The sequence below is a fragment of the Equus caballus genome, chromosome 13 (assembly GCF_041296265.1).
Source record: "Equus caballus isolate H_3958 breed thoroughbred chromosome 13, TB-T2T, whole genome shotgun sequence".
NCBI classification, from domain to species: Eukaryota; Metazoa; Chordata; class Mammalia; order Perissodactyla; family Equidae; genus Equus; species Equus caballus.
Window position 1 is genome coordinate 52,625,001 of NC_091696.1, and position 550,606 is coordinate 53,175,606.

At 60.2% G+C, this 550,606-nt stretch overlaps 19 protein-coding genes and 4 long non-coding RNA genes across 80 annotated transcripts; 13 read left to right on the forward strand and 10 right to left on the reverse strand.

Moving 5' to 3' along the window:
* The first annotated feature begins 4,002 nt into the window (after positions 1–4,002).
* Positions 4,003–9,244, forward strand: PTX4 (pentraxin 4). Its single transcript, XM_001497697.7, has 3 exons — positions 4,003–4,437; positions 5,215–5,860; positions 7,632–9,244. Exons 1-3 carry the CDS (start codon positions 4,138–4,140, stop codon positions 8,270–8,272), a joined length of 1,587 nt encoding a protein of 528 aa, XP_001497747.5. The 5' UTR covers positions 4,003–4,137; the 3' UTR covers positions 8,273–9,244.
* Positions 9,245–13,439: 4,195 nt separating this feature from the next.
* Positions 13,440–41,026, forward strand: CLCN7 (chloride voltage-gated channel 7). 3 transcript variants are annotated; one of them, XM_023616657.2, is made up of 25 exons: positions 13,440–13,671; positions 22,487–22,558; positions 25,960–26,031; positions 26,177–26,242; positions 26,799–26,931; positions 27,192–27,301; positions 27,973–28,053; positions 29,004–29,066; positions 29,186–29,269; positions 30,041–30,134; positions 30,385–30,449; positions 31,010–31,126; positions 31,870–31,924; positions 32,392–32,452; positions 32,980–33,118; positions 34,144–34,237; positions 35,423–35,592; positions 36,575–36,626; positions 37,134–37,261; positions 37,493–37,578; positions 37,981–38,110; positions 38,675–38,734; positions 38,819–38,995; positions 39,391–39,471; positions 39,733–41,026. In XM_023616657.2, exons 1-25 carry the CDS (start codon positions 13,519–13,521, stop codon positions 39,817–39,819), a joined length of 2,430 nt encoding a protein of 809 aa, XP_023472425.1. In that variant the 5' UTR covers positions 13,440–13,518; the 3' UTR covers positions 39,820–41,026. The 3 variants fall into 3 exon arrangements, with proteins under 3 accessions (XP_023472425.1, XP_070088618.1, XP_070088619.1); XM_070232517.1 differs by lacking the exon at positions 22,487–22,558 and having other exon boundaries at positions 13,442–13,671; XM_070232518.1 differs by lacking the exons at positions 13,440–13,671; positions 22,487–22,558 and adding an exon at positions 24,611–24,678.
* Positions 41,027–42,010: 984 nt separating this feature from the next.
* CCDC154 (coiled-coil domain containing 154) lies at positions 42,011–50,785 on the forward strand. 6 transcript variants are annotated; one of them, XM_023616658.2, is made up of 18 exons: positions 42,011–42,396; positions 42,496–42,593; positions 42,717–42,933; positions 43,024–43,210; positions 43,434–43,474; positions 43,803–43,898; positions 44,352–44,475; positions 46,367–46,468; positions 46,544–46,672; positions 46,746–46,870; positions 47,202–47,328; positions 47,417–47,554; positions 48,714–48,833; positions 48,917–48,993; positions 49,401–49,518; positions 49,947–50,033; positions 50,339–50,526; positions 50,644–50,785. In XM_023616658.2, the coding sequence occupies exons 2-18, from the start codon at positions 42,584–42,586 to the stop codon at positions 50,768–50,770; spliced, it is 2,013 nt and encodes a 670-aa protein (XP_023472426.2). In that variant the 5' UTR covers positions 42,011–42,396; positions 42,496–42,583; the 3' UTR covers positions 50,771–50,785. The 6 variants fall into 6 exon arrangements, with proteins under 6 accessions (XP_023472426.2, XP_005599129.2, XP_023472427.2 ...); XM_005599072.4 differs by having other exon boundaries at positions 42,072–42,181; XM_023616659.2 differs by having other exon boundaries at positions 42,073–42,181; positions 50,339–50,507.
* Positions 50,786–51,479: 694 nt separating this feature from the next.
* On the reverse strand, positions 51,480–52,540 carry PERCC1 (proline and glutamate rich with coiled coil 1). The gene has a single exon (XM_023616660.2). It carries the CDS (start codon positions 52,442–52,444, stop codon positions 51,620–51,622), a length of 825 nt encoding a protein of 274 aa, XP_023472428.2. The 5' UTR covers positions 52,445–52,540; the 3' UTR covers positions 51,480–51,619.
* Positions 52,541–58,776: 6,236 nt separating this feature from the next.
* UQCC4 (ubiquinol-cytochrome c reductase complex assembly factor 4) lies at positions 58,777–62,594 on the forward strand. The gene is made up of 2 exons (XM_023616661.2): positions 58,777–61,618; positions 61,694–62,594. Exons 1-2 carry the CDS (start codon positions 61,134–61,136, stop codon positions 62,064–62,066), a joined length of 858 nt encoding a protein of 285 aa, XP_023472429.2. The 5' UTR covers positions 58,777–61,133; the 3' UTR covers positions 62,067–62,594.
* Positions 62,595–66,123: 3,529 nt separating this feature from the next.
* On the forward strand, positions 66,124–112,188 carry UNKL (unk like zinc finger). 34 transcript variants are annotated; one of them, XR_011424389.1, is made up of 17 exons: positions 66,129–66,282; positions 67,351–67,560; positions 77,761–77,937; positions 78,342–78,475; positions 82,590–82,725; positions 83,403–83,520; positions 84,905–84,989; positions 85,765–85,850; positions 89,834–89,896; positions 95,402–95,579; positions 106,110–106,202; positions 106,924–107,145; positions 107,962–108,164; positions 108,248–108,505; positions 108,950–109,066; positions 109,490–109,917; positions 111,205–112,188. XR_011424389.1 is itself a non-coding variant. In XM_070231174.1 (16 exons), the coding sequence occupies exons 4-16, from the start codon at positions 78,436–78,438 to the stop codon at positions 109,643–109,645; spliced, it is 1,755 nt and encodes a 584-aa protein (XP_070087275.1). In that variant the 5' UTR covers positions 66,124–66,282; positions 67,454–67,560; positions 77,761–77,937; positions 78,342–78,435; the 3' UTR covers positions 109,646–112,188. The 34 variants fall into 34 exon arrangements, 21 of the variants coding, with proteins under 21 accessions (XP_070087275.1, XP_023472436.1, XP_070087273.1 ...); XM_070231174.1 differs by having other exon boundaries at positions 66,124–66,282; positions 67,454–67,560; positions 109,490–112,188; XR_011424391.1 differs by lacking the exon at positions 108,950–109,066 and having other exon boundaries at positions 66,125–66,282; positions 67,454–67,560.
* GNPTG (N-acetylglucosamine-1-phosphate transferase subunit gamma) lies at positions 112,034–123,902 on the reverse strand. 2 transcript variants are annotated; one of them, XM_023616672.2, is made up of 11 exons: positions 123,773–123,902; positions 123,619–123,676; positions 123,474–123,541; positions 113,608–113,662; positions 113,458–113,541; positions 113,284–113,377; positions 113,086–113,200; positions 112,935–113,017; positions 112,723–112,854; positions 112,559–112,640; positions 112,034–112,467 (listed from the first exon to the last, which is right to left on the reverse strand). In XM_023616672.2, exons 1-11 carry the CDS (start codon positions 123,831–123,833, stop codon positions 112,370–112,372), a joined length of 930 nt encoding a protein of 309 aa, XP_023472440.1. In that variant the 5' UTR covers positions 123,834–123,902; the 3' UTR covers positions 112,034–112,369. The 2 variants fall into 2 exon arrangements, with proteins under 2 accessions (XP_023472440.1, XP_023472441.1); XM_023616673.2 differs by lacking the exon at positions 112,723–112,854 and having other exon boundaries at positions 123,773–123,895.
* Positions 123,857–126,538, forward strand: TSR3 (TSR3 ribosome maturation factor). Of its 2 annotated transcripts, none has more exons than XM_023616671.2 (6): positions 123,857–124,081; positions 124,177–124,375; positions 124,767–124,960; positions 125,457–125,633; positions 125,805–125,868; positions 126,140–126,538. In XM_023616671.2, exons 1-6 carry the CDS (start codon positions 123,970–123,972, stop codon positions 126,321–126,323), a joined length of 930 nt encoding a protein of 309 aa, XP_023472439.1. In that variant the 5' UTR covers positions 123,857–123,969; the 3' UTR covers positions 126,324–126,538. The 2 variants fall into 2 exon arrangements, with proteins under 2 accessions (XP_023472439.1, XP_023472438.1); XM_023616670.2 differs by having other exon boundaries at positions 123,868–124,081; positions 124,177–124,396.
* On the reverse strand, positions 126,321–141,918 carry BAIAP3 (BAI1 associated protein 3). Of its 5 annotated transcripts, none has more exons than XM_023616663.2 (35): positions 141,786–141,918; positions 136,658–136,798; positions 136,296–136,383; positions 136,016–136,096; positions 135,550–135,657; positions 135,066–135,125; positions 134,856–134,922; positions 134,559–134,754; positions 134,141–134,185; positions 133,935–134,012; positions 133,710–133,812; positions 133,297–133,404; positions 133,105–133,200; positions 132,871–132,974; positions 132,319–132,439; positions 131,900–132,024; positions 131,732–131,822; positions 131,492–131,548; positions 131,303–131,400; positions 131,149–131,200; positions 130,927–131,057; positions 130,335–130,458; positions 130,113–130,256; positions 129,909–130,001; positions 129,633–129,824; positions 129,491–129,559; positions 129,313–129,392; positions 129,136–129,244; positions 128,701–128,772; positions 128,490–128,570; positions 128,284–128,404; positions 128,079–128,202; positions 127,797–128,002; positions 127,327–127,722; positions 126,321–126,522 (listed from the first exon to the last, which is right to left on the reverse strand). In XM_023616663.2, exons 2-34 carry the CDS (start codon positions 136,786–136,788, stop codon positions 127,619–127,621), a joined length of 3,459 nt encoding a protein of 1,152 aa, XP_023472431.2. In that variant the 5' UTR covers positions 136,789–136,798; positions 141,786–141,918; the 3' UTR covers positions 126,321–126,522; positions 127,327–127,618. The 5 variants fall into 5 exon arrangements, with proteins under 5 accessions (XP_023472431.2, XP_070087270.1, XP_023472430.2 ...); XM_070231169.1 differs by having other exon boundaries at positions 128,490–128,600; positions 141,786–141,896; XM_023616662.2 differs by having other exon boundaries at positions 130,335–130,452; positions 141,786–141,892.
* Positions 141,919–146,888: 4,970 nt separating this feature from the next.
* Positions 146,889–162,781, reverse strand: UBE2I (ubiquitin conjugating enzyme E2 I). 2 transcript variants are annotated; one of them, XM_023616675.2, is made up of 7 exons: positions 162,614–162,781; positions 158,025–158,101; positions 157,783–157,866; positions 156,507–156,579; positions 152,177–152,286; positions 151,959–152,038; positions 146,889–149,080 (listed from the first exon to the last, which is right to left on the reverse strand). In XM_023616675.2, exons 2-7 carry the CDS (start codon positions 158,088–158,090, stop codon positions 149,017–149,019), a joined length of 477 nt encoding a protein of 158 aa, XP_023472443.1. In that variant the 5' UTR covers positions 158,091–158,101; positions 162,614–162,781; the 3' UTR covers positions 146,889–149,016. The 2 variants fall into 2 exon arrangements, with proteins under 2 accessions (XP_023472443.1, XP_070087289.1); XM_070231188.1 differs by lacking the exon at positions 162,614–162,781 and adding an exon at positions 160,049–160,566.
* LOC138917046 (basic salivary proline-rich protein 1-like) lies at positions 158,917–162,972 on the forward strand. The gene is made up of 3 exons (XM_070231296.1): positions 158,917–158,981; positions 159,307–159,453; positions 162,069–162,972. Exons 1-3 carry the CDS (start codon positions 158,917–158,919, stop codon positions 162,970–162,972), a joined length of 1,116 nt encoding a protein of 371 aa, XP_070087397.1.
* A 6,245-nt stretch (positions 162,973–169,217) lies between these two features.
* LOC111767594 (uncharacterized) lies at positions 169,218–175,137 on the reverse strand. The gene is made up of 5 exons (XR_011424400.1): positions 174,860–175,137; positions 174,426–174,536; positions 173,977–174,136; positions 170,548–171,126; positions 169,218–170,169 (listed from the first exon to the last, which is right to left on the reverse strand). It is a non-coding gene; the product is annotated as an uncharacterized lncRNA (long non-coding RNA).
* Positions 175,138–193,659: 18,522 nt separating this feature from the next.
* On the reverse strand, positions 193,660–196,203 carry TPSB2 (tryptase beta 2). The gene is given in 6 exon segments (NM_001081875.3): positions 193,660–193,995; positions 194,071–194,234; positions 195,226–195,491; positions 195,598–195,769; positions 195,911–195,971; positions 196,185–196,203. Coding segments are annotated over 5 exon segments (828 nt in total). The 5' UTR covers positions 196,185–196,203; the 3' UTR covers positions 193,660–193,830.
* An 8,057-nt stretch (positions 196,204–204,260) lies between these two features.
* TPSG1 (tryptase gamma 1) lies at positions 204,261–209,133 on the forward strand. 2 transcript variants are annotated; one of them, XM_023616886.2, is made up of 6 exons: positions 204,261–204,408; positions 205,108–205,149; positions 206,288–206,459; positions 207,042–207,307; positions 207,559–207,704; positions 207,806–209,133. In XM_023616886.2, the coding sequence occupies exons 1-6, from the start codon at positions 204,363–204,365 to the stop codon at positions 208,133–208,135; spliced, it is 1,002 nt and encodes a 333-aa protein (XP_023472654.2). In that variant the 5' UTR covers positions 204,261–204,362; the 3' UTR covers positions 208,136–209,133. The 2 variants fall into 2 exon arrangements, with proteins under 2 accessions (XP_023472654.2, XP_070087290.1); XM_070231189.1 differs by lacking the exon at positions 204,261–204,408 and adding an exon at positions 204,423–204,968.
* A 918-nt stretch (positions 209,134–210,051) lies between these two features.
* On the reverse strand, positions 210,052–278,740 carry CACNA1H (calcium voltage-gated channel subunit alpha1 H). Of its 8 annotated transcripts, none has more exons than XM_023616677.2 (35): positions 278,605–278,740; positions 277,999–278,312; positions 236,823–236,934; positions 236,568–236,701; positions 235,968–236,065; positions 233,665–233,824; positions 232,919–233,237; positions 232,625–232,717; positions 230,668–231,454; positions 228,908–229,350; positions 227,076–227,227; positions 226,067–226,252; positions 225,235–225,352; positions 224,755–224,910; positions 224,476–224,566; positions 224,125–224,333; positions 222,455–222,865; positions 222,003–222,103; positions 221,697–221,820; positions 221,546–221,614; positions 221,209–221,393; positions 220,923–221,049; positions 220,593–220,718; positions 220,283–220,372; positions 219,876–220,068; positions 219,264–219,281; positions 217,765–217,916; positions 216,779–216,888; positions 216,390–216,523; positions 216,054–216,124; positions 214,581–214,659; positions 213,330–213,451; positions 212,810–213,239; positions 212,550–212,710; positions 210,052–211,904 (listed from the first exon to the last, which is right to left on the reverse strand). In XM_023616677.2, exons 2-35 carry the CDS (start codon positions 278,292–278,294, stop codon positions 210,882–210,884), a joined length of 7,080 nt encoding a protein of 2,359 aa, XP_023472445.1. In that variant the 5' UTR covers positions 278,295–278,312; positions 278,605–278,740; the 3' UTR covers positions 210,052–210,881. The 8 variants fall into 8 exon arrangements, with proteins under 8 accessions (XP_023472445.1, XP_070087297.1, XP_070087295.1 ...); XM_070231196.1 differs by having other exon boundaries at positions 214,581–214,655; positions 216,050–216,124; XM_070231194.1 differs by having other exon boundaries at positions 214,581–214,655; positions 216,050–216,124; positions 221,519–221,614.
* Positions 278,741–326,579: 47,839 nt separating this feature from the next.
* Positions 326,580–333,293, forward strand: TEKT4 (tektin 4). The gene is made up of 6 exons (XM_001496717.5): positions 326,580–327,224; positions 329,669–329,739; positions 330,172–330,315; positions 330,990–331,212; positions 331,930–332,084; positions 332,987–333,293. Exons 1-6 carry the CDS (start codon positions 326,691–326,693, stop codon positions 333,201–333,203), a joined length of 1,344 nt encoding a protein of 447 aa, XP_001496767.2. The 5' UTR covers positions 326,580–326,690; the 3' UTR covers positions 333,204–333,293.
* Positions 333,294–337,312: 4,019 nt separating this feature from the next.
* On the forward strand, positions 337,313–340,803 carry C1QTNF8 (C1q and TNF related 8). The gene is made up of 3 exons (XM_070231199.1): positions 337,313–337,436; positions 339,039–339,255; positions 340,018–340,803. The coding sequence occupies exons 1-3, from the start codon at positions 337,434–337,436 to the stop codon at positions 340,566–340,568; spliced, it is 771 nt and encodes a 256-aa protein (XP_070087300.1). The 5' UTR covers positions 337,313–337,433; the 3' UTR covers positions 340,569–340,803.
* Positions 340,804–348,429: 7,626 nt separating this feature from the next.
* On the reverse strand, positions 348,430–356,332 carry SSTR5 (somatostatin receptor 5). The gene is made up of 2 exons (XM_070231200.1): positions 355,988–356,332; positions 348,430–351,041 (listed from the first exon to the last, which is right to left on the reverse strand). The coding sequence occupies exon 2, from the start codon at positions 351,003–351,005 to the stop codon at positions 349,908–349,910; it is 1,098 nt and encodes a 365-aa protein (XP_070087301.1). The 5' UTR covers positions 351,006–351,041; positions 355,988–356,332; the 3' UTR covers positions 348,430–349,907.
* Positions 356,333–429,859: 73,527 nt separating this feature from the next.
* Positions 429,860–435,068, reverse strand: SOX8 (SRY-box transcription factor 8). Its single transcript, XM_005599119.4, has 3 exons — positions 434,441–435,068; positions 432,847–433,073; positions 429,860–432,093 (listed from the first exon to the last, which is right to left on the reverse strand). Exons 1-3 carry the CDS (start codon positions 434,860–434,862, stop codon positions 431,369–431,371), a joined length of 1,374 nt encoding a protein of 457 aa, XP_005599176.2. The 5' UTR covers positions 434,863–435,068; the 3' UTR covers positions 429,860–431,368.
* Positions 435,069–435,248: 180 nt separating this feature from the next.
* Positions 435,249–441,840, forward strand: LOC138917040 (uncharacterized). The gene is made up of 2 exons (XR_011424401.1): positions 435,249–435,705; positions 440,320–441,840. It is a non-coding gene; the product is annotated as an uncharacterized lncRNA (long non-coding RNA).
* A 5,336-nt stretch (positions 441,841–447,176) lies between these two features.
* Positions 447,177–539,847, forward strand: LMF1 (lipase maturation factor 1). 3 transcript variants are annotated; one of them, XM_023616679.2, is made up of 11 exons: positions 447,177–447,387; positions 458,892–459,201; positions 468,822–468,832; positions 496,773–496,921; positions 514,004–514,069; positions 528,591–528,758; positions 537,245–537,428; positions 537,933–538,086; positions 538,349–538,532; positions 539,130–539,242; positions 539,633–539,847. In XM_023616679.2, exons 1-11 carry the CDS (start codon positions 447,216–447,218, stop codon positions 539,805–539,807), a joined length of 1,686 nt encoding a protein of 561 aa, XP_023472447.1. In that variant the 5' UTR covers positions 447,177–447,215; the 3' UTR covers positions 539,808–539,847. The 3 variants fall into 3 exon arrangements, with proteins under 3 accessions (XP_023472447.1, XP_070087302.1, XP_023472448.1); XM_070231201.1 differs by lacking the exon at positions 468,822–468,832 and adding an exon at positions 467,324–467,448 and having other exon boundaries at positions 447,196–447,387; XM_023616680.2 differs by lacking the exons at positions 447,177–447,387; positions 458,892–459,201; positions 468,822–468,832 and adding an exon at positions 483,530–488,021.
* On the forward strand, positions 471,656–472,983 carry LOC138917043 (uncharacterized). Its single transcript, XR_011424405.1, has 2 exons — positions 471,656–472,251; positions 472,433–472,983. It is a non-coding gene; the product is annotated as an uncharacterized lncRNA (long non-coding RNA).
* LOC138917041 (uncharacterized) lies at positions 495,460–514,811 on the reverse strand. The gene is made up of 3 exons (XR_011424403.1): positions 514,713–514,811; positions 500,062–500,153; positions 495,460–498,922 (listed from the first exon to the last, which is right to left on the reverse strand). It is a non-coding gene; the product is annotated as an uncharacterized lncRNA (long non-coding RNA).
* Positions 539,848–550,606: the final 10,759 nt, after the last annotated feature.

Consider the following 550,606-nt stretch of genomic DNA (forward strand, 5'->3'; position numbering starts at 1 on the left):
GTAAGGACAGGTGTGGGCCAGGTGGTGAGAAGGGCTGACCTGGGAGGTTTCTGTGGAGTAGGGCTGAGAGATTGCACGGGGGTGTGACAGGGAGCGCGGAGTCCGAGATGATGCCTTCCTGGGACTCTGGGAATTCCTCCCAGTGGGCTTCTGGATTGGAGCCCTCACTCTCCAGTTCCTACAGCTGCTGCCTTTCTCCCTTAGTCCCATATTTTCCCGAAGCTTGTCATCAAGTAACTTCTCAAGAAATGGTGCATGGAAAATAAATTTCTTAGGCCTTTGCATATCTGAAAAATGCCTTTATTCTTTGCTCCAGTTTGATTCCCATTTGAGCTAAGATGCACAATTTTAATGAAGATCATTCTCGCTCAAAAATGTTAAGATTTTCTCCTCTGTCTTTGGCAGCCAGCATTGCTGCTGAGGTGGCCACCAGTTCTCTGGGGAAGGCTCAGTCCTACCCATGTGACCAGGTTTTTTCTCTCTGGACACTTTTTTCCTGTGTTCTTCCTTTTTCTTTTCTTTTCTTTGTTTCTTTCTTTCTTTGTTTGTTTCTTTCTTTCTTTTAGAGGAAGATTGGCCCTGAGCTAACATGTGTTGCCAATCTTCCTCTTTTTTTGTTGTTTTCTCCCCAAAGCCCCAGTACATAGTTCTATATCCTAGTTGTAAGTCTTTCTAGTTCTTCCTTGTGGGGTGCCACCACAGCATGGCTGATGAGCGGTGTGTAGGTCTGCATGCAGGATCCAAACTGGCAAAGCTGGGCTGCCCAAGCAGAGTGCACAAACTTAACCACTTGGCCACGGGGGCAGCCTCTATCTCTCTGGACGATTTTAGGATCTTTTCCTCGTTGGTGTTGTTCTGGCACTTGATGAGATGAGCCTTGGGGTCAGCCATCAGTTCCTTGACTGGGTGATCTCTGGCACATGGTCCTGAAAATGGTGGAGGCCCTTGTCTGTGACGCCTTCCTGGAATATCTTCCTGATAATTTCTTCCACCCTGTTTTCTTTAGTCTCACTTGCTACCGTTTCTTTTCGTGGGATTGATTTCAACTGTTATGTTTTCTCTCTTTTCCAAGTCTTGTCTTTTTGCCCTACTTTCTGGGCAATTACTTCAACTTCGCCTTTCAGCTTTTCTGTTTTGTTTTTTTATTTGGAAAATCATAGTGTTCGTTTTCCAAGAGCTACTTCTCCCGCTCTGATTAATCCTGTTTTCGTGGTCTCCATTTCTTGCCTTCTTGTCTTTCTGAGGGCGTAAATTAGACGCTTTGCAGCTTTTCCTTGGCCCCCTGCATGGTCTTCGGGGTTCCATCTCTGTTTCGGCAGAATTCTACCCGTCCTGTCAGAAGCCTCTGAGTGTCTAGTGATCCCTGGCTGAGCTCGCGTATTAAGCGTGAGACAGTAACTGACGGGGGCTCTCTACGCGCACAGGGGGCTTTCTGGAAGCTGGTGGAACCTTCAGAGTCCCACAATTCAATATGTAGGCATTTATTTCAATACCTTATTATTAGTGTTATGCTTAAAATGAGTGAATTTTATTTGTATAACTTTCACTAAAATTCTTTAAAAAAAAAAAAAGGAAAAGAACTGATGGTGAAAGAGATTTAGGGGCCGGCCCAGTGGCACAGCAGTTAAGTGCACACATTCTGCTTCAGCGGCCCAGGGTTCACTGGTTTGGATCCCGGGTGCGGACATGGCACCACTTGGCAAGCCATGCTATAGCCGGCGTCCCACATGTAAAGTAGACAAAGATGGGCATGGATGTGAGCTCAGGGCCAGTCTTCCTCAGTAAAAATGAGGAGGATTGGCAGCAGATGTTAGCTCAGGGCTAATCTTCCTCAAAAAAAAAAAAAAGAGAGAGAGAGATTTAAAGGAAAATGAGCTATCTCCGTGCCTGGGGACTGTGCCCCCAGAGTCTTTCTCTGGGGCAAAACTATCCAAGCAAAATATGATGTGAGCCCCATATTTAATTTTTTTAATTTAATTTTCTAGTGGTCATACTGAAAAAGTAAAAAGGAACAGGTGAAGTTAACTTTAATAATTTATTTAACTCAATCTATCCAAAATGTTACCATTTTAGCATGTAGTCATATATAAAATATGACGATTAATGAGATCTTTTCCATTTCTTTTTTGTACTAAGTCTTGAATCCAGTGTGTAGTTTACACCTACAGTGGACCTCCGTTCAGACGGGCCACATGTCAAGGGCACAACAGCTGCAGCTCCAGAGACTAGCTGAGCAGGTGCTGCAGCCGGGCTGGTGCACGGGAGCAGTCGCCCACCTGCGGGAGGTCAGGGAGGAGCCGAGGGTCCAGCAGCTCTGGATCCAGACTTACCATGATTCCCTTCACGCCAGCCTGTGCCTCGCCCTAGCCTCCCAACATCGCTCTCAAACTGCCCTGTAGTGGGCGAATGGTGGCCCCCAAAAGGATAGGTCCAAGTCCTGAGCCCGTACCTAGGAACGGGAGCTCGTTGGAAGAAGGGTCTTTGCGGATGTAATTAAGTTACATCTCAAGGTCGTCCTGGATTATCCGGGTGGGCCCTAAATCCCATGACTGGTATCCTTGCAAGGGACAGAGAGGACCAACACAGGGAGAAGGCCGTGTGAGGACGGAGGCAGAGATGAGGGTGATGCTGCCACGAGGAACACCGGAAGCTGGACGAGGCAGGAAGGCTCCTCCCTGGAGCCTTCAGATGGAGCGCTGTTTTAAGCCCATGGTCACTGGTTACAGCAGCCCCAGGACACTGACACACTCCCTGCCCCTCGGGTCTCTCTCTGCTCTGCCAGCTCAGTTACCAGGTGCCCTGACCTCTCATTCTCCAAAGACGTGTTGGACTCTTCACCTGCTGCTGTCTCCAGCCCGTTCTCCCAGGCCCTGTGGCTCCTTCAGCATTTGTTCCTTCAAGCATCAAAGTGGCACCTGAGGAGAGACCGGAGCCTGCCTCTGTGCACAGCCACCATATTTAACTGCGAGTTTTGGCCTTGATCGTGGTTTTATCCTGCTCCCCTCACTAAGTCACAGCTGTTCATATAGCTGGACTAGGACGAGGTCCCCGCCTCTCCCTATAGGGAGACCCTGAGCGTCAGGGAGTATGTCAACAACCTGTTGTAAACAATGACCACAAATGGGGGAGCTTAAAACAACAGAAGTTCGTGCTCTCGCAGTTCTGGAGGCCAAAAGTCAGAGATCAAGGTGTCACCAGGCCACATTCCATCTGAAGGCTCCAGGGAAGGAGCCTTCCTGCCTCATCCAGCTTCTGGTGTTCCTTGTGGCACCATCACCTCCATCTCTGCCTCTCTCTTCACATGGCCTTCTCCCTGTGTGTGCCTTCTCCTCTTCTGTCTCGCTTTTTTTTTTTTTTTTTTGAGGAAGATTAGTCCTGAGCTAACATCTTCTGCCAATCCTCCTCTTTTTGCTGAGGAAGACGGGCCCTAAGCTAACATCCAGGCCCATCTTCCTCTACTTTATATGTGGGATGCCTGCCACAGCATGGTGTGCCACGCGGTGCCATGTCTGCACCCGGGATCCGAACCAGTGAACTCTGGGCCGCTGAAGTGGAAGGTGCGCACTTAACTGCTGCGCCACTGGGCTGGCCCCTCTTCTGTCTCTTAGAAGGACACCAGTCATTGGATTTAGGGCCCACCCAGATAATCCAGGATGATCGCATCTCCGTATCCCTAATTACATCTGCACAGACCCTTTATCCAACAAAGGTCCCATTCTCCAGGTACCAGAGTGAGGACTTGGACCCACCTTTTGGGGGGGCCACCATTCAGCCCACTACACAACCTGTACCCAAAAATAGATTAACTTGACTCCCACTTCCATTTCCTGTGCCTTATCCAAGGGAGAGAGACGGGCCTCACAGGCTCCGTTGCACATGGCCGGGACGCTGGGCCCCGCTGCAGACTGGGCTCCAGGGGCTCCCTGGCGCCAGCTGCTTCCCTGCCCTGCTTCGGCTTCTTTCTGGTGGGAATATGAGTCTGTGTGCTCCTGCTAAAGCAATCACCTCCATCCGCCTCTGAGCCAGCTGGACCAGGGCCTGCACCCAGTAGAATTATCTTCCAAAGAAACTGCATCTGTTTTAAACTTGTGTCCTTGGAAAGCTCCAACTCTCCAGACCCTGTTGGCTTGCAGGCAAATGCCTTCATTAAGGTGGCAGAAAGTACCTGACTCCCAGCCAGAGTCAAGAAGGAAAACGGCTCCCCTGGAAGCCGGGAGGAGTGAGGGGCGAGGCAGGAGCACTGAGCAGACGGTCTTCTCCTGTGGTCAGGGGACTCCTGCTGCTGGCCGTCTCAGAATGGGCCGCCTGGGGAGGGAGATGCTGTCTTTCTTCTTTATTTTGGTGCCCGTATATCTGCATGGGGCTCTGTTGCAGGAAGCCGGCCCTGCAAGACACAGAAAACCGTTTTTTGAGAAGCTCCGTCGACTGGAGGAGCAGGTCAGTGCACCCACCACTTGGAGCAATTGATTGTTTCAAATTGACAACAGACAAAGGACAGATGTTACGGAAATGGAGTAGTAAGCGTCGGCTACAAACCTGGAGTTTGTAGTTCCTTCTATTAGCTGGTGTTGTTGTCACCTATAATTGGAGACCAGCCAAAAAGGCTTGCTGGGCTCTGCTCTGAAGACAAGCCAACTGACATGTGAGGATCCGGAGGGAGTCAGAGGGGGGAATGGGGACTGGGAAGAGCCCACGGGGGCAGCTACTGGGGTGCCGGGGTTGTGGGGAGGGTGAGGCGGTGGTGCTGGGCTTGGGGGCCTGAGGTCTCAGGTCCATTGTGGAGCAGAGATTCCTGTGTGGGTCTGTAGCCGGTTCTGAGTGACCCACATGTGTCAGGCCAGCACCAAGCACTCCCCACTTTGACCCCCACAAACCACTCACGAAGCCCATCCTGCCACATGTCCACTCACAGGTAGGACCTTGAGGGTCACAGGGGTGAAGAGCATGGGGCGATAGGGAGGGATGGGAGCTGGGCTGTGGGCCGGGATCCCTCACCTCACATGCTGCAGCTGAGTGGCCTTCCGTTACTCACCTGCCTCTCCGGCTCGGCTGTAATGGGGCTGCTCACAGGAGTCCATGTTGTCACGAGGATCAAATCAGCGCGCATCTCTGCCGGGTGCGCGGTGGGTACCGCAGCAGTGTGAGCGGGGAAGGCTGGCACTTGGCCCCTCCCCAGCCTGCGGCCCCCTTGACAGCTGTGGGTCCTCTCTGCAGTTTCGGAGGTTCCAAGAGGTGACCTTAACACACCTGCAGCGTATCGCCAGCAACTACAACCTGTCGTACAACATTGATGCCCGGTTCCAGAGCCTGGCCCAGGAGAGCCAGGCCGTGGCTCTGGCTGTCAACCAGTCACAGGCCACCGTGCAGGGCGACCTGGGCCACCTCAAGACCTGGATGCGGAAGACGCAGCGCAGAAGCCGGAAGGTGGACTCCAGGCTGCTGGCCTTGGGCGCAGCCCTGAGCGAGGGTAGCAAGCAGCGCAGCCGGGAGAGGAAGGAGCAGGAGGCACAGAGGGCTGCCCTCTCGAGCCTGGCCCTGGACGTGCAAGCCCTGCGGGACATGCTGGCTCGCCTGACGCCCCTCGTCCAGAGCCAGGGCGCCAGGCTGGCCGCTCTCGAGGGGCAGCTGCAGGTGACTGATCTTGGCACCACTGCTCCAGGGCCGACCCCAGCCCGGCTGCCGGCTCAGCCTGGGCCACCAAGCCCAAGCTCCCCAAAGCCACAGTGGGGTAGGCAGGCGCTCCGAGCTTCACCTGAGCCCAGGGATCCACCTCAGGACTTCTCTGGCCATCTCCCAGGGATGCGAGAGCCGCCAGGCCCAGGCAGCCGGCGGGCATGGCCCCCTGAGAGACCGGGAGAGAGTAAGTACCATGGGCCTGCCCTTCCTCACCCATCTCCACTCTTCCCTCTCGTGCCTCCTTGGGCCTCCAGTCCCCTCTAAAAAGCCTTCTCCCCAGGGCTGTGTGGAGGGGAGGCTGGCTTCACGTCCCGTATACCCTGCCTCAGAAGATGGGGACCATCCAGGTCACCAGCAGGTCAGGCCACCCAACGGCCTGGGCAGTAGAAGCAAATGCGCGCACATGTGGGCAGTAAATGCCCACTCAGACTTGAGAATTACCCTCATTAGGGCCGGCAAGGTCCAACCGACATCCTCAACCACAGCCAGCATGAGCTCTCCTTGCAGGGCCCCGGCCTCAGCCAGCACCGCCGCGGGGCTCGTGCCCACCAGTGGGGGCCCCCAGGCCTTTGCAAAGCAGCCTCTGCCCTGCTATTTCTGATCTCCCAGGTCGGGTTTCTCGACCGCAACACTGCTGACACTAGGGCGGGGTGATCATTATTGTAGGGGCTGCCCCAGGCACTGGAGGGTGTTTAGCGGCATCCCCAGCCTCCATCCACTAAATGCCAGTTCATCTTTAGCTTTTATTTTTCACTAAGTTGCTCCCTCTGTCTGGCTTAGCAGCCCTGGGGCCCTGTTAATGTGAAGCAGGATTTAACTCCATCCAGGTGGATCTAGTGGGCTCACTGGTAAGATGGGACCGACTGACTGATGCTGAGGGAACCACCAGGGCTCCCAGGAAAGGGAGGGGCTGTAGTTTTGGGCCCCCAAAGTTCTGACAACCAAAACTGTCTGCAGACATTGCTAGATGTCCCTGGGGGATACGGTCCCCTCCAGTTGAGGACCACTGCCCTAGATGATGACAGGGTCCCCCGAGGTGGAGAGGGGAATTGGGGTCTGGCCACAGAACGCCCTCCATCCTTGAACCCAATCAGCTCGTTGGCTAGAAATGCAGATTCCCAGGCACTGCCCCACCTGCTCATCAGAACCTCAGGCCGGGCGCAGCAGCCACAAGCCCACCCTGGCCCCGCAGACCCTGCTGTTGGGCAGACCTGGCAGGAAGTCTGGTCAGCAGGACGATGGCCCCAAAGATGTCCACATCCTGCTTTCAGCACCCTATGGGCATGTCCCCTCACACAGCAAGGGGACTTTGCAGATGTGATTAGGGATTTTGAGATGGGTGACGATGCTGGATTATCCTGTGGACCCACTGTCATCAGAGGGGTCCTTCTAAGAGGGAGGCAGGAGGGTCGGGCTCAGAGAGGGAGATGCGATGATGGGAGCAGAGGTTTGAGGGATGCATGGGGAAGCCAGAGGAAGGGCTATGAGCCACGGAGTGCGGGCACTTCTAGAAGCAAGAGAAGACTTCTCCCTGGAGCCTCCAGAAGGAACCAGCCCTGCGGACACGTGATTTTAGTCCAGGGAGACCCATCTGGGCTTCTGACCTCCAGAACCATGAGATACTAAATGTGTGTTGTTTTGAGCCATTAAGTTCGTGGGAATTTGTTACAACAGCCACAGGAAACAGACACAGAGGCTCCCCTGGCGGTGAGCTCACTCCCTAGTGAGGCGCCGGTGGCCCTGGCTCTCGGTCTTCCCGCCTGTGAGATGGGGCTGATCGTGTGGCAAGGAGGAATGAGACGCTAGGAGGTGAGCCGTCACACTTAGTGCTCGATGGAGGTGAGCTGGGGAGTCTTAGAGCCACCCTCCTGGAGCAAAGGGCAGTGCCTGGATGTTTCTGGATGCTTCCGGATGGCCTGGTGGTGCAGGGGCTGACTCTCCCCCTCTGTTTCTAGTTTGCAACGTGGGCCCTGTGCTCATCTTCCCAAACGCCTCCACAGAGAACGTGGTCCTCCTCAGCCCCGGCTTCCTCTCAGGCCTGCGGGCCCTGTCTGTCTGCAGCTGGGTCCGCACAGCCTCCAGCCACCTGGGCACCCTCCTCTCGTACGCCACCGAAGAAAATGACAACAAGCTGGTGCTGCATGGCCGGGACTCCCTGGTCCCCGGCTCCATTCACTTCGTGATCGGAGACCCGGCCTTCAGGGAGCTGCCCCTGCAGCCACTGCTGGATGGCCAGTGGCACCACGTATGTGTCATCTGGACGTCCATTCTGGGCAAGTACTGGCTCCACGTGGACCGCAGGCTAGTGGCCACTGGCTCCCGCTTCAGAGAGGGCTACGAGATCCCTCCGGGAGGGTCCCTCGTGCTGGGCCAGGAGCAAGACAGCGTCGGGGGCGGGTTTGACAGCTCTGAGGCCTTTGTGGGGAGCATGGCAGGCCTGGCCATATGGGACCGGGTGCTGGTCCCTGGGGAAGTCTCAGACCTTGCCACTGGGAAGGAGCACCCGACGGGCACCATCCTGACGCTGGCCAATGCCACGTTGCTAGGCGGATTTGTGCAGAGGGCAAACTGCACCTGCCTAGAGCTCTGTCCATGAGGTCTGGCCACACGGGTGCTGTGATCACGCTCTGGGCTGATGAGAAGGGCAAGTCTGCCATACTCAGCCACCTCTGACCCCTGCATACACCATAGAGGACCCCCCCACACAGACTGGGAGCAAAGGGCAGGCTGCTGCCTCTTACCCTGGTGGGGCACATCTGCCCTCTAACATAGGATGTGGGAATTCCTTGAGGGGGAGGAGACAAGGAAACGTGGTGGGGAGAGAGAGGGCTGGCAGGCAGAGCTGGAGTCGGGGGCCCCAGGACTGCATTCTTTCCTCTCTGCGGTGTTCTTATGGTCCCCACTCTTTGTAGTATGACATCATTTCAAGTTGGCCCGACCCGGCCCTGGACTCCACAGGGCCTCTCTTCTGGGGTGTGGGTCTGCTTCGGTTTCAGGCTACTTCCTGGAGAACTCCCTTTTCCTTGAAACTGATGGGTGGCGTTTGCACGGCCATCGCCCTCTCTCAAGGTGGCTTATGCAAGTTTCCCTCTGGGTGATCCTTGTTCCAACATCTCTCATGAAAAGGGCCAGAGAATCCATTTCCTGGCCCCCAAAACTACAGCCCCCCCTTTGCCAGTAGCCCTGGGGGTTCCTCAAGGTCCTGTGGGGGCTGGTGAAGCTACCAGAGCTGCCAGGAAGGGGGTACCTGCAAAGGGAGCAAGCTCTTCCGAGGTTAACGATGGGTAGGCAGTGCTTCGATGGCAGGGCCCTAGGGTGCGATTTACATCCTGTAAAGTCACCCATTGTGAGGGAACAGTTCAAAGACTTTTCGTAAATTTACCAAGTTGTGCAACCGTCACCACAATCCAGTTTTAGAACATTTCCGTTGCCCCGCCCCAAAAAAATCATGGCTGTTGTCGGTTACTCCTGTCCCCACCCCAGCCCCCAGCCCCTGGAAACCACTGATCTGCTCTCTGTCTCTGTGAATTTGCCTGTTCTGGACATTTCACATAAATATGGAATCATACACTCTGGTCTCTGGCGTCTGGCTTCTTTCACGCAGCATCATGGTTTCCGGGTTCGTTCCCCTTGCAGCCCGTGCCAGTGTTTCCCTCCTCTGTGGGGCTGGACGGCATTCTGTGGGAATGGACCACGTTTTGTTTATCTGTTCATCACTGGTGGAGATTTGGGCTGTTTCCAGTTTTTGCCCATGGTGAATAGAGCTGCTATGAGCATTCTCATGAGTCCTTGTGTCTGCATATGTTTTTATTTCTCTTGAGTGCATACCTAGGAGTAGAATTGCCGAGTCATGTGGTAAATTCATGTCTAAACCTTCAAAGAAACCACCAAACTGGTTTCCAAAGGGGCTGCATCATGCTACATTCGCACCAGCGACATTCCTGCCAACACTTAATATCATCTGTCTTTTCAACAAGTTTTCTTTTTTTTTTTTCAGAATTCTGAATTGTGGCACACATAAAAAAACAAGCATTACCAATTAGAACAGGCGTGGTTTACTTTAAGTTTCAGTGTGATGTAAATTAACCCCTCAAATATTGGAGCTTGCCAAAGGAGACCCAGAACCAAGATTGCAGAACGAGAAAGTGAACTGGTGCAGATAGGAAAAAAGAGCAGTGGTGTGGGGAGTTGTGGGGTCAGTGGGGAAGCCCCTTCACCAGTGGGAGAGGCTCAGAATCAGCGAGTTTGGAAACAGGCCCAGTTCTTAGAATTCACCTACTCCAACTCATTGTAAAAATGAGGAAACAACCTAGAGAAGTGCCAGGCCCTGCCCCAGCTGAACTCCGAGGGGCCCTGGTTTCAGCTCTGCAGAGGCTTCACCAGGAGGAGGTGGTGGGCAGGCACAGCCCTGCACAGCACCTCGGTGAGGGAGGTGCTCTAAATTAGTCCCTGGGGGGACCGGCCCGGTGGTGCAGCGGTTAAGTGCTCACATTCCACTTTGGCGGCCTGGGGTTCGCTGGTTCGGATCCCGCATGCAGACATGGCACCACTTGTCAAACCATGCTGTGGTAGGCATCCCACATATAAAGTAGAGGAAGATGGGCAAGGATGTGAGCTCAGGGCCAGTCTTCCTCAGCAAAAAGAGGAGGATTGGCAGAAGATGTTAGCTCAGGACTAATCTTCCTCAAAAAAAAAAAAAAAAAAAAATTAGTCCCTGAGGTCTCTAAAGAGCTGGGAGCAACTCCAGGCCTTCTGCTCAAAGACTCAGGCCCAGCAGCCTCCCCCAACACCGCCCACTGGTCTAAACATCAAGGTCAGAGGAGGCATTCTAGAACGGAACTCCCGTAAGTGCCACGTGAAGGCCCTGAATCACTGGCTTCTGCTTCCCCTGCTCTTCCCCGGGACACATCCGTCTTCAGGGACAGCCGCCCCCTCTCAAGTCTTTCCTTTCCCAGGCTCCTCTGGCCTTTCTGGAGCTCTTGCTTCTATGACAGCTTTCTTTTGGGAAGACTGGTAATTCTGTTAGTATTTCTCGAGGGACGCAGATCCGCAGAATAAAAAAATGATGCAGAGCATAATTTCCCACCCCTCTCCTATTTTCCGGTGCTTATAACAAACACCGTGGGCACCCAGGACATTCCACTGCTCACAGCAGCGTTCTGCTCCGTGGCCGCAGACCCTAGAGCTATGGGAATTCAGCAGGGGTGGCCTGCAGTGGGCTGCTGCATTCGGGATGCTTCCTGGGGAGGGGGCCCTCCAGGAGGGTGGAGAGCCTGGGCAGGGGCTTGGAGCCGGGAGTGAGACATGTTGGTGGCAGCTCAGGTCGCTGGGAATTTGGGAAGAGCCAGCCTGTCCAGCTGAGGAGTCTGGGCTCCATCGGGCAGGACAAGGGAAGCCTGTCCAGGTCTTGGGGCAGGGAAGTCTGAACACGCATCTCATGTGATCCGCCATCCGCGTGGGGTTAGCAACAAAGTCACACATGCATTTTGAACTGTGAGCAATGGCCTCAAATCCGCCCTTTGTCCTGAGTCAGTTGCACTTCTGGCGAAGGAGGACAAAATGACCCAGAGATGCCCTCCTGCTGCTGTGGGACCTGGGACCTGACAGGCAGCTGGGCCGTTTTCTCCCTTCCCCCGCCCTGCCCACCCTGGCCTGGCCCATTCGTCCTCTGACGGAGCCACTTGTCCAGAAGAAGGACAAGTTCAGGCCCCTGTCCATCTGACAGGGATGGCCTTCGGGCCCAGCCCTGCCCTGCCTGGCCACAGAGATGGCCTGCCCTCCCTAGCACAACCCTTTTGTCCCAGGGCCTGTTCTCCTCACTTCCCATCTCTGTGCTCAGCTTTCTGCCTGCATGTCCTCACATGAACCCCACTCGGCCACTCTCTTCATCAAACCAGCCCGGGTCCAAGCCCTGTCTGCTCCTCAGGGCTGTGCCTGCCGTCTTCACGCCACACCCTCGTCCACAGACCGGGGTCATCACGCTCTTGTCACCATCACTCGAAAGGGCACCTCCAGGTCACACTCATGAGAAAACACCTTTCTTGAAAGAATGTTGTTCTCAGTATTTCCAAAAAAAGCATTGCGCAGTAATCGTGGGGAAAATTCAAAACCTGTAGGGCTTCCTTCCTCTTATTTTGGTTTTAGTTTTGGTTTTATTTTGAATTATGTGCCGGGAGGGGCTCTATTATCTTCTCAGCCTCAGAGCCTCTAAAGAGCTTCTAAAATCTTTTTATTTTAAAGTTTCCAATCTAAAAGAAAAGTTGCAAGATGAAAACATTGCGTATCATGTGTATTTATTGTAGGTTCGTCAAGTGAGACTGTTTTACCGCATCGTCTTCTCTCCGTATGAGTGGCTACAATCACTATTCGCTCGTGAATCATTTGCAACTAAGTTGCAGACATGAGGTCCCAGCCCATTCCCCTACAGAGTTCAGAACGTCTTTCCGAGAACAAGGACCTTTTTGAGTACGACCGCAGGACCATGATCACATGGGGGACTGAACGGTGCGCCTCTCCTACGACCGGATGCTCAGCGTGGATCCGGTCTTCACCACTTGGCCCACTGACGCCAGAGCCACGAGGAGCCCTCAGTTGTCCCGTTTCTTTAATCTCCCGTCATCGAGGGCAGTTCCTTGGCCTTTCTTTGTCTGTCACAACGCGGATACTACGGAACAGAGCCACCTAGCTGTTTAGCAAGCGTCCCTCAGTTTGGGTTTATCTGATTTTTTCCCCTTATGAGGGGACTCCGGGAAGCCCCTTCTGCAGGAACGCCGCAGGAGTGAAGTTGTGGCCTCAGCGCAACGCGTCTGCAGGCCCGTGAGGAGGCCAGCTGTTAAAAAGTAAAATTCAACTGAGTAAATTTTAAAGATTTTACTGGCTTTTTTCAATGACTCATGAGTCGGGCAGCATCCCATCTAGCAGACAGAAAGCAGCTGCGAGGAGCTGTACAAAACCAAAGACCTTTATAGGCAGGGGGGAGCGGGAAAAGGAAGGTATACAAGCAAAAAGCGGATTGGTTGTGGCAAGGTCCCCCTTCCTTTAGGGGAGGGGAAGTATCTGTCAGGCAGCTGACCTCCCTAGTGCTGACCAGGTCATGCCTGGTTGACTAGTTTAAGATTCCAGCCCTGGGAGAGCCGAAACTGTCATTAAGTCTCAGCTTGCTGACGTGGGGCTTAGTGTAAATGACTCGTTTTGGGCCTCTTGTCTTGTTTTTCACACAGCCTGTGCCCCCGGGGGATGCTAAGCTTGTCCCTGGTTCAGGTGGAGGGTGCGATGTCTCATAGCAGATTTCTTACACATTTCTTTTCCCTCCTCATCCTAAGTAATCTGAAGAAGATACTGTGAGACTGCGGACACATTCCGTTTCCCAACAAACCTTAGCCCAGTAGCTTTAGCTTGCGTTAATGATTCTTGCCTGAATCAGTTGTTGCTAGGCGGTGGCAACACGGTGACGTGTCTAACTCTATCCTTCCTTCCACATTTATTAGCTAGCTTCCCCACTTATTTATTATCTACTGCAACGAGCTACCCCTGTCTCAGTGTGGACTCCTGGGTTCTTTCCATTCCTGTCATGACAGATCGGGTGTGTGGAGAGACTCCTGCGAGCACCAGACTCAGGGCGCGTCCTTCTCTCTGTTCACAGACGCTGCGGAGCCCGCTGCCACCCCCGAGTCCGCGCTGGGCGGTCGGACTACAACTCCCAGAAGGCCCCGCGCTCTTGGCGACCTCCCGGCCGCCGTCTGGGGTCACGTGGCGGCCGCCTGGATCACGTGGCCGCGGCGCGGGTCACGAGAGCAAACACCCGGCCGCGGCGCTTCCCGGCCGGTCCCTGCGCGGCGGGCCATGGCCAACGTCTCCAAGAAGGTGTCATGGTCCGGCCGCGACCTGGACGACGACGAGGCGGCGCCGCTGCTGCGGAGGGCGGCGCGGCCCGGGGCTCCGGCCGGCGAGGGCACGCCGCTGCTGAACGGCGCGGGGCCCGCGGCCGTCCGCCAGGTGAGGCGGCCCGCGGGGAGCCCCGGGGAAACTGAGGCCTCGCGCCGCCGGCCGGCGCTGGCGCGACCTCGGGCCCCGCGCGGGCCGGGACGGCGGGGCGCAAAGGCCTGGGCCGCCCCGGGCCGCGCCGCAGGCTCCGGCTGCTGGCTCCGGGCTCGCCGCGGCCGAGCGAGTCGGGGTCTGGGTCGCTGGGCGGCCCGGGCGGTGCGCGCATCCTCGCCGTCGTACGGACGGGGAATCGAGCCGCGGGCCGGGTCGGGACGGGACGGGGCCCCGGGTCTCACCGGGCGGACGGCAGAGCTGGGTTGGTCCCTAGGCCCCGGGTTCTGGAGTCCAGGGAGGAAGCTCCGGGCCCGGTGACAGGCGGGGTCTGAGGAGCCGGCCGAGGTCGCCATCACGCTGGGTGTTTTATGAGCCGATGAGCCGACTGGCACTTTGTCGAGTGTGCCCTTGACGGCATGAAGCTCATTATTTTACTCCTAAATGGCTTTAAAGGGAAGGCACATGGTGTTCTGCTCAGGTGACCTTTGTCTGCCTCGCCCCCCACCCCCAAAATGGTGATAATTCCATGAGTAACTATTTCAGTTCGGTCGTATTTTGAACCCCCAGGAGGTTTTAACAGTTGAGGTAGAATTTTTCCTTGCAGTGAGAGTAACTGAGAAGCTGTCTGCCACCCTTCTCTACAGGGATCAGCACAGACTTGCCCACCGTCTTAGGAATGACAAGTGTCTGCACTGTTTCCATTAGCAGTTAATTGAATTTGGAGCACGTAGCAGCCACTTTGCCACAAGTCAGAGGGGGTGGAATGTGCTCAGCGCTTGAGCAAATGCAGTATGTGTCTTTAAATGAATTTCTGCGTGTTGTTTAATTTTGAGTGAATGCGTTATTTTTGTTGATTGCTTGGTCTCATTCTGGTTTGTCATTATTCTTTGCTTTTCCTCCTCCTGTTCTAGATTGGTCCTTGAAGCACTTGTGTAACGTTTAAAGATTAGGAGGGACACGATCATCAGGCTGTTTCTCTAGAACTTATCTTTAGGTTTCCTGGTCCATGGGAAATGGATCAGAGGGTGAGCGTCGAAGTCTGCCCTTGGAGTGAAATCTGCTGAAATGCTTTCCGTGTCTGCACGGAAGTGCTCTGAAGCGGCTCATCTGAGGTGGTAGGGATGTGGTTGATTCGTTATTTTCTTCTTGGAACGTTTCTGTTGGTTTTTTCTCTTTTAAAAGAAAGTAATCTGAAGTCTACAACATAGAAGTGTGAAACAGCCTTTAAGACTTGGTGGGTAAAGAGATTGGAAACTTTGAGGCTGAGTTTGGGTTTATCTCAGGACTGAGCGTGCTCAGGGTTCCCCACTTCTCTTTGCAAATAGGTACAGGAGTTGGCTTTTTGGGGAAGAGCCTGTTGATCTCTCAGAAAAATCTTTGCAAGCTTTTTTGTTTGTTTGCATTTGATAACAACTGATTAGTTGCTCTTAAACAATTAAAAAGATAATTTATTGAGCACCTACTATGTGCCCAGGTGCCTGCGGTTTGCCTGGGACACAGAGGTGCATGAAGCAGCTTCCTTCCTGCTGGCTCCAGGCTCCTGGAGAAACAGGCCCAGTGCTCCGGGAGGACTGTGTGAGGGGCCCCGAGGGCAGGAGAGGTCTCTTTTGGATCTGGTCTTGAACAGTGTGAGAGCCTCAGGCAGGCAGACAGATGGGAAAGGATAAAGGAGTGTGTGTTTGGGACCCTGCAGCAGTTTGGAAGGTAAATTGGAGTGGGCGTGGAGGTTGGGGGAAGAGCTGGGGTCAGACCTGCAGGGGACCGCTGCTGGCTTTGATTGGGCTTCACCTTGTGGAGAGTGCTGCAGGAAGATGGAGATTTCAGTCTTAGAGGGTCCTCAGCCTGCCTGGTGTGAACGGGTGGGAAGAGGGGGACTCGAGGCATTTGTGCCAGGAACAGCGCTCTGGACCAGCGAGGACGCGTTCCACAGCCTCCTGTGCCTCAGAGTCCTCGCCTGCCAGAGTTCGTCTGCGTGCAGCAGTGGGCACAGGGCTTGTCACAGGCAGTGTCAGAAACAGCCGCACTAAAGGGATGGGTCGTCACTCGCGTGCACCTCCCTTGGCAGTGACTGACTTCCTTGATGCTGGCTTTCTTGGTGACCAGTGGGCTGAGTTCGTGGTTAGGCTCGGGGGCACCTAGTACTCCAGCAGATGGCAGCTTGTGAGCTGCTCTCAGTCCAGGGCCTTTTGGACTAAAATGACGGCCCAGGCCAGCAACCGCCCTACGGGAATGTTCTGGTGAACTGGACGTGAGAGCTTTGCCTGGCTGCCTCCTGGCCCTTTGCAGCTGTGGGACGTCCAGAGTTGGTGTCGTTCCCACTGTGGCACGAGCATAGCCTGCCAAGCACCTGAGGTAGCTGCTCGGGGCAGAGCTTCTAAGTGCCCAGCGGGGAGCAGGCACAGCCCTGGCAGGGTGGAGGGACAGGACCGGACCATTCAGAGCCACCTGTGGGTTGCTGTTTCCTTTCTCAGGCCTCTGGGCCCATCATGGCCGAGTGTGGGGTGATGGTGAGTTACCCAGCGAGTTGCTGCCCATCCACTGCTGGGACAAGGAGAGGGTGAGGTCAGCCAGCAGGTCACAGTCATGTGAGTGGGAAGTGGAGCGTTTTGAGAACTTATAGAGGGAAATCTGAGCCAGAATCAGATGCCCCAGGGGTTGGGGAGGGGTGGGGGGCGGTGTTTGCAGGGTTTGTAAATGCATGACCTTTCCAGGGACCTCGGCTTCAGGAAGCTCCCGCTGAGACACCTAGTGGGGTAGGACTCTCAGGTTAGTGTTTAGAATCGGTTCTGGGGATCTGGATTCTCTGGGAACTAGGGTTACCCCTTGGGACTGTGTCATGCCCTCGTGACCCAGAGCTATAGAGCACAATCTGAGAGTGCCAGGGAGGGGGTTGCAGGGAAGGTGTGGGGGGGGTCATCTGTCGTCCTCACCCGCTCCTTGAGCTCTGCTCCACGTAAGTGAGCACCCTGTCTTTCTCCTAGGTGTCTCCCAGCCCAAGGGGCAGCCCCTCCAAGAAGTCCCTCTGCCTCCTTGTCCTCATCGTCCTGTCTTCCTCCCTCTCCATGCACCCACCCCCAGCCCCACTTTGTAGGATCCAGGCCGGCTGTCCTGGCTCCCTCCCGAGGGCTCCTTGAACCTGTCTCCCTCATGCCTTCAGTAGCACCTGTCCAGGGCCAGTGTGAGTGGGACACAGCCACCGCCCTTAGCAAGCTCACAGTCTGGGGAGGCCGCGGAGGACATAGGCACGGCCGGACAGTGCAGGGAGCTGAGGAACAGGAGTGGGCCCAGACCTCGTCAGAGGATCCTGGGAAGCCACCAGGCAGAGGCTGCAGTGGGGCTGTTCCCATCCGGGATGATTCCGGTGCCGTCTGCCTGCCTCTGCACATCTTGGTCTGCTCCTTCTTGGCCCTCAGACTCAGCCTAAATGCTCCTCCTGGTCCATCCGATCTGGTGCAGACTGCTCCCTCTGGGTCCCTGTCGGCACCCCGGGAGCCTTTCTCACAGTTTATGCTGCATCGTTCATGGCAGCTTGTTCCCTTTCACTGTAAGCCTCTGCCAGCGGCAGCCCTGTGTCCTCAGTGCTGAGCGTGGAGCCTGGCAGGTGTCAAAATGCAGAGCAGCAGACTGGGATGGCAAATGGCCTTTGTTGTCTTTAAAATTTGTCTTAATTGTGGTAAAAACGTATTATGAAGTTTATCATCATAACCATTTCTAAGCGTATGGTTCAGCAGTGTTACATACATTTACATTGTTGTGCAACCATCATCACCATCCACCCACAGAACTGTCTGCATCTTGCAAAACTGAAACTCTTTCCCCATTAAACACTCACACCCCATCCCCCCTCCCCTGGCTCCTGGAAACCACCCATCTACTACTTCTTCTTCTTTTTTTTTTTTTGTGAGGAAGATTGACCCTGAGGTACATGTGTGCCAATCTTCCTCTATTTTATGTGGGATGCCGCCACAGTGTGGCTTGACGAGCAGTGCTAGGTCTGCATCTGGGATCTGAACCTGCGAACCCCAGGCTGCCAAAGCAGAGTGCACGAACTTAACCACTGTGCCACCGGGCTGGCCGCACTACTTCTTGTCTCTATAATTTTGACTACTCTAGGAACCTCATATAAATGAAATCGTACAGAATTTGTTTTTTGCAACTGGCTTCTTTCTTTTACTATGTGATGTCCTCAAGGTTCATCCATGTTGTAGCATACTGCAGAATTTCCTTCCTTTTTAAGACCAAATAATATTCCATTGTATGGAAAGACCATGCTATGTTTGTTCATTCATCCATCAGTGGACACTTGAGTTGCTTCCACCTCTTGGCTATTTGTGAATAATGCTGCCGTGAACATGGTGTACAAATAGCTCCTCGAGATCCTACTTTCAATTCTTTGGGTCTGTATCCAGAGGTGGGATTGCTGGATTGTATGGTAGTTCTATTTTTAATATTTTGAGGAACCACCATACTGTGTTCCACGGCAGCTGCACCGTTTTACATTCCCACCAACAGTGCACAGGGTTCCACATTCTCCACATCCTCGTCGACACTTGTTGATTCTGACCGTGCTCACAGGTGTGAGGTGCTGTCTGGTTGTGGTTTTGATCTGCATTTCTCTAATGATCAGTGGTGTTTTTATGCGCTTGGGCCATTTGTGTGTATTCTTTGGAGGGGTGTTTATTCAAGTCCTTTGCCCATTTTTGAGCCGGTTTGTTTTTTCGTTGTTGAGTTGTAGGAGTTCTCTATGTATCCTGGATATTAACCCCTTATCAGATACTTGCTTTGTAAATATCTTCTCCCATTTTGTAGGTTGCCTCTTCACTCTCATTGTTTCCTTTGATGCACAAAAGTTCTTCAGTTTGACGTAGTCCTATCTGCGTATAACTGTTGTAAATTTTTTTAATGGTTATGGATGTACAGGAGGTTGAAAGACAGTCCAGAGAGGACCTGTGTACCACCCCCAGTTTCTTCCAGTGGTTCCATCTTATGGAACAGCACACTGCTGAAACTGGGCACTGATGTTGGCATAATGTGCACGCATGTGTGTGTGTAGTTCTCTGCTGTCATGTCACGTGTATAGATCTTTGTGAGCACCGCTGCAGTCAACACACAGAGCATGTCCATCACCTCCAGGATTTCCCGCATCCTGCCTCTCGTAGTCACACCCCCTCATCAGGTCTGCGCTCATCCCTCCAGGTCTGATGTGTTGATATCGGGTTGGTGGAACCGTATAGTGTGTGATCTTTGGGATTGACTGCTTTCACTCAGCATCCCACCCTGGAGATTTCATCCGGGCTGTTGTGCATATCAGTAGTTTGAGGACCAACTAGTATTTAATTTCACTTGCATTTAAGAAAAGAAAGGAGGGGCTGGCCCCGTGGCGCAGTGGTTAAGTTTGCATGTTCCTCTTTGGCAGTGTGGGGTTCACTGGTTCGGATCCCAGGCGCAGACCTATGTACCACTTGTCAAGCCATGCTGTGGTATGCGACCCATATATAAAACAGAGGAAGATTGGCATGGATGTTAGTTCAGGGCCAGTCTTCCTTAGCAAAAAGGGGAGGATTGAAGGCCGGCCCGGTGGCACAGCAGTTAAGTTCACACGTTTCGCTTCTCGGCAGCCCGGGTTTCACTGGTTTGGATCCCGGCTGTGGACATGGCACCGCTTGGCAAAAGCCATGCTGTGGTAGGCATCCCACATATAAAAGTAGAGGAAGATGGGCATGGATGTTAGCTCAGGGCCAGTCTTCCTCAGCAAAAAGAGGAGGATTGGCAGTACTTAGCTCAAGGCTAATCTTCCTCAAAAGAAAATAAAAGGATTGGTGGGAGATGTTAGCTCAGGGCTAGTCTTCCTCAAAAAAAAAAAAAAGAGAAAGGAATAGACACAACACTAAATATGTGGTTGAACTGCAAGTAAATGGCTTTTTCATCACAAAAGACATTTCCTAAAAGATGCTCATCAAGTTGAGAAAAGAGATGATAGAGGGCCAGCCCCAGTGGCCTAGTGGTTAAGGTTGGTGGGCTCCACTTGGTGGCCTGAGTGGACCTACACTTCTCTGTTAGCAGCCATGCTGTGGTGGGGGCCTACATCAAAATAAAAAAAGAGGAAGATTGGCAATGGATGTTAGCTCAGGCAATCTTCCTCAGGAAAAAAAAAAGAAGATACACAAAGGTGCTGGAGGAGGGTGAGTGAGGGCCCAGTCGAGGGCAGCCATGGGGGGGCGTGGCCAGAGCTTAGCCCTGCCCACCGCCAGCCTCCATCTCCCTGTGGGTGCCGTCCAAAACAGTGCTCTCTCAGTGCAGACCGCTGTGCTCACCTGGCCTCTTCCCAGCCACGTGCTGAGGACCTGTTGTCACCACTGCTTGCCCCTTGAGACCTTGTCTGCCCGCCTCTTCCTGAGGTGATGTGCAGGGTGCAGCCTGGCCCGCAGACACTGTTTGGGTGTCAGAGGAGATGCTTTCTGGGGTCCGACTCTGGGCTGCCTTGGTGCATTGGGAGACTGCCTGATGTGGTTGAGCTTCTCTCGTGATCAGTGATGAGTAGGATAAAATGCCAGGCTGCCTTTTTCTGTGGGCTCTGTCCGTCAGGTCGGACACCAAATCGATATTCCCGTTTTCCTTTCACATTTGGACTCTCTTGCTGTTGCTCAGCCGTGTGTGTCCATCTTTGCACCCTGCCTGCCTGGCCGGTCTGTGTGTTTGGAGCTGTCCCCGAGGAAGCGCATTTGGTGTTCTGTGGCCAGCTTTGCTTCTGGTGCCCCTTCCTGATCACAGTGTCCTGTCTGGGGAGCAGGGGCTGCAGCCAGCCCTGGGCCACTTCCTGATCAGAGTTGCACTCAAGAACTGGGATCCCTTCCTAGGCCCCCCACCCTGCCTTTCTCACTGGATTCAGCAGTTGGGGGCATTGTCAGTTGTTTTTGAAAGAGGAAACAGCTGTGTTTCTCTCATTAATCACCTGTTTTGCGGACGTTTACCATGTGTATGTCGAGAGAAGTGCACAGTCATGCGAGTGGAGCCTGACAGTTGTCATGTGAACATGCACCCCCTCGTTACCACCTGTTGTGGGGTGATGGTGGCCCCCTAGAAGATGTGTCTGTCCCCTCCTGACCCTGGAACCTGTGTATGGTCCCTGTATGGAAATAGGATCTTTGCAGATGTGATCACGTTAAGATGAGGTCGGGCTGGCGCAGGGTGGTGTCCTCATCAGGGGAGGGACATTTGGACACAGGCACACTCGGAGGGAGGAGGCCGCGTGATGACCGAAGCAGAGATGGTGTTGCCAGGGAATGCTGAGGATCGCCAATGCCATCAGAAGCTGGGAGAGGCAGGAAGGAGCCTCCTCGTACCTTTGAGAGGGAGCACTGCTGGCCGACACCTTGAAATTGGACTTCTGGCCTCCAGAGCTGGGAGAGAACGAATTTTTGCTATTTTAAGCCACCGAGGCTGTGGGAATTGGTTACAGCAGCCCCAGAAGACTCAGACTCCCCCCAACAGAGTCGGCCAGCATCCCCAAAGCCCCCTGGTGCTGCTCGCTTTTACTGTCTCCCCCAGCCCCCACCCTGTAACCACCACCACCTGACCTTCCACTTCCTGTGGTGGAATCCCGGTAGCTCTCTGGCCTGGTGCTCCTCGGGCCTATCATGCTGTCAGCAGTGGTTTGTTCCTGTCGTTGCTGCATGGTTCTCCACTGCGTGTAGGACTGCCAGAGAAAATGCAGGGCGCCCAGCTGCATTTGCATTTCAGAGAAACGGTGAATAATGGTTTGGGGTTTTTTTTGTGAGGAAGATTAGCCCTGAGCTAACATGTGCTACCAATCCTCCTCTTTTTGCTGAGGAAGACTGGCCCTGAGCTAACATCCATACCCATCTTCCTCTACTTTATATGTGGGACGCCTACCACAGCATGGCTTGACAAGTGGTGCCATGTCCACACCCGGGATCCGAACCTTCGAGCCCCGGGCCGCCGAAGTGGAACGTGCAAACTTAACTTCTGTGCCACCAGGCCAGCACTGAATAATGTTTTAATACAAGTGTGTTCCGCACGGTATTTAAGACGTACTTAGGCTAACACATGACTTGTTTCTCTGAAATGCACGTGTAACTGGTACTTGTGTTTTTTCCCCTAGTCTTGGCCTGCAGTGTGCATAAGAGAAGTCACGCGCCTGATTTGTCTGTCCTCTGTGGTTGACCTGCCCCCTGGGCCTGGGAGCACAGCCCTACTTTAGAGAGGGAGGGTCCTGGGTCCCCTGCCCTGGGCGAGGAGGCACTTCTGACTGTGTGTCTGGAGGCCTGTGACAGGTCCCCCCTGGCAGAGCCACTCAGTCTCATGATGGGGGATGCACAGAACTGGGAGCTGGGGGGCAGGGGACAGAAAGACTCCTGGAGGAGGGGCCATGGACCACCTAGATTTTCTAGGCTTGGGGTGGGGTACCTGGGAGGACACTGGTGTGGTCCTGCAGCCCGGGGTTCTGGTGGCTGGCAAGTGTTTCATCTCCAGTCTCTGAAGCGCTGCAGAACAGGGGAGGACAGCCCTCGGTGGTGGGGAAGGCCTGGGCTTCGGAGCTGGGGGCTGGACTATTTGATGACAGGCTGTGGGTGGTGAGGGCAGGCCTGGGGATCCAGCGTTGGCCCTGCGCTGGGGTCCCCCTCATGGCATCTGGGGGTCTGTGTCCTTGGGTGAGGCCGGGTGGCGTGGGCATGCAGAGAGCAGCACAGCCCTGTGGCTAAGTGATTTCTTACGTCGCAGCTCAGCCCTGTGATTTCTCTTCTGCTTCTAGTCGCCCCATTCCACGTTTTTCCGGATTGGACAGATGAGCAACGTGGAGCTGGATGATGAGCTTCTGGACCCTGTGAGTGGTAGTTATTCCCCATTCATGGAGCGCCCACTGCGTGCCAGGCTTGTTCCCAGGGAGCAGAAGTCTGCGCTGGTGGAGCTGCAGCCTAGCAGACAGCAGACAGTAACGCCAAGCAAGAGGCTGCCGGACCGTGGGTGGGCCCAGCAGAGCTCAGGGACGAATGTAGACATTGCTGAGCTCAGGGACTGACATGGGCCATGCAGGGCTCGGGGACAGAATGATGAGCAGACATGGAGCCCCCAGAGCCAGGGAAGGCTGCTCCAAGGGGCTGTGTCCCCTGAGGCCGAGCCAGACAAGCAGAGATGGGGGAAGTGTGTGTTAGGCAAGGTACACCAAGCATGCTGTGTGGAGGTGCAGGAAGCAGGCCGGGGGCGGAGGGGGGAGGTGCCAGGGGTAGCAGGGGCCCCAGTGGGCTGGAGGAGGGCTCTGGGGGCTGGGTGGAAGTGGGCATCTCAGGGTGGGGGGCCCTTGGAGAGCAGTGATGTCCTCTTCCCCTGCCCCTGTGCTGGGGCCGGACTGTCCAGCAGCTGCCAGGGAAACGTTTCCTGAGCGCCCTCCGCCAGACTTGTCTTTGACTTCCTGCTCCGACATCTCATGGTTCTGATCTGCATTTCCCTGATGGCTGGTGATGTTGAGCATCTGGCCTGTGCTGATGGCCACTGGATGTCTTCTTTGGGAAATGTCTGTTCAGATCCTGTGCTCCTTTTTTAATCGTGTTACCATATGTTTTTATAGTTGAATTATAAGTGTTCTTTGTGTGTTCTGGACACAGATCGCTCATCAGATACACGATTGGCAGAGACTGTCTCCTGGTCTGGGTGTTCTGCTCACTTTCTGACGGTGTCCTCTGAAGCACGGAAGCTTTTCACTCTGATGAAGTTCAGCCCGTCTGTTTTTTGCTTTGGTTGCTCCTGCTTTTGGTGTCATATCTAAGAAACCATTGCCTGACCCAACGTCACAAAGATTCAGTCCTATGCTTTCTTATAAGAGATTTATATATTTAGATCTTTGACCCATTTTTCATGAATTCTGTGTATGGTTTAAGATGCAAGTCCAGCCTTGTCATTTTGCATTGTGGATATCCAGTTTTCTCAGCACCATTTCCTGAGAAGACTGGTCTTTCCCTATTGCATTGTCCGGGCGCTTTGTGGAAAATGAGTTGGCTGTAGATGTGAGGGTTTATTTCTGGGCTCTCAGTTGTCTGCTGTCCGTCTGTCCTTGTGCCAGTGCCCCGCTGTCTGGATGACTGCAGCTTTGTAGCAAGTTTTGTAACGAGTGAGTGTGAGGGTTCCAACTTTGTTGTTCTTCAAGGTTTTTTTGACTGTTCAGGGTCCCTTGCTTTTCCACATGGATTTTAGGATCAGCTTGTCAGTTTCTTCAACAACACCAGCTGGAATTTAGATAAGGCTTGCTTTGAATTTTAATATTACGTCTTCCAATCTATGAACACAGGATATCTTTCCATCCATTTAGGTCTTCAGTTATTTTCAACGATGTTTTATAGTTTTCAGGGTATAAGTCTTACACTTCTCTTGTTAAATGTATTTTAGGAATAAAGTTTATTTTATGTATTTTGTTTTATTTTTTTTTTAAGATTTTATTTTTTCCTTTTTTCTCCCCAAAGCCCCCCGGTACATAGTTGTATATTCTTAGTTGTGGGTCCTTCTAGTTGTGGTATGTGGGACACTGCCTCAGCGTGGCTTGATGAGCAGCGCCGTGTCCGCGCCCAGGATTCGAACCAACGAAACACTGGGCCGCCTGCAGTGGAGTTCGCGAACTTAACCATTCAGCCATGGGGCCAGCCCCTATATATTTTATTTTTGATGCTCTTGTAGATAGAACTGCTTTCTTAATTTCATTTCAGATAGTTCATTGCAAGTACATAGAAATACATTTGATTTTTGTATATTGATCTCGTATCCTTCAATTTTACTGAATGCGTTTATCAGTTCTAGTAGTTTTTTTTAGTGTATTTTGGGTGATTTTCTATACACTAGATCATGTCATCTACACATAGAGAGTTTCACTTCTTCCTTTCCATCTTGATGCCCTTTGTTTCATTTTCTTGCCTAATGGACCTGGTAGAAGCTGCAGTGCGGTGCTGAATAGCAGTGGTAAGAGTGAGCGTCCTTTTCTTCTTCCTGATCCTGGGGGGAAGCGTCAGTCTTTCACCATCGAGGGTGATGTGGCCTGTGGGTTTTCGTATATGTCTTCATCAAGTTGAGCAGCCTCCTACTCCTGGTTTATTGAGTGTTTTTATCATGAAGAGATGTTGGATTTTGTCAGATGCTTTTTCTGTATCTCTTGAGATGATTGTCTGGATTTTGTCCTTTATGTTATTGAAATGGCATGAACTGTTTGTGTTTACAACACTTCTGACACCAGTTTGTTGGTTTTTTCCTCATAACCAGCTAATTCTCTGATTCTCCAGACACCACCTGAGTGTCCTACAAGTCAGTTTATTCTGACAGCGTCTACTCGGTGTCAGCACAGACCCCACAGGTTAAGGGTCAGTCCCACAAGACTGCGCCCACTTCAGACCATCACAAGTCCAGGTTGTCACCTGTGCTCTGATCGACTGGCTGTAAATCGGGGTTCCCACTGCCCCCTCCTCAGGTTTCATAATTTGCTCAATGGCTCACAGAACTCAGGGAGACATTTTATTTATGTTTACTGCTTTGTCGTAAAGGATATGACTCTGTAATGGCACATGGAAAAGATGCACAGGGAAGGAGTGGGGAGGGGCACAGAGCTTCCATGCTGCCGGGGAGCACCAGCCTCCAGCACCTCCCGTAGTCACCAGTCCAGAAGCTCTCCAAAACTTCTCATTTTGGGTTTTTATGGTGATTAGCTCTGTCTCCACCCTCTCTCCCCTCTAGAGGTCAGAGGTCTGGGGACGTGGCTGAAAGTTCCAACCCTTGAGTCCCATGGTCGGTTCCCCTGGCGATCAGCCCCCATCCTGAAGCTACCTAGGGGCCCCCAGCCACCTCCAACTCATTAACGCACAGAAGACACTCATTACTCCAGAGACGCTGAGGGTTTTAGGAGCTGTGTGCCAGACCTGGTACATAGACCAATAAAATACTTTCCATCGTACCACAAACATTTTGAATTAATGGATTTTCAGATGTCAAACCAACCTTTCATTCCTGGGGTAAACCCAGCTTGGCTGTGGTGTTGCAGGGTCCCGTCTTCTGGCCCCATATTGAGGACTTTGTGTGTTGTTCCTCGGGGTGTGTGTCTGTAGTTAGTTTCCTGTCTTGTGGTGTCCTTGTCTGGCTTTGAGGTCAGGAAAGGACCAGCCTCGTGGGATGAGTGGGTGTGTGCTCCCTCCTCTTCTCATCTGGGCTTCATTCATAAATGTGCTGGGTTGTCACAGCCTCTTCCTTCCGCAGGACATGGACCCCCCTCACCCTTTCCCCAAGGAGATCCCGCACAATGAGAAGCTCCTGTCCCTCAAGTACGAGGTGGGCCTCCTCCCTCTGTGTTCCCGCGCCATGCAGCCCCTAGCGCTTTATCCCCTCCCCAGCCCCACACCCCCACCTGCTGCCCGCCATGAACCTGGAACATTGGGTCAGTGGTCAGTGTTGTCTCTGCTATCCTGGTCTGCAGAGCTTGGACTATGACAACAGTGAGAACCAGCTGTTCCTGGAGGAGGAGAGGCGGATCAACCACACGGTGAGTCTGGGGCCCGACAGCCCAGACACTGCTGCCTCAGAGGCGTCCCCAGGCCTTTGACCACAGTGCAGTGTCCTTGTGGCATGTGCCCCACTCTTGGCTGCCCTGGTGACCGAAGGGCTGGCCTGGTGCTGCTCTCTGGGCCAGGTGCAGCAATGCATCCCCTCCATCTCTCACCCCTCCTCGCTCCCTGTGCCTCAGATTATGGTGTGTGTCCTAGAGCAGGAGATGCCCAACGCCCAGTACAGGAAACTGTCTGTCACGTGGTTATGACTAAGAGGGCTGTTCTTGGAGATGTCAGCTGTGGTGTCCAGAGTGTCAGCAGCTGATTATGAATTGGTTGGGAAGGTACACACACACCCCCACCCAGATGCTCCATTGTCTCTGAGGCTTTGACCAGAGGCCACCTTTGTAGGACTCGGGGGTCCCAAGTGCAGCGTGCCACACATGGTGGCGATGAGCAGAATTCCAGGGGCCAGTCACACCATCCCCAGAGTGGCCTGTGACAGGAGGTCTCACCACTGCAGCCTCTTCTGACAGACGCCTTGCCCTGCAGGCCTTCCGGACAGTGGAGATTAAGCGCTGGGTCATCTGCGCCATGATCGGGATTCTCACGGGCCTCGTGGCCTGCTTCATTGACATCGTGGTGGAGAACTTGGCCGGCCTGAAATACAAGGTCGTCAAGGACAATATCCTTTGTGGTCCTGTGGCATGGAGCGGCCCAGGGGCACTGTCCAGTTGGGGGAGGCGTGCCTAGGGGCTGCAGCTCTGTCCTGCTTGGGCGGTGAAACGTCTCTGGGCTGTCCAGTGAGCGCACAGCCTGTGAAGCTCTCGGGCGGGCTTGTGCCTGGGCCAGTGCTGCAGGCCAGGAGGCCAGGCCGCGAGGGCATCGCAGGCGGGGGGCACAGTCCGCAGTGGGGAAGCTGCAGTTGTCCTTGATGAGCCCCAGATATCGACAAGTTCACGGAGAAGGGTGGGCTGTCCTTGTCCCTTGTGCTGTGGGCCGCGCTAAATGCTGCCTTTGTGCTCGTTGGCTCTGTGATCGTCGCCTTCATAGAGGTATGTGCAGCCACGAGGAGGCCATGGTGGGAGGCCCCTTGGTGGTGGGCACCCCTCCAGCTCACCCACCTGCAGCTCCTGCCCGTGAGCTTCCCGCGGTCAGACTGCAGGGTAACCCTCTGGTGCCCATGTTGAACGGTTGAGTCAAAATAGCAAACACGTCTGGGCCTCTTCACCCCCAGCCTTGGGGTGCCGCTCCTGTCCCCCTGCCCCGTGTCTCCCCCCGGCCTCAGACCCTCCTAGGGTGCTCCTTTGCTCCAGGACTTCTCCCAGAAGCCTCCCTTCCTATGGCCTGCCTCTTTCTTTGCTCCTTCCTTTTCATGGGGTGTGGGAAGGAAGATGGGGCAGCATCTGGAAGCTTCTCTCTGGGGTACAGTGTGGTGCCCCCTCAGAGGGAGCGGGGAGCTCCAGTCTCTCTCAGCAGGTGCGTGACAGATGCCTTCCGTCTGTCCTGCAGTGTCCTCACCCTGCCCCCTTGGAGGACACTGGGCCTCCTTCCATCTCTTCCCACATCCCACAGTGTGCGCTCCCCCTGGGGGTCGCTCTGCATCTGGGGTGGGAGAAGCGAGAAGCCCCTTCTCTGGGCAGCCCGTCCCCTGTCCTGGGCCCTACATGGCCGCGGCAGCTGCCCAGCATGGCTCAGCTCAGTGCTTGCCTCCCTCTCCTTCCAGCCAGTTGCTGCTGGCAGTGGGATCCCCCAGATCAAGTGCTTCCTCAATGGGGTGAAGATCCCCCACGTGGTCCGGCTCAAGGTGAGGCGTGGAGGTGACCTCTGGTGGGAGCGCAGTGCTCAGCTTGGGGTTCCTTTGCTGAGTTAGGAGCATTTTGTGTGCCCACCTCCCCTCCGCCATCCGCCCAGGCCTGTTTCGTGTGCCACTGCTGAGCACGTGCAGGGATGTGCTGACGGATTTTATGTAAACTTTCTTTGGGAAGTGGTACAGACTTTCTCTTGTCCACGTTGAGTGACGCAGAAATGCTTCACTGGTGTGTGTGTTTGATCTCAGCTCTAGGATGTGCATGAATTCTGTCTGGTGAGTGGCGTCACACGAGGAGGAGAGCTGTGTTGGAGTCATAAACTTCAGGGCATTTTTCCTTTTCTCAAACTCTTTCTTAATACTTATTATCCTTAATCTTTTCGAACACCCTGATGCCTAGAGGGCTGGGAAGTCACAGTTCCTCCTGTGCTCATGTTCAGGTGTGTGGTCAGCATGCCGCAGCCTGGGATTTGCTGGTGGCTTCTTTCCTGCCCCTGCCTAGGGAGGCTGTGCTCCCGGGGTCGGGGCAGGGGGGCTGGTGGATGCACTCCAGGGGAGCAGAGCAGCCTCCAGGTTCCCTGCGGCAGAAGAGGTGGTGGGAATGGCATCTGACCTGTGGTAGCCAGACTAGGTAGCCGGTGGTGGGCAGTGATGCAGCAAGTGCTGGATGAGGAGATGCCCCTGGGCTGTCAGGAGGGGCACGAGGGCTGCCATCTGTACGTACTGCATGCAGCCACTCAGTATAGAGAGTTTGAAGATACAGGAAGGCAGGAAAGAACGGGCTGGAATCCCGCCACCATGGATGCCCACTGGGATGTGCTGCCCTCCTGTGCACCTTCTTTGGTTCTCACAAGGCTGGGCTCCACGTGTGGCATTTTGTTGCTCAGCTTCCTTGACTGTGTGTGGCCTTTCATCAGACACTTGGCATGTTTTCCTTTGTGTTCCAGACCCTGGTGATCAAGGTGTCCGGCGTGATCCTGTCGGTGGTGGGAGGACTGGCCGTGGGAAAGGTAGTGGAGCGTGTGGCCCTGCCCTAGCCTGAGTTCCTCTGTGTGCCACGCGGGACCCAAGGCCGGTTTGTTCTCTCCAAGCTCACGCTCACCTGTGTGCGGCTGTCCTGTCCTTGTAGGAGGGGCCAATGATACACTCGGGCTCCGTGATTGCTGCTGGAGTCTCCCAGGGGAGGTCAACATCACTGAAGCGAGATTTCAAGGTGAGTCCTCTCTCCTGATGTGGATGTCGACTGTGAGGGTGACCGAGGACACCCGTTGGAGAGCTGGGGCCCCTCCTGCTCCGTGCAGGCGTGCTCTGCTGGGACCCATCATTGACATTGCATCTGAGGGTCTCCCCAGCGAACTGTCCTGGGGGCTTTGCCAGGGCCTGACCAAGGAGTCCGCTCAGCCTGCTTCTGGGTATTTGGTGTGGATGTGCATTTCTGCGGGGAGGGTCTGTAGCTGTAAACAAACAGTTTCTCAAAGGACTCAGCTACCCAGAAAGAGGGCAGGAATGACACATGCAGGTTGGAGATGCTCAGTTTTCACGATACGCTTCAGAAGATTGTTGCGTTTCCCCAAAGAGCCCCCAGCATCCTGATGGGTATGCACTGAGTTTATAGGTTTAGAGACAGTTAACGTTTTTACAGTATAGAGCCTTTCCTTTAAGTTAAGAACACAGTGAAGTTTTGTGTTCGTTGGGCTTCATTAGGTCTGTCAGCGGCGTTGTGGGTTTGTTGATTTAGCTCTTGCACAGACCGTGAAGTTGAGTTACTGCTGTGAGTGGCGTGCTTTCCCATTTTCCCGTGGTGGCTGGTGTGCAGGGCGGCTCTCACGGTGTTGCTGCCCCCTGCCCTTCTGCAGTCCCTGTGAATCCTTCCCTCCCCTCCCCGGCCTGTCTCCGCGGCCTCCAGCTGACCTCTTCCCTTCCTGAGAGAAGTGCCCTTGGAGAAGCTGGCTGAGACCCTCTGCCCCATCTGTTCCTGGTTCAGATCTTCGAGTACTTCCGCAGAGACACGGAGAAGCGGGACTTCGTCTCGGCGGGAGCTGCGGCCGGAGTGTCCGCTGCGTTTGGAGCCCCCGTGGGTGAGGAGGGGCAGGGCGGTCCTGCTTGGTCTGACGTGCCTGCCGTGTTGGGGAAGCTGCTCTCCCGCGGTGTGAAGGGGTAGTCTTGGTGTGTGTGGGCGAGGGTGTGGAGCGTACCCCCTGAGAGGCCCCGGGGACTGCCTCTGACATGGTCCCAGTGCCCTGGGGACGGAGGGCATGAAGTGGCAGTGGGTTTGGGGTTCCCGTGGCCTGGATGGGCACTTCAGGGCTGGGCCGCTGGCCATTCCAGGTGGCGTCCTGTTCAGCTTAGAAGAAGGCGCCTCCTTCTGGAACCAGTTCCTGACGTGGAGAATCGTAAGTGCCTGTGGACGGCTGCCTCTCCCTGCTAGGCTGCGCTGATGCCTGGCTCCGTGTTGGGGCAGACGCTGTGCTCTTGGCCCCAACTTTGGTCTCTTCACGCGAGGGTCCATCAAGCTGTGGTTGGAGCCATGCCCCCAGGGTCCGTTAAGGCTCTGCCCCTCACTTGACCTGAGGCGTTGGCCATTCTCTTACCGCCTGCCCGTCCCCTTGTCATTGTGGACGTCGTCCCCCCTTGTTCTCCTCCCCCTCCTCACTGGGAACCCCACGTGCCTCCTTCCCTCGGCTCCGTCACTGGCTTGGCCTGATGCTCGTCCAAAACAGGCTGTGACCCGGCTGGCCTGGCGGTGAGGGGACCCAGCCAGCAAGGCCCTGGCCCCTTTCCCTTCAGCCTTTGGAGGGTCTCCAGGTGCCTCCCCAGTGACAGGAGCTCCTCCTCCTCCTGCAGCCCCTCGCCAGCTCCTGTCCTCCCCAGCGGTGGGCCTCAGCTGGCTGGGCGCGGTGCCTCGGCCCAGTGGCCGTGCTCTGATGGCCCCCATCTCCCTCTCTGCCCACAGTTCTTCGCCTCCATGATTTCCACCTTCACTCTGAATTTTGTTCTCAGCATTTACCATGGAAACATATGGGACCTGTCCAGCCCGGGCCTCATCAACTTTGGAAGATTTGACACAGAGGTAACCCAACATGTTGTACCCCCTCACTCTTTCTGGTTCTTTCTCAGTGCAGGGCCAAAGCTGTGTACTTAAGGTTCAGCCTGAGAACTTGGGATTTTGGAAGATTCTGCCTCTTAGCTGCGAGGCTGAACTTTTATCTGGAAGCACCAGAGGCCTGGAGGGTCTCTAGGAAAGGGCGCTTCTGACTGGCCGTGCGGGTTAGGACACCCGTCCCCCAGTGGGCGCCTCCAGGGGTGTCCCAGCCGTGTGTGGACTGTGGGACAAGAGCGCTGAGTGTGGTGGGCCTGGGAGCTCGGGCAGCAGCTCATGGAGGGTGAGGAGGTACAGGCATGCGTTTCTAGGGAGGCCTGGCCCACCGGCCGGTGTCGCCACTCCCAGGGCCGTTCTCGTGCACAGACGCATAGGGGCTCTTGGGTGGTCTGGTCGTAAGATCTGTTCTGGGGGTTTTCCCCCTGTCATGCACCCCATGGGCCTCCTTTGGCCAAAGCTCAGGCCGTCCACCCTTCTGAGGTGATGGAGATCTGGCTGAAGCCTCAGGAAGACAAAAGCCTCACAGGGCCTCCGAGCACCTCCCTGACCAGCCGTGCAAGCAGGAGTACAAGCCGCTCCGCACGCCCAGCGTTCCCTGCGGGGCCTGCACAGCCTGTGGGAAAGTGCTGGGAGGCTCCTGTGCGAGTGGGCAGATGGTCCCGAGTGTGAGGACATCGTCCCTCGGAACGCTCGCTCTCCCTCTCTCCACACAGACGATGGTGTACACGATCCACGAGGTCCCTATCTTCATCGCCATGGGCGTGGTGGGTAAGGCCGCCCCCACGCAGCGCACCAGCCGCCCCGGCCCCACACTGGGCCGTTGCTTTCCAGACAGTCTCAGGCGCCTTCCAGCAGGAACGAAGCACGTGGTGGGGATTGGGCCCGCGGTACTCCAGGCCTGGCCCAGCTTTGAAGTGGCCAGAGAGGGACACGGCCCCCACACTCTGCTTGCTGTTCCAGGGCCACCCAGGGCGGGGCTGCACTCCCCAAGGAGGGAGCCCAAGCCTGGGGGAGGCCTGGAACTTTACTTCCATCGGCGAAACCCCGACTGGCTCTGGACAGCGTTTGTTGCCCTGAGAAACCTCGCCCTAGCCTTTGAGAAATAAGCCTGTCTGTCGGCCAGGATGTGGTGACAGAGAGGTTCACAGACCATCCCCTCCTGTCCCCTGTGCTGCCTGGAAAGCCTCCACCTTTCTTCCTTATGTCGCTTACACACAGCTTCTTCCCGGTTGTAGGTGGTGTTCTTGGAGCCGTCTTCAATGCCCTGAATTACTGGCTGACGATGTTTCGAATCAGGTGAGAAGCTTCTGTTTTGTGCATCGAGTTGACACGTGTGGCCCCTGGGGCTTTGAAAACAGACGAGTTGTGGGCTCTGCACCCGTGGGGCTGCCCCCTGCATCTGTCGTGATGGTTTGTACATGAGGCCGGGAGTGGGCAGGGCCGGGCTAGGCGGGGCCTCAAGGGTGGCTCCTTGGGCAGGGGGAACCCCCATGCATCCTCCCTGTCCTGAGTTCAGCTCCTTCTGGTCTCTCTCATCCTGAGCCTGGTCTGCCTGCGGGCAGCATGGGGCCATGAGGAGCACAGTTATTGGAGCCCTTGGGTTTTCTGAAACCTTTGGGGCGGCTCCTGGGCTTGCAGAAGCTCTTCTTCCTTCTCATTCTCCTCGTCCTCCTGCACCAACTCAAAATGCTGTTGGAGAGCGCCTGAGGACAGGCAGAGGATGTTCAGGAGTAGCCGTGCTGTGTTGCCCTCCTGATCAGCAGTCTGCTCTCACGGGGTCGCAGACTCAGGGTGGCCTGGTCCAGCCCGGCTCTTTGCTCTAGGTACATCCACCGGCCCTGCCTCCAGGTGGTTGAGGCCGTGCTGGTGGCCGCTGTCACAGCCACGGTTGCCTTCGTGCTGATTTACTCATCGCGGGATTGCCAGCCCCTGCAGGGCAGTGCTGTGTCCTATCCCCTCCAGGTAGGACACCTGAGCCCCATGGGTGGACCCACCAGGCAGGGCAGGGGCAGCGCCGGCCCCCCCACTGCGTTTTCAGACAGGGGTAGGCAGCCTGCCAGGCGCCAGGAGAATGAGGTGTTATGTCGAGTGGAGTCCCGCCCAGTCCTCCTCCCAGAGCAGCACCCTGGTGGGGTCTGCGGGAGGCCTTCAGAAGTGGGAGCTCGTGGGTGTGGACTGAGAGTTGCAAACTGGCATATGCATGAAAACCTGTGCACGCGTGCTCACTACAGCACGAGTCACAGTGGCCCACAGTGGAGGCAGCCCAGCTGTCTATCAGCTAACGGACAGATAAACAGGTGGGCTTATTCAGCCATAAAAAGGAATGAAGCACTGGCACACGCTACAACACGGATGAACCTCGAAAACATGATGCTCAGTGAGAAAAGCCAGACAGGAAGGACACCGTAGCCTATGATTCTGTTTGTGCGAAATGTCCAGAAGCAGCAAATCCCTAGAGACAAAATGCAGATTGGTGATTGACAGAGGCTGGGGATGGGGATAGAGAATGACTGATGATGGGCACAGATGTAAACAAGCTGTGAAAGATGCAGGTGTGGGGCCCCCATGGGCTGGCTCTGGTGAGGCCATGGGGTTGACAAGGCCAGCTTCGCTTGGGGTCAGTCCCTACTATGACCTGTGGCCTCAGGGCCCATGGCTCTCCTCAGCCTGGAGGGTGCTGGGCCTGCTGGCATCCAGGACACCGATGTTTGACCATTGGGTTCTGGGAGCATGCTTGTGGTATAAGGTCTGGGATCTCCATGTGCCCCAGGGACAGACTAGCTGTCCAGCCCAGGAGTCCTGTTGACCAGCCCCTACAGGGCTGGACGTGCTTCTGAAGCCCTCACTGTCCCTGGGACGGGCTCTTTGCGTCCTGCCTCGCCTCTGAGGCCGCAGGCTGGGCCCATCCTGTTGTGTGGCTGTTGGCTGGTACTGTCCAGGCCGGGACTGCCCCGTCCCACAGACTATCTTCTTTCCCAACCCCACAGCTCTTCTGTGCAGATGGCGAGTATAACTCCATGGCCGCAGCCTTCTTCAACACCCCAGAGAAGAGTGTGGTCAGCCTTTTCCACGACCCCCCAGGTGCGTGCTCATGCATAGCACTGTTGGCCTCATGTCGCTACCTGGTCCCCATCCCTTCTGGCCTGGGTGACCCCTTCTGGCTGAGTGTGCCCTGTGGGCAGAGGTCACTGCCCTTGCTGTGGGGGTGGGGTGCAGTGGTGCGCAGGGGCTGGCAGCCAGGAGTCAGCTAGGGGCGAGCACCAGGGAGGGGGCCTGGCCAGGCTCCCCACGCCGTCTCCTTCCCTTCCTGGAGGGGCCGCGGGGGCTGTCTCCATCTTCTATTAAGACGACCTTGTCTCCCAGGATGAGTTTTCCTTCTGGGCGCTACTTGCATGGGTCACTCCCGGTCAGAACACCGGGTGTGGTGACTCACCAGCTCCTGGCCTTGCCAGCCACACGTTTTGAGTTAAAGACAGGCTCTGAGAGCAGACTGCTGGTTTTCAAGGTGCACCTTCCAGTTCACAATCCTGCTGCTCCCGGGCAGGGCCTCGCCTCCCCCGCGCCCAGAGGGGGCCCTGCAGCACAGGCCTGTGATGGCACCCGCTGCACGAATCTGGGAACAGAGCAGTTGCCTCCGGTCTTCCACCCTGTAGCTGCTCTGTGCCATTGTTTTGCCTTTTCTGTCTGGAACCCTTTAGGTTATCTCTAATTGTTTCCTGTCACAAGGCCACCAGGAGCTTCCTGGTCCTCAGGCCTCTGTGCGCATGTGACAGGAGTCCATAAGATTTCACAGAAAGGCTTTTAAGTGTGAGGCGAAGCTGAGCCCTTTCTGAAAGGTGCTGAGCGGGGCCGCTGGACAGGCACCAGGTCCTGGACATGTTGGTTCCAGGGTTTGACTGACATCTTCCTGCGTCTGGAAGTCATCTGGTGTGGACTGGTGGCCGGTGGCCTCCCTGCGCTGACCTTTGGTGGTCTGTACTGCAGTGCCAGCCATGTGCACAGACCTCAGTTGGCACCTTCCCTTGGTGGAAGGTCCCACCATCCCACTGGTGGCACTGGGGCCTGTCTCCCCCAGCTCTCTGCCCCACGTGCCAGGAGGCCATCCTCCTGCCTCTGAAGCCCTGTGCTCTAGCCTCAGAATGCGGAGACTTCTGGGGGCTCACCGGGTGTCTGTGACCAGCAGGCCATGACTGGGCAGTTGGGCGGTTTGGCCCTGCTCAGGTGTGAGTCCATGAGGCAGGCCCTGGCCAGCTCCCTCTCCACTAGGCTCCTACAACCCAGCGACCCTTGGCCTCTTCACCCTGGTCTACTTCTTCCTGGCTTGCTGGACCTATGGGCTCACGGTGTCCGCCGGTGTCTTCATCCCGTCCCTGCTCATCGGGGCCGCCTGGGGCCGGCTCTTTGGCATATCCCTGTCCTACGTCACGGGGGCTGCGGTGAGTAGGGCTTCTCCATGCACAGAGTCGGGGCTGGGGGCACTTGAGCCCGGGTGCAGGAGCTGGTGACGAGGTGCGGTGCTCCAGGCCTCAGCCCCGCCACGCTGCCTTCCCGGCCTCCCCCTCCCCTGTGGCCACGTGGCGCGACACACGTCCATGTGTTTTCTTCTTTTCACTTTATTCAAATAAGATATTTTTAAAAACAAAGAAGGGGTGCAGTGAGTCTCCCCTGCTGTTCCTCCCCCCTCCCCTGCTCCAGGCTCCGGGCGCATCTCGGGGTTCCTTTGCTACCAGTTTGTGTGTTCTCGAGTGGAATGTGATTCATGTAGCATAAATCCACCTTTTTAAAAGCATACCATTTGGTGCTGCTCCAGTGGTCCACGCGGTCGTGGAACCATCATCGCTGTCTAGGTTCAGGACCCTCTGGTCAACAGAGAGAAACCTGCACCCCTTCACACTCATTCCTGTGCCCCCGAGCCCCTGGTGGCCGCCAGTCTGCTTTCTGTCTGGAGTTGCCTGTTCTGGGTGTTTCGTGTCCGCAGAGGAACACGTTGTGGTCTTTGGTGGCAGCTCCTCTGTGTGTCCTGTTCTCAGGGTTCGTCCAGGTGGGAGCACGTGTAGGGTTTTCACTTCTCACGCAGCCCTGTGTGGTGCCGGTGTTTCTGCACAAACCGCAGTCACTGACACGTGTGTCGGCCCGCCTTCCCTGCACACACCTGCAGCTGTTCCCTCCTCAGTCTGTAGAGTGTCTGCTCCTGTCGCCTGCTGCAAGGTCCCCAGCATGTGCAGGTGGCAGGGTGCATCCCCGAGTGGGCACACCTAGGGTGTTACTGCACATGGTGCTGGGGCGTGTGTGGGAACTGCAGGACTCCTTCCCAGTTGTGGAATTGCTGGGCCGGTGGCCTCCAGTGGTGTCAGTGCATCTGGGGTTTGAGCAGGGGCCTGTCACCCCCTCTGATGCCTCCTCTGTGTCATCCCGCAGATCTGGGCGGACCCTGGCAAGTATGCCCTGATGGGAGCGGCTGCCCAGCTGGGTGAGTCCTGGCTGCTGTGTGGTCATCCTAAGATTAGGGGGCGCCCCTGCCTGTCGGGACAGGAAGGCCGGGTGTTCACTCCATTTGTTTTTGTTTTTTTTTTTAAGATTTTATTTTTCCTTTTTGTCCCAAAGCCCCCCTGTACATAGTTGTATATTTTTAGTTGTGGGTCCTTCTAGCCATGGCATGTAGGATGCCGCCTCAGCATGGCTTTGAGTGGTGCCATATCCACGCCCAGGATTTGAACTGGCGAAACCCTGGGCCACCGAAGTGGAGCACATAAACTTAACCACTCGGCCACAAGGCTGGTCCCTGTTTACTCCATTTCTGTGGTCATTGGCCAGTGGGCCACCTCACCCCACTGTGTGGCTACACAGGGTCGCTGGGGTGAATGGCCAGGGGCACAGACTTGCACAGAGAACCAAGGCAGTGGGAGAGTGGAGGGGTGGCCCATAGAGGCCCATGACCGCAGCCTCACCCCAGCCCATCCCTTCTCTCCCCTGACAGGTGGGATCGTGAGGATGACGCTGAGCCTGACGGTCATCATGATGGAGGCCACCAGTAATGTGACCTACGGCTTCCCCATCATGCTGGTGCTGATGACTGCCAAGATCGTGGGGGACGTCTTCATCGAGGTGCGGCTTGTGAGGACAGGGCTGCCTGCCCTCCTTGCCCTCGCTCTGGGCCCCTCCCCACGCCCCTGGCCTCGGAGCCTGAGACTGTAGGGCTTCAGGCGTCTGTGTGAAGGGAAAGGGGCCCCTGTGAAGCCATCCTCCAGATGACCCCTTGCCTCGGTGGGCGGGCATAGGGCAGGCCCCCTCCCTCAGTGGCAGGCCCAGCACATCACCAGCCCACCCTCTCCTCAGGGCCTGTACGACATGCACATCCAGCTGCAGAGCGTGCCCTTCCTGCACTGGGAGGCACCCGTCACCTCGCACTCGCTCACCGCCAGGTACCACGGGCCATCTTGGTTCAGGCTGAAGGCCTGCGGCCTGGGCTTCCTCCCCGTGCTCAGGATGGGGTATGGGGGCAAGTGGTGTGGCGGATGCTCCAGGAGGTTTGGCTCGAGCAGCCTGGCACAGGAAAGAGGCCGCGTGCCTCTGTGCAGACATCTGGGGAAATGCTGTGCGGGCATCTCGGCTGTGTGGGCGGCCGGCCCAGGGCTGGTTCTCCAGGGCAGCTCCCAGGGTGGGGGCCCTGCGGGCTCCCAGCCCCCTCGTCCTAGGGTTTCCTGAGTCCAACGGACTTGTGCCTGTTGAGCTTCACCTTTGCTGTGAAGAGAGAACACTCAGAATCCCCCAGGGGCAAGTGGCCACTGTGACAGACAGCGGACGAGGCATGTGCTCCTCCACAGGGAGGTGATGAGCACGCCGGTCACCTGCCTGCGGAGGAGGGAGAAAGTGGGCGTCATCGTGGACGTGCTCAGCAGCACCACGTCCAATCACAACGGCTTCCCCGTGGTGGAGTACACTGACGACACCCAGGTACCACCGGGCAGCGGGCGGGTGTGGCATGCTTCTCACGTGGACCTGTTGAGCATGCGTGTTAGTGAAGTGTGGTCACAGGAGTGTAGAAACCCCACATTTGGGTTTGTAGTGGAATTCTAGCTACAAAAGGAGCTGAGGCCCACAGCTGGGAAGACGTGGTCCCCGTGAGCGCTGGCCCTGCTCGTGAGCTTAGTCACATGCCCACGTATCTTGTGGTCGTGCTCTAGGCTGCCCCGTCAGCCATGGAGTTGAGGCTGTGAGTTTTGTCAGGAGCAGTTCTGACGGGACGTGTGGCACCCCTGTCACCATGCATCCAAAGGTTTGGGATGAGTTTGTCCAGGCTGGGTCTACATCTTGCCCCTGGCAGACGCTCCAGCCTCACGGTGCGGGGCTCTGCACTGCGGGGCGTTTGGGAGTTAATGAGCTTGTGCAGGTGGAAGCCTGCTGTGAGACCTAGTGGTGACCACACATCGATATGGACTGGCAGAGCCGGTGAGGCAGGAAGGGCCACGGCTTCTGGGCTCCGCCCGCGCATAGACAAGCCTGTCTGTTTTTCTGCAGCTGGCCCGGCTCCAGGGCTTGATCCTGCGCTCCCAGCTGATCGTCCTCCTAAAGCACAAGGTTGGCCTGTCGGGCACCTCCGGGGCAGCGGGAGACACTGGGCCTGGTGCTGGGTTGTGACACGGCACTGTCCGCTGCCTGCAGGTGTTTGTGGAGCGGTCCAACATGGGGCTGGTGCGGCGGCGGCTGAGGCTGAAGGACTTCCGTGATGCCTACCCGCGCTTCCCCCCGATCCAGTCCATCCACGTGTCCCAGGATGAGCGCGAGTGCACCATGGACCTCTCCGAGTTCATGAACCCCTCCCCGTACACTGTGCCCCAGGTGCTGGCTGCAGGGCTGTGGGGCGGGCCCCACCTGCAGGGTTACCAGGTGGCCAGAATTTTTCTAGAACCTTTCTGATGGCACAGGGCAGCCTTCAATGGCCATGTGACCAGAAAGTGCATTTGAGGGGCTGGGGTGGGTCAGAGGACGAGCAGAGAGGAGCTCTGTGGTTACGCCAAGGACCAGGAATGGGGTTGGGGGCAGCTGTAGAGGCCGAACTGGCAGGGCCAGATGGCGTGGAGGGGAAGGGGCAGTTCAGGACACATCCTGACATCCTGGTGGCGGTGGGGTCTGCGAGGGAGACAGCTGACCCTGAGTTTGGCAGGCCCTACCTCTGCTCTTCTTTTGAGCGGAGCCAGGGCCGGTGGCAAGCTGAGGCTGTGCCCTCATTGCAGGAGGCGTCTCTTCCACGGGTGTTCAAGCTCTTCCGGGCTTTGGGCCTCAGGCACCTGGTGGTAGTGGACAACCACAATCAGGTGAGCTTGCACATGGTGCACACACATGCACACCCGTTTCCTGCTCACTCCAGCCCCTCTGCCTCCAGACCTGCCTGCCCTGTGCACAGGTGTGCGCTTCTCCCAGCTCCTGCAGGGACTCTTGAGACCCAGGATGTAGGCTGGCCGTGTGCCCACCTCTGGGGCTCCCCCAGACAGGGCTGCCCACCACACACAGGGCAGGGGCTTCGACAGAGGCAGGTCGGGCTGCCCAACCCCTGTGACCTGGCTTTGCTCCCACAGGTGGTTGGGCTGGTGACCAGGAAGGACCTGGCCCGGTACCGGCTTGGGAAGGGGGGCCTGGAGGAGCTCTCGCTGGCCCAGACGTGAGGCCTTGGCCCCGGCCCCTCCTCCTCCTGGGGTTCCTGCCTCGCTCCATGTGCAGCCGTGAATCCAGTGCCCTCCACACCTCGGGGACCAGCCGACTGCCCCCTGGGCACTCTGTTTACATTCTCAGCTCGGTCTTCTGGCCTCAGCCCCGTAGATCCCAACCTCCATCCTCCTGTGTTTCTCGACCTTCAGGGATCAGACGCTCGTGCAGCTGCTCCTCGCAGGCTGCTGGCTTCCTGAGAGCCAGCGAGAGGGCGTGTGTACACATTTGTGTATGAGCGTGTTTCCGTGTGTGTTTGTGTGTCTGTCTCAGTGTGTGTGTGTGTGTGTGTGTGTGTGTGAGAGAGAGAGACAGCTAGGGAGCTGGTCCCTGTGGGTCTGAGTGTTGCAGGCCCCCAGAGCAAGGCCCCATCACTGCCTCTGTTCCCTGTTACCCTGGGAGCCCACCCAGAAGGACCGTACCACCTGCACACCCCCACCTGAAGGCCGGGGGACGTAAGGCTGCAGCAGAGGCTTCTGGCCTTGTCCTTCTTGGTCCTCAGCTCAGTCTGCAGCCACGAGGTGGTGGGCCTGTGCAGTGGGGCCCTGCCTGGGCAATGGCCCCAGTGGACGCATGAAGGCAAGGCTTCTGGGGAGCAGGACACCTTGGAGAGTGGATTCCAGAGTGGGCTCTGTTGGGAAGCTGGCTGTTGCCCCAGACTCACCGCACACACCCCCTGGGCCACACCTTGACTCTGGGCGCACGAGGCTCTCTGGCCAAAGGAGAGCTGAGAATCACTCACAGGCCTGAACCCCCGAGTCCAGACAGACGTCCATTGCCACACCCGTGTGGATAGCAGCTGGAAAGGCGGGTGTTCTCAGCATGAGGGGACCCCCTACACCCAGCTTCTGAGGACCCCTGGCCCAGGGCATTATTCTGGGGCAGCTCTGGTTCCAAGCCTGAGGGCAGGTGGGCTCTGGGATGGGCTGGTAAGCCTGGAGCAAGGATGCTGTGCCCCTCCCAGGCTGGGCAGGCCTGGATCCTGTGTCCTGTGTCCCCAGGGCCCACTTCTGTGACAAGACAGCGTAGATGCCTTTGTGGTGGGCTGGCAGGCAGTGCAAGGGGCCGAGGCCTCAGAAGACCAGTCTTCCTGCCAGGAGTCCTCCCTGGGGGGACGGGTCTGAGTGGGGTTCCTGATGGGAGGAATAAAGAAACTGTACCCAGCCAGCCAATGTCAGTGTCCTTGTTCCCGCCCAGCATAGACCAGTCGAGCAGCCTGGGATTCTCGGGGCCGTTGGGGATGGGGGCATCTAGGACGGGGCCTTCCTCAGTATTTGGTGTGGGTGGGCAGAGCCCTAGTGCAGATCTCCCTGGAGAAGGGGACGCGGGTGAGGAAGCAGCTGGGGCCTCCGCATGGCTCACGGGACGGAGGTCCTGCAGGTGCCAACCACGCTGGCAGCATTGCTCCTGGGGCAGCCACAGAGGCCCACAGGGAAGACTCACTTTCCCTCCTCCCGTGTTCTTGGCCACTCCCTGTCCCCAAGCTCGGGTGCCCAGGACAGGTGGGAAGGCTTCCCCTGGGTCGGCACGCTGCTCTGCATGTCTTCGTTTTCCCTGACCTGCTGGGTCCCGAGGTGTGTGGTGTGGCCACAGGCAGTGGGGCCGTGTCATGGTGGCTTTAGAAAGGCACCCCCTGGACGAAGGTTGACTGGCACGTGCGCCTTGTCACAGGGAAGCCCCCGTCCAGCCCTCGGTGGGCAAGTCTGGGTGACAAGGCGGGGAGGGCGCAGGGCCGTGTCCGTGCTGGCCTGAAGTGAGAAGTGAAAGCCCACACTGGGCTCTGAAGACCTGGTGTGAAGAAAATGCATTTTCTTCATCTCACTAACATCTTCGTACTGATCACATGTTGGAATGAGAATGTTTTAGGTATATTGGGTTAAATAAAATGGACTATTAAGATTTACTTGTGTACTTTCTTGTTGTGGCTGCTAGAAAAGTTGAGGTCACCGGTACAGCCCACACGTGAGGCCAGCACCCTCTCTGGGATGGGGCCTCTTCTTGGGGTGCAGACTGGGGCTCCCGGCCTCCCTGCTCTGGTGCTATGACCAGAGGGCCATCGATTGCTTCTGGGCATGCCTCCTGACCCTGACCACAGGCCCGCAGCTACTCCTCCACCAGCCGACTGAAGGGTGCCCCCTCAGATCCTTCCAGAAACGCGCGGTTGGTGAGGCCTTGCAGGAAGGAGAAAGTTGAGGGCTCAGGTTCCGCTGGCAGTTGGGGTGTGAACTCACAGGGTTCTGGTGAGGGAAGGAAGGTTCCAGGAGGACCCCCTACCGAGCGGCTCCTCTGCCACCTTGGTATTGTCTTGGAAGGAGATAAGATGTGAGTGCATGAGCCCACCTCTTCACACCCCACATGCTCCTCCAGGGCCTTCCAGCCCCTGACTTCCCTGCCTCCATCCGCGAACCTCCCACCCCGCCCCACCCCCATGCCCCAAGTGCCCTGGTGTCCAGCTTTGGGCAGCCATGGGGCGCTAGGCCCAAGGCCTCGGCAGTAGTCAGAGCTTCAGGTGGGGGCTGCTGGTGAAGCCGTATCAGGTGAGCCATGGGCCAACTTGGGCCAGAGCCAGGAGAACAGTCCAGGGGAGGGCCTGTGCGGGGTGTCTGTTTCTCCTGCACAGTGCTGTGTGTCCTCAGGCAGGGGCCTGGACTTCTCGGAACCTGAGCTTCCTGCTGGGGGGCAACGAGAGCTGAGCCTCCCTGGGCCAGGCTGTGTGACAGCAGGATGAGCCAAGGTGAGCTCGCTGGGCACTTGCTGCAGGGGTTTGGGTGCGTGTGATCCCGCGCTCTACCTGCGAGCTGGCACCCCTCGTTGGCCCAGGAGGCCGAGGGGTGAGCTCCAAGGTGCCTTCTTGCAGAGCTGGCTGGTAGCAATCCCTCGTTGGGGGCCTCGCTCCCCTCCCAGCTGAGCACCATCACCCTGGAGGACCTGGGGCTCCTAGAGGAGGGGCTAGACAGCCCTGAGGCCCTGAGTCTGGAGGAGATCTCAGGCAGGTGTGAGCCCAGCTGCCAGACATCCACCATCTCTGTCCCAGAGCAGGACAGCCCCGAGCGCTGGAAGCAGCTAGAACAGTGGTGAGCCCCGTGGGGAGCAGGGACGGGCCACCCACACTGTCAGCTCCCAGCAAGCGTGGCTTGACCCGACCGGCACCTTGCCCCGGCCAGGGTGGCTGACCTGCAGGCCGAGGTGGTGTCCCTGCGGGGACACAAGGACCGCTGTGAGCACTTCATGCTGAGGCTGCTGCGGGAGCTGCTCCAGGTGCGCGCCTGCGTGCAGCTGCAAGATTCAGAGCTGAAGAGGCTGCAGCAGGAGGGGCTGCAAGTGGCTCGGGGCCCTGAGGAGGCCTGCGAGGTGAGCCACCCTTGGCCAGGAGGAAGCCCCCACCCAGAGGCCAGGCTCCCCTGTTCCCGATGTCAGGGCAGCTGCTTCCTGGGCCCTGAGCCCAGCTCAGCCCCTGCTGCCCAGGCCTGGAGCCCAGCGAATCGCTGATGCCCAGCTCCGGCGCCCTGTGTCTGTGCTGGTTGGGCTGTGGGGACCCCAGGCCTGCGCTCAGCCCACACCCTCCTGCCTGCAGCTCCCCAGCCTCCAGAACCAGATGCAGGCCCTGGACAAGAGGTACCCCACACCTGTGGTGCAGGCCTTCGTGGGAGGGAAAGGGGCTTTGGGAAAGCTGTGACAGGTGCCCCCCAGCTGAGGCATCAGCCTCGTTTCCCCCCGCTAGTTGTCTTGCTCAGGTAAGAAATACACATCTTGCCTGACTCAGACAGGTCTGGGTTTGTAAGAGCTCAGCAGCCACAGGGGCCTGGGAGCGGGGAAGCTTGCTGCTGCGGCCCCCCAGCTGGGCCCCTAGCTCCCAAACGCCACCTAGCCTGCTCCGGCTGCTCCTCGCCACCAGGAGGGTGGGCTGGGCAGGCCTGGGGCAGAAGCGGCTCTTGTGTGGCAGGCTGGTGGAGGTCCGGGAGGCCCTGACCCAGATCAGGAGGAAGCAGGCGCTCCAAGACTCCGAGTGGAAGGGCGCCAAGCAGGAGGCCAGCCTCAGGTGGGCGCTGCCCGCCTCCCTCCCAGGGGGCTGTCTCTGGACCCACGGTGTGTGGTCGTGTGGGAGTCACCAAGGCAGGGCAAGCATTCTCCGGCCCTCGGTGCCAAGCCGCTGGTTGACGAGACCTCAAACCCCCTGTGGACCCTCTGTGGGGGAAAGAGAGTTTAGCCCAGGACCCCCACCCATTGCCCTTCCCCATTAGTCATGCCCACCTGGCACCCAGCTCTCACCGTCTGGGAAGGAGAGGGACCTCAGCACCTTGCCCTCTCTGTTTGCCCAGGGCAGGTTGTATACCTCCTGCTCCACTGGCCTGGAAGTCAGCCAAGGACCCCCAGATGCAGGCCCCAGCCCAAGAAGGACTCAGTGTTCAGGGGCCCTGCCAGCCTCCCTGTGGCTCCCCAGCCAGGCCCTCCAGCTGGCTGTACTGCTGTGACCTGTGGCCGTTGCCCCTAGGTTGGCCAAGCTGACTGGGAAGCTGGAGCAGGAGGAACAGGATCGGGAGGCAGCCTGTGGTGCCCTGCAGAAGAGCCAGGAGGAAGCTAGCCAGAGGGTGGACCACGAGGTGGCCAGGATGCAGGTACCCTGGAGGGAGGCTGGGCCGGACAGGGCTCTGGCATCCGTGCAGCCAGCTGAGTGGCCGGCAAGAGGGTCCGTCTAGAAGAGCCCCCGATGCTGCTCAGCCCCTCTCCTTCCTGTCGGTGGTTCTTCCCTTGTTCCAGCAATTTGTTTGGTTCTGTCCATGTGACCAGACCTGAGGGGCAACCCCAGTCCTGTGTTGCCCAATACGGCAGTCACTAGCCACAGATGGCTCTGCATATTGAAATTAGCCAGCGTTTTAGACAATTTAAAACTCAGTTCTTCGATCATGTGAGCCACATTTCAAATGCTCAGTGGCCACGCACGGCCCGTGGCTGCCGATTTGGGCAGCATTGAGATGGAGTGTGGCCTTCATTATAGTCCCCTCATTAGCGCCATCTCAGCCTCTGCTCCCCACTCCCCGCATAACCAGCACCCAGATCAGGAAGCAGAGCATCGTAGCCCTGAAGCCCTTCTGTGGCTATTTTCAATCTCAGTGCTTCCCTCTGGGTGAAGTAGAAATTTCCTTCCTGAAGACGCATCTCTTGGGGGGCCGGTCCCGGGCTGGGGTGGTTTTCCCTCGCGCATGGCCCTAGGAAGTACAGGGGACTAGGCAGGCACGTCTCCAGACCTGGCCTCTTCAGCTCTGCAAATAGAGACCAGGGCCTGCACTGCAGAGGGGAGGCAGGGGACCGAGTGCTCTCCAGCTGCTGCCCACATAGCTCGGCTGCCCAGCTTCGGTGGCGTCCCCTCCCGCTGCCCTTTGGGAACCTAGTGTCTTCCCTCCATCGAGAGGCTTCCTGCCTCCTGCCGGCCCAGGATCTCCAGAAAGCATTGGGCCCAGGGATTCCTGACATGCCAGGCATACTCATGGGGTGCCTGCCTCTTCCCTGAGTGCGTTCTAGGGCTGGGATCAGCAAACTGTGGCCCACCACTTGTTTTTGTAAATAAAGTTTTATTGGCGCACAGCCACACCCATATTGTCCACGGCTGCCTTTGCACTGAGGAGCTGGGACCGAGTGCCTGTGGCCCATAAACCTAAAACATCTACTCTCCAGCTCCTTACAGCGAGATCTTGCCGACCCCTGCCCTAGGTCCTCCCACATGGGGTAGGGGCTTAGGGTACAGCTGCTCTGTGGGCTGTGGGCAGCTCTCCTGGCCCTGGGAGGGCTCTGTGGCTGCAGAAAAGGTGCCTTGTGCCAGGGCCTGCTGTCCTGCGGGTGTGTGAAGCCAGGAGACAGGGCCTGGCTGGGCTTTGACTCCCCACTAGTGCTCCCCCAGGACCTTGGTGCAGCACAAAAGGAGCTGATGTGGAGGAGGGAGAGAGGGCAAGGGCGTGTGCATGCATGCGCGTGTGTGGGAGTGTAGGCATTGTGTGCATTGTGTGCATGTGTGTGTGTGGATGCGCTGGATTTATATGCGCACATGTGTCTGAGTGTGCATGCTTTTGTATGACTGTGTGCACACATGTGCATATATGTGTGTACATGTGCACAAGTTTGTGCTGACATGCATTTGGCCTCCCTGCCAGAGGCTCCCAGCTCTGGGTGTGATTTGGTGGCTGCTGTGCCACCTTCCCTGGGTGGCATCTGGTGGTCACTGAGAGCACAAAGTGTGTTCTGGACCCACGGGAGCTCGGTCTTCAGACATTCACAACCATTGTGCCTGGCCCTCTGTGGGGACATGTGGTCCCTGCCCTTCCTTCCTCAGGAGGGTATAGCGGGCCGGGCTCTGGCAGGCTCAGGGACAGCAGTGGACACTTATCCTCTGATGAAGATAGTTGGGCAAGAAAACAACCAAGCCCATGAGGGCGCAGTGGTCAGGGGTGGCCGTGGCAAGGAAGATGCCCAGCACGGAAGCTGCACGGTGACCACGGGGACCTCCCTCCGCAGGCCCAGGTGACCAAGCTCGGAGAGGAGATGAGTCTCCGCTTCCTCAGGAGGGAGGCCAAGCTGTGCGGCTTCCTGCAGAAGAGCTTCCTGGCCCTCGAGAAGGTGGGAGCCGTGGGCAGCTGGGCCTGGCCGCCTGCACTCGCCGGGCTCGAACAGACAGGGGTGGTCCCCCCACAGAGAATGAAGACCTCGGAGAGCGCTAGGCTGAAGGCGGAGAGCGGCCTGCGGGAGGAGCTGGAGAGCAGGTGGCAGAAGCTCCAGGAGCTGGACGAGGAGCGAGTCCAGGCCCTGTGGGGGCAGCGCAAGGTGGGTGGCCGCGGGCTAGGCGTGGGCTGGGGTGTCCAGGGGCGCAGGTCTCAAGGCCGCCTCCACACAGTAGCAGGAAGAATGCCACCTCCTGGAGCAGTGCCAGGGCCTGGACAAGGCCGTGGTCCAGCTGACCAAGTTCGTGCAGCAGAATCAGGTGTCACTGAACCAAGTCCTGCTGGCTGAGCAGAAGGCCCGGTAGGTGTCGGTCAGGCCGGGTGGACGGGGATGGCCCTTCTCCCCCGAGTCTGGCATCCCAAGCCCAGCACCAGGCCCAGTGGGGCACCCTGGGGCAGAGTAGCTGCCCTCTGGTGTCCCCCCACCAGCCTGTCTTTCACAAGGGAACTCTGTGTGGCAGCAGTGGACGCAGCCCTGTCTTGGTGGCCTCTGTGATAACACTCCATCCTCTGCTCCTTGGGCTCTCCTAAAAGGTTCTGGGGCCAGCACCCAGGCTCCCCTCCCTGGCCCAGCAATGAGGGGCAGGCCAGCCTCAGCTGGGGGACAGTCTCTTGATGGCGTCAACCCCCAGGGACGCCAAGGGGCACTTGGAGGAAAGCCAGGCTGAGGAACTGGCCGCCTACCTGCAGGAGAACCTGGAGGCCATGCAGCTGGCCGGCGAGCTGGCCCAGCAGGAGACACACAGCGTGCTGGAGCTGGTGAGGGCGTCAGGGACTGAGTCAGGTCTCCTTGCAGGGTACCCCCCGTCCCCACACAGGCACCCACACTCAGCCTGGCCTCCCGCAGCTCCAAGAGAAGAGCCAGGCCCTGGAGGTGTCCGTGGCTGAGCTCGCCAGGCAGGTGAAGGACCTGAGTGACCATTTCCTGGCCCTGAGCTGGAGGCTGGACTTGCAGGAGCAGACGCTGAGCCTGAGGCTGCGCGAGGTGAGCAGAGCAGAGCTGCGTCGGGGCAGGGCATGCTTAGACAGGTGGGGTCCTGGCGCCCCTCCTGCTCCCCAGCCGTCCCTGAGGGTGGAGGCTTGACCGGCAGATCCCAAGCCTCCCACCCCCACCCAGCAACTGTCTGCAAAGCCTAGGGTGGTCCTGAGCCCCAGAGGCCAGAGGTCAGCTGCTGAAACTTTCAGAGGCCGACGCCCCACCACTCAGGGGACTCAGCCAGCCGCGAGGCAGCCTCTGCCCCAAGGGTTCTTTTTTCTCCTTTTTTCTAACAGCTTTATTGAGGTTTAATTCACACACCACACAATTTACCCTTTAAAAGCGTACAGTGCAGTGGCTTTTCTTAGATTCACAGTTGCACAGCCACCAGCACAAGCCCCTGTAGAACTTTTTATCACCCCACGAGGAGGCCTTGTCCCGTTAGCGGTCACTCCCTGTCGTTCCTCCTGCCCCCCACCCCTGGTGCCCACTCATCTGCTTTCTGTCTCTGTGGGTTTGCCTCTTCTGTGGATGTTTCACAGAAACGGGCTCACACCCTCTCTCCCAGAGCGGCGTGTTTTTGAGGTTCATCCGTGTTTTAGCGTGTGTCAGTGCTTCATGCCTTTTCATGGCCAAATAAAATTCCACTGTGTGGGTGGACCGACTGGTTTATCCGTTCGTCAGCTGACGGACACTGGGCTGTTGCCCTTCTTGGCGATTGGATGGCGCTGCTGTGGATGCACATGTACACCCTTTGGCTGTGGGCTGGGTCCCCCTGGCCTGCCCTGCAGCCCCTCTCCTGCGGGTGCGGGCAGGCTGTCTGCCCTCTGTTCCAGTCCCTACCAATTCCCGTGGGCAGGTGGGGCTGGCATGTGGAGGGGGCTGAGCTAGGCCTTCTTCTTATGGATGTGGCTCTGCCCAGCCTGGTGGCCCTTCCTGGGAAGACCTTGTCCCCAGATGTGCCTGGCCAGGACTTCCTGGGGTTGCGTGTGGTCTGTGTGGACATGCTCGGAGTCAGAGGTGGACGTGGGGGCCCCATGCTGTCCAGGAGCTCTCTACTGCGTGGGTGCCAGTGTCTCGGGTCCTACTGGCTCCAGTGGGCCCCATGTGTCTGTCTGTCCATTCTCCATCTCTGGGTTCTGGCCCTCACTGGGTCTCCATGTCCCAGGCAAAGAGTGAGTGGGAAGGCGCAGAGCGGAAATCCATGGAGGGCCTGGCCCGGTGCCGGGAGGAGGCCGAAGCACACCTGAGGGACGTGCGGGAGAAAGTGGACAGCCTGCCCCGGCAGGTGGGTGAGGGCTGGGGCTGCAGCCTCCCCCGCCCCTCTGTGCCCCCCTTAGCTGCCCGCTGGCCCCTGGCTCCTCGTTTCAGATAGAGGCTGTCTCCGACAAGTGCGTCCTCCACAGGAGTGACTCAGACCTCAAGATCTCTGCCGAGGCCAAAACCAGGTGAGGGCCCGAGCCCCCTGCCACGGCCTGGCAGGACCGTGGTCCCTGGGGAGGGGAGTGAGCTCTGCTGAGCATCAGGAGCAGGGCTGGTCCCCTCCCCAGGAGGGTGCAGCTGTCTCAGAGCAAGCCTGGTGCATCAGCGAGGCTTCCTGAGAGCGCTCCTCCCCAAGCCCCCAGCACCTGTGGCAGCTCCGACCCCTCCCCAGCCTGGGTCTGGTGCACACCGGTGCAGCCTGCACGTATCCCTGAGCCTTTCCCTCTGTCACCTGCTGGGGACCCCCAGTCCCCCTTGGAGGGGTGACAAGGCTGAGCATCTTTGTGCTCTGCCCAGGGCCTCCTCCCTCCACCCACCCTGCCTCCCGGGCACCCCCTAGAGCCTGGCAGCCCCCTGTCTCCTGTGCCCACAGAGAGTTCGAGCTCGGGGCCATGCGGCAGGAGCTGGCTGCTGTGCTGTCGTCCATGCAGCTTCTCAGGGAGGGCAACCCTGGGCGGAAGATCGCCGAGATCCAGGGCAAGCTGACTACGGTACCCTCGGGCCCCAGCGCCCCTTGCACTCAGGAGAGTGGGCGGTCACCTGATTCAGACAGGACAGTTCCCTTCATGGGGCCCCAGGGAGGCTCAGATCCAGGACACCTCATGCGGGGGCGTCAAGACTTGCAGAACCAGCTGTCCTGCTGGGTGGCTCTGCATGTCTCAGCCTCCAGGAATACCAAGTGGGGGCACCTGTGTGGAGCCCCCAAATGCTGAGGGGCATCAGCAATTGCAGGGAAAGGAGCGGCCCCCAGCACCAGCCGGGTCCCACCTTCTCATTGGGCTGTGACACGCCCCGGATCCCACCCAGGGGCGAGGACCCACGTGTCACAGGCCAGCTCCTGCCCTGAGTGAATGAGGGGGGCTGCCCCCAGGCCCGTAGACTCCCCACTTCCATGCCCACGAATGGGGGCCGCATTTAGTTTCAGAACCAAATAATGAAATTGGAAAACAGCATCCGGGACAACAAGGCCGTCCAGAACCTCAGGTTTAATACAGAAACCAAGCTGGTGAGAGGTGGCCCCAGGCTGGACCCTCACCCGGCCCCTGTGGCTCCACGGGGTTCCCAGGCTCTGCGGGTGGCCGCCTTCCTCTGGTGGAGCCTGACTCCCACCTCCCCTTGCCCCTCCCAGCCTGGCCCGCTCCTGGCCGTCCGTCTGTCTGCGTTTCTGGCCCAGGCAGCGTTTCTGGGCAGATAAGGCCCTGGTTTGCCCAGAGGGAGATAAACCCCATTCACCGTCGCCCCCCATCCCCTGCCCCCTGCATTCCTGCGTCAGTCCGCCCCTCCCGCCCCCATGCTCCACTGCGTCCACAGCGCACGGAGGAGATGGCCACCCTGCGGGAGAGCATGATGCGCCTGTGGAGTGAGGAGGGCCCGTGGGCCCTGACGCCGGGCAGCAGGAGGGTCCTCATGTCGCTGGTGAGCCACCGGTTCTTCGTCAAGGACGTGGCCGCCAGCGAGGTGGCCCCCGTGAACCGCTGGGGTGTGTATCAGGCCGTGAGGTAAGCAGTGGGGGGCCTTCTGGAGACCCCTCCAGGTCCAGGTTCGGGGCTGGGGGAGGCCCCGAGGGCAGTGGGCAGAGGCAGGATCCAGGAGCCGTGAGCCATATCTCTGAGCAGGTGGCTGAGGTGGAAGTCGGTCCTCCTGAGCCTGGTGGCCCAGCGGAGGCCAAGAGCGGTCTTGGAGAAGTCCCTCAGCTGGGAGCCTGCCCAACAGCTCACGTCCTTGCCCCTCTCCCAGAAATAAATGTGCCAGCTCCTGCTCCTGTCAGAGCCCAGAATTCCCACCCAGGGGGTCAGGAGGCCACAGGCAGTGGGAGTGACCAAGGGGACCCTTCCCAGAGCCTGTCTGTCCCCAGACTCCCAGAACCCCTTTCTGCCCAAGCCAGCTGAGCCCCAGGCCCACCCACTTTACTGGGGCTTCCCACCAACAGGCACAGTGGCCTGGGAGCCCCACTCACCCCCAGCTGGGCCCCCTAGCAGGCAGGTGGCCCAGCCTCGGGGTCCATGGCTGCCGGCTGTGCGGTGCCTGGGGAGGAAGTGGCTCTCCCTGCCCTCATGGAGGGAGCAAATAGCGTGTTCACCTATGCCCTCGGGCAGCACCCCCGCTTCCTGCCGGTCCATGAAAACCCTCGGCTCATTCTGCTGTAGCCACCTGCTGCGGGACTGTGCGGAGGCGCCGTGCTGGGGCCAGCCAGGGGGATGGGCAGTGAGGAGGGCAGTGGTCTGGATGGAGAATGAGCCTTGCCCAGTGGGGGGCACCATGTGTTCACCCACTGAGCCCATGGCCTCCAAGAGGCCACAGCTCCTGCCCTGTCCTCCCCACTGTGGGTAGAGCTCTGAGGGCCGAGGGCCAGGGTGGCCAGGACTGTGGCTCCTGCCCGTTCCCTCCCCTGGTGGCCTTTGGTTGTGGCAGCTCCAGGCCCCAGGATGAGCCCAGCCCTTCTTCCTGGGCCTGAGAAGTCCCCGCCTGAGCTGGTTTGTCCTGCTAGTGGCCACCCTGGTTGGAGGGCCCCGGGGGGCTCCCAGGAGAGGGATCAGGAGAGTCTGGACGCCTGCTGCCTCCGTCTCACCCCCATTGACCCCAGCCCGCTCACTAGGCTTCGGCCAGCTGCACCCCCTCCGGGGCCTGGGCACCTCCACCCGGCAGCTCGGGGCCGGCCTCCGCTGACCAGCTGGCCAGCAGGTCGCTGAAGTCTGGTGTGCCTGGGTGGAGTAGGCCCAGGGGGCTGGGCGCTGGCTCCTTCCAGAAGGAGGGGGGCAGCTTCCTCTGGGTCATAGGGGTGATGTGGCCGTACTTCTGCTCCAGCCGCAGCCGGCGGCCAGCCCATGCCCGGGGCCCCGGGTACTGCCGCAGCCCATAGTCGAAGAGCTCTGCCAGGGGCCCCAGCGGCTGCGCCCTGGCCCCACCGAGGCCCGGCCCCCGCACCTGCCCCTGGGGACCCCCGGGCAAGCGGACCCTGGGCTCGGCAGCCACGCTGTCATCAGGGGGCCCACCCTGGGCCAGGCGCACCAGGTCGGCACAGTACAGCTCCCCGGCTGAGCTGCCCACCAGGCGGCCATTGGCATAGATGTCACAGGCATCTGGGTCCTGTCCCCTGTCCTTGCGGCCAAAGTAGCGCTGGATGTCACTGCTGATGAGCCTGGAAAACTGCAGCAGCCGCAGCGGCGTCTCGGGGACGCTCGGATCCAGAGGGACCGCTTCTGGGGCAGTTGAGGCCCAACCTGAACTCTGGGGGGCTGGGCTGCGGGCCCCTGGCCCCTCAACCTCCAGCTCCTGCTGCTCCTCCTCCTCCTCCTCCTCCTCCTCCTCCTCCTCCTCTGAAGTGTCTGGGGGCTCTGGGTCTGAGGGCGGGAAGGGCCCATGGGATGGCAGGGGCAGCAGGAAGTCACAGAGCGGCCGGATCACACCTGCGGCCATCTCCTCCACACCGCCGAGCTTCTGGGGCCTCCGGGGCAGCAGGCGCCAGCTGGGGAGGGAGGTGGAGAAGGGACAGGTTAGTGGTCAGGGCCTGCATCTCTCCCCAGGGAATGGGTCACTGCAGGCTTGTGGGGCCGCCTGTGCTTGGAGAGGGCACTGAGCTTGGAAGAAACCGTGTGTGATGGGACCCTGGGTGGGTGGGCATGGCAGGAGTGGAGGGGGAGAGCCCATGGGACGGTCTCCGGCCAGAGGAAGGGGGTGGTTGGCAGACGCAGGGAGGCGGGGTGAGGGGACAGTGCTGCTGGAACAGTCGAGACTGGGGAACAAAGCAGGGGAGGTGGGAAGGAACCTGGCCCAGGGGTGGGGTGCTGGTGGGTTTGGGGCCCTGGAGCCCGGAGACTGATCCCAGCGTGGGGTTGCTCCGGTCCTCGGCTCAGGTGCCAGATGGAAGAGGGGGACCCTCGGCCCGTCACATGGTGCCTGGGGCTGGAAGGGTTCTTCGTCCCTGAGATGCCCACACTGAGCCCAGGAGCTGGGCCTGCTGCCTCAGCCAGCTGCTTCCTGGGCTCCAGGGGATGCTCAGAGTCGGTGTTAGTGCTCCTGTCCCATCTAATTTTAATAAACGCTGTCATGCCCCGGGCTTTCATCTGCTCCCAGTGGGGGGAGGTTGGTGGAAGAGAGGACACCTCGGGCATGCCTAACCTGGGTTTCGTGGGGTCAGGGGAGGTGGGGAAGGCGTGTGGGCCTGGGGCTCACAGGACTGGAGCGGGGGTGGAATTTGGGAAGTGACTGATAGGATAGGCTGATTCTGAATGCCGGAGCACCCCCCCACCCCCAAGACAAGTGCCACCAGCCCCTTGGGCTGAGCGGGGAGGCAGGTGGGAGAGCCCTTTGGCCTCCTGGCAAGAGCCCCAGGCAGGAGGGAGGAAGAAAGGGAAGGTGGTGCTGAGAGAGGGAGAGGGGCTCACTGCTTGTCAGAAAATAACCTGACCTCATCCCCTGAGGGGGCCGGGTGAGTGCACAGGCGTCAGGCAGAGTCAGGCCGACCTGGGAGGGCGGGGAGCAGCCCAGGCCTCCCCTCTCCGTGTCCCCCTCTGGCCACTCTGGCCTCCTGATCTTCCCTGCCGGGGTGTCCCGTGGCCCCAGCATTGGGCCGTGGCGATAGTCGCTCCTGGGGAGCCAAGACTTAGCTCCCTTCCTGCCCCAAGCCTGTGCTTGCCCCAACAACGCCTAATTGATGGCCCAGCCCTGCTGGCAACCTGGCAGTGGGTGGGTGGTCTCCAAAGACCATCCGAGCAGAAGGGAGGGGGAGGAAGCCAGACCCCCGCTACCACCAGCACCCTCCCGCCTGACTCCTACCTGCTGAGGCCTGCAGCTCCCGCCGGGCAGGCCCACCTCCACCTGGGCTCAAGCATTTATAGGCGGGCTCCACGGCCGGCCAGGCTGGCAAATATTTGGCGACTGCATTGTCATCGCAGACCCGGCAAACAGAGCCCGTTTGCTTTAGCGCCCGGCAACCAGGCCCCGCGGGGGGAGTATGGCCTGCCTGGGGACCGTGGAGTGTTTGCCACGGTCCCAGCTGGCTCACACCCGGCAGAGGACCCTTATCTCCCCGTTCACTGGGGCCTGGACCCAGCCTTGTCAAATAGGCGGAAAATTAAATTTCATGCTATTTTGACTTCTGGAGTAGCCTTCTCTAGAAGACATCCTGCTTCTGCCGTGCTCCAGGGAACAGGGCTCCGGGACGGCCGCAGGACCTGGGAGGCCAAGAGAGGGAGGCTGGGGACCACCAGCCAGGGGAGGGGCTCATGCAAGTGAGGCCTCTGGAGCTCCCGCCCAGCCCCTCCTGCAGTCCCAGAGCTGCAGGTGCGTTTGCAATAAATCCAGCTGAACCCCTGCTCCCCCACCGCTCACAGAGCTTTGTCCCCAGGGGCCAAGCTGAGAGGGCACCTCCTTTCTCTGCTTCTTTTTTTGGCTCCCATGCCTTCCTCTGAGGGCTCAGTACCTCCAGCCCCATGGAACCTGCCTGTGGGGTGTCCTCACTGCGCTTCCCCGATGGGTTACAACCGACACCAGCAGCAGGACCCCAGAGGATCTGTGGCTCCCCAACGCCCCAACCTCCCTGGTGCCCAGCCCCTGCCCTGTGGTGCTGATGAGTGTCCTGGGGCCCATGTAAACCAATCACCACAAATTGGGGCTGAGAACAGCAGAGAGGGATACTCTCATGGTCTGGAGGCCAGAAGTCCAAGGTCAAGGCATGGGGGGGGGTGGGGCTTGGTCCCTTCTGGATGCCCTGGAGGGAATCCGTCCCGTGGCTCTCTGGGCATTCCTTGGCTTGTAGCTGCATCATCCCAGTCTCTCTCCCTGTGGTCCCATGGCCATCCCCCCACGGGTGTCTGTGTCCACGTTTCCCTCCTCCTGCAGGGATGCCCGTCACTGGACTCAGGGCCCCCTCCACTCTGACCTCGCCTTCCCTTGGCTGCATCTGCAGTGACCCTATTTCCACACAAGGTTCCACTCTGAAGTTGAGGCGGACACAAGTTTTGGGGGACACTATTCAGCTCAATAAGGGCCCTCCATATGTGACTGTGGCCCCTACCTGTCACTCACCAGATGTGGCCCCTGGAGATGCCCACTGGGAGGACTCCAGAGTCCCATTCACTGTGACTCCCAAAGCTGCCACTGCTGGTGGGCCAGGCTCTGAGGACAGGACAGCAGCCCCTCCCAGCCTGGCATGTGCCTGGCCCTGGGTCCCACGGTCACACATGGTTCCTGATCTGCCTTCCAGACGTGTGGGCTCACCCATCCATGGGGCCAGGAGGATGTGGATGCCACTCCACCCCTCCCTGGGTCCTTGCCCTTCAGCTCCAGGCTCCACGTCCTTCAAGCAGGGATGGTGCCTCTCCTACCTAGTGACACTCTGTAACAGGTGGGATGTGGACAGGGACCCAGGCCTTTCTTGCAAGTGGGAGCCGGTGGGCGAGTCTGCCATGCTGATTGCTGCCAGTCATTACTCGGGCATGTGGAGGGCCCAACACAGGTGCTCAGTGCTTGGACCCAAAGTCAGGACCCCCAGCTTTTGGGGGAGTGACCAGGAAATGGCAAGGTCCACCCCAAGAATGAGATCTGCACTGGGCCAGGCTGGTGGCCTGCCATCAGTGGGTCTTCACATGGCAGATGTCTCAGAACCAGGTTGTTTGCCTGGGGCAGGACCAAGGAGAGGGGTGGCGAGGGGCAGGGCCACTGCAGGCCCCAGGAGCAGGCTGCAGGGAGAGGGGAGGGATGCCAGCTCTGTGGGTGCGAGTGCCAGCCCTCCCGGCAGCCCACAGCGCAGACCTGTGAGTCCAGTCCGCATTGGACCTTGGTCCCCAAGAGACTGACTTCAGGCATGGCTAGGGTTCTGCCCAGAGACTCTGGGGCGCGATGACACTGTTGCCCAGGTCCTGGCCGTGGAGTGGTGCTGCTGGCCTCCCTCTGACCCAGCACAGCCAAGACCTCTGGGAGGCCCGGGGTTGGGGTTCCAGGTGGCTCCCAGGCTGCTGGGGCCCCAGGCTCCCTCTCTGCGAGATACAGCCCCTGCCTCCCTGCTGGCCCAGGGGGTTTGCAGTGATGGCCCAGGACCCAGGCTGGACCCCAGGGGAGGGGCCCACAGCTGCCCCAGCTGTAGCCGCAGTGCCCCCTGCTGATCGTCGGGGAAGGTCAGGGCCGGAGCCTGTGAAGGGGCTGGAGACAGGCCCGGGGTCTGCTAGTGGACTTCCACCTTGCTCAGCCCCGAGGGGGTGAGGCCACAGGGGCCATGAGATGTGCAGGCTGCGTGGAGGCCCCAGGAGAGCATTTGGACTCAGCCTCCAGCCTGCCGAAGTGGCCCAACCTGGACAGTGGGGGTGGCCTGAGGAAGATGAGACGCAGCCCTGCCTTCGAGAAGGTCCCGGCCCCCGGGGTGACCAGAGGAGGGGGCTTCATGAAGGAGGTCGATCGCAGGGCAGTGATGGGAGCAGGAGCTCAGCTCACCCAGCCAAGCTGCAGGAAGTGAAGACGTTCCAGCAGAGGCGACAGCCTGGAAAAGACCCAGGCAGAGCCCACACCCCTGTGGTCAACTGACCAATGGCCCCAAAGACATACATACCATAATCCCCAGGAACTGTGGACATGCCACCTCACATGGCAAAGGGACCCGGCAGAGGTGAGGACGCCGAGATGGGAGATGACCCCGGATTATCCCGTGGGTCCACTGTCATCACAGGGGTCCCTGTAAGAGGGTGGCAGGGGGTCAGAGTGAGAGGAAGTGTGACCGCGGAGGCAGAGGGCCAAGGCTTTGAGGGTGGACGGGGCCCCGAGCCCAGGAATGGAGCGGCCTCTAGAACCTGGAAAACACAAGGAAGTGATTTTCCCCGGGAGCCAGTGGAGTGTGGCCCCGCAGATGTCGACCTCCAGGACTGCACGATAATACATCTGTGTTGTTTTCAGCCCCTCCGTTGGTGCCCTGTTGTTACAGCAGCAACAGGACACTCACAGCGGGAAGTGTCGGCTGGAAAGGGGTCTGAGTGGCTTGCAGGACCTCCTGGACCTTCCTCCCGGCCACAGGGAGCCAAGATGGCCCGCACACTCGGTTCTTCCCTCTGTCACTGGGACCAAATCTCAGTGCGAGGATGGGGCTCTCGTGGGGAGCAGGGCGCTTGATGGTCACCACCCCCAGGGCCTGCTCCCTCTCGAGGGCCGTGGTTTCCACCCCCACCCCACAGGCTGCTCTTCCATCCTGGTCTCTACCTTAGGCCCCCCGTCCGTGGAGCTGGGGCTTTGGGTCCCGCAAATGGTCCGCTCGTGCCAGCCACGGGAAGACTGTCCACAGCCAGCCAGCCCTTTGTCCTTCTTTGCTGGCATAATCCCAATGTTTTTCTCTGCCTGACCAGAGACCAAGGAGGAGACTCCAGCCTGGAACAGAGAATTCTAGAGTGGGGGAGAAACGAGCAGATAGGTGTTTGGGACGAGGAACACGGACAGTGCAGCGCGGGGCAGACATCTGGACAAGGGAGGCCTGAGACCGGAGACCAGGGTGGGTGCCAGAGCACAAGTCCCAGCAACCAGTGATGGGACCCCACAAGGCACAGTGTGAGGGAGGGAGGGCGGGGGACAGGCATGAGACAGTTGTAAGAAGCAGACCTGGGGTCTCAGGAGGGATGTCAATGAACCATCCCCTTCCTTTCCCCTCCTGAGTCTGAGCCATGTTCACATGGACCCAGGAGTCTGGCAGGTGAGGCTGAACTCCACCTTTCGTTCCTGGGGAGTGGGGCTGGAGGACGGCAGCCTGAGAGGACCCTGGGTCAGTGGAGAGACACGCTTTCCAAAATCACTGCCCACACATGTCCAGCCCGATATTGGGAAGCCAGTCAGGCCCAGGCCGAGTGGCACGGGTGTCCCAAGCCCCGGCCACCCATTGGGGCCCCTGGAGTGGGGCTGGGGGCCCAGGCACTCAGGCTGCCAGGGTTGGGCCGAGCATATGTCCCAGCATCTGTTCCCACGGCCTCCCGTTGCGGGTGGTGTCGGGCCCTGTGGAGCTCTGTGCCCCCTGCCCCCGCCAGCCCTCACCCCTGTCGTCAGGTCTCAGTCCCAGGAGAAAGGCTCTGCTCTTCTGAAGGCAGTGGACCTGCCTGTCCCCACGCACCCCATATTGATCTTCCCGGGGAAAATCAATAGCTCCAATATGTCAGCTCTCAAGTGGCGCTACAGTAAATTACTCCCGCCATTGGGCACACAAGGGCTGCAGCCTCCCCGCCCATTAGTGGGACATTAGGCCTCGTGTGAGGTTTCTCTGTGTGCTTTGAGATAATGAAAGCTGAGGTGTTGGTTTATGCCCCAGGGGTTGGGGGGGGGAGGGGAGGTGAGGGGGACCTGGACAAGAGCTGGCAGCGCTGGCAGTGCAGGCACCTGTCACCGAGTGCCTGGCTGGGGCTTGCCGGTTCAGGGAGGGGAGGGCCCCGGAGACACAGGGGCCCCGGGACGTATCCGGTTGTGGCTTTCCCCACTCGGGGCTCCACTGCATCAGAGGGTCAAAGAAACCATAGCATTTGGGCCATCGTTGCCCTCCAGCCCAAGGCCACCGGGACACACCTATGGTTGAACAGGGGGGTTTACGCTCCTTGCTGTGAGGGAGGGGGCACAGCGCGGCCGTGGGTCTCAGTAGGAAGGCGTTAAGGACAGTGGGTCCAGCCAGCGTTGGGTGAGGGGCTCTGCTCTGGGTTCGACGCTGTCGGGAAGCAGGCGGCCTCTGACTGGGGGTCTGTGCCAGGCTCCTGGGGCTCCCCAACAAAGGACCACAAACTGGGCGGTTTAAAACCACAGAAAGTTATTTTCTCACAGTCTGGGGGCCAGAAATCCGGAACCCAGGTGTCAGCAGGGCCACACTCCCTCCGAAGGCTCCGGGGGAGATTGTTCCAGGCCTTTCTCGTAGCTTCTAGTGGGACCCGCAGTCTTGGGCGTCACTCCAGTCTCTGCCTCCTTCGCGTGGCCTTCTCCCTGTGTGTGTCTGTCCTCTCCTCTTTTTGTAAGCACATCAGTCCTTGGATTTAGGGCCCACCCTATCCAGTATGACCTCATTTTAACTAATTACATCCTCAAAGACCCTATTTCCAAAAAAGGTCACATGCTGAGCTTCCAGGTGGACGTGAAGTTGGGGGGACCCCTTCAGCCCAGTGCAGCATCTTAACACATCTCATCCAGGAGGGGGGCAGGCGAGGCGAGGCTCCAGCCGTGGTTGGTAAAAGGTGGCTGTCCCTCTCGCCAGCCAGGATGGGGGTGCTCGGTCTTTCTGAGGTTTGGGTCACGTCCATGTCTGGTGTATGTTCAGGTGTGACAGAGGGGTCTTGTTTTGTCTTAAGACATCACGGTCACAGTGTGGCCTGGACCAATATTGATGTTCTCTGAAATTATGTCCAACAGGAGACCCCAGCTGTGAGCGCCAGGCCAGCTCCCGGAGGTCAGGGGCTGCTGTCTTCTTAAGACTCCACAGGACCCATGTCCTCTGCATTGTGCCTTCACCCCTAACAGAGACCAAGTGTTCGCTGGAGATGGGGACAGAGCGGGTGGTTTGGACACATGGATCTGCTCACGTTGTTAGCAGAGCGCCCCAGGAACGCGGTGGCAGTGCCTCGGGATGGATGGACGTTTCCATGCAGTCCCGTTATCAATCCTGACAGCTGCCCCAGGGACCCGCCAAGGGCTTCCCAGGCGTACAGCCGGTCCTTGAAGGACACGAGATGCCCATTTCACAGTGGAGGAAGCAGACTCTCGAGGGGTTAAGTTGCTCGTCCAGGGCGTCTTATTTCTGTCACCAATCTGAGGCAGTAACCCAGACTGAGATGGGCTTAGTGGCCCCTCTAAGCCCTGGGAGGCTGCCCCGCCCTGGGGTGAAGACCCAGACCCCGCCCTCACCTCCCAGCTCTGCCTCCCCTCTGCTGTCCTGGGGAGCTTGTGCCCAGATACCCTAAAGCATCCCATCCAGGTGGCTGCATCAGCTGCAGTCAACTTCACTTCTAACCTCAGCACTGTTTGATTTTCACCTCCTGCAGGAAGCCCTCCAGGCTGCATACCAGGATGATTCTGGCCCATCCTCCCCACACTTTTGAGGCCCCTTCTCCTGCTCACAGTGGGTGTTCCTGGGGTTTCCTGTGGGAGAGCTGGTTTGGCAGTGACTCCAGGTGGGGTTCTGGGGTGGAACAGGTCGGGTAGGGCCCAGTGAGGAGGACCTGGGCACACAGGTGCTTCTGTTGACACAGCAGCTCTGAACACAGTCATGGCTGGGAGCTGAGCCACCGATGGGCATCCAGGGCCAGGCTTCCCCGAGTGGGGAGGACTCCCAGATGTTGCTGGGCTCAGAACACCTCCAGCCCGCCACCCTTGCCCTAATGTCTTGAGAGTTCCTAGGGGGCGCAGAACTGGTCCCAAGTCTGGTGCTTCTCCAGCCAGAAGAAAGGTGCAAGAGAGGGGCACTCCAGAACCAGAGTTGCTGAACTCCGCAGGCAGCACATTACAGTTCACAAAGTGGCCTCCTGCTCTGATTTTGTCACCAAGTCACCCCCAACACATCCCCAGAGTCCGTGGGGATGCCTGGATGCCCCTATGTGGCCTTCAGACAGGAGGACTCGGCAGAGCCAGGGCCAGTTTGCCTTGAGGGCGGAGGCTCCAGCAGCTGACCTATGAAGACGACTGGGGAACCGGGCAGAGCCGGGAGCTCCGGGACAGCCTGAGGGACACCTCCCAGTCTGACTCCTGAAGGTGGAGGGACGGGAAGGCCCCCAGGAGCACGGGGCAGCCTCAGCCACAGAGAGGACGGCGGGCTGGGCCGCGCACATGGGAATCCGCCGGCCTGGGGAGGGGGATGTGTCGGGGGTGGGACGGCCTCCGAGAGAGCTGCTGGCGGGCCCTGCTGCGCTGGGTGAGGGGTCGCGGCCCCGGGGCTGAGCAAGCCTGTCTTGCCGAGCAGTTTGCCCATCCCGGCCGAGCGGCTCCGGGTGTAGACGGGGCCCCTCTTGCACGGCGCGGGGCAGCAGAAGGCCCAGGACGCAGGTGGGGACAGGTGCTGGACGCCGGGTGCCCCGGGCGGGGGGGGAGGACCGGCGGGTAGGCTCTGTGCTCGAGGCCCCCTCCTAGTGGAGACACTAATGGAGAGGACCATTGCTGTGGCTGGAGTCCTATGAAGAGAGCCAGGCGCCGTCGCAGGCCGCGGGAGGAGGCGTCCAGGACCCGCGCCGGCACGGCGGGAAGGGTGCGCGGCGGGGGCCGAAGCGCCGATCTCGGGCGAGCCTGGCCGGCGGAGGAGACCCGCTCCAAGTTCGCGAGGACCACGCCCCACCCCGCCCCGCGCCTCCGTGCCGGCCCCAATCCCGGCGCCGCAGCCCAGGGACCGGCTGCTTGTTGGAGCCGGCGGAGAACTACACTTCCCGCCATGCCTCGGCGGCTCTCCCGGGACCGCACCTGCGACGGAAGAGGCCGCCGGAGAAGGCGCGTCATTTCCGCTGCGCGACTGGGCCCACGTTCTGTAGTCGTGAGCGGAGGCCTGGGACAGCGTCCGGTTTCCGGTTTCGCGCGCGCGACGGAAGTGACGCGAGCGGCGCGCCGCGGCGCCGAGCGTGGAGCCGGGGTCGCGATGAGCCGCGTCCTGCGGGCGCCGGCGGCCGGGTGAGCTCCGCGCGGGCTCGGCGGGGCAGAGGGCGGGCGCGGCGGGTGGGCGCGCTCACTCTCCCTGTCTTCCAGGGCCGTCCGAGCGCTGAGGCTCGCGCGCTGGCCTTCCCGAAGCCTGCATCCGCCGCCCGGGGGCCGGGCTCGGGCGCCCGCGGCTGAGAGCGAGGAAGAGGACGACCCTAACCGCCCCATTCAGTTTTCCTCCAGCACAGCCAACCCGTCCCGCTGGACGGTGGAGCATTCCCTGGGAAAGGAGCAGCAGCGGCCCTGGAGGAGGGTGCTGCCCTTCAGCCTGTCCCTCATGGTGCTGGTCATCTGGTGCTTCTTTAGGGAGGAGACCACCGCGGACCGCTGGTTGAGACGGGTGTTGGAAGAGGAGGCGCCGGAGCCGGGCGACCGTGCTGAGCAGGCTGGAGCCGCGGCTGCCTCGGGGGCGAGAACTTGACGGGCTGCCCGTGGGGCCGGCAGCGAGGGAACAAGCAGGCCACCCTCGGGCCATGATGCCGCGTTAGCCCGTTTCTGTCCCGGTTTTGGCGTCCCCAGCCTGAAGGACGGGATGGCGCACCTGGCCGCGCGGACCCGGTGAAGGTGGAGCGGAGTTTCAGCAGGTCGGAACCGGCTCCCCGCCTGATACTTGATGCCCATCGAATGCGTCCAAAAGCCTTTGCAGAGCCATAGGGAAGGTTCTGGTTGCCGCGTGTGCTCTTGGATTTGTGCCGTCTTTGTACAACGGTTGTCATATTCCGGAGCAATTCTGGTGACACTTGTAATCCAGTTTGCGGGTCGTTTGCTTTCTGAGACAGAGTAACTCGTAGAAGAGTTAAACTTTTTATTTTATGATGTACTGTGGTGTGTATAAATTGATGTTAGTTTTACAAACTGACAAATTAACAATAAATTTTAATTTGATCATGTGGAATTAAGCCAATCCCCCCTTCTTTGCATCTCATTAAAAAGAAAGGGAGCCTTTTAATCCTTTTTCAATTTCTTTGTTTTTCTTTTTCTCCCAGAGTGGGAACTGAGGGAAGAAACTTAAATGTAAATCGTGGAATACGTTATCAAAGGACACCAGAAATGATGACCTTCCGCAGCTCTCTGCAAACTTATTTTTAGCAAGGCAACAACTTTCCGAGTAGAATAAAACGGATGAGTATTTCTTTCGACAAATTACAGGCAATATTTTAGGTACTAAAGGATATGTCTTTTAGGTACTACTTAACAGCAAACCTGCTTAATTCTGAATTAAATACAAGATGCACAAAGGGAAGATTTTATTTACTTAAGCTTCTAGGGGAAGGTTTGATCTCTGCCGGTTTGTGGTGGCGAAGTTAACTGGCAGTTTCTCTCACTCAGATGTTTGAGGACGGCTGGCTGTATGCCAGGACACTGGCTTCTCACAAGGCCTCTCCCTGAAGTGCTCTAAGTGTCAGGCACACCCTGGTAAATTGCACCTGTCAGGGAGCTGGGGCTGGCACTAGGCTGTTCGTTTTTTAAAGATGGAGAGACCAAGGTTTGCAAAGATGGACCTAGTCATGGCTCGGCCTGCATTGTCAGTGCCAGCAGGAGCAAAGAACTGAGGCATCGTGTCTCTGGCCTGGCTTGCTTGTGACCTGTTTGGCTGTGAGCTATTTTGTTTGAGCAACAGTCATTCAAACTTGAACCCTTACTTTGCCCTCACTGGCTCCTGCAGGAACAAAGAAGAACTAAGGAGAAGAATTTTTGTTCTAATTAGAAGTAATTCTCATGACAGAAGCAATAGGATTTATCTGGAATAGTTAGACATTGTAATAACCAAAAAGAAGAGAATCAGAAACGCCAGTAATCCTGCACCACTGTGAACACTGCATTGTTTACTTTGCCAGATGGTTCTCGGGGGTATCTAGACTTAGGGTCTTTCAGAAACACAAGGGGGGCTGTATTGTTGTTGATGACACTTCATACCACAGGCAGCAGTATGAGTGCCTCCACGGTGGCTGTCGGTGAGGGCTTTTCCAGTTCCAGAGTTCATGCCCCAGACACGGATGGTCTTTATCAGGAGCAAAAGACAGACCCAAGGCCAGCAGGTGACAGTGTGGGCAGACCCTCCCCACACCTGGGCTTTTCAGGGGTGGCAGCAGAGCAGGTGGATAGGTGAACTGTTATTTAAATCCTTTTATTATTAACTGTTTTCTTGGTATGCTTGTCTCATTTCCCCCACTGGGCTGTAGCTTTTCTTTTTCCCAGGGTGCTTGGCACAGACTCCGCAGATAAGCACCCATGAAGGACTGGAGAGGGCACGGACCAGGGTGGGCGTGCTAGACCAGAGCAGCTGCAGTGACTCGGGACACGAGAAATTGTTGGGCAGAAGGAGGAGAAAATTGTTTAAGAAAAAATTCAAGGAAGAGGAGGTTAACTGGTCTCGCATCTTCTAAGCTGCTGAGCAGGGTTGGAAGGTGCTGGCAGTGCTGTGCATCCCCCCCAAAAAGTAAAGCACTTCTAAATTCACAGTGAGAACGCTGGTGCTATTTCATATGTCTGGGGACCACCCCAGCCTTTTAAGAATATTCTTCCAAAGCATGAAAAATGACACTTGGTCTTTACAGCCTGTTCCAGTTCTCTTTGATCTCTTCAACGAAGATCCCTCTTGGGTGAGAAGGAACATTAGGCATCTTTACTCCCACCTCTACGGCGAAGATCCCCAAAGTTCTTCATCTTGAGCCTCCCCTTTTCTGAGCTCAGGGCGGCTCTCTATACATCTCTAATGTGCGTCACAGGTCCCTCAGACTTCTTAGGTCCCAAACGGAATTCCTCTCTCCCCAAACCTCTTTCTTTGTTCTGTATCCCTCCTAGCTAGGGACGTGGGCATATCTCAGACTTCCTCATTCCTCATTCCTCGCATGCCGGCAGTCTTCAAGATCTGTTTATTCCTCTTCAGAAGAAGTCATGGACCCGGTCCTCTCCTGCTCCCTTCTGCTTGATTTTCTTCGAAAATGTCAAGTTGATTTCTTGCCATTTTAATTTCCAGGTTTAAAGGTAATATTTGTAGAGGGAATAATTCATTAGAAAAATCCGAACATATGAAGATCATCATTCATCCCACCAGCAAGTGATAGCTTTTATTTTACTGTATTACTCCTATTTCAAAAAATAACATGCTTGGGAACAAATGTATGAACGGTCAGGTCTTGCTTTGTTTTTCACCTCAATAGGAGCATTTTTCATGTCACTAACAGTTCTCAGGAAGCTTTGTCATCAAGTCACGGCATTGCACTCAGATTGGAACCGTTTCCTGACTGGGGGCTGCTAGGTATTCTCAAGTTTTGCTAAATAACTCTGATAATCATCTTTGTACATAAATCTTTGTCTGAATCTGATTCTTTTTTAGGTTGGAGTTCCTAGAAATGGAACAAATTATTTTCCATAAAGGTGAGTACTGGTTTGCCCCCCCAGCCACACTTCTTCAAGGGCTCGTCATGCTGAAGGTCACCGGTGTTGTGGTTGCTGTTCAGAATAAAAAAAAAAGTCTGCCCACTCCATGTTTTCATTTGCAATTTTTGGATTACTAGAGAGGTTTAACACTTAAAAAAAAAAAGTGTCTTATGCCAGTTTACAAAATAATGTACTCTGGCCCTGGGTTCTCCCTCCTGAAATGCACACCCTGTCTCTTCCTGTCGGCCAGCTGGGCCGGGGCCCTGGCTGCTGCCGCCTGCTTCTCAGAATTCTCACTGTGCATCCCTGCCACCCTGTTGGTGACGAGTGTGTGGGGGGTGTCTCCTCCTTGAGTGGGAGCCTCAGATTCTTTTCCAAAAATAAACTTTATTGATATATAGTTTACGTATTATTCAATTCACCCATTTAAAGTGTGCAATTAAAAAATGTTTCGTATATTCACAGGGGGCAACAATCACCACAATCTAATTTTAGGACATATTCACACTCCCTAAAAGAAACTCCCGACCCATGAAAGAGCCGCGCCCCATCTACCCCCATGTCTCCCACTCCCAACTCGGAGCAATTGGATCCATTCTTTTCGGCCTCAGCGCCCAGCCCCGGGGTCAGAGTGGAGGAATGAGTGAAGCGTGAGCGTGAGCAGCCCGTGCACGCTGTCTCGACACAGGGGACCTGTCGGCTCCAGCTGCTCCTGGGGCCCAGCTTGGGGTCGCTGTCAGGGTGTGCAGAGTGCGCGGGCCAGGAGTGGAGGGGTGAAGGCAGCAGTGGGGGTGGGGGACCGGGGCCCGAGGCCCTCTGTGCGCAGGACGGGGTGTGGACCTCGGGAAGCCCGCGGGGGTGGGGCGATGCTGTGCACGGGAGATGCGGGACTGGCAGCGGCGGCGCGCGCGGGGTGTGTCCCTGGCGGGGCCGGGGCGCTGCGGCCCGTCGCGCGGCGGAGTCGGGGGTCCGCGCGGGTCTCCCCCAGGTGCTGGCCGCTGCTGCGCGCCGGGCCGCCCCCCCACCCGCGAGGCGCCCGCTGGGGGTGTGGCCTGGGCGTGGCGGGTGGGCGTGGCCGGCCGGCCGGGGGGCGCGGGTGGGCTCGGCGCGGGGGAGATCCGGAGGGGCGGGGGCGGGCCCGCGCGGCGCATGCGCGCTGCATTGTTTTGACTGAAAATGCCGTCGGTTTCGAAAGCCGCGGCGGCGGCGCTGAGCGGGTCCCCCCCGCAGACGGAGAAGCCGACCCACTACAGGTCAGTGCCGGGGCGGCCGCGGCGGGGGCGGGAGCGGAGCGGAGGGCGGCCCCGCGCGCCCCCGGCCCGCGCGCCCGCGCCCCTGCGCCCCTGGGCCTGGGTGCCGCCGCCGGGTGCGGCCTGGGGCCCCGCGCTGCCCCCGCCCCCGCCGCGGCCGCCCCCTGCCCGGCGCCGCGCCTGGTCTCTGGGCGGGTGGACCACCATCCGACTCCGGCTGCCGCCGCCTGAGGTCGGGAGGCGGCGCCCAGAGTCTTGGGGTGGCACCTGGGTTTGGGGGCTGGGGAACGCGCCGGGGGTCGGGGGTCCACGCGCCTCTGCTTGGGGGTCGGGGAACAGCGCCTGGGGTCGGGCGCCGCGGAGAATGCGCCTAGGGTTGAGGATGGGGTTTCCGCGCCTGGGCGCCGGGGGAGGGCGGCCATCTGGACTTGGGCTGCCTCCGCCTGGGGTCGGGGATGGCACCTGGGCTTGGGGGCTGGGGCGCGCCCGGGGTCGCGGGGTCGCACCTGAAGTCAGAGATCGCGTCTGTGGTCGGGATGGGTGAGCTGCGCATGGGGTCTGAGGGATCGCATCTGGGGTCGGGGAAACGCGCTTGGGCTGGGAAGGGGGGCGTCTTGAGCCGTCTGGAGTCGGAATGAGAAGTCGCGCCTGGGGTCGGGGATTGGGGTGCTGCGCCTGGGGTGGGGGGCCGCGTGTGCGCTCTGGGGGTGGCTCTTGGGGTCGGGGGCCGTGCCTGGGATCCGAAGAACGCGCCTGGGCTGGAGGATGAGGGTCTGCCGTCTGGACTGGGAGTGAGGGGTCACGCCTGGGGTCCCGGATGGGGGCTGTGCCTGGGGTCGGGGGCCGTGCCAGGGATGGGTGAACCATGCCTGGGATCCGAGGAATGCGCCCAGGCTGAAGGTGGGGAGGGGAACGCGGTCTGTGGCTATCTGGACTCGGAGTGGGGGGGGTCGCACCTGGGGTCGGGGCGCCCCGGGCCCGCGGGGTCGGGTCCCCGCCCACGAGTTCCCAGGGCCGCCCGCCGGCGGCGGTGGCAGCGGAAGCGATCCGCAACGCTGTTTGTCTTTTTAGGTATCTAAAGGAGTTTAGGACAGAGCAGTGCGCCCTGTTTGTGCAGCACAAGTGCACCCAGCACAGGCCATTCACCTGTTTCCATTGGCATTTCCTAAATCAGCGTCGGCGCAGACCGCTCCGCAGGCGCGACGGCACGTTCAACTACAGCCCGGACGTGTACTGCTCCAAGTACGACGAGTCCAGCGGCGAGTGCCCCGACGGCGACGAGTAAGTGTGGGGGGCAGCGCCGCCCTCCTGCACCTGGCTGACCGGCAGGCGGCAGAGCCCTGGTTCTTTTGGACAGTTGGCACATGTAGGGGGTGTATCTTTACTCTGAAGTTTTTCTGTGACCAGTAAGGGGGCGGGGTGGGGGGGTAGAGGGGGGAGACGGGACGGGACATTTCCTTGTTTTTAGGCCAGTGCGGAAAAGAATATATGTGTTTCAAGGATAACCCTTGCATAGTTCAAATCGATTTTGCTGCGCTTCCCACTTGTGATTGCAGCACACTTTTCCAAATTTCTTGCATTAGAACCAGCCTTTTTGAGGTATGGCTTTCAGGCTAGGGACCATTTTGTGGTCGGCTTGTTAGAATGTTTGCTTACACTATGCAAATCTATCTGGAATGTTTCCTTCCTTGCTGTTTACATGTTTGATTAAATTGATAGGAAAGTTATTTTATTCGCAGAGTGTCATTTAGGTAGCACTTTTAAAGTTTAAGAAATTAAGATTTTGTTTTGGTTGCCTTTTTTTTTTTTTTTTTTACAAGTTTTCTAACCGTGTTATGAACAGATGTCTTTCTTTTGAAAGATGTAGAATGGGAAAACAGGGAAAGTACGGTTGGATTGTATCTTCATGTACTGGGCAGAAATTGGTAGATCTGGGCTTTGCTTTTTTCCTGTGGGCTGTTAGAGGAGGGAGGGGGGCCCATCCTTTTCTGCCTGGAGGTGGTGCGGCATCACTGTGCCCTGGGGCCCTCTAAAAAGAGCTGCTTGTTCAGTTTCTGTCCGTATCTGGGCCTGATTTGTGGGAGGTCCTCAAGCCCCCATCCCCTGATGCTCTGGAGGGAGGTAATTCTCCAGGTGTGCTCCCTTTTGAAGATAGCTTTCACGCTGCCCCGCATGGAGGCCAGTGTGGGTCTGTTCCCCTTCATTTTACAAAAATGCTTAGGCCAGGGAGTACACTTTTAATCTATGGTGCTCTTGTAAACTTTATACACTTACTGAAAGGTTTTTAGCTGAACACCAGAAAGTTAAAGTGTTGATGGTAAGGCAGCTTGATGCCTGTTGAATAATGTAGCCAGCTCCACTTTTGGTAAGATGGTGTTATATTTCTGTGAAGTTTTAAAAGTGCGTTATTTAGTTGCTTCTTGAGCTGATATTTTCTGAAAATGGGTCTTCAGAGGAGATGTTTTTGTCTAGGTGAGGCCTGGCATCAGTTCCCCTGTTTCCCTTGGCCACTTCAGTCATCTCTCTCAACCTTGGGTCCCTGAGTTGGCCAGGGGGGCCACTGCTGCTTGATCCTGGTTCGGGGATCCAGGCACCCGTGTGTCTGACCCTGTCCCAGTGTCCAGTATGGGGGACCAAATGGCAATATTCACTGGCGATGCTTTTAATGCATGAAAAACATGTTTTAACAGCTGTTTCGGGTTCCAGAATCTGGATGTCCTAGTGTTGATTCGGCCCCATTGTTGGGCATCAGGGTGGTGTCCAGTTCTTGTGGGATGAAAGGTGCTGCCGTGAACACCTATCTGTATGTGGTCATTTTAAGCTGGGCTCAAATAGTGATTAGAAATATGCAGGGGCTGGCCCCATGGCCAAGTGGTTCAGTTCACGTGCTCCACTTTGGCGGCCCAGGGTCTCGTCAGTTCAGATCCTGGGTGTGGACATGGCACCGCTTGTCAGGCCACGCTGAGGTGGTGTCCCACATGCCACAACTAGAAGGACCCACAACTAAAATATACAACTATGTACTGGGGGGATTTGGGGACAAAAAAGCAGAGAAAAAAAAAAGAAGATTGGCAACAGTTGTTAGCTCAGGTGCGAACCTAAAAATAAAGAAATATGTAATTATTAGGGCCAGCCCTATGGCTGAGTGGTTAAAGTTCCACACTCTCTGCTTTGGCAGCCAGGGTTCACAGGTTCGTATCCCGGGCACAGACCTACTCCACTCAGCAGCCGTGCTGTGGAGGCATCCCGCATACAAATTAGAAGAATATTGGCATAGATGTTAGCTCAGGGCTAATCTTCCTCACCAAAAAAAAAAAAAAAAAAGCGCAACTATTTATTATAAAAATATTAACGTAGTCTAAATGGCATCCAGGTTATCATTGGAAAACAGGACGAGTGGGAGGATTAGGATTCTTCTTTGACATTTTCTGTTTTGAATGCATCCTGTGTACATCCATACCTAGTAAGGAAGTCCCATGTGTCTTGTTAAAGATTTTGTATCTAACTTTCAATGAGCGCATGAGATGACTTGCTTCAGCCCTTTAGGAAGTGTTTCACAGGCTAGACATCTCCCCTGGGAACCTCTCCTTAGTAATTACTGCTCATTCCATGGCAGAGGGACTTTCTCATCACCCACAAATGGAATGGCCTGGAGTTCGTCCTGTTGAATCACAGAGTCTGGTTCACGCAGGGTGGCCGTGGAATTCGTAAATAGGCACTACCTTTCAGAGCAAGGACAGGGCCTTCCTTTTATTTTAGTTCATTGATTCTTGAAATTTCTATTTTGGGCATATGTACTACCGGCCTATTATTTTAAAATATGAATATGTGTGAAAGAGCTAAGACCCTTCAGCCAATGTCAGGTGATGCAAGCATCCAGCGTTGTTCTTGGTGCTGGCCGGGGGCCCTGTGGGGCTGAGTGGTAGGGCCGGAGGGGATGGGGACCCCAGAAGGTCTCTCTTCTCATGGCCCCCTCCCCCGATGCCACACTCTCACTGTCACCCCTTTTCCTTGGCAGGCAGTCATCCCCCGCCCCTGCTGTCATTCTCCTTCTGTGGGCACTCCTGTTGTCACCTTTGCGTAGCCCCCCACTGTCATCTCCCCCTCTCCACATGCACTCCCGCTGTCAACCCTTTTCCTCATCTGGCGGTCACCCTCCCCCCCCGTGGCCCCCTCCCCCACTGTCACCCCCTTTCATTGGCAGGCGGTCAGTCTCTTCCTCTGCTGTCATGCCCCCCCACCAATGTCACACCTTGTTGGGCAGTCACTCTCCCCGTCTCTGTCACCCTGCCTTCCGTGGCCTCCTCCCACGTTGTCACTCTCCTTCCTCGGCGGGCGGGCACCCTTTGGGGAGGAGGCCGCCTCTGCGCTCCCATCCCGCGGTCCTGGGTCTCCCCGTGCCCTTTGTTCTGGCGGACACGCCCCCTCCCCGGCGCGGCCCGCGATTGGCCGTCCGGGTCACGTGCGCCCGCCCCGCCCCCGTGGGAACTGGCCTCCGGCGGCGGCGGCTGCGGCCGCTCGGTGTGCGCTCGGTAATCCGCGCAGAGAGAGTTGGCGGTGCCGGACGCCGCCTCGACCCCGGGGTCGGGCCCAGCTCCACCGGGTCGGTGTTCCCACCTGTGCGGATCCACCTCAGGTACTTCTTCGGCTGGGGCTTCGAGGAGAGCGACTCTCTTCCGGAGGTTTCGGGGTCCAGCCACATCCCGGAGGATGCTCTGAGAGGCCTCGGGTGTGGACGGCCCCAGGCCCCCAGCTGTCCGGCTCCCCGCGGGACCGTGGACCGTCCGGGCCGGCCCGGGTCTTCGCACGTGGAGCCCGGGCGCGATGGGCGCCTCTGGCTGCAGGAGACTGCGCGTGCGCGGCTCTCAGCGACGGTCAGGCGCCTTCACAGACGTCGGTTCTGACATACAGAAAGAAAAGGCCATCCTGGGGGTCCGAGGGGCCCCTCCAGGGGAACATTTTTACTGGAAAACAGTTGGAGCAGTCCCCAACTATACTCTGGAGAAAGTAAACGCCCTCTTTCCTCTGTTAACCCTCCTGCAGTAGACAGGCTGTCGGCGGGGTGGCCCTCCAGACCCCACAGATAGAGATTTTCTTGTTTTGAGGGAGAAATGCTCCTGCCCCATTACCGTGGTGTAACTCTCCAGGTTGGCCTAGAGATCAGCCTTAACCGTTGTAGGGCTCCCTGCCTGGTTCCATTCGGTGGGCCTGGCCCTTCTCCCCACGGGTCCCTCCCTCCTCACTGCACTTGGGGCCTCTGGGGGCACAGGCCCCTCATCCGGGAGGCCCATGACATGTGACTCAATCGGCTTTCCCTCTTGAGTCTGGGAGCCTGTTGACTTAGAGACACTTGCATGTGCTCGAGGCTCGGTGTGGCCGCTGTGTCATATTGGTGCTTCGTCTGATCTTTCTCTTGAAAGATGCTCTTGCAGTGTTTAACTTTAAAAACTCCAGTGTCTTAGGACCTAAGGCTTAGGTAAAATTCCATTCACTTCAAGGTGGTTAGAAACTTGCTGTTTGAACTGATCTTGTGAGTGACCTCTGCTGGGGTTTTTGGGGAGAGGTGAAAGCCAAGGGCAGGTCTGGAGCGCTAGAGCATAATGTTTAAGAGGCGGGGGCTGCTTACAGGGCAAAAGACGACACACGCGTTTTGGTTACAAATTAGCCGGCTTAAGGGAATTACAGTGAGGTGACTGAGCTGGGTGTGTAAGAGCTCTGTGGGGAAACGTTGAAATCCCTGAGTGATTGCAGCACTTCCATCCATCTGTCCATCGTGCTTTGAGTGAAGGGCAGGGGACCCGGAGGCAGCGCCTGGTACAGGAGCTCTGGTGCCCTCTGCAGGGACAGGGTCCTTGGGAGAGGGTGGCAGCTCTGTGGGTGCAGAGGAAGGAAGTGGACTCGTTGCTGAAACTGATGGTCCATGTTATGGACTAGTGAGGGGTCACTGTCCTGGCTCGGGAATCCAGGGAAGCCAGAGGCTGGGGGGCATAATGCTGAACAGATAGCCTGGTCAACATGGGGCTAGCTGGCACTCCCCACCCCCAGTGTCCCAGAGGAGGGGACAGATGTGAGATGACACTTGAGCATCTCCCACCAGCCCCACCTTTTCACCATCCCCACCTCCCTACCCTCCTGACCTCTGCCCTGCCCCCCTAGTTGTCTGTGGCACACAGGTCTTCCCTTTTCCTGTCTTTCTGCTGTCACTCGTTTTCTGTACCGCAGTGGGTTGCTCGATTCTGTTTCATTTTGCCCCAGTCATTTCTGTATTGTATTCTGGTCTCCCGCCTGTGCCTGAGCTCCTTGAGGACGGGGAGGGAGTCATGTTGTACCAGGGGTGCGGGGGTGCCCTCTAAGCCCAGCGTTTCTCCCACCCTGGCCCCAGACCCACAGCGTTGGCGGCACCTGGGAGCTTGCCCGTGGTGCATGCCCAAGGGTCCACCTGGCCCGTGGGACCCGACGGTCTGGCCTTAGCAGGCCTGCAGGTGCTTCTGATGCATGCTCCGGCATGAGCGCTGTGCCCAGCCCGGGCTCCCGGACCACGTTAACGCACAGTGGATCTGGGTCTACTGGGCCCCCCTTTGTTTCAGGCGAGAGTGGCCAGAGCACAGGGGACACTTTCAGGCTCTCCTGGGCACTTAGGTGGCAGTCTGGAGCCCCTGGCGTATTCCTCTCTGTTCCTCCCATTCCGGTTCAGTGGTTCCAGAGCATCGTGGGGGAGCTGTGTCCGGCCATGCCACTGATGGAGCCCTGTTTCAGTTACACTGTTCAGGTCACTACTTGTTGTGGATGGGTTTGAGAACCACGGGTGTCACCCTGAATTTGGCAAGCTGCGGAACTGTGTCACCCCGGGTCACGTCACTGGTGCGGCAGGGCTGACAGTGGCTTGACTAGTCAGCTGCACGGTGGCCCTGGGGACAGATTAGTGAACTCCTGCTTGCGGGGTTGGGCTGACCCCTGGAGTCTCCCCAGCCTCCTCCCCTCCCCGAGGCGGGTCCTGGAGTTGCCACAGTCTTCTCTGAGGTTCTCCCTTCGGCTCTTACATGTCCTGACGGGAAGCTGTTTTCTTTTCATTAAACGTTCTCTACGGGGCTGGCCCTGTGGCCGAGTGGTTAAGTTCGCTCGCTCCGCTGCAGGCGGCCCAGAGTTTCGTTGGTTCGAGTCCTGGGCAAGGACATGGCACTGCTCATCAGGCCGCGCTGAGGCAGCGTCCCACATGCCACAACTAGAAGGACCCACAATGAAGAATATACAACTGTGTACTGGGGGGGCTTTAGGGAGAAAAAGGAAAAAAATAAGATCTTAAAAAAAAATAAATTAAAAAAACCCAAAAACCTTTTCTAGTATCTTAAGGTCAGCTCGTGCTTTTATGTCGTGTCGTAGGCAGAGGTGACATGCTCTGAGTGAAATGACAGTGCCCGTTTGGTGCTCTGCCGGGCAAGGGTGCCGTGGCCAGGCTTGGTTGCTGTGGCGATAGTGCTGGAGAGGAAATAAAGTGATGCTCGGAGGGAACCTGAGGGACCGTTACAGAGCGAGCGAACATCGAGATGGAACCTTAGGAGAATCTTAACTTCCCTGGAGCGCAGTATGTGCACGACTCCGGCCGTGCTCCACAGTGTGTCAGCACAGGGACACCCGCGTCCCCCCTCTGCATGTCAGCGATGCTCGGCTGTCTTCCTGCCCTGCTGCAGCTGTGTGGATGGGTTCTGTAGAAAACCCTCGGCTCTGGTGCGCTGGGCCGCTCTCCCCAGACGGTGGGATCCTTAGATGCGACTTAGAGTAGAAGCCTAAGTATTTCTGAAGATTGGAACTGTCTTTGTAAAGTGGCGGCTTTCCTGTTAGCTTAAATTATTTTACTTTTTATTGTTGCAAAATGTACAAAACACAAAATTTACCATCTTAGCCTTTTTAGGGGCACCGCTCAGCGGCGTTAAGCACATTCACATTGTTGTCCGGCCACAACCACCATCGTTCTCCAGAACTTTTCCATCTTCCCCAAACTGAAATTTTGTCCCCATTAAACCATAGCTCCCTCCCTCCATAATTTTTTATATGAGCCCATGTATATGTATTCTTGGCCCCACATTCCGTTATCAACAGCATGTGGCTCTCCCTTTTCTTGGTGTTTTTGCCCCGACAGTACATCCTGGCTCCCGCTCAGTAGTCCACACAGACCCTGTTATTCCCAGAGCGGCACCGAGCTCCCTTGACATCTGTCCACAGCTTGGGTCGTCTCCAGCCTCGCCGATTACAGACGTCTTGCGGTAGCTGCGTTGTGCTCACGTCTGTTTGCTCTTCTGGCCGTTCTGTCTTTGGGGCAGGACCCTAGAAGGGGGATCGTGAGGTCAGAGGGTAAGTGTCTCTGTGGTTTTGTTACTTATTGCCACATTTCCCTCCGAAGAGGTGGCAACACTGGGGGTTCCTGCCGCCCACCCGCACTGTCTGCCTCTCCTGCTGGGAGGTGGGGGGAGGCGACTTTCCAGTACGTTTCTTTCATCATCACAGTCAGATGAGCGCCTCTTGGTGGCCAGGAGCCGTTTGCATTTTCTGTTCTGTAAATTCTCCATTCCTTTCTCTGGCCCATTGTTCTGCGAGTTCCCAGTCTGTTTCTACAAATTCTTTGTTTATTAGTGACATTAATCTGTATGTTCATGTGAGAAGCGGAGGAGGGTCTGTGTTCTAGAAGGTTCTCTGAGTGGCAGAGGGTCCTCCACGCCAGCCTCAACCCCGTGGGCACCCTGAATCTGACGGAGTGAACGGTCACTCTGTGGTGGGGATTGACCAAGGGCGCGTCCGTGCTCACTATAGGAAATAGCGAAAGTGGATGCTCACTGTTTCCCTTTCACCTCCCAAAACGCTTCCCGGAGCTCCTCATCGGGACACGAAGCAGCAGCTTACGCCCGGGTTGTCTTCCGTGCGGGCGCGTAGAGCGCTGTGCGCATGCGAAGTTTCCTTTTCCACTTTTATATATCGAGTGATATAGTAATGATTCTGTACCTTTTCCTATTGTCACAAACTGAGGACCAAGTTGTCTTGTAACCTCCTCTCTCCATTTTCCGCTTTTCCTTTTTCTCACGGATCTGGAGTGCTTGCCAACCACTGCTGGTATTCCGCTGGGAGAGTTTGCCGTGACTGTTCTGGAAGGAATTGACGCTGGGTGGACACTGGCCTGATTTCCAGTTTCTGCCACTTACGAGAGCCTGCCACCGGCCTGCTGCATGTCTTGAGTGGTCCCGGGTGCTGCTTGTGTTCTGTCCTCTTGATCCGGGTTCTGTTACTCAGGTGTGTCGGTTTGTGAAAATGCCACGTGAGGTGTAGGTCTGACCTATGTGCTTCTCTGTGGGTATATTATATTTCGAGACAAATATATAAAAGATCCCTCTCTCCTGTCTCTTCTCTATCTATCTGTCTCCAGTGGGCTTTAAAAAAATGGTGGGGAAATACATATAACATAAAATTTCCCATTTTAACCATTTTTAAGTGTGCAGTTCAGTAACATTAATTACATTCATGATGTTGGACAACTGTCAACACTATCTTTTTCCAGATTCTTTCCGTCACTCCAGACAGACACCCTGCCCCATTACAGAGTCACTCCCCATTCTCCCCTCCCACAGCCCCTAATAACCTCTGCTCCACTGTCTGTGTGAATTTGATGACTTTAGGGACCTCATATAAATGGAATATGCAATATTTGTCCTTTTGTGTCTGGCTTCTTAGCATGATGTTTTCAAGGGTTCTTCCATGTTGTGGCATGTCCGTGCTTCATTCCTTTTTTATGGTTGAATGATATTCCACTGTCTGGATGGACCACATTGTGCTTATCCATTGTCTGTTGATGGACGTTTGGGTTGTTCCCAGTTAGAACGATTGTGAATCGTGCTGCTATGACCACGAGGTGACAAATATCTCTTTGAGACCCTGCTTCCAGCTCTCTGGGTGCGCGTCTGGGGGTGGAGCTGCTGGGTCCCACAGTGGGCTTCTAAAGTGACTTTAGCTTGGCTGGCTCTGGGAACCTGGGGACTCGCCAGGGCACGGTGTCCTCTCTGTCTGCCCCTCTTGCCCACACAGCCCAGGTGCCCAGTGAGGTCTGGGGTGAGCTGTCTGAACGCAGAGCCTCCATCTCCTCGTCTTACAAGATAGGGGTTCAGAGTGGATGATGGCTAAGGTGCTTTTCTTTTACTTTTGGGTCTTGCTGGTTGCAGCACACCACCCAGCTGTGGTCTTTGTGGGGCGCCGTCCCCACTAGTGCTCCCCGTGCCCACGTCCACAGCCTGCTGGACAGTGAGGCAGCAGCAGGCCTTTCCAGACCCCACACGGTGCTCCTGGCCGTGGCTGCAGGTGAGGGGCCATGTCCTTAGATTTGGGGACATGCTGTCCTGGGCCCCTGCCTTGCCTCTCGGGCTGCTCAAGGGGACATTGCCGCCTCAGAGTCCTCCTGTGTTTGTGGCTCTTGTCTGGAGGGACCGCCCTCAAGGCAAGCTCATTCCCTGCGCTCCACATGTGCCAGAACCTTCTAAACCACCCCTGCAGCTGCCAGCTGCCTGCAGCGTGAGCCCCGTCTCTGCTCGGTGAGCCGTACCTGGCTCTCCCTTGGACTTCTGGCTCTGGGGCTGCGCATGGCCCATGTGACACTGTCCCCTTCGTGCCTCCTACCCTCTGGCCAGTCTCCCCCAGTGTCCTCCTCCAGCCATATCCAGGCCCCTGTGTTTCCCCCCAGGCTCTTCCCTCCTTCCCTTGAGGGGTCCCCGAAAGCACTCGGACTCGGGATGGGAGAGGCGCCCACCCTTTATCCGATGGCGCTCGTCAGGGAAAATGAATGAACTGGCTGTGTCCAGGGGGTGAACTTTACTTTTCCAGACTTTATTAAAAAAATTATGCAGGATGATTTTCATGGAAACTCGGTGTTCTGTTTTTATCTTGTTTCATGGAGGGGTTTGCAGGGGTCTGAGCACCTTAGGGGAGGGCCCCAAGTTCAGGGACGGGTGCTCTGTCCAGTGATGCAAATCCTTCCATTAGAGCAGGTATTTGGCTGAAGGAAGATAGAACCAGCTGCTGACTGGGTGCTAATGAGAAGCAGAGCCTGGGGCCAGCCCCATGGCCGAGTGGTTAAGCTTGCACGCTCTGCTTTGGCGGCCTGGGGTTCCCCGGTCCAGATCCTGGGAACTGACCTACACACCCTCATCAAGCCATGCTGTGGTGGCGTCCCCCATAGAAGAACTAGAATGACCTACAACTAGGATATAGAACCTTGGACTGGGGATGTGAGGGGAAAAAAAAAGAAAGATTGGCAACAGATGTTAGCTCAGGGCCAATCTTCCTGACCAAAAAAAAAAAGCATACTTAAAGGTAAAGTGGGACATGTGGGACTTGCAAAGCTTTGTTAAAAAAAAAAAAAATTAAGAGAAGTGGAGTAGGTTGATGCTGAGGGTGATCCTCAAACCGTAAGGCCCAGATGGCGTGTCCCCCCCCTCTGCTTTCCAGGTGTCCGTACCTGCACCGGACAACTGGGGACACGGAACGCAAGTACCACCTGCGCTACTATAAGACAGGCACGTGCATCCACGAGACGGATGCCCGGGGCCACTGCGTGAAAAACGGGCCGCACTGTGCCTTCGCACACGGTCCCCTGGACCTGCGGCCACCCGTGTGTGACATCAGGTGAGTGGGCGGCAGGGAACTGGCTCACCTTCCCAGTGTTGCAGGAGCCGAGTGCCAAAGCAGCTCCTTTTCTGGGCCTTGGCTTTATTTCCAGTGAGAAAGTGACACGTTTCCTTCCTTGTGACCCGCAAGGCCTTGGGAGCTCCCAGGGAACAGCCAGTGAGGCCCCTGACACCCTCTGGGAGAGGAACTGAACACAGCCAGCTCTGAGTGTTGGGATTTGGGTCAAGATCTGTTCCAGTACAGGGGTGCACCCGAGGCCCGCGGGACCCCCTCCCAACCCCCAGTGTCTCTAGTGACAAGTAGGCGGTTCCATAAAGTGACAGGAGCAGGTGATTCCATCACCTTCTGGAAGGGCTTTGGCCGCGCCCCCAAACTGTGACTGATATGCTGTTTGGTTGCAGGGAGCTGCAGGCCCAGGAGGCCCTGCAGAACGGCCAGCTCGGCACTGGGGACGGTGTCCCAGATCTGCAGCCTGGGGTCTTGGCCAGCCAGGCCATGATCGAGAAGATCCTGGGCGAGGACCCCCGATGGCAAGGTAACCCTGCGGCCGCCGCGGAGGGTGGGCAGGGGCAGCCCTCGCTCTGTCTGTAAAGTGACCTGCACGGTGGACCTCATAGCCCTCGTTTCCAGGTCAGATGGGGAAACGGAGGCTCATTGAGCTGAGTACTTCGCCCTCGGTCCTCAGGTAGCGGGTAGCCGAGGGGGCTCTGAACCCCACCTCTGCGCCCCCCGACTCCCAGCTGCTGTGGACCCCTGTGCCGGCAGCTTCCCTGGGGTGGGGCTTGCATGGCTGGCACGGCTCCTTCCTGCACCCAGTCCCAGAGCCAGGCCGATGGTCACTGCGCCCTGCTCCCGGAGGACGCCTGTGGTTCCGCCTTGTCCCTACCCTCTGGGTCTCCGTGTGGCCTGAAGATCACCAGCATCTGGGTCCCTGCGGTTTGTCAGAAACAGGAGTTCCTGGCCGTGTCCCTCAGGGCTGTGGGACCCGAGTCCCTGGCAGCCTCCACAGATAATGGCTGTGGGCAGTGGTTTTTTTTTATTGTGGTAAAGTACACATAATGTAAATTTACCATTTTAACCACTTTAAAGTGAATATAATTCAGTGGCATTTAGGACATTCACAGTGTTGCGCAACCACCACCTCTGTCTAGTTCCGGAACATTCCATCACCCTGGATGGAAACCCATCTCCATCGTCAGTCTCTCCTGTCCCCCTCCTTGACCGCTGGGGCCACCAGTCTGCGTCTGTCTCTGTGGACGAGCCTGTCCGGGTATTTCCCGAGGGCAGCGAGGTTTTAGGAAACCCCGTCAGTCACCATGCATCTCCCTGACCCGCTTGGCGGGCACTCACGTGCGGACATGATGCTTTAGGGCTGCAGTGTCTCCAGCGATGGGTGCTCCCCTCGCAGGCGCCTCCCCACCGCTCGCTGAGCACCCCTGCGGGCCGGGGGCCAGGGAAACTGAAAGTGGTGATTGCGCAGGCCACTCGGGATTCCCTCCCGGCGCCAGCACCCCCTGCTGGGTGCTGTGCTCAGTGTTCCCCCGCCCTGGCCCCCGAGCTATGGGTGGCACGTGCCCAGCTGGTGCTGGGACACTTGACTGGGCCCCTAGTCGGGGTGGCGCTGGGGAGGTGGCCTTTGGTCACGTCTGGTGTGGAGACAGCCGGGGGCCCCGTCTGCGTTTCTGGGAACCCGCCTGTGCTGTCGTGCTTGTCCTCGTGTTGCGATGCCTTTGCTCGTTGCTCGGGGCAGAGGCTCCCCACGGAGGAGGAACCACGGGCCTGTGGCTTCCTGCTTGCAGCGCTGAGCAAGGACAGGGCTGTACCAGGTTGTTGTCGCTCTGGAAAAGGCCTGCAAGAAGCTCCTGGTTGTCACTTTGCACCCGAGGGCCTCCCTGGTCGGATGAGCCAGGTCTCACCTCCCTGAGCTGGTGCTCTGGGTCAGGGCATGAGGGGCCCCAGGCCGCCATCAGGTGGGCCAAGTCTGAGGAAGGAGAGCGGGGAGGTGGCAATGGGGTGGGCACAAGGCTTGGTCGGGTCATGCAGGGTGAGCTTGCACCCTGGACTCCTGTCGGAAGCGCCCAGTTAGGAGCTCTGGCTTCTGGGGTCCCGGTGTTCCATATAAAACCAGTGGCATGGAACTCCACCACCTCCTTCAGCAGAGCCCTTCCAGACTGAGGCTTCCACATTTTCATTTTTCTTTCTTTTGTTTTTTTGGTGAGGAAGATTGGCCCTGAGCTAACATCTGTGCCAGTCTTCTATTTTCTATATAGAATACTGCCTCAGCATGGCTTGATGAGCAGTGTGTAGATCCACACCCGGGATCCAAGCCTATGAACCCTGGGCTACCAAAGCGGAGCACACGAACTTAACCACTGTGCCACTGGGCCAGCCCCAGATTATGTTTCTTAGGGCAGTTTAGCAATTGCACAAACAGTAGCGAGTTCCCACGGCCCTCTACTTCCCACATGAGCATCTTGCGTTGATGGTACCTTGTTACAATTGAGGAACTGGATACTTTGTTGTCACATAACATCCAGAGCTGACATGAGGGCTCACGCCTGGTGTGTGCCTCTTTGGGTTTGGACAAATATGTACACGTATCCACCGTTATAGTGTCACACAGAGTAGTGTCACTGCCCTAAAACCTGCCTGCTCAACCGCCTTCCCCCCACCCCTGGCGCCCACTGACCTTTTTTGTTTTTAAAGATTGGCGCCTGAGCTAACATCTGTCGCCAGTCTTCTTTTCTTTTCTTTTTTTCCCTTCTTCTCCCCAAAGCCCCCCAGTACATAGTGATATCTTCTAGTTGTGAGTGCCTCTGGTTGTGGCATGTGGGACGCCGCCTCAGCATGGCCTGACGAGCGGCGCCATGTCCACACCCAGGATCCAAATCAGCAAAACCCCGGGCCGCCGAAGCGGAGCCCGCAAACCCAACCACTTGGCCACGGGGCCGGCCCCACCCACTGACCTGTTACTCTGCTCTTTTGTCTCCATGGTTGTGCCTTTTCCCAGACCGTCACGTCATTGCAATCATCTGGGACGTGGCCGTTGCAGACTGGCTTCTCTCACTTAGTCATGTGCATTCAAGGTTCCTGCGTGTCTGTTCGTGGTTTGGTAGCACATTTCTTTTTAGCTGAATGATAATCCACGCAAAGGCCGACCACAGTTACTTGATCCATCCCTTCCTGTTCCTGAAGGACGTCTCTGAGCCTCGGTGTTCACGGTCACCGTGGTGTGGCTCATTTCCGTGCGTTTCGTGTCACTTAGCATGGGACCTCCTATCTGTTCAAGGCTCTTGGTTGATCCTTGTGAACAAATGTTTCACAATTTTTATTTTCTTAAAATCAGTTTTTTGTCCCCCAAACCCCTCTGTTCTCTCCACGCCCTGCTGTGTGGTTAACATCTCTTGTCATTAACATATTATTTGAAGTTGAATTTGGCGTGGACAGACGGGACGGTAATGTTAAATCTCGACTTGGAAACATCCTGCGTGTCGCGTCACCTGCTCCTCCTCCTCTCTCCCTCCGTTGCTCACAGAGGTCAGCTCCCTGGGCAAGAGTCATTGAAAACAGTGCAGGTAAATAAGGTGTCGCTTATTAACCAGCCCAAGAACGGATATGATTTTTAGGAATCTTCTCTCATCGGTTACTGCTTTTAAATGACCCTTGGTGGGTTTTTGTCTGTTTTTGTTTTGAGGTAAAATTCAGATAACGTGAAATTAACCATTTAAAAAATAGACTTTATTTTATTTTGCTTTTTTTTTTTTTTTGAGAAAGATCAGCCCTGAGCTAACTACGGCCAGTCCTCCTCTTTTTGCTGAGGAAGACTGGCCCTAAGTTAACATCCATGCCCATCTTCCTCTACTTTATATGTGGGATGCCTACCACAGCATGGCGTGCCAAGCGGTGCCATGTCCGCACCCGGGATCCGAACCGGTGAACCCCGAGCCACTGAAGCGGAATGTGTGCACTTAACTGCTGCGCCACTGGGCCGGCCCCTAGCTTTATTTTTTAGAGCAGTTTTAGGTCCACTGGAGTGGAAAGTACAGACTTTCCGTACACCCTATGCCTCCACATACACAACACCGCCCACCACAGCGGGATGTGTGTTACGGTCAGTGAGCCTACATTGACGTGTCGTTGTCACCAGAAGTCCATTGTTTACGTTAGGGTAAAATAATTATGTTTCAGTGGTTTTTAGTACATTCACAGTGTTGCACAACCTTCACCTTTATCTAGTTTGAAACTCTATTTTGTTCCCCAAAAGGAAACCCCGTCCCCATCATCAGTCACCCCCCAGCCTCCCCGTCCCAGCCCCTGACACCCACCAGTCAGCTTCCGTCTATGGACTTGCCTGTTCTGGACATTTCCTGTCAGTGGGCTCAGCCTCTCTGTGGTCTTTAGTGTCTGGCCTCTTCACTAAGCATCGTGTTTTCGGGGTGTGTCCAGGTTGTAGCGCGTGTCGTGCTTCACTCCTTTTTGTGGCTGAATAACTTCCCACAGTGCGGATGGACCGCATTGTGCTTGGCCGTTGATCCGTTGACGGACACTTGGGTTGTTTCTCCTCTTGGCTGTGTGACTCGTACTGCCATGAGCACGCATGTACTCTGAGCACACGTGTGCATGTGCCCGTGTGGACCCCTGTGTTTCAGACACGCACTTCGTGCTGGGCAGCTACAAGACGGAGCAGTGCCCGAAGCCACCACGCCTGTGTCGCCAGGGCTACGCGTGTCCGCACTTCCACAACAGCAGGGACAGACGGCGGAACCCCAGGAGGTTCCAGTACAGGTGAGCCCGGGCCCTGGCCCCTGGGCCTCCTCAGGCCGGAGCCCCGTGTCCAGCTTTTCTCTGAGCAGAGAGCCGCTCTGTTCGTCCAGTGCTGCCCCGCGTGCCCAAGGGCACTGTCCTCCAGATGGGGAGCGGGCTGTGGATGACGGGCACGGTGCCTTCTCTGAGTTACTTCAGAGTCGGGGGACAGAGAACCACGTTCTCTGAGTTTGGGTCACCAGATGTCATCTTGAGAAGATCAGGTGACTCTACTGCATATTGATGGGATGGAGAATTGTCACAAAGTCTTATTTTCTACTGGTGGTAATTTTTTCTATAAATCCAAATAAGTTACAATGAAGCTGCCAGAGTATTTAAGGAAAAGGATTTTGCTTGGGATTTTCATATTGTGAGACCCAAAGTCTCAGTTTTGAAACAACCCCATGAGAGGCAGAGAGCGCTCCCCGGGCCGGCTCTTCTCTGGATGCCCTCATGGCAGCCTGGGAGGCTGGCTCAGACTCGCTGTGCATTTTATGGACAATGAAAGCGAGCTCCCAAACAGCTCCTGGGCTCAGGACGCCCTTGTGCCATCACGAGGAAAGGGCTGGGCCTCCAGCCTTCGGTGGGCAGACCAGCACCCGAGGATGCGGGAAGGATGTGTCCCCTCGTGTCCTTGGTGACTCCTCCTTGTCCCCCAGGTCCACCCCGTGCCCCAGCGTGAAGCATGGTGACGAGTGGGGCGAGCCCTCGCGGTGTGAGAGTGGGGACAGCTGTCAGTACTGCCATTCCCGCACGGAGCAGCAGTTCCACCCCGAGGTACGAGCGGGCGGGGGCTTCAGCCCCGGGTCAGTGTCCCTCACAGCCCTGCTTGCTGTGCTTGGGGGTCCCCAAGACCAGCCTCGGGTCGGGTGACTCACTGGAAGGACTCGGAAAAGCTGTCGTGTCCAGTTATGGCTCACGACGCTGAAAGGAGACAGGTTGAAGCCAACCGAGGGCAGGTCCACACGGTCCCGCCTTCCGCTCCCCGTGAGTCGTGTGGACAGCACTCACTTCTCCCGGTGACTGTGTGTGGCAATATGTGTGACAGTACACAGAGTGTTGCCAACCAGGGAGGTCACCAAGCCTTGGTGTCCAGTGTTTTGCTTGGTGGTCGGTGGTGTAGACATGCCTGACCTCGGTCTCCAGCCCCTCCAGGGGTCGAGCCGACGCTGCGTGGCCTAGGCGCCCCCGTAAATCACGTTGTTACTGTCCAGCGCAGCCCACAGCCCGGTAAACAGAGACACTTACCAGGCAGGCAGGACATTCCCGGGGCTCAGAGGTCACCTCCTGGGAGTGGGTCAAGGCCAGTCTTTCCTTTGGATTGTGCGAGTGTGACCCCCCAGGCCTGCCGAGCTAACCCTTCGCTGTCCGGTTGCTGACTGGAGCACACTTTGGCGTTTGTTAAAATGAGCACACAAACCAGCCCCATTCAGGGCCTGAGACCGCGGGAGAGGAGGGCACGGTGTCCGGGGAGGGTGGAGGGCCAGGGCCAGGGCCAGGCTGGGGCAGGGCCAGGGCTTCCCGTCAGGACAGGTGGGCAGGGGCCGTGGGTGTGCACCGTGGTGCTGCGAGGCGGATCCTGCACCCTTGTCCCTGTGAACTAAGGGTGGGGGCTGAACCAGATGGGCCATGAGGGGGCAGCCGGGGAGGGTGTGGGGGTGCAGAGCGGTCAAGTTGGAGAGCAGGAGACGGGGTGGGGCTGGGGGCAGGGGTCAGTTCCCGGGCAGGTGGGGGGCTCTGGGGTTGGAGGGCTGCCCTGTGGCCTGCACGGGTGGATAGGACGTGGCATCAGGTCTGGTCATGGAGTGGACGCCTGTGTCATCTAACAGGCATTTCTCAAGTGCCTGCTGTATACCAGGCCCTGAGTCAGGTGCATCTTTCAGAAAACGGCCAGTGGACAAACTGACTGTGTGTGTGATTGCAAGGACAGGGCCGGCGGGACCTTGTCCCCCAGGCTGACCAGCTCTGCGCAGAGGAGGGAATTCCAGGACCACAGGCGTGCAGGGGACAGGGCTGCGTCCCCATCCCTCTTTTCAGGAGACCCCCATGACGATCTGGGGCTTAGGTGTCTGTGCCATGGCAGCCAGCTCCGGGCTTCCCACAGAAACCCATTTCCCATCCGGCCTCTCTTTAATTTTATCATCTTATTTCTATTTCCTAGATCTACAAATCTACGAAGTGCAACGACATGCGCCAAACCGGTTACTGCCCTCGCGGTCCCTTCTGTGCCTTTGCACACGTGGAAAGTGAGTCCGTGATGCCTGCAGGCTCCGTCTCGGCCTCCAGCGTAGATGCATGCGAGCAGGCGACTCGCAGCCTCTCCCAGATGTCCCGTCCTCAGGAGCGGGAGCAGGCTCCGAGGACGGTGGGAGCAGGCGGGAGCTCAGCATCCTGGGGCAGCTGGGAGGCCCCAACCTGCCTTTCAGGGTCTGGGGCTGGGAGGGTCAGGGCTCCTGCCCTTGAGCCCACCCTGGAGCCTGCCCCGTCCTCCCGCCTGCCGCGGGCCGGGCCTTGTGGGGCTCCGAGTGGCCCTGCCCCCAGGCGACCTGGGGTCCTAGGCGCAGCGGCCGGGCTCTGGCACATGTCCATTTTGGTGGCCAGATGGGCCCGTAAAAAGTTCCCGAAGGCGGAAGGGAACCTCGGGGACAGAAACATGACAGACTCGGCCTTTCTTCCATGTTCCTGGGCCTTTGAGCTTGCGCTCCAGTGTTTGTAAGTGTAGTTGCAAACTCAGATTTTACTTTATTTTTTATTTCAATGTGGAGAGTGGCTATTCCTGTTGAAATTTTACATTATTTTCTGGTATTCAAATCGTTCAAGACCCAAGGGTGGCGTTGCTCCACACGGCTCATGGCGGTGTTCTGCTGTCCTTGTCGCCTGTGGCTTGGGAAGATTGTTGTCATGAGACCAGGGTGCCCCCTTTCCCTAGTTCCTGGGGTTCCTTTAGCCTGACACTCCGTGCATGGAGTTCTGCTGCCAGCCAGCAGCCGCTCAAAGCCTGCTGCCCCCCTTTCTTGGCAGAGAGCCTGGGAATGGCCAACGACTGGGGCTGCCGAGACCTCACCTCCGCCAGCAGCTCCGCAGCCAACAGCGGCCAGCCCGGAAACGTAAGTGGACAGCGCCCTGAGCAGGGTGCCCTGGTGGCCCGCTCTGTCAGTTTTAGTGGAACTGTTAGGGGCACAGATGGATGTGATCTCTGGGTGACACGGTTGGAGGCAGTCCGCCTGCGGGGTTGGTGGCTTCTTCTAGAAGAGTCCAGAAGAGTCCTGGCCAAGCTCTGGCCTGGAGCAACTGACCTGGCCTCGCCGTTTGCCAGACACAAACGTGTGAGCCGTGTGCAAAGGCGCAGTCAGGCTGACCGTGAAGAAGGGGCCCACATCCTGGTGGGTCTCCTCGCAGGGCTGGCGGCCGTGGCAGGGGGAGGCTGAGCTCCGGTCAGCGCACAGTTTCCTGGGCTGGGGGCCTCCCCCAACGTGGCCTCGGCCCACACGCTCCTCAGGGAGTTCTCGTCCCCAGACGAGAGAAGGGTCCTCGGGTCCTTCGGCGGGCTCCCCTGCTACATCCTGCACCTGACGCCAAGGCTCCCTCTGGAGTACAGAGGCGGAGTCCAGGTGGATCTTCCTCGCCCGCCGTCGCACCACTGCTCACGAGCGCCCCTCACCGAGCACCCCTGTCGTCGGGCTGGGTCCTGTGCCCCTGAGCTCCCCTTACACCCACGGCGGGCTGTTGTCCCTGTGCTCACGGGCCAGGCTTCCTCCGGATCCTGAGCTCCGGGTGTTCTGGGCTTCCAGTTTCGGCCAGTTAGCACCTGACAGGGTGGGAAGCCGTCTCCCTCTCATCCCAGGGGCGTGACAGTCGTGGGTTTAGGTGGCTGTCATGGGGTCATGGGTTTGGGTCCCACTGAGGATGCAGGGTAGATGGGGCCTCTGTGGGCGCTGTACCGACAAGGCCACAACCCAGTGTAGGTGGGTGACCTGGGACCCTGCAGGGAGCACCTCCCGGCTGCTGGATGGTGCCAGAACCACGCACTCACCCCTGCAGGCGTGGTTGCTTTATGTCGATGTACCCCGTCAGTACTAGCAGGCGTCTTGTGTGTTCTTTTAGTTATTTTGGGATTTTAGAAGTTAACCTGCTGGAGCACGTGGTGGGTGCCAGAGCCAGGGGAGGGATGGGGAGAGAGCTCAGTGGGGAGGGTTCCTCTAGGGGGTGGAAGTGTCATGAAACTGGGCTGAGGGGGTGCATCGTACGTGTGCTAAAAGCCGCTGTATCCATCTCTCTTAAAAGGTACACTTATGTTGTGTGATTTCACCTCAATTAAAAAGAAAATTTAGGGGCTGGCCCAGTGGCGTAGTGGTTAGGTTTGCGTGCTCTGCTTTGGTGGCCCGGGGTTCACAAGTTTGGATCCCAGGCACAGACCTACACACCACTCATCAAGCCACGCTATGGCAGATGTCCCACATACAAAATAGAGGAAGACTGGCACAGATGTTAGCTCAGGGCCAACCTACCTCACCAAAAAAAAAAGACAAAAGAAAAACTAAGTGTCTGTTTGGGGCATCGGCTCTGACTGTTGGGCCATCTGCATAGACAGCCTTCTGGCCCAGCAGCGGCCTCTCGCCTGGCACGTGGCTCTTGCTCTGTTGGGCAACTTCGAGGGAGCCCTGAGCCCCTGGTTTTATCTCCCTTAGGTCTGCCCACAGGGAAGGCTGGGTCGGGGGGGTGGCGACAATGTCACCAGCGGCCCCAGAGCTGGCTTTGCACGAGATGATGCTGCCAGGTGGGCATGTGGGGGGGGCGGTTCTCACTTCTCACTCACGGCCGGTTGGTCTTCCCCTCATCCGACTGGTCTCGTTTGTGAGGACGATTACAGATCCCTAATCTTGGCTCGTGTGGAGCGGGTGTCCCCGCTGCTTCCTCTGTCATGTAGCGAGGGTCTGGTGAATGTTTGAACCACGTGCCTCACGCCGCCCCCTTTCAGACCTGCCCCCATACCGGCCACAGTGTGGGGTGTGCACCTCTTGGGTGCTCCTGGGTCTCACCAAGTGTCGTCCGGGGTCTAGGAGTCTGTCTGGGGTTCAGATCCCTTGTCCACGAGCGGGGAGGGAAGCAGCCTCCCCACTGTGCCCTGCCTGCTTGGTCCCCGAGCACAGGCTTCATCTGCCCAGCACACTCCGTGCCCAGAGCCGGCCGCTTCCCATGGCCATGCTGGCGCTGCCCACAGAAACATGCTGGGAAATAACGGGAAACGTGTATTCATGGCTGGCCCTGGTTCCTGACACAGAGCTCCGGAGCCCTGTGATTCCCTGAGTGGTTGGGGTGGTTTCTGTTCTAATGAGGTGACTCTGGGTGGGTCTCAAAAAAGACCAGACATGATTAGAAGCTGGGAACTTTGAGCCCCACCTGCTGTCCTCTGGGGAGGGGACGGGTTAATGATCTGTCTGTCGACGTCTTGAAGCTGCCCCAGACATCCCTACGCTGTGGGGTCAGAGAGCTGCTGGGCTGGTGGTACATACACGTGCCAGGAGGGTGGGACACCTCCACGGGACAGGAGCTCCTGAGTCAGGGCCCTCCCGGACCTCGCCCCACGTGCCCCTTCATCAGGCTGTTCACCTGCATTCTCTATCGTATCCTTTATTACATAGGAAACCAGTAAATGTAAGTAAGTGTTCTCCTGAGTTCCAGGAGCTGTGCTAGAGAATGGTTGAACCAAAGGAGGGGCTCATGGGAACCCCGATTTATAGCCCGTGGATCAGAAGCGCAGGTGACAACCTGGGCCTTGTGACTGGCGTCTGGAGTGGGGGTGGTCTCGCAGGACTGTGCGAACCTCAGCTAGAAGTGACAGGGTGAACTGAATTGTCAGCTACCCAGCTGGCATCGGGGAGCTGCTCGGTTAGGAAAACCCCACACCTGGTGTCAGCTGTGTTGTGCGTGGCGGTCGTGTGGAGTAAAGGAGGAACAGGAGCTTTTCCTTGTCACCCCCTGTGACCTTCATAGAACCGTCTGCATGCTGCCTCCCGCGGCTGGGGGCACACAGGGCTGGATGCCTTTGGGAAGGCGGAACGCTGGGCTGCTCCCCCTGGGTACAGGTCTCGTGGTTAGGTCAGGGTGCCCGGGGTCTCTGGGCCCTGGCCCGGCCCACAGCTTCAGGCGGGGCTGCACCTGGATCTGCCCCCCCGCACCCCCCGCACCCGTCCAGTTACATGAGGTGAGATCCAGCTGCGCAGCTGTGGCCTTTTGAAAGTGCACAGGGGCATCTGGTGGCCTCACAGCCTGCATGGCCACTGTGGCTCTCCAGGTGGGATCGGCTCCAGGCTGCTTGGCTCTGACTACCCTTCCGTGAGCTCAAACTCCAGTGGACCGGAGGGTGGGGCAGAAGCCGAGGAAGAAGTTAAATGCTCTAAGAAGTGTTCCTTGAAAAGATTTGAGAAAATGTTTCAGTGGGGCGCATCAAGACTTCTTCTAGGGGCCGGCCCGGTGGCACAGCGGTAAAGTGCACACGTTCCACTTTGGTGGCCTGGGGTTCACCCGTTTGGATCCCGGGCGCAGACATGGCACCACTCAGCAAGCCATGCTGTGGCAGGCGTCCCACATATAAAGTGGAGGAAGACAGGCATGGATGTTAGCTCAGGGCCAGTCTTCCTCAGCAAAAAGAGGAGGGTTGGCAGTAGATGTTAGCTCAGGGTTAATCTTCCTCAAAAAAAAAAAAAAGACTTCTTCTGAGGGACCAAGACACCGAAATCGGCTCTTCCTTCTGGGTGACGTTCTTGGCAGATGGGGGAGAGAGTTTCAGTGTGCAGGGGACAGGCGGGAGCGGGCGCGGGCCACCACGGCCGCCGGCTGGGCTTGTGACGGGGCATGTGGTTTTGTTGGCGGTGTGGGTTCTGGGGGCAGGGAGCCTTCACCAGACTAACCCAGAGGTCACAGCGGGTGTCCAGGCATCAGGAGTGGGATTCAGGAGAGCCAACGAGGCCAGACTGGAGTGCCTTCTCCATTTTGTGAGCCTTCAGGACTTGGCAAAGCTCAGGGCTCTCTGTAGATGTCTTTAATCCGCTGCTTTTCCCTTCCAACGTCAGTGCCTTCTCTGTTGCAGGCAAAGCGGCGAGATTCCCCTGCTGAAGGCAGCCAGAAAGCCAGCGACCACGACAGTAAGCAGGTACCTCCCGAGGCACAATTTCCTCTGTCTTTGCCACTGGACGGCGCTGTCCGTGTCGTGACCTTGTACACATCCTTGGTCACGGTCACCGTTGACTCACAGAGTGCCTGGTTCATGTCCATTTGTAATAGACTTATGTTTTTACTTCCATTCTTCTTAAACTCGTCTGTTTCATGTGTCCTTTGTCTTAATGTTTTAAAAAAATTGTACCTCAGAAACAACAAAACCTCCGAACGTCTTCTCCGTGGGGACATGAGAGGGGCCCTTGGCGGCCTGTCGGCGTCAGTGTCCCGTGGCCCCGTAACGAAGCCCTGCAGATGGGAGCTCAAAGAGCAGAAATTGATTCTCTCACAGTCTGGAGGCCGGAAGTCCCAGATCAGGGTGTCAGCAGGGCCGGTTCCTTCCGAGGGCCGTGAGGGACGACTCGTCCCACGCTTGTCCTCGGCCTGTAGACGCCGTCCTCTCTGTGTCTCATCTCGTCATTTTCCTTCTGTGTCTGTGTCTGTCTTCAAGGTTCCCATTTTTATAAGGACACCAGTCATGTTGATTAGGACACACCCTACTGATGTCATTGTTACTCGATTCCTTCGGTGAAGACCCCATCTCCGAGTCAGGTCGCGTTCAGAGGTTGTGGGGGTCAGGACTCCAACATGTGAGTTTCTGGGGACACAGGTCAGCCCACAGTGTGTCCCAGGTGAGCCTGGCTCAGTTTCTCCCTGGTCTGAGACAGAGCCCCCTATCCCCAGTCCCAACCTAGACGCATTTTCAGGTCTCAGATAGTTATCAGTGTGTTCCCTGAGGTTCCAGAGACTGTCCCCTCCTCCGTGAGGCTGCTGTGGGGGGCTTCCCGCCATGCCCCCTGGCCTGGGGCTTCAGGGCCCTTTCTCTCTGTTCTCTGTGACCCAGCTTCTCATACACCCGGTTCAAACTGAGTTGCTTTGAGAAACAGTTTTTTCTCTGGACACCGCTGCCCTGATGACTCAGAACGCGCATCTTTCTCTGTCACTGTGAGAAGGCAGAGGGAGCGTGGCGTTCAGGAAGGCCTGGGGTCCGGGGTGGACAGCCTGCAAACGTCCACCCTCTCTGGCGGGGACTTCAGCCAGTGTCGCTCGCCTCTGCTGTGGTCTTTGCTCTGATTCCGAAGTGAATGAGGCCTGTGTTTCCTCCCCTGCTCCTGGCTGTCTGTGGGGGCCCCCACCTGACAGGCGTCTCCCCGGGACTTCTCCACCAGGCAGCTGGGCTGGGCTCCATTAGCAGCTTGTTTCTGAAATCAGCAGAAGGATAGTTGAAAGAAAAAATGTAACTTAGTTATTTTGTGATTTTTTTTTTAAGAGATTAAAATCCATGAGATGTTCACTAAGAATCTGAAACATGCATGAAATGTTTGCAATATTGTAGCTGATGGGCGTGTTGCCTCGTCTTAGGGAAGGGCCTGGAAGAAGTGCCTGGAACAGGGAAGGCAAACCCAAGCACACAGAGGGGAGCTGCACGCTGGCCCGGGACACCCAGGAGGGGGCGGGCGGTTCCATGTGGGCTGCCCTGGGGATGTTCCCCTGTCCCTACCTCCCAGTGCATCTTCATGCTGTGACAGTGGCCCCACTCCTTGGGTGCTGTGAGTAAACTGGCCGAGTTCATCCACAAGCCAGCTCCCCCTGCACCCAGGGACCCTCTCGTCCCATCCCATCCCAAAGCCTCGCTCCGGGGGCAGTGAGCGCCAGGCGGGAGCAGGATTGGAAAGCCAGCCCCCAGGGTCCCTAGACCAGGTTAGTGGTTCCCAGTGTTTCCCCTGGATCCACCGAGGTCCGGCTCAGTTTGAGAGGCCACAGGGGAGGGCACACCATGGCTTTGAGGTCGGCCTGGCCGCTCTCTCGTGGGCGGACGACACTCACACAGTTGCTCCAGGGACCCCCTCCCTGCATGTGGGTGCCTGTCCACTCTGGCCAGAGTGTGCCAGCTCCTCCATCCCGGGACCTCATGCCTCCTCTCCGCGTTAGCTGCAGGTCCCTGTGTCCCTGGGCCCCAGCAGCATGGGGAGCATTGGGCGTGCCAGCATCCGGAGTTTTCTTTGATAAACTGAGGCAGTTCGGTTCCCTGGTCAGTCCAATCCACTCCCCAGTTTCCATCTTCCTTCCTGGGTGGCCTCTTCCTCAGAAGCCTGTGCTCCCTGATGTCACTTGGTGGAACGTGCTGAGCAAAGTGGCTTTCGCGCTTGTGGCCCCTCCATCCTGCAGAGCCGAAGCGTCGCTCGTGGCCCACAGTGATGGTCCCTCAAGGCTCCAAACACTACGGAGATGCAGCTCACGGTGCGCCCAGACCCTGGTCCTCCAGGACTCTGGTCCCACCCGAGAGGCAGCCAGCGTGTCACCTCATCAGTCTGGAGCACGGCCCTTGCAAGAGTGACACAGTTGGGCATCGAGTCGTGATGCCAACCGCCCAGGGGACTGGGTCCTTGGCTAACACCAGGCTTTCACAGTTGTTCCTTTGATGAGTCACCAAGTCACCCCAAAGTTGCCCTAGCAGCCCGAGTGTGTCTCTGTGTCAGGAGAGGTGGGTTTCCTCTGGCCTGTTACTCAGATCAGGCAGATGGGGAAGCTTCGTGACGCTGGGATTGGCGATGATTTCTTGGGGGTGACACCAAAAGCACAGGCAACAAAAGAGAAGATAGACTGAACTTCATCAAAATTAAAAACTTGCGTGTGTCAAAGGACACTGTCCATAGAGTGAAAAGGCATCCCTCGGAATGGGAGAAAAAGGGGTTTATGTCCCAACAGAGAGAGAACTCATCCAGCTCACATCCATGAAACAAACACCCTGACTCAAGGACGGGCCCCGGGCTGGAGGAGACGTTTCTGCACAGAAGAGATGCAAGTAGCACGTGAAAAGGTGCTCAACACGACTGGGCATCAGGGAGATGCAAGTCACGACCACAATGAGGCGCCACCTCTCACCCATCAGAATGGCTACTAGCAAAAAAAACCCCAGAAAATAACAAGTGTTGGCGAGGACGTGGAGAAGGTGGAACCCTGTGCACTGTTGGTGGGAATGTAAAATGGTGCAGCTGCCGTGGAACACAGTATGGCGGTTCCTCAAAAAAATTAAAAACAGACTTTCGTATGATCCAGCGATTCCCCCTCTGGGTATATGTACCCAAAAGAATTGAAAATGGGGTCTCAAAGAGTTATTTGTACACCCATGTTCATAGCCAAATTATTCACAAGAGCCAAAAGGTGGAAGCAGCCCAAGTGTCTATTGACAGGTGAATGCATAAGAAAGATGTGGTCTGTATGTGCAATGGAATATTATGCAACCTCAAAAAGGAAGGGAATTCTGACACATGCTGCAATATGGACGCACCTTGGAGACCATGTTAGCTCGGGCTGCCATAACCAAAGACCACAGACTGGCCAGCTAAAATAACTGAAATGTACTTTCTCACGTTTCTGGAGGCTGGAAGTTTAAGATCTGAGTGCAGGCAGGCTGGGTTTCTGAGAGGCCTCTGTCCTCGGCTTGCAGATGCTGGCATCCGCTGTGTGCTCGCTCACATCCGTGGTGTCGCTTCCTGTTCATTTAGGGACACCAGTCCTGCTGGATAGGACCCCACTCCTAGGACCTCATTTAACTCTAATTACCTTCCTAAAGGCCCTGTCTCCACATAGAGTCACGTGGGGGCTTAGGGTGTCAACATTCGGATTTTCGGGGGACTCAGTCAGTCCATGACAAAGGCGTTATGAAAGGACCACATACTGTCTGATTCCACTTACATGAGGCCCCTGCAGGGTTATCCACAGAGACAGGAAGTGGAGCGGTGGGGCAGGGCCCGGGGGCTGGCGAGCGAGTGTTTAACAGGGACGGTTTCAGTTTGGGAAGATGAACACGTCCTGGAGGCGGAAGGTGGCGATGGCTGGGCAGCAGCGTAAATGTGCTCAGTGCCACTGTGCCGGCCGTACACTTAGAAACCATTAGAACAGTAAATTTTATGTTATGTATATTTTACCATAATAAAAAAGAAAGGAAGGAAGAAACAGGCAGGCCAAGCTGGCATCAGGAGGGGGCACAGGCCCCCATCTCACTGTGTCGTACCTGACTCCTTCGTTGATGGGACCCCACGCTTGACCCATCCTGGGACGTCTATAACCACAGGGCCTCAGGGAAAGGACCAGTGAGGACGTTGACATCGATTTTCAAGACAAAGTGTCACCTGACATCTTTGAGGGGGCACATCCTCCTGGAGTGTGACTTTTGGGGTGGGTGACGTCACCGCGGGTGCCTCAGGCCTGCGGCCGGGCTCAGTGTGTGGGGTTTACTGTGGGGTGTCTGCAGTGCTGTCGGGCAGGTTACTGCCGCTCCGGCTTCACCTGGGGACAACACACAGCCCAGCGGAAGCTGCGGGAGGGAGAGGGGAGCAGGCGGCCTGTGGTCACACCTCCACAGCAGAAGGGACAGCAGAGTCTGGTCACGGATGAGGAGGTGGCCCCACCTCTGAGTCTGGGCCCTGGGAGCACTGGGGGCCACTGCCCCCCAGACTTCTGAAGTTTGAGTTATTTTTAAAACTTAGCCTCAAGTATAAGACGGCGATAGTGCCAGGGTCTCTGTGCCCGATGGCCTGTCATCGGGGCCTCTCTTGAGCAGAGCCAGTGAAGGCAGAGGGGACCGTGAATGCCAAGACACATTTGCTCAGAGAAGCCGTCCTGTGCCAGATTGCTCTCTTACAAAGTGTGTAGTAGATTCTTTTCTATTATGGGGAATGTCACTCAAGCCGAAAACTGGTAAATCCTCCCCTTGTAGTTGGTCTTCTTGTTGCTGCCCCCGAGGTTAACTTTTCCTCTGTTATTTTGAAGCAAACCGAGACCTCGTCCCATCTCCGTGTAATGTCGCTCTGACGCCTGACGTCATAGTGGCTCAGAGTTCGCATCTGAGACAGAGCGCTGTGCGAAGGGCCCGGGGGCCGGCTCTGCAGCGCGTCGTGTGTCGTTTTGTTGTGTGTTATTGCGCTCAGTGCCCTCTGCATTATCGGCTGTTTATCCAGGATCGCGCCGGTTCTTTTTCCTTTAATGTGCTCTCTGTGAGGTAGAGAGAATGTGAATTGCCCTGACTTTTCACCTTTCTGAGTAAAGAGGTCACAGACAGTTCGCCCTGTGCCCAGACCTGGGGCTGGCTCTCCACGTGTGTCTGTTGGTGGGTGGCTTTCACTGGCACACGTCTGCTTTTGGGAATCCTTCTCTGCAGAACCGTTCATCACATGAGCCGCTTTCTGGGGGCGTTTCCTCCCGCCCCTGGGGGGTCAGCAGCTAGATTCCGCCTGTCACCGTGTCATAACTAAGCAGACATCTAAACCCCCTCTACGATATTTTGAAAAGTCGGCTTGCTTGACATTTTGCTTTGGGGGTAGAAGTCGGCCAAGCCGTCGGGTCCGCGATTCCCCACGTGTGCTCCGTGACCGCACTGGTCACGCGGCTGCCGTCGGTGTGGGGGCCTCTGCTCACTCGTTTGTGTGTCTCTGCACAGACCCACCTCGCGGTGTTGGCTGTGGTCCACCCGCTCGCTCCCAGCGTGAGCTCCAGTGTGGCGTCCAGCCTGGCGTCCAGCGCTGGCTCAGGCGGCTCCTCCCCCACCGCTCTGCCCGCCCTCTCGGCCCGCGCCCACCCGCTCGACCCCACCGGCAGCACCGTCGAGTCAGTCCCAGGTAAGTCCGAAGCTTCCCTCTCGTATCCCTGACTTCCCCTTTCACTGACCTTGTAGGTTTTTGGGAATAATCTGCTTCAGGACACCTTGTGGAATGCTGGTTTTTGTAGAAAAGCCAGACATGTGTTCTCTGTCACTTTGGCTGTGTTGCACGTGGTCGTGGAAACACCTGCCTCACTGGGGGCCACGGGCTACAAGAGGACAAGGGGCCCTCGGGCCAGGGCAGCTGCATGGCTCCCACGGCTTGTGCCACCTGGCCCACAGATGGTCAAGAACAGGAAGCTTTAGAGAAATGAAAATAGGAGGCGGGGGCAACAAGGTCACCCAAAGGTGGGCACAGTGACAAGGGTAGGAGAGGAGTGGGGATGAGGCCAGAAGGTGGTGGGCATGACTGCCAGCTCTGGAGGGGTCCTTAGCCACTGGGAGTCATAAAGTTTGGGGACTGATGATGGATGTGATTGGAGCCAGGGTTTGGGGGACCTGTCTGGAGGCCTGGATGGGGGCTCGGAGCCCAGGGAGGGGATGTCATGAAAGTGCAGGGGAGAGCAGGACGGGCGCGGAGCTGTGCGTGTCCCCTGGCCCCCTCAGGCTGCAGCTGGGTGGTGGGGCACCTGGCCGCACATGTGGAGGGCTTGGCATTGCCGAGCTGACCTGAGCCTGCATCTCTGTCCTGCTGGAGGGAGACCCAGGGCAGCTTTCAAGTTCTCTGTCCCCAGGTTGGTGGGACAGGGGAGCTGTCCAATGGGAGGCCAGCCTGGTCAGCTCCAGAACAGTCCCATCCTGCTCGTGGAGTCCTGGAACTCAACCCCTCTCCTTCCCCGTCTTTCCTGGTGGGGACTGGGAAGGGAGGTGGGCTCGGGGCTGCCAGGTCACCCTCACCCGCCAGGAGCGCTCCCACCGTGCGCCTGTGTCAGGCACCACATCTATGCCAGAGTCAGCCAGGTGGCCAGATCTGAGCTGATATTTCCTACCGGAGATAACGTCAGTTATCAACAGCTGAGGAGAGCGTGCTGTCATCGTCCCACTAAACTTGCGGCCACCAGTCGTGGGAGCCCCTCGAGCCTCTGGCCACTGCCCTCTGACTGCGTGACCGAGACAGATTTGAAATGAAGCCAGCAAAGGTGGGGGAGGAGAGGGCATCTTTTCAGCTGCCATTTAGGCTGCAAACCATGGACCTCAGAGGGCTATGAGAGCCAGTCACCCTGTGGTGACGCCGAGGGAAGCCACCCAGGTGCACACAGCCTGCTCTTGGGGTCACGGCACTGCCGGGCAGCATTCTCTCAGCTTCTAGTGTGGCCAGGCCATCCTGCCCTGTGCCTGTTTCGGGGAGATCTGATCCCTTCCCATTCTTCAAAGCGTCACTTTTCTAGAAACCCAGGCCTGTGGCCAGGCCTGTCTCCCTGCACAGCCCCGGTGTGCCTCTGTGAGCTCTGCCCTGGGGCTATTTCATTTGCCTAAGAACCTTCCAGAATCAGCCTTGCCCGGCCTTTGGGAAGCTGTGGAAAAGAGGGCATCCTTGATGAAGCCGCCCCCTCCCTCTGCTGGTTTTTTTTTGAACCCTGATGTTCTTTCAGGGCTGGGCAGAAACTTCTCCGTGCACCTGTGCTCTGGTCTTTTTTGTAAATTGCCTCCTTGTCGACCTCCATGTCAGAGCAAAGACTCCTCAGACTGACCCTCCCTGGGGCTCTGCTGCAGAGGGTAGTTTCTTAAAGCCTTCTGTACTTTGTGGGTGGTTTGGGTATGTGTGTTTCCTTTTAAGCAAAAACAAACCCACGTGTATTTGATCTCAACTGGAAATTGGGGGTAAACCACAGAGGTCTCTGAATGGAACATGCCCGTTTTCATATGGAATTGACAGCACCAGTGGGCCTTATAACTCAAGGCTCTGGGTCTTGCTAAGTGGCGCCCTCAAACTCGTGTGTTCCTGTCAGAAACTTGGAGGTCAGGGATGAGGCGTGGGGTTGAGTTGTCAAAGTTTGCACTTATGGCTAAAAGAACACAGCAGGTAGGCGGCAGAGAGCCCTGGGGTTCTGGCCTGTGACTGGCCTCTCTACCCCCACTCGAGGGAGCGGAGTGATTATTAAAGAACCACTTTCACTGTTGAGTGTTTCTAAGCACTCCCCTAGAGGAGTTAAATGTGAGGAGTTTGGCTAACTTGTATGCTTTTTTTTTTTTTTTTTTTTTGGTATGGAAGATTGGCCCTGGGCTAACTTCTGTGCCAGTCTTCCTCTATTTTGTATGTGGGATGCTGCCACAGCATGGCTGATGAGTGCAGTAGGTCCGCACCTGGCATCTGAACCCATGATCCCGGGGCACCAAAGCAGAGCATGTGGAACTTGAACCACTTGGCCACGGGGCCGGCCCCTAACATACTCATTTGAAAGGACTGCTGGGATCTAGATGGATGTGGGGCACATGTGTGCAGGAGTGCCTTTTGTTTCCACTTGGAAATGAGCGGAAAAGCCATTGGGATGAATGGCATGCTTTATGATTTTATTATTTTATGGATAAGCCCCCAGTTTTTAAAAATAAAGTTTATTTTCCCTAATATACCGGTAGTAATAGTCAAATTTGAGCATAACAGAAAGGTAATTAGGAAAATGAAAACCCTGCCCCTAAACAGGCAATGCCCACCTGAGTGGAAGCAGAGCTGGGCACCTGTGCTCTGCAGGTGGCCCCACCAGACCTGCGACGGCTCGAGAGTGGAGCTGGCATGTCTGTAGTTGTTTACTCCAGCCCTTATCTAACACCTCAGGCGGCCCCAGCCTATTTCAGTGCGTCGGTGACCACCCTGTGGGGCGTTCCTTCACTGACTTAAATATTCCCTAAACCGACTACCCAGAGGTGAAGAGGTGCAGAGTTTTTTTCAGGACTAACATTGCCTCCATTTACAGACCATACGTTTGTGTTGCTGCTGTTGTTAAAATGGGCTTCTGCTGTCGGCGCACCCTCCCTTTGTCCTCTGGCCACACTCCTGAGATCACGTGTAGCGTTATATCCCAAGGATCGAGCCCCAGTTACGGGAAGTAACGGGATCCTCAGAGCTGCTCTCTCGCCCCAGGAGAGCCCTGGGGGCTCAGGGACACTGGGGCCCAGAGCGACTGCCCCCCTGCTTTGGGGCTGACAGGTGTGACTGGCTTCTCCTTGAAGTGCTTTCATTCAGGTTATGTCCTTACTAATGCAGTGCATAAAAACAATGTCACCTCTAAAACAGAGAGGTACTGTGTCCAGACAAATTCTGTATTTCATGGATTTAGTGGAATCATTTCAGGGCCACCTGACAGATTTCATTTCCTTTGCCTTCCACTTCACAGGAACGGGTTTCAGATTAAAATAGTGACCTGCCCAGCTCCTTGACGGAGGGGCTGGCCGCAGAGGGCGGTGGCAGCCTTCGTCCCAGGAGACTAGATCGACTGGACGAGACGGCAGGGCGTGGTCGCGGGGCTGTGGGCAGCTGAGTTTGTCCTGTTCATCCTGACCCTGGCCTTGCTCGGCCCCGGGCCATGCGGGGGGCGCTGAGTTGAGCGTGTTTTTACCTGAGCGGGTCCGGCCCAGAGCCCTGCAGGTGGGCAGGGCAGGAGCAGCGGGGCCGGCGGCCGGCTCCGGGACTTCCGTGCGAGGACCCCTCCTTGACCGAACACAGCGGCCCCGCGCGGCCAGCGTTCCCGCGTCCCCCTGGGCCCGGGGCCAGGCAAGCAGCCTGGCAGCGCGGGGAGCAGCAGGTGCGGTGCGAGGGGCGGGCGGGACCCGGCCGCGCGCACCTGCCGCCGAGACCCAGCCAGGTGCGGCGGGGGGCGGGGCCGCGGCGCGTCTGAGGTTTGCGTCACCCGGGGGCGGGGCCGGACGCCGTGGGGGCGGAGCCTCGAAGCGTCTGAAGCTTACGTCACCAGGGGGCGGGGCACTCAGGCGTACGTCTCTCGGGGGCGGGGCTGGCGCTGGCGGGGGCGGGGCCGCGGCGCGTCTGAGGCTTACGTCACCCGGGCGGGGCACCCTAGGCTTGCGTCACCGGGGGGCGGGGCCCGTGCGTGCGGGCGGGGCGCGGGCCGCGTTTGAATCGGCGGCGGCGGTGCGGGGCGGCGGACGGTGAGTCAGCATCGTCAGCCCCGCACCGTCAGGGTGCGGGTCGTCGTTACGCGGAGCTGCGGAGCGGGCCGTGCGCCCCCGCCCAGGTGAGGTGCGCCTCCCTGCCCGGTGCGCCTCTCCCCCTACAGCTGCGCAGATCCCCCTCCCCAGGTGCGCTTCCCCCCCAGGTGAGGTGCATCTCCCGCGTGTGCACCTTCCTCCCCAGGTGTGCCTCCCCTCCAGGTGCTCCTCGCACCGGTCCGTGGTGCCCGCGCCCCGGGCCAGGTGTGACAGCCAGGGGTCGGTACCAGGTTTCTCGGGGACTGCGGAATGAGGTGCATGCAAACGTCCCCTTTAGGGACCTGCTCTGCGGAGGCGCCCGCCGGTTCCCTGCGTGGGCGCGAGCCGGGCTTCTCCGGGAAGCCTGCATCACTGGCGGAGGTGGGGCTTCTCCCCGGCGAGGACAGGGTTCCTGCCTTGTCCTGCTGCGGATCGCCGTCCGCACCGTGGGAAACTCAGACCGGCGGGTGAGCGGGTTGCCAGGTGCTGCTCCATCCTGAAGTTAGAGGAGGCCGGCCCGCCGGGGGGCTCCTGGCCTGGGTGGGTGCGGGGGAGTATCCCCCGGCGTCCGGAGTTCCCCGTTGTGGCCTTTCTGTGCCCTGTGTGCGTTGTCCTCGTGTGTCCCCTGACCCCGGGGACCGCGGCGGCTCTCGAACGTGCTGTGTCATGTCAGGAACGCGGCTTTGCCAGGGCCATTACTCAGCAGCTTTCGGCTCATTTCTCATTAACATCTGGGCGGTTTCTGGGAGTTTGGCAAGGCCGGTTTTGGGTCAGATGGCACAGTTTATGTAACTTGGGTCATTGAGATTTTGAGTGTTAAAGTCTTTTTAAAAGTCAGTTTTTCCTGTAAGAGAATATCTCAGAAGACCTGGGTCAGACTCGGGGAAGAGGAAAGTGTAGTCGGACCAGAGAAAACACTGTTGATGGAACTGGCAGCACACACCCCGAGAGTGGCCGCCGTCTCTGCCTCACAAACTGAACCCGGCTGTGGGTGTCAGGTGAGGGTAGCCCCTCTCTGCCCCCTCTGCACGTGAGGGGTTAGGGCAGCAGGCACCTTTGTGCTGCGGGGGGGCCAGCGTGGTGAGGTCAGTCACATCAAGGTGAGTACAGGCCCCAGCGCTCCATGCAGGCTGTTTCCCACATCCATCCTTCTTGGTTGTGCCTTTGTTGTTTCTGGAAGTCTGCCAGCTTTGAAGCCGACGCTCATAACCTGATCCCAGCACTGCGGGTACTGAGGGCTAGGTCCATGTTGTCAGGCCGGCTGACCCGGCATATCCAGGACAGGGACTTGGGAGCCCAGGCTGAGCAGATGTGCCACGCCAGCATGCAAACGGTGGCTTTGAATCCCCATTCGTTTGGCTGCAGCACAGGTTTTGTGCAGGGGAGGGGGGGCAGGGCAGGCGTGTACTGGGGCATCAGGGTGCTTGCTCTCGGGGTGAGTCTGCACATTGGCCAGCACTGGTCCGGGTGCACCTGCACAGTCTGGGCTGACACGTAGGAGCAGGGCAGGGGGTCATTCTGAGAAGGGTTTCAGAGGCTGAGCAGAGGACTAGCCTGGGCTAATGGAAACTGTGCCAGGCTGCAGGCGACAGCTGTGTTGACTTGAAAAGCCTCAAAATGAGTTTATTTGGGGATAGCCAAAAGAATTACAATTCCGGATGTACATGCTTTGGTGAACCATAGGCAAATCCTAAAGACAAAAGAGGGGAGCTGCCTTTGTAGAGAAAAAGGGGGAGTAGGGCCGGGCTGTTGTAAAAGAAGGTCCATTGCAGGAAAGAAACAGTTCAGGGCGGCAACAGCTTCTGATTGGCTGAGCTACGGGCGTTTCTCATTGGCTGGGCTGTTGCCAGGCACGGAGAGAAATCTTCCTTCAGTAGTAAAGTAGTTACACTTCCCTGCGAGATGCAAGCGACCCACCCACCCTCTCTCCTTGTTTGGTGTAACTGAAGATGTGTGATGCAGGTGACAGCTCCCCCTACAGGCCCTCCCAATTCCAGTTTAGTTAAGGTTTTCTTTATTAATTCCCACAATGGGTTATTTTGCTTAATGGACAAAGGAGGGGCATTGCTGGGGTGGGAAGTCAGGTGGGGGTGGGTGAGGCCATGTCCAGCCGGGAAGCATGGACCAGTGCCAAGGACTGCATTCTTTCTGGGAGGCAGGACTTGTGACCTGACAGAGTTGACAGCAGAGGATGGTCACTGCTGGGTGAGGGGATGCCCTGCTGAGGTGGCCGGAGCTTGGGGCCCTAACTGGTGTGGGTTCAGGGAGGAGCTGAGGGCTTCTTCTGGGCTCCTGCTCAGCACGTGGGCCCAGGTGCACCTGTGTGCGGAGTTTGGGAAGGTGCCAGTGCCACCACCCTGGGGCCTCTCTCTGGTAGGAGGAGGCAGTGTGGCCATGTGGGGCACATCCTGGGGCTTAGGGCTGCAGAAGCCACCTGTGTCTGGGCGTGGACCAGGCACAGAAGGGCTGCTGGGCTCCTGAGGAGGGGGAGGGGCAGGGTGTGGGAGGGCCGCCTTTGACCAGGCCAGCACGTGGAAGAGTGAGATGGAAACTGCTGTCAACCTTAAAACTAAAACAGTCATTTTACCAGCAAAACAACTTTATTCCAGAAAAACCAAAGAATTGCAATTTGGAACCCACTATGGCATGGTAAGAGCCATCGGCAAGTCCAGCAAGCCAAGGAGAGAAATGTTATTTCAGAGAGAAAAAGAGGAGGCTGGGAGGGGTTGTTGTTCTTTCTTTCTTTCTTTTTTTTTTTTTTTTTTTTTGCAGAAGATTAGCCCTGAACTAACATCTGCCACCAATCCTCCTCTTTTTGCTGAGGAAGGCTGGCCCTGAGCTAACATCCGTACCCATTTTCCTTTATTTTATGTGGGACACCTGCCACAGCATGGCTTGACAAGCAGTGCATAGGTCCACACCAGCGAACCCCGGGCTGCTGAAGCGGAACGTGTGAACCTAACCACTGTGCCAGTGGGCCGGGTGGAGGGGTTGTTTTCAATGAAAGTCCGTCAGAGGAGAGTGAATTGGCTGAGTTGTTGGGGTGGGCGATTTACTCCAGGAGATGCAATGTCCATCTGCCCTGTTGGGGTCTGTAGTTGACTGTCTTTCTATGATTGACCTCAGTGGTGCTGCCTGGGAGCTCCGTCTCCTGACCTCCTGACTCCATTTGAAATGGTTTCTCTTTATTACTTTTCACACTGAGGTTGGCCGAGAAGGCACAGTGGGCTTGGGTGAGGGCCTGAGGTCGTGTCCCGGGAGCAGGTGAGAGCCAGAGACTGGCCCCTGTGTGCAGAGTTCACAGCCGCAGGAGACAGGTGCGTCTGTGGAGGGGTCCCTGGAGGTGCCCATTTGAGCCCCAGCCTGGAGAGGACGGGTGGGCGTCTCCATCATCCCCCTTGTTGTGGGTTGAATTATGTCCCCCAGAAAGACGTGCCTCATTCCTAACTGCCCCCACCTGTGAACGTGACCTCATTTGGAAACAGTCTTTACTCATTAAGGCAAACGAGGTCGTTAGGATGGACCCTCATCCAACGTGCCTAGTGTCCTTACAAGAAGAACACAGCTGGACACAGTGACACGGGAGAGACAACATGTGACAATGGAGGCAGAGACTGGGGCGATGCAACCAGGAGCCAAGGAAGGCCAGGGAGTGACGGCACCACCAGGAGCGGAGGAGGCAGGAAGGAGCCTCCAGAGGGAGCCTGGCCCTGCCACATCGCGGCCCCCTTGGTCTTGATTCCTGGCGGGCAGACTGGAAGAGGATGAATCAGTGTCGTTTGAAGCTGCCCTGTGCGTAGCGCCCGGTTTCAGCCAGAATACGAATGCCTCTATGCTTCCGGATGTTAGGAAGAAGCTGTCTGTCGAGTGGGCACAGCCGAGGGGGCGGGGACATTCACAAGGGGAGCCCCTCAGGGGGAAAGAGGGTCCGTGTCGGCCGGAGGCGGGTGCTGCCTCCTGGAGCACCCGGTGTCTCCCTGGGGGACTCGGTCTGTCTTTCTTGTCACGACTCTTGCGTCAGGCCGTCTTCGCGTCGCCGTGTCCTTGGCCGTTGGGTGCATCCCTTGGGCCTGTTGGAGGAGCTGGTCCGGTTGTGCAGGTGCTGCCGGCTGTCACACGGAAGAGCTTGGGGTGCTGCCAGCCTGGGGCCTGCCCTCTGTTCCTCCCACAAAAGTCCTCGCAGGGTCAGGGATGTGCAGGGCCCAGTGTCACAGACTCAGCCCCTTTGGCCTTGTCACCCTTCAGAGCAGCCAGATAGACTCTGTGGGCTGGGGAAGGGGCAGGCCAGGCTCCTGGTCTCCGGGGCGGCCCTGGCCCAGCTCCCACCTCACATGTTCACCTCCTTTTCAGATAAGACCTTCGAAAGTCCTAAATCTCCATCAGAACAGTTTTTCCTTTGGGGCGAGCAGGGCCCTGGCGCCTCCCCACTGCCCCTGGTCATGGGTGGGGAGGATGGTGGTCTCGGAGTGGTTTGGCTGCCTGACCTCGGTGCCCAGAAAATTCCCCTCGAGGCTGGAATCTGAACCGGGGCTGGGGTCGCAGAGGCATGCTCCTGAGGTGGTGGCCTTCAGAGTGTCCCCCAGCAGCCCCTGTAGGCCGATGGAGCATGACTCCTACTCTGCGCTCCTGGCCACACTTGCCCAGCAAGGCCAGGATGGGGTCATGTCCGTAGGCAGCGGGGATGAAGCAAGGAAGGAAGCAGACACAAGGCCTGGCCTCACCCGGCGGTGCTGCATGAGGACGTGCACCTGTGCTCTCGGAGAGGAGGCAGCGTTTGGCCACCTGCAAGTGGGCCACTGAGCCCCTGGCACTGGGCGAGGAGCCCTCCCTGTGGTCAGCTCGTGTGGTCCCCACGCCCGCTGCGTGGTGCTGACCAGTCCCGGGTATGGGGAAGGGGTGGTGCAGCCGGGGCCACGCCTGGGCCTGGACCCCAAGTCTGCTCTGCACGTGCGCACTGCCGCTCCTGAGCTCTCCGTGTGCCTAGGCCTCAGTCTCAGCCTCTGTTGCCGCTAATGTCGTAAACACTCTTTCATTTAAAAGGCAGCAGCCCCTCCCCCGGCTGCAGGCGGGTTCCTCTGTCTGAGAGTCACCCTTTCATCCCCCTGCCCTGGTGCCCGCCGCCTTCACTTGTGTCGGATGCAGTTGATGGAAACAAGCCCAGCCCAGCCGCCCCTTCCTGCAGCCTCAGGCGCTGCTGCACCCTGTTTCCTGGCTTGCCTGGGAGTCTGGGCCGAGCCGAGGGCGGGACCTGGTCAGAACTGAGCAGCTGCTCCTCTCCCTGGACCGTTTTGACTTGATGTCACTCGTCGCATGCTGTCTAGGGGACTCTGACGCTTGGCACTAGGCCGCTGGGGGCAGGGCAGAGGCAGAAGGCTCCAGAAGCCCGGCTCACTGATCCGGAGCAGGCAGGTCTGACCAGCCTCCCTGTGGTGCATCCCCTGGGCTGTGGAGAGACGATCTGTCCCAAGGGGCTGGGGGCAGGGATGGCTTTGTGGTCTCTATCACGTGGGACTTGGTACATCTGACCAGGCATCGTGGGGGGCCAAGCAGAGGGGGAACAGGGCTTGGCTGCACAGCAGAGGACCAGCTGCCTCTGGGAGGGGGTGCAGGGCGGAGCACAGGACCTCAGAGGTGGGGCAGGACTCCTTTGTGCTGGGCCTGCAATGCCACCAGGGTTTGCTGCAGACCTGTCTGAGACTTGGGGCTGGGAAGGCCCCGGGAGCCCTGTAGCCTCTCCCCTGGCCCTCAGCGGATGGCGCACGCTCCAGGTCCTCTGGCCACACTTTCCCTGAGCTGACCCTGTGTGGCCACAGGAACTTAGGAGACAGGTTCCACCTTTAGGGGCTGGTGGGCCTGACCTCCCCAAGACAGCTTCCTGTTCCTCCCCAGGTCCCCAGGGTCTGGGGAGGGAGGGAGCCCCCAAGCTAGGGAGGGGCAGGGTCCTAGGAGGAAGAGAGGGCGGCTCCACCTGCCATATGGAAATGGCCCTGCCCTACTGTGGGACCTGCTCAGTGCCCCCGGCAGAGGGCTCTGCAGTGATGGTGCCTCAGCACAGCTGTGGCCTCATGAAGCTGTCTCTGAGTCCCTTTCTCGTGGACTTTGTTCTCCTGGAAAATCCTTCCTCACTAGTCAGGTGTGTTTACTTGGTCAAATTTTACCAAATGATTAGGAATTTAAACTGAGGAGCAAACGTCAGCAAGATGAGGGCGGTGCTGCTGGGGCTGCGAGATGGGCCGGCGGCCTGAAGGCTCTGGCTTTGAGGGAGAAGGAAGCGAGTCTCCGAGGCCCGAGGTGCACTGGGGCCTGGGCTCCCCATGCTGGGCCCTCAGCCAGGGGGGCCTAGCCACCCCCCAACCCTGCCAGCTGCGGCTCTGCGGATGCTGCGGTGACGCGGTGTTTTGTCGCGCAGGCTCAGCTTTAGACCTGCATCTCAGTGATGTGAGCCTCGCATCCCTGGATAAAGAGCTGGAAGAGCAGGACGGCGGCGACCCCGGACCCCCAGGTGAGGGCGCTGACACTGGGCCCCCGGTCCTGGCGTGGCTCGTGGCTGTGCTGCTGCTTTCAAGACTCCTTAAGTGGTCCTGGGGCAGGAGGGTCCCGGGCTCCCTCCCCCTGCAGCCTGTGTAGGATCAGCTTCTTGCCCCTTCCTCAGTTTACCTCCATCTCAGCAAAGTAGGCCCTGCAGTCAGGGGCACAGCCTTCCAGTCGCTTTCTGGGGAGATGTTTCAACCGCTGCATTGGCGTAAAGACGAATGTGTTAACATTATACACTGAAACGTTTTCTTTTTCCTCAAAGTTTGTGTTTTTCTTGTGATATTAAAAGAAAGTAAACCATTTCTGGGGAACCCTAAAATACTGGGACCACCATGCCAGTGGCTAGGTCAGCTGAGCAGGGCCTGCTGGGTGTCTGACCTATGCTGGGACGCCCCCCGACCAAGTGTCTGAGTGGTGAGGGGGCGTGGCCACATCAAGGGGTGGGGGGCATGTGTGCTGTGGGCCTGGTCCTCCCGTGTCCCCCACTCTCGGGGTCCTCCTGGATCACCCCCAGCATCCACCACTCTTGGGGTTCCCCCAAGGCCCCCTGTTCCCCCTCACTCTCAGGGTCCCCCCAGTGTCCACCTGCCGTGGCTGCTCCTCCCCAGCTCGGAGGCCTCACACTGCGTCTGGCCCTGGTGGTCACTGCTGCCACTTCTTGCTAACTCGGCCCCCTCTGCTCCATGCAGGTCAGAGGTCTCCGGGGGGCTCGGCACCTGTCACCATTCCGGGCTGCCTGCCGCGCTCCCCGTCCTTGCACTCCTCGTCGTCCCTGTCCACCTCCCCACTCAGCTCGCTCTCCCAGTCCCTGTCGGGGCCACTCGTCTCCTCGGCCATGACACCCCCCCAGCAGCCGCCACCCCTCACGTCAGAGCCCGGGACACTGGGCCCCTCAGCCTACAGCTCCTTAGGTGAGCCGGGTCCAACGGGGAGGAACCCACCCCTCTGAGTGACGCTGTGCAGCTGAGTGAACTGAGGCGCGGGGCGGTGGGTCGCACGGTGGTGCTGCCTGCTTTCAGGGGCTCCTCCGTGCCACCCTGCATGGTCCTCCTCGTGGGTGTTGGCGCTTGTCCTAGGCTACCCGTCTCTGCTGGTTTACTGTTGGTGCCTTGGCGCACGGAGTTGGGTTTGTGTGCAAACCTCTGTCAGGTTCTCATTGTGGCCGGGACCCCGAGACACTGTCCTGATGACACCACAGCCTGACCCACCTCTCGCTCTCCCACCTATGGGGGAGTTTCTGAGGCTGCCGGACAAGTGATGGCACCAGAGACCCCATGCAGAAGCAGACGGACTTGCAAAAAGAGGAAACAGTGCCATTTCTTAAGTTATTTTTTTCCATTGGAAAATATTCTTTATCTTATGTAATTTGTTATATTTTAAAAGAACATTTTTAAATACCATTTTAATTTCTGATGCCATGTGTATATGTATCAATCGATGGCACCACGTGAACAGAAGCTCCTTGGGGTTCTTGGGTTCTAAGAGTGTAGTGGGTTCCTGGGACCAGAGTTTGGGAACTGCTGTTTCATGTGATGCAGTCACAGAAACTGAATTTATGTCTTTTTCTGTTTGAAGCCCACACGTGGTTGGGAACGGGGCCTGGTAGGAAGCTCAGGGGCTGGTGTCGTCGTCAGTGGAGCCCCAGAGGTCCCCAGAGCCTGCAAGGGCGACATCTGTGCTGTCTCCCCGAGACCGGGGCTCACATCTCTCCTGTCTTCCACACCCAGGCTTGAACGGCGTCCCCGGGAACATCTGGGACTTTGTTTCCGGCAGCTTCTCTCCCAGCCCTTCCCCCATCCTGAACGCCGGCCCCGCGTCTTCTTCAAGCACAAGTCCAAGCAGTGCTGAGCTGGCTCGGGTCCGGCGGCAGCTGGACGAGGCCAAGAGGAAGATCAGGCAGTGGGAGGAGTCCTGGCAGCAGGTGCAGCAGGTGAGTGCCAGGCGGGCCGCTGGGGGCGCTCCCCGTGGGGCTGCCTTTCTCCGGTGCCAGTGCTGAGCCGCCCTGGGTTTCAGGCCTGTGACGCGTGGCAGCGGGAGGCGAAGGAGGCGAAGGAGCGCGCGCTTGCGGCCGACAGCGCCCGGCAGCTGGCACTGCAGAAGAAGGAGGAGGTGGAGGCCCAGTTCCGGCGGCTGCAGGAGGAGCTGGAGGGCCGGGGCGTGTCCTCCACGCTCCCCGGGCTGCGGAGCTGCGGCGACATTGGTGCCATCCCCCTGCCCAAGCTGCACTCCCTGCAGAGTCAGCTGCGCCTGGATTTGGAGGCGGTGGACGGGGTGAGTCCTGGTTTTGGTTTCCAGGGGACCCAAGGTCTGTCCCTGGCAACTGAGCTCGGCACAGAGGGAGGAGGGGTACCGGTCCAGCACTGCATCCCTGTCCTCTCTCTGGTCCCCACCTTGCCCCAACTTCCAGGTCACATGGCTCGTGGGGCTCTGCCCCCCGACTGTGCGAGCCCCCTCTGCCGCCAGCTTGGCCCCTGCCCTTCTTCCTGGGTCGGCCACATCTGCCCCTCCCCTGCCCTTCCTTCTGCCAGCTGTGCCCTCTGTGGACAGGGTGGACGTCCCTCCCGCCCCACGCATTTGGAGCCGTGGTGTACAGTGGGGCTCTTCGCCACCCTCCAGGGTCACTGGTTACTTTCTCGCTGCCCTCATTCCTTGTCTTTTCTGGCATGGCCTAAAGCCGGCTGCCCTCGGCTCAGCTAGAAACTCCTTTCCTGCCAGGGCGTTTTGTTAGAACTTGGAGCACCTGAAAGTTTCCACGGCCTTGCCTCTCACACTCTTCCCCGTCTGCTGACCACAGCCAGGTTGCCGCGCACTTCTGATCGCCTCGTCTCCGAGGCGCCGTCTCCCGGGCTTTGGCTGCTCTCTGAGGAGGGCTGGGCCCCCAGTCAGGGTCCCAATAAGCCCAAATCCTGATGCCCACTGGCCGCTGGTCATGGGCCTCGGCCCGCCCTGGCACTTCCCCAGGGCCTGCCCGACTGCTCCTTCTGCCTGGCTCGGCCCCAGCACCAGTCCTCTGCCCCAGGATCTGGTGGGGAAGCGTCTCCCATCCTGCCTCTTCGTTCCTGCCCCGTGTGTCTCCCCAAGCCAGGTCCTGGAGCTGGGGATCCGATTTGTCCACACGTGCGTCCTCCTCCACCCCTTGCCCCCCAGGCTTCACTGCCAGCTGGGCCAAGCCTTGGGCCCCTGGGCTTTGCTTCTGTGGGTGGCCAATGGCGGTGGGGAGGCCACCACCCCCACCAACCACGTCTCTCCCCGCAGGTGATCTTCCAGCTCCGGGCCCAACAGTGTGTGGTGTGTGGGGAGCGGGCCCGAGGCGCTGTCTTGCGGCCCTGCCAGCACCGCGTGCTCTGCGAGCCGTGCGCGGCCGGGGCGCCCGAGTGCCCCTACTGCGAGGGCCAGCCCCTTCCGTGGTGACGGCGCCACGTCATCGCTCACCTCCTGGTGCCACCGACATCGGCCCGGGCCCTGAGCAGCCCACCCATGGTTTCATGGTATCCTCCTCCCAACCCTTAAAGGCAAACCCACAGAACGCCCTGGAGCCTGACGTCCCAGGCGTGGTCATCACGTAGGGTTTGCGCTCCCGACGCTACTGTGACCAGATCCCTGGGAGTTCGGGTCCCGGCACAGCACTTTGTAACCCGAGGAATTTAGGTGGATGTTACGAGTTGCTACAAGCTGCTTTCTAGGTTCGTGTTTTTTTAATATGCGATAATCTGAAGCTTTATATGTGTACTGTGAACTTAAAATACTTCATATCAGTTTACTGTTAATTCATAGTATGGTAAATATATTAGATTTCATATTCTGAAGTTAGTACTTATGCAATGAGCATTTATCTAGTAGGAAGAAATGCCTAGAATTTTTACAGTTTTCAAATTAAGTGCAAACAAATAGTATTTATAGCAAAGAGTGATTATTGAAAGACATATACATTTAGATGTCTTTAATTTTATGAAAGGAACTCTTCCTAAACACGTGCATGCGCACATTAACTGGAGTTTTATATTCCTCTCTCGTGAAGTGACGTTGAGATAGCTCGATCACGCGTCCCACGACCCATGGCCACTTTGTCTAAGTGCCTGTGCCTTGCAAAAGTGAAGGAAACGGTTGGTTGGGTTTTATTTCCTCCCTTGAAACTGTAAGACAATTGGACACTAGGGACAGAGCAGTGGAGGGGAGCCGGCGGCGGACGTCTCCGCGTCACTCTCAGTGTTGTGCTCGGAGCGCCTGGAACCCGCAGCCCTGCTCTCCAGCTTCTCAGAGCTGGTGGCCGGCATCCTGGCTCGCTGACAGGTGGCGTTGGGGCTGAGGCCGGAGACACGCCCACTGTCGCTCCCCATGCACATCCGGGACCTCCAGGACTCCTGCCCGCATGGGACAGGCTGCCAAGCTGTGGTGTAGTCCAGACTCCCGGGCGACATTTCTAGCCGACACTGTCGCCTGGTCTGTGCATCCAGTTACCATCACTCACTCATGTGACCCCAGGCTGCTGCGCGCTGGGGGAAGGCTGCCCCAAGGACCAGGCGCTGCCGCACATCCCTCCACCCTGAGCAGTAGCCTGGCTTCGGGGCGCAGCAGAAACGCTACTGAGAAAGGGTCAGATTTTAGTGACAACTTGAATCTTCTCTGGTCTGCGTTAGTCATTTTTCCTGGAAACCCAGGAAGAAGTAAAAGGTGTCTGTAGTTTACCCGAACTTTGCTCTCAGAGCAGCAGATCCAGAGCGCCCTAAGAAAACCTTTCCAGAATCTGCCGTTGGGCGGGAGCAGGTACCGGCCCTCTGGCCTGGAAGTGAGCGCTGACGCGTTTCCACCCGCCTGTGGCTTCGCCAAAGACTTTCCATAGCGTTTTTTAAAGTGCAAAGTGACTAGGTAAAAATTTTTATCAGTGACCAAATTAGAATGTATTTACTATAGTCAGAGGTTTAAACATTTTTTAACGTCAGACGAACTGACAGCAGTTCTGTCGTTTCAAGGTGGATCCATGACATTCCGCAGCTGGTCCGCTACTAACGGTAACTATCCACCCGGTTTTAGTGAATCTACTTTGTTTCTAATTCTGGTGATTTATTAGCTCTTAGAAATTACGTATATTTTGTGCTACTGTTATCACTGTTTAAATTCCTTATTTTTATTAATATTTATGCACTTGTTCCCCATCTCAGGCCTTTGGTCTTTTTTGGGAACCAGGACAATGTTTATCGTCGACATCTAGCCTAGACGTTTTCAAATTATAAACAATTAAGAACAATTAAGCTTTAGGTCTATTTATAAGCTACTCTGCTCAGTTCTTTCTGTGGAGCTGGGGAGACTGGAGGTGCGTGCTCATGGGGTCCCTGGCTGGAGGCGCGTCCCAAGCACCCACTCTCCCGGGATCGGGACTGGCTCTGAGGACAGACATGTGACAGGAAGAGCAGAGAGCCACCCAAGTGAATGGCGCTCCTGGCCTTCCTACCCCTGCTGCTCGCTGTGGTGGCCCTGGCCTTCTGCGGGAGCCACCCTGTGCGGCCTCGCAGGCCGAGGTGGGGCCAGGCTCGGTGTCTCGGGGCTTCACCACCCTGCACGTGGGTGACCGAGGGAGCGCTGGGTGCAACAGCTGCAGCGTCTGGCGCTGCCTGCGGCTGCTCAGCTCTAACATTCAACACTAGCGGTAACACTGTCAGGAGGCCATTCGTGTGACTGGTCAGCAGAGGACCAACGCAGTGTGGACATTTCATGTGGATTAATTTATGGACACGCCGATCTGTATGTTTGTTTTGCATATTTAGATGAGAATGTTATTGGAATGGAGTTTAACCCAGAAAGTAGTATTTATGACACATAATCATTTACTGGTAGTGAATTGTTTAAAGTTGTTAACACTTAAGTTTTTTTTACACTATAGCATTTATGCGATGGTTTACAGAATTCATGGAATTATTTTTATCAGTATGGGAATTAATTAAAACTTTGAATCTTTACTTTGTCTACATCTTTGAGCACAACCTGTGAGCCGCCTGGCCTGAGAGTCACGGAGGAAGGCGTCCTCTGGCTGCAGTGTACCTGCCCAGGACCTTTCTGCTCTGCACCGTGGTCCCAGCCTGGTTGCCCCTCCCACACAGGATGCCACAGTCTGGTTCTGTCCTCCAACCCCGTCCCAGGTCACAAGGTATTCCCACGCAGTCCCGGGTCACCTCGTAGCTGCTCTGCTGTCCTGTCTGTGGGTGTCTTGGGGCCCAAGTGCTCGGAGCTGGAAGTTTCTGCCAAACACAGGTGGCAGCAGGTCAGGACAGGGCCTGTAGGCGGCAGGTCCCCAGGGGAGCCCGGCCCCTTCATGCAGACATGACTCACCTGCAGGCTTCCCATGGGGGATACCATGCTGGGTGAGCACGCTTTTCAGTCTCTTAATCTCCTTTGACAGTTCTTTATGTGCCTAGAACAGAAAAGGTGGAAGAGTCAGGCCCCTGGGTGGGGAGGACGTCTCGTGTCCACGGAGCCCCCCGCCCCATCTGTACCTTACTGCAGTTGTCCAAGGTCTCAAACACCAGGCCCTTAGCCCCTCCTTCCTGCTGTGCAGACTCGCTTCCTTCTAGGGTCCTTAAATAGCCAGCCTCCTCAAAAACTGCCCTGAGCAATTTCTCATAGCCCTGAAGGTCAAGGAAGAAGAGGGCACACCCAGCTCTTGGCTGCCCTGCCCCCGCCAAGGGGGTGCCCGCCCACACCTCACCTGGGACGTGACCAGCTCATCGGCCAGGTCCTGCTCCACCTGGTCCCATCTCTGCTGCAGGGCCGTGGGCAGGGCCGGATACACTAGGAACCAACAGAGCGGACTTAGCTCAGCCCCTCTGCCCCCGCCCCAGCCGGCGTCAGCATCCTACCTAACAAGGAGTGGGGGTGGCACACAAGGGGCGTCTCGAATGTCAGTGCGTAGACACAGGTGCTCGGCTCAGACACGTGGGCCAGTCGGTTGCTTTTCCCGCAGGTAAGCTCCACCTGGTGGGGAAACCTTGGTGGGTGGTGGGGGAAGCGGGGAAGCTGGGGCCCTCCTCTCAAGGCCCCCTCCCGCACCGCCCCACCTTGCTCTGCCGGCTCCGGGAGTGGCAGGAGTCGCCATCCCTCATCCACATGCCCCTGAAGGTGTTGTTGGCAATTTCCCACTCGTGCCAGATGCTGGGGAGAAGCAGAGCTGTGTGAGGCAGGTGGAGGGCACCCCCCAGGAGCCTGCGGCCCCCTCCCATCCCCCAGCTCACCCAAGAATCCCGCTGTAGGCGTTCCAGCGGAAGGTTTGCTCGTGCTGGGTCACGTTGTGGAACGGGCAGAGCTCATACTTGTACCTGGGGGCAGAGCCGCTGTCAGGGGGGCCCCAGCCCCCACCCCCGCCAGCCCCGCCCCACACTCACGTGGACTCCACCAGGCTGAAGCACTTGCCAGCAAGTCTGAAGAGATGCGCGGGCCCTAGAAGAGGAGAGTGTGCCACCTGAGTCCTGCACAAAGCAGGCATGTGGGAACGCACGCTGGACAGAAAAAAGTGACAACCCAAAAAGCTGGGCCATCCAGGAAAAAGTCAGGTTGGTTTAAACTGTAAAAATGAGACATGAGAGGGGCTGGCCCAATGCCACAGTGGTTAGGTCCGTGCACTCCACTTCAGTGGCCCAGGGTCCACAGGTTTGGGTCATGGGCATAGACCCATGCACTGCTTGTCAAGCCAGGCTGTGGTGGCGTCCCACATACAAAATGGAGGAAAACTAGCACAGAGTTAGCTCAGGGACAATCTTCCTCACCAAAAAAAAACCCCAAAAAACCCCACAAGAGCTTGAGTGATGTCAGCAAAATGTCACACTAGCAAGCTCCGAGCTTGTTTCCCGTGAAAGCATCAACAGGACAACCAGAAACTGGCTGAACTGATCTTAGAGGAGTTCTAGAAAATGGGGTGACAGCAACCAAGTAAATGCCAAGCCACAAAGCACCACCTTTGAGCTGGTGGGACGAGTTCACTTGCCATGTGCCACCACTCCCAGCACGGTCAGGAGGTGGCCAGCCTTATCTGCCACCTTCCAGCCTGACCGCTGGGAGGACTGGACTCCGTTTTGCCTAGCTCATGTTCTCAGGCAGGAAAAGTGGGCACCGCTCATGGAAGCTGCAGGGGGCCTAGGGACTCGCAGATGTCTGGGCAAGAGATTATGGGTGGACACACAACAGATCATCTAAGGCCCCGACTGAGACTGGGCTGCGTGAGACCCTGGGAAATGAAAACGTTCCAGAGCAGCCGCGGACACAGAATTGTGACTGTGCGGGCCACTCCTGGGCTCAGCGTGCGCCCAGCGGGGGGTCAGGGGGGAGGATGGCCCCAGCACGGAGCCAGGTGGCAAGGACTGGCAGAGGTGTCTGTTTTCTCAAAGCCCCAGTTTTTCAACAACAACAAAATCATGAAGCACACAAACAGGAAAACGTGGTATATTCAAAGGAAAAGCTGATGGTCCTCTCGGGAGCGGCCTGCACACTGGGTCTGGTAAAGACCTTTAAACAAGTGTCTTAAATGTGCTCACAGAACCAAAGGGAACGCAAAGAACTACAGGACATCAGGAAAACGATGCGGGCAAAGAGAAAATGATAGAAAGGAACCAAAAAGAAATTCTGGAGCTGAAAAATACAACTGAAATGAAATATTCACAAGAGACTTGAGCAGACGGAAGCAGCAGCAGTGACCAGAGCCTGAGGGACCTGGGGCACATTATGGGGGTCTCAGAAGGAGAAGGGAGACAGGATCTGAGGAAATGATTGTCAAAACCTCCCTATTTGACAAGAGACATGAATCTAGAAATCCAAGATGCTCACTGAACTCCTAGTGTGATAACTCAGGGACCCACGTAAGAAAAATGTCACAAACCAAGTCTTGAAAGCAGCAAGAAGTGACTCGTCATGTCAAGGGGTCCTCAGTAAGATTCCCTGCTGACCTGTCTGCAGAAACCTTGGGGGCCAGAAAGTAGTGGGGTGATGTGGGATGAAAGAAAGGAAAGATTCCACATCCAGGAAAACTATCCTTCCAAAATGAGGGTGAAATTAAGACACTCCTAGAAAAACAAAAGCCAAGGGAGTTGGTTATCAACAGACCTGCCCGATGAGATGTGCAGAAGGAGCCCTTCAAGCTGAAATGAAGGGCTGTAAGAGGCTCCAAGGAAGGCAAAGGCGCGAGCGAATCACAGCCAGTTCTGCTGTGATCTTGACTCGTAAATCTACAGGACTGAAGGCAGCTGCATAAGAAATAACTATAAATCTGCTCAGCGGCACCCAGCGTTTAAAGACAGAATCCGGGAGGGCAATAGCGCTGGGGGGACAGAGCACTATGGGAGTAGTTTCTGCATGTGACAAGTAAAGCTGGCATAAAGTCAAATTAGACTTTAATAACTTTAGGATGTTATGTAATCCCCATGGTAGCCACAAAGAAAACAGCTTGCAGGATGTACACAAAAGAAGAGAAGGAAATAGAAACCTGTCAGCCAGAGGGGCCGGCCTGGTGGCATAGTGGTTAAGTTCGTGCTCTGCTTCAGTGGCCCCAGGTTTGTGGGTTTGGATCCCAGGCACAGACCTACACACTGCTGATCAAGCCCTGCTGTGGTGGCGTGCCATATACAAAGTAGAGGGAGACTGGCACAGATGTTAGCTCAGGGCCAATCTTCCGTACAAAACAAACAAAAACCTGCCATCTAGAAAAAATTGACACAAAGTAATGGAGGAAACGAGGGACAATCCAGCAACAAGATGTGCTTTTGCCATTTGTCTCCTGTAAGTCCTTCCCTATCAATGCTTACTGTAAATGCCCATGGATTAAACTCTCCATGCAAAAGGCAGGGATTGGCTGGATGGAGAAGCGAACAGGCTCCGAGTGCACACCGCCTGGGAGAGGCTCGCCGGAGGTGTAAAGGCTCAAGCAGGCTGAGAGCGACAGGTGGGAGGAGCTCTCGTGCACAGCAACCCGAGAGCTGGGGCCGCGACACCAGGTCACACGAACAGACTGCGGCACAAACTGAACAATCATCAACCAGTGCACCCAGCGTCAGAGCTCGGAAACAGATGAAGCAACACCGACAGAGCTGAAGGGGAGACTTCCGCAAGTCCACCCCACTTCTAAGGAGACAAGGACTGGAGCAACACTGGACCGGCTGGACCTAACAGGACACTCCGCCCAAGAGCAGAATATATGGGGTTTTTTGTTTGTTTGTTTTTGAGCAAGATTAGCCCTGTGCTAACTACTGGTAATCCTCCTCTTTGTGCTGAGGAAGACTGGCCCTGAGCTAACATCTGTGCCCATCTTCCTCTATTTGATATGTGGGACGCCTGCCACAGCATGGCGTGACAAGCGGTGCCATGGCGAACCCTGGGCCACAGAAGCGGAACATGAGCACTTAACCGCTGCACCACCGGGCCGGCCCCAGAATATGTGTTTTTTTCAAGTGCACATGGAACATTCTCCAGGACAGACCATATGTTAGGCAACAAAACTAGTTCTTAATAATCTGAACAAAGACTGAAATCGTACAGTCTCTTTTCTGATCACAATGGAATGAAACCAGAAATAAAGAGCAGAAGCAAAAGTGGGAATTTATCTTAACTACTGGGTCAGAATCGCAAGAGAATTTAGAAAATACTTGAGACAAAAACAAAAGGTACAAAGCTTATCTGGGACCAGTGGAAGCTGTGCTAGGAGGGAACGTCCAGCTGTAAACACACTTGAAACAAGATCTCAAATCAGCCTGACTTTCACACCGTAAGGGACTAGGAAACGAAGAGCAGCCCAAACCCAGAGCTAGCAGAGCGAGAACGTAATAAAGACCAGAGCAGAGACAGAGAAAAACTGGTACAAAACCTAAAGCTGCTTCTTTGAATAGATCAACAACATCAAGAAACCTTTACAGCCAGGTGGACTAAGAAAAAAAGACTCAAATTACTAGAATCAGGAAAGTGGGGACTTTACTACCAACTTTACAGAAAAGATAAGGATTCTGAGAATACAATGCAATGTACACCAGCAAACTGAGAGCCTAGATGAAATGGACAAATTCCTAGAAACACACAATCCACCAATCCTTCTTCAAGTCTTACCAAAAACCCAAAGCAGGGGGACGCTTCCTGACTCATTCTGCGAGGCCAGCAGCATCCTGATATCAAAGCCAAAGACAGCTACGAGCAAACCACAGATCGAGGTCCTGCGAACACTGACGCAGAAATCCTCAACAGAATGCTGGCAAGCTCAGTTCAACGGCACGTTGAAGGAATTCTACACCAGGACCAACTGGGGTTTACTCCTCAAATGTAAGGATGGTTCAAAATATAAACATTGATCAATGTAATACACCCCATTAACAGAAGGAGGGGAAAACCCACATGATAACCTCAGTCGAGGCAGAAAAAAGCACTTGACAAAACTCACCACTCTTTCATGATAAAAACACTCAGCGTATGAGGACTAGAAGGAAACTTGGTCAACACGATAAAGGGCATAGATGCAAACCCATGGCTGACACCAAGTGGTGAGAGACTGAGAGCTTTCCCCCAAGATCAGGACCAAGACACAGATGCTCTCAGCAGTGCCAGTCACTGTTCATCATCCTACTGGAGGTTCTAGCAAGAGCAATTAGGCAAAAAAAGAAAGAAAAGGCGGCCACGACGGAAAGGAGTAAGTAAAACTATACCGCCGTGTCTGCAGAGGACATGGCCACATGCACAGAACACCTAAAGATTCGACCAAAACCTGTGAGAGCTAACAAGCAAATTCAGCAAGTTGTAGGATACAAAGCTGACACTCAAAAACCAGTTGTGTTTCTATTTGCTAACAATGCACACTCCAAAAAGGAAATTTGGGAATACAGTCCCATTTACAATAGCATCAAAAAGAACAGTATTTAGGAATAAAAACCAAGGACGCAAACCACTTGTACACTGAAAACTACAAGATATTGCTGAAAGAAATTAAAGATACATAAATAAATGGAAAGAGATCCTGTGTTCATGGAATGGAAGATTTCATAATAATAAGTCAAAACTACCTAAAGCGATCTATGATTCAATGCAATCCATCACAAAAATCAGCTAAAACAGGTCAGAGGCTAAGACTGCAAGACTCAGTAGAAAACAAAGCGAAATCTTCATGATTTCACTGTGGCGATGATTTCTGATATGACACCAAACGCACAGGCAGCAAAAGGAAAAACAGACAAATTGGGCTTCGTCAAAATGGAAAACTTGTCCATCAAAGGACAGCATCAACAGGTGGAAAGACAACCCACAGAAAGCGAAAATATTTGCAAGTCACGCATCTAAGAAGGGCAATATCTGGAATGTACAAAGAACTCCTATAACAAGAGACAAACCCAAACAACCCAATTAAAAGATGGACAAAAGACTGACTGGACATTTCTCCGAGAAGCTATACCAAACAGCCCATAAGCACATGAAAACATGCTCAATATCACCAAGATATTGCCTCACACCCATTAGGATGATCATTATCAAAAAAACAGAAAATAGCAAGTGTTGCTGAGGATGTGGAGAAACTGGAACCCTTGTGCGCTGCTGGTGGGAATGTAAATGGTGCAGCCACTGTTGGAAACAGTTTGGCAGTTCCTCAAAAAGTTAAATATAGGGGGCCGGCCCAGTGGCATGGTGGTTAAGTTCGCACATTCTGCTTTGGCAGCCCGGGGTTTGCTGGTTCAGATCCCGGGTGCAGACCTATGCACCGCTTGGCAAGCCATGCTGTGGCAGGCATCCAACATACAAAGTAGAGGAAGATGGGCATGGATGTTAGCTCAGGGCCAGTCTTCCTCAGCAAAAGAAAAAAGAGGAGGATTGGTGGCAGATATTAGCTCAGGGCTGATCTTCCTCAAAATAGGTAAATAAATCAATAAATCCAGCAATATATAAAACATGTATGTATTAATCATGACCAAGTAGGGTTTAGGCCAAGAATACAGGGCTGGCTCAACATTCACAAACCAGTGCTGTCTCTAGGTAAACAGCCTGAAAAAGGAAAACCCAAGAGCATCCCCAACAGGTGCAAAAACGCATCTGACGGAATCCAGCGTCCGCGCACGGGACAAACTCAGCCACCAGGAGCAGGACGCCACTCTCCCGACAAGGGACGTCTACAGACACCCTTGGCTGACCCCGGAGAGCAGGGCAGGGATGCCCCTTCCCCACTTCTCTTGAACACAGGAGCCTGGCCAGGGCAGCAGGCAAGAAAAAGAAAGAAAAGGCTGACAGACTGGAAAGGAAAAAATAGGAGTGCCTTCATTCCAGTTGACAGATGAAGGCAAAATGTTGAACCCTGCGGGAATGCAACAAACAAAATCCAGAGTGTGGGAAACAGAAGATGCCACTTCTGCAATAAATACATTGCAAGGCAACAGAGGGAAATCTGCAGATTCCAGGGGACAGAGCACGCGCGGCACGGAGCCCCAAGATGCCAACTCGACAAACCCGCTATTAGAAATTCCTGAGACGATCAAAGAATCCAAAACACTGAAGGGGTTTTTGTTGATCTGTAAGGAATTATCGCTTTTTTAAGTGTGATGATGATACTGTGGCTATGCCCTTAGGAGATACAAAATATTTACAAATGAAGCAAGTTGTGAGGAATGTGTTTCAAAGCCGCAGGTGGCAGAGAAGACAGGGTGAGGGGAGCTGGGTGAGGCTCCTGCGCCCTCATACACGCTCTGCTTTCACATATGCTTCAAAGTGTCCGCAGCACAAACATTCTTAAGGTGAAGAAAAAAGAAAAAGCACAAAATACGTATAGCAAGCACTACAACTGAGTGCAAGCAGAAACACATGGACAGAACGCGAAGTCAGACTGACAAGAGAAAAGAATGACGTGGTCAGCCCTGGACCACGGGGCTTGAATGCCCCGCCCAGGTGGTTACATTCTGAAATGAACTGCAAAAACCCTCAAACTTCACTCATCATTTTATGGTTGGTAGTAATACTGTTATAATTCTGAAAGTATCTTATGTAAATAATAGGAGAAAGCCAGTTAATATATTTATGTGATTAAGGAACCTAGCTTTTCAGTTAGAGAAAAGGACACAGAGTAGAAAAGAAAGAAAGAAACCCTGTAACATTAATTTCAATTGGAAACTTAAAATCACATGGATTTCATCTATTCTCCCAGCATAAATATACACATGTGTATGGTGTATGTTTTTTATTTCGAAATAATTATAGACTTGGAAGATGTTGCAAAACTTACACAGAGAGATCCCTGTACCATCACCCAGCCTCCTTCCATGCCAACTCCTTACGTAACAGTACATCTCCAAAACTAGGAAACTGACATTGGCACACTGCAATGAACTAAAGCACAGACCACACACGGATTTCACAGTTGTTTTTTGTGGGGGTTTTTGAGGAAGATTAGCCCTGAGCTAACATCTGCTGCCAATCCTCCTCTTTTTGTTGAGGAAGACTGGCCCTGAGCTAACATCTGTGCCCATCTTCCTCCACTTTATACGTGGGATGCCTACCATAGCATGGCGTGAGGAAGATGAAACAGAGGAAGATGATGCATGTGTGACAAGTGGTGCCATGTCCACACCCAGGATCCGAACCGGCGAACCCTGGGCTGCCGAAGTGGAATGTGCGCACTTCACCACTGCACCACTGGGCCAGCCCCAGATTTCACAGTTTTTATATGTACTCAGCGATGAGAAAAAACCAGTGGTTCATGCAACAACATAGATGAATCCCCAAAACATGATGCTCAGAAAGAAGCCAGACACTGGAGTATATGTTAAATGACTCCACTTATCTGAAGTCCAAGCACACATGAGACCAATCTACAGGGACAGACACCAGAAAGTGATGGGGTAGGGGATTTGGAAAGTGACACACAGGACTTTTCTGGGTGATGGAAATGTTCTCTATCTTGTTTTGGGTGGCAATTACATGAATGTGCTCAACTGTCAATCTTCATCAAACTGAACATGTCAATAATATCTCCATAAAAATATGGATTAAATCTGAGCCAATAATGATATTCAAAAAGGAGAGAGAGAGAAAAGAGGCGAAAGGAATGCTCTTTACCAGAAGTCACCAGCTAAGAAATGCAGAAGGCGCGTTGAGAAGCAGAAAACAAGCACTTTCCTACCCCCATCAGGCTGGAGTGGGAGGGTGCACAAGACAGTACACTCAGGACCAAAGGGCCGCTGGCAGGCAGCGTGCTGAGAGCAGAGGCTGGAGCCACCTCCTCAACGGACAGACCCTGGCAGCACTCAGTCACAGTCCCATGTGGCCCTGACGTGATGCCGTACGAAGTCCACTGCCTCTCTGGGAAGGACTCCCGCCCAAAGTGCTCACTTGACTGTGCTTAGGCTTCCAGGCCCATCTTCCCATTGAGGGAACACACTGGGGAAGTGAGAAGAAACTCTACGACAGCACGAAGCAGACAAATCCAGGGGGTCCAATGCTCCGTAAGACAACCGGCCTGGACCATTCCAAAAGTCAACGTCATAAAAACTTTTTGAAAAGGGGCAGGGGTGGAGGAACCTGTTCCAAGTTTAGACTAAAGACACATAATTAACCACACGGATGTGGGACCCATGACTGAGCCTGGGGTGGGGCGGGTGGGACAGCTGTAAAAGGCATTCTTTTTTTTTTGGGATTGACACCTGAGCTAACATCTGTTTTTTCCTTTTCTTCTCCTTCTCCCACAAAGCCCCCCAGCACATAGTTGTATATTCTAGTTGTAGGTCTTTCTGGCTGTGCTATGTGGGATGCCACCTCAGCAAGGCCTGAGGAGTGGTGCCATGTCTGAGCCCAGGATCCGAACCAACAAAACCCTGGGCCACCAAAGCGCAGTGTGCGAACTTAACTACTCAGCCACGGGACTGGCCCCAAGAAAGCATTCTTGAGACAACTGGGGGATGTGGATGTGGACTGGTTGTATTATAGAATTACCTCTAAGTTTTTTGGGTGACAGATTCACACTGGAAGTATTGGGGATAAAGTGTCATTATGTTTGTAACCAACTTTCAAATGGCTCAGAAAATGAAAGTTCACTTTTTACAAAATGAAAACAGAGGAAGATGATGCGCGTGTGGCAAAATGTTAGCTGTTGTTCACTGTCCCATTCCTTCCATGTCCTCTTCGATGCTTTCCATAATAAAAAGCGGCTAGAGTGAGAGCTCACACCTGTTGCCTCTATGCCTGCTCTCACTGGCCCCCAGCCCCCGTGGCCCTGGCCTCCTTGTTCAAGGCCATTATCTGGCCACTCCCTCTGCGCAGCTCCTCTGCTCCCAGATATCCACATCCCTTCCTCCCTGTCCTCCTTCACGTTTTGGCCAAAAGGTCGCTTCCGTCTTTTCCTGACTCCCTAAATAACACCCCCTCCCCCTGCTTTCCATACCTACAGAGCACTGGACAACATCGGTCATTCTGCATTTTGCTTCCATCTGTTTACTGCCTCCCCCCCCCACTAGACCTTGTCTTCAGCTCTGAGAACAGGCACTGAATGTTTTGTTCATTTCCGCATCCCCAGCACAGACCCTAACACACAGTAGAATCCAATAAAAACATTCTCGGATTTTTGCTATATTTAAAACTCATTTAATGACCCAGCAATTCCACTTCTGGGATCCTGCCTTAGGAAGCCACTCACACAGGCACAGAAAAGGCCGTGTGAGGGATGTTCTCCACGCCACTGTTTCTCATGGGCCAAAAAACGCAACCACCACAACGCTTGACAATAAAGGAACGCAGAGCCATCTACTAAGCATCAAGTGAAAAGAATGAAGACCTACATCCCACACCATGAAGAACGCAAGACACACAGTGAGCAACAACTGCAAATTAGCAACCCTGTGTAGTAACACTGCTGCAAAAAACGGCAGCAAAGATCACAAAAAAATTCCTAGACGTTTTTCCTCGTATACTTGTGCACGTAAAAGCATAAAATAGATCCAGAAGAACAGACCACGGAACTCTTAACAGAGATCACCTCTAGAGAAGGAAATAAAGGGCTGCGTCAGGTGGTAACTAACTTAGTACAAGAACGCCCTGGAATATTATCTCGCGCTTAAAAATAATTTTAAAAGGCTGACAAACGAACGCGTGATCCTCCAGGCCCGAACCTTCAGGGCCCCTCATCCGAGGCCGCCCTTCCCTCCCCGGCCCCCCTCGAGCAGGCTCCCCAGCGCTGACCCGGCCCCGCCGGTTGGGAAGCCCGGCCAGCCCCCTCCTGGCCCCGCCCCGTCCGCGGCCAGGGTCCCGCACGCACCAGACACGGGGGAAGGGTCCCTCTTGGGCTGGAGGCGACTGGTCTGCGGCAGAAACGGGTTGTTGAGCCTGCGGGAGACGGAGGGTCAGGGGGAGGCGGGCCCGGGCCGCCCCTCAGCCGCCCCACGGGCCGCGCGCCCGCTCACCCGAACGTGTTGGGCTCCTCCACCACCTTCATCTTGGCGGCAGCTGCCGGCGCGGGCCCTGCGGGGAGCGGGCGGTGAGGAGGGCGCGGGGACGGGTCGGGAAGGGGCTCCGGCCGCGGGGGCCTGGGCGGTGCGCGGGCGGCCGGACACTCACCTCGCGTCGCGGGCCCGAGCAGCAGCAGCAGCCGCAGCAGGCGCGACAACCTCGCCGCCATCGCTCCGCCGCCGGCCGGGCGGCCGGTCACGTGAGCGTCGGCGGGTCACGTGAGCGGCCCCCGGAACCGGAAGTGGCGCCCGGCGCAGGCGCAGAAGCCCGGGCGCCCCGGCTGCCCGCGGAGGGGACCCAGAGCCATGGGCCGCAGGAAGGTTGCGCGCGGGGCCGGAGCTGAAGGCGGCCGCGCTCGTCGCCCTGCGGGCCGCTCCCTGGAAGCCTTCTCGGAGGAGGTGGGCGCCGCGCTGCGTGGTGAGTGGGGCGTGACCGGGGTCGGGGCCGGGCTGGAGGTCGGATGCCAGAGACCGGCCCACTGAGGCCGAGTGCCCTTCTCTGCCCCGGTGCAGCGGCCGTGGAGCCAGAGGCGGACGAGGACGAGGACAGCCCGGGCCCGCCGCGGCTGCCCTGCGCGCTGGCCATGTGGGAGCTGGGCCACTGCGACCCCCGGCGCTGCACCGGCCGCAAGCTGGCCCGCCTGGGCCTGGTGCGCTGCCTGCGCCTGGGCCACAGGTTCGGTGGCCTCGTGCTCAGCCCCATGGCCTCCCAGTACGTGTCCCCCGCGGACAGGTAGGCGCGAGAGGCCCGGGGACGGAAGAAGGGGGCGGGGGGCCTTCCTGGACGCTCCCGTCTTAATAAGTCCTCGGCTGTAGCGCATCATTCCTTCTAGGGCTCACCTATTCGTACTTATTTGTTTAGTTCGTCTCTATTGCCTAGCATAGAGCCTAGTATACACCAGACCTCAATAAACGTTTGTTGAGTGAATAAATGAGCCTGCTCCAGGAACGCTTCCCTCCTCTCCAGCTGTCTGGAAAGTTTGGGCCATGAGGGCCCTTGGGGGGGTGTTTGGCGGTAGGGGAATGATGCCCTTGTATCCCCAGTGAGGCCAGCCTCCAAGGACATACCAACCCGGAACCTAGCCCTTCTCTGCTCCTGGCAGACAGCTAGTGGCACAGTCCGGGGTCGCCGTCATCGACTGCTCCTGGGCCAGACTGGATGAGACACCGTTTGGGAAGATGCGGGGGGGCCACCTGCGGCTGCTGCCCCACCTGGTGGCCGCCAACCCGGTGAACTATGGCCGGCCCTGCAAACTGTCCTGCGTGGAGGCTTTTGCGGCCACCTTCTGCATCCTGGGTGAGTGTCGGGGCCTGGCAGCCTGGAGGTCTGGCTCTGCTCCCAGCAGTGTGTTTTCTGCTGGCAAGTCCTAGGAGTAATGTGAGGGTATGTGGGGAGGTGGTCAAGATAGACAGGCCAGGGTTTTGATCCCAACTCCCACTTAAGCCCTCGGCCTGTGAGGTTGAGGTGGAGGAGAATGAACAGTGGCCCACGAGCACTTGTATTTGGCTCCTCCATGTCATGGCACCACTGCCCTACAGCCCTCCGTCACCCCTCAGCTCATCCTCAGGACTTAGAGTCCACATAGAGGCCCAGAAGGGCGGTCCTGTGAGACTTGGGGAGAGGGACTTAGTGGGCTGCGGAGGCAGAAGCTGGTGAGGGGGCCTGGGCTGTCTGGACTCTAGGATGGTGTCTGGCAGGGACTCGCAGTTCCCGGGGCAGCAGCACCTCCCAGCAGTGAGGGCGACAGGAGAGATCGCCGTCATCCTTGGGTTGCCTGTTCCCGCACCAACAGGCTTCTCAGACCTTGCTGTTATTTTGCTGCGGAAGTTCAAGTGGGGCAAGGGCTTCCTAGACCTGAACCGCCAGCTCCTGGACAAGTACGCAGCCTGCAGCGGCCCCGAGGAGGTGCTGCAGGCAGAGCAGGAGTTCCTGGTCCACGCCAAGGAGCACCCCGAGGAGGAGGAAATCGGTGAGGCCTGGCATGGATGCGAGCCCCTAGGTGGGAGTCAGGACCCTCCAGGCCTGCCACTTCCTTTTGAAAAACCCGGGGGGGGGGGTCCTTCCTGCCACAGCTTGGGGGACACTCGGTTCTGCTGTAAGCTTACCTACAGGTACTTTTCTCTTGGCTCTCTCCGCTCAGATCCCTTTGACGTGGATTCAGGAAGAGAGTTTGCAAACCCCAACAGGCCTGTGGCTGGCACCCGGTAGGTCCTTGAGTTTCCCAGTCGTGACAGCCCAGACCCAGGGCTCTCCTCGGCCTCTGGCCTCAGCCCCTCCTGCTGCGGGGGGCAGTGTCCTAAACAACACATGGTGGTTTTCTGACTGTGAACAAGGGAATCTGGACATGCCACTGGAGAGGTTTTGGTTTCAAGTACACAGAATGGGAGGACTCTGTCCTCAGCTTTGGGGTTTTTATGGGTGAGTCTGGCAGGGATGACATCTTTAGTGAAAACACTCTCCCACCACCACCCCCAGGCTGCCCATGGACAGTGGTGACAGTGACGGTGACAGTGAGGATGAGCCTGAGGAGCATGGGCCTGATCCTGAGCAAGAAGGAAGCGGCAGCTGCTCTGAAAAGGAGGGGACTCCAGAGCGAGGGGCTGAGGCCCGGGCCCCCACAGAGGTTTGGAAAGGAATCAAGAAACGGCAGAGAGACTGAAGGTTGCGGACACGTGTATTTTTCGAGGCGGAGTGATAAGGAAATCTAGAGATGGCGGCGGAACTCGTGGGAACACAGGCAGGCCTGGTGGCCTCGGCCCCTTGCAGCTGCCAGCAGGACTGGACTCTGTCCAGGTTCTCTCCCAGCACTTCTAACACGGCCTGGCTCTGGGTCCTGCCTCGGAGCCCTGCCAATGAAGCTGCAGACCAAGGACACCCCAGCGTGAGCCTCTGTTTCTTTGCACTTGGCCTGAGGGTTTGGGGGACTCTCCGCCTCTGGTGAGGCAGACCCTGCCTGGAAGGGTCTGGGCTGTGGGGATGGCAGGCCACGGAGTAGCTCTTGTGTGGGCACGTGTGTGTACGCGAAAGGAGAAGTCGGACAGCCAACTAGTCTGTACGGTCCCTTACACTGACACACCAGCCTCGGGCGACATCCCCAGGCTCACAGAGTGAGCCGAGGGGACCTTCTCCTGGGTCCAGGAGCCAGGTGGGGACTGGAGACTGATGTAGTACTTAGCAAACCTCCCCTCGGCAGGCCCTGTGGGTGGAGGATTCTGGAGCCAGGAGAGGGTGGGAACCCTGTGGATGCTCACCCTCTCCTTCCACCTAGGGCTCTGGGAGCTGTTTCTCGACTCAAACTCAGGCTTTCCTGCTTCTCTGCCTAGGTAGGCCTTGCCCGCCTCCCCTGCCCCCAGGAGAGAGAGCGGACAGAGCTTCATCTAAGACATGGTCTCCTCTGTAGCACTGGTGACACTGGGGCTGGACCATTCTTTCTTGGGGGGAGGGTGCCATCTGGTTCACTGCAGGATGTCAAGAAGCATCCCTGGCCTCTACCCACTGGGGCCAGTAGCATTGCCTTCACCTCCAGTGATGACCACCAAAAATGTCCCCAGGCATGGCCTATTGTCCCCTGGGGAGCAGAGCCACCCCACTGAGAATGCTGCTCTAAGACCAGCAGCCTTGTGCCATGTCTGGAACCCGAGGGAGCAGGTGGGGAAGCTCACCTGGTGGCCAGGCCCACTCTGCTCTGCGTCCAGCGGGGGCAGGTGCTGGCCAGGCCCCACTGAATCAGCCGCCTAGATCCAGGGTGGGGCGAGGCTTGCTGGGCCCAAGGGGTTCACAGCACACACCACACAGACACAGCCAGGCAGACGGGCTGGGGGGTCCAGCCACAGCATGCATGCCACGCAGCAGGGCAAGGGGCGCCGCGAGCCCTGGCTGCACAAAGCTGACCACAGGGCTAAAAAACACCACAGCGACTTGAGGAGGGCCTGGGGCTGGCGGCCACGGGGGTGCTCAGGGATCCGCCTCCATGCACTTCTCCAGCTCCTTGAGTCTCTTGACAAACTCCTGTGCCTCCTTGTTGGCACGGCCTTCAAGCATCCGCAGTGCAGACCTCACTGCGAGAGGGCGGGGTGGGCATCAGGCCTGGCCAGCCAGCGGCCCCACACCCCCCCTACCCTCCGTCACTCACCCTGGGCTCTGGGCCGGCGCAGGTGCAGGGTGATGGGCTGCCCGGCCCTCATGCTCCCTCCCACTGGGGGCCGTGCGACGCCGCCAATGCTGCCCAGGCCAAGGGCCGCCTCCCCAGCAAAGTCGTTGGTGGACAGCCAGTCGTGGTCCATGACCGTGAACAGCACGCAGGCGCCACGGCGGCGGCACGCCTCTGCAGGCACAGAGCTGCAGGTGGAAGGCGGTCACCCAGAGCCCTGCACCCCACTCGCTCGGGGTGGGCTGGGCAGGGCGGGACACTCACAAGTAGAAGAGCTCGTCGTACACGGGGTGCAGCGTCCGGCTCTTGACCTGGGTCCTCTGGCTGCGGACCAGCGGGAAGAGGTGTGGAGGGCCCAGCTCCACGATCACAAAGGGGTCGCTCAGGCCTGGGGGACCCAGCAGTGGCAGTGAGCAGACTGCACTGTCTGCCGCGGCGGCCCCCACCCCGCCACAGCCCTCTCCCTCACCGTTGGCGTCCAAGGGGAGCAGGTCAGCGGCGTGCAGCACCTCCACCGCCAGCCGCTGCTCAGCCGCCTCGTAGTGGCAGCGGACACTCAGGCGCCCGAACCGGTTCTGCTCCAGGGACTTCTGTGGAAAGGCCCATGGCCCAGTGAGCGGGGCTCAGGGACGCCCAGGGGCGGGGCCGCGTGCCCACCCCGGGCGGGTGCGCTACCTGCTTGAGCTTGTCCAGGTAATACTGCTCGATGCACTCGCGAGTGGAGCACTTGTGCAGGCGCAGCTCCTCCTCCAGCCTCTGCGGGCAGCGGCCGGTGGGGGCTGACTCCTCACAGCCCCAGGTCACACGTGGCCAGTGGCTGAACTCAGGTCCCCGCTGTCCACGCCTCCCCTTCCCTCCATCAGATACCCCCGGGGCTAGGCCTCACCTTGTAGCTTCCATCCCTCAGGCTCTCCAGGGGCAGACCTTGACCCTCAGCATGGAAAACACTGACCAGGGCCTGGGGCACAGGGAGAAGGAAGAGATGTCAGGGCGGGGACAGTGGGCGGAGACAGATGAAGCCTTGAGCAGCTCCCAGGAGCCCAGGGCAGAGCCACCTGTCACCCCTGGAGCACCTCAGAAACCCTCAGGACCCAAGGCCAGACAGCTGTTTTAACAGGTGGCCCAGGGGTTACTGACACAGGGCTCCAGGGAGGAACTACGGCCTGGGTGGATCCCCAGAGGAGAAGCTGTCCAGGCTGGGAAGGCCAGGCATCCAAGTAGATGGGCAGCAGGGGAAAGGGAATGGTCAGCAGCCTTGTCGCCCTGGGCCAGCGGGGAGAGGGCCCAGAGCTCCAGCAGGGAGGGCTCCAGGCGGCCCTACCTCCAGCGTGAAGTGGAAGCGGCCGTAGAAGTCGGCAGAGACGTCGCGGTTTGCACCCAGTGCCTGCAGAATGGCCTGCAGCAGCAGCTCCCAGAGGGCCTCCAGCACTCTGCGGGGACACTCAGCGTCTGTGAGCAGTCCACAGGCCGGCCCTGCTCCACCCATCCTGGACCGTACCTGCTCAGGTTCTCCTTCACCAGCGAAGCGTTCAGCAGGGCCAGCTTCTCGTCCAGGTACTTCATGAGCGGGGCCACGGCCTATGGACAGGGTCCTCAGGGCCGGACTGTGCCTGGGCCCCCACCCCACAAGTGCACCCCCCCCACCATGCAGAGCCCTCGGCCGGCCAGGCACGCACCTCGTCGTTCTGGATGGAGTCGGGCGAGAGGCTGATGTGCTGCACGTACTTCCTGATGTCACCCACCATCTGAGGGAGGGCAGCGCTCAGCACTGTGGGGTTGTGGGGGCAGCCAGGTCCCCCACCCCCCCTCCCTGCCCACCTTGGAGGTCAGGTGCGCCGTCACAGTGTGGGCCTCCTGCTGCAGGTCCTCGTCCAGGGCCTGCGTGCAGCTGAGCAGGGGGCGTGGGAGCACCCCCTCGAGGCCTGCGGCCCCCTCTGGCCACGCCAGACCCCGCAGCGCCTGCCTGGCAGCCTTGCGCAGGAGTTCCACGTTGTTGAGGACCACACAGAGCTGGGGAGGTGCGCCAGACATGGGTGGGTTGGCGGTCCTGTGGTGGCCTCCTGCCCTCTCCCGCCTGCCCGCCAGCCTGCTCACCGGCTCGCTCACTGCCTCGCCTGCAGCCCCGGGCTGAGCGTCCACCTTCTTCCGCAGCAGCTGGGTGTAGAAGAGGGCAGCCTCACACAAGTCCTGGAGTGGGAGATGGGGACTTGGGAGCCATGGACCGTGTCCGCCAGCCCTGCTGCCCTGTGGACCCCGATCTCCTCCTGGGCCCTACTCCCCACCCCACAGCCAACGCACCTGGCCGAGCTGGGTGCCCAGCCCCTGGGCCTGGGAAGGGTCCGGCCACGCGAGGCGGGCCCACAGCTCTTGGATGTGGCTGAAGCAGAGGCTTGCAGTGGCTGCGGAGCTGCTGTGCTTGGAGGAGGCATCCATGGGCTCCAACTAGGAAGGCAGGAGGAGGCCTGGGTTGCTGGGGGGGCCCAATGACCCCAGCACCCTCAGGCCTGGGTGCTCACTTACTGTGTCCACGTCCACGGCTCCCTGAAGCCTCCACTTGGTCTGGTCCCGCAGCACCTGCAGCCAAAGCTTCACAGCGGGCAGGAATGGGGCGTGGATGCCAGCCAGCGCCAGGGAGCGGCTGTCCCTAGGACAGAAGGCCAGTCAGAGCTCTCAGACTCAGACACCTTAAGCCAGCACGTCCCAGGTTCTTGAACTAAGGGGGAACCCGACAGAGCCTCAAAGGGTCCTCCTAGAGGGAGCTGGAGGACAGGTGGGGTGGGAGGATGGGGGGAAAGGGGACAAGTAGGGGAGGGAAATAAGTGGAAGGAAGGAGACAGGTGGTGCAGGAGGGCAGCTAAGGGAAGGAGACAGATGGGGTGGGGACAGGTAGGGGAGGGGAAAGGTGGAGGAGACAGGTGGGGAGGGGGCCAGATGGGGCAGGGGGGCTGGGGGCAGGTGGGGGAGGAGGACAAGTGGACGAGGGGGGAACAGGTGGGGCAGAGGGGAGGGGGACATTTGGAGGAAGGGTAAGGTGGGGGAGACAAGTGGGGATGGTGCCAGAAGGGGCAGGGGGACATGGGGACAGGTGGGACAGGTGGGGCAGGGTACCCACCGTCCCGGGATGCTGCTCCAGAAGCACTGGATGTCTGCCAAGGTCAGGTAGAGCTCGAAGAGCCCTGAGGCCACCTCCAGGGTCATCTTGGTACTCAGCTCCTCCGTCAACACCCACGCCTCCTCGGCCACCTGCCCAGGAGGACTGAGTCAGGCCGACGCCAACAAGGAAACCCAGGCCCCTTCCCAGTCAGGGGGCCTCTCCCCACTGCCCCCTCCTCACCAGGCGCTCCAGCTGCCGGAAGGTGAGGGTGAAGAAGTCGACCTTGACAATGCTGCAAAGGACACACCTCAGACACCTGCTCGTCCCCACCCCCACCCGGCGGCAGCACTTGAAGGGCTGGGTGCAGGGGCAGCAGGGAGAGCCCTGGGCCCACCTGTGGAAGAGGCTGGCATAGATGCCGTAGCAGGACTGCAGGTCCTCGTAGACGGCGTCAGCCAGCTCGACCAGCCCCACAAGGCGCTGTGGCCCCGGCTGCAAGGAAGCCCGGTTCACACTGACCTTTTGGCCTGCACCCACCTGCCACCCGCCTCCCCTCCCCTGTGGCCATGGCCCTGAGCGGCACCTGCTCGCGAGGACTCTTGCTGTTCAGGAGCCTGTCGTACCATTCCCGGTTGCCTCTCTGCAAGGCAAACCACCAGGGCAGCGTGGTGGAAGGGAGGAAGGGCAATGGAGTGTGCAGTACAGCAGGCCAGGGCCAGTGGACCGGGCAGGGGCAGGAGTGGGGCATGGCGTGGGGGCAGGGCAGCTGTGGGATGCAGGGCAGGGGCTGGACAATTAGCCAAGACCAGGCTCCTAGACGCACCTTCAGGGCAGCAGCGATGTCCATGTTGAGCTCCGTCTCGAACGGGCAGATCTCAAAGGCAGGCTGGAAGAGCTGCAGCTTGCCAAGACACCTGGGTGAGGGGCCGCCTGCTGATGGAGGCTGCCCCACCCGGTCCCCTACCCCGACCCCACGCACGGCTGCACCCACTTCAGCAGCAGCTCCAGGCGGTAGACAGCCGTGCTGTTGGTGGCAGGGAAGTAGTCTCGGAGCTGGCGCAGCAGCCGCAGCCCAAACTCAGAGAAGGCGGAGAAGCTGTCGGCCAGGCTCTCTTCCTGGGGGGACAGGGCCCTTCAGAGCTGATCCCTCAGCGCCCTCCCCTGGCGGGGCCAGCCCGTCCTCAAGGCTCTGCCCTTTGCACGGCACCACAGCTGTTTCCTCTGCCCCACTCTTCTCTGTTGCTCTGCTGACCCAAGTGCACAGCCTCTCTCACCCGTTTAACTCCATATCAACTTTCCAGGCCGTGCTCCTGCCAGGGCAGAACTCGGCCCCTCACTGTCTGCCCAGCCCGAGCAGGCCCACGGCACACCCTCCAGGAACGGCATTTTCAGCAACGCGGCCGAGCCCACCTGCTCCTGGGGCAGCGAGGCCGACTCCTCCCAGTGCGCCTGCATGTCCTCCAGCAGCCCCAGCAGGTAGCCGTAGTCCAGGGTCCGGGTCTGATGGTGGCGGCTGCTGACCTGCCAGTGCCTGTGGGGGCCCGCCCACGATTGGGACAGCGGCGTCACGTCCGGTCCCCCAAGACCGTGTCCCCCAAGACCGTGTCCCCCAAGTGGCCCGGCGTGAGCCTCCAGCTCCCACCCCGCCCCCTCGCGGCCCCATCCGCTCAAAGCCCCACCTGCCCAAATCGCGGTCCCGCCCACTAGACACCCCGCCCCTTCCAGAACCCCGCCCACTCGCAGCCTCATACCTTGCCAGGCCCCGCCCACTCACCGCCCCTCCCCTTATAGGGCCCCGCCCACACAGCGCACCACTCCCTCCCCGGCCTCGCCCTAGTGCCCTGCCCGCTAGGGGTCACACCCACTCAGTCCCGCCCACCGGCAGCACCGCCCCCTTCCCTTGCCCCCCAATCACAGCACCGCCTCTCCCCACGCCACGCCCTCGCGGCCCCGCCCACTCACAGCACCGCCAACTGCAGGGCCGACAGGTTGCTCTGCGCTCCGTGCAGGCACAGCACGGTGGCCGCAGGTCCGCTGAGCTCGCCGCGCCAGCTGCTCGAGTTGGGCTGGGGAAGAGGCCGAACGTGGGTGGAGACAGAAGACCCCCATCCCCTCCCAGCCCTGATCTCCGGCCTCCCCGGTCGCCTTCCCTAGGCCACGCCTGGCCGCCCCCCGGGTCTCTGGGGACACCGCTACCTCGTCAGTTCGGTGCTCGAACTGCAGCAGACGGCTGAGCAGCAGCAGGTAGGACAGGAAGCCTGACCGCCCGCGCTGGCTCATGGCTGTGTCCCTCTGGAACGCAGAGACCGCCCATCACCAGCTCTGCCCCAGCCCAGGGGTGGGGGTGCAGGGCAGGGGGTGCAGGGTGGGGTCCCCGAGACTCCCCACCTGCGTGGTGATGAGCTTGAGGACCAGCTGGCAGTCGCCCTGCACGCGGGAGGCACTGGAGCGCGGTTCCAGCTTGAACCAGCGGTCCTCGCCAGCCACAGGCACCTCCTGGAGGAAGGGGAGTCACACAAGTCCTCCTCCCTCTTCCTCCCACAGACCCTCTGGGAACTGGGAGAACACAGGCCTCCTCTCCCCCTTGAACACGTGTGACCAGCACACAGTGAGTGCTCAGCATGCCTGGACACAGGAAGCCCTGGGAAGATATCCTGCCCCCCCACCCAGCACGGTGGCCCCCCAAGCCCAAGAAGGACGGGAGACTCTTGGGGGATCACAAGACACAGCCATGGGCAGTCCCCCAAGAGGGTGGTGCAACCAGCAGAGGTTGCATGAGTGAAGCCCCTGTGCCCACTCACCCTGATGGGTATGTTGAGGCACCCAAGGAAGTCATCGGTATGGTCCTCCGTGGGCCCTGCTGTCCCATTTGCACGGGCCGACTTGACAATCTGTTTGAAATACCTGGGCAGAGCAGGATGGGCATCATGTCTGTGGTCCCTGGGGAGCCAGCCACCACGCACTGGCCCCCGAGGCCAAGCTGCTGGTGCAGGGTCTGAGGGGCACAAGGGTCCCACCTGACATACCTGCTCATGCCCTTCAGGCCAATGACTTCATTCAGCTTCCTGCACGCTTCCACCAGGGACACGTCATCATCATGGTCCCTGGGGGTCGGGACAAGAGGGGGGGGCCTGGCTTGCCTGGAGCCCAGTCCAGCCCTGAGTACACCCCCCACTCCCCCCAGACCAGAGACGCCCACACCCCCAGCCCTACAGGGCACAGAGGCCAATACCAGATGTCCAGGTGGAGCTGGTCCGTGCTGACATCCTCGATCTCACTATAAGGAGAACAGAGTGATGCCCATGAGGGTTCGGGGTGGTCCTCGGTCCAGGGCTGGGGCAGGGACAACTTCCAGAGCCACAGGGAGGGGTCATGAGCTCCTGCTTTGGAGACAGGCTGCCCAGGTTTGAATCTGGACTGTGTGGCCATGGGGGCATGATGCCCCTCTCAGAGCCTCAGTTTCCTCCTCTGGAAAGTGGGCATATGACCAGCCCCCCTCATTTCCCTGGGGCAGTCACTGAGACCAGGGACAGCTGTGAGCTGTCCCTCTCAGGTCACAGCCACCTGCATGCAGCCCCAGGACCGGCTCTGGCCCTGCAAGCAGCCCCATGCCTGACCACTCTGCTGCCCAGCTGGGCGAGGGACCTTACAAGAGGAAGTGCTCCTTCCAGACAGGGTTCAGGGTGCTGCTCTTGACTTCGGTGACCTGGATGCACTTGGCTGGCAGTGGGCCGCCACGCTTGCTGCCCTTGCGGAAGCTGAAGCGCTGCTCCTTATGCGAGCCTGGCTCCCGCGGGGTGCCCGAGGCCGGCAGGATGCCCAGCATGCAGTATGGGTCACTGAAGCCTGGGACACGGTGGGTGCTTCAGCCTCTGACCCCAGGCCCTCCATCCCTCCATGGCCACAAGGCCTGGGTGCGGCCAAGGTCCCGGCTGGTCCCCACTCACCATTGGGGTCTTTGGCCAGCAGGTTCTTGGCACGCATGACGGAAACTTTCAGGGCGTACGTAGGGGCCTGCAGGCAGAGGGGTGCCGAGGGACCTCCCAGGGCTCAGCATGGACATGACAGGGCCCTGCCCTGTGCCCGCTTCACCCCTTCACCCCTGGCCAAGGGCACTGCGGCAGGTCAGTGTCTGCTTGGGTGGGCAGCAGCCTCACCTTGGCCTTCTTCACGCGCTCAATGGCCTCAGCATGCTCTTCGGGGCTGGTGCTGAACACCTGTGCAGGGCAGGCAGGTGTGAGGGCCCAGGTGACCGCTGAGGCGGGGCTGGCCATCATCCCGGGGACCTCAGGGATGGCCCCAGGCAGGGATGCCTGGTTGCAAACCTCGCGGGTCGGGGGAGAACACAGGTGAAGAGGAAAGGTACGTCTGTGCATCCATCCTTCCTCCTGAGTGTCCATCCCTTGGTTTGTCCTTCTTTCTACCCTTCTCTGTGTGTGTCTGTCCATCGCTCCATCATTCTGGGTGTGCCTGTCAGCCTGTGTGTGCGTGTCTGCCTGCACGCACATGTGTGTGTGTGTGTGCTGTTCGGGTAATGAGAATGTCAGCAGGTACGGGAGTGGGTCAGGGGTGGGCAGTGGTCTGAATCCTCAGAGCAGGGCAGGCCTGGCCAGCAGGGTGGGCGGGGCTGACAGGGCTCACCTGCTGAAGGTAGCTCAGTAGGGCCTCCTGGTCGTTCACCTGCTCAGGGCCCATGGTTCCTGCGCGGTGAAGGACCGTGTACAGGGCTTCCTCATAGAGCATCTCCACCTGTGGGTCGGGTGGGGAGCACACCTGAGTCCAGGCCACCCCGCCCTGTCTCTCTTCAGCCCTGGCCACAGAGGGGTCTCAGCCTGCTTGTGTCCACCCCCTGCATGCCCAGCCCCCAGCCTTCAGCAGCCCCCCTCACTGGCAGAGCCCAGACTCTGCCTCAGTACCTTTACACCTGCCACGCCCTCCACTGGGGGCCCCTCCTCACGTCTGACCTCCGCTCCTTACTCACTTCCATGGGAGGCCTGAGCCATCCACTCCTGCCACCTTTGCTATCCACCTATCCCCAGACCCTGGGCCCAGCACACAGTAGACATGTTCACAGCCCCTCCCTGGGGCCAGACCCTGTGCCCCTCACCTCCTCCTGGGTCAGGGCTCTCAGGCCACGGTTGGGATCCACGGGCTCAGCGGGGGCTGGTGAGCCGCTGCGCAAGAGGACCTGTGAGGAGGGCACTGGGGTGAGGGCCTCCGAGGGTAGGGATCCTGGCTGCCCCCCCAGGATCCGCGGCCAGCCGGGCAGGGATTGCTCCAGGGAGGGAGGGAGTCGAGGGGCGGAGGCTGGAGGCAGAGGGGGAAGGCTCTGGGGAGGCCTGGCACGGTGCCCCCATGCGGTCAGCAGGCCCGAGCCCTGTCCTCACCTCGGGGCACGGCAGGCCCTGTCTGCCTTCCCCCTTCTTCAGGATGCGGCGCATCTGGGAGAAGAACTCCACGCCATCCCCAGGTTTCCTGTGGGAAAGGCCAGGCTGGAGGTCAGCTGATGCTCCTGGAAGCTCATGGCTCACAGCACGCACCAGCCCCTGCCCGGGACCAGCAACCAGCCCACACGACCAAGGGGGGCCTCCCGGGTCTCTGCACAGCTGGGGTGTAGTATGACGGGCACAGTGCACCCCCTGGCCTGGGGTTTGGGCCCTCCTGGGCTCTCCTGGGGGCCTGTGCTGGGGCAGCTGGTGTGTGAGGTCCAGTGAGGATGACTGTGTGGGGTGGGGCCGTGGGCACCCACCAGGCCCCTGTGGGGGGCTCCTGAGGGTCGGCGCTGGTGCTCCCCGGCTCCTCCTCGGTCCTCCGGCGGAAGGACGGGCACACCTGCACCTGCCTGAGCACACTGCTCTTGATGTCCAGCAGGGTGGACATGGCGGGCGACCTGTGGGTAGACAGCACAGCCGGGGCCTCCAGTTTCCACTCGTTCATTCGGTCAGTGGCACTGCCACACTGTCCCCAGTAGTCACGTCAGGTGCTACATCGAGCAATTACTGAATTAAGCAAAAACCCACAGAAGAAGCCGCATTCCTGACGGGCTGGAACAGCCTCCTGATGGGACTGCCCGTGGTGCAGGAGGAGGAGCGCCTCCGAGGGAGCAGTGGCTGGTGGCGGGGCACCTGGCACCATCAAGGCCACCAGAGGCGGGGGTGGGGACAGCAGAGGCCCGGGAGCCCACCCCCAACCCTGGACTGTGCTGGGTACCCAAGGGGCCATGAGAACTCCTGCTGGTGGCCTGGGCAAGTTGCTTGGTCTCTCTAAGCCTTTGTGTCCTCATCTGCAAAATGGGAGACCCCTGCAGGGTAGCTCTGGGGATGGGACAGGGCTGTAAGAGGTGACAGTAGTGCTGGGCACAGTCCTTGCTCCATCGCTGGGACCTGCTGGATTTCACTGGGGGGGGGCAGTTCTTCCACGCTCCCACCCGCTATCCATCCAGGGCTGGGACCCTGGCCGTGTCCCTGGGATCTTAGGACAATGCGACAGGGAGTGCCTCTGTCTCCTGGGGGCTTCGCTCGGGGGACCAAGATGTGGGAGAAACTGTCTCACTCAGCACCCACAGGCTACTCTGGGCCAGGGCAGGCAAAGGCCCTGGAGGAGGCAAGCCCTAGCCAGAACCCCGGAGATGTCCTGGAGAAGGGCCTGGGCAAGAAGAGGCCAGTGGGCACGGCCAGTGGAGCCGCAGCCACCACACCTGGGGCTTCCCTGCAACCAGGCCTTCAGCCCACGTGGCCAAGATGCATGAGAGGACTCACTGGGGGTCCTTACCCTCCAAGCACAGCCAGATCAATACCCTATCCTCACCCCGTGGGCTGCCCCCCGAGCAGAGCCTGCTCCCCGCAATCAGTAGAAATGAGCCATGGAGCAAGTCCTGCCCTTCTGGAAAGTGCTGGGGTGGGGGCCACAGCTCCCACTCCCAGACCCCTGTGTTGCCATGGCAACCGAGCCACTGTGAGCATCCTGCTTGCAGCAGCCCAGATGTCTCGGCTGGGACAGCAGGGCTCTCTGCCAAAGGGAGGAATAGAGCCTGGGCCCAGGAGCCCCCTGCCCACGCACCCGCTGAAGCCACCTCAGTCCTGTCGTCCTGTGGTGTGGCCAGAATCTGTGTGCGGCAGGGCAGGGCTCAGACTGAGCAAGTCTGCAGTCCGGGGAGGGGCTGGAGCCGGTGACCCCAGCAGTGGGCACCTATGAGTAACAGGACACCTTCCTGTCCAGGTGGCAAGGCCCTGGGAGTCCCCTGGAATCTCTTGGCTCGTACTCATGGCTGTTTCCAGTCTCCCCTAGCCCAGCCAGCCTGGCTCAGGGAGGAAGGCCGGCTTGCTGTCACACCTGCATGTCTCCTCCACATGGACTCACTGTCCCCTGAAGACCCCAGAAGGAAGGGCAGGATGACAACTAAGCGGCTGCAGGCCCTCGAGCCCGCCTGTACCACCGCACGCCCAGGCCCAAGCACCCACTTCTCCCTGCGTCATGCAACAGCCTTGGGCCCTGAGCTGCCCCCGAAACCCCTGTGTGGTCTCCTCACTCTCCCGGTTAAGACTACAGGGGAAAGGGCACCTCTGCCGCTCGGTGCACCCCCGGGCTCCCTCCCCAGGCTTGTGGCTTCTGGGGTACAGGACACATCATGCCCCCGACTATGCCCCATGGGGGCATTTGCACTCAGGGGCCCCTTTCTAGCTGATGCTCACTTGCCAACAGAGGCAACTGTCATCTTCATTTGACAAAATAGAAGACAGGGACTCAGCCAGATCCAACTCTACTCGCCTGGATCTCCGGGGCAGTGAGTGGCGGGAGGGCCAGGTCAGAGCCGACTCTGGCCGGTGTGCCCGGGCCAGCTCCCCAGGCCATGCCCGCTGCTCAGAGGTCACACCCGTGTTGGGGGCAGTCCCCGTTTAACCTCTACTGCCTCTTTCTCCAAACCTTAGGCTCTGCCAGGAGAGCTGGGGCCCGGGGCACGCCTGGCACGTTGTGGTCCTAAAGAGACTTTGTTGAGGGAACCAGACCCCTGCTCTCAGCTGTGTCTGTCTGTCTGTCTCTCAGTGGTCCAGGGCTGCTGGCCTTGGTCTGAACCCACTCCCAGCTCAGGCCACCACCCCAGACAGCACCCCGTCCTGCTTCCTGATGCTCCAACCCTGGTCCTGTGGACCCAGCAGATGTGCTCTCACCTGGCCAGACCCGAGTGCTGGGGACAATAAGGGCGAGTGGTGCATCCCCCTGTGGGCGCAGAGCTCGAGATCCCAGAAATCAGCCCCCTCTCCTTCACACGTGTCAGTGCCTCCCCCGTAGCCTCCCCCCAAAGATGGGGGCTCCGCAGCTTGGGCATGCGCTTCCAGAAGCTGGTGCCCCTGCAGCCAGCCCTGAGGTCCCCAGGGGGCCGGTCGTCACGGGCCCCCCCTTCCCCTCCATAGCTGAGCGGAAGAGGCCGCTCCCCCCGCAGCCCCCCAAAGCCAGGGGAGCAGCCGCCAACTGAGCTGTTGCCAGGGCAACCGCCAGTTGCGTCTGCGTGCGACAGGGGCTACAGGGGCTCACAGTCCCAGAGACAAATGTGACGCAGGAGCCAAGGGACCTGAGCTGCAGGGACTGAGGGTGTCTTTGAGTGAACAAAATGTTCCAGGTGGGGGGCACCCCTCCTGATGATCCTCAGACCAGCCCCAGAGAGGGGGAGCTGCTCTGCTCCCCTCATCCGGACAGGGAAACTGAGGCCTGGGGTTAGGGACCTGTCCAAGGCCACAGAGCCAGCAGGAGGCCTGGGATGGAGTCCAGGTCTCCCCGGCTCTGGTGTGCAATCACTGAGCCCCTGGGATGTCCCGAGTCCTGGGGTCCAGGTGGGCTGGCCTTCCCCTCTGCTGAGCGGCACCTCCTGGTGCCCTCCCTCAGGCTGTTGCCAGGATGGGGGCAGCCGTGGTGTCTGGGCACAGGTGTCCAGGAGAGATGGCACATCCTGGGGTCCCAGAAACTCCTCCAGTTCCCCCTGGGAATCCTGGGCTGCCTGGGCAGCTGATGACCTCGCTGCCCCCAACAGCCCGGCCCCTCAGCCAGCCGGCACCTCACCCAGAGCTGTCACCAACAGTGGGCCTGTGGCCGACCCCCAGGAAGCACGCACTGGCTGCCGGAGGCCCTCAGCCCGCAGGGGGCAGGAGCGAAGTGGGCACAGGGCGGCAGAGGACCCCCCCGCTGTCTGATGGGCCCCGATGGGACTCCTTCCTGAGCTCTCCATCGCCATCCCTGCTCATGCCTGGCCACCAGGACCAGAATCACAGCTCCTGTTTGTCCAATGAGCAAAGTGAGGCCAGCCAAGGCGCTGATGCCAAGCCAGCACCAGGGTCGAGCAGAAACGGACAGGCCTGCCTCGTTCCAGGGCTGTCCCCGAGGTCCAGGTTGCATGGGAAATGGCAGCTCTGCAAAGCAGATGTTACTGGCCCATTTCACAGCCCAGGGCTGGGGTGACCTGCCCAGAGCCAGGACTCAAACCCAGCACTCTAAGCCAACAACCTCCTGCTGGTCTACTTGGGGGCTCAGGTGGCACCGAAGCAGGTGAGTCTGGGGGCAGCAGAGCTTAACCAGAGAACCAGACGTGTCTCCCTAGTCAGTGTCCCCAGCAGCTGGCTGGCCACCGTGGAAGTGAACAGACACCTTCAGAGTGATGGGGTGCTTCCTATGGGAATTTGGCCCCTGGGGACTTGGGGGTAGGGGTCCCTGGTGCTGGCCTGGGTGTGCGGCAAGTGGCCCACTGACTTGGGCACGCCCCCTGCCCCCCACACATGGCCGTCTTCACTCTCCTACTGGGTTTCCAGCTGTCTTCTCTGTGGCCTCACTGACTCCCCAGTCAGTGCTCCGTTGCGCACAGTGACCATTACAAATGCTCCTCCCCGGGGGGCTCAACCCAACCTCATCTCTGGGGAGGGGCCTGGGAATCTTTATTTTAACCAGCTCTGTAGGCCGACCTAGCACTCTGTGAAGCCTGAGACCAGCTGTAAATGGCTAGCCAGATGCTTCTAGAACGAACGCAGGAAAAATGAAATTGCTCCTGTAAGTTCTTGCTCCGATGCCCCTCCCACCCGCCAGCCCAGCCCCCTCCGAGCCGTCTCACCCACCTGTCTCTACCGCGACGTCCCTCCATCCCACTTCTCTCCCCGACATCCCCTCGCCCCTCCCTCCCGTCCCCCCTCTTCTCAGTGAGCCTCAGGGGGCCCCCCAGTTCTGTCGGGGTCTTGCCCCCATTGGTGGGCGGGTGGTCCGGGGCAGTCTGGAAGCCGGTCCGGTGAGTGTGTATTTTTTTTAACATCCCCTCCAGACAGGTGAAGGAAGGTGCGGGGCTTGCACGACCGGGGACTTCAGTGAGGCTGGGGTCCTGCGAGGACCGGCGGGAGGGTGGGAGGGACCGGACGCCGGGGGCGTCTTCCCCCCCGCAGGTGGCCCTGGGGTCCTCGGCCCCGCGCCACCTGCGGCCTCCGCCGGGGTAGGGACGCCGTGGTCGGAGCGGGGTCCCCCTGCGCATCCCCGGGCCGGCTCTGGACGCGCTCGGCGGCCCGGGCAGTGGGGAATGGAGGTCGCTGGCGTCCTGTCCCCTGTCCCCCGCGCCCCGCCCGCTCCTGCGCTTCTAGGGGACGGTCCGCGGCGGGCGCCAGGCGCGGGCAGAAAGAGAAACGCCCCCAGACCCGCTCCTCCGAGCTCGCGCCCGCCTCAGTTTCCCTGGGGCCCAGGGTGCGTCTTCGCGACCTCCCGCCACCCTGCGCCTCGGGGGCCTGCCCGCGCCCCCCAGGGGTCCCGGCGGAGGCGGCGCAGGAGCCCGACCCGGCGCGAGGTGGCGGCGGCCGAAGGGGGCCGACCGGGCAGAGCTTCGACGGCGCGGGGCGGGAGCCCGCGGCACTCACCGGGGACCGGGCCGCGAGGGCGCGGGGACGGGGCTCCTGGGGGCGCCGCGCTCGGCGCGGCTCGGGGGACGCCGAGGCAGCCCGACCGCTCGCAGCCGCGCGCGCCGACGACTGAGCGCTGGGGGCCGAGCGCCGCGGCGGGCGGGGGGCGCGGGGGCGGGGCCTGGGCTGCTCGCTCCGCCCCCGCCCCGCCCCCGCGTCCCCAACGCCCAGGGGGCAGGCGAAGGTCCCTGCGCCCCCGGGGCCTGGCCAGGGAGCCCCCTCCCCCGGGGGGGAGGCGCGGAGCTGTCAGTCCACCCACAGGTGGGTGTCGAGCAGGGAGCAGGCTCCCCTCTGCGTCAGGACCCCCTCCCCGGGGCCCCAGAGAAGCCAGAGTCACCGAAACCAGCAAGACATGCGGGGCACGCAGCGCAGACTTTTCTGGAGGGCTGCGCAGCCGTCTTGGGAGTGGCCCTCCCAGCCCAGCACTGTCCCCAGCATCAACCTGGAGTCGGCCTGGGTCTGGGGACTGTGCCACTGCAGGCCTAACTGCTCCCTCTTCTCAGAGGGGACAGTCCACACTCGGGTGAGGGGGTTCTGCAGACATCAACCCAGGACCCCCAGACAACCCTGACCACCTGTTGAGGTGATCATGCCCATGGCCTAGGGGAGGGCCCCGACGCCCAGGTTGTGCCACGTGCCAGGCCACAGCCAGCTGGAACCCCCAGGCCTGGGCTGCACCCTGGCCTGGGCTCTTGCCAGCCCACCCTCGTGGCCCCCTCTCTGGGCCAGTGCCCCCCTCAATCTCCATCGCAGTGTTCTGGACTGGAGTGGTGCACTGCACAGTGGCCAGCTGGAGAGCTTGTTAAAACAGATGGCTGGGCAGCCCCAGACCCGCTGATCGCCAAAGTCTGGGCAGAGATTGACCATCTGCATTTCTAACAAGCTCCTGGTGGGCCTGGGGTCCTGGCAACACACGTGCAGAACTGTGGGCGCGGCTCTGAGGTTCTGGGCCTGTCTGAGGGGCACAGGGTCCTTGGATCCTGGCCCTGCCTTTGGCTGGTCCTGCTGGGTCCTCAGAGCACCACACACTCGGGGGATCAGACTGGGATTTGGAGCTTTCACCACAAAGGACTTCACCTCTAATGGTGGGGCTCCAGGCAGCGTGGGGAACAGAAAGGCCTGGCACCCACTCCAGCTCAGGCCCGGAAACAAGGATGGTTCACTCCGGGTAGGCCAGGGGTCAGCTGAGCTGAGTGGAGGGCTAAAGGCTGGAGGAACAGGATTCCAGAGCAGCTCCATGCAGGGAGGCCCTCCCCTCTGGAAACAACTCACCTGTCATTCCCCAGCACTGCCCATTACTTGGCGGGAGCGGGGGGAAGCATGGCCCAGCTTCCCTAGCCCAGGGAGACCCAGGTGCTTCTCCCCTCACCCTAGGATGGGGAGACACTGCTCTGATGGGGCCACCACCTGTCGCAACTTTTAGATCCAGACTCACTCATATCCATGCAGCCAGTGTCTCTGTGCAGGACAAGCCCCAGAAACACTGGGGTAGAGGGGAGACAGCACTGCAGGGTCCGGGGACAGAATGCAGGGTGGGGGGTATAATGCATGATGGGGTGGGACAGAATGCAGGGTGGGGGGGTAGAATGCAGGGTTGGGGGACAGAAGTGCAGCACGGTGGAGTGGGTCCTCCTAGAAGCTCTGCCCCCAGGCCCTGCTTCCATTCTGACCCAGCACAGCCAGGCACATGGGGGTGGGGATGTCAGGAAACTGCTTGGGACAGAGATGAGTCAGGCGACAGGGGAGGGGACCTGGACCTGGTGCCATAGCTGCCCCTTGGCTTCTTTCTGCAGGGGACGTGAATCAGGGTGGGGGCTGATGTCCTTCCCTGGGGGCTGGCAGGCTTTGAGCCGGGATCTCAGAGCTGATGCCCCCAGCCCCGCAGTCTTGCGTCAGGTTCTGCCAACCTGTTGGCACAAACACAGGCCTGGTTGCCATGGTGATCGTAATGGCTTTGGGGTGAAGAGATGAGACTCGGCAGCTGCTGTAAACAGGAAGTTAGGAGGGGCAGCTGCCAGGGAGGGGGCCCCTGCTCCCACCCCTGTCCCAGGCCCTGAGGGGCTGGGCACCGGTGGCATTGCGCAGAGGAACCAGCCCTAAGAGGAATACTGAAGCCTGTTGGGGCAGAGGGCCCCCAGAGACCTCACCACCCTCTCTTACAGATAGGGAAACTGAGGCCCAGAGGGGGGAAAGGGCTTGTCCAGGACTTAGCCTTGGGCCTCAGCTTCCCCAGGAAAGGATAACCCCCAGGGCTTCCCTCCACAAACACTTCCCCGGGAGGGAGCGATGGTCCCATTCCTAGCCGACCCCTTTATTCTCCCGATCTGTTCTGAGACTGAAGTCGGCCCATCCCCCTTCCATCCCCACTCCCCGCGCTGCCTGGGCCTTAGTTTCCCTCACTGGTAAAATGCAGATAGCACCTGCACCCACCCCTCAGCGGGGGGTCTCGCGGAGCCGATGCTTGTTAGCGTCAGCTGCGCCCTCCTCCAGCCGACGGGGGTGGGAACTGCGGCCTCCATCCGCCTCGACCTCCAGGGACTTGGGGACAGGCTCTTTCCTTCAGGGACTGTTTCCGCCTCCATAGGCTGGGGGTGGAAACCCATCCTTGTGTGACCCCACAGCCGGGAGGGAGGCGGGCCGCCCCACAGCGGTGCCTGTGGCCCAGACCTGGCTCTGAAGGCGTCACCGTGGCCCTCTGCCCCAGACCCCGAATGCGGGCGGAGCCGTGCTTGGCGGGCGGTGAGGGGGCAGCGCGGGCGCCCATGTCACAGCGGGATAGGGCACAAGACACCCTGCCTAGAGGGGTCAGGGCTGGCCTGCGAGAGGTGGGGTGCACACTGGGTAGCTTTGGGCAGGAAAGGATCTGGCAGGCAGGGGGAGTGGCTTTTCCTCCTTAGGGCCGGGAGGAAAACACCAGGCTCTGAACAAACACTGTGATTTCTGCCGAAGCGCAGGGAGACAGGGTCCACCCACGGGAGGTGCGGGGGCGGCTCGGGGAGGCCCACGTGGCCGTCCACGGTTTTCGTGACGCGCGATTCGCGCCCCCTGGCGGCAGCCCTTGGAATTGCAGGCACAGGCTCTTGGCAGCGGGCTCCTCCCACCGCCCTCCGGGCCCCCAGCAGCTGTCAGGTCAGAGGCAGGGAGGGGGGCGGGCCACGGAGCCGTGGGGGCAGAGCCCAGGGACTTGGGCCAGGGTCCCCGCCTGCCCCGGGCTGGAGGACCCTGAGGACTGAGGACCCTGTCCCATGGCCTTCACCATCCTGGGTGGTTCTGCCTGCAGAGGCCGCTCCAGGTGGGAGGGGGTCTGGCCCCAGGTCTGGTCCCTGGCCTGAGATGCTGGCTCCTGGGGTGCAGTGGGAAGCTCAGGGAGAGTCCTGTAGCTAGCAGCTGACAGGTGGGGCCTGCGCCAGGCTGGGGTGCTCTCGGGCCTCAGACCTGAGGTTTGTGTGGGACCCAGGGGAGTGTGAGGGCCAGACAGGGCTTTGCAATTCTTTGTGAGACCAGGGCAACCTGGCCACAGAGCGCCATCAGTTGTCTGTCCATTGGGCCTCCCCGTCAGGTGGTGGCTCATGGGTGAGTGTGCCAGGGGCCACCTACCAGCAAGGGCGCCTCCTGCACTCACCCCTTTGTGAAGGGCCCAGGGGGCAAAGGGCGGGCCATCTCAGGAGGCAGAGCTGGGAGTGGGCCGAGCACGCAGCTCCTCCACCAGCATCATTCTCTGCACAACTGGGGGCTGAGGTGCCCTTGTCGCCGGCTCTGGGGGCTCCAGATTCCTTTCTCAAAGGCAAGACCCCCTTGGAGGGGTGGGCAGCATGAGCACGGAGCAGGCCCCTCTCCTCAGAAGGGCATCCTGGAAGGAGGGGTGGAAGGGTCACCTGGAAGGGCAGAGGCCTGGGGGGACAGTGACCAGCCTGAGCCCTGCGACATTCATTTGCTGCAGGAGCTCAGGGAAAACGACCTCCTGACAGATGCTAGAGCCCTTCGGGTCTGGGGACAGCAGGGTGGATAGGACCCAGCACTCCAGCCCCAACCGGCCCCATGGTCCAGAGCCAGCCCCCTCCGTCGGGCCCATGGCCTCTGCAGACGGAGTCACAGCATATGGAGACCTCCAGATGAGCCTCCTGGGCCCCTGAGGCGGGACACCCCCAGACTCAGCAGCAGGGTCAGCTGGGGACAAATCCCCAACCAGCACTCCTTGGGCTCCTCCCTGCTGGAGCCAGCTCAGACCGGTTCGAGCCAGCCTAAGTCAGTGCTGGGCCCTCCAACCTGGCAACTTGTCGTCATGGCAACCTCAAACTGGAGGCTGCCCGGCTCAGAGCCTGAGCAGGGTCTGATGCACAGCAGGAAGGCCTCGGGCTTGCCAGTCGGGGCACGAGGTGCAGGCGGGCAGGCGTGACACGGCCATGCTGGACTGAGTGGGCCAGTCCAGGGGGCCCCAAGGGGACCCACAGCCTGGCCAGGAACCGACCTGGAGGCTCCGAGGAGTGGTTCCTCAGGAGGTGGAGGCTGAGCAGCCCATTCCTGTCGACCGGGTCCCTGGGGGCCCCGAGGCCAGGCTCTTTGCTCTGCACCTACACAATGGCTGGCCTGAGCCCCCGCCAGTCTCGGACACTGTCCCAGGGGCCCCGTTAGAGTCTGAACCAAGGGCTCATGTGCACCTTGGCATCATGAGGATGGTGTCCTGGCTCCCTGAGGAGGCCCACACGGCTGGCGAGAACAGCCTCAGGTCCCCAGAGGGTGGACCCTGCTCCAGCAGGCCAGGGAGGTGCAGGCGAGATGCAAGACAGGGCCAGCGGCCAGCACAGGATGCACGCCCAGCCTCGGTTGCCCGTGCCCAGTCTCAGAGGGGACAGTAGCAGGGAATGTGACCCTGGCTCGAGTGGCTGTCACCCTCCCAAACCCCGAAGGCCACAGTGGGTCTGAGGCTGGACGTGGCCTTGGGAGCCTCTCTGGGTGGCACATGGGATCAGCCACCTGGGCTCCCCTGGGCACGGCGGCCCGGGGCTGGGGGGGTGGCCCGGGTGGGACAGGGCGGCAGAAGGACACATCCTCAGGCGGCAGTTTGTGGAAATGTTTTAATCAGAGGATTCTTAGATACAGTGGTTAATCTATTGCCCACAATTCCTTACTAATTATTAGGCGCCTCATGCTGGGAACACACTCTCTCCCCTTACAGTAGAAACAGGATGATCACATTTCATAGCTCTCGTGTTACAAGATCACATCTTTGTTAAGCCAAGGACTGTGGCACAAAAGGACATTTCATTAGCCAAAGTCACGACAGTTTGCTAGAAACATCAGTTACTTCAGAATGCTTTAACTAGAAAATAGATTGAATTTCCATATATATTAACCATATACATGTGTAACTATTTCTAAGTGTAGTCAGTCATTACAAAATAAGACATTCTGGGAGAGGGTACAAACACACGCCCGCTGAACCCCCGTAAGGCCCTCTGCGTTAGAAATAAATCATGGACATCCAACCGAGAGCTCAGCAACCGACACACGTCCCGCTGAGCAAGGGACAAGGCACAGGGACCTTGGGGCCACCAGGTGCTGACAGCTTGAGGGCTGCAGGTTCCTGGGGCAAGCCAAGGACCACCAGCCCTCTCGCCCCTTTGGGGGTTACCACCCTCCTCATTCGGGGTGGAGCCACAGGCCACTCAGTTCCGACAATAAGGGTCCTCAGGGTGGGAGGGTGAGGCCAACTGGTGCAGGCTGGCTCCAGGCCTCCGGTCTGGTCAGCACTGTGCTTCTGGTACCTGAACGAAGGCCAGGTACCCACCTCACCAAGGCTGGGATGTGGGACACTGGGCCTGTCCCCCTCTGCTACTTCCTGTCTCCATATGGCACCTCCCTGCTGAGCCGGGCCCCAGGCCCACTTCCCACCAGAGCAGCCAGCAGCTCTGGGAGGCTTGCAGTGGGCTCAGGGTCCGGGCCACTTTCTGAGGACAGTGGCTTCCGTGGGCAGCCCAAGATCAGAATGGTTCAAGAAAGAGGAAGAGTGTGTGGACAGTGGCCCTCACAGCTGCTTTCAGGGTGTCCTGGCGCCAGGGACCACCCGCGCCAAGGGGTGGAGGCTGACGGGGTGAGCATGGGAAGGCTGTGGCCACGACATGCAGAGGCCCGAGGGCAGCCACTGAGGCCTGGGCCAGCAACGCACTGCCAGACGGGAGGAGGCCGCATGCCCCACCCATGGGGAAGGCGCCATTGCAGTGGCCCAGCCACCTCCAGGGGCCTGCGCTGGGCACTGAGGGTGAGCTGCTTGGACATGGTCCTCACGGCCTCGACCTGGCCTGGATTTAGGCACCTCATCCTCCTAAATGCCCGGGCGCACTTTGGAAGGGTCTCGACACCAACTCCAATGTGACTAGATCTGCACTCTCTAGCACCCTACGGCCCAAAGACTCGGGCGGGGGACAGAAACCCTGGACACACACCGTCTCTGTACACAGCATTATTTACAAAGGACCAGGACGAGCGCAACACAGGGCCTGGGCGCACCCAAAGTGCAGACAGTGAGCCGTGCTCAGGCCGAGGCTGGTGCTCTGCAGGGCCTGCAGCCGAGCGGGGAGGGCCGGGCAGCCTGGCCGCCTCCTCACACTTAATGATGATAATGCAACAAAAACCTTTATATAAACAGTTTATTTACTCTAAACAGCAACACAGACAAACGCCATATAAACACAAAGGAAGTGATGCGGAGACGAGGCGCTGGCTGACTTTGGATCTGGGGCTCGTAAGCAACACAACCCGGGTTCTGCAGAGAGAACGGTGCGGCGGGAGGGCCAGGCGGGGTCCTTCCTCATGCAGCCAGCTGGGGCCGCGCAGCTGACCGGGAGAAGCATGCCGCGTCCGCGAGCGGGCACCGAGCGCTGGCGGCTCGTCGAAGTATAAAAGTTTATAATTTTACAGCAGTTGAAATACTGACATCAATATTAAAATAAAAGCAAGTTTTACATAACAATCAAAAATACAAAAGACTGAAGGAAGAGACCCTGTATGAAAATCTGGGCAATTCAGCGAGTCGAGAACTGTGTACCAGTGGCGGAAATGGAAAATGGCGCCCGTCCAACCCTCCCCCGGTGACTAGTAATTGTACAGAGCAACGTTAGATTTGCAAAAAGGTTGTAAACAAGTTCTTGCCAAACCAATCCCTTCCTTTTAGATGCCGCGAGGTCGCTGCTTATGAGGGTGCAAACTTCTTGGCCTGTGCTCGAACTCTCTTCTCGTATTCCACTCTGTTTTGGCTGAGGGGTCAAGAGAGAGACACGTTAGAAGGGGCAGCGGCCCACGGGGCCTGCACCGGGAAGCCCGCAGCCAGACACTGTCCCCTGCCTGGCAGGCCCCGGGGTCCCGGGTGCAGAGACGACAGAGGCTGCCTGCCGGGTGGCGCCTCGGCCCAGTAGGGCCTGGGCGACAGGCCTGCGCTGTGGGCGCCGTGAGGTGCAGCCTGGCTGGAAGTCCACTTGTGTAACCAGTGACCAGGGGCTTCCTCTTTAAGTTTCAAACAGCATCGTTTGGGAAAGAAGGTAGATCGCTCGGCACTATCCTTTGCTTCAAAGTAGACACAAACTTCTGGTATTTTCCCCGTAGGGCTCTTGGTCCTGAGCGCCAGGTGCGGAGGTTGGGCAGGACCTCGGCTGGGACACCAGCATGAAAAGTGCCACCTGGGAAAAGGGGGCCGAAGGGGCAGCATGCGCTGCCAAGGCTGGGGGATCAGGGTGACTGCAAACAACGGGACACGATGACATTTAGGGACAGGGCTCCTTGCTGCGGCGGGTCAGGGTCTCGGCCAGCACCTCAGGGCTGGTGTGGAACCTCCTCGGAGCCCAGGCTCCCAACAAGCACGCGGCCTCTCGGAGCGGGGCTCCCAGCCCTCGGCACAGCCGTCACCTGCGGCCTGGGAACGGGGCTGTGGGACAAAGGGCCACCGTAGGATTTCTGTCAGCTCCACCCCAGCACCGACGACGGCTCTGTGCCCCAGGGCCCTCCTCGCCGGGAGAGGCTGGAAACCTGCCCGAGCGTGCCCTGTGCTGGCACAGCGCCAAGGCGCACACTAGCCCGAGGCCAGTGTCAGCACGACGCCCGGCCCCTCTGGGGAGCGAAGGCCACAGGAGTAGCGTCGGCCACCGGGCCATGCTGCGGACAGTCTGTGCGCAACCCAGCTCCCTCTGAGGGAAGCTTCCGGAAGGGGCCGTGTCAGACATGAGGCCCCAGGGCAGACGGCAGTTGGATGGAGGGCTCTGGAAGGAGCAAGCAGGAGGAGCAGAGGCAGCCAAGTGCGGTGCTGCCGTTTACCAAGTCAGGCTGGGGACGGGCCGCTGGGGCACCTGGCAGTGTGGGACACGGCCTGCGACCTTCCAGAAACGCGAGAAAAGAGATCTGAACTCTTCAAGCATGTTTCACAGAAGGGGCTTTAAAGTGGATGCTCACATGAAGATGGTCCCAGCCCTGAGCGAGGCTGGAGCTGCACAACCGACAGCTGGGCACACGGCGCCACAGGAGTGCCATCAAACCCACAGAAAACTCAGGACAGCCCAGCACGAGGGCATCACGTCCACACCCGATGCACACCGGGGCCGGCACGCTCTCTGAAGGCCAGAGGGGACGCTTGCAGCTTTGCAGGCCTCGTGCTCTCCGCCCAACGGCTGAGCTCAGACAGTGTAGACCAAGCAGCCTTATTTACAAAGCAGCACGGGCCACCAGGCCCACTGCAGACAGATGTTGTGGCAGAAACCACATAGCACCCAGCCCAAGGGTCAAGGGGGGAGAGTGGCTGGTGTGCAGCAGCCATGGGGCACGCACAGATTGAAGCAGAGCTCCACCATCACTGACAGCCGTGCCCCGCTGGCTGGGGGTCTCACAGAGGAGACTGAAGTCTGAAGTGGGGGCAGCCAGGTAGAAGGCGGGACTTGCTGTGGGTGCCGGGGGTGCAGGCACATGAACTTGGCCCCTGCCCAGGAGCGTCTTGCCACCTTAGCCACCAGGGGGCGCACCTGACCAACACCTGGGTTGGGCTCAGGGACCCCAAGCCACCGGGGCCAGCGGCTGGAGGTGCTCCATCTCCTGCACCCTGGCACTGCTCCTCTCAGCTGGACTCAGGGCGCTTGCGTGCCCGCTGCTCAGAATGGCCCGAGGACAGTTCCAGCCTCAGCGCTCACCCGCTGACCAGCTCCAATGCCAGAAACACCCTCGTGGAAGGAACAGGCCCTGCCACCCTCTCCCCTGTGGATCTGCCCCCTGGGACCCAGGTTCCTGACTGTGGGCAGATTGAATAGCGGGGGTCAGAGTCCCCAAGCTGGTGTAAGGCCCCCACCAGACCAGCCCAGGAGGCTGGCCACAGGGCCAGGGTCATCCCCACTGTCCACTCAGCCAAGCGCACAGTGCCATCTTTAACCAGCGTTCACCTCAGTTGCACCAGGCCATCCTCCTTCAGTATGGACAGTGGACGCGGGACCACAGGACTCACCTGGCCACCGCAGTGTCACGCATGACAGGGCTGGGACGTGAAGTGGATGCCCAGCTCCTGGGTGGGGATGTCACAGCAACTGGGTGACCAAGAGCAAGCCAGGAGTGCCACACCCCACTGGACCACGCCCATGGGAGACACCACACCCAGGTGGACCAGGAAGAGGAGCAGAGGGGGCCGTGGTCTGGGGTCCCTGGGAGAGCCAGGTTGTTGGACACACCTCCTACGCTCACTGAGGCACCGGATTTGCCTGGCCATAGCTCATCAAGGGGCCAAGTGGCCAACAGGAGCCCATGTCCCCTGACCTCTGTGCCTCCTGCACGCCCCTCGATGACACTCCTGCCACATCAGCTCTGGCCACCCGTTCCTGCCACCACAGGCCCCCTGCGCACGCAGCTCCAACTGCCGACACAGCCTGCCCTGGCCGCTTCCTCCTCGGATGCCTCCCCTTCGCAGTGCTGACCCCGGCTGCCACCCGCGTGAGCTCGAGTCTCAGGGCCTCCCTCCCTCCCAGGCTGCCAGGAGCGGCAAGGACTGTCCCCCAACTCATAGCTTGCCTGCCGCTCCCCTCTTACGGGCAGCCTTGACCGGACTTCCAGGAAAGGCCGTGCAAGCTGACGAGAGGTCGTGGCAAGCAGGACGAGACCGCTACTAACCAGTAAATTGTGTAGGCCTCTGCTTGAGCTGGATCTTGGATATTTGGTTCATTTAGAAGTTCCTGTATTCCTAGTAAGATCTGTGTGAAAGACATAAACAAGGCAGGGGGAGGTCAGCAGTGTGAAGGGCACAGTTCCAGGACGTCGGCCTCAGATACTGACGACCGCAGTCCTCTGGTCCCGGAGGAGGGTCGAGGCCAGCCCCTGGCACTGCGTACCTGCTTAATCGTGATGGCTGGCCGCCAGTCCTTGTCTTCCTCGAGGATGGACAGGCACACCGTGCCCGAAGGGTACACATTTGGGTGGAACAATGGTGGTTCAAATTTGCCTGGACCACAGAGAAGAAAGAAAACATGTTTTCTGCGGCAGCTGTTGTCCTAAGAATCATGCCTTCCCCAACAATGCCCCATCCCCTCTGCTGGGCACCTTTCTGGTCACCAGACATTTGGCCAAGAACCATTAAGAGTAAAACCAATGTGGCCACAAGGTGGGAGGAGGTGAGAGTGGTACAAGCGTGCGCCCTTCTGACTTGGTGTGAAGCCATGTCCCTCCCCAGGATCCTGCCCCGGGATGGCAGGCAGCTGGAGCACGGGGCCCCAGGACGGCCTCCCCGACATCCCCCCAGCCGGCCTGGACTCAGCAAGATGAGGAGGGGCTGCCGCAGCCGTGGAGGAAGCTCCTGGGCAGTCACACCCTTTCCATGTAAGCGGCCACTTCCAAAGCAGGCCACCCTGCTTCAAAAACAGAAGCTCTTAGGATCTCTTGCATTCTTTTTTTTTTTTTAAAGTTTATTTTCTTTTTAAAACATGAATACATGTAGGGGCTGGCCGAGTGGTTGAGTTCACATGCTCTGCTTTGGTGGCCCAGGGTTTCACTAGTTCGATCCTGGGCGTGGACCTGGCACGGCTCATCAGGTCATGCTGAGGTTGCGTCCCACGTGGCAGAGCCAGAAGGACCTACAACTAGAATATACAACTATGGCCTGGGGGGCTTTTGGGGGGGAAGAAGAAGAAGAAAGAAGGATCGGCAAGAGATGTTAGCCCAGAGCCAATCTTAAGGAAAAAAAAGAATACATGTAGAAAATTTGAAAATATGAAAGAGCAAGAAAAAAATTGCCATTAGCCCCACCCAGAGACTGTTGACCACAGCTGACATATTAGTACATTTCCCACCTTTTATGTGGGTACTTTTCCCTTTATTTTTAAACATTAAATTATACTAGAAAAGTGCAGCAAATCTAGTACAACTTGACCAACTACCAAAAAGCGAACACACCCACTAACACCAACGGCTTCCCGGAAAACTCCCCAGACACCGCCCACTCCGCTCACCCTTGTCCCAACCTACAACCCCAGCGAGGACTCCTCGGCTGCACACACAGACTTGCACAAGGACTCCTTGCTCTGCTCTCGTGGGTCACACGTGTCGCTGCAAGTGCTGTGGTCACTCACTCCGGCTGCTGCACGGGCGTCCACTGGGCGAGTGGGCGCCCCACAGGCTTGGCCAGCGCACGGCAGGCACACACGTGCGCTATTACGAACAAAGCTGTGAAGGTTCCTACGTGTGAATTCTGGGGCACGTGCATGTCTAGGTGAAAACGCTGGGTCACAGGTGTCTGCAGCACTTGAGCAGACACTGCCGGTTTCCACAGCGGCTCTACCAACTTACATCCCACCAGCAGGGGCTGAGTTCCCACTGCTTCACAACTCTGCCTACACCCGGTGGTGTCGGTCAGGAGCTTCAGCCACCAAAGTTCGATGAACAGTGGCTGCCTCTCGTGGTTCTAATATGCATTTCCTTTCATTCATGCACCGCACCTGCTCCTTCATTGGAGAAGTTCTTGTTCAAGTCTCTTCACATTTTCCCACTGAGTTGTCTGTTGTTGATCTGTAGGGGCTCTTTATATATTCTGGATACAAGCCCTGTATCAGTTAAATGTCTTGCGAATATCTTCTCCAACTCTGAATTTGCCTTTTGCTCTTTTAATTGTACTTTTTGATGAACATAAGTTCCTAATTTAATCTGACTTATCTTGTTTCTTATCCTGAAAAGTGCACGAAGGATGAATACCCGCATCCACCAAGCCCCCCATCCCCACTTCCAGTCACCCGCTGGCTTCCCTCTATCCAACAAGGTCACCCTCCTGACCTCCAACACTGCCCATCACATGGCCTGCTGGCCTTCAAGAGGAATCCGGCACGAACTCCTTTGCTGGCTCCCCACTCAACATCAGTTCAGGAGATTCATTGCTGCCGTGCGTCCCTGGACGTCCTTCCTCCTTGCTGCTGCAGACCCGCCATCTATTTACCCAGTCTACTGTTAACGGACACTCACACTGTCTCCAGCTTTTGGCCACTACAGACGGGGCTGTCCCAAATATCCTTGCCTGTGCCTTCTGGTGAGCACGTGGATGCACTTCTACTGAATGTTTACTTGAGTGGAAGAGCCAAGGCCCGGGGGAGGCAAAACTTTAGCTTTGGTAGACACAGTAGATGGCTTTCTAAGGGAAATTTTCAAAATTTGCACGCTCTCCAGCAAGCACCTGAGGTGCGCTGCCCTGCGCCATCCCCCCGCCCCGGTGGCCTGCTCATCCACTCTGCAATCATAATCTGGGACTCTCTGGTGAGAAGCTGGGCTTCTTTTCCTATGCCGACTGGCCAAGAGGAGAGCTTCTTTTGTGAAGAGCCTGTTCAATCTAATGATTGTTTGCCTTTTTCTTACTGATTTGTAGATGCTCTTGATATATTCAGGATAAATACTGATGTGTTTACACAATCTTCTCTCTTCTTCACTCTCACTGGTGTCTTTTGGTGGGAGATGGTCTTAATTCCAATGTAGTCCAATTGATCAGTTTTCCCCTATGGGGGAAAAAGCACTTTCTGTACTTCCCGGGTTAAGAAATCTTTGGCTACCCAGGTCATGAAGATATCCTCCCGCCTTCCTCTAAAAGCTGTACTGTTCCACCTCTCCATTGGGCACCACGACTCGTCTGCAAGGCTTTTGTCTATGGCAGAAGACAGAGATGGAGTTCTCTTTCTCCACGGGATACTCCGTTGACCTAGTCCATCTGTTAGATACCACCTTCTCCCCTGCACCACAGGATCACCTGTGTCACACGCCAGGCCGCCACACGCCTGTGGTGCCTCTGGACTCCGCTCTGCAGATCCGCAGCTCGAGGACCGTGCCTCTGGAGCAGGTCTCCACCTGGTTTACGCCTTGCCCGTCCTGCTACCGGGTCTGGGCACTCATTAGCCAACGAGCCTCACAGCCCTTCCCTCCTGGAACCCCAAAGGCCACAGCTATTCTCAACACTCTGCATTTCCCGTATTTTAGAGTTTGCGCGACAACTTCCTCAAAAACCTGCTTGGATCTGACAGGGATGACAATGAACCTGCAGAGCGGCTTGGAGAGACCTGGCGTCTTCACAACACCGTGTCCTCCGACCTGTAACCGTGGCCCACACCGCCAGGCATTCAGGCTTGCCTCACCTTCTTTCAGGAGCCTTTCTCAGTTTTTAGTATAGAGCTCTTGAACGTCTTTTGCTGGATTTATTCCAAGGTATGTGATATGATTGTAAATGGTTTACTTTGAAATCTTTTACGTATCGCAATTATGCAAAAATACATTTCATATATTAATCTTTCATCCAGCAACCTTACTAAGCGGACTGAGAGGAAGGCCACCCGGTCTCAGTCCTCCTGCCCCACCCTTCTTCTCCTTGCCTTGCTGTGTCTGCTTGGAACCCCGATACAACACTGAGCAGAAGTGACGAGAGGAGCCACAATTCATCTGATTTTTCTCTTAATTAAACAAAGAAAGAAAGAAAGAAAGTTCTCCTGGGAGACGCCACTGTGATGGAAACACGCCCCTGCCACTTGAATCCCGAGCAGGAGGGCAGACCTCGACAGAGGCTCCCTCACCAGTGCCACAGGCTGGGGAGTGGTAACTCACTTAACTGACCTGCTGTGGACAGTCTATGTGGATTTCCAGCTGCAGAAGGTAAGGGATTCGGGGCCCTGCCCCTCCTGAGATTTGCTGAGCTGCGTCAGGATGGGCTGACAGCAGCACCATTTCCAACACGGCTCGGCCTTTCCAGCCTGCTCCCTTCTCTGGGGGCTTCCATGCCCCTCCGTCCAGGCTGCACATGCAGTTCTAACAGACAACAGATGGGCTGGTGCAGGTCAGGGCAAACCAAACCCTCTAAGGGTGACACTCTGGACGGCGGTCATTCTGCAAGTCTGTCCCTCCCCAGGCTGAGACGCGGTGGCACCTCATCCCCGACGGGCACCGAGGGCCAGGAGGTTGGCAGTGGATCAGAGCCGGGATCTGAGAGATTAGCCTGTTAAGTGCACCTCCCACCGCTGGGGCTAGAAACAGACTTGAATCCACAGCCAGTGCAGGGATCACAGGCTTGGAGCCTCCCCCTGGAGCAGAGCATGACAAAAGCCACACCCCAGGAGGCCTGGGCTCTCTGAGGAGGACTTCACATCTGAGCCGGAACGTGGCTAACTAAGGCAGACTGACTTTCTACAACCTTGGTCTACTCACATTTTGGTGGTGAGGACGGATAATCGTCTTTGAAAAGCATCCGTAGCTTAAACAGTCCTCCTTCCCACGGCGTCTGTGGGAGAGAAAACTGCGATTAGGGGCGCTGCTGGCTGGGCCCGGGAGCAGGATGGAGTCGCTTCTGCGGCAGAGCCCCCTGGACTGCGAGGACCCCACAGAGGCGAGCAGCCCAAGTGTCCCCACCAACAGGACTCTGGGGACCTTAGTGTGAGCTGGAACGTGTGCTCCTTTGGGAGGGGCAGGGCAGGAGCTGGGATTCTGAGAAAACAGGCCCCTGGAGGGCTGGCCCCTCTGACTCTGGAGTGGGGTGAGGACTTGAGTGAACTCAGTGTGTACCTGTTCCCCTAGAGTGGCCGCTTTAGAGTGACATTCTGGGAGGCCCCTCCCTCAGGTCCCACCTGTCCCCAGGCAGCCTCCCAGTACCACAATCCAACACGCCCTGGGAGAGAGGCGGCAACAGCACACCTGCCTTGCCCTAAGACGAGGGGCCAAACATGGGCTTAGCAAAGGCAGGGTGCACACTGGGCCTCAGCAGAGCCTCAGACGAAGGGTAAAGCCAACCGCATCACCTCACGGACAAAGGCAGTCCTAATCCCACGGCTTAGTGCAGGGGGAGGAGACTGCCAGGAAGCACTGAGGCTGAGCTTGCGTGATGTCACAACAGACCATGGGTGGGGGGAGTGAGGTGCTGAGGCCTCCAGTGTAACCCAGGCACCTTGGGGGCATCCTCCTTCCTTTGGAGTCACCTGGAAAGAGCTGTATGTGGGCTCATGGGGGACTCTCACACTCAAGTGCGCTGGTCCTAACTGGCCCAGGCACCCTCGGGGGAGCTGAGGAGGCAACCCCGGGGGCAGGACTGGCCAGTGCGTGGAGGACACGGGGCCCCAGGCAGGCAGCCATCTCAGGATGTGCAGCTGCCCCAGGCTCAGACGCCCCCACAGGAGCACCACGGCGTCTGGGCTGCTGCAGCCTCAGCACACCCTGCAGGCCCAGCTCGGAGCCCCGCGGGGCTCCTCCAGACCCTTCTCCACCCCACCCCCAAGGCTCCTGTGGTCCCAAGAGGTAGCAGGTGCTGCGTGGGAGCAATACCTCCCCATACCTGAGGGGGTCACATATCACCCTAACCTTGTCCCCCCATCTTACGTCCCCCAGGGTCCGCATGACCATCGTGAATGTCACACACACTCGAACTTCTGTTGCTCTGTCCTGCTGCTTGAAACCAACAAGCGGTGGGAGCGTGTGGCCGCGGGTCTCTTACCCCTTTCTTTCCTGGAATGGCGCACTCCCAGTTCATGAGGTTCATTGTGCCGTCGGGGTTTTTTGTTGGGACAGCCACAAAACCCTGGGAGAAAACCACCACACAGCATATCAACCACGGTGTCTCATTCTACCCACCCAGGGTACGAGCCTGTGGCCCACCACCCACCCGCACAGAGGCAATGGCCCCGGGCTGGCAGGCCTCGTCTGCTGTGCTACGCGCAGAAATAAAGCTTTCCTTACAAACGGGTGGTCTTTTCTCCAAGCTTTCCTCTCCTGGGCGAGTCTGCTGAGGGCGATCCCCGACATATTCAAAGTCCCTGGAAGAGAGGGCAGAGTGTGCGATGAGAAAGGGCACACCTGGCTCCCTTGGTCCTTTCACCCCACACCCGGCCCCACCCTCCTCCCGCAGGGGGTTCACCAGGGAAGAGGCAGCCGGCTACTCCTGAGCCCTGGGCCTGCCGGAACACCTCCGTGTGGGGCGCCTTGTCTGCCTGCCTCCCACCCCCAGGGCTCCATGGCACACGCCGTGGCCTCTGTTTCATGGTGACAGAGGTTCAGAGAAGCGAAGCCACACAGCTGCTAGGTGCTGTGCGGGGAGGGGACACCGAGCTCTTCCAGCAGACACCTGCCCATCTGGCCCGCCCTCTTCAGCCACACGTGGCAGTGGGCTAGAGGGACAGGGATCCCAATGCTGTCATCAGACTCCGCAGAACAGCAGAGACAAGGTAGGGACATCCAGAGCACTGGCCCGAGACCCAGGAGGGGCAGTCATGGAGCGCTCCCTGCTGCTAGTGCAGGGATGTGGGGGTGCTATCAGGCCCCCAGCTTAGAATCAGGGGCTCAGAATTCAGATTCGGGTCGAGTCAGGAAGATAACCCTTATCCCTGAAAGGCCACCCAGCGGAAAAGTGCCCCAGGGCAGAGAGTTGTGGCCAAGTGCAGAGATGGCTCCACGCCCCAGCATCCAACAGACCCAATTGTCACCAGGGCCCCAGGCTCCTTTCTCCGCCCCCTCCACCTTCACGTCCCACAGCCTCACCCTAGGACCTGCTGGCACCCCACAAACAATGAACAGATCAAGGCCTGTCTCCTATTTACTTTGGGAAAGTCAATGAAAGGGCGAACAGGCTAGCATGGAGTGCCATGCACAAGCAGAAGACACCTCCGAGGGCCCGGCCCACCTGCCCCCCAGTGCACCGTGGGAGGGGTGCTCACACGCCCGTCATTCCTGGATGTCAGGCTTCTCCTACCATGGCCCCTGCCCCCTGGGACTAGAGACCCTCGAGGCTTGGTGCCTTCAGCCGTTCAAATCAGTGGCCCGGAGCCCTCAGCCTGCGCCGTCTCGAGCTTCCTGCAGGTGAAGCAGCATCTCGGGGGCCACTTACCCAGCAGCACACAGCAGACCCTCAGAAGTCATAAAACTTGCCCAAGAATCAGACCCTGTGTTTGCTGATCTTCAAAGTCCATGGAAACACTGAAGATACCCGCTGGAGGCCCCTCCGCCCCCCACTCCCCTCCTGTAGCTACTCCCGCGGCCTCCCCAGTGCCGCGCAGGCTGACCCACAACTGCCTCAGCAGTCCCACCGCACCTTCTCCCCGCCACCCCCCCACCTGGCCGTCCTGCCCCCAAGCCCCAGACAACACAAACAGTCCCCGTTTGTGCAGGAGGGGTGAGGTCAACAGTTCAGCAGTAGACCAGACGGGCCAGCCCTCCACCCCTGCAGTACAGCCACTCCCAGTGTGGTCCTGGGCAGGCGCATCACCTGGGTGCCCCCTCCCAGGAACTCCGGGCAGGGTCTGCGTTCTGGGCAGTCTCAGATGACTGTTTTCCCAAGAAGCCGGCAAAGTGGAAAGGGGGGGTTTGGGATTGCCATCGCAGCGCCACCAAGAGCCCAGGGCTCAGCCAGCTGGGCAAGTTACTACAAACCCCAGACCAGGCGGATGTGCTGCATTTTCAAGAAATGTGTACACCTATGTCGTCATGAGAAAGTGATAGTCAAAAATCAAAGGCCTCCAGTCGGGAAGCAGGGCTGTCATGCGACAAGAGACAGATGAACCAACTCAGGGCCCGGCCCCCAGCTCCATGCTCTGACCCCAGAATGCACCTTTTAAAAGACTCTGACCTTACCCGACCTCGAGATTAGTACAAAGTAGGTAATGCCAAGCTTGGACCCAACTGAATTTCTCTTCGCCACCACCCATCCCAGAATTCTGCTCTGCCCACGTCCCACGGGGTGTGATGTGACCACTGAAGCTCACACCCACCCAGGGTCTCCTTCCCTGGAGGGCACGTCTGTCTGGAATACCCAGTTCTTCCTGCAACACAAAATCAGGAGCCAGCAGCCAGGAAGCAGACAAGCACTGCCGCCCGGAGTTCACGAGAGTAAGTCCCATGCTGGGAAACGCTGGGTGCCTGGAGGTCCACAGCAGGACCATGGGATGGCGACACACTGGGGATACGGAGGCACCCTGGTTTCAAATGGTGGCTGGGTAGGCCACTCGAGCCCAGCCTGCAGAAATCAGGCAGGATGGTCAGGAACAGACGAGCCGCGTGGGCCAGTGGGGGCGGGGAGCCTGGGCACTGACCATGAGGGCCTGGTAAGCCACTGTGAGGACCCGGTCTTGCACAGCAAGGTGGGAAGCTGGCAAGGTCCGGGGCGGAGGAGAGCCCCAGCTGGCTTGTCTTTAAGGATCTCTCTGGGATGACTAGCTGCGAGGCCAGAGGCTACGGCTGAACGTCCTGCATTTGTACAAGTTTCTCAAACCCGTCACTTCAACCAGTTCTGCCAAATGAAAGGACCCAGCTTCATCGCCATCCCCAACGGCAACACCCCTCCTTTGGAGGCTTGAGGGCGCAGCACATACTAGCCCCCAAAGTCCTCCTGCCCCCTGCCCGCTAGCTTCCCCCACCGGAGGGGCACACACAGAATGGTCTCTGCAGCAGGTCCCTCACCCCCAGCCACGGCAAAGCAGACAGTACGGGCTGGCAGCCCAGCCCTGCGGCACTAATAAACACAGAAGTTCAGCAACCAATACAAGCAGTTGTGGAAGTGAGATGCAAGATCCTACACAAGTCTGAGCTGGGACAGCATCAAAAAGACCGGCTCCATCACCAGGACAAAGAGCCACAGGTGCACACCTGCACCGTCCCAGGCCTAGGTGTGGTCCCAAGAGGATGCTTCCACTCCCACTGGCCTCCTGGTGTCCAGGAGAAAGTAGCCAATTTGTTACATTTTAATTACAACACAGAAACACTCCTTCAGAATCCCACTTAAAATGCAATCTTCTTCCCCAACTAACAGGGGCACTTAAGGAGCAGTTAAGTGTCCCCAGAGACTTCAGAGCAACAAAGCTACAAAATGCAAAGATAAAGGTCTTCAGGCAAAGCAGCGGGGCCTGCCCTCCACCGCACTCTAGGGCCCCCAGGGTGGGCTGTACTTAAACTGCTCTTCTCAAATCACGCTCTGCTGGCTGACAGCACAGACCTCAGAGCTACTTACTGGCTGCATGAGGGCGGTAAGGTGCTCATCTACCCCAACCTCAACTTTTCCATCTGTAAAACAGGTGACGGACTATGACCTCACAGGTTTGCCCACGATGAAACTGATACTGGATTCAAAGCCCTGGAAGGGCCTTTCCTACCCAAACTCGAACTCCCCCAAGGGAGATTCCAAGGGGAAGGCTCTCACTTCTCCTGACCCCAGCACCCTGCAGGTCTCCTCTTCTTGCCAGACATACCTCCCAGGACCCCGAGCTGTTTCTGAAGCAAAGTCCCAAACCCTAAGACTCACCAGTCAAAAGCACAACAGCATGCAGACTTCACCCCTAAACCACCCCAAAAGGCGGCAAGCAAATCAGGACAAACTTAGAACCCATGTCCCTTTTCTGCCGGATAGGTCCTCAACCCAGAGGCTGTGTTTCCTTAATAGCAAGAAACATGAGGGTAACAGTCTTTACAAGGAAACAAACAAATAGCCAACTTTGCAAATACAGTAACAGTAACTTTGCAAACTGAGGAACTAAGCCTATTTTCAAATCATACAACCCAAACCAGCTAATACAGTGATTCCGGGGCGACGACAGGCCGGGACGGTGAACGCAGCTAATCATCCCCTCCCTTCCTCCTACTCACGTAACTACCAGTTCCAACCTCCGCTCAACTGGTACAAAGCAACCTCCGAAAGAAAACTCTCCCTCGAGTGAAGCGCCCATGTTCAGTGTCCCACCAACTGCAGGTGGAGCTCTTCAGAGGCGCAAGAAAACTCACGCTTGTTGTGATTTTCAGACATCAGACACCCCCACCCCAACCCCCGAGCCAGCGATTCTGCCATCCAAGACTTTTAACTCCCGGTGCCGCGCACTGTCCCCCCGCTGCAGAGCGCCACAGGTCTGCGCGCAGTCCCGTGACCCCGGAAACCAGCCTCCCCGGTGGAGGCGGATCCGCGGCGGGGCGGCCGCCCTCCGGCCCGGCGCCTGTCAACACTGGCCGCGGCTCTCCGCTCTCCGGAGCCCCTCGGGCCCCGCGGCCCAGCACGCGCTCTCCCGCCTTCCAAAGGGAAAGTGATGGGAGCCCGGGGCCGGGCCGCGAGCCAGGCCGGGCGCAGGGGGCCGCGAGCCGCCGAGGCCGCAGGCTCGGGCCTCAGGGCTCCGGCGGGCCGACTCCCGGGCGCGGCGCCGCGGGCCAGCCGGGCGGGGCGGGGGTCCGGGCGCGCGGCGACGGCGAGTCGGGGCCGCAGGGCCGGGGGCGGACGGGGCGCCCGCCGGGCCAGGCCCGACGGCGGCGGAGGCCCCGCGCCCGCACGCTGCCGCCGCCCCCCCGGCCGTGCTCACCTCGGGCGGCCGCGGCCCGGCGAGCGAGGCGGACGAGGCGGCGGCGGCGGCGCTCCCTTTGTCTCGGGACTTCCCTCCCGAGCCCGCTCCGCGCGCAGCCCGAGCGCTCCGAGGACCCCGCGCGGGCGGGGCGCGGGCGGGGCCTGCGGGAGCTGCCCGCCGCGCGCCTGCCCCGCGCGCCGCCGCCACCGCCCCAGGAGCCGCGCCGCCGGCTCCGTCGCGCGCCACCCGCCGCCTGCGCCCCACCGCCGCGCGCCCGCGCCCCGGGCCCCGCTGGGGAGCCCGGCCCGGGGGCGGCTTTCCAGTCAGGCGGCGTCCCGGACACCTGCTCCCTTAAAGGAGCCGCGTCCCCGATGTGAGGGAGCGTCTGCAAACTCCCCTTCGCGACGCGCGCGTCCACTCGAGGACACGCCGGCGAGCCTCGCGGGGAGTGGGAGGCCGAGATCTCCAAGGGCTCCGCGGATGCCCCGCGGGCACCTCTCCGGGCACGGGTCCCGGAGGTCTCCTGGGGGCTAGGGCCCGGGGCCGGGGGGCAAAGGCCACTGAGGCCTAAAGATCCCCCGCAGCGTCGCAGGACGGTGACGATCCCCCGAGTGCGGCGCCCTATGAAACCCCTTTCAATTGGCCATTTCGGGGCCGTGGGCGGGGCGTCCGTCGAATCCGCCCAATGAACTGACCCGGCACAGAAGGCCGAGTGCCGGCCGGACCGACGGGAGGAGAAGTGCGGACGCTCCCTAACCTGGGGCTGGCCGGGGGGAGGGGCGCCGGCGCTGCGGGCGGGGGAGGGGTGGGGGAGAGGGATGGGGGTGGGCCGGCCCGGACCCCGGCCCCTGCAGTCGGGGCCTACGGTCCACCCCGAGCCCGCAAGCGATGCTTTCCCTTCCCGGCCTCGCCGGGAGCCTTCCCGTCGGGCTGCCCCCATTCCCTGGGCCCAAACCCCAGCTCTCGGGGCGGAGAGGGCGCTTTCCAAGGTCAGCCCGCCCCGCCCGCGGGCGCTTTGGGATTAGGCGGGGAGAGTGTCCAGCGCCCCACCCGGGGCAGCACGGCAGTGGAGAGCTCCGGGGGGCAGGCTGGGGCCGCTGGACAGCAGAGGCGACTCCCCTGTGTTCACTCCTTTCCCTCCTTTTTCCTTTCCTCCCTCCTTCCATCTCCCTCCTCCTTCTTTCACTCCATCTTCCTCATCTTCCTCCATCTCCCTCTTCCCTCCTCCATCCCTCCCTCCATCTTCCCCTCCCTGTCTCCTCCATCTCCCTCTTTCCTTCCATTTCCCTTCTCACTTCTTCCTCCATCTCCTTCCATCTCCCTCCATCTCCCTCCTCCCCCTCCTCCCCACTTCCTTCACTTCTTCTTCCTCGACTCCCTCTATTTCCTCTCCTCCCTCCCTCCGTCTTTCCATCCCTCCCTCATTTCTTCCCCCAGAGTTTTCTATTTGGCACTGTGCTGAGGCTGTTGGCTTCCCCAGGGGCAGGGACCATAGGTCTCGTGTCCAGTGGCCCTCATCTGGCCCAGTGTTCTCAGCGGGTGCTCGGGATGAATTCCATGTGTTCCCAGCCATCCTGTTATTCTGGCGGAATAAAGTGGGGGTGGCCACAAGCCCTGAGATGGGGTGTCTAGTGGGTTTGCTGGCTCTGCTGGGCTGGGGAGGGGGTCTGCCTAGGGTAACTCCTGGTCAACAGTGGCCCAGAGAGAGGGCCTGGCTACAGTGACCACGGTCTCAGGTGACAAACGCCAGAGGGCCCAGCCCTCTTGAGCAGAATGTGAATTCCAAGTCTCTCCCAAACTCTGAACTCCAAAGGGGCTGCCCACTCCTGGGTCCCTACAGTGACCCAGCATGGGCCTGGCCTGGGGACTCTGCCTCCTTCTGCCTGTCCACTGAGACAGCTGCAGTTCTCAACCTCAGAGTACCAGGGTCTTTGGGGGCTTGTCTGAGACACCCGTCCTCTGGGCCCCCAGCCCTGGTTTGCCAGCTCCGAGCAGTCCTGGGAGCATGCATTTTAACAGGTGCCCAGGTGAGCCTGCACACAGCATGTGGTTGCTTAGCTACACTTTAAGAAACCTGCTTCTGGGGCCAGCCCTGTGGTGTAGTGATTAAGTTAATGCTCTCCACTTCAGTGGCATGAGTTCTTGTGTGCAGGTCCCGGGCATGGACCTACACCACTTGTCAGCCATGCTGTGGCAGTGACCCACATACAAAGTAGAGGAAGATTGGAATAGATATTAGCTCAGAGTGAATCTTCCTCAGGAAAAAAGAAAAAAAGAAAAAAGCCATCTTTCTGGTGTGGATGCCAGGAGGCTTACACAGGGGTGTTTGGGGGAGGCACCCAGCAAATAGCAGTGGCCAGTAAAAGGTGGTAGCCATTGCTGGAGGAAAGAGAGGAGAACCAGGATCTACGTGGGCTTGGCACAGTTAGGGAGCAGAGAGAAGGCAAGGCTGGCCAGGTCAGGGGGTTTGGAGGGGTAATGAAGGGTGTAGTTTGTGGAGGCAGATGAGATGTGGCATGTGGTTGTGGAGGGCCTTGGCCCGATCCTGTGGGGTGTGGGGAGCCGTGGAGCAGGAGACACAAGACAAGGTCCTGCTTCCATGTTTGCGTGTGGTGGGGGGACACCTGGAGATGGAAGAGATGTGGCCTCTCAGCCCTGCTTGCTGAGCTCCACCCAGCAGAGAGAACTCACATCCTGGTGGGAAGTGGTGTGAGGCCCCAGGCCCCCTTGCCAGGAGGAGTGTAGGGATTGGTGGAGGGAGGGTGGGGCACTTAGGTGGAGGGTGGGTTGGACAAGGGCAGGGGGCAGGCAGAAGGCCACCTCAGATCTGGTATCCTCAGCCCAGAAGACTTCTGTGAGCAGCCTGCACCCCCCACACACGTTCTCACGGCCACTCAGTTGTCCATTCATTGGTCAGTTCACAAACATTTATCCAGCACTAACTTTGGCCTTGAAGAAGCACACTGCCCTGTTGTAGAGGGGGCCACATAGCAGGGGACAGGAGGCAGCATCCAGGAGCAGCAAATGGCCCTCCACTGACAGCCAGCAAGAAAGCAGGGACCTCAGACCTTCAGTAACAAGTTGAATGCTGCCAATGCAGGAGGCGCCAAGTCTCAGACAGGGGCTGGAGAATGCAGCCCCAGCCTTGCGAGACCCTGAGCAGAGGACCCCCCAAGCCCGGGCTCCTGATGCCCAGGAACTGAGATAATGTGCTCTGTTTAAAGCTGCTAAGTGTGTAGTGATTTGTTACGCAGCAAGAGCTAACTAATACACCTGGTTTAGACAGGGCAGTCAAGGTGGCCTCTGAGGAGGTGACGTCCAGACTGAGATCTGAAGGGGGAGCAGCACCCAGCTGTGGGGAGGGCTGGGGGAAGAGCCTTCCTGTGGAAGGCATGGGTGGTGGGGTGAGCGGTGGGATGAGCAGGAACTGCCCCTGTGGCCCAGGCAGAATGAGCAGGGAGGTGGGGTTGGGGGATTGGAACAGACCTTACATAACATCTCCCGTGTGCTGGGCGGTTTGCTGTGTGTACAAAGTGCAGCAGTTCCATTGGGAGACAGAGGGGAGTTGATTGGGAACAAAGGAGAAACTGAGGCTTGGACAGGGTGAGGGCTTTGTACAGAATCCATGAACAAAGCCCCAGGGAAGGATTCTGGCTGACTGTGCCAGGTCATGTGCCCACCCTGTGGGAGCTGCCTGGAGAAGGGCAGGACTCCCAGCTCCCCTGGGTGCCTGCTGGGGCCAAGCTGTGAGTACCCAGGAGGTTTGCATGCAGGGGCCGCTGCTCCAGGGGAAAAAGGAAGATGATTCACGTGCAGAAGAATGAAGCTGCATCCTTCCCTCACACCACATACAAAACTGACTCAAAACCTAAGAGCCAAAACCCTAAGACTCTTAGAAGAAAACATAGGGGAAATTTTCATGACACTGGATTTGGCAATGGTTTTTGGAATATGACACCAAAAACACAGGCAACCAAAGAAAAAAATAGAGAAATTGGGCTTCATCAGCATTAAAAACTTCTGTGCATCAAAGGATACTATGAACAGAGTGAAAAGGCGACTCACAGAATGAGAGAGCATATTTGCAAATCATGCATCTGGTAAGAGGTTAATATCCAGAATATAGAGAGAACTCCTACTACCTACCAACAAAAAACAGACAGCCCACTTCAAAACGGGCAAAGGGTCTGAACAGACATTGCTCCAAGGAATTTACACACACAGCCGTCGGCATACGGCCAGATACGCAATAGCACAGCCACCAGGGAAACGCAAATCCAACCGCAGGAGGTACCACCTCACACCCATGAGGAGCCCAGAATCGACAAACAAACAATGAAAAAGCCCCAGAAAATAACAAGTGTTGTCAAGGACGTGGAGGAATAGGAAGCCTCGTGCATTGCTGGTGGTTATGTAAATTGGTGCAGCGCTGTGGAAAAGTCTGGAAGGAGGGGAGGCCCAGGGCCTGGGAGGGACTGGATCTGTCTCCCTGAGCTCAGGAACGGTCCATGGAGGGTGAGGAGCCCCAGCTTCTAGCTCTGGGGCGTGCATATGGATTGCAAGGGGGCACTGGGGAGGCGCTGGACCCATGGCCACTGTCCTCTCTCCACAGCTTCTCTCTCCTCCTTCCCAACCCTGGTGTCCTCTGCTTCCTCCTCCAGGCTCTGGTGCCATGCTGCCCTTGGGCTCTCCAGTGGCACTGAGGACACACCCTGAGTCTCTGAGGGTCCCCCCACCCTGCAGCCCAGCCTCGCCAGGCTGAGCCCTTCACAAGATGTTCCTACGTAGCAGGGACCCGCGATGACTCTGGTTCATGACCCCATTCCAAGGGACTCCCCTTGCAAGCTCCGAGAGGGAACCCTCTGACCCCAAAGGGCTGGGGCACCCCTCAGACCCCCTGCCTGGCTCCTCAGCCCCTGGCCTGGCCCTACAGGACAGAGAGGGTACCCCCAAGCTAGGATGCTGGGGCCATGTGAAGGTGTCACGTCCCCCTCACCTGTGCATGTGTGAACCTGGTCAGAGGTCCCCGAGCTCACTGATCCTTGTCCACTGGATGTTTTTGTACATTAAGATAGAGGAGGGAGCAGCCTGTCCCCTGCCCCTTGAGCTTGATGGCTTCTCCATGCCCCAAATAAGAAAGGAAGATGGTCATTGGATGCCTGTCAATGCCAACGGCCAATTCGCCACTGTCACTCAGAGAGGCTGTGACCAGGCTGGGTTCTCAGAACCTGGCGGTGGACAGACATCCTGCTGTGTGTCCCTTGCAGCTCTTGGTGGGGAGGGACGCTGTGAGAGGGCAGAACTCCATTTCTGCTCCGGCCTGGACAGGAGAGAGCTGGCCGGGAGAAATATCCAGTCATCATGACCTGCTGTGAGTAGAAAATAAAGGGACTGCCCGGCACAGCTGGGATGTCCCCCCAACCCCAGTGCAGAAAGAACCTGGCCCTAACTCAGGGTTTGGCCCCCAAGTCCCCTGAGACAGATGGAAGACGGCAAGATGGACTGCATGGTGGTGGCCTGTCCTCTCGCTCCAGGCCCCTTCCCACTGGTCGGGCACTCCTCTCTCCCTCCCCGTTTACTGAGGTGGGGCCATGGACGGGTTTGTCCATTTTCATTTCAGTTCAAGTAAGAGAATGTGTTTGCTACTGCAGGAGCAAGAGGGAGCACAGGGCATGCCTGGAGTACCCGGCCCCCCTCCCCTGCAGCCACAGGCTCACGCAGTGTTTCCAGACCCTCTGCTCAGCCGCAGCCTTGGCCCAGCATCTCCCCCTGGTGCTCCTCACACTCAGCCCCCACATCTAAAAGAGGCATCCTGAGGACCCTCGAGCCGCTGCCAGCGCCCATCCGGATCTCTATCCCCACTGCAGCCAGCTCACCCTCAAATGAGGGGACTAAGACCCCAGCCCTCGGACGGATGTGGAGCCCAGATCGCACCCCCACCTTGCCCCCAACCTGCGCAGCTGCCTGCTTGCAGGGTCCCCTCCGCCACAGTGCCCTTCCCTCCCCCAGCACTGCAGCCAGGTGGCTCCGTCCCACCTCCCCTCCCACCTGCTCCAAATCCCAGCTCCCTCCTGTGCCTCCCCCAGCCCCTGGAAGGTCCCCCCAGCTTGTGCTACAACCATCTGTTTGGGGGTCTGCCTCCCAACCTGCGCCCAGGTGGGGAAAGAGTTCAAAATATGCCAGGCGGAAGAATGAAGGAAAACGGCGCTCCCTGGTTCGGGTTACTCCCATGCGGCATCGGCGACTCCCGGCCCAGGCACCCTCAGCAGCCAGATGGTAGCAAAGCGCCCGCTGGTCCAGCCCCGCAGCGGCAGACAAGGCTGGTTCGACTGCGCTCTCTGCCTGGCGCCTCTGACCTAGTCGTTTGTTCACTGGCTTTCTCATCTGGGTAAATAAAGGAGACTTTCTATCACGACTGGATAGGGACCGTCCCTAGGCCTGGCACTCTGCTAGAAATGCAGTGCAAACCCCACCGTGCTCCTGGTTTATGGCGGGATATGGATAGTGCTGTGTGCCAAGATTCTGCGCCCCACTGGCTGTTTCTTGTTAAAGGCGGTCATGGCGGGGAAAGGATACCCAGACTTGGAGAGGCGTTAGAGTAACCACAGCGGCCCAAAGGGGAGCCTTTCTCTTTGTTTTATTCAGAAAGACTACGAGAAACAGAAATGCCTCCCTCACTCTATACTTCAGTGGTACTTAACGCCGGCTCCTTGAACCCTAAGAACCGTCTGTGGACCTCTGCCATGGTCTGAGTGGACGCCAACATGCTCCAAGGCCGTTGTGACGTGTCCCCTTCTGGTTTCCTGTGTCTCCACATCCTGGACTCCAGGTCCCAGGGAGGCTCAGGACCAAGGGTGTGTGTCTCCTCAGCTGAGCCAGATCTTGGTCCCCCCAAGGAGGGGGACAGTCTCAGAGAGGCCAGACCTGCTGCCTAGAGCCCTGAGGCCAGAGGGCAGCTCAGCCATGCTCGGACTCTCTGCCACAGGACCAGCCCCGCTGTCTTTCCTGGCACCAGGGGCTTGTCCACTAAGGCCTCTCCCAGGGGCCGGCAGCCACATGTGCCACCTTCCCGGCCCTGCCTGCTGGCGCCTACCTGGCAGGCTGCAATGCTGACTCCCCCAGGTGTGCCTTCTCCAGGTAATGAGCTCAAACCCCTGAGGGGCATCCAACTTCACATTTATTCTCTGTTCCCTTCAAGACAACAGATGCTCACCAAGCGTGTGTTCATGCTGGGTGCCCAGCTCGGAACTGGGGTACAAGTGGTGACGAATGAAGAGCCATCCCTGCCGCCCCAGAGCTGACAGTCCGGGGGGAGGCTGCTCAGCAGAGGGGGGCTTGCCATGCAGTGAGTCAAACAACCAGGGGGACGGAGGAAAGGCCCACCACTCCCTCATAGATCAGGGCAGTCTTCCTGGAGGAGGTGACATCGAGGCGGGTGCTGGAAGGGTAGTGAGGAATTTTGCAGAAGGCGAGGGCAAGGGATGCAGTCAGAGAGGGTAGGACTGGAGAGTGAGTCGGAATGGCGAGCATGGGAGGACGGGGATGGGAGTCCAGCAAGGAATTCAGGCTTTCTCCTGTGGGCAGAGGGGAGCTGTTCAGTATGGGGGCAGATTTGCATTCTAGTTGGATCACAGAGCGTGCACCACAGTTTGGAGAGGGCAGGACCACAGGGAGGCCCCCTAACTGACTCCTGAAGAAAGCAGGGGTGGGGATTTGGTGGCCTGGACAGGGAAGGGGAGAGGGGTGGGTGGGTGAAGGGGTATCTGGGTCTTGGATTGGTGGGGGGTGGGAGAGCAGGGAAAGTCAAGGGTGACCCTGGCCTTGAGGTTGGGCGGCTTGGGACTGGTGGCTGGCAGTGCCACGCGGGATGCCAGAGTCTGCAGGGCCATGTGCCAGGCTAGGGGAGGAGTGCAGTTTGGGGCATGTTGGGTTCCAGGCGCATGAGACACCACCTGAAGGTGCAGCCCTGGGCGTCCTCACTGTGCAGGTGATCTGAAGCCCCTGGAGGGAGGAGATGACCCAGGAGAGAGTGTACACGGAGGGCGAGAAGGCCCGAGTCAGGATCCAAGAACGCCATCAGTGACGGGGTGGCAGCGAGGGGCTCTGGCAGAGGGCCCCGCGGAGGCGCGGACGAGGAGCAGGAGGAAAGTGGAGGCAGCGTCCCGGAGGAGAGAAGAGCAGGTGCAGGCCGCTGGGAGGTCAGGTAATCTGGAGGGCGGCCAACCCAACCAAACCCCAGTTTGGTTTCGACATTGAAAGTCCCTTCTGTACAATGACCCACGACCCTGCTCTTAGGGACAGACTCGGAGGAAGTGAAACCATGTACTCTCACAAAACCGCGTTGGGGAATCTTCCTGGTATCGCTGTCACACCCGCCGAAGAGCGGGGACAGCCCATGGGCTCCTCAACAGACACGTGGTTTAACAACCGTGCTCCGTCCTGACGGCGGGACGTGGCTCAGCTGCAGACGGAGAGGATCCCTGACGCTGACACGCCGCGACGTGGATGGCCGACACGCTGAGAGAGAGAAGCTGGACGCGAAAGACCACTGTTGTGTGATTCCACTCACATGAAACGGCCAGGACAGGGAGACCCAGACACAGAGGGCAGACCGGGGGTTCCCAGGGCCTGGGGGAGCGGTGGACGTGGAGCGAGTGCTTGGCAGGCACGGGGTTTCCCTTTGGGGATGAAAGTGTTCTGAAACTAGATAGTGGTGATGGCTGCACAACCTTGTGAATGTACTGAATGCGGCTGAATTGTTCACTTAAAAAGGGTTACAATGGCAAGTTTTCAGTTCTGTGTAGTTTACCACAATAACACTAACAAACCCCCGAAACCTCGCCTCCTGGGATCCCCTTGGTTCTGGGAAAGCCAGGAGAGCTGGTCACGACCGTTAGAGGACTGTGACGGGAGCCCAGGACCTGGCGGTGGAGGTTGCCAGTGACTTTAGCAGACTAGGTGGAGTGAGGGCCGGGCTGTGGGGAGAGGGGAGGGCAGGAGGAGAGGCCAGCGAGTCAGCTTGTGTGACCAGAGCCTGCTGGCTGGGAAGCCAAGGAACAGGGCAAAGAGGAGGCTAGAGGAAGGAGCCTGTCAGGGGAGAGAGTTTTGCTGTTTTGTTTTTAAATCTGAGTAATTCGAAGTGTGGGTCAAGAAGTGCAACGCATTAAAAAAACCCTTTTTTTTTTTTTCTGAATGGAGAAAGAAAAATATTACCAGCAAGAAAGCCCCAAGAAGAGGTAAGCAACCTTAATAAAGAAAAAACTTGGGTGCCAGCCCTGTGGCCGAGTGGTTAAGTTCACGCGCTTCACTGCGGCAGCCCAGGGTTTCGCTGGTTCGGTTCCCGGGTGCAGACATGGCACTGCTCATCAGGCTATGTTGAGGTGGCATCTCACATGCCACAACTAGAAGGACCCACAACTAAAAATATACAACTATGTACCAGGGGGCTTTGGGAAAAGAATTCAAATAAATAAAAAAAGGAAAGAAGACTGGCAACAGATTAGCTCAGGTGCCAATCTTTAAAAAAGAAAAAGAAAAAACTCAGCAAAACCTGAAAAGCTGGTTGGCTAAGGAAGACGGGAGACCGTGATTCACGGGAGCCGACACAAGGCCGCCCAGGCTGAGGCAGAGACTGGCACAGAGAGCCCGGGCAGGCCTGTGTCCGGGGGCCTTGGCAAGCCTCTCAGCTGGCCTTGCAGGGTAGGGTGTGTGAGCAGGAGAGTCTGGGGAGCAATTCTGGTGAAGCAGAGTGGTGGGGACGCCCCACAGGATGCTCCCTCCTGCCCAAGGTCCAGGGGCAGTCCCGGATCCCAGACCCGCTGCCACTTGAGGCACCAACCTGCCCATGGACAGGCGGGTGGCCCAGATCCCCGGAGCAGTCAGGTACAGGGCCCGGCTGGGTTTCCACACTGTCTGCTCTGGACTGGACTGTGTTCCCCACAAATCTGTAGGTTGAGGCCCTAACACCCAATGTGACTGTTTTGGGAGATGGGGCATTTAAGAGGTGATTACGGTTAAATGAGGTTATAAGGGTGGGGTCCTAATTCGATAGGATGGATGGCCTTATAGGAAGAGGAAGAGAGAGAGGTCACTGCCTCTCTGTCTATGGGTCGAACACACAGAGAGAAGGTGGCTGGCCATCCGAGAACCAGGAAGAGACCCTCCTTGGACCTGATCTCGCCTTCCAGCCTGCAGAACCGTGAGGTGTAAATGTCTGCGGCTCCTAAGCCACATCTGTGGGATTCATTGTGGTGGCCCGAGCAGACCAAGAATCCACCCCCACTGCTCTGAGGCCTCAGCACACCCACGCCTGTCTGGCCATCAGTTGTCCTTCCATGTGTCCAGCCCGGGGCCGCCTGCCTTCGGGGCCTGCTGTTTAAATGGTGCCCTGAGAGGGCCGCTGCTCGGTCCAGGCAGAGGGCTGAGAGCTGAGGAATGGGTGCCCGCACAGCGGGAGGAGGCAGGATGCAGAGGGGTGGAGAGACCCACGAAGGGACTCCCTCCAGAGCAGCGGGACAGCAGCCCTGAGGCAGGGGGTTATTAAGGTCCAACCTCCTGGATCTCAGCATATAGCAAAAACCTTAGGAGAGGCATGCTGAATGAATGAATGAATGAATGAATGAATGCCATGGAGTTCCCAGAAAGGAGGGGTCTATCTGGGAGGTCTCAGAGCTCAGAGAGCCCAGAGGATTTGTTACCAAGGCCCCACAGGAGGGAACAGGGCTCCCGGAGTGGGCGGGAGGAACCTGGAGTAGACACAGGAACATTCCACAACTGCCAGGAGCCTGAGGCTGAGCGGTGGGTCTGGGGGCCTCATTCAGGAGCCCCGAGGTGATGGCAGGGCCTCTGCATGGGTTGGGACAGATCTCCCGGCTGGAGTAGGGGTGTGGGGTGGGGGTGGGAGGTGGGAGAAGGCCCAGCCTGTGTCCCAGCCCTAGAGACCCTGTGTGCCAAATGCTCAGCGGGTCTGGGTGGGCCACAGCCACAGGGCACAGAGTTCCAGCACCAGCTCTACCCAGACTGGCTGTGAGGCCCTGGGAAGATTCCACCCCTCACGGTGCCAAGTCACATCGCCCCAGCAGCAGGGCCACTCGGACCAGCCCGAACCTGCTGCAGATCCCTTTCTTGCTCTGGGCCCCACTCAAAATGGGTGGATGATAAGCGAGTTATCGCTTGACAACTGGGCTGGAGCAGAAGTCCCTAGCGTGGTATACTCTGCCTCCAAAACCCAAAGGTGCCACTCAACACTGTGCTTCTTTTTTGGTGGCAGGAGGTATAACCTATAGGTTGTCCTTTATCTTGGAAGGGAAAGCATGCCCCCAAAGCACTGTACCCTCAAAACATCATCCATGTGTCATGCCCCTGGCAGGCACGTGTCTTACCAGATACTTGTTCCTCAGGTCCAGTTATCCTGATGTCATCAGTGTAGCAGACAAATAGGATGCTCTGCAAGATGGCTCAATGCCCATGGGCAAGACCACGGGTGCACACTGTTGTCCTTCCCAGGTAAATGCACACCGCTCCACTGCTCTCTGATGGGGACTGGAAAGAATGCTTCACCAGATCAACAACCAAAGGCTGTGTTGATCTGTCCTGGGAAAGACACCAGCATGGCATCTACGATTGAAGTTACCGACACCCACAAGGATCCATTTGGTTTGGCAGGGACTCTCCTGGAGAATTCCATGGGGAGATGGTGAGGACCACTGCCCTGTATCACTGAGCTCTTCGAGGGCACTCTCTCTGTCATTCCCCCAGGATGTCCCAGTGCCTCTGACTCACAGACTCAGGGGTGGGAAGTGGGGTGGGGAGTGGCATCTCAGGAACCGACCTTTCCCACCTTGATGGCTCCACAGTGGACAGGAGAGCTCCCCCTGGGAAAACTGGAGACTCACTGCTGTTTCCTCTTCTCGGAGTCCAGGGATGGAGGCAGCCTGTCACCCTGATGGACAGCAGTGCACAGTCAGAATCTGCAACAAGGCTGCCTACTCCATTTCCACTTTTGTGTTTTCTTTCTATTTATTTATGACAAGTGACGCTGGTCTTCCGTTTCTGGTAGTGCTATACAGTTTTTTAGTCCAGGTCTTATTTGAAGGTTTGATCAAATTTAGAGCAAAGATGTGGAGCAGGGTGCCCGGGCCGGGACCGCCCCCTGGTGGCCGCGCCCTCACTCGCGCAGTTCTCTGTTCGTGTCTGGGGACCGCAAACTGAGCGCCCACTCCGTGCCCACCCCCCCCCCATGCTCCCAGGGGTCCAGAGACGAACCGGAGACACGGTCCTGCCCTCGAAGGGCTCTGGGACAGCTGGTGGTTTGGAGGAAACGGCCGGAGAGGGACGGGGGTGGACGGAAGGGCAGTTGCCCCTGGGCTGCGCTCAGCGCTGAGCCAGTGCGGACCCCTCCGAGGACCCTGGGGTCCTGAGCCCGGAGCCGCGTCTTCAGGTGGGCTGTGGTGTGTTGCGGCACGGGGGACAAGCTTCCACGAGGACCGCGAGGCGCTGACCTCCGCGCGTCGACCGGTGCCTGTAAAGATGCTCGAAACGACGGGCCTGCAGTTACTCCTCGTGGGCACACGGGGGCGGCCGGGCCCGCGCGCCCCGGGCGGGAGGGGCGTGGCCAAGGCTCGGCTGCAGGTGGGCCCGGGGCCCTGAACACCTGGGCGCCGGGCCGGTGGGGGCTGGGCTGCTGGGACTCCCAGGGGCGCGACTGACAGGCGCTGTGAACCTCCCCCCGCCCCCCCCCCCCCCACCGCCGACTTTTAAACTGGAGCTTCAGACTCTCCGCGCTCCAGGAGAGCAGGACGTTTGTCCACTGCATAGTCCCAGCGCCTGCAACAGTGCCTGCGAACGAACGGTGGCCGCTCAGGAAGTACTTAATGAATGAATGAATCGGCCAACCCTCACCGGTTATTAACTGAAAGTGTCTGGACTGAGTAGGCTGAATCAAATAGACCCGGGGACCCGAGAGGGAAAAAATGATTTCAGTTAATTTGTAAAATTAAGTTCCACCTTTGCACCGATGGTTCCCGTGGACACTTGTAGTAGTGAAATATGCTGCATTCCAGGATTCCTCCCGCCCGAGGAGACGGTGCTGGGGGTGATCCTGGGGCGCGGAGCGGGGCGCTGGGGCGGTCTGCTGGCTGTCAGGAGGAGGGGAGGGAGCCCAGTGGACAGACAGAAGGACCGTTGGCAGAGAAGATGGGTCTACTCATATTTCAGCCCTGCCTGCCTCGAGGGAGTTGAATCAAGACCCAAAGGAAAAGACCAAGGGCCCTACCCCTTGCATTGGGTGTTAACGGTTGGCGTTTAACTTCCCAAGTGGTGTCAGATCTGCCTGATTGTCCGTCCCTCTTTGCTGCGCCCCCTGGTGGAGTCGGCTGCCTCACGCCTGCGCTGCCCCCTCGGTGCCTCTGGTCCCGGATCAGGTTCCCGGAAGCAGAGCTGGAGCGGGGATGCTGCTTCAGGCAATTCCTCTCGCTCACCAGGATGCTTTGGGGTCTAGCCGCGTTGCTGAGTAAACGCCTGCTCTGAGACACTCCCCTCTTTTGAGGATCCACCGTCTTATTCTCCGTGCAAGAAACTTCTCTGGGCTCTCTGCCCACGGGGGTAAATTATCTTCCAGGCCAGATGTACACATTGGTACCCACCCCCGTAGTGGGTTGAGTGGTGGCCCCCCAGAGGCAGGTCCAGGTCCTAATCTCTGGAACCAGCAGATATTATGTTATCCAGCAAACGATGCGATCGAGGGTCTTGAGAGGAGCTTATCCTGGATTATCTGGGTGGGCCGTTAACGCAACCGCACTCGTCTTTATGATGAGACACACATGGGGACACAGAGGCACTGTGAATGCTGAGGTGGAGATGGCAGTGACGCGGCCGTCACTCCAATAAAAGAGAGAAAGTCAGTCCATCAATGCCTGTTTTCAGCCTCCCACCCCAGGAACCAGCACGCCCGGCTTCGGAACCCCGGTTCCCGCTGCTCCGTGTTCTCCCTGCCGTTGATACTGCCTGTGTGTTTAATTTTTCCCTTCTGACGGCTGTGATTTTTAGAATTCTGCCTTCCACGTGCACCAATATCATGCTTGCTTTATTTCAATAACTGTAAATTCTCTCTCTTTTTTTTTTAAAGGCAGCTTTAGTGAGGTATCATTTAACAGCGTTCACCAATTGTAAGTGTTCAGTGTGATGAGGTTTTTGACAATTGTACACAATCACACAAGACTTCGCGTTCCACCCAGTTGACGTGGCAGAGAAAGTCCGGAGCGACTCAGACCTCTGTCGTCCCTGCCGCCAGCGTCCCCTGGTGCCAGGAGCCATTTCCGCTCAACACCAGGCCTTTGCTGTCCTCTGTGTGGCCGGGGAGCCCTCCCAGCCTCCGTCTCACACACCTTCTCGTTCCTGGGGTCCCCACGCTCAGGCTGGGTGTCACTTTCCCAGGGCCACCCTAACAAAGCACCACAAACGCGGTGGCTTCAAAGGACAGCAATTTATGTTGTCTGGATCCTGGAGGCCAGAAGTCTGCAGTCAACGCGTAAGCAGAGTGGTTCTTTCCAGAGGCTCTGGTGGAGGATCCTCCCCAGGCTTCTCCCAGCTCCCACTGGCTCCCGGCAGTCCTTGAGGTCCTTTGGCCTGTGGACACACCTCTCCAGTTTCTGCCTCTGTCTGCACACGGCCTCCCCTCTCTGTGCGTCTCTGCTCTCCCCAGGATGCTGGTCATTGCATCTAGAGCCCACCCTCATCCAGGACGACCGTGACTTAGTTACATCTGCAAACACCCTAGTTTCGAATGAAATCACAACCCGAGGTTCCAGGTGGACGTGATTTTGAGGGGACCCCATTCTGACCCACTGTGTCTGGCAAAGGGAGCCAGGAGTCTCTGTGGACCTGTTTCTGCGCAAATGGAAGCTGCACCCCAGCATCCTCTCCTGAGATCTCTTTTCTGCTTCAGTCGGCTGGAGCTGGTGTCTGCGGCTGGCACCGGGGGTGTCGCTGAGCCGGAGTCAGCAGGAGGTGTAGCCAGGGGCCTGACTGGGGCATGATGAAGTCCCATAGGAGTGAGACGTGGGAGGGGTGAGGGTCCCCATCCTGCAGGTTCACTCGGCTCCCTGGGTGATACATAACGCTGATCCGTAGGATTCCTGCGCGTCTTCCCCCATGGACATGCGGCTGCCTGCAGGCTGGGCCCCTGGCTGTGTGGTCAGTGGGGGTTGTGCGCCCCAATCCGTCCCCTCCCCCCTCATCTCCCCACCTCTGTAGTAGTTCCTCGCAGCCCGTGGCTGTGTCCCTGGGACTTTCAGGGTGTCCTCATGGAGGCCAGATGGTCCTCACCTTGCTTCCTCTCCCCCTGGGTGAGGGGAGGCCCTGCAGACCCGGGTGCAGGGGTGCTGGCATCCTGCATCTCAGCCACACGATGGGGTCCACTTCTCACTCATGTGGACATCATGGGCTAGATGGTGAGGGTCGCTCCTGCCACTTTCTCCCCGTGACAGCTCCTCCCCGACATCAGCTGTGCAGCGCCAGTGTCTCCATGACATCCTCCTGCCTGGCCGGCTCGCTATGACAGTGTTTGTGCCTTCCCTCCACACCCTGCTCTGTGACGCCCCACTCCGCCTCGTCACCTGCACACCCGGCACCTCCCTCGGCTCTCCCTCTTTGCCTTGAGCCTATCTTTTATTTTTTTTTGCAAGATTAGCCCTGAGCTAACATCTGCCTCCAATCCTCCTCTTTTTGCTGAGGAAGCCTGGCTCTGAGCTAACATCCATGCCCATCTTCCTCTACATTATATGTGGGACGCCTGCCACAGCATGGCTTGCCAAGGGGAGCCATGTCCACACCTGGGATCTGAATCAGCGAACCCCAGGACACCAAAGTGGAACATGCGTAGTTAACCACTGTGCCACCGGGCCGGGCCCTTGAGCCTATCTTATACCTTCTGCTTTTTCTAACAAATTTTTTAAAAATTAAAATCAATTTTATTTTTTACAGGACTTTTTTTTTTTAAACCAAATGCGGGTTCTTTTTTTTTTTTTAAGATTTTATATTTTTCCTTTTTCTCCCCAAAGCCCCCTGGTACATAGCTGTATATTCTTCGTTGTGGGTCCTTCTAGTTGTGGCATGTGGGATGCTGCCTCAGCGTGGTTTGATGAGCAGTGCCATGTCTGCGCCCAGGATTCGAACCAACGAAACACTGGGCCACCTGCAGTGGAGCACGCAAACTTAACCACTCGGCCACGGGGCCAGCCCCAAGAGCACTTTTAGGTTCATAGAAAATTGTGCACAGAAAGTCCCGTCCCCACATGCACTTTTGTCTGTTAGGAACATCTCTCACCAGCGAGCAGCATTTGTTACCGTTGGTGACCCCACATCGATACGATCTTATCAACTAAAGCCCCCGGGTGACATTAGTGTTGCTCCCGGGCTGTGTGTCCTGTGGGTTTGGACAGACGGACAATGACAGGTATCCACCATCACACTCACCTTCCCGTTGAGGTTCCCACCAGGCACCCTCCCGTCTGAACCGCCAGCCCCCAGGGGGCTTTCCTCACATGAAGGTCCAACCCGACAATTACAGAAGAGCATCTTGTTTAAAAGCTTGCACCTCAGCCCTGTCACCAAGAAGAGACTGGATGACCTCCCTGTAGAGCCCCGCCAGCCCCTGAGGCCGAGGCTTGAGGACAGGGCAGTGTGAGAGGCTGTCCTCTGGCCCCGGGCCCTCGGCTGCACCCCAGGATCAGGACTGCTGGGTGGATGGGCAGGTGGGTTTCCATGCCACCAGCCTCTGGTCTCTTCTGTTGCCCTGTTGGCAAAAATAATCCATAACCATTCTATAAATGAAAATTTGGGAGAGTTTATTCTGAGCTAAAATGTGAAGACCGTGGCCTGGGGTCTTTCTTCCTGAAGGAAGGACGGGCACCAAAGAAGTGGGGTGTACAGAGTGGTTATATATCCCCAAACAGGATGTTTCACATGTGACTGAAATGTCCCTTTTACAATAGTCACGAGACTGCTCCTTTGGCACAGCGATTGATGGACACAGCAGGTAGGTCTGCTGTCTCGGTGGACACAGCAGAGTGGCAGGTTTGTTGTTTTGAGCTGGGTGGTCACAGGTGAGCTGGGTGCTCAAAGGTGAGCTGGGTGGTCAAAGGTGAGCACAACAATCAGCTCCCAGCCTAAGGAAAGATGCCTATCCTTAAGGAAAGCCAGTGTTGGGGGAAGTTGCACCTTTATCTTAAGGGCCTTTGTTCTTGCCACAGGAAATGTTTAAAGCAGATATACAATGCATGCTTGATGACCATGTCAGGCCCCTTTGGAAAAAGAAAGTCAGGCCGAATTAGGTTTACACCAAATGGCTTCCTCATATACTCCAATATATCCTATTGCTTTCCATATCTGTCACCCCAGAGTCACTGTGCTGCCCACCCACCTTCAGTAGGCACGCATGCAGGGGATGGAGAGGCCACCTGCGACCAGCGGTACCACACACGTCCAGTCACAGCTGCGGAGGCAGGAAGATCATCCAGGACTACACGCTGCACGCAGGAGCAAGGGCTGGACGCCTGCTGTGGCGCCATGCGATCTCCGCCCCTGCCCTGCCGTCTCCACCCCCGCCCTGCCCTGCCTGTCACCCTCGCACCTGCAGGGTGAGAGATTCTTGGCACTTGGTGGGAGTGGTCAGCCCGGGCTGTGGCTGTGCCCCGCGCAACATTCCTGGGTCTACTCTCGTGTTCAGACCTCCGTTCCCTGGATCACACAGCGAACCCGGAGGCGTCCCTGAGCCAGCCCTGCTGCCTCCAGTCTGGGTCAGCCTGGAGGGGTTGCATCTTCCTCCTCCCAGAGCTCGCTGCTTCGACCTTGGTCCCACCCGCCCTGCTGTGAGCTCGACCTCGTCTTCTGGCCTCTCGGCTTCCAGGACTTCCCTGACCCTAGGGCATGGAGCAGGAAGATGCCAGGGCAGGGCAGGGGTGAGAGGCTCCGAGGCTGCAGAGTGCCTCGCTCTGCTGTCTCCACCCGACTGAAGAGCTTGGGAAGTGACCAGAGTCTCCATGGGATGGGACTGCCTGGCCATGGGCAATGTGGCTTTTGGGGGAGAGGGTGTCCCCAAGCTCTGATGTGTAGAGGGCTGAGCTGGGGTGATGCCCTTCCAAGCTTGGAAGGGGAGAGTGAGGATCTCAGTGTCAGCTGCACTCTGGGGCCACAGCCCCTACCTCTGCCCTCCTGCACCGGAGCTCACCACGTGATACTGCGGGTGGTTCCAAAGGGATTTATCCAAGTCCCAGGATTGAATCTACCCACCCTTCCATCCATCCATCCTTCCTTCCATTCTCCCATCCATCCATCCATCCATCCATCCATTCATCCATCCTTCCATCCACCCATCCTTCCATTCATCCATCCACTTATCCATTCATCGTTTCATCCATCCATCCACTCATTCACCCATCCACCCAACTATCTATCCATTCATCCATGCATCCATCCATCCATCCACCCAACCTTCTATCTGTCCATCCATCCATCCATCCATCCTTCCATCCATCCACTTGTCCTTCCATCCATCCATCCATCTATCCGTCCATCCATTCCTTCATCCATCCAACTTCTCTTGTAAGGCAGGGTCTGTCCTCTGAATTAATGAGTTAAAGTGACCCTGATATGATGCAAATATCTCTTCTCCTCCTCTGGGGAGATGTTTGCTCACCTGAGTACCATTCAGGGAGAGCATTCACTGACCCTCCCAAGGTGTCTTCTCTGGTTGAGCCTGAGTTAGAGATGCCCGGGCAGCATCCAGGAAGAAATGCCCCTTAGGCATCTGCGTGTGGGGCTGGAGGCTGAGTGAGGAATCCAGGGGTTGTCTCAATAGGGGTGATGCTTGGACTCAGGGGAGCATAGTGCTGAGGCTGGAATAGGATTCAAGGAATTGGAAGAAGAGGCCAAAATGTGGGTGTGCTTTCCTGGGCAGCCCAGAGCAGGCACCTTGGCCACCCTGGAGGAGGCTCCCAGGCACTGGTGGATACGGTCCTCTTGGGGGGCACAGCCTGCACCTCTTCTCCCTCCCTTGGCAGAGGTGTGAGGGGGCTGGCCCCAGGGACGGGTCATACACCTTCCCAGCCTTGCCCACAGTCCAGAGTGACTGCTGGCCTGAGCCCTGTGAGGCCCTGTGTTTGTCCCATTTCTGTAATTTCCACGGGTCTAGGCATCCAGTAGAACCAGAGAGTTTTTTATATAAATGAATGAATGAGTGAATTACTGAATGAGTGAGTGCCTCGGTGGAAATGGGATGGCTGGATTTCTCCCTCCATGGGTGAGTGGGCCATGTAGATACGCACTGGGGGGACCTGCCTGAGATGAGGCTGGCAGTTGGCACACAGGGTTTGGGGTGTGACCTGGACCCTGACATGGGTCTTCCCAGCTGCCTCTCACTACTGCCAAGGGGGCCATAAGAGAGGCAGCTGTGCCCCCCGCCCCGAAGAGGGCAACGTCTCTCAGTGCCCGGGGGCTCCTCCAGGGTGGGAGCTCCCTGGATTTGGGCTGTGTCATTTGTCAGTTTGGTGACAAATGAGCAAAGATGAAGATGCAGGATGTTCATTTTAGCAAAGGATCTGGAAGAGTGGGGGCAACACTGGGTGGTGGGGTGTGGGGCGATTTTAGTTTCTTCCCCATAACTTCCCAAATAGCTGCATCTTCTGTTTTGAAACATATCATGTTTGTAATCAGAAAAAAATTAATTATTTTCATCATGAAGACAAGAGAGAAATTTTCTCGTTAGGTTTTTAAACCACGTAAAAATGTGCTCACGGCACATCGCTAAAACAGTGTCGTCCAAAAGCCCCTGGCGGCTGGGGGAGCGGGGAGGGACTGACAATGGGGACAGGTTTCCATTTAGGGGATGGCCGAATTCTGGAGCCAGATGGCCACGATGGTCGCACAGCATCGTGCATGTGCTAAAGGACGTCGAACTGTACATGCATAATGGTTCCAATGGTAAAATTTACGTTATGTGTATTTTACCACAAAAAGTAGTCCCTGGCACAAGTTCACTGCATTTAAAGGGTGGCCCAGCAAGGCGCACGGCTCTGGGCATGGCCGGAGCCTGGACAGAGGGGCGCTGGCCGGAGCTGTTCTGCGAGGTCACAACCCTCTCATTGCTTGCACAGCCAGATGGCTTTCTAATCCCGATCAGCACTGGTCCCTCAGCCTCTGCTTTAAGCCTGTCCGGACCCCACAAGACCACTCCTTCCACCACCCACAGGCTCCGCTGGGAAGATCACTGTGATGGGAAGCTGAAAGGCCACTCTGGGCGGGCGGGAAGGGGAGTGACTGGCCGAGGAGCCAAGAGATAAGAGAGGCTCCCAGGGACCGTGCTCTGAGGGTCAGGCGGCTCCGGGAATCCCCGCTCCTTCCTCCACCATGTTCCCTCTGCACCTGGACCAGCGGATGCTGAAGGTCATGCAGCCTGGGATTCACACCTCAATTCCCACCCAGGTCCCTGAAGCCTGATCCTGGGGAGAGGGCCGGGCAGGTGTGGCCTCCCCTCTGCCGCCCCGGGGTGGTTGTCTCCCTGAGCCTGATGCTGGGGTCCAGGTGGCAAGGGAGGGACTGGGCCCTCCTCCCTGGGGACGGCAGAATGAGGAGACAGAGGGATTTGGCCAAGAGGGGCAGCAGGTGAGGACAGGGTCATGGCCCGCCAGGTGGTCTCAGCCACTGACGAGAAGGCGAGAGTCTCCAGGGAGGACGCACAGGGTGCCGGGGCAGCGCCTCATACTCAGAGGGTACAGAGCCCAGGCCTGATGGAAGCTACACCCAGACCAGGAGAGACTCACCCCGCTGCTTGGGGTGGTGCCGCTCAGAGCACTGGAGGTGGAGCCTGAGCAAGGAGGCTGGACTGGAGGCAGCAGACCTGGTCGGCGAAGGGACCCAGCCCGGGGCCCTGGCCAGACCGAGCTCTCAGTCCAAGCAGGGCCCAGGTGGCAGGGGAGGGCTGACCTTTCTTATCTGCAGCCTGGCTGGGCAGTGAGGGAGCGAAGAGTGTTCCCGGGCACCTCAGGAATCAACCAATCACCATGGCCAGCTGCCAGCACCCAGAGAACCCTGAATGCCTGTGCCCCCAATCCATCCTTCTGCTCGACCCCCCCTGACATCCTTGTGCAGGCTTCACGGGTCTCCACCCCAGGAACCAGGTGCTTCCGGGGCCTCCATGGGCAGGTAAGAGGTGCAAGGCCCGGGGGATTGGGCTGGTGTGGTTCCACCGTGGGGTCACAATAACACCAGAGTCAGATGGCACGAAGGTGCAAGAAGAACTGGAGTCCCTGCTGGGCTCGCAGAGGACATCTCTCGGGGTGAGGAGGTCTTCAGAGGGCAAGAGGGGTAGGCCTCCCCTTCCCCCACCTGCCCCGGCCTCCTGGGCCTGGAGTGGTGTGGGCCCCGACAAGGCCAGGGTGGCAGGGGCAAAGCTGGCTCTGAGCCTTGTGTGGGGCGGCAGCCCCGTCTGTGCTTTCTCCAGACCCCTGGTCTTTCCAGCGGGGGAGACTCAAGCAAAGGCATCCTGGCCATGGGCAGCGTCAGCACTTCCAGCTGCGGCCAGAGGGAAAGGCTCAGGAGGGCCGTTCCTGATGCCCCCAGATGCTCCTGTAGGAGGTGGCTTTCTCTGCCCGTAGAGGTGGCTCCTGGCGCTCCTCGTGCTTTCCTTCCTGGGAGAAAGGGGCGAGTCCTGAGGCTGGGGCATCTGGCTGCCCTGGAACCCAGGCCCTGACTCGCTGGACACAGTGCAGGGGTCCGGCCACACCATCTTTAAGTGTACAGCTCAGTGGCATTAACTACATTCATATCATTGTGTGACCATCCCCACGGTCCATCTCCAGAACTTTTTCATCTTATAAAACTGAAACTCTGTCCTCATTAAATACTCGCTCCCCGGGGCCAGCCCGGTGGTGTAGTGGTTGAGTTCGCATGCTCCGATTTGGCAGCCTGGGGTTCACAGGTTCTGATCCCTGGCACGGACCTATACACTGCTCATCAAGCCATGCTGTGGTGGCATCCCACATACACAAATAGGGGAGGGTTGGCACAGATGTTAGCTCACGGACAGTCCTCCTCAAGCAAAAAAGAGGGAGATTGGTAATGGATGTTAGCTCAGGGCCAATCTTCCTCAATAAAAAAAACAAAAAAACCCCTCACTCCCCATCCCCTTCCCTCAGCCCCCGGCGCCCACCCTTTTACTCTCCGTTGCTATGAATTTGACTCCTCTAGGCACCTCCTCTGGGTGGACTCATACAGCATTTGTCCTTTTGTGTCTGGCTTATTTCACTGAGCATCATGTCCTCACGGTTCATGCACGTTGTAGCATGGATTTCCTTGCTTTTCAAGGCTGAATATTATTCCATCATGTGGATGGACCACATTGTGTTCATCCATCCATCGGTCGTTGGACACTAGGGTTGCTTCCGCCATCTGACTATTGTGAATGATGCTGCTGTGAACATGGGTGTGCATGAAAGCAGAAAATATTTAAGGAGCAAAATGCTCTTTGACAATACTGGAAAACTAAAACCAAAACAAAACCATCATAAAGCAACTCAACACTGAATTCCACACGAAAGTAATTCACGATCAGGGATGGTCACTCTCAAGGCTGAACTACAGTTGTCAGCTTGACCTTAGTAGGTGCGATAATGAATGCACAATCAGCTGGTCCCAGGTGTAATTAGGGGGTAAATAAACCTTTCATGAATCTGTTGGTGCCAGGACACTTCCTGGAATGTTCTTGGTAGACTCAAGTTCTGGAAAGAATGACCAACAGTTACTAGGGCTTCCTGCAGGCATGCACTGTTCCAAGCACACTGTGTGGATTATTTTTTGCTCATGACAACCTCCGGAGGTAGGTACAATTACCCTCACTTTCCAGATGGGGAAAGTGAGGCATGGAGAGGTTAAATAATTTGCCTAAGGCCGTAAAACAAGCAAGTGGCAGATGCAGGACACAGACTCAAGCAGTGTGGGGCCCTCCGCTGCCCAGTGAGCCCGAACCCCTTGGGAGGGGCATTGGGAATAGGAGCAGCCCCGCTGGGCTGACTTTAACCTCCACCCCTGTACTGAGGGTGCGGGCATCCGAGAAGGAGCATGGGGTATCGGGCAGAGCCCGGCCTCCTGGAGGAACTCAGAAACACTCGGATGGAGGATTCCCTACCTCACCTGAGCTTTCCACACCCTTCGTCTCAGCGGGCACACCCGTCCCCACCCACCTCCCAGGGTAACTTCCTCAGATGCTGGGGAGGGAGCTCCCAATGTGCTTGACCCATCCCCCAGCCCCAGACTCAGCTCCCCTCACTGGCACCTCTGCCCTCTCTGGTCCAGCAGGGGCCACCTGCCCCTCCTCCTGTGGAGATCGCACCTCTGTCCTCACTTCCTGCCCGCCTCTCTGCACCTGGCCGCCCATCACCCACCTCACCCTCTCAGTATCGCCTCCCTGCCTGTCCACCTGGTCCAGGAAGGATGCAAGGTGCATCGGTTGTGTCCCCACCAGTACAGGCCCCGCCCCACGGGGACTCTCCATTGGCAAAGTTTGAGTCGTCTTCTCACATGGACCTGGGTTTTTACACTGGGGTCTTTTCTTCCAGCCAGACTGGGTTTCTCAGGGACAAGGACCCTGGATGGCGGGCCCTGTCCTGGGTTCCTCACGCCTAGATCCGACTCAGTGTGCCAGCGTTGAGCAGAGGGTCGTTGTGGGTCTGAACAAGCTTCCGAGCACATTGCCCTATCCCTGCCAGAGCCAGTCTGAGTGTGGACGCCACCAGACTCACAGCCCATCATGTCCCCTCCTGCTTCCTGTACAGCTCCACGAGTCCAAAGGACCTGACCGTCCCGCTGGAAGAGTCTGTCCTGTAGACCGATCCCCAGCACTCCATCTCTGTGGCCATCATCATCATCATTTGGCACCCCTCCTTCAACGGGATCCCACTCCAGCTTGGGTCTGCCGTTCTTGCATCCTCTCTCCCAAGATGCCCATTTCCATGTGTCCCTTCTCCCCTCTATCCTGCTGTCCCTACCTCTCCCAACCACTCACCCCACCCCCCTGCACTCCCTGCCCCCCACCTCCCTCACCAACTCCATGTGGCCAGAAGACAGCTGGAGGCAGAATCCTGGCTTTAGGGGAAAGAACGGGAAGGCAGGCCAGCAGCTGGACTTCACCCGTTTAAGGCAAAGAGCCAGGGCCAGGATGGAAGCACAGCTTGGGGGTCCCTGGGGGCGCCAGCACCCACCTGCAGAGTAAATGCTTGGTCACCTGCTCTTCTGGCCTGTTCATTCAAACAACCAGGGAGGGGTTGCAGGACGCTTGCCCGCGCAGAGACCGCGAGGGGGGCACGGCGCGCTGGGGGTCTGGGTGTGGGGCGGAGGGGCGGCTCTCAAAGCAGAGGCCTGAGGCTCCCCGGGGCGGGGCAGGGCGCACTTCGCAGGGTCCCTCTTGTAAAAGCCAGGAAACAACTGTTTTCCGTTGTTTTAGAGTCTCTATCTTTGGGAGCTTTCTATTTACTATTTAACGTCTGGCTCCCAGGGCACGGGGCCCCCGCGGGGTGAGTGCAGACCCCTCAGCGCAAGGTGGGAAGCAGGCGCCCTCCCCGCTCCCCGTCCCGGGACGTCGGGACCTACGCTCGCCTAAGCTTCCGCGTCGCGAGCGCGGGGCCTGAGCGCCCTCCGAGCGCGGCGCCCCCCCAAAGTACCACCCCCCCCGCCCCCGAGCCCCGGCCTCCTCGCGGCTGCACCCGGCGCGAGGGACCCCAGGCCAGAGGCCCGGCCGACCCCCACCCGCCGCTGTCTGCGCCGGAGCCGGCTTGGCGTCCGCCCCGCCCGCCGGCCGCCGGGAGGGAGGGAAGGAGGGAGGGAGAGCGGCCCCGATTGGCTCCTGCTGCCGCCCCGGCCCCGCCCCGCCGTCCCTCCCTCCGGTCCCCAGGTCCCCATCGCCGCCCGCCGCACCGAGGCCGGGCTGGAAGCGGGTCCCGGCTGTGGCGGTCTGGGGGCTGGGATGCCGAGGGTCACGCTGGGCTCTCGCCGCCCCTCCCTTTCTTCCTGTCCTCCCGCCGCGCGCAGACTAGGAAGAGGGGCCCAAGGGACCCTCCTGGATCCCGGTCCGGACAAGTCGAGAGGGCCTGCGCTGGGGACTGGTGGCCTTGGAGTTTCCTGCTGGACCGTCGCGGCTCCTCCCGCGTCCGGTCTGCGCTCCTCTCCCGCCCCGAGGGCCGGCATCGCTGCAGAGCCTGCCCTGCCAGGGCCTGGGAAGGCCTCTCCCCTCCCTGGGGGAGTCCAGGGTCTTCACTGAAGGCTCTCTGGGGCCCCATCCCCCTACCCCCAAACCTGAACGTCGTGGTGGAGAGGCAGGATGCAGGTGGCTGCCACCTGATCTTGGTGTCTCATGGAGAAGGGTCCTGGGCCTGAGTTTGCTGATTGGCTGTGAGAATGAGCCGGCTCCAAAGGGAGCGCTCAGGTGAGGAGCTGCGTGGATCTTGACAACCTCCTGCTCTCACTGTCTGCTGTGTGGACCCAGGAAGGTGCCATCCCCTTGGTCCCCAGTCTCCCCATTCATGCAAGGACTGTCTGGGCTGGATGCTCTGAGTCCTCCCAGGTCATCAAACCTGCAGCCCCAGCTCCTCCTCCCTGGGTTCCTAGTGTCCACGCAAAGCCTGTCATTCACCCATGTGGGGAGGGGCCTGCGTGAGAGTTAGAGCTGCACACATGCGCCCTCTATACACAGCCCGGCCAGGAGGTCCCCACTGCCCCCAACCACGGGGAGAGGGGCAAAGCCAGCCCCAGTCCTCTTCGTCCTGGGTTTTGCCTCCAGCCCAGCACCCCCTGGGACTTGGCGTCTTCTTCCTCAGCCAGTGGCAGGGACGCCCTGGGACCAGGCTCCTTGTTGACTGGCACACGCTGCCACTGCTGTGACTCAGGTCACCTCTCCTGGTTAGGGTGCAGGCACCCCATGGAGGCTCTGGGCACATGAGCCATCTTCCAGCGTCTGGGCCACATCCTCCTTGGAACAGACTGCTGTTACAGTGGGGCGAGGGTTGGAAGGAAGGGGAGATGAGAAGGGCTGGCGAGGTGGGCTGGGAGAGGGCGGAGGGGCAAGCAAGAGGGAGCAGTGGCTTCAGCACCTTCGGGGATTTCTCCTTGGGCGCCAAGGTTGCAGAGGGTCAGCCTAGGGGTCAAGGCATCAGAAATTAGGAAGGAGGAAGGGATGCCCAGGATCCTGAGGGCCACCCAGCGCTCCAGACTCTTTGCACGAGGACACTTCACCTGCTACACTCCCGAAGGGCAAGCTGTTTATAGATGAAATAAGCTGAGGGCCTGGAAGATTTGCTGACTGGCCTGAGATGGCACATAGCTGGAAATGACCACGTCCACTGCTCTGGGGGCTGCCTCGGGAATATTCATCAGCAGAAGGTCTGTGCGCCCAAGCTCGGCCATGGCAAGTTCCTATTTTTCTGGGAGAAAAGATGTGTTGGTGCTCAGATATCTCACGACCAAGATCTTTGGAAAAAGACTTCCATGCTTTAAATTAAAAAAAAAAATAGCTTTATTGTTGTATAATTGAAGCACACACGTATTTAAAATTCGCCAATTTTAAGTCAACAATACAATGAGTTGGACAAATGTATATAGTCACGTGACCACCATGACAATCCAGTCCCCTCTCCACACCTGGGCTGGGAGGGCCAGGAGAGTCCCCTGGGGAGGGAGGGAGGATGGAGGAGGAGCTGAGGGCCAGGCTCCTTGGGCAGGCCCTGCCTCTTCCTTTTGCACACCCGAGAGTGAGGGTCCCCCTCCGTTGGTCCCACGTGGAAGCTGTCGCCCAGCAGCGAGTGGCCAGCTCGGGGGCGCACAGTCAGAACACAGCAGGGCTAGCTCGGACCCCAGGCGTCCTGCCTGCAAACTGAAGCCTTTTCTCCTCACCCAGGCAAGGGTGGGGGGGTCAGTGCTGCCCCCTCCAGGAAGCCCTCCCTGGTTCCTGTGGGGCACACTGTCCCCTCTCCTCTGTCCTCCAGGAGCCTGGTCCTGGGGGTTCGTCAGGAAGGTCCCAGCTCGAAGCCCAGATGGAGCCAGGAGGAGACAGCTCAGGCCCCCGCTACTGGAGTCCCTGTGCCAACCCACCCTCCCCAGGGTCCCCGTCCCCACCCCCGTCCCTGGGTCCTGTGGTCTCCACCACAGATCAGATGGGCACAGCGGCCCAGCCCAGGACAGGCCTATCCCAACCGTCATCTGTGCGGCCAGGGTCTGATGACCAAGCTGATTAGGGGACCCTGGGACTTTCCTGCCTCCCCCCTCCCTGCCAGCTCCAAATCGCAGGCGGTGTTGTGGGTGCCTCTGAGATCCCCTCTTAGATGTGGGGAAACTGAGGCACAGGTGGGGGGAGTGACCTGGTGATCCACCAGGATGTGGCTTCTCGGGGCATAGACTTGTCCCCTCCCTGCCAGCACTGGGCCCCAAGCCGCGGCTCAGAAGTGTGTGTCCCACGTTTGATGTGACAACGAATAAAGTGGACAACAGCACCACCCTCTGTGTGCGGGGCCTTTGCTGAGCTTGTGGTGGCCACACACCAGGGAGGGGGATCTTCCCCGGTCAGCCCAGAACATGGGGAGCAGGGTTGGAGTCCAGGCTGCCCCTCCCAGGGCCCAGGAGGCCTGCTGTCACCCACTGTAGGGGGCAGGGGCAGGTCTGGAGGAACCCAGGTCCTCTTCCCCCTGAACCCCCAGTGCCATCCATGGGTCCCCACAGGAGGGACCTCAGGGCACTCACGTGTCCTGGTTCTATTCTCCTGCAGCACTGGGGACCCCTCTCCCCCTGCACCCATCACGCAGCTCTCTGCAGAGCCCGCGATGCCCCCAGGATTCCAGGCCTGCTGTCAAGAAAGAAACTCCAGACACTGTCCGAGTGGCCCCCTCGATGACTCTGTGACACGGTGCCCTTTCTCTCCCCGTTTGTCAGGAGAGCAAGCTCAGGCAGAGGGGGCATCCCGCCCTGGAGGGCCTCCCCCGTGCCCTGGGATGGCACTCCTGGCCTGGAGGTCTCCCACAGCCCAGCAGAAATGGTCATGTGGGTTTGCGTGGCGACCCCCTCGGGAGGACCCCTGGACATTCCCATGTCTTGGACGGGACCCTCCTCTGGGCCGCCCACCCCAGCACCAGCCGCTCCCATGGCTGAGGCTGCCTGTGGACCCCACCAGGAAGGGCGGACCTGACCCTGCCTGGCGCAGCCATGCTCACTTGTGTCTGTAACAGTGGCCGCACTGAGATGGGTCCGGTTTGAGGGACATGAGGACACCCCAGGTGTAAGTGTTCCCCAGCCTGCTCCCCTCCCCCACCCCAGGCAGCTCAGGTCTGCGGCTCTGGGTTCCAGCGCCCAATCCTCGTCTTCCCACCCCCACCCTGTCCACACTGAGCCTTTCCCCTGAAATACCCCTCCCTCCACACTCCATCCAGCCCAAGGCCAAGTGATACAGGCTTAAGAAAGTTCTGGAAGTCATCACCCCAGCAATGGAGAGTGATGGTCCCTGAGTAGGATGGGGGAGGAGGAGTGAGGGTAGGTTTTTGGTTTCTTCTTAACATGTTGGTGTCTTACAAGGGTTTGTGGGGGGCGTGTATAATGTTTGTAATTAAAAATGACTTCTGGATCCAGAGGAAAGCTGAGCGGCCTCGGCGCCCGCGCTGTTACCAGGTTTCCCATCAGAGTCGGAAGCTGCAGGAGAGTCTGACTGGGTGGAGCCAGGGCCCGGGACTCCTGTGCCTTGGGAGGTGGACTCCGGGTGCCCCTCCGTCCCCTCCCTGGCGGCTGCAGGGGCAGGAGTGGGGGGGCTGGGCCGGGCTGGAAACGCAAAAGAGCCTCCTGCCTCGGTTGTTCTAGAGCCTCGCCTGACACGGACGCCAGCCTGGAGAATTAGGGTCAGAGTGTGTGTGCGTGTGTGCATAATCAAATCCTCAATCTATAAACACAAACACCTCCAACTTTAAAAAGCAAACAAAAGAATTTTCAGCAACTGTGGAAAACAAAGGGTTAATGCATCCATTCAGTTAAGAATCCCAAAATGATGAAGAGAAACCCAGAACTCTAAGAGCCTAATTGACAGAGGAGGAGCAGAACCGCCAGAGGAACAAACTGCTGACCAATGCGGGGCGTGGCCAGCTCCCCAGGAAGGAGAGAAGTGTAAACAGCAGACACAAACAGCCCGGGGACGCTGTTCCTTACGAGAATTTCAAAAGTTGAATGCATGTTGTGCTTTTTCCCCATAACGCAGCATCTGACACTTCTGTTGTGTTATGTCTTATGTATCACGTGTCATATCTTATGTATCACAGACAGGGTGTTACAGGTTGTTAACTCCACCCACGAGATATTGTGTCTCACGTTTGTATCCAATATTGGATTCAAAGAAAACCAGGCGGACAGAAGTTGAAGGGGTGAAGGCACGTTTTCTTCAGACTATGAGACGGCGGGGGGAAGGCGACCCCAGCGCAGAACTGGGCTGCGTTCTGGACACAGTGGGGACAGCGGGGAGGGGAGCCGGGAGCAGGGGGCCGGTGGACAGGGCACTGCCAGGAGGTCTGGGCGATTCTGGCTGAACCAACCCAATGGGGCTCCGGCCCACAGAGGCTGGCACGGTCGGTACCAAGGGCGGCAGTGACGGATTTCTGTCAGATAGTGAGGGTGATCTGGGACCAAGGGCCGGGGATTCCTGCTACCCTGACTCAGAGAGTTCTTGCTAAAACTGGATTCTCCCTGGAGGTGCCCAGACGGGCCCATGAGAGGGTCCAGGAGCCTGACTCAGGCTTGGTGAAGCCGAGAATCTTCATTGCTGGCTGGTGATGAAGGGAGCTCAGTGACCCATGGCTGGGGGGAGGAGAAACGGGAGCGAGCCTGGTAGAAACAACGCAGCATTGCCCCGTGGCAGCTCTCGGGACATCTGCTCTAGACTCCATGGTCCCACCAGGGAGCAGCCCAGGAACCCAGACAGTACTCGCGGCCTTCCGTACATGAGCAGAAACAAGGATGTGCACACGTTTCTGCAACTGAGAGGTGTGAACACATCTCAGTAAAAGAGATTGGACACAGGCGCGTCCATTAATGAGATGGAACGGGGCAATCTCTGGGGACCAAGATCTGACAATAGAAGGTCGGCCCTCCCCTGCCAGCAGGTGTGTGCTCCCTTCACGAGCAGGTGCTCAGCCTCATTAACAGTCGCAAAGAGGCGATTTAAAACCTCTGTAATCTTCCGCTATGCCCATGTGAAAATATTGAATGTTGGCCTGCATGGGATGTGACGGTCATTCTCCCGAAGTGCTGGAGGGGGCGTGAGGGAACAGCCCCTTCGGAGATGAGTTTGGCATCGTCTAGAAGATGGATGACGCTCACACCCCAGTTCTCAACAGCCTCCTCGCTGGCTCACGCCGCAGACATTCGGGGTTTGTGTGCAGGCACGGTCACCTGGTCCTAAGACCCCAGTGGGGACATCCTGAGTCCCCAGTAGCAGCCTGGACAACAGGCACCACTGGGGAGTCCAGGTGGAGGTGAGAAGCGATGACACCTGCTACAGGCAGCGGCTCGGGGGACCATCACAGACATGCATGCAGGCACAGGTGGGGCTCAAAAGAGCGTTCCCATCGATTACAGTCACACAAATGAGAAAATGGGGCCAAAGAGCCATCCTGCACGGCCCATGCCCAGTGTGGGCCTGCAGGGAAAGGGGAGGATGATGGTGTGAGGGGCAGGAGGGTTGCGGGGAGTGGGGGCTGGGCTCCACATCCTGACCCCCTTGCTGGGTGCCTGGGTGCCCGAGAATCATCTTTTCAACGGTCCCAGTTGCTCTATGTGTCCCGAGTGCACGGTGCCACTCTCCAAAGGAGACGTGAGCCAGCGTGCTGAGAAGCGGGCCTGGGACACAAGGGGCTGGGGAGGGCCCACCCCCACGGCAACACCCAGAGCTCGAGGGCTGGACCCCCGGGGACAGTGGCTGCGCCCGGCCGTGCCCTGCACACCCTTCCTCTCCCTCAGTGACACCCCCAGGCAGAAACAGTGACGGCCACAGCTGCTTTCCATGCTCTTTAATGAGGACCAGTGTCCATGCCTGCTCCCTGGGCCGTGCAGGGAGGTGGCTCTGGGCAGGGGACGGGAAGGACACCACCTGGACAGGAAGCAGTGGTGTGGGGACAGGAGGGGGCTGGCTTCTCTGCTGATCCAGGTGGCAGCCCTGGGGACGGGGCTCAAGAGTCCTTGGGGACATACTGGTAGATCCAGTCCAAGTAGTAGGTGACACGGGTATAGATGCCCGGCCGGTTGGGCTGAGCACAGCCGTTGGCCCAGCTGACCACGCCCGCCTGCAGCCAGGTGCCCTTCACCTTGCACACCAGGGGTCCTCCGGAGTCGCCCTGGGGAGGAGAAGGGTCAGCGGTGGCTCAAGAGGCCAGGGCGGGTTGGGGCTGCGGGGGGACACGAGGGCCCACCTGGCAGCTGTCGTGCCTCCTATTCCCTGCACACAGCATGTCGGCCTGGACAATCCGGATGTTGTCCCCCGTGGACACGCCAGTGTGGTATTTCCTGTCACAAACGCTGTTTTCCACAATGGGGACTTTTACTTCCTTCAGGGGAAACGGAGGTGGCAGACTGACTGGGGGGTGAGGGGGAAGAAGGATCAGCAGGCAGGGCGGGGGCACTCAGAGACCCTGTCATCACATGGCGCGGGGGCAGAGGGATGATAACAGGAGCGAAGCTGGGCGCCTGCTCTGGGCCAGGGCCTGCCAGCTGCGGGACTCGCAGGGGCGAACACTGTGGCTCTGGCCCCTCCTTCCCGGGGCTGGACCAGGATCCTCCCGCTGTGGGGAAGGGAAGGGCGGGCCGCTGGGGGCTTGCCGAGCCCAAGCCCTAGTTCCACCCAGCTCTGCCTCCTGCCAGCCCTCGGCCCAGGCCTCAGGTGTCCCCTCTGTGCATGGGGCAGTCAGACAGGATGCTGCCTCTCCATCGGCCCTCCGGCAATGACACACTCAGCTTCCCGTGTAAGGCCCAGGGGGCACACCACAGGGCACCTGCTCCCCCAAGGCTTTGCTCTGTACTGTGGGTAAAACGGGGACCAGAGCTTCTAAGAGAAGTGAAGGTGGTTGTGCGGGAGGATGAGCCAGGGCTGCAGCCACCCCCACCAGCACTCCACCCGGGGCAAGACCCTGGCTCCCTGGCGCCTCGGCCCCCTCATCTGTGCACACAGGGACACGATGTCGGCTACCCCGCCCAGTAGTGGGCATTGTTCCCTTTCCCTTAACAATAATAAGACACTTTATGTGTGCCGCTTCTCTGTGTCCTCAGATCACATCCAGGAAATACCAGCTGTGACTGTACTCATTGCCTGCAAGGAGAAACTGAGGCTCAGGTGCGCCGAGTGACTTTCCCAGGCACCAAGAGGGCTGGCACTGGGTCTGATGGGCTCCCAGCCCCTGGGCGTGGCACATGCTGCCTCCCACCGCCTCTCCCCCTTCCCAGAGTCTGCAAACTCGCACTCCCTGAGCCAGCCCTGCGGGACCCTGTCCCCAGAGGGACCCCCTGGGGATGGGCCATGGGTGTGACCAGGTCCCCGCCCACCCAGCCCTCCCGCTGTCCCTGATATTCACCTCCATTGTCGACATCGCCCCAGCCTGTCACCCAGCACGGCGTCCCCGGGGGGAAGGTCTCAGAGGCAGGGGGCAGAGTGACCACCTGGACATGGCTGGAGATGTTGACAGGGTCCTGGAGCTCCAGCAGGGCAATGTCGGCCCCGTTCTCAACTGTGTAGTAGTAGGGGTGGGGGAGGATCCTGCTGACGGGCAGCAGCCGGTCTCGATAATAGAGGTGCTGCTCTCGCAGCTGCACCCTGATGTCTCTGAAATCTTCAATGTCCCTGGGGAGAGGGGGCCCCAGCTCAGGGTCCTGCGCCACCTCCTGGACGCCCCTTGGCGGGGATCCCCGGGATGGCCCCCACCCTGCCAGGCCCCGTGGAGACTCACGGTCCAACACAGTGCGCCGCCGTCAGCACCCACTGGGGGTGGATGAGGGAGCCCCCGCAGAAGTGTTTCCAGTATTCAGTGTTCTTTCTCAGGCTCACCTGCCAGGGCCACTTGCTCCCAGAGGCCTCCTGTCCTCCTACGATGCCCTCTCGCTCCAGGGCCTGGCCTGGGGCTGGGGCAGGAAGCGCCTTCAGGACAGGCTACAGTCCGGGCCCTGGGCTCGGCTGTTCCCTGGCCTGCACATCCCTGGGTTTCCCTGAACCACCCTCGGGCCTATGGGGTGAAGGGGCAGGCCTCAGGGGTCAGGGCTCACCAGGGGCCGCGTGGCCCAGGTTCACCACGAGGGCCAGTGCCAGCACCAGCAGATTTGGCATCTGGAAGGAGGAAGTAGGGGCAGCATGAACCTGGCTGGCGGCTGGGCCAGGCCCGAGGTCTGCAGGGTGTGGGGTGCCCGTGGAGTTGGGGCCCCCGGGGACTGGTGGTCAGCCCAGGCCTGGGAGCTGGGGTCTCAGTGCTCCGGATCTGAGGCTCGGCCACTGTTCTGCACAGTGACACTTGCATCTCGGGGTGTTGGTGGGGGCCCTTACCTTGGCTGGTCCCTGCTGCTGTAGACCCAGCCCGCTCTCCCCTCCTCTTTTATCCTTCCAGACAAGGATGGGGTCAGAGGAGGGGCACTCCGTCCTCCAATCCAGAGTGGAGGAAGCGGTGATTCAGACCCAGGGTCCGAGAACCCTGAGCCAGGAAGGGGCCCTGCTTCCCCAGCCTGGGGTGACAGACCCAATTCCCCTGGGGGCGGAGGATTCCAACCACGACCATTTCTGGGTCTTCTCTGAGCAGTTCCGCTGATGGCAGCGGTACCCTATTATCTGGGGGATCTGAACGCCACCAGCAGAGAGAGAGGCAGAAGGAAGCGATGGTGAGATAACAGAAGACACCAGTGCCGGCCCTCCTTGGACACTCCCCCCCCAGGCCCCACCACCCCATCCCCCGTCCTCCGCGGCCAGGGCTGACCACTGTCCCTGGCTGTCCATCCTCCCCACCTCCTCACTCTCCCTAGGCTTGCTGGTCACCTGTGGCCTGCAGCCCAACCCACCCCACATAGTCCGTGGGCCATCCGTGGGCCCCTCCTGTGCCCTAGGGGAGCCTCGCTCTGCCCAGACACTGCTCGACTCCAGCCTGACTGGGGGCCACCTGCCCCCAGCTGTCTCCAGCAGCGTCCGTCCCAGGTGACGGAGCGCTCAGTCAGGCTGTGCTCCACATGGCGGGTTAGAAGTTTGCCTGTGACCTCAGTTCTCCTGTTGGGTCAAGAAAATGTATTGATTTGTGGTTCGTTCAGGGGTGTGACTGATGCCCTTTCCAGCCATCTAGGTCTCCGAGCCCACCCAGGTTGTGTGTATGGTGTAAGGTCAGGCCCAGGCTCTGGTTTTCCCATAGAGGGGTCTCACTGTTTCAGTGCATCGGCTGAAAGACTGTCCTTTACTCTCTGGATGACTGTGTCTTTCTAAAAAATCCGCTGGCCTCGCCTCTAACTCTGGACTCTCTCTCCAGTTCCGTTGATCTGTGTTTCTCCTGGTAAATGGGGCGTGCTGTCTTGATTGTTTGCTGAGAATTTCTATTCATCACGAATAGGTGTTGAAGTTCGTAAAATTCTTTGCATCTAAGGACATGATAATTGTTTTCTTTTTTGTGTTTTAACGTGATGAATTATGTTGACTGATCTTCGAACGTTAAACCAACCTTGCATTCCTGGGATGATTTGTAGCTGGCCGTGAGAGGTCATTCTTTTTATATTTTGAGGAGCTCGATTTGCTAAAAAAAAAAAAGCAACTAAAAACAAACAAACAAGGGGCTGGCCCCCTGGCCGAGTGGTTAAGTTCACGTGCTCCACTGCAGGGGGCCCAGTGTTTTGTTGGTTTGAATCCTGGGTGCAGACATGGTGCTGCTCATCAAACCATGCTGTGGCAGCGTCCCACATGCCACAACTAGAAGGACCCACACTGAAGAATATACAACTATGTACTTGGGGGCTTTGGGGAGAAAAAGGAAGAAAATAAAATCTTAAAAAAAAATTATCAAACAAACAAGAAACCAAAAAACTTCTCTTGGTCATGATGCACTATCTCCCTTACATATCTCTGGATTCAGTTTACTAATACTTTGTTGAGAATTCTTGCATCGATGTTGATGAGGGGTATTGTCTGTAGTTTCCTTTCTATTTAATGTCTTTGTCTTATCCTGACCTTATAAAATGCATTGGGAAGTGCTCCCTCCTATTCTGTATTCGGGAACAGATTATACAGACGTGGCATTCCTTCTTCCTTAAATGTTTGGTGAATTTATCTGCGAAATCATGTGGGTCTGAAGTTTTGTTTGGAAGGTTTTTGACTACAATTTTTTTTTAAAGATTAAGATTAAAGACAAAGATTTTTTTTTTAAAGGGGTGCAGGGCCGGTGCCTCCATGGCCGGGAGACCTTGGATGGTGGTGATGGAGCAGCTGGAGGGAAAGCCCAGGTCAGAGGGGCCGGCCTTGCTCTCTCCAGCTTCCTCCTGCCCTCTGCGGGTGCAGTCCTGTGGCAACACAGACCCTGGTCCAAACCCAGGCCCCAAACACGGCCCTCGATGGATCTGACCACGAGGACCCCTGCGCCCAAATAGGTGGAGAGAGGAACAGTGACCGGGGAGGGTGGGAGAAAGAGCCAGAGGCTCTCGGGAATGAGGCCCATCGGGCTCTAAGGAGAGCTGGAGGCAAAGGTCCCCGCAGGCGGGACCCTCATGTCCTTGGGGCCGAGAGCAGGGAGGGCCAGGATCCATCAGGTGAGGTTGGTGCTGAGCACCCCAGGGGGTCCCCACCCTGAGCGAGCCCTTGTGGCCCTTCTGTGGCTGGGAGGAGGCTGCTGGTGTAGCCCTGGCGGATAACAGGGTCACTCAGGAGAGACCAAGTCACAGCAGGATGCAGGCTGGGGGAGGGGAACAGGGAGGGGCTGCTGCCAGAGAGCACCTGCCTCTCCCCGGGTGCCCCAGACCCCTCCCCCCAGGATGGGCAAAGGGTGGCCTCCAGGGGGAAGCTCCTAACTGGAGCGAGATTCCGGGCAAGTGACTTCATCTCTTTGTGGGAGTTTCTGCATCTGACCACCCCGGGCCTTGGCGGCTCAGCAGGGCAGGGTTGGGTCTCCCGCCCTGGGGCTTTCCCCTCATCTGGCCTGGACCCAGGACGGTTTACAGATAGCAAAGATAGCAAAGGAGCATTGGCTCTAATCAGGGAGGGTCAGGGCTGCGGGGCCAGGATGAGGCAGAAGGGGGCGGGCAGAGGGGCCCGCAGAAGGTCAGCCCCTCTCTGTGGCCAGCCTGGGGATGGGCAGGTCCTGCATCCTCCCGAGGGGATGGTGCCCGGGTGGTCAGGCCACTGCAGACAGACACGACCCTGCACTCCCGGCCCCGGGGGCCTGGGCAACAGAAGACACCCCCCGCCAGGCCAGGCGGGCGTTGCAAGGCTGGGAAGGGAGGCCCTCTGGGCCAGGAATGCCCTCCCTCTGCCTCAGCTTGCTCTCCTGACAAACAGGGACAGAAACAGCACTGTGTCACAGAAACATCAAGGGGACCACATGGACGGTGCCAAGGCCGGCCTCACTGGCTTGCAAGCTGTGCCAGCAGACAGCCCCAAGCTCGGAGGGGCCTCACGCCCGGCTCACTGCTCTGCTGTCACCGTCTTGAAATTTGTAAGCATTTTTGAACAAGGGGCCCTGCATTTTCAGTTTGCACTGGGCCCCCCAAATTGTGGAGCCGATCCTGGCTGTGTACGTGGTGCTTCTCCGTAGACGGCAGCCGGCATCGAGCGGGCATCCAGGACTTTGCAGGAGCCATGGCGTCCTCGTTTCCTGTGGCTGCTGTAAGAAATTGTCACAAACTTGGTGGTTTTGATGACACACGTTTGCTATCTTACGGTGCAGTAGGTTTATATCTGACACGGGTCTCAGAGACTGAAGTCCAGGTGTCTTCAGGGCTGTGCTCTGTCTCGAGGCTGCAGGGGAGAATCTGGTTCCTGGCCTTTTCCAGCTTCTGGAGGCGTCCCCCACCCCGGCTTGGCTCCTCCGTCTTCACAGCCGGCCATGCCGCCTTTCTCTGACCCCGCCTCCACCATCATGGCCTCTTCGGACCACGGCTGGGAAGAGGCTCTGATTTCAAGGACTCAGCTGATGACACTGGGCCCACCTGGGTGATCCAGGCTCCTCTCCACCTCAGGGTTGTCGCCTTAATCTCATCGGCAAAGCCCCTTTGACCCTGTGAGCTCGTGTAATCACAGGTGCCCGGGCCTTAGGACGAGGGCATCTGGGAGGGGCCCGCCTTCTGCCTCCCACACGCGGGAGGGGGTGCGGATGGAGAGAGGCGTCCCCAGTGCTGGAGGTCAATAGAGTCGGGACAGGTGAGGGCCCTGAAGTGCCCTCCTGTGGGGACCTGGGGGTGCCACTGAGGGGTCCAGCAGGCAGAGGACCTGGGTTCCTCCAGACCTGCTCCCACCCCTGCACTGGGCGACATCAGGCCTCCTGGGCCCTGGAGCGGTAGCCTGGGCTGGGGAGGCACCCAGAGGGTGGTGCCACTATTGATTTCATCGATCATCTGGGCAAACATGGGCCAGACACTTATGAGCCGTGGCTCTGGGCCTGGTGCTGGCGGGAAGGAGACAAGTCTGTGCCCTGAGAAGCCACATCCTGGCCAATCAGGCAACTCCCCCTACCTGTGCCTCAGTTTCCTCACATCTAAGAGGTGACCACTGACCTAGAGGGTGTCAGAAGCTCACAAGCCCGGCCTGTGATCTGGAGCTGGCCAGGAGCTGGGGGAGGCGGGACAGTTCCGGCCCCTCTCGGGCCCCCTAATCAGCTCGGTCATCAGGCCCCGGGCAGAGGACAGTTAGAGCAGCTGTGCCTGTCTGATCTGTGGTGGAGACCACGGGACCAGGGGATGAGGATGCGGCCGGGACACTGGGGAGGGTGGGTTGGCTCGGGGACTCCAGTCACTGGGGCCTGAGCTGTCTCCTTTTGGCTTGTCTGGGCCTCGAGCTGCCCTTCTGTATTTCTTTTTTTTCTTTTAAATATACTTTTGATTTTAGAACAGGTTTAGATCTACAGAAAAATTGCAGAGGCAGTGTAGACACGCCACAGCCCCTGTCCCCGGGCTCGTCATCATCAGCATCTCACACTGGGTGAGTCGTTGGTTGTAATAATGAGCCAGTGTGAAGCATTGCAGTAATAAGTCCACAGGTTATCCACATTCCCTCGGTTTCCCCTAACGTCCTCTCTCTGTCCCAGGATCCATCCAGGCCGCACACGACATTTAAATATCTCGTCTCCCTGGGCTCCTCTGGGCAGGACAGTTTCTCAGGCTCCGGGCTCCTCCTGTGCACGTCCTGCCCTGGTCCTGGTGTCAGCCGTTCTCCAAGGAGCCAGGCTCTCATCCATGGAGGATGCCTCTAGGAGCGCAGGTCTGGGCACCGGGTGTGCCTGTCGCTCTTGGGGTGTCACCGCCTCGAGGCCCTCGGCCGACAGAGCGAGGGCTGTGTGCGAGCTCCCTGCTGTACGTGCACGGATCTGTCCACAGCTTTATGCGGATCCGTCTTTGTTGACATGAAGCTGAACACGACTTCAGACTCAAGTCTCCGGCTCTGATCCATCACCATGCGGATCATTCCGGCCTCCTCCCCTTATCTGCGACCTCTCACCCCTCTCCACCCACTGCCTGAATCCTGCACTTCTCACGTCCTGTGCGGCGGTGTGGGAACCGACCCCTGTCCCCTGCGGGATGAACTCCATCAACCAGAGCACAGAGCTGTGCCAGGTTTGCCCACAGTCTCACAGTTGCGCCCATTCCCATAGTGACGTAGGGTGGCCCCTTTGTTCCCACCCCTCCAGTGAGGCTCTCACCCACGGCGATCAGCTCGACTGTCTGTCTCCTTCTGCGTCTGTATTCCTTTGTGTTGCCAGCTGGTGGCCCATCGCAGGGGTGCCCGAGGGCATTTATCCACTGGCCTGAGGGTAGGCTTCTGGCTGTCTCCTGTGTCGGGTGTTGTGAATTAAGCTGCTGTGAACACTACTGTTCATGTCTCTTTGTGGACGTTTCTGTCTCTCTCTGAATATTTCTTCTCACAAGATTATTCCTGGCCGCTCTGGACCTGCCCTGCTCCAGTCACTTCTCCGGGGCCCAGCTCCTCTCGGTGGTGAGTAGTATTGACGGACCCAGATGCAGGTGGTTGGCGTTGCTGATGGCACTGGGGGTTCCACCCGGACAGAGGTAGGGAAGGCATGTGTGCATGCACATACACATGCACACACGCACACACATGCTCACACATCATGTCTACAGTTCCATAGCTATACTGAAACCATGAACCCCCTCAATTCCACAGCGCAGGGTTATTCCAGCATGTTGTCCTGCCCTTTTGGTGTGAAGCCTGGTTCCCACCCTTAATCCACCGATTTACTGATCAATTCCCCCCCCCCACCTTGTCTCTTCTCTCCGACTCTCCGACTCTGACCCCCACTGGGACTGGCCAGCCCCCCGGTGCCACCTGGACTAGACCCTCCGTGTGTGTGCATGTGTGCATAATCAAATCCTCAATCTATAAACACAAACACCTCCAACTTTAAAAAGCAAACAAAAGAATTTTCAGCAACTGTGGAAAACAAAGGGTTAATGCATCCATTCAGTTAAGAATCCCAAAATGATGAAAAGAAACCCAGAACTCTAAGAGCCTAATTGACAGAGGAGGAGCAGAACCGCCAGAGGAACAAACTGCTGACCAATGCGGGGCGTGGCCAGCTCCCCAGGAGCTCACTCCTCCTCCCCCATCCTACTCAGGGACCATCACTCTCCATTGCTGGGGTGATGACTTCCAGAACTTTCTTAAGCCTGTATCACTTGGCCTTGGGCTGGATGGAGTGTGGAGGGAGGGGTGTTTCAGGGGAAAGGCTCAGTGTGGACAGGGTGGGGGTGGGAAGACGAGGATTGGGCGCTGGAACCCAGAGCCGCAGACCTGAGCTGCCTGGGGTGGGGGAGGGGAGCAGGCTGGGGAACGCTTACACCCAGGGTGTCCTCATGTCCCTGAGACCAGACCCATCTCAGTGTGGCCACTGTTACAGACAGTAGTGAGCATGGATGCGCCAGGCAGGGTCAGGTCTGCCCTTCCTGGTGGGGCCCACAGGCAGCCTCAGCCACGGGAGCGGCTGGTGCTGGGGTGGGCGGCCCAGAGGAGGGTCCCGTCCAAGACATGGGAATATCCAGGGGTCCTCCCGAGGGGAGTGCCATGCAGACCCACGTGACCATTTCTGCTGGGCTGTGGGAGACCCCCAGGCCAGGAGCGCCACCCCAGGGTTCGGGGGAGGCCCTCCAGGGCGGGATGCCCCCTCTGCCTGAGCTTGTTCTCCTGACAAACGGGGAGAGAAAGAGCACCGTGTCACAGAGTCGTCGAGGGGCAACATGGACGGTGTCTGGAGTTTCTTTCTCGACAGCAGGCGTGGAATCCTGGGGGCGTCGCGGGCTCTGCAGAGAGCTGCGTGATGGGTGCAGGGGGAGAGGGGTCCCCAGTGCTGCAGGAGAATAGAACCAGGACACGTGAGTGCCCTGAGGTCCCTCCTGTGGGGACCCATGGATGGCACTGGGGGTTCAGGGGGAAGAGGACCTGGGTTCCTCCAGACCTGCCCCTGCCCCCTACAGTGGGTGACAGCAGGCCTCCTGGGCCCTGGGAGGGGCAGCCTGGACTCCAACCCTGCTCCCCATGTTCTGGGCTGACCGGGGAAGATCCCCCTCCCTGGTGTGTGGCCACCACAAGCTCAGCAAAGGCCCCGCACACAGAGGGTGGTGCTGTTGTCCACTTTATTCGTTGTCACATAAACCTGGGACACACAATTTTGAGCCGCGGCTTGGGGCCCAGTGCTGGCAGGGAGGGGACAAGTCTATGCCCCGAGAAGCCACATCCTGGTGGATCACCAGGTAACTCCCCCCACCTGTGCCTCAGTTTCCCCACATCTAAGAGGGGATCTCAGAGGCACCCACAACACCACCTGTTATTTGGAGCTGGCAGGGAGGGGGGAGGCAGGAAAGTCCTAGGGTCCCCTAATCAGCTTGGTCATCAGACCCTGGCCGCACAGATGACGGTTGGGATAGGCCTGTCCTGGGCTGGGCTGCTGTGCCCATCTGATCTGTGGTGGAGACCACAGGACCCAGGGACGGGGGTAGGGACAGGGACACTGGGGAGGGTGGGTTGGCACAGGGACACCAGTCGCGGGGGCCTGAGCTGTCTCCTCCTGGCTCCATCTGGGCTTCGAGCTGGGACCTTCCTGACGAACCCCCAGGACCAGGCTCCTGGAGGACAGAGGAGAGGGGACAGTGTGCCCCACAGGAACCAGGGAGGGCTTCCTGGAGGGGGCAGCACTGACCCCCCACCCTTGCCTGGGTGAGGAGAAAAGGCTTCAGTTTGCAGGCAGGACGCCTGGGGTCCGAGCTAACCCTGCTGTGTTTTAACTGTGCACCCCCGAGCTGGCCACTCGCTGCTGGGCGACAGCTTCCACGTGGGACCAACAGAGGGGACCCTCACTCTCGGGTGTGCAGAAGGAAGAGGTGGGGCCTGCCCGAGGAGCCTGGCCCTCAGCTCCTCCTCCATGCTCCCTCTCTGCCCTGACAGCAGGTACATGGGCTGTTCCCCTCCCACCACCCCACACCCAGCATGTCCAAGGCTCCGGGTGGACCCTCCTGACACCTGCAGTGTGCAGACACCATGGTCCTGGGCTCTGGTGGCCTTCTGCTGCTCCTGGCCATGCTCGGTGGGTGACCCAGCCTGGGTGTGTGGGTGGGGGAATGGAAGGGGCACCTGTACCCCGTTGGCCTCCTCCTGGGGGTCACGTTATTACCCATCAATCCTGGAGCTGGAGCTTCTCAGCCAGACGGCCATCCCCCGGCCAGGGGGGCTGTGAGCCTTGGTGGAATCAGCATGAGGAGGGCTCTGGGCCAAGAGAGGGAGAGACCTGCCCATTGTGGGGCCCTCGTGGGACCAGCTCCCCTTCGCTGGGCAACCGGGTCATCAGGTGGGGAGAGCAGTGCATGTGTGGGGTGATGGCACCAGCCACCAGGGCCCCGGACCCCAGGTGAGTTCCTCCTCTGAGCCGGACCTGGAGGGGTGGGAACCAGGCGAGGCCGAGGCCTGAGGCTGTGCTCCGTGCCTCCCAGCTGTCATTTATGGCCCTTTCCTGGTCCCACCCAGCCTAGCCAGGGATGACAGCAAGTTGATCCAGCGCTGCCTGGCCAGGCCCCATCTCCCCGGCTGGGACCCTGGCTCCAGTCGTTCAGGACAAGAGGATCCACCCCAGGGGTCCCTGGATGCCTGGTGGGCATTGCACTGGCCTGTGGGCCTGGAAGCCCCTTCTGGGGCTGTGAGAGGGGGGTCAGAGCCGGCCCCCCACCTCCCATCCCCCAGCCCCTTCCGTCTCTCATCCGTCAACCTGCTCCTCTGCCTCCTTCCCTAGGTGTCTCCTGCAGGGTCCTGCACCCAGAGATGTCCCCAACAGGTGTGTCAGGGGGGCGGGAAGGGCTGGCGTGAGGGGTCGCCTCCTGTGGGGCTTCAGCTGGGAGGAAAACCCCAGAGGTGAAGGGCCCTCCCTGGGGTCTGGGGTGGTGACGCGTCTTCGCACAGCCAGTCTCCTCCTGAACCTCTCGGTGAGGGTCTGTCCCTCCCGAAAGACAACCTCCCTCCCTTTGCAGTTAACGGAGGCTATGAAAACGCCTGCCACGTACCAAGCTTTCTCCCTGAACTTCACTGTCTATCGATGACTCTCATCTGAATCAATTACTATCGACCTGCCATGGGTCTTTCTTATTCCGTCATTTCACTCCCTCCACATGAACCAGCAGGCATGCCCAGGGCTGCCTTCCTCATGGGTTAGCCATCCAGCCATCACTCTTTTGTCCGTCTGTCTGTCACCTGTCTATCATCCACCTATTCTCTACTTATCTATCCATACCTGTCAATCATCCATCCAGCTTAGCTCTTTACATCAGTGTGGGCTCGTTATTCACCTCTGTGGATTATAATTTATTCTCATCATTATTTTGAAGCTCAAAATAGTCCATCCCAGGTTTGACCAGTGGGAATGCCTCCCAGTTGGCTCTTGTGTCTTAAGTGTTTTGCTTTTTTTTTCTTTAATATAATGAGGTGAAGTTCACCTAAGACAAAAAGAGCCATTTTAAAGTGAACGATTCAGAGGCATTTAGTGCACAGTGTTGTGCAGCCACCACGTCTTCTAGTTCCAGAACATTTCCATCACCTCGAAGGACCCCCCTCCCCACTAATCACTTGGGGCCTGTCCCCCCAGCCTCCTGGGTCTTTTGAACGGGTCCCCGTCATCCACTGAGCCCCTCCTTCCTGGCCCTTCCTTTCTGGCACAGCAAGATGCTCCAGGCTCACTTTGCGGGTGTCTGGACCCCGCTCTGGATGACCCCCTGGACCGAGACACCCTGGTTATGCTTTGTGGGGCACAGCGCTTAGAAACCCAGACGAGGGCACTCATACTCATGGCTCTGGGGGTCCTTTCTTCTCACCCACAATGCTCTGGGGAGCATCTGGTAGACAGGGTGGTCAGGGAAGGCTTCCTGGAGGAAGCAGGCTTCTATGCATCTCCCACCAAGAACCTGCCTCCTACATCTTAGGGTGCGGCCAGCCCCAGGTTCCGAATGCAGAAGGCCGCATTGTTGGGGGTCACGCTGCCCAGGCTGGCGCGTGGCCCTGGCAGGCCAGCCTCCGGCTACGGAAAGTGCACGTGTGTGGAGGGGCTCTCCTCAGCCCTCAGTGGGTGCTCACAGCTGCCCACTGCTTCTCCGAGTGAGTGTCTGGGGTGAGCGGAGGCAGCCTAGGGGCCCAGGCCTGCCCAGGGCAGGGGCAGACAGCAGAGGCCTGACTCACTCCTGACCTCTCTGGGCCTCAGTTTCCCCCTCAGTAAAAAGGGGGGAACCACATCACCACACACCTCGTGCAGCCCCAGGGTTCAGAGGGCACCCTCAGCTGCCAGACTCTGGTATCGGCCTCGGGAGTTTCTGAAGCCCGGCCAGTGCCAGGCTCCTGCGCGTCCTTGCACGCCTCTGGAGGCGGGCAGCTCCCTCCCACCCCGCCACCTATTCCTTCTTCACGTGGAGCAGTCTGTGGGGCTTAGAGCATCACTGGCCTCCAGCGCAGCCTGACATCCTCCCACCTGGGGACAGGATCTCGTGTTCCCCTCCCCCCAGGATGCTTTTCAGTCCTTGGGGCCTGGAGGGCAGGGCTGCTGTCTGCTTCCAGGATCTGGCCTGATGTCCCCATATAAGCGGAGGAGGAAAGCTTTGGACATCAGGCCCTGGTGGGGGTGGGGAGGGGGGTGGGGTCTGGGCTCAGCCGGCGCCCTCACACCTACCTACTCTTCCCTCCCAGGTCCTTGAACGCATCCGACTACCAAGTCCACCTGGGGCAGCTGACCATCACTCTGTCCCCCCATTTCTCCGCTGTGAGGCAGATCCACCTGTACTCCGGCCACCCGGGAGCACCGGGGTCCAGCGGGGACATCGCCTTGCTGCAGCTGAGTACCCCTGTGACGCTCTCCAGCCGGGTCCTGCCCATCTGCCTCCCCGAGGCCTCGGCCGACTTCCCCCCGGGGACACCGTGCTGGGTGACGGGCTGGGGCTACACGAGGGAGGGAGGTGAGGAGTCCCCACAGCCCCCGTGGGGATGGAGGCAGGCTGGACTGGCCCAGGGAGGCGCTGGGAGGGACGGTGCTAGCCAGCTGAGGCTGCCCCGGTAGCCCCCGTCCCAAAGTCTGTCCCATGTCCGCTCACACCAAGGTCTCAGCGTGTGAGCCACACCGTGTGAGGGTGTCTGGGGTCGCCACGTGCGGGTCTGCATCTGGGTGACCCTCACGTCGCAGAGCTGGTCTCTCTCTTCCTGCCCCCAGAGCCTCTGCAGTCCCCGTACATCCTGCAGGAGGCAGAAGTCTCCATCGTGGACACAGAGACCTGCAGCCGGGACTACTCTGGTGCAGGGGCCAGCCCCATTCGGCCGGACATGCTGTGCGCCCGGGGCCCTGGGGATGCCTGCCAGGTGAGCCCTGTAGGGGAGGCGGAGGATGGGGGGTCCTGGAGCCTGGCTAAGAGGCTCCCCACCTCCCTGGCATCCTGGTCCTCACCCCACTCTACCCCCAGGACGACTCCGGAGGGCCTCTGGTCTGCCAGGTGGGCGGGATCTGGCTGCAGGCTGGCGTGGTGAGCTGGGGTGAGGGCTGTGGCCGCCCTGACCGACCTGGGGTCTACACCCGCGTCCCTGCCTATGTGAGCTGGATCCATGGCTACATCCTGGCCTCAGGGGCCTCGGGGCCTGTGCGCCCTCAGCTCACCGGGCCCCCTCTCGTTTTCCTCGCCGGCTTCTTCCTTCCCGGCCTCCTCCTCCTCCTCGTCTCCTGCGTCCTGGTGGCCCAATGCTCTCTGCACAGGGCTTGGGTCAGCTCTCCCTCCCATCCAGCCTGTGACCGTTGACCCTGATCTGCACGACCTCCTGCGGTCAGCAGAATAACGCCCACTCCCCCCCCCCCCAATAAAAGATGTCCATGTCCTGATGCCCAGGACGCGTGACCAAATCCCCACAGGGCAAGGCCTCTGAGCCTGCAATTAGGACTAGGGAGCTCGAGAGGGGCATGAGCCCCGGTTACCGGGGGTCCCGGGTCATCAAAAGGGTTCTCAAAAGTGGTACAGTCCACACAGGAGGTCATAGACGCGACATGAAATGCACCTGACCCACCGTCACTGCCTTTGAGGTTGGGGGAAGGGGCCGCAAGCCGAGAAACTTGGTGGTCTCCAGGAGCAGGGCTGGCCCTCAATTTACAGCCAGCAACACAAGTGGGGCCACGTCCTACAGCCGCAGGAACGACTGACTCCTGCCAACAACCGGAAGGGCCTCTCCCTGGAACCTCCAGAAAGGCCGCTGCCTTGCTCTCACCTTGGTGCCATGACACCTGAGTCAGACACCCGACCTCCAGAACTGTCGGACGATAAACCTGGGTTGCTTTAAGCCACTACATTGCTGGCGATTTGCTGCAGCTGTTCCTGGCTGCAGGCCGGCGTGGAGAGCTGGGTTGAGGGCTGCAGCCGCCCTGACTGGCCCCAGGTCTACGGCCGTATCCCTGCCTCCTTACGGAGCCCAGGTCACCTCTCTCTCCCGCTTGGTCTCCAACCCTTGACCCATGACCCCCTCCTTCCTCCTGGCAGGGCACACGCTGCGCCTGGAGAAAGAGGCCTGCAGCAGCCCTGCTCCACCCAGCTCAGTGTCTTCTCCCCATGGGGAAACTAAGGCTTGAGGGGTGCAATCATCTGTCAGGGTGGCACACAGCAAGGTCTGCAGACCCCAGTGGTAGGCGTCCACGCTCTGTGCCCCCCATGCCCACCCTCGCAGGGCCTGGCCTGCTCCCTGGAGTCCTGCAGTTCGCCGTGTGTCCACCAGAGGGAGCCCTGGCACTGCCCTCAACACCTGCAGGGAGGGGCTGTGCAGGTGTGGGGTGGGGGGGGAGGGGAGCGGCGGGGGGGAGGGGCGGGGCGGGGGGGAGGGGCGGGGCGGGGCGGGCCCCGCCCGCAACACTTACGTGCCCATGGAGTCGGCGTTACACAGCTGGGTTCTGACTGCAGGCCCGGACTCTGGGCTGGGGACTCACTGCCCACCCGGGTCAGAGCCAACAGGCCCTGGCCTCAGCCAGGAACAGCCCCCCACGGTGCCTCCCACCACGCAGACCACACTGGAGTGGCCATGGTGGGCCAGGCCTGCTGTCCAGCCACGGTGGGCTCCTGCTTGGCTACACAGAGGGAAGGGCCTGGAACCCAGCCCACAGCCGGCGCTACATTGGGCTCAGCTGCCAGCTGCCGTCCACAGGACCCTCGAGGGACTGCAAGTTCTCTTCTGTGCCTGATGTCACGGGGAGTACGGGCGTCCACGCAGCGGGGCTGTGGATGAGCCATGGACCCTGAGAGTCAGCAGGACGTGGGGTGGGGTCAAGGGTCAGGCTTTCGAGGTAGGGAGATGGCTGTGTGGGGTGCCCTAGACTGACTGCCCAGCCAGGAAACTATCCTCATGGGGGTCCCCCCACCTTGCCCGCACAGCACTTGTCCCTGCGGGAGCCTTGGCAGAAACTTCCTCCTACATGGAGTCAGACTTGGTTCTTCAGAGTGAATGGTGCCGTGTGGTTTGGCTGCTCCCGCTGGAGGGGAGCTTGCTACGTGTGGATCTGCCTAAGTGGGACCGCAGGAGGCAGGAGGCTTTGTGGACACCCAGGCCCTGCTGGGGGTGGCCAGCGCTGGAGCCAGGGGTGGGCGGCCTCACCCAGCTCCACCTTGTGCCCTCACAAGGCACCGGCTCACCACCCTCCCACGCAGAGGGACCCGTTCCGATGGCAGTAATCCACACATTTCTTAAATAAGTTAATGTTTATTCCGTTTTCCCCCTCCCCCTCCCCTTGACTTGAAGAGCCAAATTTTCTGAACCAGATTATTGCAAAGTTTAACCTGAATTTATAAAAGAAACGAAACAAAACGAGGGGCGTCAGTCAGCTGAGACCTCTCAGCCCGGCCCCGCGGCCACCCGTCGGAGGCGGGCAGGGGGGTCTTATTGCGCGGCTCCCACACCTTGGCGACCAGCCGCTTCCCAGAGACCCAAGTCAGCGGGTGTTTTCTGGAACACTGAGTGGACAGAGCGGTGGGGGTGGCCGTGGGAGGGGGGGGACGGAGAGACAGCGTGAGGGTGGAGACACATGGATGAGAACTCGGAGTGTGAGTGGCGGTGAAGCGTGGCCGCGGTGGCCTCGGGGACCGGGCCGCCGGCGACGATGGCACAAGTGGCCCTAAGCGCGTGTTCCCTATGAAACTAAGTGGTCGTGAGGACGGGCTCTGCTGGCTCCTCTGCCTTCCTTCTTTTGGTCATTTTCTGGCCCTCATCCCACAGATGCAACGCTCTCGTCACGGTACCGTGACCAGGCCACTTGCACGGCCTCAGGCCAGTGCAGCCAAACTTGGCAAAACTCAAACCTGAACCGACAGGACGGAGGCTCTCGGCCAAGGGGCCCCCTCTGAGCTCCACCTGGCCCGGGCCCTCGCCTCCCTCCCCCCGGGCTGTCGTCCGCTGGCTCCTCTGCCTCTGCCACGCGGCTGAGCCGGCTCCGCGCACAGCCCCACCGGGGGCTGCCACCTGCCAGGCGTGCCCAATCCCGGTGCCAAAGCATGTGTGGCATTGTGCCCCGAGCTACACGGGCTCGTCCACGCTGTCACCAGGGATGGGGGTGCCTGGGGGGGACCCCTCTTTCTTTGGGGGGCTTTGGGGCACTTGGAGGTGCAGCCCCTGCCCCTTCTCTGGGGGGTCACCGGAGGACATAGGAGGCTCTGTTCTGTGGGGTTCGGGAAGTGCTGTGGCCCCCGAGGAGGAACCTCTGGGCTCTGGAGACACATCGTGACCACCATCCAAGAACAGGTCCCCGCCGGTGCCCCCGACGCCCAGAGGGGCGTCGAAGACAAAGCTGGGGACAGTCAGGAGCTCCGTGCGGCAGGAGGCCTGGCCCCACCGCTCCCCCTTGGCAGCAGGGTCCACCCCCGGGCCCTCTGTGGGCTCCAGGGAGTCCCTGTGGGGCGCAGCCTCACAGGACGGCGTCCTCCGCCGCAGGGTGGTGCTGCCGCCCTCCGCTGCGGGGGGCCGGGCTGTGCCCTCCTCCTCTGCAGGGGGGTCTACGGAGATGCAGGGGGGGCTCATCTTCTTCTTCCTGCGCGCCCCCAGGGCCAGCTCAGCCTCCAGGGCTCGGGCCTTCCCCTCCCCGGCCTCCGGGCGGCCGTCCCCACTGCCCTGCTCCACTGGGGGCCGCCTCTGCTCGTCCGCCCGGCCTGGCTGGTCCAGGAAGCCCTGGGTGTCGACACCGTAAAGCCTGTGCGGGTCCGGCTCACTGCCCGCCACTCCACGAGCAGTGGGCGTGGGCGAGGGCGAGGCGGAGGGGCTGCGGGCCGAGCTGGTGATGTGGCTGACCTCTTCGTCGGCTGGGTCTGGGGCCTCGGCCTCCTCCCCACTGGGGGCCGGTGGCTGGCTGGAGACGCAGCGCTGTCCCAGAGTGTGCCTGCGGATGCGGATGCCAGGGGGCCGCGGGGAACGGGGTGGTGTCCGCAGGGAGGCCCCCAGGGACGCCTGCCTCACAGGGGTCTTCCCACCAGGCTCTCCCCAGCCAGGGCCGCTGTCCCTGGGGCTGTCGACCTGCCCTTCCAGGGAGTCGGTGGGGACGGCCTCCTGGAAGGGCATGGGGGTCAGGTGAGACCAGGCAGAGACTGGCTACCAGCCAGGGGCTCAGGGAGCCCTCCCTACCCCAAGGCCAGGGTGGGGTCTCAATCCCCCAAGACTAGGGACCCAGGGTGAGACGGGGCTGGAAGCCCCTGGTGCAGCTGTCATTGGCCCCAGCCCCACCCGTGCCACCCTGGGGACCAGCCTGAGTGCAGGGGCCACCGCCAGTGTTGGTTGCGCTGGGGAAAGGCTGCGAGAAGTGGGACTGGGGCCTGAGCTCCTGTGGGCAGAGCCTGCTGTGGGCCCCAGGAGACCCCAGGAGCTCAGAATTGGGCTGAGGCCACCGCCCCGCCTTGTGCACCCCAGCTTAGCCAGACACCCCGAGAACAGGGAATGAGAGGAGCCGCGGCTGCAGGCGGGCAGGGGCGAGGCTGAGTACAGGCGAGGCCTGCAGACACCGTCAGTGGGGGCACCGAGGGAGACCGAAGCCGCTGCCCAAGGAGGGGACTTAAGTTCCCATGGCCAGGCACACTGTTGTCACAGGCTCTAGAGACATGGTGCGCCCCCTCCCCTGCTGTTCTGCCTTCAGATGGGGACAGGGATCCCCCAGGGAGCCCCCGGGCCTCGGCTTCAGGACTGGGGGGCTTTTCCTACCTGTCTGCAGAGCAGCCGGCTGAGGCTGGGGGAGCGGGCTATGCCATGAGGGGGCAGGGCATGGAGACGGTCGCTACTCCGGGCTGGGGAGGACGCAGCCGAAGGGACCTGCAGGGCAGCGCAGGACTCTGCAGGCGGCGAGTGCGCAGAAGCCACCAGGCCTGGGACGAGAAGGCACTTGAACCGAGCCGCTGCTGCCCGGGCCACCCGCCCCACCTGCCTGGCCCTCGTCCTCTGGCTGCCACCGCGCGGGGCCGTACCCAAGGGGGCGCTGCCCACGTAGGTTTCCATCTCCACCTCCTGCAGCCGGTGGGGGTGAGGGGCCGAGGCGGGTGCCACAGGCCGGAACATGTAGCTGTCATTGGGCAGCGAGAGCATCCTGGACACGGACACCTTACGCACGACCAGGAGGCTGGGGGCATCTGGCCCGGCCCCCGGGCTCGGCTGGGCCACGGGCTGGGGGTGGGTGGGGGACCCCTGCGCCATCTCCAGCTCGAGCTCGGCATCCAGCTCGGCATCCTCGTGGGCCTCCTTGTTGCTCTCCTCCAGGTGCTTCATGAGCACGGCGACCACCACGTTGACCAGCACGAACTGGGCCACCAGCACGAAGGTGACGAAGTAGACGGGCGAGACGGCCGGCAGGTAGCTGAGGCAGTGCTTGTCCTCGCGGGCGCACTCCCGCAGCGTGTCCTGCGGGCCGACAGGGTGCGGGCAGGTTCTCATTTCCACCGGCAGGCTGCCCCGCAGACCCCACTACACTGTCCCCAGGCCAAGCAGTACCTTCATGATCCCATTCCAGTTGTCCCCCGTGGACACACGGAAGAGCGTGAGGAAGGCCATGCCGAAGTTGGAGAAGGTGGCATGCCGGCTCAGGCCCTCACAGGGGTTGTCCTCGCTGCACTCTGCAGGGGAGATCAAGCCTGGTCAGCCACACGCTCTGGGGGCCGTGCACACACGAGCATGACCCGTGGGCCCTGCACTGTCCCTTGTGCTCCTTGGGCACAGGGCAGTAGCTCAGAGCCCCTGGCAGGTGGGCGCCCGTAGGGGACACCTCTGGGGAGCCACATCCCTTCAAAGCAGAGTGTGGCAGCTCCTCCTCGGCGTGGGGGCTGCCTCGGGAGAGTGGCCTGGAGCCTGCCCTCAGATCTAGGGCTTTCTGGATGGACGCTGCCTCTGAGGATGCACAGGCCAAGCCCCTGGCACTAGTCTGGCGCTGGCTCAGCCCAGAGGAAGGCACTGCCTGTGCCCAGGCCCGCGGTTCAGATCAGCACACTCTCGGGCCCCTGCAGGGCAGTGAGGCTGCCCTGGGGCATGAGGCGTCCTGGACACTGGGCCAGGGGCCAGGAGGAGTCGGGCCTGGGGTCTTGGGCACCAGGTGCCAGGTCCCAGGAGTTCCCTCTGGGCAGACCCTGGGCTGTGACAGCCACCTCAGCCACTTCAGGGACAGGCCTGCTGGTGGCTCCTGGAAGCCACTGAGCATTCAGTGCCACCGAGTGTTCAGGAGACCCCGGCAGGAAGGGGAGAGGGACCCACGGGGACTGAGCTGCCCAGAGTGGCCAGAGCCTCAGGCCTGGGGTGGGGTCTACGAAAATCCTTGGGGACAATTTAAAAGGATGTCCTGCAGCATTTGTCTCCTGGGGACCACGTACAGTTCACGTCAATGCCTCTGTTTGTGTGGGTGTGTCTGTGTTTGCACACTTGCTCATGCTCACGTGTGGCTCTGTCCTCCTGGCTGGGGTGTGAACATGTAAGCCTGTCCATGTGTGTGTCTGCCTCATGCAGGGAAGGGCTGAAAAGGAGCCAGGGCGAGGACATGACAGGGGCCACGCAGCCCCACCTCAGCCCACCAGCGACTGAGCTGTCTGCAGGCCGTGTGCACAGGGGTGAGGTTGCGCGGGCCATGCGCACAGAAGTGAGGCTGCACAGGCCACAAGCACAGAGGCAAGGCTGTGTGGTCCCTGAGCACAGGGATGAGCCCGCACATTCCTGGGCCCTGGGCCCGCGGGGAGGGTGCGCAGTGGCTGTACTCACCGAGCCTCCCGAACAGCTCCACTCCCAGGGCAGCATAGATAAAAAACAGGAGCATGAAAAGGAGGCCGAGGTTGCCTACCTACACAGGAGAGAAGCAGAGATCAGCCCCCGCTGCCCGGCCTTCGGCACCTGGCGCCCCACCTCGCCACCCGCCCCCCACGTTCCCAGCCGCGCAGTGGGTTGAAGTCCCAGGGGCCGCCTCGGAGCCCAGTTCTTAACCTGACCCTCCGGGCCTGCAGCTCCCATGGCCCCCAGGGGCACCTGTCCTGCCTAGAGCCCAAGGCCCTTCTGCCAGCCTCTGCCCCTCCTTGCTCCCCACGCTCACCCTGCACCCAGGACCCCCCACACCCACGCCTCCACCTCCTCGCTCCCCAGGCCCTAGGAGGCCTCCCTGGGGCTCTGGCAGACTCCGGGCAGAGCCGGCCTCCAGCTGCGGGGGCCCTGTGCTGAGGCCCAGGCTGGAGCTCTGTAGACTGAGGGAGGCCTCGCCCTGCCCTCCAGGCAGGGTCTCACGAATCTCGCAGGCCCACCCTCCCAGCATGTGCTCATGCTGCTTTCTGTGGGGGGACCCTCCATCTTCATGTGTCTCCTGTGCCCCTGACGTAGGCTGCTCCCCACTCCAGCACCTGCTCCAGCCCACCTCCCCTCTCATCACTCCCAGAGACGCTGGTGGGCACAAGAACGCTGGGAATAGATGAGACAGGGCTGAGGAATGCTGCCGAGGGGACGAGGGGACCCTGGAAGGTGGGAGGGCATGGGGGGCCAGTGTGCATGTGGGTATGCAGATCGTTGGAAAGCTGAGGTGCTGGGTGGATAGGCAGCTGTCGGAGGAGGAAGAGGGTGCCTGGGCAGGCAGCCGGGTGGACAGAAACATGCTGGGCTGGTGGACAGACACTGGCCACGAGGGCTAGAGGATGGACAGATGGACACACGGGTGGATGGGTGGGTGGACAGCTGGTCGGGGACTGGCTGCCACACAGATGGACAATGACTCTCAGGTCAACAGCCCAGAGAGGGCCAGGGTAGGGGCTCTGGGCACAGGAAGTGAGGATGCAGGGCCTGAGGCGGCTCTAAGGACGACAGAGGCCTGCAGACAACACCTGAGCCCTGGGAGTGGTCCCCAAACTCAGACAAGCCCACCAGCCACATCCTCTGCCCTCAACCTGAATCCCACTGCCTCCAGAATCGGACTGGGCAGATGGGCACCGGCTATTGGTCTTCCCCAGAAGGAATGAGGCCCAGAAGGCACGCAGACCATCTCTCCGAGCACAGCTGGGCTGTTCCCTGCACACGGGTGCGTGTGTGCATGTAACCACGGCTGTCACACGACCGGATGACCAAGTGAACGAATGAAAGAATGGGAGACGGCAACCCAGGCCCTCCCTGTAGCCTCGTCCTCTTGGGGCATCTGTGATGCCCACCCTTGGGGCAGCGCGGCTGGGAGGGAACCAGGACCCAGAGCTGCTGACCTACCTGGGGCAGGGCTTGAACCACCGTGTCCAGCAGGGCCCGCATGCCCGTGGCCATCTTGAGCAGCTTCAGCACTAGCGCCGGGAGCCAAGCATTAGTGGGGCGGGGGGGCCGCACTGTCTGACCCTCCCCTGGCTGGCCGAGACCCTGGAGCACCCCTGCCTCCCCGACTCCCCATCACCAGCACTGTCCACCAGCACACGCTTCAGGGTGTGATGAGAAAGGAGACTGGGGGCCAGTGAGCACTAGAACCCCCTCTGCTGGGCCCGGGCCATGGGGACCACAGCAGGGACCTCCTGACAGTGCCTGGGACCCCGGGGAGGACGGGGGGCGGCCTACCGCGGGCGATGCGCAGCACGCGCATGATGCGAATAATGGTGGGGTTGATGGGCAGGGCCGCGTTCATCTCAATCTCCTCCAGCGTGATTCCCATGATGGACAGTAGGACGATGGCGAGGTCCAGCTGGTTCCACCTGGGCCGGCCGGACGGGCAGACGCGGCTCAGCATCGGCCACCGCCTCCTTCTCCGCACCCCCAGCCCTTCAGAGCCCACCCGGGGGCACGAGCAGGAGTCCCTTTCTGTCACCCGTGGGGCATGTCCCTCATTTCAGCACAGTCACCCTGTAGACCTCAGGCCGGGGCCCTGGCGAGGAGAGCCAGCGCTTGCCTGCCCCCAAGAGCCCCAAGGGTCCTCCAGGGTGCTGGTGTACCGTCCTTGAAAAACGCACCTGTCCTTGAAAAACCTTCGGAACCCAAATGCCACCAGCTTCAGCACGGCCTCGAGCACGAAGACGATGGTGAACACGTAGTTGCAATACTTGAGGGCCTCATCCAGCGACTGCGGGCGGAGCAGCAGGCTGTGGACAGCCCTGCTGGGCCTGGCCCGCCCCTCCCTGCCCTGCACACTGGGCACCCAGCCTGGTCACCCTGCTCATCTCTCTCCTCCACTGACCTCCGGCACAGGGTGGCTCTCTCTTGAGGCCCAGGTGTTGAGCGAGCACTTGCTGTATGCAGCCTGTGCCAGGCCTGGGGACCTCACCTGGCTTCACCCGTGCAACATCTCGACGACAACCCTCAGGTGGGGGGCCTGCCAACTTGGAGCCCAGACTCCTGGCCCAGCCTTGACCAGGTCCCACCCACAGCCCAGGGCAGAGACACACAGAGCTCAGCTTCAAGCAAAGCCAGTGGGATCCGGTTCAAAGGCCCTGTTACTCTGAGCCGGCTCCCTTCCTCTGGTTGGAGAGGGGGACGCATCCTTCCCTTAATGAAATGACAGAGATGCAGCTGTGACCGGGCAACGCGAGAGCTGCCCACCTTACACCGGCGTGTCTCCCGCCTGCTCCCCTCCTCAGCCCGGCTTTCTCCTGGATTGAGACCCACAGCCTGCAAAGGCTGACTCAGGGACGCTCCCTCGGTCAGTGTTTCGAGATGGAACCACTCGTAGGGCGGGGAGGGCAGGCGAGGGCCGGCCAGAGCAGGTGGCCTGGGGACTTTCACCCGATTTTAAAAGAAGGACTCTTTATTCAAGCCTCAGCGCCACACACATCAACCCAAGTGTGGGCCACAGACGTGGGACGTCCCCCATTCTCAGGGCAGCACCTGCTCATCCAGCCACCCTGCTGAGCGCTGGCCCCGACCCGCAGCCCCTGGGGGCCCGTCTCCCTGCAGCGGGTCCTGGAGGCAGGGTGAGCGGGGTCTTGAGGCACGAGCCCACCTTGGGCTGGTTGTAGTGCTCCACGGACATGGTGATGACGTTGACCCCAATGATGAAGGTGATGAAGAGATCGAGGTAGTGGCTGGTGCACAGAGAGTGGATGGAACGACGGGCGGGCGAGTAGTCGGCATAGTAGGGCCTGCGCTGGGCTTCTGCAAGGAGAGGGCGACGTGAGTGTGGCCCATGCCCTGGTGACACCGGGACGGCTGGCCCTCTTCACCTCCCAGGAGGCTGGCGTGCAAGGGTGGCTGGAGGAGGGCCCCAGGCTCAGAGGTGAGGAGTTTGCACGAGATTGGGAGAGGAAATTTCTCCCAGGAATGGGGTCCTGTTCTAGGTAAGAAGTGGCCCCTGTGAGTCTGGCTCCTGCTGTTAGCTGGAGAACACCGGCAGGAAGGCCTGGGTGGGAGTGGGCCCCAGGGGCAGGTCATCCACCGACCTCCTCAACTGTGGGGGCCCCGGCCCCAGGGCAGGCCCCAGGAGTGGGCCTGGAAGCTGAGACCCCACCTGGGCCCTGCCCAGACCCTTCCCTGCCAGGGGCTCCCAGATTAGGGCCTTTGTGGTCTATTCTCGCGGGCAGGGGGTTCAGGGAGACCTCAACGATGGAAGGTAGGCAGAAGGGAGCTTTCTTGGGAGGCAGGGCCAGTCCTGCCCGGAACCCCCCCATTGCCTAGTCTGGGCACAAGCTCCGCTCTGGCCACCAGGGGAAGTCCCTCCCCTCCTCATCCTCCAAGAGGCCAGTGGACACTGCCCGTTGTCCGGGATGTGCTGGACCTCTGGTCCACCCGAGGCTGTTGGCCATGACCTGGGGGGTGGGTCGTGCGTCCCCCAACATGCCGGCCTGCAGTGAATGCTCTGCCTGCAGTAACCCCTTTAGGGTTAGCACAGTAGTGCTCCCTGAGCTCCCACTGGGTGCGGACACAGCTGTCACCACTGCATATGAAGACCTGCCTCAGCCACAGAACCACCCACAGGCAGGTGACCATGCAGCGAGAGCCGTGGCTGCCCCAGCCGATGGCCCAGGGCCTGGGAAAGCAGGGGCCGAGGGGAACGAACCTCCCCGGGACCCTCAGGCCCCTTGGTCTGGCATGCAGTCACTAAAGAGCTCAGCCCAGCTCGTGCAGCCAAAGGGGCTGGTGGCCAGTTGGGCCAGGCCAGCACTGAGGACAGAGAGTAGCCACAAGCCAGCAGGTGTCCCAGAGCGTGGCAGAGACACAGGCAGGCATGCAAGCTGGGCACAGAAACACACGTGAGCTCGGAGGCAGCAGCGTGGACACTAGGCAGGCTAGCTGGCTGCACTTCCCCCTCCCGCTGACGCCTGGCGCCCCCCCCCCCCAGCCGTCCCGTGCCCACCCTGCAGCAGACCCCGGTGGCCTGGCACCCGCCTGCAACATCTGCCCTTCCGCGAGGCAGTGGCGGAGTAACGGGACCAGGCCACCCTGCAGCCCTGAGCAACGGCCGTCACAAGTGGGGGCTAAGACATGCATGGCGGGGAGAGGTACCTGGGTTGGGGAAAGTGCCTGGAAAGACAAGGAGATGGTCTGAGCTGGCCGCGGTGGGGCGGGGTGAGAACGCTCCACACCGGTCTGGGTAAGGGGGACTCAAGGGTCCCCTCCTGCAGGAAGCCCTCCCTGTCCCCAAGCTGGGTGGGGCTGCCCTACGACCCTCTCTCTGTCTTGGACAGCGATGTGGTGTGAGGACTTGGGGGGTGAGCCTGCCCCTGCAGCGACGGGAGATGGGAATTGGGGGCCTCATCCATCGCAGGTGCCACTTGGGACGGGATCCCTGCCTCCTGCAGCAGCCGCCCTGCCTGCCTGGTCCCCTCCTCCGGGGTCCCGGCCCCCATGCAGGCCCAGGCAAGGCGGGCAGCGAGCAGAGCCACTGGGCGAGGCGGGGGCTGGGAGCCCAGGGGAGCCGGGCGGGCAGGGAGCTGGGGGCGAGGCTGCCTGGGCGTCCACCACACCCAACACCGAGTGTGTGGAGAGCCGGCCACGCGGCGCGCGACCTCAGAGCCGCTGGAACCCGGCTCTGGAACAGGCGCACGGGGCGCAGGGGCGAGCAATGGGCGGGCGGCGCGCAGGTACCACCCGCCACCGCCGCCGGGAGCGCCTTACTCCTGCGCTTCCTCTCCAGGCGCCGCCGCCGCTTCTCCTCGCGCCGCCGCGCCTCCTCCGCCTCCTGGTGCTGCCGGCACTTGTGGAAGTTCTCCACCACGACGCCCACGAACATGTTGAGCACGAAGAAGCTGACGATGAGCAGGAAGGAGATGAAGTAGAGCAGCATCCAGGGGTTGTGGTTGGGCACGGGCTGCGGCAGAGGAGAGGCGCGTGGGTCCCGCCGCCCGCCGGGCCAGAGAGGGGCTGCAGGGGGCAGCTGTGGCCCCGGCACTTGCAACTCTCCGCGAGTTCTCAGGCCAAAGACGGGCTTTCGAGGACAGAGGCCCTGATATGACCCAAAGAGCTCCGAAAAACAGGGTCTGCTCGGAGGGTCAGGGCCAGGGTCGCCCACCGCCCGCCCGCACCTGCTGGTCTATGCCCACGGCGTCCAGCCCGTCGTACATGATGTTCACCCAGCCGTCCTTGGACGAGAGCACGAACAGGGACATCAGCGCCTGCGGGACCAGAGCGGGGTGTTACCGTGCGCGCTGCCCCCTCCCGGGTGAGACCCCTGCGGGACCCCCCACGGACCACACGACCAGACAGCGGCCTTGGCTCTGCAGACGCGCCCTCGGCTCCGGAGCGCGGTGGTCCCGCGCAGGGTCCGCCGGCTCCGCCCCATCAGGCCCCCAGCCCCGCCCCAGCCCCCACCTCGCCCCACCCACGCCCACCCACCTGTCCGAGGTTGTCGAAGTTGTACTTGCGCCGCACCCAGCGGTAGTGCGCGGCCCGGCACTCGGCCTTGGTGGAGATGTTCCTGGTGTCGGCGCCCTCGCAGTAGTAGAACTTCCCCTTGAAGAGCTGGGCGGGGCGCCCGGTCACCCAGAGGCCCGGCCCTGAGCCCCGGCTCCCCAGACCCGCACGCGAGGCCTCCAGGGGCAGCACGGCAGAGACGGGGGTCTCCCCGCCCGCTCCGCCCTCCGCCCTCCGGGGGCTGCCGTGCAGTTGCCGACCAGAGACCACCTCCCACGGCGGGGACACCCACGGACATGCCGGGCTGCGCACCTGCACGCCCAGAATACCGAAGATGATGAAGAAGGCGCAGCAGATGAGGACGATGTTGCCGATGGGCCTGAGCGACGATATCAGAGTCTCCACCACCAGCTTGAGGCCCGGAGCGCGACTGATGACCCTGGACGCGGGGCACAGGAGACGAGCTGCTGGGCCACCAGAGGGAGCAGCCACGAGGCGGAGCGCACAGTGCGCCAAGGGCCCGCCCCTAGCAAGCCCCACCCACCCTGACCACGCCCTCCCGCCGAAGCCCCACCCACCCCTCCCCGGCCCCGCCTACCTCAGAGGCCGGAGCGTCCGCAGCAGGCGCAGCACACGCAGGATTCCAAGAATCTTGGCGCCGCCGGCCGAAGCCATGGCCACGACGATGTCGACCAGGGACACCAGGACCAGCAGCCCGTCCAGCACGTTCCAGCTGCTCTGCAGGTAGGTGTGCTCACCCGAGACCAGGCCCAGGGCCACCACCTGGTAAGGCGCAGAGGAGGAGGGGCCCAGGTGGGCGGCGCTGCAGACTGAAGTGTGGGACAGAGGCCCAGCAGGTGGGGGCTGCTGGGCGGGACGGAGTAGGGGGGGAGGCCAGAGGGACAGACCCCGGGGCTCTCTGGACACGCTGGTACCTTCACCGTCATCTCAGCTACGAAGATCGCGGTGAAGATGTAGTTGGAAACGCTGAGAAAGGCGCGCTCCTGCAGAGACAGGACAGTGGGAGGGGCCGGCCGCGCACGCCACACCACCCCGGCCCCTCCCCCAGCGAGGAGGGCGCCTCACGGTGCTGCCGGGGTCGATGTCGGGCCTCTCCAGGGCGATGGTGATGCAGTTGAGGAAGATGAAGACCAGGACCACGTGATCGAACAGCTTGTGAGCGATGATCTTCTGGCAGGAGAGGCGGAACCTGGGGGCGGGGTGTGGAGGGTCCGGGACAGCCCTGGCGGAGCCCTTGCTTCCCGGTCCCTGTGGTCCCCAGGGAGGCGCCCCAGGCACGCCAGCCCCGGGGCGCTCACCACGTGGTGGGGAACCCGGAGACCCAGAGGGGCGGGCCAGCTGCGAGCAGGCCCCTCCCTCCCCGGCCCTCACCTGTTCTGAGGGGAGAAGAGGTACAGGGCCCAGGGATCCCGGCGGCGACACCACTCGGGCTCATACGGCTCCAGCACCTTGCGCAGCCGCGAGCAGCAGCTCTGGGGGGAGAAGGGGCGGGTCCTCAAGGCCCCTCCCAGCCTGGCCAGCCCCCCCCAGCCCCTCCCACCCTCAGGGCGGCCTCTTCCCCAGGCCCAGCCCCGTCCTCCCCACCCAGGGCCTGGGGGTCGATGCTGGGGGCGAATGGTGGTCCAAGCTCCCTGCAGGTCAGCTGGATCAAGTCCTGCTGGGCTTGTCCTGCACCCCTCCCCGCTTCTCCTGCCCATGACCAACACACCCCAAGTCCCTGCCTCGGGCTGCTTCAGGGAACCAGCCTAGATGGGAGGAAGGCAAGGGGCATGGGGGAGTACGGGGGGCTGTGGGGGCCATGGGGGTCGTGGGGCCCCACTCACATCCTCCATGTCATCGTCAAACTCGGCCGGGTCCTCCTTGTGGCTGTCGATGCGCAGGAAGAACTCGCTGGGCAGGGCCAGCACCTGCCCGTTGCAGTCATGGAACTTGCTGGGCAGTAGGGCGGCCGGCCGTGGGGGCCGCAGGTCCAGTGTGCTGCGGCGGTCCAGGGACTCGGTGCGCCGCAGTGGGGTGGCACACGTCCCCGGTGAGGTCCCCGCCCCGGGCCTGCTGTCCTCGGCCTCGTCATCTGTGCTGCCCTTGCCCTCGCCGGACAGCAGCGACTCCCGCTCCCCACATTGGCTCCGGCGCTTGAGGCTGGGCGCACGCCCCAGGCTGTTCCAGCTTGAACGCCGGCTGCTCCACGCGCTGTTGGGGCCCAACTGGGTGCAGGGGGAGCTGCGGAGGCTGGACTGTGGGGGGGGGGGAATGAGCAGTGCCAGCCCCCCAAGAACCCCCAATATCCCGGGCCCTGGGGCACCTTGTCACTGGGGCCTCACTCTTAACATGCGTGGGGGGCATCTGTACATGGGTCATCTTGTCTAATGTGCAGACGACCCCACTAGAGAGACACCAGCGACACTCCACCCTCAATGGGATGCCCGAGGCAAAGGGACATCAACAAAGAGCTGGGGACACTCTAGCAAGATCAGGGCGCTGGGCAGGCCCTGTGCTGGGCTGGGGCGGCCGCTTGTGCCTGCATGAAGACCGGAGAGCAGGTTACCCCCAGGGCTGGGGCCCACCGCAGAACAAGCATCCTCGGACACCGCCCGAGCTGCTGACCCCAATCTCCAGGGTGGGGCCCAAATCAGTTCGTAATTGGCGGACCCTGGACTTGCAGAGAAGTTCGGCTGCCGTCTTAGGAAACTAACCCAACTAGGAGCCCGGGATTTACCTGCCCTGTGCCCCTCTCTCTGCCGACACTCGTTTCCATGCTGGGTCTACCGTGAGCGGAGCTGTCACCCACCCCCCCCCCCCCCCCACCACAACCCGCCTGTCTGCCTCCCTCGGACTCCTAACAGCTGGGCTGTGATGCATCTTCTTGTTAAACTACCCGGGCACCCGAGGCTGGGCCATCCTGTCTCACCACCTCACCTCGACCGTCCTCCGTTCGCACCCTGACCCGGCTGTCCCACCGTCAGCTTGTCCCGCTCTGCCCACCCCTCCCGGCCCTTCGGAGAAGCCAGCTTTGGCTGCATCTGCCAGGGGTGGCATTACTTGGGTTTGTCTGGAAAGCCCCCATGGCCCTGGCTCCATGGGACACTGGTGACCGTGGAGCACGGACCCTCCACCCAGCTTCTGTCATCTGTGTCACGTGCTCTGTCTTTTCTCTTTCTGTCATCCCTTTTCTGGTTTCCCTCTGACGCGTGGTCCGTGCTCTGCCAGCTTTCATCATTTATTACCATTTGGGAGGTACGCTTCCTGCCTGCCCTTCTATCAGAAACTACTGGGGATCGCACACGCGTGTCCACGTCGGCTCTCTCTACACTCCTCCCACAAGAAGAGCAGCTCCCGGCTGCACTTATGGAAACAAAGCATTTGTCCTTCTGGGTCCCCACTCGGGGCCAGGGATTCATGGGGTATGACAGGGGTGTGCGGGACCCTCACTCGTCCTTGCAGGAAGCTGTAAGGAGTTGGGCAGGTGGAGTCCGGGGCAGGGGACGGTCCCTACCAGAGACTTCTGGTCCCCCAGCTGGGGGTCCATGGAGCAGCTGCTGCCACGCCGTGAGTCCAGAAGACCGTGGGCCACGTCCAGGTGCGGGGAGCTCTTGGGGGTGGGCATGGGCGTGGCCGCCGTGCGCATGATGAGGGGAGGGGGCAGGCTGCCTCGGCCCTCCAGGTGCCCATTTGGGGTCACCGCCAGCGAGTACATCTTCATCTCTGGAGGCGGAGGGGGAGGGGGTGGCTCGGGCCTGCAGGGCTCCCAGGACCGGGAAGCCGCCCGCCCGGGACTCCCCTGCAGGGGTTGCAGCTGTGCCAGGATGGGGTGGGCAATGCCTCCCCCGCCACCCCACACACACACCCGTGGCCCGCAGGTCTCTGAACTTGTCGAAATCCTCCTCCAAGCGAGCAGAAGTCTTCTCTTCATCTGTGTCAGATCTGTTGGCGTCACCCTGCGCCCCGCAGAGCAGAAGGCACAGGTGAGGCTCCCCGTGGGTGGGGACCATCTCTGTGCTGAGCACCTGTCTGCAGAGCTCCCCACGGGAGCTCCCCTCTCCGTGTCGGTTGAAGCGGGACTCTCACCCAACCCCAGGCCCCCACTGCCTCCCCCTGGGAGTCCCCCTCGCCTCCAGGCCCTCACCTCAGCCTGGAAGCCCTCCACCAGGATGGCCACCAGCAGGTTGAAGAGCACGTAGTTGCCAAAAGTCATCAAGGCCACAAAGTAGAGTGCGGCCCAGGAGGAGGTGGAGGCCATGCCGTTGTAGAGAACGACGTTCCAGTCCTCCTGGGTGAGGATCTGGAGGAGGGACGGCGAGGCAGAGTGGACCCCAGACTCGAGAGTGGGGTTGACACGGGGGGAGAAAACGGGGCACTGGGTAGTTGACCCTGACCGTGGAAATGCTGGCAAGCCTTGGGGACCAGAAGGAGCTCTGTGCCAGCAAGCACACACATCTACCTCCTCAGGGCTCAGAATCGACGTCCCAACCACTGTTCCCAGCTCTTCACCTGCTCTAGGCTTGGACCGGCCAAGGAGGTACGCTCTGGGGCTGCTTTGAGCAGAGCCGTGACTCTCCTGGGGACCACCATTTACACGAGAGAACGGCTCCCACCTGGGCTTTACCTGGAACACGGTGACAATAGCCCACAGCAGGGAGTCAAAGTTCTTCCTGTCGGGGACCGTGTCTCCAGTGTCTGTCTTTAGGCTGAACTTGCATCCAAAGAGGTGCATGCCCAGGATGCTGAGGGCAGGAGGCAGGGGTGTGGTGAGCAGAGCGGGGGTGGGCGCAGGGGAATGATGAGGGGGGAGCGGCCTGCCTGGTCACCTCCCCACGCAGCGGCTGTTGCCCCACATCTCCCCCAACCGGGACCCCCACCTTCTGGTTTACAGGGGTGTCCTGGTGCCCACAGCCCAGCTGTTCCTGGTCTACAGGTGGGATGACCGAGGCCGGGGGTGGGAGAGACAACTGAGGCCACTCTGGCTCCGGGCAGTGGCCAGGCCCTGGGGTGCCCGCCTCCCTCAGCCTGCCTGGACTGCCCAGCACTCTGGCCCCCACCCCGAGGCCAGAGCCCCGGGCCAGGCTGACCCACAGCAAGCGCTCAGCAGACACCAGCTGAAGTTGATGAACTCCAGCTGGCTGTCCCCACCCCTTCTCCCGCCGCTCCGCTGCCTACTCTCCTTTGGGCACAGTCCCTGATCTATCCATCTGGGGGTCTGTCCCATCCCCGCACTCAGCTGGGAGCTCACCAGCACAGAGCCCAGCACAGAGAAGGGGCCCCACATCAGTGCTGTTGGAATGAAGGCCTCAGCAGATGCTTTGAGGCTCCCGGTCCCCCACCCGGGGCCCCAGTGCTGGCGGGGAGGGGTCCTCCTCTCTGGGGCCGGCACACGTTCCACTCTCCAGGCCTCTGCCCCCCAGCCGCCCGCATCGTGCAGTCGCCGGCAGGGCCCCCACCTGAAGATGAAGATGAAGAGCATGAGCAGCATGCAGAACGTGGCCACGTTGTCCATGGTCTTCATGAGCACCACCAGCTGACGCCGCAGCGCGGGCATGAAGCGCACCAGCTTCAGCACCCGCAGCAGCCGGAAGGTCCGCAGCACCGACAGGCCCCCGTCCGCCTGCCCGATGATCTCCCAGACGCTGCGGCCGGGATGAGGGTCAGAAGGGGCCCGTCCTCTGAGTGCAGGTCCCTGCACCTGCCCTGAGCCCGGGACTTCCTCTTTCCGGGAGCAGGAACGCTAGCCTGGGAGCTATGGTGGCCTTTGCTCAGTCCCATGCCTGGGAGCAGGTTCGGCTGCATCAAGGCGCCAGGGGGCTGGGGGCCTGCGGCAAAATCTTCAAAGCCTCCTCATTAGCTGCCATCCCTGATGGCTGCCTGATCTCCCAGAAACTGCCAGAACCCGGGCACCGGCCAGGTCAGAAGCTTCTCAGTGGAGGGCCTCCCCCGACCCTGTGCCTTTCACAGCCATGCCTGGCTTGTCCATTCTTGCTCAACTCTCTCCCCGCTAGGGAAGGGACCCCTTGACTCCTGAGGACCCTGCTTCCTTCTGGGGGAGGCAAGCCCCCCCGAGATTCTCCCGTTCCTTTCTGTATTGTTTGTACTCCAGCAGATGCCTGGGAGGCAAGCTAGCCTTTCTCACAGGACCTAAACCAAGTGGAGTCCAGCCGTGAAGCTGGGGGGCTGCTCAGTGCCCACTCTGTTCCTCTAGGAAACAGCTCCATTAGATTCTAGAAACAACCACCTGAGGTGCAGGTGACCTCACTGTGTGAACTCGACAGTGCGGGTGTGGAGGGACATGGCCCAGGGAGGGGACTGCCCAAGACGTCGTGACTCAGTACCCACTGTAAACACCCCCGGCAGTGTCCCCTGCTCTGGCCGGGCCTCTGCTCTCTGTGGGGGGGTGTTCACCTGACACTGGAGGTTCCTGGGCCTCTGGGCCTGGGCAGGAGACAGGGGACCCACCTGATGATGACGATGATGCCGTCGAAGATGTTGTAGGGGTTCCGGATGTAACCCAGTGGGCCGCAGGCCAGCAGCTTCAGCAGCATCTCGAGGGCGAACATGCTGGTGAATACGATGTTGCTGATCTCCAGGGCGTTGGTCAGCTCGTCGGGCTGCGGGTGGCGGGGGGGGGCCATCAGGACCCCACCCATGGCTCCCAATGCTCCTCAGCAGAGGGGGAGCAATGCCCCACTGAACTGGGAGCAAGTGAGGCTGCACCAAGGGGCTGGGGGGCTGCAGCAGCAACTCAGAAGGAGCCTAAATGACTGCTAACCACCTGGAAAAGAAAGCTGAGACCCCACAGGCGTCCCCTCTAGCTGGGCGCTGGCCTGCCTGGCCCTCCCACCCTGACTGTCCCCCCTCAGGGGCCACCTCTGAGCACTGAGCTCTGGAAACACCCAGCCCCGCAGGTGTGGGGCACAGGAACAGGGCCTGGAGCATTTATGCCAGTTCCAGGAGGGTGGGGGTGCAGGGGGTGCGAACAACACCGGAGGCCCCTCTGAGCAGCTGCCGTGGTTCCTGGAGGCCTTGCCCACCCCTCGTTGTCAGAAGGGCCCCGAGGCCTCTTTCTTACTGGGACTTGCTGCCCCTCCTGTGTGCACCTGCACGTGGAGTGCACTATGTGCCCGCCCATGTGTGTACATGTGCACACCTGCAGTAGTGTAGATGCATGTGTGTGCGCGTGTGCATGCGTGTGCAGGTACCACTGTGTGACCTGCTTGTGTGCACACGCGTCTGCGGGTGTGAACGTGCCAGCATGTTTGTGTGCATGTGTATGTGTGTGCCTGCACATGTGCTACTTGTGTGGTGTGTGTGCATGTCTGTTCACGTCCACACCTGCATGGATAAACCTTGCACATGTGTATCGTACCCTCATGTATGTGCATGCACACGCACACACACATATGTGACTGTGTGCACGTGCACGTGTACAGAAGCTCTTCCTTCCCGGGGGCCCTCGAGGCCCAGCTGCCCTGCATGGATCCTCGCAGAGCAAACCTCCCTGCCCGGCTGCTCCAGGCCAGCACTGCTTGGATTTTCCCTAAATCACTCCAAGATGAAAGAAAACAGCTGAAGTGACTTGAAAAGCCCAGAGGGTGGCAGACGAAGAAGCTGGTTTGGCCACTGAAAGTGAACGTGAGACCCAGGGCAGGGGCCAAGGGCCAGCACGCAGAGTCTATGGCATCTGGGCAATGGGGCCAGGCACCCCCCCCCCCAATGCACTCTCCTTCTGGGGGCCATGCCACGCCACCACCTCTTCTGGCCACTGAAGGGGCACCTGAGCGGGCGTGGTCACTGGGTCTGGCTCACGTAAAGGGGAGCCTCTCTCCGTGAGAGCTGGGCCACAGGGGTCCCATCCTGAGAAGAGCTGCTGAACCCCTCAGCCCTCTGCTGCCTCTGGGTCTGTGGTCATCTCAACCCCACCTCCGAGACCCGGGGTGTGTACTGAGAGACCCTCAGGCGGGAGCCACGGGCGGGAGTCCACCACTCAGCAGAGACTGAGCCCAAAGAGGAAATGCGTTTGCTGAGCAACTGCCAAAAATCCCCACAACAGACAACATCCGCTCCCACTCCGTCCCTGCTCCCCAACCCCCACCAACCCCTCTGCAGGGTCGTACAAGAGGCTGGGATCTCCAGGGGACACAAGAGGGCCATGCTCCCTGGGGGTCCTGGCGATGGCCGGGGTCCAGCTGGGGGCTGTCCACGCAGGCCCGCTTCACCTCCAGAGGGCGGCCAGGTGGTGACATGCAGGGCCCCGCCCCTCGCCCCCAGGAGGGCCCTCGTCCACCCACCTGCTCGTGGTACTCGACGCCCATGCTCAGCGTGTTGGTGAGGATGGCCACCATGATGCCGCGGTTGAAGTACTTGCTGTCTACGATCCGGCGCAGCTTGCCGCTGAAGGTGGCCCAGACCCGGCCCAGCCCGCCCTGCTCGCCAGGGGCTGCCTGCCGCTGCGCCCGCCGCCGGGGGCCACCCTGGCCGGGCGCATCTGCTGCTGGGGGTGGCTGCATGGGGTCACGGCGGTCCCCGTGCTGCACGTCCTGTGTGAACTCGTAGACGGCGTTGCTGTCTGAGTCTCCGCCCTCCGAGTCGCTGAGCTCCACCTCGGGGTCCTCCAGGGCGCTGGCGCAGTACGGGCAGTTCTTCAGCTCGCAGGTCAGCGTGCCCGCCTGGGGGCTGGGCAGGGGGCAGGGCACGCTCAGGCCTGACAGGCGGCTGGGGGACCGGCCCAGGCCTGCGGGAGAGGGCAAGGCAGGGTCAGCCGCTCAGCGGCCACACTCTGGTACCCAGGACCCATGGTCATGTGGGGGCTTTTGTGGGGTGTATGGTGTGCACACCTGGGCACACTCATGTACACTCTTGTCATTCATACACACCTGGGCACACATGCACATAACTAGGAACACATACATACAGCTGAGTACACATGTGCACACACCCGGGCACATGCACACCTGGGCACGTTCACGTGCACTTTGCACAGGTGTGCTCTGTTCACATGCAGGGACAGTGACACAAAAGGGCAGAGGAGCTCGTCTGCCCTGGGGTCGCACCAGCCACAGAAATATAAGGTGACCCACTTTCCAGCATCCACATTCGACAGGCGAGATTAACTTTAACGCTGCCCTTAGTGAGGCACGTCCGAGCCCCCGTCACTCGACACGGAGCCCGTGTGAGGTTTAGAGAAGCGCTCTGCATGCTGTCCCTCATGCTGGCCTCTGGGACCCAGACTGTGCTTCATGCTGACAGCACACTGCGGCCTGGACTCGCCACAACCCAGCGGCTCCACGAGACCTAGCAGCCCTTGTGGCCAGCACAAGACTAGGAGCACATGCACTGTGAACGCAGGCTCCCACACCCTGGGCTCGGGGCGTGAGGGTGTGTACAGCGGCCCTGGCCCCCATGCCTCTGCTTGCTCCAGGGGCATGGCAGTCTGTGCACTTGCACACGACCCCTGGGAGGGCCTTACTGTCTGCATGGGAGCTGGCTGGCTGGGGGTCCTGGTGTCCCTTCTTCGACTGCCTGTCTGAGGCGGGTGAAGCCAGGCCCCAGGTGGGAGGACCATGAATGCCTCAGGGAGCACCCCAGCCCCCCTCTTCCTAACTCTCGGGGGCTCAGTGACCTCGACTTTCCCTTCCCCCTGCCACAGTCTCAGTCTCCCCACCCAGGTAGGGGGCCGGCCACTCCTCGGGAAAAGTGGCCAGACAATGGCCATGGACATATGGTCCCTCTCAGGGCAAGGCGAGGGCAACAAGACACAGGCCCGGGGGCCTAATGGGTTTTCTTTGCCAGCTGTGGCGCTCTCACATGCACACAACAAATGCCTGTGCTCCTGAGCCGCTGGTGCGTGGGGCTCAGTACAGGAGGGGGGGCGGCACTAGTCCTCCCCACCCCCTTCCTCCAGGCTCCAAAGAAGAAAGCTGGGCTCCTGAGGATGCCCGGGGCCTCCTCGGAAAGTGCATGGGCAGGGACGGCATTCAGGAGCCCTGTGTTCCCATCCCCACTCCACCTGGGTCCCCTTCTCTCTGTAGGGTGAGGCTGGGGCCCTTACCGTGTTCCCCAACCAAATGCTGGATCTTCTCATAGGGGTCAGAGCTGCTCAAGCTCAGGGGGCTGTGGTTTCCCGCGCCTGGTGGTCCGCTGGCCCGCTTCCCCTTGGGCCCGGGGCTGGCTCCGCCTTTGCCGCCCGCCGGTGACGGCAGGATGGTGGGGTAGTTCATGGCGCCCAGGCCTGTGGCCAGCTTGAGGCCGGCAGCGGTGGCTGCAGCATGCACCGCCCGGGCTCTCTCCTGCGGCCCCTCCACGTGGCAGTCTGCATGGTACACGCTGTGCACGGACTCAGTGTCAGGAGGCCCTCGGCCTGGCGAGGGCGGCGAGGGCAGCGCTCCGGCCCGCACCAGCCTGGTGTCTCCGGTGGCCGGCTCGTGGCCGGGCCGGCGCGGGCTGCCGTGGCTGAAGTGGTAGTGGTGGTGGTGGTGGTGGTGATGGTGGTAGACCAGGTGGTGGATGGAGGCTGCGCGCCGGCCTGGCCGCCGGGGCCGGCGCCCGGGACCCTGGCCATGCAGGGCACTGCTGGGGTCCACCTTCTTGTGCCAGCGGCTCTGCCAGCGGGCGTACAGGCGCAGGCTGCGCCGCTTGACCTTGCGGTAGATGTGGCCCACGTACTTGAGCAGCTCCTCGTAGCAGCTGCCTGGCTCCGAGAAGCTGGCCAGCGTGCTGTCGTTGGACAGATAGCGGGCACGCTGCTCCCGCATCAGCTGGTTCTCCCGCTGCTTCGTCTCCGAGAACTGCGTGGCGATCACCACCAGACACAGGTTGATCATGAAGAAGGAGCCCACCTGTGGCGGGTGGGCGGTCGTGAGCCTCCGGTGGCCGGTCCACAGCCTCGCTCACCCGGCCACGTGCCCCAGGGAGCCAGGGAAGAAGGGACACGGGACCCACCCGCCCCGGGGCGTTGGGGTCAGGTGGGGACAGGCAACCAGGGCAGCAGCTCTGCTTTCTACACAACAGTGATTGAGTCCCTGACAAGAGAATTACTGTGCGCCCCTACTGTGCGCCACCTGCTCTAGGGGCCAGGGGTACAGCCGTGAGTGCGGCCGGCGGTGGCCCCCTGCTAATTCTATGCTGAGCCCCAGCATCTGGGATGGGCGGCGCTCAGTAGGTGCTGCTCGCCTATCTGCAGATAAACGGACAACATGTGAGGAGACCCTCCTTCCTGGCCCTCTGTGTGGTTTGGTCCCTCCTCCTTCAAGTCTGTCCCCAACTAGACCCTCTCGACTGTGCCGCACCCTCCCCTCCAGGTCTGACATTCCATGACCCCTGTGGCTTCACTCCCCCGCCCCCCCCCCCCCCGTCCCCGCGCGCCACTCTCCTATGCTCACACTTATGGTCTGAGACAAGGAAGGAGACCTGCCTGTTTCTGTTCACTGCTGGGTCCTCACTGAGCCTGCCCCGAACCCCACAGGGCCACTGCGAGGACCAAGTGAAGGCCACGCCTAGGGCCACGTACATGGCAGAGAGCTGTGACCCCAAGAGGCGGTCCTGACTCTTCTGCAGAGTCTAGACAGGACCTGGTCACAGGAGGCTGTGGGGCGCTGTCCGAGGCCTCCTGGAGGCGGGCTCTCCCCTCCTCACCTACACTGGCCTCCCACCCCGGCCCACTTCCTCCCACTGGGGGCTGGAGAGAAGGCCCTCGTCCCACCACGGGCCCCCACCCCACCTGACTGGCAGCTCTGGGTCTTTGCTGCCCCCACCCAGCAGCTCAGCTGAACTGATGGACCCACAAGGACCCATGAGGGCTAGCAAAGGCCAGGGTGGTGTGGCGGTGGGGGGCACAAGCAGGCTCATGGCTGGACCTGGGGGGCAGGACACTGTGCCCTAACAGAGAAGCTTAGGGATGGGAGATGAGCTGTTACAACGCAGGGATCTCCATGAGCTAACACGCTGGCTGTGAAGTCGGGCCCGCCCCTGCCCCACCCCCCGGGACTCGCCCCGATGCCCACACTCACAATGATGAGCAAGATGAAGTAGATGAAGTTGTAGAAGGAGTGTGCGTCCATGACGTAGTACATGATGTCCACCCAGCCCTCCAGCGTGATCACCTGGGGGGGCAGGTGGCTGGACACACGGACGGCCAGGAAGAGGCTGGGGCCCTCGCCTGCGTCCCCTCAGGGTCCAGCGGCAGGGCTGGAGGGTGAGTTAGCCGTGTCCTGACACCAACCCCTGGGGCCTTGCACACTTGGTGCCCAACGTGATGGGGAAACTGAGGCCACGGGCCATCAGCACACAGAGCTGGAGCCCACCTGGAAGATGGCGATCCAAGCATAGCCGATGTTGTCGAAATTGATGGCGCCGTTGTGGGGGTTGGAGTCCCCGGAGCGGCAGACGTTGTAGTACTGGTTCCAGTTGATGCAGGCGTTGCGGCCGGCGCCGCCCGCGCCCTCAGCCTGGGGCTGCCCGTATGCCTCCCAGCCCAGCGTGCACTCCACGCGCAGCTCTCGGCGGCTGGGGATGTGCGAGCACTTCTGCATGCCGTTGTCCCGGCGCGAGGAGCAGATGAAGGGGTTCTCCTCGCCCTCCTCCGTCTGGTAGTACGGCCGCAGGAAGGTGAGGTTGTTGTTCCTGGGGGCGTGCGGCCAGCGGGAGCACACAGACAGACAGACAGCAAAAGAGACACAGAGACATGCGGAGAGACAGAGACGGTGATCGAGAGACACAGTGGGGGACACAAAAAGTAAGACACACAAAGAGAAAAATAAGGAGGAAGAGACACAGAAGCAGAAACAGGAAAACAAATTACCAGGAAAACAGAGACAGAGACACAAAAACCAAAGAAAGAAGCATAGACCCAGAAACCAGAACCCCACAGTCAAACTATGGATATTCCAAAAAGGGAGCCTCTGGGGGCAGGGCCTGGAGGGGAGGAGCCTGCCAGGGGCGGGGCCCAGGGGGAGGAGCCTCTGGAGGCAGGTGGCCAGGAAGAGCCCGGTTAGGGGCAGGACTTGATGGGTGGGACAGGGGTCTCGGCCCAGGAGCAAGGCCTGCGCACCTGGCAAAGGTGCTGTCCAGGAAGCAGCGGTTGCGCAGCAGGCCCGCCCAGAGCTGGACGCCCACGATACCGAAGATGAAGAAGACGAAGAAGCAGAGCAGCAGGACGTTCCCGAGCATGGGCAACGTGTCCAGCAGCAGCGTGACCAGGATCCGCATGCCTGCAGGTGGCAGGGCAGGGGGTCAGCACTGTGGAGCCCTCCTGGGTGTCGCCTAGGCCCTCAGCCTCTCCCATGAACCCTGAGCCCCCCCGCCGTTCACAAGTGGATATCAGTGACCCTGCGGGGTCCCTGTGCCAGTCCCCAACAGGTCCAGCAAGTCCTGAGGGACAGTGATGCCTCTGTGTCAGGCCCACACCGAGGGGAGCAAGGCTACGGGCCTGGAGGGTCTCATGGGGGTGGGTCCCTGCTCCTTTTGAATCATGGCCTGACTGTGCCACCTCCAGGCCCCAAGGGTGACCAGCCCAGGAGTCCAAGGGCCCCGGGCTCTGTCCCGGGAGCAGCAGCTTTGCTCCTGGGCTGGGCTGTCTCCGTGCTTGGGAGCCTGGGGTCTTGCAGCAGGCACAGGGCCCAGGGAGCAGTGTTTCTTTCCATCCTGTGTGAAGCACAGGGAGCAGAGCCCTTACACTGGAGCGACGCAGTGGATGCACAGGTCTCCAGGGCAGGCGGCGGCTTTTTGAAAGGCAGTTTTGAAGCCCTTGTTCACGGTGCCAGGGGTTGTGTGAATGCAAATTAATCCAGGGATGGGATCAGCCGGGCTCCAGGCGCCCTTGTTTGCCTGGGCCTGCCCCTTCCCAGACCTCAGCAAGGATGAGGCTCACTTCCAGAAACGGGCAAGGGCGAGCTGAGGCTGCGGACAGAGTCCTGGGCCCGTGGGCAGGGGAGGGGAAGTGCCAAGGCCTCGTGGAGCAGTGCTCTGAGGGTGGTGGACGCCGGACGGTCCCCTGGGGTCACAGAAATGAGCCATAGTGGAGGGGGACTGAAGTTTCAGAAATGGTCACGGACAGTCAGTGAGCACCGCCCTGGCCAGACAGCAATTGGGTCCAAAGTCACAGAGGGCCCGGGGTCTGAGTGGGCCTCCAGCAGCCAGAGCGAGACACGGCCCAGAGCGTGACCTCTGGAGCTCATCCCCAGGAACACTGGTCTATCGGGGAGGCACCCTGTTTGGGAAAGGGCCAGGTCCCAGAGGGTGGCCAGGCTGCTGGTGGCAATTCTGGCTGCCGTGGACACTGAGCCTGAAAAGTGAACACTGCAGCAGGGGCCGTGCTGTCCCCTCACCCTCTGACAAGAGGGTCCAGGGAGCAGAGTGAGCATGCTGTGGGCGCAGGCAGAGCTGAGAACCACGCGCATCACCTTGCCTCACGCTCACAGCCACCCTGAGGGAGTTCCACTAGTATCCTGCTGTTACAGTGGGGAAACTGAGGCTCAAAGAAGTTCAGTAACTTGCCCAGGGTCACACAGCACCTGAGCGTTGTCCGACCCCAAAGGGTAGAGCCAGGTGGGCAGGTGGGAGGAAGGCCAGCACAGCCCTGACACACCTGCCCCTTTGGAGAAGCTACTGGCCTGGGGGTGGGGCAGAGCGCCCCACCCTGGGGGGAGTGACTTCCCAGGGGGGCTGCAGGATAAGCCCTGACCAACCAGGCCTGTATGCACATCTAGACAGTACACGCACACCTGTTTGCACACACACCTTACACAGTCACATGGGCACTACCCTCCCCACTCCCCAAAAAGTAATGTCAATTCAGCCACTGCATTGAACTCTTAAGACACAAAAAAATCCCCAACCATCCCCATGTGGGCTTATGACCAGTGTCAGGAGAGGCCATTTTCCAAGCGAGCAGCCACATAACTTCCAGAAGCCTCCCCACACTTCCCTGCAGCACCAGACCCCTCTGGGGGAACTCAGATGTGAGAATCACTGGGATGGGCCTCCCCTGTGGCCCCCCGCCCGCATCACTCCAGATGCTGTGCAGATGAGCAGTCTGAGGTTCAGAGTGGCCCCTGTCACTCAGTAGCCCTGTGGGGAGTCAGGACCCCACAGCCTGCCCATCACACCCCAACTCAGTCCAGGGTTGCTGTCATCCCCAGAGAAGGAACAGCAAATCCTTAAGGGCCTGAGGCAAGTGGCAAAAGGCTGGCCTCGCCTCCCTGGGTACTGGGGTCTGGACCGAGGCCAGGGCACCCAGAAGCCATACAGGCAGTGTGGCCTCTGGGTGGTGCCCCAGCAGGCCCTCGAGAGCGCTCAGCAGGCTAGCAAGACATGAAGGCCTGTCCCAGGCCCCAGAGGGGCAGGGTCACTTACTGGGCACGCGGTTGATGGCGCGGAGGGGCCGCAGCACACGCACCGTCCGGATGGCCGAGAGGCTCACATTGTGTCCGTCCAGAGAGTACTCCATCATGCTGGGGGCGGGCAGAGGGAGGGGATGCTCAGGGGGTGGGCATGTGCCCCGGGGCACAGCAGGCCGGCGGGCTCAGTACTCTCCCCAGGGAACCCTGCCGGCTGAGGCCAGGAGGCCCACGGCAGGTGACCACACGCCTGAGGCCTGGTCCCCACATCATGCACTAGGCCAGGCTGGGCCCTGAGGCAGGGAGGACACGACCCTGGGTCACTAGCGTGGCCCCCACCACTCACAGACCACCCCGTGTCTGTCCCACCATCCCTGCTGCTGGCACGGGGAGCCCCGGGACAAGTGTCCTGTCCCCAGCACCCCACCCCCGGCCACCCCTAGACCCGGCTCCACTGGGACCCTCCAGAGTTCCCCTCCCCCATCCCTCTTCCTGGGGGGCCCAGGGCCGCCCGTGGGGTCTGAGAGTAGGTGGGGCCCCGGCTAGTCAGCAGCAGGGACCCTCAGGCCGGCCCTGGCTCTGCAGAGCTTGTCTGCGGCGGGTGTGTGGGCCGCACCCCGCCATGACGATGAAGAAGTCCAGCCGGTTCCAGGTGTCGCCCAGGTAGCACTTCTGTCCGAAGAGACCCAGGGCGATCATCTTGATGACCATCTCCACCGCGAAGAAGGCGAAGATGAAGTCATCGAAGGCCTGGCGGGAGGAGGAGCCTGAGAACTCGGACCTGGCTGCCCCTCTGCACCCGGGGTGCAGAGAAGCATCCCTAAGGGTCACTGGTGACAAGCGGGGCCCACACAGCCCACCGATGCCCCACCTCCAGGATGCTGCAACGCTCCGAGCGGCACTCGACGTCCTCGCAGGGCCGGAACATGCCCAGGGTCACGCAGTTGAGCATGATGACCAGCATGCTGACGTGCTCGAACCACGTGGCGGCGGGCGGCCAAGTTAAGGGTTGAAGCGGGGTGGCTGGGAGATGACCCTGGAGCCCAGCCCCAACGGCCCCCAGAGGCCCCCGTCCTGTGCCAAGCCCTGAACTCCCCTGGGCCTGCCCCGTCAGCTGGGTGGTAAGGGGCAGCGTCCCAGCACCGGCCACTGCATGCACAGCCAGCACACCCCTCAGGCAGGGGTTGGACACCGCTGCCAGCCCCTTGTGTACAGAGGGGAAACCAAAGCTCAGAGTGGAACCCTGGATGGAGGCTGGAGGCCAGCCACTGCCCCTCCACCATGCTCCCTCCAGTCCCCTACACTGAAGTTGGACGTTCGATGGAGCAGCTTCACGGGCGCTGCCCAGCCTGGACCTCAAGCGTCGCAGATGCCCACAAACTGGGAGGCCCTGCCCCACAGCCCTGCACTAACCCCCCAGGTGACTCCAACAGACGGCGATGCTGTAACCGCGGTGACGAGGGATGAGAGACGTGAGCTTTAGCACAACTTAGTGACTGGGCCCAGGGCCCCTGCAGCCCTACTATGCTCCCAGATGAGGGGGAGTGGGCCACGGACGATGAGCGAGTGAATGAGGACACCCCCAGCCGGCCAGTTGGTCCTGGGAACAGAAGCCACCCGTCCACGAAGGGCCACATCTAGAAGAGACCCCGCTGGCGGAAAGGAGTCCAACCCATGGTGGGGCCTGCAGGGAGCACTGGGCCCTCTCGTGCTGTGTGTGTACCCCACACAGGTGCCTGGGCCACCCTGCCAGGCCACCAGCCCTGGGGACAAGAGGCCACCCATCAGATCAGATGTGAGAATGCCTGACTGTTCCTGGAAAAGCCAGCAGGTGGCGCCGGGGCCCCACGCAGGCGGTGGCCGTGGCCCCAGTGGCTGTCTCCTGGAAGGTGTGCGCCCCACGCCCACCCCAGCTGCTTCATCAGGAAATCAGGGAGCCCCGTGGTGGGCTGGTGTGTCAGCTATGAGAGAAGAGCCGGACTCCAGGCCAGCAAGGCCAGACAGGGGGCCCAGGGCTGCCAATGGGGGCCAGCCTGCAGGTGGTGTTCCCTGGCCGGGTGGCTGGGGCTTCACCCAAATCCCGGGGATGCGGGCAGGTACCCCTCCTAGCTGGGAGGGCCCCAGGGTTCGGGGCATTCCACGTACCCCACATGCCATCCCCATATCAGGACTCCCCCCACCCAGTCCCGCCCCCACCCCCGAGGTGGGCTTTCGAGGCTAAAGAGAGTGAGGGTAGGGGGGCAGGAGGCCCTGGGCTCACGTCAGGGTTGGCGTGGGGTGGACGGCGGGACTTTCTTGAAGCAGAGAGAAGCTGGCACTTGGAAGACACCCCTTGCCACAGCCCTGCAGCTCCCACCCCGACCGGCCCCTTGGGGGCTGAGGAGGGTGACAATTGGGGGCATCCACCCTCACACACTTGTGCAGGAAATCTTGGCAGCGGCACATCCTGGACACACGACCTTGAGCCTTGGTGCCCCTCGCTCCTCTCCCACGTCCCCCTCGGTGGGGGCATTTCACGGCCCTGCCTCGCACATGGTTGTGCTCTGTAAAGGGGAGGTCAGTCCCCAGGGTCCTGAGAGCCTGCTCTGTGCCCGGCTGCACGGGGGCGCTGGGGTTGGGGGGTCCATGTGGCCCTGCCTGCAAGGGGCTCTGATCCCAAAAGCAGCCGTGACAAACCAGCAGAGGCTGTGCTGTGACAGGGTCAGGGAGGGGATGAGGCCTGGGGAGGTTTGGGGACCTGTATCCCAGGGGTGGGAGGCAGGCCAGGCCATGTGCATCCGTCCTCTGCGTTGCCCTGGCTGCCTGCCTGGCCCTGCTCCCCCGGCCTCCTGGGCAGGGCCAGGACCAACAGCGATGCTCCGAAGCCCCCGGTTGCGGTGTGCAGCGTGGCACTGGGCCACCGCATAATTATAGGTTCCCACTGCGAGCGCCATAATTACACTTAATGAGTTCAGCAGGAACAGGGGCTCCGCTGCAGAAAAGCAGAAACCGGCGTCCCGCTAAGGTGGCGCCGAGGCCCGACCCCCAGCCCCGCAGGCACTCACTTGGGAACGGGCTGAGAGGACCTGGTGGTGCGAAGGTCAGGGCCCACGGGGCAGCCAGGACTGGGGTGCTGCGGGCATGTCTGGCCCCGTGAGCGGGGCCAGGGAGCACAGAGCTGCAGCTAAGAGCTGCATGGACACCCACTGTGCACCTGCTGGACCACTGTGGCTCAACAGGGAGCCTCAGAGGCGGGCATGGCGCAGGGCCCTGGACAGACTGTGGGTGTGGGTGACCCGCCCGAGGGGCCGGGGTCCCAGGCTGTGAGGCCACACACAGAGGCTGGTCATCGGGCCTCACAGCTCTCCTGGCCTCCTGATGGCTAGCTCCAGCCCCAGGGGGCTGCCCATGGCCCCAGTGTCCCTTCACTGCTGCAAACGGCCCCTCGGGAGGAGAAGCTGGGGCACAAGGCCGTCTCTGGGCACCTCCCAGGGGTGGGGTTTGCTCAGTTAAACAAAACAGCTGTGGTGACTGGAACACAAAGGCTGTCAGACGACCTGCCTGCAGGAGACAGACACCCACGTCCCCGCCAGGCGAGCAGGCAGCTCTGTGCCTGAGCGGGCGACGATCAGACAGGGTAGGGGGTGCATCCTGGCCTGAGTGCCCCGCCACCCCCCAAACCTGGCTGGACCCCTGTCTTGCAGATGCACAGACCCCCACCCCTGCAGGGAGGCAGCACTGAGCAGTCTGGGTCCTCAATTTGCCCATCCATCCAGTGGGGGTGTGGGGACTGTCCACCCCCTTGGTGCCTGGGAGCCTCCTTCTCCGTCTCATCTCTCTGAGCTCTCGCCCACCCCAAGGGCAGCCCCCACTTCATCCGGTCCCCACCAGCATCACCCACCCCCATCCTGGACTGATGCCCCATTTCTCCCAGGCCTGTGCCCACCCTCACTCTGAGACCACCCAAAGACCCTCCTGCAGGAGTGCCCAGGCCAGAGGTGCCCTAAACTAGGCGGCCACCCAGGGACCTAGCACCTTTTACCACCAGGCGATGAACACTCACACCCTCCCTGCACCTGGCCCTGAGAAGCCCACCGGCTGCCTGCCAGCCCCCAGCCATCACTGCCCCCGGCCACTACAGGACTTTCAGCCAAACTTAGTGGCGTGGCCCCGTGTTCTGGACCTCAAGGTGGAGGGCCAGGCGAGGATGGAGGAGCGGGTATAGGCAGCTCCTGGTCTGGGGGTTCTCGCAGGAGACACCCCGGAGCTGGTGCTGGGCAGAGCTGAGGACCTCAGCCCTCCACAGTGGAGTGGACGTGTCCGGAGCCCCGAGCTGGTCTGGGCCAGGAGCCATGAAAGGCTCCCTCACTCCCCAGCAGGAGCCAAAAACCGGGCCTCCAGCAACTTGCAAAGACAGCCAGCTCAGGCTGGGGTCCTACCTTGATGCTTTCCCAAATCGCTCACAGGCAAAGCCCACCCACCAACCTTGGCTTCTCCCAACCCTGCCGGCCTGGTCTGCCTCGCCCACCCCCCACTCCCAGCCCCCGCCCACCACACACACCCTGGGGCTCAGGACAACTGGCCACGGCTACAGGGACTCCATGTGAAAGGAGTCCAAGGGCCCAGCAGCGAGGCCGTGAGCACAGGCTCCTCGGACAAGGTTGGGGTGGCTTAGTAACCCCGTCAGCACAGCCCGGCACCCAGAAAATTCTCCATCCAGCCCGTGAGGACCCACCTTTTTGGGTGACTATCCTTATGACCCACGTCTGCCCCTCTCCCCCCACCACCCCCAAAATACCCTGGGAGGCATCAGATTCTGGGGTCCTGTACCTGAACCCCACAATCTTGTGTGTGGCAGTCCCAACCAGTACCCCGGAACCACCCTGCCTTCCTGCCCTGGTGAGGGGCCCCCGGCACACAGAGTTCCACTGGGTTTGTGGCCAGCTGGCCAGGAGGCTCTGCCCAGAGCAGGATGGCCAGCCCAGATGCAGAGGTCCCGGCCAGGGAGGGAGATGGCCCCGTGAGCCCCCTGCACGAGCAAGGCCAACCCCCAACCCTCTATATCACAGCTGTCCCCTGGTCACGCCCTGGCGGGCAGCTGAAGACAGGCTGTGCCAACCAGCCACTCATCGCACGGAACCCAGTGACTTCCAGAGGCTTAATTACGCAGATGGATTTTCCGGGTTTTAATTAAAAATCCTTTAGGTTTTGAAGCAAGTTCTACAAATTAGAGTCAATTTCCACTGTGGGTCCAAGGAAGCCAGACTGATGTGCGGCCAGGAGGAGGCAGCCACGCCAGCGCAGGGAGAGGGCTGCGGGCTGCCCAGGGCCTGGCCACAGACGGTCTGCGGGCTGGGGTCCACAGTTCAGTGAGATGGTCTCTCCCACGGGACCCGGTAGCCAGGGAGGCTCTGCCCAGGCCTGGAGACTGAGAGATTGGCAGATGACCCCCCAATCCACGTTCCTTGACCACCTCAGCCCATCAGACCCCATGGACCTCTCCTAGCTTAACAGGCCCCTTGTGTCCAGCCTGGGCAGGACTGGGCCTGGAGTGACTCTCTCAGGGCCCTGGCTGGGCCTGCCCCAGCACCCAGCATGCTGCGGGGCTGATAAATGAGAAACGGGCCCCAGAAAGGCTCGGAGAGGGGTCCGAGTCTGGTCCCGGGCCCAGGGCTGAGACCCCATCAGCAGCGGGGAGCAGAGGTCCTGTCTGTTGGGGTCCCTCGAGTGCCTGTGCCCACCCTGTGGGTCCCACATGCCCTCCTGCATTCCATCCTGTTTGGCCTGGTGCCAGCCTCTTTCCCTTCTCCCTCCCTCCCTCCTGGTCTCTTGGGGCCTCCGAGGGGCTTGGTGGGTGCTGAACAAACACTAGACCATCTTTCCACTCCACAGCCTGCCTGCAGGCCGGGGCTCCCCAGCTGGCTTGGACCAGAGACCCAGCCCTGACTTGGAGGCTCTCTCAGACCCTGGCTCCAACGCACCCCAAAGCCAGCCTCCCCCAACATGACCAGGAGAGGTTGATGCCCAGGGGGCAGAGCGTTGTGGCGGGCGCTGTCCATGGTGCTGACTCAGCCGTCGTACCCGCCGTCCCCGGCCAGCTCAGGGGAGGTGGGCCAGGGCTGGGGGAGGACACTGGCTGAGCAGCCTGGGGTCACCGCTCACCCAGAAGGAGGCTTTATCGGAAAACACACCGTGGACCCAACCTTTCTCATTCTCCGACTCCCAGCTGGTTAAGAAACACACACCAAGAGCCGCTCTGAAGACGGCCTGGCCTGCAAACGCCATCTCCCCTTGTCCCTGGGCATGGGCCCTGGGAGGCCCGAGGCACGTGGCCTGCCCTGCTTACAGCTGTGAAGCCCGCATGCCCCTCTTCTGGCGGGAACGGCCTGGAAGCATGGGTGACCCCGGTGGGCAGTGGGGCGGCCTCTGTCATCCCTGCACCAAAGACGCCAGTGAACTGGAAAGCCTGGGGGCTGCTGGGACAGCGCATGGAAGCCACGAGAAGGGTCCCATGGAGGCTCAGCACACATTGGGTGCTGTCAGCTCTCCACCGACAGCTGTGCCAAACAGGGACCTTGACACACCACGTGACAAGCCTCTCACCAGTGACAGTGGACTCCAGGTCCCCGATTCCAGCCCTCATGCTGAGAACGCCACCTTGGCCCCTCCCCGTGCTGGCCTGGACACGGAGGGAGGAGAGAATGCTGTGTTTCCCTATGTTGAGGACGCTGTGGCCAGGCTGGAACTGTCCAAGGGATGAAGTTCACGACGGGGGATACTTCCACCAAGGAGACACAGACAGAGCAGCTCGACATCCCTGAGAGACGAGGTTCTAGGCTCCAGAGCCATAGATCAACAGGGAACACAGTGGCATGAGGGCCGTGGGGCCGGGGTCCCCAGGCATGGCTGCTGCCTGGCCCCCATGGTCGGAGCAGCCCCCAGGCAGGGCTGTGTGGGGGCGAGGCTCCAATCCCAAGGCTGGGCTCCCTGCGGGGCTGTCAGGAGACCACGTTGACGAGCAGAGTTCTGGTGCACTGAGGATGAGAAGGCCTCGAGCTGCCCGGCCCCGCCCGCCACCCCCTGGAGCAATCTGCTCAGCCGGCTAAGCTCCATTAGGCCGAATCCACAACAGCTTGGCGCGAGCAGCCCTGTGCCCGGCGGGGCACCAGCAGCATTAAGGACGGCACCAGGAAGGAGGGCGGGGTGGCCCAGAGCTCACCCACTCAGGACACCCGGGTCAGCATCCATCCTCACCCCCTCCCCCACCATGGCCACAGCCACCAGTAGGTTGAGCCGCGCTGGCACGTGCTGGGACCCTGCAGCAGCCTCCTCTGTCCCGAGCTGTCTGTCCTGCACCCATGGCAGCCCCTCCACGTTCTCCCTCCACTGCCAGTACAGACCAGAGGCAGCTCCAGGTGATTTCGACTCACTGCAGACAGAGAGCTCCAAGCCTGGACCCCAGGGGAGGCCCTCGGGAGCTGGCAAGCATGGTGGGCAGTGAGGAGGGGTGCCTGCAATCACAAAGACTGACCTCCAACCCCTATCAGGCTCGCAGCCTCGGGTCTTCCTGTGCAGTGAGACGAGAGGCCCCAACCGGCATGGGGTGTAAGGATGAGCCGGAACAGGTGGATGCCCGGCTGGTTCAGGGGCTCCACATGCTCTCTGCCCCCAGGCACACAGCCAGCAGCCTCATCTGGACCAGAGCTCCCCTCTCGCGGGGACCCTGGTGGGCCAGTCCCTCCCTGCCCTGGGCCAGCCCTGCCCACTCACTGCATCCCCTCTGTGCCACCCCCACCCCCAGGCCACCCAAACCTGCTTTTCTATCTACTCAAGGAGAGAATCACACTTATTTGGGGGAAAAAAACCCAATGCTGGAGAAGGAAACGAGCCTAGAGGCTGAAGAAGGAACACCGACTGAGCCCCACGCGGCCCAGCAGGTCGCTGGATGCAGGACGCTTAGAAATACACTCCACGAGAGGCCGAGCTGGCCGCACTCCCAAGGCTCGGTGGGCAGCACGGGAGAACCCCAGAACCACCCCACCTCTCAGAGGGCAGCAGAGGCTTCCCGAACCCCGACCCCTCCCGGCCCCACTGTCCACATGTCCACTGAGAGCCGGCGCAGATCCAGAGCACCACTGCGGCTGCCGGGGACGAGCCCTCCGAGTCTGTCCAGCCAGGCCGTGCAGGAGGCCCCTCCAGTCACAGCCCCGCGAGCCGGGCAGCACCGTCTGAGATCGCGAAAGGCTAAAACGTCAGAACGCCTCCATCGACGGTGGCGTGAGGCTGGGGGGTGCCATGCAGTGCTGCCCGTATTAGCAGAAAAACACATCCTGTGCGCACAGACAGGCAAGTGCCAGCGGTGGGAGAACAGGTGACCCATTTACGTTAAAAGCCACAGCACAGAAGCCTGCTTCCCTGAGATGTGCGCTGACATACACGGAAAAGTTCCAGAAGAACCTGCTCGTTGGGAGAACCGAGTGGAGGGGACGAGATGGGGCCCGGGGTCGGGGAGGGAGGGAATGTGGGAAGAGTTGAGGGACCACTTCTGCTCCCCTCCAACCTCTGTCGCCTGGGCTTCTGCACCGCGTGGTCGTGCACTGCTGTGCGATGACAAATACGGGGTGCTGGGAAGCCCCGGCCCCGTGGTCTGCACGGGCGGTCAGCATCAGCGAGGCCCGGGGAAGGGTCCCCGCCTCCTGGGCTGCCCTGGCCGTGGTGCCCACAGGGAGCGTGGGGGCTCCTGCCCACTCAGAGCAGACACAGCCCCTTGCTCGTCAGGGCAGGGGGAGTCCACGGGCCTCCTGCTCTGCACCCCAGCCGGTGACCCGCACCCCCCAAGGTTGCCATGGCAACAGACTCATAACAGCCTCCTCCCTCAGCCCCGCATCGGAACAGGGAGCTGCCTGTTTCCACCTGAGACAGCCCCCAGTAACAAGATGGGTTCTCCCTGACCAGCCTCACGTGGGCGGGGACCCTGCAGGAGGGCCACCAGCCCCCCACCCAGACCCAGGCCCACCTCAGCCCCTGCCTTCTGTTCCTATGCACCCGTCCACGGACCCCACCCAGGCTTTTCTGAGCACCTCCAGGGAGCCCCCAAGAGGAGCAGGCAGGATGGGCGCTGGCTGAGCTGGCCAGTAGTGCCCTCAGTGGACGGCCAGTTCCACATGGAACACAGATGGCTCCTGGCAGGACTCCCAGACACCCGGGGGCACGTCCAAGCCCACTCTGGATCACCGTGGGGGGGCTGAGAAGCACCTGGGTCTGGAAGCTCCTCCCATCAAAACCAAAGTTCTGGGGCTGGCCCCGTGGCCGAGTGGTTAAGTTCGCACACTCCGCTGCAGGCGGCCCAGTGTTTCATTGGTTCGAGTCCTGGGCGTGGACATGGCACTGCTCATGAAACCACGCTGAGGCAGCATCCCACATGCCACAACTAGAAGGACCCACAACGAAGAGTATACAGCATATACCGAGGGGGCTTTGGGGAGAAAAAGGAAAAAAATAAAATCTTTAAAAAAAGAAAAAAAAATAGATTTCTAAAAGCCATTTAAAAAACAAACAAACAAACCAAAGTTCCCACGTGGCCCAGCAAAGCCACCCCTGTACACACCCGAAAGAACCGAAAACCGGACTCTAACAAACACGCATGCACACGTGTTCACAGCCACGTGACTCAAAGGCCGAGTGGCGGAAATCACTCAAGTGGTTTCCAACAGGCAAACGGATGAGCAGTGTGGTGTGTCACACACTGGACTATTACTCAGCCATAAAAAGGAATGAAGCACGGACACGGGGGACAATGTGGACGAGCCTCAAGAATACGGCAGTGAAAGAAGCCAGACAGAAGCAGCCTCACAACGTATGATCCCACAGGTGGACAGTGTCCACACAGGCAAGTCCACGCAGGCAGAGTGGATCAGAGGGGCCCAGGGCTGGGCGGAAAGGAGGAGGGTGGCTCCCTGAGGCGATGGGAATTTTAAGGAACTAGATAGAAGAGGCCGTTGATGATGTCGTCAACGTCCTGAATGCCACTGACTTGTTCCCTTTAAATGTTCAATTTCACGGTATGTGAATTTCACCTCAATAATTGACACAATCTGTGGATTTGGCCTCCTCCTTCTCAGCAGTGACTCCACCTGGCATGAGCCCCCAGCCTGCCTGTCACCGTCACTCAGCCTGGAGGATTCCTGGAAGCTGGCGACCGACTCCATCCCCAGAGCACTGGAGGGCAGAGCTGTGGAGCGGAGGCCTGTGTGGGTCCCCCACACCCTCCACCTGGCAGCTGGCAGGTCCAGGAACAGCCCCCCGAGGCCTTACCCCTCTGCCCCGCCTGGAGCACCAGGCAGCCCCCCAGGGTAGTGTGCCTCCCCGGTGGCCGGGGACGACTACTCCATGAGTGCTCTTGGCTAATGGATTGATTACTGAGGTAATTAATTAATTAAGGCTGCAACTGCGGTGCGGTGATGGCACCCAGCCAGGGAGGGATGTTCATCTGCAGCTTTGGGGGCTCTGGGCAGTGGGACGGAACAGGCACCCAGGTCACATGGCTCACGTGTATACACACACATGGTCCCCTGGGGGGTGGCATCTCCACAGCACTGGGGCTCAGGGCCCGACTCTGCTCCTCTCTACAGTGACCTCCACAGCCCAAGGTGTGGTCCGCCCCCAGCCAGCCTGAGGTCATTGAGGGTGGGGCCTGGGGGCTCCCATTGGGTCCCAGAGCCCAGCAGGTCTGGCCCTGAGCAAGGGACCACTCGAACCTCAGCGGGTGCACATAGCGTCGTCCTGAGGGTCCACCACGCTGAGCACTGGGCTGGGCCGACACGGGCGTCTGGGGGCCAAGATCTCAAGGAGGCAAAACTCTCAAGGGCAGCTGCATTCCGGGGTCAAGGAGTGGGAAGGAATGCTGGTGAGAGACTGGCCTGGACAGAGGCCCGGGCGCCTGGCTGTACAGACGAGGCTGCGAAGATGGACGAGCTTCCGGAAGGGGCTGAGCCAGGCTCCGCCGCCTCAGCCGGCCCCTTGGCCCCTCCAGCGGCTCCTGTTAGATGGGACCGACCCACAGCCTCAGCCAGCCCCCACTCGGGACTGCAGCCTGGCAGGGGGGCCCCACTGCAGCTGTGCTGCGTCCACAAGGAACCCCCTGGGGCTGCAAGGAACCCCCCAAGCGGACACAGGCATCTCTGGTCCACACCCCTCAGCTGCACGAGCCAGATCGGCCGCCGCCTCTCCGTGGGGGTGCCCAGGCCACTGCCTGCAGAGACTCGGGAGTGGGGCCTCTGCCTCCAGATGGGTGTGCTGACTTCTAACGAGGGCCGCTGACCCTAGAGGTGTGGAGGGAAGCATGCGTTTGTCCCCCAAGTGCTGGGCCTCAGACACCTGGGTCCTGTCACTGCCCAAGGAGCCCCTGTCTTGTAGGGGAGATGACAGAAAACCCACCCAGCAGCTCCTGGGAGTGGATGGTGCCCGTAGGGCCCCCAGAGTCAGCCTGAGTACATCACCAACCCCAACCCCCACACAGGCATGCCGCCGGGTCTCCCGAGGAGACCTCTGCGGGGAGGGGGTGGCGACCACTCAGCTCACAACTTAAGAAAGTTTCTCTCTTCCCAGAGGCTGTTGCCACGACGACGAGCTACTCTCAAGGTGAGGAGGACCTGATGCAGGCTCTGGGGGCAGAGGGGCCTCTAGGAGGGGATCCCTGGCCAGGCCCCATCACTCCTCACGGAGGGGGCTCACAGCCCCCACCTGCCCCTCGGGAAACAGCTGGGGGCAGGAGGTGGGGTCCAGAGAATCCCGTTAGTGTCTGGGACAGACAGGAAGGTGGGAATGCCAGGAACTAGTGAGGGCTGGTCAGCTGCGTGGGTGGTGGCTGCAGGCAGATCATTCTTAAGTCAGAACTACAGTGGCCCTGTCCCCCCCCAAACACAAACATGCTGGCTCTGCTTGGGGAAGGGCCCTGGTATTGCGCAGGCAGCTCCCAGTTGCCCATTTGCCCACACCCATGGGGACAGATGATGGCCAGCCCCATGGGGTCTGTTCTAGAACTCCCTGGACAGGGCTCAGCCAGTATCATGGTGGTGGAATCTGCCCAGCCAGTGCAGGGTGCAGCAGAAGCCCAGTCCCCTCCTGTTCCCTACCCCGTCATGGGGGCACATGGCCTGCCCATGGCCAGGCAGGGTGGGGGCAGTTGCGTGGGGGCTGGGCTGGGAGCACCAGGAGGCCCGTCATGGGTGGGGGCCCCACCTGTGGGCTCTGCCAGCCCCTGCACCCAGTCTGTGACCCACTGGCCTCTCCCCGGCTGTTCTCTCTGCTCTGAACCCCAACTCCCTCTGAGCCGTCACTCAGGCCAGACCCCCGCCGCAGGGAGCCCTTCTACCCTCCACCCCGCCTCCCCCCCCCCAGGGGCCTGGGCCTGCATGTGAGTCACTCTGCTCGGCCGGGGTGGGGAGCGAGGAGAGCCGGCCAAACATGGAGCTGTTTGTTCTCGGCCGGCAGCTCGGGGTCACGCGGGGGGAGTTCAGGGGGGCTGGGCTGTCCCTGGGAGAGCCCTCCCCTGGTAAGCCAAGGGGCTGTGAGCCCACTCCCCACTGGAGCCTGCCACCCACCCCAGGGATGGCAGCTCATCACCACATGAGCGGATGGCTTCAGCTGCGGGAACATTCTTTCTCATCCTGGACCCAAATGTCTGTTCTGGGAGCTCCTCCCTGTGCCAGCGGCCCTGGGAAACTTCCGGAGCTGTGCCCAGAGGCTCCCTGGGAAGCCAGCTCTGACTGTGGCTTACACTGAGCCCCCTCCACAGACCCCTGGGCACTCAGGGCTTGGGCCTGCAGGGCAGAGGGCGCCGTTGGAACCCCGGGCAGCCAGGACCCGGGTCTCCTGCTCCCCACACAGCCCAGGGCTGGCACCCAGGGCTGAGGCCCGCCTCCCGCCCCAGCAGAGCCTGGCGCCTCGATACCAGGTCTACACTGCCACATCGTTCTGAGCAGCTCAGGGCACGGGTGTCCCCTCCCCGCCTGTGTAATTACTGAGCTAGTCGGGGCAATGCACTGTCCTCACCCTGGGGGTGTCTGTGCCCATCTGCCACCGGAGAGAGGGGGACAGGAGGGTGGGCAGCCTCCCTCAACTCGAGCGAGGTGGGCCCAGCGGGGGCAGGGGTGCACAGAGCAGCCAGGCCCTGGCAACAGAGCAAGCCTGTGCCCATGACATGTGTGTGCACTGGGCACTACAGGGGCAGTGTCTGGGCGTGTGTGCATGTGTGCACTGCCTGTTCCTGCATGCCATGCACGCCCCACTCACATGCATCTGACAGTACCATCTGTGCGTGTTCACACGCGTGTACACCAAACCCACACAACTGCACACACACACGTACACACACTCACCATGGCGCACTACCACATAAACACAACTGCACACTCATACATAGACACACATTCTCACACACCTACACGCATGTGCACCTTCAATGCGTGATCCTTGAGTGGCTGGAGGTCGGCTTTCCTTGGGGGAAGCTCCCCACCCTGGGGCTAAAGGAAACGCTGCTCACAGACTGTGGAGCCCGAGCACAGGCCCCCGGCTCCCTCTAACTGTGCACGATTTTAAAGACCTTGCTAATTAGGAGCAGTGCTAATGTCTCTGCTTAGCTCTTAATAAAGAGCTTGATTTGGGATTTTTTCAAGCATAACTGAGTGGAAAAACACCCCATCTCCATTCCCCAGCACCATGCCTGCAGGAAGCCTGGGTGAGCAGGCTACCGAGCCTCACGGAGACTCCGCCAGCCACTTGGTGGCGGCGTGTGCAAATGCCTTGAGGGCCCAGAGGCCCCAGAGGCCCCAGGAATGTTGCCGACTGAAAGTGGAGCCAGCCCCCAGCCCTGTCTCTCTCCTGAGTTCCCCATTCTCCCGACGGTTCTCCACGTCACAGCTCTGGCTCGGTTCCTGCTGGGAGCCAGTAACCGCTCAGGACAGCTCTGGGGACGGCGCCACCTCCTCAGGCTGGCTTTGACCCGGGAGTGGAAGGCGGGAGGGCCTGGCCTTGTCAGGTGAGGCCTTCTTCCCAGCCACACCCCTGCCCATGTTGGTCCCCCTGGGCCCTGGAAGGGAAAGGCGTGGGCAGGGGGCACAGGGCCAGGAGGGGCCCCTGGGGAAGATGGCAGCCGCCATGAGGCGGGCCTACGGGCCCGCTCCAGGCAGGAATTCTCTGGGCCAGAAATAACTGCCTCCGCGCCACTGCACAGCTGCCCGCAGCCTGAATTAGCGACCCCGGGGGACCGGACGCTCCTTCCATGGGAACCCGGCCTGGAGCGCCTGCTGCCCGCTCCACCCCCGAGCCCGCAGGCGGCCCCAGAGGGGGGCCCAGGGGCTGTGCAAGAGGCTCCTTCCTGCGAGAGGAGAGCCGGGGCGAGCGCACCTAGCCGCAGACCCCCAACTGAATCCATCCCCAGAGGCCGGGACCTGGGGGAGGCCTCCGCAGGTCTGGGGACAGCCACTGGGACACACTTCCCTCGTCCCTGGGCCAGGAGCCCCCGTGAGAGGTCCTGGCCCACCCAGGCTCTGCCCCCAAGTGTGGGACCCCTGGCGGCCTGAGTCCCCCACACCTTTACACACTTTGCAGAGGATGCGCACGGCCCCATCCTTGGCGTTAAGACCCAGCTCACAATGGGACACACAGCGACCGTGGTGGGAACACGCACCACGTGTACACACACCTCTCTGCACACGTGTGTGCCTGGCTCACCCCGATACAGGGGTTGACAGCTCTGCAGCAGGCGCCGTCCCCACACGCTCACCCCACATGGCTGCTCCCTGCAAATCCCGCTTCCCCACGAGTGTCGCCTGGCAACCGGGTGTTTATTAAGGAGGAGGAAGGACAGGCCTCTGTGCAGCGCCCGCCCCGCCGCCGGCTCTCCCACGGCACAGGGTGCACCAAGCACCAAGCACCAAGGCTGGGTCAGCTAGGGCCTCCTTCTAGGGTGGGGGACAGGGGAACCGCCCCAGAGCCTCTGAGCTGTCAGAGTATAGCCCCCACCCACAGATGGGACCAGAGACCCTCCCCACCAGCCCCCAGGGCACCTTCCCAAATGTTCTGGTGGCCCAGAATCCACGGAGCGTTGGATAAAAATATAGCTCCTGCCCCCATGTGGGGACAGCCGACTAGGGACCCTGGGCACGGTGTTTTCACGCCCCAGTCAGGTTTGAGGAGCAGTGTGACAGAGGAGGACCGACCCTCTCACCTGCCTTGGGGATCAAGCACCCCCACAGATGCTGCCCACTCGGTCACTCACTTGCCCCCACATCAGGCACTGTCACTACATCAGGTCCCATGATTCACAGGGACCCCGCTGGACAGGGCTGGCCCTCCTGCAGGCTCTGAGCCGCTGATCAGGGGCCCCACAGGTGCCCGGAGAAGAGGGTTGGGTGGAGGCCCCCCAGAACCTTCCAGCTAAGTCCCAGGCACTGAGAGTTAAGGTGGCCTCTGCCCTCCGGAGCAGTCCTAGGCCCCAGCTGGCTGCAGAGGGACAAACGCCCGAACAGAAAATGGACACAAGAGCTGCAGCCCCCAAGAGCCTCACACCCACCTGCAGGAATCCGCCCTGAGTGGGACAGAGCTCAGGCCGGCCCACGGAGCAAGGGGAATGTGTGCCGGGTGCCCGCTGACTGGAGAGCCTGCTGGCCCTGGGATCGCACCACAGTGGGAGGGATCTGGGGGCTGGCCAAGAGCCAGACAGCCACCACAAGGGGACCTGGGGGCGGGGGACTCACGGTGGGAGGGGCTGGGCCTGGCTCTGGGGCCAGGGACCAGGGAGGCGACAGCAAGAGCCAGGAGTGGCCGACCCCCACCCAGAAGCCCCCCTGCAGGCCCGTGGGGACCCCATCAGCCCACAGAGGCACCCTCTCCGGGGCCCCACCTTGGGCCCCGACCTGGGCAGGACCGTCTCCCCAGGAGGAAGAAGCTGAGCCCACCTTCCCAGCACAGGCTCCTCACTGCCCTGGATCCAAGGGCAGCCCATCAGTCCCTGGATAAACGGGTTCTGGTGCAGGCTCCCTGGTGACCTCCAGGCCACCCTGGGGGAGGCCGTGCCTCTCTGGGCCCCCATGCCCGACGCAGAGCCCTTGAAACCCCAGCGGTCCTGGGGGAGCAGGCCACGTGAGGACTGCCCTCCCGCCCCAGCCCTGGCTCCACCTGCCTGAGCTCTGTTCTTCCTCCCAGAGAGCGTGGACAGCCCAGAACCTGCCCAAGGGGTGGCCTGAGGACCCCCTGGAGAGGCTTGGCCCAGGCAGGGGGACGGGCTGGAGGTCCCCGACTCTGGAGCTTTCATTTTACAGACGGACACACAGGGACCCAGGGAGAACAAAGTCCTGGTCATGCAGTAAGCTGAAGGCCCAGTAGGGCCTCCTGTCTCCCCTGGGTGCCTCTTCTCAGGTCTTGGGGACCCCCCTGCAACCAAGCAGACACCCTCACCCACATTGCTGAGCTGGGCACAAGGCCCCAGGGCCCAGCCCCTCCAAGGGGGCCTGGGCAGCCCCGCTCACTCCTCACAGGGAGCCTCGCCCCCTGGATGCCCTCAGTTCCCACTGCTGGACCTCAAAGGCCGTGCGGAGGCTGGGATGCCGGGAGTCTGGCCCCGGCCCTGTCCTCCCTCCGCCAGCCGTGTTATCCACAGCGGTGACATCTAAAAAGGACCCAGACCCTCAGAACGCCGACCTCAGAGCGATAGTAGCTGGACGGGCTCTCATCGTCCAGCACTGCTGCCCCCCACGCCTCCTGAGGCTGCTTCCCCTCCACGGCCACCCGGGGCCCCTGCTGCCCTTGGCCCTGACATTTACATGCTACCGCTGCCGCCAGCATCCTCGGAAGAGCCTGCCCAAGGTCAGGGCCAGTGGCCCTCTGCGTGCACAACAGGGCGTGGCTCCGACCGCGCTCAGGGTCAGGCACGTTTGTCTCAAATACAAGGGTCACCTCTGGCCCAGGCCACGGGGAGGGACGACACACTCCTATGAGGAATTGTGGCCTCAAAGTGCAAAGGGCCTCCAGTGCCAGGCCCAGGGGGCACATCGGCCCCCTTCATCCTTCTGTCCAGGCCACGGTCACCTTCCCTACTCGGCCACGCCCCACGGGCCCTCCCTTTCACCCTAGATCTCTCCAGGCCTGGCCCCAGCCTCCCTTTCATGGGCTGAGCTGTGTCCCCTCCAAGTTCTTTTGTTGGACCCCAGCCCCCACGACCTCAGAATGTGACCACACTTGGGGGTGGGGTCTTCAAAGAGGTGATGAACGTAAAACGAGGCCCCACCAGTGGACCCTAATCCAATACAACCGTGTCCTTATACGAAGAGGGAATCAGGACACAGACACACGCAGAAGAACGACCATGTGACAACACAGGGAGGAGACGTCTACACGCCAAGGACAAAGGCCTCAGGAGAAACCAGCCCTGGCGACACCCTGACCTCAGACCTCCGGCCTCCAGGACGGGGAAGGAATACGTTGGTGTGGTTTAAACCGCCCGGTCTGCGGGGTTTTGTTATGGCGGCCCCAAGCTGATGAATATACCCCACAAGTGCCACCACATCCTGAGGTCCCTCCCCGTCCCCTGGTGGGTCCTGCCTCACTCCCCAGCTGGGAGCCCCCTGGGACGGGTGTGGCCACGATGCCTCATCCCTGCTGAGTTCCAGACGCTGGGTGAAGAGACACAGGGGAGTGGCCGGGGGTCTGGCTGCCCGGACGGAGAGATAGCCAGACAGTGATGACTCCCCAGCCAGGGTGGGGCCCCCTGGTCCCCTCCGAGCATTGTTTTCCTGGGGGATAAACTGAGGCTCGGGGCAAGTCATCTGCCAGGTCACAGAGAGCCCAGGCCAGCCCCAGAACCCCAATGCCACCTCCATCCCACCGCTCAGGGCGCCAGTCCAGGGAGGCCGTGAACATTCAACCCCATGTCCCGCGTCCCCTAGGCGCTGTGGAAATCGTCCCCGGACGTGAAGACCTGACCTCCTGCCAGCCCTGAGGGGGCCCTGCTTCCTGCTGCCACCTGCCCCACCACAGACCCCACTCCTGGGCAGAGAGGGCCACCTGCCATCACTAGTGGGATGCAAAGTGCCCCCCATTCCCTCTCCCCACACCCCAGGAGCCATGGCTGTCTTTGGCATTTCCCAGAGCTGGGGTCACACAGAGGCAGGCTCCCTGCGCTGCCAGGAGCAGCGGCGGCAACAGACCCCCAGGCCCAAGCTCCTGGCCTGTGCACAGCTGGGCCCAGGGAGTTTCCGACAAGAGCGGCCGTGCTCAGCCGCGCCTCCCCGCTCCCCCCACCGCGGCCGAGACAGGGGAGGGAGATGTCCAGACGACAGCGATGGGGACCCCCGCCAGGCGCTAATCAGAGCTCTGTGCGGCCACCGACAGCCGGGGCTGCCCTGGCACGGAGACTTCAAACGACGCAGTGTTTGCGCTTAATGGGCTGAAATGCTCGAAGCTGAGGACCCAGCTGGGCCATTATGCCAGCCAATTTGCAGAGACTCTTGGAAGCACCGCGTGCAGAACTGGCTGAACGAGGCATGCCATGTGACCGGAAATGGGACGGTAGCCACAGGACGTAGGAGTCAGGGTACCCACACAGGACCTAGGAGCAGAGCTCAGGTTGTCGGGGGTGGGAGGGTGTGACGGTGGGGGGGGGACACCAACACAGGTGTCTGCCAGCGGAGCACACCTGCCTGATGGGCCCTCAAGTTTGGTCCCGATGATCCCGCCACATGCAGTGCCCATCTAATTTCCTGCCTTGCGAACACTCCTATTCATCCCTCGAAACCCATACCGAGGGCTCTTCCTCGGGGAGGTTCCTGAACGAGTCCAAGAGCTCCTCAGTGTCTCTCAGCCACTTATGGAGCACCCACTGTGTGAACAGTCAAGGGCAGCCTGCACAGAGCCAGACGGAGAGTAATAAAGAACAGGCAATGTGTCCGGCAGTTACGAGTGCCAGCAGGACCATCAACACAGTGAGGGGTGTTTCAGGCCTGAAAGAAGGAAGAGGCGAGCCCCCTGGCTACCAGGGGGTCCAGCCCATGCCCAGGCCGTGGGGTGGGATGGTGACAGAGCGGCAGGAACAAGGAGCCCTGTGGGCGGGCAGAGCAGGGCTGGAGACACGGTGGTCTCCCCAGTCAGTGGGGCCACCCCTCCCAACCCCCAGGACATTGGGCGATGAAGAGTGAGGGTCCTGTGGGACACCCACTGCCCCACAACTGGGGCATCACGGTTCAGAGTACACAGAATGGCCCAGCAGGGGCGAGCCAAGACCTACTGGGGGGCGGGGGGCCCTCCTGGGCCTCGTCAGGGCACTCCCTGTTCACCCCACACAGAGGATGGGCCCTGGGAGACCCCTGCACACACGTTTTGCTTGGAAGGTACACCTGTGCACACAGTGGGGCCTCACCCCCAGGGCACCGACAGACGGAGGAGTCACGGGCTATGCGGCGCCGTGCACTTGGGTGTGTGTGCATACAGTAGCCCTCACTCTCAATGGACCACGCACTCAGTAGTGCCTCACATCAAGTGGGGCTGTGCATGTGGGGGCCATGCACCCAGAAGGGCTTTACCCTCTGTGGAGTCATAAACCAAGAAGAGCTTCACTGGAAGGACACGGGTTGTGCGCACAGTAGGCCCTGGTGCCCTGTGGCCCTGCCTCCCACCACACAGTGGATGGCATGGCCCAGCCGGTGGGGGTGGGCACCTCCCACTGGCCACCTGCCTGCCCACCGGCCCCCTAACTGCAGACCTGGGCCCTGGGGAGTCTTGCGTGCAGCGCGCCGATTCGCCCATCCTGGCTCCCCTCCAGCCGCCAGTGTCTGAATCGATCCCCTAATAACTCGATCCATTATGTTGGAACGGAATTCTTGGAAACCAGCAGGAAAAGGCAGGCTTCTGTGAATTGTCTGAGTCATTTTTTTTAAACTAACAATGGGATGCCTCTCCCCTCCCCAGTGTGGCGGGCTGTCCACGCTCGCTGCCGCTGCTGCTGCTGCTGCTGCTGCTGCTGCATTCGGGAAGACAGGGGTGCCCCTGCTGCGGGAGGGAGCATGGGCACGGCTGGGGGAGGGGGCTGCTGCTGAGGGAGGGGGCACGGCTGGGGGAGGGGCTGCTGCTGGGGGAGGGGGTGTGGGCGTGGCTGGGGAGAGGGGCTTGGGCACAGCTGGACCCCAACAGCCTGGGCAGAGCGGGGTCTCCCCTTCAAGCCCTCCTGGGCCCTGCCCCTCCCTCCTCCAGCTTGGCTGCATCACAGCCTCTCCCCCTGGCATCCAGCCTGGCCTGGGGGCTTGGGCTGCCCACGGCTGGGGATGTGGGGCTGGCAGCCCCTCCAGGAGGAAGATGGTCAGCCCCAGGTGTCTGCGGCCAGGAGCTGAACATGCATCTGGCTGATGGCGAGTGTCACTCCATCTCTTGGTCTCCAGGCTCCTCAGAGCACATGTCTTCCGGGGGTCCGGTTCCACCAAGGGTGGGCTCTGGGAGGGAACCTGGGCCAAAAGCAGGGAGAGGGGCCTGCGCTCAGCCCTTGTCCCTGGTGGTGGCATTGGGGCCAAGGGTGACCGAGCCAGACCCTTGGGCCCAACTGCCTGTCGCAGGGGTGAGCCAACTGAGGCAGCTCCCGCATAGCATGGGGTCAGCGGTCAGGCTCGCGGGGGCCCTGCGCTTCTGCCAGGCGCTGTTTCGAGTGCGCAGATGTCACCTGATCTGGAAAACAGGAGCCTCGGGAGGCATGTCCACTCCAGGACACGGCGTTTCGGGAGCTGGAGGATTCTCTCGCATGGTGCGCACCACACTTTCAGGCCAGACCCTCAGGGGTCCCCAGGTCGCCGCCCTCCTCATCCGCACCCTGCACAGGCATGCGGGATCTCGCCAGAGGCCGCCTGACGGACTGCTGCAGAAGCAGAGAGAGCAGCCGACTGTCTCCGGATGATTCCATCATGCGAGCAGTCAAGGGACTTGCAAAACCTTAAAACGCCCCTCTTCTTTCTAAGCTTTTATGTCTTGGAAAACATAGTCAATTTTTCACAAAAGAAAGTGCTGTATTAACACATGGTGGGTTTGTTATGGTCATTTTAAATGAATTACTAAACAGCAACTTCTAAATTTCTTGGTTTTAATGCCAACAAGGCAAAATTAGACAGAATCCCATCGCAGAAGCTCCCTGGGGCCTCAATTAATTGGTGAGTGTGAAGGAGTCCCAAGACCCCCGAGTTTGGGAACCTCCGTTTCGCGGCCTGGAGAATAGAATACCCTGCTGAGTGGTCAGCAGACAACCCCTGGGTGGCTGGGCGTGTCACGCAGTGCAAGGGGCTCCTGCACGCATAAAGATGTGCCCCATCCCCACCAGGGGGCTCAGACCCACCCCCACTGCCTGCTGGGCCACGAAGCCCCTGCCCCCCCACCAATGAGCTCCCATCCCCCACCCCACATGGGGCCTCCTGCTGGGCCCCAGCATCCCAGGTCCTGAACCTGCCCATCTCTCAGTGACCCGCCCCGGACAGCGCCCTGTCCCTCCACAGGCCACCTCCGGGTTCCAACTGGTGCCCGTAACAACCACAGTGTGATACGCCGCCCCCCACCCAGCATCCCCGGGGGACGAAGTGCTCCAGGTCCTCCCAGCCACTCGAATGAACGCCATTCTCCCAGGGCGGCTCCACGCCCCCTCACCCAGCATGGCCACTGCCCCCGCAGACACCCCCCTGCCGTCTGTGGGAGGACTAAAGATGTCACCACAAGGCTGGCCCAGACCTTGAGGGCCCCAGATTGGGGCCCACTCAGTGCTTGAAGGGTCCCTCATGGAGGAACAAAGCCCACCCTTCCCACGGGCAGATCCTTGCCCCTGAGAGGATGCAAAGCCACCCCTCCTGGGGCAGGGACCCCCGGCAGCCCACCCCCACCCTCAGGAGAGTTGCCTACAGGGCTGAGGGCCAGCGTCCATCCCCGTGGCTGCAGGAAGCCCGCTCAGAGGGTACTGGGCACTTTCACAACAAATCCTCTAATTAGGGAATTCCTGAGCTCCGAGGGGCACGGCACGCGGCTACCTGCTGTTCCCACTCTCAGGGTTCCCTCCACAAGCCGGTGCCACGCACTGCCCGGGCTGAGCGTGGGGGCACAGAGCTCTGAAAGAAGCCCGAGGGGTGTCCTTTGCACGTAGACATGGATGGCACATTTTAGAGAAACCTCCCACCAGCCACACACGCTTCTGGAAGCTTCCTTAGGGCCAAGGTTCAGGGTTGTGAGGGTTTGCAATTGAGCAGCTGGCTCTGGACGGGGCAATAGCATCAAGGAGGCTGGACCTCGGCCTGTGGCCAGCAGGTAGGGCGAGGGGGGCTTGCTGCCCGGAAGGGGAGGTGTGGGGTCTGGATAGCGTCACGCAGTCCAGGACCAGCTCCCACAGCCCGGGCGGCTTTCCCAGGAAACCTCCCCCAAGTTCGGCCCTTATTCTTATGGCCCCTGGTGATCCCCCGGCCTCCAGGGCTCTCACCCCAAGGAGGAGTGCTTCTCAGAAGGGGTCTCTGAGAAGGAGGCTCCTGAGTACCACAGGGGCTGCGGCGAGCAGCCCAGGAGGATGGGGGCGCACGCTGATGTGGGCGGACAGGCACAAGAGCAGAGGGCTCCGCAAGCACAAAGGCTTGGCGGGGGGACCAGGACAGGCTCAGTCAGCCACGGTCCAGGGTGCACAAAGGGAGAGAGCTTGGGCATGGGGTCGGGGCAGAGCTGGACGTGGGGACCTGGCCAGCCAGCCCCTTGGGGCGCCTGCACCAGGCCACACCTGGGTCCCAAGGCAACTCCCCATGGTCGGTGCCGAGCAGCTGCTGGCCCACATACTGGACACTCTGGCTGCCCAGAGCTTGGTCACCCAGAGCTGTAGGACCCTTGGCAAGTCCCTCCCCCCACCCAGAAACCTTTCCCAGCCTGCCTGTGAGGGGTCGGCTCAGCCCAGGGCCCTCCCAGCTGTGAACAGCAAGCCTGTGTGGGCGCCCCAGAGGCCAGGCCCCCAGACCCCTCCAGAGGCGGGTCCCACCCAGAGCGGAGGATGTGCTGGAGGGGACACTGGAAGGTTGGCACGGCAACCGCGAAGCCAGCCCCGGCCTCAACCAGCATCCCTCGCGGGAGAAGGAAACACATTTCCTCATTAAAGTCGGAGAGAGCACACTGATCCTTGCACGCTTGTTAGCGGCCTGGGGGGCTCTGAAGGGGGAGGAGAGTTTTGACTCGCTTCACACTGACCTGGTTTCCCCCCACCTCTCCCTGTGTCTCCTGTCTTTTACGGTAAAACTCCAACCCAGGGGCCACAGAGGCGGCCACCCGGCCTGGTCGTCAGACTCGTCAGAGCTCCCGGGCCCCACGGGCCCCACTCCGCCACACTGTGCTCCTGGCCAGTCACACACGCCCTCGGGCCCCCGTCCTAGAGAAAGAGCCGGAAGGTGTGGGGAGGGCGGGTGGTGCCCAGCCTACTGTGGGGAGCGATGTCCAGAGGCGAGCCCGCCCCGAGCCCACCACGCAGCTGAGCGCGAGCGGCGCCCCGGGAGGGGCGGGCGGGGGACTCTCTCTTCCCGCCTGCCCGGCCTCCAGAGCTCGGCAGATAAACAGTCTAAATTAGGAATTAAAACATCCCTTGCTCCCACCAGCCGGCAGGTCGTATTTCAAACGGGCAGGAAACACCCCAGCCACCACCACCGCCAGCCCCAAACTTTCCGACGTGATTCTGCGGGTGATTCCACGGAATCCGGCCACGCAGAGGGGCGAGGCCGCGACGGGGCACAGCCCGCCCAGCCTGGGCCGGGCGCCGGGCCTGGGAGATGGACAGAGGGCGGCCTCCCTGAGTGGCGGGCGCAGGGCTGGGCTCCTCCAGCTGCCCCCCGGGGAAGGCTCCGGGGAGCCAGGCAGCAGGGTGGGGAGCCCCGTGGCCATCGGGGTGGGGTGCGGCACCGGGATTGGCTAATGCCCTCCCGATGGCCCTGCCCTCCCCACCCTAGAGAGGCTTCAGTGGTCACTGGGCAAGGACGTCCACCCTGCATGGGGGTCCGTGGAGGGCGTAGCCGCAGGGCACCCCTACCTCGTGCATCAGGGCTGCCCCCAGACTTCCTGCCCAACCACTCCCCATGGGACCTGCAAGGGCCCTGGCTGGGACGGGGCACGACCCCCGGACGAGGGAGCTCTGTGTGGAACTGCAGGCATGAGACAGTAGACATAACTCAGGAGCTCGCTCCTGAAGTCCTGATGCCCAGCCCAGGGCTGGGGGCTGCCCACTCCACCAGGTGGGTCAGCCTGTGGGCCAGGAGGCAGGGGAAGGAGCGCCGGGGCTGGTCCGGAGAACACCACCTCCACGGGGGTCCAGGAAGAGAACTTGGGACCAAGGCCCAGGTGGGAGAAGGCCCACTGGCACCGGGTGGGGGGAGCCTGCACTGGAAGGAGGGCCCAGAGAGCCCCCTGCCCTGCGTGGTGCCCCAACACGCCCATCATCTGGGTCTGGCCCAGGCCGGGGAGGAGAAGGCACTTCCTGGGGCGTCTGTTGCCACCGGGGACCCTGCTCTAATCCCTCTGCTGACACCCCCACATGGGGCACGTGTCTGGACAGTGACCTTCCCACTCTGGCCTGCACAGTGGAAGCCACTGGCCGGGTGGGAGGGCACCTGGGGCCGTCCCTCTTGGGCTGTCACCCTGACCATGTACAGCCACAAACCCCAGCCCACAGCCAGCCACAACGCGCCAGCAGACACCAGCTCAGCCACGCCTCAGGCCACACGTGCTGGCCACAGCAGCTGTGAGAGGAACAGAGAAGGCTGGAGGGATCGACCCACAGAGCCTGGATGGCCGGAGTGGACACTGGGGACCCGGCCCCGACCACCACCCAGCCTGCCGCAGCCCTGTCCCGCCTCGGGCTGGCAGGGCCCGCGGAGTCCCCTGGAGACAGCCCCTTCACATGGCCACTAGCCTGATGTTTCTTCCTGGACACTCCCGGCCACGAGGGAGTCACAGCCACCCGGCCCCTTCTGCCTTTGGTCAAAGCTTCCATTAGTAAGTTCAAGTTGATGTTCCTTCCAGAAAAAATCCTGACAGCACTGGAGAAGCTGAACTAAAACCACACAGCCACACACAGAAGCCGGCCCAGAGACACCCGCCGGGGCCCCACACACCCTGGGCGCTGCTGGGGCTGCGGGTGCTGATGACCTACAGCTCCTGGCTCCGTGTGGGGCCCCGGCCACGCCAATGTGAGCCCATCAGGCTCGGGGAGCAGAGAAGGAGTGCATGGCAAGGGTGACACAGGCTCCTGGGGGACATCCCTCTGATCCAACACCTGACCTCAGCCATGGTGTCGGCCCAGACTGGGGTTGCCCTGCGTGTGGCGTGGACTGGCGGCAGGGATGGGGCACCACTGAGGCTTCCAGGCCTCCGCCCCTGCCTGCCACCTGTCCATCAGTCCCTCCCTCCATCTGCCTGCTGCTCACCGGAGGAAGGAGAACAATTTCCAGACCCCACCCCACCACCCAGGACCCCACGGGGCTGTGAGATGGCCGCCATCCCTGTCCTGAGGGCGAGACCCAGACCCAGCTTCCTCTCTTCTCAGAACCAGTGTCCCTGGCTCCCTGGACGCCCAGCCTGAGAAAGGGCCAGGCCAGGCCCGGCAGGCCCTGGAGAGATGGATGCAGCCACGGGCCAGGGAGCTCCACTGGCCACGGACAGACCTGAGGCCTCGGGCCTGGAACTGCTGCCCGCGGCCCAGCCCACCTCCCTCCCCTCTCTGGTTGCAGCACCCCTATTCCAGCAGACCCCAAGATTGCGGCCCCTGGCATCAGAAGATCACACTACTAGCTGGAATGATCTAGAACCTTCCCTCCATCCTCCCTCTGCCCCGACTGTGTGTTTACTGAGCACCTGAGTTATTGGCCTCAGGTCCCAGGCAGAAGCACCCCCTTAGCTCATCCCGGACGGGCAGGGGGCTCTCCAGGGCTTGAGACCTCCAGCCCGGGCCCACCTCCACACGCTGCCCGGTCGTGGGGGCCCCGGGGGCTGCAGGGCGGCCTCCCCTTTCACCCGGGAAGGCAGCTGGACCTTGTGAGGGGCACTGTCTGCGGAGGGCAGCCGGGCGGGGCCACACGGAGGCCAGGGCCACACAGGCCTGTATATTTAGGTGGCAGTGGCTGTGGGAACAAGTGCTCCCCCCATGAGCCCTATTTTGGGCCCCCAGCTTAGATGCTTGCCTGCTAGAGTATTTCAGAGTGGGGTGCTGTCGGGGGACCCTGAGGCCGGTAGCAGAGAGTTGACAGAGGGGGTGTGGCTGGAGGGCCCCACATGGGCCGGGAACCATGTGCCAGGAGGGTGTGGGGGAGGCCGGGCCAGCCTGGAGCTGCCCCCGGGGAGCCGCCTGGGGGCTAAGGAAGACCAGAGAAGCCCAGAGCTGAAGGCAGGGCCCAGCTGGGGCCTGTGGGGTCCAGGGAGGTGCTGTGGGCTGCGCTGCCTCCCAGAGAAATCCAGCCCCCAGAACCTCGATGAGTCTGCATGTGGAGGTGGGGTCTTTAGAGAAGTGATGAGGAAAACAAAGCCCCTCGGGTGGGCCCTAATCCCGTGTGACTGCGTCCTCATAAGAGGAGGAGATCGGGACACAGACACATGGAGACGACCCCATGAGGACACAGGGAGGAGACAGCCATCTACACGCGAAGGACAGAGGCCTCAGGAGAAACCAGCCCAGCCGACGCCCGGACCTCGGACCTCGGACCTCGGACTCCGGGACCCGGAGCAAATACATTTAAGGTTTAAGCCACAAGGTCTGGAGAATTTGTTATGGCTGCTGGAGTGGACTAAGCGAGGAAGCAAGGCTGGGGGCGTCCTGATCGCTCCAGAACAAGGCAACCCCAGAATGAGGAGGTGGGGGAGGGGCTGCTCAGGAGTCTGAGGGGCTTGGTGCCCCCAGCAGATCCCTGAGCTGGGTTCACGGCTCAGCCTGAGCAAGCGAGGAGCTTTTGGGGAAATCGGGGTCTACAAGACACACTAGGCTTTGCCCTGACAGAGACTCCCATTCCCATCAGGGTTCTGTCCAGACCACCTCCTCCAGGAAGCCCTCCCCATGCAGCAGCACACCCCTCAACTATGGGGGGTGACTTGGGCAGGGCCACCTGCCTCCCACCCAGCACCCACTCAGGCAGCTGGAGGGCACCCCAGAGCTGCCAGAGCACCAAAATCCCGGTCCAGCAGCCTCCACCCAGCTTGAGGGTGCTGCTGGCACCTCCTGGCACAGCTGACCCTGTCCTAGAGCCAGGCCATAGGCAGACGGCTGGACCATGAGAGCTTCGGATCCCCACTCTGGGGCCTGCCACACAGTAGGGCCTCAAATCCTTGGCTGGAGAGACAGGAGAAGGGATCATTGATGGCCACCACAAATGCCCACTGCATGCAGCCCGGGCATCGGGCTGGCATCAGAAGAGACCGCATCACATGGGCTCCCGGGGGTCAGCCAAGAGCATGGATGGTCGCCGTGGGCATCCCATGCCCGCCTCCCTCCCATCACAGGATAGGGTGGGGGCCATGGGAATCCACCCTCGCTTCCCCTGCCCGTGCCCCTTGGACTGCGGTCCACCTGCCGGGGTACATGTGCCCACGCTCCTTCTAGAATGTCTTCCCACCACCGGTGGGCCTGGGGATGAGCGGTCACCTCCGCAGGCTGCTCTCCCGTGCGTGCACTTTACTGAGCACCTACGACATCCCGGCCCCCGGGCACCGCAGACACAGTGACCCCAGCAAAGAGCCCAACCTCCAGGGCTTCCCTTTCTAGCAAAAAATACACCATGGGTTCCGGGCGCCTCCCTTTTCCACATCTGAGACAGCCCACGTGTGGCCCTGGAAGAGGGGGTGAAGAGCGGGTGGCGGGGACGCCCATGGAGATGGCATCCAGGGAGTCAGGTGGACGGCTGAGGGGTCTCTCATCTGGGAGCAGCCTCAGTCACGCTAAATTGCTTTATGTAACTCGGGCCAGGCCGGTACACCACGAGCCCGGCTGGGGATTAGCGACGGGCGTTGCCACGGCAACCTGATTAGTGGGAAACGTGTTGTCTTGGGGAGTGCAGCGCTGGCCTGTCGGTGAAGGTAAAGGAAACCCCAGAGATTCATTAGCAACAGGTTCCCATGGCAACCGCGCCAAGCTCATTAATAATTTTTTTTATTTCAAGTGTGGGTGTTGAAATCCTCCAGAGGGCTGACGGAAGGATGGATGCCGAGCAAACACACGCGCACCGGCGACTCCCACCCGCGGCTCGGCGCCGCCCGCCCAGGCTGCACGCCGCCAAGCCTTGCGCCCCACCCGTGAGCCCACCTGTGCACCCGGACGTGGCTCCCACGCGCCTGCCCCGCCTGGATGGTCCACGGGGGGCAGATCCAGACCAGAAGGGCTGCTCCAACCCAGGAGGCTGCTGAGACCCCGCTTCTAAACTGACTGGCAGGGCTGCCCACCTCCCAGGCGGACGCCCCGGCAGCGTCTGCGGGAGGGGAGGCAGTGAGCACCCTGCTCACATGGGCGAGCTCTGGCGGGGGCGGGGGTGGTGCTGATGCCCACCGGCTGCCTCCTCTGGCACCACCAAGGCTGCTGCAAAGCCAGCGGCTCAGAGACCCAGGTCCAGCAGGGTGAGGGGTCAGGAAGGAGGCGTCGCTCTGGAAAACACTTTGGCAGCTCCTCAAACGATTCAACAAAGTTCCCCTCTGACCCAGCAACTCCGCTCCTGGGTACGTGCCCAGGGGACTGAAGACAGCGCAAATGAAACTTGCACATGACTGTTCACGGTAGCTCCATTCACAGCAGCCTGAACGGAGAAACACCCGAGTGTCCATCAATGGGGAATGGGGGACACGTGCCCATCCAGACAATGGCATATTACACAGCCATGAAGAGGAAGGGAACTCTGACCCGCCACAATACAGATGAACTTGAGCACATCGAGCCCAGGGAGAGAAGCCAGGCACAGGCCACGTGGTACGAGTCCATTTCTGCGAAATGTGCAGAAGAGGCAAATCCACAGACAGAAAGCAAACTGGCGGGTGCCAGGGGCTGGGGGAGGGGGTGGGGAGCAACTGCTAATGGGGATGGGGTCTCCTTTCGGGGTGATGAGCAAGTTCCACAACCGACTGTAGTGATAGCCGCATAACTCGGACCCAACGGTAAAAACCACCAAATTGCGTACTTTACGTGAGCAGGTTGTATGGCGTGGGAATCACATCTCAACAAAACTTTGAAAGAACAACAAGGGGTGCCTGAGTGGGCCTGCCTGGGCTCCGAATCCCGGGGCTGTGCAGGGACCCGCTCTGAGCCTCAGTTTCCTCATCGGTGGACAGCACTCAGGTGGTGAAGTGCCCCTCCAGGCCGGGACAGAGCGAAGAGCTCCCTGCACCGAATGGGAGGAACCTCCCCATCACTGGCACCGTGCTCCGGGGTCAGAGGCGGCCGGCCCTCACCCACAGGGCACTCCCATCTCCTGCGGGCAGGAACGTGACCCACAGCCCAGCACAGCCGTCCAGGCGAGGGATGCCTCCCTCTCGGGAAGAACCTGACCACCCTAGCCCCGTCCCGGCCACGCGGGCGGCCTGCCCTCCTCCTCAGGTCTGAACACACTGAGTGAGGAAACACCCAAATGCAGGAGATCCTGCCACTGAGTCGCAGTCGCTTCGCTTAAATTGGCGGACGGGATCGTCTCCTGACGGCGTCTGTCTGTGGCTGCTGACGAGCGGTCACAGCAAAGGAATGTGGTGATCGGTGATCAGAGGACACACGGGGCCTGTTCGAGGCTGGGCCTGCGTGCCTGCCATTCAAGCCACACACGGGTGACAGCAGCCTACTGGGTTGGGCCAGACGCAGACAGTTACCCAATGAGGAACCACAAACCGGGGGCTGCTCCCCCACACTTAGTAGGAGGGGAGGGGCCCGCCACGCGAACTTTAGGACAGGAGAGATCATCTCGGGGTGGGAGACCACCCAAACGCTGGACAGAGGGAGAGAGTGGGGTGCTGGGACACTGCCCAACCCCAGAGCCAGTGCAGGGATGGTGGCCCCACTGTGTGCTGGAATCAGTGATGGCCCCAGGGAGTTGGCCTCGGGGCTGGCCTGGGCAGAGGGGGAGCTTCTGGCCCAGCCTGAGCACTCCAGACCTTTCCTCTGGGCTCCCCGTGTGCCCAGGCCCAGACACCCCCACCCTCCACCACGGTGCCCAGGTGCCCATTCTCCAGCTCCAAGCGAGGAAGTTCTGCTGGGCCATGACGGCGCTGATCCGATGCCGGGCGGGAGTGAGGCTGGACCCCCTTCCCCAAGTCCACCCTGTGTCGGCCCGTGGGGTTCCTGACATGGTTCCGCCTTCCCTCCTTTTTCCTTGACCCAGACTTCAACGCTAAGTCAAAAAACATGCCCTGGAATATCAAGGAAGGAGCGTTGGAAAGCCTAGATCCTAAAATGTCAAACTGTGGCCCCAGGTTTGGGATCTGTAAGCCTCTGTGCCCCAGGCCCACCCAGCAGGCCATTACCCGGACACCGCTTCTGGCTTCTAGAACGTTCCTCAGGATGATGGTGCGCACCTCCTGCCCCCACCTTCATGTACTCGCAGCGCTGTGCTCAGGTCACGTGGGTCGTTCCCAGGTGGTGGCCCCGTCCCTATCCCCATGTCCCACACTTGCCCAGCCTCCTTCTGTCTCCACTGTCGGCACCTTCTCTGTCTCCAGCGCTCTGTGGAGACCCTCCCCAGAGTGCCTTGCTCGCCCCCTGCGGGGCATTCTATGCGACCCAGAACTCCCACTGAACCCTAAGGTCAGTGGCCTGGAGGACACGGCCGCCACACGGGAGCTTCAGCGCACCAGCCCGCCACACCCGAGGGCGCAGCCAGCCTTGCCAGGCACGTCGTCCCTCCCGACATCCCGACATCTATGGGGACGCGGCAGGCCTGTTCTGTGGCCAGAGCCCAGGACCAGATCTCATCCTCCTTCCTCTCTACGAGGCGCTAATGCAGGCTGACTCATCAGGCTGGCGACTCTCGCAGAGACAAAGGGACACGGCAGGACGGTGCCGCCTGCCCCCACCTGGCCCCACCTTCCCGGCAGGCGGTGGCCGCTCCCCGTTCTTCCAGGCCGGGGTCCGTCCCTGCGGCAGGCTGGTCCGCTCGGACTGGGTCCGAGGTCCGCAGTGGGCACAGACCTCCTGCTGGGCAGACCCGCCAGGCCCACCAACGCGGGCACCCTCTTCCAGGGGGAACACCAGAGACGCTTCCAGGCCCCGAGGCTGCAGGCCCCCCACCAGATGCCCTCAGCTGTCCGTCTCCCTGTCCCCACGCCAGGCTCCTGACACCCATCAGGCCCTGCTGGGGACAGTGGACAGGGGCCACCCCCAACCACCTGGCCACCACTCCCCAGCAGCCCATCAGCACCCCATGTTTTAATTATGCCCACCTGCCTTGACCTTCACACTCCGGCCTCCGCAGGTCACCCCCTATCCCCACCCTGGACACCGTTCAGCCGGAAGTGGCAGTGGTCGCCCTCAGCCATAGCAGGGCCTGGGGCTCCTCTGTCTGCCTGTCCCCTACTGTCACACACAGCCAAGTGCTGCTCCTCATCCCCGAACACGGCCCTGGGAAGCCCAGGGTCACCAGGAAACAGCCTCATGGCCTTGAGATGCCCCAGGCCCTCTCGAGCTGGGCTGGGGGCACGGGGACCCCAGAGAGCTGGGGCCTGAGGCAGCACACCCTCATCACCCAAGAAAGCCAAGGGCCAAGCTCTGGGGTCAGTGCAGGGGGAGTCTTTGGGGGACCCCACCTCTAGACTGGAGCCCTTCTCTTCTCTGGACAGTGCTTCTCCGTAGCTGCTCAAAGGAAGATGCAGCTGGAGCCGAGACGGCTCCCAGATCAGGTCCCTAGCCGGAAATCAGGCCCCACTGGCCCGTCAGCCACCCATGCACATGCTGCAGGAAGCCGTCTGTCCAGCCAAGGGTCTCAGGACAGAGCCAAGCGGGGCTCAAAGTCGGGGCTCCCTGTGCAGCCGTCAGACCAAAACTGTACCCCCTGAGTCAGCAGGAAAGCCCCTGATGGCCCTGACAGCACGCAGGTGGCACTCCCTGAAAGAGGGTCCCAGACTCCCGGGGGGGTCTCCAAGGGCTGCATCCTGCAGGGAGAGGCCAGTCCAGCAGGAGAGCCCCTGAAGACCCCCGTGTCATGAACGGACACCTCCTCAGCGAAGCCCCCCGGGCAGGGCGGGGTGAACTGGCTCCTCCTGGCAACTCCCCAGGATCCTCAGAGGACATGGGCACGAAGTCAACCGCTCAGAATCTCAGGCCGCCCTCGCGACGAGGCGCTCAGAACAATCGATCTCACGGTTGACGTTCCTCTCCCGGGAGCTCTGCTCCTTGTCGGAGAGGCTGACACGGGGCCAGGCCAACTGCGACCTATCCTACGAGGGCCTGCCTCCCATCGACGTGTCCAGCACCTCCCACGTCCCCCTCAGGGGACGGTGGAGGGTGAGCCCAGGGTGTGCGAGCTGGGGAAGGGGCCACTGTAACCAAGCACCAGACCACGGGGCTTAACCCACAGGAGCCCACCCTCTCGCAGCCCAGAGGCCGGAGCCCGAGATCAGGGTGTCACAGGCTGGTTCCTTGCAGGGCCCTGAGGGAGAACCGGTCCAGCCTCTCCTGGCTTCTAGGGTTTACAGGAAACCCCTGGCTGCGGACACACCAGCTCAACACCTGCCTCCACCTTCACGTGGACTCCTCCAAGTCCTCTCCTCTTCTTACAAGGACACTAATCACTGGATTTGGGGCCCACCCTGGTTCAGTCCAACCTCATCTTAACTTGGTCACATCTGCAAAAACCCCATTTCCCCAAAAAGTAACATTCTGAGGTTCTAGGTGGACATAAACCTTGGAGACACTACTCAGGCCAGTACACTGGCTGATGCGTGCCACACTGTGTAGATGATGGACACACCCCCACAGCCACATCCCTTGACCGTCCCCAACCCCAGGATGAGGCCCCTCTACTCTGTCCACCGTTAAGTGCCAACCGGCCTGCCCCTGGCCACTCAGCCCAGGCCTGGAACGATGCCCCCAGAGTGGGGCAGGGGTCCGGCCTCTGTCAAGCCCCCAACACTGCTGCCCCTTAGTTTCTGTCTCTCTCGTGCCCTCGGCCGACTCCCCGGGGCCAGCACAGAGGGCGGAGCCACGAGCACGCACAGCTCCAGGGCCGACCCAGCCTGCTCCAGGCCGACCACAGCGGGGCTCAGGGGACATGGGGGCCGACAGCTGGGTACCGCCTTATGGACACCGGAGCCACTAAGATCCAGTCCAAGCCAGGAAGCCAAAGGCCGGGCAACTGAGACACAGCTGCCCCAGACCTGGGACATCTTGGAGGCTGAAGGGGCTCAAAGGTCACCCCAAGGGCGCCAAACGGGCACCCGGGCCTCGGCCTGAGGCCTGGCACCTGAGAACCCGAGGGGGGCTCGCTCCTATGGGCAGGGCCCGAAGGCCCAGGGGAACCGTGCTGGTGGCCGAGAGAGTCCCTCCCACAACCAGCCTCACGGCCAGCCTGGCTCCTCGGGGTCCTCCCAGGAAAGACTCGGGCCCTCAGCCCGCAGTCCAGCAGACGCTCCCCAGCAGCCAGACTTTCCCCTGGGTGACATCCTGTGCCACTGTTCCAACCAGGGGAGCGTGTGGGGAGGGGGCGCCTGCTGGCGGCATGGCTGCCCACAGACAAGCACAACCAGAGAGCTCGAGGGTCCAGCTCTCTGGACCCTCAGACCAGAACACTGAGGCCCGGCAGGCGACCTCGTCCACAAGGCCCAGCGGCTTTGGGGGGGTGACCAAGTGGCTTCAACCCCCAGGCACAGTGGGGTGCCAGCCTCTGACCTCCTGAGAGCAGGAAAGGCACCCCAGGCTCAGAGCCCACCCCGCCTCGCGGCCTCGGTCTCAGAGACACAAATTCTGTTCACCCCATGGGTGTGTGCCTTCTGGAACAATCCCCCAAGCCTCCCCCTCCCTCCAGTATCACGGCCAATGCTGTGCACCCTCCATGCCGGCTGGGCTAGTGGACCCCAGGGGAGGCCGGGAGCTCTCAGCTGGGGCCAGGAGCACGGTCAGGGGCATGTGTCCCCAGCAGGCACCCGGAGCCTCTGCCACACGGCCCTCTCACCAGCCGGCTGTGGACCAGACTGGGCACTTCACCCCCTGAACCGGGACACCTGGCAGACCCTGCTCAGTCAGTCACTGCAGACGATCAGACGTGACGTGAGGAGAAAGCGAGACATGCATGGGGCTACCACCCAGACTTCAGGAAGGAGCTACTAGCCCCCTCCTCCTACGACCAGGAATCCTGGGAGGCCCCGGCCTCCCTGAGGGGGTGGTCACCGACTCAGGCTGCTCCCCTCGAGCGGCATCAGGGTGTCCCAACCACAGTCCTCAGGCCGGTGAGGGGCCGACAGACGACCACCTCCTGCCGGGTGCAGACAGATGTGGGGAGAGAAATGGAAGGAAAAGACTGTGACGAAGGGGGAGACGGGGAGAGGGCAGAGACCAGGGCCCCCCGCTGCACACCACAGCCCAAGAAAGGACACTGATCGGTCCCCCGCCCAGGCCGCCATCCCCCAGCGTCCGACCTCACCTGAAGGCCAGCCTGGAGGGGGGAACACTGCCAAGCCCAGAACAGAGAGGACAACGCGACCCAGCAGCCTGGCCGCCGCCTGCCAAGGGTGTCTCCACCAGTGCCAGGCCCAGGCTCCGCGCACGCAGCTCCAGGCGGCGAGACCAGGATCGTGCCCACCCAGGAGCACAGGCCCGCCCCCTGGTCCTGAGCAGGCCAGGATGGCTGTGGCCCCAGCCGCTGAGCATCACTGTCCGGGCCCTGGCCGCCTCAGCCCCTCATCCAGCAGGGTTTTTATTAACATCAGCTCCCTGCTTTGCCCAAGCGCTGACAGCGAGGCCGGCTGGATGCCGAGACGGAGGCCTGGCGCGGGGCCTCGTGCGGGAGCAAGAGCAGACAGCCGACAGGGCTGGCGACACCCCCACACAGGCTAGACCTGGGGGGTCAGGACACCGGGTCAGGCCAGGCAGCCCCTCACTCAGGGATGGGGAGCGGCTTCTGGGGTCCTCTCTCTGCCAGCCCTGCCCCCAGCCATGGTGAAAAGCCGCTGCGGTCAAGGCCTGGGGAGGACACAGCCTTGGCCCTCGACAGCATCACTTCTAAGAAGTGGGGTGCTCCCGGAGCCCCTGAAGTCCCCCCGCAGCCACAAGCTGCACTGGGCCATGGAGAGGCGGGTCCCCGCCACTTGAAGCACCCTCCTCCCCCTCATGCAGAGTACACAGAGGCGGCCGCGTCCCCCGCCCGGCACTCTCTAATTTAGCACATTCGTCACCTGTCCCCACTAATCAGAACTCCAGGCTCTGACAGCACCGCCAACACCCAGCTCCTCCCTGCAGCAGAGGAGACGAGCGCCCCGGAGCCGGGGACACCCGCGTCCCTGCGGCCTGCCCGCGGGCCACGTGGGCCGGCACACCCGCACCCCCCTCGGCAGGCGTGCGTCTGTTTGGCCGGGCCCCTTCTGAGCAAAATGAGCCGCTACTCGCACTGTGAAGCCAGCACGGCAGAGCGGCCCCCATCTGTCATCCGTGGCGGGCACGGCGCTCCGGGGACGCCGCCCGAGCCTGCTGCCAACTCACTGAGCCGGGCTGCCTCCCTCCGCGCCCCATCCCGTCTGGGCTCTCGGCCCCCATCTCTGACCGGGCATCTGGGACCTAAGTCACTGCGGGCCATTGGACGGACCACACTCTTCGTGTCCGCCCAGGACGGGCACCCCCTTCAATTGCCCCCTTGGACGTTCAACCGAGGCCCATGTGCCTGGAATTGTGCCCAGTTGTGCAAAATCAACTGCTCAGGGGAGGGGAGAGTAACGGGTCTTTTGTGCTCGAGTTAAATACCGGCCTGTAGAAAACACGAAGAGAAAGAATCTTCCTAACTCAGCCTCAAGGGCCGCCACCCCCTTCCTGGGCAGGCCTGCACGGGTGGGGGCGGGGACGCGTGTGCGACACCAGCAGAAATAAAGCTAACGTGTTTCCGCCTGCCCTTGACCCCGGGCGGCCGGGGGTGTAGATGCGCCAGCGGCCAGGCTGCCTCGGATCCGCCCTATGATGTTTGACAGGCTGGCCCAGCCCCGCATTCCTTCGCATCCTGACCCTGGGCTGGGAGTCTCACCAATGGCTCCGGGGAGCCGGCCGCCGCGCCCACTGTGCCACAGAAGGCACAGGGAGCACCCCAGACCACCTCTGAGCACTCCACCGTGCCAGGGGGATGCTGCAGCCTCCCCCGGTCAGAATGGAGTCTGGGTGGTGCAAACGTGATGCCCACCGGGTCCAAGAGCTTCCTCTGCAGGGGCGGCACCGGCCATGCCCCACCTTGGGTATCAAAGGTCGGGAGGAGGCACCAACACCTTCCCTCCTCCTGGTCTCTGCCCCTGAAGTGCCGTCCACCTGTCCCTGGTTTCTCCTCAAGCCTGGTCCCAACACTGACCCCCCTACCCGGAGGAACTGCCCCAACCCCACCTGGAGGCAGACTCACTCCCTGAGCCCAGGCTAGCCCACCAGCCCACCCACCACGCTCACAGGCTTTTCCTGCCTCCCTCCCTACAGCCCGCCCTGCCCCTCCTCACCTTCACCTCACAGCACAGCCCCACCTGAGCGAGTGGCACAGACACGTTCCACCTGCCTCAGGACCTTAGCACCTGCCATTCCGCTGCCTGTGACATTCCTGCTCTGTGTCCACCCCCCCCCCCAAGTCCCTGTGCCCATTGAGCTGATGGAGTCCCCCTGGCTCCTAACCCCCAGCAGCCTCCATCTGGTCCATCCGCCCTTCCGAGCACGCACACAGTGACCGGGCCAGCCTTACTCTACTGCAGAGCAGCCAAGAGCTGGATGCGCTGGGCACGTGGCAGGAGCTCGCTGAGCCCCGTGCTTCCCTCTCGGGGAGGACCACCGTGAGCCCAGCATGAGGGCCAGCACAGAGCTCAGGCCAGGAGGGGGAAGCCGCCTCGCAACGAGTGTTCACAGGGGCCCCCACCCGCCCAGCACTGCTCCTCCGAGTAGCCCCCCCGACACACAGAACCTCCTTGGGGTGCAGCTGGGTGGCAGACAAGGGTGTGGGGGCCACACGTGGCCTCAGGCCACACGCACCGAGAACTTCATCAGCATTTCCTGGGCTCCGCCAACTAATCAGGCCGCCAGTAAGCTCAAGAGGCACTAACTGTCTACAGGCTCAGGGCCCTGCAGGTGCTGGAGAAGGGGGCGGGGGGCAAGGCTGGAAGTCTAGGCCACCGCGGGCAGAGTGGTGTCTCAGCCAGGACCCTTCCCGGTAGTCCCAAAGCACCAAAAGTGACAAGGACACAGCCAAGTGCCTCTCAGGTAGGCAAACCCCAGCTCTCGCTAAGCGCCCCTTCCACACCCCGCCCGCCCCACGGATCTGACCTCCAACCAGGGCAGGGTCCCCAGCAATCACGCCCTTCTGCCCCTCCTGTCGGAAAAAGAACCTGTTACAGACCCCATAAGAGCCCTTCTGTTCCTTCCCCACCACCAGCTCCTATCCATCTTCATGGCCCAGCCCAGCATCACCTCCTCCAGAAAGCCCTCCTGAGCAGCCGTGACGCTCCGTGGAACCCAGCAGAACAAGGCCCCACAGCCCTGCTCTCACCAGGGGGCCAACGGGAGTTCAGGCCCCCGTCCAGGGGCCCCTCTAGGGACGAGGCTCCCCCCACCCGCCTCCTGCAGGCGCTCAGAGATCCGCCTCTGCCCTCACTGACCCCCCCACCGGCCCCCAGCTCTCAGGGGAAATGCCCTCTCTCCAAGACCCTCCCGTCTCAGCTGGGACATCTTCACTTCTGCCTCCCTGCCCCCTCCCAGCCCTGGAGCCCAGGAAGACGACCCCCCCAGCCAGGTACAGTCAGTGCTCAGCATGAAGACGTGCTCTCCAAGCTTGAGGTGACAGTGGGGACTCCAGAGACACACATACACGCCTGTAACTCCTTCTTCAGGCAGAGAAGTCAGGGCTGTAGGGAGCCCAGGGCGCCTACATAGATCGAGTGCGCCCACAGTGGACACGACCTCTCTGCTCTCAAGTCCCAGGGTTCCACAGAGAGGCCACGATGGCCTTCCGTCCACCCAGCCCCAGGCCCCCTGGTGCCTGCCTGTGAACACCTCACGGACTCCAGGGAGATGGCCCCTGCAGGGCTGGCCCGAGGAGCCCAAATCCAGGAAGCCGACACACGTCAGTGCTGGCATGGGGGAGCCCAGGGCCAGGAGGGAGCTGGGGGAGACAGAGCACCCGGGCCTGGACTCCCGCTGCACCTGAAGCTCCTCGCATAGAACAAAGTGCTTGGAGACATGGCCACGAGGTCAGGAAGTGAGGTGGATCTGTGACCGTCCTGTTCATGTCCGGCCTGTGGGGGCCAAGGGGGCTGCTGGGTGCAGAGAGGCAGGTAACAGCAGATCAGGGCCTCCCCTTTCCAGATCAACGCCCTGCGTGTCCTCATCAGACGCCCACGCCCGCTGTGAGCCCAGCCATGGCAGCACCCCAGCGCGGCGTGACAGCCCGGAGCACTGACTCTTCCAGGACGCCCTCAAGGACTTGGACGCGTCCAGCCCCACCTCCTGCTGGGCACACGCACACAGGGACTCAAGAGTCAGGCTGGGCTCACCCAGCTCTGCCCTCTGGCAGCCGCGTGACCTTGGCACATCCTCTGCCTTCTCCGAGCCCCGACGCCGAGAGACATTGGGTGCCCGGCCCCATGAAGACGTGTCCTGGGGCTCCCACCATCCCTGAGCCCCCTCGGCCCCCTCCTAGTCCCTCAACACTCTGATTGGGCCACTGCCGGCCTCCGCGGCTCACACAGGGACCCCAGCAGGGCCCCTTCCCAGCCGGCAAGCATCCCCGGGAGGCCCCGCCTGGCCTGGGTGCTGGGACACAGCAGCTGCGTCTCCGGCAAGCGCAGAGTCAGGAACCCCGGGGGAGCCCGGGCAGAACACAACCCAGCCTAGCAAGCGGGCTACACAGATCCCACCCACCTGCCTCTATAAATAACCCTGTGTAGGAGAAACAGCACTCGCCCCAAAGTTCCAGCACGGTTATATTCCCCAAACCAAAGTAAATCAATAAAATAACAGCTGTCCTCGGACCATCCCCCGCCCCCCGACTTCGTGTACATCACACTCTCCCGTAAGTCAAAGACAGAATACCCGTGTTTGTCTGGCGGGGGGGCAGGGGGCATCCACATGGAGGCTCCAGAAAGGGGCCTCCAGGAAGGCCCCTTCCTGCATGGCAATTGCCATCGCATCCTGGCTCAGGCTGGGCTTGGCGGGTCCGTGGCACTGTGACAGCCCCCAGACAGCAGGGAGCTGCTTCACAGGGAGTGGGTTCCCAGAACGAACCCAATTATGCTACTTCCCAAAGCCTCCTCTACAACAAGGCTCCACATTAGGACGGCGGGTGACTGAGACACGACATCAACCAGCAAAAGAAAGACTGAGGCTGCGGCGGCACCCTCCGGCCACAGCAGCCACCCACTGCGCCCCCTGCCTTGCACAAGGCGGGCCCTCTGACTCCCAGGAATCTGAAGCGCTCCAGAAAGCCGGGACCGAAGCCCCATGGGCTTCCCCGGGAGCTGATCTCCACCTGTCCTGGAGCACCAGCTTATTTTAGGTTCTCCCTGCAGCCGACAGCCCCTGCCCTCTGCCCCCCACCAGGGCCTGGCATCTGCTGGAGGCCAGCCGGCATCCCCACACGGCCGGGGACCCTGATAAGCCCACCCACTTGACAGATGCGGGACGTCCACGGGGGCCTGTAGTAACACAGCCCCGGGATCTGAACTCCTTGACTCCCCAGCAACAAGAAAAAGAAAAATGGGGTTGGAGATGCTCCAGATCACCAGTTCTCTTCCAGGGGCGTCAAACTGTACCAGGGTACGCCGACGGCAAGGCAGGCAGGAGCGGGGCGGGGCCTCCTGGGAGACCTGACGGCTCCGAACAGGGACACGCAGGATGGCAGGAGGCAAAGGACCTGTCACACTCACGGTGGCCCCCTCCTCCCCCTGCCAGGAGCCCCTGGGAACACCGGGGGTGGTCCCACCACAAGGATGGGGCTGCCAGCCAGAGAGAATGGCTTGCTCTTCCCCGGCTGGCTGACGGGGCCCTTCTTGCTCTCAGCATCCTCCCGGGGCTGCAGGGCAGTGTCTTCCTTGCATCGTCAAATAACTCAAGGACGAAGACACTGGCACGTGGATGCCCCTGGCTCCCCTGGGCCTCACCCAACCTGTGGCCAGGCGCCCTCCACCTTCCCTGTCCCAAGTAACACAAAAAACCTCGTCAGACATCCTCGGGGACACAGCCTGTGTGGAACACGGGGGTCAGGCTCAAAGGCTCCCATAGCCGTGAAGGGACAGAGCGGCCAGACACGGGGGCTGTCAGGAGAGAGAAAGTGCAGGCCCATTTGGCTCTGTCCCTATCTGGCCTGTGCACATGCTCAGAAATGACAGACACGCGGGGAGGGCTGGCCTCCTGCCCCGGCCCGTCCCAGGGCCTTAGGGGACCCACCCCATCACCCACCACCAACCCAGCCACGCCACCTTCCCTCCAGAACGAGATGGCCTGACCACCTCCAGGCTGGCCTCTCAAGACAGGACAAACCCACAGCCACCTCAAAGTCAGCCTGGCTGCTGCTGAGAGGAGCAAGCTGGGACACCCTCAGATGCCCACCCGCACGCCAGCCACAAGGACAAAGACAGGCACCGAGGCTTGTGCCAGGCTGGAGGGAGGCCCTCCGGCCGCAGCCCAGGGTCCAGGCCACAACGATCTCCTTCACAACCAGGAGACGAACCTGACTCAGCCGATGTTTGGATTTCAAAAGAGAAAAACACAGGCTTTATTACTTTTTTGGTACAGATTCCTCTTTTGTATTTAATATTTATACAGTTAAACACACAACGTAGAGAAATATATACACACATTGCTCATTTTGCCTTTGTCTGTCTCCTCCAGTCGGACATGCAAAGTTTCTGTGCAGGATCCACCCCCGCCTGCCCAGCAGACAGCCCAGGACGCCCCATCCCTCCAGATGGAGGGCCACCACGGCACAGCACCCCAACTCCAGCCACCCGGCAAACAGCTCCTCGGGCCGGCGGGGAGAACCAGCCTGGACGCCGGGCGAAGCAGAGCCCCCTGACACAGTCCCCAAAGACCACCTGCTTCAGGCTACCAGACCTGCTGCCTGCATCCCAGAAATGCCTCCTGGCCCGACCGAGCCCTGCTCTGGAACCTTCTCTTAAAGTCTATACAGGCCGTTCTCACGGAGAGTAGAAAGGGCGGCCCCTTCCTCTCCAGCCACGGAAAGCACGGGAGAAGGGACTCCAGCGTGTGGTGCCAGCTGCCTCCCTGCCCCCCACCCCCAGCTGCGCATGACTTAAACCAGCCCCAGCACCGAGTTCAGCTCGGAAAGCCGAGTTCACAACCAACGTCACCGCCTCTCTCCGAGGAAAAGGACCGGCGAGGGCGCACGGCTGCCTGGCCCCCGCGGGTCTCCCGCAGCGCTCCGAAGCGCAAGGCACAGGATGAAAACTTTGCTCCCTTACTCTAGTTACTGCCGGCGTCTCCTCACTGAGGGCCCTACCTCAAGCCAAGTGGTCTCTAAGCCCGAGAAAGAAAGGAGAATTCCCGTCCTACATGCCACGCATAGGGGCGCGGGAAGTTCCCACCTCCCCTCCATGCCGATCCCTCTCCCCTCCAAGCCCCCGGTGGCCTCGCTGCTTCTCTTCCACCCTCTCCCGTCCCGGGGTGGCTCTGGAACGGAGGCACCCTATTCGAGTCGGGGGAGATACCCCGGCTGACCCCCAAAGCGCGGCCTGGGGCCCCCTCTCTCGAAAGAACGCTGCTCTCGCGCCCCCGCCCTGCGTCCCCCGCGTGTCCGGCCCGCGCCGGGTCTAACGAGCCCCGGCGCGCGGGGACGCACGCGGATGGGGTCCTGCGCCCGGAACCCCAAGCCCCAGATCCCCGCACCTAGGCGGCCCAGGAAGGATATGGGTTACAGACCAACCGGAGACACCAGCTGCGCGGCCGCGTGGTCTGCCCGAGGCAAAAGAAGACGGTGGCCGCCAGTGCCGGGTACGGGACGGGCTGCTCCTCGTCGGCGCCCAGCTCCGCGCCGCGCTCGGCCGCCGGGCTCTCGGGGGGCGACGTGCCGGGCCCGGATCCCCGCTCCGCCTCGCGCCCCGGCGCCCCAGGGCTCGCCGGGGATGCCCCCGCCGCTGCAGGACCCGGGGCCGGCGCGCCCAGGGGCACTCGGACCTCGCCGGCCGCCAGCGCGCCCTCGGTCATGGTGGCGGCGGCCAGCACCTGCGGGGGACAGGCAGTGACCGGGTCCCGGGAACGACACCCCTCGCCCGCCTCGGGCGGAGCGGAGCTGCGGGAACAGCCGCGGCCGCCGGTACGCCTTTGTCTTTTCTTATTAGAGACACACGCGCCCCCCGCCCCCGCCCGCCCCCTCCCTCCCTCGGGCGAGGGCTGGGCGGCCCCTCCCCCACCGCCAGGGCGAGGGGCGCGTGCCGAGGGGGGCCCCCCGGCCGCTGCGCTCAAGTTGAAGAGGGTCCCAGCTCGCAGAGGGGCGCGCGTCCTCGCCGCGTCTCACCTCGCTCCGGCGGCCGGCGGCGTCCCCGCGGGCATGGCCCGGGCGGCGCGGTCACCGCGGACCCGGCACGGCGCTCGGCCCGGCTGGAGCGCCGCCGCCCCCGGCCCGCGCCCCCGGCTCGCGCCCGGGTCCGCCGGTTCCCGCTCCCGCCCCGGCTCCCGCTCCGGCTCCGGCTGGCCCGGCGGCGGCGACGGCGGCGGCCCGGCGCGGAGGAGGACGGCTGGGCGCACGAGCGGGGGGCGCGGGGGCGCGAGCCGGGGGCGGCGGGGCTGCGGGGCGGCGGGGCGGCGAGCGAGCCCGGAGCGTGTCCGCGCGCGGCGCAGGAAACTTCGGAGTGAGCCGCGGGAGGGGCGGGGGTGGGGCGGGGCCAGCGCGGGGGGCGGGGCCAGCCCGGGGAAGGGGGGCGCCGAGCGCGGGCCGGGGGCGCCCCCGCGGGGACGGCCGGGGGGCGCCGGGAGGGCCGCTCCGAGCTCAGAGGCGCGCGCGCCGGAGACCCCTCCCCGGGCGCGGAGGGTGCCCCGCCCCCCCGGCCCCGGAGGGCGGAGCTGGGCCCCGCCCGCGCCCCCGCCGCGCCCCCCGCCGCGCCCCCACCCTCCCTCTGCCGGGTGCGCGGGGCGCCAGGGGGCGCTCGCGGAGAGCCTTGGCTGGGGGCGGGGGAGCGCCGCCAACGTCCTCCCCGCCCCCAACTGCGGGGGCGGCCCGAGCCGCGGAGGCGGCCCTCCCCTCCCCCTCCCGCCGGCGCGCCGCCCCCGCCCCTACCACGCCGAGGGCCGGGGTCGCCGAGGGGGCGGGGCCGGGCGGGCGTGGGCGGCGCGCGGCGGCGGGAGCGCGAGCCCCTCCCCCCGCGAGTGTGTCCTGGGTGTGACCGTGCCCGTGTGATGCGCTGCTCCATCTGTGGGTGGGATTCTGGGTGCTCCTGCATCTGCATCTCACACGCACACGTGCGCGCACACACATACATGCACACACACACACACACAGGCGGCAGTTTCTGCCAACTTGCCCTGTGCCCAGCCCCCTCCTGGGTGGAGACCTGTGGGACCCTGGGGAGGGGGCTGGGCCCTCCTGAAGCCCCCGCTCACACCGAGACGCGCGAGGGACGGCTCAGGGGTGTTCCAGGGGGTCCCTCCATGGCGAAGTCCTCGTGGGGCTCACTCCCCCCACAGGGGCAGCACCTCAGGGCCTGGATCAGCGGGGGAAGGCCCCCACCAGGCCCACAGAGGGACCTCCCACCCCCAGCCAGCGAGCCCCTGCTTGAGACGCCAGGGATAGCGGCACGTGTCCCCGGGGGGAGGGGGTCCCTGCCCTTCTAGGTGTCAGCAGAGCGGGAGCTGGGGCCTGGCTCCTGGCTCTTCCCCACCCCTGTGCCCCCAGTGACACCTGAGACCCTGAGGCTCCGACAGCTTTTGACTTCCCCAGCACCACCAGTTTGTGTCATCCTTGAACTGGCAGGGTGTGTGCCTCACCCACACCCGGACCAGCAGGGGCTGAGCAGAGATTGCAGCCCAGGAGGGGCCTCTCCCTGGATGCTTTCAGGCCCACCCTCAGGGTGGAGGAGAGACCCCCCCTTTCGCTGGACAAAGAGCTGAGTAGCTGCTCCTCACATGCTGGCTCCCAGGGTTTGGTGTCTCACGAGCTGCTGGGGGTGGGTGAGTGGGTGAGGGTCCCCCTTAGAACCCCCGGACATGGAGAGGCTCTGGTGAGCCCGCTGCCAGCCTGGGCTTCTGCACCTCCAGGCTGGCAGTGGGGGGAGCACAGCCGTGATGTGGGGACTCGCTGTGCAGGGCGGAGGGGGCGCTGGGGAGGCAGCTGTGCCCTGCTCCCCACCTGCTGGGCCCCTGGGGCGAGGAAGGTGCTGGGAGGCGAGGCCACAGCAGCTTGGGGGCAGGCCCCGCACTGCTCAGCAGCACCTCTTTTTGTGCAAGTGAACTTTTCAAGAAAGGAAAAACAGTTAACTCTATTTTCACGCTCTTCCTTAGCAGTGAGGGGCAGCAGCTGGTAACAAAGGTCCTCACAGAGGAATTAGGGCCCCAGCCACCGAGGAGAGGGGCCCGGGAGAACCCGAGGCCTAGGACGCAGCCCCTCGGGGAAGCTTGCAAGGGTGGGGCAGACACAAAACCACAGAAGGGTCCTGGGCTGGGGTCTCCTGGTTCCCTGATCTGTCCACACTGCTGCTCCTTAAGAGAGAAGGTGAAGCCCAACATTCTTCCTAGCCAGGGCTGCGAGTGAGTCGCTGGACAAAAATTAGTGGGAGCTTGGCAGTGTGCCAGGCTGAGGATACAGCCATGGTGACCCGTACCGGCCCCGTCCTGGTTCCCTGAAGCTTCATTCCCTCAGGGAGGCAGCCACAAATAAGCCGGTGGATGGAGGAAGAAAGCACTTAGGAGCTGTGTTAAGTGCCATGGAGAGCCAAGATAGATGGGGGGGTGGGGGGCGGGGAGGGCGCAGGCAGGGGACCTACTTGAGGACAAGAAAGCAGCTGTAAAAGGAGCAGGGGTTTCTCCCAGCAACCAGAGCAGCCTATGCAAAGGCCCCGTGGCAGGCAGGAGAGAGCTGAGGAGCGGGAAGAACCAGAGAGAGTCTGGGGCGCCAGTGAGCCAGCCACGAAGTGGGGTGGTGAGGGAGGGAGGGCTAGGCAGGGTTTCCCACAGGGCCTCGTGGCACAGGGAGAAAGCTGAGTGTCATTCTAAATGCGACAGACTGTCACCCTCCTCTGTCACGCTTTGTCCTCCAGATGTCTGCAGAAGGGACAGGGCCATGGGTTTTTAAAATAGACATTGTTTTTTAAAGACAGAGTCTGTAACCTGACAAAGCCTGTAGCCCTCAGGCATCCTGTGGCCCCTTTACAGATGGGTGGGGCCACGCTGACACCTGGAGGGGCATCTTCCACCTCAAGGTCTTGGAAGGAGACCTCCTCCCACCATCTTCCGCTCCATCCGACCGAGCCGTGAACCTGCCAGAATTGTCCTCGCAGGGCCCCGCGTCCCCTGGGCTGATGCTCCCCGACTCCTGCGTGCGCGGCGGGTGGCCGGCTGCACTGGGGCCTCCCTCAGGCTCACGGTAATGCAGCTGAGGCCCGAGCCCATGTGGCCAGCGGGGGGATCACCTGGACAAGGGGGACAGCCTCACCCGCGGGAAGGGAGACGGAAAGCAGATCCTGTGCAGACACGGGATGAGTAACTGGCATTAGGAACAAGGAGACAGTGATGCATCCTCGTGGAGAGGAACGTTGAAGAGCGAGATGAAGCATAGGACGATTTGGAAATTGGCATTAAAATTGTTTAATTAAACTGTACAGAGTGTTCAGATGTATTTTTTAATCCTCCAGGCCTCTGGAGAATGTGTTTCTGTTTTTGCTATTTCCTCTCTTTTTTTAAGGGCAAAGCTCTTCCTTGACAAAGATCTCGGGGGGAGACAACCGGCCCGTCAGTTCAGCCAGCGGGAAGTGGAAACCAGACCCCCCAGGAGAGGGCCTCAGACTCAGGGCACAGGGCACTGACCATGGTTCAGGCCGACTTAGGGCTCTCCACCCCCATGCCAGCGGGCCAGGCCATGGGGCAGTGGGCAGCACGGCCACCACCGTCAGGACCTGTGGGCACCTCCAACACCACCCCCACCCACCACGCTGCTCCGTGCAGTGCACGCCTGCCTGCCCCTCGCTCTACGCCAGTCCCTTCTCCTGCCCTCTCCGTGGCCTCCTCCTTCCATCTCCAGCCGTCGCCCCCTCCACAGGCCTGCTTCCCCCCCGAAGCCCCTGGTGGTCCGGACTCTGGGTCAAGCCTCTCCCCCCAACAGCGTTTACCTTGTTGTCTGCTGGCCCCCGTCTGCTCTCAGGCCACGCTGTGGCTTCCCGAGGGCACCACAGTATTATACTTCACAGACCCGTGACGCTTGGCACGCGCCCATCCCAGGTGGGTGGATGGGTAACGCCTAGCGAATGGGCGAGTGTGAGAGTGGTGACCTGCACCGAAGCTTGGAGAGGGGACACACGGTCACCTAGCAGCGCATGCGTGCACTGCAGCCCTCACCGGGCACCCGGCAGGCCCGGATCCCCCCCAGCCACCCTGAGTGGACCTGGACCCACACCCCCGGGTGCTGCGGGGAGTTCCCACCTCCAAGGAGGGGCCTGGGCCTGGCTTCTCGGGGAGCACCCTCCAGTGACAGGCACCTCACTCCCCGACCCGCACCTGTCTGGGCCGGAGCTTCCTCTGCCGTCACACCAGCTCAAGGGCCACCAGAGACTAAGGGATGCCCGGCCAGCCGTGCTCGACAGGGCGCCCCCGCTGAAGTTCTTTCCCCAGCCCCCAGGACGAAACAACAGATAAAGGAGGCGATTTCTAAATTCTTATTTTGAACTCACAGCGCCCAGCGACACCGGTGTCTAAAAGATGGAGTTTGGTGTAATGCACAGCAGTTCCTTAGTATTTTGGTGTCCTGGTCCATCTTTCACACTGTCCCTTGCAGAATCAGCCTGCTCTGCCCCTGCCCGTCTCCCGGACAAGCCACTCCACCACCCCCGCCCCAGCTTAGCCCCGGCTCCTCTGCCTCCTGGGTCCCCACAGGGCCGTGCTCCGCCAGGGGCAGGGAGGGGACGGCGCCCCGGGCCTCGGGCATCCCCACCATCTCTGGCTGCAGAGTGGGCGGGATGTGCTCTGCTCACAGGGCCGCAGATTCAGCAGATAAAAATGCAGGTTGCCCAGTTAATTTCAGACAAACAATGAAGAATTTTCAGTATAGGTATATCCCATGCAGTATTTGGGACATACTTACACTAAAAAAATTGTTTAACATCTCAAATGCAAATTTCACTGAGTGCCCTGTGTTTTAGCTGACGCCCTGCTCCGGGCAGTGGGAGGCGAGGGAGGGAGGAGCCAGGTGCCCTCTGCAGGTCCTGGGTGCTGCCCTGGGGTCAGTGCACTTGGAAATAGCAGATGCCCAGGTGAAGAGGGTTGACCTGGGGCGGGGGCCACCCCGAGTGTGTCTGCCCGCGTGGCCAGCACCCTGCAAGCTGGCGCTTGCCCACCCACCTCTCCCACTGGGGGCTCTGAGGGTTCAGTCCTGGCCCCAGGCCGGCCAGCTCAGGTCCCCCTCGTCACTGTGGGTCACTGTGGGGAGGGAAAAGTGGGGGCTGCCAGGGTGGCCTCTGCAGGGCTCATTTGAGACCCCAGGCTCCAAAAGCTGGAGAAAGCGTCGTAGGTGACCCTGAAAGACGGAAGCTTCTAGACCTGCGTTCTGCAATGGCACAGACTGTGGGGCTTTGGACCACAAGACCCTCAAGGGCAGGAGCAGGTGGGCTCCTTGACTCGGTGCCTGGTGTACAGTAGGTGCCACATAAATGTGTGCTGACTGGATGGCCACAGGACCTCGCGCTTGCACCTGAGGGACTCGGAGCCACGAGCCCCCATGCTGTGCTGGGAGGGGTGACCCGCCACCACGGGGCGGGGGTCCTGGTGAGTGGCCGGGGGGGCTCGCCCTGTCCCTCGGACTCAGGAGCTCAAGGCGTTTCAGATGTTGTCCAGTCTTAACTCAGAAACACTGATTTTCAGAAGTTTCAATATGAAGCGATTAAACCTGTGATAGTGTGAGGCGGGATCTTTCCATTTTATTACGGCTGGGTTAGAAATACCGTTTTCCGGTGGTGTCTAGACGTCCTCGCCATCGCTCACACGGCACTTGCCCTGCCTTGCCCTCCTTCTCACCCTCGCTGTGCTCTGAACAGAAAGGGACGGGGTGGCACCAGGCACTTGAAGGGTCCCCGGCCCGACGGGTCTCTCCCTGCCCAGGACACTCTGGGGGGCACTCAGGCCAATGAGGGGGCGGAGGGCCTAGGGGGTTGCACGTCCCTGATTTGGAACATTTCCCCAGCACTGACAGGGTGCCTGGGCCACCATGCTCGGGGGGGAGGGACGTGCCGGCTCAGGCCTCTAGAAAATGGTTTAGTGGGAAAGGGGTTTCGTGGGAGGAGGGCTCGAAAGTATTCTTAAGTTTCTGCCTCTGTATGCATCCCCTGGAGGTTGCTGAGAGGTGGGGTGGAGGCAGGGCCTGGGGAGGCGGGGGGTTGGGGTGGGGGGGTGGAGTGTGGCTGGGGAGGCACTCAAGGCCTTTCTGGGCTCTGCAACCACAGTGCCTGGGTTCAAATCCCAACTCTGCCACTTCTGGGCTGTGTGGCCTTGGACAAGTGTCTTGACGTCTCTGAGCCTTAAGTTTCCTTCTCCGGCAAATAAAACTTGCATTGGCTGAAAAGTAATATTGAACTGGCTGCTCCTCTCAAATGGTTGAGCAAAGAGTTGCCATACCCCCAGCAGCTCCACTCCTCACTATGCACCCGAGAGAACCAACAACTGATGTCCACACAGAAACTCGTCCCCGAACGTTCACAGCAGTGTGATTCACAACAGCTGAAAGTGGACACAACCCACGTGTGCAACAGACGAGTGGACAAATTGAACGTGTCCACCCAGACAGTGGACTGTTATTCGGCCATAAGAAGGAAGGAAGCTCTGACACACCCCACGGATGGACCGTGAAGACGTGATGCTCAGTGAAAGAAGCCGCTGACCGGGGGCCACACGGCTCGTGATGCCATTTGTGTGAAACGTCCAGAACAGGCAAAGCCGTGGAGACGGAAAGTGGAGAGGTTGCTGTGGGGTGGAGGGAGGGGGGTGGGGATGGACCGTCCTTTCAGGGTGATGAAAATGTTCTAAAAATTGCCGGAGGTGATGGTTGCACAACTCTGAGAATTTCCCGAAAAACTCTGCACACTCGAGTGAACAGCGAACTGTGTGGCGTGACTCATCGACATCAAGCTGTGGAAGTGGTTGTGGAGAGAGCGAGGCCGTACTAGCCGAATGACCGCCACGGGCCGATCCTAATAACCTGCCGCAGGGCCTCAGCCACCCCTGCCCCCCCACCTTCCCCCGAGGGGTTGGAGCCGGGCCCGTGGGAGCCGGGCGGGCCTTGTAGGAGCCACTGCCTGGGATGGGGTGGGCCCGAGGGGGAGCAGAGCCTGCAGCCTTTGGGGTGTCGCCCACCCCTTGGGGCCCCTAGGACTCTAGGGCCCCGGGGGCCGCCTCGCAGCAGCATCTGGCTGGGCCGAGACCTCGTTGCCGGCCACAGGGCTGCACACGTGGGAATTCAGCCTCCCTGGTGGTGGCGGGCGGGACCTCCTCTGAGGGGACAGCATGTTTCAGCCTGAATCCTGGCTGCAGCCCCTCGCTGTGCAGCGGGCGGGGTGAGCCACTGAGCCCCCCAGCAAGAACACTCTGGGGGGGGGGATGAGGGCTGAGCTGGGGTGAGGAAGTGGGGGGGTGAGCCGGGCCGGCTGGGCGCTTTCAGAAGGACTTTGACAGGGCCGTGGGAAAGCGGGAGGCTGGGGGCAGATGTCAGGCGCCTTCCCCGGCACCCCCACCCCCTCCGCTTCCTCCACTGCCCCCCCAGCTCTGCTGGTCCCTCTGCCTGCAGGAAGGGCTGGGTCTGGCAGATGCCCTCAAGGGGTCCCTTCCGAGGCCTGGGCCCCAGTGGGGTCCTTTATCAAGGAGAGGCCCCAAAAGTTCAGTGCTGCAGGCCCCCCCAGATCCCAGCCTCCTCTAGGCCCGGCCTCGCCCGCCCAACCTCACCTGGCAGTCAGCCACCTCCTAAGAGCCCAGAAAAGGCAAGTGGGAGGAGTGAGGACCCTAAAACACGGTCTGCATGCCGGTCTCTTCTGGACCCTCCTACCCCCACGTACCGGTTGCTGGAGCTCAGATCCAGCCAGGCAGAGACCCCCAGAGCAGCAGGTGACGAGGGGGACAGAGCCAGGGAGGCAGGAGCATGACCCAGGGCCACTCGAGGAGATGCCACCAACTGCCTGGTGACATCTGAAGGACGATCGAGCCTTCCCCCAGGCGGGGCCGGGTGCACGGAGAGCAGGCTGTGTGAAGGCTCCTCGGGGAGCCAGGGGCTGCCCTGTGCATGGGTGGCCCCCACCTCACGTCTGTTCTCTGTTGGAGAGAAATGAGCAAGCGGTTCTGACCGAGTGGCCTGTGGAGGGGCCAGGTGCCGGGGGCCAGTGGTCAGCAGGACCCAGGGCTGCCAGGGACCCCGCTGGGGGCCGAGGTCACCTCTGATTCCTGTTTCCTTTTATGCATTCACCCCCAGGTACATTTGTTATCTTTATGGTTCACTGGGTTAAGTTGTCAGCTGCCACGGCTCCTCCTGAGGGACCTGTGACGATGAAGGTCAGAGCCTCCAGCTGCAGCCTCCGGGGCCTGGCTCTGGGGCTGCGACGGCATCTACACCATTTATCGTAAATCGCCTGCTTTAACAACGTTGATTCCACTTAATACCAGCTTCCCCTGGCTCGCCTGTAGGAGACTAAGCAGGTCATGATTTCAGGGACGGGAGCCGCACCTGACAGGAGAGACCCTGCCGATTCACCAAGACCACCAGCCCACCCAGGGCCGTGGCTGCCGCAGCCCGCCCAGCACGCCCACTGTCCCTGCCCCACTCACGGCACACCTGCTTCCTCTGGAAGGAATTTCAGATTCCCACGGCCCCGACCCCAAGCCCAGACCCAGAGGTGGTCTGCTGACTTCTGACAAGGGCAGTCCCGGCCCAGGTGTCAGGCCTGAGGGCTTTGGGGAGAAGATCCAGGACACACACAGGGACACGAGTGGCCACCTGAGCCAGAGCCCGGAGGGACAGCACCTCCGACGTGAGGTCAGAGCATGCGGAGAGCAGAATTTGTAGGAAAGGCTTGTTCCTTTCATTCCTGCCCTGAAGTAGGGGTGGGAGAGTCACCGCCCTCCCCCCCCCCCCACCAGGGCCAGCCTCCTGGTCCCCAGGAACAGCCTGATCCTGCCAAGGCTGGGACTGTCCCAGAGGATCTCCAGGGCCGGGTAAGACACACCCACCTCCAGTTCCCCAACAGCCAACTCGTTACCACAACTCACATCCTTGAAGCAAAAGAGAATCTGTGGGTGGGCCGGCAGCCAGAAGGATTCCAACCTAAAGTGGCAACTTCCGGAACCTTCCGGCTTGCAGACTGTGGGGCTGCTCAGGCCTCGCCAGCGCCAACTCCTGGCTAAGGCCTAGATGGTGCGTACAGCCTCCTGGCTGTGCTGCTGGTCTGGGGACCCTGCTCTCCAGGGACCAGCTGGGACCGTGGGTGGAGATGGAAGCTGAGCCAGGGAGGGCCTCTTGGCAGGTGGCCACGTCCTGGAGGCTGGGGAAGGAGCTGGGGTGTGGGGCAGCCGCAGGGCTCAGGGCGGGAGGGTGGGCGAGGTCCAACTGAGGCCCCCCGGGCCCAGGGGGCAGCATCCTCCTCTCTTTGTCCAGATCTGCCCATGGTAGCGCCGGTGCTGGACTCAGCCGGGGGCCTGGGTGCCCACACTCTGCATGGGGAGGTGGGTTCCCAACATTCTCTGGGGGGGCTCCTGAGCCAAAGCAACCGGGTGGCCTTCCAGCTCACCTGGTCCCCAGAGGAGGCCTGCCCCCCCCCCCAAGCAAGTCTTGTTCTACCCCAAGGAAATGGGGCCGCTCAGGCACCTGGGTCTGTCTGCCCCGGGAGTGTGTTTGTGCGAGTCAGTGCTCCAGGCTGGAAGAGCAATGAGGGCTGCAGGGAGGCAGAGAGGAGGACACGCCCTGTGTGGGGGCAGGGCTGGGGAGGTGGCCGCCCAGGGGCAGTGAGGCAGGCAGCCCAGGATGTGTCAACCCCAGCGGGGTTTCTCCTGGAGAACGCAGGATGGCGCCCAGCCCCCCTGAGACCTGGCTGGGGCATTGGAGGTCTCCCTCACGGCCAGCAGACGGTAGGGCCAGGCCTGATGGAGAGTCTGGACTCCAGGACGGACCCCCAGTGCAACACCGAGTCCTAGCTGGTGAGTCTGGGGGCCACCTGCCTTTTTCCTTGCCTCCTGTCTCTCGATGTCTTGGTATTCAAGCGTGAAGACACGCAGCTTTTCTCCCAGAACCACTTAGGCTCTGAGGCCCCAGGTGTCCAGCCCCTGCTGGGGTGTGTCCTCTCTCCAGGTCACTGGAGGGTGACCCTCACAGCCAGTTTCCTGGGAGGCATCCGGAGAGGCATTTCCCCGGGCTCCTGGACCACCCTACATTCTCTGAGGTCACGATGACGCTAGTAGGCCTCATGCCAGCCCCATGGTGGCCCTCAAAAGCCATAATGTCACCCCCATGCTCATAGCACAGCATGAAAGGGGAAGGCAGCCCTGGTTTGTCAAGGTTCAGAAAGTACCAGGCGGTGCCAGCCTCCTGTGGGAGCCTGGGGGAACATCACCCCCTCAGGAGCCACCGCAGGGGCTAAGGTTCAGGAGGCAGACGTCGTCTTGACAAGGCAGGTGGCCCACAGATGAGGCCTCGGAAAGTTGCCAGCCTCCGACAGCCTCCTGGGCACCTGCTTCTCAGCCAGTCGCAAAGATCGGCGCCCAGGGAGGAGGGCCTGTGCACGGCGTGGGGAGGGCACGCCCACACTCTCAGTTGCTGGGGTTGCCCCCTTCGCCCCTTCCACACATGAGCTGTGCTCACTGAGCTGCCCCTCAGAACCTGTCAGCAGCTGAGGATAACTGGGAAGGACCCCCCCCCCCACCAGAACCTGTTCCCAGCCAGTCTGAGTGTCTCATCCACCAGGGTCCACTGCTAGCTGCAAAGTCTTCTTATTCCCAGTGGAAATGGACACTCCAGGAAGCTGCCCGCACCCCCAGTGGAGCCAGCATTGATGGTCGGTCACCAACACTTTAGTATGAATTAGTGTGTCAGGCATTGAAGTGATGGCTCAGCGGCTGGGGAGGGGGAAGAGGTCCTGGAGAAGTTGGCCTGGTTGAGGGCACAGGGTGAGGAGGGGTCTGTCAAGGTGCGAGGTCAGCCCAAGACCGAGGTCCAACAAGCCTGTCCTCCTTCTCTGTGTTCTCAGGACTGTTGGTGACAGTCTTAACAGGGGCTGCAGGATGAGGACGTGCCCAGGTCTCTGGCCGGGGCTGGCGAGGAGACTGAATGAGTTGGGTGGGGCCGTGTGCTGAGACAGGGAGTACTGGAGCAGAAGGGGCGCGTTGAGTGGGCGAGGCAGGTTCAAAGGACCTGGGAATAAATCCCACAACGTGGTGGCTTCCGCCTCAGGTCGGCTTCCCCCAGAAGCCCACTCCAAGAGGTGGGTTTACTCCTGGGCAACGGGGGCTCGGTCCTGCTGGGGACCCTGTAGGACCATGTGGATCCCACCCAGAGCCATCGGCTGCGGGGCCAGGCGGGCGGCATTGTCCACCTGCTGCTGTCATCGCCAGGTGAGCGCCCGGGGCTCCTCGCCGCTCCGTGCTGCCGTAGACATCAGGGCTCCCTCTGGCCCCTGATGGAGTGTCTCCGAGCCGGCCCCATCAATCCTGGAGATAACGTCCCCTCTGACGCCTGCTGGGCTCCATACAGCAAGGAGAGAAGTGAGGATTTTTTTCTTCCCATTTTTTATGAGTAAAGCATCTTCTCACCGTTGTCAGAGAAGGTGAAGGAAGAGAAAACCCCATCTTTTTGCCACTGTAACAAGTGTGTTCCAGGCAGCGGCTGTGATAAGGGGACATCTGTCATCCAGTTGGCTTGGTCCCTCGCTCAGCCACCTGCCACTGCCTGGGGTCCCAGCACTCCTCGTTTATCTCCACCGCATCTCTGCCTGCCACCAAGCTGCCAGCGGGGCATACGGGGGGGTGGGGGGGGTCCTTGCTAAATTCATCAGCCACTGACCACCACAGAGCCGCCGGCCTGCAGCCCCTGGAGGATGGATGGAGGTTCCATCCTTGCCTGGAGTGTGGGAGCATCAGAAATCTCGCCTCCCCACGAGCAGCCTTTCCCCCTGAAGTTCCATGAGCACGTTCCTGTGGGTTAAGTACTGCCCATTTTGGACTTTTCTTTTCAAAGGCCACATCCTTCTGGGAGGGGCTGTGTATTGAGCTATAGCAACCATTGACATTGTAGTCTGAATTAATTTCTCAAGCCCTTTCCGCATTGCCAGCAGCGGAGAGCAGAAAGTTTAGGTGGCGAGGGTGGAAAAGGCATCAAGTTGTCCCTGGGGTAAACAGAGAGAGTGGGGCAGGGATGCAGAGCCGGGGCTGGGAATCGAGGTTCTCGGCTCCTGCCTGCAGAGCCCAGCTGCCTCCAGCCCCTGGGAAGACACTTCTCAGCTTGGAGGCAGGGTCTGCTTCAGGGGCACAGGTTGGGTCTGGTAGAGCCAGGCGGGGTCAGGCCCCTAGGGATGCTTTTCAGGGATGAGACCTTGGGGGGCAGCAGGGCTGGGCCGGGCCATGCAGAGGGTCTGGCTGGAGTCACGGGCAAAGTGCCAGGAGAGGGAGCTCCTGGGGCTCCTTTCATAGCAAAGTGGGGGTCCCCCTGAGCCGAGAGCAGCTCAACACCCGGGTCTTTGGAAGGGAGGGGGCTCATGGGGGTGGGAGCCGGGGGGCTGAGTTCAGCACTGAGTTTTGGACCTGTGCTGGCATCTCAGCCCCTCAGGGTCCCTTCTTGGTCCTCAAGGTCTCTGTGTAAGGCTTCCTGTCCATAGTCTGGGCCCTTGGGGAACAGGAGATGCCTTTGGACGGGGTCCCTAGACATGGGAGGTCCCCAGGCCAGTCTGGGAAGGATGCTGTGGGACCAAGGGGGCCGTGATGGCACGGCCTCTCCAAGGAGCCTCCTCCAGCTCCTGCCCGCTCGCCCGGCCGGAGAGCAGCTGCAGGAGACGCGGGGATTTCTGCCCGGCAGATGCCGACACTTTAATTTCCCGGGATTTATGGCCTCTTCTGTGGCTTCATTACTGAGATAAGGACGGAGCCCATCACTGTCAGCTCTGCTGGATGTGCAGCCGGCCCTACAGATAAGCACCCACGCCGTGTCTTCCCGAGCAGGGCCAGCAGGAGAGGCCCTGGCATCCACAGGCCTCGGGGCCACCAGATGTCCCACCGGGGCCGGAATAACAGTGAACTTCTTCGAGCTGATGGAGGCATCTAGGGAAATCCACAGTGAACATGGCGCTCGGTGGCGGGGGACTGGGTGCGCCCCCCACGATCAGGAACAAGACAAGGATGCCTGCTCTGGCCACTGCTGTTCAGTATGGCCCTGCAGGGCTGGCAGTTTAATTAGGCAAGAAAAAGAAATAAAAGGCTGAAAGTTTGGGGAGGAAAGAGTAAAACCGTTTTTACACACAGACGGTGCAGGAAATCTGATGGAATCTACCAAAAATCAGCTACAACTAATACGGACGTCAGCCAGGGCAGAGGACAACAGATAGGGCACACGCCAGTGACAAACGATTACAGAATAAAATTTGAACTTCTATTTAAAATACCATCCCAAAGCACCAAAATTGTAAAAATCGATTTACCAAAAGATGTGTGAGACCTCTGTAAGGAAACGAATAACAAAAAGCTGCTGAGAGGAGTCTGAGACTTCGGGAAGCGGAGACACAGACGTGACCACACGCGTGGATCCAAAGACTCTCGGTTGCTAAGCTGAGAGTTCTCCCCGGCCACTCCGCGAGTTCAGGGCAATTCCAAACAAAACCCCACCAGGCTTTCGTGTAGAGATTAACCGGCTGAATCCAGGACGTATATGGAGATGCAAAGTGCACAGAATGGCCAAATGATCCTGAAACAATAACAACAAAAAGGACAAAGTTGGAGGACTCAGCAACTGAAGACGTCGTTTACCGTGAAGCTTCGGTAATGACGTTCGGCCTTGATATAACAACAGTCCCAGAGGTCGACGGTGCTGAGCTGAGAGCAGACGTGGCCGCACTTGTCAACCGACCTTTGACCAAGGGGCCAGGGTAATTCAGTGGGAGAAGGAAAAGTCTCTTCAACAAATGGTTCTGGGAAAATGACCCCCAACCCCTACCTCACACCACACACAAAATAATTAGAAATGGATCAAAAACTTCACAGAAAAAACTAAGAAAGTCCAGGGGCGCAGTCTGGTGGCACAGCGATTAAGTGCGCACGCTCTGCTTCAGTGAACCCCCGGTTCAGATCCTGGGTGTGGACATGGCACAACTTTGTAAGCCATGCTGTGGTAGGCGTCCCACATATAAAGTAGAGGAAGATGGGCACGGATGTTAGCTCAGGGCTAATCTTCCTCAAAAAAAAAAAAAAAAAAACCTAAGAAAGTCCAAAGGAAGACTCAGCCTGAGAGTGAGCATTCACAGCGCCCATCTGCGGTGAGAGGCTTGTGTCCCAGATCTATGAAGAATTACCAGAATTCTCATTAAAATGACAAACAACCCCATCTAAAAATGGTCAGAAGAATGGGACAGACGTGTCACCAAAGCAGTCATTCAGATGGCCACCACGCACGTGGAGAGATGCTCGACGTCACCCCTTTTTCGGGAAACGCACCTGGAAACCATAGGGAGACATGCCCCACACCTGTCGGACAGCCGAAGAGCGGAGGCTGCCGGTGCCGAGTGTGGGAGGATGTGGAGGAGCGGGGCTCCCGCACGGCTGCGGGGCTGGAAGGTGGTGCCGTCACCCTGGAAAAGAGTTTGTGTGCACGTGTCTCGCGATCCAGTCTTCCTACAGCCGGGTGCTCATCCGGGGCAATGAAGCCCATCTTACAGAGACGTGTGTGAAAGTTCCCGGCAGCTTTCCTGGGAATCACCCTGTCTTCGTCTGTCTGGGCTGCCATAACTAAATTCCATAAATTGGGTGGTTTACCATCTACAGAACTTTGTTTCTCTGAGTTCTGGAGGCTGGACGTCTAACTCAGAGTCTGGTGAGAGCCTGCTTCCTGGGTCACGGATGGCGTCTTCTCGCTCAGTCCTCACATGGCGGGAGGGGCGCTAGAACTCTGTGGGGTCCCTTTTACAAGGACACTAATCCCATCGTGGGGGCTCCTCCCTCACAACCTGGTCACCTCCCAAAGGCCCTGCCTCCTGATACCATCATACTGGGGGTTAAGTTTCAACATGTGAATTCTAGGGAGGCATAAACACTCAGGCCACAGCAAACCCCAAACTGGAAACTGCCCAAATGCCCCTCAGTGGGTGAGTGGACAGACTGTGGGACGTCCACTCCATGATGTGTCACTGAGCAGCACCAAGGACAGAGTGGCCTCTGACACAGATGCAGATGGAGCTCAGGGGAGCCGGAGGACGAGGGGTACACGGTGTGATTGTGTTTCCATGTCCTATTAATGCAACTAGCCTGAGGTGACAGAGGCAGGTCAGGGGTCACCCCAGACGGGGTGGGGCGGGAGATGACAACTTGGAGCAAACGGGGTTTTCTTATTGTGATTGTGGTGATGGCGTCACAGGCACAACCTTATGTCAAACTTTAAACGTGTGCAGTTTATTGGAGGTTAGTCCTTCCTCACTGAAGCTGTTTGAAATCCTATGTGCTCAGAAATAACCCCCAGACTCAGGGAACATGCACCTTCTGTCTGTGCATCTCACTGTATGTCAAATCGCTCTCGGGGATTGACACGGAGCCAGAGAGAGAGCATTGTGTGCAGCCGGGAGGAGGGAGCGGCCGCCTCTCCTGGAAACCCCGCCTCCTGCCCCATGGGGCCAAGGCCCAGAGCCTGACCGAGGCTGCGGTGACCGTGGCCTGATGTGGCCGAGGTTCCGGGACCGTGCACGAGTTCCGGGCGGTGCTCTCATTTCAGACCACACACATCCTCTCATCCCACTCTGTGTCTACTCCTTCTTGGTTGAATCCTTTGCCGGCAGGCAGAGAAGAGAAGGCCACGTCTGGGCCCTCAGGGAGGTGACAAAGGGCCTGGAGATGTGTGCAGCTCCAGAACCCAAGACCAGGACTCCAGAGCAGGGGTTTCAGGATCCTTGGGGCCGGGGCCTCTGCAGCCTCGGGGACGTGCTCTTGGGGTGAAGTTTGTGAGGTGGGATATTTCTGGCTCCTCCTGAGCCATCAGAGGTTCCCCCCATCCCAATGTGGGCGCTTCAGAGGCGGTAAGCAGTGGGCCAGGGTCCTGACGGAAGCCATGGGCAGTACCCATGAGGTGCCGAGGGCCCACCTACGGGGCCAGTGGGTTTCCTCTTCCTGCGACAGTCGGGGAAGGCCTGAGGGTGGCGCTGCCATGAGGGGCTGGCGGGAGGCTCACCTCCCCGGAGACCTTCCCTCTGGCCCTGAGTGTCCATCTCAGCAGGCTGACCTTGCCTCCAGGCTCCAGACACTCCTGCAAGCCAAAATCAGATGAACAAGTGCCCACCCTCACTGCTGGGGCGCCCGGGGTCTGACCGCTCTGTGCAGGTCTGAGATCCAGACCCCGCTTGTCCCCCGGGGCCACATCCCCGGGGGCAAGGTGCTGACCTCAGAGAGCCTAGGTTTCCCCTCAGCAGAATGGGGGTGTGGGTCAGCCCCGGGCAGCTGGGACTGCAGGCTCTCCAGCATGTGAGGGGCATGCGAGAGCCCAGAGCAGCATCGGGTCCTGGTGCTCGGCGAGGGGGTCTCTATCTGAGAGGCACCCTGTGTTGGTGTCTGGGGATCGCCGTAAGAGACTGTCATGAACCATGGCGTTAAAGCTGCAGAAATCTCCTCTCCCAGCTCTGGAGGCTGGAAGTCTGAAGTCAAGGCGTGGCAGGACCCCGCTCCCTCCCACCTCTCTCGGGGTGGGGGCTCCTTCCCACCTCTCCCAGCTTCTGGTGACGCCGGCGCTCCGGGGTGTCCCTTGGTGGTGGCTGCATCAGCCCATTCTGTGCCTCCGTCGCCACGGCCTGCTCCCTGTGTGTCTGTCTTCTCCCTTCTCTTCTCTTCCAAGGACACTGCCATCGGGTTCAGGGCCCACCTGGATCATCCGGGCTGATCTCCTTCAGGTTCCTGAACTTAATCACATCGGCAAAGACCCTCCGTTTATGGGGTTCAGCATGTGGACATGTCTTTTGGGGGCCACCTTTCAGTCCACCGCACAGCCCAGGCTGGGGCAGTTCACAAATCCTTTCCGAGGCCCCTGCGTGGTGACCGTCCCTCTCCTGACCCTTGAAGGCAGCACCAGCGTCCAGGCTGATCGCCCTCCTTTGCCGGGTCATCAGCGGAGACCTGGCCCCGTTCCTCGCTCACAGAGCCTCGTTGTGGCCTTGGAGACGGCCGTCCCCGGGAAGCTCCTTTGGCTGATGCACGGATTCCTTTGTTGTGATTTCCTTGCAGCCTTATCGAGCGGCCAGCCCAGCCGCCTGGTGGGTGACCCCCCTGCGCTGCCAGGACTGGCGTCTTCTCTCACGCATTCCTCCTCAGCTGGAGTGCACACGGTCATGTTGGTGTTCAGCATCTCCGCTGGGGCAGGGATGAAGCTCATGCTGAGTGCCTGGAGCCCACACTGGCCTGCAGGGGGCCTGGTGATGTCGGAAGCTGCGGGTTCCTTATCCCTAGGGGTCTTCAGCGGGGTCTGGATCTGGCTGAGGGCCCCAGACGGGACACACAGGATGCAAACAGAGGTCCCGGGCAGCAGCATTGAGGAGAAAAGGTCAACCTGAAAATCCCACCAGTCACACGTGGAAATGCTGGAGAAATAACCACAGACATTGCTGAGAGCTGAGCTGTGCTCACCGGGAGAAAAAGGGAATAATAAACAGAGAGGGTGTCCCAGGCTGCTGTCACAGAACACCACCGACCGGGGGCTTATAACCACACGCACGCGCTCCTCACAGTTCTGGAGGCTGCCGGTCCCAGACCCGGGTGCCGCACGGCCGCGTTCTGGCGAGAACCCCCCTCTGGGCTGCAGATGGCCATCCTCTGCTGTGTCCTCACGTGGCAGGAGGGCGAGGGAGCTCTCTGGTCTCTTGCATGAGGGCACCAGTCCCATTCACGAGGCCCCCTCATGACCTTGTCACCTCCTGAAGCCCCTCCACTTCCTAATTCCGTCACCTTGGGGGTGAGCTTCCAACGTGTGGATTTGGGGGGATGCAGACACTCAGACCACGGCAGAGGGCACACAGCACCAAGTGGAGTACTGGTGTCTGCATCCACCGCATCTTAGGGGGCTGGAGTGGGGTGGGGGCTCCCCGTCTCTGACTCAGGGGTTTGGGGTGTTGACTGATGCGAGGAGACAGGGCCTTGGGTCCAGGTGAGGCAGGATTGGAGCTGGGGCCCCCAAGAGGCTGCGTCATCAGTGGTGGGGAGACTAGAAGAAGTCCACACACGGGCATCCTCTGCCTGCTGGCCTCGCACAGGCTGGGGCGTGACCTATACTCCGGCAGGGTCTAGAAATCCTCTAGCTGAGAAATGCGTATAAGCCCTGGGCTGGCGATAATCCAGGACCTCAGAGATGTGCTGTCGCAGCTTCTCTGAAGGGATAACCCCCGACCCGGGGTCCTGCTGGAGCCCATCTTACAGGGGAACAACCCACCGAGAGTGAGGGAGTGTGTCGAATGTGAGTCCAAGAATTTGAGCTGACACAACGACCAGTGAAAAAGATTGTGAAGGGAGCACATTGAAGATTATGGAAAACACAAAAGAAGGAGTCAAAACTCTAAGGAAAAAATAAGATGGCAGGGGGAAGGAGGGGTGAAACTTACAGACCTGAAAAGGAGGACCTTGGAAATTACAAGGTACGTGGATGAGTCCAAAGGCAAAGTGGGCGTAGCTAATAAGACAATCAGTGGATCAGAAGACGAAGATGGGAAAGATTACCCTGAATCCCCACAGAGAGGGTGAGGGGCCTGGGGACGGATGACAGAGGCTGACACAGGGCCACCCAACTACAGCCAGTGGGCCACGTCTGCCCGCCACCTGCCTGTAAACCACGTTTTACTGAAACATGGCCGGCTGGTTGCATGTCATCTATGATGGATTTCACACGAAAGCCAGAGCTGAGTAGCTGTACTGAGACCCTCTGGCCCACAAAGCTTAAAATGTTTCTGACGTCTGCTCTAAAAAACGTTCGAGAAGGAAGAGAGAGAAAGAAACGAGGGAGAGGCCGTATGCGAAGAGCTATGGTGGAGAATTTTGCAGAATTGATGAAAGATATGAAACTTTAGATTCAAGAAACACAGCAAATCCCATTAATATGAGTAAACAGGATAAACATGAGCAAATTCCCACCAGAGCTCGGCAAGGCGAAGCTGCAGGACCCCACGTGGCGAGAGATCTTGGTGACGGAGAGGAGGCTGACGGGTCAGAGGAACGGCGAGTGGACGGACAGCTGACTTCCTGTCAGGAACCAAAGGCCGAGAGACCATGGAACAGCCCCTGCAAAGAGCAGAGAGGAGCAGGCGCCGGCCGAGAGCTCTGCTGACACCACTCAGCACAGAGGGAGACGGGAAGACCCTGCAGACACCCCAACCCTGAGGGTGTTCCCCTCCCTGTCTCCTCCTGGAAGAAGAGAGAAGGAACTGGGCCGAGAAGGAAGATACACATGACGATCACAAAGAAGATAATAAAAAACGTTATTCAAAGACATGAAAGAAGATCTAAATGCATGGAGAACTATGATGGTCGTGGATGGGAAGACCTGATATGACAGAGATGGCACTTCTCCTAAAATTAACCTATAATTCAATGCAATTGCCATCAAAGCCCCACAGGGGTTTCTTGGATCCAGACAAATCAACCCCAAAATATATCTGGATGAATGAAGGGCCAAGATGGGCCACACCAATTTCAAGACGGAACAATGGGGGAGGGGCCCTCCGCCAGGTGTCAAGATTTACCATCAAGCTGAAGTCACTACAACCCTGGGGACAGACACGTAAAAGAGGGAGGCAGAAGGACAGCTAGAGAGAGGTCCCCACAGGCCTGGCTCACGGCCTGTGGGGTGCAAGGGCCCTGCTTGCGTGGGCCGGTGCCCACAAGTTCAGGAATTTGGTGAGCTGCCTGTTAAGCAGCCGCTACGAAAAATTAAATTCTGTAGCCTACAGTTGGTGCTGAAGTGAAAGCAGCTCAGTTTAATGAATGTAATTGGCACGAGGGCGAGAAACGGTTGAGCAGAGGGTCACGTCCGAGACAATGACAACGCGCTGGGTGGCTGGGCGCGGCTCCGCCACCCGGGTCAGCTCCGGAAGCACGCGCTGGGCAAAGGTCAGCAGAGCAGGCCCTGGAGAACCGACAGGCCATGTGGGGTTTACAACAGCGAATCACGTATTTTATTACTATTTGTAAACCATGTGCCTCATGTCGTTATCTGAGAATAATTTATAATAAGCTGCTGTACGTCTACACGCGCAGACTCTCGGACATCACCGGTGACTCACGCACAGGGTGGAGACAGCAGCTTGCAAAGGATGTGCGAAGTATGCTGCGATCTGTGTAGATTTTAAAACCCCTGAAGCCACGTGATTTGTGCCTGTCTTCGGTCCCAGGGGAGGGTCTCCTGTTAGCACCATTACTCTCTGTGCTTTTCAGCATGTTTGAAATATCTCGTAATTCGAAAGTTGGTTTTAAACAGAGGCAGGTCTTAGCTCCCAGGGTCCCCCTCCCGATGGGACATCCCTGCTCCTCACCTCACAGGCTCCCTTCCGTCAAGGCAGTGATGTCCCGTGGACTCAGGTGGCCCCACAGCCTGGAGCTCAGGGCAGACGCTTGCTTGGGGCTGTCGAGGAGTGTGGAGCCGGGGAGGGGCACCGGCCCAGCCGTCTGTGCTGGGTGGCAGCGCGGGGCCGGGCCAGCATCTGTGGGGACCCAGGTCAGCCCCCGCCTCCAGACCCTCCCCCCACGTTCCCGGGCCGATCTGGGCCGGGGAGGCAGAGCGCCAGCTTGGCAGCACAGGCACAGCCGAGAATCGATCCGATTGTAATTGGGGCTTGGAAGAGGTTTAATATTTAACTGGATTAAATATTTAAACAGGACGAGTTGACGGGAGAGCAGCAGCAGATGGGGGCAGGCCCCACTCACGCAGGAGGGAGAGATCAGACACCCCGACCTGCCCTCCAGGTATACAGCAGGCGCTCAACGGTTCCCTTCAGGAGGATGGTGTGGTCCCAACCATCAGGGCTGCTCCGAGACATTTCCTGTTGTCCGCTGGCTGGGTGCACCGATGACCTCTTCAGCCCCCTCCTTGGGCCAACCGTGTACCAAGCAGGGCTGTGAGGTCATGAGGCCCTGCCTCCACCAGGAAGCTTGCCTGGACTGGGCCAGCTCCCCATCACACACACTGTCACCCTCCCGCACGTCCCCCTGCACCTTGTCATTTGTAAGGATCTGCATGAGGCTGTGTGGTTCCAGGGGACGAACGCTGCAGGGCAGCCGGCTGCACCGCTGTCCTGAAAGGGCCAGTCAGTGTCTTGCATGCTGGTGCTCGATGCCTGTCCTTGACTGAGGGGGTCCTTGCCTCGGCCAGAGCTCCCAGCAGAAACCGGGGTGACCTGGCTGGGGACAAGAGGCTGCTGGGAAGGTCCAGCCCCCAACACCTCCTGGGACCCAGCTCTCTCTGGGCCCCTCATGGCCCACCGGTGTCTGGGACACTGCACATGACAGAGTGGGGCAATGCAGGGGGACGCAGGGGGGCACCCTCGTGTGCAGTGTTGTCCTGCCTGGGGGGCAGGTGGCTGGAGGGACAGTCACGGGAAGCAGAGTGAGGACGCGGGTAGGTGAGTCTCCCGGGCTGCAGACGGTCCCAAACAACAGAGATTCGTCTCTTGCAGCCTGGAGGCCGGAGCCGAGACCGAGGCGTGGCAGGGCCCCTCCTTCCTGCCTCCTGCAGCTCTTGGGGCTCCGGCTGTCCTCGGCTTGTGGCCGCATCACCCCAGTCGCCGCCTCCGTCATCACATGGCCGTCTCCCTGTGTGTCTGTGTCTCTTTCCTCTTCTTGGAAGGGTGCAGTCACCTTGGATTGGGGCCACCCCAATGACCTCACCCTAAGTTGATCCTCTGCAAAACCCTGTTTCCAAATAAGGTCCCATTGACAGGTACTAGGATTAGGACCCGGACGCATCCTTTGGGGGGCACAAGTCAACGCACTACCGGAGGTCCCTTCCCCCCCGGCGGGGGGCCGAGGGGTGGGCTCCGGGACACGGGGAGCAGGACCCAGTTCTCACGCCCGCTCTACTGCTGACAGCTTGTGGCCCCAGGCCCCTCCCGTGGTCAGCGGTTCCTGATTCACATCCATGGATGGAACTGAGACGGCAGAGTGGGGTCTGGGCATGGGCCTGTGCCGGGGGAGCCGAGACCGTGCGTAGATGGTCAGGGACGCCGTCTGTGACCGCCTCTCCTGAGGCTCAGAGCCACTGGCTTCCTCGTTTCCTGCTGTCTGCATTGTTCTTCCTTCCAAACCGTGGAGTGTTTGGTCTCCCCCCCGACAACACACACACACAGGAAAGCACTGTGGGGGGGGGAGGCTGTTCTAGAATTTCCAGACTGCAGCATCGTCTTCCCTTCTTCCAGACTCCCCAGAGGGTGTCCCTGAGCTGAGCACCAGGAGGGATGGGACAGCCGGGCGGGGCTGGGGTGAGCTCCCCGCCCTCCAGTCTCCTGGCCCACTGTCCCCACCACGGCTGGCAGGAGGCGGCTGTCCAGTCACAGGGCTCAGGTCCCCATGGGCTCTCAGCAAAGCCTCTGGTCTCACAGGGCCTCCATCTGCTCCTCGTGGGCCAGCAAGACCCATGGCCTGGGCGTTCTCCATATCTTGGGTGTCCTCTGGGGCCCTCGACAGCCGTGGGCCCGCTGGTGGCTGTAGGCATCCCGGCTGGTGTGCAGCAGGCAGCCAGGCAGCCTCCCTGTGCCAGGGCGTGAGGGGGGAGCGACACCTGGTGTCTCATGTCCCCGTCCCCTGACAGCCCACATCAGGGCCCTGTGACCGTGGGGGGCGGTCTCCCGCACACAGCACCTCACGTGGCCGGGCGGAGCCGGGTCTGCAGAATGTCAGCTAGTGCGGGAGGAAGTGAGCAGAGCGAGCGGCTGCCTGTGATGTTTTGCAGACCCCAGGAACCGGGGAGACAGAGCCCACACCCCAGGCTGGGACGCCGGCTGCGTTCCAGGTGGACCCAGGGCTTCCTGAGGCCTCCAGGTCTGGGGCTGGACCCCAGGGTGTGACCACGGCTGGGAGAGAAAGGGGGCAGGGAAGGAGGGGCTGAGATGGAGCCTGAACCCTCTCGGGGGGGACACGAGGGAGTGGACCACCCTGCCACCCGCGCTGAGACCTGTGCCAACTCGGCTGAGCCCTCTCTGGCCACTTGGGCATGGACATGGGCTCTGAGGCGAGAGGACTGGCCGCTCCGCCTCCTGGTCCCTCTGAGCCTCCATCCCCTCGCTGTAAATTGGGTTCGATAATCATACTTGCTGCAGGGGTGGTCACAGGACCATAAAGCACACGGGCCGAGTGCTCAGGCCGGGGCCCTCATCATCCTCTGTGGAGGACAGACGTACAGACAGAGGGAAGCGCGATGGAGCCCGGGAGGAGTGGAGGTCTGGCCCCTGGGGGTCTTCTGCAGTCCCCCTCACCTCCTGGCCGCTGGGGAGGTATCTACAAGGCCAGAAAAGGCTGTGATCCCAATTTCTCGAGACTCCAGCCTCAGCACAGAAGACCCCTGCTCACTCCCTTCTCCTGACCCGGCTCTCTGCGCCTCAAGCTGTGTGCCTCTTACAGAACGTCTGCTTTCATTCTGGGCTCTGACCTCCTCTGCTTTGCCAGCCCCGGCCCCGGGATCTTGCTTGAGTCTCCTCAGAGGCTGCAGGGGGAGGGTGGCATGAGGTGGCTGGAGTCGGATGGGCCACTGTGTCCCCCAGGGTTGGGCAGTGGAGGAAGGAGGCCAGGAGAGGCTGCCCCAGGCCTGGTGGGGGTGGGCTGGTGGGCTAGGCCCCTCCACCTTAAGGCTGGCACCTCCCGTCCTGGAGCAAGCATGGTGGGCAGCAAAATGGCCAGGTCTGGGGATGGGTCCTATCCCAGTGGGACCCCATCCAGCCAGTGGCCAAGATGGGGCAAGGCCGAGGCAGCTGGGGGCTCTAGGCTCTGCCAGGAGACCCACTGAGGTCGGTGGGGAAACTGAGGCAGGACCCCTCAGATGGAACCAATATGGTGAGTGGGGCAGGCAGGATGTAGCCTAAATGGCAAACAGGTCCCATGGGGCCAGACCACGAACCCCCAGGAAATGGCCTGGCTGTTTGTTCTGTCCAGTCTGCTGGGCACATAGGGGCCACCCAGCCAGTACTGAATGAATGAATGAATGAATGAATGCTGGCTCGCTTGGGAAGCCCAGTGGGGGATGCATTTAGACAACCAGGTGAGGGTCCAGCAGGACCGCCTGGCTGGGTTAATACCCAAAGCCAAGGCTCCCTGGGGGGCAGCCGTCCCGGGCTACTGTGACGGGACAGGAGAGGTGTGTGGGGGGCCTCGGGATCTGGGAGGTATTGCATGGGGGCCTCTGCTCTGCTGGACGGGGCTGGCCTCCACTGTTCTGCCAGGATGGACACAGGTCTGAGGGCACGAGGTGACTGAGACTGCGTCCAGTGTGTTGTTGGACATTCTGGCTTTTGTAAGCAGGCCACCTCCCACCTGAGTGGAAGGACCAGCTTGGCCAGGCCAGAACGGCTGGCCCGAGTCCCTGACCATCAAGCCCTGGCCTGGCTCTGTGCCCCGGGGCAGCCTGACTGGTGGCCACATCCCGCTCTGGGCCACGTCACTGAGGCGTGGCCGTCAGTGCTTGGGGCTTCTCGGGATCCCTGGACACGAGGGGCATCGGATACAAATGGGAGGATGTCCTCCGGGCAGGCTGCAGTGTGGGCCTCCCTGGGCAGACCCCTGGTCCCGGTGGGTGGGCAGAGCTCCAGGTGGGCACAATGACGTTCAGCTGGCCCTGCAGAGGAGCTGAGAGGGGCCGTTAGCAACGGCGCAGCTCACGGCGAGCACTTGGAATGTGCCAGAAGGTGCTAACCTGTGTGGCCGACATACGGAGGCACATGGATGTGGTGGCCCTGCACCTGTGTGCCGGCCCATGGGCCCACTGCCCACCCTACATGGCCATCCCACTGGCCTCCATGCCACATCTCCCTCGCCCACCTGCCGTCCAGCTCCCTGCACCAGCTTGTAGTCCCATCCGGGCATCAGACCTCTGCCTGAGACAAATGGACTGTTTGACCAGACCGACAAGCTGCTCTCAGAATCAAGCAGGGGCTCAGAGGCGTGGACGGTGCTGACCTCTGCCTGGCGGCAGCTCCTCTGTGAGCCCTTGTCCCCTTGGGTGAGGGGTCCCAGGCTGACTGAGGGGTATGCTTCCACCGGGTTCCTGGGCTCTGCCTTGTGTGTTGGGGGTGTAGGATGGTGGGCTGGGGGCTCTGGTTTTATTCTAACCTGATGGGAAGAGGCTACTGGAGAAGTGAGGGGTCTTTCCAACCACCTCAGGGTAGACTCGTGGGGGGGGGGGTGGGCATGGAGGTCAGAGGCTGAAATACTTCAGGTGCAAGATGAGGGGTCATGCTGGGGCTGGGGGTCGAGGGGCAGCGGCAGGGGACCCCCACTCTGCTGTGCGCACCTCACACCCGGGTCTGGTAAGGAGAGGCTGGGGGAGGCCATGCAGTTTGGTGTGGAATTCGGGGTCCCTGGTACCGGACCTGGTCAGGGCCCTGAGGCCGGTGGGCTGTCCCCATGGGGAGGGGGCCAGCACAGGGGTCTCTGCGTGCACAGCTCAGACAGGCCCCTTGCCCAGGGCTCAGACCCAGAGGCAGGGACTACAGTTCTTCCGGGGTCCGTCCAGGCTGTTGGGGGTCCCAGAAGCTTCCCTGAAGCAGGGGCTCCTGCTTGAGCCAATCCAGACCATGGCTCTTGTCACAGTCCAGAGACTGCCCGGGTTCCGAGGAGGTGCTGGGCAGCCTGCTGCCGGTCTGCCTCGGTGTCGGGATTGGGCTCCACACTGAGGTCCCCAGAGCTGGGGGGAGGGCGCATTGCCAGGCGTGGCAGGGGAGCGGGCTATAAAGGGCTGGCTGTCGGCCACGCCCCGAGTTCCCTCTGCCTCTAGCCCCCCCACCCCCCCCCCACGCCATCCACCTTCCATGAGGTTCTGCCCAGTGTCGGGTTAGGGGGACACGAGCTGGTGGGTGTCCAGGACTCTGCGGGGGTGTCAGTGGGGGCCCTGGCCTCTGTGGCCAAGAGGGGGCAAGACAACTGGGGTGACAGACAACTTGGGGGTCGGAGGTCATTGGGAGTGACCTGGGAATGGAGACCCCCAACCACAGCTCTCAAGGGGAGAGGGGAGGAGGCACCAAGGCTGTGAGAGGAGGATGCGGAAGGGCCTGAGAAGGAGCCCCCAGCCAAGACCCTCCCCCGTGCCCACCAGAAGGACCCCAGACCACCCACCTGCCTGCCAACCCCACCCCCGTGCCCTGGCACCAGGGACAGTGCCGGGTGACATCTTTCCCCTCCGGCCCCCAGGCAGCCTCCGTCCTGCACCTAAGGGTCTCGGGGGACCCTGCCAGCCTTCTGCTCCTGCTGGTGAAGGAACCCCCCATGCCCTGGGGGCCCCTGGTCCCCCCAGACACACAGGCCCGGGCAGGTGAGAAAGAAGACAATGAAGGTGGCCACCACTGTGTTTGCCTGTCAGAGAGTTTGTCAGAGCTGCCAGGCTTGTGTCCCAGGACCCTCTGCCTACATGGTCACATAAACAAGCTGTGCCTCTGGCCCCTGGGCAGACTGTTCCATGCTCCACAGAGGCAGCGCTGGCCTCTGAGGTGGACGCAAGCCCGCTGGATAGCCGAGGGCTGGGACAGGGCTGGCCCTTCCCGGGGTGCAAGCAGGGCTGTGTTAGGCTCGGTGAGGAGCCTGGTGGAAAGTGGGGGGTTGACAGGAGAACTCGGGCTTCTCAGGGGCCAGATAGAGGCCCCTGGGCTCCAGAGCATCGGAGCCAGCCCCCCTAACTCTCGATCGTTCCACAGCCACGTAACGAGCACCCGGGCCAGTCGGTGTCCCCCGTCCTCTGGGAATTCATCCTGAGGATGAAGCAGGATAATGGCAAGTCAACATGTTAGCGTGGCCAGAGCCTGGGGCAGGGGCTTGGCAAGCGGCAGTCATGCAGCAGCCCCCATGGAGTCAGTGGGCAGCAGAGGGAGGGGAAACTGAGGCACAGGGAGGCTGAGGGGCCTCTCTGTCTTAGGCTGTTTTCCAGAAGCTGATTCCGAGGAGAGTGTTCAGGTGAAGGCTTCCCAGGAAAATCCTCTGCCAGGAGCAGACGGGAAGGGAAGGAGCCCAGGCCCGGGTGCAAAGGCCTGAGGGGACGCCAGGAGTACTGCTGTCGCCTGGTGGGGGGGATGGAGCTGGGGTATTTACACCCCACCTCATGAGTGGCTGGTTAAGGGCTCCCCCTGTGTGTGTGGTAGCCCCCTTGACATCCAGAGCGTCACCAGGAGGGGACAAGGTGGGCCAGGGAAAGGCCACGGGGCACCATCCTACCAGCGGGGGTTGTGCGTCTGGCCCTCGGCCTCTGTGGGGTGGGCGCACGGGGGCGTCAAGGACCCTTTGATTCTGTCCTCACTCTCCTCCTCCCCAAGTGGGCACTGGGCGTCTGCTCGGCACAGCGCACGCAGCCTGATCCCAAAATAAAATATTTGGTTTCCAGGCCCGATGGCCTTGAAATGACGACCTTGAACTGACGACCTTGAACTATTCCTCTGTTTCCAGCAAACAGTCACAGTTGGGCCTCTCAGAGCCCTGAGCTCAGATGACCAGCGTCCACTGCCTGCAGAGGGGAGCCGGGCAGGTGGCAGCTCCCTCCACCCCTGTGACGACCCGGGAAGCGGGCACGGGACCCCATCGCTGGTTGAGGGGTGGGAAACGGAGGCTGGGTCTGGGTGGTGACAGCCTGGGCTCCCTGAGGTCCCCCCGAGGATGCCCCAGGCTTTTAGGAGGAGCCCCCATGCCGGGCTGGGGAGGACACAGCTGTCCATCTGGACTGGGCTGCTAGACCCCTGCCTCCTCTGCCCAGTCCACTCGCCACACTGGTCCATCGCTGCCAGCCTCGCCACCCAGATACCCCCACCCTGAGGCCCCTTCCCACCAGCTACGTGGGACGTTTGATAAAGGGCCTGTTCCCAGTGGGCAGGCTGTGGGGCCCACAGACGACAATACGGTGCCTGCCTGGACTTCAGGGCCTGGACGTCCAGGGCTGAGGCAGGCCACAGGGACAGAGGGAGGCTGCCTGGGTGGGGGGGAGCTGGAATGAGCCCCTGTTCCAGCCCTCCCTCAGCCAGGGCCCCAGAGGCCGGCTGGTCACCTAAACCCAGCCGGAAGCCCATTGAGGGCAGAGGTCAGCCCTGGGCACAGGGTGGGGAGGGGCACAGAGCCCCCGAGCCTGCTACGTCGCCTCCCTGCTCCCCCATTGCATCACGCTGTCCACTGTCTGCCCAGCATGGCCGTTCTCTGAAGTCCACACTGACGTGTGTGTGTGTCGTGTCCTACAGCCCCCTCCCCACCCGAACGGGGCGGCACGGGAGGGGCTGGGTGTGGATCAGTCCTCAGCGCTCAGGCACGCGGGCTCAGCTGGCACAGACGGCAGGTTGGCCTGGCAGCCCCTGTCGGGCTGGGGCAGAGGGGAGGCACGGCCCACACCCTGACCCACCCCTTCTTCAGGCTGTTGGGAGAGGGGGGCTCCTGGAAGTTCTACAACCCTGTCTGAGCCCCGGGCAGTCAGGGACATGAGGGCCTGAAGGCTGGCCCCCCTTTGGGCCAAGGCCGCGTAGATAAAGCGAGGGACTCCTGGCCCGGTGCCCAGGCCCATTCAGACGTTGTCCACAGCCCGGTCAAGGCCTGAGATATCACCCACGGCTGAGCCCAGGCCCAGCCTGCCCCGTGGCCCACCGCCCCCAGGACAGCCTGTGTGGTCCCAGAGGAGAGGGCTGGCCGGCACTCCTCTCTCAGGAGGACGCAGGCCGGGATGCTGGGAGGGCCCCTCCACCTGTCTTGGGACAGGGAGGGAAAAGCTGGCAGCTGTGCCAGCCTGCCTCTGGGTAGGACGACAGCGAAGAGCCCACCTTCCCCCATCAGAAGTTGGGGTGCATGGAGGAGGAGCCCCAGGCCCTGAGGAGGAGGGGAGCTGGATGGCCACCCAAGGCACGGCCGGGCTGGCAGGCTCTCCCAGAGGCTGAGCGAGGCTGGGTACCGGGGCTGGGGAGACAACTGCAGAGACAAAACCCCCCAAAGGCAGCCCCTGTGGCCGGGGTGAGTTCCAGGCTGGTGAGGGGGCTCCTCTGTCCCCAGAGCCTGGGATGGGTCAGACACGTTGGGCCCCGGTCCCTGTCCCAGAGCTGGCCCAGGGGGGTGACCTCAGGTGATGAAAGGCACAAGACCTCCACCTCGAGGTGTGCCAGTGGGGGAGCCCATCACCCTTGCACCCTGGCGACGTCACCGATCCCTTGTTGGGAATATGCCCGACCAGATGAGCCCAGATTATGCTTTACACTTGGGGGGGCCTGTCACCCGCCAGGCTGAAACCGAGTTTCCACGTCTCAAAAAAGCCAGTACTGCCTCGGATTGGGGCCAGGCAGCTCGTGACCTTGGCCCAGCGTGGCTGCTCTGCATCCGTTTACTGGTCCGAGAATGGGCCAGAGACCAGATCCCAGGAATCATTTGGAGGCTCAAGGGGGACCATTTGGTCGGGCGGAGGGCGGCTCCATTTTATCCTCCTCTTTCTAGGGTCGGACATTGAATGTTGAGCATGGAGGGTTGACCAGCAGACACCCCCACCCCTCCCCAGCCCAGGACCCCTCTTCCCCGGGGGACTGCGGCCCAGAGCTCAGCCCAAGGGACGCATGATGGGGGACAGAGGAGAGGCTGCATGGTCCGTCTGCAGAGGGGCTGGCCCGGGTCCCTGAGACACTGAGGGTCACCTCCACCTGCCGCCCCCTCCCACAGAGCGGCTGAGCTGGAGGCACTGAGCGGAGGCAGGACCAGGCTGCGTGGGTGCCGGGGCGCGGGCGCTGGCAGTGGGGTTGCCAGGCAACTGCCACGTGTATCCGGCCTCGTCTCCGGCTCCGTGGGGTGGAGGAGCCCCAGGTTCCAATATTTTTGCTGCTCGCTAGGCTGCTTTCACCCTGGACAGCAGGAGGGGACGGTGTCCTTCACGGCACGTCGGGAGCCCCATGCTCTGGGGTGGCAGGGGCTGCAGCCACTGGGCCTGGAGGGGGAGAATGCTGCACCCCAAGCCCCCCAGTTCTGCTCTCAGGAGAGGGGGTGCTGAAGGTCTCCAAATGGCTTCCAGCTGGAGGCCAAGAAGATGTGATGCTCAACTCCAGGCCCCGGGGACCTTCCTGCTGGGCCCAAAATGATGCCAGGGGGCTGCTGGCCCCTTCTGCTACGCCACAGTGAGGGAAGGACAAAATGAGGGTCCACCCCGTCCCTGCCACCCACAGTGGCCAGCATCACACCAGCAGTCTCCGCTGCACGGTGCTCTGCGCTGGACTCTGCGGCCACTGAGGAACAGGGTGTGGCCTCTATCTCCCTCTGCCTCGGTTTTCCCACAAGAGCAAGGGGTGTCTTGGGTGGCCTAGTTGCTCCCTGAGGATTCCGGGTGACCCACAGCCCAAGGCCCCTGCCAGCCACGGGACTGGGGACCACTGTGGGCTCCAGGAGAGAAGATGTCAGCCATGTGGGAGGCAGGACCAGAGACAGCCCCTCCCTGGGAGCCCGGCACTGCTCTGGGGTACTGACCCCTTGCCAGGCTTCCTGGGGGGTGACGGCTGAGGACGGTGGAGGGTGTCCATCCAGGGGGCAGCAGGACGTGGACACTGCCCACCAAGCTTCCAGCCTGTTCCATCCCTCGTGGGCCAAATGACAGCGTCTGGCCAGGTGAGCCGTGCTGTCCAGTCGGGCTCACTCGGGACCCTGCTGGGCAGCTGGATTTTCCAGCACCTTCTGTGGTCCTGTTTCCTCCCCAACCTGGGCCTCCTGACAATCCAGGGTGGGGATGGGGTGCTCCCTGCTGATGCACTGGGCAGCATGGGGGGCTGGCTGAGGGGTGAAGTCTGCTCGTGTGGGACGGGCCCTACTGGCTGTGACCCCATCCTTCTGTGGGGACCACTGAAGGGGACCTGCAGGCAATATCAAGTCTTGGTCTGTCTCCCCACCCATCACAGGGGCCCAACCCCCTCTAAGCAGGTTGGCTGTGCCCCGATCTGCCCCCGCTGGAGAGGTCCCCGGGCCCTGGGCTGTCCGTGTGTCCGTGTCCAGGTTGCACACCTGGGCCACCCCCTCCCTTCCCTCCATAGCCTCATACAGACCAGGGCGTCCCTGGCCTGAGTGTCTCCTGAGTAGGTGCTGAGCACCCAGGCATCCCAGCTGGGGCTGCTCCTGGCCAGTGAGCAAGGGAGCAGGGCTGATGGGGTCTGGCACCCAGATCCAGTCCAGGCCACACGAACCCCCGCCATGCCCCTCGGCCTAGAAGCTCCCGAGAGAGGCAAGAATCAGGACAGACCGAGGGTGCAGATAGCAGTGTGGGGGAGCCGGCCTTGAAGGGGCTGTGACGTGATGCCCTTGTCCCTGGGGCTTCTAGGTCAGCCTAGAAGGGGGATCTCCATGCCCCTTACACTGGGCCTGGTCTGCAGGTGGCCACGTCCATGGCCCATGTGGGGGGGTCTCCACCTCACGGGGACCCTCAGGTCTTGAGGATCATCTGGCACTGGGGGGCGGCCCTTGGCAGGAGTCAGGGAGCTGAGTCATCCATCTCCCTCCAAGGGTCCTTGAGGCACAGCTCCTTCCCCCTGCTCAGGGTGGCACCTGGGAACTGGGCACCTGGACGCCCCAGATCTTGGCTGCCCAGAGGCTAGCCACCTCAGCCCAGGGGTTCCGGAGGCCAGAGAACTGTGTCTTCTGGGAGGAGGGACCCTCCCCAGCCTGTGAAATTGCAACCCAAACCAGCAGATGGACGCAACTTGCCAGCAATTAGGAGGCAGAGCCATCACAAATGTGCAAATTTACACACGTGAGTCAGACAGATCTGGGATTTTCCCTTTATTGAGCATGAATTGCGTGCGTGAGATTTCTGAGCACAGAATGTTCGCTCAGTCTAGTCCCAAGTGCCAGCAGCTGGTGATGCCCTTCAGAACCGGGGGGTTGTCTGCAGAGAAAAGGCCTCAGCCAGCCCCCCCACCCAGCCTGGGATCTGGACCGGGGGCCCATCCCTGCCACTGTCCTGCAGCCAGGACTCCCCACGGCCTGGGCACGTGCTGGGACACTACTAGCCTCCCCCGGCGCCTCCCAGCCTGCGTCCGGGTCAGGGTGTCAGCTCTGCTGTCCCTGGGCTGAGGGGCAGCCCCGGCCTGGGGATGGAGGAAGCCCTTGGCCCCTTGCTCCGTCCATCTGTGTAAACCCCAGGCTGCCATGGGTTTGACTTGTTCACATGACAAACCATCAGTGAGCACACGCTGGCCTGTCTGAGGGCCCGGGAGCCGTCTGGGGGCCTGAGACCACACCCTCTGGGGCCCCAGCCTTGTCACAGCCCAGGAAGAGCCGGTGAGGGGGACCCTGGGGCTGAGACCCCGAGAGCTCGGCCTCCTGGAGGGGATTTCAGAGGAAGACAGGACGGAGCTGCTGTGTCCTAGCTCCCCTCGACTGCATGGCATCTGGACCTGTCTCCCAAGGGCCCCGGTGCTCTGCAGACCTCTCTCTGCTCAGGGCCTCTGCTCGCAGCCTCTCCAGGAGCCCCCCTGCACCCTGCCTGCTGCACCCGAGAGCTGGGACAGGCCCTGGCTGCCGGGGGCAGAGCATTTAGGATTTGACCTCTGGCCTGAGATGCCCGGCCGTGCCCTGTGGTGACCGCTGGCCCTGCCCACTCTGGGAATTGTGGGCAAACTGGTGCCCTGGGGACAGGCTCACGGCGCAGACGGGGCAGAAGGTGTGGGGATGGCTCCTACCGGCTCTGGGGTAGACCGGCACCAAGGCCGGGCATGCCACCCACGGCTGGTCCCGCCGCAACCTGTGACCCTGTGTCTCCTCATGTGGACCCCCGGCCTGATGAAAGGCCCCCGTCCCACCTGCCCTGCTGTGCTGGCACCCTCCGAACCCGTTCGTTTTCACATTCCCTTGATGGACAGTAAGGATTCTTGGCCTGGGGCCCCGGGACCCCTCCTGTCTCTGGCTCCTATGTGGACCCCGGATCCCCACCTGCCACAGGCACCTTGTAGAGAGGGCTGCCTTCTTGGGGTCTCTGGGGCCCTCGATGCCCCCAGGAGAATCGGGGCGGGCGCGCAGATAGGCCGGGCAGTGGCTGCTGGCTGATGGCATTCAGCACCCCAGCCCTTGTGGGGACCCTGGGACCAGCCAAGCCCCCGCTGCTCCCAGCCCCTGACACTGTATTTCCAGAAACAATTTCCTGGCCACCAATCTCTGGAACCTTCCAGAGTGTTCCAGGCTGAGCTGAGGGGACAGACAGTGGGGCTCGAAGTGGGGCCGGCATGGTGGTGGCCCCGCTAAATTCTGACTCTCCTTATTGATCCAAGGACAATTACTTGATGGCAAACCCCTTAGGTCCTCACGCACCATTAGAGAGTTTAAAATAATCGATCACCGATGCCACGGGCAGGCGAAGTTCAGGGCAGGACACTGTGTGCCTGATGGTATAAAGGCGCCCGCCACCTTCGATACACGGGGCGGGACGTTGTAATCTGGTGCCCCAGCTGGGGGCACACACAGCCAGGCGGTCGCGGGATGACGCTCAACTGGGAGGCTCGAGTCTGTTCCGGGCCCAGGAAGCTTTGCTCTGCTGCACCTAACCCCCCACCTCCATGGGTGCCGGGTGTCCAGGATGCCCAGCAAAGGGGGTGGGCAGTGCCCAGTGGGAAGCCCCTGCCCCCTGCTCAGAGGTGGGGGGCTGGCTCGACCCTCACTCCTCACCCCCAAGGCCTGGTGAGCAATTCTCCACCAAGACTGGGAGGCCCCGTCATCATAGAAACAGACCACATTCTCGGAGTAAACCACGGCTGTCTGGGTCCCTCTCTGGCCAGGGCTGGGGGCGGGTGGGGACGAGCGACTGAGTTAGGCCCCCGGTCTGTGGTCCTGTGTTTGGACAGCCCTGGGAAGCACACACCACCTTAATTGCTGTCATCACGGTAATCTAACAAGGCAGCCAGCGCCTCCCGTAAGGTGAATAACACGTCTTGGAAGTGTGGTTTACTCAAGACAGTGGGCAATGCTCGGGTGCCCCTGGCCAGGGTCTCATTCTGTCTGTGACCACGAGTGGCCGGGCTCTGCCAGCTGGGCTGGGCTGGCAGCTCTTCCAGCCCTGACGTGCCAGCTGCCCCCTCGCCCAATGCAGGGTGGAGCTCCTGCTGCCAGTGTCCGCCCAGCTGGTGGCCCCTCTAGGGTTCTGACAGTGGTCATGATGTCACCTGGAGGAGGACGCTGACTCAGCATCGTGGGGACCGCAGCTCAGGGCCCCACAAATCCTGCAGGCCCCTCTGCTTGGTCAGCCCATGTGCTCATGAGGCCACTGGCTGGGGTAGACAGAGGTGTGGGCAGCCTGGGAGGCCTAGTTGGAGGGCACAGGAGGAGCTAGGGATGGCCTGGAGAGCTTCCGGGAGGAGGGGGCACCAGGGCCCAGTCCTGAGGGTGGAGAGGAAAAGCAGCCTGGGGGAAGCCCTGGAAGTGAATGCCCTGGGCTGTCAGGACCCACGAGGTCAGCCTGACCAGAGCAGGGGCCCAGGGGGCCCTGGCAGTCATGGGGGGCATGCAGAGCCCCCAGGAAGGACCGCCCTGGAAATCTGGAGCTAATGTTGTTGGGACGGGGGCCTGCTCCTTCCAGAGGCAGGTCCCCAGGGCCCATCTCCCTTCTCAAGAAAAGGAGGACTGGACGATAATGCGAAGTTTGTCGGCAGGGGAGGGTCTGAGCCCACCCCGCGGGCAGGCAGCCTCACCCTGTCTCTGTGGGAGGCAGCATGGCGGCGGGTCGATGCCTCGGCTGACGCTGATGGCTGTTTAGAGCCACCTGGGGCCGTGGGGGGAGCACTAATGGGGGGGGTGCCGTTCCCCCAGCCCCGTGGCTGAGCTCGCCCCTCCCTCACTGGCCCTGCCTGGACGGTGGAAGGCCATGTCTGAATCGTGCCCCCACCCACAGAGAAGACCCCAATTCCTAGGAAGCTCCCTGCCCTTCTTGGGGGTCCCGGAGGGTGGATGTTAGCTGGGTCCGTGGTCCTGTGGAGAGTGGGCCTCTGATAGGCCATTGGGGTCAGGGCCAGTCCCATCTCCGATGACTCCCATGCCCAGCAGGGCACCTGGCACACACAGGGTGGTCTGCACACATTTGGAAAATTGGCGTCTGTGGTCACCACATGTCGGGGGAGCCGCCCACCCTGACTCTGTCCTTACACCCACCAAGAGGTGGGGGGCTACGGGCCAGGTGGAGGACCCGCCCTCCCACTGCCCAGCCATGCCCACCCTCCACCCCCCTCCTTCCTGTCTTGGCCACTGTCACCTCCCAGAGGAGCCCAGGCCATGCAGGCTGGCGCCTGTGGGAGACCCAGAGCTGAGGTCCCCAGCCCGGGCCCGTCCCCACATCTCCGATGGGCTCAGGACCTGGGGCTGGCCTCCCTGTGCCCCCAGGGCCCTGCTCCGTGGCCCTCCATGGTCCCCGGATGCTGCACCCAGCCCTGAGAGCCCCTGGAGTGCAGAGGACAGCGACTGAGCCCTCCTCGTGGGTCCCTGTCCCTCTCGGGACCGTGCTTGCAGCTGCACTGACCTCCGGAGCTCCACCGTCGCCCCACTGGCAGGGCTGGTGGGGTGGGGGGCACCCAGGGACCCTGAGAACCAGCAACCCAGGGTCCCAGGCTCACCTAGGACTGCACGCGTGGGGAGGGACGGCAACACCTGGGAGTGAAACCGAGGAACTGACAAGGAAAGTGTGCTCCCCCTCGGACCTCTGAGCTCAGAGACCAGGCCTGTGGGCGTGGGGCCTCAGTGCTTCGTGGGGTGCACCCGAGCCCGGGCCTGGCTTGTGGAAAGGACGGAGTGGGGTGAATGGGGGCCCTGCTGGTGACCTTGCCCTTGCCCTCCAAGCACTTAGGCGCCCGCTGTCTCCCTCTCGGGTGGCCCCGGTTCCATCAGCTAAGTGGCTCCACAATGCATCCACCGCTCCCGCGAGGGCCATCCAGGGCATGGCGTGCCCATCTATTTTCAGGGCTCTTTGGGTTAAGTGCTGGGCGGAGCTGAGCCCTCGAAGGCCTGGCCCTTGGGTCCATTTGCGTCCTCTCCAGGGCCGCCGGGCATGTGGGGCTGGCCTGGGCTCCCGGTGCGGCCACGGGCCTGACGTCCCCTCAGATGCACTTGGGATGCCCTTGATGCCGGCGCCTTGTTCCTGCGCCAAAGAGTTGTCTTAGAGAGAGCGCCCGTGAAGGGACCCCCTTCTCAGGATCCCAGGCCCTTCTGGGGTGGGGTCCCCATGATGGCCCTTCTGGGGCGAGGTCCCCCCTGTGGGCATTCGAGGGCAGGGCTCCCCATCCCACCTCCCCACCCTCCCCACCTGCCTGCTGACCCTTGGGCCGGATTGTCCTAGCTGTGGGCCGTCCGGGCACTGCGGATGCTGAGGAGCACCCACACTTCTACCTGCCAGATGCCAGGAGCACCCCTTCCTCTGCAGCCGTGGCAGCCAGAAATGCTTCCAGACGTTGTCCCTGGACATTTTGCCCCGTGTCCCCTGGGAGCAAAGTCACCCCTAGTTGGGAGCTGCTGCCATTGGAGGATGAGGTGGGCGGTGGTCCCATGGGGCTTGGGGTGACCCCAGGAGGGTGAAGGGAGGGGCCTGGGTGGCCCCTGTGTGGGGGATATATGGGGTCTGAGGACCCCCCAGTCACACTGCATGTGGGAGCCCGACTCCTCTTGTCTGATGGGGGAGTCGCAGGTGCAGCCTAGCCCCAGTGGGCGTCAGGGCCCCCAACCCTGCCAGGAGGAGGGCCGCACGTCCCAGGTCCCCACGGCCCCAACTCCACTGCCAGCCCATGGAGCTATGGGAGGAGCTTCAGACTTCATCGACCTCCCTAATGGGCCAAGGAACCGAGAAGTCAGTGGTGGGAGGACAGGAGCCACCCGGGCTCACCATGGCCCTGAAGCCCACCAGGCTGAGGGCTGGACACCCCATCATGGACATCTTGCAGCCAGGGAAGCAGACTATGGCTCCTGGTTTGCAGACAAGGCACAGAGAGGCTTGGGGAGTTGATAGAAGTCACACAGCGCACAGGCAGGATGTGGGCTCACCCAGGCAGCCTGACTTTGGGGCAGCTCCATGCCCTTGACCAGCTGCCTCCAGAGGGGCAGGATGAGATGGCGGGGGCGGGCAGGCTGCAGGCAGGGGGTGGCCGGGGAAGAAGGCATTCTCCACCGTCTTTTGTGCCTGCCCTCCAAATGACCCTCTGGGCTCTTATCAGGTGCCCACACACCCCTGACTGGCTCGATTGCTGCAGAAGCAACTGCAGACGATGTTGCCGGAGCCTCTTAACATCAGAGGCGCTGAGAGCAATGCCGCCCCCTACTCCCACTCCTCCGCCAGGACAGCCCAAGGTCGCCGGGGCTGAGACTGGCCTGGGGGTGCCAGAGAGCCAGGAGTGGGGAGCGTGGCTGCCCTAGAGGCTGGCCAGGAGGGGCCGGGGGGCCAGGGGCAGGCTAACTGAGGTCAGGGTGGGGGGCAGGCACCCCTGCGGTGGCCCTGGGCTCCCTCTGTGCAGCAGGGTCAGGGGACCCCCTCTGCGGCCCCTCCCAGCCCCAGTCCCCCAGATTGCACCATCCGCAGCATCAGGCTGGCCGGGCTCGTGTCATTGCTGCATGAGGCTGGGACAGCCTTGTCCCACCCCAGGCCGCCCCGGGTCCCCTCTCAGCCTTGGACCGGCCTCCTCCAGGTTGGTCTTCCGGGGGCTGCAGAGCAGTGGGGGCCAGAGAGGGCCAGGAGCCGGGGTGGTGTGAGCACCCGCCGAGACCCACAGGACTGGATCCCAGTGCCAGGGCAGCCGGGACGGCTAGTCCAGCCAGCACCGAGGCCTGAGACGCAGGGCCGGGTCAGGGTGTGGGCCACATACCAACATGGTCCCTCTGACCCCAGATGGGGCCTGACCTGCCAAGACACCCCATTAAAAACAACCTCAGCCCAGCCCTGAGCTGCCTCTCTGGGCCAGCCCCACAGCCTCCCTCCTGGGAACTGGTCAGTGGATCCTGTTACTCTGATTATAGGCTGATGGGCACAGAGGCAGCCAGAGACTTGTGCAGTCACTCAGTGGGTTGGGGGCTGCGTAGACCCCAGACCTGCTCACAGCCCAGCACCCAGCACTCCCACACCTCCGCCATGACCTGCCAGGATCTGCCACCCCCAGACCATGGCTTCCGGGATGTGGACAACCATCGGCTGGGACTGGCCCCCTCAGTGCGGTCACGTCCACCGGGGTCTGCCGGGCCCAGCCTGGCTGAGAGGTGACGGTGCAGGCCCATCGGAGACCAGCAGAGCCCGTCTGGTGGCAGACACCTACCTGCAGAATAAGGGACCTGGACACGGGCAGACAGCGCAGGTGGCGGGCGGTCAGGCCAGGCAGACAGAGGAGGGGGTCTGCTGGGCCCTCGGGAGGTGAGCCCTGAGCCACTGGGCCGGCCTCGTGACTGTCTCCCTGGGCCCCACGGCCCTTCCCCGGCCCCCTGGCTTCCACCTGTTCAGCCTGGAGCAGGGGGCAAAGTTAGGGGACCGTCCCCAAGACCACCCTCGCGTCCGACACCAATTCACACCCAGGAGTCCCTGAGGTCACCCTGAGGTCCGGTGAGGGACGCACAGGCTCACTGGGAGCCACGACACTCACGGGTACAGTTTATCACAGAGACAGGGCATAGACGGACACTGGCCACGGGACAAGCCGTGTGGGGCAGGGTCCAGGCCACAAACACAGACGCTCCCTCGTGGTCTCCCCGCCGAGCCGGCACACTTCCCCTCCCGGCATCAAGGGGCAAGGGTGTGAGGGCTCCCAGAGCCCCAGGGTCAGGGTTTTGGGGCGCTGGGCATCACAGGAGCCCTGCGGTGGGCAGGTGGTGGCCCTGCGGGAACCCCTCTGAGCCCCGTGCCTCTTGGGGTCCTGGCTGGTCCTTCCAGAGGCCACCAAGGGCTGGGACTGGAACCCGCGGGTCAGCTCTGGAGCCGGTCTCCCCTCCGCCCAGTGGTCACACTGGTCAGCGGCCCTCCTGGAGCAGGTGCCCGAGCTCCCGAGTCCCGTCTGCCTTGGAGCAGCCAGTCGGCATGGTGACCTTGGCTGGGGCCAGCGGAGCCTCTAGTCCCATGGCTCCCGGCACCGGCCCCACCTCCTCCGGGCCCACGGGGCGAGAGACGCACTGGCGGCTCTGGGTGCCCACCCGGTGGAGGCGGCCGCTCGGGCCCCGCTCAGCACGACCTCCTTCCTCTGCCGCCCGTGCCCCTCGTCCCTGGGAGCAGTGGCTCGTGGTGGCAGCTTGCTCCTGGCCCTGCTCAGGCCGACGCAGGATCTCCCTAAATCCCGTATTTAATTTTGTTCTCTGGGAAACGGGGAGGTTTGGAGATCAAGCTGAGCTGATAAACCGGGGATTTGGCTGTTCTTGCGGAAACTCGTGGACTGGGAGGCGGGCGGCAAGCTTAGGAGGCCCCCGCTCGGTACTCCCCGGGGCCCCCCGGCCCGGAACGCGGCTACAGCGGGCTGGCTCAGCAGGCTCCCCAGGGTGACGGCGTGAAGGACATCACAGTTAGCAGGAAACGCACGGGGGTCAGACCCCAAGGGGTGCCCCCAAGGCGCTGTTAGAGGGGGTCTGCTCATTGCAAGAGTTTAGGGGGCTGAATTGCATGGAGGGGTTTGTTGATGCTCAGCCACCCCTTGAACCCTCTTCTCAAAATTGTGCCTTTGCAGACCCTTCCCCTGGGGCTGTGGTGTTGTTCCTCACCCTGGCTGGTTGCTCTGCCCTGGGTGCCCCACTTAGCCAACACCCCACTTTCCAGAACATTATCCTCTAATCTCCCAAGCAAGCTCTGGCCAGTGTGGAAGGGAGTGGGACTATCACCTCCCTCGTTTGGGAACTCTATACCTCTTTTAATGTGACCCAGGATGGCATTTGGTTTGTCAGCCTTGAAACCATTGGCTGACATCCACCAGGCGGCCTCAGAAACCCCTTGGGTAGGGCAGTGTCTGTCCAGTTTGGTCATCGTGGTTGGGTTTGTCTTTGTAACAGGAGCAACTATTTGGCCGGGCCTCCCTGTGCTGAACATGGCAGATGATGGCTCGAACCCAAGAGCATGCTCCCTCTCAGGCATCAGACAGTGCGAGGTGAGCGCCCAGCATGGCTCCCAGGGCCCCTGCAGTCCCTTTGCCTCGGGAATCTCCCACCTCTCCCTTGTGCACTCCTCAGGCTCATTTCTCGTAGCTCCTCAGCTTCTCTGAGTTCCTTTGATTCGCAGCAAAGCTGTAAATGCAGGATGTGCTGTGCGCTCTGGACTATGGAAGGTAGATGGAGGAGGAGGAGGGCCTGGAGCCAGTTCAGAGACTGTGGGAGGCAATCAGGGCAGACTTCCTGGAGGAGGTGTGAACTGGCAGGAAGTGGAGCAAGGGCATTCCGGGAAGGGGGTGGGCATGGGCGTGAGTGTGAACGATGTTGCTGTGGGGAGGGTGGGTGTGATGAAGCCGGGATGACCCGGGTCCGGAGTCACAGGCCTGACCAGTTGGGATGGGCCAGAGTTTGCCGTGCACGGTAATAGAGGTCTGGTCGTCTCAATGGCTTCCCACAGCAAAGGTTTATTTCTTGTCCTGCCCCAGGTCCCTCGTGGCTTGTCCTGGGCCTGCATCATCCTCATTTGGGGACACGGAGGTCACAGGTTACCTGGTAGGGCAGGGTAGATGGAGAACCACCACCAAATGCTCTGCCTGCAAGTGACTAGGGTCCTTCTGCTCCTGTCTCTCACCCAGCAGGACGGGCGGGGCGCACGGCCTCTGCAGCTCCGGGGCCACAGGTCCTCCTTGTGCCCAGAGGGTGGCCAGCCGGCTGTGGACGGGGACGCAGGCTGCCCGGACTCGGGCTCCAGCCGTGGTAAGAAAACTGCTGTTGCTTGGGGTCTCCCGCGGAGGGACAGGGGTCCCCATCGGATGCACGGAGCCCGGGGCCGCCCGGACCTCAGGGCTGCAGGTCCCCACCGAGAAGTGAGGCAGGAGGGGATGTGCCCCCGAGGGACGGAGCCCCGAGGGGAGGCCAGGCCCCCGGCCCCCGGGGTCGGTTCATGTCAGAAGCCTGGTGGCCATGCAAGGCTCGCTTTCTGGAAAGAGAAGCAATTCAAAATTGGCCTTGAAATTCCCGACGTGAACGTTCTCCTGGAATCGTGTCTGGAGACAGAGGTGAGGTGACGCGCCACAGCCGAGCGGGCAGACCTGCCGCCCTCAGGGAGGGTCCCACCCCAGCCGGCTGGGGGTGCCCCTGCGCCCCGCTGCCCTCCGCTCTGGAGCAGCGCAGCCCCTAGCCCGGGAGGCCGAGCGGTTAAATGCAGGGCAGGTGTTGCCCCCACAGCAGTGTCCAGAGAGGCCCCGGCTGCAGCTTGGGAGAAGGTTCCGGAGTCTTCTGATCCTCCGACTGACCCCTGTTGCGTGACCTTGATGGGGCAGCCTTGTCGCTCTGTGCCTTGGTCTCCTGGCCTGTCCACGGGGACCATGGAACCACAGATGAGCATCCAGAAGGTGGCGGGAGTGGGGTCAGCGGGGCCGAGGCCGGGCCAGGCTCGAGGGGAAAGTGTGGCACTGGGCCCACAGGCTCCACCATGAGTCCCTGGACCCCCACAGGCCCACAGGCTTGGGGGACACCTGGAGGGGACGGCAGCTGCTCCGTGAGCCGCTGAGCGTCCCCCAACCGTCCCCGATGCCTCTGCCGTTCATGGGGCGGGCAGCCAGGAGTCCAGGCCAGGGCGGCGGGCGGAGGGCCCGAGGGGCCTCGGCTCTCATGGAGCTGCAGGAGCGTCTCTCTCTGGGCTGCCTCCTCCTGGGGATGACCGGGCCTCACCCGTTCCCGGACTCTGTCCGGCTCCCACGGGCCGGCTCTGGACCGCTCCTCCGCCTGCTCCGTGCCCGTGTCCCTGGCGTGGAGGTGGGAGCTCTCAGCATCACGGACGGCCTGTCCTGTTCCCGCTGCTCCACCACATCCTGGCAAATGTCTGCTTGAACTCCTCCACTGATGAGGAGCTCACTCCCTGCGGGAAGCACAGCCTCGTGCCCGTCACACTGTAACTAGGGTGTCAAGTGACTTCACGCCCCACTGCTTAGTGCACCCCTGGTGTCGCGGAAGCCTGTCAGCCAGTGCTGGTCTGCGTCCCGATCCCGATGCCCTGTGTCCCTGGAGCTGAGTCTTCCCTGTGGCTCTTCCTGCCCGATTGTCGGATACCTGCCTCCCTCCCCTTCATTCCGGTCATAAATCTCACTGCTGGGCAGCCTGGCTCAGGCGACACTTTCCTTTCCTTTCCTTTTAAAATGTGCCCTTATTTGCAGTCACTCCCTGGGGCTGGGTTTCAAGGGCTGGAATCGCCGGGCTGCGGCAGGGACGGCTCGTCCTCGATGCTGTCTTCCCAATGCTTCCAGAAAAGCTGAACCTGGGGGCAGGCCCGGGGGTGCAGTGGTTAAGTTTGCTTATTCTACTTCTGCAGCCTGGTGTTTGCTGGTTCGGATCCCGGGTGCGGACGTGGCACCACTCAGCAAACCGGAGTCTTCTGGTCCTCCGACTGACCCCTGTTGCGTGACCTTGATGGGGTAGCCATCACCTGTGGTAGGTGTCCCACATATAAAGTAGGGGAAGACAGGCACGAATGTTAGCTCAGGGCCAGTCTTCCTCAGCAAAATAATAATAATAAAAAAAAGCTGAACCTGCTGGCCAGGTCCCCCCACGCTATGTTCCCACCTCCCTCATCTCTCCTGGTGTGATGGGGTGTGGTGGTGGCAGGCAGCTGTCCAGATTTTGTTATTTTTAAGACACCAGGAAGGTGGAGTTGAAAGCCCCTCGCCACATGGCCATGGTTTCATTTCCATGTTTCCACAGTTGTGGCCTTTGAGACTTTTCAAGTCATGTCTCGGTAATAAAAATAAGAACGTACCCCCTAAAGAACTGAAAACAGCGTCCAAGCAAAATCTGTCCGCCCACAGTCATCACAGCTCTATTCACAGCAGCCGAAAGGTGGAAACGACCCACGTGTCCGTCAACAGGTGAATGGGAAACACAGCGTGATCCATCCACGTGGTGGAATATTACTCAGCCATGAAAAGCAAGGAAGTGCCAACACACTGCGACCTGGACGCATCCTGAGAACAGCATTTCGTGGAGAGAACCACATCCAAAAGGGCCAATATCGTGGTTCTGGTTCTAAGAAACGTCCAGAGGACGTGAACCTGCAGAGACGGGAGGCAGAGCGGTGGGTGCTGGGGGCGGGGGGAGGGGCGTGGGAAGTGGCCGCTGATGGACGGGGCTTCCTTTCGGGGTGATAGGAAGGTCCCAGGAGTAGACAAAGGTGGTGGTTGCACAACCTTGTGAACGTACTAAGTGCCGCCAAATTATACACAATGGTGGAAACGGTGAATTTCCTGCCCTGTTTCACCACAATAAAAAAGTAGCAGGAATAACAGCCAGGTTCCTGCATTGCTCACCGCGTGCCAGCCCCTGTTCTGGGCGCCGCCTCTCCCGCCTCCCGCGGAGCCTCAGCACAGATGGGCGCCCGGCACGAGGGCGGCTCTCCCAGGTCACCGGGAAGGGCTGAGGCTCCCGCGGGCGGGCGGGCGGGCACTCCTGGCCTCGTTCGCCTCGTGGGGCGGAAGTTTCTCTTTAGAGCCGTTTCTGTTTCTCCGCGCCCGGTCTGCCCGCGCCCGCGGCTCCTCGTGGTCCATCAACGGTTGGACACGGATCGGCTCCCGCAGCCACGATCTACGGGCACCTCCTTTCACTCTGGACTCTGACGGCTTCTTCTGAGAGCCACTTCACGTGGCCGCCTCTGGACTTAGTTCTGGAACGCGGGGTTCCCAGGGGTCAAGGGCACGGTGTCCGGCTCCCAGGCCCCGTGCTGCTTGGGGCAATTGTCGCCTCCTCATGGGCCCCTCTGGTCCCCCACCTGCCTGTTTCTGGACCCTCCCAGCCTCTCCCCACCTGCCGCCGGCCTCTCTACCTGGATGGGCCACAGGCTTTGCCGGGAAGGACTGAGCGTGGGGGCTGACGCTGACCCAGAGCCTTCCAGTGGGGAGGAGGCCAGGGAGTCAGGGCGCTCGGACCAGGGGCCGACCGTGCCAGTAGCTGCATGCACCCACTTCGCTCCATCCTCAAGCACCCATGAGGGAGGGATTGCCCTCACTCCCGTTTCACAGATGGGGAAACTCTACTGCCCACACCACCCACCTCCAGAGCCTCTCGCAGCAAAGCCAGGCCACGGCGGTGGGGACATCCTGGATGACGGAGCCAATGGCTCGACGGCTGCTGGGGGCTGCACAGAGCCCCCGAGCCCTGGATGTGGACACAGCTGCCAGAGAGCCCCCCGCAGCGCCCACCTTCAGCACATGAACTGAGTCACAGGGCGATGTCCGCCCCAGGTGAGATGGGCACAGGGCAGCGTCCGTGGTCCTGAGTGCCCCTAGTCCTGAGTCCACTCACTTCCCCGGGGGGACCGGCCAGCGGGCTGAGTGGGAGGAGCCCTCGCCTCTGTCAGCCTCCCTGCCCCCAGCAGGCCCGCCCGCCCACACTCATGCCCCCTGTCTCCTTGTCCTGGCCTGCGGCTCACCGGCTCTACGGGCCTGACGCCTCCCTGGGGAAGCGGCTTCCACAGCTACCCTGGGGCCGGCTGGGGACAGACCACCCTCGCGGCCTCCCCACAGGCTTGGAAATGCTCCCCACCCCCATCTGGACTGTGTGTCCTTCAAGTCTCAGCTGTGGGGACGCTTCCTCCAGGAAGCCCTCCCAAGCTTCTTCCCCTGAGGCCATCTCTGGGCCTCCCGTGCACGCTCTGGGCTGCTGGGCCTGGAGGAAGGGGCATGTTATCTTCTGTCCTGCACGCGAGACGTCCCCTCCCTGCTCCCGGCCTCTCTGTCACCTGTGATGGTGGCCGGCTCAGGGCTGCCTGAGCTGCTTCAGACCCTCCTGTTATGAAAATGCTCTGCTGGCCTGGGGAGAGCTGGGTGGGGAGGGGACGGGCCCCCTGCCTGCGCCCGGCAGGTAGGTCTGCTCAGAGGCTCGAGAGCTCCTTGAGCTGTCACTCCAGGTGGGGGAGCGGGGACGCAGCTGGGGCCTGCCGAGGCCAGATGGCTGAGTCTCTGTTCCGCCCCCACGTCTGAGTGACCTTGGGCCCGTCAGGGCCACCTGGGCCTCCTGGGACGTGCTGGAGGCTGTGAAGCTGAGCAGAAGTGACAGGCTCCTGTCTCCCCATCTGGTTAACTTCCAGGCTGGGGACAGAGCGGGGGTGGGGGGGCCTCAGGCCTGAGGAACACTGGACTGGGCCCAGCAGGGTGCCCTTCTCACCAGGCCCACCCATGAAGGGTGCCTGCTGGGGGCCCTGGGGACGGGGACATGGCCCCCCGATGGGTCACAGCCCTTCCAGGGTGACTCCATGGTGAGCAAGCCCTGCGTGGGGACAGAGCCCAGGCCCTCCGTGAACGTGGATGGGCGTGGGGGTGGCTCCCCTGGGCTGCTCAGCGTCCAGGGCCTCCTGCAGAGCTGGGGTCAGTGGCTCTGCAGCCATCACCAGCTGGCCTGAGGCCTGGTGCCCACAAGATGCCTGTAGGACCTCCAGGTGGTCCATCTCCCTCCAAACTGTCCCCAGCACAGGGACACCTGTCACAGAGCCGTGCCCTGCCCCTGGCTGGCCACCCCCGGAAGCTCCAACTGCTGCCTTGGCCCTGCCCTCCCTGTGTCTGGGTCCCGACCCAGGGGCTCTCGTGAACCCTCCTGACCCCCAACTGCCTGGAAACCCACTGCCCGGCTGCTAGGGGCCCCGCTGACCCCTCCGCCTCAGAGTCTGTTGAGGGGATGCTGGTGCCAGCAGGTCCAGCCAGGGGCTGCAGAGGCCCCACGTCGGGGACCTGGGCTTGTCCCCTCCCTGCGAGGTTCTGCCCAGAAACACAGGACCAGCATCCTCTCTGTGCCGCTCCCCCTGTGGGGTCCTGGAGGTGAGCCAGTGGCCTGTGTGTGAATCCTGCCCGCTGCCTCCCAGCTGAGCTGTCTGCCCGTGACTCAGTGTCCCTTCTGTGCAAAGGGAGAGTAACACCTGAGGCCATGTGAGAGTCGGGTGCCGGGGCCTGAGAGGCTGGTGTGAGCTCTTAGGGAGGAATACCATCAGTCACTCCCTCCTCCTCTGCCGCCTCCTGCCTCAGTTTCTCCTAGAGGATCAGGGCCCTGGGCTGCAGGCTGGGGGGTGTCCTCCAGGACTGCCTTGGGAGGAAGGGGGTACCCGGTCCCTGGGGGTGTGCACGTGGAGTCTGAGGCCCTTCCTCCCCCACGGCAGGTTCCGAGCCGCTGTCTTAACGCTGTGGAGGAGGGTGCCTGGCAAGGACTTAGCCCGGGGAACCTCGGCGTGTCCTGAGACTCAATTTTCCCGTTACTAATGCAATTTGGAAACAAATAAATCCAATAAGCCTGCCTGTCTGCCCATGCTCAGCCGCGCTCCATGCCCCAATGCACGCTGTGCCCACGGTACCCTTGCAGCCCTCACTCGCCGCAGCCCCTGCAGCCGACCTGCCTGGGGATTCAGGCCCAGAGACCCCTGAGGCTGCATAGGGCGGGAAGGGGCCAAGGGGGCTGCTGGTCACTCCCAGCACCAGGCGCTGGGCCAGACATTCACTGGCCTCCACTCAGTCCGTGCCCACAGCAGCCCCATGCAGTGGGCACTGCAACCCCACTCCCCGGATGGGGAAACTGAGGCTCAGAGAGGACCACCTGCCCAGCCACATGGCAGACAAGGGCAGGGCCAGATTCCAACCTCAGAGACCTCCCAGGGCGTCTCACCCCAGGATCTCCTCTCGTCCGGGGACCAAGGGTGAGGAGACCTGGGGGTCTGCCGCGGGCTGGGGTGGGGCCCCAGTCCCCTGGCAGGCATTTGCTCAAGTCATGCTGGTCCAGCCTCACTGCAGGGCAGGTGGGCCTGGAACCCACCTTGGGGACCATGTCCTGTCTCTGAGTAAGTTAGAGGGGGACCTCCATGCTGGCAGGACGTCCAAGGTCATGGAGCTCAGCCCTGTGTGCTCTGGCGCGTCCCCTGGGTCCGCTGGCTCCCGGGGAGGGTTGGCAGCTCGGCCTGCTCCGGCCACAGACAGACACCGTGGGAGAAGCAGGTTCTCACGAAAGGTGAACCGTGGTCCCACCCGTGGGCCCCACCCTGAGTGGACCCTGTGTGTCTGCTTCCATTGGGGACATCGAGGCACAGAGAGGCTTGAGGATGGTCCTCAGGCCATGGCAGCCCCGAGAGTCCCCTGTCCCTGCCCACGAGGCCCGGCCCTGGATCAGTCTGTGTGGGGGGACGTCTCAAGCTGCTGTCCCCGAGCCCGCATTGGTGAAGCCCTGCTGTGTGCCAGGTGGTGTCACCTGGGGGGGCCCAACCGAAGGTCAGGGCCACGGGAAGGGGGCGGCCCAGGCTCGTGTCCAAGGGGGAGTCCTGGGGCGAGTGGGGGACGAGGTGGCAGCGAGAGAGGAGGGGCAGGGGCCGCGGGACTGTGCTGGGGTGGGGACGTCCTGCAGAGAGCACTGCGGGGTCTCGCGGGCGGGAGGGGGAGAGCTGAAGCGGAGAACCAGGAACCGCTGCCCGCGCTCGGCGTTTCACGGCTGACGGCGCCCTCTGCTGGCCATGTTGGGCGTCCCCCAGCGCTCCGGCTTGCCCTCCGGATGGGGGACCAGATGCGCCCCAGGACCAGGAATGAGCCCTGCCCTGGGCGGCCTTGGGGACACTGGCCCCGGGACAGGACCTGCGTCCTCCCGTGTGGGACAGATTCGGGCGTCTGACTTCAGGTTCCCACTGGAGGCTGAACTCAAGACCCCATCAAAGACGCGTCGGCCCCTGCGTGCCCAGGGGAGACCCCGCAGGGATGAAGGAGACAGGCGGAAGAGGCGGGGCCCCGGTGCGACTCCCGGCAGGCGCCGGACGGGGGCCCTGCCTGGCCCTTTAAGAGGGCCGCTGGGGGAGGGGTCCCCGTCGCCCAGCAACAGGAGGGCTTGGTGTGTACCTGTCTCCGGGAGACCAGGGGCCGTCCTGCTCCGGGGACAGAGTGGCTGGAGCTGCCCTGCTGACCGTGCCGGGTGGGCACCATGGCGCAGACAGACGTGCTCCTGACCAAGCAGCCCGCCCCGCAGACGGTGCCGGCATGCGAGCTGCCCCGCAAGCTGTACGATGTGGCCCGCAACACGGGCGCCTACACGTCCTCGGGCCTGGCCACCGCCGGCTTCCGCACGGCCAAGTACCTGGTGGACGAGTGGTTCCAGAACTGCTACGCCCGCTACCACCAGGCCTTCGCCGACCGTGACCAGTCGGAGCGGCAGCGCCACGAGAGCCGGCAGCTGGCGGCCGAGACGGAGGCGCTGGCCCAGCGCACGCAGGAGGACTCCACCAAGAAGGTGGGCCAGCGGCTGCAGGACACGCACTGCTGGAAGTCGGAGCTGCAGCGCGAGGTGCACGACCTGGTGGCCGAGACCGACCTGCTGCTGGCGCAGAAGCAGCGGCTGGAGCGCGCCCTGGACGCCACGGCCGTGCCCTTCAGCATTGCCACTGACAACCTGCAGTGTCGCGAGCGCCGCCAGCACCCCGACCTCGTGCGCGACCACGTGGAGGTGGAGCTGCTGAAGGTGCGCCGGCCCACGCCAACTCCCAGAACGGCAGACCCCACCCTCACCTGTCCCAGGGGGTTCACACGTGAGCCCACCACACCGGAAGATGAAGACTTGGCACCGGTGCACCGCGTGGCTGCACACAGGCCCAGGGAGCCCACACCCTGTGCACACACACACGTGGAGCGCACGCCTCTGCATACAAATGCACGTATGGAACACACACCACACACACGTGGAGCACACGCCTCTGCATACAAACACACACATGGACCACACACACGTGGAGCACACACATGCACATATGGAGCCCACACCTCTCCACACACACACACGTGGAGCGCACACCTCTGCATACAAACACACATATGGAACACACACCACACACACGTGGAGCACATGCCTCTGCATACAAATGCACATACGGAGCACACACCACTCCACACACACACGTGGAGCACACACGTGCACATATGGAGCACACGCCTCTGCACACACAGAACACAAAACCCTCTGCACACAGATGCACACGTGGAGCACATGGATCCATGCACATATGCACACACGCACATGCACATGTGGAGCACACACCCAGGCCCACACTGGGCACAGAGAAGCTGGCTCTGTTCGTAGGTCGGGGACCAGAAGCACTGGGTGCTGGGGCAGCCCTGGCTGTGGACAGGCTCCGGGCTCAGGCCACCCAGGAGGGAGTGTCCTCCCTGGCCCCAGAGGGGCACCCAGTCTGACCTGCCCAAGCTTGATCCTCACAGTGGGCGCTGGGCGAGGTCGGGCTCCCTGCAAGTTGGCCCCCAGCCCAGACTTGCTGGGTTGGAGACACTGCGTCCTGGGGGCAGGTCCAGACGTGGGGGTTTGAGCATGTATGGGGGCTGGGGCTGGACCTCGGCACTTGTCCACTCGTCCCAACCCCATGTCCAGGGCCCCTGCAGTGTCTCCCTATTATGGCTCCCACCGGATGAGGCAGAGCCCAGGCCAGGACAGGATTCACACCTGGGACATGTGCTGTGGACGTTTGCTCGAGGATGGGACAGTCAGAGGCCACTGAGGCAGGGAGGGGCCTAACCTGTTCCCCCACAAGCCCTGACACCCCTTGACACACCCTCTGAGGACACGGCGGGGCCTGAGCTGAGCCCTCTGAGGTGGCCCCCTGAGGTCTGGAAGGTGTGCAGGGCTGGGGGGCCCCTCTTGGTCATGTCCTGGTGGCACCTACACCTGCTGGGCAGTCCCTCGATCACCCCTGGGTCCTGGCACTCTCTGTGCGGCCCCTCGGGTCACCCCAGGTCAAGAAAATTTAGCCAGACCCTGAGCTCCTGGAGGCCAAGCCCACTATAGCACCCCCCGCACCCCAACACCCATGGTTGAAATCCAGGCACAGACCAGTGTGCAGGTGTGGACGGGGTGGGGGGGTGGTTGAGGCCACCAGCGGGACTGGTCCTTGGGGCGGCCCCCCAAAAGATCAGGGCGGTACCTTGGCCAGGCCCCTGATCCCGGTGGGCACAGCTCTGGTAGCTCTCAGAGCCTGGGGGCTCCCTGAGAACAGGCTGCAGGCTCTGGGCACTCATGGGAGATTTGGGGAGGAAAACAGCCCACCAGGGTCTCCGGGCACCCCTTGCACCCCCAAGCTCAGGCCAGAATCTTGAGTCTCTCCCCTCCCCCTCCTGCTCTCCCCCAGGCCCCAGCCTGCTCCTCGGCCCCCACCACCTGACCCCCACCCTCGGCTGCTCAAGAACCTCCTAAGGCTCCATGTGCAACCCCTCTGCCCTGAACCCAGTGCATGGACTTCTGCAATGGTGCAGGGACGGGGGACAGACCTGGACACATGGGGGCTCAGTGCCTGATGGTGGTGAAAATTCAAATCAGAGTGATGGATTGTTTGCACACAGAAAATGAGAGCATGGAGTCGCAGAAGGAAACACAGGGTTTCCCCTTGTGTTCTCGGTGTGGGGAAGGCCTCTCTGAGCCCAAGGCTTGAGGAGCAGCCCTGGGGGGCACCTGGTCCCCAGAAGCTGGGGTTCTTGGAGGCTGTGGGCCGGGCTGCCCAGGGGCCAACAGGCAGGCTGATGCCCTCAGTGCCCTTGGTGGGCTGCAGGGATGGCCCCCAGAGCCCAGGGCAGCTGGGAATGGCCTCTGGGTGACCCGCCCCGCAGCCCATTAGAAGCCCCCAGAAGACAGGAGCCCACCGCAGTGCACCAAAGAGAACGTTCAAAAGCCCAGAATAAACTTGACGAGAAAGAGCTGGGCTCAGCCCTACCTTCCAGGAAAGAGACTGGGGGTCAACAGGTGGGCGTCTGGCCCCAGGCCACCCAGCCAGGGGTCAGGTGCCCCAGCTCCCCTGGATGTCGCCCCAAATCTCAGCTCCTCCTGGCGTTCAAGGGGTGGATCACGGGCCCACAGCAGCCCGGCCGTCAGCAGACCCTCACCGGGGCCGGGGGTCTTCTCCCCAGGAGGCCGAGCTCATCCAGAACATTCAGGAGCTCCTGAAAAGGACAATCATGCAGGCCGTGAACCAGATCCGGTGGGTCTCTGTGGCCTCCACGGCTGCCCTCGGGATGACCCCTGTTCTCCTATCCCTGGGGCTGGCTCTGGGCAGGAAGTCGGGGTGACCTGGCCATGAGGCTCAGAGAGGTGGGGCTTGCTCCAGGTCACAGCCCAGAGTGCAGGGCCACACGGGCACCTGGTGGGTGGGGGTGGCAGATTCTTGTGTGTGTGGGGGGGTGAGCCCTAGGCGTCCAGAGCCCAAGCCAGCATCCGGGGTGGGGAAGCTGCTCCTGGACACTGCTGGCCAGGGGGCCCGCGGACCGAGGACCCCCACGCTAGGCAGATGAGATGGCCTCGCTCCCAGCAGAGAATTGGAGGCGGGCTGGCTCCTGGGGGGCTTGCCCTGTACCATGCCCCTGGGAGGCCCAGCTCCCCCTCCCTCCTCAAACGCAGGCCCTGCCCGCCCCAGGCTGAACCGGGAGCACAAGGAGACGTGCGAGATGGACTGGTCCGACAAGGTGGAGGCCTACAACATCGACGACACCTGCGCGCGCTACCACAACCAGAGCACCGACGTGCAGTTCCACCCGCACTCCACCAAGTTCGAGGAGAGGTGGGCGGCCCAGCCCCAGCCCTTCCGGGGGGTCCTCCGCCCAAGCACCCTGTCCCCGCGCCCTTGCCCCTCCCCCCAACCTGCCTGGGCTCCCAGTCCCTCTGCTGGGCGTCCTCCCCATCCCGCCGGCCTCCGGGGTCCTCACCGCACCGGGCCGCCCCAGGCAGGGGGCTGACCTGCAGCTCCGCGCGCGGCCGGCAGGGGGCGCAAGGCCACCGCCCATCGCAGCGCAGCCCGGGGAAGCGCGGGGGGCGCCGGGCACAGGGGGCGCCGGGCGGAGCTGGGGGCACAGGGCACGGGGGGCTGGGGACACAGGGGCGCGGGACGGAGCTGCGGGGCACTGGGACAGAGGGGTGCAGGGGCGAGGCACAGCTGGGGGACACGGGGCACAGGGGCGCGGGGCGGGGCTGGGGTGGGCGTAGGAGGCATGGGAGCGTGGCGGGCACCGGGGGTCGCGGCGTGGAGTTGCGGAGCGCAGGTCGCTGGGGGCTTGAGAGGTAACGGGACGCAGGGTCGCGGTGTGCGGAGGTCGCCGGGCGGGGCGGGGACTGGCGGAGCGTTCAGGCTGGAACGCGGGGATCACTGGGCGCGGGGGTCGTGGGGAGGGACCAGTGGGCCGGAGCCGTTGGCAGGTGCCCCTACCGACCCCAGTGCCCGCACGCCCACCACCGCAGTGCCTCCACGCCTGAAACGTGGGCCAAGTTCACCCAGGAAAACCTGTGCCGGGCGGAGCGCGAGCGCCTGGCCTCGGCCAACCTGCGGGGGCTCATCGACTGCATCCTGCGGGACACGTCCGAGGACCTGAGGCTGCAGTGTGACGCCGTGAACCTGGCCTTCGGGAACCGCTGCGAGGAGCTGGAGGACGCGCGCCACAAGCTGGAGCACCACCTGCGCAAGGTGTGCCGCCGCGCCAAGGCCACGCCCAGTCACGCATGCCCCGCCCAGGCCACGCCCACTTCGTGCCCAGGCCACGCCCCGGCCAGCCCCTGGGGCTGGGCGCCCTCAGCCACAGAAAGAGACCGGGTTTCTTGTGGCCCAGCCCTGGCCCGACATGGCCACCAAGCTTGGGTCATGACCAGGCCTTGCTCCTGCTCCTCCTCTGCCCCGCCCATCCGGAGGGACCCCAGAGGCCCTCACTAAACGAACGAAAAACCAAGCGACATTTGGGGTGGTCGGCTGGCATTGCCACCAGAGTGAGTGACCAGGAGGGGCCGTTAGGTGCAACCAGGAGGAGGGAAGAAGGCAGGAGGTGACCCGGCATGGCTGCCTGGTGGGGTGTCCCTGGGCCTAGCCTGGGCCTGGCTGGGCCATGACCCTAGGCTCAGGGTGACCTTCGCTGCCTCTGAGTCTCTGGTTCTTGACCAGGGTCGGGGGCTGGTGACCCTCAGGGCTGGGGGCACTCAGGCCAGAGCTGCTGGATGACAGGCTCTGCTGTCCCACCAGCTCCCTGGGTGCCCTTGGGAGGGCCGAAGTGGCCGTGCACATCCTCCCCCAGAGCCAGCGGACAGGCCACACGCTGGACAGGGCCCCAGGGCTGGGGGCGGAGGTCAGCCCCACCCGTATGCTGGGGTGGGGTGGGGGAGGCGCTGGCACCCACGGGGTTGTCCTGTGCAGACACTGCGAGAGATCACGGACCAGGAGCACAATGTCGCAGCGCTGAAGCAGGCCATCAAGGACAAGGAGGCCCCTCTGAAGGTGGCTCAGACCCGCCTGTACCAGCGCTCCCTCCGGCCCAACGTAGAGCTGTGTCGGGACACCGCCCAGTTCAGGTGCCTGCGGTGCGGGGCCGTCCTGGGCGGGCTGGGCCACTGCCCACCATCCAGGGGCCATCCACCTGCCTCTGGGCCTCCCTCCACCTCTGGGGACACCGTGAACACCCCACACACAGCCCAGCAGATGCACAGAGGGCAGACTCTGGGCCACACACAGCGCAGCACACACACACGCGGGGTCCCCGTCCCCACGCGCGCCCCGATGCTTGACGCTGGGCTGAGTGATCTTCCGGGTGAGGAACTTGGGGTCTGAGGGTCCCACCTGCCCCGTGGACACCGTCCACACCTCTGCTGTAACAGGCAGACCCACTGCCAGGCTTGTGGGGTAGGTGGGCTCCTGTCTTCTGTTTTTCCAGCTTGAAGCCCAGTTGCCCCTGTGGACAGAAGTGCCCCCCACTCGGGCGTTCTTCTTTCTCTGTCCCCCATTTATCCAGGAAATGGGGGCCTCTCTCCGCTTGCTCCAAAGGAGTCTGTCCCGCTGTCAGGAATAGAGGAGCCCAGAGCCTCCGTGCGCAGCTGCCATTGTGTGTTACTGCCACATGGTGTCACTGTGGAACACTGAACCCCTCACTGTCCTGAGACACAGGCGCTCCTCTGGTCAGGGGTCAGGGGTTGGCTGGAGGAGGCCCCAGCTCTGGCCCCAGCCGGCTGGTCCTTTGAATTCATCCTCCCGTCCCGTGGGCTTCCATCCGTCCATCCAGGAGCCCGGCACACACCCTCTCCCACACCCTTGGGCCAAGCCCCCCCTCCCCCACAGCACTGCTGGTTGGATTCCTTCAGGACGTTTGGGTCCTTTTCTGGGTGAGCACCTGGGCAAGGACCCCTCAGTGGGGTTCCCAGCCCTGGAATCTCAGGCTTTGGTCCCCCCAGCTCACCCCGCCCTCCCCCAAACCCCGCAGGCTTGTGAGCGAGGTAGAACAGCTGAACGCATCCCTCGCAGCACTGAGGGAGAAGCTTCTGGAAGCGGAGCAGTCGCTGCGCAACCTGGAGGATACACGCATGAGCCTGGAGAAGGACATCGCCGTCAAGACCAACAGCCTCTTCATCGACCGCCAGAAGTGCATGACCCACCGCGCCCGCTACCCCACCGTCCTCCAGCTGGCCGGCTACCAGTGACGGGGGCTGGCCCCGTGGTGGGCACCCCCACTCACCCGGCTGGACTCGTCCCCCACCCCTCAAATAAAGAGCACATTAGCTTTCTCCTCATGGCATGTGGTCCTGGCATGCTCTGGAGGCGGCGACCTGGGAAGGTGGGCTCAGTCTGTGGATGGACCTCGTTGTCCCAGCCCAGCCCCCAGTTACCACCTGGGGAGAGGGGTCAGCCAAGCGTCATAGAGGCCCAACTTTGTTGCTCATCGCTGACCACTGGGGGCCTCTCCCCAGCTCTGAGCCCCACCGAGGCACAGACGGATTTCTCTGCCCACCTGGGCCACCTGCAGGATGCTTCAGAGGGAGTGTCACCTCCGGTCCACTCATCACAGTCTCTGGTCACCACATCACTGCTCTTTTCCTTCCATGTGCCCCGGACACTGTCACCGTGAGGCCGATGGGCTGTCCCCTTGTTAGCAGGAGGTGAGCCTGGAGCAGAGGTGTCAGAACATACTGCTGGCCGGGCTCTCCCCCAAGGGACATGACCCCAGGTCTGTGGGTGTCCACAAAGCTCCCCAAAGCCCCTCGAGGGTGCCAGGTAGGGCCTGGGGCAGTGACCACCCCAGGAACCCATGGGACCTCTCCCCACCACTCCTACCTGGCACAGGCTGGGCATCCGGGGCGGCAGACCCTGAGCTGGCGGGGCAGTCGGGGCTGGTTAGGGGGCCTCCACTCCCAGCCACCTCGGTAACCTCAGGCAACCAGTCTCCTTGTCCAGTGAGTGAGTCAGGTGGGGTGTGTGTGGGGGGGTGGGGACCGCAGAACCCCCACTGGCCACCTGGCCCCACGCCACCCTGCACCCTGTGTCCCTGGGTCTGGGCAGAACTGTGGCCCCCATGGGTGCAACAGCCAGGGCTCCCCCCGAGGAGGGCCAGACACTTTGTGGATGGTCGGCAGGCGGTGAGGCCCCTCTGTCCGAGCCCCATCCCCCGCCCCCGACCAGCTCCTGGCTGCCGTCTGCTTCCCAGCGACGGCTCACCAACAGGACTCTCAGGGACGCGTCCATTAAGAGGCTGGGAGATAATGATTCCCGCTGTGCACGCAGGCCACTCAGCCCCCATTATCACCCTGCGGCCGAGGCCGGTTCCACAGCGGTGTCGCCATCATGCTGAGCATGTCCTCGTCCCAGCCCTGAGGAGGGTGGCAGCTGATGGGGAGCTAAGTGGGGGGCGGTGCATGTGAAGCTCATCATCTCTGAAGCTCGGCTGGTGGCAGGAGGCTGGGAGGGTGGTGGGTACAATCCCCGGGGGCCGCCCTGCGGGGTGCTCATTGTCGTGGTTGTCTCATGGCCACCTAGGAGGCTGGAAATGTTGTTCCCTTGTCGAGACACATGATCGGGCTCTGGAGCTGAGGGACAGCTCAGGCCACAGGGCAAATTCCCAAGGCTGTGTCTTTCTGGAGTGTTAACCTCTCTGGGGAGCCTGGAGGTGGGGCAGATGGCTGTGCCTACCCTGAGGCTGGCCAGTCTCTGCCAGTAGGGGTTCAGCCCCTGCACACTCCAGGTCACGTGTCACCCCCCTCCAGGCGTCATTAGAGCGCGCTGAGCGGTGGCTCCTTCGGGCACCGTGTTGACCAACACAGTCTTATCATCAGTGCAGTTTATGGCTGGAGAAAGGGAAGCACAGAGGGTCCCGAGCCCACCCTGCCCCCAGCCCAGGGCAGGTCTGTGTGCAGAGCCCACCCTAAGATGGCCCCCACTCCTACTCCTGCTATCTGCATTCCTACATATGTTCATGTGGACGGAGAGGCTGTGACAACATAATCATGGGGTGATTCTCCAGCGGCCTGGAGACCTTGACCTGCTAGGCTCCGTAGTGACTGAGCCATTGAGCCCGGTGGCTGGGGTCACGTGCCCCTGTGGTCCTGGGGGAGAGGCTGCAGGGTGGACTCAGGCCTCCAGAGTAGCAGGAGGGTTGCTGTCTCCCCAGCTGTCTTCAGCCCCTGCACACATGGGGCCCGTGCTCCAGGCTCCAGCCGCTCAGTCCAGTCTCTGGGTTGGGGCCATGGAGGCTCTCTGGTCCCTCCCCGGTCCCCAGCTGCACTGGCTCGAGTCACAAGGACATGGTGGCCTTCCAGGGCTGCTGTGGGAAGGGAGGCAGTGAGGGGGCTCAGACGGCCCCCCTGGTGACGCTGTGGCCCCTCTGTGAGCCGGCTGACCCTGTGGGGCTGCGGCGTTCTGCCGCACTCCCGTCGCCACGGAGATGCCAGGCTGCATGTCCGAGCCAGGGCTATTTCTGTCCAGGTCCTCCCGCCACCTGCTGAGTCACCCTTGGCTCTCGCTGGACCCTCAGCTCAGAAGCTGGCCCGCCAGCCATCTCCCAGCAAACGTTCCCCAGCCAGGGTCCCCAAGGCCTGGGCTCAGCCTGGCCCTCCAGCCCAGAGGGACCCCAGGGCCCATTTCCGGCCCTTCACGCCACCCTGACCCTCTTGAAAAGGTGCCTCCCACATGCAGGACAAGTTCAACTCGCCATTCCCCATGAAGGGGACTTGCAGTGATCACCCATGTCTTTTTGGGGGGCAGCTCTGCCTGCTGGCATCATGGAGCTCAGAGGGGAGGGACATTGGGGCCCTGCTGCATGGCTGAAGCTGCGGCGTCCCCCAGTGGCTGTGCTTGGCCCGTGTCCATCCACCACAGGGGGCCCTTCCGCCACTTCTGAGCCATTGGTGCCCAGGATACCGTGGGGAGACCGAGGCTCAGACCCAGGGAGCGGCCGAGCGCGCAGGGAGATGTAGGAGCCCCAGAGGCGATGATGGGGGCCAGAGAGGAGCCCCGGCCCGCCCCTGGGTCCAGCGGCTCCCACAGGGTGGTGGTGCCGAGAGGTAGGAGACCAGGCCACGTGTTGCCCACAGGGCTGCCTCCATCTCAGAAGCAGGTCGCAGCCGTGCTGCCCAGTGGAGGCTGCAGGGACCCACAGGCGGGTGAGCCAGGGTCTTCACACCCCTCTGTCTGTGCCACCGCTGACTGTGGGGTGAAGACAGTTGCCCCTAAAAGGGCCACTGGGCCCTGCTGGAGGGTAGGCTGTCATCTTGGGGTTGGGGGACCAGCTTCAGTGGCACTGCCCCGTCCACAGCCCTCATAGCCCCACTCCCCCTCTGCCTGGCACGAGAAGCCCCCCACAGGCGGAGGCACCTTGGTCTGCCCCTTTCCTCCCACCCTCGCCCCCTCCCTGGTCATCAGTGTGCAGGGATGGGCCCCAGGCTGTGCCCAGATGGGCAGGCACAGTGAGCCAGTCTGGCGGCCCACAGCCTGCCTCCCAGCAAGGCGGCCACACTTCCTCAGGCCTGTCCAGCGTCTACCCACAGGCGGCCTGGCATGACGGGGGCAGGAATCGCAAGCCCCGAGTCCAGAGGCCGAGGTGCCCAGCCCTGCCTCTGGGCTCAGTCTCCAGCTGTACAGAACCAGAGTCTGAGTGGGGACGAGGCTGGGCCCTGGTGTGGGCTTGCCTTCCGCTCACAGTGGGTGTGGCCCACCTGCCACTGCCGGGGCGGGAGGGCTCTGTGGTCACTCCCACAGGCGCACTGCAGGGGCACATGTCTGATCTGCTGAAGGGCTGGGCCGATATTGAGGCCCCCAGCAGGGTGTCACACAGGCCTCTCGCTCCACTGGGCACTGTGACCCCAGGAGGGCACAGCGGGAGGTGAGGCAGACACCACCGGCCTGGTCAAATGCTGCTTTTCTAGTCAGAGCCGGAGGGGCGTCATGGTGCCCAGGCGGGCCAGCACAGGGCTGGTGGCCCTGTTCTGCATCTCCAGCTCCACATGCTATTTGGCCTCCAAACCCCTCAGCAGGCTCCACCCAGCCCCAGCTCCACCCCCCCCGACTCCCCCAAGTCACTGCACCCAGATGGGGCAGCAGGCTTGGTTTCTGCCAAAGGAGGACAGCGGCCAGCCCACGATGCCATCCCCAAACCTGGTCCGTCCCAGATGCCCCCAGGCACCCAGACCCACACCAGGGTGCAGGGAGGGACAGGAGGACCCTGGAGTCCTTGTCACGGGGCTGCACAGACCCTGCGGCAGGTGGCGGGCGGGGGCCCTGCAAGCCTCCTGCCTGGGCTCTGCGGCTGGCCCGAGGTCTGTTGGTCTTGGATGGCTCGGCGGAGCCGTGGGCGCCTGGGCGGCATGAAAGGGCTCTTTCACCGGCCGCTGGGGCAGTGACGCTGGAGACGGCCAGCAGGCAGCAGCGCCCACGGCCGTGCAATGGTAACTGGGTGCATGGGGGCAGGCGGGGGTCTTCACAGCCCCCCTGGACAGGCTGGGCTTGGGGGGGTTCTGTGCTACCCCTGAACCCCAGCAGGAGGGGGTTCCAGTCCTGAATGGCTGCTGGGCAGGGCCAGAGGACCAGCATGGCCAGGACCCTAGGTCTCCACAGGGACAGGGTGGGGGCTCCAGTGGCACAGGCCTGCCTATGGGGTGGGGTCCCCTAGAGACACCCACTCTTGTCAGGTCTGTCCATGGGAGGAATCCAGGAGGCCCTTTCAGGGTCCAATGTAACTGGTGGTGGGGGTGGGTCAGGGTCTGCTGAGCTCTGTGGAGGAGTGGAGAGAAGAAGTCCCACCTGCCAGGGAAGCTCGGCCTGGGAGTGGGTCTCAGACCTACAGTGTAAGAGGACCTTACTCTGGACTAGAGTCCCTGAGGGCTTCCTGGAAGAGGGGGCCTGAGTCTTTGTTCAGCAGGGCTGGCCTCCAGGGAAGAGTGAGGACCCCGACCCCACATGCCTATGCTTGCAGGAGACCAGCCCTGGCTGAGCCTCCTGGACACAGCCTTGGGGAGACCAGGACAGGCAGGACCAATGTGTCAGGGGAAACTGAGGCCCAGGTGCACGTGGGGCTCACCCAGGCCCTCTCTGCAGCAGCTGCTGGTTGAGCTGGGAAGAGGTGCCCCGATCTGGCACGGATGGGCCAGGAGTCAGGCAGGGTCTCCTAGGACAGGGGAGGTGGAGGCAGGAGGCCCAGGCCTGGTGGAGGTCAAAGACCGTCTTCCACACAGCTGAGTGAGGGGCCACATGGGGCAGCCCCCAAGTTGCCCTCCCTCTCCTGGGAGCGCAGGACGCTCTCACTGCCCTCTGCCCAGCTAGGCAGCCTGGCAGAAACTGTGCCAAGCTGGGACCCGGCCCAGCTAGCCGGGGGGGGGCCCTGCCCTTCCCTGAAGCAGCCCCGCTGCCCCTCCCCGAGGGCTCTGCCCCCCACAGGTGGGTGGGGGCCTTGGAGGGCTGACTCAGAGCCCCCCGCCCCCACGAAGGCTCCCCTTCCATCTGCCAGGCGGGGGGTCCCCAGCCATGGGGGCTTTGGGGACCAGGCAGGCAGGGTGCCTGCTACAGCCCAGAGCTAAGGCCCCGGGGAGGGGTGGGGGTGCCACAGAGGCAGTAGCCCCTGGGAAGGAAGCTCCAGAGGGGAGAGGTGGGGCTGCCTGGGGCTCCTGAAGGGCAGGTGAGTTGTCCCCCGTGCTGGCCCCTCAGATTGGTGGTGGCCCTGTCGTGCTGTGTTGAGGAGGATCCTGAGCCATGTCCAGGTCCAGGTGAAAGTGTGCGGGTATCAATCAGTGACATCTGTCTGGGGCCGGCGGCCGAGTGTGCAGGGGGCACAGCCAGGCCTCCGTCTGGGGCAGGACAAGGTCTGGCCTTGCCCACTGCGGCCCCTGAGAGGCCCGACTGTCCATCTCCACACACGCACTCCCTGGTCCCACCCAGTGTCTTCCCCGACAAGGGGGCACAGCCTGGGCTGCGGGGGGGAGGGGGTGTCGGGGGCTCAGCAGGGGTGTCTCCCCCTCACATGCCCTCCCTCCCTGCCCCCTCCCGTCCCCCAGGCTCTGGCCCCAGTGGCAGCCCCTGCCCTCCTGCTCCTCCTGGCATTGCCTGCCCGGGCCTGGCCTGGCCTGGGGCTGCCCCGGCGGCCGTGTGTGCACTGCTGCCGCCCGGCCTGGCCGCCGGCCGCCCCTGGCCCGCACGCCCCCATGAGCGACGGGGAGGAGTGGGTGTGGCCGCCTCGTGTGCAGCCCACCATCGACATCTCAATCCTCAAAGGTGAGTGTCCATGTTCAGGGCACCCCACCTGTCCCCTGTCCCCACAGGGACATCCCACACTGAGGGGCACAGGGGAGAGGGCGCCGGAGGGGAGGGCAGCGCTCCGGGGTCCCGAGTTAGGCAGAGCTGGCTCTGGGAAGGCGCCTGGCGCCAGGAGGACACACTGAGCGGCTGTCCTCACTCCCTCAGCCTTGTAAGGACGGTCAGCGCCCAGCAGCCCCCTCAAGCAGGAGGCAAAGTGGCCTGGGGAGGGGGCTGTGAACAGAGGGCCTGTGGGTTCCTCAGTCTTGCTCATTGCCGGTGGTGGCCCTGACAGGCCCAGCCCTGGGGGAGGTGGGGAAGGGAGGGCGGGGTCCCTGTGGCCCCTCGAGCGGCGCCCCCTTGGGAGAAGGCAAGAGAGGCTGGGCTCCAAAAAGGTCGTTGTCCTGGAGGGCTGCACAGAAGACCACACTCAGGTAGGACTCGGGCACCAGTTTCCCAGGCCTCTCCTCCTTCAAAGCCCAGTTCAGACCCTTCCTCCGGTAGCTGCCCCGAGCCTGTTGTCCCTGCTGGCCCCATGTGACAATCTGTGCAGGCCCCAGAACGGCCACAGCTTTGGGGTATGGCTTCTTGTTGCCCTGTGTGAGGGGCGGGTTAGCACCCCTCTTACGGACGAGGAGCCTGGGGCTCAGAGAGGTGAGATCACTTGCAAGGCCACATGGTCAGTGAGTCCGGCCCTGGATCCCGAGCCTTGACCAGCATCCTCGGCTCGCTCCCCTGCAGGTGCAAAGGGCGAAGCAGGGCTCAGAGGTCGCACCGGCAGGAGTGGGAAGGAGGGCCCGCCAGGCTCCCGGGGCCCCCGCGGCCGCAAGGGTCAGAAGGGGCAGGTGGGGCCGCCAGGCGCCCCATGCCAGCGAGCCTACGCGGCCTTCTCGGTGGGCCGGCGAGAGGGGCTGCACAGCTCCGACGACTTCCAGGCCGTGACCTTCGACACGGAGCTGGTGAACCTGGACAGCGCCTTTGACCTGGCCTCCGGTCGCTTCCTCTGTGCCGTGCCCGGCATCTACTTCCTCAGCCTCAACGTGCACACCTGGAACTACAAGGAGACCTATCTGCACGTCATGTGCAACCGGCGGGCCACCGCCGTGCTGTACGCGCAGCCCAGCGAGCGCAGCGTCATGCAGACCCAGAGCCTGCTGCTGCCGCTGGATGCCGGCGACACCGTCTGGGTGCGCATGTTCCAGCGTGACCGTGACAACGCCATCTACGGTGAGCACGGCGACCTCTACATCACCTTCAGCGGCCACCTGGTCAAGCCAGCCACTGAGCTCTAGTGGCCACAGAGAGGCCCCACGCTTGCCCAGCTGCGACGGACGTACCCCCAGACCCCAAACCCGCCCTTGCCTTCACCTTCACAGCTCGGGGCCTGACCCCGTGGGACAGTGCAGGCGGAGTGTTGCCTCCCAGGAAGGCGGGAGGAGAGCCCGGGTCGGGGGCGGCTCTGCACCTGATGGAGTTGGCCCTCTGGGTCCAGCGACCTGTTCTGCTTATAAAGGGCTGTGTGGAGCATCCTGCGTGGGGACACTTGTGAAGTACCTACTGGGTGCCGGGGTGGACGATGGGGAGGCCGGTGGTCAAACGCAGACCATGGCCCTCTCGGAGCCGATTCCGGCAGGAAACATGCTAAATTCGGGGGGTGTTAGCAGGCGGCAAGGGCTCCTGAGACAGGATGACGTCAGGCTGGGTGGGGACGAGAGGCTCGCCCTCGGTTGAACACGCGGCCTGGCTCTGGTGGCGTCCTCTCGTCTGTCTGGAATGGGCTGGCCGGTGGAGGAAGGTCATAGCTCCATGTGCACCAGAGCCCGAGGGAGCCCCAGGCCCCCAGTCCCCTGTGCCTGAGGGCAAGAGGGCGGACCTGGAGCTGGCCACACTCACTCTGCAGGAGGCCTCTGTCGACCCTGGGTTGGAGCCACCAGGCTGCTCTGCTCTAAAATAGACTCCCAGTCTGTTCCTTTCCTGCCACGTGTTCCCTGGCCACTCCAGAACCTTCTGCCCAGCCCCTCTGGCCCCACCACTGCTGCCTCCTCCCTGGGGCCTCTCCAGTATCTCTTCCGAGGCTGCTCCCTCCTGAGTGAGGACTCTGGGGCAAAGAGGCCACCGAGACCCTGGCAGGAGCAGCGTGTGAAATCAACAGAGCCCAGCCAAGCTGGCTGAGGTCCTGGGCCATGGTGAGGTGGCTGGAGCTGCAGGCTGGCCGGGCTGGGCTGGGCTGGGCTGGAGCTCTTGCTGAAGGAAAGCCCATGGGCCACTGGCTGGAGAGCGGGAGGGGGCAGGAGGCAGCTAGGGCAGCCCCAGGTCCCTCTGCTCCACGGATGCACCAGGAGCAGGCTGCCCGCTGGGCTGCCTGGGGCCTCATGGTGCTGGACAGGCACGGGGGCTTGCTCAGTCCTCGTCCACCTCAGGGGCTCTGGGCCCACAGAGCACCCAGCCTGGCTGGTCCCTCCATCACGGCCCACTCCAGCTTGGCTCCGTCCCTCCAGGAGCCCCAGCCCATGAATCGATGACCCACTGGGGGTCCCACATCCTCGGGCTCGCTGGGGCCCCAAGGAGGGTGGTGTGCGGGCCGGGGGACCTTCTCTGGACAGTGGTCAGCGGATGGGGGCAGGTGGGAAGGAGATGGAAGACCTGCTCATCCATGTCACACACAGGCACCTCTTCGTCCCTGTGCTGGGGGAGGAGACGCAGGTGGGCACACGAACACCCTCCCGGCCCACATGGATCTCGGTTACCCCACAGGAACATCACCCCTGAGCTGGGGCTGGAGCAGGAACCTCCCTGCCCGCCCCGTGGACAGGGGCCGGGCAGAGGGGACCTGGGGCACAAAAGCCTAGAGAAGCAGAGCTGGGGGGGGAGGGGTGGTGAGCAGGCCCCGGCCTCCCGGACACACAGAGTGGGGCTCCCTTGACAGGTAGGGAAACTGAGGCTAGCAAGCGTCTCCAGAACCCCTGTGCGTGCCTGTGTTGACCTTGTCTCTCGCCTCCTCAGGGCAGGAGCCTGCTTTGTCTGAACCCAGAACCCTGTCGGGGGGCGGGGGAGCCCAGGCCGGGGCTGGGGGTTTGGAGTCACAGCCTCCCCCAGGTCTGAGCACAGGCCCCACGCCCAAGGCCTCAGCTTCTCCCTGGGGCCTCCCAGAAGCAGGTGTCCGGACCCAGAGACACAGAGCATCAGGGGCTTAAAGGGAACCCCTGTCCCCGGGACCCCTCGCTGGACCAGACGCGGCCATGGCACTTGGCCAGTGACAGCACACTCCTGGGGGGCTTGATGTGGGAGGGGGGCCACGTCCTGGCCTGGCGGAGCCGTGGCCCTGCCAGAGACAGGACTGGTGCTGGGAGGCAGCCCTGGACGCTGAGCTGGGTGGAGGCTGCCCTTTGGCCCCTCGGCCCGTGTCCTTTTATGGCTGGAATAGCCGGGCACACCCAGGGCGCTCGGCAACGGGCAGGCGCGACGGGAGCCACCTCGGAGGCTGATGGGGCTCAGTGGCAGGGAGATTCTGCTGTAGAGATAAAGGAGCCTAAACAAGAACACGGGGTCTGCAGGGCATTGGGAGGACCCCGCCTCCCTCCATCCTCCCAGGCCCTGGACTCCGCACCCAACCCCGGCCAGGACCCCAGACACCCCTGTGTGCCGCGGGCCAGCCTGGCCAGGAGGCGGGGGAGGGAAGCCTCTGTTCGGGCTACAGACAAGCCCATGTTCTTCTCAGCTCACTGCCGGGCAGTGGGGACCCAGGGCCTCTGCCAGGCCCCCCAGAGCAGCCTCCAGGGACCCTGAAGGTGCAGGGCTGAGAGGACCGTGGCCTGGGAGGGGTGCCTGGGCCCGGGGATTCTGCAGACCCGGCGGCCCCTGCCTCCTTCTCACCTCCCCGCGTGAGCCTGGCTATCCACGGAGCCAGGCAGGGATCACAGGGGCAGCTCGGCCGAGCTCCCCAGACAGACCCTGCTCCCAGCCACCGACCCAGGAAGGTAGAGCCGGTCAGGCCAAGAAGGGCATCCAAGCGCCAAGGTGACTTGCATCCTCAGTGAACCAGGGGTGGGGTGGGGCTCATGTCCTGCACGTGGCCAAGACCCCCAACAAGATGCCCCCAGAGCCTCAGGGCACTGGAGGGGGACACTCAGGGGGATGCAAACTGCCGGAGGGTCCAGGAGGAGACGGCAGTCCGGTGTCCCCCTCAAACCCTCCAAGCTTATTTATTTTAAAAAAACCTACTGAGAACAGAGGACAAGGAGGGCTGATGCAGAGGCACTGTCTCCACGAGGTAAGAAAGGCTGGAGGCAGCTGAGCAGCCTGGGGGGGCCACACAGGCGCCCTGCCCTCGGGAAGAGGCCGGAGACACGAAAGTCAATGCACCCGGGCGCTGCCGACCACTGGGAATCTAAGAGGGTGAATGACTCCCATCAGCATAGCGGGCGACGCGATCAGGAGGGCAAGCCGGGGGAAGCGGGGGCCGAGGGACACGAATGAGGGGTGGCTGCGCCTTCTCCTGACAGAGGGAAGCCCGTCGGCCAGCCAATTCATCCATATTTATCTGTTGAGTGGAATTCAAGTAAAACATCCATTTTTTAAATTTAGGTGAAATTTATAGAACATAAAACGAACCATTTTTAAGTGCAGAATTCAGAGACATTCAGCACATTCACAGTGCTGTGCAACCACATCCTGTATCTGGTTCCAGACATTTTCAACCCTCAAAGAGACCCCGTCACCATCTGTGGTCACTCCCTGTCCCCTCCTCCCACCCCTGGCGCCCATCGATCTGCTGTCTGTCCCCGTGGGTCAGCCTGTTCTGGACATTTCACAGAAATAGACTCACGCACCACGTGGCCTTCTCCGTCTGGCCTCCCTCACTGAGCACGCCGTCCTCAGGCTCATCCAGGTCGCCGAATGTGTCAGGATTTCACTCCTTCTTGTGGCCGAATAACATCCCACGGTCTGGATGAAGCGGAGTTTGTTTATCCGTCATCCGTCAATAAACATTTGGGGTGTTTCTCGAATGAGGCCATTATGGGTGTGCTATTATGAACATTTGGGCATAAAATCCATTTTTTTCACTTTAAAAAATAATGTTGGAGAGAACCTGGAAGAACGAATAGGCAGAAGGAGCCTGGAGGATTGTGACCCAGCTCCGTTTTGTGGGGACACTTGTCCTAGTCGATACTGAAATAGAGTTTGAAGATGTAACTATGAATGAAGTGGGCACCAGTCAGGGACAAATGGAAGCCCCAAGGTCTGTCATCCCAGAGGACAAGGGAGCGTGCACGTGCCAGCAAAGCCGGAGGCTGCGAGGAGGGGGATGTCCATCGGAGTTTTGCCTCCTGTGCCAAGGCAAACTGCAGTTGAGTGAAAGAGTCATCAGCAAGGCAATCATTACAGATACATGGGATACACACCCACGGGCACAGCAGCTTCATTCAGAAGAGCCAAAATGTGGAAACAACCCAAGTGATCTATCGATGATGGACAGATAAACAAATGTGGTCCCCACAGTGGAATATCACTGCTACGACCTGGCTGAACCTGAGGACACGAGGCTCAGGGAAATGAGCCAGACACAGAAAGACAAACGCCGTGTGATTCCACTCATAGGAGGCCCCTGGAGGAGTCAAATCACAGAGATGGGGAGCAGGACGGTGGGGGGCCAGGGGCCCAGGGAGGCGGCTGGGGGATTGTTTAGTGGGGACAGTTTCAGTTTTGCGAGATGCCCAAGTTCTGGAGATGATGGTTGCACAGCAGCATGAGTGTAATTAATGTCACGGGACTGTGCACTTCAAGTGGTGACGGTGAATTTTATGTTGTGTGTATTTTATCACGATTAAAAAAATATGTGGGGATATTTAGCTAATCTCTGGATGGGAAAGACTTCTCGATTCTAAAGAGAGTGGAAGAATTTCCCAAGTAGACGAGTGATGGGTTTGACTTTGTAAAAACAGGAAGCAGGGTTCTATATCAATCCTGAAGCCAAAATGCAAAACACAGGGAAGCGCTCCTGCCCTGGGGAGCCACGGGGGGCTTCCTGCCGTCAGAGAGCCTGCACAGACAGACGGATGAGAGGACAGGCAAGGAGTAAACCCATCGTGGTCACCATGGGCCCAGGGGTGCTCCTTCCAAACCCCCCAGAGTGTCGGCATCTAGATATTCTTCTCTCCAGGCTGCCTGGTCAGCACCGTCACCTGTGTCCCTCAGGGAACATGTGGGCAGGGCCTGGTGGGGGACCCAGGTGGAGCCCCCAGCTTGGCCAGCTCCCAACAGGGTGGCCTCGGAGGAGCATGGACAGACCCATCGTGCAGAGGGCTGGGCGAGGCCACAGCCTGGTGTGGGAAGTTCTGTCGCCCCATGTCCACCCCCTCCCATCGCACCGACCCCTGTGGAGCTTCCAGGCTTCCTCTGTCCTGCAGTGGGGAGCCCAGCAGGGTGCAGGAAGAAGGGAGGGTCAGGGCTCAGTCACTGGCCACCGGGTGGCTGCTGCCTCGGCTGAAGGAAGCCCCTTGGTCTCCTGGTTCTGATACCCCATCCCCCACCCTTGGGACGTAAAGCCCCAACATTGTCAGCCCAGGGCACTGTGCCACCCACCGCCCTGCAAAGTGTCCTTTAATTAAAGTTCCTCAAACTGCGCACATGGATGGGGCTGCCCGCAGAGTGGGGACGGGGTGCGGCAGACATTGGGGCAGCGGGAGCCACGAGGGCTGTCGGGCAGAAGAGAGACACGGCTGGTGCCCCCTGCCCAGTGCTCACTTTCTTCCACTGAGAACCAGCCCTGCGGACAGCCCCAGAAGGACTGTGCCCCTTCCCCTCGGGGCACCCCTGCCCTGCACCCACAGCCCAGAGCAACTCACACACATGAGTGTGGCCTGGAGGATGGACACTGGCCCGTGGGTGCAAATGTCGGGGATCAGATTGGCTTAGGAAGGGCCTCAAGCCCCTCTCTCGAGGCAGCGGCCTGAGGAGGGATGTTTGCTTGGGCGGAGTCCCTGCCCCCCCAGTGCTGGGACCCACCCAGGCACCTAGATGGTGCCCCTTGATCCCTGTCAGTGAGAATCTGGCAAATGCACAGCTGTCACCACCATCTCCAGATATGTAGCCTGACGGAGGGGAGAGAGTGGGCCTGGGACCGGGAGGGGCCAGGGCCCTGGAGGGAGGTGAGAGCCCCAGGGCAGGGAGGGGCAGAAATGGGGAACCCCCCCCCTCAGGCTCCTGGGCAGTCACAGGACCTTCAAGGTAAGGTCCCCCACCTGGCAGAGTGCCCACCACTTAATGTCACTCAATTATTCACTCAACAAACACCCTTCAGGGCCAGGGTGGCCAGACCAGCCCTCAGGAGCCGGGATGGCATAAGCCAGTCTGCACAGAACAGGACGGTGTGCTTGGCTGCAACAGAGGGGAGCCGGCAGTGTTGGGGTTGGGGACCCCTGTCGCCAGGGCTGGAGGAGGGTCACAGACTCAGGTGTCCTTCCAGGTCCTCCTTTCCACCCAGCCCTTGAGATCCAGGGTTCTGCAGGGGCCTGAGAGGTGACCATCGAAGATCCTATTCCCAATGCCATTCAGTCTCCCTGACCCCACCAGAGGACATCACAGCCCCCTCGGTCCCCAGGTTCCTGTGGGAAGTCCTTCCTGGTGTCTGCCCGTGGTCCACCCATCGTCCTGTCACAGGACATCCAAGGAGGGTGGGCCCTCTGACCCCTCCTCAGGACCCCACCCAGGGCACCCGACACCGCTCCTGCCGATGGGGATTCAGCTGGGAGGAGCCGCCACCCGCCGGGGACTGTGAGCACAGCCTTGCTCAGCCCCCGGGATGGGCCAGACTCAGTTTCCTTCACTGTTGGGGTACAAGACCGGCTCTGCCTGTGGGAGCTGCGCCCTGATCACCCGCCCTCCCACTCGTGCCCCACCCTGCCAGGCAAACAGACCCCTCCTGCCTCTGCCCCCATCCCGGAGGCACCGCGTCCTGGCCCCGGGCCGGATTTCCTGAGCAAGGTCACTCCGGGAGCCACTGGAGCCCAGCGGCCAATAAAACCCATTGATGCGGACAGAAAGCCCATAAAGTCGTCACCCACCCAGAGGGTGTTTGCTCTATGTCCCCCCACCCCCAATCAGGGCCTGGGGTTGCCGGACCTCCAGGCAGTGTGGAGGCTCTGGGGCCCCGACAGCTGTCCCCAGCCTGCGCTGGGTACAGGAGGGCAGCGGCCTGGCCAGGATGTGTTCCCGTGTCCACTGGCTCCCAGGGCCCATGCTCCTCCTGGCACACTCATGCCCCTGTCCCGTGACAGATGCTCGGGGGTGTCCAGGTCCTCGTTCCCTCCAGCTCCATGCCCCATCCCCCCTGGGGGCTTCAAGGACTGTTCACGCTGGTCAAGCCTCGTTCCCCACGTCCACCTAGACCCAGCGTCCACGGGCTGCCTGGAGTCTCATGGAACATCCCACAGGTTCCCCCGCCCACTGGGTCCACACACACTCACACACACACATGCACACGCACACGTTCACACCCCACAAGGGCAGGAGCCGGTCAGGACACTGCTGGCGTCTGTCGTCCCCACGCTGGCGCGGCCCTGGGGAGGGAGCTCGCGATGTCGGATCAATTGGGAGAAATTGATCTGGGCAGAGATTTCTGAGCCATCTGCTCGCTCCCCAAAGTCATTCTGAGCAGATGTACTTTGTATCCACATCCTGGGGGAGGCCTGACCGTGTAGGGGGGGCGCAGGGTGAACAGGCCTCAGTTTCTCCCTGGGCACCCCGCCTCGCTCTGGGATGCTGTCCCTAGGGCAAGTCAGGAATGGGTTTGGTTACCAGTACCTGGTGACTCTGATTCCAGGCTCTGGAATGGAGGAGCTGTCCCCCTGCGCCCCAAATTGAGCCCAGGAGGGATGGAGACTCAGCCTGGGGCCCTGGAGGCTGCTGGGTCCCCACCCGCCCAGGAAGAGGGTCCCCAACCAGTCTCCCACTCCCAGCCCCGTCCTGGGGCCTTGAGGGGAAACACCTCTGCCCCCTTCCAAGCTGGTTTACACCTCTGCTTTGCTACGTCTAAGTGACCCAGCTGCCCACTTCCAGCCAAGGGTCCGCCCACCCCCACCCCAGGCTCCTCCATCCACTGCCTCTGATTTGCACCAGCTTCGATCGGCTCCAGGGACAATATTTGCTTTGGGAAAGAGTCAAACATTTATCCTCTCGTTTATTCAGGAGAGCGGCTGTCACACACAAGCGCCCTCATTATGCGATGGTGTTCCCAGGGCTTGGCCTCTGTCTGGCCAGTGCTCAGGCCCGGGTAGCGTGGACCAGGCCTGTCCCCTGCCCAGTACATCTCTGCCTGCTCCCTGTGCCTTCCTAGGGGTCAGGGTCCTGCTCTGGGAAGACCCAGGAAGCCCGAGCCAAGCTGGGGGTGGCACCGGGCAGGGCTATTCCAGATGGGGGCCCCGCGGGCTGAGTGAGCCCCCAACTCTGACCCTTCTCCTTCCAGCCTCAGAGAGAGGCCCAAGGCCCCGGGCTCCCAGCAAAGTGTGGGCATCTTCCCGGGACCCACAGGCCTGGTGGCGGGAGGAGCTGGTGTTTCTGGGGGTGGATAAGACCACTCTTGTCCAGGGACGCAGAATTCCTCAGGGGCCTGGCATTTGCTGGCGTTTTCACGCCTACACGGCACTGCCTTTCCAAGCCGCCTGCTATTTGCGCTGGGAGGCGGCTCCCCCACTGCCGTCTGGATATTTCTCTTCTGCTCCTATCCACTCTCCCTCCCGGGCCGGAGCCCCTGCTGAAAGCAGAAGAGCCAGCTGCAGCTTCCTGCGTCCTTGCCTGCCCCTCCCCAGGAGGGCCTCTCGCTGTGCTCCTGGGGACACCTGTGTCACCCCCGAAGCCTGGGGGCCCACTCTCCACCCCTGACCTCAGCCCCTTCGCTCTCCCTCTGCACTTGCTGCCCTCCCCACTCGCTTCCACGGTGGGACCCACGGAGCCCAGCCCAACCTCAGCAGCCTCCTGGGACCATGCCAGCAGCCAGCCAGGAAGGGAGAGACAGTGACGGGGATGGGTGGCGGGGTGGATGGGGGCTCGAGGACAGGAGAGCTCAGCAGGCCTGGCTGTCTCCCCTGGAATGCCAGTGCACTCGCTGCCGGGGGGCCGTGTGCAGCTTCACACCTGCCACCCCCAAAGTCAGCACAGCCATAGGTCCTGAGAGCTCTGGGGTAGAGGCCGCAGCCCAGGGCCTTCTGGCTCTTCAGTTTCACAGAGCAGCACCTGATGCTGACCAGGGGAAGCAGGGCTGATGTGTGGGGGGTACATGTGATAAGAGGGTGGAGGCCGGGCAAGCCATCACCAGCTCACACCGATGGTCACTCCCACAGCCTGAGGACAGGACTGGAGGGTCAGGATGCCCTGACTGTTGCCCGGGACACCCAGGCCTGTCCTACCCACCCCCTAACATCCCGGGACCTGGCCTGCATGGCGACAACAGGCTGGTGAAAGTGACGACTTGTCACTTCAGGACCAGGACCACCCATGGTCCTCACACCACAGGGAACCTCCAGGCCGCTGAGGGGGTCAGCTGGGCAGGACCCCGAATCTTGGGGGAGTGTTCTGCCTGGGAGAACGAGACCAGACAGGGGCAGGAGCCACCTGGCGCCGCCCGCCCACGGCCCTCACAGCTTGCTGGTCTGCATGAGCCCGTTGGCCTCGGAGCTGCGGGCGGGTAGCGTGGCCTCCTCTGGGCGGCCACCCTTGTCAGGCCGAGGCTCTGTGGCATCTGCGTCCTCAGCACCTGAACCCTTGCGGAGGCACAGAACCTTCCGGAAGCTCTGGCGGAAGTTGTCAGAGAGGAAGCCATAGAGCACAGGGTTGGCGCAGCTGTTGGCGTAGGACAAGATGACCACGAAGAAGTAGGCACCGGCAGAGGCGGGCTCCTCGGGCAGGACGAAGGCCAGGTTGACGATGTTGACAATGAAGAAGGGCAGCCAGCAGCCCACGAACACCACCACCACCACCACCACCATGCGGGTCACCTTGCGCTCCGACCGCCGCCTCGTGGAGCCCACGCGCACGCCCGACGCCTTCACCTTCACCACGATGAGCAGGTAGCACAGGCAGATGACGAGCAGCGGCCCGAAGAAGCCCAGGACGGACGTGTAGATGATGAAGACGGCACCCCACAGGCCCACGGGCTCCGGCCAGCTGAGGTTGCAGGTGTTCCAGCCCTCCTGGATGTCCGCGAAGATGACCAGCGGCAGCGACATGAGCAGCGAGAAGGCCCAGACTGCGGCGCTGGCCAGCTTGGCCACCCTCGGGCGGCGCCAGCGGGTGGAGCGGATGGGGTGGACAATGGCCAGGTAGCGGTCCACGCTCATGACGGTCAGGCAGAAGATGCTGGTGAACTGGTTGATGCCGTCCAGCGTCATGACCAGGCGGCACAGGACGTGGCCGAAGGGCCAGTAGGAGATGGCGTTCTGCGTGGCCAGGAAGGGCAGCCCCAGCATGAGCAGCACGTCGGCCACGGCCAGGTTGAGGATGTAGATGTTGGTGACCGTCTTCATCTTGGCGTGGCGCAACACCACGTAGATGACCAGCGTGTTGCCGCCCAGCCCCGCCACGCACACCAGCAGGTACAGCACGGGCACCACGACCGCCCGGGCCCCCGGCGAGGGTGCTGGCCCCACCAGCGTCCCATTCTCGCCACCTCCACTGGTGGCCGCTGAGGAGGTGTTCCAGCTGGCCAGTGCGGAGGCCGGGGACAGAGGCTCCATCGCGACACTGAGGGCAGGGCCGGTGCGTCGTCTTCTCTGCAAGAGAAGAGGAGGGGACGCGGGGACCATTAACCGGACAGCCAGGCACTTCCTCTCCCACGTCCGCCCTGCCTGCTGGTGAGGCACAGGATTACCCCACGGCATCGGGTAAACACGATTACTCGTGGTCGACTCCCCGGGAATCACGTTAAGCAAATTGTTTGGAAAACAAGCCCGAAGAGGAAGGAGCACATCTGCCTGTGAGCCGAGGCGTCGTCTGTCGATGCCCTGATGGCTTCCGGAGACATGACCGTCCCCACACCCTCCATGGCCTCCCAGCTTGGCCACAGCCACCCTTGCGTCTGCATCTGGTCTTGCTGAGGCTCATGGAGCCCTGGGGGCAGCACTGCCACCCCTAACTGGCAGCAAAGGGACTGAGGAAGGCAGGAGTCACCTCCCCAGGGACCCACAGGACGGGCGGAGAGGGACAGACTTGGCAAGCCCCTCACACCCAGCCAATGCCACCCACCAAGCCCTGCTCTCCTGGGCGGCCCCAAAGCCGGACTCTGAGTGGCCTTCTGGAACCGTCAGGAGGGGCTGGGCTTTCTGCGTGGCCGAGAAGCCAGACTTCAGGCTGCAGAGGCTCTGCCAGCGTCCACCTCGCTCTCGGGAAAGCTGCCTCCTGGGGAGGGGCGTCTGTGCCACCCCTGGCACAGCCCTGGCCGTGTGGCCGAGCAGCCTTGGCCTCACTGCCCCCTGCCAGCCCCTGTCCAGCCCATCCACCACAGCATGGATGTCACTGGGCCAAGGAGATGACCTGGAACAGCTGGGGGAAATGCACATGTGTGTGCGCACGCGTGGGTGTGCAGGGCAAGCCCGACCCTGGGAGAGGGCGTGTGGAAGGGGAAGCTGGGGAGAACAACGGAACGCAAGGGGTTTTGCAGGGAAAGAGCCGAGGCAAAGATGGGGGAATGGTAATGCCCGTGGTGCAGGGTGACAGGCATACATATTCCTTACACAGCTTTCATCCTTCTCCATGTGTCTGAAACAGTCCATCACGATGATGCTCAAGAGGAAGTGCCTCCACGGATGGGAGGGGCGGGGAGAGGGCAGGCAGGCAGGGCTGGGGCCTTGGCCACACAAAGTGGGGTGGGGGTCCAGCAGGGAGGCTAAGTGCCCCCAGGGACCCAGACAAGGACCTGCGAGGGGCTGGAAAGGGCGGCGATGCCCCAGCAGGGTCCCTCAGGCCCAGCAGCACCCAGGGCTTCTCAGAACTCACGACACCCTCCAGGAGGCCCGGAATCAACCACACTGACAACGACAGAAAGGATCCTCTGCTCCCAAAGGGCAGACACACCAGAATTTCCAGGTTCACTGGGCCAACTGACACCAGGAAACGTGAACACGACCAAGAACATCGCCAATGGGCAGGTGGACGGGTGGATTCATTTCAGGTGAAGTAAAAGCCATGTGACAACAAGAATGCCTGAGACACGTTTCTATGTGTTTAGCATCCTCAGCAAGGCGTGGATAAAAATATTATGAAATAAATTTGGCTTCTGTCTAAGAAGTAAAACGAACAAGTGTCTATTTTTGAAAATTACAACTCTTGGGTATGAAAAATTATCATTTGGACAAAAAAAATAAAACAACACACAAAAGTCAGGATCAACGCCAGTCTGGATGCAGTTGGAGAGAGAATTGGCAAATCGGAGGAGGGGCTGAGGGAGGCCCCCAGAGCGTGGCACTGAGGCGAGGAGCCTGCAGGGGGCTGGGAGGGCCGGGGGGCAAATGCGTCATTCAGGTGGAGGGCTGGCCACAGACAAGAGTCCTGCTCGAAAGCACCAACCCTTCCCCAGAAGGATAAAGTAAAAATGCAACAGCATCAGAGCCAACCTCCGGAGCATCAGTGATAAAAGACGGCCTTATGGAGGGACAAGACAAAACCCATGAGGAGTGAGGATCCAGACAACAAGCCCCACCGGCCACAGGAGCCACGGAGGCAGCTGGAGAGAGAAACGCCGTCACCCTGGATCCCCACCCGGATGGGATGTTGTGACCTGATGTGAAGTGTGTGACAAAACCTCTGTTAAAAAAGGTCAAAGTTTGATGTTGGGGACCACTGCATTTAAAGACAAAGCTGGGGTCCCTCAGGCAGCCTGCTGGGCCCTCAGTCAGAAGGGGTGCTCCTGGGTTGGGGGAACCCACCCTTCCCGGGTGTTTCACCTGCGTCTGTGCCCAGCGGGGAGGAGGGCCTCCCGGGACACTCAGAGATGGGTGACCTGCAGGCTCTCTCTGCAGGCAGGGAGTCAGGCTGCTGATCTCTGTTCCTGGGACCTGGTGCAGAGGGGCCCCTGCTCATATTCAACAAAGCAATAAAAAATTTAAAATAATGTTTGAAGCTCCCTTGAGGTGCTGGTGGGGAATGACTTCTACCAGGACGCTGGTCTGGAGACAGCTGGGTGGGCTGTGTGCATGTCGAGGTGGAGAGTCCTGGGGGCCGCACCTCTCCCCAAAAACACCCAAGGAGAGGCTTCCGGCCCATTCTGCGTGGGACCCAAGGGGGCTGGGTGGGGAGGAAGTCGCAGCCCCCTGAGGAGTTTTGTTCACCCACAGAGAGCGGGGTCTCAGACGCGGCCCCAGCATGGGGCCTGGATGCGTTTGATGCTAAATCGGGAATGTGCTCTCGGCTGCTCAGGGCGCCTCCAGGGCCACTGCCCGGCGCCCGGCCGCCCAGGACCCTGAGCAGGCTGCGCAGAATGCCAGGCACCCCTGCTGTCCCCCCAAACGCCCCAACTCCCGACCGACTTCAGAGTGGCGAGGAGCTAAATCAGGCCGCGCTGCTGTGCCCGCTCTCGGAACATAATTCCGCAGGAGCCATTATTCAGAAGCGGCAATCTTCTTAGTCACAGAAATTGCACACTCGTGGGAAAACCATCCCTGGGGCCCTTTTCCCTGTGGGTGGGGGATGCAGCAGGGTGGGCTGTGCAACGGACTGTGAGCCAATGCCGGGGGCTTCCCCATCCAGGAGGGATCTTGTGGGGAACAGACCCCGTCCTCACCCTGCCGCAGCCACCCCCACACACTGGCCCAGTGATCCTGGGCAAGTCATGCCGTGTCTCCAAGCCCTGGCTTCCTGTAATCAGTGACTCCTACAAACTGCAATGTTGTGGAGCAGATGAAATAAGCTCGGGTGTGCAGGACGCCGTGTGCAGCGCCTGGCTCACTGCTGGTGCTGCCCGCTCGCCTGCCCCAAACAGCCCGGCACCTCCTGCCCACCGTCAGGAAAGGCACCTGCCCTGGGCAACACGGAGGAGGGGGTTTCCCAGGGGCTTGGGGACAGGGACGAGTCAATGCTCAAGTGCTCTGTGCCTGGGGGGGAGGTCCAGCCTGCACCACTCCAAGCCCTCCCAGGCTAGCCTGATATCAGGTCAGTGGGAGGGAGCCGGCATCCCCTATCCATGGGCAGCTGCCGCTGGGAGGAGTCGAGGCTCCGTTCTCCTGGGGCCCATGCCTCACCTGGGAGGCTGCGGATCCACAGGTGCTCCCTTGACCTGTGTAGGGCGGGGGCAAATGTAGGGGATGGCATGGCTAAGAGGACAGGCCCCAGCACCACCCAGGGCCCTGGACCCAGGCCTGCCACCCCTGTGGGAGGACCTTGCTCTGGTGTGCAGCCAACTCCTGCTCCTTCCCCAAACATGCTCCGGCCGTCCTTATGGCAGCCTGTGGTCAGGGGCTGTACCCTCTCCCCAGGAGGGGGACACTGAGGTGGGTGTGGGCAGCTCTGTGCAGCAACAGGGAGGCCAGGCCAGCAAAACCACCTCCTCAGGGTCTTGGTGGGGTCTGCACACCCTCAAGACCACGTTTCACCCCCAGCAAACTTTCTTGGAAATCTGGGTCGTTATTTTGCCGGGAACGAATGGTGGTGAGTCATTGTCATTGGTGCTATGGACCACCTTGTGCCCGGAGGCTCCCAAGCGGTTGGCTGTCCCCAGGAACCTGTTCTTCAGTGGCGGCTCATCAGCAGCCAGCGCAGCCTCAGAGTCTGGACAGCACTGGCTCCAGCCCTCACCCTCACCCAGGACCCAGGGTGGCTGGCAGACCAGGGACAGTGGGCCAAGCAGGTGGGCAGGCGAGGGCCCTGCCGGGAGCCTGGGTGGGGAAAGGGCACACAGGTGAACTTCCAGGGCTGTGTTCCCTTCTGGGGAGGCTGCAAGAGGGCTCCAGAGCACAGGTGCCAAGCCCTGGAGAGGTGAGGGCTCCGTGTCCAGCAGGCAGGGGCAGCCCCATCTCCTCCCCAGGTCAGGGTCACGCACCTGCTGGAGTCCCCAGGGCCAAGCAGACCGTGCACCGGCCGACAGGCCCCTGGAGCTGGCCCCAATGCCTACAGTCTTCCCGCCACCTCCCCGCGGTCGAAGGGCAGACCCCACCTCTACCGGCCAGCTCAGACCGGCTCCCGCGCACACCCCCACGGCTCCTGCTCCCTCGGAGTTCCGCTTTCCACACCCACCCCCATCCACACCCACCCCCCATCCACAGCCTCTGAGCAAGGGAGCTAACCCTCCCCAGACGCGCCGCCTACTCTTCGCCAGCCCCAGGACAAACCCCACCGTGGCGCCCACCGCGGGGATGTCAGGCCGGGAGGGGCGCGGTGAGCAGTGTCCCTGCGGCTTCTGCCCGGACCCTGGAGCACAGGGCCCAGAGGCTGGAGGATGGCGAGGGCGAGGGCGAGGGCAGCGAGGTTTCGGGAGGGGATGGAGGGGCTGAGACTGGGGAGCAGACGGAAAGGGAGGGGAGGGACCCCGTGCGGCAGTAGAGGTGCATAGGGAGCTCGTGGGGGACAGGGCGAGCCGCAGCGAGGAGAGCACGGCGGGACCCCAGGCCAGGGCGGCGCACGGCTGCACGCAGGGTGGTGAGACCCCCGCAGAGGATAACAGGGACCTGAAGCGGGACCCCGGCGAGAGCGGAGGGCAGGGGCGCGGGGGCGGGGGCGCAGCACTCACCTGCGGCGGCGGCGGCGGCGGCGGCGGCGGCGGCGCCCTCTGGCCCGGGGAGCCGAGAGCCGCGCTGCGCTCGCTCGGGGCTCGGGGCACCGGCGGGGCGGGGCGCGGGGCGGGGCGGGGGGCGGGCGCTCGGCTCCCCGGGCCCCAAGCCCGTCCGCCTGTCTCCGGTCCCAAAGCCTTCGCATGTTTGCCCGCAGCCCTTGTCCCGTCGCGGCGACTGGGTGACAGCGGCGCCCCACCTCCTTTTCTGTCCGTCTGGTCGCAGATCTGAGCTCGGAGGGGCTCCTGCAGCCAGCACGACGGGGGCGGAGGGGCCGGAGCGCACTCCCGGGAGTCCGAGGTGGATCAGGAGAGTCCTGCCTCCGGGGAGAAGCTCTGGAGGCGTCTGCTCTGACGGATGGGGCCGGCTGTGCTGCAGAGACGGTCAGCCGCGTGGCGAGGGGCAGCAGGAGGCCCCAGCTGGTGGGGTGGTTTTGGGGTTCCCAGCATGCTCCCTTCATTCTGGGGTCTCCCGTTAGCAGGCATGAGAGCCCCCCTTGCCCATCAAAACAGGCCCCCCCCACCGTCTCACACCTAGGGTGGCCAAATTGGCAGGTCGGCCCGAGAATCTGCATTTCTGACCAGTTTCCATGTGCTGCCATTGCTGCTGGCTGGGGCCCCGCTGTGACAGCCGCTGACTTTGACAAGTAGTATGAGCTCCTCATGTCCACTAGGCACCGAGAGTTGGGTGGGCATTTGGACAGTACCCTACACGGGATGCAGCCCCGAGCTTGGGGAGCCCAGCTGCTGGCTGAATGACACTCCGTGCTGGACACTCTGTCTAGAGTAGCTTGAGGGCACACGGCCAACCCCTGGCCCCACTGTGGCCCCTTCCAGTGACATCGGGATCCTTCCAGGCCTGGCGCTGGGCCTGGGCCCCTGGGGCTGCCGGGACAGGGCAGCCTGTGGGAGGAGCCCCTGCTCCGGGGCAGATCCCAAGGACCCCTAGCTCACCTCCGCCCCCTCACACACTCCGAACCTTCCACTCACCCTGCCCTGGCTGAACTGGGCTTTGCTCTGGAGACCTCCCTTCTGCCAAGATTCAGCCGGAGCCAGGCGCTGGGGAGGGGCTACAGGCTGGGTCCCAGGGCCCCTCGCCAGAATCTGCCTCCTGTAAGCCCTTCACCCTCTCGCCCTCTCTGGAGGGTCCCACGTGGAGTTGGTGCCCAGTGGATGGGTGCTTGGTCCAGTCACAGCCCAGCACCAGGCTGGGATGCCTCTGACACTCTAACACCCAGGTGGTCTCACCTGGGTCCTCCTGGGGGCTCTGATGGGAAAGGAGAGAAGGTGCCCAGAGATGTGGCCGTCCCCTCCAAGGCTGCCTTCCCCTCCCCTGTCACCCAGTGCTCCTGGCAAGAGTCTCCTCGCCTTTCAGCCCCTAGTTCTGAGACTGCACACCACCCCCTGCCCCAGGAGGATCAAGTGAGGTGAAGCCTGGGGACACTCTGCAGAGGTCATGCCCAGCACGAGCAAGGAGGGCAAGGATTAGTGGCAGCTGGATGCCATGGCAACAGGGCAATGCCCGATGGACTCCCCAGAGACCATCTCTGACCCCTTGCTTGGGGACCCCACCCTAGCTGTGAGTTCCATCATGGCTTGTGATTCACCCTTTCCAGAGGCTGAGGCCTTGGAGGCTGCTGGACACGAAGTCTGCCCCCTCCTGCCCTCCAGCCACTCTGCATCCCTGCCCCCCCTGCCCATGCCAGGCTTGGCCACTGCTGCTGAGGCTGCCCGTGATTATTCAACAGCGATGGAGGCTGACTCCAGTTCACCTGGAAACACCCCGGAGGCCCCTTGTCTGTGTTCCCAGGAAGGTCCCCAGGCTGGGGCGGGCCCTGGGGTGGGGGTGAGACACTCTCTGTGCTCTGGACACGCTGGCCTTCCCTCCACTCTTCGGGTGGGCTGTGCTGCCCCACACTGGCTGTTTGTCCCTTGGCCACCCACTGCTCCAGACCACGTCCCCTTGGAGATGTCTGTCCTGGTTGCAGAAGGTGTGAATGTCGGTGAGTGAGCGTCTGCCCCCCACCACTCTGCAGATGCCACTGTGGACTCGCGGGAGGCACAGGGCCGCCTGCAGGGGCCTGAGCCCCTGGGGGCCTGGGGGTGGCTGGGCTGACCCTCCTGGCCATGGTTAAAATGGGGGCACATTAAATTGCAGTTTCCCAGCCTTCAGAGTGGGAGGTGGGGTGCTGTGAGGCTTCATCCCAAAGGGGCTTAGTGGGCATCATGCTGTGCCGGGCACCAGCCAGGAGCCAAGATAGAGTGGGGACCAGAGACCCAGCCCCTGGCAAAGGGGCGATGAGCCTGGCTCAGCTGGGGAAGGGAGGATGGGGAATTTGGGTGGAGTGCACCCCAGGAGACTTGGCATCCGGGCTAGTGAGGAACCTCTGCACCCCTCAGGGCATCTTTGGCACCCTCCTGGCCCCACCCTCTCCTAGGCGGCTCTTCCCTCACCTGCCAGTTGCACAACCCTGATGAGGCCTCAGGCCCGCCCTGGGCACTCTGATTGGCTCAGCTTGGGCTGGGGTGGGGCCTGTCTCCTGAGGGCACTCTGATTGGCTCAGCTGGGGGCGGAGCCTATGCTAGCCTAGCCCCACTCCCCGCCTGGAGAAAGAGGTGGAGCCTGTCAGGTCAGGACAGGGTAGGTGTGCCTCCCAGGTGAGTCTCTCCTGGGCACTCCAGAGGGTCAACACGGCTGGAGCACCATGGCCAGACCCCCAGGTGGAGGGCACATGCCACCAGACACGAACGGGCAAAGGAAGAGGCGCAGGTGGGACACCAGGTGGGGGTGCACCTGCACCTGCCCAGCCTCCTGGCACACGTGGGCCCCTCCCCATCCTGCGGCCTGGAGGGGAAGTGGCAGAATTCTGCAGGTCCTAGCTCTTCATTTGAAGAGGCTCAGAGAGGGCAAGGGGCTTCGGTGGGTGCAGAGCAATGGTGGACTAGGATCCAAGTCTCTGGACGCCGAAACTGGGCCCTGCTCAGGACAACCTGCTGTCCCTCGAATGTGGGGCTCTGCAGGGGTGAGGAGGGGACTGATGTAGGCTGTCCTGTCTTACGTGGGCTGGGATGTCCCACATGTGGCTGCTGCAGCCCAGCTGGGAGCCGCCTCATCCTAGACGGTGAGTTCCTGGGAGGCCAGGCCCAGCCTCACCTCTGACAGGGCCTGCATGTCCAGGAGAGGCCTCTCAGAGTGACTCAGCAGCCCCACTCTTGCCAAAGACTCCCCATAAGGCACTCTGGTCTTCCCCACCTCCCCACCGGCTGCGTTGGGTGGCCCTCAGGCCATTGCTTTGGGGGGCCGGAGGCTCAGCCCAGCAGGGTGACAGAAGCAGCCGAGGCCCATCCATGCAGGTGATGTGGCTGTTTCCAGGGCCACCCTGCCTGTGTGCAGGACACCAGCCCCTCAGGCAGGGCCAAAGCTGGCGCTTGGGCCATGTGGCACCGAGCAGAGCCATCGGCACTGACTCAGCGGTAGGGTGTGAAGGCAGGCGAGCCATGAGAGGGAGGAGGAAGGCAGTGAGCTTCCAGAATTAGCAGACACGGGTGGGGGCTGGTATTGTCCTGTTTACAGACAGCGTCATTGATCCAGGAGACTCACCAAGTGTCTGCTCAGAGCCTGGGGCTGTTCTGGAGGCTGAGGGCACCAGGAGAAGGTGGCAGAGCCGGGACCCAACCCTGCCTGATGTCAAAGGCTGTGGGCTTCCCTGCTGCCTGGCCAGGGAGGAGGAGGCAGATGGAGGGGGAGGTCCTGAGGTTTGGAGCCCAGGCAATGAGGAGAGGGCAGTGCTGTGGCATGGAGAGGAAATACACATCCCATTTGGGGATGCTGTGTCCCAGGGGCCTGGGCCTGTCTGCAGAGGTGCTGGAAGGCAATGTGTCTTGGGGTCCAGAATGCTCTATGTGGCCAGGCAGAGTGGTGGCCCCCTCCTCACACAGGCTGCAGTCTGCTTAGACCAGCCTCTCCTGGAGTCAGGGTGCGTCCTGCGGGCCCCGAGTGGGCTACTGGGTTTGGGCTGCCGTGCACTTCCACTGCCCTGAACCCCTAGGGGGCAGGGGCAGGAAATGCCCAAAGGAGATGGCTGCAGTTGGGGCAGCCCACTGGGGGTGGGAGACTGAATATACAGATGGACAGTGGCCAGCCACATATGACAAGGGAACTCTGATCCACAACGTGCGGCACCCAGGTGGGAGGCCCAACCACAGCCTCTGCCCAGATGGGCCAGGACTTGGTCAGTGACAGCAGCTACCCTGTGTTGTTCCCGCTTCCAACCCAGGACCAGTCAGAGAAAGCCCACTGTGCTCCCAAACCCACCACATGGGGCACCTGCTTCTAGTCGGCCGCCCTGGCCTCTGTGAGGACACACCTGCAGCTGCCCCTTTTGTCCACCATTAAGCTTTCCCCATCCCCAGCCCACCCTGGAGTCTGCCCAAGGCGGTGGCAGAGGCCCACCCCTTGCTATGACCAGCTGTGAGTAAACGGCCTCTCTGTTCTCGCCTGGGTCTACAGCCGGTCGGTCGGAAGCACGAGGTACTACCTGGAATTGCGACTGGCCTCTGAAGTGGGGGCAATCTGGTGGGGCTGAGCCCTCAATCTGTGAGATCTGATGCCATCTCCAGGTAGACAGTGTCAGAATTGAGTTAAATTGCGGGACGCCTGGCTAGTGCTTGTTGTGTAGATATGTCTGGTGTCAGACGTGAAGAACTGAGCATTCCGAGGGTGGAGAAAATAGAAGAGGTTCTCCTATACAGCGTGTGACCGTGTGGTCACGCAGGGCCCCGTGCTTGGTCGAATGTTCTGCTGTGGCCATCTTGAAATTCTTAACAACTTGATCTTTGAACCAGGGTTTTGTAAGTGATGTCCAATGGCTCAGTGGTGCATGGCTGGGGGCAGAGGAGATGCATGCAATATGCCCTGTGTGCATGTGGCATCCGTGATGCCCCTGAGCACAATTCCGGTGGGGCCTCCATGCATGGAGTTTAAGACCAGAGCTGGTATAGGGGCTCCTGGAGCCACCATAACAGAGGACCATAAACTGGGGGGCTTAGGACAACATAGATGTAATTTCTCCAGTCTGGAGGCCAGAAGTCTGGAATCAAGGTGTCAGCGGGTCCACACTCCCGCCAAGGCTCTAAGGGAGAATCCACTCCTGCCCCTTCCAGCTGCTGGTGTTGGGACAACCCTTGGTGTCCCGTGGCTTGTGGCCACATCACTCCAACCTCTGCCTCCATCTTCACGTGGCCGCTTCCCTGTGTCTGTGTGTCTGTGTGTCTGTCTGCATCCTCTCCTCTTCCTATAAGGATTGGATGTAGGGCCCTCTAAACCCGGGTTGATTTCATCTTGAGATCCTTAATTACATCTGCAAGGCCCTATTTCCGAATAAGATCATGTTCTGAGGTTCAGGTGGACATGAATTCTGGGGTGTGTGTGGGGGGGGTACTTTTCAAGCTGGTACACAAGGTGAGCCTGTGGTGTCTACGACTGAGTGATCCAGGAGGGAGGGAGGGAGGGAGGCAGTGGCAGTGAGGGGCCGTGCTCTCTGTTGGAACCAGAACCTGCTGTGAAGGCACACAGAAAGACGGCAGGGCTGTTCTAAGAAACACAACAGACCGGGGCCCCATCTCATCCTTCCAGGCTATTTCCTGCGTGAGCTGGCCAGTTACAGGGAAGCGGTGGTGGAGAAGGAAAAGGGGGATGAAGGTGACACGGTTCCCTTTCCCTGGGTCCTGGCTCCCTTGCTCCCTGAGGCCCAGCAACAGGCAGGAAGTGTGCATCAAGGAGCGGGGTTGCGGCAGTGCTGCGCGAGTCCCACTGATCAGGTAACAACAAAACACAGGTGCAGGGACCAACCACGACGTCGACATCGAGGTGGGCGATTCGGGCAATTTCCCTGAAGGCGAGGAGAGCCACAGCTTCCTTTACACACAGAGAGGAGGCGGAGGGTAACATCCACGTCGGTGGTTTTGGTCTCTAATGTTTCCTTACATGGAGCAACGTTAAATAACAAATGGAAACACGACCGCAGGTTGCAAGGTGCTGCGGGAGAGGCAGACGTTTTCTGTATTAGTGCCGTCAATGGCCCCACTTTCTCATCTTGCGCTGAGCCCCACAAACTGTGTAGCCGGTTAATCCGAAGGAAGAGGCGAGAAAAGAGAGGAGCAGAGAGCAGGTGGGACCAGTGGAGAGAAGAAGCAGACGCGTCTCCTGCCCGGGTGCTGTCTGGTGGCTGTGTGGGCTCTTGGCACCTAAAAGATGTGTTAGCGAGCACCAGCCTTGCAAACCAGAATGAGCAAACGAGCAGAGGACTGACCCCAAAGCAGGCTGCACACACACCCCTTCGAGGTGCCAACTCCTGCCCAGTTACTCAGTTAACAGACCCCACTGAGGGTGGGCCTGGCGTCAGTGGACATTCGCCCAATGTGGCCTTTAGCAGCCTGTGGGTGCCTTTCCCCCCTGGACTGTGCCCGCAGCGCCCAGTGGCCAGAGCCGGGTTGTCACTGCCTCCCCCACAGCCTGGCTTTAGCTGGAAGGAGATGCTGGGCCACGAGTGACCATTTCTCCAAGGCGAGAGGGCAGCCTCGGCTGAACTCAGTGAGAAGGTGGAGCTGTCAGCCAGGGTGGGCTGGCCAGTGGTGACCTGCCCCTTCTGACCTGGGGCCTTGGTTGCAGTTCACCTCTGTCCCCACTCGGAGCCCCTTGGGCTAGAATCAGGAGCTGCACCCTCCCCCACGACGCCCTTGATTTCTCCCCTGCCCTTGAGGACCCACAGAGCCTGCCTGGAGGGGCTTCAATCAGCGTGATGTGACAGCGGTGGCCGGCAGTGTAATGTAATCAACTTGGCTGATTGCTACAGTGACGTGGTGGCACTTGGTGGCATAGCGATGAGGCGCAAGTTCCAGATCTAAGGCAGGAGTGACGAACACACAGCCTCGGCCCTGAGGAGGGGCGCGGGGATGGCAGGCCTGGGGGGACAGGTGCGGGGACGGAGTCCTGGGGCTCCCACAGACACCTCCACGGCCAGCCTGCGGTGGCCTGGCTGCAGCCTGAAACCCAGGAACTGGCCCCTTTTTTAAAGTAATAGACTTCATATTTTAGGGCAGTTTTAGGTTTACAGAAAATGGAGTAGATAGTACAGAATGTTGCCCTATATCCCTGCCCCGGCGATTTCCTCTATTGGGGATCTTGCATTTGTGTGACACATTTGTTATAAGTCATGTTGCATTCACGTGACACATTTGTTATCACTGGTGTTGCATTCATGTGATACACTTGTTATCACTGATGTTGCAATGACCCATGGTATTGATACATTATTACCAACTAAGCCCGTAGTTGATGTGCTGGTTCCCTCTGGGTGGTGTCGGTGCTGTGGGTTTGGACAGACGTATATGACATGTATCGCCCATTACGGTATCACCCAGAGAGATGCCACTGCCCTAAGAACCCCCTCCCTCCCCAGTGTACCCCTCCCTCCAACACCCCCTGGGAACCCCGATCCTTTTCTTCTCTCCATGGTTGTGCATTTCCCAGGCCGTCACGTTGTTGCAATCATCCGGGATGTGCCCTTTGCAAACTGGCTTCCCTCCCTTAGTCACGTGCATTCAAGGTTCCTCCGTGTCTCCTCGTGGCTTGGTAGCTCATTTCCTTTTAGTGCTGAATAATAATCCATGTAAGGATGGAGTACAGTTTATTTCTTTCTTCATCACCTCCTGAAGGACGTTTGGTTGCTCCCAGCCCCTGCCCTTCGAGGGACAAGCAACACTCAAAGTCCCCAGCAGTGCCCTCCCCGCAGCCCTGTGGCCTGGGCCCTGCACACGCCTGCGAGGGGTCTGTTGAGGAGTCCACCTTTCGGGAACAAGAACATCTGGAAGCTTCCCCGGGCCCATCTCAGCCTTGCTGCAGGCCTGGGACAGGGCCAGGCAAACGCCAGGGTCTCTGCTAGCGTCGGATGGGTCTGGCCCAAAGAATGCTGGTCCCAGAACACAACGGGGAGATACATCAACTCTGGGCAGCAGAGCCCTGCCGTCTCCTCCAAGAAGCGCTCCTGCTCAGAGCTCTGTTGCCATCGTGGGCTCACGAGTGTTAGAGGGCCTGTACTGGGCTGAACAGCGTCGACGCAAAATTCACATCCACCCAGAACCTCGGAATGAGACCTTATTCGGAAATGGGGTCCTTACAGATGTCATTAAGTGAGGGATCTCGAGATCGTCCTGGATCAGGGTGGCCCGAAATCCATTGACTTGTCTCCTTACAGTAGACGGACACGGACACAGAGGAGGAGGCCACGTGGAGACGGAGGCAGAGACTGGGGTGATGTGGCCACACGCCCAGGATTGTCTTGTCTGGAGCTCTCAGAAGCTGGAAGAGGCAGGAAGGATCCTCCCCAGAGCCTCAGAGGGAGCTGCTGACGCCCTGACCTGGGACTTCTGGCCTCCGGAGCTGTGAGAGGATGTAGCTCTGTTGCTGTAAGCCTCCAGGTTTGCGAGAATTTGTTCCGGTGGCCCCAGGACACTAGGAGAGGCTCGGTCCCCGCAGGCTGCCTCCCCCTCTCCATGTCGGGGCCCCTGGAGCCCCTCCTCCCGGGCTGATCCCCGTGCTCTCCTGGACTCTGGTCTCTCCTCAGAGACCTTGCTGGTTGCAGCTGAATGTCCAGAGGGCCCGGCGGGGTCTCTGTGGCCCCAGCTCCCAGGGGAAGGAAGGGCTGCATCTTGGGGGGTGGAGCACCCCAGCACTTCTGCACCTTCGCTCTCCTGCACACGACGGCGCTGTCCGCACTTTTCCATTTCACGTTTGCACATCGAGAGCATTTTGGTGTTGACGCATTTGAACCTCATTTCAGTCACTTAATTTCCCACTCGGAGGCAAATCAGAGGAGAATTTTCCTTGATTTGTTCATATCCGTCAACTTTTACATCAATAAAAAAGCCCATTTCGCTCGCCGGAAGCCACGGTAATGCTCTTTTCTAATATATTAGCATTTACTCATTCATCAACTTACTTCGTTCCATTTTACATCTGAAAGCCAAATGGCACTTGGAGACAGAATTCCTCATCAGAGAAGCAGTCGTTTTCAAGTCAGCAAGAAGACAGAAGCTCGTCGCTCGGCTCTGGTGGTGAACTGGGGGGCTCGAGGGTTAGGGGACACGTGCCCCACCTCACCTCACGTATCCGGGCCCGGGCCAAGAAGAACCACCAGACCCTCCCAGGGCGTCCTGGCCTCGTCTCACCTCACAGCTGCCCTGACACCGGGGGGCTGGCCACCCTTCCTTCGAGCCAGCTGGCCCGTGGGGACACGCTGGCCCCAGGGTCTGGTCCAGTGGCTGCGTCTCCCCAGACCCCCAACACCTGACCAGCAGCCTGGTGTCCTTGGGGCAGCCCAGGGCGGGGAGCAGCGGGGGTACCCCAGCTCGGCCCTGACCCACTGCAGACCCAGGACAGTGGTCACCTCTGAGCCTCTGCTTCATCATCGCAAAGCGGGGATAATAAAAATAATGAAAATGAGGAACAGCGACACTGACCATGATGGGTGGTTTTGTGTGTCCACCTGGTGAGGCTCCAGGACCCATTCCCCAGGCTCACGATGGTGCAGGTGCTGCAGTGGCCGTCTGTGGATGTGGATGTGGTGGCTCTAAGCAAAGGAGGTGACTTCTGGGGTGTGGGTGGGCCTCATTCAAGTGCTTGGAGGCCTTAAGAACAAAGCCGAGGTTTCTGCCCCAAGAGACTGCCACAGCATCAAAGGCCACCATGGGGATGCTGCCATTGCAGGGACCCTGGACCCCGTGGAAGCCATGAACACGTGGATGCAGACGCCTGCAGCGACTGCCCTGGGTGGCGGTGGACCCCGCTCTGTGCCTGGCCGGGCCTGAGTCACGGGTTAGCTCCACGCTCTGAGACCACAGCCTCTTAAAAGGTGACCAATGTGTGGCCTAATTTAACCGGTGATGACCGGGGGCTCCAGCAGGGGCGTCCAGTGGGCAAAGTGTCCAGCTGCCTCATGTGCCTTGGGTGGCCGAGTGATGGCAGAGGGCACCCAGGCCAGGTGGGGCGGCAGGTCACATAGACGCCCCCCGTGCGTGTCTGTGTCCAAGTTTCCCTCCCCTCTTGAGGACACAGTCATTGCGCTGCCCCCTTACCTCCAGTCTGACCTCATCTTCTCTTGGTCACATCTGCAAAGACCTTATTTCCAACAGGCTCACACTCGGTGACTGGGGGAGAACTTAGATGTATCTTTCGTGGGGACACAATTCAACCCCCACAACCAGCTTCAGAGCATCAGGGCCTGATTCTGCCCCAGGCTTCCGGCTGCGCTGACCACTGGGCTGTGCTGCTCATCGGCGAGCTCCCTGCCGGGGCTCAGGCTGGATCCTCCACTTGCCTCCATGAAGGGACCACCTGGAACTCCCACAGTAGAGGGAGAGCCTGGGGAGGGACTGGGCCCCCCGCCAGGCTGCTGGGCCCCCCAGGGACTGCGCTGAGGGTGCCTCCACGAGGAGGGGGCTCCCCTGAGATACGCCCCTCCAAGTGCCAGGCCAACCTTGGGGTCCTCTCAGCGAGCTCCAGGCTCTGGACTGGTGGCCGAGAGTGACCGATGTCCACTCCGCGCCCCAGCGGGGCTGTCCGAGGCTCCTCTGGGTGTCTGGACAGTGTCCCTGGAGACTGGTAGGCAATTCATTTGCTCATCAGCTCTGTGAGGCATTTAAGGGCCGCTGTCTCTAACTTCATTAGGGGCGGCTGGACCAGAGGAGGCCTGAGCTCCACCCTCCAGGCGGGGTGGGGCCAACGACCGAGTCGGCCATGCCCCCTCCCAGCCCTGCCCCAGCCCCGTCTGCCCTGGCTTTGGAATCCTCCCTGTCTGGGGCGCTTAGGCTGGGGATGGGGTCCTGGCTGCCGAGAAGTGGCCACAAATGTTGCCAGGCCAAGGGTCACCCCACCCCCCAACGCCCGGTAGTGAGACTGGACAGCTGCCATGGGATGTCGTCCCCCCTGGGCCCTGAGAGGACGCTGGCGGTCGCCCTGAGAAAGCCACAGGTGTTTTCACATCCCAGCAGGCGCATGGATGTGTCCTTGTCAATACCCGTCTGCTCCCTGGGAAGGCCTGGAGTTCAGCCAGCTCCCGGCCTGGCCAGCACTCACTGGCCGTCGGTGGGAGGGCCAGAGCCGGGCTTGCTGGCCTGAGGCGGGATGCTGGGACGGGCTCTTCAAGGTCTGCCCCATTTAGCTCTGCCAGGGGACCTCTGGTCCTCCCGGCCTGGGGGGCTGGGAGGGGCTGACGGACCGTGTGCGCGAACAGCATAGCGTTTACCCTGAGCCGGGAGCTCTGTCTTTTCAACTATTGTCCTGTTTGATCCTTTCAGTTCCCACGAGGGAGGTGCCTGCCACCACCCTGTGCCACCAGGAGGGGACGGGGGCTCCAAGGGCTGCAAGCTCGCCCCCACCACACATCTGCTAAGCAGTAGGGCTGAATCCTGACGCCCCGGCTCGTGCCTGAACCTGAGGTGCCCACTGCCTGTCTTCTCCAGGGGATGGTCAACAGGGCACCACCAGCAACTCCGTGGGTGGGGATGGGGGAACATGGGGTCTGTTCTAGGACACAGAGACCACCCACGCTCCAGCGAGGCAAGCCTGGGTGCTGTGCAGAGATGTGTCCACCCCAGGGTGAGGGCTCCGCGGGAGGAACCATCCGGATGGGGATGACCTCACACCAAGAGGGAGCGTCCGTGTCAGCACTTTAAGAACTAGAAATGACAACAGCAGAATGATTCAAAGGAGATCATGCAATAAGCATAAATGATTAAAGAGATAAGAGTGGAAATAAAACCAATACGACAGTGTGAAAAAAGACTCAGCAGATTCGAAAAACAAATGGAAACTTCAGGATGAGAGGTGTGCTGAGTGGCATAGAAACCTCACCCTGTGGGCTAGAAGGCAGCTTAGATGTGGCCAGAAGAGGCTAAGGGAGTCGGAAGACAGAGCCAAGGAAATCGCCAGGCGGTGCCTCGCTGACTGAAGTGAGAGGTGCAGCAAGATTAGGGTTCTCCTGCCGCAGGATGTGACAGCCATGAACCGTGGCCTAGACCCAAACAGGAGGGTGGGGGACATCAGGAAATGTGCAACGGGGGCTCCCGAAGGCCCTGTGCTCAGTGCCCATGTCTGTGATGATGAGATGAGGAGCAGGTGTTGGGCCCCCAGCCCAGCGTGGTCCCCAGAAGGAGCAGAGCGCCCTGACGATGGATGGGGCTGGGCGGTCAGTGGTTCCTGCCAGGCCAGGAAGCAGGTTGGGGGAGTGGCCTGTAGCCCCAGTGCCAGCATGGAGAGGGGCTCCCAGGCAGCTCGGGGACCCCCCACCAGTCTCTGGTTGGACAAGATGGGCAGAGGGGGATGTCTGGAGTCAGCAGCCGGCTGTCTTGGGGGCTCAGCCCTGGCCCCCTTCCCTTCACACCAGGCAGTCAGGGGGGTGGGCATAGGGGCTGTGTGGGGGGTGCTCAGGCCTCAGTAGAAAATGTTCAAAGCCGCCAAGAACCTCCAGCCCTGCGTGTGCTTCCACGTGGATCCTCGGAGCATCAAGCTGACATTGCGATAATTGGTTAAAAAGACAAATTAAGGCATTAGCCAAGGGCAAATTACAGGCTCTCAGCACTGCTGGGAGGGGGGGAGGGGACCTGGTTTGAACCGAGATGGCGCAGTGAGGGGGGAGGGGAGGGGAGAGACACAGGGGCTCAGGGCCCCTCCCTCTGCCATCCCTGCCCCCTCCCCCAACACCTCTCAATGGGTTCCTGAAGGGGTTCACACCCCACTGCCCCCTCCCCTACCAGGGCACCCCCATGGAGGGTCTTCTTCCTGGGACCCCCATGTCCCCTGCCATGTCCCCTCCACCTGTCCTGGACCCCAGGCTCTCCTCCTCCCTACATCTCCCTCTCTGCCTAGACCCCGCGTGGGCAGCGGCGGGGCAGCTTGTGGTGGGGGAGAAGGGAAGGCAAGGACCCACTCCCTCCCCAGGTTTCTGAGAGGAGGCAGCCCCCCTGCTCTCCCCGAGGGGAAGTGGCCTCCCTGCTTACAGTCAAGGGTGCCAGGGCCTGACCCCCCACATCTCAGCTCCCACCAGCTCCCCCCTCCTCCCTCGCCGGACCCTGGGCACTCGCGGGGCCTCGGGCATCGGCCGGCCTCTGGCGCCATCTGCTGGGCACTGTGGTCACTGCGGGAGGCGGGCTTGGCGGGGAGCAGAGGGTCGAGGATTAAGAGGGTGGGGGAGCACCCCCAACGCTCTCCCTCCGGATGGGGGCGCGGTTAGAAAGCCTGGGCCTAGGGCCCGCCCACGGCCTCACAACTCCGCCCACAACCCCACGGCCCCGCCTACAGCCCCACCCACAGTCGGATCTCCGGGCTACCCGCCACGGCCCTGCCCAGGTCCTAACAAGGAGCAGGTTCCCATGGCTCCCGCTGTGTGGCCTCAGCGGGTCACTCAACCTCTCTGAGCCTCAACGTCCTCCGCAGCAACACGAGGTCATCATTACTTCCCCTCCTGTTCTCTCTGCCGGGAGTTTCCAGGAGGGCCTGGCCCTGCACCTGCCCCCAGATCCAAGTCTGCGCTGCTCAGACCTCCCGCAGCACTGCTGGGTCCCTGGGGACCCCTCGGTTGGAAGGCTCCTCCCAGTGCCCCCCACGGCCCCTCTGCCTGACCCGCAGCCCTCCATGGGCGAGCCCTTGTCTTGGGGATCAGTGCAGACAGCTTCAGGGCCCCAAGTGCAGATGGTGTGAACAGAACGGGGAACGGGGGGCTCCTCAAGGACCTACCTGGGGGTCTGTGTCCACTCTCGCAGGAGCCCCTCCAGCAAGAGCTCACCATTCCCGCCCAAAGGACAGCTGGGGCCGGGTCTCCGCGGGTGCTGGGCGACCCCACCTGACAGCGGGCCTGGTAAGACCTGACACCGCCACCCCAAGGCCCGAGGGTGCCCCTGGGCCGCTCCTAAGCCCCCACCCTCCCCAGCCTTCCTGCTGGAGTCTCAGGGCCAGATCTGGGAACCCCAACCCGAGGCAGCCTCCTCACGGTCCCCTCCTCCACCCCAGCCCCCTCGACATCCCCCCAGGGAGAGTTCAGAAGCCCCTCTGATCCTGCGCTCTCAGTGGACCGCAGCACAGCGCCGCCTGGCTGCTCCCTGATCCCTGGGCCCCGGTCCGCCGAAGCACCCGGAATAAAGCGGGCGTTGGCCACCGGGGGGCGCGAGCACTTCGCACTCAGCTCCCGAGCTGCCGACACAAAACCGGGGGCGTCCTGCGCGGCTGAGACCCCAAGCCTGGGGGAGGGGGATGTCCTCGCCGTGGCTCCTCCCTGCGTTCTGGTTATGACTTCCCACTGGGACTGAGGACCTGGGTTTCAGGCGGAGAACCAGGGAGGCTGTGGGGCCTTGAGGAGCTGGCTTGCATCTCGGCTCTGGCAGGGGATCCCGGACCAATGGGGAGTGTGGGCCCTCTTGCTGCCCCCAGCCCGTCCACCCTCTGCTGGCTTGGCTGCCTGGGCCACTGGCCAGCCCGGCCGCCCCACACCCTCCAGCAGCTGGCTGGCGACCCTCCTGGCGGCCGGTGGACTCCGCTCAGCCCGGCCGGCCACACCTGCCACAGCAGCTGGTTCAAAATCCCCAAATCCCAAAAAACCGGCCCTGCTTGGCCAGGCCAGGGAGTCCTTGGCCCCGACGGTTGGCCTGTCCTTTGCTGAACTGGCTGTCAGGAACTGCAGCCAGGCCAGTGGGCAGACAGCACCCCAGCGCCCCAAGGTGCCAGGCGCTGCGGGTGCCCCAGGCTGTGTGGACCTTGGCTTGGTGGGGTGGATGTGTCCCCACTGCTGGAGTGGCTCTCGAGTCTGCAGACTCACTTTTCGGCACAAGGATTAGTGGAGATGCTCGCACAGCAGTCTGACCACCCCGCCACCTCAGGCCAAGGAGGAGGGGGGCGTCTGGGGCGCCCTGTGCAGTCAGGCCGCCACTGGGGAGGCCCCAGCCCGCTGTTGTGACGGGGACCCTCGGGCCCCTATGGCCTGGAGGGAAGGGACACAGTGCTGCAGGGGCCCCTGGGTTGGCTCCCAGCCTGGGGTGAGGCCCTGCTCCCCTCCTGCTCAGGGCTCCCAGCCAGGGCCCAGGCAGGGGGCTGCTCCCTGACTCCCTGAATCTCAGGCTACGGGGACGTGACAGGCCCCCCAGGAGTAACCTCACAAGTCTGTGCGCTCAGCACCTCACCATGCGGATGCTCACTGACTCCTCGAGCGTTTACTGAGCCCCTGCTGAATGCCAAGGGGCCCCTGGTGACCATGCTGTGCCCACACAGGGCAGCCCCCTCCCAGATTCCCACCTCCTCCCTGCGGTGTCTCTCCCCGAGGTCGCACAGCCTCCACCTTGACCCCTGACATGCCTACCTCCATCAGCCCCAGGACGCTGGTCTGGGACATATGCCTCAGGAACAGGGTGAGGGCAGCTTCTTGGGGTCGCTGTGTGCTGCCCAGAGGGTTAACGGGAGCGGGTTTTCTGGGGGCTGGGGATGGCGGTGGTCAGAGCAGCGAGCAGACCCAGACCAGGGGAGGCCGGGTGCCATCAGTGGTAAACCGCCCCAGGGGGATAACTTCCTGCGAGAAGCGCACGACTCCCGGAGGAGGGGGCCATCCCAGGAGCCGTGTCCATGTGGCCTCCCACCTGAGGAAGTGCTGGTACCTGGGGGCCGGGGGTCGGGCGGGGGTCAGCCGTGTGCTCTCCCCGATGCCTGCCCTCCCCGCTGCGTCCCCTGCCCCCCCGTTGTTCCCCAAGCATCTGCAGCCGCTGTAACCGATCCCCGGGCAGGCGGGGCCGGCCTGGGCTCTAGGCTCTCCTGGCTCTGGAGCCTCCGGCCCAGCTGTTGCTGGGGAGGCCATGTCTGTCCTGGGGACCAACAGCTGCAGGCCCGGAAGCACCCCCCGCCCCCCAGAGCAGGTGTGCCCCTCACGGCCAGCCCAGCCTGCCAAGGGCCGGTCCCAGGGGCACGGGGGCCCCTCACCCTCATCTACTTGGCCTTGAGGAGGCCCTGGGCTGGGACTGGCATTCGGGGTCCACAGGCCTGTGGCAGCAGAAGCTAGGTCCCCTGAGACCAGCCTGTGCGTAAGGCTGGCTGGGTGCTCACTGTGGCTGCCACCAAGGGCGGCCCCTGCCACGGGCCCCACTGCCCCGACCTTGTGAGGCCGGCCGTGCAAACCCAGACAGGGTGCCTTCTCCAAGGTCCTGGGGGCAGGGGCCAGGAGGTCAGCCTCCCTGGAGGGACACGGAGCCTACTTGATCCCGGCCACCCAAGTAGGTAGCAGTGAGCAGCCGGGGAGCCCACACCTCTCCTCCATCCAGGCTCGGCTGGCCTGCCCCATGCCGGTCCCTGCCCTCCAGACCGCAGGACCCACAGCGCCTCCCTGATCCAGGAGCCTGCTCCACTGTCCTCTCCGATTCTGGGGTGGGGTGCCCTGGACTGTCGAGGCCACTTGTGAACATTTGTCCAGGGGTGTCCCCACCCTGGGGTGCCTCCGACGGGCATTTGGCCCTGCAGCCTGGCTGCCTTTCCCCGGGCCGTCCATGGCCATGGTGGCAGGAGCTCGAGGTTTCAAACCAGGAGCACCCTGGGGGCCGCCTCCCCCTGCCCTGCGCCAGCTCTGGGCATTGACTCTCTCCCTGAGTGCCCTCCGTACCCTCCAACTCCCCACCGTGGCCCGGAGCCTTCCTTTCTAGTCCTCAGAGCCCCTTCCCCATCTATGCCAGCTCCCGCCGCCAGTGCACCCTCCGAGGAGAGGGAGCAGCTCTCAGTTAGGGCACAGGGACGGGAGGCCCAGCGGGGGCCCCAAGGGCAACTGGCCCCCTTTACGGAAGAGAGGCTGGGACTCTGGGAGGGGGCTGGCCCCATGGGTGGGTGTGAGCCACGCTGGCTGCCCCTCGCACACTTGGTGCCTGTCCTGTGTTGGGTAGTGTCCCCCCAAAGTCGTGTCCACCCGGCCCCACAGCATGTGATCCTGTTCGTACGTGGATTACGGTAAGAGGAGGTCAGACTGGATTAGACGGGGCCCTAAATGCAGCGACTGGTGTCCTCAGGGGAGAAGCGAGATGACAACAGAAGGAGCTGGGATGAGGAGGGCGGGGTCAGCCTGGCGTGGACGCAGGGTCTGGGCTGAGGTTCTGGGAGGAGAGAAGACTCGTTGCTCCCTCTGGTACCACCAGGGCCACCGCTGGCTGTGGGTGGGCTGGGCATCTCTTGGGCCGGGGTCACCAGATTCCCCACAGCTGCCTGGAGGGATAAGCTGCCAAGGCCGTGAGGCCGTTTCTGCCAGAGCACAGGCTCCCTTAGTGACATCTGCCCCGGGCCGTGCTGAGGGACGGTGTCACATGTGCCCGTGCTCACCATGCCAGCTGAGAGGGACAAACCAGGACCCGTATAGATCCTCCCCAGCCGGCTCCTAGCCTGGGGTCTCTCGGGGCCTCAGAACGAGGCTGAGGCCACTCTCGGGAGCCATTTCTTCCACGTCAGCCTCAGACGTCTCCAGGACCTCGGGACTCCCTGCCTCCCTGGGCTGCCCTGCAGGACGGGAAGGGGGTGGGCACGTCAGCTTCCCCAGCCAGGTCCTTTCCTGACGCCCCGGTGACGGGAGGCTGGGCCAGACGTGGCTGGTCAGGCAGACGCGATCCCCATGCTCCTTGGAGCCCCCGGCATCTCCAGTGTCAGTTACCGCGGCCCCCTCCTCAGCACCCAATCCATCAGCCCCTCAGCACAGGCACCGCCAGCCCGGGGCCCGGCGGCGAGGTGGCCAGCTGGCTCCCCGCAGGTGATTCGTCTGGGCCATTTCTCCCCAGTGTCTTCAGACGAACATCTGATGACCTCACGCCGAGGGGCGGCTCTCCGCGGGGTCTGGATTTCCCATCTCCGGGAGCCTTTCTGCACGGGGCCGAGCGGTGGATGTTTATTTTATCGCTTCCCCCACGCAGGGGTTTCATCATTTAGCAGCAGGCTTGAGGCGGCTCCACGAGGACCCATTTGTTTCTCCAGATTTCTCTCCTTTTCCAGACCCCCAAGTGTACGCGCCGCTGGCCGCGTATCATGTGTTCCCTCGAAAGAAGTGGTTTTGCTATTAAGGGCTTCATTTCAGCCAGATTGTTCTACCATCCCTCGTCGTGGGTCCAGCTGCCCGGGGCCAACGGCCGCTCCACAGGGCTGAATGGACCCATGGGGCTGGACAGACCCATGAGGCTGGGCCGGCTCAGCCCAGAAACGTCTGCCAGAGGTTCAGATCAGGTGCTCAGGCCAAATGCTCGGCGGGCACTCTCAGCCCCGTTTCATGGGCCCCTCAGGGATCTAACACCCCAGAGGGCAGACCCTGGGGCAGCCGCCACCTCGCAGGGGTCTTGGCTCTGGCCAGGGCCGTCGGGCACCCACCAGAAAGACTGTAAAGAAGAACGAGCACTCATTAGGCACCTACTGTGTGCAGCTGGCTCTGCCCACCTTCTCTCTAAACGAGAAGTTCAAGGCCTTCCTGCCCCTCCCAGAGAGGATGTGTGGCTCCGAGAAGTGATGGTTCACAGACGCATGGTGCATCGGGTGCGCCAGACGCCGGTCAGAGAACGTGTGCTCTGTTCTCTCCAGCCCAGTCCAGGTACAGGTGTGACTGTTGTCCTTTTCTCAGACAGGAAACCCAGCCAGAGGCTGAGCACCACTGGCCGCCCGCCAGCCCCTCCTCCACACTGGGCCCGGTGTGGGTGCCCGGGTGGGCAGGAGGGGTGGGTCTGGATGAAGGAGGAAGGGTTCAGAAGTCCAGGAAGACTCACTGACTGAGGGGATTGGGGGTGCCTGGGGGGGCCCAGGTCTGCCCCTGCTGGCCTGGATGCAGAGGACCTGGAGGGCAAGCCTGGAGTGTGCTGCCTGGATGGGGCAATGGGGTCTGGGGTATTCCCCACCTCCTGGCCCCTCCCTCTCTGTGACCATCTTGCGAGTCACCATCAAATGGCCGTCGAGCTCCTTCTGCGCTCCAGCCATCTTAGGGAGGCACCTTAATTCAAACAGCCTTGCGCTGACCGTGCTCCTTGGTCCTGCCCAGGCCCCTGGACAGATCTGAGGGGCCCAGGGTTGGGCCTGGCCTCCCCTCCCCACCTGGGTCCTGAGGCTCGGTGAGTCCCGTCAGAGAGGACAACTGGGACCAGGGGGTCAAACGGACAGACGAGGAGAGCAGGTGTGGCCACCTCTCAGGCTCTGTGGGCTCGTCCACAGCCCGGAGCCTGGCTCGCTGGGGTTATCAGGATGACATGAGGGCGATGCCCTTCGGCCCATGAGGCAGCAGCGGCTTCAGCCTGTCTCTGACACCTGCCAGCACCAGGCCCCAGGCTGCCTGGCTCATGCAGAGGGAGGCCCGGGGAGCAGCCGTGTGCTGGAGGGAGCACTTCCTGACCCCTGACCCTGTTTCCAGGACCGAACGCAGGTCTGAGGAGCCCGTGCAAAATGAAGATGTTCACTGGGGCTGGCCCCGTGGCCGAGTGGTTAAGTTCGCGCACTCTGCTGCAGGCAGCCCAGTGTTTCGTTGGTTCAAATCCTGGGCGCGGACATGGCACTGCTCATCAGACCACGCTGAGGCAGCGTCCCACATGCCACAACTAGAAGAACCCACAACGAAGAATACACAACTATGTACCGGGGGGCTTTGGGGAGAAAATGGAAAAAATAAAATCTTTAAAAAAAAAAAAAAATGAAGATGTTCACAGATGGCTGAGAACCTTGAGTCGTAGCCGCAAAGCGTTGGCCAGCACAAGCCCACAGATGGGAGCACCAGGGCCTGCCCCCCACGGCACGTGTCCTCGAGCCCCTTGACACAGCAGCTCACGGCCCCATGGATGCAGATTCTCAGGCTGTGGGACTGGAGGACCCCTGTGGGCCCCCAGCCCGCCTCCCCCAACCCAGGCCGGCTGGGGGTCTCCAGGAGCCGTTTCCCTTCTCATCTCCTCGGTGTGAGCGCAGCTGTGGCCCCGGCGGAGGAAATCCTCAGCTTTGCACGGCCCCCGGGGACGCACAGCTCGTCTGGAACAGCTGGGAGGGAGCTGGCTGACGGGACGTGGGGCTGCTGCCCGTTCTCAGGCAGGGCTTGGCTGGGGGCGCCATTTCCGAAATGGGGGACCCCCGCCAGGAGCCAGCCCCCCAGAGTTCAGGGATCTGCCCCACCTGCCAAGAACTGGGTCGCGGGCCTGTGTCAGCATCCCGGGCGGGTCCACCACCCTCATAGGGCTGCCCCAGGTGAGGGGCTGGGGCCCCAGGCCACTCCTACTTCCAGGCAGGGGCAATCCCCCTGAGTGGCTGTGGCTGCTCCCAGAGTAAGACTCAGCGCCCCCCCTCCCCTTGCTGGGAAATAACCCCATCCAAATGCCAGGAATTCGTGTCACTGAAATACCTCCATGACACCCAGGGTTCTGGGCACAACCAGGGGCCAAGGGAGAGAGTAGGGCGGCTGCCCCTGGAGCCGTCCTGGGGCCACAACGCTGTGATCTAGTGTAACTGTGACACAAGAGACCCCCAAGGGGGTGGTGGTCTTGGGGTGAGGCATGGGGGTGAGACACTGTGGCAGGCTGGACGGGGCGCATGCCCCTGCTCAGAGACCCCCCCGACACGCCCAGCTGGACGGAGAGGTCTTCTTGGAGGTCCTTGCAACCACAGCATCTCCCTGATCAGGTCGTGCTGCCCTGAGGGGCAGGGAACTTGTCCCCAGGTCCCCAAGGGTGAGGGGCTGTTTGGCGTCCCCACAGTGGGGTTGGGGAAGAGGAAGACAGCCTGCTGCGTCTGCCAGGCTGGAGAGGGTTGGCGATGCCCGTTAGGGCAACACATGGGCACAGGCAGATGAGACGAGGCCCAGGCCACTGAAGCCTTGGGGTTCCCAGGAGAAGGAGGGACAAGAATGGGGCTCACCCATCTCAGGCCCTGAGCTCGTCCTGGGTGCTCCTCCCCTACCCAAAACGCCTGAAGGCTTCTGAGGCAAATAACAGAAACATCCATCTCCCAGACGCAAGTGAAAAGCACTAGTTTCTAGATCATGAAGTTAGGATATGGCTTCAGGCATAGCTGGATCCAGGTGCTCAGCTCTCCTGCCTGTCCCACTGCTCAGCTCAGCTTCTTCACTCTTTTTTTTTCCTAAAGATTGGCACCTGGGCTAACAACTGCTGCCAATCTTTTTTTTTTTTTTTCTGCTTTATCTCCTCAAACTCCCCCTCCCCGGCCCGTACACAGCTGTATATCTTAGTTGCATGTCCTTCTAGTTATGGGATGTTGGACACCACCTCAACGTGGCCTAACGAGCAGTGCCATGTCCGCGCCCAGGATCCGAACCCTGGGCCGCCACAGCAGAGCCCACGAACTTAACCACTCGGCCACAGAGCCGGCCCCAGCTTCTTCACTCTTTCAGGGAAGATGGCCTCTTCCATGCACTGAGCGCCCAGGGACGAGAGGCCCTGTCTCTCCTTCATCCAGCTCAGGGGTGGCTCAGGTTAGCCCTGTGGTCACATGTCACATGCCATGGTTGGGAAGAGGACCCTGTGATAAAGCCCCTTGCCCACCCAACAAAGTCCAGATGGCCAGGGAAAGAGTGACCTGTACCCCCTCTGAGGGGCTGTGAGGTCTGAACCTCCAGGAGCTCCAATGTTGAAAGGCTGACACTTGAGGCTGTTGCCACTGACCTGGAGGCCACACATCTCTTAGCCCAGCAGAGACACTTGGTCTTTCTGGGTGACCAGCCTGGAGTGTCAGCAGGATCCCAGGACGAGCTCCCTACAGCCCCTGGGAAAGCAACAAGAAGCAGGACAGCTCCGAGCCCACGAGCCCTGTGTCCTGCACCGGCCGCACTCAGGCCTCCCCACCGCCCAGCACAGGGACACAGGCAGCTCCCCCTAGGCTGGCAGCTGTTCCCAGAGCAGCGCCCAGTAGGCTCTCCGGGGACCCCTTTCCCAATGGGACGTATCCACAGGCTGCCCCAGGCCCCCAGGAGCAGAAGGCCTGAGCAGCTATCCATCCACAGGGTGCCTCCCACTGCACCCTGGCCATGAGGAGGCCGAGGTTTTGGGGGGAGGTGAAGCCAGGAGTGGACGGTGGCAAGGGCTGGTGCGCAGCTCCAGGCGGCAACCTGGGGAAGGGGTTCTTGGCCCGGACGGGCCCCGCCTCCCCACCGTGGGTGCTGGGCCACGGGGTGGGTGGGGCGGCCTCTCTGGCTCTGTGCTGCCGGCCAGGGCGGCCGCCCCACACAGCACGGCTCTGAGCCCGGGGCGGGCCGGGAGGCGCTGCCCGCTGCCTGCCCGCCGGCCGCCCGCTCACAAGGGCCCCATTGTGCGGCTGCGGCTGTGGGCAGCAGGTGGCTGCCCGGTCCCACACGGGGAGGCCCTGCCGCCAGCCGCGCGAGCGGAGGAGGGCACGGCGGGCACCGGCGGGGTGGGGGGCGGCTGGGTCGGCTGGGCCGGGGCGCAGCACACACAGAGCGGGGCTGCAGCATGAAGGCGCCTATTCTTCCGGCCCGGCCCGCCTGCTCGGCCCGGACGGCGTGTGGCGAGGCGGCCCCCACCCGGCCTCGGGCCTCGGGCCAGTGCCGGGCCGCACCCCAGACTCGGATGCTGGCTCCGTGGCCTGGACAGTGGCTGGGGCTGGGGACGCAGGGCCAGTTCTGAGCAGGGCAGTCCAGGCAGCTTCCCGGGGGTGGTGAGAGGCAGGAGAGGCAGGGAGCGAGCAGCAGGGGACCAGCATGAGAGCGAGGGACCCCAGGCACCAGGCGAGGCCAAGCACAGCTGCTGGGCTCTTGCAGGCAACAAGCTGGCCCCTCAGGAAAGGCCTGAGCACAGTGGCGAGGTTCTCACATCCCCTGTCTGTGCCTCAGTTTCCCCAGTTGTGGAAGGAGAAGGCACTGGAATTGCCCTGGAGGTGGCTTGAAGATGACCCATGGATAGGCCAGGGGGCAGAGGGTGAGCGCCAGGCCAGGGCTGGTCATCCCTCCCCTTCAGCCTATGCATGAACCAGAAAGACCGCCTGCTCTGGGCCCTCTGGCCACCCAGCCCTCTCTGGGAGCCCCCTGCCCACCTGGCTGGGCCCATCTCTGGCAGCTGGTGGGGATGGGGCTCCAGGAGGGGCTCGGCCACCGCCTCCCTGGGCCCCTGTCTCTGCTCCCCTCCCCAACCCATCAGGCAGGGAGGCCCCAGGCTGGCCGCTGGGCAGGCAGCTCCTGTGCAGGCGGGAATACACGTGGGGGCAGCAGCCCAGCTTCCCCGCCCACCCCCCACCCCGGCATTAGGTGAGGACAGCTGGAGCCAGCCAGGGAGGCCAGACGGCCCAACGGTCATGCGGGCCTCTGGCAACCGGACGTTGGGCCGGCTCCCCGCAGCTCCAGCCTGGGCCCGGCGGGCGGTCGGAGGGGATGCCCTGTGCCCAGACCAGGGCCAGTGGCCCTCCCTCCGGTGCCCCGGGGCCTCATGGCTGGTGTTGGCACAGTTGTTTCTCAAAACGAGAGGCTGGAGTCAATGCTGCTTTAATGCCCAGGATGTGACAGATCGAAGGGTGGGAGCAGTTGGCCCAACGGCAGAATTTGAGTCAAAATAAAGCTTGGCCCTGGGCCTGGCTCCCCGGGCCCTACATGAGTGTGGGCGCACCCTTCCCACGTGGACACAAGGCCCGGGATGGGAGGGCACCTGCGAGCGTCCACCGTGGTGCAGGCCACCTGCCTGGTGTGAGCTTCCGACGACGGCCTCGGGAACCGGGCGGAGCCCCCACGGTCGCCTTCACAGATGAAAACCCGGGGCCAGAGCCCGCCGACGCCAGGGACCGCGTGCGCAGGCTCCCTGCTGGATGCCAGCCTGGACCAGGCCCGCGGGGTCCTTCTTCTGAGGAGGGCACTCCTGGGACTCAGCCTGTGCCCTCAGAGGCTCCTCCCGCACTTGCCCCCAAGGGCCCAGGGGCTGGGTCTCCGCGGAGCTCCCCCCCAACACACAGTGCCAGGTGGTGGACGAGCCACTGGGCTCTGAGAGCCGGAACCCTCTGGTGCCTTTCCCACTCGGGTCCTGACCGGGCCTCCCGGCGGGCCCCCTGCCCAGCTGTGCCTGTCCCCAGATGCACCTGGCGAGGAGGACCTGGGGCTGGCGCCCTGGAAGGGCCCCGCACACAAGATCAGCCTGTGGGCCGCCTCGGCTCTCAGGGACCCGGGGCGTCGGGGGGAGAGGTTCCCACAACTGAGAGCGCTCAGCCAGTTGTGAGCCTGCAGGAAGAGCTCTGTTAACTCACTGGAGCTGGCATCCGGTGCCCGGCCGGCTCCCGAGCCAGGTGAGGCCTCCCCCAGGCCTGGCCCTCAGGGCTGCCTTGCTACCACAGGACCCGGGAAATGCACAGCTCTGGCCGAGGCCCCGCAGCTCTCACCTCCTGCCAGGCATTCACTCTCCCTCCTCGGCCCTACCCACCAAGCCCTGCCCGTCCCCACCTGCATGGCTCAAGGCCGCCTCCTCCAGGAAGCCTGCCTGAAGCCCCCCTCTCCTCCCTGTAGTGGCTCACAGCTGGATGGTCAAAGAGCCCAAGGAAAGGAAGTGGGGCCTGGAGACGTCTGTCCATTCATCTGCCCGCCTCGCCACCCAGGCCTGGGAACAGGGTGTCTTGAACACACTTCCTGCCTCTGACAGTCCCCTGGATGAGTGTCCCTGCCCTCGTGGCCCTCAGGCCAGGGCATATTCTTCATCTCTGTGTCCTGGCCTGGCATGGCGCCGGCCGGCAGGTGAGGCCCGTGTGCAGAATGTCGCCCCAGGAGACCCTGCTGGGCTCCTGCCTCTGGTGGTGACCGGGCCCTGCGGGCAGGCCTCCACCACCGCTCCTGGCTCCGCCTTTCCCGGCGCCAGCAGGCTGGCCGGGGGTACGTGGGGAGGGTGGGGAGAGGGGAGGGTGGGGGCCGGGTCGGGGGCTCCCCACCCCTGGTGGCCTGGACGTGGCACAAATCAATTCTCCCCCAATTTCTTCCTGGGCCAATCTGGAGACGGATCAGACGAGGAATTCCACAGCCGGCGGAGTGGAGCCAGGCTTAATGCCGACCAAACCCGCTGCACCGCTGCCGGCCTCCCCCGAGCCCCAGTCACAGCCAGAGCCCAATTACTGCGCTCCCGTCACGCCCTGCGGCTCCGTGGAGGGGGAGCCTGACGCCCCCAGGCCCGAGGGGGCCCCACCCCCACCCAACTGCTGCTTGGTGGTCGGCCACCCACTGGCCCTGTGTCCCGGAGAGGCAGAGCTGGACCCCCGGGTGGGGACCTCACTGTCCCCCTGAGGCCTGGACTTGGCCCCCTCTCTCCAGCAGGTCAACCCTGATGGCCAGCTTCCGGGCCACGGAGGGCACCAAGCCAATGTCCGCTCTGGGTGGACACTGAGTGTCTGTCAGTGTCCCTGAAGATGTGGGCTTCATGGTTGCAGAGTAACACACCCCATGGCATGTCCCCAATACTTCTCAGATTTTAAAAATACTCTGCCGGGGGAAGAGGGGTGCCGGGTTTGGTTTTAAAGTGAGGAGGTCTGGTAGAGGAGGGCCAGAGGCAGCATCAGAAAACCACACGTTGTCGCGTCGGGGTGCACGTGCTGTGGGGTGGGCGGGGGTCCCACCGAGGGGGCTGAGAAGACTGGGCTCAGGTGTTTGGGTGTCACTGGGCAGCTGAAAGGGCGGCTGGAGACGTCCGTGCGGGGGAGTGGCATTCGGAAGGGGCAGACCTGGGGGGGCTGCAGGGAGGCCCCCAGACTTAGGGGGCAGGCGGCTCATGTTTCCCCCACCTGGGGCTCCCATCTGTGAGGAAGGAGCTCTGGACTCAACCACACGTGGAAGGTACCGGTGTGGCTCGGCCACGTTGCTGCCCTTCCCACCCTCATGGGTCTCCTGCTCCAGTCACCGCCTCTGGCTTCTCTGTTGTCCACTCCATCTCCCTCCCACCATGCTGAGCACGGTGACATGAGGCCAGGGGCACGAGCTCTTGCTCCTCCCGGGCTTCCTCCACCCCAGATCTTTGCATGTGGGCTGTGTCTTGTCCACCAGACCCAGACAAGAAGGCCACCTCCCCTGCCTTCATCCTCAGGCTTCTGTCACAGACTGTCGTGCACTGGGCGGCTTAGGCAACAGACACTTATTTCTTACAGTTCTGCAGGCTGCGATGTCAGGGCGCCAGCAGATTCAGTGTCTGGTGAGAACCCACTTCCTGGTTCAGACAGCCAACCTCTTGCTGTGTCCTCCTTGCAGAGGGGGCAATGGGACTCTCTGGGTCTCTTTTATGAGGGCGCTAATCCCATTCATGAAGCTCATGACCTGTCACCTCTCAGAGTCCCCATCTCTTAACACGATGACCTTGGGGGTCAGGATTTAGCACAAGAATTTTGGGGGGACATGAGCCTTTAGTCCATAGCATCCTCTGAGAAGCCCCCCCTGACTGGCCACCGTGTCGTCTTCCCCCAGCACTGTCCCTCACGGAAGTGGCCCCGTGTGTGTCTCTGCCTGCCTGGCTGGCGTCTCTTCCTTCTCAGTTGTCTGGATCCTCAGCCCCACTCGCTGCCACCGGCCCTGCCGCCCAGTCCAGTGCCCGGCACTCGGAGGCCATCAACACGTGTCGCCCAGCGAATCGGTGAGCAAGTGGTGACCAGAATCCCTGGCTAAAACTGAAAACAGAGACCCAGCCATTTGGTTACATGATCTGCCGACATCTGGCGTGCAATTCTTTTCACTGAATTAACCAGCTGTTTTGGAGTCACGCATAACCAGGCTGATTAAATTCATTTTTGTAGGTTGGTTTGAGTTGATGGAACAGAACAGAGTCCAGCATCGGACCTCGCACGCGGAAGGGCTGAGCGTGTTGAGAGTTGGTGGAAGACAAGCGTGCGTTCTGTAACAACCGGTGTGGGGACAATCGTCCCCCCGTAAATACATGCACAGCTGGATCCCTACCTCACACCGCACACAAAAGTAAATTCCAGATGGTGGAAACGGTTAACGTGGAGAATAAAAACTTGTAAGCGCTGGAAGACATGAGAGATAACATTGCAGCAAGACTGAGGTGGGGATGCTCGTGTAAGCCTGACGCTGAAGCCAGAAACCACCAAGGAAAAGACCGTCGTGGTTCATTCACAAGCAATTAAATATCCCAGCTCCACCCAGGGTGCACGGAGCGAGGTTGCAAATGAGCAACAAATGGCGGTAGGGCAAGGTTTGCCTCAATAACATGACGTCACAGGGGAGGAGGGAGGTGGTCTTAGCTCGGAAGATGTGAGGTCCAGTGGTCCCTGGAGGCTGGCCGTTAGTCAAAACGTGGAAGGATGGGGGGGGGGGGGGGGTCCCTTAACCGTCTCTGCTTTCTGGGAACGTGAGGCTCAGGAAAGCTTCACAGAGGGAAAGCTTCCCGCGGCCGACTTTCTCGAGTTCTCAAGCCGGGGTGGGGAAGCTCCTCGTGGTGGACACAGAACCGAGTCCCTCTCCTCTCAGAGCCCGTGTGACTTCTGCAGTGGCCGACAGCAGGTGTCCGGGGACAACCCAGCCCATGCAGGACTGAGTCCTGCAAACTTTATATCAAGTAAAATACGCGTGACATCAGTTTACCAACTTAACCGTGTCTCAGTGGCATTAAGCACATTCACAGTGTTGTGGAGCCATCCCCACCCTCCATCTCCAGAGCTCTTCATTGTGTAAAACTGAAACTCTGTCCCCGTCAAACACTCACTCCCCCGCCCCCAGCCCCCGGCACCCACCCTTCTACTCTCTGTTGCTATGAATTTGACTCCTCCAGGGACCTCCTGTGGGTGGACTCATACACCATTTGTCCTTTTGTGTCTGGCTTATTTCACTGAGCATCATGTCCTCACGGTTCATGCACATTGTAGCACGTGTCAGGATCTCCTTCCTTTTCAAGGCTGAATAATATTCCGTCGTGTGGAGAGACCACATTTTGCTTATCCACTCATCTGTCAATGGACACTTTGGGTTGTTTCCATCTTTTGGCTCCTGTAAGTAACGGAACTGTGAATGTGGGTGTACAAGGATCCGTTTGAATCCCTGCTTTCAACTCCTTTGGTTGACTGCTTCGGCCCAGGACTGCTGGGCCCCATGGTTTAATGTTTTAGGTCCTTCATGTGCCTTTGAACGCATCGGCTGTGCGTGTCGCCTGCCTGGCGTGGTTTCAGATTCCCGCCTCCTCTGGGCCTGTGTTCAGGCTGCAGCCATGGCGGGGGGAGAGAGCAGGTGCTTGCACACCGAGGGGTGGGCGCCTGCACTGCACGTCCCCGCCAGGGCCAGGTTTGCCCTGGAGCGGCCCTGGGCAGAGCCCCTCTGTGCCCACCTGGTTCCGCTGTGGTCGTCATGGTGAATTCCGGGGGCGTCTGCCAGCCTCCAGCAGTTTCTGGAAGTCTCTGGGTACAATTTTTGCGGCCGCACCAAGACTTGCTTGATCTGAGGCAGCCGCTTTTTGGCAGCTTCTGGAAAAGAACCATTCCTATGTGCCTGCCCCCATGAGGGTCGGGGGCAGCTCAAGAGAAAGTCGCTCAGGAAGATGTGCACAGAAACCCCTTCCTTCGGCTTTGGTTCGCCCTCCACTCTCCTGACCTCCTGAGCCATTTCTACCTGCCCCCCCAACCCGCCCCCTACCCGGGCCCATCACCCCACCGCTCCCCTCCTCTTCCATGGCCTCCCCTTGGGTTTCCACTCCAGGGCGACACCAGCATCTGTGCGAGGAAGGCAGAACCCCTTGCAGGGTCCCAGAGCAGCGTCTCCCTGGACGGTCAGCCAGAGCTGATGGTGCCGGCCAGTGCCCTGGGCCTGGCAGATGGGTCATCAGGCCTGGACCTCCCTTGATGCAGCTCCCAGGCTGCCTGGGGACCTAGGGCAAAGGGACAGCCCAAGAAAGGAGGCCCAGAGGATGAAAGGAGCGAGTGAGGAGGGGGGCGCTCAGGGAGAAGGTGGGGGGCCCTCAGGGCTGAGGACAATGCCAGGGCTCGGAGTGGAGGCGCTTGTGGTCAAGGGCTGGCCGCCGTCTGTGATCCCAGGTGCTCAGTCTCCGTGGTGGGAGCCAGGCCCGCACACTCGCCCCTTAGCTCAGGGTGTCGGTGGAACCGCCCCCCGGCTTAGTTGGGGAGCTGCCTGACACCGCCTGCAGCTTACGACACCAGGGCTGGCTTCTCAGCCAGTTGCGTCTGCCCAGGGCTCTGCGGTCCCCACTGAAAGCCCACTTCCCTAATTACACGTTGGGACCGTGGTGGGGCCAGCCTGGCGGCAGTCGCAGGCCTGGCTGTCGTCTCAGAAGGAAGTTTCCAGCCTCGGGGCCCCAGGAGACCCAAGACCCTCCAGGCTCCCCGGGCAGCCGTGGGGCTGTGCACGTACACGGCTGTTTGCTGAGTGGGAATGTCTGTGCCGCCAGAGGTCCCACGGCCGTGCTCCCATGGTGCAGGCCAGGTCTCCTCTCCCGAGACTTCTGTCTCCAAAGATGGAGCCGCCACTGTTCTCGGTGAGCAGATGGACTTTTGTCAGATTTGGGTTCAATGTCCAGCTTAGCTACCAGCTGTGTGACTTTGCCCAGGTCACCTAACCTCTCTGAGCCCCTGTTTCTGCACGTGAGATGGGAATAATAATCCTCTCTTCTCCCAGGCTGAGGATTGAGAGCGAGGCTGCGTGCGCAGCTCGGGGCCCATCCTGCTCCGAGCTTGAGGGGCTGTGGGCCTCAGCAGGCGGGAGGCCGGGCCTGCATGTCAACCAGCAGCACCGTGCAGGGAAAGAGCCTTCCTCTTGGTCCTCCTCAGCCTCCTCGTGATCTGACGGAGAACGGCAAGGGTGGTCACCCCGACTCATGCAGGGAGGGCAGGCCTCAGGCCCAGAGCCTCCCAGGATGGGGCAGCAGCCTCCGTCATGGTGCTCAGCCTGCCCACTTTGTGTGGCCGTCCAGGCAGTGTGTTTAGCATAATGTGCAACTGAAGACCCCAGACTCAACAGTGGCCTGAGTTTGACATTTGGCACATCACTCAGTCCTGTCTGCCTCAGTTTCCCCATCTGAGAACGGAGAGGCCGACCGAACGTGCCTCAGCAGGCCAACATTAGGAAACCTGCACAATGGGCCCCTTCTTGGAGCTTTAGGGGTCCAGAGCAAGCTGTGTGGAGAGTTCCGCGAAGTTCTGGGACTCAGCGGAGCCCAGGGTGTGGGCAGGAGCCGGGGCAGAGTGGAGAGGCTAGAACAGGCCCACACACGAAACCAGCTCTGCGGGGCGGGCGAGCGGGATGGCACTCACAGCGCGTCCCCAGGACTCAACCTGTGCTTGGCACAGTGAGGACTCAGAAGGTGCTTTGTTAATGAATGAAAGCGTGAATGAATGAATGCGGGAATGAGTAAATGTGTGAATGGGTGAACGTGGGAATGAATTAGTGACCACACTTATGTTGGGGAGCAGGGGGCAGGCTGGCCCCTCCAGCCCCAAGACTCCATGTGCCCTCTCCCTGCAAAGGCAGCAGTTCAGATCGTCCCCTGGCGGCCAGTGCTTCTGTTGGACACCTCAGTGGGGGTGGGAGGGGCAGGGGCTTCTGACGGAGGCTGGGGGGGCACGACATCAACCTCACTGGAAAATGCTTGAGAAGTGGCCAGTGTCGCTCTTGTCAGATGAAATGGTGAAAGACAGAAAGTCGACCAAGGACACGGGACCCCTCTCCCTCGCTGCCCCACGAGTGCCAGCCCATGTAGCCTTTGGAAGAAAGGCCTTTGCTGTGGCGTCCACATTCCCAGGAACGGGTCCTGAGCAACAAGTCACAGGTGGATGGTGTGCCAGGGTGGGCCACACCACAGCAGCTGCAGGGGAGAAAGTAAACAGCCCCGGACCTGCAGACTGGGAGGCCACATGGTGCCTCTCTAGGACAGGCAGTGGGCGATGAGTCTTCATGGGAAGATGGCCTCGAGAGAGCAAAGGCCACAGAGAGGGCGCCCAGTGCAGTGTGGGCACCAGACTCCTGAGTCCCAGCCCTCGGACCTCGGGATGTGACTGCATATGGAGATGGGGTCTTTGAAGAGAGGATAAAGGTAAAATGAGGCCCCTCAGATGGGCCCTAATCCAGTGTGACTGTGTCCTCGTAAGAGGAGGAGATCGGGACACAGACACATGGGGATGACCACGTAGGGACACAGGGAGGAGACAGCCGTCTACCTGCCAAGGACGGAGGCCTCAGGAGAAACCAGCCCTGCCGACGCCCAGACCTCAGACCTCCAGCCTCCAGGACCCGGAGCAAATACATTTGTGGGGTTTAAGCCGCCTGGTCTGCGGTGCTTTGCTGTGGCGGCCTGAGCTGACCGTGGCGGCCTGAGCTGACCAGAGCGGCCGCGTAAAACTTGCCCCACACTTAGCTGCTTAGAACAACTACCAACATTTCTTCTTATTTTTTTTTCTTAAAGATTGGCACCTGAGCTAACAACTGGTGCCAATCATCTTTTTTTTCCCCTGTCTGCTTTTTCTTTCCAAATTCCCCCAGTATATAGTTGCATATCTTAGCTGTGGGTCCTTCTACTTGTGGCACGTGGGACGCCACTTCAGCGTGGCCTGATGAGCAGTGCCATGTCTGTGCCCAGGATCCGAACCAGCGAAACCCTGGGCTGCTGCAGCGGAGTACGTGAACTCAACCACTCGGCCACGGGGCTGGCCCCATTACCAACATTTCTGCCTCACGGCTTCTGAGGTCAGGGGTCCGGGAACAGCTTCACCAGGTGGCTCTGGCTCGGGGTGCCCTGTGAAGTTGCATGTAAGATATCAGCCGGGCTGCGTCACCTGACGGCTGGACTGGGGCCGGAGGGTCCACTTCCCAAGGGGCCCACTTGTGTGGCGGCAAGTCAGTCTGGCTGGGCGAGGCCTCAGTGCCATGTGGACCTCCCCACGGGCAGCTCCTGGGCGAGGCACCTGAGAGAGAGGCGGAAGCCGGAAGGCCTGTCGGACCAAGCTTCGGGAGCCACACTTTGCAGTGTCCTGCCAGTTACACGGGCCAGCCCTACTCAGGGTGTCAGGGACCACAGCAAGGTGGCAATACCTGAGGACCATTGGGACCACCTTCGAGGCTGGCTGTCTACATAGGGTTACGTGGACTTGGTTCCATTTTGCTTTGCAAGATTTTACAGTCGGTAAACGAACACGTTCTACCCACCTTCACAGAGCATCATCTGGAGGGACGCACACTCCGACATTCCCTGAGGTCGCGTCTGTGCATTTGGGGGTCACAGTAGAAACCTGGGCTGTCCTCTCTGCCGTAGTGGGCACATTCTAAGGGGCTTTGTGATGGGCGTGTCTTACTTGTTTTTAATGTTTAAAACTTTGCACAAAAGAAAAAGATCAGAGATTCCTGAGTCCCGACCTTGAAACTGAAGGCCGCTTGGCAGATCAGACAGCCCTTCCTGGGGCCCCGCCGCCCGAGGAGGCGAGAGACGATGACTGAGTACAGGAACCTGGCCGCGGGGGGTCCCGGCTCCATCGAACCAGCCTCACCGTCCTCCTGTGCAGCAGCTCCCGGCGCAGCTGGTCACTGCTGAAGTTGGAGGCTCAGCTCCTTCTTTAGGGGTGAAGGACTCAGGGGGTGTTTCTTCCGGTGGGCTCTGCTCTCACCAGGGGTGAGTCTATACACAGAAGTATTGACTGAGCCCTGCTCCCAGCGAAAGCCACGAACAGGAGGAAGAGGCTTGGCCGTCATGAGGGCTCTTGAGCCAGGCTTTAGGCTAGCAGACCTGGGCTAAGAGTGGACTTCTCCCTCTGAGTGGACACCCATCCCCTCCCTGTGACATAGAGCCCGCACCTGGGGCCGTGATGGGGCTGAGTGATGGGAAGTCTGTCTCACTCGGAGGGGTCACATGCGCTGCTGACCATGACGACGGACCCATTGAGAAGGGCTGTGGACACACCCACAGCACCTGCGAGGTGCCATTTGGGGTGATTGGCACCTATGGCCCCTTGGCCCCTGACCCTAATCCTCACACATGCTCCCTGGACCCCACCACAGTGGCTGAGTTACAGCCTATGTGGCCACTGCCGCCACCCTGGTGGCTCTGAGAACCTCAGCCAGCCGATGGCCGGCACAGGAAGGACTCACGAGTCCACAGAGTGAAGGGGAGTGTTGAGGTCACCTGGCTGGATGGGGTGAGACAGTGGACAACCAGGCCGAGGCCCCACCTTGCAGCAGAAATCACCTGTGTGGGCCGAGGCCTGGCCTGAACTGGGACCCTCCCAGTGCAACCGGCCCAGGTGCCACCCCACCCCTGGCCTCGGTCCTTTTCAGTCACGGGCGGTAACCGGCAATTACCAAGGAAAACCCACAAATGATTGTATGTAATTGTCCCAAATCCCCAAAGCCACAGACGCACAATCCGCCTGCGGGAGGGCCAGGCCGTGCGGGGAGGCGTCTCCAGGCAGATCCCAGCTCTCAGCTGAGGGATCTCCGGGCCCAGCCCCTCCCGGGCCCCTCAGGAGGCTGCAGTGCAGCCCCCCAGGCCTCCTCCCGGCCTTCCTCCCTCCTCACGAGGGCGCCCCCGGGGTCCGGGCTCTCCCACGGGAAGCTGCGCTGGTCCTGCTGATGGCAGGGCTTCCTTCGGAAGTTTCTCGGCTGGAGCCGAGGTGAGCACGGGCGAGGGGACAGCCCTACCATTGTAAGTGGGCAGGACTCGCTGGGTCGTCGGAAATGGGATGACGACGTGCTGGGGTGGCAGCACCGTTGGATGAGCATTCTGGAATGAATTTCGGCCAGTTCCCCCTCCTAACTCCACGGCCTGCTTGGCTCTGGGGGTCTGCCCCTGCCAGGACAGTGGTGTGACGCGCAGTGCCTGGACCCCAGGCACTGATGACCCCCTTCCCGGTCAGAGGGTCTCCCCTCAGCTTTGAGGTTCAGAGGGTGGGGGATGCCTGGACAGAACCCCGGGTCCCAGACCCCTTCCTGCCCTGAGACCCCACGAAAGGCAGGCACTCAGGGGGCCAGTGGGGACCCCTGCTCAGCCCTGTGAGCCCCCCGACGAGGGTCTCAGAGGTGGGCCCCACCTCCATCCAGAGTCAGACCCCAACGAGGCCGAGCGCCTGGAGCTTGTTTGCAGGGGTGGGGAGGTAGAGGGGGCTCCTGGCGCTCCCTCTGCAGGTGGGAAGCCGTGTTTATGCACCAGCTCCTGGGCCTTCAGCGTCCAGAGGGTGCCTCGGCCCGCGGGCTGTGGCAGGAGCAGAGGGGAAGTGCCACGGAGAGTCTGGCTGTGTTCCGTCAGGGTCCCCTCTGCAGGGCAGAGAACGTGGCCCCACACATGGGTCTGCGGGACATTTCCTGAACAGCCGGGCACACCAGAGGCAATTAATAAGTGCAGATGCCCTCCTGTGGGGGTGAGGCAAAGGGATGAGGGAACCCATGCCTCTCCTAGCACAGATGGTAAGAGCCGTGTGGCGCACCTTGTCCTGGGGACGTGGCCCCTGCCGCAGCACAGGCCTGAGCTGCGCACAGTAGGCGTGGAGCTAAGATCTGCCCCCTAGGGACCCACTGTGCACCCAGGAGCCCTGGGGAGCTGGCCCACCCCTCCCTGACTCCGGCCCGGCCTTAAGGGGTTAATGACAGGTGGTCAGGCGAGCCCCTGCTGACCCCTCCCGACCCCCTGAGCTTTTTCTCTTCCCCCCCAGTGCCCACTCATCCAGCTCTGAACAGGGCCCTGTTGTCCACTGCGGCCCACGCCAGGGGGCAGGGGATGTCAGGCCACTGCCCTGAATGCCTGTGGCCTGCTTGGCAGGACGGCAGGAGAAGCTGCTGCCTGGCTCACTAGCATGGCTGGGCCTGGTGGCTGGCTCAGGGGCCTCCATGAGGGGGCACTGACCAGGGCCAAATGCCCCATCTCCTCGCTGGCCTCTGTCCACAGTGGCAGCAGTGGCCAAGAACACGGGCCCCACCACTTCCCACCTGCGTGGCACTGAGCCTCAGTTTCCCCCCGTACCTCTCAGGGAGGTTGGAAGCTTGAGGGAGGCATGTGGGAGGCGCTGGACCTGGGCCAGTGATCATCAAGGTCCCCTCCCTCCTGGTGGTCCTCCAAACCAGGGTCCCATCCGAAGCCAAGGCCCCCAGACTCCTGGCAGCTGCTGGTGGCCCCCACAGCCCCAGACTGGCCCCTCCAGGCACCCTGAGGGTCACCTCCATGGCCAGCAGCCTCAGACCAGCTCCGCTGTCCTCAGGAGCCTGGGGGAGGGGCTGTCAAATTGGAGTCAGAAGATGTTGGTCACTGCACCTGGAGCGCCATCCACTCGGGCCCCGGCCCCTCCAGGCCCCTGTCCAGACACCCTGGTCATGTGCTTTACCATGAAGCTAGACTGCCCTGGGCCCAGCGCCCCCCTCGCTGAGTTCCCAGGGCCCTGGAAGCCCAGCCACCCTGGCCAGCAGCTCCCCCTCCTCAGCCAAGCACACACCCCAGGTGCCCCCTCCCTGGGTGCTCCTCGTCCCCTCCAAGGCTGACATTGCACCCTCAGGCCCCAGTAAAGTCTGGACAGATGGATACTGGGGGCGTGTGGAGCTGCCCTCCCTGGGACCCTTGACCTTTCACAGCCACCTGCTCTCGCCCTTCCCACCCCTGCCCAAAACACCCTTTGTCCGCTTTTTCTGTCCTCTCCTTGGTGTGAATCAGCTTGGACCGGCCACACCTCTTCCCTCCCTGAGATTTCCCCCGCCCCAAGGAGGGCCAGCAATTACGCTGCTGCAAACTGGAAACACTCCTTGGTGCAGCGACAGGTGCCAGCAGGCGCAGACTCCCACCCTGAGCCCACAGACGCAGGCTGGGCAGCCTGCCTGGCGACCAGCAGGGAAGCCAAGACACCAGGAGGAGGGTGGGCTGTGAGGGGCCGGGGGCCTGTCTGGGGCTCCCCTCCACTCCCATTCATCCTTCACCAAAGGTCAGACACGTGGAGGGATGGGTGTGTGGACAGACAAATAGATGGACAAACAGATGGTTGGATGGGTTAATAGATGGGCAGATGGATGGGTGGACAGATGGATGGATGCATACATGGATGGACGCGTGGAAAGATGGACAAACAGATAGATAAATGGATGGGTGGATGGATAGATGTACATATGTATGTATGGATGGATGGATGGATGGATGGAGGGATGGACAGATAGAAAGACAGATACATGGATGGGTGGATGGATGGATGGATGGATAGATGGATGGATGGATGGATGGACAGATGAACAAACAGATGGAAAGATAGATAAATGGACGGGTAGATGGATGGATGGATGGACGGGTGGATGGATGGATGAACAGGGTTAACAGGGCCTGCAAGGGCACACGCAGCCTTCAACTCCCTTCCCTTGGCAGTTAGGGGTTTTGGGGGCAGCACCACTAGCTGGGGGTGGGGAGATGAGCCGGGGCTTGGCCCTCACCCGAGGGGCTCATGCAAACGTTGAGTCTCCGCGCCCCTGCCCTCTGAATTTGGTGGATGGTTCTGCGGGTGGGCATATCCCACATGCCCAAAAGCCTGCTTGGGGCTCTTCTTGCAAAGACCTGGAGGTGGGGCAGCAACCTCTGTCTGGAGATGCCTAGGAGCCCCAGGCACAGGAGTCCAGCCTACCTGGGAAGTTGTGGGTGGCTTCCAATCCCATCATCTCTGAGACCTGCCTGTGTGCCCGGCTGTGGTGGGCTGAATCGTGCCCCACTAAATTCACGTCCACCAGAACCTGGGAATATGGCCGTCCTTGGGAAAAGGGTCTTGGCAGATGTAATCAAGTTAAGGCACTCTAGACGAGGGCATCCTGGATTACCCGGTGGGCCCTAAACCCGATGACAAATATCCTTATAAGAGACAGACGGAAGACACAGACAGAGGAGGAGCAGAGATTGGGGTGACGCAGCCAACACGCCAAGGGACACCGAGGATTGCCAGCTGCCACCCCTAGGGCCACCTTCTCTATCTGGGGATTTGGGGCGTGGGTGGTCAAGACCCCATCCACCAGGGCCACTGGCATCTGAGGCCAGGCTCCTGGGTTCACCTCCCAGCTGCCCCTCGGGCACCTGTCTTGGCGTCTCTTGTCCTCTCTGAGCCCCAGGCCCCCCAGCCTCTGGCCCTCCAGCTGCGGTGCGGTCCTGGCGGCTGCTGCTGTCCCTGTAGGCCCCGCCGCTCCTCTACGCCCATCACAGGTCACTCGCTCCCTCTTGTGTAAACACTTGGGGAGCAGGTTCTCTTTCCGGGATTGCCCCTGACCGAGGGGCCTTTCTGTCAACATTGTCACCCAGTGATTAAGCCATCTGGCTCCTGTCACGGCCCAGAGCTGCAGCTTCTGACCCCAGCATCCCTCTGGCTAAGTGACTGCAGACGGCCCTCCCGAGGTGGTGGGTGAAGTCAGGCCCTCTTGTCCAGCCCTGGCTGAGTTCTCCCGCTCCATGTGGCCAGCACCCAGGTGTCCAGGTCACGAGAGTGGAGCCCACCGCCCACCCACTCCTGGCCTCCTCCCAGAAAGACCTCCGTCATCACGGCCCAGGGTACAGGGCACAGCCTCAGCAGCAAGGGGCCTTCTGACGGGGCTGGGAATGTGAACGCCCCCCTTCATCACGGAATCCCGGGGGCTCCGGGCACAGCGCTCTGGAGAAGGCCTCCTGCCCGGCAGACCCCCAGCCCAGCCCACGGTGTGGGAAGCCACTGCCCCCTCAGGATGCTCTCTGAGGTCCCACGGGCCTCCCTGGCCACCCCACCCTCTGATGTCATTTTCCACCCGGCCCACGCCCTCTGGAAAAAGAGACCGGGACCCCTCGTTGCCAAGCCAGGGGGGCCAGGGCCGGGGGAGGCCAGCGGGAACCCAACCAGGCGGCAATTTAAAACAGGAGGCACAGCTCGGAGGCCACCAGGGGAGCGGGCCCAGGCGAGGCGCCTCTCAAGGGGAGGCCACATCCAGGCCAAGAGGAGCTGCGAGCATGAGGGGAGCCAAGGGCCAGGAGCCGCTCGGCAGACAGACGGCTGACGCCAATGCGGGTGACGTCCCCCGGTCCCAGGGGCAGTCCTGCATCCTGAGCCCTCACGTGCCCCCGTCCTACAGATGGTCACAGGGTTCAGCGTGGTGTGACCACACTCAGATCCAACGGCCCAGGTTGGGGCTGGGGCTGGGAGCAGGGCCAGCCACGCAGACAAACCAGGGGTGGGCTGTGTGGCGGCTTAGTTCTGGGGCCACATAACAAAGTGCCACAGACTGGACAGCCTGAAACAACGGAAATGCATCCTCTCTCGGCCTGGAGGTCAGAGGTGTGAGGTCAAGGTGTCGCAGGCCACGCTCCCTCCAGAGGCTCCAGGGAGGGTCCTTGTTGCCTCCTGCAGCTCCTGGTGTTGCCGGCTGTCCTTGGCCTGTGGCCTCGTCACTCCAGCCTCCGCCTCCGTCATCACACACCGTCCTCTCCCCTGTGTCTCTGTTTTCTCTTCTTATGAGGACACCAGCCACTGGACTCAGGGGCACCCTGCTCCAGTCTGACCTCATCTTAACACAATCACGTCTGCAAAGACCCTACTTCCAAATAAGGTTACTTTCTGAGGTTCCGGGTGGATGTGAACTTTAGAGGGGCCCAGCACAGCGTCCCAGGATGTGAGCAGAGGCCTCGCATCAGGAAACTGTGATTGAGGTCTGGTAAGTGAGGACACAGCTGGGCGGGCAGAGCGCCGCTGGAAGCTTTGGGGCGGGCCGGGTGGGTGGGAGAGGGGACGGGGCCCCGTGGGCTGGGAGTCAGTTGGGGCCCTGCAGCTGGCTCACGGCAGTGGTCAGTGGGTGCTCACGGAGTGACCGGGAGGGAGGGGGCAGCAGGACTGTGGAAGGAAGAAGGCCCTAGGTGGGAGAAAAAGGGACAGAGGACAGGCACATGCCAGCCCAGGGAGGCGCAGAGAGTCTGAGGGAGAGATGGCCGTCCAGGGGTCAGACGCGTGTCCAGGGGACTGGCGGCCACAGTCGGCCTTCCCCGTGACGGACGTCCACGGTGCTGAGTGGAGACACAGCGCATCCACCCTCCTGGCAGGCAGCCAGCGAGGGGCCAGCCTCGGGGGGCGAGGGGCCGAGGCCTCCCAGGGGTCTGTCGGGGTGGGGGTCACAGGGAGGGTCAGCTGAGGCAGCAGCTGCGAGTCTGGCGGAAGGCGGGGGGCGCACAGACTTCCTTCCCGGGGCTCAGACGCGCATCCGAGACGGGAAGCAGTGACGGGTCTCGGAATGCGGAGCGGGCGTCCCAGCCTCCCCGGACGGGCACCAAGGGTCCCCCGGGCTCCCAGTCTGCGGCGGGCTCGGGAGGAAGGAGGGCCATCTGCTTTCCGTCTGGCGGACAGTCCAGGGCTGCCCGTCGTGCGGCTTGGGCGCTGCCCTCCCAGGCGGGGGTCCTGCAGACCCACCGGCCACCCCGATGACGTGCAGAAACGGGAAAACGATGACAGCAGCTCGGCAGTGGTCTGCACTGTGGGTAACGTGGGCTGTCCCTGTTGTCCTCACTAAACCCACAGGGCAAGGAGGCCGAGCCTTCTGGAAGGTTCTGTTTTGCCCCACGGGAGCAGGGTGGCAACACAGTCTCCCCAGTTCCCCGTGGCACGGCCCCCAGCCCTGCCCTGCGCCAGCCTGCTGGCCCCTGGCTCTCTCGCAGACAAGCTGGCTCGTCAGGGTCTTGGACGTGGGGCCTGTCGTCTCTCACAGGGGCCCCCAGTTCTTTCCGCCCAACGACGCGGGAGAAGAGCGTCCATCCAGGCAGGATCTGCCGTCTGCTGTGTGCAGGGTCTCCGCCCTGACATGGGGGCGTCCCCCTGCCCGGCCCTTCCAGGTGCGCTGGGTTCCAACCCCCAAACCCTAGGACGGGGCGCTGCTCCTCCACTCAAATTCATCCTAAAGAAAACCAGGGTGCACACAGTCAGGCTGCTGGGAGAACGCAGTCACGGCTGGGTTTACAGACGCAGAAGCCGGGTTCACGGTGCTGTGCGGCCACAGCCCCCGTCCTCTCCAGAACTGTTCATCTTCCCAAACGGAAGCTCCATGACCCCCTGGATCCAAAATACTATCACTTCCACGTGTAATTAATATTAAACTTAACGGAATAAATAATATTAAAATGATTAATGAGACGCTTTACGTTTCTTGAAGCAGTTTTACAGAGATACAATTCACATACCACACAATTCACCCGTTAAAATGTGCTCTTCGGTGGCTGTTAGTATTTTCACAGTGGTGCAAACATCTCCACAGTCCGTTTTAGGACATTTTCATCCCCACGAGGGGAAACTCCATCCCCATCAGCTGTCACTCCGAGTTCCCTCCTTCCCCCAGCTCCCGGCACCCACAGATCCACTTTCCATCTTGTCTCTATGGATTTGCCTGTTCTGGACGTTTTACACTAATGGTATCACACACGCTGTGGCCTCCAGTGTCCAGCTTCTCTCACAGAACATGACATCCTCAGGTCCATCTGAGTTGTAGCACACGTGTCAGAGTGTTGCTCCTTTTTATGGCTGCGTAATATTCCATTGTGTGGATGGAGCCCATTACTTTTCTTTTTTTAAGTTTTGGAACTCTGGCGAGCACTTCGCTCTGATGGCTCATCTTGATTTGGACCAGCCACCTTTAAGGTCTCAGCAGTCCCAAGCAGTCAGCAGGGCTGGAGGACACGGGCCCATCAAGCCCCAGGACTCTGGCAGCAAGGCACGCCATACTCTGCAAGACAGCACTGAAACAAGGGGAAGCGAACGGCTCTGAGTTCTCAAAAAGAAAGAAAGGAGGCTGTGTCTGAGGATGTTTTCCAACTAGCTCTTTGGCTTGGTTTTCTGATGGAACAAGCCCGAATGTCTGTTGGGTCCTTTCGGGGGCACAGCACATCCTGACCCCACACTGCCCATCTGAAGGGGCCGGGCTGGGCTGCAGCCTCTGGCCAGTAGCCTCTGTCCTGCTCCCCACACGCAGACGCCCCGCCCTCTGGCTCACCTCTGCGCTCACCAGTGCCCACCTCCTCCTCTAACGGGCCTTTGGTGCCCGGGACCATCTCCATGGCAACACCAGCACTCAGTGGCGGCAGGGCGAGGGCAACCTTCTCAGGGGTGTCAGGCGTCTGGCCAGTGAGCTGCCCTCAGCAGAGCACTCACCCTGTGGGGTCATTTTACACATCAGATGCCATCACCTCCTCCCGGTGCCCTGAGAGGAAGCCAAGACCCAGAGGGTGTGAGGTCCGTCAGTGCCACCTCTTTACTGGCTGACGCATCCTGATGGCCATCCTGGGCTCCTCCGGACACCTCGGGCATGCTCAGAACCACCATACTGCCCTCCACCGTGAGCATGGCTGCGAGGGAGGGCCAGCATGGGGCAGGAGCTGCCCGGGCTGACATTCCCACCACTATTCTAGATTGTAGAAGCTGCCCCTTATAGATGGGGAAACTGAGGCACAGAGGGACAGGCCACTTGTCACCCAGCTGGGGGTCTTCCGACTCCTAATGAATGTGGTAATGACAGCACTTGTCACATGCTGTACCCTGTGACTCCAGACCCCACATGCTTGCCCGGCAAGGCCAGTTCCAGGAAACCAGGTTTCCTCTGTCTGCATCTGCTCACGGCTGCTGTCGGAGAAGCTGGCTGCACCCATGGGACAGAAACCTGGCGGCCAGCATGAGCCCCAGGCCAGAGTGCTTTCCTCGAGGCTCCACCCAGGTGACCTGGTGGCACCCGGCTTGCTAACACACATCCGAACGTCCCTTCAGCCTGGGGGACAGACGATGGAGTTGCAAGGCCGGCTGTGAGGCCAGCCAGCCACCCGGGAGCCAGTGCCCGAAACCTGACTTCTCCGGAGGGGCTGTCCTCTTGCCAGCAGGGGCTTTTCTTGCTGGAAGCTTCTTCGACTTGCTGTGACCTGGGCCACTCGGGAAATGGGTGGCCCTTGGGGGTGGGCACAGGCCCCACGAGGCTGCCACGGGGCCCCATGAGTCCCAGTACCTGACAGTGTCCGTCAAGTCTGATTCCCGTGTCGGCCGGGGGCTGGGCTGGGCTGCTACCCCGTTACAGGTGGGGAGACAGAGGCTCAAGAGCCAGGTCAGCGGTCCAGGGTCTCCCTGGCTCGGTGGGGTGGGCCTGCCATTCAAACCTAGAGTTTTCTGGCTCCTAATTAATGTGCATGATGCACCGCTCACCAGACAGGGAACCCTTCCCAGCAGGGAGCCCAGCGCCCCCGGGGCACCTCATCGCGCCCCTAGCACCGTGGGAAGGAGGCCATCGCTCTGCCCACCTCACAGATTTGAGAACTGGGGTCGCAGAGAGAATGGATGCGCTGGGGACGGCAGCTCAGCGTCCCTCCCCGGTCCCCCTGTGTAGGGACGATTCTCTGTACTGTGGGGGGAGTGGGGTTCACAGTGAGGAAACTGAGGCCTGGGGAGGGGGTGTGGCTCCTTCCTCAGACCCTCATGAAGCTCCTCGAGCCGCCTGCACCCTGCGTTTGTTTGAGCCGTGGCTCAGGACTGTCCCCACAGCTCATCCACCAGGCCAGGCCGCCCAAAGCTGGCCCTCAACTTTGCCGGCCAATGTGTGGGGTCAGCGGCCTCCAGCCCCAAGGCCATGGCTGAGCAAGGGACAAGAAGGGGCCTTATCTGAGCTGCCACCTGGCCAGACCCCTCAGTGGGGGACTCCAGGGTTCCTCTGCTGCACTGCGGCCCCCCCCAGGAAACAGGAACCAGCGTCTCTGTCCGGTCATGACCCGATGACAGGCCCTCGTCCACCAGGGAAGCTGCCTGGCCACCAGCCCTGCGTCCCCAGCCCGGGCAGGGGGGAGCTGCCGCCTGGCTGTGGGAGCCGGGTTCCCATGAGTCACCCCAGGGAATTCGGCCCGGGTCCAGCAGGGCGGGGCGGCAATTGCTCTCGCTGGAGGCAGAAGGAAAGGCCCGCAGAGGGATCTTGGCTCTTGCCAAGTGGATTCCAAGGGTGTTTCCAGGCAAATCAGGAAGTGGAATTGGCCCCTCATCCCAGAGGGGCTCCCACCGCCGGCCCCCGGGAGGGAGGGCAGGCCCTTCCCCACCAGGAAAGAGAAACCAAGTCATGCTTCACCTGAAGCAGCCTCGGGTCCCTGACACCTGCGCTCCCTCGGACCCACTCCCCAAGGTCCCACAGCCAGGCGCCCCATGACTCTGGACAGTCACAACTCCCGCCACGCCCGCTCCCAGAGGGAAAGTCATGGCAACTTTGAGGGCAAGGCAGGATTGGATCGTAGATCAGACCCCCGGGACCAGAAGAGACCCCGACTCTGGGGTCTAGATCTGTGACGAGCCAGCTCCCACTGGGATGGAGGACCACGCTGGGGCCAGGCTGAGGGGGCCCCAACAGTGGAATTGCCTTTTGGGATGGGAAGGTTCGAGCCACGTGATGGGGCTGCGAGGGCTCGAAACAGCTCGGCCCAGGGCCCCCTGCACCCAGCCGTGCTCGGGGTCCCGGCTTCTCCACTCTGGGCCAGCGCGGCAGCCGTCCAAGGCAGGCGGCCCCACCCTGGACATAACGCCCTCTGTCCACTCCCGCCATGGCAGCCGGCCGGTCACTCAGGGCCACCTCTGCTGGCACAGCCCTGCATTCCAGCCAGGAAAACCCCGCTTCCCTCGCTTTGGCGGGGAATTCGCCCAGAAGCAGAAGTTTATTCAGATCACCTGAAACCCCCGGTGAGGGTCACAGCCGGGTGAGGGCCACGCAGCCTTCCACCCCAAGCCCCTCACCGGGCCCCTGGGGGCAGCAGCCACTGGTGGAAATTGGGGAACTCGAAACTCCCCGGGTCAGAGGCAGAAGCTGAGGGGTCTTGATGGCAGAGCCCAGTTTTCTTTCTGGGTACAGGGGGACACGTATGGCCAAGTTCCACCCCCTGAGCGAGGCCCGAGGAGGCAGTCAGCAAGCCCAGCCCCTGGCCGCCGTGTGGTGTGGCCCGAGCGAGTCATTTCGCCTCCCCACCCCCCGGTTCCCACATCAGCTGCCTGCAAACCCCCACTGCCTGGGTCCCTCTCCCATCTCGGGGCAAGGTCTGCTGGCTCCGTCCTCACCCACCTGGCACCCTGCCCGCCTGCCGGGGATGGGCTGCCGGCCGCACGTTAATCTGTGTTAATCGATCAGTTCCTGGTGTGGGCTGGGACGGGGCCACGGGGCCCCAGCTGGGCCTGTCTGGCTGCTCTGAGTCTTCGACTGGCTGATAACACTGCCCCTCCCAGGAGGACCCCCACACGCAGGCGGGGCCGGGGCCAGAGGTCAAACTCATTAGCACACGCAGAGCCGCTGGCTCCTCCAAGGACGTCCTCCCTCCCTGACCTCTTGACCCAACCTCTCCCTCTCTCTCTTGTGAAAAATCCTAGGATCCTGACCCTCCCTCCCCAACCCTCCCCTCTGTTTGCTCGGACGGACGTCCCAGGCCCTGGTCCCTCTGCACAAGCAGGGCCCCCCTGCTGGCTTTGTGTGACCACCTGGAGGTGAGAGCCTGGCACCACAGCTGGGACCCCGACGGGCGGGGGACACAGGGAAGAGGACAGGAAGCCCTGGGCCCCCATGCTCGTCCTGAGAGACGGTGCTGAGACCCCCAAGATGGGAGAGAGACATCTGCACACAGACCCTCAACACGGCAGCTCACGTGTCCACACGCGTGCACACACGTGTACACACAGCCCGCTCTGTGCAAGAGCAGAGTCTCAGGTGCCCTAGGAAAACATCCTCGTGCAGAGGTCGTTATTCTGGGCCGAGGACACCGGGAGTGCCGGAAGGTCCTGGTGGGACAGAGGACTGTGGGCAGACACCCACTTTTCTGGGAGGAGAGTCTGACTTTCGGAGCGTTTCTGCCCCAGCTTGCGGCCTCAGCGGGGCAGGTGCACAGCTGCTCGGGGATCCGGACATGGAAAGGGTGAGTCCCAGGGCCCCCGGCCCAGGCTCGAGATGCAGCCACCAAACGCAGGGCAGGGCAGGCGCCCGCCTCTCCAGGGGACATCCAGGGCACGAGGGAGAGTGGCCACTGCCCTAGAGGCCGCCAGGAGGACCAGCCCAGGACAGCTGCTCCAACGTCCCTGTGGCCACATCTGCATGGTGGACCCTTGCTGGGGCCCGGAATCTTCCATTGACTCCACTCCACGGTCACCCTGTGTGGTCTTCTCGCACCTGGACACCAGGGGACCTGAGGCGCCGGCCTTTCCTTGTGTCATCTCTGCCACCCACAGGCCTCCGGCTCCCCCAGACGCCGGCCGAACAGCCGCCAGCGTCTCAGGGCCCGGGGAGGAGTAATGGGGTCTCCAGGTCCCAGGACAGCAGGAAAGAGGAAGGAAGAGGCGGCCTGCACATGATTTACGGCAGTCAAGCAGCCACCCTAGTGACCCCCGAGCTCAGGGCCCTCGGCCCTCGGCCCCTCCCGCCCGGATGTGTATGGGTCCACCATCCACGCAAGTGGACGGGGCCAAGGGGGGCCGGGGTCAAGTGTGGCCGGTGGGCACAGGGGCTGGGACGCGGGTGTCGTCGCCAGCTCTGTGCAGCCACTGCTCTCCGGGGTACAGCTGCCCTCCTGAAAGCTGTCCCCTGCTCGCTGATTCGCGGCCGCCGTAATCCCGCACTAATTAGATTTCTGCGTCGATGGAGAAAGGGCTCCGAGTGCGCCAGCCCGCCGGCGGCCCCGCCTGCTGCTTGTTTTGCACAGAATTTTAATTGTTTCCAAATTAATCCTCAAACTCGGTGAGCTCAGCGCAGATAAGCTGGTCGCGGGGAGGGAGTCGGCTGAGCCTCCCTTGGACGTGACGCGATGGTCCAGCGATGTCCAGCTCCTCCGCGCTCTCCCGCCTCCCGAGCACAGCCCTTCAACCCAGCTCCGGAGTTTCCCTTCTGTTTGATTCTGGCTCAGCTTCTCTCCTAATCCTATTTTCACCAGTTTGTATCCCATTTAATACAGCTTCTGTAAGTCAAAATTAATTACCCTGTGTGCTTCCAGCCCTGTGGTCTCCCGCTCACCGTTCCAGGAGGCCGGGCTCAGAAAGGAGGGGCTTGGAGGGCAGGCAGGTGGAGGAGAGAGGACAACCCCACGCGTGGAGGGGGCTTTGGGGTCCTAATTCCACACCAAGGAGCCCCCGCCAGGCTGAAGGGGCAAGGTCCCAACCTGGTAGTGTTGGAGGACCAGCCTCTTCTACCAGGAAGTCCTCCCTGATTGCCTCGGCCTCTCTAAGCTCAGCTGCTCAATGCTGAGCACGCCTTCCCCTGCACCCTGCTCACGGAGGACTCAGGCACCTGGTAAAATGTGTCCATTACAGTGGGATAAAAATGAATAAATGTACCAGAACCCAGGAAACAGAAGAAAAAAGAGAGAAGTTGGACTTCACCAATGTTAACACCTTTTGTGCATCAGAGGACACCCTCAAGAAAGTGAAATGACAGCCCACAGCATGGGAGAAAATACTTGCAAATCAAATGTCTGAGAAAGGACTGGTATCCAGAATATATAACGAACTCTTCAACTCAACAATAAAAAGACAAATTACCTAATTTTAAAAAAGTGGACAGGGGCCAGTCCCACGGCCTAATGGTTAAGTTTGGTGCACTCTGCTTCAGCCACCCGGGTAAGGTCCCTGGGTGTGGACTACACCGCTTGTTGGTGGCCATGCTGTGGCAGCAACCCACATGCAAAATTGAGGAGGATTGGCAGGGATGTTAGCTCAGGGCCAATCTTCCTCAGCAAAAAAAAAAGGGGGGGGTGGGCAAAGGCTCTGAACAGACATTTCTCTAAGGAATATACACACCCGGCCAATCAGCACGTGGACAGATGGTCAACAGCACCAGCCATCAGGGAAACACAAATCAAACAAGAGGGCCATGCTCGGGGGCCCAGAATCAATAAGCAAACCCCAGAAAACAAGGAGTGTTGTTGAGCATGTGGAACCCTGTGCATTACGGGGGGCGGGGGGAGAAGGGAAAATGGTGCCGCCGCTGTGGAAAATGGTTGGGTGGTTCCCTGAAGGTTAAACAGGGGGTTCCCACACCAGCCAGCAATCCCACTCCTGGGAACACACCCGACACAACACACGTCCACATGGAAACATCTCTACGGATGTTCACAGCAGCACGACTCACAGAGCCAAAGTGGAAACAACCCAGTGTCTGTCAACGGATGAGGGATAAACAACTGTGGTCTGTCTGGGACCGTGGAATATTACTCAGCCATGAAAAGGAACGAAGTTCTAACACAGCTGCAGTGTGGATGAACCTCGAAGGCATGACACTCAGCGAAAGGCCAGACACATCCTGTGCGATCACCCCTCCTGAAACGTCCAGAACGGGCGATTCCATTGAGACAGACAGTGGTCAGTGGTCAGTGGTGGTCAGGGGCTGAGGAGGGGGGAGCCGTGTGAGGGGTGCAGGGTTTCCTTGAGGGCTGATAAGATGTCCTACGATTGATCGTGATGATGGTTGCACAACCCACTATATTTAGTGAGTGTATAAAAACTAAGGAATTGTATACACTTTAAAAAATGATGCATCTCATAGGATGTAAACTGTATCTAAGAAAACAGAAAAGGGATTACAAAAAATGAAGAATGAGTGACCGAGGGGAGAAGAAAGGTCCAAAGAAACCAAGAAGCTCAGAGAGTACCAAGAACCCCTGAGATGGGTTCAGGGGGTCACGCCCTCTGCTTGGAGCTTCCCGGTAAGCAAAGCAAAGATGGAAACACTCTCATTATGATGATGCCGTTGGTTCTCCTGTGCGGAGCACTGACTCTGTGCTGAGCACATTCCAGGCACTTCTCATGTGTCAACTAAGTTCACCCCTGTACGATGTGGGCAGGAGAAGGCCCAAGGTCACCAGCTGGTAAGTGGCAGAATCCAGATGGGCACCCTGGCGCTTATCACCTCCACCCCCTTACCACCTGCCCATCTGACCACAGGGATGCGAGTGGTCACCACCAGCAAGGACAGCCACACGCAGCCTTGCCAAACGAGGTTCTGGGACTTGTTCTCCAGCACAGGGTGGGGGATGACCCAGCAGGGTGACAGCCACCAGGACCAGCCAGCCGCCCTGCAGACAGAGGGCAGGACGGAGGGCAGTCCCTGGGAGACCGTCCAGGGCTCATCACAGGCGGTCACCAGCCAGAGGGGCCCCTCCGGCCCCCCATGACTCAGGTTTCAGGAATGTTTCCAGCCACAAGGACTTGGGAAGCCAGGCCCATTCCTAAGTGGGTCGGGAACTTGCTGGTGCCCTGGACGGGGGACCCCTGCGCCGCAGGCTGTTGGCCCCCCACCACGGTGTCCCCACAGAAGCGTGCAAGCTCGGGGGGCTGGAGCAGACCCTCCAGACGCGGTGTCTCTGCGAGGCCCGGGCCCTGGGGGCTCTGGGGCTTGTGGTCTCCGTGGTGCTTCCCTTCCTCGCCGCTTTCCCCCAGGGCGAAGTCAGAGGGCGGCACGGGCGCCGCTGACCAGTTCCCACGGCCCGAGCCCCTCAGACGCCTCCTCTGACCACCCCCCAGCCCTCTCCCCCAGGCATGCGGGGGCTCCCTACAGCCTGCCTCTTGCTCCCTCTTTTTTCTGGAACCCTTGGCACTGGATCCTGCTTGACTCTTAAACACCCAGCATCACGAGGGGCCTGGAGCCTCAGCACCTGCACACCCCGAGGCCTGGGCCAAGGGGAACAGCATCGCTGCCTGCACCCAGTTCCCCGGCCCCGAGCCTGCGGGAGGTGGGGGCTCTAGGGCACCACTCACCCACCGGGCCAACCCTCGGGCCCGCAGTGACCCCACCTGGGGTTCAGACCAGGGGTCAGCCTGGCCCCTCATTTCGGAGTCCCGAGCGGGCTCACCACACCCCTCCAGGAAACAGGCCCCGAGCAGACAGAGTGCAAGGAGCCCCCGGAGGCACTGGAAGGGTCTGTTCCAGGCCTCTCCAGCTGCTGGTGGCTCCCGGCTTGTGGCCGCTTGGGGCCTGTCTACCCAGTGCTGCCCCTGAATTTGCGCTGGGTCCACACTCCCCCTTCTCATAAGGGCCCCAGTGCTAGTGGGCAGGGACCACCCTGTTCGGGCATAACCTTATCTTCCCTTCACCAGTGACAGCAGCAATGACCCTATTTCCAACGAGGTCACATTTGGAGGCACTGGGGGGCACCAATCCAACCCATAATAGCCCCTGCCAGAAACTCCAGCACCAGCACGGCTGGTTTCAGGCGGAAACGTGTGCCGGGGAGTGGGCTGCACGAGACGCCTCGCTGGCCTGGGTGCAGCTCCTCGGCGTGTGGGCGGGTCTCTAGGGCTCGGCCCAGGGAGTAGGGGCAGCTTCCTAGGGGCACCGAGGCCCGATGGGCTGAGCTGGTTGCAAAGAGCACAGAGGACCGAGTCCGGGGTCCTGCTGTTTGGGGTCTGCAGCCGGGCTACGCTGTGGGGCAAAGCGAATTAATGTCGCAGGTGGAACTGAGTCTGCCAATCAGCCGACCTGAGAGGGGACCGTCCTGGGTTACCCAGTGGCCCGACGTCATCACGGGTCCTCAGAAGTGGAGGAGGGGCCCAGAGAGAGGCAATGTGAGCGCTCGGCAGCCACACTGGCCGTGAAGACGGAGGGAAGGCCACGCGTCAAGGACGCAGGCGCCTCTGGGAGCTGGACCAGGCGCGGAGTGGGTCTTCTCTCCCTCCAGAGGGAGCCGGCCCTGTGGACACCTGGACTTCAGCCCTGAGAGACCTCCAAAACTGTGAGCGCATAAGATGTCACTGTTTTAAGGCACCAAGTACGTTAGAACAGCTAATGCGCCCCGTGGGAGTAGGGGGGCCCCAGGAACAAGGTCCAGAGCCCACGCCGCCCACATGGGTCCAGGAAATCGGCCACAGAGGCTTTGGATGGAGTGCCGGTCTGGTGCCGCAGAGGGGGCCGCAGAGGGAGGAGAAGAAGCTCAGTTCAGCCACACCCACGATGGACGCCATGCAGACCCAACGCCACGCAGACCCGACGCCACCGAAGGCCATGCCCTGCTCACTCCACCTCTGGGAAGGACAGCTGGCTCTGACGGGGTGACCAGCGCTCTGACTGTGTGCCGTGGCTCAAGGCCTAGGGACTGCCTGGGGGGCCCTGGGGCTCGTGGGGAGCCTGTGGGACCCCAACAGGGCTAGGCAAGCCCGCCTGTCCCTCTCTGTGCCCTGGAGGCCTCTGTCCTCCGCCGACCCTGGTCCGAGCGGCCGGTCTGCCCAGCTGCTCCGAGCAGACGCGGCCACAGAGAGTGGGCCCGGCCCCAACACACACAGCCCCGGAGCTCTGGCCCGAGGCACCCTCCCAGAGGGAGCGGCTTCCAGCCGTTCAGGGCGTCGTCTCCATCCTGAGCCTGGCCGGGGTCATGCCGTCGCCAAATGTTGTCCTTAAACGCGGGTCGGTGCCAGCGTGGGCCACGCTCTGCGCCACCCCACTGCTCAGACGAGGAGACCGAGGCTCAGAGGGGCCACCAGCTCCGCAGCCCAAGCCCGGACCCCTGCCCTACAGGGAGAGGTCGCCCACTGGGTTCTGCGTACAGAACACAGGAAGGGACCAAGAGGGAACCAGACGCCCAGGCGGGCTCAGGCTGCCCCCGGAGTCGGGGTGTCTGGATGCCAACCCCTCACCCCCGGCATCTTCCCCGGGAGCCAGAATGGCTGCCGACGAGAACTATCTGTGAGGAGGTTGCTGGGCTGTGAATCAGGGCTGTGTCCACAGCATCAGGCCAAGAGGAATCTCAGGCCCCTGGCCGGCCCCCTCCCTCAGGAAGCGCAAGCCAGGGGAGGGAGTGGGGGGTCTCCCGGGCCCGCAGCTGATCAGGTGAGAACGAGCTCTGCTGAGGTGCCCTGGGTGCCCTGCAGGGTGAGTGGGGTCCCTCAAGCCAGCCACTGACCATCCCTGCAGCCTTCATCCATCTTGCTCACCCCAGGGCCCTCCCAGATCTTGGGGGCAAACTGAGGCCAGGGAGGGAACACAGGTACCTAGGGTCTCACAGCTACTGGGAGAGAGAGTGTGACCCCAGACCCAGGGCTCCACCTTACTGAACACCTGTCAGACGCAGGTGGAGGTGAGGACTTCCGGCCAGCTGCAGCCCACCTGGCCACGGGGACACTGCCCTGGGCTGGGCTCTGCCCCACCAGCTCCTGTGCTCCGAGCCCCAGCCAGCTCCTCCTGCAGCTGCGGGTCCCCAGCACAGCCTGGACGGCACCGGGACAGCCCAGGAGGAGCCACGCAGGTAGTGTGGACCCTGAGTGGGCTGAGGGAGGTGGGGCATACCTGGCTGGAAGAGCCCAGGACCCCACTGGTGACTGACACCTGCTTCACAAGCGGATTAGTGGCTAAGAGGCCATGTATGAATCGGGCATGCTGGGCCTGCAACCCACACAGATGTGTGAACACCACTGGTGTTCGTAGACATGTCCCCATGCATGTGCACACATGTGTGTGCATGGGTGTCTCTGCCTTGTCCCTGAATGTTCGAGCATGGCAGTGTGCACGTGTGGCTGTGAGTACATGCGTGTGTGTGTGTGCATCTAACATGGGGGTGCTCCCACGAGCTTTGGGAACCATGAAGGGCACAGCCCAGGCCCAGGATCCCTGTGGGCTGCAGCCGTCTGCTCTCCCTGGGACACTGTTGGCACTGGCCCTGGGCCTGGGGCTGGCTGAGCGGACCCCTTGGTCCTCACACCCCAGAGGCCCCCGCCCGCTCTGTGACTCATGCCGGCGGAGCAGCAACACAGACAGAGGCAGGGAGGCGGCCCCCATCACAGCCTGGCCCCGGGGCTCGGCAGCATCGGCTGGATGCCCCAAGGCGCAGCAGCCGTGACCAGGATGACGGCTGAGCCCACGTGTCCTGGGACCCAGGGCGGCCCCTCCCGGCGCTCTGCATCGACCGCGGGCTGCCTTCCCAAATGTGTGGATTCCAGAGCAGCTGCTCAGCTATCAAATCGCCTTGGGAAACAGACAGACGTGCCTGGCCGAGCCGGGAAATCCGCGCCTTCCTGGGACACAGTGGCTGCCGGAGAGCCCTGAAGACCAATTTTCCACTCAATTTAACTGGCTTCCCCGTTCCTCCCAGCACAGCCCCCACCCCGGCCCCAGCACGGCCCCCACCATCGCCCCGGAGCCTCCACATCGCTAGATGCAGACCCACCTCCCCACGGGGCTCCTGGTGTTAGCAAGCCGAGGGGGCAAAGTGTGGCTCCCCCATGGCCCTGGAAAGAGCCGCACACTGAGGTCCTCAAGGAGGTTTCAGGAGTCTAGGGGAGAACCCTACCAGCATCACCAACCCGCCCTGGGGGTCGCCTTTTGAAACAGACTTCAAGCTCAAAAATGGATTAATTTTGAAAAACAATAGGTTGCTAGCAGCACAGGCGGCCGTGGGTCCAGCAAGGCAGTGTTGTAGACGCCCCCCATCCCGGGAGTGTGGGCTCCTCGTGCTCAGCGTGGGCACGTCTGAGTGTGTGGGAGATAAATTAGGTCAATGGGCCCTTCCAGCACCGACCATGCGGCCAGCTCTATTGCTGCCAGCTGAGCGGGTTCGAGCAGAAAGAGATGCATCATCCCTGCCACCCGGGAGCTGATTCCACCGGAGAAAGCAGGCCGGCGAGGCAGGACGAGCCCCTGGGTCATCTGACCCAAGCAGGGAGGAGGGCCAGGGTGCTGGCCAGCAGGGGGTGTGTCACGTCCCCAGCCTCCCCGACACCGGCCCCATCGTGGCCTCGAGTTGGTTTCCTCCAGCACTCCCCTGGCCCAGTGAGCTTGCGGCCCATGAGAGTCAAGACGGAATCAACGCCTATGGGAACCTCCCCCACCCGCCGGCCGGGCCGAGGACATGAGTGGAGGGCAGGGCGTCAGCGATGGTGGGCGGCTTGGAGAGATGTGGCCACCAGCCAAGAGCACCAAGGATGCCAGGGAACCACAGCAGCCTCAGGGACTAATGCATTTCAGGGCCCGTAACATGGGCCACAGACCGGGGCTGAAGACACAGAAGCTTGTGCTCTCGCAGCTCTGGAGGCCAGAAGTCCAAAGTCCAGGTGTGGGCAGGTTCCTTCCTGCCCATCCACCTCCCGGGGGGCCCCAGGCGGTCCTGGGCTTGCGGCCTTGTCACTACAGCCTCTGCTCCGTCCTCCCTCGGCCGTCCTCTCCCTGCATCTTCTTGTTGTCTCTCTCCCTCAGGCGAGACCACCCCGGGCTGTGCCCACTTCAGACCATGGACGGAGCCTGGTGCTCACGGCCCTAAGCTGCTTGCTCCCCAGCATTCCTGGAGTCAACCACTCCCAGAATCCTTGTCTCTGGAACCAGCCTGGGATGCATGGGGCTCGCGCCATCTCCCCTCGACGCCTGGAGACCAGTAGGACAGAAAGTCGGCCACAGGTCACACAGACCCAGGAGGGCCTGCTTCACCTCTCCTGCAGAGCGGGGTCTCCTGCCTACAGATGGGGCCACGTGGACTCTCAGCTGGTCACCCTGAGTGGAGACAACCTCGGCCTAGCTATGTCACTGAAACCACCCTCGGCCTGCACACCCCCTCATGTGTCGTGCCTGCGTGTGTGTGAGCCGGGCCCCCTCACGTCCCTCTCGCCCCTTGGTGTTGCTGTGACCATCTGGCCTCACTGTCACAGCCCAGGCATGTTTTCACGGGCTGTCCCTGCTTGTGGACAGGCAGCGATTCTAATGCAGGGTCACCACTGGCTGGCCACCTGGCACCTGACGTTTACGGCGAGAAGACCTCCGAGGTCCCTCCGTGCCCCCGCTTCCTCTGGCCGGCCTCTTTTGTGGCCTCACATTCGAGACGCCAGATGCTCCCACCCACTCCCCCAGGGAGGCTGCGGGGGAGGACAGGCTGGACGGGGGCGCAGGACACCTGGGGAAGCGTGCCGGGGCCAGGCCTTGCTGGCCAACAGCTGCTGCCACGGAAGTGCCAGCCGGGCTGGAACAGGCGAGAGCCCAGCCCACGGCTCACGGCCAGGCTCCCGCGCAGCGGCCCGGGGGCCTCGTGTCTCCCTCTGGCAGTGTCTCGCGGACATTTCTCTCTGTTCCTGTGGACACTCTCTGAACACCTGCTGTGCGGGACTTCCCAGTAGGCCTCCCCTCCTGCCTCCAACAGACCTTGTGACTTCCTGCCACCATCCGACGGGGAGGCTGCCATTTAAGGCCCCGTCCCTCCCTGGCCTCCTTCCTTTATTGAAATCATAGCCCAAACCACCTCTCAGAGCGCGGCCCTGGGGATGCTGTTCCAGCCTGGTCCATCGGGACCCACAGTCTCCCCGCCTCCCAGCCCCCCGAGGGTCCCCAGGCCACAGTGCCCCTGGCAGCCTCTTTCCCCGTCTGGTGGCTCCAGCTCCAGCTCCCTGACATCCTCCTCCAACCAGCTGGATCCCCTCAGTGCCGGGGGCTCCCCTCCTGTCCACAGTGACCCCCAGAGCAGCCCCCATACCTGTGGACCTGGCTGCCAACCTGGGAGCTGACCTGGGTCTGGGGGCTCCCCAACCTCCCTGGGCCTCAACTTCCTGAGCTACAGTTGAGGCTGCACTGGGTTGAATGGCATCCCCCCAAATTCATGTCCGTTGCGACCTCAAATATGACCTTATCTGGAAATAGAGTCTTCTCAATGTAGTTAAGTCAGAAGAGGTCATCCCAGATTAGGGTGGGCCTCCATCCAGGGACGGGTGTGCTTCTAAGGAGAGGAGTGGGGCAGGCAGGCACAGAGGGGAGGCGGCCGTGTGACGACAGAGCCAGACCCGGGCCAGCAGACCTACATCTCGGACTTCCGGCCTCCAGAACTGCCAGTGAGCAGTGCTGCTGTGGAAAGGTCACGGTGGCCCCAGGACACTGACAGACACTCGTCACTGCTCCTTCCCCCAGGGTATCGGGAATCCACCGGCCCCATGGTCTCACCCACGACAGACCACTTTTGAGGCCCGGCGATGGCATCCTGGCTTCCCTCTGGCTGGCCCGGGGGACATGGGGCGAGGGGGCAGGACTCCAGCCAGGACATCTAAGCCGAGGACGGCGACGGGTGCCCTTGGTGACAGGGTCCACAGCGGCCATGCTGGAGGCTCCTTCTCAGAGTCTGCAGGCCCAGCTGGGAGGGTCCAAGAGACATCAGGGACCTACAGAGCTTCATGGGTCCCGGGAGCAGCCCCGCCCAGGGTCACAGGGAAGAAGGGAGTGGGGCGTTACAGGAACTGAGGCCAGAGCTGGCCAGGTTCCCTCAGGGCCTGGCACAGCCGGCATGGACGGGAGGAGGACGTGGAACCTCCTGGGGAGGAGTAGGGACAGCCAGCTGCCCCCCCAGCTGTTTGCACCTGGGCCAGAGGGGTGTCCCCGGGCCAGGTTCCAGTTACCTGGCCTGGCAGGGCTCCCCGTGGCTCCGGGCACGTCCGTCCTGCCCGGTGTCCACACCCTCCTCCCTGTGCTGGCCGCCTCGAGAGCTATTTCAGGCGCCTGGTGGAGACACGACCCGTCTGGCCAGAAGGGGGCATGGCCCCCGCCCACCGGGCACTCCCTGCCAGGGCGCCCTGGCCCTGCATGCTGGGTGACTCACGCCCGCCGTCGGCTGCCGGCCATCTCGGTGCAGGCCCTGGCCCCCCGTGGTGAGGGGCCCCTGTGCCTGGTGCTCTGTGGAAAAGCCGGTACCTAGGAATGCCCCCTCCAGCCCCCTCAGCAGCTCCCCGAACCCCAAACAAGCGTCTTCCCACATCTGCTCCCCACCAGGCACAGGCCCCACCTGGAAGATCCCTGGTGGCCTGGGGGCTAATGTAGGGGTTGGGCCTCCAGGCCTCTCCTTCTAGAGTCTGAGCCCGGCCTTCTGCCCCTTGGCATCAAGATGTGTCCCCACCCAGAAGAGAGAAATCAGACTCGCACCGTAGTCCTCATGGCCCCCTCGGGAGTCCACACCACCCTCCCCTCATTGCTCTACACTCCTGCCCCGTGTTGCTGGGCGATTGACCAAAAGGCGCCGGGTAGCTTTGGGGAGCCTGCCACCCAAGGTCTGGAATTCTGGGACAACTGTGGGTGACAGTTTCTGGATGGATGGGGGCAGAAGTGACAGGCTCACCTCCCGAGCTGCCCACGCCCCACCTGGGCCATGACCACCGTGGGAGGGTCACCCGCTCCAGAATAAGAATAGCCCAGGCCGGCCCCTCGGGCCACAGTGGATGAAACGAAAGACCATCCAAGGTCCTACGTCCCTTGGGGCCTGGCCAGTCCACACCAGGGGTCCCAGGACCCCTGCCCTCACAGGGGGTGCAGGGAGGGGCTCGGCTCTCCAATCCCGAAGGCCACCCTCTACACCAAGCCCTTCACACCACGTGCCTGACTCCCTTCAAGTGACCCCAAACCTGAGAGGGCGCTGCTACTGCTGAGAGGTCAGGGAGGAGGTCAGAGAGCTGAGCATGGCCCCCAGGGCCACCCCTCCCTGCCCCACACTGTCTTCCAAAATTCAAATCCATCCAGAATCAAGAAAATAATGTTGTCGATGCCCACTTCAAATTGCCATCCCCTTCGCACCCCCGATTGACTGGTTACTGGAAAGTCTGTTTTACCAAGGGCTTTCTGTAAACGGCTTGGTTTTGGCAAGTTTGTGTGACTATCTTTGTTCATACAGAAATCTGGAAGCCGGCTCTGTGTGCGGGGCTTCTCCCCCGACCCTGGGCGCTCAGCGGGGTGCTTCTGCGTGAAATACACCCCTGGCCGGCCGCACGGCCCTGCTCGAAGCAGTAAATTCTGCAGAGGAATTTGTTTAACCTCTCGCCCCGAGGCGGTGAGTGTGGCCGGCAGCCTCCTGGCGCACTCTGACAGGTTTTATGATGCTTGGCAAGGCCGCTGTGGAGACAAGAGAAGACCCGCCAGTCGGAGTTGCTGCAGGGTGGGCTCGCTCGCTGGCTGCTGCTCTCAGAGAAAAAATTCTGAAGCCCCAGGGGTCTCTGCAGCAAACCCACTCATTCATTCATTCATTCATTCATTCATGGCCGACTTCCCTCTCTAGCCAGGCTGGTTGCTGAGGACTAGACCACGAAAGATCCTGCCCTAGGCCCTGGCCCACAGCCCTTGCCCACCCTGAGACGATGGGGTAGGCCATGGTGAGTGGGGAGCTTCATAACACGCCCAGCTCTGTCGCCCCCAGAAATCAGGAGGAACGGCTGAAGGAAAGGAAGAATCAGAGAAGATCTGCCACCCTTCAAGCCGTGCTGCCAGGTGTGGGGTGCCCTAACGGAGAGTGAGACTCTTGCCTCCAGAGGTAAGCAAGGAGAAGCTAGGAAGCTGTTGGGTTCAGGATGCCCCAGAGAGCAGACTGGGCCAGGTGAACCTGGGGCCTCTCTGGGAACTCCCCCGTCTCCCCCGCAGAGACAGCGTGCTGCTGCCGGCCTGGGTCTGCAGCCGTGGGGCGGGTCCTGTTCTTCCCGCTGAGGGTGAGGAAGGAGGTGGTGGGCAGGCCCAGGAAGACGAGAACTTGAACCAGCACACACGCCCACGTTCGACACTCAGCGCCTCGCCAAGAGAGGCCCAGCCCGCCACCCCGCGGCCCTGGGTTTTGTAAGACTCTGATTTTTCAGCGCCATCTCTCAGTTGGGGCCTGGATGACCATCCTCTGGAGAGACTGTGCCTCCACAGCCATCAGCCGCCTGGGCTGGTGCGGGAGCAGGGGCTGGGACGAGCAGGGCACTCAGGCAGCCTGGTCCACCAAGGGCCGAGGAGATGGGGACGGTCACTGCTGTTCCTGGATGCCCACCTGAAACAGACGTTTTGTAAAATGAGTCTTAATTGAAATAAACAAAGGAAATTCTCCCCTACTTGGTGTTGGTGTTGGCAATGCAAAACAATCCACCCACTATGTGAGTTGGGGGCAGCCCACACAGGTGCTGAAGCCCCCGTCTCTGCCCACGGCCCCCATCTCATCCCACGGCTCCATCTCATGCCACAGCCCCCCATCTCATCCCACGGCCCCCATCTCATCCCACGGCCCCATCTCATGCCACAGCCCCCATCTCATCCCACGGCCCCCATCTCATCCCACGGCCCCCCATCTCTGCTCACGGCCCCCATCGCTGCCCCAGCCTGAGGGTCCTGTCCAGCCAGGCCCGGGGCCCCTGGCAGCAGCCCCTCAGCTTCCCCGCAGGCTCCCTCCACCATGGAGGCCCGGCTGGTGCCACCTGCCCTCTGCATCAATATTGACCCGGCCCAGGAGTCGGGACCCGTGGCCTGCTGGGGACTGCAGGGGGGTCGCGCGCGCCCGCCACGCTCGCGGGCTCCTGGAATGTTTGTGGAGGCTGGAACCGCCCCGGGCGCCACTCAGGGCACTCACCCTGACTTTGGGAAAAATAGCAGGTTTCTTTTTTCCATGAAACGTTCGTTAACGGCTTCTGGAGGGAAAGAAACCTCGGGACTGGACCCACCGGGGGTGTGAGACTCTGTTGTGCTGGCCGCGCGGCCCGGTGGGCGTGGAGCCAGAGGTGGAACATTCCGGGGCGGCCTCTCCGTCGGCTTCTTCTCACTGCATGGTTCGCTCAGGTTTCGACACCAAGCTCTGGTCTGGGGCAGGGCCAGTTGGGTGACTAGCCACCATGTGTGTCCACGCGGTGGTTTGTGCAGAGGGGGGTCCGTACAGAGAGCATGGAACCCTGCTGGGCTGGCCCCAGGGAAGGGCTGGTTCATCAGGGGCACAGAAGCCTCCGGAACCCATCCCGGAGTGTAGCCACGGACTGCCTTAAATCACACGGCATTTGACCTGCAAATATTCTAGGGGCTTCTGTCCGCTCGGACCGCCATGACCGAGCACCACAGACTGGACGGCCTCGACTGCGGAAATGTATTTCCTCCCCATCCTGGAGACCGACATCCCAGGTCAGGGGTCTGTAGGGCTGGTTCTCCTTAGGCCTCAGCGTGCAGGTGGCCGCCTTCTGCCTGTGTCCTCACATGGTAGCCTGTGTGTGTGTCTGCGTCCCGATCTGCTAAAAACAGTCACCCTGGACCAGGGCCCCCCCAACCACCTCTTTTTGCTGTAATAACCTCTTCGCAGACCCTGTCTACACAGGCAGGCACGTTCTGAGGACCTGGGGGTTAGGACGTCAACGTGTGAATCTTGGGGACACACTCAGCCTGTAGGTCTCCCATCTGGCCATCTCCCCAGAAGAAGGCGACAATGAGAATCGCGCCCAGAGCTCAGAGCTCTGCCGTTCACAGACACCTCCAGCTCCATTGTCCCCCTTCAGTCCCACGGGCAGGGCACTGACTGTCCCCATTTCCCAGGCCCCAGGGTGGCATGGAGATGGGGACACAGCTCTCCAACGGCGGGGAAGAACGGGGGCCACGTTCGCTGTCCAGGGGTCTTCGACCTCCTGCCCATGGGAGCCCAGGCCGTGCAGGACCGCAGGGGGTGGGGCGAGGACTCCTGGAGCAGCGCCTGGGCCCGAACCTCGCCTCTCTGAGCCTCAGTTTCCCCACCAGAGTCTCCGCCTGGAGGTCACATGTGTGAGGGCTTTGGCCTGTGTCCTGAGCAGGGCAAGTCTCCTTCTGGGACAGCTGTTATTGTCACCAGCATGTCACGGGTCAGGAGTCACACCCAGGGAGCAGGGCAGCAGAGGGTATACAACCCCGGGTAGAGGCGGCGTCCAGACGGGCCTGGGTGAATGGCGCCCCAGAAACCCCCCACCTGCCCCTTGAGGGACTGCCCTGCCCCGTCCCGCACGATCACCCCCACAAAGTTGGGGCCTGGCCACAGAGCCGTCTGCCTGAGCCGCCAGGACCTCCTGGGGCACCGAGGCACCCTGGTCCCCCTGGGGTCCACTAGTCTTTGAGGAACGACGGGGCTGGCGGGCGCTGCCCGTTAATGAGGCCTGACAGCCGACGGATAATGAAAAGGGACATTATGCGCTGGACTTTCCAGGGGGTGTTGGCCTTGTACAGCATCCAGGTGCTGCCGTTAGGGGGGTGTGGGGCGTGCGGGACTCTGGGCAACCAGTGGCCGCTCCAACCCCTTCTGGGGCTGCGTCTGGGCTCCCAGCCCAGTTGGGCGGTGTGAGGAGGCCCTCCCGGGCTCCGGCCATGGGCAGCGGTTTCCATGAAGCCTGGAAAATCTCTTTGGGGCCTGCCCCTTGTGGGAGCGTGGTGTGTGACTCTGGGGGTGGGCGAGCCCCTGGGCTCCACGAGACTGCGTGGACGTGTGCGGGCAAGTGTGTCTGTGGTGCTCACTGGGTGTGCACATGGCACGGGGGGCCCGGACGTGGAGGGGAGCAGGGGCTGCTCCAGATCCAGCATCAGCTCCTCATTCTGAGCCGGAGTCCTCGGCTCTGGGCAGCGTCCTCAGGAGGCTCGCCAGGCCACTGTCCACGCCCCCAGGGAGGCCACATGCCCTCCTGCCACCTCTGCAGTATGCTTCTCCATGCCCACTTCTCCTGCCAAGGGCAAAGGCTAGGCCCACTCCTCGCCCCTACACCCCCAGCCTGCCAGGCTCAGCCTTGACAAGGACTTCCATTTCTCCAAACTCAAAGCTGTCCCCTGACCTGAGAGGGCCAAGCCTGCATCTACTCCTCGTTGGATGGAACGTCTGAGCTCCGGGTCCATCCCCTGCCTTGGGCGAACACCAGCCATCGGACCGGACTGGCCAGGCCCATGCTCATCAGGTCTCCTCCCGCCCTCCCAGGCCCTCGGACGTCACCTTGGCCTTACAGCTTTCTGCAAAAGGTCAGATTTTTCTTTAAGTGACCACAATGCAAATGGTCTGGATGAGTCACGTCCAAACCTGAGTCATCCTGGCTGCCACAAATCTTTCTATTTTAATTTATTTTCTTTATTGAGGTGAGATTCACATAGCATAAAATTAACCATTTTAAAGTGTACAATTCTGTGGCATCTGGTACATGCACAGTGTGGTGCGACCATCACTTCTATCGAGTTCCAGAACTTTTTCATCACCCCAAAAGCAAATCCCGTCCCCATCGTCAGTCACTCCCCATTCCCCCCTCCCCCAGCCCCTGGCACCCACTGATCCACTTTCGGTCCCTGTGGATTTTTCTGTTCTGGACATTTCATAGAAATGGACTCACACTGTGTGGCCTTCTGTGTCTGCCTTCTCCCACCAAGCATGACGTCCTCAGGTTCATTCATGTTGTAGTGTGTGTCAGAGCTTCACTCCTTTTCATGGCTGAGTAATATTCCACTCCGTGGATGGACCACATGTGTTCACCCCCGGCCTAACCCTTGTTGCCTCATTTTCCCAGGACCATGAGAGGGAGCAGGCTTCTGAACCTCCACGCTCATCCCAGCCCACTTATTCAGCCACTGCACATCCAAGCTTCAATTTTGCAAAGGTTTGTCCTCGAGGTGTCTCTGGGAAACCAGGGGACAGGACTAACCGAGCGAGGTTCAGGTTTCACTAATTTTAAACAGCCTGGCTGTGGCCTGTCAGGGTCCTCGGGGCCTGACCGGCTGCCCTCTCTGTACAGAGACATCGATTCCTGTTCGTGGAGGTCACCCCACGTCTGCTGTCCTTCCCTCCGAGGGGCAGCCCCCGTCATTCCAGAAGCAGGCTCGGAGCCAGGCGTAAAGGGGCCGCCTGTGTCCTGTCACCTGATCCTCCGGAGCCCTGGCTGCAGACAGGCTGACAGACGCGCCTACGGCCGCAAGGTGACGGGCAGAGCCGAGGAGGCTGCGTCCCCCGCCCGCTCCAGGGTCCGAGCCCCCGTCTCTGCTTCGCCTAACGCGGCTCCCAGCTGGTTTTCCTGCTGGCGTTCCTGGGAAAGTCAAATCCTCCCGGGTGGAAACGGCATCTGTCCAAGTGAGTTTTCTGAGTCTGGTTTAAACACTTTGGGAAGCTCCAGGAGAGAAAATATGGTTTTGATTTCCTGGAGCCGGCTCAGAGCCTGAGCTCGGCCCACGTGGCCTGAGAGCCGTCTGCTGATTCTCACCCAGACGGCGCGTCACGGGGCGCGTCACGGAGCGGGCCCAGCGGGAGCTTGCTGGCAGGTGGCCTCTCTCCAGGGCCCAGGGCTGCTGTCCGAGGGCGCTGCTCCCTCCAGCCCTGGCTGCGGACACAGCCAGATGTCCAAGCTCGGACACGCCACTTGTCAAGGTCACTGAGAAACTTGGACGGGGGGAGAGCTGACGCTGTGGGCTTCAGGGGAAACCTTGACCCACCCTGGCAGCCACAGTTTCCCTTTCCAAGCCCCGTGGCTGAGGGACAGGGGCCCCCTCCCGCCTGGGACTGCCCAGCAGGGTAGTCGCTCCCCGGGTCAAGGATTTGGCAGCCGGGCACATGGACGGGGTGAGGCCCTTTGAGCACCTGGGCCCATTTCCCAGCTTGTCTGAGGTCAGAGGTGTCAGCTGTGCTCACCTCTGATTAGGGGGTCCCAAGCCCACAGGCCACAGGGGGCGTTCAGCCACCGAGAGTCCACGGCGAGGGGTCCCTCAGGGGTCTCCCGCTGACTCCCCCAGGCTAGGCTCTCAGAAGCCCCTGGGAGCATGTTGGGGGGAGACCCACAGGCCTCGAGGGTCTGGGGCCACAGGGAAAAGGCTCTCCTTCTCCTGGGGGTCCCTGAGGTCTACACATCTCCCTGCACCCCACATCAGTTGGAGAACAACCCGAGAGGCCTCACTGGTCTCTGACGTCTTATAACCTGAGCCCCCAGGTTCCTATTGACAGAATGTTGGAGACCCCCACCAGGGAAAGGAACGTCACGTGGGGCCCTGACAAGTGCTCAGCCCGGGGGGACGCGGGCCAGGATACGACCAAGCACCTCCCAGGCAGACTCTGCCCCTAAGCCCCCATCCACCCCTCTGTCACTTGAAGCCACTCAGCAGATCACAGCCCCTGCTAGGCAGCTCCACGTGCCTGATGTGCGGTGCTGGGTCAGCGAAAACCGAGTGGGCCTGCCAGTGCCCGCACGGGGTTCACGGTGTGTGGGTGGGGATGATCGAGACCCACACGGTCCCACTGGTGGTGGTGATTGTTGATGGTGACAATAATCAGATGGGCTCATTGTTCAGGGCAGTCCAGGAAGGCTTCTCGGAGGAGGCAGAGGCAGCATGTAAGCCGAAGGTGAGGGGTCCAGTCAGGGAGAGTCAGGAGAGCACATGTGAGGACACCCAGGGTCGTGGGGCAGTGGACACCACTCTCCCCTTCTCCAAGAAGGGGAGCTGTCCTGTTGAGGCAACAATTTTGGGAAGGTCTGGCTGGTGCCCTTTGCCATCCTCCCCACCGGAAGCCAGCAGATGTCCCACTCCATCCCCATCCGGCCTCGTGGGAAGCGGCTTCTTCTCTTCCCTTTTCTCTCTCTCAGGTCCTGGGTGCAGGGAGCCGCACCCTGGGCCCAGGCCCCCTGCCCAGGCTCTCAGCCCGCCTCATTAGTGCTTTTCTTCCCCATCGGCTCCTCTACCCTCTCCCCCTCAAGCACTGGCCCTGCCGTGTCCTGGCTCCTACCAGGGCATCTCCCTGGAGAACCCACCAGGCCAGCCCCAGTGCCCACTGGCCATCGGCAGACGTGGACTTCCTGCTGCTCGCTGGCTCATGTGTGCCCAACGCCCACCAGGAGCCAGTCCCTGCATCTAGTGGTCCATTGTTCCCAGGAGCCCCCACGCCTCTCCCAGGGTGACCCCCACGGCCCCTTGGCATGCTCCAGAGTCCAGCGCAGGATTAGGTAATGGCCGGCTGGGCTGTCGGGGCCACTGGGCACACACGTCCTGTTTTGTGTGCGTCTCCTGGGGTCCACCCAGCCTCGGAGCACAGCCTCAGCACTCGTTGCTCTGCTTCTGCATCCCTGGCTGCGAGCGACATCTCCCATTTTAATCCCATGCTCAGGCTCCTTGGGGCCCAAGCCTCTCCTCCCTCAAGCTGACCGCCTGGCCGCCCTCTCCTTCCCCATTGGCTCCTTCACCCCTCAGAGCTGCAGGCAGGCAGCACTTGGGTGTCCATTTCCCAGATGCGTAAAGTGAGTCTGGGCCTTCTCAGATGTGCCCGGCCTGGGGAACCAGCAGGGACTGCAGAAGCGGCCTCTGGCTGGGGTCCCTCCATCCCTCTGACATGGCGTCCAGTTCGGGGAGCTGAGGCTGGGGAGTGATGGGGTGCATTTTGCAGACTGGAGCTTCAGGAACTCCAAATAAAGGAGGATTCGGTTGGGACTCTCCGGGGGCATCATGCAAATGAGCCTCCACTCCTGCTGTTTCGTAACGAGGGGCAGGGAGCTGCCGCGCCCACACTCCCGGATCTGCCGCGCCTGCCGCCGCCCACGACCCTGCAGAATTAGCTGGCAAATGGGAGGAACAGGTGACAGGGCGCCCGCAGGAGGGGAGTCAGCCTCACCATCTCACCCTCGGGGTACGCAGAGCGGAGGCGGCGGCAAGGGCCCCTCGACCCCATCCAAACGGAGATAGAATTTGTCTCCTCTCCAACAGCACCGAGCAGGCTGCATCCCCGCTTTGCAGGAAAATGACTTTCCTGCCAGATGGGAGCAGGACGCCCACGTCCCACAGTTCCCGCTTCTGTCTTCCCTGGCGACAGCACCCGCTGAGTCCTGACGCTGAGCGCCTTCCCGAAGTGATGAAAACCCCCGCTCAGCCTGGGCCTGGGGCTGGCCTGCGACATCCATTTCCCCGGGCGGTGGGGCTGCGGCTGGTGTTTCATGGAAGGAAATACTCCAGCCAGCGCTTCCTGCTCAGGTTGCCTGGCGAGCCTGCAGCTCCCACAGGGCCTGGCGGTCACAGTGCACCCCACCCCCGTGTGCACCCCACCCCCACTCGCCACCTGCGGCTTCAGGGCAGGCCTGAGCATCCAAGGTGCCCGCTACCCTCCCCAGGGGGTCCAGAGGGGGTCCAGAGGGGGTCCAGAACCTCTGCCAGCCTCAGGACTGTCCCCTAACCAAGACGCCCAAGAATGCTTCTCCATGGGCATCGCCAGTGCGCCCGGTTACCCAAGAGGTCTGCTTGGGGCTGATGGGGCAGGTGCACCTGCAGTCTGACCTGTGGGGCGGCAGAGCCCAGGAGGAGGGTCTGGGCCCACAGCTGACACAGCAAGGGCCCTTTCCCCCTCCCGGAGAGGGTGGGCAGATAGGTGCAGGGCCCAGAGTCTGCCACCCCTGCCCCCCAGACCTCCCCTTGCTCCTCTGCCCAGGGCTTGGCCTGGGGTCCCGGCCAGTGGGGGGACTATGGGGCAATCACAGGCCCTTCAGGCTGAGTCCCCTCCTGATTAAATAGGGCAAGGACAGGCACCAGCCCAGCAAGCCTCCGAGGTCACGTTGGCTGAGGACGGGTGGCCTGGACACCCTCCTTACCCAGCAGGTGTCCTGGCTGTCAGTAGGTACCCCATCTCCTTCTGCACGCCTATCTGCTCCCGGCCCAGAGGCTGGGGTGCTCCCAAGGTCCAAGGAGCACCAGCCTCCTGGCATCCAAGTTCCTCTTTAACAGAACCCCGTTCTCCTTCAGGGACATTTTGTCTCCAGGGGACGCCTTCCCTTCCCGCCTGTCCCTCCACGGATGGAAGGTGTTCCAGATGCCCCAAGGACCTACAGAAGGCTGCCTTCGCTGCCACTCCATAGTCTCGGGATATTTTCTTTCCATCTGATAGAGAGGAATGTTCCAGAATGTGTAGACTGGGGGGCACACATCCCTGGGTTCTGGAGAGAAACATTCTAGAGGCCTGGCTATCCACACAGTGAGTCAACATAACTGGATTCATTTTGGAAAAAAGCCCCTTGAAATGTTTTTCTCACTGCCCTGCCTTAAAAAACAAAAACAAAACCAAACCCCAAAACCCTATTGATGTACACCAATGGAATCCCGCAGAATGTTCTCTGCCTGAGGGAGGCTCTGGGTTGTCTCCGTTCCTTCTCGTGGCCGAGTTGCGTCCCCATGTGTGAAAATCCCGTAATTCACTTATCTGCTTCCGGGGCGTGCAGGAGGCTGTCCACCAAGAACCTTCCAGTCTCGTGGTGAACGTGGGTGTGCATTCTGCTGGGTGCGCCACACCAGGGAACAGAACTGCCAGGTCGTAGGGCACCTGCATGTCAGCTTTGGGGGGCACTGCCATTTGAAACCATTTTGAAATACAAGACCCCGGTTGCCCACTTCCTCACCAGCACTTGATATTTTCCCTCCTCTTAATTTCAGCCATCCCGGAGGTGCCACACCTTTTAGAGAAGAGAGTTCGGCACATGCTTCAGCTGTTTCTTGATAACTCAAGGTCGAAATCATCAACATTAGTCACTGTCCTGAGTTAAATAGCTCAGTGACACTCGGGCTGAGCAGACGAGCCCTCCCCGTGTCAGGCACTCAGCGCCCATTTCACAACAATTCACCAGGCACAGACGGCCAGACAGCGACCAAAGGTGCTCAGCTCCTGAGGCCTCATTTGTGCCTCTGGGCCTGCCGGTGGGTCTCCTGTGCAAACGGCCCTCGCCATCTGAGAAACGTAAAGGAGAAGGCGCCGATGATCTGAGCGTCCTGCTCTGGCCCCGCCCTGCCCATTTCTGTTTCCACGGGGCTGTCATCTGGCTTCAGGCTTTGAAAGAACTGACACTTGGCTTGGTCCTGTCTGGAGCAACTGTGCCCTGGCTGTCCCTTCATTCATTCACAGACTCCTTCGCTCAGCAAATACGCGTTAAGCGCCTGGCCTGTGTCCGGGATAGCCTAGGTCCCGTGTGGACGTCAGGCACAGCCACAGCCCCTGACCTGTTGAGCTCGTAAGGCCACCCAGGGGCACGTTGCCCACGTTAGAATGGGGCTGTCCTCCACCCCCTGCTCTCCCCCACAGCACAAAGTGAGTGTGTTTCCACAGACAGGCGTAGGCGTACCTGTTTGCCAGGGTGACCACCACCCTTGTTCCCCTGGGGCACGGGGGCTTCCTAAGACACGACTTTCAGTGCTAAAACTGGAAAGTTCTGGACAAACTAGGGTAACTTGGGCACCTGCTTATCAAGCCCTGGACCCAGAACTGTGAGGAGCTGCCCCTGGGTCCAGTCAGCAGCTCTGCCCACCTTGGGCATGGCTCAGACCAGCCCCTGTGCTCCTCAGGGCTGCTGCTCACTCAGGTTCAGCGAGAAAAGAGCTGGCTGGAGTGGCCCCGGGGGGCTTCTGGGGGCTGAGCGAAGGAATGAAGGATGATGTCGTTTACCAGGACCAACAGTGGGCGAGGGGGAGCTCACAGACCTTTGCTCCGAGACGAGATGCAGTGGAAACATCTCAAGGAGGGGCAGCTTCCTCAGGAAGACTCCCTGACAATCACAGAGCAGGCTTGTCCGTGTGTGCTGCCCACCGTGCCCTGCGTTTGTCCTGGGTGACCCACTCCTGCTGCACCAAGGAAGGGCAGGCCTGGGTCGGTCTCTTTCTCCCTTAAAGCCCAGTATCTGGTGTATGATGGTCACTGGACGGATGGACAGATGGATGGATGGTAGATGGATGGATGGATGGATAAGTGAATGATAAATAGATAGATGGACAGATAGATGGAATGAAGAATGGAAAGATGGATGGATTGATGGATGAGAGATGAATATATGAGTGGATGGATTGATGAGTAGATGGCTGGATGGCGGGCTGGTTGGATGGATGGTTGGATAGGTGGATGGATGGGTGGATGGATGGAAGGATGGGTGGATGGATGGATGGAAGGATGAATGCAAGGATGGATGCATGGATGGATGGGTGGATGGGCAGGTGGGTGGGAGGATTGGTGGAGAGCACGTCAGCCCTCTCCAGAAGGCTGACTTCTCCCTGAGGTGTGAGTCCTATCGTTTTATCTCAGTGACAGCTTTGGGTGTTCTTCATCGAGTGGCTGTTCCTAACCAAATCCCGTGCTGAGCACCTGCTCATATGCATCTCCCATGTTCCTGAGCACTGTTCCTGGGGATGTAGGGACCATTCTTCCCTTACAGACGGACCACTGAGGCCAGAGAGGCTGGTAACTTGTCCGAGGCCGTGCACCCTGGGGGACCCAAGCTCCCAGAGACCAGGCACCATGCCTCAGGGTGAACTTTGACCTTGCCTTGACACCCCTATCTCTGTTCGGGAAAAGGTAGAAGACAGGTTTCCAGAGCCAGGGTCACCCAGGCTCTCCGGCCACCTTCATCCCTCCCTCCCCTTTAGTGATCAAGTCCCTCAGAGGACCTGAGTGACCCCGGGAAGTGGGGGAGAGGGAGGGGAGGTTTCTCTTCTTTGGGGGTGATGCCCAGTGTGTCGAGGCCCCCTCAGTCTCACACACATGTTTGAGAGGGGACGCACACAAAGCCATCAGGTGGAGGGTTGCAAAAGTGTTGAAATTGCCTCCCAGTGGTATGCGGGTACCCGACACCCAGAGGGACATTTATTACCTAGAAACAGGTGTGGCCACTTCTCCATGCATCCCGGACTTTGGGTGGAGCCCCCCTCTGCCCGGGGGCGCCCAGAGCTCGCCCTCTGCCTGCGAAAGGGGCCTGTCCTCTGCTCCCCATGAGGGTCCCAATGTCCCAGGAGTAGCCCCCTGGGACGCAGCCTTGCCACTAGCCCGGTTCCAGTCCTGGAACAAGAGATGCAACCTCGCACTCGTCATCTGTCAGCCGGGGCTGCAGGAGTCTCCGTCCATGATCCGTGCAGGTCGAAGGAGAGGATGCTGCCGCGGCCTCTGCTGAAGATGTGCCACCCAAATCAGGTGCCGAGGCTCTGCAAGGTGTCCGAGTGGTGGTGTCGCTTGGCCCTTAACATCCAGCCCGAGAAGGGTTGTTGACTGATTGGCAGACACACCTTGCTTGTCCTCCAACATTCTCATCGCCCCTGGGGCAGGGGTGACCCCTTTCCCAGTCTGTCTGGGTATCAGCTCCTTTCCTCCTATCCCTGAGACAACACCCAAAGGGGAAAATGGACATTTCAAGAAGCAGCAGGAAGCCAGGGAGCCAGGGGTTGGGGGCGGTTTTCAAATCCAGCCCCCTGGGGTCTGCCGAGTCACATGGATGGGACAGGGCGAGCCTCTCGTGGGCCAGGAGCTGTGGGTGGCAGGGCCCCACGATGCGCTCCTAATCCACAGGCTCTCTGCTGTTGTCCCCCCCGAGGAGTTCAATTTTCCTGGTGGGAGAGCCGGATCTGTGGGTGGCACTCTTCCTGGTGACGTCTAAATAACCATGACAGCAGCCGCTAAGGATGGTGGAGCCGGGCGCGGGAAGAGTTTCTCCTGGGTCTTCAAGGCTCCGGGTCTCTCTCCTCCTCCCCCTCCCTCCCCTCTTTCCCCCTTCTCCTCCCCACCCCTGCCTTCTGCTTCTCACAGTGTGGGGAGCAGCCCCACTGCCGGCCTCTGTCCCCCCGAGCCGGGACGTGAAGTCCAGGGGCCAGAACACCCACCCCAAAGTCCCCTCTGCGTCTAAATATTTACTGCTGTGTCTGCACACAAAAATTAATACACCGATGTTGTGGGCTGATCCCCACTGCCCGCCTGGCCTTTGGAGAGTCAGGCCGCGGCCCGCCCTGGCGGCCACAATGGCAGCGCCCACAATGCAACTCAGAGGCCGGCTGGTCGCGCATACAAAGCACCCGCCCGGCCATTATCATTCTGGAGCCGAAATCCACCCGGCGCGCATCTCCTCGGTCATTCAGCAGCCCCTAATGACATGTCAGTTCCTTGCCCTGCTATTTTCTGTCTAATTAATTCTTTTATTGTGCACCGGATAAAGACAGACAAAGACTTCCCGGCAATAATGATTCATTAAAATGCAGCGCCTTCGCCCGGCCCTGGCCCCGCACCAGCCGGCTGCTCTCCCCTCCCGGTCCGCGCCCCTTAACCCTTTGCAGATCCTGCAGGCCTGGCTACTGGCCGCACCCGGGCATGGGTGCTGGCCCCGCCTCGGCCCTGGGGGAGCAGTCGAGGGGGCTCCTGCAGCTGCCCCAGAAGACTCCGATCTGCCCATTAGGGGGCCTCTTGGAAAGGCCTTGTGAAGGTCTCTCCATCTCTCCCGGCAGCCTCCCAGAAGCCGAGCCCTGGGTTCCAGCCCCAGCCACCTGGGGAAGGCAGGGGTCAGGGAGAGTCGGGGGACTACCACACACAGGACGCTGATGGAGACAGTGCAGCCTGGGCGAGGAGGCAGGGAGGCTGCCCCGGCCTCCACCTGCTGTTGTGCAGCTGAGCCGAGGGAGGCGACAGGTCACTGTGAGGCTGGGGGATGCGAGGGATGAGGAGTGAAGACCCCAGAGGCCCAGAGACAAGTCTGCCAGCAGGATGGGGCAGGGGGTGCCTGTCACATGTGTTAGTGTGCTGGCCTCGGTCATGCCAGGTTAATCCCCAGGGCACCTCGCTGAAGTGCCATCCTGTGGTCACGGGGGGAAACTGAGGCACAGAGAGGTCAACTGGCGGGTGGCAGAGCTTCCAACCACTGGCCCACCTGCCCTGCTGCGGGGAGGCTTGGAGGACACCTTGGTGCAGCAGGAGGGACCCCAGAGGTGGAGGCCGGAGAGATGGCACCCAGGCCCCAGCCTTGGGATGCACACTTTCTGCCCGACTCACTCTTGCTTAATTTTCTTACTGGAAAATGCACCTTATTTTGCAGATGAGCAAAAGGAAGCATCATGCGATTGGAGGCAGGAATAAAACTGCCAATCGTCGCTCTCCGGCATCTGTGCAAAATGCTGTCACAGGAGGGTCCTGATCTCACCGAGTCCCCCCAGCATCCCTGGGGGTTGTTCCCATCTCACAGGTGGAGAAACCGTGGCTCCCAGAGGGAAGCCAGGTGCCCCAAAGCCAGCCAGAAGCAGCAGAAGACAGGATGCCCCTCAGAGCCTGGTTGCCAGGGGTCGCCCGTGTGGGGGGCGGGCAGTGCCAGGCCTCCATCTGCTCTCTGCTCCAGGACTGTCCTTATGCAAGGGTGGGCCCAGCCCCGTGTGCGTCTCCACTTTGCTCCTTGCCTCCCAGACTTTTCTTCTCTGAAGCCTCCTGCAACCCCGGGGAAGCCCCAGGGTCCCCACAGCCCCATCCTGGGAAGACGTCGTCTGTAGATCTGCTCCTCCTGGGCACAGGGGACCCCAGAATCGGGCAGGCCTTGGCCCAGACTGAGATGTGGCAGCAGGAGGCTCTGAGAGACGAAGTCTCTGACAAGGCAGACAGCAGATCACGCTCCTCCCCTCCCCCAACAGCTCTCAGGAATGTCGGGGGTCCCTGGGAGAGGGGACCAGGGTGGGACTCTGTGGCTCCTGGGCATGCCCTGGGCTGGGGGCAGCAGGTGGTCAGGAGGCCACAGCCACCTTGCCTGCAGTGGCCAGCTCCACTGCTACCACATCCTCAGGATGGAGCCAAGGCTGCAGCACAGGCTTCGGGGAACAGGGCAGAGGGCTCTTCCCAACAGGTGAAGCAGGCGCCCCAGACAGGGAGCTGCCTTTGGGGGCAGAGCGTGGCTCGTCTCCGTCCCTCGGGAGTGATTCCTGGCCCCGAGTGCCCGGTGGGGGTGGCCCCGTCTCCCTTGTCCCGGGGTCTACACTGGCCCAGGGTGGAAGGTTTGGCACCACTGGCTCTGCAGCCCTGAGAGTGGGTCCTGGTCACACAGGTTTCTCTTGAAGCCTGGTGGAAGGTGTCTGAGGAAGCCGTCCACACAGGGTGGTGAGGGCTGGTCCAGTGTCCGGTGGACATGTCCACCACCCAGAAACGTTTTCCCCCAGCCCCAATGCCGTGGACAGCAGCCCCTGCTAGCCTGGTCGGCCAGAGACGGGGTCGACAAAGATCCCCCATCCTGGGCTGGCTGGAGGCTCCGGACCAGACGCTGCGGGGGAAAGATTGGGGTCCAGACATCAGGCTGGGCCCCGGGGTCTGTGACAGCCAGCCTGGGTGCTGTCCCCCTAAATGTGGCCTAAAGCTGCAGCAGCCTGGATGGGTCCTAAGTCTGACCCCTGGGACTGGCCTGGTGCATAGGGCTCAGCCTCTCACGTCAGCTGCTCCAAGGACACTAGCCCTCCCGGGGCTGACAACCACACCGGCCATAAACTCACACCAAACCGAAAATCTGCTCCCGAAAGCCGGTGTCGGCCCAGGAAGAGCGTTTGTGTGCGGGACCAGAAGGGGTTTTTCCAGTCCATCGGAGTGGGGCTGGACCCTAAACACCATTTCCCCTTTCTCTTGGACCAGGGCAGTCTGTGCAGCTGAGATCAGAGGCAACACACTCTGTTCTGGGCGAGTAAGTAAAAAATGAGGAACTTTTCCCACCAGCCCATCCCTGGGATGGGCTGGTGCGACGCTCTCAGCAGGAATGGGGCTCCCCACGAGCTTGGGCAAACACCCCTTGGACTTGGGGCTGGGTGGGGCCGAGGCCAGCCTTGTGAATAAAATTGTCAGCTGAGAGCTCGCCGGAAAAACCCTCACCAGTTGGAGGACCAGGGCAGCCCTGGGACCCCTCCCAGTGACCCTAATCCCTTTGTGTCCACCCTTTGCCTCCTGTTCAGAGCATCACCAGAGACCCCACAACTCCCAGGGCCCTTGGCTGTGGGCTCAGCTTCTGGTGCCTGAGAAAGCTCTAACGGGGAAGACACCAACCAGGCCCCGGAGAGGGGAGGTAGTCCCAGCAGGGGCAGCGATGAAGCGCAGGACAGTGGTGGCCGTCCTTCCTCTTCTGAAGCTTCACTAGCTCAGATGTAGGAAGCCCATGGGAGGCTCGCCTGGGACCCACGGGGGCGTTCAGAGCAGGGCAGGCCGCTGGGAGAAGGGCTGGGACCCGGGGAGTTAACACGCAGGAGCCCCGCCAACTCCAAACAAAACTGGCAGCGCCTCGGGCCTCGGGAACCTGGCAAGACCGGAGCGAGTCCCGGAGCAGCACAGGGGCAGCCGTGCCCACTCTGTCAGCAGGCCTGACGCCCGGGGTTTTCCTTGGTTTGGGGTGTCAATGCAGCAGCTCAGAGGGCCATATGGACCTGGACAGCCCTTGGCTGGACTCAGGACGGGCTGGGCCATTTCCACGCAGGCGGCGGGCTGTGAAGGCCATGGGCATCTCTGAGCCTGGCTTTTGGCAGCCCCCTCCGAGACCCCTCCTCGCCTGAGAGGCTTGGCACGCCCCGGACCTCGTAAACCCGGCAGCTCTTCCCAAAGTCTGCTCTTGGCAGGCCCTGGACATGGCTCCCCAGCGTGAGCGAGGGACGAAGCTTGAACTGCAGCCACGCAGGCGGCTGGGCAGGCGAGGGGACGGGGTGGGTCCGCCCCCCTACCCGGGCCACCCCGTTAAAATCACAGAGGCAGCTGCCTTGTGTGTTTGCCTTCACGTGGGGAGCTGGATCCTCCTGTGTCCGGATGCATCTCCAGTCTGCACAGCCTGGAGGCGGGCACCCAGGCACCGTGATGCCCTGCATGGCCGAGGGCGCGTGTACCGGGGAGACCCAGCCCAGAGTGAGGCCCAGCCCAGGGTGAGGCTGTCCCTCGCTTGCTGTCGCTCCCCACAACCGTTTCTCCCTAGAAACACTTTCCGCCAACAGACAACCCTGCCCGGTTCCCGCAGGGCGGCTTTCTTCCAGCTCCCAGTCTGGCTCCGTGCCAGCGCCCGAAAAATGCCGTCAGCCACCCAGGGACAGGCTCTGGGATTTGCTGGGAGGAAACCACAGCCCAGAATCTGGCCCATCTGGACCCATTCTGCCTACTAAGGAGGCCCCCCCGGGGAAGGAAGACTATCGCTGGCTTCCTGGAGGTTTCTAGACCCACGGTGTTCAAATTCAGACACAGCACCTGCGGGTGGGGTGGTCTGGCCGTCCACTGGGACAGGGAGCTGTCTCCACCCTCAGTGTGGGTCTGAGTCTGGCTGGGCCGGGGGCTCCAACTATCCACGTCCTCTGAGGGGGCTTGGGGTGAACCCTCACAGAACCCCACTCCTGTCTTGGTCAAGCCCTTCAAAGAGGGACCCCAAGGCCCTGGAGCCCCACATCCCGCCCCCCCCCCCCCCCAGGCCGCCCCTGCTTACGGAAAGCAACACACAAATTGCAGCTCACGTAGATAAAAAGCGTTTTTTTTTTAATTTTATCAAATCGATCTGTACAAAAGTTAGCTTTGCTTGGTCAGAAAGTAGCGAAACACAGCAGGTAAGTGACAGCGAAAGTCCAAACTCGACACCAAAAAATAGATGGCGTAAAAACGGGTTTGCTATAGTTCCCTGCCCCCACCCCCAGAAAGAGATACGCCGAAAAAAAAAAAAAAAAGAAAAAAATTTTTTTTCTTCTAGAAAATGGTAGGAAAAAGTAGAAAAAGTAAAAAGGAGCAACATCTCAGATGTCTTTCAATTGACAAAGTCTTAAAGGCACAAGTTTCCGTGAAGTAGGCGGTTATCTTTGCTCAGCACACAGCGGAAGCAGGCAGGTCAGTCAGGCGTTACTCACCTAAAACTAAGAATCTAAACTCGCTTAGTGGAGAAGGTTTCAGTTTCACAGCTTGGAGGTGGCGCCTGGTTCCTAAGAGCCGGGATTAACGCGTTTTGCAGCCACCGCGTCCTCCCAGGAAGTTCCCGTCTCTACTGCTTGGCACCAGCGGTGGGCAGGGGGGAAATTCAGCGACGCCCACACCCGCTAAAACTCAACTTCATCCGAGGTGCCTGGGTCCCCAACCTGATCAGAGACTATGAGGCAGATCCTTTTCCTCCCTCAGGGGCCCAGCCGCCCCCCCAGGGGGCCTGGAGCTCGGGGACCTCCGCGGCACCCCCAAAATGCCCAGGGCAAAGGCCCTAGGCCCCCTGCCGTCCTCGCCCTCCCCCTCGGTTCCCCGGCTTCCGTCTTGTCTTAAATTCTACTCTCTGCACAAATCAATTCATTAATTACAGATAAAATAATACAGAACATAAATACATTTTAACAGCTTTCAAAACCAAACACGTTTAAGCTTCAAAAATAAAAATTATAAAATAAAAGGAGAGAAGTGTTAGTCACAGCCAAACCTCGCTCAGGAGAACCCTAGCTACAAGGATCACCCGGATCTGATGGGCTGGTCCCCACAGGTGCTCCTGCAGACGCGTGCCCACCAGGCTGCGGGTGCCCCCCTGCCGTGGGGATGTCGTCGTTGGTCCTGGGGTGTCTCAGTGCCAAGGCTGGCCAGGACCTCGGAAGGCAGGCGGCCGGAGACCCCTTGTCCCTTCCCTTCTTTTGTCCTTTGGGCTGTGCCTGCTGCTTTGCGCCCACCGAGGTACAGAACAAGGTGCCGGTGTCTGTGCAGAAGAGGACCCAATGGCCGTCCTTCGTTTCGGAGTTGCCAGTCCCCACAAAGAAAGAGAAGGAAAGGAGGGCTGTGTCCGTTGATGGGAGTCTGGAGATCTGCAGGCAAAGTGGCCTGGGCTACAAAGCCAGCTCCCCGCAGACCCCAGCAGGCACTGACGAGCCGTGCACACCAAGCGCGCCTCTCCTCCGCTCCACGCGCAACTTCCCGAGGGCCTCCGAGGCCCCGGCCGTCTTCGCCAAGATAAAGTCCGCCTCAGCCGACAGCCGACGCGGGCCCCTCCATGCGGCCACAGCGCCCTCAGGGTCTGGTCAGGGTGGTGTACACGGGCTGATCCCAGTTACTAGGGGGGCTGTGGGCAGGCGGCACGGAGAGCCCGCTAAGCAGGGGTGAGGCATAGGGCCGGCGGGACGAGTGGAAGTAGGGGTGCTGGTAGAGGCTGGCCGGGTAGCCGGGGTACGGGCTGTAGTAGCTGGGGGCCTGCAGGTCAGTGTAGTCGCACTGCGAGCTGGTGAAGGAGCTGGCGGCCGCGGCGGGGGCGGCTGTGGTGACACTGGCCTGGGCGCTGTAGGAGCTGTAGTCGGCACGGCCCGGGGAGTCGTGTGACTGGTCACCGTAGTGGCTGGGGCTCAGCTGCTCCGTCTTGATGTGCGGCCGCGGGGGGCCTGCCTCGGTAGGCGACGCCGAGGCTGACGGGGCTCCCTTGTGGGCCCACACGGGGGACGCCTCGATGCCGGAGTGTGAGTAGGAGGTTCCCCCGTAGGAGCTGGCAGCGGTGGGCTGGTCTGCGGGCAGGGCCGAGTGGCCGTTGAGGGGCAGGTACTGGTCAAACTCGTGGACATCGAAGGTGTCCATGTTGCCGATGACCTCGCTGCTCAGCTCCGAGATGTCCACGTTGCTGAAGTCGATGTTCTGGCGCCCGCTGTCCACCAGGCGGCGGCCTTCCAGCTTCAGCTCCTGCTTGCCCCCGTGGTGCAGGTCTGTCTTGGGAGTGGTGGGCGGGGTGGGCGGCCCGTGGGTCTGCCCTGGGGACAGAGCACATTTCAGGGATGAATGCCCCTTCTGTGGGGGGTGGGGTGGGGCTGGCAGGGCCGGCCAGGCTGGCAAGGCGCGCACGGGAGGAAAACCAGCCCCGCTAACTGAAGGTAGGAATCAACGGCTTTTTGTTCCTGTACGTTTCCCAGAAATTCCAGCAAAGCCAGACCCAGACCTCACGCCTCGGCCAAGGAAATTCCGTGAAGCACTGTTCTGGGGGAAGACCTGGGGCCATGAAGGCCCCACGGCGAAGACCACAGTGGGGGAAGGAGACCCCAGCCCGGTGCACACGACGACAGCGCAACCCACACAGAACCTGTTTTCCCCAAGAATGCTGGCTTTAGCCAACTGGACCGAGACTGTTTGGCTGGCCAGGACTCCACTCTGGCCAGTCTCATCCTGAGCTGGGGGCTGACCACCACGCGGGCAGCATGACTGAGTCCTGGGTCAGAACCAGCAAGAAAGCCAGGGGACGCAGAAACACCTCGGGCAGGACAGAAAGCAGCAGGTCACAGGGCAAACCATCATACCCTCGGTGCTCAGAGGGGGCTAAGCAGGCGACCCCCACTGAGTGCGTCAGACACGGCTGCTACCTGGGGTCTGGGGACTTTCTTGGGTACCCAAGGAAGGCCTGATTCTCTCGAGGGTGCCTGCCCCCAACCCCCTTGCTCATCTCAGCCACGGCCAGAACCCCTACTTCTCCCGCTGGGGAGTGTCAGAGGCTGGTGGCCCCGGGAACCCACCTGCGTGGTCGCTGTGGTGGTGCGTGTCGCCGAGGCCCGAGTCGCTCTTGTACACGGCTCCCCCGGGGTGGTGGCCCAGCTCAGTGCCTGAGTCCCCGTCGCCCTGGCTCTTCACGCTCTTCCTCCGGCGCGGCTGGTACTTGTAATCCGGGTGGTCTTTCTTGTGCTGGACCCGCAGCCGCTCGGCCTCCTCCACGAAGGGGCGCTTCTCGCTCTCGCTCAGCAAGCTGTAGAGCAGAGGGCAGAAGCAGGGTGGCGGGGTGCCCAGGTGGCGCTGGCAGGGGACCAGGACGACCCCCACCAGGGAGGCCTGCGTGCATTCCCAGGCCTCGGCGGCCACCAGGCGGGCACTCCCCCCTCGCTGAGGACAGGAGGGCTCAAGCTGGCCGGCCGTTTGCTGAGGTCTGTGCTCATCAGGGTCACAGGAACAAGCCAGAACAAGACCCGAACCTTTCTGTCTCCACTTTTCCCCTCCTCCTTCCCCTCTCGCTGAGCTGTCTGTCCTCTCCCTTTGGGGTTTCCAAGGCAGGCGGGGGAGGAGGGCAGGACAGAGCTGAGAAGACACTGGACAAAGCGAGACTTCCCGGGAACCCGGCGGGACTTCACCGGCAGCTGAGCTTCCCAGACCTCTGGAAACACTGGTGAAACCCAGTGGTCCTCACTGAAGCTCTGAACACACACTAGCCCCTCAGACCCTTCCAGAAGCTCACCGGTAACTGCCTGCGGGACTGGGCTTAGGGGCAGAGAGGTGCGGGCTGCCGCGGTCCACAGTGCCCAGACCAGAGAGAGGCAGGAGCACAGAAGACATTCACGCCAACTCTGAGCACCCACTGACACAGAGAGGAGTGAGATGTGGGGAACCAGCACCCCAAAGCCAAAGCTGTCCATGGTAAACCCAAGCGGAGAGCATTGGTTGGGGTGGGCTGTCCTGAGCAGCAACTCTGTCACTGCTGCTGTCCTACTTTCTGCAGAACCGACCAGCTTCCCCAGGCCCCAGTGTGCACAAACCTTGTCTCTGCTGGACACCACTTCACCCCACTCCCTCCCTGCTGCGGGGTGCAGAGGTGGCAGGGGAGAGGAAGAAGCTGTGGGGATGGTGACATGCACTTCCTCCCCCCACGTTCTGGACTCCCTCGGAAAGGTGGTCGGAGAGTGAGGGGGGAGCCCTTTCCAAGGAAGGGGCACCTTGAGAGAGCAGCACACTGCTGGAGGCTGTGTCCTGCTTCCAGAGAGAAACCACCTTTCCTCGGGGGCAGGGACAGGCCACCAGGATCTGGGGCCACTCACAGCTGGGGTCTCCAACTAGGCATGCCAGCCACTGCCTTCAGCAGGCTGTTCGCGCACTCTGGGAATGTGCTGGGCGGTTGCACACTCCTCCCGCTGCCCTCCACGGGCCCTTCTGAGTACCCCGTGCCTGGTCCCAGCTGGCCAGAGGGGGTTTTTCCACTAGGACTCGCCCTGGGAACAGCCACTGGGAGCAGGGCCGAGGCCGGGCGCGGTGCCACCTCCTCGAGCCCCCGCGCACCCCAGGACCCGCTCCCAGCCCGCGGGGCCCGGGCCGCCGTCCCGCCCTGGCCCGGGGACGTGCACTCACCGCCACAGCTTGCCCAGCGTCTTGCTGAGCTCGGCGTTGTGCAGGTGCGGGTACTGATCGGCCAGCTTGCGGCGCGCCGCCTGCGCCCACACCATGAAGGCGTTCATGGGCCGCTTCACGTGCGGCTTGGCCTTGAGCGCGCCGCCGCCGCCGCCGCGCACCGGCATGGGCACCAGGCTCCAGTCGTAGCCTTTGAGCACCTGCGACACGGCGTCTCGGATGCAGGCCGGGAAGCGCTCGTCCGCCGCTTCGGCCGCCTCGCCCCGGCCACCGCCCCCCGCGCCTGCCGCGCGGCCAAGGCCCTCGGAGCCGGCGGGCGACGGCGGCGCGTCCGAGTCCGAGTCCTCCACGTGCGACATGGAGCTGGCGGTGCCAGACGGGCTGCAGGGCGGCTGGGCGCGGGCCTCGCTCATGTCCAGCATCGGGGCCGCGCGCGGAGGGGCGCGCACCGGGGACGCACACCGGGTTCGAGGCCCGGCTGCGCTGCGGCCGCTCTGGGACCTGAGGTGGCCGCGCGGTGGCCCGACCTGCGTCGTCGTCGCCGCCGCCGCCGCTGCCGCCGCCCGATCCCGCGCTCCAGCCGCCGCCGCCGCCGCCGCCGCCGCCGCCGCCGCCGAGGCTCAGTCCCGGCGGAGGGACCCGCAACAAGTTTCTTTAAGCTGAGGCCGCGAGACCCCGCCCCCTGTCCGGCTCCCCATTGGCCGGCGCGCGCTCCGCTGCCCCCGGGGGCGGAGCTTGGAGCCCCCCGCCCCCTCCCCCCACCTTAAAGAAAGCGCCGCGAATCCCCCGGCGCCCCCTCCTGCCCCGCCCGGCGCGGCACCACGTGGGGCCCGGCGCGCCCGGCAGCCCAGGACCGGAGCCCGGGCTGTGCACGCGCCCTCCCGTTCGCCTCGCCACGCCGTGGGCCCCCCTTCCAGGAGGAGCGGGAAGGAAACAGGGGTCAGAGAAGGGAGCGGTGGGGCGCTCCGGGGCGCCCTGCTCCCTCTGCGGGCGCGTCTCGGCTCCCGTGCGTCCCGTCTCCGGTCCCGTCGCGCAACCGGCTCCGCAAGGAGGCGCGTCCTCAAGGGCCCCCCCAACCAGCCCGCCTTGAGCCCCGACGTCTCGCCCGCAGCCCAGAGGCGCCGGGGTCAACTGCTGCCAGCCTGCGGCCCAGGGGAGGGTCGGCTGGACCGCGTAGCCTCAAAGCCCGGGCTCCGCGCCCGCAGGGCCAGCGCGACATGCAGGAGGCTCCAGCGCGCCCGAGTCTGCGCGCCGCGCGCGTCCAGGTAACTCGCGCCCAGGGGCCGCGGCTGCGAGCTGGGCGATTCCAGGTTCCCCGCCCGGACCGCGCGCGAGCGTAGACAGCGCTGGCGGGGGCGCGGTCCTAGGAGCTGAAGGGGGCGGGAGCGCTGGGCGGGGCCTGAGCTGACCCTCGCTCTTGAGTCCCTGGGGCCGCCCGGCGGATGGCGTGGCCGGACGCGGGGGCCCAGGGCCTTCCGGGCGTGACCCGGGGGGTGGGGGCGCGGAGGCTGTCCAGCGGAGCGGTCCTGGGTGGTCCGGGGGGGCAGGGGCCGCTCGGGGAGCCTGGAGTGGAGGAGGTGGGCGCGCCCGCCAAGGAGGGAAGGGGGCGGGGTGTGCCGCCGTGTGTTGGGGGGCGGCGGGGTCGGAGAGGGGACATTTCCCCGTAGGCAAGCGCCGGGCCGCGGCTCCGAGTCCCCGCCCGTGGCCGCCCCCGCGAGTTGGCCTTGGGCCCGGCGGTCCCCGAGGGCGGCTCAGATTCTTTCGCCAAACCCGCCGGGAGCGACGGACCGGCCGCCCAGAGCTTCGCCATCCCCTCCTTGGGCGGCCGACTCTGAACACGCGCGTCTCGGAGCTTGCGGCCCGCGCGCCCCAAGTGACTCCGGGCAAGGGCGCCCAGCTTCCCGACCGCGCGCCTCCCGCCGAGTCCTGGACGCCTAGGCGAGTGGCCGCCGCAGCCGAAGGAGTGACGCCGTCTCTCTGGCGGCAGAAAGGGCTGGTCTAAATTAGCAGAAAACTCCGAATCGAAAGCCGGCGAGTGGTGCTGAAGCGTCTCCCCGCGCACCTTTCCCGACCCGGGGGCCGCCCCCGCGCCTCTGACCGCGCAGGATGCGCCTCCTGCCCCGACCCCGGCGACGGCCCGCCCCCGCGCGGGGGGCTGCCAATTCCTTAGAGAGGAAGACGCTGCGCACTTAGGCCTTGGAGCCGGGTCCCGTCCGGACCGCCCGTTTGGGGACTAGGCCTTGGCCTCGGTAGCTCCGGGGGCTGTCGGGGGACCTGGAACAGCGGGTGCCGCTGCCTCTACGGGACGCTTCAGGGCCTAAGAGGGAGGCGCCCGGCGCCTGCGATGCCCAGGTCTGCTGCCACCTGCAGGGTGACCAGAAGGCTGCTGTCTTTGTGCGCTGGGCTAACCCGCTTGCCCCAGACAGTGAACCCGACCTTCTGCCTTCCTGGAAAGCACCACGGGGAGCCTCGCTCTTCAAGGCGAACAGTGGCTGGGAGGCCCCACATGATGGTGAGGGCCAGCCGGCCTCCAGGGTGACCTGTCCTCCTCTTATCTCTGCCGGGTCACCTGCCAGGGAACACCCTTCCCTTTGGGGTCCCCGCTCTGCAGTCTCAGGACACTGAGGGAGGATCCAAGTGGGGGTGCCTGCTGAGCTCACTGGCCCAGTAACCCTGCCAGTGAAAGCAGGGTTTAAGAAAAGGGGGCAGAGATGACAGACTGAGGCCCCCACTGCCCTGCCCAGACCCCCTCAGCAGATCCCGCCTGCTCCCCATGCCTCGCGCGCATACTGTCAGGCACCAGGTCTGGGTTTTCACGAGGAACTCTGCTTTGCTGAGGAAAACGAAGCCCAGGTTGCGCTGGGTACGGTGGGCCAGGCAGCCTCTCCCCGCTCCCCAGCGACCCACAGAGGGGCACCTCACAGCTGTGTCCCCGGACACAGGTGACCCCTGGGACCCTTGGAGGGAAAGAGGCCAAGCTGGGGGAGTCTGGGCTAGACCCTGGTGGCACAGTGGTGTGGCACGTGCCGTCCTAGGCCCCACCCTTGGTTCCACCAGCTGCAGTGACCACCCTGAGGGCTGGTGGGGGGGTGTTGGTGGGCAGCCCCTGTTGAATTTGTGCAGGCCACAAGTCCCATGGGATGGTGGGGGGAGGCAGAGCCCCGCCAGAGCGTGGGTGCCCTTCCGGGGAGGCAGCACTTGCAGTGTAGCCCCACAGCCCGGGGTGGCTGCTGGCACGTGGGCTGGTGCCCAGAAGTGCCCCCAAGTCCTCCACTGTCTTGAAGCCCTCCAAAGTTGGCCAGTGCACTATCCAGCCTCATCCTTCATTCATGCTGACCTTGGTTTGTGTCCTCAGCTGCTGGGTTGGTCCTGAGGGGACACCGGGATGTGGCCTTCAGAGGAGGAGGTGGCCACGGTTGGTTTGTGTCTTCATCAGTGTTGACGAAGCACCTGCTTTATGCCAGGGGCTTTCTGGGCAACATGAAATAGAACCACACTGCACAGTCCCTGCCCAGAGGATGCTTGAGTTGGGGTGGGGGGGGCGGTGACAGCACACACACCAAGGGGTCGAGACACTCACCATGGGGTGCAGGAGGGGTCCAGGAAGGCAGGTTTGGGGAGGTGACAGTTAAGCTGAGACCTGAAGCTTCCAATCTCTCAAAGAAGAGAGGACATTCCCTTGGGGGGGGGGATGTGCAAAGGCCCTGAGGCAGCAAAGAGTACAGGGTATTTGAGAACAGAGTGAGGCCACAGTGACTTGAAAGTTGAAGGGCAGCTCTTTGAACCACCTCTCAGTCCACCTCCTGCCTTCCCCCCTCTTCTCTTAGCTCCTCCTTCCTGCCCCCACCTGCCGCTATCCAGATGGCCTCACCTTCATCTAGTGAGTGGGCTTTGAGGTTTCAGGGAGATGATCCCATTGGCCAAGTTTGGTCAGGTACCTGACCCTGGACTGTCAGCCCTGGGGCAGAAGGAAGCTGATGTAAACGAGGTTTCTAGACCAAACCCTGGCAGAGGCTCCAAGAGTACCTGCAAAGAAGGAGATGTGGGCTGGCAGGCACCCCTTTTGTCTACAAGACCTGAGACCTGGCCAGCCTAGGCCTGGAGGGCTCAGGGAAACCGCTTCCAGGCACAAGGACCCCCGATGCGCCCATCCCTTGGCTTGTAGGAACGGCAGCTCAGGAAACCCCTGTGTGTGTGTTTGTGTGTGTGTGTGTGCGCGTGCGTGCGTGCGCACACACTGCAGAGGCTGAGTAGGAAAGGAGGGGCTGCTGAGGGATAAATGCCACCACAGACGAGAACACCCTGCTATCGCTCCTTGCATCGCCCTGCCCAGCCTCCGCCTGGCCCTCGCCTTCCAGTCAGGGAGGCTGAGTCCGTGGTTTGCAGTCTTTAAGAGAAAAGTGTTGAGACAGGCCACGTGGGCCCACGAGCCCCAGGGCCGGCATGTCCCCTGTGCGTCCGCAGCCCTGGCCCGGGCCTCCACAAGCCGGCCTGAGGAGGTCGGCATCACATCCTTGGGACCCCAGCTCAAGCTCAGAGATCAATTGATGCTTTTAGCTACTGGCCGGTCTGCAGAAACCAGATGTCCAGGACGAAGGTGAGGAAGCAGCTCTGTAAAGGCAGCTCGTCCTGCCCCGCTGGGTCCAGAGAGAGAGAGGAGGGGGCCCCACAGGGCACCAGGACTGCAGCGTCCCCTCGTAACAGACTCTCAGAGCTCTGGGCCAGCTCTTTGCTGAAAGCCCCTCCCCAACTTGGTTTGCTAGCTGCTAGGGAACTTCTGGTTTGGGTGGAACGCGGCCCCTTGGTTGGGCTGATGTCCACTCGGGAGCTGGCCATCTCTATTCCTCACCCTTCCACACATGCAGAAGACACTGGAAGATCATGCCCAGATTCCTCCCCTCGGCCCCCAGGACCAGGGTGTTCTGGGCCGGTCTGTGGTGGGCACTGGTTCCGTGCAGCCTCCTCCAATGCTGTGTCTCGGCTTCAAGCTGGCGCATCCTCGCAATCCCACGGGCTCAGGTCAGGGTGGACGTGCTCCCAGCTCTCCCTCTGCACCTTCTCGCCAGCTCTGAAGCCTCCTGATAGATAAAACCCATACTGCCTGGGAGTGACCTCCGACCACCCGGGGTTGGGGACGCCACTGCCGTGGCTGTTCTCCTTTGAAAGGATTCCGGGAGGGGACAATGCTCAACCCGGGGAGCTGAGCCCCCGTGTGCGCTGTCTGCTTGGGGACACGTGCTGCGCAGATGTGTCGGGAGCAGCTGTGGTCTCTGCGCTGGCCTCCACTCAGCCCCTGCTGGTCGCGGTCCCCAAGCATCCGGCTGTGCCCGTCCATCTCTCTCCAGCCCGTGGGCTTGGGGGAGCTGGCTCCAGCAGCAGCCGGCAGGCCTCGGCACATCTCTCTAATGGCCTCGGCACATCTCGGCAGGGGTGCTTCTGCAGCCAAACGCTGTCCTCAGGCAGGATCCTGGGGGTCTCAACACGCAGCCTTTCCTGGGTGGAGGGAGCACCAGGGCGTCCAGACCAGGCACCAGCAGTGTCTTCTGCAGGGGGAAACTGAGTCTGCTGAGGCAATGGAGACTTGGGGTCAGGCTGTGCCTCTGGACGTTTCTATATCTAAGCCAGTAAATTCCACTCCTTGTTCATGCACAAGGGGTCTGTGTGATGCCAGGCTTCTGGACCCCCGGACCCCAGCCCCATTCTGGCTCCAAACTCCCCTGGACCACCAGACCCCACCCTCATTCTGGGCCCTCACTCCCCTGGATCCCAGGCCCCAGCCCCATTCTGGGCCTTCATTCCCCTGGACCCTTGGACCCCAGCCCCATTATGGGCCCTGGCTACCCTGGACCCCATAACCATATTGGATCCTCACTTCCCAGGACCCCCAGACTCCATCCACACCCTAGATCCTCCTCGCTCCAGACCCCACTCCCATTCTGGGCCCGCACCGCATGGACCCCAGCCCCCAGGATTCCTGCCCTCCACCATCGCCATCACCTGGTCCCCGGCTCCGTGCACCATGCTCCTCTGTCTTCTGAGCCCTGAGCCCCCCTGAGAAGTGACGAGGCCAGGAGAGGCTTTCTGGGCCCACGTGCAGGAGGCGAGCCAGGATGCTGAAGTTGACCCTCGCTTTAGGACACCAGCTTTCTGAGCCCAGACAGGCTGCCGAGCGCTGTGCTCGTCCTTCCAAGCGGGACTTCAGGTCTAATGACGCTTCTTGTTCGAGATGTCTGAGTTGAACCTCTCTGAAGCGGAGCCCTGCATCAAGGATGACAGAGAAAGGCACACAGTGGCTTGAAATAAGCGTGTCACAGAGAAAGTCTCCTTTCCTAGAAAGGGGTCTGGCCGGCTGCAGGCCCTGACTGCCTCTGCCACAATGGAAGGTTCCAGAGACTCATCATGCCAGAGGCAAATTAGGACACACCCCCTTGGGAGATTTCCACCCGTACGCCAAGTATTTATTTTTCTGCGCGTGGTGGAGGAGGGTTTAAGACACCCTCAGGCAGGAGCGGTGGGCAGAATGGGAGAGAGCCATGCCCTCCTGCATGAGGAGAATGGCACTGTTGTGAAGGTGCTGGAGTCCGGGAGGCTCAGAGCGAGCGTGGCACAGCTTTGCCTCCCTGGGCTCCAGGTGGGGCAGGACATTCGGCTCCTGTTTGCTTTGGTCCCTCGGGGCCTGGCCCTGGGGAGCAGGTGTGGCAGCCGCTGGCTGGCGCAGACCCCCCCGCTTCCTCAGCCGCAACCTAACATCCCCTTCCTCGTGGGACGTGGCAGGTGTGGAACAGGACCCGTTGCCACCTGCTCCTGCACCCCAGGACCTGAGGACTATGGGACATGCGCCAACTTTGCTGCTCAAGCTGGGGGTTCCCACCCAGTCACCTTTGCCATCAGTTTGAGAAGAAATCGGTTCCTGGTCATCAGAGGAGGTAGCTGGGACCTCAGGAACAGGTGGGTTGGGGCGTTGTACTTGACGGTCCCTCTCTGATTTCTAAGCAGAGGCCGAGTGTCTCCTTCGACAGAGGGGCCCCGAGTGGGCTTTGCAGAGGTGGGTGAGGCCTGGATAAGCTGACGAGAAAAGTTCCTGCTAATGTGACCTCTGAGCATCGGTTGGAAGTGACGGTACAATCTGAGGGGTTAGAGGGGCATTCCTGGTGGCTTTCAACCTTCCAGATGACCACTGTGAGATGGAGAGAGCCCCCTTCATGTGGCCCCTGTGTGGGTCCATGCAGCAAGATCCTGGAGGGTGTATCTGAGCATTTTCTATTCCATGGCTCATTCCGCAAACATTTCTGGAGCTCCTGTGCCATGGCAGGTGCCGGACAGAGGGTGGCGACCCACAGGGAGCCCTCCCCTCCAGAAGCTCGTGCTGGCAAAGCGTTCTAATAAAGCGTGAAACGAGGTCTACGGAGTGGCTTGTGAATTGGGGCTTCATGAAGGCCGCCTGCCCCTGCCTCCTGCCCTTGGGGTGTGGAAAGGGGTAGGAGGGAGTTTGGGGCTCCCCCAAGACAGGAGGGCATTGGAGATCACGGGACCTGATGCTGTCATCTGTGGCCCTTCGACTTTGGGGGAGTTCTGGGGTTACTCAGCGCAGTGGAGGGAGCGCCTGTCTGTTCTGTGGGCACTTCTGGGCCTGCGTGAGTTGGGATAAAATAGCATGCCCGGCGTGCGATAGCCAACACCTGATGTTACTGTGCTTTCTCTGTCTGTAAACTCATCATCGCTCCAAACTAGCACCTTTCAGAGCTCGTCTCCCGCTGGTGGGCCCATCCCGGCTCGCCTTCAAGGAGAACATGTACCAGGCATGCCCTTCACTCTTTCCACAAATGAACTGTCTGCTTGGATCACCGGGCGAGGGTCAGAGGAAGCCAAGACCGGCTGATGGATGGCACTGGGCACAAGCTCCCAGCCCAACCCTCAGCCCTCCCGTCCGTGAAATAAGAGGTTTGGGCCAAATCAGGGGTCTTGGGCTCAGGTGCCTTCAGGAACTAATCAGGGAGAGGAATGTGGAAGCTGCTGTGGTCAAGGCCATAAGGAGTTGTGGGGCCTGTGGATGGCTGGAGAGAGGCCCCCATCATCCCAAGGGCCAGCCAGGGCCCCCAGACCTCAGCTGACCACAGATGCACACCTGAGCCCAGCTCGGCTGGGTAGCACTGCTCACCAACACAACAACTTGTGGCTTTATATTTTATTTTACTTTATTTTTATTTATCTTATTTATTTATTTTTTTGAGGAAGATTAGCCCTGAGCTAACTGCTGCCAATCCTCCTCTTTTTGCTGAAGAAGACTGACCCTGAGCTAGCATCCGTGCCCATCTTCCTCTACTTTATATGTGGGACGCCTACCACAGCATGGCCTGTCAAGCAGTGCCATGTCCACACCCAGGATCTGAACTGGCGAACCGCGGGCCACCAAAGCAAAACATGTATACTTAACCGCTGCACCACCAGGCCAGCCCCACAACTTGTGGTTTTGAGGCTGTTTGTTACGCAGCATTATTGTGGTGATCGGTAGCCCATATGCTAACTGATACAGCTCTGTGGGCAAAATTCAGCCCACAAGCCTCCTGTTTGTGACCCATGGCCTAGGCCATTTCCAAGACTTCTTCTAGTGTAGAATATGATTCTAAGAAAAACCTGTGCATTCTTCCCTGCTGTAGGACTCTATAACCAGAGAATGTGAATGCACTGGGATTTCTTGCTTCTCACTCTGCCCAACAGTCATGGCCCCCCAGCTTGGAGGGCCACACGAAGCACGTCTCCTTCTGGGGTGCGGGTATGGGAGCGTTCATGGCCCGGAGCTGGCAGTGCTGGGAGAGGAGACAGGCAGGCCAAGCAGAACAGCCGTCCATGAGTCATGGTTCCAGAGCAACCAGCAAATGGCCCAGCACCTGCTGCCCACCCCCACCCGCACCTGCCAGCCTCACCAGGGGGTTTTGGCCGCTGGACAGTCAGGGCGGGACCGGCCGAAACCGACCACCCCTCCAGAAGAAAGTGACAGATGTTAGTGCCAGCGGGTCCTACCCTCCCCATCAACAGATGTCAAGACATGAAAAATTGGGGTAAATGAAGGGTGCACAATTAGATTTGGGCCCAAGCTGGGTTCCTGAGGGTGCCAGAGACAGCTGCAAATGCTCGTCAGCGACAATTGCCCTGATGCAAGGAGGCTGCCAGGCCGGGGTGCCCGGGGACAGCTGGACGAGGTGCCGACACGGGGCTCATTCCTCTGTGAAGCCGTCCCGCAGCTGCTGGGAGTGCCGCCAGCCCGCGGGCCTGTGCGCCGCAGCTCTAGGGCGGCCTGCTGGGGACACGGCCCACCTGGGGGTTCCGGCTCCTCCATGGGTCCCCACCACACCATCCCATCTTGAGCTGCCAGCTCCGCTCAGGGGAGCCCCCCTTTTCTCTTCTCTCCTCCTTTTCTGGGCTCCTTCTCCCTGCCTCTGTCCAGGTGGGGCTTGGCGCTTCCGCCCAGCCCCGGCCCTCCTGTCACGGGCCCTAGGACAGCCAGGCCTCTTCTCAAGCACCTCAGCCTGACTTTTTCTCATGGAGTTTTTTGTTTGACGATGGCGGTTCAGGGCCCCTCCCCTCCCCGTGCACACACACACACTTCCGGCACCTGGTGTTGGTGACAGGCTGCTTGGGAGGGACCCCAGGTGCCTGTGGCTTGCAGGCCCTGAGCTACAGGGTGAGAGGAAAGCATTTCTGGGCCTCTCTGGCAGGAGGATCCCGGCCCTGGGCTGACTCTGGGTTTGCAGAAGAGGTTTTGTTGGGGTTTTTCATTTGTTTGGGGTTTTTTAATGAGGAAGATCAGCCCTGAGCTGACATCTGTGCCAATCTTCTTCTATTTTGCGTGTGGGTTGCTGCCACAGCATGGCTGATGAGTGGGTCTAGGTCTGCGCCTGGGATCTGAACCCATGAACCTGGGGTCACTAAAGCGGGGTGTATGAACTTAACCACTACGCCACCGGGCTGGCCTCATTTGGTTGGTTTTTAAGTGGAGTGCCTTCTTAGGTCATAAGATGTACCCATGTCTAAATATTATTTTAAAACCGTTAGATGCCCCCCAAGATAGACGAAGAGGTGCGTTTGACGTAAACGACATGACCTAGTCCCAGGCAAAGCCATGCCTTTCAGGTGCCTCTGAGACACCAGTGCAGGGTTCCCACATAGCAGAAAATGAACCGTTTTCAAGTGAACAATTCTGTGGCATTTCGTGAATTCGCATCCTGTGGAACCGCCCCCTCTCTCCAGTCCTAGAACAGTTTCATCACTCCACAAGGAAACCCCATGCCCCTCATCATCAGTCCTCACCCCCTCCCCCAGCCCTGGGATCCATCCTGGACTTCCTGTCTCTGAGGATTTGCCTGTTCTGGACATTTCATATAAATGCAGTCAGACAGCATGCAGCCCTGTGTGTCTGGCTTCTCTTGCTTAGCTCGGTGTTTTCGAGGTTCATCCATGTTGTAGCCTGTGTCAGGACTTCACTCCTTTTTATGGCTGAATAATATGGGTGCACTGTGGATTATGTTCAGGCTGAAACGGGCAAGAGCTGAGCCACTTCCCAGCCTTTGCTGTTCCATGAGGTCCCCTCCTGTGCCGGTTCCGGACCCTCAGATGGACTGGATCTCTGTGGTCAGCTCCCAGGAGGTGACCCCGGAGAAAACGTGAGAGCCTGAGCTCCCGGCAGACCTCTCCAATGGCCTCGCCCACCCTGGGCAAACCCAGCGAGGGAGCCCAGCGTCCAGAGCCCAGTGAGCTGGAGGCCAGACAAGGGGCCCCTTTCTGCTCTGCACAATGCCCCATTGTGCCCTTCTCTGGGGAGAACAATGCAGCGCTGGCCAGGGGAAGCTGAGCACAAAGGGCCCTTTGTGAGGACCGTCCCCACCTGAAAAGCATCACCAGGTCACACCTGATGGCAGAGCTGTCCTTCCTGGCCTTCTGTCCCCTGAGCAGCTCTTGCATCTGGATGGGGACCCAGGGACCTCGCCTGAGCTGAGGGCACTGGCTTCTGCCCACTCTCCCTGAATGGCTGTGCTGGCCTGTCCCGAGCGTGGTGCCTAGACAAGGGGGAGGAGAGGTGCAGGTCGTGGGTTTTTGTGGAAGGACCTGGAGGCAGGTCATGGGCTCGGGCTCACTGTCCCGCTGACCCCCAAGGCTGTGAGCCTTCGGGTACACGCTTCCCTGCTGGCGGCTTGCCATGACGTAGAGATGTTTGCCCAGCCCACTGCAATGTCTTTTACAGGTCCCACTGCACAGGGGGCTCCGAACGGAGGGTTTTTCATGGAAAAGGAAAAGAAACAAACAAAAAATCACACTGTAAGATACACACACATGCTGTTACCCCAACAGTGGTGTCGGGGGGCGGGGGGACGTTGGGGAGGGGTTCCAGAAGTTGCTGGTCTGGCCTAGATCTGGGGGATCCTGTGTCTAGAGCCAGTCCCTGCCCTCATGGAGCTCACAGTGCAGATGGTGAAGATATAATTAAACAAGAAAGACTGATTATTTGACCACAAGAGTATTGATAATTCATATATCAAAATACTAGGAAGAAGATGTAAAGAGAAACAAACAAAAAACCCAGGACAAACATTTGCAATATACGCACAAGAATAGGATCTTTAATATGTAAAGAGCTCTGACAAGTGAATAAGAAAAACCCACATCTACTTCAATGATTTGCTTCTAAGTGCCCCTCAGTTTACCCAGTGACCCCTAAGCTTCCAGTGCAGGACCTCTTCTTTGCTCTAAGGAATGCCCATGACTCCACCCTCTGGGAGCCACCTCTCCTGAGCAGTGTCTGGGCTGCTCTATGCTCAGAATGTGCAGTTGCTCGTGTCCTCACCGGGGCTTTACTTGGGTCCTTGGTCAGTAAGTTCTTCCCTTCTCTGGAGTCCTCAGTGCACCTCTGTTCCCAGTGGCTGGAGGTCCAGTCTTGACAGCCAGTAGGAGTGTTGCTTGTCTGATGGGGGCTTTGCTGACGTGTGCAGAGACCTGCCCCTCTGCCGACCTGAGCTAGAGGATCTGGCTGAATTTGGGAGGTAGAGGCCCAGCTACTGCCTGCACTGTCCCTTGCTAGCTGTGTGACTGTCACCCCAGCATCCTCCTCGGACAGTGGAGATGAGGCGTCGGGGAGGGGACACCTGTGAGGTACTTGGCCACCCACCGTGTGCAGGCAGCAGCAGCCTGGATCCCTGGGGTGAAGCCACTGCTCCCACCTTTCCTCCACGGGAATGCAGAGGGAGTGTAGTACCTGCCATGGTCCTCGGCTGCCCTGGACGCTGACCAGGCCCACCTTGGTCCTGTCCAGACACAAGCTCTCCGACAGTCTCCTTCACATGGAATTTCTACTTCTGGAGTGCCTTCCGTCCTCTCCTTAGAGTGAGGGTCCATGAGGGTAGGCGGCTAGGTAGGGGAGGGCACGAGGTGGGGGGGAAGGGGGCGGCCTCCACAACGTTGGCTGATGAACGAATGAATGCATAATGAACGCAGTGGGTCCACCCCGGTCCAGGTGGAGGGATGCACGCCGTCCTCCCAGGCCCCAGCCCCTTGCCCTCACTGCTGCAGCGCCCCGCGCGGCCTTGAGCGCGCTCCCCGGGCGTGGGTGGGGCCGGCGGGGTGGGCGTGTCCTCCAGGCGTGGGCGGGGCGGACCAGAGAGGGCGTGTCCTGTGGGCGGGACCGCCCGGAGTGGGTGTGTCCTCCGGGCGTAGGCGGGGCCGGGCGGAGTGGGCGTGTCGTCGCCGCGCGCCGCTCCCCGCGCATGCGCCTTGGCGGCCAGCGATGGCGGCGCCCGAGGAGCCACTGAGGAGGCGGAAGGTCGGGAGCGCGGGCCCGGGACCTGGGTCTCCGCCGGGGCCGGGGCGCGACCCCGCGGGCTGCCCGGCCCGCCTCGGCGCGGGCACCTTCTGGCTGACCAGGATCGTGCTCCTGAGGGCGCTCGCCTTCGTTTACTGTGAGTCGCGGGCCCGGGCCCCCGCCCGCGCGCCCCTGCGCGACCCCTTCACGCCGCGGCCCCTCTCTGCCGGGTCGGGTGAGCCCGGGGCGAGGGTCTTCGCGGGGACTCCGCCCGCCGCCTCCGCGTCGGGGGCCCCAGAGCCCGGCCGGCCTCGGGGCGCCGCGCGGACACCTCCTTCCCGAGCCGGGGCGGCTGGGCAGCGGGCACGTGGGCGCCGCCAGCACCCCGGCCGCTGGACTGCAGGGGGACAGTCCACTGCGGACCCCCGAGCCCCCGACGCCTCCCTCCGAGTCTTTCCTCCGACTTCTCCCTCCAAGCCCTTCCTCAGAGTCCTTCCCCAGAGTCCTCCCTGCGAGTTCTCTCTCCTGAGTCCTCCTTCCTGGTCCTCCCTCCAAGTTCTCCCTCCCAGGTCCTTCCTGTCGAGTCCTCCCTCTGAGTCCTCCCTCCAAGTTCTCCCCCTTAGGTCCTTCCTCTCGCGTCCTCCCTCCGAGTTCTTCCTCCTGAGTCTTCCCTCATAGTCTTCCCTCCCGAGCTCTCCTTCCTAGGGCGCTGGGCCTGGCCGAGGCCCACCCCTGCCCCTGGAAGGTCACAGCTTGGCCATGGCCTGGACACTCCATGGCAGGGGCATCCTGAGCCCCTCCTGCAGGCCACTGAGATCCAGATTTGACCGCTCAGCCTGCAGGGTGCGGGGCCTAAGACCAGTCAGTCCAGGCCCATAATGCAGACACCCAGCTGCCCACCAATGCCCAGCACACCACCCCCATCCCACCCACCCACTGCCACCTCCCACTGGGCGTGGAAGCACAGTGGACCCACCAGTGCACGCTTCCTGAGCCCACCCTGGTGCTGCCTGGCTGGCGATGATCTTGCGCTGTGGCGCTGACCACCTGGACCGCGTTCTGAATCCGTTCCCTCCACGTGGAAGGAAGGGTAGTTGCATTCTCTGGCAGCTCCCTCTGGCGCTCTCTGGGCAGTGGTTGCCCACTGCAGGGTTCCTGTGGCGGCTCGGCCATCTCCCACACATGGGTGTTGTCTGGAGGGATTACTTAACCGTGGGGTGGCCAGTGCGGGCTTTCAGCTGAGCCACGCTCTCTCTTTTCCGAGTTACTATGAAAATAGCTCTTGCCTGTGTTCTGTCCTCCACAGCATTAGAGATTCACTCTGAGCATGTGAACTGTCACCTAGCAGAAGGTGAAGTCAGACAGTTGATCTGTGAGAATTTAATAGGCCTTTAAAGGGGCCCGTGACAGGGGGAGCCCCAGTGGCCCGGCACTCAGAGCACACAGCCCTATGGAACTGGCTGCTGGCTTTGGTCCCCGCAAGGACCTTGTTCAGTGCAGAATGAAACAGCTCTGAGCCACCAGATCCAGCAGACATTTTAAGCCAGGTGCTGAGCACAGAATGACTTGCTTTGGCAGATTCACTTTTTTTCTCTCTTGTAAGGATATTTGGGGCAGAATCTGCTTTTCGGATCAACGAAGGAGTCGGTTTCCCATCTTCCAGGGACGAGGTTCTGTGGCTCAGGTGGCCCAGGGCAAGGGGCAGTCATCCCACAGGAATCTTTCCCTGAAGGGTTCTGGATCTCACTGGGGCCTCGAGCTCCCGCAGAGTCCCCAAAGCCCAGGGGTTTCCCACGGTGCCTCAGGGGCTCGCCACACGGATCCCTTAATGTCAAAGTCTAGCTGCCCCCGTGGACTGCTGACCCCGCCACCAGGCTGCACTCTGCTCCCTCGCCCTCTGCACCGTTGACAGTGTGCGTGTCCACCTGCGAGCTCCTTGCAGCCAGGAACCCTGTTCTCTTTACACCTCTGTCCTCTGTCTTCCAGCTCCACAAAATTCTCTTCACTTTTTGCAGACAGTCTTTCTCCTTGCCGCGTGTCACCTTGGGACACTTTTCTAAGCATGCTCTCCACCCCCTTCCCCCCTACCACCCCTGGCCCCTGGGTGTGGACACTTGGGACACAGACTGCCCACCTGCAAGGCCCCTGGTTCCCTCTTGGGTTGTATTCCTCATTCCTTGGATCTCATGTCTTTCTGTTTTTTGGTTTACTCTCTCTTTTGCTGGAGGGTACCCCTAAACGTGTCTGCACGGAAGGATGTGGAGAAGGTGAACTTCCTGAGTCGCACGCACCGACAGTGCTGGTTTGCCTGGGTCTACGATTCTGGGCGACGAGAAGTCTCCACACAGCCTGACTCCTGCTCTTTTGCAGATGACTAAAGGGTTTCGTTTCTTCTACACACGCACTTCTGACACCAAATTTGTGGGGTTTTTTCCTCACATTAAACAATTCTGACACTAACGGCCCAGAGCTAGTGCAGACGCCACAGGCTGAGGGTCAGTCCCACAAGACCACCCCCACTGCAGACGCCAGTCACGAGTCCAGGTTGTCACCTGTGCTCTGATCCACTGGCTATAAATCAGGGTTCCCACGGCCCCCACCTCTGGTTCCATAATTTGGTAAATGGCTCACAGAACTCAGAGAGACACTTTACATAATGCTTACTGGTTTATCATAAAGGATACAACTGGGGAACAGCAGATGGAAGAGATGCACAGGGAAGGAGTGGGGGCCGACGAGGAGCTTCCACGCCACCCGGAGTGCCATCCCCAGCACCTCCTGTGGTCACCACCCCGGAAGCTCACCAGACCCTCTCATTTTGAGATTTTATCGTGATTAGCTCAGTCTCCAGCCTCTCCCCTCCCCAGAGGTCAGAGGTTGGGGTGGGCCAAAATTTCCAATCCTGGAATCACGTGGTTGATTCCCATGGCAACCAGCGCCTGCCCCAGAATCACCTGTCAATGTAGACCCGGGTCAGGTTGAAAGGGGCTTCTTACGAATGTTGACAGACCCTCCTCTCACCTCACCACTCAGGAAATCCCCAGGGTTTTAGGAGCTGTGCGCCAGGAGCCGGACAGAGACCAAATGCGTACATCTTATATGACAAGATGACGGTGACCTGTTTTTGCTTCTGGAAGCTTTTAGAGTTTCTGCTGCCTCGCCGTCCTCACTCTGGGGCCTTGTTATTAATGGTGCATGTACCTGAGAGTCCCTTCCTCATCCCTTCTCAGGCCTCGTGCTCTCTTTGGTCTCCAGGCTCCTGCCCTAATTCTGGACGAGGTTCTCTGGCCCCCCAGTCTGCTGACTCAAGGCCCGAGTCTGTCCAAACACCCCACTGGGGGCCACTGACCTGTCAAGACCCTCCTCTGGCTGGAGCTAAATGAGGGTCTGATGGAGAAGATGGGCTCCTCCCAGGCCCGAGGGGAGGTGCTCCCACATGGATCCCGCTGCTTGCCCCCCCACCCCGCTGTTACTGGCTGAGTGATGGGGACACCACCATGGGGTCTCCAGGAGGAAACGAGCATGGGGGCGAGCAGAGGGGGGGACTTTGTCAGGCGTGAGCAAACCTGCTCAGCTCACCCTTGGTGTCCCCAGATCACATGTTGTTAATAACACAGCTTGGACCGGATCCCACGGCTAGCCTCGCCCGCTCTGTGACTCCTCGTGTTTGTAACCCCACCCTCTGGGCTCGTTTGGGTGCTCAGTGCCTTGCTCCAGGCTTTCCTTGTTTACGCTCACGTGCTGGGAGCTTCCTTACCTCTTTTCCCTCATCGAACAGTTCTCATCTAGTACTCTGAGGCGGATCGCAGGTGCCCTTCTGCGAGCAGTCCAGCAGTCACTGCTTACCTTTCCTTAAGAAGAGCCAGGCCTCCCCGGGTCCTTGCTTCGCAGGCCACACGAGCTAGCGCAGGATGGAGGCAGCAGAGGAGAGCTGGCTGCTCCGTATCTGCTAAACTCTCAGCTGTTCTTTGAAAAGTTTGAGGGGAAAATGGAACCAAAAGAATACTTGAAATCCTGCTTCTTTTTTATGCTGTTCTGAGCTTTCAGCACTTCTAAGAGTTCAGAGGAAATGAGTTCATTCTTTCCTCCAGGCCACGCGCATTCTAATGGCAGCTCTGCCTGGAGTTACCAGCTTCTCTGTCAAATACTTGCAGTTTGTTTAAGAAGCAAACAACTCTGCCCGCCTGGGAGCTCCCTCCAGCACGTGCCTTTTGAGAAGAACACAGGGCAGGTTATCGTGGCCCAGAGTTCAACCGGGGGGTACAATCTGTGCAGCGGAGAAGATGATTCTGCTCTAATGCGATAGTAATTTACCTGAAAAGAGAAAACTAAATTTTTTCTGATTTTTAAAGAAAATATTTGCAGACACCCTTGACAATGCACTTTTAGGGGACCTGGTCACCTCCCCTACATCAGTCTCTGGGTTACCCCCAGTGAGCAGCAGAGGAAGAATCTCCAGCCCCCACCCCTCCTCCCTAGAGTGTGGGGGGGCCGACCCCTCCTCCTTAGACTAGAGTGTGGGGGGGCCCGACCCCTCCTCCCTAGAGTGGGGTGGGGGCCAACCCCTCCTTCCTAGAGTGGGGTGGGGGCTGACTGAGTCTTTCTAACATTGATTGGTTGGTTTAGCTTTGAGATCCTATGATTCTTGGAAATTGTTTTTTCTTTGTACTTAGCCATTTCTGTAACAGGAGTGGAAACTGAAATAGGTTTTTTTCCTCTGAAATTTAAATCCAATCTATCTGTATTTTTTTCCTGATAAGTTTAGAAGTTTCCTATGCTTCTTGCCTTAGAATTACTTTTTAAACCATTTACTTGGTGAGACCAAGTCTCCTTTTTCTCCCGTGGCATTGGAGCGTGAACTGCGGTGCAGGAGGACGTCCAGTTCCTGAGCCACTGCTGACTAGGTCCTGCTGGAGGAGCCTGGGGCTCCAGAGTGGGCAGGGGCAGCCAGAGTCCGCGGGGGAGAAAGGCTGGCCTCAGGGGGCACCGCTGTGGGGGTGGCCTGGACGTGGCCAGGAAGGTCAGTGGCACGTGGCCTGGGGCAGCATCTGGAGGTGGGAGTGTGGGGGGAAGAGAGCAGGAGCAGGGCAGCCGCCCACCCGCACCCTCTGGTGTGCAGCCTCCTCTGTCCTTAGTGATGCTGCGCGGCTCTGCCCTCATCTCCAGGGCCCCCAGGAGACGCCAGCCCCTCTGCCTGCCGCTGTCGTGGGAGGAGGTCAGGTGCCCTAGCTTCCTGTAGTGCAGGGCGCCACACGTGTGGGCTCTCAGGAAACATCCGCCCTTTTCTTAAACTATTAACCAAACCCCAGATTTTATTCGGCTTTTCCACCCAGGCCCATCTCCCTTCAGGATCCCTCCCAGGACCACAGTGCACCTAGTTGTCTCGTCTCCTGTCCCGTCTGGTCTGTGGCGGTCTCCAGAGTTTCCTGGTCTTTTGTGACCTTGACAGTGTTGAGCAGTTCTGTTCCTGCATTTGGTAGAATGTCCGCAGGCTGGGTTTGTCTGTTTCCTCATGTTGGGCGGGCCATGGGTGTGGGAAGAATCCCACAGAGGTGAGAGGCCCCTCTCGTCCCCACGTCAGGGGCACTTGAGTCCACACGGCTCATCCTGGGCGATGCTGACCTGCAGCACCTGGTTAAGGTGTGTCTGCCAGCATCTCCTCTGTCAGGTTCTACTCTTCCTGTGCGTTCTGTCCTCTGGAAGGGTCACTGAGTCCAGCCCACACTGCAGGGATGAGAGGACTCGGCGTGCCTCCCCCCTCCCCCGAGGGGCGTCTCCATGTGTCCATGGAATCCTCCGTGAGGAAGATTTGCATCTTCTCCCGTTTATCTGTCAGTCGTCTCCTTCACACCGTGGGTCAGGCTCCAGCACTGCCACTTGCTGTGGGCTCTGGTCAGGGGTGATTCTTCCCGCTCGTCCCCCGTGTCCCCGTGACCTGCCCCATCTTCGTGTGCGCTTGAGCACTTCCCTGCTTTCTGGGGCCACAGGACGCTGGGCTCCTCCCGTATTTCCTAGCCCTGAAAGCAGCCATTTCTCGGGAGTGCTTGTTGCTGTGCTGGAGAGTGGTGTTGGGAGCCACACACGGGTGGGAGAGCGCCCGGTGCTAAGGGGTGTGGCTGCTGCAGTCCCTCTTGGGAGACAGGGCTGAGTTGTCATGTGTGCGCACTCACAGTTGATCGCCTCCGCGTGGCCAACTGAATATTCGTTAAGGGAGCACGAGTTCACATGGCAGCCCCGACCCTAATCCAGTGCAGGTGTGTGCTGCCCGCCCTTCCTCCTTATCTGGAGCTTCTTTCTCCACTGGTGAGATGCCTTGCCCCACACTCCACCGTTTATTTATTTGCTCACCCTCAGCGTGTGTGCAGAGCAGTCTCAGAATTGTTCACCCACCCCCGTGAGAAAAGCCAGCTCGACCCCAGTGTTACATGTCGTTCCTTTTGTCTTTGTCCTTACAGTTTTCACTCAAAACGTTTTCCAGAGTCACTTGGGCCAGCCCTGCCTCCCCCTCCGTTTGGTGTGGCTGTGTGACGCATTTGCAGTAGAGCTGGGCTCACTGCTCACAGCGCATTCCGTCCTGGCCTCCCCTGACCTCCTGGCTGGCTTCTTTTGATAGTCTGTATACATTGAAGTTCATTTTTGTGATGTACTGGTCTGTGGATTTTGACAAATGCATAGTTATGCATTCCCTCACTACTGTACAGAATAGTTCTATGCCCCCAAAATTCCCCCTCCAGCCCCTCACATGCTCAGATTTGGGTCCTGTCACTGTGGATTTGCCTTTGCGGTGTGTCATATGCATGCAGTCCTACAGTTTGTAGCCTGTGGGTCTGGATTTTTAGCGAAATGCATTTAAGATCCATCCACATTGTTGTGTGAAGCAGTAGCCCCTGCATTTTTCTCTCTGCATATTATTCCACTCTGTGGACGTACCAGTTTGTTATCCGTTCCCACGTGGAAGGCCGTCCATGTTTCCAGTAAAGCAATTGTGAACGAAGCTCCTGTCGACGTCTGCATGCAGGCTCTTGTGTAAATGTGTTTTCAGTTCTCTCGGGTGAATACCTAGGAGTGTAATTCCTGGGTCATGTGTAAATCCATGTTTACCTTTATGAAAAACTGCCCACCAGCCGTCCAGAGGGGCTGTGCCAGCGTGTGTTCCCACCAGCAATGAATGGGAGTTCCTGTTGTTCTGAATCCTCTGGGGCTTTTCGTGTTTTCAGGGTTTGGATCTTGGCTGTTATGATAGGTGCGTGGTAACATTGCACTGTGGTTTTAATTGGCGTTTCCCCAATAACAGATGATGTTGAGCATCTTTTCACGTGTTTATTTGCCGTCTGTGTATCTCCTTTGTGTGAATAAGATGACTTCAGGGTCTGTTCACATCTTTTGCCCATTTTAAAAACTGGGTTGTTTGTTTCTTATTGTTGAATTTTAATGGTACTTTAAATATTCTGGATACAAGTCGTTCATCAGATACGTGATTTGCAAGTATTTTTTTCCAGTCTGTGGCTTGTCTTTTCATTTCCTTAGAAGTATCTTTTACAGAGTGCAAGTTTTTCATTTGATAAAGTGCAGTTTATCAGTTTTTTTCATCATGCTTTTGGGGTTACATCTAAAAACTCATTACCAAACCCAAGTCACATAGATTTTCTTCTGTATTTTCTTCTAGAAGTTCTATTCTTTTCTGTGATCCTTTTTGAGTGAATTTTTGTGTGAGGTGTGAGGTATGTGTCAAGACTCATCTTTTTTGCATATGGACGCACCGTTTATTGAAAAGACTGTCTTTATTAAATTATCTTTGCACCTTTGTCAAAAATGAATTGACTACATTTGTGTGGCCCTATTTCTGGGCTTTAAATTCTGTTCCTGTGGTCTCTGTCTGTCCTTTTGCCAACACCATACTGTCTTTTGTTTTGTGTGTGTGGAAGGTTAGCCCTGAGCTAACATCTGCCACCAATCCTCCTCTTTTTGCTGAGCTAACATCTGTGCCCATCTTCCTCTACTTTATATGTGGGACGCCTACCGCAGCATGCTTGACAAGCGGTGCCTAGGTCCGCAACCAGGATCCAAAATGGCGAACCTGGGGCCGCTGACGCGGAATGTGTGTACTTAACCGCTACACCACCGGGCCGACCCCAATGCTGTGCTGTCTTGATTCCCGTAGCTCTGAGGTGAGTGTTGAAACTGGGTAGTACCGATGCTCCAGCTGTTCTTCCTCAGGATTATTCTGACTATCCTAGCACCTCGGCCTTTCCGTGTGCGTGTTAGAATCAGCCTGTCGGTATCGACAGATGAGCTTGTTGGCTGTTCTGATTGAGACTCTGTTGAATTGTAGATCAGACTGGGGAGAACTGACACCTTAGGAATGCTGCCTCTTCTAGTCCACAAAACACCATGTGTCTCTCCATTTATTTAGATCTTCTTTGATTTCTTTCATCAACGTTTTGTAGTTCTCCACATACAGATACTGTATATATTTTGTTAGATTTTTATCTATGAACGTTTTTGGAGTTGCTATTGTAATTTTTTTGAAACTCAGATTACCGTGGTGCATTGCTAACATATAGAAATACAATTGACTTTTGTCTTTTGGCCTCGTATTCTCTGGCCTTGATAAACTCCCTTGTTAGTTCCAAGAGGTTTTTTTTGTAGATTCTTTGGGATTTCCTACATTGACAATCATGTCATCTGTTTTATTTCTTCCTTTCCAATCTATGAGCTTTTTTCTTTTACTTGCCTTGTTGCACTAGCCAGGACCTCCTGTACAATGTTAAATAGGAGCAGTGGGAGAGAGATCCTCATTTGTTCCAAATATTAGGGCCAAAGTGTTCAGTCGCTCATCTCTAAGGATGACCTTGGCTGTAGGTCTTTCACAGCTACTGTTCACAGGTGGAGGAGTTCCCTTCTATTGCTAGTTTGCTGCAAGATTTTATCATGAATCGGTTGTTGCATCTTGTCCTGTGCTTTCTTGTGTGTCTCTTGATACTGTTACAGGGTTTTTCCTATTGAGTCTGCTAGTATGGTGAATTACACTGTTACTTTCTGAGTGTTGAACCAGCCTTGCATTTCTCAGATGCAATTGGTTGTGATGTATTACCTTTATTTCTTCTCTTGTGAGTTTGGTAGTTTGTGTCTTTCAAGTAATTGGTCTGTTTTATCTAAGCTCTCAAATTTATGATCTTAGAGAGATTCGTAGCCTTCCTTTATTATCTTTTCAATGTCTGAGGGATCCTCCGTGGTGTTCCCATTTTCATTCTTGATATTGGTATCTTCTCTCTTTTTCTTGATTAGTCTGGCTGGAGCTCTATCAATTATATTGATCTTTTCAAAGAACCAACTTTTGGTTTTATTGATTTTCTCTATTTTTTTCCTGTCCTCGATCTCGTTGATTTCTGCTCTTGTATTTAAAAAATTTCTTTCCTGCAGCTTGTTTTGTGTGTGATTTGCTCTTTTTTTCCTGACTTCTTAAAGTAGAAGTTTAGATTTGGGACCTTTCTGTTTTTCTAACATGAGCATTTCACTGTAAATATTCCTTTAAGCTTCAGGAGATTCCCACAATTTTTGATATGTTGTGTTTTCAATTTCCATTCAATTGAAAAATATCTTTGTAGTTTCTCTTGTGCCTTTTTTTTTTTTTTTAAATCCATGGTTTCTTTAGAAGCGTGTGGTTTAATCTCTCAAGATTTGGGTGTGTTTCCAGATAACATCCTGTCACTGATTTCTAGTTTAATTCTATGTGGTCAGCTAACATATTTTGTAGATTTCAGTTCTTTTCTATATGTAATTTGTTTTATGGCTAACAGTTTGGTGTTTCTTGGTGAATGTTCCCTGTATGCTTGAGAGTTATATTTTGCTGTTGGGTAGTGTGTTCTGAAGACATCATATAGTTGTGTCTTGCTTTTGAGTACCATGTGGCAATCCAGAGTGTCGACTAGGTCAAGTTAACTAATCCACACATAGACTACGTACCCACAGGGATCAGGTTAGGTCCGTTTCCATATACGTAGCTTTGTTGTCAGGTCCATGTCCATTTGCTGACCCCTCCTCATCTGCACTGTCCTTTTTATCCTTTGTATTACTCCTTGCTTTTACGTCTGTTTTGTCTGATTTTAATGTGACCATCCAGCTTTCTTTTGATTGGCGTTGGCAGGATGTATCTTTTTCCGTGCTTTTCTTTTAACCTACCTACGTCTTTATGTTTAAAGTGGATTTCTTACAGACAGCATAGGTTTCAGTCCTGCTGTTTCATGCAATCTGACAATTTCTGTCTTTACTACTCTGATTGGAACTTTCCAGTGTGAAGAGACAGAGTATAAACCACCACCTCACTAGTCATTTACTATTTGTTCCTTGTTTCTTTCTTTTTTTTTTTTGTCTTCTTCTCCCGAAAGCCCCCCAGTACATCATTGTAATTCTAGTTGCAGTGTTCTATCTGTATTTTTCCCTCTTTTCCTGCCTTCTTTTTGGTTAATGGAGCATTTTTATGATTTCATTTTAGTATCTGTATTGATTTATTACTTAGAATTGTTTAAAAACTTTTTGCTCTTCCACAGAACTTACGATACACCTTTTAAGTTGAGTCTCCCTTCACGTAATAGCATGCAGGCACACCTGCCTCATGGTGGTGGCCTGGACCTGGTCCTGCAGGAGCTCTGGGGTGCACCGTTGCTGCTCTCCCTGTTGTGGAAGGTCCTTCTAAGAGTGCAGCCCTGATGTCGCCCGCTAGCCTCTGTGCTTTTGTCTCCTGCATGTTACTGACATTTGCTGTGAGCACACAGTTCGTTGTCACTGTGCTTGCTTTAGACCAGGAGTCGAACGCTCTCCTCCAGGGCAGACGGTAGATGTCACAGTTCAGGCTGAGCCTGAACCACCACCATGTCCCCCACCACCACCCCAGCCCTGCCCGCAGTGCCTTTTTATTTGCTGTGGAAATGCACAGTGCTGTTTAACTTTCTATGAAGCATGGCTGTGTCACGGGCCCGCATCACCCTTTGGTATGAATGCTTTCCACTTGGCGTGTCTCCGTGGTTGTCCCCAGTCTAGGGAGCTGCCTGAGCCCACCTTAGTCCTGCCTCTTCTCTCTTGGGCCGTGATTTCCCTCCTCTGCGTGTTCACAGAGTGCTGCGCTCGCTCCTGTAGCATCTCTGTGCAAACACGTCTGTGCAAACACTGAAGCCCAGAGCATGTGAGGTGCTCTTGTCGGTGTACTAAATTCAGAAACCCGTGGTGTGAAGGGAGGGTTGTCATGCCTCATGTGTGAGCAGTACCACGAGCTTCAGGCCCTGACGTGTGTCCTAGGTGGAGCACTGCTGGACGCACGGTTATCAGGATGTGTTTTACGGCGGCGAATGCTGAGTGCTATCTGGGGTGGGTGACTGACCACTTACATGTAACCAAGCCCCCGTTCACTAGAAGTGTGTGCCTCTTTTATATATACGTACACAACGAGTACAAGCAGATGCGACACAGACAGGGGTGTGCACATGCACATGTACCGTGTGACCTCCCCTGACACTCTGAGACATGCTCAGACCCCTCGAGTCCGTGCCGACTCCAAACCACTGGCCGCGCTCTGCCTCGTCTTTGGCCCCCCGAGCCCCCGCGCATCTGAAAAGCGCCTGGAGTGCTCCTGCCCACACTCCTTTTGTCTTCTTTCTCTTCCAGTCGTGGCGTTCTTGGTGGCTTTCCATCAGAACAAGCAGCTGATCGGAGACAGAGGGCTGCTGCCCTGCAGGCTGTACCTGCGGAGCGTGCAGCAGCACTTCCGGGGCGGCGCTGGCTGGGACGCCGTGAGCTACGCCCCCACGCTACTCTGGCTGCTGGACTGGTCGCACATGGACTCCAACCTGGACGCCATCGCGCTCCTCGGGCTGGGCGTCTCGTCGTTCATCCTCGTCACTGGCTGTGCCAACATGGTTCTCATGGCTGCCCTCTGGGTCCTCTACATGTCCCTGGTCAACGTGGGACAGGTCTGGTAAGTAGAGGAACTGGGCAGTGCAGTGGCTCAGCGTCCTGGGGTGCTACACCCAGAATGAGCGGCTAGGGAGACTGAGCCGGCTTTCTCCTATGTTAGTCCGGGAGACGGCCACCGTCTTAATCAGGCCACGGGAGAGACTGCCACTGCAAGTCAGACAAAGCCAGGGCCTCTCTCCTGTGGGAGTGGTGGCGATGCTCTTGGGAGTGGCCTGTCCACCCCTTGAGGCCAGGGTGCCAGCCTCGCGGGGCCAGGCCGAGAGGTGGAGGCGGACTTGGCTGGGTGGCTCCATGTGGAGGCTCCCTGCTTCTGCTCCTGCCCGCCCCTCCTTGTCAGGAGGGAGCATTGCCAGCTCGCACGGGGCTCACAGACCAGAGCTCACAGACCAGGCCGGCCCTGCTCGAGGCACGGGTAGGCTCCAGTGCCAGGCTCATCAGAGGCGGTGATGGCGCTCCTGGAGGCGCCCTGTGGAACACAGGCAGGTGCATCGAGCCGCGTGTGGCCCGGATGATGGTTGAGGGGCTGTGAGGTGCTGTGTTGTGTTTGAATGGGTCAGAGGAGGGGCATCCATTCTTCATTCAAGTTCAGGTTCCAGAAAAAGGGAAGAGCCGCCTAGCAGAGGAAGCACAGAGGGCTCTGTCAGGGAAGATGAACGCTCTGGGGTCGGGGTCGGCATCTGTGTAGACATGCAGGAAGCAGACGTGGAGTTCGGTGTCTGTGTAGACGTGGGGATCTCTGTAGATGTGTTGGGGTCTGTGTAGACATGCAGGAGGCACACATGGGGTTTGGTGTCTGTGTAGGCATGTGGGGGTCCGTGTAGACGTGCAGAGTCTGTGTAGATGTGTGGTGGTCCCTGTAGATGTGAGGGGGTTGTGTGGACATGCAGAAGCACCCACTGTGGGCATGGTCCCACGGGGCCGCCATCTCTGGGAGAGAAGCTTTGGTCCTTGGTCTGACCATCTGTGGAGCTGGCCCCAGATGGAGGGGCTCCCTAGGCCTGTGTCACGACAGCCATGCTTCTGAGATGGGCTTTAGGCCAGGTAGTCTCCGTCTGATTCCTGGGCTAACCTTCAGCTTCACCCTGCTGGTTTATTTCAGTGGTCTCCGGGCTGTGGCTGTGGGCTGGGTGCCATCTGAGGTCCCCTCTCAGCTGCTGTTGCCTGCCCCCTGGCCCTGTGCGTGTGTGCCTGCCAGCTCTGATTGGGAGTATGCGCGTGGCTCTTGCCAGCCTCCTCCTGCTGTGGGAGTGCTGGCTAGTGCTGGGACCAGGGCTGCCAGAGCTGGGACCAGGCTGGCCAGAGCTGGGACCGAGCTAGCTAGAGCTGGGACCGGGCTGGCTAGTGCTGGGACCGGGCTGGCTAGTGCTGGGACTGGGCCGGCCAGAGCTGGGACTGGGCCGGCCAGAGCTGGGACCGGGCTGGCCAGAGCTTGGACTGGGCCCACAGGTGTGATGACACTTCCCTCAATCCAGTCTGCAGAAAGGACTTGCGTCTCCATTACCCGGAAACCCCCTGCTCTCCGCCCGCTCCCGCACCCTCGTGTCACTGTGTTGGTCAGAGCGCCCAAATTTCCGATGGGACTCAGGGACCCCTGAGCACCCTGAGTCGTGGCTTGGGCTGCGAGTGGGAAGAAAGCCCAGGGGCCGGCAGTGGCATTCTCGCCTGTGGTGCATCGCGTTAGGTGTGTGCACCGAGCACAGCAGAGCAGAGCAGCTGTGAGGTGAGTGAAGCCTCCTTCGCGCCCACCTGCTCCTTCCCATGTGGAATGCACGGGTGCTGCCACCTCGGGGGTCTGACCTCCATGCCGGCCACAGCCAGTCACTGCGGCCTCCAGTCTCTCCCGGTCAGTAGACGTTCGCCAGCACAGGAGGACTCTGGCTGGGTTTTTCTGTGATGTCCAAGAGGCTGCTTCTTGAGACAAGTGACTTTAATCCACACCAGAGGAGGGGGAGTTCTGGGTACCTTTGTCCCAGAATCACAGTGAGTTACAGAGAGCGAGAGTCCCAACCCGTGTCCCACAGAGGTGACATGCTCCACCTGTGACGTGGGGCTGGGGTCACCTTTGCTGGACCTGGCAGCCAGGAGAAATCACATCAACTTGACGTTTTACTTTTAAAAGCATTTCCCAGTCTGTCTAGAATATACTAGTCAGGAAAGATTAACCCCACATTTAAATTTTTGAAAACCAGTCTGAGCACGTGTGGCCAAAAATAGTCTTGTATTTTTTCACTGGAAAAGAGATTCTGCTCCCCTCCCCTTGGGTATGTTAAAAAATGTGATTTGAATTAATTTAAGCTTGCTAAAGCGAAATAAAACAAAGCCGTATCTTCCCAGAATTGGTGCGTGAGATGTTTTAAGTGAAAATTGTAAAAGAAAAACCATGTCAGCGGAGACTAGTGGTGTATGTCCCGCGCGCCTGAGGCTGAAGGTTCGCATCGCGGCTGCCGTGCGCCACTCATCCTGGCACAGACGGGGCCGTGGGGGTCCTGTGAGCACCCGGTGAGGTGGTGAGCATGATTCAGGCCCCTCCACCTCAAAGGTGTTCTCAGCTCAGCCCTGACTCTGTTTCCCCGATGGACAATAGTTTTGGGGTTGTCAGAGTGACATTGAAAACCTACCGAGAGTGAGGACCCCTTGAGTGGAAAAGGGGCTTTCTTTCTCTTGATACCCCAAAATGAGAGTTAGACACAGGCTGTTCCTTTCATGTCCTGTTTATTTTAAGTTGAGAGAAAAGAATCTTTGTTTGGGGTGAGATGCTCAGATAATGGACACCGTTGAAGGAGCATCTTTCAAGTCTTGTCCGGGTGGCATCCTGCAGCCAGGACAGGAAGCCCCCATGGGGAGAGGAGGCGCCGGGCAGGTGCCGCCCTGCACTGGGGTCGCGTGGCAGTGGCACCGTGTTCAGCCAGCCTTGCTGTGGGCGTGCGTGGCAGCTGCCTCGCTTGGAGCCTCTTTCTCTCCCTTCTCTCCCACGGCTGCCTCTCGGCATCTCCGTGCCTCAGGCCAGTGTCAGTCTGTGCCGCAGTGCCAGCGTTGGAGACGAATGTTCTCCGTGGATGTGGGAATCCTGCGTCTCTGCGCTCGGTGGTACTTGAGTCTCCAGGGTCGGTGTCGTGGGGCAGAGCCCGGCAGCCTCCTTGCAGGACGTCCTGTGCACTCCAGAACTGTGACTGTCCTTATCCCGCTCTCCTGACGTGATCCTGACGCTCCGCCGGGAGCCTCATGAATCCCTTCACCGTGGCGAAGCCCAAAGGCCTTCGTCCCGGGGAGAGCCGGCCTCGGGCAGCCAGTGCTTGCTACGGTGACGACCCTGTCCTCAGACTGCGAAGCACAGGACATGTGCTTTCAAGGGAGCCCAAAAAGACCGACTTGATGAACTTCCTCTCTCGTGGTGGCAGGAGGCACAGCGGGAGGGAGGGAGTGGGCACAGGTGATGATGGCCAGGTGGACACAGCACTCTTGCCTTGTTGGTAGGAACAAGGGAGCTGGACAGAGGGCCGGCTGGGGCGATCTGCACCTCGGCTTGGTTTCAGCTCTTGTGGGCCCTTGCCTGAGCTTCAGACCCAAAGGCGGCATGGCACGTGGTCAGGCATGGGCTGGTCCGTGGGCTGTGAGCACTGCCACGCTGGCCACTTAGCTGCGCTGAGGCTGATCCAGACCCGTGGATACCTGGCCTGTGAACACCTGGCCTTGGACCCCTGGCCTATCGTGGTCGCCATGGCTCCATGTGCCCAGCTCCACAGTCACATCCCAAGGCAGGCCTGGGGAGACCTGGACTTGTCTGTGACTCTCCCCACTTCCCTCATGTTTCACCAGCTCCACATCTTCCTAACTTTACCCACAAAGTGTTTCCGGAAACTTTCTCAGTGCCAGCACGAGTATGGCCCCGAGTTCATGACGGGCATCAGCTCTTCTCACACGCCATTGTGGCTTGTCGAGGACGTTTTGGGTTTCCATCGTTCCAGGCATGGGCAGTTAAAACGTGGTATTTTCAGTCGGCAAACCTAAGATGATGAAGTGGTTTCTTCATTTGCCTGCCACCCCCCACATTGAAGACCAGGGCAACCACCTGCTTGGTCCTTCAGGCCATGGAAGCTGGGCTTGTTGCCTATTAGACCAGAGCTGCTGCTAGGCCCTTAGGGGAACAGAGTCACCCTGTGCCCCAGGGAGTGGGCTCTGAGGGTCCTGGGCTAGCAGACCACGATGTAGCACGTGGGCCTGGGGACTCAGCTGCAGGCCAGGTAGAGAATGCCAGGGACTCGGGGCCATGCTGCTGGCAGGCGGGCGGAGGGATGCATTCACGTCCTCTGCAGCGTGTTCTTAGGCTCTGGTGTTTTCCTTACCTGGTTGATTGGGAAGCTCTCTGCCTTCCAAGGAAGGAGCGCAGCGGATGGCTGGGGGGCCTTCTGACTCCTTTCCTTTCTTCCTGACGTGGGGTGGTGACTGGACTGCCTCCCCCAGGACAGGAAGTAGGCAGGTGGCATGGTACCCAGTGGCAGACACACCAGGGGTCTGTTGGGGCCATGCTCTCGATGTGCCGTCTCTGCTGATGTCAACCTGGTCTCCCGGCTGAGGGTTCTGTCAGGTGTCCCCACTGCTGGGGTGCTCTTCTGTCGCAGGTCCACGCCATATGTTCTCATGTGGAGAAATCGCGCCACGTAGCTCTCACATGAGGACTCCTGGTGGCAGCATGCCTCCGCAATTGTGTGGGACTCCCGCACGGGGACAGCCTCCCATCCCATGCTCGTTCAGTCGCTGGTCATGTCAGTGTGGACTCCTCCATGTGTCTGTACTGGGGGGGAGTCTGTCCTCTCACTGTAGGAGTTTAAGCATCTTGGGGATCCGCGACACTTAGGAGAGAGAGAACCAGAGTCCAGGAACGTGTTGCATACAATTTCAGGGATCTTACAGACACATCTGAGGACGACCCCACCGTCCTGTCGAAAACAATCGGAGCTCACAGAACCATGGAGCCCCAGTTGTGACTTCTGCTCTGGTTTCTTCAGTTAGCATCAACTTTTCCAAAAAGTTGGATTCTGATCCTTTCATCTGCGCTTTACTTTGGCTCTAATCCTAGAGGGCAGCTTTGTTGCTGTTAAGGACGGCTGTACAACTGCCCCTTTCTCCTCCCCACCTTGCCGGCCCCCAGAAAGAAGAAGGGATTATCTCTGGAAACTTGGACGGAGGTCGGGAGGCACTGGGGGTCTTTTCCTGCAGAGGAAGCTGCCTGTGGCACTTCCCTCTGAGGGAGGCGACAGGGTATCGACTTCAAAGAGAGCCGAGAGCAGATGCCAGAGGCCGCGGGAGATGCCGGGGGACAGGGTCAGTGCCACGTGACACCGTGTGTGGCTGCTCTGTTCCGACTCTTGAGGATGGAAACCTTGTTTTGGCTCTGGGCATTAAATGAAGGACGTTGTGAGGACCCGCGGTGCCTTCCCGCTGCGCCCCTGCTTTGGTCCGTAGCCACCGTGGGTTTTCCTAGGGGTGGCTGTATTTGAGGCATAAATATGAATTCCCACCTTGGTTTGGGAGCTCCAGGGAGCAGAACGGTGCCGCTTCCATTCTGCAGTAGGAGTGGGCTTGCACACCCCTTGCCCTGGGAGCCCAGTTCCCACGTTGCGAGGGAGGAGGGTGGAGCTGTCCCCTCCGCTTGATGGGAAAGCCCTTTCACCCTTGGCCAAGGGATGTGGTCACAAATGTCCACTGGGCCCAGAGCCCCTCAGCTGGGACACAGCCATGGAAGGGGCCAGTCTCTGCTCTCTCATGGCGGTACCAAGACGTGGCCTTGCTGGTTCCGTGGAGGGTCCCATGTCCCACTGCCGGGGTGGTGCCCTCTCCCCAGGGTGCCCTGCCTGTTTGGTAGAGGTGGGAGGTGGGCATCTGCTGATGGCGTGGGCACACCGAGGCCCCTGCCCCTGCTCCTGGGGCGTTTTCATCCTGAGCTGCTTCTGTTTGGCCATCACCACGTGAAAGGGCTTTAGTGTGGATGACGTGGTCAGCCACAGACACGCATCAGGAATTGGCGTGGCTGAGAGAACACGCTTTATTGCAAATTCCCAACTCCCTGCTTCCTGAGTGGGCCTTCAGGGAGCTCTCTGTGCCCAGCAACCAAGTGGGAGAATTCTTGCAAATTCATTTAGCCTGTCCACAGCCAGGGGAGCGTCATCGAACCAATGTTGGTTCATGAAGTCTTTTACAAAACAAAGACCAATGTAGTTTTCGATCAGAGGCTTTGTATGGAAACAGGAGCTTCCTGTGGAAGTTGCTGGGGTGGAGTGAGCAGAGGCCATGGACAAAGCTGCTGCTTCCTGCAAAGGGCAGTCTTCCCACAGGCGGCCGGTGGCCTCTGCAGCCTCCCGCCATCTCGATCCTCCCCTTCCTTCCCACAGATGTCCCTGCCGTGGGCAGGGCCCTGGCCTACAGCGCCAACGCTGACCATTGAGAGCAAAACCCGGGTCTCAAACAAGGGAGGACTTGAGCTTCTTTTTTTTTGAGGAAGATTAGCCCTGAGCTAACTACTGCCAATCCTCCTCTTTTTGCTGAGGAAGACTGGCCCTGAGCTAACATCCGTGTCCATCTTCCTCTACTTTATATGTGTGACACCTACCACAGCATGGCTTGACAAGCGGTGCCATGTCTGCACCCGGGATCTCAACTGGTGAACCCTGGGCCACCGAAGTGGAACGTGCACACTTAACCGCTGTACCACCGGGCTGGCCCCTGAGCTTCTTTAAAGAACAAAATAGGAGAACATCCCCCAAGATAGCTCCACATGGATGGCCATCTCTTCTAGAATAAGGTTTAGCTGCTAAAAAATATAACAAAAGCTATGAAACTAATGAAGACATTTAGTTTTTCATATCATTAGGTACAACTTCCTATATTTAAAAATCTCATATTAGGCAGCTTTGAAATTCAAAATTGGAAACAGGTGACGTTATGAAAGAGTGCAAGCATTTTCAAACACCCCTGGCACGGGTGACGCGGTAATGTCACAGCCTGTCCCTGATTCCCACGGGGACGCTGTGTCCCGGACCCAGGCTACGGGCCAGAGCCTTCAGTGTCCTCCAGTCTGGGCTGAGGAAAACGTGAAGTGCTCGTTCCTGGTGAGTTTGTAAAACTCAGCTCCTTTCCCTCCCTCCAGTCAACAGGGTCATGTGTCGGCAGAATTTCCTGGGTCAAGGTCTCTCTTGCATTAGCCACTGTGTACACTAGCTGTTTTAGAGGTTTGGTTCTGGAAACTTAGACACCTGTTCAAAAGTACAGAGCATGCAGTCACGTGTCATTAACGTCACTTAATGACATGGATTCGTTTCTGAGAAACACGTCGTTGGGCCATTGCATCGTTGTGCGGACATCATAGCATGTGCTCACACAAACCTAGACAGTACCGCCTGCTGTGCACCTGGGCTGTATGGTGCTCCTCCTGCGGGGCCGCCGTCGTCTGTGTGGTCCTTATTCACTGGAACGTTGTGACACGGACGTGACCTCTCTAGAGAGAACCCTCATGTGCTTGTGTGATGTCTTCTCTCCCTCCTAGCATCTCCTTTCTGGAGCAAGAGCAGATCCCAGACGTGGTGTTAATTTACCTGTGAGTGGGCTGTGTCTCTAAGGCCAGGCCACCAGCACACCCGATGCTGGGAGAGCAGCGTCTGGCGCCCGGTCCCTCCCTGGCACCCCCGCCACCGTCCCGTGGCTGCGCATCCTGACTTCACTGGGCAAGATCACCCCTGTTCAGAGCGGGCAGCCGTGCCCAGGACCCACCCCCTCTCCAGGCCTTGCCTCATCCCTGCAGGTGCTGCCTCCCCTCTCCCAGGGCCTTAAAGCAAATCCCAGACTCTGGATCCTTGCTTGCACACGTATTCCATCAAACAACGGTTTTTTTCTTAACATCCTTATTGAGGTATAATTCACATATCATCAAACTGATCACATTCCATCACATTGAAAGTGTACCAGTCAGTGGTTCCATGTATTCACAGAGTTCTATAGCCGTCGCCACTGCTAAGTTTGAAACATTTCATCGCCCCGACGAGAAACCCATACCCCTGAGCCCTCACCCCCGGTGCCCCAGCCCTGGCCCCCACTCACCTGCGTCCTTTCTCTGGATTCTCCTGTTCCAGATGCTTCCTAGGAATGGAGTGCCTGTGGTGTGGCCTCTGCATCTGGCCCCTCAGTGAGCTGAGGCTCCCAGGGGTCATCCGGGTCGTGCGCGTCGGGGCTCATTCTGTTCACTCCTCGGTAAGAGGTGGCAGTCTTGGTTCAATATGGTGGTGGTCGTTTTATCCCTGACCAGGTGGCGGATTTGGTGAACTGGGCAGGCTCAAAGGTGCCCGAGCTGCCGGCAGTAGGAGCACTGTCCAAGGCCGCGCGCCCCCAGCCCGGCAGCTCCGTTTTGTTGTAGGGGTTCCATTCTGTGACTCGGTCCTTTACACGTGTGTGCTGACTGTTCCTACACCAAGGGCACAAGTGAATCTCCACATCGTGGAAGCCCCGTGTGGCGGCGAGGAGGACCTCAATGCTCTGATCGGATCCCCAGTGAAGACAGACCTGGCTCAGACCATTAGCAGTGCGGTCAGGCCACCAAATGCCTTTCCTTTAGGATTTCTTTTCTAATAATCAGTGCTCAGGGTAATGGGACATCCTTTAAACTTCTAGGTTCTAGGGGAGGACATTTTCGTGGTGTTTGGTGGAAATTATTTACTGCAGGAAAACCAAGTATTACATGCCCTTTTCCCCAAAATATTCTTTGATCTGCCTGTTGTGGGCGTGGCCCTGTACTGGTGGGGTGGGGCGGGGTGGGGCGGTGCGTAAGCAGGCATCTGTCCTTCAGGGCAGCCTCCTGACCTCCAGGCTCCACCCCCTGCTCAGTGCACCTGAGGACCCACGTCCCCTTCACCCTCACCTCCACTCAGCACCTAGGACAGGTGTCCCGTCTGCCCTCACCTCCACTCAGGACACATGAGACAGGTGTGCCCTCCATCCTCACCTCCTCTCAGAGCACCTGAGGACAGGAGTCCCCTCCACCCTCACCTCCTCTCAGAACACGTGAGGACAGGTGATCCTCCACCCTCACCTCCACTCAGCATCTGAGGACAGGAGTCCGCTCCACCTTCACCTCCTCTCAGAACGTGTGAGGACAGGTGATCCTTCACCCTCACCTCCACTCAGAGCACCTAAGAACAGGTGTCCCCTCCACCCTCAACTCCACTCAGAGCACCTGAGAACAGGAGTCGCCTCCACCCTCACCTCCTCTCAGAACACATGAAGACAGGAGTCCCCTCCACCCTCACCTCCACTCAGCATCTGAGGACAGGAGTCCGCTCCACCTTCACCTCCTCTCAGAACACGTGAGGACAGGTGATCCTCCACCCTCACCTCCACTCAGCACCTGAGGACAGGAGTCCGCTCCACCCTCACCTCCTCTCAGAACACCTATGGACAAGTGTCCCCTCACCTCTTGCCTCATTTAATTCCCGTAAGCTCTGTGACCTGACCCTACAGTCTCCTGGGGTCACTGGGGTGGCCTTATTAGTTGGGTAACATGATGCTTTTAATCTTGCAAGTTTTTGGACAGAGCAAACCAACATTTTTATATGTTTTTCTCCTTTTGTTTTTCAGGTATTCATTTGGTAAGTGAAAAATCACTGGCAAAACCTCTGCAAGCATTTGACATTCGTTTCGGGGTATGTATCTGCATTTTCCTACTTTTCTCATGGCTGGGGCGTCTGTCACAGCTCTGCAGGTTTCCCCATGTTGTTCTGAGACCGTGTTTGTTGCTAACCTGGAAACCTGACCAGGCTGGCTTCCTTGCCGAGAGCGACGGACTGACACAGACGTGGGCCGTCATGATCTGCAGGTCCGTTGCATGTACACCCCGTCTCTATATGACTGGGCAGAGCCGTCCCGCAGTGGTGACGGTCCATCCCATTTGCATTGGCCTAGTCCCATTCCCTGTGACGTGTGTGCTCACAGTCATCCCACAGGCCTGCCCTCCCCTCTCCAGGCCACACCGAGTCCCCAGTGGACACGAGCCCATGGACACCCCTGTGCAGAGGAGGGCTCACCCTGTGCTGACACTGGCAGGGCACCCCAAGGGCGGTGGGATTTCCACTTGGTTTGGTTGGAGGAGGACTTCCGGCTCCCCAGGCCGTTCCCCAGCACCAGAGGCAGTGCTGCGGCTCGAGGAAGCGATAGGACGTGCAGACTGCAGTCCCCGGGCGGATGCAGAAGGAGGAGAACAGTGATATGTGGGTGAGCGCAAAGGACACGCCCTCCCTGACTTCCTTTCCCGTGCGGGTGACTGTTTAAAGTAGAGTGAATCCAGGCCTCCAAGGGGAGCACGAGACAGGCACAACGTGGAGCATGTGGGGGCACGCAGACTTCCATATGTGACGTGACGTGGCACGATCCTCTCTTTAAGTCGAGTCGACAAGTTAAGGACACATATCGTAATCCTGGAACAGTTACTAGGAAAATGCAGAGTTACAGCTAAAGTGCCAGTGGACAGGCTAAAGCGGGGTTTCAAAACATTCGGATGGTCTAAAAAGGCAGCGAAGGCGAGCATGGGAACAAAACTGAGGGTGTAAGAGGAAATAAAAAATTGATGGTAACCCTAAATACCATATCAGGAAGCACATTAAATGTGAATGGACCAAGCTCTCCAAGAGAGAGAAATCAACAGGACGAATGAAAAAAAAAAAGTAAGATGCAATCACATTCTTCTATAGGAGATGCACATTAATGTAAAAACACAGAAATTTGAAAGAAAATGGATGGGCAAAGATGGACGCACTATGGAGACTATAGTGAGGAGGCTGGAGTGGCCGCGTTGCTATCACATGAGACAGAGTTGAGGACCGAGTATTCTCTGGATGAAGAAGAACGTGTCCTCATGGCCAGAGAGGCAGGTCATGAGGAAGACAAAGCAGACCTCCAAGTAGCTGAAATGAAAGGGGGCAGAGACAGCCCATGACAAGAGTAGGATTTCAGCACCGCCTCCCTTGCTGATAAACGACTAGACGGAAAGTTAGTAGAGGCACAGCCATCCAGCAGAGCTGCCAGCACCCGGCCCGCACCGACCCGATTATTTTGTGACCACATTCTGCTCATGTGCACGTGGTACAGCCACCAAGATACACCAACCACGTGGCAGGCGTAAGCACATATTACATTCAAAAGGGATTAAATTATATAGAGACTGCTTGCCTGAGGTGTCTCTCCCATCCTAACAGTGAGCAGAGCTGGGTAACCTGCAAAAGCGACAGCTGCTCTTGACTCCATCAGCCAGCTGAGTTTATGAAGCAGCTGAGGGATCTGGATTCCCAGACGCCCGACTGAGCCAGGTTGGGGCCTGTGACCAGTGTCACCTTTGGCAGAGCCCAGGAGGAAGAGGGTAAGGAGAAACCCACCAACATGCTCACAAATTCTTAGGGAGATGTGTCCCCAGACACGGGGAGTTCAACTCACAGAGCTCCCGTCCACAGGCCTCCACTGAGGCCTTTGAGAAAGCCTGGAGCAGGGCAGGAGACCACAGAGAGTCTCCTTGGGGGTGCGGTGCAGGAGGTGAGTGGCTACTAACAAAACCCCACCCGCTCCCTGGACTGTCCTTTGAGAGGACACAGAAGCCTTGAGCCACTTGGGAAGGGACATCGACCTGTGCTCCCAAGGCCCCTGGGGGAAGGAGTTGAAGCCACTCGGGGAGGGGCCCAGGTCATGCAGGTACACAGAGCCCACTCTGCCACTGCTGAGGGCCGAGGGAGGATCGCGGGAAGGCTGAGGAGGCCCCCTGCACGGCCTCAGGTGAGGCTGGACCAGGCACTGGGGCCCTTCTCCCACCATCAGCCCGGCACCCAAGGACAGGTGCAGCGTGCTGTGGGGAGAGGCCGCTCGGGGGCCCAGGTGAAAGTGAGGAAATCCTGGCCCCTAGGTCCATGCCCAGCCCTGTGGGGGGCAGCAGCCCTGCTGAAGGAAGCTGCAGTCTGTGGTCACTGAGGGTGACAATGAGGACGCCAAGACCAAACTCGGCCTGTCTCGGGCTAAAGTGTCCTCTCCCCACCCCCACCCCCCTGCCCCCGCTGATGGCCTTGCAGGATGTGCTCCGTTCTGGGAAATTGTTTCCCTCAGGAGCTACTGTTTTTCTACACACAACGTTTGATGTAATAAAAAAGTTACTAGACACACAGAAACCGAAAAACTGGACCCGCTGACAGTGGATAGCCAAGAGAGACAGCAGTCAACAGAGATGACCCAGATGTTGAACTCTCGACAAGGACTTGAAAAGAACAGCGATGGGTGCATCACAGGGTCCAGTGGAAAAGATGGACGACCTGCAAGATGGGCAACAAGGGAAACCGTCCAGAGGAGCCACAGGGAAAGGCCAGAAGTAGGACACAGGCGGCTCTGGACAGCCTTCCGTGGGCTGCTGCAGAGCGGACAGACACACTCCACGACGTGAAGATACCCAAAATGAAACACGATGGGAAAAAGAATTAAAAAGCAGAACAGAACAGAGCTCCTGAGGGAACGTATCCGCCAATTCCACAGAAAGGTGGTTGAAACCTCGGAGGAGGAGAGAGGAAGAACAGGCAGAAGAAGGGTTTGAAGAAATAAAAGCCAAGGATTTTCCAAAATGAGTGAAAGGCAAAATGCCCCAGATTCAATACTTTCAGAGACCATTAAGTAAGAAAAACACTCTCACCACACCCATTCCTGGATACCTTACAGTCAAATGCCAAGAACCAAAGAGAAAGAGAAAACCTGAATTGCAGCTGGGGGCAGGAGAGACGCGCGGAGGGTAGACGCTGTGGCTACACACGCTTCTCCTTAGGAGGCTGCACCAGAGCACGGGGCGTGCACCCGACCGTGCCAGAGGGAGGGAGGCCCGCCCAGCCTGGAGCTCTTCCCCCCCAAACCCCGCTTCCACAGCCAAGGCTGTCCAGGGTCGGCTGCCCAACGTGGAGGAGGGTCTTCAGGAAAAAGGAGTTGGACGTCAGTAGACATTGGGCTCAACCCGAAGAAAGAAAGAGCATCAGAATCTGTTAAGATGAGGGTGAGTACAGAAACGTTCTCCTGATTTTTAATTACCTGAAGAGCTAGGTCCTAACCAGCTGAGCAGAGCAGGCCAGGGAGGCGGCCCCCTGGGGTCAGGAGCCCGAACCTCTGGGCAGGGTGCTGACCCCCGCTCACCACTCTCCGGGTGACGCTGTTTGTTTGTTTGTTTGTTTTTGAAGCAAGAAGAAGCAAGCAATGGAGGTACTTCAGGAAATGTTCCCTTCTCCCATTTGCAAATCTGGCGTGGCCTGATGGTGACAGTCATTGTCTGACCTGCGAGTTGTGTCCACTGTCGGAGGCAGGGTGGCTGTGGTGGGTTAGGGAGTGAGGATGGGCTCAGCAAGCGAGGACTGTGCTGCCTTCCCCAGCGGGTTCGTCTGGTACCCGAGCTCTCCTTCAAGACACTGGGCTGTGCCAGCATTTAGACACATCTTCCTTCTCAGTGGAGTATACTTATTTATTTGAAAATGTGACAGAATTTGTTTTCCAGTTGTTGTGACAGACAACACCGTCAGACCCCACCCCCATGGCGAGTGGATCCTGGGCAGTTACCGTGAAGTCAGCCGTGGTGGAGCCACCAGGCGCACGAGGGGGCACCACTGGGGCCTTGTGGGTAGCTGCAGGGCGGCGCTGCGGGGGGCTCTGTGGCTGTGTGGCGTGGTGCTGACAGGAGACTCGTGCCAATGGCGCTGTTTTGCTCTGAAATAAAAGGAATCTGGCTCCTCTTGTACCTCTCCTGGTGTTGTCTGGGCTTCTCGCAAGCTTTCCTGCCTCTCGAGTGGCAGCTGGTGACATTGGAGACTTGGAGGCAGGCTGCTGCCTTGCTCACACGTGTTCCTCCACGTGTCCCTGAGTGAGACTGGATTCCACGCGGCATCCTCTCTGTGCAGCAGCTCGGCGGGTCAGTCCCGCTCGCTGTCCAGAGCGGATGCTCAGATGACCTAAGAGTCACGGCAGCCCACTCGCTGCCTGCTGGCCGCCACGGCCTCTGGACCATCTTCTCCTTCACTGACCCTGGAGAAATGAAGCAACCAGTTGTCGAGGCGTGCGGGCCCCGGAGCAGCCAGCCGAAGGCCCCTCGACCTTCCAGTGCTGTCCCCTCCTCTGCTCCTCCCGGGCGCCCTGTGAGAACTTGGTTTTCACCGTGCTCCTCATCCTGCCCCATTGTGCTCTGCTCTAGTTTCCTCTTAATGGAACTTACTGTCTTTATTTTGCAAAGTGAACTTTGATGACTGTGAAGCGGCTGCGTGGATTCCACGCGGAGGTCCTGAGCTGCGCCGGGGGCAGCATCTCGGAGCCGCCGTGCCCCCAGGGGCCACCAGAGCCACTCTCCTCAGTACGGTGGTCACTAGCCACGTGTGCTTCCCCATTTAATCAAAATGAGTGAAGTAAACGGTGCGGCTCCTGCCGCGCGTCAGGCGCTCCATAGCCGTGGTGGGCCGTGCAGACCACAGGCCGTTCCCGTTGCTGGAGAAGGTTCCACGGACGGCGCTGGACGGAGGGTTTGTGTTCCTTTCCCTCTGGGTGCCCCACCGGCCTGTCTCCTCTGACCTTTGTCCGGTGTGGTGCTGCGAGAGTATAGCCCCTTCGGTTTGGGAGTCAGGATGCTGGCTTTCTCGTGGATACGGGCCCTCCTCTCAGCTGTCCTCCCCGTGTCCAGAGTGACCACATGTTTCCCAGGACATCTGGGCTTCTGTGGCTACTTCTCCCTGTCCGGAGAGGACCCTTTTCCAACATGGGTGTCACCGTCCTGTGGCCTGTCCCCGGGTCTCGCACTCCAATGTGCAGATGGATGCGACTACCAAGGGAAGGTGCTGGCGTGTGGATGGGGGGCTGTGGCTCCTGGACACGGGAAACCATGGGGGTGGTGGTGAGGCCACCCTGCTGGCCGCGTCTCTGTGCAGCATGAGCGGGGCCGCGCTGTGATGGCGCCGGTTCAGAAACTTCCAGTTCAGAGAATGACCCTGGGACAGGATTAATTTGGTGCCCCTCTAGTATTGTTTCCTGGTCCCCTGCAGGAAGCGTGCGTTTTGATATCTGCAAACTCGGGGCTGGGAGCCTCTTCTGAGCTTCACGTGTCCTTGTGCGTTTGGGACAATGCAGGATCTGCAGGCCCCACTCAGCCGGGGCTTCTGGGAAGGGCTTTCTGGTCTTTTCCGCCAGCATGAGGCTGCTCTTAGCCCACACTCTCCTGACATTGCGCTGAGCCTGTCACTGCCCACCTTTCGATGTCCCAGCTGGTCGGCCATCACAGAGGGAGAGCTCCTGTCTGCCCACGTTTGGTGAGGCTGGGATGAGCAAAAGGAGTCCTGTGACCTCCCCCAGGTGCTCCTGCAGGCTCTGCACTCAGAGGCAGGCCCCTGCCAGGCCTGGGGCAGCCGAGCGGGCGCTGGAGTGGGGCAGGCTGCAGGCAGGGCCCATCCCACCGGCTTCAAGGAGGTGCTGGGCAGGGAGGTGTCTTGTGGGAGGACGTCGATCCACACTGGCCACGCTGGGTTGGGGTCTCCTTGGGCTCTCGGCTGTCTCGTGGTGTCCTGGTGCCCAGACAGACGGACCCGAGAAGACAGGCGCCTTCCTGAGGCCTCACTCTTTCTTTCAAGGTTCCCGAGGCCCTTGGAGTGTTTTCTGCCCCAAAAGGCATTTTGTAACTTCTGGGATCGTGTGTTTAGCCTGGCGACCTGGGTGTGCAGGTCTGACCTGCGGGTGGTGTCCCAGGCAGGTGAAGGCACACCTTCTTCCCCATCTGTACCACCTGGGCTGCTTCTCTGTCAGCTCAGGAACCTTGCCGCCCTACATCCCGCTGCGTTACCCGGAGCCTGCGTGCCCTCCCTGGGCCCTGGGGTGTCCACAGGCCCCGAAAGCGGGAAGAACAGCGGACATGGTGTGGCCTTTTCTCTGCCCGTGGGAAACGGGTCCAAGGGGGGCCACCTGAGGCCACCGTGACGGAGGGGTGTGGCCTGGGGAGGGGAGGTCCTGCATGCTTGGTGGTGACAAGGGGTGGCACCCACGGAAGAAGAAGGGGGTCCAACTGAGGACTCCAGTCTGCTGGGGGGCCTGCTGGGCGGGCGGCTTGACTGGAGTGTGGAGGTCAGGCCGGGCCTGGGGGTCAGGGTGAGAAGACCAAACTCATTCCAGGTGAGTGGGCACCCAGGAAGGCAGCTGACAGCAGGAAGCTTCTGTGGGACGGGTTCTGCACTGTCCCTCTAATATATTGGTTCTGAATCCATCCCTCTAATATATTTGTAATTGTTTTATCAATTCAAAAGGATGCCGAAATAACTGTCAGTAAAATTGATGCCTCAAGATGAGCTGAATTTAATCTGTGGTTTGGGTTCTCAGCATAGTGTTGGGAGCAAGGGGTTCTGTGCAGAGGGGGCCTGTGACTGGGCCCGTGCAGAGGAGACCTGGGGGGCTGGACTGATGCAAAGGGGGCCTGTGACTGGGCCGGTGCAGAGGGGGCCTGGGGGCTGGGCCGGTGCAGAGGGGGCCTGGGCGCTGGGCCAGTGCAGAGGGGTCAGCAGTGGAGTCAGAACAGGTCGCACTTCAGGATCGAGTGAGGGCTGCAGCGGAGTGAGGGGTCTGGAGGGAATCTTAGAGAAGGATTCCGAAAGGCTCTATACCTAGCGACCTTCCTTTTTAGGAAACGAGCATTCCATTCATTATTGCAGGCCTTTCGGGCTAAGAATTGGACTTTTTAAGGATCTTTCGTTTCAGTAGGAAGCTCGGTTGATGAATTATTGACTTATCCTAATGTTGTAAAAACTAAGCGTGAGCTGGTCTGGAGTCTTCCTTGGGGCTGGGCAGTGTCGAGGAGTCCTGCCCAGAACTGCAGGGTCGGGAGAGGGCAGGAGCATGAAGGAGCTGTCGGGGGTGATGTGGATCGTGCTGTGTGAGTTGTGAACACAGAGACCTCGGGAGAGCCATCCTCATCACGGGCGCAGGGAGCGAGTCGCAGCGTTTAAGATAAGCACACCGAGGCCTCAGGGGCAGGTCCACGGGCCAGCGAGCCATGGGGCGAGCCAGCAGCGCTGTCCTGGACAAGCCGAACAGCCAGGGGCCTGGCAGGGGAGCTGATGTGTGGTGGGGCCACACCTGCTCCACAAGCCGTGGCGAGCCTGTGCTTCTCTGCGGGGTTCGTCCAGGCATGTGTGTTCTGAGCCCTGTCAATCATCGCTGCACAGGCTGGGGTAGGGAGCAGCTCTCTGGGGTCACATTCTCCTCACGCCAACGGGGGACACTTTTGCTGCTGCCTTATGAAGCGTGCTTGCCAGGCAGGTCCAGTGCCGGCGTCAGATGATTATGTGGCCCAGACACTCGAATACAGTGTTCTGTCGCTGCCTTGCCTCCCGCCAGCTGTTGTGAATTAAATGCTCCCTGTGACCCCTGACCCTTACCGCTCTTAAATTCATGCTTTAAAAACAGCTTAATGAGGGGTTTACTGGTCCAGTTGGAAGTTTTTATTAAAACCTATTAGTGCTGGAGCGGAGCCTGCCTGCAGGAAGTGATTAGCTGGCCCAGAGCCCCGAGCCCCCAGCCGCAGCAGCTCCCACAAACCGTTTCCAGACCCTGCTGCCCGACCCCCATCCCGCCCCGCCTGGTTCTCATATCCTCCGCGTCCACCCGGGCTGTCTGAGCCTCTTCCCAGCCCCCACGCCCGGGAAAGCAGTTCCTGTTCCCTAAGTGACTCCCGTTCTCAGAGGCTGCCCGCCCGCGAACCCTCTGGGGCGTCCTTCACTGCTGTTTCCCAGGTTCTGGGGTCGACTGGTCACTTTCCAGAAGTGTCCCTTTCCCCCTGCCCCCCAGGAATGTGAGTGGCCACTTGGCAGTGTCTGGTTTTGGTCTCCTGTCTGGTCCTGTCCCTCTTCGGCAGGACAGAGGAGCCTTGATCAGTGACATTTAGAGCCGCTGTGTGGCACGTGCTGGATGTGAACCGTCTCAGCCAGCAGAGGTGTCGCTCAAAGGGGGAAAAACAGCCTCGAGCAGCATTTCCTCCGCAAGCAGCCCTGGTTGGCTGGCCGTGGGAGCCGGAGAGGGGCTGGCCCTGCTGGGGCTCCCTGCCATCTGGGCCCCATTCTCCAGGCCCTGGCTTTCCAGAATCTCTGATGCTCTCTTGACCCTCTCTGAGGTCGGTCTTGCTCTGGGGGTAGTAACTTTGCCTCGTTCTTTCCTCTTTCCTCGCCTGCACCTGCCTTCTCTGGTCACTGGGAACACCAGGTGGGGCGACATGCTCCTAGGGGTGGCTCTCTGTTGCTGGAGGGGAAGGAGCGAGCAGGTGAGGGGCTGCAGAGGTAATGTCCCCCCGGGGAGCAGCTGGCGCTCCTGGCTGTCACCACTCAGGACAGGTGTCCACAGGGCCTCAGGCAACAAGTCCCCCTGGTTTCCAGACGGGCAGGGTGTGGCATCTGGACCAGATGTCTAAGGGGACGAATCGGGTGTGGGAGTGGGCCCCTTGGGGAGTGTCTCCGGTGCTGGGCTCTACTCCTCTTGGCCGTTTTCAGGGCGGCCCTTCTCACCCAGGGTCTGTTCTCCCCCATGGTATCCATCTGCCCGTCTGTGTTCTTACCTTTACACCCGCTCAGCTCTGCATCCGAGCATGGCACACGCGTGCGCACATGCGGGGTCAGGGGTCAGTGTTTGCCCAGCGGGGCCACAGCACATGCACTTTTGCCATTCTCTTTTCACTGAGTAATATCTGCTAAAAAGTCTTAGTTGAACCTAGAAGAAAATCTGTTTTAAAGACCATTTTTTAATTCATGTGGTCATTAACACTTGGCTTCTTCTAATTTTCTCCCATCACATCTAGTTACCCATTTCTACTTCTAAAACACGCTTCCTCTGTAATATGCAGAATTCTAGAATACTGAAGAAACATTTGGTTCCTGTAATTCATACTTCCAGCCCCAAATCCTTTTGGGTGGCTTTTGTCTGGAATGCTTCTAAGTTAGATTTTATTTTTGTTGGATGGTGTAGATGTGGATGTTTGACCAGCATTTGCCTTTCAGCTCACAGTGTAGTTAATAACCATGGTCTCACAGTTGGCTGTTGAGAGTTTCCTGGGGGCTGGTGCCCGTGCAGTTGAAGGAGGTGGCTTCATCAGGGCCCCTCATGTGGCACGCCCCTCCCCGCGCCCTCCCGCTGGACCGTCCTGGCCACGCGCTGTTCTGATGGCCTCTCCACAACACGCCCCCACACACACACCCCCTGCTGGAGCTCTGCCTCGACTCCCCGCGTGTGCTCAGTGTGTGTTCATCCCTCCTTTCGCCCCGTGGTTAGAACAGCCATAGCTTGTCTCCGTTATGGGTCTTTTCAAAGACCTGATTTTATTTATCAGATTTTTTAAAAAAATGTGTTGTAGCTCATTAATTTTTACTTTTATAGGTTGCTTCCTCCTTCTGGGAGGAAGGAGTTTATTATTTTCTAAGATCTTGAGTTGATCGTTCAACTCATTAATTTTCCATCTCTTCTTATCTGCTAATGAAAGCATGGAGGCAGGTGACCACTCCCCTCTGGCTGTGCCCCTGGCCTGCCCTGTGTCCACCCCCCTGTGCTGTGTCCCTGGCCAGCCCCACGTCCACTCCCCTGTGCTGTGTCCCTGGCCCACCCCACGTCCACTCCCCCCGTGCTGTGTCCCTGGCCTGCCCCGCGTCCACTCCCCTGTGCTGTGTTCCTGGCCCACCCCACATCCACTCCCCCCTGTGCTGTGTCCCTGGCCCGCCCCACGTCCACTCCCCTGTGCTGTGTCCCTGGCCCGCCCCACGTCCACTCCCCTGTGCTGTGTCCCTGGCCCGCCCCACGTCCACTCCCCTGTGCTGTGTCCCTGGCCGGCCCCACGTCCACTCCCCTGTGCTGTGCCCCTGGCCCGCCCCGTGTCCACTCCCCTGTGCTGTGTCCCTGGCCCGCCCCGCGTCCACTCCCTTGTGCTGTGTCCCTGGCCGGCCCCACGTCCACTCCCCTGTGCTGTGCCCCTGGCCGGCCCATGTCCACTCCCCTGTGCTGTGCCCCTGGCCGGCCCGTGTCTCCTGACGGGCAGATGAGATAGCTTTATAACCTCAGTGCTGCTGCTTCTTTCGTCCTCTTGGTCCAAGTGCTGTTTAGAGAAGAGCTTCAAAAACCCCAAGCCCTAAGGGTTTTATAGGTTACCTTTCCTTGATCAATTTCTGATTTTATTATGCTGTGGCCGGAAGATACAGTCTGAAGATTGTTCTTTTAATTGTTAAAGAAAATGTTAGACGTGTGCATGGATTAGGAAGTCACACTGTATCTCGCGGCTTACAGCAGACACAGCAGCACCTCCCTTCCTGTTCTCCAGCCACTCTTCCTTGCCCTCCAGCCCTTCTGGTGTCGCCTCCAAGTTTCTGAATAAGCTGTTTATGTAGATTATTCCTGGTGTATCACTTTTAGACGTTATCTCTGTACTTCCTCTTAGGAATGATGAGGATTCCTCTCCCACATCCCTAACGCTCCTCCCCTCGCCATCTCAGTATAGCTATATCACAAATAGAACTTTTTGTTAAACTAATACTCAGTCTTTACATTATTGGGACTATGTCAGTTTTGTTGACCACTGAGCCACTAGTGAAGTCTGATAATTTTTTTCTAGTCACTTTTCGTTTTTCCTGGAGTTGATAGTTGCCTCTTCTTTTTTGGTTTGCTTTGTTTTTCATTTTTGATCATGTTTCCACAATTTGTTCCAAGTTCACCAGCACAACTGCTGGAGCACTCCCAATACTGGTTTTTACTGAATCAAACACATTAGGTATCTATCAATTCCTTCTCCCACCTTCCTGGAGATTTCTGCTCGGGAGCTTTCTCTGTTACCACCTGGGGTGGAGGCTTTTTAGGTCTCTGGATTTGGAGACTGTGGGGCAAGTTAACTCTTTGCCGGCTTGGCTACCACTGACTGATTTGTCCCTCTCTGCATCCTAAGGATCCTTATGCTCTGGGGCAGGTGCCTGGTTGTGCTGGGGGTGAGGCTCGGAGACCCAGCCGCTCCTCCACTGCCTTCTTCCCGAGTGTGCTCTGGAGTGGCATCCCAGGGAAGATCATCCTAAGCCCTTTCCTGACCACGTTTGTGTGCAGACAGCCAAAGGCAGTAGTGGACGGGCCCTTCTTTCTCCTTCTCCAGCATCAGCCCTCGCCTGTCTGAGGCAGGGGGAGCCAGGCTGACTTTGTCCGCATGGCCCTGTGCTGCTTCCCTGCCCAGTAAACGCTGTGTGTCCTGAATCGCCGTGAGCAGCTGAGAGGCCAGAGAAGGGCGTTTGGTCTCATCAGACACCGTTGCGGCCATGGGCTGGCCTGGAACCTCCAGAATCTTGTGTGTCCCTGGAGCTTCCTGGTTCCAGTGCCCCATTGTTGGATGCGAAAGGAACACGGCGTCGGCGAGCCTGACCTTTGCCAACGCAAGTAACAGGGAGAGGCATTGTTAGGTTAGCCCTGGAGTAGCAGCTGTGTGCCAGTTTCTTTTGTAAATGCTTTGATATTTTAAAACAGAAATTCTAAGCGAGGAAGCCATGCTTTGTTGCTGTTACAATAGCGGCTCTTGTCTGTGTGGATTCACTGAATGGAGACACAGATACTGATGCGGTTTTAGTACCATTAATGGTTCCCAAGTGCATCTAGCGAACCTGTTCTTGGTGGCCGTGTCCTCCTCTCATCAAGACTGTTACACATCTTAAAGCAGGACGCTGCATCATTTCGGGCGTACCAGCTGGTCTCAGTGACACCCCTCTGAGGAGGCAGAGAACTGCCGGTTTCCCACTGGGTTTCAGCCTAGATGAATGTCTCTTGAGCTTTTCGAGCACTTACGAGCCTCGGGACTGGCTGCTGCGGCTGGGGGACCCCGGACCTGCGCACCTCTCCCCCCCCCCGTGCCTCTGGCCCCTGTGGGGCGGGCGTGCCCCAGCCTGGGCTTGGCTTGGGTTTTCTCCCGCTTGCCACCTCTGACGTGAATCTTTGCATGTATGTCGGTTTATCGTCTCTCCCGCCTCCTCCCTCCAGACTGTCAGCCCCGTGGGGGCCGGGGCTCTGCCTGGTTCCCCACTGTCCTGCAGCGCACAGGACAGGCAGGGGTCTGACCACGCTTGGCTGATCCGTGACGAGAGCCTCTGGATCCACATGCAGATGTCATGAGCAGGCAGACGGTCCGGTGGCCCCGTGTGCTCTTCCATCGTCACTCTTGAAGGAAACATCGCACCTGCTGGAGGCTGCCGCGGCCTGGGAGGCTTGCTCGGTGCTGAGGGGCACGCTGCATCGAGAAACCTGGTTATTCGTTTTCTTGATTTTCATCCACACGTCTCCTGGACCCAGAACTGCCAGCACGACTGCTGTGTGCGTTCTGGTGTTCCTGAGAGATCACTGTGTCAAAGCCGCAGAGCCCCCCTCAGCGATGTTGTTGGCTTTGGTGGCAGCCCTCAGGTCTGGGGAGGTGGCAGCCCTTCCTCCTCAGCACGGTGAACCAGCCCCCGGGAGGCGCCGAGCGGAACGTCCGCCGTCACTTGCTTGAGCACAGCCACAGGCAGCGGTGGATGGAAACCACGACCCCAGGGCGAGGCGGCAGGGGCCTGGCCCCGTGAGCTATGCCCAGCTCGGCAACAGCCGTGTGACCGCAGGATTGACGGCGGCCGCGGCCACGCTCTGTTCCCAGGCTCTTGTCCAGGGCAGGGCCCCTGAGTCCCCGTCCTCTTTGTGGTGCTCGGGTGCGTCCTTGTGCTGAGGCCCAGCTGAGCCAGGCGCTGACCAGGGCTCCAGCTTCTACCTGTGAAGTGGTGTCAGCAGCACTTTAGAAAGACGGTCTTGGCATCGTTTCTGAGCTGCAAAGGTAGTGCCGAGGCCCCATCGACGTTCACCAGCTTCCCCTCATGTCAACATCTCACACGACCGGAGCACTAAACGGTGGTCACAACGGAGCCATCGGCATGGCGCGGCCCTTGCCTGAACTGCAGACTTCTGTTGGTTCCCCGCCCTTCCACCCAGGCCTGTCCAGGATCCCTCCAGGACCACAGTGCACTGAGTCGTCGCGTCTCCTGTCCCCTCTGGTCCTGTGGCGGCCTCCAGACTTCCCTGGTCTTTCATGACCTTGACAGTGTTGAGCGGTTCTGGTCCTGTATCTGGTGGAATGTGCACAGGTTGGGCTTGTCTGGTGTTCCTTGTGATTAGGCGGGCCGTGGGTTGTGGGGCTGGGCGCCCCGGGAGCCAGTGAGTGGGTGTGACCTCCCTGGAGGACAGTGTGGCCGCACAGCGACGTGCCTACAGAACATCCGTGCCTGCGGGTCCCCAGCCCCCCTTCAGGGCTCCTGCAGCAGGGCCGGGGTGGGGCAGAAGGACTCGGAGCGGGGGCGCCAGCTCTGCTCATGGCAGGAGGAAGGAGCCTCCGGAGGGTTTGGCCGTGGAGAGTTAGTTAAATAAACTTCCATCTTCTCCATGGATTACTATGTAATGCGACTCAATACTACGATACAATCTGATAAGAAAATATAATTGTGTGCTAAAATGGGTTTTAAACAGTGTGTTCTTGTTCCATTTTTGCCTCTAAAAAGATCTATCAAAACTATTTTGAAATCCATGACCAAGGGGCTAACGAGCTTTATCTGTGGATGAGCAGATCACTTTTCTTTCTTATCTCTAGTAACAGTTTATCTTCAGTGAAAGTTTTTGCTTACAGTTAAGGATGAGTTAGTTTTAATAAATTGGTTCTAGTAAAATGAAATCAGTGTTAATAAATTAGTTTTAATAAAATGAAATCCAAAGGTGAACAGGTGCGAGCTGGGCACAGAGCAGGTGGAGCCAGTGTTCACAATGGACAGGCTTCTAAGGATGGGGGTTGTGGGGGATGGGGCCAGAGTGGGGGGGATGGGTGTGGCTCTGGCTGAGGGGCCGTCCCAAGGTGGGGGACTCACTGGCCTGGTCATCGAGTTGGAGAAGGAGTGCCTTGGCCTGGTGGAAACGCACTTCCCTCCCTGGGGGGTCTGAACAGCTTGTGGGAGAGGCAGGAAGCAGTGAGGTTCAGGGCCCCGTTCTGAGCGGGTCTGCGGTGACCTGCCAGTGCTGGAGATGTGGGAGGGCGGAGGTCTGTGGAGGGCGGTCGGGTGTCGAGCCGCCGAGGAGGACCCGAGGCTCTGTCTGGGGCCCGTCCCAGGGTTGACCTGCGGTCTGCACCGCTCCCAGCAGGAGGCGCTGGACACATTGCCTGGACTCCACAGCTGGCGCTGGAGACAGCTGGTAACTGAGAGAGCGGAGGGTCCCGGGGGGTCATCCGTGAGGTGGCGTCCTGTCCTCATAGGCAGGGAGGGGGCTGATGAACCAGGACAATGATGGTTTCAGGACTCGGGCTTTCACTGAAGCCCAGCTCGGGCGTGGAAGTGTGGCTGGGCCGCGTAGGGAGTGGAGACCCACAGAGTGCTTTTTAACCAGTCTCTTCTTGTCTTGTTCTGAGGGCGCTTTGGGGGGTCTGCAGAACTAGGGTGGGGGGGGTGGTGATAGCCAGGACCTGGCCAGCGCTTGGCGCTTCCTCAGGGCCTCGCAAGCTTAACGCCCTTGTCCCTGCTGTGTTTGTGCTGGGTTGCGGGTTTTGCATCTTCTGATGGCGAGAATCTCCTTTCCTCTGAGTGAGAGCTGTCTGATGTGCCTGGAAAGGCAGCAGGACCTAGGGGATGACACAGGGACACAGGTGGCGAGACCTCGATTCTCATCCTGCTGCTCAGCCGTGTAAGTGAGGCCCGAGCCTCGCGGTCTTCTGGGCACCTCCTTCCTAAATTCTGAACCTGTGTGAGTGTGATGTTGGGAGAGACTCACGTCAGGTTTTAATTCGGTGTCGAGTGCTGCCTGTTACAGCGACAGAGGGAGTGGGTCTGCGTTGTCCCTGTTTACATACGACAGACAAGCGTCAGCGTTTCAGAATAGACACTGTTATGCAGTGTCCGCTGATGAAGTCTTGCCCTCCGCATGCAGTCACTCGACTTCAGGACCCAGATTAGGGACAGTTGGTGCCATTAAATCCATTTGGCTCATCTGCAGTAAATGGACAATTCTCTTCCTTTTTTTTCCTTTTGATTGTGCCAGAAGCAGCAATTATACTCATAATCCCCAGTGAAAATAACAGCTGAGAAACGTCAGGAGGAGTGCAGGTGGCCTGCAGGTATGTGGCAGACAGGGACAGGCGTGGAGCCTGTGGCCGGCGTGGGGGCTTTGCACGCACGGCGTGGGCTCTCTGGTTTGGGGGCAGGACGCCCGGGTGGGACGCACCCTCCCTCACGTGGACGTGGACCTGGAGCAAACCCTACAGTTTTCTCGGAGGACGTGGCCACTGCGTTACCAGAGTGCTCCGTCCTGCCTTTCCCTCTGCGGGCCCACGTGAGGCCCCCCCTGTCGGAAGGGCTGCTTCACTGAGCGGGGTCCGGCGGGGGTCCGGCCATGCAGAGCATGTGGCTCTGCTCACTCCTGACTTCTGTGTCAGCCCCAGGTGAGTACCCTCTAAATCGGAACCCAGTCGAAGAAGTTTCCATCAGTCCCATGTCAGGCTCCGATTCTTAGCTTCCTCGGGGAAACCAGTCACTCTGAAAAGTAGATCTCCTGTCTTGTTTTGGAAAAAAAAATCTTGTTTAATTGTTTTTAGAGTAACACCTGAAGAGTTTTGTAGCCTCACCACCACGGGCAGTTGTGTCCCGACTTCCGGGGACGACGACACTCAGCTGTTCTTACGGTTTCTTCTTCTGTAAAGTGCACGCTCACTCCATTGTGTTTGTTTAATCTTTTATGACCTTCTATGATGTTTAGTGACTTTCTCCATAAAGCTTGTAAATACTTTTTAAAAGGCTTGTTCTCGTAGTCACTGTAAGTTTGGCTTCCAGAGCAAATGGCACTTTAAGACACGGCATTTCACAATTGGTTTATTATGGTTCGTGGGAATGCCGGTGGTCAGTTTTAAACATCCCACGCAGAAGAGGGGAGAATTCCTTCCTTGTTTGTTTTTCTTTAACTTCTGGTTATGAAAAAGTTCCAACTAATATGAAAGTGAAGCGAAGGGCGGCCTGCACCTCCGGGTGCCGTCTCGGCGCACAGTTCCGGCACCGGCCAGGCTGCCGTTTGCTGCCCTCCCCTTCTGCTCCGTTACGTACAATCCGGGCATTCCCTGTTCCATTCCGAAAGACTTCATTACGTGCTTCGGAAAGATCAAAGTAACTACAATACCGTCATCACATCCAAAAAGTTAGGATGAGTTCTATCAAATATTTACTCAGTGTGCCAGTGTTGCCACTCGTCGCATAGGTTTGTCCCAGGAGGGATCCGACCCGCTTGACGGATGTGCCCTTCCAGTCTCTTTAGAGCCGTCTGTCCTCTGCCTTCCCGGCTGCGGAGTCGTGTCCCGCCGTGTCTCAGACTCAGGGAGCACCGTTCGTCCTGCTTGGCTGGCGGCTCCCTCCAGGCCGGGTGTCCCCGGCCCTCATCCCCTGGGCTGGCTGCGTCAGTCGGCTTTGCTTTTGGCAGGGACGGGTGTGGGCCTGTCTGGCGTGGTGGTCAGAGGGCCCAGGCTGCCCCCGCTTCCTGCCGCAGGAAGGTGGCTGAGGCGCCAGGCCTTGGCAGCCTGATCCGTCTGTCTGTCAGAAAGTTCTCCATCAGCCGCGCCAAAGGGCCCTGTGGGCTCCGTGGTCACTGTCTGCACTCGTCCATGGGGTCTGCAGGGGGCAGTGTTCTAAGTCTGTCACTCTGCTGGCTTTTGTTATCAGGGGCTTTTTATCAAAGAAACTTGCCCTCAACTGCTTGGTTGCTCCAAATCCAGTTTCTCCAGGAGAGTCAGACTAAACTCTTTGTTCTTTCCCTTTACTTATCAATGTCCAGAATGACTTGGTTCCCAAACACCCTAGAGGACTCCTTTTAACGTCATTTCTAGTCACTCTGTTGACACCACTCAGTAGTAGAGTTCACCTTCTGTAGATTCTCTTCTTTTTTAAAAAAAAACTTCTATGTAGGCAATCGTATTTTTTCCCACTTCAAACCCTATAACTTTTCTGTGTTTCTCTCATTTTTGCTATGGCTAAGACCTCCATGTGGGTTGGTGTTGAATGGGACTTTCAAAACCATGTAATTACAGAAAACTTAAAGCATACTGTGAAGGCTGAAAGAATTGTGTAGTAAAAACCCGTATGTGGGCCACCTAGATTCCATAGTTTCATCATATATTTTGATAGATTTCAAAGTAAATGCCAGATATCAGGGCACTTGCCCTAAATAACAAAGGCTTCAGTGTGCAGACCCTTAACCAGAGCTCAGTGTGTGGCGGCTTTTTCCCTTGACAAAGAGTTCACACGATGAAATGTGCAGATCCTAAATATACATTTTTAGGGTTTTGACAGTTGCATACACCTGTGTTGTCCAGACTCCCATGGAGATCCAGACATACACCATCACCCCGGAAAGTTCCCTCCTGCCCCCAGCCAGCCACTGCTCCCACCGTGCAGGACTGTACCTGCTCTGTGCCAAGACTGGGTCTGCGTGAGAACCCGCAGGACTCCTCGTCTGTGCGCACCCAGTGAGGAGGGAGGGTTCGCTTCCGGCCAAGCTGCCCGGCTGACTTTCCCAGGGACCTGCCCAGCGGACAGCTCTCTGCAGGGCACTCGTGTCCTGTTCGTTCCACACGAGAGTTCCTTGGTTTTGGTGGCTGGAGGGGAAGGGCCATAGTTACCTGTGTGAATGACAGTTAGAGGACTCAGCATGTCTGAAAACTGAAATCAGAACACAGACCTTAGACAGTTAACATTAGGGAGGCCTCTGTTTTCTCACTTACAGGCCACAGCATTTTTATGACGATGGTAGTACCGTTTTCATCTCTGTCGTTACTAATATAAGGCACTTAAGGCAAAATCTTACGTTTTTGATTTATGTCCAAAAGAAAATGGTCCGTGTTTTTTACAGTGTACCTTCTAAGCACAGTCTGTGATGATGACCAGCATTCTGTCCGTGCCTTGCTGAGGCAGACGGCTGAGTGTCCCACTGAGTGAGGGCCATGGGTTTCCCTTCACCCCGGCACGGGATCGCTTGAGTGCGTATTTCCTCTGAAATCTTTGATTGTGCTCAACACTCGCCCTGTGCACACAGTTGGGGCATCTTGCTGTTGGGAAAGCTGATGGACTCGGGGCTCTAAGCTCAGCACAGACAGCCTGGTGGGGGGGGGGGCTGCCCCCTTGGCTCGCGGTTCCCCACCTCCGCCATGGCTGCAGGAAGTCGGCTGTCGTGCACCCTGTCACTTCTCTGAGTGGGAATTCCAGTCTTCTCTGTCTGCCCTGGAGGCTGTGTCCTTGGTCTGCAGCAGATGGCTGCGACGTGCCTACACATGCATCCTTGGGAGGATATTATCCTGCTTATGATTCCCTGAGGTTCTTGAATCTGTAATTTATGTCTTTTACCAAATTTGGATAATTTTTGCCAGTGTTTTTCAGTTTTTCCTGCTCCATTTCTCCCTCCTCTCCTTCTTAAGCGTCTGTTCTCCAGCTTGGGTAACTCTGGGCCGTCTTCATGTTCACTACCTCTTATTCTCTGTCCTCCAATCTGCTGTTAAGCTCACCTAGTAAAACTTTAATTTCAGGTTTTCCTTTCCAGTTCCAGACTTTGTTTGGTTCTTTTTTTACAGTTCTGTTTCTCTGCCGAGTTTTCCCGTCTGTTTATGCCTTATCAGTGCATTTTCCTTTACATCCTGAACCTGCTGATTGTGGATGCTTTGCCTTGTCTGCTTGCAGCCTGCATTCGGGGTGCAGAACGGATGGAGAGTGGAAACAGGTGAGACGTGCAGTATGTCGTGTGGTGAGAGTGTTCTTGGGTATGCCCTGTCAGGATGGTCTGAGGCCCAGTTGTAAATTTCATGTCCAGGGAAGGCCCCCCCTGAGAGGGGGCATCTGAGCAGAGACGTGACCAAAGGGCCGTACGGATGGGTGCTGGGGCAGAGACTAAAGGTGGGCCTGGGCCTCCAGCAAGGAAGGAGACCCCAGGGAAGAGAAGAGGGGGGCACGAGGCCATCAGTGGGCTCTGACCGGTCCCGTCCTCTCCTGCGGTCTCTCTGGGGTCACTCCTGTGGCATTTCCCGTGATGACCTACATCAGCTGACCTTCTCCTGTATGCTGATCCTTCTGGAGGAAGCATTTCTGAAATGCTCCCTGATGCATCGAGGACGTGAAGCCTGAGGGTGTCACTGCCCCTCCCCGAGTTGCTGAACCACCACCCCAGGCTCCTCTGTGAGTGACTTGAGCGAGACTGTGGCTGCGGCCATGCCCACTGGGCCCTGGCTCTGTGGCCGAAACGTCTGCCCTCCCCCTCGTCCCTGTGTGTGTATGGTCTGTGGGGTGGGCTGCGCCTCAGCAGCATCCTGGCCTCTGGATGCAGGAGCTGCCTGTCACCGCTGACCTCGCTGGAGGGCCAGACAGAACTCTCTTTCAAAGGGATGGGGAAGCCAGCTGGGACACACGTCTACTTGTTAGGACATGTGGACAGACAGAGCTGTAGGGAGGGAAGGAAGAACGCTGGTGTGTCCACTGCACGACCCCCAGTGGAGATGGTGTCTGCATGGGGCAGAGGCTGGATGGCCACCCTGACCTCTGACCTAGGTATGTGCCACGTGGAGAAGTATGTGTCACTCCTTCCTACTTTCCAGGTGATCTGGCCCTCCCCATCATTTCTGACGAGCACATGTGTTATGTAATGACCAGACCTGCCAACCTCTCCCGTGAGCGAGGCCCCACCCTCCCTCATGTGACAAGTGCATGCCCGTCAGCAGCCTTGAGGACGCCCGGAAACAGTGTTCACTGAGTGTGTGGGGAAGATTCAGAAAAGCTATGATTGCAACTGGGTCATCCTTACAAGATCATGTGGGGACGAGGGCAACACCCACTTGAGCGGGCACAGATGCCCCATGTGCTGACAGCCCGCTCAGACGTGGGGTTCATTTCAGCGGGCACAGATGGCCCACATGCTGACAGCCCGTTCAGATATGCGGTAGGGTGACACCCCACTTCAGTGAGCACAGACGCGCACGTGCTGATAGCCTGCTCAGATGTGGGGTAGGGTGACACCCCATTTCGGTGGTCATGGGGCCTGGGGTGCATGTGGGTGGGAGCTCGCCTGGCTGCTGGAAGGGTGCTAGCCTGGCCACCCATTCCATGCAGGGCTGTGGACACACAGCGCCTCAAGCAGATGTGCCTCTCGGACTGGCCAGAGCAGGGTCTGGGGCTGCTGCGTCCCCCTCAAGCCGCATTTCAAGCCCTCAACGGCCCCCTGTGGCCAGTGGGCACCAACGGCACAGGCAGATCCGGAATGTTCCCATCGCTGTAGACAGTCCTGTGGACAGCGGTGGCCGGCACTTCTTTGGGATTCTGACAGTCACTTTGAGACAAGCTTGGGCGACTTTTCATGCCCAGGAAACAAAAGACAAAGGAATGGTTATGCAGCATGCCCTTCAGCCTGATGTACATTAAATATTTGGAATATATTAACCCTAAAAATCTTTGGGGCTATGTCTAATTTCCGTTGACAGGAAGTATTTTCCTATTTATCCAAAACCAATAAAGCCACCTCAGGTCATTACTGTGGACTCTGTTTTGGGCTGGCTGGTGACACCTGTAGATCTAAGCAACAGGGGACACCTGGGGCTAGGAAGTCTGGTTGCCACAGCAACTGTTAACCAGGACCATGGACGGAGGGTCACCGTGCAGGTGGGCGGGCTGCACGGGTCACTTCCTGTTCCCAGCAGAGCCCAAGGAATCCTTAAAACGTATATTAACAATTTGCTAAACGCTTCATAATTGGGAGCATGCAATTTAAAATGATTTTATTTAAAGCATGAAGCCTTTAACCAGCTCTTTCAAAAATACCTGCTTGCTAGAAAATGTGCTCCCGTTCACCATCTGATCTCTGGCTTAGATCTCATCAGCTGAAATGCACAGTGTCCCGTGGCCAGCTTTTCCTTTTAGCGGTCAGGCTGTGTCCATGTGCTTCTCATCGGCTGCCCAATAGCAAGAACAGCAAAGCCAGCCTTACATGCCACATTCTCCTGATGCGAGATGTGACCAGGTGGCTGGACAGATGGGGCTCATGTTCAGAGAGACCCGCCCAGCTCCAGCTGTTTCTGGAGGATTCCTGGGCAGGCCTGGCTTTGAGTGGGTCCTGGGACCAGGCGGGGGGCAAGGGGCACAGGAGGCTCCAGACCAGGCCAGCATGAGTGAGTTAGGCCAAGGCCAGGGAGGCGGCAGGAGCATGACCCCATCTCTGGGGTGTCGCCAGTGTCAGTGCCTCCCGGCCCCTTAGAAAGAAGGATGAGCCCGAGTCTGTCCCCTTAGGGCAAGGGCAGCTCTGGCAGGTCACTCTGACAGCTGGAAGGGCAGTGGGCTCCTGCAAGGCCCTCCGACGGCACCCTCCCTGCAGGTGCTCGTGTGGCACCTCCTGGTGTGGCTGGTTGCCATGGTGACAGGGTGTAAGAGGGAAATGACCAGGTGAGCAGGCCAGGTGGGGATTCCTCCTCTCGGCTGGACAGGTGTGGGCAGGTTGTGGGGTGGCCCCCATGACTTGCCACACGGATGCTCCATAATGGGAGCCTGGTTCCAACACTGGCAGGAGTTCGCCTTCAGATTCTGTCTCTGCTTCCCTTACGTTTTTCACTTGATCTCCTTTTGCATTTTGTCTCAGTGAGAGAGGAAAGCGTCTTAGCCGGTCGGTTGGTATCATGCGCCTGTCACGACAGCGGTGTTTGTAGCAGTAACTGGCAGCACGCGGCTCTCCCAGCTCCCGTCTGGGTGGCAGCTGGGCAGGCGGCACTTGACGCACAGTATCAGGGAGGCTCCCTCCCCTGCCCTTCTCTCAGGGAGACACACGGCAGGCAGCGAGGACTGTCCTCTCACTGATCCGTGGCTCCACGCCACAGAAGTCGGGGCTCCAACGGGCCCCCTCGAGAGCCTGCTGTGGCCTGATTGGGCGGGGTGGCTTCTGCATGTGGGCCAGGCTCAGGGGGTGCACACTCCTGACCGTAGCTCTGCTTTCAAAATGCACTTTCCCTGAGTGGCGTTTCCATCACACACAGTGAGCAACAGTGATGCAGACTCAGGCCTGGCCTTGTGGAACAGTGACGTCGCGGGGGCAGAGCTGTCAGGACTTGTGAGAGGCACACCCTGAGTCCCCGGCCACCTCAGTTGTTCAAGCGAGAGGGGAAGGCTCTGTCCTCCGCCGGGACCTTGCTTGCTGCTTGGAGCCTGCAAGACGTGCCAAGGACGGGCCTTTGTTAGAGGCGTGCGCTTTGCAGACGTTAACCACGCAAGGTGCTTTCACTGAGTCAGAGATGCACGGAGAAGCGGAGTCCGTGGGCCATGCACTCGTGGACCACAGACAAAGTCAGTGATGTTCCCGGTGACTCAGGTCCCAGCGCCTGTGAGGTTCACATGGCCCAGTGGGGGTGGCCTGCCTCCCTCATGATGGACAGCCCGGGATGGTGGGCCCTACCTTTTAGACACAGACCCAGGCGGCCCTCTGTAGCTTGGTCTGTGGAATCTGAGTGCCTCTCCCGCCATCTGAGGTCGGCTGAGGGGGACCCGGGATCAGAGTGAACGGCACCTGGTGTCATAGCACCTGCTGAGTGAAGTCTGAGCTGCCCGCCTGGCCCTGCCACCACACTGCCATGCTGTGTGCCTGGGCTCCCCCGCCCTGTGCCCTCCCCAGCAACTGCTGCTGGCCCGTTGGACCTGGGCACACGCCCACCATGAGACCCCAGGCGGGGCAGTAAGAAGGACCCAGCACCATCCTTGCTGATGCCAGAGTCTGAGTGTCCCCCACCACCAGGTGGTGCCAAGGACAGCGGGCCAGGATGCTGGCACTCCCACAGCTGACCCGTCACCCTGCAGTGTGCACCACCCCCCGCCCTGTCTCACGCACTGGCTTTCCTGAGCCCTCCTACACGTGAGGTCTGGTGCTCCATGACCAAGGAGGGGTCGCTACCTGTGAGAGGCGGGGTCACCCCGGAACTGCGATGTGGGGCTTTCTTATCCCAGAGCACAAAAATGGCCACTGAGTTTCCGCAGCCAACAGCCCACCTTTGCCACGTTGGTGGCTGTGCAGACGAGACCTGAGACGTAACCCACGGAGATCCACATAGTCACTTCTTCGAGCTCCAGGCGCTCTCCAGGGCGTCATTAGGAGCCGGGGCGGGCGGCCGAGGGCGGGCGCTCGGCGCAGGAGTGACAGCCCATCAGGAGGGAAGCGCTTTTCTCCTTTTCCTTGTTTTTAACCGTGAAGCTAATGGGTTTCCCGTTCTCACGTGGATGGTGGCTGTCACTTTTGAAGGATCTGTGCGTGCAATATTTAATTGCTCTTTCTAAGTAACTGTAATAGTTTCGAGGATGGTAACGAGATCTCGGTTAGTATTTTCTTCTGGAGCGGGCATCTGGCGGCTTCCACCTCTGAGATGATGTTCAGGTGACATCTGCCTCCTTGGTCAGAGGCGGCTTGGCCTGTGTGAGTTGACCTTGATTCTGGGCGATCTCCCCAGGGGCCTGGCGCGAGCCCACCCTCTGAGCCCCCACAGCCCAGTGGCCCTCTTGTCGGCCGCAGTGTGTCTGCTGGCCTCCCTGTCTCCACTCTTCCCACCCGGAGCAGACAGTCAGCAGGACTCTCCTGGAGGAGCAGCCAGGCCGCACCGTGCTGTCACCGTGAGGGTGCAATGCCTGTGGGCCGTGCACCCCGCGTCTCCAGGCACAGGGCAGGCCTCTGGGTGGTGGGTGTCCTGGGCCCTCAGTAGAACAGTGTCTGCACTCTTTCCCACGGCCCTGAGGAGAGGGAGACGTGAGCAGCACTTCCACGTTGGCTGTATTTGGGGGGCAGGTGCCCCGAGCGGGGCAGAGGAGTGAGGGACCCCAGATCCGAAGCTGAGCAGGAGCCCAAGGATCTGTGCTTCTGTCTAAACATGCCGAGGGTCCAAACTCAGCTCGTGTCATGGGCCTTTGCTCAGATGCCGTGTGTGGCTGCCTGGCAGGCACAGCCAGGCGCCCCGTGCCCTGGAGTTTTAAACAGTTGTTCAGCAGCGTAAGCCTAGAGAGCAAGAGCGGGGAGAGCGTCCGCCTGTTCTGACCGCTCGCATCTGCTTGGCCGAGGCTTGTCCAAGCATGCAGAGGCCTGAGCTGCTGCTCTCCGACCTGGAGGCCATCGATGGACTGTCCCCAAGAAACATCCAATGCGGTAGAACCTTCCAGGGCCCCCTCGAACTGAAATTGTTATGTAGGTGTTTGTGCACCAAGTGGAAGAGCTGGGGACCTGTATCCCTCCAGAAAGGGTCTGGGCACAGGGGGCCCCCTGAGTAGGGACTTCCAGCTGATCAAAGGCTCATAGTGGAACCTCTTAACTGTTCGGGTCGGCATTTGTCACGGTTGTGAGCACGTCCTCTAGGCTGTCCCCTGCCCAGCCCAGCAGGCGATGCCCTGGCAGTGTGCTGTGCCATCCGTAGGCACACAGCCTCTCGGCCGCGGGAGGACACCGGGCAGCGCACTGGGCCTGTGTTTTCCTGGAGATGCCTCCCCCACACCGAGGCAGAGAACAATGGCGCTCCTTGTGTGAGCAGCACAGCTGCCGAGGACCAGCAGGATCCAAGCAAGAACGCAGGAGCAGGTGGGCCTGCCGGCGACCCTTTCCTGCCCAGGGGTGTCCGCGAGCACTGGTGGCTGGACTGCAGCTTGGGTCTTGAAAACGCCTCCAGCGAGATGGGGATGGGGTAGAGGCAGAGGGTCCCGCACACCTGGCTCCATGCACCCCAGCAGGGCAAGGAATGTTCTGGCAGGTTCAGAAGGAGGCAGGAGGGCCAGGTGACCCACTGCCAGTACACGTTCATCCCCAAGGTGACAACGTGTCCCCTGTCACCCGCTTCCTGGCACTTAGGTGGGTCTCTGGGCTCTGCCATTTGCATGTCACTTTGATTGGTGTCACTCAAACTGCGTATTAAAATTCTGCTCCTCACGTCTGTGCGGAGCGGTGACAGTTAGAGAAGGCAGGCCGGCCCTGGGGAGCGCTGTGCCCGCCCGTGTGAGCGCCTCGGCGTCTATGAGGGTTTCAGCGTGTGAACAGGCAGGCTTGGCACTGTGGAGCTGTGGGGCGCAACCTGCTGTGGGGCGGCGGCGCCCCCAGGCTCTCGGTGCCCGACCTGGCCCTGCCAAACACCCCGAGTCTGCCTGCCCTGCCGCGGGGCCGCGTGGTGGCAGGGCCTCTCGTTCCCTGAGTTTTCTCACCGGCAGGTAGAGGATGGGTGGGAACAAGTGGCCTTGGAGGTCCTTTTCTCAAAAAGCAAAAGTATCTGTCCTTGAGTGCACTCGAGCCGTGACAGTAGCCACTCCATGTTCCGCGGTGTCCTGGGGCCTAGGATCACGTTCATTATAAAATGTACCCCAGCGACTCATGGCCAGACTCCATGAAAATCGTCTCTCGAGATGAAACTAGAGAAGTTGTCGCATCGGGAACAAAGTCTGTCCTTTCCTGCCTGACACGAGCAGGGGGTGTGGAGAGGTTGTAAAGCAGACGGCTCTCACCGTGCGCAGGCCGAGGAGGACTTGACTTGCATGAACTGGTCTGTGTCTGAATCTCGTGACGCAAAAGAAGTGCAGGCGATTCCTGTGTTTTCCTCCCGAATTTCCGAGGGAAGTCGGGGGTGTGCTCGGTTCTGGTGGGGTGCAGGTGGGCCCTGGAGGGGCCGGGCTGAGCCCACGTGGGCATCCCAGGCTTCGAGTCCCTGCAGAAGGGTGGCACTGACGTCTCCCCTGGCCAGCCTTGGCCAGAGTGCCCTGCTGCTCTGTGCTCCCCTCTCCCGTCGGGTGACAGCTGTGCCGGCAGGCCCCCAGCCATGACTGATCAGGCCGGCTGCAGCAATGGTGGCGCAGTGGGCTCCGGCTGCCTACCTCACTTCACCCCCTCCCGTCGGCCCCATCCCCCAGGACCCTCCCAGCTTCTTTCTGCTTCTGGAATCATCTCCAGACAGGTGCAGGGTGCACACTGGTGGCTCCAGAGTCCCCAGCACAGCTGCACATGGTCAGCCAAGGCAGTGAGCCCATGGAGACGCCACGCTCACCCATCCAGGGTGAGACTCGCTGCCCTTCCAGCTGGGCACTGCTGCTCTCGGACACTGCTTTGTAGCAAACTGACTCATTTCTCTCCAAAAGAAGAACTGATTTGGAACTGGGGTTTCAGAAATCCACAGAACACATGAGAGTCAATGGGATTTCTACCCCCCATTTTATTATGAAAAATATCAGACTACAGAAAGTCTCAAACAAGTGTACAGTGAAAGCCCATAGCCCCCACCTGGCTCCTGGGGCGGCTGTCCCTTGTCCCACCAGCCATGTCACGCATCTGTTCCTTCCTCGTCCTGATGTTCAGGGCATCTCACGTGAGTTGCAGACATCAAGATCTGCACATCTAGCCCTAAACTCTAGGGTTTGTACTTTTATTTGGTTTTTTTGAGAAAGAAATTTACAAACAATGAAATGCACAAACCTTAAGGTGCCTCGATGAGTCTTGGCAAGTGCACCCCCATGACCCCACCAGGGCACAATGTCACCCAGCATCCCCCGCCCGCCCTCTCCAGGCAACCATGTTCCTCTTTCTCTCACCTGCCTCAGTTTTGCTCATTCCAAACCTTCTATAAGTGGAACCCTAGAGTATGTACTCTTGTCTACAGTGTCTTTCACGCAGCATAATGTTTCTGAGATTTGTCAAAACAGGATGAAATACACAAAACAAAGTGCAGGTTCCTTCTGAAGGGCTGAGTTGGTGACAGCCTGACACCTGTCCCAGGCCCCGGGTTTCCTGTGACGCAGTGTGAGCAGGGGTTTCCATGATGGGGGCCGACTCCGTGAGTTTTTACCAGAACCTGGAGTGCCCATCTCTGCTGTGAGGATGAGAACCTGGGCTGAGCTCCTGCACAGCCCATGGCGGGTTCCCAGCAGGAGAGTCAGTGAAGGCCCCACACCCACCAAAGAGCTGCCGCTGTGCCGGGCTGCGCCCTGCGGGGCTGACAGGAGGCCGTCTCACGAAGCCCCTGTCACCTCCACCACCTCCGCCTGCTTCTCCGCCTGGCTTCCTCCCTCCCCTGGGTGGCAGGGACCAGAGACAGCTCTGCTTGCAGAACCTCGTGTGCAGGCTGCTGGCCTCGCGCACGCTGTCCATCCTGGTGGCTGCTCCTCAGGGAGGACACGCACAGCTGTGATCTCACATGCAAGCCCGTTGAACGGGAAAGGCTTCCACAGGCCCACTGGCAGTGCGTGCTCAGCATGGGGCTCACGTCACGTTTCCGCAGCACCCTGCCAGGACAGGAGGCTGGCTTGGGCCCTGCCGCGCAGTCCCACTGCTGCCACAGAGAGGCGTCTGGACTCGGGGCTGAGATGCACCCTCAGTGGCACCGTCTGTCCTGTTTTCAGGCCTGTTTAAGTTGACCTGGGTCTGGGGACTTGTTTCGTTGGCAAATGCCTGGCTGTTGTTAATGTGCCCCTTCGTGTTCTCTCCCTGTCGTTGTTCCAGGATGGGAGTCCCAGCTTCTGGAGACGGGCTTCCTGGGAATCTTCCTGTGCCCCCTCTGGACTCTGTCTCGGTTGCCCCGAGGGACCCCCACATCCCAGATTGTCGTGTGGGGCTTTCGGTGGCTGATCTTCAGAATCATGCTCGGAGCAGTAAGTAGAACTTCTATTTGTTATTTTTGGGGGGGAAATGTACTAAAAACCAGTCATTCTTCTCGTGCCCTCTGGCTGGCCCAGCATGGCCAGCTGCGCCCCTTCAGCTGTGACGTTCAGAGGCCTCTGAGCCCTGGAGCTCCACCGGAACTCCCTGGCCCTTTGCACAGCCATTTTCTGTGTTCACAACCATGACTCTGGGTTGGTTCATAGGGAGACTAGGGTTCCATGGCTTGTCTTCCTCGGAATCACGGAAGGAACGCATCCTGCTTTAATTTCACTAACAATCACCTTTAAGATTTTCAGAAACATCATCTGAACCTTAAAACCGGGAGTGGCTGGTCCTTTTGACTCTGACTGTTCTAGAGAATCTGGCAACTTGCTCTCACTTCTCTTCCACGTCTCGCCCCTGTGAACGAGATCTTGATTCCTGCACCAGAACCGTTGGGAAATACTAATTCCTCTTACGTAGGAGCCTTGGGCACAGAGACGCCAAGCTGTCTGTTCGCTTTGTTTTCCCTTGGGGGCGATCACAAAGAACTCATTCCTGACCCACCCGAGAGCAAGCCGCTCGTCCATCAGGACGGCCTCACTGGGTCCCCTTCAGTCCTGGCGGGTCTCGGTCTCCCCGCGACCCCGCACTGGCTGCCCAGCCTCCGGTCCTGCACCTCTGGCAGGCGGCCCTTCTCCTTCTGCTTCGGGGACAGTGTCCGCTGGGCCCAACACTGACTCAGGCGCCCGCCGGTCCTCCCACAGAGTCGCTTTTCCCTAGGTAATTAGTGAGGATTTGCAGCGAGGTCCTGTGCAGTGACATGGCTGTACCCCCTCATCGAGCGCTCCATCTACTCAGTGTTTCTGATGTGAGAGTGCACCCCGTGCCCCCGGTGCTGTCACGTCCCTCTGGCTGTCGCTGATTTGATGCCCTCACTCCCTGTATCTGGCTGGGGGCCTGTCTTGTTGCCCCCATCACCCTCACATCCTGAGCAGCACCAGTCCTTAGCTGGCGGTTGATGGGCGTCCGCCCTGGGAGGGTGCCGTGGGTCCTGCAGCAGGATCGGCATCCCAAGGGCACATCTTCCCTTTCCTGTCATTTGTCAGGAGCCCGCTCTCAGATCCGAAGCATCATTCATCGCAGCGTGATCACCATCTGGGGTTAGGTTAACAGCCACATCCTTGGCTGCGTGGCCGCAGGCTCCGGGGACACTGGAAGCAGCTGAAGTGCAGAGGGACGAGCTCACCCAGGGCAGCAGGCCTAGGGCCAGGGCCCGGCATGAGCCACCACGTCCACTCGTGTGGGTGGTGGTGGGCCCCCAGACTGCTTGCCCAGGGGCCGGGTGGCACCGCAGGAGGGGCAGACAGGTGTGTGTGGAGGCCTCGGGGGTATGCCTTTTGGACCTGGCATGGTTGGCAGGGCATGCAGCCTGGGCGGGCTGTGAGTAACTGCAGATGCCCAGGGCTTCTGTGTCGTGCTGACTGTGTGTCCAGATCCCACAGTAAGGTGGCTGCTTCCTCCGAATTCATTTTCCATGTAATTAGAAAGCAGGAGTCCATGTTACGGTTGCTGTCAATGAGACGCTCCCAGCAGGCTGTGCTTCCTTGACCATCTGGGTCTTGATTTTGGACTCTCTTCAGCTGGCTTTAAAAAGCATGAAAATATGAGACGTTTCAAAGGACCTGACTGGGGACCTCCTGGGATGGCAGCTTCGTTAGGTGGGATGTGAGGCTGAGGGCCCAGGGGGAGCACCCACAGGCAAGCAGCCTGCGTGACGGGGCCGTCGGCTGCTGGGAGCCAGGCCTGCGACGCCAAGTCGCATGGACTCCCACACTCCCGCAGAGCGCAGGCCTCAGGAGCGCATGCCAAGGCTCCTTTTGTGGCATCTTGATTGGCCGTTAGCACCAGCTGGATGAAAATTACCAGGTGCACCAACAGGTATAATCACCAGATTCAATCTGCATGTTGGGCGGTGGTCATCTTCCCTCACTGGCGAGCAGAGAGTCGACCTGGTAAAAAAGAGTGACAGCATCTGCTGAGGAGGTGGGAGAAAACCATGTCAGGCCTGCCCCGGAGGAGGTCCCGGCCTGACCTCCTGCTCTCTGTCAGCTGGTGCCTCGGATCAGCTCAGAGCTGACTGTCTGACCCTTGGACGGCGCCCAGGGCTCATATGCCCTGAAGATGGCAGCTGATTCAGGGCTCAGTCTCCAAGGGATCCTACCTGGAGCGGGGTGGCCGAGGTGCCACACAGGCCTGGTCTTCCCAACACCCAAGCTGCGTCGGTGTGGCCCCCCTGTCCTAGGCTTCCACATGTTTAGCTCTTCTGAGCCCTGGAGTGCTGTGTGGGGCCGTGTCGGGAGGTGGCCTGGGGTGACCCTGCTCTCTGTAGACAGCTGAAACTGGACACAGTGCATGACACAGCTGTCCTCACGTTGGACAGCAGACAGTGTGGGATGGGGGGCCAGAGGGAAACCCATAAGGTGGGCCCCTCGACTGCCTGGCTCTCTGCAGGGAGTGGGGGGGCAAAGGTGGAGACTCGGGGGGTGGGTCAGGCAGAGAGGGAGACCCAGGGACAGGGGGTTGGCAGAGGGGAGACCCAGGGATGGGGGGGCTGGCAGAGGGGAGACCTGGGGAGGGCAGGCAGTGGGGGAGACCCGGGGAGGGGGGCAGGCAGAAGTGAGATCTGGGGAGGCGGGGGCAGCCACACGGGGGAGACCCAGGGAGGGTGGGGCAAAAGGGGAGACCTGTGGGGGGCAGGCAGTGGGGGAGACCCGGGGAGGCAGGGGGCAGGCAGAGAGGGAGACCCAGAGAGGGGCGGCTGGCAGAGGGGAGACCCAGGGGGGTGGCGGTCAGGCAGAGGGGGAGACTTGGGGAGGCGGGGGGCAGGCAGAGGAGGAGACGGGGTAGGGGGCAGGCAGAGGGGAAAGCATTGCCGAGTGGATGGAGTGAAAGTTGGTGGAAGGTCGTAGGTCCTCCCTCAGCTCCGAATCCTGCTGGACTTAGGGGACAGGGTTCAGAAAGGAGGGATCTGTGCACAGAGGGACACGTCTCACTTCTGTTGCAGTCTTGCAAAATGCACAGCTCTTATCAAATTATGAGAAAACGTCAGACAAACCCCAACTGAGGGACGTTCTTCAAAATTACTCACCAGCATTCTCAAGTATCAAAGTCATGAAATGCAACTGAAGACCGAGGAACTGTCGGACTCTGGGAACACGAGAGTGGCACCCTGGACTGTCCCTGGGACAGAAAAGAGGCATTTGTGGGAAAACTGGCGCAGTCCAAGTGAGGTTGGTGGTTTAATAGAATTGAATTCATAGTGACAGTCGTACAGGAACTCCAGACTGTTTTACAGCTTTTTTGAAGTCTGAGATTTATCAAAATAAAAAGTTAAAGAGAAATCACATGAGCAATTTTATGCACATAACGTAGGCAATTAGATGAAATGGTTAAATTCCTTCAAAGGCATAGATTAGCAGCACTGACAGAAGAAGAAACAGAAAATCTGAATAGTTTCATAAATTGAGGTCATTGAAACAAACAAACAAAAAGCAGCTGCCCCCTGAGAAAGTCCCGGGCCCAGGAGTCCTCACTGATGAGTTCTGTGATGTGCTCAGGGGGGACACAGTAAGGATCCTGTGCGCTCATTCAGAGGGCAGAGGGCAGCCCTTCCCAGTCATTGTTCTGAGGCCAGCGAAGGCACAGATATGCCAAGAAGAGGAAATTACAGAGCAATATTCTTTAAGAGCGCAGAGAAGAATTCTTAAGGAATTATTAGCAAATGAATCCAGCAGAGCATGAGGAGCATAACGCATCAAGAGCGAGCGGGATTGTCCTCAGAATGCAAGACTGGCTGGACACAAATGAGTTGATGTAATTCGCCAAATTACCAGATTACGGGAGAGACATATAAAATGATGCGATCATCTTAATCAAGGTAGAAAAAGCATTAGACAAAGTTAAACACTCATTCACAACAACAACAAAAAATTATCAGCAAACTAGGAATAGAAGGAAACTTCCCACCTGATGAAAGAGAACTATGTAAACTACCTCCAGCTATCACCATACTCGATGGTGAAAGACTGAGCGTTTTTCCCGTAAGAACAAGACAGGTGTCCACCCTCATTGTGTCTGCTTGACAGGGTATTGAAGATCTTAGCTTGTGCGATAAAGCAAGGAAAGTAGTAAAAGCCCTGAAGATTGGAACAGAAGAAGTAAAATTCTCTGCATTCACATGTACATAGGAGATCACAGGGGCCCTGGAACTAATGAGTGAATTTAACCACAGTGCAGGATTCAAGGCCAGTGTACAAAACCAACAATATCTAGCAAAAACTGTTGGAAAATGAAAATTTAAGATAGAGCATTAATGATAACATCCAAAACCATAAAATACTTAGGAAATTTTCAAAGAAGAAGTGCAATACTTGTACCCTGAAAGCTCCCAGACATTGCCAAGAGAAATGGAAGAAGACTTGAGTAGACGGACACATCATGTTTGTGGATCAACAGTCTCCGTGATGCTCAGCTGTCACTTGTCCCCAGATTGACCGGTAGGCTTCATGCAACCCCAAACATAGTCCTAGAAGGATTTTCTGTTTAGAAACTGATGAACTGATTCTTCGATTTATATGGACGTGCCAAGGTCCTAGGATAGCCAGAACAATCTTGAATAAAGAGTAAAATCTTGAACAAGAATAAGAACACTGCTTGTTCCAAGACTTCCCAGAAGACACAGTGATCAGGATGGTGTGGTGTAGGCATGAGGATGGACAGCGATAGCGATGGAGTGGATTGGAGGGTCCGGAAACAGTCCCACACTGGAATCATGGCCAAATGACTTTTGGACAAGGCACCAAGTCAATTCCACTGACAAAGAAAAGTCTTTTCCACAAATGATGCTGGAACACCTGGATGTCCACATGGGGTAGACGAACCCAAACCCCTCCATTACACCATACACAAAAATCAGTTTGAGGTGGATGGCAGGCCTAAGCTGAAACTAACACACTTCATGAAGATAACATGGGAGAATATTTTTTGCAGTCTTGGCATAGGCAAAGATTTCTTACAACACAGAAAACATTAACCATAAAAGAAAAAAATGGATAAACTGGACTTCATCAAAATCAAAATCTTCCATTCTTCAGAAGACACCATTGATAAATAGCAAGTCACAGTTTGGGAGAAAATATTCACAATACCATGCACCACTTAGCACATACCTGACAAAGACCCTCTATCTGGAAAATCTAAAGAACTCATAAACTCTGTAATAAAGCCAAATCAGCCTAAAAAGTGGGGGAAGATTTTAGCAGACGCGTCACGAAGGAAGACATGCACTGGCTGTCTTGAGCGCCTGCAGTCCACTCGCTCTCCTGGCTGTTAGGGAATGCACGTTAGCCTAGTGAGGTACCGTGTGTCCCACGAGAACAGCTAACACCTCAGACTGACGGAACCAGACTTGGGCAGGCGTCTCAGCTGTAACAACACCACAGTCGGGGAGCCCTACACACTTACTTTCACCCAGTTCTGGAGGCTGGAAGTCCAGGATCATGCTGCGGCTGCTTCTGTTCCTGAATGCCGAAGGCCGCCCTCTGGGCGTGTCCTCGCCTGGTGGACAGAGAAGCTGGCGTCTCTTCCAGTAAGTGCACTAGTCCTGTGGGGTCAGGGCCCACCCTCATGACCTCATGACCTCATGTAGCCTCATGACTTCTTAGTCCAAAGACAGCCGCCCTGGGGTCAGGCTTCAGCACACGGACTGGGGAGGACATGAACATTCAGTCGGTCGCAGCAAGGGTGTGAGCAAGGGGAACTCCCACGTTGCTCTCCCGTGGGCTGTAAAGGTGGTCCTGCCATTGTGGGAGCCATTCGCGGTTACCCACAAAGTTGACGCTCCTCCTCCACTGTCGCCTGGCGTTCCCACTCCTCCACACCTACCCAAGAGAATGGAACCAGGTGCTCGGAAAGGGCCCTCGATGCAAACACGGCAGCCTTGTCCACGAGCACTGAGGACTGGAAACCAGTGCAGTCCGTGCACAGGAGGATGGGTGGGCAGGCTGCGCTAAATCCCCCAAATGGAAACCACTCGGCATATGGTGGAACGAGTGCTGATGCCTGGAAGGCCTGGGCGACCTCGCGGCCTTGTGCTGAGTGAGGGAAGCCAGCTACGAAGGAGCGTGCACCATCCGAGTCGTTGTGTGGGAGGTTCCAGAACCGGCAGAGCCAGCACGTGGCTGCACACTCAGAAGCTATCACCTCAGGGATTTGGGGTGGGGATTGACTTGGGGGGTCATGCAAGAACTTTCAGAGTGGTGGAAATGTCCCGTGTCTTGACAGAGTGAGGGTGTCACAGGCATGCATCCACGAGAGTTCCTCAGCCACGTGCTTCAGGGTGGGACGTGAATTAGATTTTGAAACCCAACAAGAGGTCAGCAGCAGCGGGGAGCGTCAGGGAGGTGGCCCGTCAGCCCCACACAGAGCAGGACGTCTGTCTTTGTGGGCTGCGCTGAAGACAGACAGACCCCCCCAGGCCAGGTTTCCCTTGGCATCACTCTACTGAGCACCAGACAGGAGCCGTGTGCCCTCGAGCCCTGGAAAGACCCTCAGCCCCTCCAGGTGCTGACGCTCAGACAGACAGACTACGGCTGCACTTCCTGCCCGTCTCCCCTGCCGCTGGGGGCCTGGCTGCTTGGGGTGGGCCAGCGTTTCTCCAGCTACTGGTGACTGCTGAAGTATAGGTGGTGTGACAGCCCCCGATTGTCAGCACAGGCCTGGTGGAGGCAGGAGTGGTCGCTCCACGGTTGGCATGATTGGAAGTTGAGCCCCATCGGGAGCGGCTCCCTCAGCTCCCTCCGTGAGCTCCAGGCCAGCCTCTGCAAGAACTGGCAGGTTCTTCTCACGGATTCAGTGTCCTGAGGCTGGCTGACTGCAGCGTGGCATCCCCACCTGCTCCCCGGGGCGAGGTGGAGAGGCTCCTGTCTCCCTGGCCTCCTCACTTCCAGTCGCTGTGACAGTGCAGGGTGGCTGTCGGGGCGCAGGTGACCCCATTTGGCATCCTTCCTCAGAACAGAGGTGCAGCTCTGCCCAGGATGGGGACTGTGCCTTCTCCCCGGGGGAGGAGGGGCGGGGACACAGGCCAGTGCTTCTGTGGAAGCGCTCCGGGCACTTCTTCAGTTTTCTGCTTTAAATGCGTGGATTTCGGTCACATTAGAGTGGAGACTCTCCCCTGCAGGAAATGGTAAATGGCATGGCGTCCGCATCACTGTGCGTAAGGCAGTAGGGTGCCTGTAATTGTGCTTTAAAAAAGAAACAGTTTTCAGTTTTTCCTCAATCTCAGTTCTTGTGGAGACGGAGTATGTGTGTGTAGCTGAGTTCGCGCTGGCCCGGGTTTGTATCCGGAGCGCGTCACATGCTCCTGGTCCCCAGCTCCTGCGGAGCAGACAATGGGTGCCCACGGCACTTTGGAGCGAAGCTGTCCTGGACGATCTCGTCCTGCGCTGAGGGCTCAGATCGCTGTTGCTGAAACTCCGAGAACCGAGCCAGCGTCCTGGCGCTGGGACTTCTCAGAGCTGGACCGTACCAAGGGGGGACACTTGGTTTCGGTCTGAGCTCTAGAGATCTCCTATCCACGCCTCCTGCTCTGGCTTCCGCTGCCCTGCAGCCTGGCCACCCGGAGTGTACTCGTGGCCGTGGGGGTGTGCGCATGGCCGTGGGCGCGTGGCCGTGGGCGCGTGGCCGTGGGCGCGTGTGCCGTGGGCGCGTGCGCATGGCGGCCCGTGGGAGCCTGGAAGAAGCTGGCGTGAGCGTTGCGGTGTGGAGGGGCGCGGGCTCACGGGCCACGAGGGGAGCCGCGCGAAGCTGAGCAGCGGCGGAGGCAAACTGTGTGCTGTCTAGAGGATCCTCGGAGTCGTCCGAGTAGGGAGAGCAGGTGTGGGGGCTGCTGCTGTCGAGTTTCGCGCCGGGCAGCGTCTCCGGCGCGGCTGCTGCTGCCGCGCTCCATCCGTTGCTGTGGCTTTTCTTCTTCTGCGTGTTCTCTGCAGTTCTCCCAGCGTCTTGTACTACGTTTCCCCTGATATTCAGATATTTTTATTATTGCTTCACATTTTAAGAGTTAAGAATTTGATACCGTAAATTCTTACGGAGCAAAATTGCAGCTAAAGTCAGCACTTTTCATCGCGAGCTGCGTATTTGCTGTGGCTGGAGCCGGTCTTTTTTATATAAAGTAGATGGAGAGGAAGGAACGTAGGAGGAACAGAGGGAGGGGCCCTGAGAATTAGGGCGTGAGCGAGCGCCCCATAAGCTGTCACGAGTGTTAACTCTTGTTGCATACGTTTAGGTGACCCCACAAATAGCCTGCAGGCTGCAGAAAGAAGTGACAAGATGCTGGACGTCTTCGACATGGCTTCAAGCCCCTCCTCTTTAAGCGTGGGTCCTGACTGCCACACCGTGCGGCTGGTGGGTCTGTGCTCCGCCTGTACTGCACCCTCGGTGGGGCCCTTCCGATGCTCCTGTGTGGCCCCTGATGCGGACCGTCCTGCTGTCTTGTTAACATGAGAGAAATAGCCGTACCTGGAAGTTAGGACATCCAGGCCACTGCCCCTGCAGTTTCCAGGTCAGAGGTAGTGGGGCTGGTGCGCAGCCGGGCTGTGACTGAGGGGCACCGGGGAGACATTTCCCACCAGCAGCTGGCAGCTGAGCCGCGGCTCTGCCGTCAAGAGGCCCCTGGGATAGCATCAAGGCTACGGGCCAGTCGACTCGACAACTTAGATAAAATGGACAAATTCCTTGACAAATGCAGCTTACCAAAACTGAGACAGAAGGAAACAGGCAGTCTCAATGCCTCTCTGTCTGTTAAATAAATTGAATCTGTAATCAAAAACCATCCCAGAGAGAAAAGCGGAGGCCCAGATGGCTTCACCGGTGCGATCCATCAAACGTGTAGGGAGGAAGTAACAGCAGTCCCGCACAGACTCTCGGGAGACAGTGGAGAGGAGGACACCCCCCAGCCTGTCTCTGTGACCAGTGTACCGGTGGCACTGAAACCTGACGAGGATGTTACAGAGGAAACAGAGACCAGAGTCCCTCGTGAGCAAAGGCACAGAACCCTCAGGAAAACATCAGCAAGCCCAGCCCAGCCACAGGAGAGGCGCCATTTATCTCAGGAATGCGAGGCGGGTGTAACACTTGAAAATCCATTAATGCAATTCACTAGTCACAGAATAAAGATGAAGAACCGTTTGATCATCTCAACAGATGCAAAAAAAGCACATGATGCAATTCAGCCTGCATGCATGCTGGCATGGACGACAAAGGCATCTGTGCAGGCTGCACTAACACCATTGCTGATGGTGTGGGAACAGAGCATCCACATGGCTAGGAGCAAGGCCCATGTCCGTGCTCTCTGCTGCTCCGCTGCATCGGATGTCTTGGTACAAGAAGGCAGGAAAAAGAAGTAAAAGGCATAAAAGTGGGGGAAAGAAATGAAACTTGTATTCACAGACATGATGTGTATGTGGAAAACGCAGTGGAATCTAAAAAGCAACGACTGAAATGAATGTGTGAGTATAGCAAGGCTGCAGGACACAAGATCAGTGTGAACGTGAGGGGTCCTTCGTATTACCACCAAGAAATCATTAGAAAGTATGATTTGAAAACACTGTCTACAGTCGCATCAAACGCCTCGTAATAAATCTGATGAAGGCTGTCTGAGACGTACATTAAAGCCACGAGATGTTGCCAGTGTGGCTGTAAGAAGACCTCCCTGGACAGAGAGAGGCACGCATTCGTGGCCAGAAGACGCAGCGTCTTTAAGGCTTCTGCGTGACCCAGAGCTGTATAGAGGTTCAAGGCAAGTCCTATCAGACTCCCAGTGGGCTGTTTTGGAGAAACTGACATGGTGATTCTAAAATTTGCATGGAAATGCAGAGAATCTTGAAAAAGAAGAACAAAGTTGGAGGGCTTTACTTCCTGATTTCCCTGCTTAATGTGAAACTAAAGTTCGGTATTGATCTAGACTAGAAAAACAGATCATTGAAGGAGAACAGAGTCCAGAACTAGACTCATGCATATTCTGCTGTCAGTTGATCTCAACCAGGTCCCACGTCATGACTGGAATGGAAAAAGGAATGTCATTTCTTACAAATAGTCCTGAGATAATTGGGTATCTGTCCAGAAGAATGACATGAGCTCTGATGGCTATTTCATCTGTACCAAACTCTAATTTGAGGTACCTCATGGACCTAAATGTGAAAGCAAAACCATAAAGTTCTCAGAGGAGAACAAAAAAGAATGTCTCCCAGAAAGAGACCCACACAGGCACAGTCAACTGATTTCCAGCCAAGACACTAAGTCAACACAGTAGGGCAAGGAAAGTGCCTTGCTTTTTTTAGCAAACATAAATGCCAGAACCATAAGGTTTTCAAACATGACATAGTTACCCTGGGGTAGCAAAGATTTCTTGGATGGGGCACAAAAGGCACTAAACAGTAAAGAAAATATATTGATAAATTGTACTTCACTGATATTAGAATTTTCTGTCATCAAAATACACCGTTAAGAAAATGAGTAGGAAGCCACAGAGTGGGGAAGATACTCGGAGTGCATAGGTGCAGCCAAAAATTAATATTCAGAACGTGCAAGTCACAATGAAAAGGTGGACATAGGACTGGAACATACTTCACAAATGAGAATGTAGGAGTGGCGATGAGTGCATGGAAAACCATGAGCCCGCATTTCGCACCCACAAGAAGGGCTGAGTCCAAGACACCGTCAGCACCACGTGTCAGTGAGGGTGCGGACAACTGGAATTCCACGTGGGGCGTGTCACACATGGGGCGTAAGATGGCGCAGCCACATTGATGATCTGTTGGCAGTTTCCTACAAAGAGAAACATGGTCTGCCCTGTGAGCCAGCCCTCCACTCCTGGGAATTTGCCGGAGTAAAATAAAGACCTGTGTCCATGCAGAGGCTGTGCACAGATATCCGCAGCAGCCCTATTGTAACAGAGAACTAGGAAACAACCAGACATGCACTGACAGGGTGGACAACCTGTGATTCGTTCACACAGGGACGGTGCTCAGCCGTAAAAGGGAGTCTGCTCCTGATGCTACCGCAGGGACGAGCCCCAGAGCGTACTGAGCACAGCCTGCCTGAGCCAGGGCTGGAGAGCACCTGGCGCATGTGTCCATGTGTGACACCCTGAACAGGCAGAGCTGGAGCTGCCACCTTGCCCCCCGCCCAGTTGGGTGTGGAATTGCCTAGAGAGGGGTCGTGGAGAATGTTCTCTGGGATGGAAATTGGCATCCTGTTCTGAGTGGTGGAAATCTTATTGTAACAGTTGTCAGGATGTGTGGAGCTGAACCCGTCAGATGTATGCGTTTTGCTTTATGTAAATTGCAGCTCAGCCCTTTGACTTAAGAGGGTACCACAAGTTTGCTTTCTACATGCAGTGAGCGCTGTGAGATGCAGCCCGATTACCTCCACACACCGTGGGGACAATGAACGAGTTGGTCATAACTGATGTTGAGAGAGCCTCTGCCGTCACCCCAGCCCTGGGGAGCCCCCAGCCCAGAGGGCGAGAGCAGCTGCGCAGCCCGCTGACTTTTCTACTCAGCAGAAGCCATGTCGGGGCACAGTGAAGTGTCAGTGGCGTGTCTCCCCACGTCCAGGCCTGCGCATGATTTTGCTGGGCTTCCACAAGGCTCTGGTGCTGCTGGCAGAGTGGCAGCGTCCTCAGTGTGCAAGCACGGTACGTGCCCGTCTGTCCACCACACGGCAGAGCTGCTGGCTGCCACGATATGCAAGCCTCTTCTCAATTCAGGCTGTGCCGCCAGCGCCCACATCTCCCCGTCTGAGGCTCGAAGTCCTCGTCTGGTGGGAAGAAGGTTCTGGGTTGAGGTGAGGCTTCGACCAGGAAGCTCTGCGAGTCGTGTTTGGCCTCTGCTTTCCCCCTCGGACGCTCAGGGGTTGCTTTGAGCAGGTGAACCGGGGTTATCAGAAAAGCTCTTTCTGTGTGCACGTGCTCCACTCATGGTGCCTCTGTCCCAGAGACCTGTAGGCTGCGGAGGCGGCACTGACGCCTAGCGAGCGGGTGAGACGCATTAGCCAGGAAGAGCGAGGAGCTAAGTAACCGAGGGAAAAAGTGATACTTTGAAGCTGGGGGCTCGTTCTTGGAGTCAGAACGCCTCCAGTAAAATCACATTAAATGTAATGAAATAAACGTCGGAATGCGACAGGCCCCTGTGAAGACCCGAATCAGGCGGATGTGTTGTCATTTCCTTGACGAGCCTGCCCCGTCCTGGGGTCCCTGCTCCGAAATGAGAGCAATTATTCTAATTTGTTTTATTGCATTAGCGTGGGCAGAACCAAAGAAAGGGGCTTTCTTCCCGGCTCTGTCATCCTTCCTGCAAGAGCGCCCAGGAGGCCAGACCCCGGACTCCAGCTCGGGGGCGTCATGGGAATTTCTGGAAAGTGATGTCTGCAGCGCTCTGACCTCTGGCCCCCAGCTGCGGCCCCTGCTCATGGCGGGCCCCGTGCTCGGCTCCTCGGCACCTCTCTGTGTCTCTGCCACTCGTCTCAGAACAGCCCCAGGCAGAAAGACAGCCGTTCCCATGGCCTAGAAATGCACCCAGCCCCTAACGCCAGCGCGGAGCCGCCACCCCTCCCACCGCTCCTCGCAGCCCCGCGTCAGCCTGTCCTGGGCGGGCTTCGTCAGGGCAGGTTTCAAAGGGTCACCAGGATTCGGGGAGGGGGCAAAGTAAAACTCCACGAAATGGCTTTGGTCGTTTCTGCTCCCGGCCGCACGTGTCAGCCCAGACCGTCTTCTCTGACCGTCTGCATGCTCACATGTGTGTTTCTGGGTTCAGATGGTAGGTTTCTCTTTAATCGTCCCTGGGGGTCAGAAAGTGCAGGTACGGCCCAGTGACACGGCAGAGGAGCTGGGCCAGGTGGCTACCTGGGGTTGGCTGGGTCCTTTACGTATGAAGACAAGTTGGTCTTGACAGGTGCCCAGGCGTGCCTGTGCTGGCTGACATCACATGCGGGATGCCAAACAGTGAACCTCCAATGTGGTGGTCGCCGTGCGCCCTGAGACCTGGGGTCCCCCCTCCACTGCTGGTGAAGCACTCGGGGGCCCAGCTCAGCTCCCAGAGCAGAGACGCAGATGGGTCAGCACAGAGCCCAGGGCGCCCAGCCTCCTCCCCGTGGCCCGAGTGGCATCCAGACCAGCATGCCCACTGGCAGAGGAGGCCTGTCCCTTGCACCTGTGGCCCGTTCGTCAGTGCTCACGGCCCCGGGGGCGCAGCTCCTCTGTGGCGAAGGAGCCACGAGCAGGAATGCCCTGTCTTTGCAGATGGAGGAAGGGTTCCAGAGTCGGCAGAGACCTCCAGCCATGAGAGAACGGGCTGCTGAGTGTGTTCACAGTGAGGCCGCTGGGGACAGGGCTCTCTGCGTGGCACATGTGTCCCTGAGGGCAGGGACCCCCCTTGCCGGTGTTCGTGGGCTGTCCCCCCTTGCCCGGGCACAGGCCTGGGGAGCCCCTCCCCCAGGTGTGAAGGGACTTGTGCAGCTTACAGATGTGGTTGCTCTTTCTGGGGCGGAAGCCTGGTTCTCCCAGGCTGAGCGGGAGTGTTTAAGAAGCGTGTTCTCGGAGCGAGCACTTCGGGGAGAAGCCGTCTGCACCCCAGGCCCGTCTTCTGCGCCTGCCTCCACCCACCGCCCGGGGCCGAGGCTTCCTCCGTCCCCAGGAATGTTCCAGCATCCTGGCACTCTCCCTTTCCCAAGCCAAGAGCAGGGGTCGCAGGGACAGCTCTAGGTCGCTCGGCCCTCTTTGGGTCTGGCATGTTACTAGCCTGTCTGTGCCTTTTTTTTCAGAATTAATTTTGGGCTGAAAAAGGCTCAAAGAAGGCTTTGTTCCTTTGACACTTACTCTGGAAGAAAAAAAATCCGTGGAAAATCTGACATCTGCATTGTAGGGAGAAATCAATAGATGGGGAGGAATATAATTATCCTCTGCTCCTGAAAGAATGTTTCAGATTTTTAAGTGTCTCATATCAGCTTAGAATTTGAATGACATTTTAATTACTTTGTTTTTTTCTTCTTTGCCTGGTTTGAATCTCCGAAGAGTACCACTCTCGGATCTGGGAGGATGCGGGAGCGGGCCCGCGCTCACGGGGGAGCTCGTGTGACAGCAGGCTGAGTGCTCCTGCTGAAGAGCGGGCGCGTCCGCATCAGACATGGGCGGTCCCCGCGCGTCAGCAGGACGGACTCGCTCAGAGCAGGTCCGCAGGACATCTCGGACTTCTGAAGTGCTGTCTTCATACAAACGTGACTGCACCGCAGTTCAGACTGGGAGTGGTCTCTCTGGCTCTTTTGTGATCCAGAAAGACGTGACTCTGCTTTTCAAAGTGACTCATCCTGCGAGGCTCTAAATAGCAGCGCTGGGGTCCCTGGAGCACGACTGACTTCTGATGGGACACACAGCTCCCGTGATGGTGGCTCGGCCCGAGCCGGCTGAGGGCAGGGGGCAGGTTCAGCCCCCCCGCTGTGGTGTATGCAGACCCCAGAGAGGCAGATGCCGAAGCAGGAAGTGGCTCCCTCCAAAACCAGCATCAGAATAACTGCTGGGTCTTCGTGGTGCTCAGAATTGAGCACCTTTGGGATACGTTTGTAAACTGACTGCCAGGCTGCGTGTGCAGCTCGTCTAGCCTGTGTGCACCACAGGAGCTCTCATTTGGTCTTTCTGTAGAAGCCGGTGTGGCCGCCACACATTGCCCTGACGTCCTTGTCATTTCTCATCCCTGCTCTTTTGGGCGTCACTGTGTCCGTGCCACCCACCAGCGGCCCAGGCTGGGGGTCTTAGCTGCTCCCTGCCCCACACACACTCCAATCCTTCAGCCCATGCTGTGGGCTCCACATTCCAGACATGTTCCACATCCTGGGTGGTCATTCTGCCTTGTTGGCCATGTGGCCACCAGAGGACCCATCAACTCACACTGTCCCGTCCTTGGCTTAGAGCCCTCAGCTGCCCCAAAGTCCTGCCCATGTGTGAAGGTCAGTTTTATATGTCAACCTGGATGGGCCACTGTCCCCATTTATTCATCCAAACACCGATCCTGATGTTGCTCTGAGGGTGTTTCACAGACATGATTGAAGTCCATGGTCGGTTGACTTTAGTGAGGAAGATTATCCTGGACAACCCACAGGGTGGATGACGGCTGGATGGATGGTAGATTGATGGGTCGGTGGGTGGGTGGGTGGATGGATGGATGGATGGTGGATGGATGGATGGTAGCTTGATGGATGGGTGGATGGATGGACGGATAGTAGATTAATGGATAGGTGGATGGGTGGATGGATGGATGGATGGATGGATAGTACATTAATGGATAGGTGGATGGGTAGATAGATGGATGGATAGGTGGATGGATGGATGGATGCATGGATGGGTGGATGGATGGACGGATAGTAGATTAATGGATAGGTGGATGGGTGGATGGATGGATGTGTGGATGGGTGGATGGATGGATGGATAGTACATTAATGGATAGGTGGATGGGTGGATGGATGGATGTGTGGATGGGTGGATGGATGGATGGATAGTACATTAATGGATAGGTGGATGGGCAGATGGATGGATGGATGGATGCATGGATGGGTGGATGGATGGATGGATAGTAGATTAATGGATAGGTGGATGGGTGGATGGATGGATGGATGGATGGATAGTACATTAATGGATAGGTGGATGGGTAGATAGATGGATGGATAGGTGGATGGATGGATGGATGCATGGATGGGTGGATGGATGGACGGATAGTAGATTAATGGATAGGTGGATGGGTGGATGGATGGATGTGTGGATGGGTGGATGGATGGATGGATAGTACATTAATGGATAGGTGGATGGGTGGATGGATGGATGTGTGGATGGGTGGATGGATGGATGGATAGTACATTAATGGATAGGTGGATGGGCAGATGGATGGATGGATGGATGCATGGATGGGTGGATGGATGGGTGGATAGTAGATTAATGGATAGGTGGATGGGTGGATGAAACTGATGGAACTCAGCCCAGAACAGTTGTAGCTGCAGAAACCACCATCACAAGAGAAAGCTGAGCCATATTCCATGGTTGTTTTCTTTGTCGGTGCAGTTTCTCACCTTCTAATCCAGCTCTTACATAAGAGACAGAAATTGGCACGGAATTTCTGTATCTCAAGCAACATTTTTAGTCCCGGCAGGGGGGACAGTTTGTTTCTGACTTATGAAGGAATTGTATGGAGCTGCGAGTTCCCAAGAGAAGGGGGGTGGGGCTGTGTCTGACCGGCACCGAGCTGGCCGTCCTCCCTGCGTCTGCCGCCGGGCCATGCTGTGGCTACTGCACGGTGTCCTGGAAACGGCAGCAGGGCTGCGGGGAGCTGACAGTGACAGGGCGCCTGGCTAGTGCCGAGAAGCTCGCCTGCAGGCTGCTCAGCAGAGCCCCACTCTCCACAGCCGCTTCCCTGGTGGACCTGGCCACAAAGCAGTTCCCAGGACACTCTCAGGCCCGAGCACCGGGGGCTTATGTGCTGCAGAACGGCAGTGGCCACTCCCAGCAGGTGGGTGGGCGTTGTCGTCCAGCCTGCCTGACCTGCTCGAGTGTTTGTCATCGCAGCAGCTGAGACGACCTCTCTGTCAGGTCTCCCCAGCGTCTGGAAGTGTCAATAAGAGTGGGCGTGTAGCTTCACAAACTGGTCTATTTTCAAAGCTTCCCAGTTGCATCACTGGGACGATGCTCAGAGCCTGGAACCTCGGTTGTAAAGACAGCACAGAAGGGACTGACTTCATAAAGAAAGCCAGTGTTTCCTGCTGGCTGCAGCGTGCGTTTGCTAACTTTTAGTCAACAAGAATCCTGCATATGTTTCATGAAGCTTTGCTTACCTTTTACCTCTCACCTCACTTCAGGTGGGAGATGAAATCCGTCAGTCCCCTAAAGCCCCTTTGGCGTGGGTCCTCCACCTGGTGGCCAGGGTACCTGTCCTGAGGGACCCATGCCATTCTTGGACAGTGGTTCACGTCCCTTCCTCTCTGTCTCGCCTTGGCAGGGCCTGATCAAGATCCGGGGGGACCAGTGCTGGCGGGACCTCACCTGCATGGACTTCCACTACGAGGTGAGCAGCGCGACAGCTGTGTGGTGATGCAGCAATGCAGACGTGAGCTGAGCTCGCCTGTGCCCAGCCCCGCCCCATCCGGGAGACCAGCCACCTGCACTGCAGATGCAGCCTCCTGGAGGCTGCAGCTCAGCTCACTTGAGACCGCGCCCCAGCCCCGCTTCCTTTCTCGGGGGCTCGGTCACAAGGTGGCCCACAGAGGGTCCTGCTTGCTGGGGCTGGAGGATCGGGCATCAGGCCACCATGGTCGTGAGTCCAGTGGTTCATTCTCGTTATGGGTGCTGCGTCCCTCCACTGCTGTCCCCAGTCCTGCCCAGATGCCAGGCCCGGTACCCTCCCTCCTAGAGTCTGAGCTGGCCCTTCATGCCCCAGGGCTCTGCTCTGCTCTGCCCCATGTCCCGCCCCCCAGCCGTGGGGACAGGGGCCATGGGGACAGGACATGGGTGCGGGTGCGTTGCGGCTCCGCTGGGAGGCAAGCGCTAGTCCTGCTGTGCTCAGCCCCCCATGGCCCCTGCCCGGCCAGGCCCAGGGCTTTGGGCACGATCGTCCACCCCCACCCCGCAGGCCCAGGCCCGGTGTGAGCCCCCCAGCTGCTCCTGCTCCATTGCCTGCTCACGTGTTCACGGTGGGGCTGCACGCTGACCTGAGGGAGCCTGCGTCAGGACAGCAGTCATCTTCCTGGTGACGATGCTCACTCTGCATACACAGTCGTGCCTGTCAGCGCCCGCGTTCCTCACTTGGGCCCACGTTGCTCTTGCTGGCAGCGTCTTTGACGCGCCTGGAGCGCCACCTGTCAGACAGGGTGCTCCCATGTTCCCTGCTCATTGCTTATGGCTTGATCACAGGAAGGTGATTTTTATCTGCTCTTGTCAGAGGCAGCTCACTGACACTCTCACACCAGGGCTGGGTGGGGGACCCTCTGCTCTGTCCTGGCCCCCCCCCAAACCCCCAGCCACCTGGTTGACACTATCCCGATGGGTGAAGAGCGTGTGCCCTGAAGGGAGTCCGAGCAGGTGAAAGGGTGCGTGTCAGCGTCCTCACGGCACCAACGCCCGTGACCTGCATGCGGCTCTCGGCCAGCGTGGAGGCCCCTGACTGTTTCAGGTCGATGGAAGGAGTCTTGGCCAGTGGAGAGGGGCAGGGTGAGCCCAGAGGGCAGGGCTGGGTGTGTCCTCACCAGGGCAGGCTTCTCCATCCCCATGGGGACCACCGACTCTTCCCAGCAGCAGGAGCCTTTCCTCAGTGGAACCTCGTTTCACTGCCCGCTCTCTGAGCTGGGGTGGAGTGAGGGCACCTGGGGACGTGGGGAGTAGGGCTGGGACCCCTCGTGCTGTCTGTGCCGTGGGGGCAGGGACCATGGGCCATGGAGCCTGTCCTCAGTGACCTGGACTCCTCCAATCCATGGCCAGTGGCAGCAGGGGCTCCAGATAACATGACAGCAGGGCCTGTGAAAGAGAGAGGGCCCCTCGTTTGCTGTCACAGCACGACTGGCGGAGACCTCACGAGAGGGACGTGCTGGAGAAGGTGGCAGAGCCAGTGGGGCATTGGAGTGGCCAGGGCCTACAGGGGAGCTGCAGGGAGGGGCTCCTGGGCCCCTCCTTCCCCCTCTGGCCTTGCTTCTGTTTCATCTCGAACTTGGCTGCTAACCCCGTGAGGGGATCGTAGTAACTGTACTCTGGCACTCTCTGGGCACTCAGGGTCCCTGCGAGTTCGGCCCAGCAAACTCCCGGCCCTGAGAGCACAAGTGGCCATCCTGCTCAAGCCGACGAGGAAGCTGACACAGAGCTCTGCCCACCCCAGGCCCTGCCAGTGCGCAGAGGGCTGAGCAGAAGAGGCCTCCCGCCTCCATCCTCCCGCCTCCTGTGCTGTGGCCCGTCCAGCTCATGGCATGACTGTGTGGAGAGACCTGAGGCCCCCGATCTTTTCATGTCCTCCAGCTGGACAGGGCGCAGGCTGCGGGACGTGCCGTGTGTAGGGGCCCCGTCCCTGTCCTCGTGCTTGGACCCGGAGTGCTCAGCAGGGCCTGGTTTCCCTTGCACACAAGGTCTTCCAGCAGCACGAAGCGCGAGCTGAGCAGGCGGAGGCATCGTGACCGCCCTGCGGCTCCCGGAGCACACACCCCTGAGGGCTCCTCCCCCGTCCGCGGGGCAGCAGAGGCCTCACTGCTTGTCTTCCTGTCCTCGTGACTAAAGGCAAGTGCTGGTGAATTCAGTCAGTCAAACCAGAAGAAGCCCCGGGGCAGAGGTCATTGAGTGCAGACCGTTGGTCCCGCCAAGAGAAAAGGCCAAGGTGTGGTCACTGCAGATCTCGGGATGGCCCGACCGCAGCCACGCAGAGCCAGTCACCGCCAAGTGCGTCAAGGTCAGAGCCGCCACCTCAGCAATGCTCTGACAGCCTTGGTCCACACGGCAGCGGTTCTGCCCGAATGGCTGTTTCTGATCCCAGCCACACAGGAAGCCGAACGCAGGAGATGCCGCTGGAGTGCCTCAGCCGTCAGACGGAGTGGAAGGAGGAGAGAGAGCTGCATCCTGCCCACTTGGAGTCTCACATCTCAGCCAGTTAGCTAGCGTGCCAGCTGGAACAGTGAGAGGGGCTCTCAGCGGCAGGCCCGCGTTCCTGTGTGGGCCTCGTGTTCTGTACAGATCCATCAGAATCTGCATTTCTCAACTTTGGATACCTTGATTACACAAGTTTATACTTAAAATTCTTCTGTATTGGACCTGTCACTCAGCGATGCACTCGGTCGCTGAGCAATTGAACGTCTCTTGGCCTCACTGGGCCGCTGCCCACGGCTGTTGGTGGTCCTCCAGGGCTGGGTCTGTGCCCGAGGTGGCACCATCCTCAGGTGACCCCTTCCTTTCCTGTCCCCCCCAGGGGTGCACAGAGGAGTTAATACAGGTTTATGCAGTGGTTTTGCCCCAGAGCCCTAGAGGCAGAGCTGCCCTCTAACCCAGGGACATAAATCACTTTCCACTCCTATTATTGGCAAAGTCCCACAGCCTCACAGCGCATAAAGGAGGCCTTTGTGTTGCCTTGATGCAGTTGTAAGCGAGAGTTTCTTGCCTGAGATGGGAACTGCTGACGTCCAGGGCGCCTCCAGGATCCATCAGAGCCTGACGTGGGAGTGGGGGGCCGGGAGCAGGCGCCGCGGGCCACTGCGTGCACGTGCCCTCGCCACCATGCGTGCCTCCTGCCTCTCAGGTCGCAGGGGCACGCAAGGTGGTCCCCATACAGCGCTCACCCCGGGGGTCAGGGAGCAGCACAGTCCTCGTCGCTCTTCTCCTCTGACCGGGCCGCAGCCTGACTATGAGGGCAGCTTCCGCCGGCGTCTCCTGGAGAAGGTCCTTCCTCGTGCTCTGGGGTCCAGAGGCCTCTCACCTCCCGTCCAGGACGCATCTTCAGATGCATCAGGGTGGGAGACGGTCCCTGGCTGCAGCCATCCTGCTCAGCTCACGGCGGGTGCTGTGTGCCCCTCGGCAGGCAGTCTGTGCTGCCCGTCCCTGGACACTGCTCGTCCTTCCACGAGCCAGGCAGACAGCCTGAGAGGGGCCGCCTTCACGAGCCCCTCAGCCTGGGGCCTGCGGGAGGGGACGCAGTCAGCTCAGTGCTCCGATCTCAGAGCCAGTCAGCGGGAGGAGGGGCGGGGCGCAGCGGCCTCCCTTCAGCGCTCTCTGCCGTCCTCACTGGCTGTGCCGCAGACCTCGTGTCACCCGTGGAATTTGCTGACGGGTGCCCCCACGCAGATGTGACCACGAGGTCTTCTGTCCAGGCACGGTGTCCCTGCTCCCACCCTCCGGGGACTGCTGGCTACGGTGGAAGTGCTGTGCCCTGCGCATCTGGATGCCCAGTGCTGTCGGGGGGAGGCCAGATTCCAGTCACCTGGCCTGCGAGGTGCCTCCCTACGAGGAGGCTGGGAGAGGTCACATGTCACCCCTCAAATTGGACCCATTTCCCTTTAGTCCAGAGCAATGGTTCGAGGGCGCACGCATGCGCAGAGCCTCTGCAGCACTCGCAGCTCAGCTCCCCGTGGTGGCGATGGCCGCGGTCTGCCCACTTGTCTGTGTTTCCATGGACGACCGGTGCTCGGGGAAACTCCAGGCAAGTGGATTGCAAGTCGGAGATTGCACAGATCTGGAGCCGGCAGGTTTGGGCAGACATCTTCAGGGATCCAGCAGATCACAGATGCGGGGAATCAACGAACCCCGAGGCCCCCCCATTCACCCCCTCCAGCCAACTGCCCTTCTGAGAGTTCGGCAGGCAGCGTTGTGCACCGCTGGCAGGACATGGACCCCTGAGGGCCACCACGCAACAGTGCACGCAGAGGGCTCTCCCAGGACGCCTGCAGACCTCGTGCTGCTGCAGCTCGTCAAAGGGGCACCTGTGACAGCGGGAGGACATTCACGGCAGGAGACCTGGCTTCCAGGGCAGGTTCCCCAGCCCCCGTTCAACGGACAAACCTGGGCAAATCGTTTCTTGTTTTGAGCTTCCTCATCGGCAAAGCACTAAGCTTGCCCTTTGAACCAGAGTGTGAACCGATTGTTGACAAAAAGCCAGAATGAGGAGCCGCGGGACACGCGATTGCCATTCGTTCCAGCTTTTCCTCCGTGGATTCTCTTCCCTAAAAGTTAGCGGCCATGGTCAGAGAGGTCCCAGAGTCCGCGCCCTTCACAGCCTAGGGCCGCCCAATCGTCGCGCGTCTTCCGCTGAGTGGTGACACCTGGACAAGGCGGTGTGAACACGTCGCCAGTGGGTTGGTGCACCGGGGCCTGCTCCTCCGGGCTGTCCCTGGTCAGCTGTTTTCTCACAGCTGCCCTGAGAGCACAACGTCTAGACGTGCTCTTCTGCCACTGTGGGAAGTGCAGGAGGCTGGTGAACGGGTGGCACCTCCGCCCCTCCCAGCTCGCACACCCATTCCCACCCACACACGTGCCCTTTACTGCTTGTGGGTGTGCGTCCCAGCACCAGGGGACAGTGGGCTCTTGCAGAGCCACAAGGCACAGGACGCATGGAGACCCCGAGCCTGAGGGGCATGTCATGTGCTGGGCTGTCCTGGTGGCCTTGTCCAGCCCTGCTTGGGCTCAGCGTCCGGCCCTGCTCAGGCACAGTGTCCGGCCCTGCTCAGGCACAGTGTCCAGCCCTGCTCAGGCACAGTGTCCAGCCCTGCTCAGGCTCAGGGCACAGTGCTTTGCAGGCAGGAATGAGCTGTAGCCCAAGATTTGACTGCATGTTTCTGCTGAAACCTGGTTTCCTGCTGTTGCAATTTTATTTCTCACTGTGGAAAATTCCAGAGTAGACAGATATGTAACAAACCTGCAGCCACACCCCAGGTCATCCCGCACAGACCTGGGGTCACGGCAAGGACATGTGCATCCTGTGTGCCCTCCAGGCAGCTCTTGCTCAGCCTTTCTGACCTCATGTCACAGGTGCAAGCCGGGCTGGCCTGGGAGAGATGGGACGAAGCCAGCAACACGTCCTCAGCCACATCCACAGGAGTGCGCCTGGCGCCCGCACAGGACAGCACATGGTGACTGGGGGTGACCAGAGCGACGACAAGCTCACACCCCCAGTTTCCACGTCTGCCCCGTCTGTCATCCCTACGTGTCGGGGCGATACTGCCTCGTTCTTCCTAACATGTGAGTTGCATATATGAAATTGCTGGTTTCAGAATGCCTTCCTTTAGCAGCAGGGATGTCAGCACTAGCTGGTGAGCCGCTTTGCCTTGGAATGTTCCGGGCTTGTCATCTGTCTCCACTTTGAGGTTTCTTTTTCTTTCTCTTTTTTCTTTTTTTGCTGAGGAAGATTTGCCCTGAGCTAACATATGTGCCAATATTCCTCTATTTTGTACGTGGGACGCCACCACAGCATGGCCACTGACAAGCACTGTAGGTCCGTACCTGGCATCTGAACCTTGGCCACCGAAGTGGAGTATGCCAAACTTAACCACCAGGCCACATGGCCAGCCCCTCCACTTCGGTTTTAAGAAGCCAGTTGTCACCAGGAGGGACCCCCCTAGGTGGTTTTGGTCCAAAAGGAAACACCCTCAGCTGGATCCCAAGTGAATCAACCACAAATATTGCATTTATATACCTGCTTTTTAGGGGTTGAATTTAATTGTTGCTGGAGATTTGGGGAAATTTAACACTGCCTTCCGGTTCCACGGTATGAAACGGCCCCTCTTTCCCCAGCCTTCTGAGGCCTGGCGGGGCCCGGGGCTGGCGGGTGGGCAGGTCCCCTGCTCCGTGTGCAGCCAGCAGGAGCCCCACCGGGAGCCACAGGGGAGGCTCCTGGAGGCCTGGCCCAGCTTGGGTTTGTCTGTAGGGACATGCTTACACGGCGGAGAAGCAGAGCTGTCCCCGCAGGAGACACGGCTCCTGTCCTGACTTCCAGAACCCCATCCCGCCTGCCGGTCAGGACCAGGGGCCGTCCCTGCTGGGAGCAGCCAAGCGGCAGGGCTGAGGTGGAGAGCTGCTCAGGCCACCCCAGTTACTTGAGACAGACGCACAGGGGCTGTCCTGGGGCAGGCGGTGTGCCCTGGGGTTTGACTGACCCCCGAACCAGGAGTGCCCAAGTCTGCGAGGTTGGTAGGCTCCATGGCGCCCCACAGGCAGAGGCAGTTTTAGGCACGTGGCTCAAGGCCACCTCCGCAGGTTCTGGAAGCATCCACCTCATGCACCAAGCACTGCAGGTCGTCGCTCCCCAGCTGCAGCTGGCCCCGCCTGCCAGTGGGCATTCTCAGACGCTAACCCCAGGGCTCTGGCCAGGTGCTCCTTCCCAGGTGCCAGTGACCTCAGCAGCCATGCCACGGTGCTTGTGGGGGTGACCAAGGTGGGTGGAGGCCCAGGGACAGGCCCTGCTGCCCAGGATGGCAGAGCCAATGGGGCCTCCAGCCCCTCCCGGCCAACCCCCGACTCCCAGGCTCCCCCCGGGACTGGGCGTTGTGTCCTGACCCTCTGGGCGAGCTGCAGCAGTCCGCATGTGAACGCCAGCTGGCCCGGCCCACCTGCCTGCGACCACGTGTTTCACGGCCCTGCGCTGTGGGCACAGCTAGTGCCCCGCTGACCCACGCACAGGCACGGCCTAACCTTCTTCTTCTCAAGTTCCAGGCCGGCCCCTGCACGGGAGGCTTCTGCTGTGTCTCGGGCCAGTGGGTCCCACTGTTAATTGCAACCTGGGGACATGGGCTACCAGCTGTTCTGCACTGTAATTGGATGGGGGTCAGTGAATGCCCTCAGAGACGGGGCCCACTAATCTGGAAGCAATTTGAGTCAAGGTTGGTGCGACAGAAGCTGTGACGGCTGCCTCCAGGAGGCTGCAGCCGTGGCTCATCTGCTTGCTCCATGGGCAGTTTTATTGATTTGTAAAGGAAATGTTTCGTGTGCGCTGTGACTGGAGGGCAGGTCCATGCTGGGCCTGGGGAATGTCAGGGCCCGCAGGGGACACGGCCTGGCTGGGTGACCAACCGCAGGGTGATTTTGGTGGGGCACGCGCCCTGGGATCAGCCAGATGGGGAGCCCCACCAAACCAAAGCCAGGCCCCTGGAGGGTGGGGGTGCGGCCTGAGGGTCCGCGATGGTCAGTGCTGTCTGGCACAGAGCTCCAGATGGTAGCCCCTGAACTTGACCCTGGGTCCGTGTGACTCCCTGCTCTTTACACAGACCTGCGCTGCTGCTCTCAGGCACCCGTTCCTGGCTTGTGTGACCCTGAGCCAGTTACCTGACTGTTCACGGTCTGTTTTCCCAACTTTAAATGGATAACAACCCAGGGTTGTCGTGAGAACTAGTGACATAACATACACTGGAAGGTAAACTCCATGAAAGCTAGTTAGAGCGTGCGACTGACTTCCCAAACGTATGGGAATTTTCCAGCTATCTTTCTGTTACTGATTTCTAATTTAATTCCTTTACTGTCAGAGAATAGACTTTATGTGGCTTGAATTTTTTAAAATTTATTCAAACTTGTTTTGTGGCCCAGAATATGGTGTATCTTCATGAATGTTCTGTTTAAGCCTAAAAAGGAATGTGTGTTCTGTGTCCCACAAATGTTCGTTGTCAAGTTGGTCGATGGTGTTTTCACGTCTTCTGCGTCCTTACTTATTTTCTGTCTGTTTGTCCTATCAGGCATTGAGGGGGGTGGAAATCTCTGACTAGAATTGTGGATTTGTCTATATCTACTTGCGTATCCATTTTTGCTTTGGGTATTTTGAAGCTCTGTTATTAGGTGTGTAAGTGTTTGAGTGTGATGACCTCCTGAGGAACGGACCCCGTTGGCATTGCCAAGTGTCCTTTTCTTCCTGATGAGGCTGTTTGCTCCACGTCTGCTCTGTCTGGTGTTAATGTGGTCACTCCAGCACTCTTTCGACTAGCGTTTGCAGAGCATGTGTTTCTCCCCGCATTCACTCTCCCCTACGTGTGTCTTCACATTTGAAGTGTCTCTTACAGGCAGCGTGCAGCCGGGTCTTGATTTTTATCCAACCCGACAGATCCTACTGTTAATTGTGTATTTGGGTCATTTGCATTGGATGTGACTTGGAGGTGGTTGTAGTCCGTCATCTTGCCATTTGTCTTCATTCCTCCCATCTGCTCTTTGTTCCTTTTTTCATCTTTTTCTGCTGCTTTTGGGTTAGTTGAATATTTTTATGACTCTTTTAGTTTCCTGTCTTGGCTTGTTAGCTGCAACTCTGTGGTTTTATTTTTGAGGTTGTTTGGGGTCTGCAGGGTAGGTCTCTGTCCATCGAGCTCACTCTTAAGGGATCATTGTAGGTTTTGTAGCAGGTGGCAGGACTGGACCGCCCCGGCCCTTGCTGGCGTGTCACCGCCCGCTTACATCAGCCTCACGCCACATCATTGTTACTGTGTTTACACACCATTGACCTCCACAGGCATCTCACTGGATTGGAAAGGGCCCGTGTGTCTATCCCGCCGCGTGCCTCTCCCGCCTCTCCCCTGCCTGCAGCCCTGATCCCCCGTGACCACGTTTCTTACCATTTTTCACATGCCAGTTTTCTGGGGATGAATCCTGTCAGCTTTTCTGGAGGCGTCTCCATTTCCCCATCGTTTTAGAGAGATTTTCGGCAGGTTCTAGGTTGACGGCTTGTTCCGTCCTTTGGGGCTGCTGCTTTGCTGTCACCTCACTGGACCCCCTCCCCTCCCCTCTGGTCAGGTGGGTGTGTGCCCTGCTGGGTGGCGGTGCATGGTGGCTCTGGGAGCCACACCACAGAGGACCTGATGGCACACTGTCCGCCCTCCTGCACACGGCGCATCAGTGGCCCCGGCCATGTGGGCATCGGCACCGTTCCGGCTCATTTTCCTGTTCTCTCTGTCCCCACTTGCCCTGGAGGGAAATGAGCAGCCTTAGGGTAGGTCGTGCTCAGGAGAGGAGCGCCACGAGGTGACCCCACAGTGTGTCCCCTTGGCATTGTGGGGGAGGAGCCTTTGGCCCCTGACACCGAGGGCCCTGCCGTCCCAGTGTGCATGGGGGCCACTGCCAGCTGTACCTGAGAACACATAGTAGGTCTCACCTTTTTATCCAGAGCCCTCGCTTGAGAGGCATAACCCTCCTGTCAAGGAGCTGCCAGTGCAGACACCCCACATCCCCAGGACGCTCATCACACACCCTGAAAACCCCGAAAACCAGAGCGAGAACTCGGACTTCGGGGTGCGTGCCAGGCGCCCAGCACTGCCGCCTCCCCGTGACACCTCGCCTCCTGGCTCCACGGGCCGAGGCCCCGGTTGGCAGGGAACGGGTACGACCCACAGTTTTCTGTTAAAACAGAATACGTGGAGCTTGAGAGTTTTAAGAGACTTGTTCTTGAGACAAGAATGTGTGCTCCCTTTCTCATTAGAACCCCAAACACGGAATTCACAGTCCCTAAAGTGGGAAACTGGCTGAAAAACTGTTCCTGTTCTGGGACCTCTCACGGGGGAACATGGGGACAGGTGTTGAAGGCGGGGCTGGTTCCAGACAGGAAGTCACGTCGCTCCCCAGAGCTCTTTACCTGCCAAGTCCCTGGACCGCCATCATCACGCTTCACGCTCTTCTTATTTCGAATTGTCTGTGTTTAGGGGGACCAGCTGTAGAGGCCATGGGGCCAGGTTGGCCGGCCTTGGCGCCCAGGCTGGGCTGTGCTCTGGACGCTCGCCTTGCGGCCATGCTGGACACCCACACCCCGAGCTCCACAGGTGCATGCTCCAGGTGCCACTCCCACAGTTTTCAGCCAGACTTTACAACCCGGTGTCTTCCTCCAGCTTCAGCGCAAACAAAAATAAAACTCTGTCCTGGGCTTGCACGAGAAGTGAGGCCTCACGACCCTGGCCAGCAGCGTGGCCCACACCTCGGTGCCTTTGAGGGTCAGCGCACAGAGCAGGCCCCGCCCAGACACACCGAACCCTGCAGGTCGTAAATCCCAGAAGCCTGACCGTGGTGTCCCTTGGGGGCCGGAGCCCCTCAGCGGCGGTGCAGGCCCTCAGAAAACAGCCCTCCTTCCAAGGAACTCCGCCATCGTAGGGGACCGCCAGCGTCGCAGTCACCGTATTCGTTCTGTGAGCCCCAGTGAAGCCCACATGGGCCGAGGGCATGGCCCACTCGGGGCTCACGCCGCAGACTCAGGAGCCGCTGTGCCCGGTCTTCCAGCTCCTTGCTGACCGCACCACGTGGTCCCCTCCATGCCAGGGTCCGATGCCTCCGTCGTGCACGTCCCTCCTCTTCACCACACCCCACCCGCGTGAGCTGAAGAGCCCCGGAATGTGAAGTCCCGCAATGGCAGGAGCCGCCCCGGCTTACGTTCTTCCCGTTTAAGAACCCGATATCCCCCACGTAGCCAGTGCCCAGGTCCCCACAGAGTGGCTGCTGCCACTGCTCCACCCAGGCTCCCACTGCCAAAGGTGTCGGTGCCGGCCAGGGAGCCACCTGCAGGTCTGCCGTCCCCGGGGCCAGGTCCTCCTGAGAAGAGGCGTCTGGCTCAGTCAACACTGCAGGACACAACATTACCCACAAAACTGGGGAAACACTCCCTTGTCCCAGGATGCGGTTTGTAAAGGTCTGCTCCAACCACAGAAACACGCGTTTAATCAAGAAACAGACCCTGCGAGCCCCGCTGGGCACGCGGGTGGAGAGCGAGGAGTGCCGCCACCACCCCACCTCTTGCAGGGCCTGCCCGGCTGTGGGGAGCCTGGCCTGCTGTGCTCGGACCCACACTCTGCCCTGAGGAGAACGTCGCATACGGCGCTCGGCCTGCCCGCTGCCGCCCTGACCCGGCCACGCTCCCCTCTGCACACGGCCGGCGGTTCCAGTGTCTCTCCCTCAAGAAAGAGCAGACGGGTGGGCAGGTGCACCAGCCAGCTGTCGTCTTTCATGCTTTACACGCATCGTACAAGCAGCAGGGGCTGCCGTCGGGGTGGCACATGCGGGAGCTTCTGCTCAGGCTCCTGGAGAAGGCCCCGGGGACGCAGGGGCCCACGCCTCCTGGAGAGGGGATGGCACCCGGGACGACCAGCCGTGATCCATCGATGCAGGGACCCTGAGGAAGTGGCCCTTCCTGAGGATCGAGTAGAGCCCGTTCTCTCCCGTGCCGTGGCTCCTTCCCTCCCCGGTGATTCTCGCGTCGGCATCCTGTCACCGCTGGGAGCCGGAGCCAGGAGGTCCCAGCACACACCCACACGCCACGTGGCTTTTCGGGAAGGGCCCAGCCGAAAAGGCTTGTCTGCACAGCTGGTGCCAGGTCCTCTGCGCTCGTCGGTCAGCCTTGGACAGCCCACTCCGAAGGGGCTGGGGCGGGGGCCATTCTGTCTGGAGGACCCTGCGGGCAGTCAGCACCACGTGACAGTGTGCGGGGAGGCCACGTCCAGGGGGCATGTGCTGTGCTCACTCACCCGTGAGCAGGTGCCCAGGACACCCCGCCTGCGTGCCTGCCATCTCGGGGCGAGGGCCTCCACCGTCCAGCTCACCCAAGTGTCAGCCAAACCTTGGTGCTGGGGATGAGGATCTGAGGGGCTCAGCATAGCAGAAACCTCAGGAGAGACCAAATAAGGCCCAGAGGCGGTGGGAGCAGCTGCGCCCCATGCACGGCCGGCTGGCAACCTCGGCCCAGAACCGAGCTGGATGACGCCCTGCCTCAGGGGAGCTCACGTGGCTGCCCAGTGCAGGCCTTGCCTACTGCGCCCCAGGTTCTCGCCGGGTCCCCAGCAGGGGGGCCAGGTGCCATGATGACACTGCCGCTCACCCACAGGAGCAGGGAGGGGCACAGCTGACCCTGGGGTACTGTTAGTGCCAGAAAGCAGGGAAACGCTCAGAGTGTACAGGCAAGTCAAAGTAAGTGACAGTGGAGCATCATCTCCCCTGAATAAGATAACCCCGCGTCCGCACTGCACGGGCAGGGGCGCGGGGCACAGGGCAGCTCTTCCTCACAGCAGACCCACATCTCCGTGTGCATGCCACGGAACCGTCGGCTGGCAGGAACCGTCCGAGGACCCTGAAGCCGCCACGTTGGGTGTGGTGGGTCACCTCCCAGCCTGGACCTGCGCGGAGGAGACGCAGCTCTGTGGGGAGGACCTGCTGACACCCGCACCCGGAGATCCGGGCAGGCCCACCCTGGGCCCAGAAAGGATACACGTTCCCTCTGGGGTCTTCCTGCCAGACATGCCCCCAGGTCTGCCTCGAGGAGAGGGCTGCGGTGAGCTGTGCTCTGGAGCATTGGCATCCGAAACAGCCTGGGGCTGGACGCGCGAGCAAAGGCGGGAGCCGAGTCAGACCCCACGGGCAGGCCAGTGTCACAGCTCTGAGTCCCCGGTCACGACTGCCGTGCTGTGAGACGCCCTCCCAGTTGGGAGACTCAGAGTGGATCCGGGGCACAGGGCTGCTCTCCAAGGGCCAGAAAGCACACCATTGGGGCTGGGGGGTGGGGGGAGCACGGGGAGTCAGGCGCCCGGCTTTTCTGTATGTGCTCCTAACTTTTCTCTACCTCAGAAGTCAGGTCCAAACAAGTGAGCAGGAGAGCACTTTCCGGGGGGCAGTGCCCTTCCCCGCGGCCGTCCTCCCTGGAGCCACCTCCACCCCTGAGCTGGGGCGGGAGCCACCGTTGTCATCATGTCCTCTTGCTGCCCTGAGTTTCAGGCGGGGGCTGTGCATTCTTCAGGACACCCAGGCCAGCGCGCTGTCACCAGTGCCCCTGTGAGTTCGGCGGTCACTCCCCATGCCCACCACACGACAGGCCGCCAGCAGGACAGGCTCCTCCTTGTGTCCACAGCAAATCCAGGGTCAGGCTGCAGCCGCGCCCGTGCCGGGAGGGTAGGGACAGCTGGGGACCCGCGTGGCCGGGGGCACCGTGATCCAGCAGCAGCTGCAGGAGGCCCTTCCTTCTGTGGGGTCTAAACTGTCTGTGACAGTAAAGCCCATTTATTGTCATCAGGAACATCGTTAAGTCTCAGAATTGGACCCTCGCTGGCACTGCCACTGTCAGCCATCTGTCTGTCTCTGACGGTGGACGTCACCGCCCCACATGGCAGCCTTTCTGTCTGCCCGGTGTGCATGTGCGTGTGCCTGCGTGTGTGAGTGCCTGCGCGGAGAACATGAGTCCCCAGGAGGGAGAAGGGCTGCTCTCAGGAGCCCTGTGTTCAGACTGCTCGGCAGTGTGAAGAGGCGCGAGGCCCAGGCCCGGCTCCCCTGCGTCTGCTTTCGGACCCCAGGCTCCCAGGCCTGGGGTGGGGGGACACAGTGGCCGCACTCCCTTCGTGGAACCGCAGCTCCCTCCAAAGGCGGGAAGGCGGGTCTGTGCAGGGCGACCCGTGCTGCTCGCCCACGCCTGGCTGTCGGCACCGGGTAACCTGCCCCAGCCCACACAGTGGGCCCCTGTGAGCGTGGTCGGCCGCGTGGCCTTCTGCGTGGTCTGCTCCTGGCCTCGGCTGCGGCTGCTGGGGGAGGACAGGGCCCTGTTGTCAGAGGTGCAGCCTGTCAGTTGGGCCCTAGGGCAGCCAGCATCACGGCTGAGTCAACACATGGGTCTCCCAGGGCATGCCGCACCCACCCACCCCGCACACGTGAGCCGGCCGTTCCCAGGATCACACACATGGGGCCGGGACCCCACCTCCCCCCCGCCTCCTAGCAGAAGTCCACCGCGTGGAGCCTTGGCCGGGACATGGGCTCCCTCAGTCCACTGCCATCCACATGCCCTGTCCCTTCACCCAGGCTCTGCGGGCACTGACGCAGCATCTGAGCTCCCATGTCACCAGGGCCACTGGGGGCTCCTAAAGGGGTCAGTATTGGAAGTGCAGTGCAGCAGGCAAGGGGAGAGGGCCGAGACATCATCGTCCCCTCTCCTGGGGACTCATGTCCTGGCAGCAGGTGAGCTGCTGGAGGAAGGGCTGTGGTGCCAGTCTCCCCATGCCTCCCTGGCCAGGGCAGTCCAGACGCCAGAGCCCCCTCCCCTCCTGGGCCGGCCAATGGGCACCGAGTGGGCGGGGCTGGGGCAGCGGGGTCCCCGGTGGGGCAGGTTCCCGGGCTCGCCTCATGGGCCTTCTTCTGTCCCACAGACGCAGCCAGTGCCCAACCCTGTGGCCTACTTCCTGCACCGCTCCCCGTGGTGGGTCCACCGCATCGAGACGCTGGGCAACCACTTCCTGGAGCTCGTGGTGCCCTTCTTCGTCTTCCTGGGGCGGCGGATGTGCGTCCTCCACGGGGTCTTACAGATCCTGTTCCAGGTGAGCCTGAGCCCACTCTAAACATGAGCATCCACTTGTCGGTTCCCAGGAAAAACGTTGGGACTTTCAATCCGTGTTGTGTTCCTTGTTTCTATTGAGTTGTAACGTGCACCCTGTGAAACGCACAGACCCTGAGTGATCTGACGAACGTGCGCCCCGCACATCCCGCCCCCCTGCAGATGAGAGGCGCCATGCCCCGCGCTCGGTGCCCTGCACGCTGGCTCGTCCTGCCTGCTCCGGACCCTCATGTCCGTGGGCACAGAGCGTGCCCATGCACGGAGCTGCCTCGCCGGCATCTTGGCGTGGGATCCACGGGTGGTGGCGGCATGTGTGCTGGCCGCGCCTTTGTTTACTGAGCATGTTCCACGGCATGAACATGCTGCCGGTGGCGTCTCTGCTCCTCTCGCTGGACGTTTGGGGTTTCCAGGTTTTCACTGTTACGAGTAAACCTGCCGTCCTCCACGGCCATCTTCTGCAGGGATGTCTGTCACAGGGCAGGTGTGTGTGGCTTTCCAGGCACCCCATTGTCCTTTCACCCCCTCCAGGGTGCGGGGAGCCCCACGTGCCCACGTCCTCACGAGCATTGTGCGGCTGGTCTTCCTCGTTGCTGTGCTGGTGGTGAAGAGTGGTGTCTGCTTGTGGCTTGCTGGTATCTCTGATGGGGACAGTGTCGCGTTGAGTCTGACAGGAGGAGCTGTCATCTCTGCAGGATTGTGTCTTGTCCAGGACCGCGGAGCTGCTGCTGCAGCCACTTGAGACCCTCTGATCCCTCGGGAGACACGTGACGTCCACGTAATCACGTTTCCATGCGCACTTGGGCACATTCGTTCCTAGGAACCTCATTTTTGTTGCTGATTTTGTAAATGGAACTTTTTTCACTGAAACGTCTCCCTGTCTGTCACCTGAGTGTGGAAATGCTGCTGGCTGCTTGTTGTCATCGTTCTCTGATAACCTCTCTGTGTGTATCTGTCCTCACCGTTGTCTGCAAGCCCTGGGAGATGCCCCCGTGAGTGACGGCGGCATCCTCGTCATTTTGCCAGCTGTCTTTCCATCTTCCGTCCTTCCTTGTCTGGGGGTCTGATGGCAGGTGCAGCGGGAGTGGGGCCTCCCCCAGTTGCTAAGGGGGTGCTCGCAGCGCCCCCCGCCTGGTGGGAGCCTGCGTCGGTCGTGGTTGGGCTTTGTGGCTGCCAGGCTCAGGATCTATTTCTGGCTCACCAGGAAGTCTTGTGTCGTTTGTTTGGGGCACTTTCATTCATGGATGGCTGTTGGACTGGAGCGAATGGTTTCTCTCCACGAGTTGTGAGAAGATCACGGGTTTTCCCTTTATTTTGTTAACGTGGTGAGTTGCACTAACTCCTAAGGCTGACCCAGCTAACCTCCCTGGGTTACACTCCGCACGGCCACACTGTGTGTTTTCAGTCACTGGGAACCACTCGCTCCCTCTGGTTCTGTGGGTCGTCAGTGGACATGACCAGTCTGTCGTGTTCTGTCCACACGGCCGTGCTGGCTCGCTGTGTCAGGCTTTTACTGTCACTACACAGAGCTCCTCGAGGGCATCTCTGAAGGAGCGGGGACACTGCTTCTGCATGCGCCGCCGGGCCTCACGGGGCCTTTGTGACTCGTCAGCACCCTTCCCAGCTGTCAGACGTGGAGGCAGTTTTAATAGCAAACCTTTTCCTGGGAATTTGTCGGTTTTGTCCGTTTTCAAATTTACTGGCCAAACAGAAGGCGCAGTGTTCTTTTATTTGCAGAGTCTGGGTTTGTGTCCTGTCTCCGTGCGCCGCGGTCAGGGCACAGGGCAGGACCCGTCTTCCACCCACGTTCGCCTCCGTCTCTCCACCACTGCCGTTGGCTTTGCCTTCTCATCCCGGTGTTTTCTTCTTGTCCCATCCAGCTTTCTTTTGAGCTTTCTCTCTTTCTGTTATCTTCTTTCCCCAAATTAGCAAGTTACACCTCTATCTCTCTCAAGTGACTTCATGCCAGCTCAGACCCAAGAGTCTGGTTCACCCCCATCTGCGCGCCGTGCGAGCTCGAAGGCCCCGCCTGCTCTCCCTGCTTCAGGGTTTCAGCTCTAATTTGTTTGGTTTTCTACTTAGTGGCCTTCTTTTCAGAACCGGTTTAGGTTCACAGAAAAACTGAGCGGAGAGTACGGTCTTGTTGCGCCCGCGGTTTCCTGTCGTGACCGTCATGCTATTCATTGGTTCCAGCTAACAGCCAGCGCTGGTGCCGTCTCAGTAACAGAAGCCCGGCGTTCGTCGGGGCCCCTCCTGCTGTGACGTCGGGCATCCAGCCTGTGGTGTCACACACAGAAGTCACTGCCCGAAACCCCTGCGCGTGTCTGCCTCCCGCCTCCCGAGCCCCTGACAGCCACACCTGTTTACCGTCTCCACAGTCCTGCCTTTTCCAGAATGCTGCGCCGCAGGAATCATCCAGGATGGAGCCTCTCCAGACTGGCCTCTCTCGCCTCGTCGTATACCTGGAGGTTCCTCGTGTCTTCTCCTGGCTTGAGAGCTCATTTCTTTTCATTGCTGAGTGATATTACATTGTCTGGATGCATCACAGTTTATCCATAAATGGTCTGGGTTTGGCTGGGGGCCACAGCCCTGTCTGGCCAGTGACCCTTGCTCCCTTAGCCTCCAATGAGGGACACCCCCAGGAGGCCGGGGACGCCCTGCACCGTGCCTGCCCCTTGCACCCTTCGGCCCTGTGGCACCATGGTTCTGAGCTAGTGGGAGGAGGCTCCGGGCAGAGGCTTGAGCATCCTTGAGAGTGTCCAGCATGGGTGCCGCCTCACGCTGGGCCTCCCTTTATCACCCAAGGATGCCAAGCCCGTGACTCCTGCCTTCCCCTCCTGATGGAGAACATGGGTCCGGTTTCTGAGGCGGCTTGGAGGACCCAGCCTGGCACACAGCCTTGGCAGGAATGCAGGTCTGCTCAGACCTCATGGTCATCACAGTGACCGAGAACCACGTGAAGCTGTGGGGCATTAATTAGCCACTGCTGCAGCTACTTTTACAAGCCATGGACCAGCGGGACCCCCTTGGGGCCACAGAGTCAACTGGGCCGGCAGGGACCGCCCAGGCGTCCCATGGCTGCACTGGCCAGTTTCTGCCTACTTCTTTCTCTCAAATGATCCAAAGGCCGGCTTTGACAAGCTCCAGTGAAAAGCAACGGTCATACCACTTGAAAAGGTAATTGAAGGGAGATTGAGCTACTAATGTGGGTGGAAAGGGTTCAGCTACTTGGAAATAGGATTTGGGAAGATATTTGCATTGACCATTGAACCAGCAGCCTCGAAATACCCTTGTTTCTTCATATTGCACTTGGCACGAGTCTCGAGGCGCACCAGGACGAGGACCAGCTACCTGGACCTCACCTGGCAGCAGGTCAGAATCCTGGCCTGGGGCGCCGTGCATCCACTGCAGGGGACCACCCAGACATGAGGCTCAGGTCTCAGGCATGGACGGCTCCCAGCAAGGCTGGGTCTCAACCAGGTTCTGGGGTCTACTGACTTGATGGACAGTGGTAGATGGTGCTGGGCAGTGGTGGCACAGGAACACTGGGCACAGGAGGGCCAGAGCTGGACCTCGAAGGGCCTTGCCGCCAACCTGCGGCTCTGGACATTACTCCAGAAGGCCAGCCCACACGCTTGCCTTCTGTTTCCCAAAGGCCCTGGTTCAGGTGTGTCCCTGGCATTGTCCTCTCCAGCCCCACTCTGTGCCTAGGATGAGGCAGGAGAAGCCCAGGGCTGCAGCTCTTCTCTGAGGCCTGCTCTGGTGCCCTCTTAGGGGCCAGGCCTCAGCTGTCAGAGCGGAGAGGCCGGGGGATCAGCTGGCCCAGCTGGGATGTGTGGGGCCGCCGGGCGCCGTCTCATGGCAGGCATGCGCCTCTCTGTGGGTCTGCGGCACAGGCCAGGAGCATCCATCCCCAGGGAGTGGCACTGTGTTATGAGTGCCTGGGTCTGTGTGGGGCCCTGCAGGGCTGCGCTCCTGTCTCTGCGCCCATGACCCCGAGGGGCGGCTCTGGTTGTTTGCTTCCCTTCGTTCCTTCGGGAGAGGATGTGAGTGTGCTCATCTCCTCCCACACTCAGTTTACACAGCTGTTCTGGAAGGTTCTGCAAGGCCACGGGGTCCCTTGTCTCCTTGGAGAGGTGCGTGTGAGAAGTGAAGGAGAGCCGTACCACCGCAGTCTCAGACCCCACTCTCATTGCCAGGGAGAGACCCTGGCGGGGACGGTCATTGGCTCCCACTGTGGGGCCGGGCAAGACGTCCCGTCCTGGCGTGGGAGTGGGCGTTCGTCAGCCGTGGCTCCTGGTCAGCGCAGAGGCTCATCCTAGATGCCAGACCAGGTTCTCCTTCCTCACCTGCCACGTGTCCTGCTCTTTCTAATCTCTGTGACATTGGCCAGAGTCCTGGGGACAACTCACAGGGGGGCCAGCCCCTGAGTGGCCCACCCAGAGCTGGGATCACAGGGTAACTGCCCTGGGCTCCTGGCCCCAGAACAGCGCCCATGAGCACGTGTATATCCGCCGTGAGGCTTTTGAGCTGAGAGCCAGCAGGGGAGTTCCAGAAATCCATGCCCTTCCTTTGCGGGGTCGGGTCGCTGTTGGCTCATCCTGGAACATCTGCGCAGTGTCTCCTGGGCCCGAGATTCCTGCCTCATAGCTCATCTTCCTGCCTGGTCTCGGGGCCTCCCTCCACCTGGCCGGTGTAAACATGGATGGACGGGGTGATGGGTTCATTTCCCTCTGAGAAGACGCTGCAGCGATGCTGAAAAGGAACAAGGAAGATGAGACCTGTCGGCGCACGGGGGCCACGCACTTGACGCCACATGTCATTGTCCGGATTAAGAAACAGCCATCCAGATGGACAAGGGATGAGGGGTCGCCTGCGAGGGCTCTGAGCCCCGCCTCTGATGTCCCCAGGGCCGCGCTTCTGAGTCCTCAGAGCCCCTGTTGCATTAGCAGAACCGGTGTTTCGTCCCCATGCTGTGCTGTTGGGCTAGCTGTCTGGGTCACGCCCCCGGCGGGCTCACGTTGCAGTGACCTGGGGGTCTTTGGAAATGTGCGCATGCCAGGGCCCCACCTGAGCCCCCTGAGGCAGGACCCACATGAGGGCCAGGCGTTGCTCAGAAGTCCTAGAGGGCCACATGGGCAGTTGGTGGTCTTTTGACGCCTGTTCCCAAGTTCTCACCCAGATAAAACTAGCAGGCCTCCACAGTCCTGTCATGCTGGAACCTTCTGGATCATGGGTGTGTGGACCGGCTATCAGGGGCCTCGGCCCTCCCGCTCCACAGACCCTCCCCGCCATGTTACTTCAAAGCCACTCAGCGTCTTCCTGCCGTGTTGGGGGGTCAGGGCTGCCAGGTCACCTTGTCCAGGACGTTCCTTCATCTGCACGGTTTCTGGCCACCTGGCCCTGCAGGGCACAGGGCTCACAGCACCCCACCCTCGGCTCCAGGGGGTGGGGCCAAGCCAGTAGCCAGGGGGACGGCACCAAGTGCAGGTTGGCCTGACACGGACCCACATCAGAGGCAGCTCGGTGGGGGCTGGCGCTCTGGCGTCTGTCCAGAGAAATGACCCTCCCTGGGCCAGCCCCACGCAGCTCCTGCCCCTGAGTCTGCAGCCAGAGCTGAAGGTCCCCAGGCAGAGGGCTGAGTGCAGACCGACACAACCTCCTTGGGGAGCAGGACCGGGTCACCGGGCATGGGTTCAGTACCACCATCCACCAGGGTAACAGTACCAAATGGGCAGCAGTGCCGCCTGGAAGCTCGGGAAGAAGGCTCGAGTCCCAGGCCCCTCGGCCCCGGGCTGTGCTGTGCAGCCAAGATCCCAGAGAAGGGGACACAGAGAGGGGGCCGAGCGCCTTGGTGTCTCCCCTCGGTCACTTGCTGCTGCAGCTGAGGAAGCCTGAGGGGCAGGCAGAGCACCCGAGCTCTTGTTGGTCGAGGTCAGAGCCCACAGGAGGAGGGACAGTGACAGGGACCGCTCCAGCCCATCCTGGGCAAGCTTGGCCCAGGCCGACCACAGGGCAGTGTGAGGGAGGCTGGAGCTGGAGCCACCAGGTGCAGGACCCCAAAGGGCTCAGCTCCCAGCCCGACACCCTCCTCATGTGGAAGAGGGGGCTGCCAGGGCTCTGAGCCACCCCCCTGCTGGTGCCACAGTCCCAGCGGCAGCCAAGGCCCAGGCTCAGCGGCCTTCAGCGCAAGCCCAGCCTGCCTAGGGCAGCCCCGCCATCTCGGACCAGGGACCTGACTGACGGTGAGCAGAGCTGGCAGGAGAGGCTGCCTGCGGGGGTGGGCTGGGCCGTCTCTGGCACAGGTGTCTGTTAACATCATAGACAGTGAAGAGTAAGAAATAATTATTTTTGGGCTCAGAACCAGGAAAACTAGTTTTCCAAATTAACCTAGGGAGAGTCACGAATCCACGATGTCTCTTGTCATACATCCTAAAATTCCGTCGTGATCCACAGAACTGAGGCGCCGTCCACAGCCCAGCGTCTGTTCCTCATGTTCCTCCCCCACTGTGGGGACCAAGGCCCAGATTTAATTAAAATTCAGAAATGAAGGGCTGGGGTGTCATCTGTATTTTGCTGAGTGAGGTGGGTCTGCTCCCCAAGACCCGGGCTGGGCTGGCCGCACAGAGAGCCACGTCCCTGCCACCATCCGTGGGGATATGCCTGGGGGGGTGCCCCCATCCGTGCATCTGTCACCCCGACTCCGCATGCAGCTCTGGCCGTCTGACCACCTGGCTCTCGGGCTGTGAGGCTGCAGCGTCCCCTTCGTGGCCATCTGCACGACAGCGCCAGACCAGCATCGCCCTCGGGGCCGCGGGAGCCCTGCTGTCGGGTCCTGCGCGGGCAGCCAGCTCTGCCCATCCAGTGACAACTGCCCGCCAAGGCCTTGTTTCCAGAGATGTGGCCGTGTGGTGACGGGGCAGGTGCACTGACGCATTGAACTTAGTGAAGTTTTCTTTTCCCTCTTGTCTTCGTGGTGATTTTCCCATTTTCATGGTGACTTGGTCTCCGTGTCGCCTCCTCTCTCTCGAAGTCCCTCCCCAAGTGGCCCTCTGGCCGCTCTTCTCAGGCGACTGGTGCGGCTGGAGGCTGTCCCGTCCCCTTCGTTTCCTGTGGGCCCAGCCGCTGACCTGCAGCTCCCACTGTCGTTTCCTCTTTGCTGAGGCAGCCGGGTCCCTGTAGACACCTGAGCCGTGCCCGCGTGGCCCCGCATGCCCGCACCCCCCGTCAGCCTTGACACTGGACCCCCTGCCGCCCGCACTCTCCAGTCTTCCCCTCATCGTCTAGAAGGCGCAGCCGCTCTTCCCAGGACCCTGCTACTCAGCTGCTGGCCAGGAGGCCAAGTCCCTTGTAGGGTGACCCTCACGGGAAACACCCTGTGGATCACCAGTTAGCACCAAGTCCCGAGAGGTGAGCCCACTGGGTCCGGGGCACGGGGCAGGCCCCAGCCTCCCTGGTCCCCATTTTTGGAGGGATTTTTCCATCACACCAGTTTGTCAGCAGGCACGTTTGGTCTTCCTGGACCCTGTGTCGTCCAGGCTCACCCTGGATCCTGCGCCAGAACCAGCTGGGGCCATTCGAGGCCTCTGAGGAGGGGCAGTGCCCAGCCTTGCGGACAGCCGCCTGGCGAACAGCCCTGGGGTGGCCCCATCCTCGTGGCCTCTGTCAAAGTTCAGGCAGATGGGCTCCATCGACGCCACGCCCAAGGGAAGGCGGGCCTGCACACAACACAGGAACCATCACACCCGTCCCTGTGGGTGCCCAGGCCCAAGGGACGGCCTTGAGTGTGTGTGGTCACTCGGGTGTGGAGGACAGGGCAGCAGACAGACAGGCACAGGACACACGGCTTCCCCCAACCCTGATCCAGGAGAGCGCAGGAGCCCCATCCAGCCCCACGTGAGCCAGGCACAGTCCTCAACATCCAGGGCCTGTGGAGCTGGCGAGGGTGGTGCCAGCCAGGCCGCAGGTCCCCAGACGCCCTCACCTCTAGTGGCGGGGCCCTCCCCAGCACAGGCCCTCACCACAGGGTCCGTGGGGCTTGTCCATAAGGCTCGCTGCTGCCTCCAGGAGGGGACTGAGGCCGGAATCACGGTGTCAGCGGGCTGGGTCTTCACTCGAGGCTCCAGGAAGAACCCGCCTCCGAGATCATCTAGAGTGAGGACGTCCCTGGGGCTGGTCTGAGAGAGGCCAGGGTCTGTGGCCTGGGGAGGGGCGTGGGGCCTGGACCACGTGCATCTGCACAGGCATCCCACATGTGCCTCTGGGAAAGGACTGGAACACCTCTGGGCGTGGAACCCGGGCGTCACTGCCAAGTTGCTCGGTCCTGGCAGAGCAAGTGAGATATGGACGGCCGGAGCGGGTGGTCTGCTACCCACAGAGGACCCTGAGCCACGATGTCTGGGCAGGACCTGCCACAGACGGTGGTCCTTGGTCTTGGCTCAGCCCAGGCTGAGGTGCCGCCCATCCCTCCAGGTGGTCCTCATCATCAGCGGGAACCTGAGCTTCCTGAACTGGCTGACCATCGTGCCCAGCATCGCCTGCTTCGATGACGCCACCTTGGGCTTCCTGTTTCCCTCTGGGCCAGGTGGCCTCAAGGATCAAGTCCTGAAGATGCAGAAGAAGGAAGGTCAAGGGGTCCAGCCCATGCCAAGATACGGTGGGTAGACCCCCGAAGGTGGGATGTGGCCTCGGGTGGCCTGCCTGGTCTTCTTGTCCCGTCAACACTGGTGTTGACACACCCAGCCCTCCTGCTGGCCCTGTCAGCCATTGGAGACAGGATGGCATCTCGCATGCTCTGAGCGTGAGTCACTCCCGTCTGCTCCATGTGGACCTCGTGTCCTCGTCCTTGGGAATGGAGGCACAGTGACCTCAGGACACTGCTCTGTCCCCAGGACCCGAACTGCTGGCCCTGGGGGTGCTGCACATCCCTAGTGAGTGACGGCCCAGCCCACCTTACGAGGGCAGTTGTCATGCCTCGGTTTCCACAGCAGCCTTGGCGTGGGGAGAGGGGCTGTGGACAGGGTCCCTTCCCAGACTCCCGGACGGGGGTCCAGCGGCCTCTCCCTTGGCTTCCTTGAGTCTGGGGGGCCGGCCAAGGCTCCTCCCTGAGGTCGGATGCCGGGCCTGGGGGCTCACCCGCTGCCTTGCCCTCTCCGGCCAGGCTGCATGGTGCGGCAGGCGGTCAACCTTGCGATGGGCGTCCTGGTCGCCTGGCTCAGCATCCCTGTGGTCCTCAACCTGCTGAGTCCCAAGCAAGTCATGAACAGCTCCTTCAACCCCCTCAGAATCGTCAACACGTACGGGGCCTTTGGAAGGTACCACGCTGAGCTTCTCATCTCCTCACCCCATCCGCCGGGTGGCCATGCAGGTCCCAAGGCTGCTGAGGGAGAGCAGGCTGGACCAGCCACACGGGCAATCTCGGTCCAGGGCGCGGTCGCGAGGTCTGCTCTACGCCCTGTTGGGGAGGCGTGCACTGTGTGGGGCAGGCCGCTCCCACCTGCTCCTCCTCCCCCACAGTCTGCTTGGGAGGGGGCCCGGGGTGGAGGGTGCAGTGCCCTGACTCAGCCTCCCCAACAGCATCACCAAGGAGCGCACGGAGGTCATCCTGCAGGGCACGGCCAGCCCCAACGCCAGCGCGCCGGACGCCGTGTGGGAGGACTATGAATTCAAGTGCAAGCCGGGCAACCTGAGGAGGCGGCCGTGCCTCATCTCCCCCTACCACCACCGCCTCGACTGGCTCATGTGGTTCGCGGCCTTCCAGGTGGGCCCTCTCCTTCCCTCCCGCCGCGTCCTGGGTGTTCTTGGCGGGCAGTGGATGGCGGGCTTCGGGCACTCCAGTGTCCTTGAGGCTGCAGCGGCCCCGGAAACGCCCTCGAGTGGCTGGCGGGGAAGGCAGGCAGGGTTGAGATCAGACCCCGCAGAGATGACATCAAGCCCACATGGCACGCAGTCTGCTGGCGCCTGTGCAGCTGCCGCCCGCCTTACGGCCCACCCGGGCTCGCTGACGTGGAGCAGGCGAAGGACCAGCGTCCGGCGTCCACTGTGGAGCATTGTCTTGGGCTCCCGCACTGCCCCTCAGGGGAGCACACCCCACACGCCCTCTGAGCCCAGGGCCAGGACCCAAGGCCGGGCACAGCGTGTGACGACACATGACAACACTGTGCCCGGTTCCTCCCCGAGGCCGCCTCCCCTCCGATCTTTTCTTGTGCGCCCACCGCACACACAACAGGCGAGAAGGGGAAGCAGGCAGCCCCTCTGGAGGGACCTGAACCCAAGAAACGGGTGGGCACCAGGGCAGCCCACCCTGCGGGAGGCCAACCCCACACCATGGCCTGAGCACCCGTCCTTGTCATCCCAGACCTACGAGCACAACGAGTGGATCCTCCACCTAGCGGGCAAGCTCCTGGTCAACGACGCCCAGACCCTGTCGCTGCTGGCCTTCAACCCTTTTGCAGGCAGGGCCCCGCCCAGGTGAGACTCGCCACCTCGGCCCCAGCCACCTGTTAGGGCTTCTTCCCAAATGCAGGGGTCTGCTCTGGCCCCACACCATTGACCGGCTCCACTTGCCTGCCGAGGGGACACAGTGGGGGGAGGGAGGCATCCTGGAGGAGGGGTGGGTGTCCGAGGGGGCTCTGGAGCCTGCCGGTGAGCGCCCCACCCTTCCTCCGTCACCATGCAATCCCTGCAGTGTCTCCTCCAGAGCCCGCCTGCCGCGCCGTCACCTGGTCAGGGGCCTGGGTGTCAGGGTTCCACCTGGGCCCCTCAGGCTTCCCCAGGCGGCCTCTCCCTCTGGGGGCTCAGCCCAGCCCCTCGGAGACGCCGTGGCCACGGGCTGCAGGCTAACGCACCCTCCCGCCACAGGTGGGTCCGGGGTGAGCACTACCGCTACAAGTTCAGCCAGCCTGGGGGCGGGCACGCCGCCGATGGCAAGTGGTGGATCCGCAGGAGGCTCGGTGCCTACTTCCCCCCGCTCAGCCTCCAGGACCTGAAGGGCTACTTCAAGGCCCGGGAGTGGCCGTACACAGAACTGGAATAGAGTGGCCTGTGCCCGAGAAATAAAGCGGGAGGCCACGCCAGCTGCTCTGAGTGAGGTCTCGTTCCCAGCGCCGCTGCCTGCGCCTGCATGTCCAAGAAGGCAAACCGGTGAGAGGGGGGATCTCGGGAGCCCCTGGGTTTCCTAGTTGATTAGAGACCCCAGGGGGCGGGAGGGCCACCGGGGTCCAGGTGGAGATCATGCGCACAGCTCTTCAGGCTGGGCCCCGCTTTCCTCCCCAGGGACCAGCATCCCAAGCACGGACAGAAGCCCTTTGTCCCCCTGGGGCGGGCCGCCCCACCGGGCCTCCGCCCCTCCTTTGTGACCAGAGCCCCCAGTCTCGTGCTGTGGGGCCTCCTGCTCCCTGACCTGCAGAGGGGGTGGGTGGCCTGGTGCTGCAGCAGCAGGGATGCCCACAGCCGCGATTGGAGGCCCGGTCGTCACAAGCTAAGCAGGAGTGTTTTCTGCTTGGCGATCCTTCTGGGCCCCGCTGCCACAGCACTGGGTGCATCCCGAGTCTTTACTGCCCGGCGTCAGCTGTGAGCGAGCAGAACGCCCGCCCGTGGGGTGGGGGCCCCCTGGACTAACAGCCACGCAGCGGGCAGCACGGCCCCAGCCCTGGTCGCCAGACCTGGGGAGTCGGAGGGGCTCCCACCCAGGGGGCAGCAAGTGGGGGCACCAGGCGGCTCCCCCTTCCTCCCACCCCACCCCCACCCCTGACCGTCCAGGGCACAAGCCACACCACGGAGGGTCTCGGCTGGAACGAGGGGGTTCAGGCCAGGAGGCCGGCCGAGGTGGGCACAAGTGCGGGTCTGTGTGGAGCCCCCGCCCGCCTGGGGGGCCAGCCCAGGTGCCAACAGAGAGTCCGTGTTCCTGCTCACAGGGAAACAGGCTCCCTGTGTCTGTGTCGGGACAGACGGGGCCTCAGACGAGGAGCCTGGAGCCAGCAAGTCTGCCCGCGGCGGCCGCGTGGAGCTAACCGCCGGCTGCTGTGCCTGGGCAGCCCTTCCTGGGGGGCTCTGCCAGCGGGGGGGTGCACAGGGGGTGTCCTGTGAGGCCCAGTGTGGGCAGGGGGCCTGAGGAGACACTGCGCCTGGGCCCAGAAGGCGCTCCCCCACTGCGCCCAGAACCATGAGTGGCCTCCCTGCCAGGAGCCGTGGGGGGAGCGTGGGGGGGATCCCTGTGCCTGCCAGCCGGGCTCGTCGCCACCCAGGGCTTGGGCAGGGGAGCCCCAGGACTCAGATGCCCTAACTGTGGGCTTCTCTCTGGGCCTCGGTCCAGCCATGCCTCCAAGTCTCCCAGAACCCCCAAGACACACACAGGAGGTGACGCTTAGGCCTGGGGCTTGGGGGCAGGGCTGGAGCTAGAGGCAGAGGTGACACAGGGAGACCCCAGGCCCAGTCACAGGGACCCCTTGGCTCAGGGGCACCCCAGGAACTGGTGGCCCCACAGCCGTCCCAGGACAGGACAAATACACACTCACCCCAGGGACATCACAGGTGACCCCAGGTCTGGGTCTGGCTGAGGGCACTGTGGCTGGAGAGAGGCCACTCCTCTGACAAACTAAGGACCCCCCAGACCTGCTCCTCCTGCAGCCCCTCACCCTCCTGGGCTCGGGGCCCCCTGCCCCCACCCATCCAACAGCAGACGGCACCGGCTTCACCCTCAGAGTCTGTCCCGAGGCCCACACGTCCCTCCTTGCTGGCTGTGAATAGTCACTGCCACCCCAGCCCACCCAGGGCCTTTCTGCCCCACACTCGCCAGCGCCTCGGGCGCGGGGCCTCCGCACTGGCACCTCCTGGTGCCCATGCCCCCAGAGCCACCAAGCCCTGCCTTCACCTGCCACCAGGCTGCTCCTGGTCACACTCGCAGCTGGTGGGAGCCCAGCCTGGCCCCTCAGGCCAAGCGGCCCCTATCCAGGTCTGCCAGGTAAACTGTCGCCTGGTGGACACAAAGAGCGCAGACACCGCGGGCACCTGCTCCACCCAACACCTCCCATGAGACCTGTTGTTTCTTAGTCGACCCAAGAGAAACTTCCGGAGAGGGGAGGGGCTCAGGGACACGAGGTGGGGCATTAGCCGTCTGGGTCTGAGGGACCGCTGCACGGCTGAGTCCGGGAGCATGGGGGCCATTCTCTCCTCTTCGCTCTCCCACCAGATGTTGGCTGGGGCAGATGGTCCAGGCACGGCTCTCCGCCCCACTGCAGGGAACTGTGGTCAGACTCAGTCGGGTGCTGGAGCCACTGCAGCCACTTCTGCCCTGAGGGGTCTAGGGTGTGGGGGAGGGGCGGCGGGGGCGGCTGAGAACTTCAGGTGCCCCTGGTCTTCCCACCCGCTCTCTCTAGCTGATGGCCCTGGAAATCATGCCTGGCCGAGCCAGCCGTGCCGAGACCCCTGCCTCTGTCTGGGGACTCCTCCGTGCAGAACACTACACCCCCATGGCTGTCACACGTCTGGACGGGGGCTGTCCAGGCATGGCAGCACACCCAGGCCACCTCATCCCACCTGGGCCCCGCCAGGACCGTAAGCTGCAGAGTTTGTCCCTGTGGCCACACCGCATTCCAGAAAGTTCCTCAGCCCAGAAGGTGCTGGGCACATGCTGAGACGTCTGTGCCCCACCCCCCCCACTGCTGCCCCAAGACATGGAGGGGACCCTGACTCTCCACCTCGAGGGCCCCCCCCCACCCCCACTGAGCAACGTCGGCCCCCAGCTTGACCTGTTGAGTCGGGGCCGGGAGGCTGGGTCCCCTGGAAAGGGCCTGGCACAGGAGGACCACCCAGGCCGCTGCCTGTTTTGGGGGATCTGGCACTCCAGTCGCCATGCGCCAGGCAGTGGCGGTACTCAGGGTGACCTGCTGGGCCTGGCTGTCGGCTCTGTCCTGAGCCGTGGGCTCCGCTGAGGGCCTGTCTCGGGGGACGGCCACCCTGCCTCCCCTCCTGCTCCAGCGGCCAGGTGAGGAGGCAGCTCCCATCGCACACGGGGCAGGGTGCATGGGCTGTCGTCAGGGAGAGGGGCTCTGATGTCCCTCCTTGGCCCAGAGGCTTTTACTTCATGGTAATTAGATACAGTTCGGCACCTGCGAAGGCCGAGACATGCCTCTGGGCCTTGTTCAGATGAGAGACCCTCCCTGGGCGCCCCTTCTCTCCTGGGGCCGCTGCACCTGCTGGTGGGCCTCACGCCCCATGGTCTTGGGCCGCTGGTTCCAGCTGGAAGGGTCTGTGCCTCAGGCTCTCAGGAGGGGATGGAGCTTCAGCTCAGCACGTCTGGAGTCCGGGAGGTGACAGGCCATTAAAACTGGGCCAGGGAGGAACAGAAAGCTGAGCAGCTACTGTACGTAACCGCTTGCATGGCCTCTACGGTTATTCATGTCGCTCATGGCGCCCTTATAACTTCCAGATCTCTCCCACCAGGGGGGCGGCCCCTCTCCGTTCCTGAGCTTTGTTCTGGGCTTTTCTCTTTTGTCTCCTGGTCGGTCTTCCCAGGGCGCCAGCTCTGGGTCCTGCAATCAACTCTCCTCTTGCGGTTTCCAGTTCTCGCACGGCTTGCTGTCATCTCCCTCCCTTCCTTCCACATCTGCCAGGCTTTTGTCCGCTCTCTTCCTGGGTTGCAAACTTACTTCGTTTCTGTCCTTCCTCCTGATTTCTAGGAAACGCGGCTACGGAGCCCCCGGCCGCACCCGTGGGTTCTGTTGGATACTGTGGGCCTTGTCTGTGAATTCTAGAGATTCTCATTTCCTCTTTAAGCCATCCCATAATAGAGGTGGGGACTTCCATTCTCAGATGAATGGATTTGGGGCGCCATCTTTTGTTTATATTTAATTTTATCGCCTGTGTTGGCCACTCCTGGCTCCCTCAGGATCGACGCACCTTTCAGAAGTGAACGAGGCTCCTGGGAAGAATACCATCTTGAATTCTGAGGCACTACTTGCATCTCTCTCCTGAGGGGTTCCCTTGCTCAGCAGCATGACAGTCTGGCCAGGCCCATTCCCATGTTGACCTCCCCACCCCGTGTCCTCACGGTTAACGACCCACAGGCCCTTCATCCTCAGGGACTCAGTTCCTACACCACTGAGTAAGGCGGAACTCACGTAACGGCAAATCGACCTTTAAAACTCCTGAAGTCAGGGCCGGCCCCATGACCGAGTGGCTAAAGTTCCGCATGGTCCACTTCAGCGGCCCAGGTTTGCAGATTTGGATCCTGGGTGCGGACCTGCTCCACTCATCAGCCACGCCCTACACATAAAGTACAGGAAGATTGACATAGATGTTGGCTCAGGGTGAATTTTCCTCAGGCAAAAAAAGAGGAGGATTGGCAGCAGATGTTAGCTCAGGGCAAATCTTGCTCACACACACACAAAAAAAAAACTCCTAAAATCATCAAAAAAAATTGACGGACCTTTAGCTTGACTGACAAGAGAAGACGCAAGCAAGTAAAATCAAAAAAGGAACTGGGGGCAGTACTACTGACCTTACAGAAATACAAAGGATTATAAGAGAACTATGAACAGTTGTATGCCAGCCAACCAGATCAACCAGATAAAAGGGACAAAGCCCCAGAGACACAGACTACTAAGAGGGACTCAGGAAGAAACAGGAAATTGGAAAAGATCTGCAACAAGTAAAGAGATTGAATCAATAATCAAAAACCTCCCAGCAGAGAAAAATACTGGACCAGATGGCTTCGTTACTGAGTTCTACCAAGAATTTAAAGAGGAATTCACATCAGTCCTTTCCAAACTCTCCCAAAATATTAGAAGAGAAATACTTCCTGACTCATCCTGTGGGGCCAGTGTTACTCTGATAATAAAGCTGGACAAAGACATCAATATCCTCTATAAATACAGATCCAAAAACACTCAAAAAATAATAGAAAACAAATCTAACAGCATATTAAGAGGATTTTATGGCCTGACCAAGTGGGCTTTATCTCAGGAATGCGAGAGTGGTTCCCTGAGAAAATCAGTCAGTGCGACAGACCCCGTGAGCAGAACGCGGGGGAACCAGGACCGTCTCAAATGATGCAGAAAAAGCATTTGACAAAACCCAACACCCTTTCATGATGAAAACCACTCAGAAAACTAGGCATAGAAGGAAACTTCAACATCATGAAAGGCATTTACGAAAAACCCGCAACTAACGTCATACTCGAGTGAAAGACTGAAAGCTGTGCCCTGGGGTCAGCACCAAGACAAGGTGCCCGTTTTCATCACTGCTGTTCAACTTCGGACTCGAGGTCTAGCCAGAGTGATTGGTCAAGAAAAATAAATAAAAGGCTTTGAAATTGGAAGAAGTAAACCTCTCTATTCACAGATGACATGATCCTATGTATAGAAAATTCCAGTGACTCACACACACCCAAAAAAACTACTGGAGCCAATAAACTAAGTCCGCAGAGTTGCAGGGTACAACGTCAGCACACAAAGTCAGGTATGTTTCCATACGATGAACAGTCTGAAAAAGAAGCTAAGGAAACAATTCCACTTACAATAAGCATCCAAAAGAGTAAAATACCTAGGAATAAAGTTAACCACGGAGATGAAAGACTTGGACACTGAAAACTAGAAAACACGGCTGAAAGAAATCAAAGACAACGTAGATAAATGGAAAGGCACCCGTGTCCATGGATCGGATGACTTAGTATGGTTAAGATGATAGTAGTACCCAAAGTGATGGACAGAGTCAGTGAGATCTCTCTCAAAATTCCAATGGCCTTTTTGCAGAAATGGAAAAGCCAGTCCTCAAATTCACATGGAATTGCAAGGGGCCCTAAATAACTAAAACAATCTTGAAAAAGAAGAAGAAAGTTGAAGGACTCATACTTCCTGATTTAAAAGTTTACTACAAAGCTACAGTAAGCCGAACAGTGTGGTGCCGGCGTGAGGAGAGACACGTAGATGACTGGAACAGAACGGGGAGCCCAGAATGAGCCCCCACACATACATCAAATGATTGCTGACAAGGTTCCGAGACCGTTCAAGGGAAGAGGACAGTCTCCTCAACAATGGTGCTGGGACAGCTGGATCTAAATGCTAGAGGATGAAGTTGGGCCCTTACCTCAAGCCATATACAAAAACTAAAATGGACGAAAGACTTAAACATAAGAGCTACCACTATTAAAACTCGTAAAAGAAAATGTAGCTAAATCCTCACGACCTTGGATTTGGCAATGAACTCAGATAAGCAAGAGCAACAAAAGAAAAAACAGATCAATTGGACTGCATCAAAATTTAAAACTTCTGCATCTAAGGACATTATCAAGAAAGTAAAAAGACAATCCACAGAATGGGAGAAGATACTTGCATGTCATTTATGATAAGAGTCTAGTTGTAAGAATTCTTTATATATTCTGGATACTAGACAACAGAAAAGAACAAACACCCTAATCAAAAGGACTTGAAGGGCCAGTTCTCCAAGGAAGACATACCGGTGGCCAACAAGCCCGTGGAAAGATGCTTGGCATCCTTGGTCATTAGGGAAATGCACAGGAAAACCACAATGAGGTACCAGTAGGGTGACTGTAATTTTTTTTTAATAGAATAAGTGTTGGCAAGGGGGCAAAGTTGCAACCTTCATGCATTGCTGGTGGGAATGCAAAATGGCTCAGCCGCTATGGAAAACAGTCTGGCAAGTTCCTCAAGAAGTTAAACATGGATCAGTTACCAGATGATCCAGCAATTCCACTTCTGGGTATCTATCCAAGAGAAGTGAAAACGGAGACTCACACAGAACCTTGTACGCCATGCTCACAGCAGCATGGTTCACAGTAGCCAGAAGATGGAGACAACCCAGGTGTCCATCACCAGGTGCATGGAGAACAAAATGTGGTCCATCCACACAGTGGAATATTATTCAGCCATAAAAAGGAATAAAGTACTGACACGCTACAACACGGGTCAGCCTGGAAAACGTATGCTCAGTGAAATAAGCCAGACACAAAGGACCCCCTCTCACGTGATTCCGTTGATGTGAAACATCTAGAATAGGTAGGTGCAGGGAGACAGAAAGCAGAGCAGGGGTTGCTGGAGGCTGGGGGGTGACCACTAACGGGCATAGGTTTCCTTCTGAGGTGATGAAATACTTTGAAATAGAAGTGATGATGCCACAATGCTGTGATGTACTAAATGCCACTGTTTGTTCACTTTTAAATGGTTGATTTTATGTTATTGTCAGTTTCGCCTCTACTTTTTAAAATAAACTCCCCCCAGAAAGCCTCCTCAGTGTCAGACCCTGGCCCCCTCTGCCGAGACCTCGTGGGCCCAGGGCCACGCAGATCCGGTGCTTCCTCCCTTCCTTGCTGAGTGCACAGCCTGCAGCGCACGTCACACGCCAGTTCTCTTTTAGCTGGTGGTCTAGGAAAGATGGTGGCAGATACGCAACTGCCAAATAGCCAAGGAAAAGGCGAGCAATGAGAGGGCAGCCAGAGCTGTGTGATGGTGGCGGTTCTGGAGCCGTCCGCCACCCGGCTGGGTCTCTGCAGAGGCTGCCTGCCTCGCCCTTTCCCGGGGTCAGCTCCCTGCTCAGCAAGGCCTCAGGGCAGAGCTGGGGTCACGCCCCCCCTCCCTACAGGTGTGCGGCCGCCTCAGTCCACCGGGACCGGCCTGGCGAGGTGGCAGCCGCTGGCCCTGGCCTCCCGGCTGGGCTCTCTGCCTGCCCAGGCGTTCCACTCGGTCCAAACTGTTACCGCTTCATACTCAGTCCTGGTACCTGGTGGTCTCAGCCCTTACTTCTCGAAACTGCCTTACTATCATTGGCCCATTGCTCAAAACAAGCTGACGTTTCGTAATCCCAATGGTTTATGTGCAAATAGCGGACGGCGTGGTTTCTTCCCCTCCTGCTCCCAGGCCTCTTTTTCTTGTCTTCTTGTGCTGGGCATCCAGGTTGAGGCCTCCCATCTCTCTTAGGATTGCTCATTTTTTTCCTGAGCTAGAATTGTCCCTTTAAAAATCTCACCACAGTGAGCCGGTCGCCTGCAAAAGCACTTCAGCTGCACCCATGTGGAAATGCTGGAGAAAACACTAAAAAACCTTGTATCTGAACTCCCAAAAAAGAAGGAACAATCTGGTGCAAGACAAGAAGAGAAGCTCAAAGGCAGAGCAGTGCGCCCGTCCTGACCTCGTGGGGCTCCGAACAAAGACCTCAGCATAAAACGAGACCCTTCCAGGGCCAAGACATTGGAGAACAAAATCAATTAAACCCAACCTGGTTCTCTGAAAACATTGGTAAAATGGATAAACCTCTAGCCGCAATGATGAGGCAAAAAGGAGAGAAAACACAAATTCCCAATATCAGGAAGGAAAGGGGGACGTCGCTACAGATCCTACAGACACTGAAAGGACGATGTTCTGAGCAACTTTAATAGATCTGACGTCCTAGATGAAAGGAAAAAACCGCACAACAGACGCAGGTTACTAAACTGACTCAGGAAGAAAGAGAGGGCGCGAATAGCCTCTCAGCGATTAAAGAAACTGAGTTTGTAACTTAAAACCTTCTCTTGAAGACAACTTCAGGCTGAGACGGCCTGATCCTACCCAACACTGAAGAAGAAACACCACCAGCTACACAAACTCTCAGAATCAGGGGGCGAGGGACACCCGTCCCATCCCGGTCGCGACACAGAGGCACAGCCGCTCTGCAAGACGTGAAACACGGCCCGCCACACAGCTCAGCCGTCCCTCTCCAAGGCTCCCACCCAAGAGAAACGAAAACACAGGGACCTGTGAGCAGCGTTTTCCGCGGATTTATTCACAATAGCAAAAACGCTGGGAGCAGCCCAGGAGTCCGTCAGCAGGAGAGTGGAGGGTCCCATTGCGTTGTATCCACACGGTGAATAATCCTTAGCAATAAATAGATCAAATTATTGACACACATGTTTGAACCTCGAAAGCATTATGCTGAGTTAATGAACGAGGAGAGGGAAGAACAGACTGCGTGCGATTCTGTTTACACAGGAAGCCAGGGGGAAGAGGATCTCAACTGGAGACAGAGTCAGGGCAGCGGTTCCCTGGGCGGGCTGGGGAGGCGAACAAGGGGACATTTGGGGGCTGGAAACGTCCAACATGTTAGTTTCGTGGTAGGTACCCCGGTGCACACGTGTCAAAACCCATCAAGCTGTGCACTTACAATAGGTGCATTTTATTTTATGGAAATTACAACCGACTCTTGTCCCACATACAAAATAGAGCAAGATTGACAACAGATAGTAGCTCAGGGCCAATCTTCCTCACCAAAAAAAAGAGTAGGATGGACGAATGAGTGTCGTGCATCCACACAATAGTTACAGCAGAGATGGACAGTCCACAACCACATGCGAGGTGGGGGTGACCGTCACAGACATCCTGCTGTGTGAGGGGCGAGACCCCGAGTGTGTGCCGCGTAATCTCAGCTGCAGCAGACACGCAGGGCGTGCTGTGTGCTAAAGTCAGGGCCGTGTTATGCTGCAGGCACACGGGGGCGGCGATGTTCAAGTTCTTGGCGGGTGGCAGTTACCCGGCCTTCTGTTTGTGAACATTCTGAGCTCACACGTTTCATGAACCTCTGTGCATGTTCCAATTCACGATTAAAACGTTAGAAAACCTGCCTTCTTGGGGCGCGTGAGATCCTGTTTTGTCCCCAGTGTGCTCGTCACAGAGAGCACTGAGTGACACACGTACAAAAGTGTAAGACAGACTCTGTGCGCCATGTGGCTCTCGGGCGTTTCTTCCTCCCTTCGCACGCGCGCGTGTGTGTGTGTGTGTGTCCGTCCGTCCTGCGCTTTTCCTTTGCTGTTCCAGTCTCCCCACACCCCTGCCCCATTCCACTCTTGGGAAGTGTCTTCTGTTCCCTCGGTTTCCAGGCCACCGTCGGACCCACTCCGGCACAGGGGGCAGCTCAGGTAGCTGCCGTCGCCCCCCACTCGTCCAGGCGTCCTGGCAGGTCAACGGTTTGCTCCCCCTGCAAGTGAATCTATCTGGTCAACGTCTGAGCCCCGAGGGCCGCCAGCCGCTTCGCAAACCCTCCCGCCACAGAAGAGCTGGCGCCACCCCGCTCGCGGCCGCGTCCACCTGCAAGGACACCTTGCTTTAAGGCCAGACGCCGGGAAAGCCAACAAGACGCCTCCAGCCTCTCCTTTCCTCCCGCCAAGGGTGGAGGGTTCCATCTGTCCTCAGGGAGGGCCGCCGCGTCACCTCGTCCCCGCGCTGGCTCTGGCGGCTGCACCTGGGCGCGAGGGCATTCAGCGCCAGCCCTGCAGCTGGGCCTTTCTGTGGCGGGCACGCATTTGCATCTCAATGACCCCCGATTAATATTTAAGGAGCCAGCTGTCTGAGCCACAGGAAAAAACGGAAAAAAACACGCCTTGTCCTTTAAGGGGCGGGCTCAAGGCCCCTCATCAAGTGGCCTTCATCCCTCCTCTCGCTTCACACACACACAATTCTTCTGGGTGAAAAAAACATGAAGCGCCACTAGCCAGTTATCAGGGGCCAACTGTGTCCCCATCAATGCCCCTCAGTCCATTGTGGCCGCCGTGCAGCTGCGCGGCTGGCGCTGAGCGGGCCGCCAGGCTGGGCTCCGTCCCTCCGTCTGTCTGTCGTCGCCGGGCACCTCGTCCACCCTGCCCTCCCACTGCCCCCTCCAGCGGAAGTGGATGGCACGTCCAGAGCTCATGCCCCGACCTGGGGGACACGCCCTGTCACTGTCGTCCCCCTGGACAGCTGCACAGCCCTCAGCAGGTCCCCACTCTCCCCCGAGCCCCCGCTGGCCAGCCACTCTGGGGAGGACCGGTGGTTCTCGTCAACTAATCAGCCCCCTGTGCAGAGAGCTCCCGTC

Coding starts and splice junctions, on each gene's coding strand:
- LMF1 (XM_023616679.2), top strand. CDS start 447,216: ATGGCGGCGCCCGAGGAGCCACTGAGGAGGCGGAAGGTCGGGAGCGCG. Junction 528,759..537,244: donor TCTTACAGATCCTGTTCCAG/GTGAGCCTGAGC, acceptor CCATCCCTCCAG/GTGGTCCTCATCATCAGCGG. Junction 537,429..537,932: donor CCAGCCCATGCCAAGATACG/GTGGGTAGACCC, acceptor CTCTCCGGCCAG/GCTGCATGGTGCGGCAGGCG.
- UNKL (XM_070231172.1), top strand. CDS start 66,206: ATGCCGTCGGTTTCGAAAGCCGCGGCGGCGGCGCTGAGCGGGTCCCCC. Junction 84,990..85,764: donor TGCCTTTGCACACGTGGAAA/GTGAGTCCGTGA, acceptor CTTTCTTGGCAG/AGAGCCTGGGAATGGCCAAC. Junction 85,851..89,833: donor ACAGCGGCCAGCCCGGAAAC/GTAAGTGGACAG, acceptor TCTCTGTTGCAG/GCAAAGCGGCGAGATTCCCC.
- LOC138917046 (XM_070231296.1), top strand. CDS start 158,917: ATGGAGTGCCATGCACAAGCAGAAGACACCTCCGAGGGCCCGGCCCAC. Junction 158,982..159,306: donor CACCTGCCCCCCAGTGCACC/GTGGGAGGGGTG, acceptor CCCCTCCTGTAG/CTACTCCCGCGGCCTCCCCA. Junction 159,454..162,068: donor TCCCCGTTTGTGCAGGAGGG/GTGAGGTCAACA, acceptor TGTGATTTTCAG/ACATCAGACACCCCCACCCC.
- BAIAP3 (XM_070231168.1), bottom strand. CDS start 139,234: ATGCCCAAGCTGCGGAGCCCCCATCTTTGGGGGGAGGCTACGGGGGAG. Junction 136,097..136,295: donor AGGGCCTGCCGTGCCCCGAG/GTGAGGACAGGG, acceptor CCCTCCTCACAG/GTCCTCTTGCGCAGCGGCTC. Junction 133,405..133,709: donor GCCTCAACATACCCATCAGG/GTGAGTGGGCAC, acceptor CCCTTCCTCCAG/GAGGTGCCTGTGGCTGGCGA.
- PERCC1 (XM_023616660.2), bottom strand. CDS start 52,444: ATGGCCGCAGGTGTGATCCGGCCGCTCTGTGACTTCCTGCTGCCCCTG.
- UBE2I (XM_023616675.2), bottom strand. CDS start 158,090: ATGTCGGGGATCGCCCTCAGCAGACTCGCCCAGGAGAGGAAAGCTTGG. Junction 152,287..156,506: donor TCCGTCCTCACCACCAAAAT/GTGAGTAGACCA, acceptor TCTGTGGTCCAG/GCAAATTTGAACCACCATTG. Junction 152,039..152,176: donor CAGCCATCACGATTAAGCAG/GTACGCAGTGCC, acceptor TCTTTCACACAG/ATCTTACTAGGAATACAGGA.
- CACNA1H (XM_070231191.1), bottom strand. CDS start 278,294: ATGACCGAGGGCGCGCTGGCGGCCGGCGAGGTCCGAGTGCCCCTGGGC. Junction 216,889..217,764: donor AGCACTACAACCAGCCCAAG/GTGGGCTCGTGC, acceptor CTCCGCCCGCAG/TCGCTGGATGAGGCCCTCAA. Junction 212,711..212,809: donor CGTGGGCAGCGCCCCCTTGG/GTACGGCCCCGC, acceptor TTCTCGTCCCAG/GCCTGGTGGCTTCTGCGCAC.
- TEKT4 (XM_001496717.5), top strand. CDS start 326,691: ATGGCGCAGACAGACGTGCTCCTGACCAAGCAGCCCGCCCCGCAGACG. Junction 329,740..330,171: donor CAGGCCGTGAACCAGATCCG/GTGGGTCTCTGT, acceptor TGCCCGCCCCAG/GCTGAACCGGGAGCACAAGG. Junction 330,316..330,989: donor TCCACCAAGTTCGAGGAGAG/GTGGGCGGCCCA, acceptor CCACCACCGCAG/TGCCTCCACGCCTGAAACGT.
- SSTR5 (XM_070231200.1), bottom strand. CDS start 351,005: ATGGAGCCTCTGTCCCCGGCCTCCGCACTGGCCAGCTGGAACACCTCC.
- CLCN7 (XM_023616657.2), top strand. CDS start 13,519: ATGGCCAACGTCTCCAAGAAGGTGTCATGGTCCGGCCGCGACCTGGAC. Junction 36,627..37,133: donor GGGAGCGGCTGCCCAGCTGG/GTGAGTCCTGGC, acceptor CTCCCCTGACAG/GTGGGATCGTGAGGATGACG. Junction 37,579..37,980: donor TCGCACTCGCTCACCGCCAG/GTACCACGGGCC, acceptor GCTCCTCCACAG/GGAGGTGATGAGCACGCCGG.
- C1QTNF8 (XM_070231199.1), top strand. Junction 339,256..340,017: donor CGACATCTCAATCCTCAAAG/GTGAGTGTCCAT, acceptor GCTCCCCTGCAG/GTGCAAAGGGCGAAGCAGGG.
- TPSG1 (XM_023616886.2), top strand. CDS start 204,363: ATGGTCCTGGGCTCTGGTGGCCTTCTGCTGCTCCTGGCCATGCTCG. Junction 206,460..207,041: donor GCTGCCCACTGCTTCTCCGA/GTGAGTGTCTGG, acceptor CTTCCCTCCCAG/GTCCTTGAACGCATCCGACT. Junction 207,705..207,805: donor GCCCTGGGGATGCCTGCCAG/GTGAGCCCTGTA, acceptor CTCTACCCCCAG/GACGACTCCGGAGGGCCTCT.
- TSR3 (XM_023616670.2), top strand. CDS start 123,970: ATGGGCCGCAGGAAGGTTGCGCGCGGGGCCGGAGCTGAAGGCGGCCGC. Junction 124,961..125,456: donor GGCCACCTTCTGCATCCTGG/GTGAGTGTCGGG, acceptor CCGCACCAACAG/GCTTCTCAGACCTTGCTGTT. Junction 125,869..126,139: donor AGGCCTGTGGCTGGCACCCG/GTAGGTCCTTGA, acceptor CACCACCCCCAG/GCTGCCCATGGACAGTGGTG.
- GNPTG (XM_023616672.2), bottom strand. CDS start 123,833: ATGGCGGCGAGGTTGTCGCGCCTGCTGCGGCTGCTGCTGCTGCTCGGG. Junction 113,663..123,473: donor GGACCCTTCCCCCGTGTCTG/GTGCGTGCGGGA, acceptor CTCCTCTTCTAG/GGCCCGCGCATCTCTTCAGA. Junction 113,378..113,457: donor GCCTACAGCGGGATTCTTGG/GTGAGCTGGGGG, acceptor GCTTCTCCCCAG/CATCTGGCACGAGTGGGAAA.
- SOX8 (XM_005599119.4), bottom strand. CDS start 434,862: ATGCTGGACATGAGCGAGGCCCGCGCCCAGCCGCCCTGCAGCCCGTCT. Junction 433,074..434,440: donor ACGCTGGGCAAGCTGTGGCG/GTGAGTGCACGT, acceptor TCTGCTCTACAG/CTTGCTGAGCGAGAGCGAGA. Junction 432,094..432,846: donor CCACCACAGCGACCACGCAG/GTGGGTTCCCGG, acceptor CTCTGTCCCCAG/GGCAGACCCACGGGCCGCCC.
- PTX4 (XM_001497697.7), top strand. CDS start 4,138: ATGCCTTCATTAAGGTGGCAGAAAGTACCTGACTCCCAGCCAGAGTCA. Junction 4,438..5,214: donor TCCGTCGACTGGAGGAGCAG/GTCAGTGCACCC, acceptor TCCTCTCTGCAG/TTTCGGAGGTTCCAAGAGGT. Junction 5,861..7,631: donor CCCTGAGAGACCGGGAGAGA/GTAAGTACCATG, acceptor CTCTGTTTCTAG/TTTGCAACGTGGGCCCTGTG.
- UQCC4 (XM_023616661.2), top strand. CDS start 61,134: ATGAAGAGAGCCAGGCGCCGTCGCAGGCCGCGGGAGGAGGCGTCCAGG. Junction 61,619..61,693: donor CTGCGGGCGCCGGCGGCCGG/GTGAGCTCCGCG, acceptor CCTGTCTTCCAG/GGCCGTCCGAGCGCTGAGGC.
- CCDC154 (XM_023616658.2), top strand. Junction 43,475..43,802: donor ATGCAGGCCCTGGACAAGAG/GTACCCCACACC, acceptor CTTGTGTGGCAG/GCTGGTGGAGGTCCGGGAGG. Junction 46,673..46,745: donor CCCTGTGGGGGCAGCGCAAG/GTGGGTGGCCGC, acceptor TCCACACAGTAG/CAGGAAGAATGCCACCTCCT.